General features: G+C 37.9%; 4 protein-coding genes, 1 long non-coding RNA gene and 2 pseudogenes across 12 annotated transcripts; 3 read left to right on the forward strand and 4 right to left on the reverse strand.

Moving 5' to 3' along the window:
• Positions 1-790: 790 nt before the first annotated feature.
• Positions 791-8,603, forward strand: LOC135361459 (uncharacterized). Its single transcript, XR_010405681.1, has 4 exons — positions 791-1,358; positions 2,813-2,911; positions 4,118-4,182; positions 6,976-8,603. It is a non-coding gene; the product is annotated as an uncharacterized LOC135361459 (long non-coding RNA).
• Positions 8,604-11,306: 2,703 nt separating this feature from the next.
• XPO1 (exportin 1) lies at positions 11,307-57,004 on the forward strand. Of its 2 annotated transcripts, none has more exons than XM_045884927.3 (25): positions 11,307-12,075; positions 15,351-15,482; positions 20,910-21,011; positions 24,445-24,517; positions 39,477-39,538; positions 39,724-39,768; positions 41,018-41,199; positions 42,464-42,512; positions 42,596-42,715; positions 43,831-43,959; positions 44,841-44,999; positions 46,170-46,367; positions 47,179-47,317; positions 47,512-47,693; positions 47,779-47,935; positions 48,037-48,200; positions 49,144-49,278; positions 49,565-49,748; positions 50,069-50,175; positions 51,855-52,049; positions 53,317-53,485; positions 54,137-54,271; positions 54,354-54,513; positions 54,593-54,689; positions 56,116-57,004. In XM_045884927.3, exons 2-25 carry the CDS (start codon positions 15,357-15,359, stop codon positions 56,260-56,262), a joined length of 3,216 nt encoding a protein of 1,071 aa, XP_045740883.1. In that variant the 5' UTR covers positions 11,307-12,075; positions 15,351-15,356; the 3' UTR covers positions 56,263-57,004. The 2 variants fall into 2 exon arrangements, with proteins under 2 accessions (XP_045740883.1, XP_045740881.1); XM_045884925.3 differs by lacking the exon at positions 11,307-12,075 and adding an exon at positions 12,474-12,903.
• Positions 57,005-81,804: 24,800 nt separating this feature from the next.
• On the forward strand, positions 81,805-345,220 carry USP34 (ubiquitin specific peptidase 34). Of its 7 annotated transcripts, XM_064572466.1 has the most exons (81): positions 81,805-82,146; positions 103,498-103,524; positions 137,165-137,252; positions 152,636-153,056; positions 158,240-158,290; positions 158,454-158,603; positions 173,797-173,864; positions 177,247-177,439; positions 178,434-178,495; positions 189,454-189,535; positions 189,621-189,713; positions 206,164-206,289; positions 206,464-206,593; positions 207,261-207,296; positions 207,627-207,757; positions 208,049-208,659; positions 211,741-211,955; positions 216,076-216,191; positions 216,284-216,411; positions 223,914-224,003; positions 226,212-226,307; positions 231,329-231,411; positions 233,901-234,055; positions 235,018-235,131; positions 237,564-237,663; positions 237,788-237,947; positions 240,612-240,738; positions 240,835-240,982; positions 247,670-247,770; positions 247,992-248,201; positions 252,286-252,411; positions 253,458-253,580; positions 253,722-253,805; positions 254,324-254,410; positions 261,178-261,378; positions 263,940-264,022; positions 268,135-268,175; positions 268,305-268,429; positions 269,589-269,741; positions 270,629-270,733; positions 272,166-272,221; positions 272,319-272,439; positions 281,035-281,218; positions 281,693-281,853; positions 285,375-285,440; positions 288,214-288,360; positions 288,444-288,500; positions 288,596-288,673; positions 289,072-289,166; positions 292,266-292,438; positions 295,614-295,767; positions 296,827-296,905; positions 299,002-299,055; positions 299,170-299,265; positions 302,877-302,941; positions 303,030-303,105; positions 303,190-303,237; positions 303,346-303,411; positions 305,745-305,825; positions 307,452-307,537; positions 308,102-308,270; positions 308,371-308,445; positions 309,603-309,754; positions 313,266-313,314; positions 313,395-313,499; positions 313,597-313,641; positions 314,372-314,476; positions 315,833-315,980; positions 320,711-321,345; positions 323,427-323,584; positions 325,079-325,157; positions 326,648-326,774; positions 327,420-327,527; positions 328,686-328,790; positions 328,907-329,031; positions 330,026-330,149; positions 338,214-338,293; positions 340,517-340,657; positions 340,766-340,909; positions 341,892-342,051; positions 342,244-345,220. In XM_064572466.1, the coding sequence occupies exons 1-81, from the start codon at positions 82,104-82,106 to the stop codon at positions 342,849-342,851; spliced, it is 10,668 nt and encodes a 3,555-aa protein (XP_064428536.1). In that variant the 5' UTR covers positions 81,805-82,103; the 3' UTR covers positions 342,852-345,220. The 7 variants fall into 7 exon arrangements, 6 of the variants coding, with proteins under 6 accessions (XP_064428536.1, XP_064428537.1, XP_045740884.1 ...); XR_010405682.1 differs by lacking the exon at positions 330,026-330,149; XM_064572467.1 differs by lacking the exon at positions 207,261-207,296.
• Positions 332,960-333,061, reverse strand: LOC123852257 (small nucleolar RNA U3; annotated as a pseudogene).
• Positions 342,912-361,092, reverse strand: LOC123851270 (activator of 90 kDa heat shock protein ATPase homolog 2-like). Its single transcript, XM_064572471.1, is given in 9 exon segments — positions 342,912-344,324; positions 345,231-345,332; positions 345,732-345,842; positions 346,537-346,625; positions 347,620-347,706; positions 347,709-347,727; positions 349,743-349,828; positions 359,472-359,587; positions 360,757-361,092. Coding segments are annotated over 9 exon segments (714 nt in total). The 5' UTR covers positions 360,837-361,092; the 3' UTR covers positions 342,912-344,300.
• A 15,478-nt stretch (positions 361,093-376,570) lies between these two features.
• Positions 376,571-382,883, reverse strand: CUNH2orf74 (chromosome unknown C2orf74 homolog). The gene is made up of 5 exons (XM_064573526.1): positions 382,784-382,883; positions 382,266-382,317; positions 377,991-378,104; positions 377,693-377,894; positions 376,571-376,952 (listed from the first exon to the last, which is right to left on the reverse strand). Exons 1-5 carry the CDS (start codon positions 382,881-382,883, stop codon positions 376,779-376,781), a joined length of 642 nt encoding a protein of 213 aa, XP_064429596.1. The 3' UTR covers positions 376,571-376,778.
• A 26,621-nt stretch (positions 382,884-409,504) lies between these two features.
• On the reverse strand, positions 409,505-409,605 carry LOC123852179 (U6 spliceosomal RNA; annotated as a pseudogene).
• Positions 409,606-426,503: the final 16,898 nt, after the last annotated feature.

Below are 426,503 nucleotides of genomic sequence, written 5' to 3' on the forward strand. Positions count from 1 at the left end.
CTTGCCCATTGCTCACCCTGTGCTCTCTCTCCTTCTCTTCCCAAATTCACAGCAAAACCCTTATTGGGGAATCTTGTTGTTACCCAATAAAGAGAGAAGTGCTACTTGTCATAGTGTAAACACAATCTCGAAAGAAAAGACTGTGTAGTACATTAGTGACTACATTATGTTCTGCAAAAAACATATAGTCGAATTATCAGGCAAAATACTTTCTTTTTTTAAAGATTTATTTATGGGGGTGCCTGGGTGGCTCAGTCATTAAGCTTCTGCCCTTGGCTCAGATCATGATCCCAGAGTCCTGGGATCGAGACCCGCATCGGGTCCCTGCTCGGCGGGAAGCTTGCTTCTCCCTCTCCCACTCCCCCTGCTTGTGTTCCCTCTCTCGCTGTGTCTCTCTCTGTCAAATAAATAAATAAAATCTTTAAAAAAAATTAAAGATTTATTTATGTATTTGAGAGAGAGAGAAATGAGTAGGGAAGGGGCAGAGGGAGAAGAAGAGTAGATCCTCAAGCAGACTCCCCACTGAGTGCAGAGCCCCAAGGACTATGAGGAAGGGCTCCAGCCCAGGACCCTGAGATCATGACCTTAGCCAAAATCGGTTGCTTAACTGACTGAGGCACCCAGGTGCCCCTAGGCAAACTATTTCAATGTGTCCTTTGGTATAATTTGACTTATATAGGAAAGACTTAAGAAATATTTTCAAATACTTCAGCTTTCATGGATCTCAGCATTGCTTAAACATTTTCAAACATGAAAACACATTAAAATTCTTTTTTACAAAATGTGTTCAATAGGCTGGACCTCTACAGGCAAAGAAAAGTGTCATGAAATAATTATCTGGGTAAATCAGGAAGAAATCATTTTAGTTTGAATTTATACTGTCATACATTTTCTGTGTTCATGGCATTATGGCACAGCCCAAATTTCCCTGTATATAAGGATTTTTTAATCTTTTTTTTTTAAGATTTCATTTATTTATTTGAGAGTGAGAAAGCACAAGCAGTGGGAGCTACAGAGGGAGAGGGAGAAGCAGGCTTCCCGCAAGCAGGGAGCCTGATGCAGGACTCCATCCCAGGATCCCAGGATCATGACCTGAGCTGAAGGCAGATGCTCAAACGACTGAGCCACCCAGGTGCCCCGGAATTTTTAATCTTGCTTTTTATTTTATCAAACATTCAAACATTTAGAAATTTGAATTACCTCTGGCCTTATTTCTGACTTATTTATGACTGTTTACATATATAAAGCATCTGGCAAATAGTAGATACTAATAAATGGTAAATTTACCAGGCAATTTTCTAATAAATAATTATTATTATTTGATTTCCAGCAGGCGACTTTATCCAACTAGAAAAACAGTAAGTGTCCAAGATTCAGAGCATTGTAAAGAAACCACTTTGCAAACTCCAAATGTATCATGGAGATTTTTTGTTGTTGGAAAATGTTGAGTGAGAAGAGAATTTTTCATCAGATTTCTTCAATTCCATGAACACCCCCCCACCTTTTTCTTTCCAGTTTTCTGAGAGTGTGAAGAAAGATGGAGAGGAAGAATGAATGTATGCATGTACACAGATTTTTTTAATACTTCTGTGCAATTGAACAACTGTGATAACAGAAATTTGTAGAGGAGGCTATTATGATCTTATGCTTACACGTATATATAGTTTTCTGCATTTCTTAGGTAAATGGCATCCAGTCTCATCTACAGAGGATTAGAATTACTGAAATTACAACTATAATAGCCCATAGAGTTATGTAACGTTTTTTTCACTTCTCTTTTCATGTGAAAAGTGGTTTAAATATTATTCATTTGAAAATCTTCATTACATTACAAATAAAGAGTTGTACAGGCAAGTCATGTCAGACCATTCCTTTCTTTTTATTTATTTATTTATTTATTTTTATTATTTTTTTTTTAAAGATTTTATTTATTTATTTGAGACAGAGAGAATGAGAGACAGAGAGGATGAGAGGGAGGAGGGTCAGAGGGAGAAGCAGACTCCCTGCCAAGCAGGGAGCCTGATGCGGGACTCGATCCCGGGACTCCAGGATCATGACCTGAGCCGAAGGCAGTCGCTTAACCAACTGAGCCACCCAGGAGCCCCCTTTCTTTTTTTTTTAAAGCTTATTTATTTCTCTTAGTAATCTCTACACGCAACGTGGGGCTCGAACTTCCAACCCTGAAATCAAGAGCCACACGTTCCTCTGACTGAGGCAGCCAGGCGACCCCCCTCTTTTTTTTTTTTTAAAGTTTACTTATTCATTTTAGTAACATGCCAGACCATTCTTAAGAAAATACTCCATTACTTGTGGCAATTTTCAAAATGCCTAAGAAAGGTACCTGTTATTGAAATAAATCTTTTGTTTTTATAACATTTCTTGGGGCGCCTGGGTGGCTTAGATGGTTGGCGTCTGCTTTCAGCTCAGGTCATGATCCCGGGGTCCTGGGATCAAGCCCCGCGTCGGGCTCCCTGCTCCATGGGGAGCCTACTTCTCTCTCTGCCTCTGCCTCTCTCTCTCTCTCCCTGTCTCTCATGAATAAATAAATAAAATCTTTAAAAAAAAACCCCAAACATTTCTTAAGGTAAGATAATTGAATGCTTAAATTAATATTAAACAGACAAACAACTTCTAGGGTTTATACTCTTTTTCTTCTGGATTTTAACCATAGTTCTGAAATACATTTTATGAAAATTCAAAAGTTTCTAATTTAGCTATTAGAATAAAGCTCTTTTTTAAAAAAAGACCCCATTACGCTCTATGTTCCAGTCCCTCCATATGATACACTTTTTCTTTCTTTTCTTTCTTTCAGTGTTTTGGAATTCACATTCAAATGGAGTAAGAATGGAAAGAGTTTATTCCTTCTAGCAAACTTCTTCATGCTTTATTCATTCATTTATCTTGTATCAAGGTATCCTGGCATACTTTTCACTTTATTTTCAAATGCCTTAACTTTCTGTGTTTATTTCCCCATCTTAAAATGGCAATAGTAATAGTTCCTACCTCATTGGGTTACCATGAAAATTAAGTGAATACATATGATAAAGTGCTTAGCAAAGTCCCTGGCACGTAATAAGTGCTCAGCAAATGTTAGCTGTTCCCATACTCGCTGTTTTTATACTACCTTCACCTTCTGATCTCTCTGGGCGTATGGTCTGGCTGCTGTTTGATTCTGACATTCTCAATGAGTACGTTGAAATCAGCTTGAAATTGTTCAAGCCTAGTACCCCCCGAAGACAGGGTGAGGTGCTGAGATTCTTCTACTAATGTATTTATGATGCTTATTTGATCTCTTAGAGAGGAATTCCTTCTCCTCTGGAAATATGTTTTAAAACTTCTCCCAAGAAGAAAGAATTGCACAATACAGAATACTCAAAAATAATGTATTTTTTTCAAAGATTTTATTTTTAAGTCATCTCTACACCCAACGTGGGCGTCAAGCTCTCAATCCCCAGATCAAGAGTTGCATGCTCCACCAACTGAGCTGGCCAGGTGCCCCCCAAATAATGTATTTTTAATGAGCCCACTACAAACTGCACATACCATGCTCCAAACATTATTTGGGGGGACCTTCTCAGGACAAATTCTTAAGGAATCCCTGTCCCCATCCCACCCCAACAGATACCACAATGGCATAATCTAGTCCCTTGTTACTCAAAGTGTGGTCCATGGACTATCAACATTAGCATTAGCATTTCCTGGGAGTTTGTTAGAAATGCAGAGTTTCAGGCCTTTCCCCAAACCCACTGAAACGTAATCTGCACTTCAATAGGCTCCCCAGGCAATTCATATATACAGTAAAGTTTGAGAAACACTGATCTTGTTGAGGTTCTGCTTTTTTTCTCCTCCAGCGAGCCAGGATAACATCATATATTTTATAAACAGATCAGGATTCCTCAACCTCTGCACCATTGATTTTTTTTTTTTTTTTGGAAGTATAGTTGACACACAATGTTACATTAGTTTCAGGTGTTTCACAACATAGTGATTCCACAAGTCTATACATTATGCTCTGCTCACCACAAGTGTAGCTACCATCTGTCCATATCACACTGCACTATTGATATTTTGGGCTGAATAATTCTTTGTTTTGGGGGGACCTGTTCTCTGCATACAGGATATTTAGCAGCATCCCTGGCAGCAACCCACTAGATGCCAGCAGCATCCAATCCCTGACCACTTGTAAGTACCAACAATGTCTTTGTATTAGTCATTATTATACTGGTGTTTATTGTTACCTTCACCCTCTGATCTATCTAGGCTTATAAGGTGCTGTGTTTGATTCTGACATTGGCTAACAATGTTGTTTTGTGAGGCAATGTGTGATTGCTAATTGTCTCCCTGGGAGCAAAATTGCCCCCTGTAGAGAATCACTGAAATAGATCCACTTATTTTGCTACGTTCTTCATTTCTTCTAAAGTCCGAGCAGATCATAGAACATTTTCTATCGTTGTTAGAACCTATTTTCAGTTTATTATATGAGAAGAAGGCTTTGAAACAATTTTGATAATACCTTATCAAAATTCCTTTATGTGTCCAAGTACACATGAGGTCTTACTATTCTTGTCTCCTTTTCAAGTTTTCTGCTAATGGCTATAGTATCTGAACTTCTTGTGATGAGACAAATGAGTCAGAATTAAAGGAAGTAAAATGGCCTTCCTTGGAGTGGCATCTAGCAGCTTCTCTCTTTTTGTTTAGAGTTACAGAGTTAGAGAATTTCACATCTGGTAACATCTTCTCATCAACATTAATTTCCAGGGCTTCATTTGATTACAAATGCCAAAAAAAGATTAATTTGTGAATTCAACAAATATTTATTAAGTACAACTAAGAAGTTGGCACAAAACCCCTGCCTTTAAGGAATTTATGGGCGATGGAAAATTGAGATCCTAATGCCGCCCCACTCCCCCCAAACTGTTCCTCCTGTAGCCAGTCTCAGAAAAACGGTACTCCATCCTTCCAGTCCCTCAGGCCAGAATCCATGGAGTCATCCCTGAATCCTCTCTTTCTCACACATCCCAAACCATTTCTATAGGAAGTCCTTTGACTCTACTTTCAAAATATACTTGGAATTGGAGTACTTCCATGAACACCATTCTGGTCCAAACCACAATCAACCTGTGGATGAATGCAGGGTCTCCTAAGTGGTCTCCCTAGTTCTACCCTTGCTCCCAGGCTATTCTCATCACAGCATATAGATTGATCCTGTTAAGATTTGAAGTCAGGTCAAGTCATCATGTCTCAGTTCAATCACTTGGGTGGTTCCCAGTCTCACTGAGAAAACAAGGCAAGGCATTTACAGTGGCCTACAGTAAGGCCCTACATCATCTGCCCCCTTTACCTGGCCCATTTATTGCTATGACTTCATCTCCCCTTACTCAGTCAGCTCTGATCACAACTCTGGCCTCCTTGATGGTAAAGATTTAACAACAAGCTCTGAGGAGAAAAAGTCCTGAATTTTAGCTGACTTCTATAGTACTCCTCCCATGACCAATGTCAGGCTACGAATATGATGTCACAAAAGGTGGAGAGGGGCACTGTAGCACATCGTTATGTAGTATTTCCATCATGCAAACACCATTGATGTAAGCAATCTCAAGAGCATAGAGAATAGTAAAGTGCAATAACATGGTTAGGAAGTGGTGACTTTTGAGTATTTATTACCTTGGTTTTTAATATAATTTATTTATTCAATAATAAATTTATATATAATTTAATTGTTTATAACGGCTATGTTTGACAACCAGCTTGCAAAATTCCTGAAAACTTAACAATTGGTTCCCAGGGCTGACTCTAGCTCACCACTATAAATAACACACCAAACATGCTGTTGCCTCAGGGCCTTTATTTCTCCATCTGCATGGAAAGCTCTTCTCCTAAATACTTGCAAGGCCTTCCTCTTTCATCTCCTTCATGTCTTTTTTTGAATGTTACCTTTTAGGTGACACCTTTCCCTAGCCACCCTGTCTAAAACTGCTCCACCCCCAACTTTTTATTTCGATACCTTGATTCATTTTTAACCTTAGCGCTTATCACCATACAACACACCATTTCTCTGACTTGTTATTTACTTCTAATGTCCTCCATTAGACTTAAAACTCAATGAATGCAGGGATTTTTGTAGGATTTGTTTCCTTCCAAATCTGCAGCATTTAGAACAGTGACGGGTAAATACTTAGTATTTGTTGAATGAATGGGTTAGTGTCACCTCTTCATTTCCTTTTTTTAACTTACTTTTCTGATTCTTGTTGCCTAATAGATAACAACACGTTTATGTGTGAAAGAAATAGCATATGTTTCTGTCTAGGCTACAGGGACTAATTCCACCTTCCCTAATGTTTTGTTTTACTTCTTACATATTTTTATTTTTGACTTAGAAATATAACTCTGTAGTTTCCCCTGTCCTGCTTGAGAATGATCCTAGTTAAATGATCTTTCATTTCTCATTTCTCCATGAGTAAGAGAGTCTGGGACCTACTGTTGAATGTCACCTCATAGAACTGTATAAACTTCTGACTGTCTAACTCTGAGACTTGGCAGCCTTGTCAGATGCTTTTTTTGCTATGTTCTCAAAAAGGCAGCAACTTACTTGCAGACAGTTGCTGATTCTGCTCCTGACTGATTTGAGGTTTCATAGACTGCATATAGATTATTTGCTGAGGTCTTAGACACATAAGGGAATTTAGCTCCCCAAACAGGATATTCATAATTTTCCATAACCATTTTTGACATTGTAAATTGAGGTTGATAGGAATAGGACTATGCCTTTCCAGGTTAATTTTTCTTGAAAAGGGTATCTCTTCTATCTCACCTCCATGTCTGAGCATCATACACAATTATATTGTTGTCCAAACTATATCGGTAATGTTTTTAATCTATGGTTGTGATGTGATGTATTGTTTTATGAAGTATTTTTAAGAGCAAATAGAAAAACATTTACCTTATAAGATACCCACAAAGAAATATTTCTCCCAGTGTTTCCTTTTAGGCCTTACAAAGTTACAATCATGCCGTAAGAGATTCATTGGAAGAAAAAGCCCATGGAATTGTGAATTTGTGCTCAATACATGAAAACTCCCAGTGAGTCACACTCATGTTCAGTCTAATGCCCATTTTTACAACTGGTAGGAAGAAGTACATGTTGGAAGGTCACTGCTGTATCTCTGAGTGCAAAGTGGTATTAAGTTTCTCAAAAAAAGTGAAATGACCAATTCCATTATTAATAGATTCACTGCATATGCTTACTTTAACTTTTTTTTTGCTATATTATATGGACATTTAATCTTATTATTTATGCATTCCTTGAAGAGCTCACAGAGGAGATTGTCTTCAGAGCCAAAAGATTAAATTAAAATGCGTATTTGACTCTGGTGTGATTGTAGTAGCAAATATTTATGGCTTTGATAGGGAATAAACAGGTAGTATTCACCTATTGTGATGGGTATGTAAACTGATACAACCTTTTTAGGGGTTACCTTGGTAGTACATATTATAATAACAAATATAATGTCTTTCACACCGTTGTTCCACTGTTAGGATGTTAACCTAGAGATAAATTCACATTTGTGCCCAAAGATTAATGTACAGGGATATTCACTGCAGCATTCTTTGTTTTTTTTTTTTAAAGATTTTATTTATTTATTTATTTGAGAGAGCGAGAATGAGAGAGAGAGAGAGTACATGAGAGGGGGAAGGGTCAGAGGGAGAAGCAGGGAGCCTGATGTGGTACTCGATCCCGGGACTCCAGGATCATTACCTGAGCTGAAGGCAGACACTTAACCGACTGAGCCTCCCAAGCGCCCCTCTTTTTTTTTTTTCTTTTAAGATTTTATTTATTTATTTATTTGACAGAGAGAGACACAGCGAGAGAGGGAACACAAGCAGGGGGAGTGGGAGAGGGAGAAGCAGGCTTCCCACCGAGCAGGGAGCCGATGTGGGGCTCGATCTCAGGACCCTGGAATCACGACCCGAGCCGAAGGCAGACGCCCAATGACTGAGCCACCCAGGGGCCCCAGTGCAGCATTATTTCTAAGAAGGAAAACCAGAAATAGCCTATTGTGGAAGAAGATGTGGAAGGCTATGGGACTGTTAACAAGGATGAGGTGGATTTATATATACTAATCTTTTAAGTAAAAAGCAAATCACTGAACAATATGTATGGTATGATGTCATATATATTGAATAAAAACAAAGCAAAAATATTTGTAAATGCATAGAAAATACCTCAAAGCATACATACCATACCCCTAATGATGTTTATTTCTGGGCAGGAAAAATAACGGGGGGATACACAGAGGGGAATTTTACTTTTTACTGTAGGTAATCTTTCTCTATTGTTTGAATTGTTAGCCATGATCATGTATTAATTTCTAAATTAAAAATAATTTTAAAAAATAGTGGTGCCTGGCTGACTCTTTCAGTGGAGCATGTGAGTCTTGATCTTGGGGTTGTGAGTTTGAGCCCCACGTTGGGTGTAGACATTACTTAAAAATAGAATCTTAAAAAAATATTTTTTTAAATAGAAATAAGTAGTAAGTGCTAAAAAGGAATTTGAGTTTGTTTCTCTTATTTCCGATGAATGTTATTGTTTTGTAAGACAATGTGAACTAGTAGAAAGAACACGTAAGTTCTAATGTTGACTCAACTACTGTGGTGTGTACCTATGTGTATATGTATGTGTGTTTGAAGAGGGGGAATCGAGAATGAGATTGCAAAATACTAACTATCTGACAGGGTTACTATGAGAGTCCAGTGAAATATTGTACAAAGAAGTCTCAGCCTGCTAGACAATTGGCAGGCACACAGTGCAGTGTACTTACATTTCTTTATCCATATCCCACTCCAAGGTTTGAAATCTGTTTGATTCCAGTAAATGAAGGTAATGAAAAAAAAATTAGATGCGTCAGACCTGTGTTCTGAATTTGATCTTGAAAATACAGTGATCAAACATCTGCTCCTATCACTTCTTTTTATACTTGTTAATAACAAGCTGATATTGAACACTCCATTTTGGCTAATTCTGGGCAAAAATGATGGGCTAAATATTTACATCTGATTCACGATAGTCAGACAGAGATGACTTCCTAGGGGGTTATGATTTAAAGATCAGATGAAAAGAGACAAAGGGACAGCAAACTGAGACTATTTGAACTTTACAGTCCACACAGTGCTTTATGGGTCACACTGCTCCTTCATAGCCATTTGATCCTTCATGGATGAGACAGGCATTAATGATGTCAGCCTCATTAAATGGGTGAGATGGGTGAGAAGGAAACTGAGGCCCAAAGAGGTGAAGTGACTTGCCCAAGGGCACACTCTGAACAAAGCCAGGTCTTACTCCCAGTTTTTACTCCTAGTATTCTGCCATTTAAAAAAAAAAAAAAAATCGGTGGCCTGGTCCAAGAGCTGAAAATGTGGAGGGAAAAGGTTTTTTTTTTTTTAAAGATTTTACTTATTTGACATTGAGAGAGACAGAGAGAGAGGGAACACAAGCAGAGGGAGTGGGGGAGGGAGAAGCAGACTCCTTGCAGAATCGCGGGCTGATCCCAGGACCCTGGGATCATGACCTGAGCCAAAGACAGACGCTTAACGACTGAGCCACCCAGGTGCCCCGGAAAAAGTTTTTTTAAAAACAAGAAATCTCCAGTTTTCCTGGTAATAGACTATAAGTATTCCAAATGACCAGTGTATACCAGGTATTTTATATATTATGGTTTGATATTATTCAGTTAGGCAATGAATAAAAATCTTAGGCCTGAAAGTCATCCAATAAATACTATTTTGGTAAATCCAAGAGTTGAGTTATAGAGTTTTTCTTTATTGGAGGGTGAGGGAGTTATTTTTTTTATCTTTTAGAGAGAGAAAGCGATAGAGAGAAAACAAGCAAGCAGCGGGAGGGGCTGCTGGGAGTCGGATCTCACAACTCTAATATCATGACCTGAGCCAAAAGCTTAACCAGCTGAGCCACCCAAGCGCTCTGTGAGGGAGTTACTCTTAAGTAGTTTTGGTGTTAGCCATTGTTCCTTCTGAGAAAAGATCTGCTGTTGAAATTGCAATTTAATAAATCATTGATTAACCTCTTGGTGGCACAACGGGCCTAGAAAATTTTGGTGGGCTACTTGCTGTTTAAGCAGAGAAAAATCAGTAAACCTGATTTGGAAGGCTCTTGGAGCAAAACAAGCGAGGCAACCACGTGGAAGTCCACGTGCATGTGACTTTCATAGAAAATGCTATTTGGGATGATGAAGAATGTGAAGGGCAGCTACGCTGAGAAGTCAAAGGTAGGGGCAGATCAAGGGCATCTGGTGGGAGGCTGTTGGCATGCACCCTAATCCAGCAAAAATACCCAAGATACACTAATTACAGGGATTATAGTGTCTTCGTTTCTAGGAAGGGTTGGTTGTTGGAGCAGCCAAATCCCAGCCCGGGGAGACACCGAGTTAAAATCTGAAGCAGCCTTTCTCAGGATCCAGTCAGGTACCTTTTCCACGACTCCGAGATCACAAGGCTCCAAGAGTGCATGCCCCCACACCTCACCCTACCCTCTTTCACCGTTATTCTCACCCTCAACTTCCAGTCCCCAAAGCCCGGCCTTTAAAATGGATGGTCCGAGGCCTACAACTGGCCTCCGGTGCGTTCTTTTCGCTCCTTTTTTCCACCCCTCCCGGATTAAAAAAAACAACTGGGTGTGCCCTCCCTCCTCAAAGCGGGGCTCCCTTCCGAGGGGGCGGGTCCTGATCACCGCGGGCTCAAACCCCGCAGGTTGGCGGGAGCAGGCGGGGGCGGGCCGGCGCGGATTCGGAAAGAACCCAGCGAACGCTGCCGCGCGCCGCGCTCAAACTCGCGCCGCCAGCAGCTCACGAGCTGCGCCCCACCCTCTCCGTCACCAAAGGCGCCCAGCCAATGAGCGGGCCGGAAAGGCCGGGCCTGCGGGCTAAGCATTGGGAGGGGGAGCAGCGGGAGGGGGACGGGAAGTCGAGGGCGGGCTGAACTTGATTGACAGGTCGCTCGCACCAATCCTCCGCGCGGCTTGTCTTCGCTCTCTTCTCAGCTGGGCTCAGCTCTTCGTCCCACCTCCTCCTCCTCCACCCCCCTCCTTGCTCCTTTTCGACCCGCCCCACTTCCCCTCCCCCACTCTGCAGGCAAATCGCTGCTGGAAAGAGGCGGGGGCCGAAGCGGCGGGCTCGTGTGGAGACTTGAGGTGGGATTGACGGGCGATCTGGCCAATAAGAGGTAGGCTGATGGCGCGGCTGTGGCTGGAACCGGCCAATGGGCAGGCGGGCTGGGGGCGGAGGCCCAGGTTCCAAACGCTCCGCGGCGCCATGGGCTGAAAACTCAACCGAGATGGAATCTCCCAGTCTGAACCGGTTTCAACCGGTTCCGAGTTTGAGGCACTAGGAGGAGGGGGAGAAGCGGCTGCAGCGGCCGCGGCAGGAGCAGCGGGAGCTACAGCATCAGCAAGAGCAACAGTAGCTACAGCCCCGGCGGCGGTGCCTGTTCCAGTCTTTGCTGCTGCAGTCCGTGCAACCACCCAGAGGGGGAGGGGGGAACCACCAGTCGCTGAGGAGCAGGAGAAGGGGGGAAAGTTTAGGCGAGCCTGGGTGGGGGGGCCCAGCGCCGGAGCCGCGTGAGAGAGGGAGCCGTATTTTGGTAGGGGGGAGTCGGACTGCAACTGGCAGCAGAGCGTCCCCCGACCTTGTGGACTCTATATCCCCTACTCCTGCCGCTTCTGCTGCCGCCTGTGGCTGAAGGGTCCCCCTGGGGCTGAATCTTTGGGACTTGACCCCTTTCCCCTCCCCCTTCCCTCACTCCCCAGCCAGGCGGGAGCATTTATTCCACGGATTAATTCCCCTTCCTTTTTTGGGGGGGGGCGGGTGGGTGTGTGTCGTGGGGGTGTCCCTGAAATAGTAAATATTGTTGAGCTTTTTTTGCCCTTATCTTCGTTTTTTTAATTTCCTTTTTTAAGGTGGGAAAACTGTGAAACCCACCTTGATTTCCTCCCCTCTCCCCCCTCCCCACCTTCCCTCGCCCTAATCCCCCGACAAGGAAAGAAGCAGCAGTTGGTTCAGTCTCTGGGTAAGTCGACTGTGTCTTCGGGGCCGAGGGTCGGGCGGCGGCCGGGCGGGAGGAGGCCGGCGTGGGGCGCGGCGGCGGCCGCGGGAGGCGAGCCCGGGAGGCGGCGGCGGCCCACAGCAGAGCCTGCGATTGAATGGAGCCGCTTCTGCCGCTGGGGGATGGAGGCGGGGAGGCGGCCGCGAGAGGGTAGCGCTTGCTGGGTTATTCGCGTGTGCGGGTGGCGGTGGAGGAAGGCGAGGAGCGTGATAGTGAAGCGAGGCCGGTGTGGGTGTGGAAGGGCTTCCCCAGCCCTCCGGGCTGGGGAGAAGTTGGGGTGATTTCAGGAACATCTCTGTAAATTATTAGGAGTGGAAGTTTCCAGAAATATTTAGTGCAGCAGCATTGAAACGTCCGCCTGCATCACGTGGCCCCTCGGTGGAGAGCTTGGGATCGGGGGAGGGAGGGGCTGCCGAGTCCCTCCTCCTCCTGCAAGGAAACTCGAAATCTTTCTGGTTTTTTGCAGAGTAGGATTAGAAGTAGGAAGGGTTAGTTGATTGTTCAGGGTTCTGTAAATGGGATTCCGTTCTGTAGTTTGTTGGGGGGGAAGGGGTTGAGTGTGTTAAGTGACCGAATCGTTTACTGCTGGCATTGTACAGTGGATGATGCCCTGATTCTCCTTCATTCCGATGTCTCCGAGTTTGGGATGGGTGGGAAGTGGTGTAGTAGAGGAAGCTTTAGAGATCTGCCCAGCCCGGACCTCCTCTGATCACGCAGAGGCCATGCTGCATTGAGAATGGGGCGGTGAACTTCAGGCGCCTGGTCTAAATGCCTCCTCCGAGTATGGGCGGGGTGAGTGCGTGCTCCGGTATGCTATAGTTAGAACTGCTGCGAATCGGTTCGGGTGGGAAGCGAGGGGAGGGCGGGCCTTAGTGAGGTGTGTTTCTACTGAATGAAGCAGGCAATTGCCCACACATCTAAGTAGAGTCTCTCCTTGTAGCGACTTGTTTTTTGACCTACTACTTAGTAATCATAAAGCAACGGTTATGGCTTGGATGGGAGTTGGCAGTGTGCAGCTGCCTGCTTATTCAGTTAGAAGTGGCAGTGAAGGTATTTTGGTAGTCACTTGTAGAGTCACATTGCTGGATAATCCCTTGTATATGCTATCCAGTGAGTGGATTTTAGGATTGAGTGTCCCAAGGAGAAAAGAAAGCGATTGTGGTTTCACGCTCTCCCGCGATGGCTGTTTGCTATCTGCCTGATTGTGTATCTTAAGCGTGTGGGACACTGCTGTTAGTGGAAAGAATGTTTTGGAAGCTGTTTGATTTGGGGGACTAAATGTGCTTGGCTTTGACCAGAAAGCCGCCATTTCTGTACAGTTCAAGAATAGGTAGGTCATTTCGAAGATAGCCGCTAGTTCTAAGGATGGCAAACTATTGTATTTAACACGAGCTTTTATTCTAAACCTGATTTTTTCACAAGAGTTTAGCTCGAAGAACTCTGTAAGGACAATGTACTTGAAAATGAAACTTTTTATAGTCAAATTGTTCTTTTTGTTTGGGTTATTAAATTATGATAGGACTACATAGGAGAAAAGTTCGTTCAATTTTTAACCAAAAATTGAAAACCTTTGATATGTATATCTTGGTGCTTTGTGGCATTGTTTTTCAATCTCAATTTTTAAGACTGTTCTGATCTTTAAAATTTTATGGTATTTGATGCGAGAAAATTTACACATTTGGTGGAATATATATATGTATTTCCATTTTTATATTCGTATGTAAATTAGATTTTTGTTAATGCATGTCAGATATTCTTTTGGTATTAAAAAACATTAATAACTGCTATGAATTTTTGAGATCTCATCAGTTTTTGCTGTCAGTAATGGGCTGAACGATTTCAGAGGAATAAAAATCCTTGAACTCTTAATTTCTCAATTTTTACATTATCTCTAACTTATTGACTCATCATTTACACTTAACATTTTTTGTAATTGGCATTATCATTAAATAAAGCATTTGTGTTAAAATTGAAATTGCTGCCATTGTTAACATTTTTAAACTGCTCCCAAGAATCCAAGAAACAGTCTTTTCCCTATCCTATCAAACATAATGTAATCAAATCCCACCCATTTCCTGATCCTGAAAGGTTTTTTAAGAGGGGGAGAAGTGGAGGTAACCAGCTGACTTTATTGGGTCTAACTACGGTCAACCAGGGGTTCTTAACCTGAGGTTTCATGCATGGCTTTCAAGGTGTCCTGGATTTTCTGTAATTGTGTACAAAATTGTGAGTTTTTAAAATTTGACGGGTGCTATCATGTTCTTCTGATTGTAAGGCATCTTGACCCAAAAAGGTTAAGAGTACTGACTTAGCCAGTCAGACTAGAGTGGCACTGGCTTTGAAGAAAAAGCAAAGATTTTTATAATGCTGTGCAACAAAAATGTGAATGTGTGCCAGCATCTTGGATTAGAATCCTCTTAAAAGGGTAACATTGCTTATAAACTGGTAGGTTTTAGCCAGTGCATTATGTGAGATGAAGAAGTTTGTTTTTCTGTTATTACAGAATTTGTTTTTATTTGGAAAATATTTGGAAAGCTTTTACAGTTTTTTACCTTGCCAATGAATACCTGGAAATTGTAAAAAAAAAGTTTGACATGCTGTCGTAAAGTGTTTTTCTAGACATATGTTCAAGGAATTTTAATCTCCAAATTTATTGAGGGTTGAAAGAAATAGATGGTTTGAATATAAAAATTTTAAGTTCTGCTAGTCATTGATATATACAATAAGAAAACTTGGATACCACATTTAACTTTCAGCATCTTCCTGTTTTTTTTTCAGCATATCTTAAAAATTAAGGTAACATACAGGGAAGGGAGCTTTTACTGAAACAGAAGGCCCTATTTAGGAAGGGGGGAAATCCACTTAAACTTTATCTGTACCTAAAAATTTGAGATTAAGACTGAACTGTATCAATTTTTAGAGCCATAAATTCCTAGTAAAGGTTTCATTAAAAGAGGTTAGGAGTAATTTTATTTAAATATTAGTAGAACAGTAAGATTTTTCTGGGAATTTAAAATAGACATTAGAAAAGTTGAATGGACCTTAACTAAAGCAGTTACGGAGTAGCTAAGTATCTTCAGCATTTAGTTGCTTTTACTGTTATTTATTTAGGTAGTCTCTAAAATACTCATTATAATATTTGTAAGAACATGGTTGAAGTAAAATAACTTGAGTAGAAAGTTTCTGACTGATAATACCAAAATTTCATAGGCACCTTAAATTTTTTTCTTTATTTACAGTAATCTATGCCAGCAATTATGACAATGTTAGCAGACCATGCAGCTCGTCAGCTGCTCGATTTCAGCCAAAAACTGGATATCAACCTTCTAGACAATGTGGTGAATTGCTTATACCATGGAGAAGGAGCCCAGGTAAAGAAGCTGAGCAAAACTTTATAACATTATTAGAGTGCAATGAAGTTACTTGGTTAGAACAAGATTTTAAATTACCACCTTTTTAAAAAGTGTTCCATAGTTTGTATTAAATTGGAATTATATATTAACCAGTGAGAAGCGGTCTGCAGAATTGCATTATGTGCATTATATTTTGACCTGGTTAGAATGAGATGTTTTGGAATATTCTTACTTGTTCTGTCTTTAAGAAACCTTTAGCCAATTTAATGAAAGATAGAGCCTAATGTATCAAATGTTTTACAGATACTAAAGGTTGTATATCTTTTATGTATGTAATATATTTGGAGTTAAAAGATTCTTGTATTTTTGAAATATTGGAATTACAGAAGTACTTCACTGATAAAACTTGCTTTAAAAGTCCAGCAATACCAAGCATCTTAAATTATTTGAATTTAAGACTTGTAAAAGTGGTCTATTAATGTAGGCAGTTATCTTACACACATAATCCATGTTTTGATGAGTTTAAAGTTTTTGGGTTTTTATTTTTTTAAAACACCCAATTGAATGATAGACAAGACAGGAATGTTCATAATTTTTTTAGGTTTTTCTTATAAACTGGGTAATCTTGAATCTTCACTCTGTGGAGTTAATCACATGAGGAGTTTTAAATTGTAAAAATTTTCTGTTGTTGGATTTAAAAGTCTTTTAAGATGATGTGACAAAAACCAGTAAAATTTTGTTGCCAAAATATTATATTCCTAGTAGATGATGTCTAGTTAGTACATGTCTTGAAGATACTAGTTTATATTTGCATAGTTTAACCCCGAGTGCTATCATACTTTTTAAAAACCTGAAAGGTAGAAATTGTATCTTTCTAGATGATCCAAAAAGCATAATGTATAAATACTAGCACGTGCATAAATATTCCATTCCCTCTGAAATACATTATTGATTTTAGTATATATATAACAAAGAGAAAACTTGAAAGGGGGCCATGAAAGTTGTATGAGTGGTAAAAATTACTCTGCAGATTTTGTAAGGTTGGTCCGGTTTTATAACTCCTAGGGGGCTTTTGGTCCACGTTCTTGTCTCCAGAAGCCTTCCTGAAAAGTTATTCCATCCATATGTGTTACACATACCATGTAGTTGTTTCTTTGTGCTATACGGTCAACATGGAGCTTTAAGCTTCATTTCATTCTAACATGCATGTATGGAAAGCAGCTACTTTAGGAAGAAAGTAGAGAAGTAAGGTTGGGCTCAACTTTGAATATATTAGAAGCACAAGTCTTGTAAGCCATTAGGAAAATGGCAATTTAATTTTGTCACCTCACTTAGCTGCTACTGCTATTTAAATCTTTGTTCTTTTCTAACATGGCTCACAACATCTAAAAGTATGATGGATAAACAAAGAGACCAATATTCTTCTAGGCTTATAACTAAGAAGTAATAGTAATTTTTATCATGAAGACTATATTGGTGGTGGGGTGCCTGGCTGGCTCAGTTGGAAGAGAATGTGACTCTTGATCTCACAGATGTGAGTTGAAGCCCCATGTTGGGTATAGAGATCACTAAAACAAAAAAAAAGACTTTAACTATATGTATGTTGGTGCTGCTGCTGTTTTTAGTAATGTTTCACATTAAGATTTAATGATTTGTTTTAAATTTGATTTTTTAATAAAATGTAGACTTAGGAAAGTGTTTTCTATTTATCAAGGTAAAATAAACTTTCCCAAAAGTAAGAACTTTATGTTTAGTTATATCATAAGACAAATCTGTTACATATAGTTGCAAACTGCTATTTGTCATTGTTATAGATAAGGAAATGGAGGCTTAGAGCTCTTAAAATCAGCTAAAAACCTTTTATCTCGAAGTGTATCTTTACACTTGTAGTTCAGTGGATTTTTCATATGCTGCCTCTTTGGGGGTCTTATTGTGAATAAAAAGAAGAAAGCTTTCTTGGAAAACATGTTTTTAGTGAGGGGTGTCTTGTTTTAGTCCAGTAAGTTTTCTAGTCATTGCTCTAGAGTTTCACCTACAAAGTTACCTACCTCACAGGAGACTGGAAGATAGTAGGGTTTGTAAAAGCACCTGTTATGGTGCCTCATACTTAGAAGGCATTCTGTTTAAAGGGTACTTTTGGAAGTATAAAGGTTTAGCATATTTACACAAACTCATTGTTTTAAAATATTGTATGGTTTCTTAATTTTTTTCCAGTCTCATATGTGCTAAAAATGGCAGCTATAAAAATTATGCTAATTAAACATTAAAACTCAGAGGAAGCTAATTTTTTTTTTAAGGATTACATAATTTTGGAGGTGAAGAAATTGTTAGAATGGTGCCTTTTAATCTATACCCAGAGCTTATGTCCAAATGGGCAATATAGAAGGGTGTTTAACACTGTAACATTAGGGCTATCTTCTAAGGATTTTTCTATTTTTAGCCAAGTTAGGCAGCCAGCGGGAAAAATACATGGAAGAGTTGGGTGTTTTCTCCAATACTGTGTTAAGTGACTTGAACTCTTAATCTATTGCTTAGCAACTAAAATACTTTCACCATTCAGTAAGTAACACAGGGAGATACCAAATTCTCTCCCTTAGTTTCCTTCCGTGTCTTTTTTAACCCCTTCTGGAGTTTTAGTTTATAAAAGAATATTATGTAAGGATAGTGGGGTTAGGACAAAGTAAAGACGCTAAGACACAAATACTAGAAGTGACTTTTATGGACGACTAAAAGGAAAGGACATGATTTATGCAGTGTTAATGATAATAGTGTGGTGAGTATTCACTTATGTGCACAATGGTCATCATTTCAAAAGTTCTGATAGAGTATCTTGACCAAATAACTTTTACTAGGCGTGGATCTTTGATATACCTCATGCTCTTGTTATTTGTTACTATTTTATGTGCAAGAATATAACTAGTGAGAAATGAATAGATCTAGTTAGATACTCTCTGGGAGACAGTCAAAACATTGCTAAAGTGTGCTTTGGCCCTAGATAACTCAGATCACTATTCTTTCTGCTTTTTGTCATTATATAGCATAATTAGAACTCCTTAAAACTATTAGTCCCTTAACGAAATCTAATCAAAATATGTATATTTTAAGAGCTTACATTCTAGCTTGAACCCTGTACTTGTAGGTTGGAACCCAGGCAACTGGTTTTTCTCCCAAGTTCCATGGTGGTTCTGGTGGTGTTGTCAAGGTACAAAACCACTACTTAGTGGGTGTATATTTTTAAAGTTTTCTTTTAAACAATAAGCAGTGTGTATTGCTAGTTGGTTGATGGGGGAAACCACTATATCTGCTACCTAAGGAAAATAATCTTAACATCAAAGCCAAAATAAGGAACATGATTTTTTTTTTTTTTGTAAGTTGGAATAAAACCTAAGTTGAAGATTTTGAGGTGTCTGTCAGAGATGGTTCAAATTGGAATGCTTCTTTCCCCCTCTTTGATGCTTGCTTTATAACCCATAAATTAAACCCTTGATCAAGTTGAATCAATCTAACAGAAAGATAATTGACAAACTTGAAAATTACCGAACTTCTTACGTACATGTGATAGAACTAAGTAAAAGGTAATTAGGGAAGATCCAGTTGAGCTACAAAACTGCCTTTAAAGGTGAAAAGATTAAGCTATTACTTCTTGAAAAAAAATCAATAGAATTAATAGCCTTGGGTAAAATGTGTTCGTATCATTAAGAAACTATAATGGTTGAAATGAAGAGACTAGATACATAGTGTCAGTATGGCTAGGTCTCTAAAACTCCATTGTCTGTTATACCTTATAATAAAGCTGAGGGAAAGTGTCAAATGAAAAGAGCAGATTGTAGTGTTTTTTATAGTATACTATTTATATAAAATTTAGTGACCACACAACTATATCACTCATGAAATTTATGCACATGCTGAGAAAATATGGACAGGAAAAGACACCAAATTCATGAAACTCATTATCTCTAAAGAAGGAACAAAAGGAAGGAAATGGCACTGGAGAAAAGGTATAAAGGTGATTTCCATAAGTTTTAGAACTTTTACGTTTATTTTTTTATTTTAAATTAAAAAAAATTTTTTTTTTAAGATTTATTTGACAGAGATACAGTGAGAGAGGGAACACAAGCAGGGGGTGTTGGGAGAGGGAGAAGCAGACTCCCTGCTGAGCAGGGAGCCCGATGCGATGCGGGGCTTGATCCCAGGATCCTGGAATCACGACCCAAGCTGAAGGCAGATGCTTAACGACTGAGCCACCCAGCCGCCCCAGAACTTTTATGTTTAAAAGAAAAACAAATACAAGTAAAACAGTGTTAACATTTGTTAATTGTGGATGATGGATATATAGGTTTTTCTTATTTCTGGGTTTGCATTTTAAAGATGAAAACGGGTGCCTGGGTGGCTCAGTAGGTTAAATGTCTGACTCCTGGTTTCAGCTCAGGTCATGATCTCAGGGTCCTGGGATTGAACTCACTCCCGTGCTCAGTGCAGAGTCTGCTTGAGATTCTCTCCCTCTGCTCATCTCCCCCTCACTCTCACTCTGTGCCCTCTATCAAATAAGATCTTAAAGATATGAAAACAGAGTTTTCAAAATAAGCTAGGATTTGATATGAAATTTAGAAGATTTTCAGAGAACAGAAAAAATGTGTATTTAAAATAAATTTAAGAGATTTTTTTAAAAAGGGATTCAGGGTCTTTGTGTTTTTTATGTATCTACAGGTATTTGAGGTTTGTAGCCTTACTTAGACCTAGTTTTTATCAGTTTTCCCAAGGAAAAAAACGTGTAATTTTTTTCCCCATGAAATACATTTTTATAGGTAAACTTTGTTGGAGATATCTTGGTAACTTGTAAGACAGGGAGTACCATTACGTAATTTAAGTATATGTGAATTTTTATATGTTGCTTTCAGTTAAGTGCTGAGAACTCCCTTTACGCTAGAGAAATCTTTATTAGCATTGGTTGAATTTAAGTTCCATTTTGAGAATACCAAATAAAGTAGTAGATTGCCAAAAAAAACTACTGTTTCAAAGGGATGTATATTCCCATTTTAAATTGAAGTTTAAGGGGCACCTGGGTGGCTCAGTCGTTGGGCGTCTGCCTTCAGCTCAGGTCATGGTCCCAGGGTCCTGGGATCGAGCCCCACACTGGGCTCCCTGCTCGGCAAGAAGCCTGCTTCTCCCTCTCCCACTCCCCCTGTTTGTGTTCCCTCTCTCGCTGTCTCTCTCTGTCACGTAAATAAATAAAATCTTATAAATAAATAAATAAATAAATTGAAGTTTAAGAGTGATAGAGGATACATTTTTATTTCTGTATGAACTAATTATTTCTTGAGTGTTTCAGGAAGTTAATAGAATAGAATCACTGTCCTATTAGGATTTGTGCTTTGCTCAATACCATTTTAATGAATGATTAAAAAGAACAAGTGAGCTTAAAATTATTTTCATGTAATATTTTAGCAAAGAATGGCTCAAGAAGTACTGACACATTTAAAGGAGCATCCTGATGCATGGACAAGAGTCGACACAATTTTGGAATTTTCACAGAATATGAACACGAAAGTAAGCAAGTGGTGGTTTTAAAATCCATTATTTCTTCTTTTCTTCCAGTCATAAACTTTGAGGAAGGTATCTCATTTTTAGTATTAGCATTTGTTATCTCAAATTATTTGATATTGTTAACTTCAAAATTGAGTCTTAAACATAGAATGAATTCTTGCAAATAGTCCTAAGAATTATGAATGAAGTTTTGTAATTAGGACTAGTATGCAAGGTGGCTTTTTTGGTTGCTTTTTTGTTTTTGTTTTTGTTTTTAGAATATGTATACAGATCTAAGTAGCATAAATTCTGAATGTTATTCAGAGATGAAACATCAGAGGAATTATTTTGGGCAAGTAATCAATATAATAATACAGGCTAGGCACCTCCAACACCAAGTTGTGTGGGCAGCATAAAACCCTGCTCCATGGTACCAATGCTTTAAATGGGACAGCACTCAGTTTTTATTTGCAATTGAAAAATGTTATAATTTGGGTCATTTTTTCCTAGTTTGAACAGAAGGGTTGATCAAAATGTGTTTTGACTGTTTTAGGCTTGATGATTCACACTTCTCTTTAAACTGCCTTAAAGTAATAAAATACCATGCATGGCATTCTGTTTAATACACACAAGATTTCCACTTGGTATACATTGTGTTAAAACAGAAAATAGCCATTTTCACATCTGTTTCTGAAATCAGACTGTATTAATTAACAGTTTTAAAATATTAATTAGTTTTGACATCTTGTAAATTTTAGGGCAAAAATACAGTCCAGAACTTCCTCAAAGTGCTAACCTTAAGTAACATAATAGTGTTTGCCTGTTTGCTTGCCTGGTAAATTTTGCTTTTTATACTGACAGACATTACTAATGTTTAAGTTGATTTATCAACAGTATTTTTAAAAACTCAAATTTGTCTTGTGAAAAATGAGATGATTAGAGGAACAGAAAGAAAGCAACAGGTAAAGAATTCTTCAATTTACATAAATTACAAATGATTTGGTGCTAAATTTATGCACTATGACATTTGGCTTTTATGCAATCATTTTTTTTTTCTTTAAAGATGTTAACACTACCTGATATTAATCATAATGTTCCATTATGTTGATTGCTTGTAATAGGAAGAAAAGGGGTGTCTTCCTGTGCAACTGACACAGCTAGGCTTTGACGGCAGGCCTCCACAAGGTCTACCCTTTTGATTCCCTTTAACTGAATTCTGTTCATCAATTGTTTTTGTTTCATGGGCGGTGGGAGGGGAAAGGGGAATTCAATGCATAAAATAAGTATTTCTAAGGGCTCAGTAGAAATTTCTACCATAGGGATCATTTCATGCATTTATTTTTTCATTTAGTCTTTGCTGTTATCTGTCCCTCATCTTCATAACTCAGCAGTGGATTTCTCAAGTCCTGAGATGTAAAGCAGAAATGTAATTAATTCTTTAGAGTGATATTTGGATTATTTATGGATATTTCCAAAGTAGTCATTTATGATTGGCCCTTAGATTTGGCTAGCAGTTAAGATTTTTTTAATCAAAATACTCTAATTCAAAAAATGTAAATTCTCTTCATATGTGGAGTCTTAATGTTTAGGTGAGATTGGGTTTTAGGATATTATGGCGGTGATCTCTGTATTCCTTTGACTTAACTTTTGAAAAGCTTTTATTGGGCTTACTGCCTCAGCAGGGTTGGCAGAGAGAAAAATATGAATTGTATCTTCAGCAAGCTAAGGCTATCATTTTACAGGTGGGGAAAGGAATAGAGGTTAGTAAATAGGTAATTTAAGTAACAAAGTATCAAAAAGGAAGCAGGGTAATAGCATAAGCTGAAAAACGCTGGCTAAATAGGGTGAAGTTATCATTGAGATTGTTGCTTCTTACTGGTATATGTATGGTGGATTTTTAGTTTTTTAAAGATCGTTTTAATTGGTTGAGAATTAGCAAGAGGATATATTCCAAGTAGTAAGAAGTGCATTGTTTTGACTTAGTAAAACTTAGATAGTGTCATGTCTATAAAATTCAAAGTTTTTAGGGTAGTATGTTCTCAAAAGTTAATTGAAAATTTCAGTCAATCAGAAACCTTTTTTGCCTATTTATATTTTTCTGAGACGTAGACCTATAAAGGGATTGTAAATGAACAGGTTAGAAAGTTTCAGTATTTACTGCTGGTTATGAAACCCTTTAATGGTGTCAAATTTGTAATTTCAGAATTTTGCTTTGGCCTTGTTTTTATTTTGGAAGTCTTTTTAAGGAATGTTCTGCAAATGTAGGATTTTAGTTGAAATGACAAAATTTTCTTAAAGTATGAAATGTTAAAATGGAAGAGAACAGCAAAAACATTTACTATTTGAGCACAATGTAGTTTGGGACAGTCTATATTGTGCTTTGGATAAAATGAGCATTCACATGATCCCTTTGGTTGAAATACTAATGCTCCTATTTTATTGTGTGATGACTAACCATTTTAAAGATGAACTCTTATTCTCAGCCAAAACTTGCAATCTGAAGTTCTATGTCTATATATGAATGAGTTTACCTTTCAGGTATTATAGCTCATTCTTCCCTACTTAAGACAATTGAAACATACCACAACAATTTTGTCCCTTTTCTTCCTCCTGTCTATCCACACTAATTGGTCATGGTAATAATTTTGGGTAGTAACTCCTATAGCATTATAAATTGTTGTGAATGTTGTTGACTATTTAGAGTGAGTAATCAGCAGGAGGGACAAAATGGCTTGAAAGTGGTATCTGTATTAACTTTCTTACATTTTTAGTTAAGACTTTTATATTTAGGAAGGAATACCTGAAAGGTAAAAACAGATTGCAACATGCGTTTGTGTATTATTTTTGACTGTGCACAAAAGTTTATCTTTAAATTAGTAGAAATAGCAAATGTAAGGGTGGGATTAAAATTTAAAATTAAACCCGTGGGCTGTCTTGCTGCTCCTTAAGTAACACACCAGAGATGTTTATAAACACTTTCTATAGAAAGTATCTGTGACAATACTTTAATACTTGGCCAAGAGCTTACAACTCCTAGAGGATGGTAGGAAGCTTGAGAGCATCCAAGCTGCTAAATTCTTAGGAGCCTGGTCGTGTTAAAGTACGTGAGCCGATGAGCAGTCATTTATGCTGTGAATTCATATCTGGCTGCTACTTTTCCTTCTACAGATAAGCCCATTTGGCTGCTAAAGGGCTTTTTATTTGGTTCTTCCTCCTGGTGTGAGCATGTATAAACAGCAGGACGTTAAATAGAGTAGTAAACAATAAAATGAGGAAAATGCATGAAAACTCAGTATATGGGTGAATAGATCCTTGTTTAATCTATGTAATTAAACTTGGTAGCATAATGTTTTTGAAACTTTAGATGTAAATGTGTGAATGTCTGTCCATTTGTGAATCCTGAAAGTTGCCAGTATTATAGCAATATATTCACATGTTTCTATTCTCCAATTTTCAGTATTATGGACTACAAATTTTGGAAAATGTGATAAAAACAAGGTGGAAGATTCTTCCAAGGAACCAGTGTGAAGGTAGGAAAATGTTTTAAAGAATTGTAAATTCAGAATTGTATTAGTTTTGGCATTTTTATTATAGTTGAATATTGGGCAGGGGGGCGGTGGTGTTAATCTTCAATAGTTTAATAGCTCTGATGGAGATTACTGCTTTCATCAAGTGGGAAGGCACGTTCTATTTATATTTGGGGGCAGGGGAGGGAAAAGGTCACTTTTTGGGGGAAAGAGGAGACCAAAGTGGTCAAACTCTTCACAGTAAATGCTGTGGTATAAAAATATGTATCAGCTTGTAGTTAATCAGGACCATGACTGAAGTGAATGAAATTTGAATATGTGTTCTTATACATGGTTATAAAAAGTTTGCCTAACGGTAACTCATGAGTAATAAGTATTGTAGCACATTAAATAGTACGTAAACTTAACAGAGCAAGGGAAAAATGAAGTTTTAAAAATCAAAGTTTGGGGTGCCTGGGTGGCTCAGTCAGTTAGGTGTCCAACTCTTAATCTCCGCTCAGGTCTTGATCTTCGGGTTGTGAGTTTGAGCTTCATGTTGGCGCAGGGCATGGAGCCTACTTAAAATTTAAAAAAAAATCACAGAGCTTTACCTTTGGAAATTCTGTGCCTGCTTTAGAAGAGATCAGCTTCTACAGTAGGGAAAGAAAAGAATGAAGATGTGATGATGCCTGCTATTGATACTTAGCTTTTGCTCTTCTACAATCTCAGTAAAGGTAGTCCTGCTTTAAGACACTTGGAGCAAGCTTAGTCTCTTGGAGTATATTGATCAAGTTACTTCCAGTTTTTGCATACTGCCTCTATCACCTACTCTGTATCACTTGTTTGTTTAATCTCTGAAAAATACATAAATATAAGCCTGGACTTTACAATGGGGAGTATGCTACTACTGGTGGCATTTTTTTTTTCCTATTAAAATCTATCTTCTTTCTTTGTTGATCTTTTTTTTTATTTTTATTTTTTTTATGTAGTGTTCCATGATTCATTGTGACTGTTGATCTTTAATATGTCTTATCACTTGCTTTCTCATGTCATCTTTGTGGTGGGAGAGTGACCTGGATTTACAGAGCTAGTCTTTCTCTAGAAAGCTGGTATCTTTTTAGCATGTTCAGAGGTGACTAAGCCAGTTTTTAATGGCAGTATCCTTACTGTACCATAAACCATAGGGTAAGAATGACTGTATAGGGGGAAATGGTGCCTCCAAAAAAGGTTCCTATTTAAATGTTTTATTTGGGGTTGAAACCATTTTAGATAATGTGTGACCTTGGAAGTTAATCAGTACAGTTTGGCTGTGTGGCCCAAATAGATCTCCATACTTGGTCACTGCTTTTTTAGGGATCTCAGATGCGCTTCTTGTTGCTTGGCTGCTATTGATTGGTTAAGCCCCTCTTCTGTTTCTAAATACCTAGACCTCTGCCTCTTACCACATAAGAATTGTGCTGGATGATCCTTCAACATTTTTTCCAGCTTTAAAATTAAACGATTTAAATGATCCTGGTTTATCAAAGTCATGGTTCTATTTGTTACTGAAAAAATTAGAATTAATTGTCTCCCTGAGGATTTGGCATTTTTAGCTTTCTACATGAATGGAAGTAGTATGTTTTGGTTTTTATCCTAAAGTCACAGTAGCCCTCATATTTATGTATAAATATCAAATGTACACATACTCCAGGGTGCATGAGACTGTTCACTTCTAAAAATCTATTATGTTTGAAAAAACTGGAGAGGTGACCGTTCCGCCTGACTTAAAAGAGAGTTCTGTTTTATGTATTCTATTCTGTGTTGGTGAGATACTTCTTTGTTTCTCTGCAAACAGTGCAGTTGGCCCCTGAACAGCATAGGGGTTAGGGGTAACACCACCACCACCACCCCCATGCAGTTGAAAATCCATGTATAAGTTTTGACTCCAAAACATAGCTAATAGCCTACTGTTGACTGGAAGCCTCACCAGTAACAAAGTTGATGAACACCTATTTTGTATATAATATTTATTACATGCTGTATTCTTATGTACTGTAACATTTCTAGGGAAAAGAATATTATTAAGAAAATGTAAGAGAATATACATTTACAGTACTGTACTGTATATATATTTTTAATGCACATATGAGTGGACCCGTCCAGTTCAAGCCCATGTTGTCAAGGATCAGTTGTTATTTATAAAAAAGATGTATCAGAATCACCTTTCTCTGGGTTTTTCTCAAGGCTAGTAATAAGATTAAGTACCTGAAGTTACTCTACTGCTCACATAATAGTTGCCATTTTTAGTGAGGTCATTATTTGTAGGAAAAAGTGTGATACAACTTCTAGAATCTTTCACACGCCTGATAGAAGAGCATGTAAGGGGCTCCTGGGTGGCTCAGTCGGTTAAGTGTCTGACTTGATTTTAGCTCAGGTCATGATGTTGGGGTCATGGGATAGAGCAGCATTGGGCTCCACACTGAGTGTGGAGTCTGCTTGTCCCTCTCCCTCTTCTCCCCACCAACTGCATGAATGCCTTGCTTTCCCCTTCTCTCTCAAATAAAATCTTTTTTAAAAAGAACATATAAAATATATCCCAGAGAATGTTTGTGAACTCTAGATTTAGATAGACAAGCTGCATTTAGTGATTTGTTTTTAAGGTAAAACATTAGAAAATAAATTCAGTACTATATTAATTTATAATTATTTTAAATGTTATCAGTCCTGAGAAGGCTTCTCCAATCTTAAGATTTTTGTATCTCACAAAAAACGCTAACATTTCTGAATGTTACTTTTCCTTCATCTTTAAGTAACTTTTTAAGTTTTTTTTTTTTTTTAAGATTTTATTTATTGAGAGAGAGAGAATGAGAGAGAGCACATGAGAGGGGTTAGGGTCAGAGGGAGAAGCAGACTCCCTGCCGAGCAGGGAGCCCGATGTGGGAGTCGATCCAGGGACTCCAGGACCATGACCTGAGCCGAAGGCAGTCGCTTAACCAACTGAGCCACCCAGGCTCCTCATCTTTAAGTAACTTAAGTATTGGGAATAAAGTTGTATAACCCACATAATAGTATATATTTTTGTCTATAACTCTTTTTCTTTTAAAACTGTCTCCACTTGTTGGGTATTTCTTGTCCAACTTAACATATATATTTATCTGGTACATATAATGTGTATCTACTTTGTACAAAGCAGTAGTAGGTATTAAGGCTATGCAAATATATTCCTATATCACAGTGTTACAGGTGGGAAGATACACATGGATGTAGAGAAAAAAATTAGGAAAATATGATGAGTGCTTCTCTTGCTAAAAGAGGGGAATGATGGTCAGGTTGGGCCCTTTAATTAAACAAGCTCCTTCACACAAATGGCAGTGCTGGGTGTATTTTAAATGAAGAATAGGTTTGACCACACAGACAGCAAGCCAAAATAAATTTTTTAATCTGCTTTCAGGTTTTTCTCCATAAGTATATGTTAATTTTCTTCCCTTTTTTAAGGGTAATAGGCATTTTCAGTTTAGCCCTTTTGTCTAAAGCACTTTGCCAGGAAAATTCCTGACAATACTAGACTTATGTTAGATGTCCCTTAGTGTATCTTGTTCCAGTGGCTCACAAATGAATAAAATTTCAAAAAGAAAATACACAACAGATAATAATTAGCCAAGTAAAAGTGTTTCAAAAACATTAAATTAGAAGATTTTAATTTTTAAAAAGGGAGGTATGGTTTCATAATAGAATATTTTAACAGATTTAGACAAGTAATACAAAATTTACTAAATTCCTCTGGTTTTTATCATTTTGCTTTAGTCCAGAAAAATATTTTCATTTGGTGTCTTTCTCCCCCCCCCCACCCCAATCCCCCAAATATAAGCTTAATGATGTTAGGATCCAAGAATGTTAATTGCATTCTTTTTTTTTTTTTTAAGATTTTATTCATTTCTTCGTTTATTTATTTGAGAAAGAGACCAAACATAAGTATGATGGGGGAAGGTGGGAAGGTGGGAAGGGCAGAGGGAAAGGGAGAAACAGGCTCCCGCTGAGCAGGGAGCCCAGTGCTGTGCTCAGTCCCAGGACCTGGGATCATGACCTGAACCAAAGGCAGACACACCCCTGTTGATTGCATTTTTTTTGATGATGGTGATGATGATGATGATGATATGTTAGCCACCATACAGTACATCATTAGTTTTTGATGCAGTGATCCACAATTCATTGTTTTGTTGATTGCTGCATTCTTATTCTTGGTATATAATTACTCAATTAGGGAATTACTGTTGTTAGTGTTTCCCAAGTTTACTTCATTCCTCTACTTTAAGGGCCTAATGAGTTCCCCAATATTTTTGCTTATACATAATATGTAAATTATTTACATATAATCTTTGAAGTTTGAAGTGAATATTTGCATGGTGAATTATTATAGGTCAGAGACTTAATTTTTCACTGAGGAAAAAATTTTTATTTTAACTAAAAAAAATTTTTTTTTTTTTTTTTTTTAAGTATAGTTGACACACAGTGTTTTATTAGTTTCAGATATACAACATAATGCTTGGTCACCACAAGTGTAGCTACCATTTGTCACCATACAATACTATTATAATATCATTAGCTGTACTTTCTGGGCTGTACCTTTTATCCCTGTGATTTATTCATTCTGTACTAGAAGCCTGTACATTTCAGTCCCCTTCACCCCTTTTGCCCATCCCCCTAAACATCTCCCCTTTAGTAACCACTAGTTTTCTCTGTATTTATGGGTCTGTTTCTGCTTTGTTTTGTTTTTGTTTCTTAGATTCCACATACAAGTAAAATGATATGGTAGTCTTTTTCTGTCTGACTTTATTCACTTAGCATTATACCTTCAACACCACTTTTCTTTTTTGTGGTTGGGTACTATTCGGTGTGTGTGTCCCACATCTTCTTTATCCATTCATCCATCGATGGACACTTAGGTTGCTTCCATATCTTGGCTATTGTAAGTAATGCTGCAATAAATGTATAGGGGTGCATATACCTTTGTGAATTCGTGTTTTCATTTTATTTGGATAAATACCCAGTGGTGAAATAACTGGATCATATCGTAGTTGTATTTGTAATTTTTTGAGGAACCTCCATACTGTTTTCCACAGTGGCTGCACCAGTTTGCATTCTCACCAGCAGTGCACTAGGGTTCCTTTTTCTCCATATCCTCACCAACACTCATTATTATTTCTTGTCTTTTTTATTCTAGCCATTCTGACAGATGTAAGATGATCTCTCATTGTGGTTTTGGTCTGCATTTCCCTGATGATTCATGATGTTGGGTATCTTTTCATGTGTCTCTGCCATCTGTATGTCTTCTTTAGAAAATGTCTATTCTAAAGTCCTGCCCATTTTTAACCAGATTTGGGAGGGGACTTGTTGAGTTGTATAAGTTTTTTGCACATTTTTTATATTAATCCCTTATTGGATATATCATTTGCAAATAATCTTTTCCCATTCAGTAGGTTGCCTTGTTTTGTTGATGTTTTCCTTTGCTATGCAAAAGCCTTTTGTTTTGGTGTAGTCCCAATAGTTTATTTTTGCTTTTGTTTCTTTTGCCTGAGGAGATATATCTGGAAAATATTGCTAATGCCAAGGTCTGAGTTTTCTTCTAGGAGTTTACAGATTCAAGTCTCATACTTAGGTTTTCAGTCTATTTTGAGCTTATTTTTGTGTGGTATAAGAAAGTGGTCCAACTTCATTCTTCTGCATGTAGCTGTCCAGTTTTCCCAGCACCATTTATTGAAGAGATTGTGTGTTTCCCCATTGTGTATTCTTGCCTTTCTTGTCATAGATAAATTGACCAAATACGCATGGGTTTATTTCCGGGCTCTCTGTTTTGTTCCATTTATCTGTGTAGAAGGGGAAATTTTAATACGTGGAATAGAATAATTTCCAAATAAGGACTGGTTGCTAGTTACTGAAGTGATTAAAGGTATACCAGGACTGTCAGTGATGTTGATTCTGTCTTGGCAGCACATCCGTCTTCATTATCCAGGTAATCCCCCTCCCTTTTTGAAAATTTCTGTATTTGGATTATGATAAAGAAGGGGGAAGCCCCCTTTGACCGTCCCTGGAAAAAAATTTATCTGTATGAAGGTAGCATTTTGTTTTGTTTTTTAAACCAGATGATTTAATGTGTTAAGGTATATGGCTTATAGGTCATTGCATTTCATGAGATAAATGAGAACTTGCTGATACTGAAAAGAAGAATGGTGAATTTATGATTAGTCCACAGTGATAAAGTCATAATTGGACATTTTGGAAGTTTGGTTGCTTAAAGGTACTTGGGCAGTTAAAGTTTGAGTTACGCATGTCTCTGTTTTAATTCAGAAAGTTGGTAAACCAATCAATTGCCCATAAGGTTTTACTCAGTGCATGGTTAGTATGATCTTGCATAAGATACTTTACCTCTCTGAATCTTGACTGCCTTCCAACCTTATTGGGATATGAAAGAGGTAATGTGTATAAAGCCTTGTGCACTACTAAGTGCTAAGTATGAATAAACCCAACATGCGTGTTGCCAGTCTTTTTCCACAAAAATACCTTCATTTCACCAAATAACCGTGTATTAGTCTCAGATCACCTTGAAATATCTGCAGTAGCTTCCTAACTGGGGTTCCTAATACCTACTTTTATGTGTCCCTTATATTTACCACAAACGATTTCGCATGGTATTTTTTCTTTTTTTCAGACAAGGTGATTTAATGCAAGGAAATTGACAGGTTTGGTAAGGCCAAGAGAGGGCCATTCAGGTTTAACCTAGATGTTAGTAAACACAGGAGGCAGCTACTAACTTTGGGGCTGGGGGAACAAAAGGAAAGAGATGGTTGCCAGAGCCTAGAAGCTGTTTAAGTGTACAATTTGATAAGTAAGCATATACCCATGAAACTATAATCGAGAACTTCACCTTTGTGATTGCCTTCTTTATTACCCTTCCTCCTCCCCAGTCTTGGCTGGATCATATGGTAGGCGTATGTTTAACTGCCAGACTACTTTGTAAAATGGTTGTGTCGTTTCACCTTCTCACTAGCAGTACAGTTGACCTGTGAAAAATGTGTGAGGGGTTGGGGAACTGACCCCCTGGCAATCACAAATCCATGTAAAACTTTCGCCTCCCCCTAAATTTAATCATTAATAGCCTACTGATGACTGGAAGCTTCGCCAATAATAGTCAATGAACATATATTTTTGTATGTTATATGTGTTTTATACTATATTCTTATTTTTACACTAAAGTAAGCTAGACAAGAGAAAATGTTCAGAAAATCATAAGGAAATAACATTTATAGTACTGTAGTACTATGTTTATAAAAAAAAAGACCAAAACCCACAAATAAGCGGACCTGTGTTGTTCAAGGATCAGCTGTAATTATTGAATCTTTAATAAAGTAAAGGTTGTTTTGTGATGAAATATACGTAATGATACTTACCATTTTAAGTATATGGTTGAGTGTCAAATAAGTCCATTCACAATATTGTACAACCATTATCACTATCTCCAAGATTTTTTCATCATCCCAAATTGAAATTGTACCTATTAAACATTAACTCTCCCATTATACTGAGTCCCCAGTCTCTGTTAACCACTGTTACACACTTTCTGTCTCTGTGAACTTGCCTATTCTAAGTAACTCATGTAGGTGCAATCTTTTTTTTTTTTAAGATTTTGTTTATTTGAGAGAGCATGAGTGGGGAGAAGCAGACTCCCACTGAGCCACCCAGGCACCCCATGCAGGTGCATTCTTAGCAGTATTTGTTTTTTGTCTGGTTAATAACACTTAGCTTATGTTTCCAAGGTTCATCCATATTGCATTCTTCAACAGTATCTGAATTTCGTTTTTGTAAATGGCTGGATATTCCATTGTATACCACATTTTGTTGACTGATTTATCTGTAGGTGGATAATGATGCTATAAACTTAATAATTCCTATGTATTTTTTATACTTTTATACCTTATGTGTATATTTTTTATACTTGTGTTGTATCTGAGGCCATAACCCTTTCAAGAGTAATCGATGGGGGCGACTGGGTGGCTCAGTCAGTTAAGCATCTGCCTTCTCAGGTCATGATCCCAGGGTCCTAGGATCAAGCTCTGTGTCAGGCTCCCTGCTCAGCGGGGAGTCTGCTTCTCCCTATGTCCCTCCTCCCTGCTTGTGCACGCGTGCTCTCTTTCTCTCTCTCTTAAATAAAATCTTTAAAAAATGAATGATCTTACAGCTCATTTCTCTTAAAATTACTAAACACGTAGATAATAAATTACAGTGCAGTTCTAGCTTATTTTGTTGTGAGCCCTAGGTTAAGAATTCGTGCTTTTGAATTAAATTAAGCTGTTTGTCTCTCATTTTGCTGTTCTCTCTCAAGTATTTCATTGAGTAAGTAGGAACCATACTCTAGAGTCATATGGACCAGAAGGTGTAAAGAGGATAGATAGGTATATTTTAGTGTCTGTCTTTCTGTTTGATCAGTGTTGTGTTGGTGGTTTAAATGGACGGATACTTGTAATAAACATTTGGCAGGGGAACAGAACCTTACTTAAAATGGCTTTGATGGAGGAATGTATCAGATTCGCATTATGAGATGTTAGAGAGTAAACAAGTATTTAAAGTTGAATTGGAGGGACCCCTGGATGGCTCAGTCAGTAGAGCATATGACACTTGATCTGAGGGTTGTGAGTTTGAGGCCCATGTTGTGGGTAGAGTTTACTATAAAAAAATAACAAATAGGGACACCTGGCTGGCTCAGTTGGAAGAGCAAGTGACTCTTGATCTCGGTTTGTGGGTTGGAGCCCCATATTGGGTGTAGAGATTACTAAAAAATAAATAAACTTTCAAAAAAAGTTGAATTGGATACTTGTAAGTATTGCACAATACTGGGAACTGGGGTGAACTTTGTAGTTTTACTTTCATAATAGTGTGTTAAGACTATTCATTTTCTCTAATACATGAAAATCAGCCACTGTGAAAGGAAATCAGGATGTGTAACTTTAATTCAACGTATTTTGTAATTTCTTTAGGAATGCAGTTATTTTTTAGTAGGTAGAATCACGTATTGAAGTTACTTCATGGCAATCTATCACGGACTATATAGGATGGTAAGGTACAACTTTATGATTTAAATTTTGAAAAGTAGGGCTTTTGGGGCACCTGGGTGACTCAGGTGGTTAAGTGTCCAACTCTTGATTTCAGCTCCAGTGATGATCTCAGGGTCATGGGATTGAGCCCCATGTGCGGTGTTGGGCTCCGTGCTCAGCATGGAGTCTGTTTGTCCCTGTCCCTCTGCTCTTCCTCCCGTTCTCTCTCTCAAATAAATTAATAAAATTTTATTTAATTCAGTCTTACTATTTAAAATTTTTTTGATTAATTTATTTTTTAAGATTTTATTTATTTGCCAGAGAAAGAGGGGGAGAGCACAAGCAGAGGGACCGGCAGGCAGAGAGTGAGTGAGAAGCAGGCTCCCCACGGAGCAGGGAGCCTGATGTGGGGCTCAATCCCAGGACCCTGGGATCATGACCTGAGCTGAAGGCAGACGCTTAACCGACTGAGCCATCCAGGTGCCCCTAATAAAATGTTTTTTAAAAAATGTAGGGCTTTTGCTTTCATGGGAATATGGCACCATCAGTAAGTTGTAGTCAGTATAAGTTGTCATATTTTAATGTGTTTTAGTGAGGGTTGCCTGGTGGCTCAGTCGGTTAAGAGTCTTGATCTCAGGGCGCCTGGGTGGCTCAGTTGGTTAAGCGACTGCCTTCGGCTCAGGTCATGATCCTGGAGTCCCTGGATCGAGTCCCGCATCGGGCTCCCTACTCGGCGAGGAGCCTGCTTCTCCCTCTAACCCTCCCCCCTCTCATGTACTCTCTCGCTCTCAAATAAATAAATAAATCTTAAAAAAAAAAAAAAAAAAAAAAGTCTTGATCTCAAAGTGGTGAGTTCAAGCCCCGCATTGGGTTCCATGCTCGGCATAGAGCCTACTTAAAAAGGGAGGGGGGAGTACCATTTGTAAAGGGTTTCAGTGAATCCTCTATGAAAATCAGGTTTGGTAATGCATTTCTTTTACCCTTGTCATTAAGAACCACCTTTTTTTTTAAAGATTTTATTTTATTTATTTGACAGAGAGAGAGATAGTGACAAAGGGAACACAAGCAGGGGGTAGTGAGAGAGGGAGAAGCAGGCTTCCCGCCGAGCAGGGAGCCCAGTGTGGGGCTTGATCCCAGGGCCCTGGGATCATGACCTGAGCCGAAAGCAGACGCTTAACGACTGAGCCACCCAGGTGCCCCAAGGACCACTTTTTAAAAAATGTTCCTAGGGGATAAGATTATTAATATTGCCATCTGTAACTTGCAAGATGATGTGTAACTTCCTTTTTTTTTTTTTTTAAGATTTTATTTATTTATTTGAGAGAAGAGAATGAGATAGAGCATGAGAGGGGGGAGGGTCAGAGGGAGAAGCAGACTCCCCGCTGAGCAGGGAGCCCGATGCGGGACTCGATCCCGGGACTCCAGGATCATGACCTGAGCCGAAGGCAGTCGCTTAACCAACTGAGCCACCCAGGCGCCCCGATGATGTGTAACTTCTAAGACAGGATAGGGTTTTATTTATTTATTTGGGGGCTTATTTTAAACTCACCTTTTCAGCTAGCTGTAGTTGATACTCTCCACTTCTTAAGTGTATGGTGGGACTATTTGACATTGTTCTTTTTAAGTGGGACTGTCAAAGGTCAAAGATACTTTTCTTGAGCTTGAGAAAATAGTTGGACTATAAAAGGTAAATGCATAAACTCTGTGATTTGGAAAATTTACGTGTCATAATCTGCCTTCCCCTGACTAGACTTTTTTTTTTTTTAATACTAGTATATCTTGTTTTAATGAAATTGTATGTGGCTGGGGGTTTTATTGGGATTTTTTTGTTTTTTGTTTTGTTATTTATTTATTTTATTTATTTATTTGAGAGTGTGCCCGGGCGCGTGCACACGAGCTGGGGCAGATGGAGAGGAGGGACAAGCCTACTCCCTGCTGAGCGGGGAGCCCTAGTCAGGGCTCCATCCCATGGCCTCATGACCTGAGCTGAAATCAAGAGACACTCAACCGACTGAGCCACCCATGTGCCCCATGCTGGTCTCTTTTTTAAATAGCACCTTTCAGTAATTTGAAGTTTAATTTAAACTTTTGCGATGAGTTTTTGTTCAAATTGAGAAGAATAGGATGAGGGGCTATAGATAAAAGATAATTGGGGTGCCTGAGTGGCTCACTTGGAATGGATTTGGGAAAGAAGTTAACAGTACTTAATGAAATAACCTTTGTACCTAGCAGTAGGAGATTCTAGACAGACACTTTTATGTGCAGCAGTACTTGATCAGAAAAGTGTTGTTCCTTGGGGTGCATGGGCAGCTCAGTTGGTTAGGCATCTGCCTTCAGCTCAGGTCATGATCCCAGAATCCTGGGATCAGCCCCGCATCAGACCTCCCTGCTGAGCAGGGAGCCTGCTTCTCCCTTTCCCTGCCACTCGCCCTGTTTGTACTTTCTGTCAAATAAAGAAAAGGTGTTGTTCCAGTGTTCTGAAGGGATTGAAGTATGATCATTGTAGAGTGACATTAAATTAAGATTGTATTGTCTGTGGAAAACTTCCTTTTTTTTTTAATTATTATTTCAGTTTTTTTCTTGTTTTCATCTTTTACCCTTTGCTCCATCTACAGGTGAACTTCAGAAGCCTCTGAAAAAGAGGGAGAAGATACTTAATTGATTTAATTGGTAACAGAAGAGTTGAAGGATCTGTTTGATCCTATTTTCCTATTCTCTGAGGCTGAAAAAAGCCTCCAGATATATATATTCCAACTAGAAGCAGCAATAGTAGTTTTAGACATTGTCCTCATTCCTTAATTACAAATTAAGAAGAAAACTATTAAATCTCTCATTGTATGGTATTGTCATTCATTTAATCTGAGAAGGCAGTATTTTTGTTTCTGTTTTTAGGCTCTGTGTTTCCTGTGTTAAGAGGTTTCAGAGGGATGCCTGTTACTCTTTGTATTTGTTTCTCGAACTGCTGTTTCCTCAGTTTTTTAAAGAGGCCTTAGTGATAGTAATTTATGTGTAAAGAATGGAAGGGCTAGCCATAGAATTATGTTTTGGTTAAATCTTCTGGATATTGAGGACATGTGGGATTATTTTGTGGGTTGCCCTAAATAATTGGTATAATTTAGCTTGTTTTTAAAAATTGATGCATAATTGTCATTAATTTTAGGTGTACAGAAGCACTCTTAAAAATAAATTTGATTCTCCTAATTGTTTCCCCTTTTTTACTGCCTTAAACTAGACCTGATTTTGTGTCCAGAGGCTCTTTTATTATTTTGAAATAATTTTATAGACTGTAAAAATGTTCCCTGAAAGATATAGAATGTACCTAACATCTTTTACCTTATTCTCTAATATTAACAACTTAAACAACCATAATAAAATTATCAAAACCATAAAATGAACATTGGTTAGTACTGTTAACTATGGGCATTATTAATTCAGATTTCAAAAGTTTTCTAATATCCTTTTCTGTTTTACAGTTTAGTTAGTTGTGTCTTTTTAGTCTCCTAATCTATGACAGTTCTTAATCCCTGCTTAATAGGTCTTTGATACTTTTGATGAGTTCTGGTCAGTTATTTTGTAGAGTGTATTTCAGTTTAGGTTTGTCTGCTTTCTCATGATAAGGTTGAGGTTCGATGGGTTTTGGCAAGATACCACAGTGATGTGGTGTCTTCAGTCCACCAAGACATAGGGCACATAATGTCAGTACATTTAAGTATTTTTTATTAACATAGATTTTTTTTCCCTCAGATGTCTTGGGAAGGTAATTTGAGACTACACTGGTGTCTAATTTCTTCTGAAAGTTTTCCCATTGTTTTTAGTGTTCATTGGTGGATCTTGTCTGCAATATTTAGTATTGTGGACTTTGCCTAGTAGAACTAACTTTTCAAAATGTAAATGACCTAGTTTACATTAGGTGGTATGTAACAAACAGTCAGTTAAATTTTTGGCACCTAGCAGTTTTTAGTGTCGCTTTAAGTGTGAATATTGTTACCACTTGACATTACATTTTCAGTTGAATAACCCTCATTATGTGACTTTATTGTGCTAATAAAGTTTTTCCACACTAAGGAAATAATTTTAATAATTAGTGTTTTTAAGTGTTTAGTTATTTGGAATATGAAAGGAAATGGGCATGCAAATGAATGGGAATAAATTTAATACTTCAGCTCATGAAGATTATTAAGGTAGTTTTACAGTCAAATCTGTATTTTATTGCCTTCATGTTGGCTATATTTTCTGCTTATTATTATGGGTAAATCCCTTCCCCATGAAAGCTTGAGTCCAGAGTTCCAGATTGGTTAGATAAGGCTTGGAGGACATAGTTCCAGGAAGTCTTAACTATATTTCCAGAGGTCTGAAAGAAGATCTTCGTAGATCATTTGGTAGCAAAGCTAAATTAAAGAAATATGAGAGTAGTCTTTATATAGAAGGGAATAATAATTTGTTTATTTAGGGATCCTACTTCTCAAACCCATTGGGTATGTTAATGTAGGTGTACCATATAACTTTAAAACTTAAGGGGACCAGGGTGCCTGGGTGGCTCTGTTGGTTAAGCATCCAGTTCTTACTGTAAAAGATTCACTCAGTTATGAGAGCGAGAAAGAGCACCCGTGCACTCACACATGAGTGGAGGGGGACAGGGAGAGGGATAGAGAATCTTAAGCAGACTTCTGCTCTGAGCCTGGAGCCTGACTCGGGGCATGGAGCTTGCTTAAGATTCTCTTTTCTTCAGGATGCCTGGGCAGATCAGTTGGTTAAGTGTCTGCCTTCGGCTCAGGTCATGATCCCAGGGTCTCCACATTGCTCCTTGCTCTGTGGGGAGCCTGCTTCTCCCTCTGCCTGCCACTCCCTCTGCTTGTGCTCAGTCTCCCTCTGACAAACAAATAAAATCTTTTTTTTTTAAGATTTTATTTATTTGACAGAGAGAGTACAAGCAGGGGGAGAGGCAGGACCCGGGATCATGGTCTGAGCCAAAGGCAGACGCTTAACCGACTGAGCCACCCAGGTGCCCCAAATAAAATCTTTAAAAAAAAAAAAAAAAAAAGATTGTCTCTTTTCCTCTCCTTATGGTGCGTGCCTGAGGCCCCCCAATCCCCACATTAAATAAGTTAAGAATAGGTTGTACTATTAAGATACCTTTAAGTAAATAACATTAGAAACCAAACTTTCGGGGTGCCTGGGTGGCTCAGTCGTTAAGCGTCTGCCTTCGGCTCAGGTCATGATCCCAGGGTCCTGGGATCGAGCCCCACATCGGGCTCCCTGCTCAGCGGGAAGCCTGCTTCTCCCTCTCCCACTCCCCCTGCTTGTGTTCCTTCTCTGGCTGTGTCTCTCTCTGTCAAATAAATAAATCTTAAAAAAAAAAAAAGAAAAGAAAAGAAACCAAACTTTCTCCTTAACTGTTATTCTATATTGTAGTGGGGGGCAAGTTAAAATCCTGTTTCCAGGATTAATTTAATGTTATAATTAAATTGGAAAAGGATAATATCTGATCTTGATTTAGAGATATTTTACATAAACTTCTTATTTATAATGCTTATTACAAAATTCCATCTTCAGGGGTTTTGTAGTTTTAACCCATAAAAATAAGTTTATATGTGTATTTAGTTAAATGAACAACATAGTCCCTTGTATTTTTTATTTAAAAAATTAGATGTTGGTGTACTTAATTAGTATAGCATTAGAAAATATCTTAGAAGATAATTTGTAATTGTTAAGTCTGTATTTTGTAAAGTTAACAAAAATTAAAGTTTAAAGGAGTAGTACACAAAAATGATTGGCATCATTCAAAAAATGCCAGTGTTGCCGCCGATGGGATTGGGGTTTATTACCAGACTTTACTTTCACCTTCACCTCCCCCGTTTTTTTTCTTACTGAAGATTTATTGGCATGCTCTGAAAGTGTTGAATAATTTTTTTTAATAGGAATTAAAAAATACGTTGTTGGCCTCATTATCAAGACGTCATCTGACCCAACTTGTGTTGAGGTAAGACCATTTAAAGTGTGAGAATATAAAATCATTTAAATACTGAATCTTCAACTTAAATCTACTTACATCACAGACATAATCATTTACAGTAGATCTGTAATAATTCTCAGATGGATTTCTTTGCTTATATTCTTATACCTGTTTTAGACTTTGTTTTAATCTAAACTTTTTTCTTTTCTTAGAAGGAAAAGGTGTATATTGGGAAATTAAATATGATTCTTGTTCAGGTAAGCTTTTACTTGATTAGTTCTTTTCCTTAAAAGAATCAAATGCTTCAATTAGGCTGATTACTAGAATAAAATATTCAGACCTACTTTATCAAATAACTAGACTAACATCTTACAGTAATAATTTTTACAATAACTATAATAGTTAAGCTACTATTTAACATTTGAAATTGTAAATTTTCTATGGCTCCAATATGGATCAGACATGTTACAATTTTCTCAGTTGCCTGTTGACTGCATATTTCCTTTCCGTGTCATCTACATTTTAATTCATAAATCATTCCTTTGAATTCAGCATTCCTTACATTTATCTCTATACTTAGTCTGTTTTTCAAACTTGCTAAATAATTTAGTCTCAGCTTCAAAATTTTTATATTTACATATTTTTAATGACAAAAATTGTCTTGGGAACATTAATTAGTATGTGAGAAAAAAGTAGATTTTTCTATTTAATAAGTTATGAGAACATTTGGGTTTTCACTAAGTTACACTGGCTTTTATACTGAAGACATTTGTTGTTAGCCTATCTTTGGGATGAGGGAGGAATACAAAGAAATTAGTTACCTCTTATTAACAGGTACAATTAGGGAATAATCTGATTAGGAAAACCTAGTATACAAAATATATATTACAAATATATAATACATATAAATGTATACAAATATTATAGTACAGACTTGAAAGATGATTCCATCCCCAACTGTAATGCTGTGTCTCTTCCAAATTTATATGAACAAATGCTACTATATTTCAGGGCTCAGATTCCACCCAAAGAAAATGCCTCTCCCTGCCTATCACCTTTTTATTGCTTAGAGTTTTATCTTTGAGTTTACTTAGGATAATTTAAACATCTGTATCTGGCTATTGTTGATACGCATGCACATTAGAACAGCCTAGACCAAGGCTCAGTTGGTGGATCATGCGACTCTTGATCTCCAGGGTGAGAGCTCAAGACCCACATTAGGTGTGGAGATTACTTAAAATCTCTAATAAAAAAACAGAAGAAAGAACCAGACTAGATCTATCAGCTGGGATAACTGAGAGGAGTCCTGGGCATTTGAGGCCAAATACTTCATCTGTGTTATACTTCGCCTAATTTATTCTATAGAGGATGGCACATTTACTCTCTTAATCAAGGGGGAGAAAATGAAAAGTGGGTATATTTGCTTCTGCTTTTAGTGTCACACAACTTCTTTGAAGTTTGTTTTGCCATTGAGAAGTGAAATTAACATTTCTTATCTTATTTTAGATACTAAAACAAGAATGGCCAAAACACTGGCCAACTTTTATCAGTGACATTGTTGGAGCAAGTAGGACCAGTGAAAGTCTCTGTCAGAATAATATGGTGATTCTTAAACTCTTGAGTGAAGAAGTATTTGATTTCTCTAGTGGACAGATAACTCAAGTGAAAGCTAAGCATTTAAAAGACAGGCAAGTAATTATATTTTGCTTTAGAATTTAAGTTATTTCTGAGAAGATTTAAAGAAATTTGGAGGTTGATTATAATTTATTGTGAAACTGTGATCACTAATATGTTAAATTACTTTTGTTTTTCAGTAGAAATTTAAATAGTCCTAGAGTGGACCTAATATTCTAAATCTGGAGGCTTGAAAAATATGTGTGGTGATAAAGATAGGATGTCATAATTCATTGTCACAGCAAAATAACTTTATACATCTCATGCAAAAGGAATATAGGTCAGGAGTTCCCAGAAACCTTTGGGATCTGTTTTTATTTATTTTTTTTTTTTTTAAAGATTTTATTTATTTATTTGAGACAGCGAGAATGAGAGAGAGAGAGCACATGAGAGGGGGGAGGGTCAGAGGGAGAAGCAGGCTCCCTGCCGAGCAGAGAGCCCGATGTGGGACTCGATCCCGGGACTCCAGGATCATGACCTGAGCCGAAGGCAGTCGCTTAACCAACTGAGCCACCCAGGTGCCCCTGGGATCTGTTTTTATATGGTGACTACTTAAATATAAGTGAAGGAAGTGACTTGGGTCCAAATGTCAACTGAATTGTTACCAGGCCTGTGTCTTGGGAACATACATACCACTTTATTTTCTTTCCCTTAGTAATAAAATTTGTTCTAATCATTGGGGCACAGCAGTATTTCACCTTTATATATTCAGACTAACTTCAGAATTTACAGTTTTGCCTCCGTTTCCGGGTATAAGCACATTGTAGGATTTGGGACATATATATAAAATGCTGCTTCTCTTACTCTCTTTAGTTTGAAGAGTTTTATTTCAACTATCTTTTATATCAAGATTGATGGAATTTGATTCCATCAAATTGATGGAAGCCACCTGGTTGGCTCAGTCGATAGAGCATGTGACTCTTAATCTTGGAGTCATGAGTTCAAGCCCCACTTTGTGGGTGGAGATTACTTAAAAAAAATAAAATCTTTTTTAAAAAGATGGATTAAATTATTTCAAATTAGTAAGGATGACAGAAACCTGAAAGTGAAATTATATGCTTTTTATAACATTTTTTATGGGTAAGCTTTCAAAGAGTGATATTACAGATAGCTTTAGCAACTTTGTAGCTTTTGATGAAGTTACGGATATTTGTGTTTGAATAGAAGTGACTCAAGTTTTTAATGACTAAAATTGGTGACATTTTTTGTAATTTTGTTAGTATGTAAATAATTACAGTATTTCTGTGTATGTTCTAAACTGATCACTTTTTTTTTTAGCATGTGCAATGAATTCTCCCAAATTTTTCAGCTGTGTCAGTTTGTGATGGTAAGTGCTTTTGATTTCATTTTTTTTTTTTTAAGTAACAATTATAGGAAGAGAATTATTTACAGATGTGTTTTTGTTAACAGGAAAATTCCCAAAATGCTCCACTTGTACATGCAACTTTGGAAACATTGCTCAGATTTCTTAATTGGATTCCACTGGGATATATTTTTGAGACCAAGTTAATCAGCACATTAATTTATAAGGTACAGTGAATACATCTCAGTTTTTATCACTGGATAGTTGCATATATTATTAATTTGTAATGCTCTTAGCTATAGAAAAAGCATTATGCATTTGTAGGTATGACCAGTGTTGTTTCTAAGACGATTAACTACTCAGAAGAACTTTCCTTTAGTTTCAGCTAATAATTCTTTGAAATGGTGTCAAAAATCTCAGGAATTCCATGTGAACAACTGTTAAGGGGTTTGATTTTAGGAATGTTTTGTAAAGTGGAAGATCTCAGTTCTTTTCCTGCCCCCCCCCCTTTTTTTTCCTAAAGCAGTAGCATAAAATACTTATATAAAGTCTTAATAATTGTTCATCCAGAGTTCACCAGTACCAATTAGTTGTATTATCTTTCCCGATGCTTTCTTGGTAAATGGAAGGAATAAATTTGTATGCTTAATTGAGACCTTATTATAACAACATTTGAGATTTTGTAATTCAGGGCTTGATGAGGTAATAAATACTCTATTCTAATATGTGAATTTACAATATTGGAGATACTTTATTGGTAGTTTATAAAACTGTTTGCTATTGTCAGTGGTACTGCAAAGGAAACATTATTAAATAATACAACTTTTATATACGTAGAATAAGTATCGGGCCAGTGGGCATAACCATTTTTTTAAGGTTTTTGATGCTTAACCAAATTGCCATCCACAAATGGTATGCCATTTTTATACCTTCTCAACAATAGAAAATTGAAAGAGCCAGTTTTACCATACATTTGTTAACGTATTGCCCACCTCCTAAAATCTTAAGCAGTTATAAATCTTGGGTCTTTATTAGACTACACATAAAACATGATGTTCTTAAAAGTCATATAATGGTTCCTGGGAAAGTTACCAAGCGACTTTGTTTAGATGTCTGAAGACACATCAGAAGAAGCACAGTTTGCTCCTAAAGCATTTACTGTCTATTGGGTGGAGGATGAAATTTCTTCAAAATCTATGTGCAGAACAAAATATCATCCATTTATCTGGTGTTTTCCCTCTTATGTTCCCTATTGTTAAAACCTTTATTTTTCTTAATTGTTAAGTAAAGTATTACATGCCATTTAATTTTATGCTTCCTTTTTTAAAAAATTTTGTAATAGTTCCTGAATGTTCCAATGTTTCGAAATGTCTCTCTGAAGTGCCTCACTGAGATTGCTGGTGTGAGTGTAAGCCAATATGAGGAACAATTTGTAACGCTATTTACACTGACAATGATGCAGCTAAAACAGGTAATACAGCACTCTTAACAACTGACTAAACAATTTTAGTGTCTTAGAAAAAAAAAGTTGGGTTAGAGTTGAACTGTTTTGTTACAACTAATTAGATCAGCTAAAATGTGATTGTATATTTATTACATAAAATCAGATCAGGTAGAAATTTTAGTGAACATTTTGAAAATTGTTTGAAATAAAGTTTCTGGGAACATCGTAGTAATTTATTTACATAGAATTTAGAAGCTTGGAAACCTGGGGTTTTGATACTAGCTCTGCTTCTGACTTTGCCTCTGAAATGTAGATTATCCATTTATAATCTTGATTTAGGTACATAGGAAATTATTGAGAATGTTAACCATAATACTGCATTACAGTATGTGTTTGTGTTCCAATGAATTACTTGAGTATTTTTGTTTTTAATAATACTAAGAAAGGAAAAGTCTGATACAGGGAAAAATTGAGAAAATTTGTAGAAATCTTATTATTTGTAACATTTTAAAAAATCAAAAGCTAGAATACAAAAATACTATACTATAATAGACGAAGGATTTCTAGTGAAGAATAATATATTTAAGTCTGTGGTTTATAATAATAGTAACAAAGTGATGAAATCTTAGTATTTAAAGGTAATACCTTGGGGCACCTGGGTGGCTCAATCGTCAAGCGTCTGCCTTCTGCTCGGGTCATGATCCTGGGGTCCTGGGATCGAGCCCTGCATCGGGCTCCCTGCTCAGCGGGAAGCATGCTTCTCCCTTTCCCACTCTCCCTGCTTGTGTTCCCTCTCTCGCTGTGTCTCTTCTCTGGCAAATAAATAAAATCTTTCTAAAAAATAAATAAAGGTAATACCTTTTGTTGGTTTTAGAATGCAGACTAATGGTCCATATTTAAATTTGTAGATGCTTCCTTTAAATACCAATATTCGACTTGCATACTCAAATGGAAAAGATGATGAACAGAACTTTATTCAAAACCTCAGTTTGTTTCTCTGCACCTTTCTAAAGGAACATGGTCAACTTATAGAGAAAAGGTTAAATCTCAGGGAAACACTTATGGAGGTAGGCTTTGTGGACCCTTTGGCTTCTGAAATTCTTTTATATAATGAAAGCTTTTTTAAAAAAATGCCTTTGTTCCAAAATGTCTTTTATTTAAATGTCTGTACCTGTGGGGCGCCTGGCTGGCTCAATCCGTTAAGCGTCTGCCTTTTTGGCAGGCTCATGTCATGATCTTAGTGTCCATCGGGTTCCCCACTCAGCGGGGAACCTGCTTCTCCCTCTGCTCCTCCCCTCCATTCATGCTTGTGCTCACGCACATGCGCACTCTGTCTCTGAGATAAATAAAATCTTTTTTTAAAAAATAAAATGTACCTTTGATGACATCTTACCTATTGTCAGTGCATAAAAATATGTTCATTCTGAATTATAAGCCGAATTTGATTGTGTTCTGCATAATGCCAGATCAATATTAATAATCAGAATTAAATTCAAGGGTATTCAGACATTTCTGAGATGAAAAATCTAAAGATGTTATTTTAAAACTAAGGTATAATGCATATAACATAAAACTATCTTTAAAGTGTACAATTTCAGTGACATGCACAGTATTGTCAACTGTCATCTATTCTAAAATATTTTTATTCACCTACAAAGAATAACGTACCCATTAAAATAGTCCCTCATTCTGCTCTCCCCCAGGCTCTAGCCAACCACTAATTTGCTCTCTGGATTTTATCTATTCTGAACCTTTCATATAAATGGACTCCTAGTATATGGTCTTTTGTAATTAGCATCTTTCACTTAGCATGTTTTCAAGGTTCTTTCATGTTGTAGCATGTACCATTATTTCATCTCTTCTTACAGCTAAATAATGGTCCATTGTATGGTTACATATTTTGTATGCCCAATCATGAGTTGATGGACATTTGGATTGTTCACACCTTTTGAGTATTGGTATGAAATGTCCTTTAATGTCCATTCCTTTTTAGGGAACTTAACTAACATACATCCTGGCCAACAACTACATAAAGTTTTTAAATGTTCTAGGAGATGTCTGAAGAAAGCACAATTTGCTCCTTGAGAATTTTTAGGCTATTAGATGAATAATCAAACCTCAGAGTTGTGTAAAATGAAATATGAATTTTTATGCTATTAACGTAACAAGTGGAAGGGAATTTGTGGTAGGGTGCTAATGTCTAAGGATTATTTTAATACTGTTCATCTTCTTTGTAGGCCCTTCATTATATGTTGTTGGTATCAGAAGTGGAGGAAACGGAAATCTTCAAGATTTGTCTTGAGTACTGGAATCATTTGGCAGCCGAACTCTATAGAGAGAGCCCATTCTCTACATCTGCTTCTCCATTGCTCTCTGGAAGTCAACATTTTGATGTTCCTCCCAGGAGACAGCTGTATTTGCCCGTGTTATCCAAGGTAATAATAAAGTGGGTGGTTGAGTGCTCTGTCTGTTCCTTGCTGTGATTTTGAAGACTAAATGCAAGTAGTTATATACACGACGTGTATATAAGAGAATAAACAGATGACTAGTTTAAAAAATCAATATATGGGCGCCTGGGTGGCTCAGTTGGTTAAGCGACTGCCTTCGGCTCAGGTCATGATCTCAGGGTCCTGGGATCAAGCCCTGCATCGGGCTCCCTGCTCGGCGGGGAGCCTGCTTCTCCCTCTCCCACTCGCCCTGCTTGTGTTCCCTCTCTCACTGCCTCTCTCTCTCTGTCAAATAAGTAAATTAAAAAAAAAAAAAAATCTTAAAAAAAAAGAAATGCAGATTAAGAGATCACCTACCAATCTACTGAATCAGTCTCTGCATGAGACGCAGAAAAGTTACATTTATTCATGATAAAGAACATTTGAAAACAATTGTTGTAGGATTACTTTTTTTTTTTAAGATCTTATTTATTTACTACAGAAAGTGAGCACAAGTGGTGGGGAGGGGCAGAGGAAGAGGGGGAGAGACTCCCTGCTGATCAGGGAGCCTGATGCAGGCACACTGATCCCTGGACCCTAGGATTAAGACCTGAGCTGAAGGCAGATGCTTAACAGACTGAGCCACCCAGGCACCCCTTGAATTACATTTTTAAAATGTTTATATTCTTTTATATTGTGGGAAGAATTATGGAGGTATGTTGGTCTTAAGTGTGAAGTGCTTGATCTTAATTTTTTTTCCTACATTTGATGTGGCTGATTTCAAAAATGTAATAGATTTTTCTTGTTTATTGTTGAGTAGGTCCGTTTATTGATGGTTAGTCGTATGGCTAAACCAGAAGAAGTATTGGTTGTAGAAAATGATCAGGGAGAAGTCGTAAGAGAATTCATGAAGGATACAGATTCCATTAATTTGTATAAGAATATGAGAGAAACATTAGGTGAGTCAATAAATACTGTCAATTTTATCTTTGTAATTCTCTTCTGGGATGGAAATACTTTTTAAAGAAATACATTATACTTTTCTGAATTTGTTAATAACCACCTTTATTAATGTGCTGTTACTTCTTACTAAAGATTTTTGATTGTAGAGTTTTGTATTTGAACTTTTGGAACCTTTTCCCTTCCTTTGTAGTTTATCTTACTCATCTGGATTATGTAGATACAGAAAGAATAATGACTGAGAAGCTTCACAATCAAGTGAATGGTACAGAGTGGTCATGGAAAAATTTGAATACATTGTGTTGGGCAATAGGCTCCATTAGTGGAGCAATGCATGAAGAGGATGAAAAACGCTTTCTTGTTACTGTTATAAAGGTATGCAAGTGATACATATGAACTGGAACTGTTAGGTAACTATATTGTATTGTTATAAATGACTGAAATTGCTCTCATTTTACAGGATCTATTAGGATTATGTGAACAGAAAAGAGGCAAAGATAATAAAGCTATTATTGCATCAAATATCATGTACATAGTAGGTCAATATCCAAGGTTTTTAAGAGCTCACTGGAAGTTTTTGAAGACTGTAGTTAACAAGTTGTTTGAATTCATGCATGGTAAATCCTCTTTAATATATATTATTTAGCTATTTATATTTATTGAACAAAAACCAAAATTTTTCTTAAAAATTTTTTGAAAATTCTTTTTGTTTTGTTAGAGACCCATGATGGAGTCCAAGACATGGCTTGTGATACTTTCATTAAAATAGCTCAGAAATGCCGCAGGCATTTTGTTCAGGTTCAGGTTGGAGAGGTAATGCCATTTATTGATGAAATTTTGAACAATATCAACACTATAATTTGTGATCTTCAGCCTCAACAGGTATGTAGAGCACCGAGCATATTTTTTTAAGAAAGTAAATAGTACTGGGGCTCCTGAGTGGCTCAGTCAGTTGAGTGTCCAACTCTTTGATTTTTTCCCAGGTCATGCTCTCTGGGTCATGAAATTGAGCTCTACACTGGGTGTGGAGCCTGCTTAAGATCCCCCCCGGGGCACCTGGGTGGCTCAGTCGTTAAGCGTCTGCCTTTGGCTCAGGTCATGATCCCAGGTGCTGGGATGAGTCCCGAATCAGGCTCCCTACTCCGCGGGAAGCCTGCTTCTCCTTCTCACACTCCCCCTGCTGTGTTCCCCCTCTCACTGTGTCTCTGTCAAATAAATAAATAAAATCTTTAAAAAAAAAAAAAAAAGATTTCCCCCCTGCCAAAAAAAAACGTGATTACTTTTTTTTTTAAGGTTTATTTATTTGAGAGAATGCACATGGGGCGTGGGAGGGCTCGATCTCAACACTGTGAGACCAGGACCCAAGCTGAAACCAAGAATCATATGCTTAACTGAGCCACCCAGGCGCCCCGTGACTACTATTTTACCCAGAATTCATGAATGGCAATAGAAAGAGTGCCACCATTGGACTCAGTACATGTGTCTCTGTGGCTAATTTTTTTTTTTTTTTAATTCCAGTATAGTTAACATACAGTGTTAAATTAGTTTTGGGTTTATAATACAGTGATTCAATAGTTCCATACATCACCCAGTGCACTTTTTAATCCCCATCACCTATTTTACCCCCCCCACCCACCCACCTCTGCTGGAGTGGTTGAATTCTCATAGTGGGGCAAAAATTTACGCAGAAGTTTGTCAGGCTATTTTCTTACCCAATGTAAGTTCCTCCTCAGACTCACAAAATAAGTTCTAATACATATGTGAATTGCTTATATGTAGTTTTCCTTATAATGCATAAAAGTAAAATGTCTGCCTTTTTACATAGGTACATACATTTTACGAAGCTGTGGGGTACATGATTGGTGCACAAACAGATCAAACAGTTCAAGAACATTTGATAGAAAAATATATGCTACTCCCTAATCAGGTTTGGGATAGCATAATCCAGCAGGCAACCAAAGTAAGTTTTACTACTTTTTCTCAAAGTTCTAATGGAATTCAAGACAACAATGTTGTTTACAAAAGTAGCAGAAATTATACTGTAATTTTATTCTGTTTTGCTGGTATATTGGGACTGTTACTCTACTCTTAGTTGTACCTGTAGGTAATAAAGATTTCTTTTTTTTCTATTTTGGATTATAAATGTGATGGTGGTTTGGAGTAAGGTGTGGGTAGTGTTTTTTGCTTTAGTAATTACAAAGGTAATTTTCATGTGATAAATGAAATTTGTTATTTGTCCTTCACAGAATGTGGATATACTTAAAGATCCTGAAACAGTTAAGCAGCTTGGTAGTATATTGAAAACAAATGTTAGAGCCTGCAAAGCTGTCGGACATCCCTTTGTAATTCAGCTTGGGAGAATTTATTTAGATATGCTTAATGTATACAAGTGCCTCAGTGAAAATATTTCAGCAGCTATCCAAGCTAATGGTAAGCGATTCTGAAGTTTTGTGGAATGATGAATAGCAAGTCAGTTCTGCATTCACAGTCTTAGTGTAAAGCATTCATTTCTCACAGATTTAAGTTAACCCTCCCTATGTGCCAAATGACCCTAGACAATTATTTTTAATGAGTTGCATACACTTTTCCCTTGTAAAATTAGTCTTAGTTTATTTTCCCAGTACATTCATCTGTGTGTCCTTGTCTTTGTTTTTGAGTGGTAAATGAGAACTGTTAGATCTGAAGTATATGTAACTACCAATGTAGAATTTTAGTTGTCAAGTTGGATTTCACTGGATTGTATTTTTTAGGTGAGATGGTTACAAAGCAACCATTGATTAGAAGTATGCGAACAGTAAAAAGGGAAACCTTAAAGTTAATATCTGGTTGGGTGAGCCGGTCCAATGATCCACAGATGGTATGTGAAATGTTACACTTTTTAAGTTGATGCTGTATTCTCTGATAATATATGCATATAGCTCATTTAAAGGTAATTTCAGTGGATGGATATGTTTGGCATTGTTTTGCAGTGTCCTTTTTTTAGAGTCCTTGAATACTTTAAAATATTATCATATACACCATCTTCCTTAGAAATTACTGTTAGTGGGGGACAGTAGTGATATGTAACAAGGCAGCTTGAGTCATTTTTTTCCCCCTATGGATAATAGATATATTCCAGTGAAATTTTTTGTGTTTCTTCATGAGTCTTCAGAGTAATTTACGAAGATGTCATTAGTTTGCCTCTGCAGTGAAGGTAAGGGCTTTCCCAGTGGAAGTTTTAAAAGTCTCTTTTACTCTTCTTTTAGTTTGAAATCATTTCCAGAAAGGAAAATGATTTTCAGAAACTAAACCAGGCTCCATATGTGCCTCAACTTGGGAAAATGTGTGTTAGTATTTTTTTAAAGTTTGTATTTTTAATTTATTCTACCATTTCATTCTCTTGATCCTTGGAATATTACAGAGAATCCTGTCATGTTAATCTTTGCTGTATGCAAATAGTGGTTGACACGTGTGCTGTTTGATAATTTTGAAATTTCAGTATTGTTCCTACAGATGAGATACTTTTCGGGGAAATTGTTCAGAAAACAATTGTGGGATTTTCAACATACCAAATATTGAAAGGTTTTGAACACATGTATTATGAGATCAGAACTATATTTAAAATTCAAAAGGAGAAGATAAGATGAATTAAAGGAATTGTGAAGTTCATAATTTACAAGAGCTTGGGCAAATTTTAGGAGTATCGGTGACAATAATAACAAGGAGAGGGTATCATTTTACAACCAAGATTTGTATGAAGGGTTGGGGCAGTGAATTAAAAAATACCTCAAAAATACACTTAGGATCCAGTTTGTGGGGAAACAATTACTGCACTGTTAAGAGTAAAATGGGAAACAGTTCTGGTCTAACAGAACAAGTGAGTTACCTGAAAAATAATGTTGTGCTTATCCTTAAAATTTTACTAGGCCTATTTTGTATAGTAGGACACTACTAACACTGTTAACTTCAGTTATAAGAAACATTATTTGTAATTATTGTCCATGTCTTAATAACGAACCTATTAAAAGCATGTAAGTTACACCTTAATATGACCCTGTTTATTGAGACTCATGGAAACTCAGTCTTTCTGGTACAATTCCAATTCCATTTTATTTTTGTTAAAAGTACTTACCAGGTAGCATTCACTGCATTTAAAAAAATAATAATTGAATGAGTGTCTACTTTGTATTAGATATGAGCTGCTTGGTTTTTATTATAGATACTATTCATTGACACAATTGATACAGTATTGGTTAGGACTTTTCATTCCTTTAGGTAAGTGATCCCACATACAGTAACCCTAGAATCCTGGTCCTACCGTAGTAACTTGGAGCTGGTCACTTGATTTTGGGCTTCAGTTACCTTAGTAATTACAGATTTGAATTCTGAATATCTCTGTGGCTCTTCCCAGCCTATTACGATTTCTTGGTTTCCGTTGGTAAAAAGTTTTAATAGATATGCAACCTAAATCTCAATACAACACTGATCTAGCTGTTGATAATGGTTAGCAAGTGTATAGAATAAAACTTAAAAGCGTTCTTTTTTTTTTTTAAATAGGTAGCTGAAAATTTTGTTCCTCCTCTATTGGATGCAGTTCTCATTGATTATCAGAGAAATGTCCCAGCTGCTAGAGAACCAGAAGTGCTTAGTACTATGGCTATTATTGTCAACAAGTTAGGAGGACATATAACAGCTGAAATACCTCAAATATTTGATGCTGTTTTTGAATGCACATTGAATATGATAAATAAGGTATGTGGTTTACATTTCAATTATGGAAAATTCTGCAGTATATATGCTTTAAGTAAAGCGTAAATATACCTATGAGATTAACAGAAGTTTTAAGCTCTGGAGTTTAAATATTTGAACTTCTAGATCAGAGAAATACTTACCTTTTTTTTAAGATTTTATTTTAGAGAGAGTGCACAAGCTCGAGGGGGGGGAGGAGCAGAGGGCGAGGGAGAAGCAGACTCCTGGCTGAGCAGAGAGCCCAACTTGGACTCGATCCCAGGAACCTAAACTGAGCCAGACACTAAACCTATTTTTTTTTAAATGTATAAAATCTTGGGGCACCTGGGTAGCTCAGTCAATTGAGCTTCTGACTCTTGGTAGTTTTGATCTCCAGGTTGTGAGATAAAGCCCCAAGTCCAGGCTTTGAGCTCAGTGGGGAGTCTGCTTAAAGATTCTCTCCTTCTGCCCCGCCCTCGCATGCACTGTCCCCTCCTCAAGCAAATAAATCTTTCAAAAAGATAAAAAGATCTCTACAACAAAACAGTAAATTTGATAGATTGTAACATTCAAATAGCAGCTAACATTTAGTGAAACGTTGCTGCATTTTAAACATTAAGAATTTAGTGATACTGGATTCCCTGGGTGGCCACTCCACTGCTTGTGCTCTCTCCCCCTACCAAATAGATAAACAAAATCTTAAAAAAAAAAAAAGAATTTTGTGATACTAATTTCTTTAAATGGTGCGTTTTAAGTTACAAAAGTATTATACGGGGCATCTGGCTGGCTCAGTGGAGCATGTGACTCTTGATCTCAGGGTTGTAAGCTTGAGCCCCACATAGGGTGTAGAAATAACTTAAAATCTTAAAAAGTATATATATACAATGTGCTTAAAAGAAATGGGAATGTAGATAAACATGTACAAGTTATTCAGTAGCTAAAAAATTTTCAGGTCTGTATTAATGATCTTGAAGTCACCGTCATAACATGGTAGTAATAGTCTGAGTAACTACAAAATGTGATGTTCTTTATGTGGGCTTTGATGAATTCTCTTTATAATGTGATCTTCTGTTCTTTCATTTTAGTAATTCATTTGTGTAATAAATGGTAATTTCATTTTCCATGGGAGGCAGATTATGTTGTCTTCAGGTTTCCAGTCATGAGGCCGTACACCTTATGGGGCCCACTAACAACTCCAAATCTTTATACTAAATTAGGGTTTACTTTTTCTCTCTTATTTAACATAATTAAGGTATTGAAATATTACTTTGTTCTCACCATTTGTTTTTAGGACTTTGAAGAATATCCTGAACACAGAACGAACTTTTTCTTACTACTTCAGGCTGTCAATTCTCATTGTTTCCCAGCATTCCTGGCTATACCACCTGCACAATTTAAACTTGTTTTGGATTCCATTATTTGGGCTTTCAAACATACTATGAGGAACGTTGCAGATACAGGTAAAATACACATGTCCTTTTATTCATTTGCCCTACCAGTCCACAGGCTCTTAGAGATAGATCTGTAGGTATAGTCAGGTAGATAACACTTGTTATCAGGGTTTTATTGGAGTACATCACTTGCATATGTAGGCCTAAGTAAATTCTAAAAGCAGTTGAGTCCTCTGTTCCATAGTTGAGTCCACGGGCAGGATTGAGTTGGAGATGGGCATAAAACATCACTTCTCCACATCCTCACCACTGTGTCCTTTTCCCCGTCTGCTTTTCCTCAGTGCCAATGAGGGTCAAAATAAGGATAAAACACAACATTTTTAGCAAGACAGATTTTTATTTAGTTTGTTTTTACATAGAATTCGGTTTGTGTAGCAGGTATGTACTTGTAATGCTGTTTTTAGAGTTGATTTGGAGAGAATCGACAGAACCTTCAGAAATAGTGGAAAGTTGGTAATAATTATTACTTGTAGTCTGTAACTAAGCAGGCATTGATGGTATTTGAACTCCCATTACTCAAGATAACTTAGTCAAATAATTGTTAGTCATTAGCGGAAAGGGGGGTAAGAATGGCCTTTGAATCAGAATAGTTGAATAGTGGAAATTCTATATGAATGTTACCAGTCTGTAATAACTTTGTTGGTGTTCTGTACATTTTAGGCTTACAGATACTTTTTACACTCTTACAAAATGTTGCACAAGAAGAAGCTGCAGCTCAGAGTTTCTATCAAACTTATTTTTGTGATATTCTTCAGCATATCTTTTCTGTTGTGACAGACACCTCACATACTGCTGGTAAGAACTTATAGCCATGAGAATGTTAAGTGTTCCAGTTGTTATTACCTGTTGGAGGTAATAATGTTCTTTTCATCAACAGGTTTGACAATGCATGCGTCAATACTTGCATATATGTTTAATTTGGTTGAAGAAGGAAAAATAAGTACACCGTTAAATCCTGGAAATCCAGTTAACAACCAGATGTTCATTCAGGAATATGTGGCAAATCTCCTTAAATCTGCATTCCCTCATCTTCAAGAGTAAATATGCTTTTTAATACGCATACATTTTTCAGTTAAAAAAATAGTGATTATTTAATTGTTGTGTTTTGATTTACAGTGCTCAAGTAAAGCTCTTTGTGACAGGGCTCTTCAGCTTAAATCAGGATATTCCTGCTTTCAAGGAGCATCTTAGGGATTTCCTAGTACAAATAAAGGTATGTGTTTTGTTTGTATTTGGAGAAATAGTAAAACTAGATATGATTTAGTTGTTGCATTGTAGAATTAACCACTTTTTTGGTAAAGCAAAATGAATGATATTCAGGCTTACTAGTCCTAGACTGATTCAGAGTGAAAAACTAAATTGTAGTTGAGAACAGGTTGGATTTGAAATGTTTTTGGAAACTTGTTATTAATACAATTCATTTTAGATGATATAAATGTCTTGGAATATTGTGATTACATCCTACAGCTGATTTTTTTAAAAATTGTGAAATATGGGGAAGGAAACACTGGTAGACCCTTTGGGGGTTTCATACCCATTTTGTTAGTAAGGAATCCATTTTAGGGAATTAAGACAAATTCACAGATAATCAACCCATTACTACTGTTACACAATGCTTCATTTAAATTTATGGGAAGAGGGATTCATCTTGTATTATTTTCTTTTAAAGAAATTTAAAAGTAGGGACGGCTGGGTGGCTCAGTTGGTTAAGCATCTGCCTTCCGCTTAGGTCATGATCCCAGAGTCCTGGGATCAAGTCCCGAATCTGGCTCCTTGCTCGGCAGGGAACCTGCTCCTCCCCCTGCTTGTGTTCGCTCGCTCTCTTTCTCTGACAAATAAAATGTTTTAAAAGAAAAGTAACATAACATCTATAAGTGGTTGATGGATTGTCTTAACCTGACTTAAATAAGAACTGGTCACATGCAATAATCAAATTTTTTCTCCAAGATAAAAATAAGGTTTTTTTCAATTGTAAATATATTAGCTAAGTTGTAAGGTGGAGAATGAAAATTACCTGAAACAGCTATAAAGTCAGTCACAATGTAGCTAAACTTTGTCATTAATCATAGGAGAAACAGCTTTTTAAATCTCCTGGCTTGTGAAGCGTATTAACATATATATATATGACATCAGACTGTGCCTCTTTTAATAACCTTTTTTATCCTCAACTAAGACCTTTGGTTTTAATTCAGCTATACAGAATTGTATTATACTATAAGTTAGGGATACCTGGGTGGCTCAGTCAGTTAAGTATCTGACCCCTTGATCAGGTCATGATCTCCAGGTCCTGGGATCAAGCCCCATGTGGTGTCAGGCTCTGCGCTCAGCACAGAGTCCGCTTGTTCCTCTCCCTCTGCTCCTCCCGTGTGCGTGCCAGCACGTACTTGCTCTCTCTAATACCTATAATCTTTAAATACATACACGCGCGTGTGCGTGCACACACACACAATATAATTTAAAACCAACCAATTGAAAGCTAGATTTTTATCGTGTAAACAAAACATGGAGGTGCTTGTCTATCCTTTTTTACATGGGGTTTTTTTGTTTGTTGTTTTTTGTTGTCTCCCCCCACCCCAAACAGGTCATTTTCCAAAATTGGAATTCATTATGTTAACACTTCAACCATCTTGTGTTGACAGGAGTTTGCAGGTGAAGATACATCTGATCTGTTTTTGGAAGAGAGAGAAACAGCCCTTCGACAGGCTCAGGAAGAGAAACATAAACTTCAAATGTCTGTCCCTGGCATCCTTAATCCACATGAAATTCCAGAAGAAATGTGTGATTAAAATCGGAAGTCATGCTGGGTTTTTTTGTTATTGTTGTTGGGTTCCCCCCCACCCCCCGCAACTCTTGTTAGCAGAAGAAAACAGCATCTGGATATTTGTCGACCAAAATGATGCCAATTTGTAAATTAAAATGTCACCTAGTGGCCCTTTTTCTTATGTGTTTTTTGTATAAGAAATTTTCTGTGAAATATCCTTCCATTGTTTAAGCTTTTGTTTTGGTCATCTTTATTTAGTTTGCATGAAGTTTAAAATTAAGGCATTTTTAAAAATTTTACTTCATGCCCATTTTGTGGCTGGGATGGGGGGAGGAGGCAAATTCAATTTGAACATATACTTGTAAATTCTAATGCAAAATTACACAATTTTCCTGTAAACAATACCAATTTTTAATTAGGGAGCATTTTCTTTCTAGCCTGTATTTCAGTCTAGAAGAAAAGGTAATGAGTAAAACAAATTGCGTTAAGAGGATTCTAGTGCTGCATTGTCTAAAGTTAGCACCTCTTGGACTGAATCGTTTGTCTAGACTACATGTATTACGAGTCTGTATGGCAAGTTTGCAGCAAGATCATGTGCATATCATCCCATTGTAAAGCGACTTCAAAAAATATGGGAACACAGTTAGTTATTTTTACACAGTTCTTTTTGTTTGTGTGTGTGTGCTGTCGCTTGTCGACAACAGCTTTTTGTTTTCCTCAATGAGGAGTGTTGCTCATTTGTGAGCCTTCATTAACTCGAAGTGAAATGGTTAAAAATATTTATCCTGTTAGAATAGGCTGCATCTTTTTAACAACTCATTAAAAAACAAACAAAACAAAACTCTGGCTTTTGAGATGACTTATACTAATTTACATTGTTTACCAAGCTGTAGTGCTTTAAGAACACTACTTAAAAAGCAAAATAAACTTGGTTTACATTTATTTTCCTTTATTGGCTCAAAATTATTCCTACATTAATGAAAGTGATTATATATGTCTTTTAAGTATTAGGTAACATTTTTTAAGTGAAGTTGGACACTGTTGATTTACAAATACAACCTCTGGGGTTATTGGGAGTAAAGGCACAGTTGGATTAATCGAACATGCTCCAGATGTTACCTTCTGTTCCCATGAAACAGATCCCTTTTGTGACAGCTTGATGTGCTTTTATCTTTATTTGCAATTAAAAAGCATCTTCTCTTGGTTCCTGGATAGGAGTTCGGTATAACAGATGAAAGAGAATGAGAACCCAGGTGTAAGAAGCTACTGCAGATATTCTTGATTAATTGTATTTTTGTCAAATATAACCCTTAGAAAGTTGCTTTATCCCTTTAGGAGAGGTAGGAGGAAGGGGGAAAATGTGTAGATGTCCTATAAAACATGAAAGGGGGTAGAAATAAGGGAATAGAAAAAGGAAACTAGCTTGGGTGAGCCTGTCTCTAGAGGATTGAGTCTAACCTATAAACCTAGACTAAAACCTAAGCATTTGAAGTGCCTCATGTTCGTGCAGTCAGCAGTTTTGTATAATTGCTGTACTCTTCTAACTTCGTAGGCTTTGACAAAACTATTATTTCAGTAGAATATAATCCTGTGTGAAACTTTTTTCTAGGACAGTAAATGGTAAGAGTTCAAATGTATTCAAAGAAGAACATTGGAAAACTCTGTTTCAAATTTTAGCTTTGTTAAAATCTTTGATTTGTTCTTATTAATTACTTGTTTTGGCCTAAAAAACCCTTTTAAGGTTTTCTTGGGTCAGCCAGCCAAAAGTTCAGGTTCAGATTGGTCTATTTTGAATTAGCTGCGAAATGCATATTGTTAGTTTTGAGTCGCTGTCACCATTTCTGTCAATGATCATACACAATTTTCTTACCTTCTAGCACATCCACTCTACTCCCTGCTTTCTTGGTATGTTCTAGATGTTGCAAGAAAACAAGTCTTGGCTTGGAAACCAGGATAGTCCACTTTGAATTTAGAAATGATTGGCAACTGGGATTCAGCCACTGCTGAGAGTAAATTTACCTTTTTTTTCCTTTTTACTTTGTGTACAGGCCTCAGGACAATGTCACAAAAACTGATAATTGTTCCTCAATATGTATCATTCATTTGTTTTAATAATTGAATCCCTATGTTTTAACTGGGTACTTAAGCCTCCTAGCTGACCTTTCCCAACCACCCTTGCAACCAGGTTGAAGTCTTGACTAGAATGAAAGCAGAAGTGATAATAAACTTCTGAAAAATACCTTTAAAGGAAGGGACATGGATGTGATGGTAAGAGCTCGAGATTTTAGATCGTGAAATGAAAGATAATGGATTAGAACACCTTTCCTCCCGTTTCCCCTGCTGACTTCTGTTACTGTCATGTACTTTAATTATACAATTTATTATTTTACAATATATACAATTTTATAAATTTTGAACTTCACAAGACATTAAATTATCTTGAATAAAATTATAGCTATAGCTTAAAAGAATCATTTCTTCAATGTTTACATAAGCTAAACACATTCAAGGAAAATACAGAAATTAATCGAATTGGAAACTTGGAATTCCGGTCTCTTTACACAAAGTTCTCATCAGAGGTATGTTCTATCCCATAGTTCAATCCCTTGTATGAAGCTTGTGGGACTCCAGCAAAGAGGAGATTTGACCAAAACCAAGAAAACAATAGTGATAGCAAATTAAATCTTCGGTGGGCATTTCTTGCTTGATTGTACATTGATCATATTTGGGTCACCCTCGAGGTATTTAACACAGTACGCTGGTAACTGGTCATTTCACGTGTTTAGCATAGTGCTTTTTAACTCTTGGGAACAAGTCAGTCTCTAAATTCTTACAAGTTGGGAGGAGAACTGGAATTACTTTGCATAGTTAAGTGGGTCTGAATCCTGGTCCAGGCACTCATTCAATGGGGAATCTTGGGTAAGGCATTTGAACTTGAAAAATGGGATCACAAAGCTAAGTCCCCTTGATGGTTGTGAGAATTTACATACAAACATGAGAATATGCCTGACACCATACCTAACTCCAGGGTGCATTTTTTTCTTCACATTTTAGCTTCTCTGAAATTGGAGTAGATCTGAACAATCCATGGCATCTTACACTTTCTGGTGGACCTGCAATGCCACTGACGTGTCTTTGCCTGTCCACATGTGAAACCTAATCATAGCTGCTGGTGTGCATTAGTTTAATTGCTTAGTGTCTTCAAAAGGATAGTTCAACATCAAAATGTTACTTCTATGTACAAAAAAGGGCACACAGAGGCAGCAGAACAAACTTCTAAGGAAATCTTAATTTTTAGAAGGATAACCACAATTCATATTTTCTCGCAAAGTGGCAACCAAGTTATGTCTTGGGACCTATGCAGGGGAGCTGCCCAGAAGCTGTAATCCAAGGAATTGTCTACCAAATGCAAGCAAAGCGATTTTATTCAAATGAGAAGTGTGAACAGATTGATGAAATTTCAAAAAGAGGCTGCTTTAACCAATTCATGCATTTTGCAGGATTGTCAAGTACATTGTCAGAGTTGGCAGTGTTTAGTTGTTCTTGGTACATCTTGGCAATTGATGTCCTCTTAGATTTGAAATAAAGCAGTAAGTAAGCCAAGTATGAGTTAAATCTTCACAGGCTTTTCCTTACCCCACTTGGAGTCTAGTTAATTTGTTAGGCTTACCTACACAATACAGACCTCTCATGTTTGACCCCAACAGACAGGCAAGGATGGAATTTGAGAGAAAAAAAAAAAAACACTAGAATACATATAGGAAATAATTGGTGTGATTTCATAGTGTATGTGTTGGGATTCCTGTGAAAAAGCAGCATAATTCATTCTGTACAATGTGAATGTAAGGCTTTATGGAAAAGAGGTTCATAAAACAGTCATGGTACTCTTGGTTGGCTCAGTTGGTAGAGCACACGACCCTTGATCTCAGGGTCCTGAGTTTAAGCCCCACATTTGGGCATAAGGCTGGCTTTAAAAAAAAAAAAAGGGGGGATGCCTGGGTGGCTCAATGGTTAAGCATTGTGACTCTTGCTTTTGGCTCAGGGTTATGAAATGGAACCCCAGTTGGGCTCCACTCTTGAGTGTGGAGTCTGCTTGAGATTCTTTCCCCTTCTCCCTACCCCTCTGCTCCTTTGCCCCCCTAACTTGTGATCTCTCTAAAATAAAATCTTTTTTTGAAAAGGTAAAAAATGAAGTGTATCTAATTACTAATAGATTACTAATTATAAATAACTAAGATTTTTTAAGTACTCTATATACCCAATATGGGGCTTGAACTTAAAACCCTGACATGAAGAGTCACATGCTCCACCAACTGAGTCAGCCGGGCGCCCCTATAAGTAGTACTTTTGATAAGTACTGTTGTAAAGTTTCCCTTACCATCTTTTGTGCTTTCCATCTCTGTGAGGCATTCTGAGTAAATTCAGAAAATTAATAGTAATTCCATAATACCTAGTCCATGTTCAGGCTTCCCCAACAGTTCCTGAAAATGTCTTTCATGGCTTGTGTTTTTCCAAATGGGAGTCCAATTTAGGTTTATGCTTTTTGAATTGTATAGTTACTGAGTTTTTAATTTCACTGGTAATTTCTTAAAATTTATATTTGGTTATTTCTTCAATCTGTTTTTTAAAATACTGTCTTCTCATTTTTCCCATGCATTACAGCATAGTTTGTATTTTGTAACATCCATTACTCAGAATGATGAAAGCTGCCCTACCTCCCCACTGATAACCTTTAAAACTTAATTCTGTTGGCCCTCGGGAAAAACACTAGCTTGCAAACTGGTTTTACGGTAGTCTTCCTTTCTCTGGGTTTCACTTTCTGTGGTTTCAGTTAACGGAGGTCAACTGCAGTCTGGAAGCAGGCGATCCTTCTGACCTGTCGTTAGACGGTCAGTAGCCTAGTGCTACGTCACAATGCCTGTGTCATTTACTTCTCTTCGTCTCATCACATAAGCATTTTGACATCACATTATCACAGGAAGGGTGAGTACAGTACAATAGAGACCACATTTATTTTATTATAGTCTAAGTTTATAATTGTCCTATTTTATTATTGTTAATCACTTACTGTGCCAGACTTAGAAATTGAACTCTATCATAGGTATGTAGGTATAGGAGAAAACTGTATTTAGATTCAGTACTGTCTGCGGTTTCAGGCATCCACTGCGGAGTCTTGGGACATATTCCCCCACAGATAAGATGGTACTAGTGTGTATTTACAAGAATATCTTCTTTTAAGATTTTATTTATTAGACCGCAAGAGTAGGGGGAAGAAGAGAGAGAGAAGCAGCCTCCCCCCTGATCAGGGCGCCATAACTCAGGCTCGATCCCGGGACCCTGAGATCAGGACCTGAGCCGAAGGCAGACGCTTAACTGACTGAGCCACCCAGGCGCCCCTGTTACAAATATTTTAATGTGTTTTTTGTTTTGCTCCATGTACCAGAAAAAGTAATAACAATGACAATGTTTATTTTGCCCGTGTGTCAGTGAAATCCAGAGTTAACCATAATGGAACTTGTGAAGTTCAGCTTTATATCACCAGGGTTCTGGCAATTTAGGAATTTTTTGTATCCCTTGCACCTGGATTAACCCCCACTTCAAATATAGGTGCAGGAATTTCAAGTACTATATCTGCATTCTAGACAACAGAGAGGAAGAAAGCTTCCCCTTATAAGACTTAAAGTCTCAGAAACTCATAGAACACTTTCAAGTACAGCTCCATACCCCACCCAACAAGAGAAGCTCAGAAATACAATCTTGAAGCTGGATGCATTGCTGTTGGGAATAAAATAGGCATTCTAGCTAAGGGGGAGAGTAAATTGAAACTAACAGCCTCTACAAGTTCAAAAAGTGTTAAGTGAAAATAAAGGACAAAAGGCAGTTGACTTAATGGGAAAAGCAAAATCTTCCCTAGCATTCAAGTACTAATAATGCCAATGAAATTGTTCCTGTGGCAGTGACAGCTGCCTTTGTCATTCGCGGACCACAATTTGAAAAAAATCCCATCTATATCCCATCAGTGGGAAACCTGCTTCTCCCTCTCCCACTCCCCCAGCTTGTGTTCCCTCTCTCGCTGTGTCTCTGTGTATCAAATAAATAAAAGATCTTAAAAAAAGAAAAAGTTGGATGTTCAACCAACTAGGCTACTCAAGTGTCCCCTGTTGTTTTTTTAAAAAAGACTCTCAGACTGGGCTCCTGGGTGGCTCAGTTGGTTAAGCATCTGCCTTCGGCTCAGGACAGTTGTGTACAATCAATTTTTCAAGATGAGTAAAAGAAGACTACTAAAACTAATATCCTGACTTTACAAATGAAAACTTTAAAGCGTCCTAAAAGAAAGGAAAAATGACAGAAGTTGAGGGGAAGGAGTCGTGTCTAAGAGTTGGAAAAGTTTAGATGGGAAATCTTTCATTTCCATTGCAAAAAAAAAAAAAGTCTTTTGGAAAAATGGATATCTAAAATTCCAAAGTGCTTTCCGTGATCTCCTGATTGACCTAATACCCAAACAGTACCACTGCTCTCACTTCTGTTAGGATACCTGAGAAAATTGTATCTTTTTCCCCAGAGTTTGCCAACTAACTAGGCCTTTCTTTTCTGACATGGAAGCATTTGCTCCACTTTCAGAAATCTTTCTTTAGGGCGCATGGCTGGCTTAGTTGGCAGAGCATGTGACTCTGGATCTCAGAGTTGTGAGTTTAAGCCCCACACTGGGTGTAGAGATTACTTTAAAAAAAATCTTCCTTTGTTCTCTCTAGGGGGATTTCTTTGGAGCCTACTGTGGGTCAACATGCACTTAATTTATTAAGTCTCTCTTCTTCTGTTAGCCTATTGAACAAGACCAGAGTTTTAATGCAAGCTGGGATATACTATACGTTGTATGCCAGGAGGAGTATGTAAGAGATCCAGCCTGAACATTAATTCTCTGTACTTGCTACCCTAACTGAAGGCTCTGACTCAGAATGTCCTTTCCCCTGGGTCTTGGGTCTCCTATACTAATGAGATCAGATATTCAAAATGAGGTCTGCCTTATTCATATGCCCCACCAGTTAAGAGCAAACTATTCTTAAATATGTTTCTCCTTTTTATGATTCATGCAGCTCTTAGACACAGAAATAAGTGCTATACTCCTCCCCTTGTTTTCCAGACTATTAGTGAGGGTCCACAAGAAATCCTTTTATCCCTGAGTCCATCCTAGAGTCACTCCCCAGACCCACCTGGGTCTTTGTCATCATCAAGGACACTTGAGAGGTGGAACCAACGTCCTGAGCTGTGAAGTTGGCCTGCCTGCCCTTTGGCATTACAGATAGTGTTTGTTTTTTATTTTTACTTTAAAAAAAATTATTTGAGAGGGCACCTGGGTGGCTCAGTTGTTAAGCGTCTGCCTTCGGCTCAGGTCATGATCCCAGGGTCCTGGGATGGAGCCCCACATCGGGCTCCCTGCTCAGTGGGAAACCTGCTTCTCCCTCTCCCACTCCCCCAGCTTGTGTTCCCTCTCTCGCTGTGTCTCTGTGTATCAAATAAAGATCTTAAAAAAAGAAAAAGTTGGATGTTCAACCAACTAGGCTACCCAAGTGTCCCCTGTTGTTTTTTTATTTTTATTTTTATTTTATTTTATTTTATTTTAAATTTTTATTTATTTGACAAAGAGAGAGACAGCGAGAGAGGGAACACAAGCAGGGGGAGAGGGAGTGGGAGAAACAGGCTTCCCGCAGAGCAGGGAACCCGATGCGGGGCTCGATCCCAGGACCCTGGGATCATGACCTGAGCCAAAGGCAGACGCTTAATGACTGAGCCACCCAGGCGCCCCCACTGTTGTTTTGTTTAAAAAGACTCTCAGACTGGGCTCCTGGGTGGCTCAGTTGGTTAAGCATCTGCCTTCGGCTCAGGACATGATCCCAGAGTCCTGGGATCAAGCCCTGAGTCAGGCTCCCTGCTCAGTGGGGAGCCTGCTTCTCCCTCTGCCTCTGCCCCTCCCCCCTGCATGTGCTTTCTCTCAAATAAATAAATGTTTAAAAAAAAAAACAAAACTCTCAGAGGTTCACCTGAGTGGCTCAGTCAGTTAAGCATCTGCTCTAGGTCATGATCCTGGAGTCCCGGGATCCAGTCCCTGCATCTGCTCTCTGCTCAACAGGCAGTCAGCTTCTCCCTCTCCCTCTGCCACCCACCCCCCTGCCCTTGTTATCTCTCTCTTGCTCGCTCACTCTCTCAAATAAATAAATATAGTCTTAAGAAACAAAAAAAGATCTCTGAGAAGAAATAATTAGCCAGTTATTAGCCTATAGGAAGAGAATTTTCTACTTCTGATGGTGTTTGCAACTAGTTCATGAGTGAGCTGTTAATTGGAAATAGAAAAATAGGCACTGCACAAGCAAGAAAAGTAAACAAAACTATTCCATTCAGAGTTCAGAGAAGTTATTGCAACCAACAAATAAGGAGAGAGTACTATATTAAAGGTAAATTTAGAGAACAAAAAAGGAACCTTTCCAAATTAAAGAATAAGAGGACCAGTTCAAAAGTTTTATGATTTCTAAATCACATGAACAGAGAAAATGGAGGGAAGGAAGAAAATCAAAGAAAGGATTCAAGAAAATTTCCCAGATTGGAAAGACATCAATTTGTGGATTGAAGGTACCCACCAAATATTTGTCCCATAAGATGAAAATGGACCCCAACATTGTATGTTGTTGTGAAATTTCAGAACGGTAGAACAAAGAAACAATAATATTTACATGTTTCCAGAGAGAAAAGCAAGTCACATGAAAGGATCCAAAATCAGAATGGACTTCTTGATAGTTAACACTGGAAAGTCTTCAAATTTTGGAAAGAAAATGATTCCCAACCTTAACTTCTTTACTCAGCAGATCAAGTATGAATCATAGATTATTGAATTGTTAGTCAAGATCTAAATAATTTTCCTCCCGCACAGTCTTTCTCAGAAACAATTGGGAGGATACACTCCACCAAAACAAGGAAATAAACAAGACATAAGATACAGAAAACAGGACATTGACATCAGAGAGTGGCAAAGCTGTCCCAGGATGATGGTGAAGAGAAATCCCCAAATAACCAGCCAAGCACCAAGGTATAGAGGGCAATCTGTCTAGATCTAGGAGGGACTTTCTTTAAGAAGATGAAAGTGACAGAATGCTTGATGCAGTAAGTCATATCATATTACAGTTATTGCTGATATTTTGAAATATGTTCCTCACTTTTTCAAAATTGCCATAGTTATTTTTTTTTAAGATTTTATTTATTTGACAGAGCGAGATAGTGAGAGAGGGAACACAAGCAGGGGGAGAGGGAGAAGCAGGCCTCCCGCTGAGCAGGGAGCCTGATGTGGGGCTCGATTCCAGGACCCTGGGATCATGACCTGAGCCAAAGGCAGATGCTTAACAACTGAGCCACCCAGGTGCCCATAGTTATTATTTTTTTTAGGATTTTATTTTTAAGTAATCTCTACAGCTAGCGTGGGGCTCAAACTTCACCACCCCAAGATCAAGAGTCACATGCTGTACTGACTGAGCTGGACGGGTGCCCCCAAATTTAACATAGTTATTGACTCCCCCAACTATAGCTTATTAATGCATTAATAAAAACATGTATTACTATATCACAAATAATGTCTTAAAAATCTTTTTATAGGAGTACCTGGGTGGCTTGGGGTGCCTGGGTGGCTCAGTTGGTTAAGCGACTGCCTTCGGCTCAGGTCGTGATCCCAGGGTCCTGGGATCGAGTCCCACATGGGGCTCCCGGCTCAGCAGGGAGCCTGCTTCTCCCTCTGACCCTCTCCTCTCTCATGCTGTTTCTCTCTCGCTCGCTCTCTAATAAATAAATAAATAAAATCTTTAAAAAAAAAAAAAGAAAGAAAGGAGTACCTGGGTGGCTCAACTGGTTTAGCGTCCGGCTCTTGATTTCGGCTCAGGTCATGATCTCAGGGTCTGTGGGATCAAGCCCTACTTTGGGCTCTGCAGTCAGGGGGTAGTTGGCTTAAAGATTCTTTGCCCCTCCCCCCTCTCGCTCTCTGTCTCAAATATTTAAAAAATAAACGATTTTATTTATTCATTAGAGAGAGCACAAGCAGGGGGAGGGGCAGAGGGAGAGGGAAAAGCAGACACCCCGCTGAACAGGGAGCCTGATGAGGGGCTTGATCCTAGGACCCTGAGATCATGATCTGAGCCTAAGGCAGACATTTATTTTTTTTAAAGATTTTATTATTTATTTATTCATGAGAGATAGAGAGAGAGAGGCAGAGGGAGAAGCAGGCTCCCCGCCAAGCGGGGAGCCTGATGCGGGACTCGATCCCAGGACCCCGGGATCATGACCTGAGCCGAAGGCAGATGCTTAACCGACTGAGCCACCCAGGTGTCCCGCCAAAGGCAGACATTTAACAGACTGAGCATTCAGGTGACCTTCAAATAAATAAATCTTTAAAAAAATCTTTTTATGGGGATGCCTGGGTGGCTCCCTCTGCCCTTTCCCTGCTCATGCTCTCTCCCTCTCTCTCTCTCAAATAAATAAAATCTTTTTAAAAAATAAATAAAAATTAAAAATCTTTTTATACCTTTGTTTCAATATGATTGATTTTCTTTATAATCTTATATATTTTATTTTCTCAGGAGTCTGAAGCCTTCACCAAATTGCCCAAGGAGTTAGTGGCATAGAAACAATTAAGAATCCCTGCACCAGGAGGACCTCAGGGGTCTCCAGTTAGTTTCTAGGCTACAATAAAGTGTATAAGTCGGATGTCCTGATGACTGGTAAAAACCCTCAATGACAGGCAGGAGAAACAAAACCAAAAATGAACTATTGGGACTTCATCAAGATAAAAAGCTTTTGCACAGCAAAGGAAACAGTCAACAAAACTAAAAGGCAACCTACAAAATGCAAGAAGATATTTGCAAATGTCTTATCAGATAAAGGGCTAGTATCCAAAATCTATAAAGAACTTATCAAACTCAACACCCAAAAAATAAAAAAAAAATCCAGTCAAGAAATGAGCAGAAGACATGAACATATATTTCTCCAAAGAAGACATATAAACAGCCAACAGACACATGAAAAAATGCTCAACATCACTTGTCATCAGGGAAATACAAATCAAAACCACAATGAGGTATCACCTCACACCAGCCAGAATGGCTAAAATTAACTCAGGAAACAATAAATGTTGGTGAGGATGTGGAAAAAGGAGAATCCTCTTACACTGTTGGTGGGGATGCAAGCTGGTGCAGCCACTCTGGAAAACAGTATGGAGGCTCTTCAAAAAGTTGAAAATAGAGCTACCCTATTACCCAGCAACTGAACTACTAGATATCTACCCCAAAGATACAAATGTAGTGATTCGAAGGGGAACCTGCATCCCAATGTTTATAGCAGCAATGTCCACAACAGCCAAAACATGGAAAGAGCCCAGATGTCCCTCTACAGATGAATGGATAAAGAAGATGTGGTATATATATGCAATGGAATAGTACTCAGCCATAAAAAAGAATGAAATCTTGCCATTTTCAAGGACATGGATGGAACTACAGGGTATTATGCTGAGCAAAATAAGTGAGTCAGAGAAAGACAAATACTATATGATTTCACTCATGTGGAATTTAAAAAGGAAAACAGATGAACATAAGGGAAGGGAAGGAAAAATTAAATAAGATGAAAATTGAGACGGAGGCAAACCATAAGGGACACTGAACTCAAGGAAACAAACAGGGTCGCTGGAGGGGAGGTGCATGGGGGATGGGATAATTGGGTGATGGGCATTAAGGAGGACACTCAATGTAATGAGCACTGGGTATTATATGCAACTGATGAATCACTAAATTCTCTCTAAAACTAATACAAAAACAAAAACACCTTCAATGACAATAAGTAAAGCCTAAAAGCCTAGAGTGGATTTATGGTGGGGAAAGGTAAGGAAGTGGGGTAGAAAACAGGAGATAAAGGAGATGCAGAGAATACTAGTTCATAGATTCCTGACACTTAAAAAAATTCAATGTATTATTCTCAATAGATAATACATTTGGGGCACCTGGGTGGCTCAGTGGGTTAAGTGTCAGACTCTTGATTTCAGCTCGGGTCATGATCTCAGGGTCTTAGATTGAGCCCCAGCTTGGGTTCCACGCTCAGCGGGAAGTGTGTGTGCTTGGGATTCTTTCCCTCCCCTCCCCCTGCTCCTGCATGTGTGAGCTCTCTCTCTCTGAAATAAATGAATAAATCTTAAAAAAAAAAAAAAGATAATACATTCATGATGGAAAATTCAGAAGGCACAAAGAATAAATAGTTCTACAGATACTCTGTGCACATATCAGGAAATATATACATATGTTCTCCTACCTTTTATTTGATAAAACAATAGTATATATTACATACTGTTTTGTAACTTGTTTTATTCACTGAACAATACATCTTGGAGTTGCTTTCATGTTAGTATATAACCATTTTTCTGTTTATTTGGGAGTATTAGCTGCAGAGTTTTCTGTTGTATAAATGTGTCATGATTTAGTTTCCTGTTTTTTTTTTAAAGATTTTATTTATTTATTCATAAGAGACAGAGAGAGAGAGGCCGAGGGAGAAGCAGGCTTCCTGCTGAGCAGGGAGCCCGATGCAGGACTTGATCCCAGGACCCTGGGATCATGACCTGAGCTGAAGGCAGATGCTTAACCATCTGAGCCACCCAGGCTCCCTAGTTTCCTATTTTTGAGCATGCAGGTTTTTTTTCTTTTATTATTATAAACTATGCCACAATGAATGTGTACATATCACTTCACACATGTTGGAGTAATTTTATTGGATAAATCCCTAAGAGTGGAATTGCTGAGTCAAAGAATATATATATTTGTGATATTATTGTTGATATATTGCTTTCCACAAATGTTGAGACAGTTTACACTTCTACCAGCAGTGTATGAGAGTACTTGTTTCCCCACACTCTGACAAGATGTCTTCTCAAACTTCTATAGTTTGGCCAATATGATAGGTGAAAAATGGTATCTTAGTGTGGTTTCTTAATATGGGTGAAACTGAGACTATTTTCATATATTTCAAAGCCATTTATGTTTACTTTTCTATAAAACATTTATATTCTTCACTTATTTTTTCTTACTGAGTTGTTGGTCTTTCTTACTGATTTGGAGGAGATCTTTACAAAAAATAGTCTTTCATCTGAGATCTAATTCACAAACATTTTCCCTTTCTCTTCTGACTTTACATACACTATTTTTTAAATTTTCAGCTGGTTGACTAGCTGGTTAGTTGGTTTTGCTTTAAAGAAATTTTTCCTTGGGGCACCTGGGTGGTTCAGTCGGTTAAGCATCCAATTCTTGATTTCGGCTCAGATCATGATCTCAGGGTTGTGAGATCAAGCCCCACATTGGGTTCAGCATTAGATGTGAAGCCTGTTTCAGAGTCTTTCTCTCTCCCTCTCCCTCTGCCCCTCCCGCCCAATTATTTTAAAAAAAAATTGTTTTTCCTTGTTTGTATGTAATTGAACTTACATATCTTTTATCTTATGGATCTGGGTTAGGACTTATACTTAATCAGTTATAAAAATATTTACCTATAGCTTCTTTTAGTAATTTCTTCTTTCCTTTGTAATCAGCTAAATCTTTGATCCATCTGGAATTTTGGTATAAGATGCTATTATTTTACTTTATTTATTTTATTCTTTTCCTGTTCGTTTTTTTTTTTCAAGATTTATTTATTTGAGAGAGAGAGAGAGTGAGCATGAGCAGGAGGGGCAGAGGGAGAGAAAATCTCAAGCAGACTCCCAGGCTGAGCAGGGAGCCTAGTGCAATCTGATCTCACAACCAGGAGATCTTGACCTGAGCCCAAACCAAGAGTTGTCAGTTAACTGATTGCACCACCCAGTGCCCCTCCTGTTCATATTTTTATACGTATATATAAATCACAGTGTATATACAATTTGTGTAAGACTAAGTGTTCGTTCATAACCAAGAGATAATTTTTTATGACTTTATTTTTTAAATTTTTTTTTAAGATTTTATTTTTAAGTAATGTCTTCAGTCAATGTGGCTCAAACTCACAACCCCAAGATCAAGAGTTGCATGCTGTACTGATTGAACCAGTCGGGCACCCCATACCCTAGAGATTCTTAGTCATTTTGGGGGGAAATGTAATAAAAGTTAACAAGCTTTGGGGGCACTTGGATGGCTCAGTTGGTTAAGTGTCTGCTTTTGGCTCAGGTCATGATCTTGGGGTCCTGGTATCAAGCCCCGCAAGGGGCTCCCTGCTTAGCAGGGATTCTGCTTCTGCCTCTGCCCCTCCCCCTGCTCTTGCTCTCTCTCTCTCTCTCTCTCAAATAAATAGTCTTTAAAAAAAAAAAAAGAAAAAGAAGTTGGCAAACTTCCCCTCAGGCAAATACACATATAGCCCAAATTTTGTATATAATCTCAGGTCTCCGTGTTCATGATATAGTTTCACACAAACAATAGCTTATTATACAATGGGCTTTTTCACTTAGTGATATAGCTTGTCTGGTGTCTTATATTCGTATATAAAAGCTTCCTCATATGATGCCTGGGTGGCTCAGTTGGTTAAGTGTCTGACTTTGGCTCAGATCATGGGGGAGGTCATGATCTCAGGGTCCTGGGATCCGGCTCTGCGCTCAGTGGAGAGTCTGCTTGTCCCTCTCCCTCGGCCCTTTCCTATGCTTCTGTGCAAGTGTGCGTGCTCTCTTTCTTTCTCAAATAAAATTGTAAAAAAGAATAAAAGCTTCCTAATTTTTTATGGCTGCATTATATTCCATCAGATGTATATACCATAATTAAATTAACCATATAATACTCTGATGAGCATATAGATAGTATCATGTCGTGATTAAAGGAGTCTAGAGCTGGGTTTGAACTCCAGCTGCAGCCCTTACTAGTTTTGTGACCTCAGGCAAGTCATTTACCTTCTTCAAACCTCATTTTCCTCCTTCAAACCTCATTTTCCTCATCCGTAAAATGGGAATAATACCTATGCATCAGGTTATTAATTTTTTTAAAGGTTTTATTTATTTACTTGACAGAGACACAGCGAGAGAGGGAACACAAGCAGGCAGAGGGAGAGGGAGAAGTAGACTCCCTGCCAAGCAGGGAGCCCAATGCGGGGCTCGATCCCAGGACCCTGGGATCATGACCTGAGCCGAAGGCAGATGCTTAACGACTGAGCCACCCAGGTGCCCCAGGTTATTAATTTTTACTTATGACTGAGCAATACTCTATAGACATGTTGTTAGTATTCTGAGCAGCATATTTAGTTCCATCTCACTAGTATGTTGTATAGTTGCTGACAGAACAGAAGCCTGCCAGATTGCAAGAATTCCCATTCACTTCATTTTATTGTGGTGATCTAAGAACTATAAGATCTCTAAAGAACTTACTTATTAAAAAAAAAAAAAGAACTTATTGTATGATCTTACACAGATCATTTAACTTCTCCAAACCTCTATGAAGGTTAACTTCTCCAAACATCTATAAAATGGGAATCATACCTACCCAAAACGTACCTACCCATAATACTTCCCCATAAGGTTACACCTACCCATCTGTAAAATGGGAATAATACCTACCTCCTAAGGTTATGAGGATCAAAAAAGTTAATATATGTAAAGCTTTTAGCATAGTATCTGGTCCAGAGGTGAATGCTAATTTCTTTTTGCCATTACTCTGAAGAAACTTCTACATGTGTGAGTATATACAAACAATAAATTTCTTTTTTTTTTTTTTTTAGATTTTATTTGTCAGAGAGAGAGCGAGCGAGCACAAGCAGGGGGAACGGCAGGCAGAGGGAGAAGCAGACTCCGCTGTTGAGCAGGGAGCCCGAAGCGAGACTTGATCCCAAGACCCTGGGATCATGTCCTGAGCCGAAGGCAGACACCCAACTGACTGAGCCACCAGGTGCTCTGCATTTGTCACTTTTAATGGATGTAGATATGGGTTGAAATATGGCCTTAGGGGCGCCTGGGTGGCTCAGATGGTTAAGCGTCTGCCTTCGGCTCAGGTCATGGTCCCGGGGTCCTGGGATCGAGTCCCGCATCAGGCTCCCTGCTCTGCGGGGAGCCTGCTTCTCCCTCTCCCACTCCCCCTGCTTGTGTTCCCTCTCTCGCTGTGTCTCTCTCTGTCAAAAAAAAAAAAAAAAAAAAGAAATATGGCCTTAGTTGCTGCAATGTGATAAAATTCAGGGTATAAATTCTACTATAAACTTGTTACTTCAAGCTAATTGTCCTAAAATATCATGATGATCATTGATAAATTGGTCTCCTGCCATAGTGACGTCTGAGAAACATTTGCGGCATTTCTGCCATTTCCATTCATATCACAATAGAAGACTGCCCTTTTGAAGGGCCCCTGTTCATCCTTACCCTTTAATTATGTAGTTGCTACTACTTACTACTAGTTAACTTTTTACTTTGGCTTTATCTTTATTGCTTTGATATTCTTGTATAGGTAATAAGTTTACAGTTTTTGATATTTATAAATTGGATAATTTATAACAATATAAAAAACAAACACCTAGGACAAAAAGATGGAAATGTTTCTTAACATTCCTTTAAAATATAAAGCTGAATCTGCTGAATCTACTGGAGAACAAAAGGGAAATAATACTAATGATAAACTATAGCCTGAACTTGGCATACTGTATAAAATAAGAATGTTCTAGAATGTCTTTGATTCTGTAGAACAATTGGTACAGTAATAAGCAATTAATTATATTTCTGGAGTGGAAAAACAGCTTTATTATTATTCCAACAATATATATGAGTGGCTTATTATTGCTTATTATTACATAAATGCAGATATAAATGATGGTTAAATGTATTATTAAAGACATTATTAAAAGTTGAAAGTGCTAGGGCGCTTGGGTGGCTCAGTTGGTTGAGCAACTGATTCTTGGTTTCTGCTCAGGTCATGATCTGGGGTCATGGGATCAAGCTCAGCACAGAGTCTGCTTGCCCATCTCCCTCAATGAACAAGAATGCCCATTTCACCATTGGTTCTAACAGCAAGAACTGAAAATAAACTAAATGTCCAACAAAGGAATGGACAAATTGTGATATATTCATATATGGGGACACCATACATGAGTTAAAATGAATGATCAGGGGCACCTGGCTGACTCAGTCCAGAGAGCATGTGGCTCTTGATCTTGGGGTCATGAGTTCTAGCTTCATGTTGGGGTTAGAGTTTACTCAAAAATTTTTTTCAAAAATATGTGTTAAGGGACACCTGAGTGGCTCAGTTGGTTAATTGTCTGCTTTTGGCTCAGGTCATGATCCCAGGGTGCTGGGATTGAGTTCCGTATCAGGCTCCCTGTTTCTTGGGGAGCCTGCTTCTCCTTCTGCCTGCCACTCCCCCTGCTTGTACGCTCACTCTCTGTCAAATAAATAAAATCTTTTTTTTTTTTTTTTTTAAGAGGGGACAGTTGAGGGAACTGGTTCTTTTGTTATTCATCATACCTGGAACTTTTCATGCTAAAGGTATAGCAGTTATCTTTCCCATTAAGTAAAGAGCTACCATACTAAGGATTGTTTTTGTATTTACGTTTGCAGTCCTGAACTTTATTTTGAGCTTTGGATTCAAACACCTGCCTGGTTGTTTGACAACTCCTTCTGGTTACCTCATAGGCACCTCAAACTGAGCATTTCCCAAATAGTACTTGTCATTATTAATCCCATCTCCCTCTGGTTCTCCTTTAAATGATCCCTAACTTGGTGAATGGCACCATCATTTACCCAGTTGGGCAAATCTCTTATCTGGAGACAGCCCTGATACTATTTTCCCCTCTCCCCATACCCATCAATCATGTCTTGTTCTTTTCACCCCCAAAATGTTTTTAGAAAGGACTTCCTTTCCTCCATTTCTTTCCTATTACCCTAGTCCAAGCTATCATCATCTTTCTAGATTAATATTAATAACCCCTAGTTGTTCCTATCTCTAATCTATTCTCTACATGTTAGCTGAATATATTTTTTAGTCTGAATATTTTAAAATAAAAACCTGATTGTGTTGCCTAGGTACTTAAAAGCTTTCTATCGCTTTTAGAATATAGGTGAAAATCTTAACAAAGTTTGCAGTGCTCTGCTAAGTCTGGCATGGGCCTTCTCTCCCAACTATGTTCTAGTCATACTGGCTTTATTCCTGTTCCTAGAAACAGGCAAGGGATTTTGTCTCAAGGGTTTTGCCTATGCTGTTCTCTTTATCTGCATGCCACTTCTATTAGTTTTCTATTGTTGCTGAAACCAATTACCACAAATTTAGTGGCTTAAAACTAAATTTGTTTTAACAAACATTTTACAGTTCTGTAAGTGAGTGGTCCAACATGGGTCTCATTGGACTAAATCAAGGTGTTGACAGGGCTGGCTGGGATTCTTTCTGGAGGCTGAAGGGGAGGATCTGTTTCTTTGTCTTTTCCAGCTTCTGGAGGCCACCCACATTTCTTAGCTCATGGCCCACTTCCTTCATCTTCAAAGCCAGGAATGTTGCTCTCTCCAAACATTCTTGCATAGTTACAGCTCCCTTTGCACAAAGCTGGGAATGGTTCTCTCATTTTAAAGCCCCATGTAATAAATTGAGCCCACACGAATAGAAAATAATCTCCCTGTCTCAAGGTCTTTATCTGGAAAGTCCCTTTTGCCATGTAAGGTACCATATTCACAAATTCTGGGGATTAGGATATAGGCATCTTTGAGGGTTAGGGGCATTATTCTAACTAACACACTATTTTTTATGACTGCATTGGGCTACAGATACTCTAATAGTGGCTTTAGAATTTTGTATTTGTTAGACAACCAAACATCTTATGTAGCAACAAGTAGGCAGTTGCTAGCACTGATTCAGCTGTTCAACAATGCCACCAGGGATTCAGGCCTTTTCTTTTTCCACTCTGCCATCTTCCATGCCTTGGCTTTTGCTTTTTTGCCTACAGGTTTATTGTTTCAGGATGGCTGCTGCTTTTTCAGATTATCATAATTATCTTCGAGGCAGACAGAAGAGGGAAAAGGGGTGTACCAGACGCTGTCACTGTGCTCTGCCCAAATCCCCTAGTTCTTATCACTTCAATGTACAGTGGCCAGACCTCCAACTGCGAGTACCTACATTTCTATGCCAAGGGTTTTCTTTAGCTGCCTGAGCAAGGAGAAGTCTACTTTGCTGCCCACAACCTCTCCTCTAGCAACAAACAATGATTAAGGAGAATAGATGTAAATATCCAAACTTCCTTGTCCCTTGGGTAGGATGAGTTTGTTTGTTTGCTTGGTTTTGGGTAGGATGATTTTCAGGCACATGTTTTCTATTGGTTTGTAGAATTTACCAGGGGGATTAGGCTCTAGCTCCTTAAGAGTAATTTAAGAGTTACTTAATCCTAAGGGATTAAAGGGCTTGATAATGGATCTTTTATTGGATACTTACTCTCCCATTTCCTATCTCACTTCTCCACTATCCTACCAATGTTTCTTGGGGTGACATCAAAATAAAACTATTTCCACTTGTGTCCTCATCTCAGGATCTGCTTTGTAGGGAATTGAAACCGGGACAGGACATCATCTCCTTTCCTCCTTCTGTCTTTAAAGCAGACAGTTGGTGCTATAATGGCTAGCTTACAACTAGGAGGTGACAAGCCAATATTTAGACAGTGAAATGGAAAGGAACAAAAGCTTGGGTCCAGGGGCGCCTGGGTGGCTCAGTCGTTAAGTGTCTGCCTTCAGCTCAGGTCATGGTCCCAGGGTCCTGGGATCGAGCCCCGCATCGGGCACCCTGCTCAGCGGGAAGCCTGCTTCTCCCTCTCCCACTCCCGCTGCTTGTGTTCCCTCTCTCGCTGTATCTCTCTGTCAAATAAATAAAATCTTAAAAAAAAAAAAAAAAAGCTTGGGTCTATATCCTTGAGCCACTGTACCAGCCCTGGATTGGACTGTCTACTGCCTGTTTGTTACAAGAGAAAAATAAGTCCTATTTGTTTAGGCCATTTTAAATTAAAAAATTGTTTACTTGCAGTCCAATGTGTCCCCAATACTAATAAACAGAAATAAAGTAATTACAGAGATTAGTAAGAGCTATGAAAGAAATGAATAGAGTACTATAACAGAATATTCTATTTTTTTTTTTTTTTTATTTGAGAGAGAGAGAATGAGAGACAGAGAGCACGAGAGGGAAGAGGGCAGAGGGAGAAGCAGACGCCCTGCTGAGCGGGAGCCCGATATGGGACCAGAATATTCTATTTTTTAAAAGATTTTATTTATTACATTGACAGAGAAAGAGAACACGTGAGCACACAAACAGGGGGATCAGCAGGCAGAGGGAGTGGGAGCAGACTCCCCGCTGAACAGGGAGCCCGATGTGGGGCTTGATCCCAGGACCCAGGATGATGACCTGAACTGAAGGCAGACGCTTAACCAACTGAGCCACCTGGGTGCCCCTATAATAGAATATTCTAGGGGAGGGGAGTTATTTTTTGAGATGATGTTTAAGTTGAAACTGTGAGGATAAGAGGTTAGCTATTTCAAAATTAAGACAGCATGTACTAGGAAGAAACAACATTCACCAAGACCCAGAGCAGGAAAAGATTTTATGTTTGAAAGCAGACCAGTGTGGCTGGAATGTAACAAGAGTGAGGTTAAAAACGAGAGAGGTTGGGCAAGGCCCAAGTAGAGTTTATTCTAAATACAACAGGAAGAGGGTGTCTGGCTGGCTCAGTTGTAAAAGCATGGGACTCTTGATCTCAGGGTCGTGAGTTTGAGCCCCACATCAGGTATACAGATTACTTAAACACATATGTAAATGCAATGGGAAATATTGAAGGGTTTTTGTCAGGGAAGTGATATAATCCAATTTATTTATAAAAATAATCACTCTAGCAAGTTAAGAACCAAACAGCAGTTTGCTGAGCTTATGCACAAAGAATCGGGCTGGGTGCTGTGGAAAAAATAAAATAGCATACTTGCCTTTTAATAATGGTCCTAAGTTCCACAAAACAGTGACAAGCATGGGTGTGAGGGATAAGAGTAAAATTCTGCAATAACTCTGGCCTCTTATAGTAACAAGCAGGCTTTAATTCCAAACTCGAGAAAAAACCCTATGTTCAATAATAACAACCAGAATGTTAAGAAGGGCAAATAATTTCACCGGCAATATTAGTTTTCCAAAGTTGTTTATGTGAGGCTGGTTTTCAGATAAGCAGCTAGGAATATACGACATATGTATTTACAAACTCAAGAATTAGAAATTTCATAGATTATATAATTTTACTCAAAGCATGATTCTACCACTAGATGGTGACATGTATACAAAATACTGAAAACAATCTTTTAGCTATTGAAGGTGTATAGTGATTGTTGATTACTGGTTGGAAAATTCAGTTTTATAAGAATCTAGGGATATTTTAATAGAAATTCTGCCTCATCACACTATTTATTAAAGAGAGGGAAAACATAAAAAAAAAGAGAGGGAGAGAGCACACATGCATGATGGGGAGGGGCAAAGAGAATCTCAAGTGGACTCCCTGCTGAACATGGAGCCTGACCTTGGGCTCTATCCCACAACCCTGAGACCATGATCTGATTGGAAATCAAGAGTCCACACTGAACTGACTGAGCCACCCAGGTGCTGCCCTCCCCAACTTTTTAAAAGATTTTATTTATTTATTTGGGGGGGGGAGGGCACAGAGGGAGAGTGAGTTAGAGAATCACACTCCCCACTGAGCAGAGAGCCCAAAGTGGGGCTCGATCCTAGAACCCTGAGATCATGACCTGAGCTGAAGGCAGATGCTTAACCGACTGAGCCACCCAGGAGCCTCTCCCCCCACCCTTTTTTTAAAAAGATTTTATTTGAGAGAGAGCATGAGAAGAGGAGCCAGAAGAGGGAGAAGGCTCCTTGCTTGAGCCTGATGTGGGGCTCAATCCCAGGACCCTGGAATCATGAGCTGGGCCGAAGGCAAAGCTTAACCTACTGAGCCATCAAGGTGTCCTGCTCCCCACCCCCCTTTTTAAAGTAGGCTTCACACATTGTGGAGCCCAGTGTGGGGCCTGAACTCACGACCAGGAGATCCAAGACCTGAGCTGAGATCAAGAGTTGGATACCCAACCGGCTGAGTCACCCAGGTGCCCCATCATCATACTTTTAGAATGTACATCTTTTAAATGTATGAAAAGGTCTTGTTGATACATATACTAAATCAGCACAGAAGAGTTAAGAGTCTAGTTAGGAGGCAGGTAGCCTTATTTTTCATTGTCTTCTATGTCTTTGTGTTAACAAGCAGTTGAAGTAGATAAAGGGTTGGTAAACTACATTGCACAGGCCATATCTGGCCAATTAAATGTTTTTGTATGGTTTGTGGGCTAAGAATGGTTTTATATATATACATAAATATGTATTTTTAAACTTTTTCTTTTTTTTTAAATTATTTATTTAGGAGGGAGAGAGAGAACAAGAACGGGTGTGTGTGTGTGTTTAAGGGGCAGAGGCAGAATCAGACTCCCCACTGAGCAGGGAGCCCATGTGGGGCTTGATACCAGGACCCCGAGATCATGACCTGAGCCGAAGGCAGATGCTTAATGACTGAGCCACCCAGGCGCCCCGGTTTTATATATATTTTTTGTTGTTGTTGAGGATTTTATTTATTTGACAGAGACACAGCCAGAGAAGGAACACAAGCAGGGGGAGTGGGAGAGGGAGAAGCAGGCTTCCCGCTGAGCAGGAAGCCCGATGTGGGGCTCGATCCCAGGACCCTGGGACCATGACCTGAGCTGAAGGCAGACACTTAACAACTAAGCCACCCAGGCGCCCCCCGGTTTTATATTTTTAAATAGTTGAAAATATCAAAAGAAAAATAGTATTTTGTGACATGTGAAAATATTAATTTCAAATTTCAGTGTCTACAAGTAAAGTTTTATCAAAACACAGCCACACTTATTCCATTATGTACTGTCTATAGTTGTTTTTGTTCTAACAGAGTTCAGTAGTTGTGATAAAGTTGGGGTGCCTAGAGAGCCTAAAACATTTACTTTCTGGCCCTCTACAGGAAGTTTGTTGAGTTCTGAAGTGCTGACTGAAGAGCAATGATCATTTATGACAATAATACTCTAGATCCTCAAAGCATTTTATTTTATTCTTTTAAAAGATTTGAGAGAGAGAGCACAAGTGGGAGAGGCAAAGAGAATCTCACAGATTCCACACTAAGCACAGAGCCTGATGTAGGGCTCCATCTCATGACCCTGAGATCATGAGCTGAGCTGAAACCAAGAGTCAGATGCCTAATGACTGTGCCACCCAGGTGCCCCTTAAAGACTTTTAAATCAAGTATCATTTCACATAACTTTGTAAAGGAAAAAAAAAACTAGGAAGCAATTATTAAAAAAATATTTCTTTAAATATCAGACTGTGTCAGGGCGCCCTTGGGTGGATCAGTTTGGTTAAGCATCTGCCTTCGGCTCAGGTTGTGATCCCAGGGTCCTGGGATCGAGCCCCGCATCCGGCTCCCTGCTCAGCGGGAAGCCTGTTTCTCCCTCCTACACTCCCCCTGCTTGTGTTCCTGCTCTTGCTCTCTGTCAAATAAATAAATAGAATCTTTAAAAAAAAAAAAAAAGATCAGACTGTGTCTTCAATATATCCTAGAAGTACTCCACATGTATGGTAATAGTTGTTGTCCTCACTTTCTGTATCAAGAATGTGTTTGGCCACAAGTAATGGAAACCTAACATGGCTTAAGAAAAATGTGACAGACTAGCAATCTGGGGGGTACTGCTGTTCTAGGAGGTATCAGAGACCCACCACACCTTATTTTTCTGCATTATCAACTTTAGTTAGCTTTTATCCTGTTTGTGGTTTCATTGTAAAAAAAACAAAAACAAAAGCTAGACAACAGATGCTGTATTACTTTGTAAATCAAAACCATGTTTCAGACAGAACGAAGGGTTAAGGGTAATGACTATTGAATTTGTCCCCTTTTTTTTTAGTAATGGGCAATTCTTTCCAAAAGATCCACTCTGCAGATTTCTGGTCACATTTCACTGGCAAGGACTCAAACACAGGTTCAGCCCCTACCATGACTGTTTTAAACCAGTAGCAAATATTCCTTAGGGCTTTTCTTCCGGAATTCAAAATTTCTAGCTGCCACCTGAAAAACAAAACAAAATTTGGATTTGGCAAGTTTCCCTGTTGGTAGGTAAGAGGGGTGGGTGGGAATGGATGCTGGATGGTCAAGGAGAAAAGTCAAGTCTGCAGAAACCCAAGTTTTATAGTAAAGATGGGAAAGGAAGATAATAGAATCTCTCTACAGCTCCGAAGGATCACCTGCTCATAGGGAGCACTGTAAAACAGGTGGGCAGAAACTATACCATCAAGTTCAAGCAGCAGAAAGGCAAACAATACCGGCAAGGTGGTCCTGGCATGGAAAGATGGTGGGACAGAATCTCCATAAAACATTTAAAAGAATTACTACAGGGTCAATAGCTGCTCCAGTTATAGTTCTAAGATTACGTACACTCCCTTTTGGACTGTTCAGTCACATCTTTATAAAAACATACTGGATATAGAAATCAGTGAGGGTAGGAGAAAAATTTTCCTAATGTTAACTAGTTGTTAACCAACTTGGGCTGAAGTGTCCCCTTTCCTTCACCTGTTCTTCATTTTGTCCCTATCTTAATACCCTGGCGATTTGCTCTTCGCTGAGAAGCATAATATGCTATTTCAGGTGAAGAGCTGAGGACAGGTAATTGGTGCAGGGCCCTCTCGCATAAAAGGGAGGAGATGCCATGTGAACGCTCTTCACTCCGCCATTTCTTGTCACATCAAGGTGTCTTACTGCTCGAGGACGGAGGAGCCTTACAGAATGGAGGGTGGCGATCAACACGGATGCAGGTTACACCGCCCCTGGGCTGTTCCATTCTCACAAAGGCCCGCGGGGAGAGGGCCGTGTGCCCCATTTTGGGCTGCAGAGTCGCTCCGGCCCGGCTCCCCTGTGAACTCCTGCCTCCCCCACCCCAAAAACCCGAAAGCCGGGAGGGAGAACTCGCCACCAATCCCTCTTCGTGGGCCCGGAGGAAAAATGGCGAAGCGCAAGGGCGGGGAACAGGGCGGCGCTCGCGACCCGGCGCTCGCTGAACTTCGCAGCCCGCGGAGTGGAACGCGGTGGGCGACGCCGCGCAACTGCGCGCCGCTCGCAGTCTCCGCCATCTTCTCCTACTCACCCGGACTCCCCCCGCGGCCGCGCTGGCTTCGTGTTTCCCTTCCGGCCGCTGACAGAGATCCGGGCTGGGAGGGGTGGGCGAGCGCGCCGAGGGGGTGGACCGAGGGCGGGGAGGCCGGACGGAAGAGGAAAGGGAGGGCGGCGAGCCGGCCGCGGCGGGGTGTGCAGCGTGCGGCGTGTGTGCGGAGGGAAAGGTGGGAGGGCGGGAGGCGAAGAGAGGGAGGGAGGCGGAGGAATGAGAGCGCGAGGCGTTTCTCGTCGGCTCCCTCGCTCGGGCGGAAAGAGCCGAGCGCAGCCCGAACGCTCTAGTAAAATGGCGGCGGCGTCAGCGGTGGCCGCGGCGTCTGGTCGGTGAAGTGACTCTGCTGCTTCTCTCCCCACCCGCCCCCTCCCTCCCTCCCTCTCCCCTCCCCCCGTCCTTCCCCCCCTTCCCCGCAGCCCGCGCCTCCGCGCCCCTCCGGCCTGCGCACCTCCCCTCGCCCCCCTCCTCTCCCCCGCCCGCTCCGGGGACCGCCGGCCCCCTCCCCCATACTCCTGCTCTCCGCCCCGTCCCCGCCGCCGCCCGCCCTCGTTGCCTCCCCGCCCCGCCGGCCGGCCGGCCCCCTCCTCCGCCTCTCTCCCCTCCCCCCCGCCGGTCGGGATCAGTCAGTGCGATCCGAAGCGGGGGAGGGGGGGGGCGGCGGCCGAACGATGTGCGAGAACTGCGCAGACCTGGTGGAGGTGTTAAATGAAAGTAAGTAGCCGCGGCGGCGGCCTGTGGGGGTGCACAGTTTGGGGGCCCCGCGCGGCTCCCCGGGCTGCCGCGGCCTGCGGGAGGCGACGGCCGAGCCGGGCGGCGTGCGGGCCTAGCGCCCCGGGAAGGTGCGCGGTGGCGCGGCCGCCGCGGCGCCTCGGGCCCAGCCCGGCCCGGTTACCTGGGCGCCCGAGAGGGGGCCGCTCCGGAGCTCCGGCCAGGCCGCGCCTGGGCGGTCTCACCTCTCGGAAAGTTTCCTCATTACAGGTGTCAATTAGCGAAGGCGCTAATGAGCCTTCGCCTCCTTCGTCCTGCCGGGAAGGTGAAGGGAGGTGGGGTCCGAGGACGAAGCTTTCCTCCGCAGTCCGAACCCTTCGGCCGCCCTCTTTGATTTTCATCGTGCCGCTGAGGAGGCCTCTTTTACCTGCTAATTTTCATTAAACTCCCTGGGAGGAGGTTGGTGGTTTTCCCCTCCCTTGGGGGTGTGTGGGTGTATTAGACCTTTCTGCCAGCCCTGAAATAGCTGAAAATGAACTGTGATAGTCATGATTGGAACCTTAATACCTATTTTTTTTTTTAATTGTGTTTCTTCTTAGTGTACCATTCGTCGTTGTAGCAGTAAATTTTATTAAGGAGAGCACTGTACTACAGATAATCATCCCGGGATAGTCATGGCCTGTCTCCTGGAATGAAAGGCCTTATTCCTATACTTTTATTAAAGAGCGTACACTGATTTTTTTTTTTTTTTGGGCCAGATTCTTTTATTTTATTTCCGACCCTTGTAAGATAGTATTTGAGCCTAAAGAAACAAGCTGTATTGCAAGTTCACTATTTCTGGGCCCAAAGGCCTAGTTGGTTGAGGTGCATTAGATCAAAGATTACAAAAACTTGATTGTTGAGAAAATGCTCATTTACGAACTGCTTATGTGGGTTTTGGATTTATGTTCTGATATTTCCCAAAACTTCCAGACTACCTCTTTTCTAATACGATTCTTTAAGACAGGGGGTTTATAAAATGTATCATCTTGTTTGTGTTTGAATTTTACTTGATTACGTGCTTGAATTTCACTTAAATAACCCAAGGCAATAATAAAAGTGGAATGGTTCTAGTTTACTTTGAACTGTGTGTTTACTTTCTGACAGGTGGAAGCAGGTTTTGCACTTATTCAAACTGGACTTTCCAATGTTTGTGTTATTCTAAATTTTCCTAGAATTTTAAGGTTATTTGTATTTATCTTGAGAAACTTTTGGTGCAGGTGTTTTATGATATGGTGATTATGTAGGTAAAGCCCTTGGTACTTACTTCAGTAAACTATTTTATATCAGATATAAGTTGTGTGATTATGGTTTTATTAAATTGGGAAAAGCCTATCTTTGCTCTCTAATAGAAGAACAAACTGCTTTTAATAACTTTTTGGCAATTTAAGTTATTTTAAACTCAACTAGAAGAACTACCTTTAAACAGAGTATCTAAAGAAACTAAAGTTTGTTAATCTCTAATCTTTTGAAAAGATGATGAAAGTTCTTATTGAAAATTCTTTGGGAAACCCCTAGAACTTTGTTTAGAAGCACTCAAAAATGCAGTGGATTTATGGAAACAAAAATGTAGAGAATCTTGAAGTAGAATTTAACTTTTATTACCTTTAATTATATACAGTTAGTGGAACCAGGTTCACAAAATTTGGCCATGCAGACCCTCTAAGAAACCTGTCTTAATGAACAAATAAGAAGGATTTTCTATTTGTATAAGCCGGTGGTCTCTCAAAATACTTAGGACAATTTCTTAATATTTCCTTTAAAGCTCAGTTTAAAAATTTGCCTCCTAAACATTAATCTCACAATGATGCATCCTTTTTTTTTTTTTAATTACTTAGCAATTTTATTGGTAGGTTATACCAAACTATTACAAGTTGATTTTTTTCCCCTGTAGACTGAAAATTGTTTTCATTTTTCTTTTCTGTAGTTCTTGTATTCTAAACATAAGAGGCTTAAGTTTCTTGAGAACAGAGGGTCTTACTTTATCTCATTATAGTAACATTTATCCACGACTGGGTAGAATCATGATGGTTGGAACTTGATAAAACCTGTTGAATTGAAGTAGGTTATATAGGTCTTTCTTGAAATCTTGCTCACAATAACTATTAAGTCTAAACTTTTATTCCCCCAGAGGTTGTGCGAAGATGAGCATCAGCTCATCCTTGATTAGAAATTCAGAGTTTAATGCGGGGTTCCATGTCGTAATGGTTAGCACTCTGGACTCTGAATCCAGAAATTCAGACTTTAAGTCCCCAAATAATGTGCTCAGAATTCATCTCTCAACATAGCTCCCATGAGAGTTTAACCAAGAGAAAAAAAAAATACCAAAAACCTATTTCTTGTCAAATTTACCAACAGTGATGAAACTTAAAAGAAGCCTGGCCTGGACACACCATTGTTATGTAAAAATTTTGTGCTTTCAGTGAAAGGGTAGACATAATGTGGATAGTACTACTTTTTTTTTTTTTAAAGATTTTTTTTTTTAAGATTTTATTTATTTATTTATTTGACAGAGAGAGATAGCGAGAGAGGGAACACAAGCAGGGGGAATGGGAGAGGGAGAAGCAGGCTTCTTGCCGAGCAGGGAGCCCAGTGTGGGGCTCGATCCCAGGATCCTGGGATCATCACCTGAGCCGTAGGCAGATGCTTAACGACTGAGCCACCCAGGTGCCCCGGATAGTACTTTCTATCTGATATGCAAAGAGGGTTTGGTAACGGTAGGGACTTCAAATATTTATTTAAAAATCTGGCAGACCGTAATTTCGTTAAAATAAAAGTTGGGGGCGCCTGGGTGGCTCAGTTGGTTAAGCGACTGCCTTCGGCTCAGGTCATGATCCTGGAGTCCCGGGATCGAGTCCCACATCAGGGTCCCTGCTCAGCGGGGGGTCTGCTTCTCCCTCTGACCCTCTTCCCTCTCGTGCTCTCTGTCTCTCATTCTCTCTCTCAAATAAATAAATAAAAATCTTTAAAATAAAAAATAAAAAAAATAATAAAATAAAAGTTGGTCACAAAAGATTGTAAATAGTCTGCTGTTGTCATCAGTTTTTGATGAGAGAATTAATATTACCATTTATACTTCTAGTCCTGCTGAGAATCTGAAGCTGTGAACTCTCACCATGGAAACATACAGGTATACAGGCACGGTTTTGCCTGCAGTTCTTTTTTTTTTAAAGATTTTATTTATTTATTTGAGACAGAGAGAATGAGAGACAGAGAGCATGAGAGGGAGGAGGGTCAGAGGGAGAAGCAGACTCCCTGCCGAGCAGGGAGCCCGATGCGGGACTCGATCCCGGGACTCCAGGATCATGACCTGAGCCGAAGGCAGTCGCTTAACCAACTGAGCCACCCAGGCGCCCTTGCCTGCAGTTCTAAGGACCTGTTGAAGCCTGTCCAAGGAACCAGGCTAAGAACCCCATAATAAGAACCCCCACATCCCCTTTTTAAATAGTCTTGACAGATAGCCAAAAACTTAAAATTACATTTCAAAATAATGTTTGGCTTTAGTGTTAGAATAACCAATCTCAACAATACTAACATTTAAGTTTCTCTTTTCCTTTCAGTGCTTTATTTTTAATAAGGACATTTTAAAGGCTTGGAATGTATTGAGTTGATTTGTTTACTATCAGTTTGTGGGTTTGCATTCAGTTGAGGAATGTATTGAGTTAATTTGGCTAGTATCAGTTTGTGGGTTTGCATTCAGTTTAGGAAATAATTTTAAGTGTATATTCCTTTGTTTATTCTGTTGAATTTGTATATTTGCAGCTTTTCTAGCTATTTTTGTAACCAGTTTACTAAGTCCAGAGCATTTCTGGGTGTTGAGAAGTTGGAGGCCTGAAGTTATGCTTTGGGCCATAACCATAGCTATCTCAGTAGTAAATTGAAGTCATTATTGGGGCACCTGGGTGGCTCAGATGGTTAAGTGTCTGCCTTCAGCTCAGGTCATGATCCCAGGGTTCTGGGATCGAGTCCCGCATCGGGCTCCTGGCTCAGTGGGGAGTCTGCTTCTCCCTCTCTCTCTGCCTCTCCCACTGCTCATGCTCTCTCTCTCTCTGTATCTCTGTGTCTCAAATGAATAAATAAAATCTTTAAAAAAAAAAAATTGAAGTCATATTTGCCTCAGTAAAGTAAATTTCTCTGAGAGAAGACTGAAATGGCTTTAAATGTAAATGTTATTCTATGGGTGTGTTTAGTGAATTACAGTTTACCAAATGTAGCATTTAAACAAAGTAGACTATTTATTTGTCCCTCCTCATTATCCTTGAAGATGGGCAGGAGCAAGTATTGGTATCTAAGTTTTAGAGGTAAAGAAATTGAATCTCAGAAAGGCTAAGTGGTTTGCCAGGTAAAGATCACCTGTCACTTGCTTAGTTAGTAGTCCTGTCTAAGCTTGAACTCAGGATACTGTGATAACAGTATTTGCAGAATAATTGTTTGCATTATTTTTAAAGCAGAATACTTTAATGAGCAGTTTGTGTTGAGTACTTTATCAACTCTTTGAGGTAGGTACTCTGTCACCCTTTTCAGATAAGAGAACCAAGATTTAGGGTTTATATAACTTGCTTAGAGTCACATGACTATATTTGGTGGAGCCAGGATTTAAACAGGACTTAATCTCAGGTCAGGCTAAAAAGGCCATGCTCTTACTAGTTACGCTATGCTGTGTAAACTTTATGATGATCTGTTTGAATGGAAGACATTATTGTGAGTATACTGTTTGACAGAATAAAAAATTAGTATATTTTTATGTATTTTCACAACTTCGGGCATAATGCCATTGTAATTGTAGTAGGAATTTAAGAGCGGTTGTCCTTAAGTAGCTGAATGGAATCTAAATATTGTTAGCAATGAGTCCTTTAATAAACCATGCATTTCTAGAGGGTTTTTTTGATATTACAAGTATATAGGCACTAATTAATTAATTCATTAGTAACAGTATTTTTTGGTTGACCTATAATTCTAAAATTCTAAGTGATTCCTAAAGTTGGAAATCTGATTTTACAATACAAAGTCCCAAATTATGAATTTTTACTTGGTGATCTAGTTAAGTATCACTTAAGCAATTAATATGTGAAGTAGTATTCATGATTACAGTTCGTATATTTTTATAGTATAACTTAGTAACCATAAAGCACTACCAACATGCAGTATATTATGTAAGTTATCTGCATTGTAGTGATAACTGTTAATGAGCTTTAGCACTGTATTCATGAAACATGTTAACATTCTTGTATGTTTAATGATAGTATTTATCTGATTTAAAAGTATTTCTAATGTGTAGATAGTGTGTATTAATAATAATTTTTACATTTTCAGAAAGAGAAAGAAACTTTCCAATAATGGCTTGACCAAGGTGTGACAGACCCTAGCTAAAGGGGTTGAGCCGCTTTTCTCTTTTTTACTTTAATTTTTTCTTAATTATAAAGGTTGTATATTCTCATTGTAGCGATACTGAAAACTGTAAATCTAATCATCCAGTGATGATTCCTGTTGATGCTTTGAAATATTTTTGGTACACATTTACATTTTTAAGAATGAGATATATGTAGTTTAATATCTAGCTTCACCTAATGTTTAATGTTTCTAGTTTCACCTAATGTTTTGTTTGCTCATGTTCCTTATTAACCTTTTTTGAAAACATAACTTTTTGTGTCTGTATAGTATTTCATTTTGTGCAGGATTTAATATTTTCCTATTGTATGTTTGTTTCCAGTTCTTATGTTATAAATAATGCTGCAAATGAGCATCCTGTATATAAATCTTTTAATTACATTACTGTTTTTTAGGTAGATTTCTAGAAGTTATCACTGTGTCAAAAATATAAACATACTTTTGTTTGTATTGTCTAACTGCTCTTCAGAAAGGATATATTGATTTCCATTCTTTATTGTCTGCACAATGTGGGCACTTGTACTGAATGTTATCCTTGACAAAGTGTTATTTTGGTGAAAATTGTAATAGCCAGTTACTAGTAAGTTTGAACACTCGTACTTTTATTGGCTGTTTGCATTTTTTAATACAGTGCCTGTGTTCTTTTTCTACTTTTCAAGTTTTAATGTTTTGTGTAATTACCTTACAAGAGTTGTTCACTTACTAACCCTTGGTCATATTCACCACATACATTTTTTTCCTGCCCTCCTCCCCCCCTTTTTTTTAATGTGGTCTCTATACCCAGTGTGGGGCTCAAATTCACGACCCTGAGATCGAGAGTTGGATGCTCTGCTGACTGAGCCAGCTAGGCGCCCCTTCCCTGTTTTTTTGTTTTCTTTTTCATTTGGGTATTTTTAATTATAGGTCTTGAACAAATGTTTTATATTGTGCAGCTTCTTCTGCAGAGTTGCCCGTCTAAAACACAGTATATGATTATCATATTATCTGCTTAAACTGTCATAGATCTTCATTGCTTGAAGAATAAAATACTAACTTCTTAGCCTGACATACATCATAGCACAGTTTGGCCCAAACTCCTCTTCCTAGTTTCAGATCTCACTTTTTTGGTGAGGCCTTCTTAAATTTTTCCCAGCCTCTCTTAAAATAACTAGTATCCTTTAGTTTAGAATATGTACTTACATTTTAGCCCTTCTTATTCTTTCTTTTTTTTAAATTTAACATCAGCCTTCCTTGCTGGATGATGAACTCCTTAGAGTCAGGGGCCATGTTTTCTTTTCCCAGTCCCTAATATAGTGCCTTACAGAGAACAGGTAAATATTTTGGGGGCACCTGGGTGGCTCAGTTGTTAAGTGTCTGCCTTCACCTCAGGTTGGGATCGAGGCCGCATCGGGCTCCTTGCTCACGGGAAGCCTGCTTCTCCTTCTCCCACTCCCTCTGATGGTGTTCCCTCTTCCGCTGTGTCTCTCTGTTAAATAATAAATAAAATCTAAAAAAAAAAAAGAATAGGTAAACATTTTAGTTAATGAAAGGTTTTTGTAGAGGAAGGATGTGATTGCCTAGTTAAATCAGTATTCTTGGGCCTATAGTCAGTAATGACCTATATTTTTTACTTTTTTTATTATTTTTTTAATAGATTTTATTTATTTATTTATTTGACAGAGAGAGAGAGAGATAGCGAGAGCAGGAACACAAGCAGGGGGAGTGGGAGAGGGAGAAGCAGGCTTCCTGCCGAGCAGGGAGCCCGATGTGGGACTCGATCCCAGGATCCTGGGATCATGACCTGAGCCGAAGGCAGACGCTTAACGACTAAGCCACCCAGGCGCCCTGTCCTATATTTTTTAAAGTAAGCTCAACACCCCATGTGGGGCTTGAACTCACAACCCCAAGATCAGGAGTCCATGCTCCACTGACTGAGCCAGTCAGGTGCCCCTAATGAGTAGTGTTGTAGATACGAGAGTTTCTGGCAGAAGTATGCTATAGGTATCATATATACTGCTTTTTATTACCTTATTCCTGAATTAATAGGCATATGCTTATAAAAAAATACCTGCCGTAAGCAAGTATTTTCTAAATTAATATGCATTGCAGAAAGGCAAAAATTAGTTGTTTCTACATAGGTGGTGAGCTTTGTGTCCATAACATGAACTTTGACTAAATTACTTTTATTTAGGACTTGGTATATACCAGGAAAGCAATTGGGCGTTTTGCCTTTTAATGTGATTAACACCTGTTAATGAGATTTTTTTTCCCTCAAATCCCATAGAAGTTAAAAACATTCTCCACGTGTGTGTGTTCATTGACAGTTGACGTGGTATAAACCTGGCCTCCTCTTGCACTTTCCTTACTGTGGTTGAAGATTGATTTCTCTTCCTGCCTTGGTCTTAACCTCTTGTAGAAAACTTAGGTTGCTTATATCCCTTGGAAGAACCTACTTCTCTAGCCATTGCTGATTGGATTCCAGATAGACTCCTGACCTGATGGATTGGTGGGGCTGCTGTTGGTCAATCAGATTTCTCCTGTCAGAATGTTTGAACCAAAGAGCCCGGTAGCTGTGAGCTGCTGAACTAGAGTGGGTGCTTTGGGAAGCTGATGGGAGGGAGCAAAAACATTGAGGAAGTGGAGGCGGCTGTTTGCAGAAGAGAATTGGGGCAAATTTGTGGAAACTTTTGACATGGAAGCTCCATAAACAGATAGAAGATAATACTGTGGTGGCTTTCCAGTACCGAAGCTAGAGCTCCTTTGGCACTGTCTCCCCTATACATACATTTGAATTAATGTTCAAGCAAAAGAGTTTTGTTTCAAGTAATGTGCCTTAATGAGCTTTCCTGTATTGGAGCATATTCCTTGTGATTCATGAATAAGGTAATAAAAAGCAATGTATATGGTACAGTCATCAGCTACAGCATACTTCAGCCAGAAACTGAGTGCTTCATTATAATCTGGCGTAAGTTCTTGGAACATGTTGGGCAAGTGTCATCTGTAGTGTTTGGTGGCAGGAGAAAACCTAACGCCTTTCATTAATTACTTCTCTACCAGGATGTTTAGTGTTTTTCAAAAGAATGCAAGTAGCTTTGTTGTTTCTGGAAAAGAAACCTGCCTCCCCCCCCCCCCCGAAAAAAATAGAATAGAAAATAATAAAGATAATTAGGAAAATCTGAAACTCTGCTTACCAAAGAAATTGTCCATGTTTTAATAAAGTAAGTCGTTCTTGCTTTCCTTATATATAACTTTCCTTATACACATTATTTTATGTAAAAAGCTAATTACATGTTTGTTTGTTTTTTAAGATTTTATTTTATTTTATTTTATTTTATTTTATTTTTTTTTTTAAGATTTTATTTATTTATTTGAGACAGAGAATGAGAGACAGACAGCATGAGGGGGAGGAGGGTCAGAGGGAGAAGCAGACTCCCCGCCGAGCAGGGAGCCTGATGCGGGACTCGATCCCAGGACTCCAGGATCATGACCTGAGCCGAAGGCAGTCGCTTAACCAACTGAGCCACCCAGGCGCCCCTAAGATTTTATTTTTTTGAGAGAGAGTGAGAGAGTGTGCATGCATGAACAGTGGGGGGAGGGGAGGCAGAGGGAGAAGGAGAAACAGACACTCCTGCTGAGCAGGGAGCCTGACATGGGGCTTGATCCTTGGGATCATGACCTGAGCTGAAGGCAGTCGCTTAACCGACTGAGCCACCCAGCCGCCCCAAAAGCTAATTACATGTTATTCTATATTTCTGTATCATTTTTATTAAGATGTAGGTATCTTTTTATGTTAATATGTGCTGACATTATAATTTTTAATGGCTTCAGTGTAGTATTCCATTGTTTGGTCCTACTGTAACTTAACCAGTCCTCTTTTGATGGGCATTTGGGTTTTTGTAAGTCTTTGTATTATTGTCTGAATATTACCTTGAATATGGTCTGTGAAGTCAGATTACTGAGTAGCTCATACAGCATGTCTGGAAGGGAATTTGACAGTTACGCTAAAACTTAACAATAGAGCATCAGTAAATAGGCTTTATAGTCTTAAAGTGTTTGACTCCTAGGTCTGTGGGGCTCTTCTAGCAATGTGCATTAGCAATTTAGCAATGTGCTCGTTCTAAACCACCATAAGACAAAATAGGAAAATAGGTAATATTTATTCTGGGGAATTTTGCTTCCAGACTAATGAACCATATTCTTCTGATTACTGAGAAAGCCTCAGTAACCAATGATGAATGTAGAAGTATAAGAATGCTGCTCAGAATAAATTTGGATTTAAGAAAACACTAAGACAAATAGGGATTTTGAAGTTGTGTTCAAAGAAAAGAGTATCATTAAGGGGATAGTGGGCACACTTTGGTAGAGTGGCATAATGGTGGTCAGCAGAAGGTTGTTTTATTCTAATGGTACCTTGTTTCTATTTTCCCTTCTAAGAGGAGTCTCCAAACCTGTAGGATAAATCATATATTAAGAGGGAATCTAGGGGCGCCTGGGTGGCTCAGTCGTTAAGCGTCTGCCTTCGGCTCAGGTCATGATCCCAGGGTCCTGGGATGGAGCCCCGCATCGGGCTCCCTGCTCTGCGGGAAGCCTGCTTCTCTCTCTCCCACTCCCCCTGCTTGTGTTCCCTCTCTCACTGTGTCTCTCTTTGTCAAATAAATAAATAAAAATCTTTAAAAAAAAAAAAAAAGGAAATCTAATCTCTAGATTGGTGAGGAATAATGAGAGTTTTGTTAGTGGTGTTAAGAGTTAAAATCTCGAGTCTGGGCAGATTGCATCCAGTGAAGGTGATAGAGCCATGGTGTGTGTGATTGTGAAGCTTTAGCTAAGTTTCCTGGAGAGCAGAAATTGGCAAGGTTTTTTAAACCCCTTATTTTGGGAAATACAAGAAAAACTTTCCACTACTGAATAATCACTTAGTATACCGAGAGTGAAATGATGATTAAAAAACTGGCATGGCACTAAGTAACTTAAACAAATGTCATTTTTTTTTTCTTTGCTTTAGAAACCAGTATGGTAAAACATGGAAATGCTACTATAGGTATGACCTTTTTTGATTACATCAATGTGATAGAATCTGATGCCATCCTGGCGGAAAAGAAGAAATGTATTTTGTTGTTGTTCTAGAGGGTTGACTCGTGGCAAGCCACAGGATCTTGTCCTTAATTCTTTCCTCTTCAGGATTTTCAGTAATGATCTCTGGTTTAAAAACTATTCCTTGGAATGGAATTGTCCCTATTTCAAGGGAGTGAAGGGGACTTCAGAACCTCTTCCCTTTTTTTAAAATGAAAAGCTCATTTTGATCTGTTTTATAGATTGGGGTTCTATGTAAGGTTTCTTTTGGGGAGAACAGGGTGTAGCTGTTTGCGCCTGGGTGGTTCACATGGTTCAGGTTCTGCCTTGGGCTCAGGTCATGATCTCCTGATCCTGGAATCAAGCCCTGTGTTGGGCTCCCTGCTCAGCGGGGAGTCTTATTCTCTCCCTCAGCCTCTCCGCCTCCTCGTTCTTTCTCAAGTGAATAAATAAAAAATCTTAAAAAAAAAAAAAAAAGGCTTGACAACCATTAACAATATTTAATGGGTGCTCCAAAAGCCAACACAACCTGAAACTCTTCAAGTATTACAAGTATACTGTGTGCAGATTACAGGAGGTGATATTGCAGTACTTGTGCAGTTAGAATACTGTGTTGAATTGTATACGACACACTGATGATAATATACTTCTGAAGCTATTGTGAACATTGTGTAATTTCACATACGTTCATTGAACCTCAGAAAACTCATGAGATGGAATGATTTGGCCAAGGCTACATAGTTATTAAGTAGCAAAGGTAGGATTAGAGTTTAGTTCCTTCTGCTCCTTATACTTTTCATCAATAAACTTGGTGTTGGTTTTTTTTTTTTTTTTTTTTTTTTTTTGAGAAGCTTGACTGTAGAAGTTGGAAAATTCATGAAAAACTGACAAAGGAACTATGGAGAGATTAATTCTGGTTTAAGTGGATTAGGCAAGGTTTCAAGGAAGGTGGAAGATTGAATTGGGCCTTTAACTGCTTGGAATAGTTGTTGGTAATGAGGGGAGTGAAATGGTTTACCACAATTTGTGATGTAGCCACTGCTAACCTCATCCCCTTGCTTTGCTTCTCTCGCAGATGTTATTTGCTGCCATGATGAGCCTTTATATATGCCTGGAATTCACCACCTTACTATGCCTTCAAGTCTCAACCTAAATGTTACTTTTTCACAGAGGCCTTTCTTGAACATCCAATCTAAAGTATTCTGGTTCTTTTTTTTTTTTTAATTTAAGTATCTGCACACCCAACGTGGGGCTCGAACTCATGACACCAAAATCAGGAGTCTCATGCTCCTCTGACTGAGCCAGCCACGTGCCCCTGAAATAGTTCTGATTCTTTACCTTCGTAGCACTTACCACAGTTTAGAGTTAGGTATTTACTTTTTGTTTACTTGTTTTATGTCTTTTCATTTTATAAGACTGTAAATTCTCTGGTTGCAACTATCTGTCATATTAACTAAGTTTCATAGTGCTTATACATACTAGGATCAGTACTTTTTTTTTTTTAAGATTTTGTTTATTCACCTGACAGAGACACAGCGAGAGAGGGAACACAAGCAGGGGGCGTGGGAGAGGGAGAAGCAGGCTTCCCGCGGAGCAGGGAGCCTGATGTGGAGCTCTATCCCAGGACCCTGGGATATGAGCTGAGCTGAAGGCAGACACTTAACAACTGAGCCGCCCAGGCGCCCCAATACTTATTTGTTAAAATGTGTGAAAAATCTTAAGATCACTGTAGTTGGGTAATGGAATGGAAGTCAAGGGTAGGCTGGATGTGGTGGTTTTCCCTGCTTTCCGAATCCACTTGGATATTTTATATACTGTCAATCCTAATCCTTTTGTGACATCCTTCTTACCACCTCCACTCATAAAAAGGTGCTCCACTGATAAAAAACGAAAAAAACCCTAATTTTGTCATGGTGTGTGTGTTTTTAATTTCTGAGTATCCCTTGATATTTACACCCATGGGTTAAAAATGGAAGATTGGGAATTACTTTTTGAACCAGGTAGGACTCTGTTGCAAGGACCAGAAAGAAAAGAACAGCTCCTTTGGTGGAAATAAGGAATTTTTTTCCCCCCCCTAAGTTGTAACTACACAGTTCAGGTGTGTGCTGTGTTTGGGTGTGGTCTACTCTTAATCTGTGGGTTCAGAATGTTATCAAGACTTCATTCCTTTTTGGCTTGCTTTCTCTGCTTCCTTGGTTCGACCTCAGTTTCGCCCTTCTCTTGTTAGTAGAAATAGCTCCTTAACCATCTTTATACCACACTGTTTGGAAATCATGTTTATATTACATAGAGGAAAAGAAAGAATCTTTTCTGAAACCTCGATGGCAAATGGCATTTCATGTATCATTGGCTTACATGTCATTGGACTTACTCCTGAAGTAGAGCTCAGAGTGGATGGACTTTGGTTGGCTTAAACTAATCCTAACCCATTCCCGAAGCTGATCCCACCCAAACCTCATAGCTAAAAAAAATATTTCCCAAAAGGAAATTTGGCATGTTGTGACCATGAAGAAGGTGAGATTGTTTCTGGGCAGCAAACACATGGATATCTAGTACATTATGCTATACTGAGAGCTTAATACATTTTTTTTGTGGTTTTGTAACTTGAAATCAAGGGTTAGGTCTCATCCACATTGACCTGTCTGTAGATTCCTGAAAGTGATGACTTGTACATAGGTAACCAGTGTATAGAGTTTGTTTGGTGAATTTTCATGTTTTCTGGACATCTGTACACGGATATGGTATGGGACGTTCCTTATTACTTTGGCCTCGAAAGCTTTGTTGATCCTAGTGTCTGTGCACATCTGGAGTTCTCATCTCCATTGCAAACTTCTGGATCTCTTTGAGTGCCCGGGAGTCACACTTGTTGAAGCCCACGCCGTGGATGCACTTATGAATGTTGATGGTGTGTTCTGTAGTCACTTTCTTGTTGATGGCAGAATGGCCCTCCTCTGTACCCTTCTTGTGGGAGCCTTTTTGCTGGGCCCAAATTGGCAAGTTGAAAACCATTTCTTTCTTTCTTTTTTATTTTTGAAAACGATTTCTTAATGTTCTATTTACTGAATACATTATTTTGTGTGTCTTACCTTCACTTTTTCTTTTTTTATTACCTTCACTCTCTGTTTACTCAATATATAAAAAAATACATTAACGTTTAACGTGTGTGAAGCATTGTGCTGGACGCTGTGGTAGATACAGAAATAAATTTAGAAGTATATTTCCTCTTAAGGAAGGTTGGAGTCCAATAAAGATGAGGCAGTAGGATGGTAGTTGAGAGATTGATGTCTGGAATCTGTTAGACCTGAGTTAAAATGCTATTCCTGTCATTTATTAGATCTCTGGCTTTGGTTAAGTTCCTTAACCTCTTAATGCCTTCAAATGAGGATGATACTTAATCCTCACAAAATCTCTATCAAGTGTAATTAAGGTAGTAAGATAATACATATAAACACTTAACAAAGTGCCAGTGTAAGAAAAACTGTTCGTATGTGAGAGAGAGAGAGAGAGAGAGAAGGAAAATGGTAAATTCCATAAGAACATAAAATCCTGAGGTGCAGTGGGAAGAGTTCAGGTTTTGGTAAGATTGGAGAAGGCTTCATAGGAATTTGATAGAATTTTAGTTGATCTTTGAGCAACTTTTTTCTAACTGATTAGACTTGGAGAAATGGTTATTTCAGTAAAGTTTTGTAGGAATAGTAAGCATAGTATGACTTTCTTGAAACTTCACAAAGAATTGTCTCTGGTTTACTTTCTTATATTCCTCAAGGACCTTACTCTTTTAAGCTGTCTCTTTTTTCCTCCAGTGTCTTAAGTTCTCCTGAAGCTTCTGAAATCTGGCTTCTGCTTTTGCCGAAAAACTATATTGTCACAGATCACCAGTGGCCTCCTGGTTTTCTCTAATTTCTTTCTTTTTTTTTTTTTTTCTATAATTTTCACAATGACCCGTGCTTTCCCTGTTTCACTTAATTGTTTGGTGCTTATGTTTGTGATATATGTGATCATCGTGGGAAGTTTAAAAAAAAAAATACTGACGTACATCAGTAAAACATTCATAAACACTTTGTTAAAATTTTAGTATATATTTTAGTATATAGTATCATTCCAGCTAATTTTCTATGAATATGTAAAAATGAGTTCATATGTACTGTTTGCTTTTTTATTTTTTTTTAATTTTTACTTATTTTTTTTTAAAAGATTTTATTTATTTATTTGAGAGAGAGAGAATGAAAGACAGAGAGCATGAGAGGGGGGAGGGTCAGAGGGAGAAGCAGACTCCCTGCTGAGCAGGGAGCCCGATGCGGGACTCGATCCCGGGACTCCAGGATCATGACCTGAGCCGAAGGCAGTCGCTTAACCAACTGAGCCACCCAGGCGCCCCCTGTTTGCTTTTTTTAAATGGGCATTTTCTCATATCCTTATGTCTAAGAATGAAATTTAATGGCAACCTACTTCTAGTCTTTGAATATAACACATATTTAACTAGTGTTTTCCAGTTAACCCCCTCCCCCCAAAACCAAAAAGCAGTGAAAATGTCCTTGAGTATAGAAATCTGGATCATGTTCTAGGTCTAAAGGAAAAACATTTTAAGGCTTCTGATGGCTAAAAACCTAGAAAGTTTATACTAATATATACCCCATCAGTGGTATTTGAGAGTGCTTGTTTATTTGCATTAGATGTTCTATTTAAAAAAAATCCAGGGGCACCTGGGTGGGTGGCTCAGTCGGTTAAGCGTCTGCCTTCAGCTCAGGTCATGATCCCAGGGTCTGGGAATCAAGTCCCACAATGGGCTCCCTGCTTGGTATTCTCCCTCTGCCTGCCACTCTGCCTACTTGTGCTCTCTATCTCTCTGTAAAATAAATAAAATCTTTAAAAAAATCCATATAATAGGGGAAAAAGGATATAGTTGCTATCTCAAACTCTTTGGTTTCTGCAAGAGTTTGGATATTGAGGATTATTGCATTATTTGTATGGACATATTTGTTTCCTGAGTTACAATATTGAGTGGTCTATTTAGAAAGGCTTTTCTCACTCTGAGATCAGATATTTGATTAATTTTTTTCTAGCTTTAATGGATTTATTAAATCTTGAATCTGTCTAGAATTTATTTTGGTCTAAGTTACAAAGTGGGATCTAACATTAGCTTTTCCAAACTGTTACTCAGTGGTCTTAGCATCTTTCTTTTTCCCAGTGATTTGAAATGGCACCTTTTATTTATTTTTAAAGGTTTATTTATTTTAGAGAGACAGCATGAGAGCAAGAGTGTGCGTGCGAGTGGGGTGGGGGGGTGGGGTAGAGGGGGCAGAGGGAGAGAGGGAGAATCTCTAGCAGACTCCCCCACTGAGCATGGAGCTTGATGTGGGGCTAGATCTCATGACCCTGAGATCATGACCCAAGCTGAAATCAAGAGTTGGACACTTAACTGACTGAGCCATCCAGGCATCCCAGCTGTACATCTTAATTCACTGTATTCACACAATTATGCAGCCATCATCACAGTCAATTTTAGAATACTTTCATCACCTCAAAAAGAATCTCCATACCCTTTAACTGTCACCCTGATTCCTCCATCCTCCCACCCTTAAGCAACAATCTATTTTCTCTATGTATTTGCCTATTTTGAACATTTCATATAAATAGAATTATAGTGTATTGTCTTTTGTGATTGACTTCTTTTACTTTGCACATTTTCAAGGTTCATCCATGCTGGATCATTCCTTTTTATGGCTGAATAGTATTCCATTGTATGGTTGTAACACATTTTGTTTATCCATTCATCAGTTGATAGATATTTGGGTTCTTTTTGATATTATGAGTAATACTTCTGTGAACCTTTGTGTAAAAAGTTTTTCTGTAGACTTAACGTTTTCATTTTTCTCAGGTCTGTATCGAGGAGTGGAATCATTAGGTCAGCTAATAACTGCATTTAACTTTTTCAAAAACTGCCAGATTGTTTTCCATAGTGCTGCACCATTTTTTATTCCCTTCAGCAGTGTATAAGGGCTCCAGTTTCTCCACATCCTCACCAGCACTGGTTTGTTTGACCAATATTTGTTCTTTTGGTGCGATTTTTTTTATGGATGGGAATACGGAGGCAAACACTTGGTATTTGACTATCCTAGCCATCCTAGTGGGTATAAAGTGGTATCTCATTGTAGTTTTGTTTATTTTTGGGGAAATAACCATTCAGATCCTTTGCTCACTTTTTAATTGTTACTTGTCTTTTTATTACTTATTTGTACGAGTTCTTTATATATCCTAGACATAAGTCCCTTATTAGATAGGATTTGCAAATATTTTCTCCCATATTGTGAATTATCTTTTCAGTTTCTCAGTAGTGTCTTTTGAAGCACAAATTTTTTTGTTAAGATTTATTTATTAGAGAGAGAGCGGGCAAGCAGGGGGTGGGGCAGAGGAAGAGGGAGAGAGAGAATCTTGAGCAGACTCCCCGCTAAGCGTGGAGCCTGATATTGGGCAACCCTGAGATCAGGACCTGAGCTGAAATCAAGAGTCAGTTGCTCAACCAACTGTGCCAGTCAGGCGCCCATGAAGCACAAACGGGTTTCCCCCCGCCATGGATTTTATTCATTTATTTGATAGAGAGAAGAGAGCACGAGAAGGGGGAGCGGGAGAGGGAGAAGCAGGCTCCCCGTTGAGCAGGGAGCCTGATGCCGGACTTGATCCCAGGACCCTGAGATCATGACCTGAGCCTAAGGCAGACATTTAACTGACTGAACCACTCAGATGTCCCTGCACAAAAATTTTTAATAATGATGTTCAGTTTATCTCTTTTGTTGCTTGTACTTCGGTGTCCTATTCATTGCCAGAATCCATTGTCAAATCCAAAGTCACAAAGACTTACCCTATTTTCTTCTAAGAATTTTATAGTTTTGGTTCTTATATTTAGTCCTTTGATCCATTTTGAGTCATATTTTTTGTACATAGTGTGAGATAAAGGTTCAGCCTCATTCTTTTGCATGAGGTTGTCCAGTTGTTGTAACCCGTTGTAGAAAAGACATTCTCTAGTGACTGGTCTTGGTACCTTTGTTGAAAATCAGTTAACTACAGATACATGGATTTATTTCTCCAAGTAATAAACTCTCAATTCTGTTTTACTTCCCTCTTTTCAATCAGGATGTCTTTTATTTTATATACCCCTTTATTAAATCTTTACCTTCATTTGGCTCCATCAGTGGTTCTGAGTATGATCTCTGGATCCTTGAGGGTCTCAAGGAGGCTTTAAAGGGGGTCTGAGAGGTAAGACATTATTTGCCTTTTGGTTGATATTTTTACTGATAGCTCAGAGGCAAGGTAGATAGAACTGCTGGCCACATTGCGGGAATTAAGGCTGTGGTGATGTAGAAAATGGTTGGCGTTCGGAGCTAAGGCCAAGAAAGAATTCTTGAGATGTCTTTGGTGCAAAAAGGTGGTTTTATTAAAGCATGAAGACAGGACCCATGGGCAGAAAGAGCTGTACTGGGGTCAGGAGGAGTGACTGATTATATGCTTTCAAGTTCGGATGGAGTTAGGGACAGCATTAAGTCTCTAAGGAATTTTGGAAGCAAGGTTTCCAGGACCTTGAGGGGGCTAGCTATTGTTAGGAAAAGGTCGTTTATTATTGTCTAATAAAATCTTAGTCATGAGACCCTTCAGATAGATATATATCGGTGGGTCATATGCTTGGGGGATGATTGTCAACATATATCTTGTGGGGGTAGAGAGAAAGGAAGTTTCCAAAGGAGTTTTTATATGTTAAAGAAGACTTACAGGATGGGGGGGGTGCGTAGAGGGGGGAGGTGTTGGGGTAATGTTAAGCTACGATTGCCTTTTGCCCCTAGCAAAGTGTCAACATGGAGGCAGCTGTGTTCCTAGAGGAAAGGAATGTCACTCTGCCTGTTTCAAGGACTTGTCAGTGGGTTGTAAGTAGTAAGGAAATTTAATTTTTCTTTTGCCTTTGCTTCCCACATTAGTGGGACTAAGTAGTTAGTTAATCTTCACTGCCAAGCACTTGCTGTTTGGCAAGTGATGTCCTTGATGAAGCAATAATAATTAATTTTATTAAATCCCAGTGCTTGTGTATGTTTCTTCCTATATGCTGTGATGAAATGAGAAGTACATGTAAAGCGTTTCTTCTACATACTGCAGTGTGAGATGGTTGTCTTAAGGAAGTGCAATCATATGATTGAGTTTTAAGCCGAACAAGCTGCTCTTTTCATGAAACAAAACGATTTTTATTTGAAAGAATGATTGACTCAAAGGTTATCTAGATTTGGGTATTTGGCAGACATTTTCTGGAATGAATGAAGCAAGCATGTCACTTCAAAAAAGACAGTGTTAGTTGCCAGAGATAAAATTGAGCTTTCAAGAAAAAATTAAAATTTTGGAAAAATTGTACCTGTCACTGTGAGTTTGACAGCTGCCCAATAGAGTTTTGATGAGATTGAGGGGAATATTAATGATGTAATTTTTTGATACTCTGTAATGAAATATGTCAACATTGGAAAGATCTCTATAATTTAGTGATCCAGTATTTTTGAAAACACCATTGCATGATGTTACAGAAACATTTATGGGCTAAAATTCTATTCAGGGAGCGAGATCAATCAATGGATTTTAATGTAACAAGAGTACTGATACGGTTTTAGATTTCATTTTGCAACTTAATCTTTAAGAAATTAACAGTCACTGAGTTTTGGTGTAACATCAAAGAAGAATATCAAAAATTATCTGATAAAGCTATTAAAATACTTCTATTTCCATATTCATATATTTTAAGGATGGACTTCATACACTTCACTAAAAACAATATATGGCAACAGAGAGAAGGCAGAAGCAGTTAATGAGAATCCAACTGTTTTTTTTTTTTTCTTTTTTAAAAGATTTTATTTATTTGGGATAGAGGGAGCGCAAGCCAGAGGACAGAGGGAGAGAGAGAGAGAAGCAGGCTCCCCACTGGGCAGGGAGCCCGACGTGGGGCTTGATCCCAGGACCCTGGGATCAGGACCTGAGCTGAAGGCAGACGCTTAACTGACTGAGCCACCCAGGCACCCCCCAACTGTTTTCTATTAAGCCAAACCCTAAAGAGATGTTTAAAAATTTAGAAACTGGGCGCCTGGGTGGCTCAGTTGGTTAAGCGACTGCCTTCGGCTCAGGTCATGATCCTGGGGTCCCGGGATCGAGTCCCGCATCGGGCTCCCTGCTCAGCAGGGAGTCTGCTTCTCCCTCTGACCCTCCCCCCTCTCGTGCTCTCTCTCCCATTCTCTCTCTCAAATGAATAAATAAAATCTTTAAAAAAAAAAAAACCGTTAAAAAAAAAATTTAGAAACTTGTCACTCATGCCACTGATTTTTGAATAACAGAAAACAGGCAATGAATTTATTGTTTATAAAATAACACAATAAATATTGAAAGAAAGAAACTGTGTAAACAAGCTCTTTGAAGTCTTCAGTTTCTGAACATGTAAAGGAATCCTAAAAACAAAAAGTTGGAGAACTGCTGGCCTGCATATTAAAATTTTCTTCTTTTTTTTTTTTTAAAGATTTTATTTATTTAACAGAGAGAGACACAGTGAGAGAGGGAACACAAGCAGGGGGAGTGGGAGAGGGAGAAGCAGGCTTCCTGCCAAGCAGGGAGCCCAGTGCGGGGCTCGATCCCAGGACCCTGGGATCATGACCTGAGCTGAAGGCAGGCGCTTAACGACTGAGCCACCCAGGTGCCCCTAAAATTTTCTTCTTCTTTACTCTGGCTTATATTATTCTAATTCTTTAAGTGTGATTACCCAAGGTTTAGTCTTTTGCTATGTATTTTATTAAGAAATTGAAGTAAGGATTCAATCTACTACCATGATTGTATCATCTTTTAGATAACTTTGAGTATATTTCTAACCTGACCAGTTTTTGAGGCATTATTCTAATATCCTTAATTTCGTGCTAGACATTTCTATTTAAGTATCTTCCTATCTGAAATTCCAACAAAAGTGAAACTGAATCCTTCATCTTGTTCTTATTTATCATGTTTGCCTCTTTATCAGAACCTTTCTTAATTATGTGAATTTCTCACACTGCAATCTGTGGTAGTACTTTTACTACTTTCCAGACTTTAGAATAGTGCCTCTGGAAATTTAATGTACATATGAGTCACCTGGAGATTTTCTTTAAAATGCAGATTCCAACTCTAGGGGTCTGGAATTTGCCTGAAATTCTTCATTCTAACAAACTTCCAGATGCTGCTGATGCTGTCGGTCCTTGGAACACACTTTGAGTAGCAGGCCATAGAATACTTTTAATTTCATTTATCCCACTCCTGTTTTTTATACTGCTGTTGTAGTGTGTTTTAATTACTTAGATTTTAAAAATTAAGACCTTATTAATTTATAAAGTTAATACTCAGATTTATCCTTTTTGTTGCTCTTCATTCTTTATGTCATCTTTGGGTTTTTATCTGGGATCATTTTTCTTTTTTTTTTTTTTTAAGATTTTATTTATTTATTTGACAGACACAGCAAGAGAGGGAACACAAGCAGGGTGAGTGGGAGAGGGAGAAGCAGGCCTCCCGCAGAGCAGGGAGCCCGATGTGGGGCTCGATCCCAGGACCCTGGGATCACGACCTGAGCCGAAGGCAGACGCTTAATGACTGAGCCACCCAGGCGCCCCTCTGGGATCATTTTTCTTTTAGCGTTTCTTTTGGTGTGGTTCTGCTGTTGATGATTTTTTGCCAGTATTTGCTTGTCTTCTAAAATGAAGAGAAATGCTTGCATTTTCATACAAGCACACCCTGAAATGGGGTACTGAATTACAGATTGGCAGTTACCATTGCTTCTTTCATTAAGTCATTCTTTTTTTTTTTTTTTTTTTCCTGGTTTAAATTGTTTCTTCTGTGAAGTCAGCCCTCAGTTTTGCTTCTTTGAAGGTAAGTTTTTTCTTCATTCGTCTGATCTTAAGGTTTTTCTTTTTGTCTTAGGTCTTAGGATTTCAGCAATTTTACTCTGATGTGTCTCTGTTTTTGTATTTGCTTGGGATTCATTATTCTGGTTAGAGTTTTTAAAAAATTAGTTTTGGAAGCCATTATCTCTTCAGATACAGCTCCTGCCTCATGCTTTCATTACCCTTTGGGATTCCATTTACATAAATGCTATGCTTTTTCATCTTCCTTGTTTCTCTTGATCTCTTCTGTGTTTTCCATCCTTTTGTCATTTGTGTTTCTGTATTAAGCTCTATTTTTGACCTAATCCTTTCCCTAATCCTTTTAAGAAAACTTTTATTTTTAATCTCACACTCTTTGTGGGGCTCGAACTCACAGCTCTGAGATCAAGAGTCATGTGCTCTACCGACTGAGCCAGCCAGGCACTCCCTCCCTAATCCTCTTTTAAACTACATACAATCTAATGTTAAAGCCACCTGTTAAGATCTTAATTCTAGTTACTGTATATTTTAGTTCTAAAGCTTTTGATTTCTTTTTTTTTTTTTTTAAGATTTTATTTATTTATTTGACAGAGAGAGACATAGAGAGGGAACACAAGCAGAGGGGTTGGGAGAGGGAGAAGCAGGCTCCTCGCCAAGCAGGGAGCCCAATGCAGGGCTCGATCCCAGGACCCTGGGATCATGACCTGAGCTGAAGGCAGATGCTTAATGACTGAGCCACCCAGATGCCCTTGGATTTCTTTTTTAATAGTTTTCAGAATTTGCTGAAATTCTTTATCTTATCACTTGATACCTTGAATTATTTCTGTTATAAAGTTCAGGTCTCATGACTCTAATATCTGATTTTCTAATTCTTTCCCTCTGTTTTTTTTTTAATTTAAAGGTTTTATTTATTTTAAAGATTTTATTTATTTGACAGAGAGAGACACAGTGAGAGAGGGAACACAAGCAGGGGGGAGTGGGAGAGAGAGAAGCAGGCTTCCCGCAGAGCAGGGAGCCCGATGTGGGGCTCGATCCCAGGACCCTGGGATCATGACCTGAGCTGAAGGCAGACGCTTAACGACTGAGCCACCCAGGCTCCCCAAGATTTTATTTAATTTTGAGAGAGAGAGACAGAGAGAGGGAGAGTAGGGGAGAGAGGAAGAGGAAGAAGCAGACTCCCTGCTGAGCAGGGAGCCCGATGTGGGATTTGATTCCAGGACCCTGGGATCGTGTCCTGAGCCAAAGGCAGATGCTTAACCAACTGAGCCACCTAGGCGCCCTCCCTCTGATTTTGATTATGTGGTTTTTGTTCTTGTTTTTTGGAATACTTGGCAATTTTTTTTTTTAACTTTATTATAGAAATTTAAACATAGGGGGTTCCTGGATGGCTTCTCTCCCTCTGCCCCTCCCACTGGTGCTCTCTCTCTAAAATAAATCTTTAAAACTATTAAAAATAAAATTTGAATTAGAATTCAGGTGAGGTCTTTTGTAGTTGATGTTTTTTAAAAAGAACTTTTGAATATACTTTATTGATGTATAATTTTCATAGAACAAACTATCAGTTTTAAATGTATGGTTTTATTCATTTTGATAAATGTAAGCATCACCACAACTGTATATTTCTACCAACCACAATCCTTCTAACTGCTGATGTGCTTTTCTCTCCCCAGCTTTATTGAGGTATAATTGACCTATGATATTGTGTAAGTTTAAAGTGTATGATGTGATGGTTTGATAATATGCATATATTGCAAAATGATTACCACAAGGTTAGTTAAAACATCCATCACCTCATGTAATTATCTTTTTTTTGCTCTAGTGGCGAGAACATTTGAGGTTTACTCTTAGTAACTTGCATATATATATATATATAAATAAATAAATATATAAAGTATGTAATACAGTATTGTTTATTTTTTTTAGTTACCTCTGCACCGAATGTGGGGCTCGAACTCATGATCCCGAGATCAAGAGTTGCATGCTCTTCTGAGCCAGCCAGGTGCCCCGTATAGTACAGTATTGTTGATCATGATCCTCATGCTGTACGGTAGATTGCAGCAACTTATTCATCTTATAATTAGGAGTTTGGACCCTTTGACCGACATCTTGCCATTTCTCCCACTCTCCAGCCCTTGGCAACCAGTCTGCTCTCTTTTTCTGAGTTCAGCTTGTTTACATTCCATATAGTAAGTGAGATCAGACCATATTTGTCTTTTTCTGTCTTACTTATTTCACTTAGCATAATGCCTTCAGGGTCCATCCTTGGTCTCCCAAGTGGCAGGATTTTCTTCTTTTGTATGACTGAATAATCCATTATATGTATACCACATCTTCCTTGTTCATTCATCAGTGGATGCTTAGGTTGCTTCCATTTCTTGGCTATTGTGAATAATGTTGCAGTGAACATAGGGGTGCAGATACCTCTTTGAGAAAATGATTAATTTTCCTTTGGGATTGCCAGATCATATATGGTAGTCCTGTTTTTGCTTTTTTTTTTTTTTTAAAGATTTTTTTATTTATTTGAGAGAGAGAGAGAGAGAGCACATGAGAGGGGGAGGGCCAGAGGGAGAAGCAGACTCCCTGCCGAGCAGGGAGCCCGATGCGGGACTGGATCCTGGGACTCCAGGATCATGACCTGAGCCGAAGGCAGTCGCTTAACCAACTGAGCCACCCAGGCGCCCCTGTTTTTGCATTTTTTAAGGATCTTCCTTACTGTTTTACCTCATGGCTGTACCAGTTTACATTTCCACCTGCAGAACAAGGATTCTCTTTTCTCCACATCGTCACCCCAACACTTGTTATTACTTGTTCTTTTGGTAATGACTGTTCTAACAAATATGAGGTGATAGCTTATTTTAGTTTTGATTTGCATTTCCCTGATTAGTGATGTTGAGCATCTTTCACTTACCTTGTTGGCAATATGAAGGTCTTTGTTTGTTTGGTTTTTTTTTAAGATTTTATTTATTTGACAGAGAGAGACACAGCCAGAGAGGGAACACAAGCAGGGGGAGAGGGAGAGGGAGAAGCAGACTTCCCGCGGAGCAGGGAGCCCGATGTGGAGCTTGATCCCAGGACCCTGGGATCATGACCTGAGCCTAAGGCAGACGCTTAACGACTGAGCCACCCAGGCGCCCCAATATGTAGGTCTTTGGAAGAATGTCTATTGAGATTCTTTACCCATTTTTTTTTTTTTAAAGATTTTATTTATTTGAGAGAGAGAGAGAGAGCATGAGAAGGGGGGAGGGTCAGAGGGAGAAGCAGACTCCCCGCTGAGGAGGGAGCCCGATGCGGGACTTGATCCTGGGACTCCAGGATCATGACCTGAGCCGAAGGCAGTCGCTTAACCAACTGAGCCACCCAGGTGCCCCCCTTTACCCATTTTTTAAAGTGGGTTATTTGATTATTTTGCTATTGAGTTGTATGAGTTCCTTATATATTTTGGATATTAATCCTTTATAAAGATAAATGATTTGCAAATATTTTCTCCCATTCCATAGGTTGTTATTTTTGCTGTGCATATGTGCTTAGTTTGATGTAGTCCTACATGTCAATTTTTACTTCCATTGCTTGTGCTTTTGGTGTCATATCCAAAAAAAATCATTGCCAAGACCAGTGTCAAGGAGACTTTTTCCTGTGTTCGTTTTAGATCTTACAGTCAAGTATTTAATCTATTTGGAGTTAATTTTTGTGTGTGTAAAATAAAGGTCCAGTTTTTTTCTTTTGCCTGTGGATATCTAGTTTTCCCAACATCATGTATGAGTATTCTTGGCTCTCTTGTCAAATATTAATTGACCATATATGCATGGGCTTGTTTCTGGCCTCTCCATTCTGTTCCTTTGGACTGTGTGTCTGTTTTTATGTCAGCACCATACTGTTTTGATTATTACAGCTTTGTAATATAGTTGGTTTTTTTTAAAAACTTATTTAATTTATTTTTTTAAAGATTTATTTGTCAGAGAGAGAGCGAGAGAGAGGGCACTAGCAGGGAAAGCAGCAGGCAGAGGGAGAGGGAGAGGCCCCCGCTGAGCAAGGAGCTGGATACAGGACTTGATTCTAGGACCCTGGGATTATGACCTGAGCTGAAGGCAGACGCTTAACTGACTCAGCCACCCAGGCGTTCCTGTAATATAGTTTGAAATCAGGATGCTTCCAGCTTTGTTCTGAGGATTGTGGTTTTATTTGAATTTAACAATTTTTTATTTCTGTAAAAAATTCCATTGGAATTTTGAGGGATTGCATTGAATCTACAGATGGCTTTGGATAGTATGGACATTTTAACAGTATTCTTCTGATTCATGAACAAAAGATATTTTTTCATTTATTTCTGTCTTCAGTTTTCTTTATCACTGTCTTACTGTTTTCAGTGTATAGATTTTTCACTTTGTTGAATTTATTCCTACTAATTTTATTATTTTAATGCTATATAAGTGGGATTGTTCTATTTCTTCATTTTTGTAAAAAAGATTTTATTTATTTGGGGGGGGCCCACAAGCAGGGGGAGTGGCAGGCAGAGGTAGATGGCTTGAGAAAAGCAGGCTTCCCGCTGAGCAGGGACTCCAATATGGGGCTCTGTCCCAGGACCCTGGGATCATGACCTGAACCAAAGGCAGCCGCTTAACTGCCTGAGCCACCCAGGTGCCCCTATCCATTTTTCTAGATTGTCCATTTTGTTGAGTTGTAATTGTTAATAGAAGTCTCTTACCCTTTGTGTTTGGTATGGATTAAAGTATCTTCATTGTTTCTTCCATTTTTGGCTTTGTTTATTTGATCTTTTTTTTTTTTCATAGCTAAAGATTGTTTATTTTTTAAATCTCAAAAACAGTTTTGTTTTTTTTTAAGATTTTATTTATTTATTTGACAGAGAGACAGCGAGAGAGGGAACACAAGCAGGGGGAGCAGGAGAGGGAGAAGCAGGCTTCCTGCGGAGCGGGGAGCCTGATGGTGGGGCTCAATCCCAGGACCCTGGGATCATGACCTGAGCTGAAGGCAGACGCTTAATGACTGAGCCACCCAGGCGCCCCACAAAAAACCAGTTCTTAGTGTCATTTATCTTTTCTGTTGTTTTTCTAGTCTTTATTTCCTTTATTTTTGCTCTGATCTTTGCTGTTTCCTTCCTTCTGCTAACTTTGGGCTTAGTTTGTTCTTTTTTTAATCTCCTTGGGTGTAAAGTTAGGTTTGAGATATTTTTCTTCTTATTTTTTAAGATTACTTATTTTGGAGAGAGAGAGAACATGTTCATGTGAGCAGAGGAAGGGGCAGAGGGAGAGGAAAGGAGAGAATCCCAAGCAGACTCCCTACCAAGCATGGAGCCCAACATGGCCGATGCCACCACCCAAGATCAGGACCTGAGTTGAAATCCAGAGTCAGACGCTAAACCAACTGAGCCACCCAGGAGTGCCCCTATTTTTTTTTTTTTTTTTTTTTAAGATTTGAGAGAGAGAGAGGGAGGGTAGCGGGGATAGAGGGAGAGAAACTTCAAATATTCACCCTGTGAAGTGGGGAGCCCTTCACGGAGCTCGATCTCCCGACCCTGAGATCAGGACCTGAGCTGAAACCAAGAGTCAGATGCTTAACCCACTGTACCTCCCAGGTGCCCCTTTTTTCCTTAATGTAGAATCTATCACTGTCGGTTTTCCTCTTAGGACTTCTTTTACTTCACTCCATCAGTTTTGGTGTGTTGTAGTTCCATTTTTGTCTCAAGATTTTTTTCCCTCTCTATTTTTTCCCTCTCTATTTGCATTTATTCTGGCAGAATTTACTCCCGGGCCATAAGTTTTTGTTTCTTCAGTTTCTTCTGGGATGCAACCTGCTCTTCTGGTTTAGGAATAATTTGATCTTTTTCAGTAAGGATCATCTCAATGTGGCAGGGAGAGCTGATGTGTGGGTTAATCCAACCATGAGCCCTGTAAGTTCTACGTTGTTTTGTTCACCTGGCTGTGCTCAATGACCAGAGAATTGATATCTAATTCCTTAAGTTCAGCATTACTCTCTGCATTTTTAAGTATGTGCAGTAAAAATTCAGCACTCTTTTTGGGCCACTGACCCTGTGTTCAGCCCCACTGTTTGGCCTGGGCACACCTACCAAATCCCATTGTAGCGATGGAATGGTACACATTGCTTTAGCAAAGTGATGTCTTTCAGATACTTGATGGCTTTTCAGATATGCATACCCTTGATGGCCTGGGCAGTTTCACATGTGTTCTTAAAGTGAACATGAAGATTTGAATCTCTTGATCTGCGTGATTTCATAGGGTTTTCTGGGTCAAGCGAATAGCAAACCATTTTCAGAGGTCACCTCACACCGCTTAGGGGAAGAGGAGCGTGTCTCAAGATTTTTTTTAAGTAGGCTCCATGCTTAGCATGGAGCCCAACACGAGCTTGAACTCCCAACCCCAGATCAAGAGTCGGATGCTTAACTGACTGAGCCACCACCAGGTGCTCCTGTCTCAAGATGCTTTTTGATTTCCCCTTTGATGACTCCTTTGACTCATTGGTTGTTCAGAAGTGTGTTGTCTTATATCTACGTGTTTGTGAATTTTCCAGCTTTCATCCTGTTACTGATTTCTATTTTACACTATTGTAGTGGGAAAAGATACTTAATATGATTTCAGTCTTCTTAAATTTGCTAAGACTTGTTTTGTGACCTAACGTGTGATTTATCCTGGAAAATGTTCTCTGTGCACTTGAAGAGAATGTCTGTTCTGCTGCTGTTAGATGGAATGTTCGGTGTATGGCTGGTCAGTCCATTTATTCTAAAGTGTAGTTCAAGTCCAGTGTTTCTTTATTGATTTTTCTGTTTGATCTATCCATTGCTGAAAATGGAATATACAAGTCCCCTATTCTTTTTTTTTTTTTTAAAGATTTTATTTATTTATTTGAGACAGAGAGAATGAGAGACAGAGAGCATGAGAGGGAGGAGGGTCAGAGGGAGAAGCAGACTCCCTGCCGAGCAGGGAGCCCGATGTGGGACTCGATCCTGGGACTCCAGGATCATGACCTGAGCCGAAGGCAGTCGCTTAACCAGCTGAGCCACCCAGGCGCCCCTACAAGTCCCCTATTCTTACTGTAATGTTTTTATTTCTTTCTTTAGATCTAGTATTTGCTTAATGTGTATTTAGGTACTTGAGGCTTACATAAAATATCTTACAAATAACAGTCCATGTTAAGCTGCTAACTTTTTTTTTTTAAAGATTTTATTTATTTATTTGACAGAGAGAGACACAGCGAGAGAGGGAACACAAGCAGGGGGAGTGGGAGAGGGAGAAGCAGGCTTCCCGCCGAGCAGGGAGCCCAATGTGGGGCTCGATCCCAGGACCCTGGGATCATGACCTGAGCCGAAGGCAGATGCCCAACGACTGAGCCACCCAGGCGCCCCAATAACTTTATTTCAATTGCATATAAAACCTCTGCCCTTTTACTGCCATCCCCCAGCTTTTTGATGCTACCATTTACTTTTTTTTTTTTTTTTAAAGATTTTATTAATGTGAGAGAGAGAGAGTATGAGCGGGGTGAGGGGCAGAGGGAAAGGGAGAAGCAGACTCCTGCTGAGCAGGGAACCTAGTGTGGGGCTTGATCCCTGGATCCTGAGATCATGAGCCAAAGGCAGATGCTTAACCGACTGAGCCACCCAGGCGTCCCCCATTTATATCTTTTTATATCCTGTATCCATTAACCAATTGTAGCTATTGTTATTTTTAATGGTTTTGCCCTTTAAGGCTTTTCTTAGTTATGTGATTGACATACCACCATATTATAGTAATAGATTATTTTGAATTTGACCATACATTTACTTTTACAAGTGTGTTTTATATATATATTTTAAAAGATTTTATTTATTTGTGAGAATGTGTGTGGGGGGCAGGGGCAGAGGGAGAGAGACAAGCAGACTCTGCACTAAGTGGGGTTTGATCCCATGACCCTGAGATCATGACCCTCGCCATAACTGCTTTGAATGACTGAGCCAGCCAGGTGCCCCAAGTGTGTTTTACATTTTCATGTACTAATTAGTTTCGTTTCATTTCATTTCAAAGAATTTCTTTTAGCTTTCTATTAAGGCAGGTATACTGGTGATGAACTATCTCAGGTTTTATTTTCCTGGGAAAGTCTTTATTTCTCTATTTCTGAGGAACATCTTTGCTGGGTAAAGTATTCTTGGTTGGCAGTTTGTTTGTTTCTCTCTCTCTCTCTTTCTCTGGCAGTTTTTTTCTTTCAGCACTTATTTAATGGATCATCCCATTCTCTCTGGGCTTATATGAGGAATTTTTTCTCTTTTTGTCTTTTTTTAAGATTGTATTTATTTATTAGAGAGCACAAGTAAGGGGAGTGGCAGGCAGAGGGAGAGGGAGAAGTAGGCTCCCCACTGAGCAGGGTCCCTGCTAGATGCAGGCTCGATCCTAGGACGCTGGAATCATGACCTGAGCCAAAGGCAAATGCTCAACCAACTGAGCCACCAGGCACTCCAGGTTTTTCTCTTTTAGAGAGAGTTTTATTATAATATGTATTGGAGATCTTTTTTAAATTTTATTTATTTGTCGAGGAGAGAGTGAGAGAAAGAGTGAGAGGCAGGCAGAGGGAGAAGCAGACTCCCCGCTGAGCAGGGAGCCCGAAGTGGGGCTTGATCCCAGGACCCTGGGATCATGACCTGAGCCGAAGGCAGCCGCCCAACCGACTGAGCCACCCAGGCGTCCCTGTATTGGACATCTTTTTTTGAGTTGAAATTTTTTGAAACTATGAACTTCATGAACTTGAATGTCCAAATCTCTAATCACATTTGGGAAGTTCTCTGCTGCTACTTCTTTTCTAAATAAAATGCTGCCCCCCTTTCCCTTTCTTCTGGGACTCCTCCAAAAATACATGGATTATTTCTCTTAATTGTATCCTATAGTTCCCATAGGCTTTCTTCAGTCTTTTTACTTTAGAATGTGTAATTTTAAAATTACTTGCTCTCTACAGATTGTTCCTTCTGCTTGATCATGACTGCTGTTGTTGCATTTTATTGCACTTTTATTTCATTCATTGTGTTCTTCAGCTCCACAACTTCTATTTGGTTCTTTTTTATAATTTCTTTCTCTTTTTTAAAACTTCTCACTTTTTGTCTGTGTATTGCTTTTCTGATTTGTTGAACTGTCTTTCTGTGTTTTCTTGTGGGTCACTGAGCTTCCTTAAAACAACTATTTTGAATTCTTTATCTGACATATTGCAGATCTCTAATTCTTTGGGGTTGGTTACTAGGAAATTACTGTTTATTTGGTGGTTTAATATTTCCTGGTTTCATGTTCCTTGAAGTTGTGAGTTGCTGTTTTGCATTTGATAAGACATCACCTCCAGTTTTTACTGACTAGCTTCAGGAGAGCCATACCTTCACTTAGCCTGTTAGGGATTCTGAAGTTTTTTCAGATCTTTGCTATGGTATGCCTGTTCCTCATTTCTTACTTTCTCTTGGAGGGTATTCTTTTTTTTTTTTTAATTAACATACAATATATTATTTGTTTCAGGGGTACAGGTCTGTGATTCATCAATCTTACACAGTTCACAGTGCTCACCATAGCACATACCATCCCCAATGTCCATCACCCAGCCACCCCATGCCTCCAACCTCCCTCCACTCCAGCAACCCTCAGTTTGTTTCCTGAGATTAAGAGTCTCTTACGGTTTGTCTCCCTGTGTGGTTTCGTCTTGTTTCATTTTCCCCTCCCTTCCCCTGTGATGCTCTGTCTTGTTTCTCAAATTCCTCATATCAGTGAGATCATATGATAATTGTCTTTCTCTGATTGACTTATTTCACTTAGCATAATACCCTCTAGTTCTGTCCACGTTGATGTAAATGGCAAAATTTCATTTTTTTTTTTTAGATTATTTATTTATTTATTTATTTGACAGAGAGAGCGAGAGAAGGAACACAAGCAGGGGGAGCAGAAGAGGGAGAAGCAGGCTTCCTGTGGAGCAGGGAGCCCGATGCGGGGCTTGATCCCAGGACCCTGGGATCATGACCCGAGCTAAAGGCAGACGCTTAACGACTGAGCCACCCAGGCGCCCCAAAATTTCATTTTTTTTTTTGATGGCTTTATAATATTCCATTGTATGTATACACCACATCTTTATCCGTTCATCTGTTGATGGACAGCTAGGCTCTTTCCATCATTTGGTTATAGTGGACATTGCTGCTATAAATATTGGGGTGCATGTGCCCCTTTGGATCACTACATTTGTATCTTTTGGGTAAATACCCAGTAGTGCAATTGCTGGGTCGTGGGGTAGCTCTATTTTCAACTTTTTTTTTTTTTTTAAAGGTTTTATTTATTTATTTGAGAGAGAATGAGAAGAGAGCACATGAGAAGGGGGGAGGGTCAGAGGGAGAAGCAGATTCCCCGCTGAGCAGGGAGCCTGATGTGGGACTCGATCCAGGGACTCCAGGATCATGACCTGAGCCGAAGGCAGTTGCTTAACCAACCGAGCCACCCAGGCGCCCCTATTTTCAGCTCTTTGAGGAACCTCCATACTGTTTTCCAGAGTGGCTGCACCAGCTTGCATTCCCACCAACAGTGTAGGAGGGTTCCCCTTTCTCTTGGAGGCTATTCTTAAATTTGTATGCCTTTTCTTGATCCTACAAAGCTAAGATGAGTGTGACAGTCTCTCTTGCTTTCTGTAGGGCAGTGCTGAATTGTCAAGTTTGTGTGCTTTCTCCTAGTTATGAAGAGTCAGGATAGCTTTTTGCGCTTGTTCACTAGCTATCTACAGATGTTTGGGGGTGAACACAGGCAGCTAGCCACAGAGTGAGAGCATGTGTGGGTTAGGTGTGTGGAGAGTTGGGGCTTACCGTTTACCAGTTGGCAGCATCCTCAGACAAGGCAGCTTGTGGGTGGGCTTCCCAGTGAAGTCCGCGTTGCAGTTAGTAGGTTCCATATCCCATTTTATATCTTCTGAGAGCTCTGCTGTTCTTCCAGCCATTCTCTCACAGTCATGTAGTACACCTCAGTATTCTGGGTGGTGTAAGAATGAAATGGGTCTCTTTGGCAGTGGTCCCGCACAACTGGGGAAGCTGGGTGCTCACTTATATGCTCTCACTTTCCCCCAAGGGAGAAATCACAGATTAAGATCTCTCCTGGTACTATGCTGTGGGGACTATGGGGAAGGGTGTGGCAGGTAAAGTGGAACTTTGTTTTACCCTTTCAATGTGTTCAATCTTGGATTTTTTTGTTTGGTTGGTTCTGTTCCATTGGTGTGTTGGAACTTCTCCACTGGACTCCCAGACTTCTGCAAAGGTGCTGTTGTCTACAGGTGATAGTCAAAATTAGTGTTCTTTGGGAGGAAGATGGTGGAAAATACCCATTTTGCTCTTTTGTTGACCTCACTCTTGGCTGACATGCTTTATGCCACCCAGACTTAGATTTGTCTTTTGTATGGTTATATCAAAATGGAAATAAACTTTATGTACTAATTGTATCTGGCATTTTTTTTCCACTTAGCATATGGTTATAAGCTATTGTTCTTTATTAATGTATCAGTAGTCTGTTGCTTTTTAATGCTGAATAGAATTCCTTGTGGAGATAGTGTGCAAGCACAATGCACTCACTCTCATGTGTGTATATATAAATTGATCTCTTTGGACACTTAGTTTTTTTCTAGTTTAAGGCTCTTTGAATAATTTGTTGTTTTGTTCATTGTATCTTTTGTGTTTGGTGACCTGCCTGTACTAATTCTATAGATTCTAGCTGCTCTGCAGTTTGTAGTTAATGATGTCTCTTTAATTTTTTTTTAGTATGTAATCCTTTTCTGTTTTTATTTTTAAGGATATATTTTTAGAAGTCATTCCTCAGTCAGGATATCTTAGTGGTCTTGCTGGTTTGTTTTTTTAGGACTGATCAATCTTTATTGATTCATCTTCCTTTTTTTCCCCTTGCTATTTGTTGAAGAAATTGCTGATTGCATGGATCATTCAGACATAGAGGTTTTTCACTCTGAATGTTGCTTATTGTATCCTTGTGTAATTATTTAATATGTTTTCTGTCTCTTTTATTTCTGTAATTTGATTATTAGATTTAGAGGCTTGATCAGATTCAGATTAGGTTTCTTGGCAAGACTGTTTAATAGGATGTGTTGTGTTATTCCATCAGAGAGCACGTAAGGTCAGGTTGTGTGTTTTCTAATGCCAGCAGCCATTGCTATTTGTGTAGCAATGAAATCTTTAAAATGTTAACATTTGATTTGTGATAAATTAGTCTTTTTTTTTAAGAATCATAAAATTATATAATTAAACATAATGTTTTTGTCTTTATTCACTTAACTTTTGGGAGATTATTTCATACCAGTTTATAAAGAGCATCCTTGAGGCACTTGGGTGGCTCAGTTGGTTAAGCATCTGCCTTTGGCTCAGGTCACGATCCCAGGGTCCTGGAATCGAGCCCCACGTCGGGCTCCCTGCTCAGCGGGGAGTCAGCTTCTCCCTCTGCCTGCTGCTGCCCCTGCTTGTGCTGTCTGTCTCTCTCTGCTCTCTCTCAAGTAAATAAAAATGTAAAAAAAAGATTGACTAATATACAGAGGTTCAGTGTTTTTTAAATTTTGATAAATATTTGCCAGATTTTTTTCACCAATGTATGAAAGTGCCCATTTTCTCCTGAGTTTCAACTCTAGGTATTACTTAAACTTTGCAAACCTTGTAAGAGAAAAATAGTATTTTAGTGATATGTCTGAACCATGTGTTTATTTATTTGACAGAGACACAGTGAGAGAGGGAACACAGGCAGGGAGAGTGGGAGAGGGAGAAGTAGGCCTCTCGGTGAGCAGGGAACCCGATGTGGGGCTTGATCCCAGGACCCCGGGATCATGACCTGAGCCGAAGGCAGGCGCTTTATGACTGAGCCACCCAGGCGCCCCTTTAATAGAATTTCTGACTGCATCTTGTTGCATTATTTAGTGAGTCAGGCCTTAAATTTATTAGCATCTTTTTTTTTTTTTTTTTTAAAGATTTTTATTTTATTTGACAGAGACATAGCGAGAGAGGGAACACAAACAGAGGGACTGGTAGAGGGAGAAGCAGGCCTCCCACAGAGCAGGGAGCCCGATGTGGGGCTTGATCCAAGGACCCTGGGATCATGACCTGAGCTGAAGGCAGACGCTTAACGACTGAGCCACCCAGGCGCCCTGCATCTTTTTTCTTTTAAATCATCTCTGTACCTGGGGCGCCTTCCTGCTCCATAGGAAGCCTGCTTCTCCCTCTCCCACTCCCCCTGCTTGTGTTCCCTTTCTCGCTGTGTCTCTGTCAAATAAATAAATAAAATCTTAAAAAAAAAAAAATCATCTCTGTACCCGATGTAGGACTCAGATTCATGACACTGAGATTGAGTTACATGTTCTGCTGAGCCAGCCAGGAGCCCCAATTTATTAGCATCTTTTTTTTTTTAAGTTTTATTTATTTATTCATTCATTTATTTTAGATCATGAGTGAGGGAAGGGACAAAGGGGAAGGGAGAGGGAGAGAATCCCAAAGAGACTCCATACTGAGTGTGGAACCCAAAGCAGGGCTTGATCTTACGACCCTGAGATCATGACCTGAGCAAAAACCAAGAGTTGGATGCTTAACTGACTGAGCCACGCAGGCACCCCTATTAGCATCTTTAACAGCTGTATCTTGCCTTCCCATTCCCTTATTTAGCAGTTATCAGGACATTGTTGTTCTCTCTTTCATCTCTCTGAAACTTTGTACATGATGATCCTTCTGACCAGGAGTCCATCCCCTACAGGCTTCTTCGTCATTATCCCTCCTTCCTACTATCCTTTTGTTTCACTTTTTTTCTATCTTCTGTCTTTCAGCTTAGTTGTACTTTTTAAAGGAAACTTTCCTTAACTCTTTGCAAGACTTTTTCATGTTCTCTTTTTTAGATTAAAAAGAAGTTGGAAAGAGTTGATGATTAGTTGTATAAAAGCAGATTTCTTTAGGTGTAATTAAGACAAAGAGTGGGAAATTCTATTTTATTTCATTTTATTTTGGGGGGAAGATTGGGAAATTAAAAAAAATCTAGACAGTGTTCTGTGTTTAGATTGCTCTGCAAATTAAGTAAGTGTTCAAACTACTGTAATAGAAATCTGGAACGGAAATGATAGGGCACTGCTTTTGTTTCTTTTTAAATGCAACATAAAATAGAGAACTCCATTCAGTGGACTGAAACTCTAAGAAAAAGGCCCTATATGAAAAGATTGCTGAATGTGCATTAATATGTTTTAAAATTAAGCATTAGTCGAATGATTTCTCTACACCCAAGGAACAACTTAGGTTTGGAGTGCTGGCTAGTACCAGTTCTCCTGTTGTTGTTGTACTTATTTTAGCCATTTCACCTACCTGGGTTGGCCTCAGTGGTTAACCTAGGTGCTGGCGAGGATTCTGGATAGGGCCCAGCTTCTTCTAGTCCTGTTCTTTTTACACCTTTCTTATGGGCTTCTAAGAGCCCGGGAACTAGAATTCTCTGGACCTGAGATACATGAGGTTTTGTTCAGCACCTTTGGCCTGGTCAGTGGTCATGAATTTTTTTCCTTAGGTGAGCTGTGAGATTGTATTTGAGAAGATCTGTTCCTTTTCCTGTGTAAGATCTTAGTCATAGCTACTAGTGGTTTCTCACTAGACTCCTCTATTATACCTCCTATCCTCCAATGCTTCCTCTTGGAATTGTGCTTGTCATACTATCCATTTCTTCTTTTTCTTCCTTCTTCCTCCTCCTGTTTTCTTTTCTTTTTTTTTAAGTAGGTTCCACACCCAGGGTAGAGCCCAATGTGGGGCTTGAACTCACCGCCCTGAGATCAGGACCTGAGCTGAGGGGCGCCTGGGTGGCTCAGTTGTTGAGTGTCTGCCTTCGGCTCAGATCATGATCCCAAGGTTCTGGGATCGAGCCCCACATCAGGCTCCCTGCTTGGCGGGAAGCCTGCTTCTCCCTCTCCCACTCCTCCCACTTGTGCTCCCTCTCTCGCTGTGTCTCTCTCTGTCAAATAAATAAATAAAATCTTTAGGGAAAAAAAAAAAAAGACCTGAGCTGAGATCAACAGGTGCTTAACCAACTGAGACACCCAGGTACCCCCATACTATCAATTTATGATCTTGAAGTTTTTATGAGCATTTCTTTTTTTTTTTTCTCTTTAAGATTTTATTTGTCAGAGAGAGAGTGCACAGGGGGAGCAGCAGGCAGAGGGAGAAGCAGGCTCCCACTGGGCAAGGAGCCAGATGCGGGACTCGATCCCAGGACCCTGGGATCATGACTTGGAGCCGAAGGCAGATGCTTAACCGACTGAGGCACCCAGGTGTCCCGAGCATTTCTTTTTTTAACCTAAGTGATGAGAACCATTTTTTTTTTTTTTTCATCCCTACCTAGTCCACTGCCCCTTACATTGTGTCAGGGGTACTTTCAGTTACTTTTTGGCACCCTTGGATATTGACCAGCGTTGATGTTTCCATTTCTACTTTGGTCTCTCCTATTGGGCTATATTTGGTGTTCTGTAGGTCTGTGTAGATAATTCCCCCACCTTGCTTGCCCTCTTTCCTGTCCCGGTGGTTGACCCTTTAGGGTTGGAATACAGTTCCTCTTCTTTAGGGAATGGTGGGAGGATTTCGGGATGATGTTGCCTGCCTTTCTGCTTTTATTGTACTGTGGACTTTAATGGATCTGATTATTTGTAAAGATTAGTGGCATTTATTTATTTATTTATTTATTTATTTATTTATTTATTTATTTATATTTTAAAAAAGATTTTATTTATTTATTTGAGAGAGAGAGAATGAGAGAGAACACATGAGAGGGGATAGGGTCAGAGGGCAAAGCAGACTCCCTCCCGAGCAGGGAGCCCGATGCGGGACTCGATCCAGGGACTCCAGGATCATGACCTGAGCCGAAGGCAGTCGCTTAACCACCTGAGCCACCCAGGCGCCCTAGTGGCTTCTTTTAAACTGCAGTCTGGGGGTGCCTGGGTGGCTCAGTCGATTAAGTGGCTGCCTTCAGCTCAGGTCATGATCCCTGGGTCCTGGGATTGAGCCCCGAGTTGGGCTCCCTGCTCAGCTGAGAGCCTGCTTCTCCCTCTCCCTTTGCCTGCTGCTCTGCCTACTTGTGCTCTCTATCTCTCTGTCAAATAAATAAATAATTAAAAAAAAAAAAACTGCAGTTTGAGTTTCCCTATTTTTTTGTTTAATAAAAATCTTTTTAGTTGTAAAAAACAAGTAAATAATTTACCATCCCAATCATATTTAAGTGTACAGTTCAGTAGTGTTAAGAATATTCTCATTTTTGTGCAACAGATCTCTAGAACTTTTTCATCTTGAAAACTGAAACTGTACCCATTAAACAACTCCTCATTTCCCTGATAGTCACCATTCTATTTTGTTTGACTTTGCCTACTCACGTTATCTCATTTAAGCAGAATCATACAGTATTTGTTTTCTCTTTTTAAAAATTTGTTTTATTAACATATAATGTATTATTTGTTTCAGGGGTACAGATCTGTGATTCATCAGTCTTACACAATTCACAGCCCTCACCATAGTACTTACCCTCCCCACTGTCCATTGCTCAACCTCCCCATTCCTCCCCCCCCCACCCCAGCAGCCCTTAGTTTCTTTCCTGAGATTAAGAGTCTCCTATGGTTTGTCTTCCTCTCCGGTTTTGTCTTATTTAATTTTTCCCTCTCTTCCCCTGTGATCCGCTGTCTTATTTCTCAGATTCCTCATATCAGTGAGATCATGTGATACTTGTCTTTCTCTGATTGACTTATTTCGCTTAGCATAATACTCTCTAGTTCTTTTCTTTTTTTTTAAGATTTTTAAAAATTTATTTATTTGGCAGAGCGCGAGAGTAGGAACACAAGTAGGGGGAGTGGGAGAGGGAGAAGTAGACTCCCGCTGAACAGGGATCCCAGTATGGGGCTCGATCCCAGGACCCTGGTATCATGACCTGAGCTGAAGGCAGATGCTTAACGACTGAGCCACCCAGGTGCCCCTACCCTCTAGTTCTATCCACGTCATTGCAAATGGCAAGATTTCTTTTTGTTGTTGTTGTTGGCTGCATAATATTCCATTGTATATATACACCATATCTTCTTTATCCATTCATCTGTTGATGGACATCTTGGCTCTTTCCATCATTTGGCTATTGTGGACATTGATGCTATAAACATTGGGGTGCATATACCCCTTTGGATCACTACGTTTGTATCTTTTGGGTAAATACCCAGTAGTGCAATTGTTGGATCGTGTGGTAGTTCTATTTTCAACTTTTTGAAGAACCTCCATACTGTTTTCCTGAGTGGCCGTACCAGCTTGCATTCCCAGTGTTTTGCAGTTTCAGTGTACACCAACAGTGTAGGCGGGTTCCCCTTTCTCCGCATCCTTGCTAACATTTGTCGTTTCCTGACTTGTTAATTTTTAGCCGTTCTGACTGGTGTGAGATGGTATCTCATTGAGATTTTTTTTTTTTTTTTAAGATTTTATTTATTTGACAGACCGCGAGAGAGGAAACACACAAGCAGGGAGAGTGGGAGAGGGAGAAGCAGGTCTCCCACCTAGTGGGGAGCCTGATGCCGGGCTTGATCCCAGGACCCTGGGATCATGACCTGAGCTGAAGGCAGACGCTCAACCACCAAGCCACCCAGGTGCCCCCTCACTGAGGTTTTGATTTGGATTTCCCTGATGCCGAGCGATGTTGAGCACTTTTTCATGTGTCTGTTGGCCATTTGGATGTCTTCTTTGGAAAAATGTCTGTTCATGTCTTCTGCCCATTTCTTGACTGGATCATTTGTTCTTTGGGTGTTGAGTTTGATAAGTTCTTTATAGATTTTGGATACTTGCCCTTTATCTGATATGTCATTTTGCAAGTATTTGTCTTCTTTTGACTGCCTCACTTAATATAATATCTTCAGAGCTCATCCATGGTGTAGTATGTGGTAGGATTCCTTCCTTCCTTCCTTCCTTCCTTCCTTCCTTCCTTCCTTCCTTCCTCCTTCCCTCCCTCCCTTCCCTCCCTCCCTTTGAGAGAGAGAGAGAGTACAAGCAGGGGAGTGGTAGAGGACAGGGAGAAGGAGATTCCCGCTGAGTAGGGAGCCTGATGTGGGGCTTCATTCCAGAACCCTGGGATCATGACCTAAGCTGAAGGCAGATAAGTTTAACACTGAGTCACCCAGGTGCCCCTTCCTTCCTTTTTAAGGTTGAATAATATTCTCGTGTGTGTGTGTGTGTGTGTGTGTGTATACATTACATTTTGCTTATTCATTTGTTGGACATTTGGGTTGCTTCTACCTTTTGCCTATTGTGAGTAATGCTGCTTTGAACATAGGTTTGCAAATATCTCTTTGAGATTGAGCTTTCAGTTCTTTTTTTTTTTAATGATTTTTAATAATTTATTCATTAGAGCAAGCGAGCGAGAGTATGGGCAGGGAGTAGGGTCAGAGGGAGAGGGAGAAGCAGACTCCCTGCTCTATAGGAAGCCCAAAATGGTGCTCAGTCCCAGGACCCTGGGATCATGACCTGAGTCAAAGGTAGATAAGCTTAACTGACTGAGCCATCCAAGTGTCCCATGCTCATCGGGGAGTCTGCTTGAAGATTCTCTCCCTCTGCCCCTCCCCCAACTTGGCCATGCATCCTCGCTCCCCCCTCTCTAAAATAAATAAATCTTAAGAAAAATATAGAAATGTATTTAAAAGTGGGATTGCTGGATCATATAGTAATTATATGTATATTTATTTAGTTTTAAGTAATCTCTATACCCAACATGGGGCTCAAACTCGACCCTGGAGTCAAGAGTCATGCTTCATTGACTGAGCCAGCCAGGTGCCCCCATGTTTAATTTTTTGAGTAACTGCTGTGCTGTTTTTCATAACAGTTGCACCATTTTACATTCCCAGCAACTGTGCACAAAGGTTCTGGTTTTTCTACATCTTTGCCAATGCTTGTTATTGAGGTTGTTTGTGTGTGTGTGTGTGTGTGTACTTTGTTTTGAAATCACAAAGTGATTTCAGCCTTCCAGTTTTGTTCTTTGTCAAGATTGTTTTGGTTATTTGGGGTCTCTTGAAATTTCATATGAATTTCAGGGTGGAATTTTTAATTTTTCTACCCCCCCCGCCCCCAATTTGGGACTTTGGTAGGAATTGTATTGACTCTGCAGATCACTTTGGGCAGTGTTGACACTTAACAATATTAAGTCTTGTGATCCATGAATATGAGATTTCTGTTTATTTGTGTCTAATTTCTTTCAGCAGTGTTTTGTAGTTTTCAGTGTACGTGTCTTTTACCTCCTTGGTTAAGTTTATTCTATTCCTAAGTCTTTTATTCTTTTTGGTACTGTGATAAATGCAGTTGTGTTCTTAATTTTCTCTACAGATTGTTCATTGTTGCTGTATAGCAATGTTAAGATTTTTGTGTGATTTTTGTGTCACGCTACTTTACTGAATTAATTCTAGCAGGTTTTTTTTGGTGGACTCTTTATAGAGTTTCCTACATGTAAGATTATGTAATCTGTGAACAGTGGTAATTTTACTTCTTCCTTTCCAATTCCTTTTTGCCTAATTGCTCTGGCTACAACTTCTAATACTGTAGTTGAACAGAAGTTGTAAAAGTTGGCTACTTTGTCTTGCTCCTCATTTTAGAGAAGATTGCAGTCTTTATCCATTGAGAATGATGTTAGCTCTCTGGAGAGCTCTAATTTGACTGTAATAAAATGTCCTTCCATTCCTTTACTGGTTATGAGGTAGATACAATGCAATAAATTGGAAAGCTTGTGTTGGTGAGCTGTTAGGCTGCTAGGTAGGCCTTAGGTGGGGATAGGTGTCTGACTACACATACACTTTTTCCAGAATGTGTTCCTTTTGTGTTTTTTGTTTGGGAAAGATAGGATTGTTGCAGCCACTCAGATCCCTGTGTTTTCAGGCTGGGGAAGGAAAACTGGCATTGTGTAGTATGGTTTCTTCTTCCCTATCCAGGTTGTTGTCCCTTTAGGGTTACAATATTGTTCCTTACAGGTTTCTTTCTTCTTTTTTAATGGCTGAGATGCATTTTCTTTGTTTTCTCTTAGAATCCTTTTACAAAAGAAGTTAAACAGCAGGTTACTAGCAGGAGGGTGAGAATCCCTTCTGAGAGCCCTCCACCCCTTCCCTTGTTTTCCAGCTGTATTATTGCTGCTGTTCATGGGGTTGGAGGGCTGCGGAAATCTACAAACCAAGAGTTGTTTTCTGTGGTTGCCTTATCTCTTCCCCCAGTATATATTAGCCCTGTCATGGATTTGTTGTCAGGATTTTCTACCTGATGGACAGTAGTGTGTTTGGCTTGCATGGTCTCAGGTGCTCTTACCTTGTTAACCTTTTGTTTGCCATGTACTTCTGCCTTTTATGCCTTTTCCTTCTCTTCCTGGTCAAGAGACTTGTTTTTACCCTTTTTGGTCTAGTCAGTATTACCAGGGAGAAGTAGTCCAACCTCCTGTTTGGACTACCAGCATTTGTGGAGCTGAGTGTGGAAGAGTGCCAGAAGGCTCAACATTGAGTATATAGTTTGATCTAGAACAAGGTATTCCTTTTTAGACAAAAATTAGGCCCATACACAATTGATAGAAGAATAATATTAATAAAATGTAAGACTTTTATTGGTTCTTAGGGATTTCCCCCCCATAATATTAATGTTTTACAGTGATCCATGCAAGCTTTTGTGTGATTAAAGAGATGACCCTGGTGGAGGTGGGGTGGGGATAAAAAAAAAAAAAAAAGACCCTACTACCAATATATGAAGAAACTGTAACAAAGCTGATAGTCTTTTTTTTTTTTTTTTCTTCCAAAGCTGACAGTCTTAAGAAATGACTTTTTATTGTGCATATAGTGATTGGTTTATTGCCTTTAAGGACCCCTTTGTTTTCTAGTTTATAAAGCTAGGTGTCGAGAAAGTGAAGTAGGTGTAAAGTCATTAAGATGATGGATTAATGCGAGTGGTTCTTTTGATCCTTAGTGTTTTGGGGAAATGATCTTTGTTAGAATTGAATGCCTTCATGTCTCCATATCAAAAGATGACACATGGACCTCATGGGTAAAGCTGCAGCGGGTTGATTGACACTTCAGTGAAATGCCATTGGAGACTTAACTGCTAGTGTTTTTTGTTTTAAGTCAGACTAGTTACGATTTTGTCAGTGCTCTGGTTATAAAGTTTCATAGGTTTTGAGTAGTTTTCTTCTAACCTTGTTTTACTGTGGTTAGCCGTATTATTCTTTAAGTTATTTTTTAAAAAGATTTTATTCCTTTGGAAGAGAGAAAGTGAGCATGCATGCACAGGCACGAGTGGGAGGAGGGGCAGAGGGACAAGCAGACTCCCCGCTGAGTGGGCAGCCCAACCCAGGGCTTGATCCCAGGACCCTGAGATCAGGACCTGAGCTGAAGTCAGATGTTTAACCGACTGAGCCACCCAGGTGCCCCTAAGATTTTGTTTTTAGGTGATCTCTACACCCAACATGGGGCTCAAGCTCATGACCCCAAGATCAAGGGTTGCATGTTCTACTAACTGAGCCAGCAAGGCGTCCCCACCTTATTCTTCAGTGCAAGATTTTGTGTCACATGAATCTTCTCAGGAATGCATGTGACATAGTAGGAAATATCTGTACAGAGACATATACATGTTTTCAGTATGAAACTCCTGGCTTTTAGCTGCATGGTTTTCTAAAAACCAGATTTTTATGGTTCAGCATCTCCGAGAGGAAACATCATCTTTTGTAGAGAGAGAGAGAATGTGAATGTGTGTGTGTGTGTGAGAAGGGGGAAAAAAGGGGGTGTCTACCAACTTCTTAATAAGACTTAATATTTTTTAGCCCTACCTGTATTCCTGCTTTCAGAAGTACTCAGTGTTTGTAGTTCCTGAGCCTTTCTGAGATTTCATGGGGAAAAATTAGCCTAGTTCTATTCCCCAGTATCAGGCTGTTTGTTTAGCTTATGTGGTTTTTCTTTTCCTTTTTTTTTTTTTTTTAAGATTTTAATTTTTTTTAATTTTATTCTTATGTTAATCCCCATACATTACATCATTAGTTTTAGATGAAGTGTTCCATGATTCATTGTTTGTGCACAACACCCAGTGCTCCATGCAAAATGTGCCCTCCTCAATATCCACCACCAGGCTAACCCATCCTCCCACCCCCCTCCCCTCTAGAACCCTCAGTTTGTTTTTCAGAGTCTATCGTCTCTCATGGTTCATCTACCCCTCCGATTTCCCCCGCTTATTTTATTTATTTATTTATTTATTTTTTTAAAGATTTTATGTTTTTATTTGACAGAGAGAGACACAGTGAGAGAGGGAACACAAGCAGGGGGAGTGGGAGAGGAGCAGGGAGCTCGATGTGGGCCTCGATCCCAGGACCCTGGGATCATGACCTGAGCTGAAGGCAGACGCTTAATGACTGAGCCACCCAGGAGCCCTACTGTGGTTTTTCTAAGTCTGGTGCCCTTTTCTTACACAATTTAGTTGTTTTTGCCCTTGTGTGTTACTTTTCTCTTGTTGTTTTAATGGAGTTTGGGGAGGAAGTGGAAAAAGGGTATCTTGAATCTGGCATATTTAACTAGAAAAAATTAATTATGAAACTAAGTTAGACCATTGAAAAGAACCCTAATAGATATACATGTACTTGCCAGATTTAATAGATGTTAATATTTTGTATTGGCTTTTAGTTGTATCACTTTTAGGCTTTTAGCTGTATCAGTTTTATTTCTTTTATAAAAGTACTTCCTCTTGCCTTTGTATCTTTTTCCCCCAGATGTAACCATTCTCTTGGTGAGGATGTGTATCATTACAGTATATGTATTTATACTATGTTGGTACATGAGACATAAGACATAAGACCGTTTTTTTTGTGTGTGTTAAAAGTTAACAAATGGTGGGACACCTGAGTTGCTCAGCGGCTGCCTTCGGCTCACGTCATGATCCCAGGGTCCTGGGATTGAGTCCCACATCGGGCTCCCTGCTCAGAGGGGATCCTGCTTCTCCCTCTCCCTCTGCCTGCCACTCCCCTGCTTGTGTTCTCTCTCTGACAAATAAATAAAATCTTAAAAAAAAAAGTTAACAAATGGTATCAAACTGCCTGTATCCTTTTGCAACTCTTTCACTGTTTATTTGGAATTTGAATATTAGAAATTTTGATACACAGATTCAGTATATTTTTATTTATTTTTTAAAGATTTGAGAGAGCATGAACAGGGGGAGGGGCAGAGGGAGAAAGAGAGAATCTTCAAGTAGACTCCCTACTGAGTTTATTTATTTTTGAAAAGATTTTATTTTTAAGTAACCTCTACACACAACATAGGGCTTGAACTCAAACCCCAACATCAAGAGTCATGAGCTCTCCCAACTGAGCCAGACACCCCGAGTTTCAGTTTATTAAACTAATTACCCCTTTAATTTTTTTTATTATGTTAATCACCATACATTACATCATTAGTTTTTGATGTAGTGTTCCATGATTCATTGTTGGCGTATAACACCCAGTTCTCCATGCAGAACGTGTCCTCTTTAATACCCATCACCAGGCTAACCCATTCCCCCACGCTCCTCCCCTCTAGAACCCTCAGTTTGTTTTTCAGAGTCCATAGTCCATAGTCTCTCATGGTTCGTCTCCCCCTCCGATTTCCCCCCCTTCATTCTTCCCCTCCTGCTATCTTCTTCTTCTTCTTTTTTTTTTTTTAACATATAATGTATTATTTGTTTCAGAGGTACAGGTCTGTGATTGAACATTCTTATACAATTCACAGCGCTCACCATAGCACATACCCTCCCCAGTGTCTATCACCCAGCCACCCCATCCCTCCCCCCCCCACTACTCCAGCAACCCTCAGTTTGTTTCCTGAGATTAAGAATTCCTCATATCAGTGAGATCATATGATAACATGTCTTTCTCTGATTGACTTATTTTGCTCAGCATAATACCCTCCAGTTCCATCCACGTCGTTGCAAATGGCAAGATTTCATTCATTTTGATGGCTGCATAATATTCCATTGTATATATATACAACATCTTTTTTATCCATTCATCTGTCGATGGACATCTTGGCTCTTTCACAGTGGCTATTGTGGACATTGCTGCTATAAACGTTGGGGTGCACGTACCCCTTCGATCCCTACATTTGAATCTTTGGGGTAAATACCCAGTAGTGCAATTGCTGGATTATACAGTAGCTCTATTTTCAACTTTTTGAGGAACCTCCATACTGTCTTCCAGAGTGGCTGCACCAGCTTGCATTCCCACCAGCAGTGTTGGAGGGTTCCCCTTTCTCCGCATCCCTGCCAGCATCTATCGTTTCCTTACTTGTTAATTTTAGCCATTCTGACTGGTGTGAGGTGATACTCATTGAAGTTTTGATTTGGATTTCCCTGATGCCGAGCGATGTTGAGCACTTTTTCATGTGTCTGTTGGCCATTTGGATGTCTTCTTTGGAAAAATGTCTGTTTATGTCGTCTGCCCATTTCTTGATTGGATCATTTGTTCTTTGGGTGTTGAGTCTGATAAGTTCTTTATAGATTTTGGATACTAGCCCTTTATCTGCTATGTCATTTGCAAATATCTTCTCCCATTCTGTCGGTTGTCTTTTGATTTTGTTGATTGTCTTTTGCTGGGCAAAAGCTTTTTATCTTGATGAAGTCCCAGTAGTTCGTTGTTGCCCTTGCTTCCTTTGCCTTTGGCGATGTTTCTAGGAAGAAGTTGCTGCGGCTGAGGTCGAAGAGGTTGCTGCCTGTGTTCTCCTTTAGGATTTTGATGGACTCCTGTCTCACATTGAGGTCTTTCAACCATTTGGAGTCTATTTTTGTGTGTGGTGTAAGGAAATGGTCCAGTTTCATTCTGCATGTGGCTGTCCAATTTTCCCAACACCATTTGTTGAAGAGACTGTCTTTTTTCCATTGGACATTCTTTCCTGCGTTGTCGAAGATGAGTTGACCATAGAGTTGAGAGTCCATTTCTGGGCTCTCTATTCTGTTCCATTGATCTATGTGTCTGTTTTTGTGCCAGTACCATGCTGTCTTGATAATGACAGCTTTGTAATAGAGCTTGAAGTCCGGAATTGTGATGCTGCCGGCTTTGCTTTTCTTTTTCAACATTCCTCTGGCTATTCGAGGTCTTTTCTGGCTCCATACAAATTTTAGGATTATTTGTTCCATATCTTTGAAAAAAGTGGATGGTATTTTGATAGGGATTGCATTGAATGTGTAGATTGCTCTAGGTAGCATTGACATCTTCACAGTATCTGTTCTTCCAATCCATGAGCATGGAACGTTTTTCCATTTCTTTGTGTCTTCCTCAGTTTCTTTCATGAGTATTTTATAGTTTTCTGAGTACAGATCCTTTGCCTCTTTGGTTAGATTTATTCCTAGGTATCTTATGGTTTTGGGTGCCATTGTAAATGGGATCGATTCCTTAATTTCTCTTTCTTCTGTCTTGTTGTTGGTGTATAGGAATGCCACTGATTTCTGTGCATTGATTTTATATCCTGCCACTTTACTGAATTCCTGTATGAGTTCTAGCAGTTTTGGGGTGGAGTCTTTTGGGTTTTCCACATAAAGTAGCATATCATCTGCAAAGAGTGAGAATTTGACTTCTTCTTTGCCGATTTGGATGCCTTTTATTTCTTTTTGTTGTCTGATTGCTGTGGCTAGGACTTCTAATACTATGTTGAATAGCAGTGGTGATAGTGGACATCCCTGCCGCATTCCTGACCTTAGGGGGAAAGCTCTCAGTTTCTCCCCATTGAGAATGATATTTGCTGTGGGTTTTTTATAGATGGCTTTTATGATATTGAGGTATGTACCCTCTATCCCTATACTCTGAAGAGTTTTGATCCAGAAAGGATGCTGTACTTTGTCATATGCTTTTTCTGCATCTATTGAGAGGATCATATGGTTCTTGTTCTTTCTTTTATTAATGTATTGTATCACATTGATTGATTTGCGGATGTTGAACCAACCTTGCAGCCCAGGGATAAATCCCACTTGGTCATGGTGAATAATCCTTTTAATGTACTGTTGGATCCTATTGGCTAGTATTTTGGTGAGAATTTTTGCATCTATATTCATCTAGGATATTGGTCTGTAATTCTCCTTTTTGATGGGGTCTTTGGTTTGGGGATGAAGGTAATGGTGGCCTCATAAAACGAGTTTGGAAGTTTTCCTTCCATTTCCATTTTTTGGAAGAGTTTCAGAAGAATAGGTATTAATTCTTCTTGAAATGTTTGGTAGAATTCCCCTGGGAAGCCATCTGGCCCTGGGCTTTTGTTGGGAGGTTTTTGATTACTGCTTCAGTTTCCTTCGTGGTTTATAGGTCTGTTCAGGTTTTCTATTTCTTCCTAGTTCAGTTTTGGGAGTTGATAGATCTCTAGGAATGCATCCATTCTTCCAGATTCCATTTCTTCCAGATTATCTGATTTGCTGGCATATAGTTGCTCATAATATGTTCTTATAATTGTCTGTATTTCTTTGGTGTTGGTTGTGATCTCTCCTCTTTCATTCATGATTTTATTTATTTCGGTCATTTCTCTTTTCTTTTTATTTATTTATTTTTACATTTTTTTAAGATTTTACTTATTTGCGAGAGAGACAATGAGAGACAGAGAGCATGAGAGGGAGGAGGGTAGAGGGAGAAGCAGACTCCCTGCTGAGCAGGGAGCCTGATGTGGGACTTGATCCTGGGACTCCAGGATCATAACCTGAGCCGAAGGCAGTCGCTTAACCAACTGAGCCACCCAGGCGCCCTCATTTCTCTTTTCTTTTTGATAAGTGTGGCCAGGGGTTTATCAGTCTTGTTAATTCTTTCGAAAAACCAGCTCCTAGTTTTGTTGATCTGTTCTACTGTTCTTTTTGTTTCTATTTCTGCTCTGATCTTTATTATTTCTCTTCTTGTGCTGGATTTAGGCTTTATTTGCTATTCTTTCTCCAGCTCCTTTAGGTGTTGGGTTAGATTGTGTATTTGAGACCTTTCTTGTTTCTTGAGAAATGCTTGTATTGCTATATACTTTCCTCTTAGGACTGTCTTTGCTGCATCCCAAAGATTCTGAACAGTTGTCTTTTCATTTTCATTTGTTTCCATGAATTTTTAAAATTCTTCTTTAATTTCCTGGTTGACCCATTCATTCTTTAGTAGGATGCTCTTTAGCCTCCATGTATTTGAGTTCTTTCTGACTTTCTTCTTGTGATGGAGTTCTAGTTTCAAAGCATTGTGGTCTGAAAATATGCAGGGAATGATCCCAGTCTTTTGGTACCGGTTGAGACCTGATTTGTGACCTAGGATGTGATCTATTCTGGAGAATGTTCCATGGGCACTAGAGAAGAATGTGTATTCTGTTGCTTTGAGATGGAATGTTCTGAATATGTCTGTGAAGTCCATTTGGTCCAGTGTGTCATTTAAAGTCTTTATTTCCTTGTTGATCTTTTGCTTAGACGATCTGTCCATTTCAGTGAGGGGCGTGTTAAAGTCCCCCACTATTATTGTATTGTTGTCAATGTGTTTCTTTGCTTTTGTTATTAATTGCCTTATATAATTGGCTGCTCCCATGTTAGGGGCATAGATATTTACAATTGTTAGAGCTTCTTGTTGGATAGACCCTTTAAGTAGGATATAGTGTCCTTCCTCATCTCTTATTACAGTCTTTGGTTTAAAATCTAATTTGTCTGATAAAAGGATTGCCACCCCAGCTTTCTTTTGGTGTCCATTAGCATGGTAAATGGTTTTCCACCCCCTCACTTTCAATCTGGGGGTGTCTTTGGGTCTAAAGTGAGTCTCTTGCAGACAGCATATCAATGGGTCTTGTTTTTTTTTATCCAGTCTGATAGCCTGTGTCTTTTGGTTGGGGCATTGAGCCCATTTACATTCAGAGTAACTATTGAAAAATATGAATTTAGTGCCATTGTATAATATAATAATATAAGGTGACTGTTACTGTATATTGTCTCTGTTCCTTTCTGGTCTGTGTTACTTTTAGGCTCTTTCTTTGCTTAGAGGACCCCTTTCAATATTTCTTGTAGGGCTGGTTTCGTGTTTGCAAATTCCTTTAGTTTTTGTTTGGATCCTGGAAGCTTTTTATCTCTCCTTCTATTTTCAATGACAGCCTAGCTGGATATAGTATTCTTGGCTGCATATTTTTCTCATTTAGTGCTCTGAATATATCATGCCAGTCCTTTCTGGCCTGCCAGGTCTCTTTGGATAGGTCTGTTGCCAATCTAATGTTTCTACCATTGTAGGTTACAGCTCTCTTCTCCCGAGCTGCTTTCAGGATTTTCTCTTTGTCTCTGAGACTCGTAAGTTTTACTATTAGACGTCGGGGTGTTGACCTATTTTTAATGGTTTTGAGAGGGGTTCTCTGTGCCTCCTGGATTTTGATGCCTGTTTCCTTCCCCAAATTAGGGAATTTCTCTGCTATAATTTGCTGCAGTATACCTTTTGCCCCTCTCTCTCTTTCTTCTTCTTCTGGGATCCCAATTATTCTAATGTTGTTTTGTCTTATGCTACCACTTATCTCTTGAATTCTCCCCTCATGATCCAGTAGTTGTTTATCTCTCTTTTTTCAGCTTCTTTATTTTCCATCATTTGGTCTTCTATATCACTGATTCTCTCTTCTGCCTCATTTAGCCTAGCAGTTAGAGCCTCCATTTTTTATTGCACCTCATTAATAGCCTTTTTTATTTCGACTTGGTTAGGTTTTAGTTCTTTTATTTCTCCAGAAAGGGTTCCTCTAATAACTTCCATGCTTTTTTCAAGCCCAGCTAGTATCTTTAAAATCATCATTCTGAACTCTAGTTCTGACATCTTACTAATGTCTGTATTGATTAGGTCCCTGGCAGTCGGTACTGCCTCTTGTTCTTTTTGTTGACTTTTTCTGTCTTGTCATTTTGTCCAGAGGAGAATAGATGTATGAGAGAACAAAATGCTAACAGGGTAACAACATCCCCAGAAAATATCCACTAAACAAATGAGAAAAGACCTGAAACCAGGGGAAAAGAAAGGGAAAGAAAGAAAAAAAAAGAAAAAGATAAAAACAAACAAAAACAAAACAAAACAAAGAAAACGAATGTGATCAAATATGATCAGGCTGGTGCATAGATCAGTGCCACACACTAGATTTTGGGTGTGTTTTGGTCTGTTAGAAGAAAGTGCCTCCCAAAATTTTAAAGAAAGAAACAGTTATATATGTTTAAAAATAAGGGTTAATACAATGAAGGGATGGAATATGAATGTAAAGATGAAAATTATAGAAGATTTTTATGAAAGGAATTGATAAGAAGTTGTTTGATAAAAGAAGAGGATTTAAAAAAAGGAGAGAATGTGATCAGGCAGGAGACTAGAACAAAGCCATACAGTAGAGATTTAGGGTATATTTTGATCTGTTAGAAGAAACTGTATCTCAAAATTCTAAAGAGTGAACAACTTATATATATATATATACCAAAAATAAGGGTAATTACTATGAAGGGATAGAATATGACACTAAAAATGAAAAATAAAAAATAGTTTTTAAAAAGGATTGATATTGGGGGCGCCTGGGTGGCTCGGTTGGTTGAGCGACTGCCTTCGGCTCAGGTCATGATCCTGGAGTCCCGGGATCGAGTCCCACATCGGGCTCCCTGCTTGGCGGGGGGGTCTGCTTCTCCTTCTGACCCTCTTCCCTCTCGTGCTCTCTGTCTCTCATTCTCTCTCTCTCAAAAAATAAATAAAATCTTAAAAAAAAAAAAAGATTGATATTGGTTGAAAAAGGGGAAAAGAAAGTTTCAAAAAAAAAAAGGCAGTTAAAAGAAAATTAACTTTGGAAGACTAAAGAATGATGGTAAAAGCCATGGATTCTATGTGCAGTAGTCCCCTAGCTCTGGAGTTCTGCTGTTTCCTTGATTGGTAAACTTGGTCTTGGTTGGCTGTTCTTGCTGATCTTCTGGGGGAGGGGCCTGTTGCTGTGGTTCCCAAATGTCTTTGCCTTAGATGGAATTGCCCCACCCTTGCCAGGTTTAGGCTACGTAATCTGCTTGGGTTTGCTCTCGGGAGCTTTTGTTCCCTGCAAGCTTTCTGTACAGCTTTGGAAGACGAGAGTGAAAATGGCGGCCTCCCAATCTCCACCCTGGAGGAGCCGAGAACTCGGGTCCCCACTCAGTGAGCCCCCAGAGAAAAGCAGTCAATCACTCCCGTCTCCCCCGTCTCCGGCCGCACTCCGTGCTCACCCGGCCTGTGACCGAGCATTTCTTTCTCTGGCACACGACTCCGTTTGGAGTCTCCAAACCCAGCTGATCCCTGTGAGGTGCGGGAGCTACTCCGGGGGAGGAAGGGGAGTCTCCCCGGATCTGCTGCTTGTTGGGTTCCTGCTGGAAGAGCAGTGGCCCGACTGTGCCGTGGATCACGGTTTATGGTAACCTGGAGCTGAGAGCCCATTCCTTGGCTCTGTCTCTGCAGGCGGCTTCCCTGCTCCGGTACCTGGGAGCTCTGCCGCACTCAGGTACCCCAGGTCTTCCTGTGACCCAGAGGATCCTGAGACCACACTTACTCAGCGAGGGCTCCCCCCCCCCCGCCGCTTAGCCACTGGAGCGACGTCCCTCAGCGGAGTAAACTTCTCAAAGTTCCGATTTTGTGCTCCACTGCTCTATCACTTGCCAGAAGCGGGCTATGGAGGCCCCCTCCCCCGCCATCTATCTTCCCAAATATTGCTTCGGATTCACTTCTCCGCACGTCCTACCTTCCAGAAAGTGGTTGATTTTCTTTTCAGAGTTGTTGCTATTCTTTTCTTTGATCGCCTGTTGAGTTCGTAGGTGTTCAGAATGGTTTGATCCCTATCCAGCTGAATTCCTGGGACCAGATGAAATCCAGGTCTCCTACTCCCCTGCCATCTTGCCTGTCTGCCCCTTTACTTTTTAATAGGCAGTACTTTTCATTCATTTCAGTTTGGGTTCTACTACTACTACTACTACAACACTAAAACTAGTCTTTTTAAAAAAAAAGTCCCCTTCTTCCAGTTAAAATTTTGACTTATATTTTTGCAAACTGACCGGGAATAAGGGATACATATGATTGATATTTAAACTTTAATTGCCAGTCCTGAAATAGGTATAGTATGAATGCTTATAAGAAATAAGTTCTGGAGGTGCCTGGCTGGCTCATTCAGTACAGTATGTGACCCTGGATCCCGAGGTTGTGAGTTTGAGCTCCACATTGAGTGTAGAGGTGACTTAAAACATCAAATAAAAATAAGAAAAAAAAAATTCTGGATAATGGACCTTATTTCTCTTTTTGTTGTAATTTTTTATTTTTTAAAATATTTTTTTATTTTTAGTTTTTTTAAAGATTTTATTTATTTATTTGAGAGAGAGAGAATGAGACAGAGAGCATGAGAGGGAGGAGGGTCAGAGGGAGAAGCAGACTTCCCACCGAGTGGGGAGCCTGATGTGGGACTCGATCCCAGGACTCCAGGATCATGACCTGAGCTGAAGGCAGTCGCTTAACCAACTGAGCCACCCAGGTGCCCCAAAATATTTTTTTATTTTTAAATTTTTATTTTAGGGAGAGATTGAGTGTGTGTGCCAGAGAGGGTGCTTGTGTGGAAGGAGGGGCAGAGGCAGAGGAAGAGAGAATCTCAAGCAGATTCCCTGCTGAGCGTGGAGCCTAACTTGGGCCTTGATCCATTGACCCTGATATCATGACCCGAGCAGAAATCAAGAGTCAGTTGCTTAACTGACTGAGCCATCCAGGCACCCCAAGATTTTTTATTTTATTTATTTATTATTTATTTTTATTTAAATTCAGTTAATTAACATACAGTGTATTGGTTTCAGAGGTAGACTTTAATGATTCATCAGTTGTATATAACACCCATTGCTCAGTACATCAAGTGCCCTCCTTAATGCCCATCACCCAGTTACCCCATATCCCCCTCTACCCTCCCCTCCAGCAGCCCTGCGTTTGTAGTTAAGAGTCTTTTAGGGTTTGTCCCCCTCTCTGGTTTTGTCTTATTTTATTTTTCCCTCCCTTCCCCTATGGTCCTTTTTTTTTTTCTTAAATTCCTCATCTAAGTGGAATCATATGATAATTGTCTTTCTCTGATTTATTTTGCTTAGCATAATACCCTCTAGTTCTTTCCATGTCATTGCAAATGGTAAGATTTCTTTTTTGATGGCTGAGGAATATTCCATTTTGTGTGTGTACACTGTATCTTCTTTACCCATTCATCTGTCAGTGGACAGCTGGGCTCTTTCCAGAGTTTGGCTTTTGTGGACATTGCTGCTATAAACATGGGGGTGCGGGTGCCCCTTTGGATCACTATGTTTGTACCTTTGGATAAATACTTAGTAGTGCAGTTGCTGGATCGTAGAGTAGCTCTATTTTTAAGTTTTTCAAGATTTTTATTTTTAATCTATACACCCGATGTAGGGCTCCAACTCACAACGCAAGATCAAGAGTCACATGCTCCACCTACTGAGCCGGTTGAGTGTTGGACTCTTGATTTAGGCTTGGGTCATGATCTCAGGGTGGTGAGATGGAGCCCTGCATCAGGCTCTGTGCTCGGTGTAGAGTCTGCTTGTCCGTCCCTCTTCCTCTGCTCCTCCCCCTGCTCACATGCATGTGTGCGTGTGCTCTCTAAACTAAATAAAATCTTTTTTAAAAAAGCCTTAAAAAAATAGAATGGGGTTGGCAAAGGGTGGCCCAGTGTACCAGATCTTTCAGCTGTTTGTTTTTAACATGGATGTGGTCGTTTGTTTACACATTGTGTGTGGCACAGCTGTCTAGGTGTGGAAAGAGACTCTTTGGCCTTCTAAGCCTAAAGTATTTACTTTCTGGCCCGTTAACGAAAAACTTGCTGACCAGATCTTATACAAAACATTTTACATAAAGACTTATTTGGACAACCTGTAGTTTCTGAAAACTTTTTTCCTTTCTGGATTTAACTTTAGATTCCTTTCCTAGTTGTACATACTGTATGTGAAATGCCAGTATGTCAGTCAAGCTCCAGTCAGGGAGTTGAAAGGGAATTTATTAAAGGGAAGTACTTACACAGATGTTGGAGGTAAAGAACAAATGGAACCTGGACGACACTGAGAGATGATGATGATGACATTTATAATAACTGAAGAAGCAGCCAATCTCCCTGAAGGCTGGGGAAACAAAGCAAAGAGGGTTGTCAGAATCTAAGAATCACTTAGAATCACTTGGAGGTGGGCCCTGTAAGGGAAGCTAGGACTTAATGGAAGGGATGCTGTCTGGCTACTGCTGGTAACTCCGAGAGGAGTACCATGAGATTGGTTTTTGGATGCTGCCACTTGGAATCTGGGCTGCTGCTGAGTGATGCTTTCATACACAGAAAGTGAACACTTCCTTGGTCTCTTCCTGCCTTCTAGTCCTTTAGTACCATGTAGGCAGTGGAGGAGGATCTTAACAGGAAGCCAGCTGGAAATGAAAAATGAAGTTCACAGAGTTCCAGTCCCAGCCTCACAAAGCATAGAACAGAAGGGGGGATTTGAAGTAGAGAGACAACACTAGAATAACTGGCAAAGTGTCTTATCTCTTGCTCCCCCAATACATCTGTTAAAAAAAAAATATCTGAAATACTTGCGTTTAGTCTTTACTTTTTTTTTAAAGTATTGGCTTTAATACTGGTTTAGCATTACTTATTCCTAATATTAAAAAGTGTTTGTTTCTACTTTATTTCAGTATCAGATATAGAAGGTGGTGATGGACTGCAGCTCAGAAAGGAACATACTCTCAAAATATTTGCTTATATCAATTCCTGGACACAGAGGTATGCATTTTTAAGTACTTTAAAGACTAACTTTGTGAGTTGTACTTTAAATTGGCATTGTTTGTCATGAAATTTCCCTTTTGGAGTGTTGGGTTGTATACCTATAGTCAATGAATGACAGTTTATCAATATTTATTAAATCTTCTTCCCTTAATCATGAGGCCACTCATGGTTTTGTTTTTTAAAACAGAATAAAAGTTTCTTTAACTCTTTCATTATTTAGGAAGAGAGTGAATGAAATTCTTTTTTTTTTTTTTTTTCTTTTTAAAGATTTATTTATTTGACAGACACAGAGAGGGAACACAAACAGGGGGAGTGGGAGAGGGAGAAGCAGGCTTCTTGTGGAGCAGGGAGCCCGACGCAGGGTTTGATCCCAGTGTACTGGGATCATGACCTGAACCGAAGGCACACTCTTAACCGACTGAGCCACCCAGGCGCCCCAAGTGAATGAAATTCTAAAAATAATTATTTTGAGAGATTAAAGAATTTTTAATGGCATAGCTAGAGACCTTTAACAAACTTAATCCATTAAAAAAATCAGTATTTTGGTAATGGACACTTTGACCCTTCTGGAAGCCACTTGTTACTACATTTGCATAATATATAGGTGTATTAGACCAATTTTTAAAAAATACATATATTGAGAATATAAAGAATACAACTTCAGGGAACACAATAATTAATATAATGAGAATTTGTAACAAGAATTTGCACGTTCCTGTTCCCTTAAAATGATTTTAGCTGGTCATAGCTAAAGATTCTTTTTTGCTTGTGTACCTATCTCGTTTACTAGTCTTCTAAAATTTTTGTGGGTGAAGAATGTTTGAAGCTTTGTGTGCAATGATTAGTGAACATGTTAAGTGCAGCTAACATAAATAAATGTCCTGAGGCCCACAGTCTAGCTGATCATAGAGTTTATCTTCAAATCTCATTTGTTCTACAGTAATATCCCTTTTTCCTATTTTTTTCCTTCTTTGTCAATAAAGTTGGTACACATATTTGTTCTACAAAAGATTGTAGATTTTTTTACATGCCATTATTATTGGCATCTCTTTTCTGAGTCTCAACCAGCTGAATTACTTTTAGCTAAGTTTAGGAACGGTTGCTGTTCCTCTGTTCTTTTCATTATGGGTAGAGTAGGTGATTGTATATTTCATAATACTATCGTTAATGATTTAAAATTAACATCAGTATCCAAAGGATTTGTTGAGAAATGTTGCATTTGAGTAATAATTTTGGATTTATTTATTGTAACTGCAGCTAGATAGCAACATGTTATGCCACTAAATAAAATGAAATCCAGAGAAATGATGCAATTTTTTTTAGCATTTCACCCCCTAGTTATTGGTGGTGCTGGGTGGGGGTTACATGTTCCCATTCCTAGTCCTCTTTTATCATTGATACATACTCTTAATCCTTGTATCAGGAATTTTTAACCTGGATGGGAATGAAATTACAAAGTAAATATTGATGTGTACAGTTTTAGGCATAATTTGTAGGTTTCATTAGAATGTCAGAATGTTTGCCCCCAAACTACAGAGATCCTCTTTTATCTACTGTTGCTGTAGAGTATAGTGGTTAAGAGTGTGGCTGTCGAGCCAGATTAATGTGGCTTTGAGTCCTGCTTCATTACCTGTTTATTAGATGATTAGGACAAACTAGTTAGCTTGTAAGTTCTTACTTCATTTGTGAAATGAGAATAATAATGTTACTACTATTTTAGGTTGTGAAGAGACCAAGTGCTTAGCACAGTACCTGACAGAAGATCTTAATATAACACCTGTTTTAATTAAAATTGTTAAAATTTATTTTAGAAAATGATATACATGTTAAAGGTTATGTAAACTAAAGTGTGAAAAACTGAACTAAAAATAAATAAATAAAAAACAATTTGTAACCTTTATCATTTTATTCACATGTCAGTAAGTATGAGCAGTTTTTAGCTGGTAGTAAAAAAGTGCCCAAAAGTAGAATGTTACACTCTTCATTGTTCATGCTGAAGACAAGACAAGTGACAATAAAATATCCAGGTGGATCAGTGTTTTGTGATAAAAAAATTTTTGTCTGTGGGTGCCTGGGTGGCTCAGTTGGTTAAGTGTCTGCCTTTGGCTCAGGTCGTAATCACAGGGTCCTGGGATCAAGTCCCGCATCAGGCTCCCTGCTCCTTGGGGAGTCTGCTTCTCCCTCTCCCTCTGCCTGTCTCTCTCCGATTGTGCTCTCCTTCTCTCTCTCTCTCTCTCTCTGTCAAATAAATAAACAAAAATCTTAAAAAAAAAAAAAATTTTTTTTTTTTTTTTGGTCTGTTCTCCCTTCCCCCTCATGTCTCTGACCTCCCCTGTTTCTTTCTTGGGCATCAGAAAATACTGCTGCCTAGATTAAGATGGTAGTTCTTGTAGGTGATAAATAGCAACTAATAAGGCATGGTTAATCTTTAAAAGGGATTGTTAACTTGGGGTCCCATGACCATGGAAGTCCATAAATGTATCTTAGCACACTGATGAACCCATGACATTTCATACAAAATGTTCTTAAAGGTTTTCTGGGAGAAAAGTGTTAATAATTTTCATTAGGTTATCAGTGGTCAAGAATCATTATTCTGCTATATTGACTAGAAGATAAGTAAAGGAGCATATTCACTAAAAAATAGTATATTGATAAGAATTTAATTTTTTAAGCATTACACTATATTAATATATTATTTGCTTCCTATTTAAGTATGCACTCATAAAAATCTTCAAGAAAATAAAGAGAATCAAAGTTTAAAAAAAAAAAAACAAAAAAAATGCTACCATCCAGAGTAACAACTGGTAATTTTTTTTGTATAGCCTTGGTATGAGCTTGTGAATCATACAGTTTAAAATTTTGGAAAAATGTGATCTTTCACTACATTTATATTTTATAATCTGATTTTTCATACACAGTCAAGTATAATCTCTTCATGTCATCAGATGTCATTTTTAATTGCTGTATAACAGTCATACAGCTTCCATTCCTTTTTCTGTAAGATCAGGAATGTTATATATGTTTGTTTAAAAGATTATCATTTATTTTATTAATATTGCAATTGGGACTGGAATGGGAGGAAAACTAATTCAAAGTGGAGAGAGAAGATTAAGAGAATAAATTGAAGAATGCAAGTTAATAAAAGAGCATATGAAGGTCTGAAAGTAACATGGATGATAAAAGCATTGAATAATGTTGCTTTTTTTTTGGACTCGTTAAAACTTATGACAAAACAGGCTTAAATTTCTGTGTTGTAAATTCTACCTTCCATACCAAGTATGAATAAAATTAAAATTTTATTCATACTTTTAAATTTTATTTCATGATTAGTCTTCTAAAAGAATTCTGGGTGACAGCAAGGGTGAGTTTCTGTCAGCTTTTTGTATTTTGAGGCTAAAAATTATATCTTTCATACCTGTCATTTCTGGTTGATAAATGTTCAAGGCTATTGCTTTTGTTTTTTCATTGTTTTGGGAAACATTTTTTTTTAAGTAAACTCTACATTCATACATTCAGTGTGGGACTTGAACTCATGATCCCAATATCAAAAGAATAACATACTTCATTGACTGAGACAGCCAGGTGCCTCAGTAAACTTTCTGACCAGTTTTAGTAGCTGTTGCTTTCAAATAGATTATGTTCTATACACTCTAAGGCTCTGCCTTTTATTTTGGCATTAAGAAATTTGGGGATGTCGGGGCGCCTGGGTGGCTCAGTTGGTTAAGCGACTGCCTTCGGCTCAGGTCATGATCCTGGAGTCCTGGGATCGAGTCCCACATCGGGCTCCCTGCTCAGCAGGGAGTCTGCTTCTCCCTCTGACCCTCCCCTGCTCATGCTCTCTCTATCTCAGTCTCTCTCTCAAATAAATAAATAAAATCTTTAAAAAAAAAAAAAAAGAAATTTGGGGCTGTTGATAAATTCAGTGGGGTATTGCTATTGACCACTCTTTAAAGTAGTGCTTTTCATGAATTAGTTCATAAATAAAAACTTTGCTAAGGTTAGATACTGTGGATTAACAGTTCTTTCAAGTGTTCCACAGTACCAGGCCAGGGAAAATGTTAGATCCATTGGAATATGTGTTGTTAGATGGAATCAACGTTAAAAAATAATTTAATTTTGGCATGTAGATTCCTCATGAATGTTGAGTTAAAATTCTTTTTTTATTAATTGAAGCTATATGTATTTTATGCTAGGCATTTAGAAATTTTATCATATGTTCTTTTTTTAAATTGTTTTCAATTTTTATTTAATTTCGGTATGGTTAATATACAGTATTAAATTAATTTCAGGTGTACAATATAGTAATTCAACATTTCTATATATTAGTGTTCATTAAGATGAGTACACTCTTAATCCCTTCACCTATTTCATCCATCCCTCCACCCACGTCCCCTATGATAACCATCAGTTCTTTATAGTTAAGAATCTGTTTTTTGGTTTTCTTTTTTTTTCCCTCCATTTTTGTTCCTTTTGCTTCTTAAATTCCACATATGAGTGAGATCATATGGTATTAGTCTTTCTCTTACTGACTTATTTCACTTAGCATTATACTCTCTGGATCCATCCATGTGCTTACAAATGGGAAGTTTCATTTTTTTTATTCTTTATTTAAATTCAATTTAATTAACACGTATTGCATTGTTAGTTACCAGGGTGGAATTTAGTGATTCATTGGTTGCATGTGACACCCAGTGGTCATTATATCCAGTGTCTTCCTTGATGCCCATCACCCAATTACCCCTTACCCTGATCTTCCTCCCCTCAGCAATCCTCACTGTGTTTCCTAGAGTTGAGCATCTCTTATGCCTCCCTCTCTACTTTCATCTTACTTTATTTTTCCTTCTCTTCCGCTATGTTCATCTGTTTCTTAAATTCTACATATGAGTGAAATCATACTGTACTTGTCTTTTTCTTTAAATTTTTTTTTTAAAGATTTTATTTATTTATTTGTCAGAGAGAGCACAAGCAGGGGGAGTGGTAGGCAGAGCAGGTAGAGGGAGAAGCAGGCTCCCCACCGAGCAAGGAGCCCGATGCGGGACTCGATCCCAGGACCCTGGGATCATGACCTGAGCCGAAAGCAGACACTTAACTGACTGAGCCACCCAGGCGTCCCATATTTGTCTTTTTCTGACTGACATATTTCCCTTAGCGTAGTACCCTCTAGCTCCATCTTGATCCTTTTTCTTATGGCTGAGTAATATCCTTTTGTGTCTGTATATATAAAAATATGGTACATCTTCTTTATCCATTCATGTATCAGTGTACACTTGGGCTGATTCCATAGCTTGGCTGTTGTAAATAATGCTTCAATAAACATAGGGGTGCGTATATCCTTTCGAATTCGTATTTTTGTATTCTTAGGATAAATACCCAGTAATGCGATTACTGTATCATAGGGTAGTTCTATTTTTAATTTGTTCAGGAACCTCCGTAATGGTTTTCCACAGTGGCTTCACCAATTTCTGTTCCCACCAACAGTGCAAGAGGGTTTCTTTTTTTTCCACATTCTCACCAACAATTGTTGTTTCTTGTGTTTTTGATTTTGGCCATTCTGATAGGTGTGAAGTGATAGCTCATTGTGGTTTTGATTTGCATTTCCTTGATGATGAGTGATGTTGAGCATCTTTTCATGTGTTGGGCATCTGTATGTCTTCTATGGAGAAACGTCTGTTCATATCTTCTAAACATTTTTAATTGGATTTTTTTTTAAAAGATTTTTTATGTATTCATTTGAGACACAGAGATAGAGAGAGAGAGAGAGGGCATGAGCCGGGGGAGAGGCAGAGGGAGAGGGAGAAGCAGATTCCCCGCCGAGCAGGGAGCCCGATGTGGGGCTTGATCCTGGGACACTGGGATCATGACCCTTAACCGACCGAGCCACCCAGGAGCCCCTAATTGAATTATTTTTTTGTGTATGTGTGTTGAATTGTATAAGTTCTTTATATATTTTGGATCCTAACCCTTTATTAGATATGTCATTTGCAAGCATCTTCTCCCATTCGGTAGGTTGCCTTTTTTAGTTTTGTTGGTGGTTTCCCTTGCTGTGCAGAGACTTTTTATTTTGATGTAGTCCCAATAGTTTATTTATGCTTTGGTTTCCTTTGCCTCAGAAGATACATCTAGAAAAATGTTGCTCTGGCTGATGTCAGAGAAATTACTGCCTGTGCTCTCTTCTAGGATTTTTATGGTTTCAGGTCTTATATTTAGGTCTTTAATCCACTTTGAGTTTATTTTTGTGTATGGTGTAGGAAAGTAGTCCAGTTTCATTGTTATGCATGCAGCTGTCCAGTTTTCAAGATTGCTTTGGCTATTTGAGGTCTTCTGTGGTTCCATACAAATTTTAGGATGGATTGTTTGTTCTAGTTCTGTGAAAAATGCTGTTGGTATTTGCATCGGGGCACCTGGGTGGCTCAGTTGGTTAAGCGACTGCCTTTGGCTCAGGTCATGATCCTGGAGTCCTGGGATCGAGTCCCACATCGTGCTCCTTGCTTGGCGGGGAGTCTGCTTCTCCCTCTGCCCTTCCCCCCTCTCATGCTCTCTCTCTCTCTCTCTCTCTAATAAATAAATAAATAAATCTTTAAAAACAAAAGTTGCATCGGGATTGCATTAAATCTGTAGATTGCTCTGGGTAGTATGGACATTTTAACAATATTTGTTCTTTAAACCCATGAGCGTGGAATGTCTTTTCTGTTTCTTTGCATTGTCTTGAATTTCTTTCATCAGCGTTTTGTAGTTTTCAGAGTATAGGTCTTTCATCTCCTTGGTTAATTGTATTCCTAGGATTTTTATAGTTTCAGGTCTCACATTTAGGTCTTTAATCTGTTTTGAGTTTATTTTGTGTATGGTGTAAGAAAGTGGTCCAGTATCATTCTTTTGCATGCTGCTTTCCAGTTTTCCAACACCATTTGTTGAAAAGGCTTTTTCCTTCTTCATTCCTTCTTTGTGGAAGATTAATTGGCCATGTAATCATGGGTTTATTTCTGGGCTTTCTGTTCTATTCCATTGACTTATGTGTTTGTTTTTGTGCTAGTACTTTACTGTTTTGATTACTACTGCTTTGTAAAACAACTTGAAGTCTAGAATTGTGATACCTCTAGATATGTTTTTCTTTTTCAAGATTGCTTTGTCTAGGGGCGCCTGGGTGGCTCAGTCGTTAAGCGTCTGCCTTCGGCTCAGGTCATGATCCCAGGGTCCTGGGATCGAGCCCGCATCAGGCTCCCTGCTCAGCCGGAGGCCTGCTTCTCCCTCTCCCACTCCCCCTGCTTGTGTTCCCTCTCTCGCTGTCTCTCTCTTTGTCAAATAAATAAATAAAAATCTTTAAATTAAAAAAAAAAAAAAGATTGCTTTGTCTAGTCAGGATCTTCTGGGGTTCCATACAAATTTTAGGATTGTTCTAGTTCTGTGAAAAATGGTGTTGGCATTTGGATAGGGATTGCATTAAATCTGTAGATTGCTTTGGGGGTAGTATGGACATTTTAACAACATTTGTTCTTTGAACCCATGAGCATGGAATGTCTTTACATTTCTTTGTGTTGTCTTGAATTTCTTTCATCAGTGTTTTATAGTTTTCAGACCATTAAGTCTTTCACTTTCTGGGTTAAGTGTATTCCTAGGTATTTTATTATTTTTTGGTGCAATTGTAAATGAGATTGTTCTTAATTTCTCTTTCTGCTACTTCATTATTGTAAAGAAATGCAGTGTATTTCTGTACATTGATTTTGTGTCTTATGATTTTACTGAATTCATTCTTCAGTTCTAGTGTTTTTCATGGAGTCTTTAGGGTACTGTATATATAGTATGTCATCTGCAAATAGTGAAAATTTTATTTCCTCCTTACCAATTTCAATACTCTCCCCCCCTCCCCTTTTCTTGTCTGTTGTGGCTAGGACTTCTACTGTGTTGAATGAAAGTGGTGAGAGTGGACGTCCTTATCTTGATCCTGACTTTAGGGGAAAAGTTCTCAGTTTTTCACCATTGAGTATGATGTTAGCTGTGGGTTTTCATATTAAGGCCTTTATTATGATGAGGTATGTTCTCTCTAAACCTACTAGCATATTCTTAAATGTAAGCATTCTCCACTCAAGCAGCATGTAACTCTACTTGGGTAAGAAAGTCTTATCAGGCTGGTAGTAATAGGGGTAGGACTAAGGAAAAAATAGGATAAGGGTATGTCTGAGATTAGTGTATAAATAGATATAATATGTACAGAGTTTAAAAAGTAAACAGAAAAAGGCCTGTAATAAAGTTCATTGTCCCCTATCTCAACTCCCTTTTTGCTTTCAACTCTTTCATATGTTGGCTTTGAGAGTAACCTCTGTATTCTGAAATAGTGTTATTATACTGCTGTTACTTCATGCATCAATTTTAAGTAAACTCTATGAACTTTCTTTTCTGATATATAAAGATTACATTTGTGAAACTTCCCTATTCTTTCAGGGTAATTCTAAAAATAACAATTCTGGTCAGCAGTGAGCCAGAAGAGTTTCTATGGCTCATTTTATATTTTACAAGAAATAAATTCTTGTTTATCTTTTGCTATCTTTTTGTTTCCTAGAGTTTACTGGCTTGTTATTAAATAATTTTCAGGTTGTGAATCACCAATTCTTTCCAAACTCTTCAACCCTTCTTAGTACTAGTTTTTACATTTTTATGCATCATTATGTGATCTGTTATTTTCTTCCCTTTCCCCTCTCCTGAATCTCCTTTGGCCTTTATCTTCCTATTCCACTTGTTGGTTTCTCATTAGGTTTACTAAATAGCTATCTTCTCTTCAGATCACCCTTGAAATTTCTTTTGCTTTTCTGTTGTTTTGGATCTCTAGGTTCCTGGATTCCGTGTTGACATCTTTATTTGTTTACTATTTTTGTTTTGTCAGAATGACATCTTAGAAAGGGTGCATGGGAGACAAATGTTTTTTTAAGACCTTTCAGGCCTAAAAGTTTCTATTCTACCCTTAATCTTATTGAACACTTTTGGATACAGAATTCTAGGTAGAGAATGATTTTCTTTCAGAAATTTAAAAAGTATTGCTCCATTGTGTTCTACTTTCCAGTATTGCTTTGAAATTTTTAAATATTTATCTATTTATTATTTTAAGATTTATTTATTTTATTTATTTTATTTTTTTAAAGATTTTATTTATTTATTCATGAGAGAGAGAGACAGAGGCAGAGGGAGAAGCAGGTTCCCCGTGGAGCAGGGAGCCCGATGCGGGACTCGATCCCAGGACCCTGGGATCACGACCTGAGCCGAAGGCAGACGCTTAACCGACTGAGCCACCCAGGCGTCCCTATTTTTTATTTTATTTTATTTATTTTTATTTTTTTTTTAAAGATTTTATTTATTCATTTGAGAGACAATGAGATAGAGAGACAGCATGAGAGAGGGGAGGGTCAGAGGGAGAAGCAAACTCCCCGCCGAGCGGGGAGCCCGACGTGGGACTCGATCCCGGGACTCCAGGATCATGACCTGAGCCGAAGGCAGTCGCCCAACCAACTGAGCCACCCAGGCGCCCCTTATTTTTTATTTTAGAGAGAGAGTGCATGAGCTCCCTCAGGGAGAGGGAGAGAGAATCTGAAGCAGACTCCCTGCTGAGCATAGGGCTGTTGTGGGGCTCGATCTTTCGACTCTGAGATCATGTCCTGAGGGCTTGATCTTTCAACTCTGAGATCATGTCCTGAGCTAAAATCAAGAGTTGGATGCTTAACCTGCTGTACCACCCAGGCGCCCCTTATTTTTATCATTATTATTATTTTTTAAGTAAGCTCTATGCCCACCGTGGGGCTTGAACTTATAACCCTGATATCAGGAGTTGCATGCTGTGCAGACTGAGTGAGCCAGCCAGCCGCTCCCCAATATTGCATTGGAGAAGTATTAACTATTTTTATTCCTGAGCTTTTCCTTGGCAGTCTTTGCACTCTCTGTGAAAGCTTTTAGAATGTTTATTCCATCCCCCAACTTCAGTAATTTCATGATAGATGTTTTGGTGGGCTTTTCAGTTCTGAAATTTTTTATTTCATCATTTCCTCACTTCGATATTTTCTGCTCTGTCTTCTTAGAAGTATTATTTGTCAAATACTATATCTCCTTGATTGATGGTATACTTTTCTTTTTCTCCCCATTGTCTTTTTTTATCTGTTCTACTTTCTAGGACATTTTTCACCTTTACCTTTGTAGATCTTCTGTTGAATTTTACAAATTGGTATACTTTTATTTTTTATTATTATTTATTTATTTATTTATTTTTATTTTATTTTATTTTTTAAAAGATTTTATTTATTTATTTGAGACAGAGAGAATGAGAGACAGAGAGCATGAGAGGGAGGAGGGTCAGAGGGAGAAGCAGACTCCCTGCCGAGCAGGGAGCCCGATGCGGGACTCGATCCCGGGACTCCAGGATCATGACCTGAGCCGAAGGCAGTCGCTTAACCAACTGAGCCACCCAGGCGCCCCTATTTATTTTTATTTATTCAAGTAATCTCTACACTCCATGTGGAGCTCGAACCTCCCCACTCTGAGATCAAGAGTTGTATGTTCTTCCGACTATCAAACTGCTATTAACTTGTGACTGATAATATATGCAAAAGCTATGTAATGTATATTTGTACACATTGAAGGGCTGTATTTTGTAGTTTGAATGCATTTTTTTAATGGTATTCTGTTCTTGTTTCAGTAGTCCAGTATCTTTTTTGTCTCTGAGAATATAAATTGATTAAAACCTTTTCTTCCTGCATTTTATCTATTTTCTCTGAATTTCTTTTTACCATTCATTTTGATCTGCCTTTGACGATGCAGCTTTTCTTTCAAGTCTTACTGGTTAAGGATTTTCATGGTTAAGAGATGGGCACTGGGGGAGCCTGGGTGGCTCAGTCGTTAAGCGTCTGCCTTCGGCTCAGGTCATGATCCCAGGATCCTGGGATCGAGCCCCGCATCGGGCTCCCTGCTCCGCGGGAGGCCTGCTTCTCCCTCTCCCACTCCCCCTGCTTGTGTTCCCTCTCTCGCTGTGTCTCTCTCTGTCAAATAAATAAAATCTTCAAAAAAAAAAAAAAAAGAGATGGGCACTGAAAGATGGATTGGAAGTTTTGTGTGGGTGGGGTATCTCAGATGTTGGTCTACACTGTAGGATGGTAAAGTGGTGAGCAAGCTTCATTACCAGGGGTAAATGGGCTTTTCTCTTAGGTATTAATATTCTCTAAGAGAAATATCTTGAAGTCATTGGCCTTGAGTTATCTTAGTCTGGTTGATGGGCAAGGAAGGTTAGTTGGGGAGGTTCATCATTCAGTCATTTCTTAATTTTCTTTTCTGTTTCTTGTATTATCCCTGACTTCTTTAGCATCTGGTGTTCCTGGGTTTATCTTGTTCATTTTATGTACAGAAAAACTTCTTGTTTCCCTGGGTCAAGTAGGAATAGTATCATGGCTGTCTGGGTTTGGAATCTGCAGGTTTTAACTGTACCTTTCATTTAGTCCTATTTTCTGCCTATGCTTCCTCTCTGCATTTAGATGTATCTGATGCTCTTTATTCCCGAGCCTTTTCAGTGTTCTGTAGGGTGGACAATTTTGTTGATAAATCCTTCCGTAGCCCCTTCCAAGTTTATTTCGTTTGCTCTGAGTCACTTATTATTCCTCCCTTTTCTTTCTTTCTTTCTTTTTTTTTTTTTTTTAAAGATATTATTTATTTATTTGACAGAGACACAGCGAGAGAGGGAACACAAGCAGGGGGAGTGGGAGAGGGAGAAGCAGGCTTCCTGCGGAGCAGGGAGCCCGATGTGGGGCTCGATCCCAGAACCCTGGGATCATGACCCGAGCCGAAGGCAGAAGCTCAACGACTGGGCCACCCAGGCTCCCCTCTTCCTCCCTTTTCTATCATCCAAAATTTGTTGCTGTTTGTTATCTGTTCTTCGATTTTCTCTTTCCTAATGGAGTTAAAGATCTTTTTTTCTTTTAGGGTATTTGTAGTGGGTTTTTAAATAGACCAGAAATAAACGTTAAGTGTAAAATCAAGCTGGACTTAACTGAAAGTGATGTTTATTTATTTAAAAACACTTTCTCCTCCTGCAGTATGGGTAGGGATATAGAGAGAAGTGCTGTATTGAGAATTCAAATACCTAAACTTTTCAGAATGGATTGTCATATAATAAAGTGTATAACTTACGTAAGTATTTAAAGATATGGGTATATGTGTATTTGTGTATCTTCACTTAGACTATCAGCTCTTCTTGAATTTGTATATTTGTAAGGACCTAGATTCAGTTCTGTGTTAATTTCTGAATGTATAACTTTTGTCTTTTTTTTTTTTAAGATTTTATTTACTTGACACAGAGAAAGCACAGGCACGGGGAGTGGCAGGCAGAGAGAGAGGGAGGGAGAAGCAGGCTCCCCACGGAGCAAGAAGCCCGATGCGGGGCTTGATCCCAGGACTCTGGGATCATGACCTGAGCAGAAGGCAGATGCTTTACTGACTGAGCCACCCCTATGATTTTTGTCTTTTTAAGATTAGTGTTTCCTAGTCCATTAAATGCCCCCAGTGCCTGCCAGTGAATTTTTTTTTTTTTCTGCCAGTGAATTTTTAAAGTAAATTTGGCTCTTTGACTTTCCTAATCCAAATCTGACTTCAAGGTATTTTTGGGAAGGAATTTAAGATTCCTTTTTCACTAAAGAAAGATATTCAAGGGGCTCCTGGGTGGTTCAGTCAGTTAAGTGGCTACCTTTGGCTCAGGTCATGATCCCAGCCACATTCCTGAGATCAAGCCCCGCATCAGGCTCCCTGCTCGATGGGCTTTTCCCTCTCCACCGCTTGTGCTGTCCCATACTCTCCTTTTCTCTTTCTCTCTCAAATAAATAAATAAAACCTTTAAAAAAAAAAGATATTCAAATGTATAGTCCTTCACTTTGAACTTGGATTTTCTTGAACCTTAAGAAAAACTGTTTGGGAGTGCCTGGGTGGCTCAGTCGTTAAGTGTCTGCCTTCGGCTCAGGTCATGATCCCAGGGTTCTGGGATTGAGCCCCGCATCAGGCTCTCTGCTCGGTTGGAAGCCTGCTTCTCCCTCTCCCACTCCCCCTGCTTGTGTTTCCTCTCTCGCTGTGCCTCTCTCTGTCAAATAAATAAATAAAATCTTTAAAAAAAAAAAAAAAAACTAAGAAAAATTTCAGGAGTAGTATGTTAATTTTTCTTCTTGTAGAAATTGTGGTAATACAGAATTTTAAAAGTGGAGATCTTAGAGGTAAAATCCCTTTCATTTTGCCACTGAGAAGATGGGCCTGATGTATTATTTATCTATTTCTGTATAACATATTAACTCAAAAAGTAGTATCTTAAAACAACAATGAACATTATCCTCAGAGTTTTTTAGGTATAGGAATTTGGGAGTGGTTTTTGCTGGTTGGTTCTGGCCTGGATTTTTCAGGAGGTTGCATTCAAGTTGTTAGCCAGGTTACAGTCATCCCAAGCCTTATGTGGGGCTTGGAGGGTCTACTTCCAAGTTGGTTCACTTAACTTGGCTGGCAGGTTGGTGCTTGTTGTTAGTGGGACCAGCACTCAGTTTTTTCTCCTGTGGACTACACAACATGAGCTCCTTGATTATTTTACAACATGATAACTGGCTTCCCTCAGAGCGAGTGATCCAGAAGAGAGCAAGGCTGAGTGGCAGTGTCTCTTATGACCTAGTTTCAGATGTCACACAGTCATTTCAGCCACATTCCATTCATTAGATGTTAGTCATTAAGTCTGTTCCACATTCAAGGGGAGGAAAATTGGGCTTCCCTTTCTAAAGGGAAGAATATTAAAGAATTTGTGGCTATACTTTAAATCTGCCACACTTGGAGAAATGAAATTACGTCTACATGGTCATTTAGGGAGTTGGTGCTCTACTGGATTACAATATAGATGATTTGATAATATAACTCAGTACAAATTGTAAGTAATAGTTTTACTCTCATCCATCATTGGCTACAGGTACTCCTTTTTTTTTTTTTTTAAGATTTTATTTATTTGAGAGAGTGAGCATGCGTGCAAGAGCACAAGTCGGGGAGAGGGGTGGAGGAGTAGATGGGGAGGGAGAACCAGGCTCCCCACTGAGCAGGGAGCCAACTGTGGGGCTTGATCCCAGGACCCCAAGATCATGACCTGAGCTGAAGGCAGACATTGAACCAACTGAGCCACGCAGGCACCCCTGTATGTAGTTATTCTTATAATCTGGGACTTGAGTATCATTTATTTGATTTACTGGACTCTTTAATTATTCACAGTATTGCCAGGCATTATGCTAACTGAACATGTCTTAGAGAACTAAATTTGTGTGTAATAATTACTGACTCTTACTGTATTTATTTATATATATATTTATATATATACACACATACACACATACACACGTATGCACACATTGAAGGGTATTGAGTGTATGTGTTATTCCTAAATGCTCTTGATCAGCCAAATAGTATAGGGATGTCCTTCCCAAGTTAGCCTTCAAGCAAATTATTACTATTTTTTTTAGGATTTATTTACTTTTTTTTTTTAGATTTATTTATTTATTTGACAGAGAGAGAGAGAGAGACAGTGAGAGAGGGAACACAAGCAGGGGGAGTGGGAGAGGGAGATGCAGGCTTCCCGCCGAGCAGGGAGCCTGATGCGGGGCTTGATCCCAGGACCCTGGGATCATGACCCGAACTGAAGGCAGACGCTTAATGACTGAGCCGCCCGGGTGCCCCAGATTTATTTACTTTAGAGAGAGAGTGCAAACAAGCAGGGAGGGGGCAGAAGGAGAGAGAGAATCCTGAAGTAGACTCCCTGCTGAGCATGGAGCCAGATGCAGGGCTTGATCCCAGGACCCTGAGACCATGACCTGAGCCGAAATCAAGAGCCAGCCGCCCAACCAGTGGAGCCACCCAGACGCCCTCCCTTCAAGCAAATTATTAATGTTAAAATACAGCTTTTTTATTAGTCAACTACAAATCCCTTTGTGTAAAATAAACAATTAGCTTTACTAATAAGGTTTTTATTTTAGCCAGTTTCCTGATGTTTGCTAAACATATATTTAGTACTCAGTACTTAGAGAAGCAAAGATATTTGCCACAATTCCTGTTTTTAAATAATTATTTGTGTAGAAGGGCAGATAAATACACACATAAAATTGAAGACTATAATTGTCAACCTAATATGGTGACTTTTTACTACCCAAAGTCCCAGTTTTTGGTGGGATGCCATCTTTATAAATTACTGTTGTGCTACCCTGTCAGGAAGGGAGGAGGTAAAAATTGGGTGGGGGTGGGGGGGAAGTACTTTGGTATTTGCTTATTTTTACTTTTTATATTACTTAAAATACATAATGGTTGTCTCTCTAGAAAGCATTAATTACTGAAAAATTTTCTTTCTCTTATAGGCAATGTCTATGTTGCTTCAAGGAATATAAGCATTTGGAGATTTTTAACCAAGTAGTGTGTGCACTTATTAACTTAGTGATTGCCCAAGTTCAAGTACTCCGGGACCAGCTTTGTAAACATTGTACTACTATTAACATAGATTCCACGTGGCAAGATGAGACTAATCAAGTGGAAGAACCACTGAGTATAGAAAGAGAGTGTAAAGAAGGAAGTACAGAAAGACAAAAATCAATAGAAAAAAAATCAAACCCTACAAGAATTTGTAATCTGACTGAAGAGGAATCTTCAAAGAGTTGTGATCCTTTTAGTTTATGGAGTACAGATGAGAAGGAAAAACTTTTACTGTGTGTGGCAAAAATTTTTCAAATTCAGTTTCCTTTATATACTGCTTACAAGCATAATACTCATCCTACTATAGAGGTATGTAAACATAATATTGTGAATGTTAAGTAACACCAAGTTATAGTTATGTTGACAGTTTCTCACTTAAGAATAAATATGAGTTATTGTTGATGGAAAATTTATAAAAATCACAATGGTTAGGAAAAGTATTCCAGTTTTCTCTAGACCATTTCTGCAGCAACTTGGGTTGAACACTTGCTTAACACAGTCCTATTAGGGAAAGATCTATACATTGAACTCGTAAAAATTAAACTGTCCGTGATCTGAACATTTTGCCGATATATACATCTATGCTCTACTTTGACACTTTCAAAGAGTAGTAATTGAGGAAAAAGAAGCATGTGGAATTTCGAATTTCATTCTCAGAAACACTGTAACAGAATTTGGAATTCCTTTCATTAAGAAAACAAATATTCCTTAATTAATAGTTTTAAATGATAGTACTGTCTTTTATAAATCAAGATGCTTGATTCATTCCATTAGTGATGATTTTACAACTTTTCCAAGAGTTTAGAAACCCACTTTAGGTTTATCTAGATAATGGCATTGCTTTGTACACATTGTGGCAGTTGAGACAGTTACAAGATAAGGTATTATATAAGTGGCCTATATATGAAATAACAGAGATTTATTATTTCTTATGATTCTCTGAGTTGTCCGGGCAATTCTTCTGTTGGTTTTATGGCAATTGTATTTACTTTGAAAGTTGGAAGACTTTGAAGGTCCAACATGGTGTCACATGTCTGACAGTTGGTGCTGGGTGTTGTCTAAGGCTTGGTTGGATTTTCTCCATATGGCCTCTTATTCTCCCTAGAGTTGATTGGCTTCTTTACGTGGTAGTCTTAGCATTGATCCAGGAAGATGAATGTGTAAGCTGTAAGACCTCTTAAGGTCCAGCCTCTGAAACGACACAGTATAAATCCTGCCACATTCTCTTGGTTGAAACCATTAACAAGGGCAGCCTAGATTCAAAGGGGTATGAAGTACAATCTCTGTATGGTAGGAGAGGTAACATTTCATTTCAAACTTTAACATATCTACCACATGCTTTTAAAAAAAGTCTGCCTGTTTTCTCTGGCTTATTTGTTCTATAACCTTCATACTGACTTCTTTCTTCATCTTGAAAAAAAAAGTCTTTTACTAAAATGCTTTCACATTGAATTGAGACCACTTAAAAACAGCCCAGGAGGTAGATATTTCCCCTATTGGAATTCTACATAAGAATATTTTAAATCAGATTGTGCTCTACCTTCTACAGTTCTTGGTCTATTATTTTTCCTTGGAGAATCTTTTAATGAATCTTACATGACATAAGCTATTTAGTAAACATCCTAAAAAAATATCAGCTCAGAATCCTTTTTCAACAAACAGGATCTGTTTGTACAAGCCAGCAAAATTTAATCTTAAGAACACCATGTGAATAGTGTTTTTAATGCCTTAAATTGATAATTGAAATATGCTGAAAATAGTTTGGTTAGGGATCCAGATACGTGAAATTCATCAAAGTTTTCTTTTCTTATGTTATGTTATAGTCATGCAAAGTTTCTTAATAAAATTAAATTTTTCCAGTTAAAAATCTCTTAACAATAGAACCATTGCAATACCAAATCTGTTTTCTTCCTAAAATCAATTTTTACCACTTTGGCATTTTTTTTAAATCATTAGAAAAAAATAATCTCCAAATGTAAGCATAGTCACACTGCCTTACTTTCTCTTTTGAAATAAAGTTCCTCATTTTTACTGTTCTTGAGGATCATTCCATTTGACTACTTGGTTGAAAGCAGTAGTTTCATGAGGTCTTTGAGGTAAAATTCTAATAAAAAACAACCTTAGATATAATGTAATATATTTGAGGTAAAATTCTAATAAAAAATAACCTTAGATATAATGTAATCTGGAGTTACACAGAATTCTCTCCTTATACAGAATTTGTGTTTCTGTAATACTCTGTTCATAATATAGCTGTTTCCCAGGTTTCTAATAAGTCAGGAATGATCTGTTACAAATACTTGAAAAATTTATAGTTTCTATCCTAGTGGCCATGTGGTTAAATGGTAACAGTCCTATTTAACTTTGATTTTAATTTGATTTTGACTCCTTCTAAAGGGGCACAGATTGGCTAAGACTATTTATTTATTTTTTAAAAAGATTTTTATTTGTCAGACAGCACAAGCAGGGGGGAGCGGCAGGCAGAGGGAGAAGCAGGCTCCCGTTAAGCAAGGAGCCCCATGTGGGACTTGATCCCAGGACTCTGGGATCATGACCCAAGCTGAAGGCAGACACTTAACTGACTGAGCCACCCAGGCGTCCCTAAGACTCTTTAAAAGATGATTCAGTACTCATGTGATAGTATGTAGATAGCTGTGACTTTAGAACCTAGTCAACCATCTTATTTTATATAAGAAGGGAACTGGCTTTTTTTTTTTCTTTTTTAAAGTTTATTTACTTATTTAAGTAATCTATACCCAATGTGGGGCTTGAACTAATGACCCCAAGATCAAGAGTCACGTGCTCCTCTGACTAAGCCAGCCAGGTGCCCCAAGAGGGAACTGGCTTACACAGGTTAGAAGTTCTGGTCAGGTTTGCACAGCATATTGCTGAGGGAGTTGTTTAGAATTCAGTTCATTCTGCTATACTGCTTCTCAGTCACTTCAAACTAATCTCTGTAGCTATTGTATCCATTGCCAGGAGTAAGATAGGAACTCAGAGCCTCTCCTTCTCCCCATCCCTTCCTGTCTGTATCCTTCTTTCTTTCTATCAAAATTGATAATATTTTAAAAGATATAATTAGAAATAAGTATTAATTCAGGTTAAACCTTACTTTGGGGGCAAGGAGCTGTTGCATTCTTTTCTTAATCTTGAATCATAATGTGTAATTCTATGATATATTGCCCTAGTATTTTAAGTTTTTATTCTAAGGGAAATGAGTATAATAATTATAGAAAGAAGAGAAACCATTGCGCTTGTTAAATGTGTGTGTAATATGATTAGGTAGACTAAATACATTATATTCCAAATTCTGCATCTAGTTTGGTTTTCTCTTGCCACTTTCCACTGTTTTTATTTACCGTTTATTAAATTAAAAAATATTTTAAATTCACCCTTTTAATGTATACAAATTTAGTAAGTTGTAGTATATTCCCACAGTTGTGCCACCATCACTACTGTCTAATTCCCGTACAGATGACTTCTTTTTAAGTAAAAATTGTATTCCTAATCCACTGCCTTTCAGTTTTTCATAGTTTGATCATGGAACAGCATTTGTTTAAATAGATGCAGAATTACTTTCTGGTTACTCATTTATTTATTTTCTCTTTTAAAGTAATAGGCAGATTTCTTTTTTACTTCTGGAAATAGAATGGCATTATCTTATTTAGTAAATAAGGTGAGGTTTTCTGAAAAGGTAAAAACTAAACATAGGTTTCTTAAGGCCTTTCTAGGGATCATTTAAAATTAGAACTTTTTGAAACAAAAATGATGCTGATTAAGATTTTAGGAAGGTTTCCTAGTGTTATTCCTACTGTTGTTACCTATAGATCTATGTTAACTCTTTATATACTACTTAAAATGAGATTTTAATGACACCTTAGGATAATGTCTTCCTTCATGTATCCAGAGTAGAAACAAGAAATTGTAAAACAGTTCTTCTCTGTAGTCAGAATAGATGTAACCAAGTCCATGAGCAACATTTTGCACATCAGAATAGAATTTTGTTAGGACATTTTCTAGCTGTGGGCACTAGAAATTTTGACTCCATTCTAATATAACAGCATGGTTCACCTGGCTCATGAATCTGTATTTAATACCACAGGTGTTCTTACATTCTGGACTTGTTGAAGTCAAAAGGTTTGGTGAGAATAATTTAAAGCTTTCACTGTGGTCCTGCTAGTAGAAACTCAGGAGTAGATTTAAGTTTAGTACATTTGATTTAACAAATGTTTTGACCTGTCTTAGGACAGTTTTTGATTATTTGGAAATGTGAGAGTTTTATGTGATGCTCTCCATCATTTGTTTTCAAACTTTATTTCAGCAATAGGACTTACATAAAGCATGTAACAGCAATGAATGACAGGTTTCTTTGGCAGTTAACATTTTTCAGGTGAAAGTATCCATCCAGCTTTCTGATTATAAAAGTAACATTTTCAATGTGACTAAAAATACAGAATATACAAATACAGACTTAAGCCTTGAACCTCTCTTCTTTCTCCATCTCAAAAAAACCATTGTTAGGAAATTAGTTCACATTATTTCTGGACATATAAAAAGTAATGAAAATCAGATCGTGTTCATAAATCCTGATTTTTAAAATGTAATATAAGATACTCTCTTTCTATGCCTGTACATATGGGATAACCATAAAAATCAATTGCTTAAAGTATAAATAAATAAGATAAATTTAATTATTTTTAGTGAATGTACAGAGTTATATAACCATTACCACATTCCATTTATAGAACTGTTCAGTCATCCCAAAAAGATCCCTCATGGCATTTCACCTTATTTTTGAAAGCTCCATAAGACACTGGATGGTTATGCTACAGTTTAATTAGCCATTCAATGGATGGGTATTTGTTTCTAACTTTGAGATATTATAAATAATTTCAGTGAGCATCATTAAACATTTTCCAGCATTACCTTTATTAGTTGTTGGGATAAATAACCAAAAGATGAATTGCTGGGTCAAAGGGAATGTGCATTTTAAATGTTGATAGATACTGCCAAATTGTCCTCCAACAAGGTCATACCAGTTTCTTTTCTCACTGGCAATGGATGAGTATGCTTTCAAGTAGTTTAAATCATATGTATACAAAGCACATTGTGGAACTTGTGAGTATACATCTGGGGAATTCCAGAGCACAGTTTTAAAACCACTTAACTAAGTTATAATCTATTTTTGTAACAATTATCCCAGTTCTTTATGGAAATACTATTGTTTAAAAAGGCAAAATAATATATAATACATAGAAAGATTTCTTTAGAGAGGGCTTAAAATACATTTTAGAACAGAACCATTACTAGCTTCAGTTAGTACTGTTATTCATGATGAGAAGCAGTTACAAAACTTATTTCAGGTTTTATAAACTCAGTCTTTAGAGGTATTGTATTTTCTTGAGTATAGTTGACACAGAAAATTGTATTTTTTTAGAGATTATTATTTCTTAGGGTAGCCTAATTGTTTCCTTTTTTTTTTTTTAAATCAGGATATCTCAACCCAAGAAAGCAACATATTAGGGGCATTCTGTGATATGAATGTAAGTATTTATGTTTTAGTTATTCTCAGGTTTATGGAAAATTTGGTCTTTTGTTCATATAGGTCTTTGAGTTTATTTTTATGTTTCATCAGTATCTTTTCCATATTGGTAATAAAATGAAAATTATTCCTGATGAGTTTTAAAATATTTTTTTTCCCCTCAGGATGTAGAAGTACCATTGCATTTGCTTCGTTATGTATGTTTGTTTTGTGGGAAAAATGGCCTTTCTCTCATGAAGGATTGCTTTGAATATGGAACTCCTGAAACATTGCCATTTCTTATAGCACATGCATTTATTACAGTTGTATCTAATGTAAGTATTGTTTGGAATTGGTTTTAATCTTGGGAATAACGTTTAAGATTTTAATAACATGAATTTTACGTCCAGAAAAGACAGGTTTTGAGTAATTTGGTGCATGTACAATAATTTTTTTCCTGGGTTATATTTTGAAAAAATTGAGTACAGAAGCCTTTTTAAAAAGGTCTTATAATAAAAACGGAATTTTATAATTTTTTTTTAATTTGTCTAATTTAATGAATTTAAGTTAAATAAGTAAATTTAGCCATTTACTATACTTCTCTTTAAAATATAAGATAGGTAGCTGTTTACAAAAGTCTTACCTTGATTTTAATTTTCCTTGCCTGAGATTTTGTACTGGGAAATTTTGGCTTTTTAGATTTTTAGTTACTTAAAAAGATGTTTAGCTTAGGGTACTTACTACAGTGTGCCTGACTTTTCTCTATATTACAAGACCTCATAACATATTTCTCCATTTGTAAAGAAGATAATGATTTTATATGTTGTGAAAGTCAGTTACTGTGAAGCACAGTAGATGTGGAAGCAGAGAGATACTTTGTTTTTTTGTGCTTCCCAGATACTGAGATTTTTACAAAATGATGGTTTGTGGCAACCTGTGTCGAGCATCAATTGATGCCATTTTTCCAACAGCATTTGCTCACTTTGATCTGTGTCATTTTGGTAACTCTTGGAACATTTCAAACTTTTTCATTATTCTTATATCTATTATGGTGATCAGTGATTACAACTCATTGAAAACTCATGTGATGGTTAGCATTAATAAAGAATTTTAATTCAGGTTTGTACATTATTTTTAGACATGCTGCTTCACACTTAATAGATTATAGTATAATATAAACACAACTTTTATGTGCATTGGGAAACCAAAAAATTAATTTGAGTGTAATGAAGTTGAGCACTGTTTCATAGGCATATTCACCATTTGGTTATTTTTATGAGAAGTACCTGTTCAAGTGTTTTACCTGTTACAAAAAATTGCATGGTCTGCTTTTTCCTTTCAGATGTGTACAGATTCCTTACATGTTTTATATGCAAATCTTTTGTCTGGCATACACATATTGCTAGTATCTTCTTCCACACTATGATTTGCTTTTCCTTCTCGTGTATCTGTTAAGAGATATTATTATTCTTTAATCTTAATGGTTTAATTTATCAAAGAAGTTTTTTGTTAGGGTTATGTTTTCATTTGTGGATGAAGAAGTCTTTCTTATCCTATGGTCATGAAGTTATTTACCTATATTCTGAAAGTTTTATTGTTTCATATTTTGATTACAGCTCAGTCGGAACAGATTTTTGTGTATGGTGTAAGTGATGAATCAAGATTAACCACCCCCCTTTTTTAAGATTTATTTATTTGTTTTAGAGAGAGCATGAGCACGGGGGCAGAGGGAGAGGGGCAGAGCATCTCAAGCATATTCTGTGCTGAACACGGAGCCTGACGTGGGGCTTGATCTCATGACCCTGAGATCACGACCTGAGTCAAAACCAAGAGTTGGACCCTTAACCAACTGTGCCACCTCGGAGCCCCTAATTTTCTTTTTCTTAAAGACAAGCATTGGTCCTAACACTTTAGCAAAGACAGTCCTTTCTTCATTTCCCAGTACCATTTTTGTTATAAATTAGATGTCTTCTTATATGCATGGGTCTGGGATCTCTAGCATATAACGTTGTCTCTTCACTTAATGATTAGCTATTTGCACACCATCTTAATCTCTGGAGCTTTATAGCAAGACTTGCTGTCTGGTAAAGCAAGTTCTACCTTCCTGTCATTCTTCTTCTTTTTTTTTTTTAAGGTATAATTGACATATAGTGTTATATTAGTTCGAGGTGTAGAATGTAACATCAGTATTAGTATATATTGCAAAATGTTTGTCACAGTGAGTCTCATTAACATCCATCACCATTGATAGTTAACAAAATTCTTTTTCTTGTCATGAGAACTTCTAAGGAGTATTCTTAGCAACTTTCAAATATGCAATACAGTATTGTTAATTATAGTCACGATGCTGTACATTACATCCCCATACCCTGTCATTTTTAAAGAGTGTTTTGTGTCCTCGTGGATCTTTCTATTTGGAATCAATGCCTAATTTGTACATACAAACATTTTGGGTTGCCATGAATCTATAGATCAATTTGGGGAGAATGGTCGTCTCTGCAGTATTGAGTCTCCATCTGTATGTATGGTAAATGTGTTTTTATTTACATGTTCTTAAATTTCTCTCATAATTTTCTGTGTTTCTGTATAGATGTATTATATGTCTTTTTTTCTTAACAATTTTTATTTTTATTTATTTTTTTCTGAAGTAGGCTCTATGCCCAGTGTGGGGCTCAGATTGATGACCCTGAGATCACGAGTCTCATGCTGTACAGACTGAGCCAGCCAGGCACCCCCAATAATAATTTTTTTATCATTTTATTTTATTTCATCATGATAAATGTACTTTTCAGTCCCCATCCTGTATAACCCTCATCCCTCCCATGCCCCTTCCTTCTGATAAACATCAGTTCTCTATAATTAAGAGTCTTTGGTTTTGTCTCTTTTTTCCTCCCTTTGCTCATCTGTTTCTTAAATTCCACATATGAGTGAGATTGTGTGGTATTTGTCTTCTCTGATTTATTTAGCTTAGCATTATACTCTCTAGCTCTATCCATGTCATTGAAATGGCAAACTTTCATTCTTTTTTATGGCTGAATAATATTCCATTCTACATCTTCTTTATCCATTCATTTGTCAGTGGGCACTTGGGATGCTTCCATAGTTTGACTATTGTAAATAATGCTGCAATAAACATAGGGGTGCATATATCCTTCTGAATTAGTGTTTTCATTTTTTGGGTAAATAGCCAGTAGTGTGATTACTGGATCCTAGGGTGGTTCTATTTTAAATTTGTTGAGGAACTTCCATATTGTCTTCCGTAGTAGCTGCACCAGTTTGCATTCCTACCAACAGTTGCATCCTTACCACCAGTTGTTGTTTCTTGTGTTTTTTATTTTAGCCATTTTGATAGGTGTGAGGTGATACCTCATTATAGTTTTGATTTGTTTTCCTGATGATGAGTGATGTTGAGCATCTTTTCATGTGTCTCTTCACCATCTGTATGTCTTCTTTGGAGAAACGTCTGTTCATACCTTCTTATTTTTAGTTGTATTATTTTTTGTGTGTATGTGTGTTGTATAAGTTCTTTATATATTTTGGATACTAACCCTTTATCAGATATGTCATTTGCAAGTATCTTCTCCCATTCAGTAGGTTGCCTTTTAGTTTTATTGATTGTTTCCTTTGCTGTGCAAACACTTTTTATTTTGATGTAGTCCCAATAGTTTATTTTTGCTTTGGTTTCCTTTGCCTCAGGAGATATATCTAGAAAAATGTTGCTCTGGCTGATGTCAGAGAAATTACTGCCTGTGCTCTCTTCTAGGATTTTTATTTATTTATTTATTTATATTTATTTATTTATTTTATTTATTTAATTTTTAAAGATTTTATTTATTTATTTGACAAAGAGAGCAAGAGAGTACAAGCAGGGGGAACAGTAGAGGGAGAGGGAGAAGCAGGCTCCCCACCAAGCAGGGAGCCTGATGCGGGGCTCGATCCTGGGACCCTGAGATCATGACCTGAGCTGAAGGCAGATGCTTAACCATCTGATCCACCCAGGTGCCCCGGATTTTTATGGTTTTAAACGGTCTTACATTTAGGTCTTTAATCCACTTTGAGTTTATTTTTTGTGTATGGTGTAAGAAAGTAGTCCAGCATGTAGCTGTCCAGTTTTCCCAACACCATTTGTTGAAGAGACTGTCTTTTTCCCCACTGTATCTTCATTCCTTCTTTGTGGAAGATTAATTGACAGTATAATTGTGGGTTTATTTCTGTTCTATTCCATTGATTTATGTGTCTGTTTCTGTGTCTGTACCATACTTTTTTTTTTTTTTTTTTAAGATTTTATTTATTTATTTTAGAGCACATGAGCGAGGGAGGAGGGGCAGAGGGAGAGGGAGATAGAGAATCCCAAGCAGGCTCTGTGCTGAGCGTGGAGCCTGACGTGGGCCCAGTCCCACGACCTCGAGATCATGACCTGAGTAGAAACCAAGCGAATGTTCAACCGACGGAGCCACCCAGGTGCCCCTAGTACCTTACTGTTTTGATTACTACTGGTTTGTAATATAACTTGAAGTTGTATTACCTGGAATTGTTTTACTTCCAGATTTGTTTTTCTTTTTCAATATTGCTTTGGCTATTCGAGGTCTTCTGTGGTTCCATACAAATTTTAGGATTGTTCTAGTTCTATGATGAATGCAGTTGGTATTTGCATCGGGATTGCATTAAATCTGTAGATTGCTTTGGGTAGTACGGACATTTTAACAATATTTGTTCTTCAAACCCATGAGTGTGTTTTCTGTTTCTTTGCATTGTCTTGAATTTCTTTCATTAGTGTTTTATAGTTTTCAGAGTATAGTAGGTCTTTCATCTCCTTGGTTAAGTGTATTCCTAGGTATTTTATTACTTTTGGTGCAGTTGTAAATGGGGTTGGTTTTCTTGATTTCTGTTTCTGCTGCTTCATTATTAGTGTTTAGAAATGCAGTGGATTTCTGTACATTGATTTTGTAATTTTTGATTTTACTGGATTCATTTATCATTTCTAGTCTTTTGGTGGAGTTTTTAGGGCACTGTATATATAGTATCATGTCATCTGCAAATAGTGAAAATTTTATTTCCTCCTTACCAATTTTTTTTAAAATTTATTTATTTGAGAGAGAGAATGAGATATAGAGAGAGAGCATGAGAGGGGGGAGGGTCAGAGGGAGAAGCAGACTCCCTGCTGAGCAGGGAGCCCGATGCGGGACTCGATCCCGGGACTCCAGGATCATGACCTGAGCTGAAGGCAGTCGCTTAACCAACTGAGCCACCCAGGCGCCCCTCCTCCTTACCAATTTCGATACCTTCTCTTCCTTTTTCTTGTCTGACTGCTGTGTCTAGGACTTCTACTACCATCTTGAACAAAAATGGTAAGAGTGAACTTCTTGTCTTGTTCTTGACGTTAGGGGAAAAGGTCTCAAGTTTTTAACCACTGAGTCTGATGTTGGCTGTGGGTTTTTCATATAAGGCCTTTATTAGGTCTTGTTCCATCTAGACCTTCTTTGTTGAGGATTTTTATCATGAATGGATGTTGTACTTTGTCACATGCTTTTTCTGCACTTATTGAAATGATCATATGGTTTTTATCCTTTCTCTTGTTGATGTGATGTGTCATGCTGATTGGCGAATATTGAGCCATCTTGCATCCTGGGAATAAATGCCACTTGATAGGTGGTGTATGGTTTTTTCTTTAATGTTTTGTTGGACTTGGTATGCTAATAATATTATTGGGGATTTTTGCATCCATATTTATAAGAGATACTGGATTCTAGTTCTCTTTTTTTTGTAGTGTCTTTTTCAGGTTTTTATATCAAGGTGATACTGTTCTGGAATAAATTTGGAAGTTTTCCTTCCTTTTCTGTTTTATGGAATAGTTTGAGAAGAATAGTTATTAATTCTTCTTTAAATGGTTGGTAGAAGTATCTGTGAAGCCATCTGGTCATGGACTTATGTTTTTTGGGAGTTTTTGATTATGGATTCAGCTTCATTGTTGGTAGTTGGTCTATTCAAATTTTCTACTTACTCCTGCTTTAGTTTTGGTAGGTTATATGTTTCTATTAATTTATCCATTTGTTCTAAGTTGTTCAATTTGTTGGCATACAGGTTTTCATAATATTCTGTTAAAATTGTTTGTATTTCTGTGGTGTTGGTTGTTATTTCTTCACTGTCATTAGTGATTTTGTTTCTTTAGGTCCTCTCTCTCTTTCTCTTTTTTTAGAAGTCATGCTAGAGGTTTATCACTTTCGTTCACCTTCTCAAAGAACCAGGTCCTGGTTTACTCTGTTCTCTTGTTTCTTTTTAGTTTGCATATCATCTGTTTCTGCTCTGATCTTTATAATTTCCTTTGTTTTCCTGGGTTTGGGTGTTATTTTCTTTTCCTAGCTCCTTTAAGTGTAAAGTTAGGTTGTTTATTTGAGATTGTTCATACTTCTTGAGGTAGGTCTATGTTGCTGTACACTTTCCTCTTTTTAAAGATTTTATTTATTTATTTGAGAGAGAGAATGAGAGAGAGCACATGAGAGGGGGGAGGGTCAGAGGGAGAAGCAGACTCCCCGCAGAGCAGGGAACCCGACGTGGGACTCGATCCCGGACTCCAGGATCATGACCTGAGCCGAAGGCAGTCGTTCAACCAACTGAGCCACCCAGGCGCCCTAGAAAATTTATTTTTAAAAAACTGCTTTTTTTAAAAGATTTTATTTATTTCAGAGAGAGAGAGCAAGACAGAGAGCGTGAGCTGGGGGAGGAGCAGAGGTAGAGAAAGAAGCAAACTCCCCGCTGAGCAGAGAGCCCAATGTGGGGCTTGATCCCGGGGCCCTGGGATCATACACTGAGCTGAAGGCGGACGCTTAACCGACTGAGCCATCCAGGCACCCCTAAGTTTTTTTGTTTTTTAAGATTTTATTTATTTGACAGGGAGAGAGAGAGAAAGAGCTTTTATTTTTAAGTAATCGCTACACTCAAAATCGGGTTTGAACCCACAACCCCAAAATTAACAGTTGCATGCTTCACAGACTGAGCCAGCTAGGTGCCCCTATACACTTCTGTCTTAGAACCACTTTTGCTGTATCCTAAAGATTTTGGACTGTTGTGTTTTCATTTTCATTTGTTTCTCTGTAATTTTTTATTTTTTCTGTGATTTTTTTTTCATTGATTCATTTATTTTAAAGATTTTATTTATTTATTGACAGAGAGAGCAAGCGAGCGTGCACAAGCAGGGGGAGCAGCAGTGGGAGAGGGAGAAGCAGGCTCTCAACTGAGCAGGGAGCTCAATGCGGGGCTTGATCCCAGGACTCTGGGATCATGACATGAGCGAAAGGCAAACGCTTAATCGACTGAGCCACCCAGGGACCGCCATTCATTATTTAGTAGCATGTTATTTAACCTCCATGTATTTGTGTGCTTTCCAGAGTTTTTCTTGTGGTTGATTTCTAGTTTCACAGCTTTGTGGTTAGAAAAGATGCATAGTATGACTTCGATTGTTTTGAACTTGTTGAGATTTGGTTTTTGGCTTAGTATGTATTTTGGAGAATGTTCCACGTTCACTTGAAAAAAATGTGCATTCTCTTTTAGGGTGGAATGTTTTGAATGTGTCTGTTAAATCTATGTCCAGTGTGTCATTCAAAGCCACTGTTCACTTGTTGATTTTCTGTTTGGATGATATGTCCATCGATGTAAGTGGAGTGTTAAAAGTCCCCTACTACTATTATATTACTATTGATTGTTTCCTTTTAGTTTATTATTAACTGTTTTATGTATTTGGGTGCTCTCATGTTGGGTGCATAAATATTTACAATTATTATATCTTCTTGTTGGATTGTCTCATTATTCTCTGGTGTCTTTGTCTCTTATTAGAATCTTTGTTTTAAAGTTTTAATTTTGTCTGATACAAATATTGCTACCTAGGCTTTCTTTGGATAACCATTTGTATTATAAATATTTCTCCATCCCCCTCACTTTTAAGATTTATTTGTTTTATTTAATTTTATTTAGTGCATGCCAGTGGGGGAGGAGCAGAGGGAGAGGGACAAGCAGACCCCATGCTTAGCTGGATCTGGGGCTCTATCCCATGACCTCGAGATTGTTATCTGAACCGAAATCAAGAGTCAGGTCCACAACCAGCTCAGCCACCCAGGCGCCCTTCCGTCCTCTCACTTTCAATCGGCTCCCTGCTCATGCTCTCTCTCACTATCTCTTTTGCTCTCTCTCAAATAAATAAATAAAATCTTAAAAAAAACAAAAACCACAAGTTAAAAAAAAAACAACCTGAGTTGAAACCAAGAGTTGGACATCCAACCGAGTGAGCCACCCAGGTGCCCTTTAAGTTTATTTTAATGGTTTTATTTTTTTAAATTTTAGATTCCATTATAGTTAACATATAATGTTATATTATTAGTTTCTGCTTAAGTTTAAATCCCTTCTTTACCTTTCTCAATGTTTTAGGTATATGGTGCCATATTTTACATCCTCTTTTTTTTTGGTAATGATTTTATTTGATAGAGAAAGCATGAGCGGGGGAAGGGGCAGAGTGAGAAGCAGACAGCCCACTGGGCAGGGAGTCCAATGTGGAGCTCAGTCCCAGGACCCCTGGATCATGACCTGAATCAAAGGCAGATACCCATCTGACTGAGTCACCTATGCTCCCCTGCTTTTACTTTTTTTTTTTTTTTAAAGGTTTTATTTATTTATTAGAGCACGAGAGTGGGAGAGGGAGAAGCAGGCTCCCTGAGCAGGGAGCCTGATGTGGAGCTCAATCCCAGGACCCTGGGATCATGACCTGAGCCGAAGGCAGACGCTTAACCGACTGAGCCACCCAGGCGCCCCTCCCCTGCTTTTACTTTTCATACTGTCACTTATGGTCTACTTTTTACTCCATGAGTCCCCTTTAATATTTCTTGTAGGTCTGGTTTAATGGTCATGAACTTCTTTAGTTTTTGAGAAACTCTTTATCTCTCGTATTCTGAATGATGGTCTTGCCTAGATAGAGTATTATTGGCTGCAGATTTTTCCCTTGAGCACTTTGAATATATCCTGACATGCCCTTCTGGTCTGCAGAGTTTCTAGTGAAAAATCTGCTCATAGCCTTATGGGGTTCCCTTGTCTGTAATGGTCTCCTCTTGCAGCTTTAAAATTTTTTTTCTTTATTGCTAGGTTTTTTTTTTTAATGTTATGTTAATCACCATACATTACATCATTAGTTTTTGATGTAGTGTTCTTTGATTCATTGTTCACGTATAACACCCAGTGCTCCATGCAATACGTGCCCTCTTTAATACCCGTCACCAGGCTAACCCATTCCCCCACCCCCTGTAGTTTTTTTTTTTTTTTTAGTTTTTTTAAAATTTTATTTATTTGAGAGAGAGAGCAAGAGCAAGGAGGAGAGGCAGAGGGAGAGGGAGAAGCAGACTCCTCACTGAGCAGGGAGCCCGACAAGGGGCTTGATCCCAAGAATCCAGGATCATGACCTGAGCTGAAGGCAGACACTCAACCGACTGAGTCACCCAGGCGTCCCTTTATTGCTTGTTTTCGGCATTTTAATTACTATGTGTCTTGGTGTAGAGCTCCTTGGATTGAATTTGGGGGGATCTCTGTGCCTCCTGGACCTGGATATCTGTTCCCTTTCCCAAATTAGGGAAATTTGCAGCTGTTATTTCTTCAAATAAATTTTCTGCCGCCATCTCTATTCTTCTGAGATCCATCTCTATAATTCAAATGTTATTATGCTTGATGGAGTCACTGAGTTCCCTACATCCATTCTCAGCTTGCACAGTTCTTTCTTCTGCTTTACTTAGCTGGGTTACTTTCCATTACTCTGTCTTCTGGGTCATTAATTCATTCCAGTGCTTCCGCTAGCCTGCTATTTTTTGCATCAAGTGTATTTGAAATTTTATTTATTGCGTTCTTGATCTCTGATTGGTTCTTTTTAATCTCTTTGTTAAGGGTTTCAGTGATGTCCTCCACTGTTATCTCAAGTCCAGTTGGTAGCTTTATGACAATTATTTTAAATTCTTTATCGGGCGTATTACTCATATCTGTTTCGCTTTGGTTTTTCTGTGGTTTGGTCCTATTCTTTCATTTGGGAGCTATTTCTCTTTCCCCTCATTTTTTCTGACCGTGTGTGTCTGTTTCTGTGTGTTTTCAAAGTCAGCTAATTATCTTGCTTTTATTGATAACAGCCTTATGAAGAAGAGGTCTTGTAGTGCCCAGCAGTGCTGTGTAGTCTGTTTCCCAGGGCCTGGCACTTCAGGAATTGTGTCCTATATGTGTTACATGTGCTTTGCTGTCGTGTCTTAGTCTCTTTTTCCTTCAGTACAGTTACCTGCAGAAATTCTCTTTGCCTGTTGTGGTGATATTTGGTCCTCATTGGGCTGGGCATGATTTAACAAGGTGTGGAATGTTTTGTTTGGGAAATGAGATTTGACCCCACAGCTACCATTGGAACTGAGGTCCTGCAGAAGGGGTTAGATCAGGAGATGTGGTGTTGGTAGGGTTTGCACTGGTATTTTGGGGTAGGGGCCCAAAGTGCTGGGACTAAGGGGAATGTGATGGAGAAGGGTAGGACCAACAAAGCAGGGGTGTGGGGTAGTGGGGGGAGCTTGGTGCAAGCAAGTTACGTAATGATTGTTGGCCCCATTGCAGGTTTCTGCAGGTGGCTGTTGTTTATGCTGGGAGCAGGGCGGGGGAGGGTGGGATAGAAATGGTGCTTGCCAGCTCCTTTGTTCCTGGAGGGGTCTCCCTGTAGTTCTTGTTTCTCTGGCTATCATCTGAGATGAAGAAATCACTCACTCCTGTCTGCTCTCAGTGTTTTTCAAACTAATAGTTCTGTGCTGTATCTGCAGGGTGGTTTTTTTATGCTGTCTCTTTAAGGGTGGGGACTCTGCTAACTGATGGCTCTTCCAGCTCTCCTTTAGCCTAGTCCACTGCCTGGATGGTCAGTAGTTTCTGTGTGTTTTCAAAGTGTTTACGACTTGATTTTGGCTCAGGTCATGATCTCAGGGTGTGAAATGGTGCTGGGCGTGGAGCCTGCTTAGGATTCTCTCTCTTCTTCTCCCTCTGCCCCTCCCCACTGCTCGCGCTCTAAAAAAAAATAAAATTCCAGGGCGCCTGGGTGGCTCAGTTGGTTGGGCGGCTGCCTTCAGCTCAGGTCATGATCCTGGAGTCCCTGGATCGAGTCCCGCATTGGGCTCCCTGCTTGGCGGGGAGTCTGCTTCTCCCTCTGACCCTCCCAACCCTCCCCCTTCTCATGTGCTCTCGCTCTCAGTCTCTCTCTCTCAAATAAATAAATAAAATCTTTAAAAAATAAAATTCCAGACTTTAAGTTCTCCTGGTTTTATGACCTCTCACTTTCAAAGGCAAATGTTGAAAGTTAGTTTTTTGCCTTTCTTTGTGCCACTCACTGGCTCCCTCCCCATTGCCATTGGCTCCCAGACCACATCTTTTTCCTTCCTACTTTTTTTTTTTTTAAGATTTTATTTATTTATTTGACAGAGAGAGACACAGCAAGAGAGGGAACACAAGCAGGGGGAGTGGGAGAGGGAGAAGCAGGCTTCCCGCAGAGCAGGGAGCCCGATGTGGGGCTCAATCCCAGGACCCTGGGATCATGACCTGAGCTGAAGGCAGACGCTTAATGACTGAGCCACCCAGGCGCCCCTTCCTTCCTACTTTGATGTGTATCTTTCCTACCTTTATTTGTGAGTTTGTTCTGGAAGTGTGTGGGTTGTTTTCTGGGTTATTTTCGCTGATGTGTTACCTAGTTGTGTCAGTGGGACTAGGTGAGTTTCTGTCTTCCCAGCCTCCTCCAAGGTGTTACATGTCTTTATTAGATTTCTCATAGACATATATTTTTTGGAACTGTGCTAAGGAGAACATTTTCTTTAAAGATTTTATTTATTTGAGAGAGGGCGAGAGGAGGGGAGAGGCAGAGGGAGAGGCATACTCCCTGCTGAGCCGGGAGCCTGACACGAAGCTCAATCCCAGAACTCTGGGATCATGACTTGAGCGAAAGGCAAACGCTTAACCGACTGAGCCACCCAGGCGCCCCGAGAACAGTTTTTTAAAAGATTTTATTCATTGGGGCGCCTGGGTGGCTCAGTCGTTAAGCGTTTGCCTTCAGCTCAGGTCATGATCTCAGGGTCCTGGGATCGAGCCCCGTGTCGGGCTCCCTGCTCGGCGGGAGGCCTGCTTCTCCCTCTCCCACTCCCACTCCCCCTGCTTGTAGTCCCTCTCTCGCTATGTCTCTCTCTGTCAAATAAATAAAATCTTAAAAAAAAAAAGGGATTTTATTCATTTATTTGTGACAGAGAGAAAGAGAGAATGAAAGAACGGGGAGGAGGTTCAGAGGGAGAGGGATAGGCAGCTCCGCCCCCTGCTCAGCAGGGAGCCTGATGTGGGGCTTGGATCCCAGGACTCCAGGATTAGGACCTGAGCTGAAGTCAGATGCTTAATCGACTGAACCACCCAGGCACTCCTTAAGGAGAGTATTTTTGAAAATTTATTATTTATTCCTAGTAATAAAATATGTACATATATAATATAGTTTGTGTATGTTTTTGCATATGTGTGTGTATTAATTATTCATATTAACTTTATAAGCACCAGTCTTGCCAAACCTGTTAATTCTCGAAACATTTATATGAAAGGTAGTATGGATTTTCTGTTCACATAATCACATTATCTCAGAGTAATAATATTTTTAATTGCAATATAATTGACATACAATGTTACATTAGTTTGAGGTGTATAATATAGTCCTTTGACAAGTCCATATGTTATGCTATTCCCACCACAAGTGTAGCTGCCATCTGTCATTGTGATACAACCCCGTTATAACATGATTGACGATATTCCCTATGCTGTACCTTTTATCCTTGTGACTTACTCATTCGATAAGTGAAAGCCTGTATTTCCTACTCCTCTTACCCCATTTTGTCCATCACCCCATTCCCCTCCCCTTTGGCAACCACCAGTTCTCTGTACTTATGGGTCTGTTTCTGTTTTTTGTTAGTTGGTTTGTTTTGATACTTAGATTCCAACGTGTTAGTGAAATCATGAGGTATTTTTCTTCTTCTGTCTTATGTCACTTAGCGTAATACTCTGTAGGTCCATTCATGTTGTTGCTTATGGGAAGATACCATTCTTCTTAATGGCTGAGTAATAGTTTACTGTGTATGCATGTATATGTATGTATAATTAATTTTTTGAGGAACCTCCATACTACTTTCCACAGTGGCTGCACCAGTTTACATTCCCACCATCATGCATGAGGTTTCATTTTTTTCCCCACCCTCACCAACACTTAATTGATCTTTTTGATTCTTGCCATTCTGACAAGTATAAGGTGATAACTCATTGTGGTTTTGATTTGCATTTCCCTGGGATTAGTGATGTTGAGCATCTTTTCATGTGTCTGTTGGCCATCTGTATGTCTTTGGAAAATGTCTATTCGGGCCCTCTGCCCATTTTTAATCAGATTATTTTTTGTGTTGTATAAATTCTTTATATATTTTGGATATTAACCCTTTGTCACGTGTGTCATTTGCAAATATCTTCTTCCATTCAGTAGGTTGCCTTTTAGTTTTGGTTTCCTTTGCTTTGCAAAAGCCTCTCAGATATTTTGGTGTAATCAGAATAGTTTTTTTTTGCTTTTTTTTTTTTTTTTTTGGTCTGAGGAAACATATCTAGAAAAATGTTGCTGAGGATGATGTTCAAAAGGTTATTGCCTATGTTTTTTTTTGAGGAGTTTTATGGTTTTAGATCTCACATTTAGATCTTTAATCCATTTTGAATTTATTTGTGTGTATGGTGTGAGAAAGTGGCCCAGTGTCATTCTTCTGCATGTGGCTGTCCAGTTGTCACAAAACCATCTATTGAAGAGACTTGTTTTTTCCTCACTGTATATTCTTCCTGCTTTTATTGTGGATTAATTGACCATATAGTCATGGGTTAAAAATTCTGGATTCTCTGTTCTCTTTCATTGATCTATGTGTCTGTTTTTGTGCCAGTACTATATTGTTTTGATTACTAGAGTTTTGTAATATAACTTGAAGTCTGGAATTGTGATGCCGCCAGCTTTCCTTTTCTTTTTAAAGATATTTATGGCTATTTGGGGTCTTTTGTGGCTCCATACAAATTTTAGAATTATTTGTTCTAGTTCTGTGAAAAATGCTGTTGTTATTTAGATAGGGATTGTATTGGATCTGTCAATTGCTTATGGCCATTTCTACGGTATTAATTCATTCTTCCAGTCCATGAACATGGAATCTTTTTTATTTGTGTCATCTTCAATTTCTTTCATCAGTGTTTCATAGTTTTCAGAGTACAGGTCTTTCACTTCCTTGGTTAAGTTTATTCCTAAGTATTTTTTATTTCTGGTGCAATTACAAATGGAATTTTTTAAAAAAATTTTTTTCTGCTACTTTGTTAAGTAATACTGGTTTTAATGCTTCATTTTTAGTGTTACGACTTTTATTTAGTTTCCTTTGTACTATCTAGGACCTTCTTAAATCAATTTGAATTAAAGGCGTTCTTGTTTTATTTCTAGTCTTAGAAGGAAAAGTTTTAACATTAAACCATTAGTATAGTGTTTGCTATAAAACTTACCATAGGTATTTTTGATTAGAGTGAAGCCATATATTCTTTATTTCCAAATTTGTTTTTGTGTCCCTTGCCTTTGGTAAGGCTTAGTATTACAGCTTGTTGTTTGATAATTTGTTTAGGATTTTTATTCTTATCTGATACACCATTATTTATGAGAAAACTATATAAAGTAAGCATATTTTGAAATGGGTTGGAATATCATGGAGAAAAAATTATATCTTCGATTGGGGTACTTTTACAGTAAGAATTTAATTCAGTAAATTATTGATACTGCAATCTAGAAAATATATTGCCTTTAGATGGATATTGAAATGACTAGAAATCACAGGTAATTTGGTATTTTTATTTATTTATTTATTTATTTATTTATTTATTTTTAAAGATTTTATTTATTTATTTGAGAGAGAGAGAGTGAGAGCACATGAAAGGGGGGAGGGTCAGAGGGAGAAGCAGACTCCCTGCCGAGCAGGGAGCCCGATGCCGGACTTGATCCCGGGACTCCAGGATCATGACCCGAGCTGAAGGCAGTCGCTTAACCAACTGAGCCACCCAGGTGCCCTAATTTGGTATTTTTTAGAAGCAAGGATGGGATTTTTTTATTAAAAACTAAGATGGCTTATTGAAAAGGTAATATAGTACTATGGTATTTGTGTTGCTATCATACAAAGAGGTATAGAGTATCATGCTGTAAGATGATATTACCTGGAGAGGTAGGTAGTACTCTCTTTTCAGCAAGAAGGTAACATTCTTTAGATTGATTTTATGTATGTTTCAAAAATATATATAGGTTACTTACCTGATATGTGTGTAATCCTTTTTTTAGTTTATCCTTTTTAAAATATGTAAAATATATGTAGTTTTAAAACCAACAAAATATTAAACGTTCTTGTTTGTAGTTATGGTGATGTGTATTTCACATAATCATTATACATTAATGTCATATTTGTTTCTTTATAGATTAGAATATGGCTACATATCCCTGCTGTCATGCAGCACATTATCCCTTTTAGGACCTATGTTATTAGGTAAGTTTATAAAATCTTTTCCTCTTGATTAACAATGTAATACATTTAAATAGTTTATAACATAGTGTAGAATTATGTTGTTTGAAAGTCCCTTGTACTCGTATCCTGTACAGAAAATTTTAATTGACAGTTTGGTGTATAATATTTTTTATGCTCATGTAGGCTCATATTTAATGTTTACTTTTAAGCAATTTATGTTGGGCTTTTTTTTTTTAATTAATTAATTTATTTGAGTGAGAGAGAATGAGAGATAGCACGAGAGGTAAGAGGGTCAGAGGGAGAAGCAGACTCCCTGCTGAGCAGGGAGCCCGATGTGGGACTCGATCCCAGGACTCCAGGATCATGACCTGAGCCGAAGGCAGTCGCTTAACCAACTGAGCCACCCAGGCACCCCATGTTGGGCCTTTTTTAAAAATATTTTTTTATTTTTAAGTAATACCTACACCCAGCATTGGGCTCAAACTCAAAACCACTACCTAGATCAAGAGTTGGGGGCACCTGGGTGGCTCAGTCGTTAAGCGTCTGCCTTCGGCTCAGGTCATGATCCCAGGGTCCTGGGATCGAGCCCCACATCAGGCTCCCTACTCTGCAGGAAGCCTACTTCTCACTCTCCCACTCCCCCTGCTTGTGTTCCCTCTCTCGCTGTCTCTCTCTCTGTCAAATAAAATCTTTAAAAAAAAAAAAGAGTTGTATGCTCCACCAACTAACTGAGCCAGCCAGATTCTCCTGGACCTTTTTTTTTTTTTTTTCTTTTACATGAATATATAGAGGTTAACAGTGGTTACATGGTATCCCACCATACACAGTCAACAAAGATATACAAAGATATTATGTTCTAGGCATTGGGGATATAGCAGAGAAGAAAAAATTCTCTTTTTGTGCAGTCTCTGTATCAAATAAGTAGATGATACAGTTCATCAGGAAGTCGTAAGTATTACAGAGAAAAGTTGCAGCAAAGGTGAATTGAGAGTTTTAGAGGATGGGTCACAATTTTAAATATGGGGTTATAGAAGGCCCAATTGAGGAGGAGGTGACATTTAAGTCTCAGTCTAAGAAGGAAACCTAAGAGTATGGAGAAAGAATTGTATTGATTAGAGTTGGAGTGTGAACTGTTGGGAGTTCTAAGATTGTACTTTTTGGCAATTTTTATGAGTTCTTTATACTTTTTCTCACTCATTTGCAAATATTTGAGTGCCTATTGTCCCATTATATTTGAGTTTTTGGAGAAGGTGTCACAAAAAGAAACAGAGTGATGAATCCTATGCAAGTAAGTAATGTGATAGAGGGGGAATATGAGGTCTTTCTGAAAGGTGGCATCTCAAGATCGTGAATCAGCTAATCAGATGATAATTGGAAGAACATATTCTAGGTAGAAGGAACATAGGATGTAAGCTTTGAAGTTGGAAAGAATATGACATTAAAGAAAGTAGAAGCAGACTGTTGTGGAATATAATGTGTAAGGGGAAATAATTATGATAATGAGGTTGGATAAGCAAGGGCAGGTTATTCAGGACCTTAAAACCATTATAAAGAGCTTGGATTTAATTTTACCAAAGGGAATCTATTGAATGATTTTCAGCAGGTGAGTCATGATGATTTTTAGAGGATCACTTTGGCTTTTAAGTGGATCATAAACTGTAGGATTGTTGGAGTAGAAGTTGGGAGACCCAACTGACAGGTTAGTGCAGTAGTTCTGGAAAGGAACGATGGTATGATGGTTACTGGTAAAAGGATTGTTGATGGTGATTTTGAAAATTGAATTGATGTAAATGAAAATAAAAGGGACAAGACTGGTGATTCGGGGATTTAAAGGGGTAAGCATCATCACTTAAGCTCCCCACCTCAGTTTCTCTTTTGTGCTGTATCGTTATCTGAGATGTGAAAGACTGGGAGAACTTCAAAACTTAATTTTGAGATGCCTGTGGGACATTTAAGTTGCACTGTTGAATTGGGAGTATAAGCATATAATTAAGAACAGTATCATTTTTTTTTCTTTTTTTTTTTTTTTAGATTTTATTTATTTATTGGTCAGAGAGAGAGAGCGAGAGAGAGAACACAAGCAGGGGGAGTGGAGAGGGAGAAGCAGCAGGCTTCCCGCAGAGCAGGGAGCCTGATGCGGGGCTCGATCCCAGGACCCTGGGATCATGACCTGAGCCGAAGGCAGATGCTTAACGACTGAGCCACCCAGGCGCCCCAAGAACAGTATCATTAATTGAGAAATAGATGATACCTCTTGATGGGAAGAGTGGCAAAGTTGTATTGCAAAGACCTCTGTGTAAAGTGATAGGAGTAGTTTGGAAAGGAATGATGGTATGATGGTTACTGGTAAAAGGATTGTTTATGATGATTTTGAAAATTGAATTGATAAGTGAAAATAAAAGGGACAAGACTGGTGATTCTGGGATTTAAACAGCCTGACCTGAGCTGAAGGCAACGCTTAACCGACTGAGCCACCCAGAAACCCTGCAAATAATTTTTTAAATAGAAATATGTATTACTGTCTTGGGAATGAGATGGGGAGGAAGACCTGGTATCCATGAGTCTGTATTCTTGCATAATAGTAATTTGCTAGAGCTAAGTAGTTAGCTGAATCCTTTAGAATGGATATGCTTTTTCTGGTTTACCAAGGTCTCCATGAACTTTTACATGAATCCTTTACAAACCTTGAGGTTTACTGATGTTGAAAGGTTGGATAAAGGAGGAGGAACTAATCAAATAGAATAGGCAGGACCTGGGCACCTGGGTGGCTCAGTCGGTTGAGCGACTGCCTTCGGCTCAGGTCATGATACCCGAGTCCTGGGATCGAGTCCCGCATCGGGCTCCTTGCTGGGCGGGGAGTCTGCTTCTCCCTCTGCCCCTCCCCCCTCTCATGTGCTCTCTCTCTCTCATTCTCTCTCTGTCAAATAATAAATAAAATCTTAAAAAAAAAAAAAAAAGAATAGGCAGGACCTGAGGAAAACCAGGGGTTTGTGATGTCTGGAAGCCAAATAAGAATAATTTTTAAGATGTACACATTTTAAAGAGTTTTGGCTGTGTGGGGAGTAGAATGTACTTTATATATGAAAGCAGCAGGAGCTGTGTACATGACAGGTAGGAGAATAAAAAACCTCACTGGAGGTGCAGAAATTCAATGTTAAATGACTTGGCTCTTGGCAGTTTCTGATTCAAGTTCGACTAAGCGAAGGACACAGTGCCTCAGGTCACAATCTTTGAAGCATCACTTAGAAATAATTTAAATTGGGAATGTTAATCCTAGGATGTCAGGTTCTACTTTACTAAACATTTTGGAGGTATGGAGCAAACGAGTATTATTGAATTATTGAAGGGTCTTTAGGAATATTTTGCAAGTTTTTATGTATGTTTTATTTCTGAATCATTTAAGGTATTTATGCAAGCTCTCTGATCAGGAGTTAAGACAGAGTGCAGCTCGAAACATGGCTGACTTAATGTGGAGCACAGTGAAAGAACCATTGGATACAACATTATGCTTTGATAAAGAAAGCCTAGATCTTGCATTTAAGTACTTCATGTCACCGACTTTGACTATGAGGTTGGCTGGACTAAGTCAGATAACGGTAAGCTATATTTATTTATTTTGAGTCATTTTTTATTTTCCTTCTACACTGTCATCATCATCATCATCATCATACCTGCTATTTATGGAGCACTTATGTGAGGCATTGTGCTAAGTGTTTTACATGTGTTACTTTGTATGGTCCTGATAAATAATTTCAGTATTTTCCTTATTTTTTTAAGATTTTTAAAAATTCATTTATTTTGAGAGAGAGAGAGAAGGAGCACAAGTCGAGGGGGCTGAGCAGAGGGAGAAGCAGGCTCCTCACTGAGCAGGGAGCCGATGGGGGCTTGATCCCAGGACGCTGGGATTATGAACTGAGCCAAAGGCAACGCTTAACCGACTGAGCCACCCAGAAACCCTGCAAATAATTTTTTAAATAGAAATATGTATTGCTGTCTTGGAATGAGATGGGGAGGAAGACCTGGTATCCATGAGTCTGTATTCTTGCATAATCGTAATTTGCTAGAGCTAAGTAGTTAGCTGAATCCTTTAGAATGGATATGCTTTTTCTGGTTTACCAAGGTCTCTATGAACTTTACTCCTTTGTAGTGTTATTCTTGGAGTAACTAGATTTTCCACAGGTATTGGACTTTGTAAATATAGAGAATACTTGTTGACATTTTTCTAAAGTAAATCTTAAATGAATTTATTGAAGAATCCTTTCCTTAAATTTTATGTCTGTGGTGACATACACTTGCTTGCATTAGATTTTTGTATTTTTCCCTTATTTAGCTTTGTTTTCTTGTTTTTTTCTCATGTATTTAGTGGAATAAAGCATGAGTATTACTGATAGTATGAAATTATTTATTTTAATATGGTGAAATAACCAGACTAATTGGTAAGTGTGTGTGAAATTCTTATTGTCTTATATTTTACAATTTTGATCTGCTTATTGATTTTATATATATCAAACCATGTTTCTTGACAGTTGGTAACATACCAGAAAAAATTTGTAAAAAAAAACCACTTTAATTTCTTTTCTCTAATTATAGAATCAACTTCACACCTTCAATGATGTATGCAATAATGAATCCTTGGTATCAGACACAGAAACGTAAGTAGGAACATTAATTTATACATAAGTGTACCATTTTATTGTGCAGCAGCTTATATGGTAGATAATAATTGTGACTATTAGGTTTGAAGTGTTTACTAGAAATTCTTTGCCTTGTGGCTTCATTTGTATAGTCTTGAATAAGCTTTCAGAACAGTATGTTGAAACATTTGTTTTTTAGAAGGTATACCAGCACATAGTATTAGTGTCACAACATGCAGAAGGGGGGTACTATTTATAAGGGAAAATTTAATAGTGAAGAGCATGGTATTGATCGTTTTCAGAAAGCACTCTTGATGCCGATAATGTGAAGACCTCATTTAACATATTTTATAGGGAAAAAACAAGTTAGTGATAGTCATGTTTAGAAAGAAGTAGTTGTTATAGCTTAGGGCTTTTCAGTATCTTAGAAATATTTATTTATTCCAGTATTCCATTTAGGTATTTGTCCATATAGAAATCCATTTTTAAATCTAATTTGGGTAGTAATATCTTCTGCTTGAACAGAGTTCTATAGTTTTAAGGTGTTAGAAAATTCATAATTATATGAATGAGTCATATTTTTTCTTTACTCTAACTTTTGTGCATTGATTTTAGTTCTGCCCTGTGGAGTTAATCTCAGTTGAACCCAACCCTTCATGAATTTGAAAGCCAAAGATGGTGTCTCTTTACTCTTTTTCGTCTCCAGGCTAATGACTTCTTATTCTTCCAATGTATGTTATGGTGTTTAGATTTATTACCAGACCATTCTTTCATCTCTGGCAACATTCTTTGTTCGTGATCCCCTTAAAATATGTTGCCTAGAATTGGTCATAGCTTTATAAATTCTGGGTCATACTAGGAGTGCTATTTCCCACTGTCGGGACATTACATAGACTATATCCAGTATGTAAAACTACATCTCTGGATTTTCCTTTTAATCCTTTTAGTGCTGCCTCCTCCATAAGACTGCCTAAGAGAATGTTAAATTTGCCAATGCAGTAATCTCCGCCCCTCCTCCCACTTCTGCGCATTCTCTCTCTCTCCTTCTCAAAAATAAATAAAATCTCTAAAAACAAAGTATAAGGAATATACATTCTAAAGACATAATAAAGAAAAGAGGGAGGAGAGTCAAAATTTTGAGGAATAGTCGGTAGAAGTAGTTCAAATTGGGAAAGAAGAGCGTTTTTACAATGTGAGAAACTTGGAGCAAACAAAAAATGTTGTAAGTATTGTTGCAACATACGAATTGTGTCTCTCCTTTTTAGCAGTTTTATTAAGGTATAGGTACTGTACCTATCATAAAATTCATCTGTTTTTATAGTGAGTTTTAGGAAATTGACAGGGTTATGCGAAAATCATCACAGTCCAGTTTTAGAACATTTCCATCACTTCAGAAAGATCCCCTTTACCAATTTGTAGTCAGTTCCTAGTGTTAGTCCCACTAATATACTTTCTCTCAATAGATTTACCCATTTTGGACATTTCATATGGATGGAATTATGATAGTCATCTTTTTCATTTAGTTTCTTCCAGTTATTTCACTATACTGTTTTTCTTTTTTAAAGATTTTATTTATTTATTTGACAGAGAGAGACACAGCGAGAGAGGGAACACAAGAGGGGGAGTGGGAGAGGGAGAAGCAGGCTTTCTGTGGAACAGGGAGCCCGATGCGGGGCTTGATCCCAGAACCCTGGGATCATGACCTGAGCCAAAGGCAGATGCTTAACAACCAAGCCACCCAGGTGCCCCACTATACTGTTTTTCTTGAGGCTCATTGTGGAGTGAATTAGTACTTCATTCCTTCTTATTGCAGAATTGTATTACATTATGTAGATACAACATTTTGTTTTTCCATTTACCAGTTGTTGGCTATTGTGATTATTTCCAGTCTTTGGTTAGTATGAATAATGCTCCTTTATTATTTTAGGGATTTATTTATTTTTAGAGAGCTCATGCTCCCATGTGACAGGGGAGGGGCAGAGGGAAAGAATCTCAGGCAGATGCCTCACGGAGGATAGAGCCTGAGGTGAGGCCTGATCTTTTGACCCTGAGATCATGACCTGAGCCTAAATCAAGAGTTGGACACTTAACTGACGAGCACCCAGGTGTCTGTCCACTGAATAATGGTCCTTTAAACATTTGTGTACCTTTTTATGGGAATATGTTTTCATTTCTCTTGGTAAATAGGAGTATGATGGCTGGTTTGTATACTCATTTTATGTCTCACTTTTTAAAAAATATCGTCAAAATGTTTTCCAGCATAGCTGCATCATTTTACATTCCTACTAGTAATATATGAGGGATCCAGTTTCTCCCCATTCTCAGCAGCACTTGTTATTATCTGTGTTTTTGATTATAGCTATGCTAGTGGGTATAAAGTAGTATTTCATTATGACTTTAATTTGCATTTCCCTAATTAATGATGTTGAACATCTTTTTATATGGTTATGTGCCGTTCTATTTTGTGGGTTTTTTTTTTTTTTTGGTGAATTGTTTATGCATTATTTTGCCCAGTGTTTTTTTTTTTTTTTTAAGATTTTATTTTTATTTATTTGAGACAGAGAGAATGAGAGACAGCATGAGAGGGAGGAGGGTCAGAGGGAGAAGCAGACTCCCCGCCGAGCAGGGAGCCCGATGCGGGACTCGATCCCGGGACTCCAGGATCATGATCTGAGCCGAAGGCAGTCGCTTAACCAAATGAGCCACCCAGGCGCCCGATTTTTTTGCCCAGTTTTTAATTGAATTGTCTTTTTTATGGACTAGCATAAGATCTCTACTACAGAATGTTCATGGATGCTTAAGAAGACTATTTTAGCTTTCCTCCCACCTTTCTGTGTTGCCATAATGATGCACATGAATGTTCTGGCAGTTGCTCTCAGGAATATTAACAATGCCGAAAAGAGAGGCAGATGCCAGGTTCTAATTAGGCCATGCTCCAAAGTCATCTTCTGGTTCTAACTGTGATGATGAAGCAGGTTTACATTGGTAAATTTTGAAATCATTGATAAGCACAGAGTTGGTAAAATTGTTTTGAACCTCACAGGCAGGTTAAACCAAGTGTGGAGTGATCAGCTCTAGATTTGATATACAAGTCAGAGATCTAGAAAAATAGCAGAATAATCTGTTCCTGTCCTGCCGGTTTGGTTTCATTGTGCTGACAACCTCAGCTGGCATCGTGGATCATGAAGAAGCAAAATGAAAACACTCAGGAGGGAAAACCCTGGGGTTCTTTTTCTAAGGATGTGTAATACGTATGTGCAAATAACATGCCTCAGTGGACTCTTGCACTTTTTTTTTTTTTTTTGCTGTTGTATGGAGTATTGTATATAGATGTCTATTAGGTCTAATGAGTTTGTAGGATTGTTTGCCTTCTGTATTCTTGTTGATTTTCTGCCTAGTTCTGTTATTAAGGGTAGGTTATTGAAGTCTCCAATTCCATTTAATCCTCCTCATTTTGTGTATTCCATATTTGTGAATTTGCCTGTTTGCTGCAGTTTATTTCTAACCCCCAAATTAATACTTAATGCTGTTTCATTGATCATTTGTGGACATGCACAGAGCAGTAAAAAATCTCTCAACATGCACATTCCCAATTAAAGTCAAACAAGGTGATGCTCTGCCTTCTTGTTTTAGTGCTGGTACAGAGGTGACCAGAGGTTGGAAATGGGAGCAGGCAGTGCATTGTAGTGCAAGAAGCTTCCGTTCTGAGGTCATTTGAGTAGAAAGTGAATCCCAACTCTAGGTTAGTGGGACAGCCTCAGCCACGTCACCTAAATACTTGTGAATCTCATTTTGTAAGACAGAGAAAAAGGAAGATAAAGTTGTTTTTTAGGACTTAAGAAGAAAGTGTTTAGTATTAGCTAATTTAGTGCAGCAACTTTATAGAACTGTCATGAGCAACAAAACTGACTGTATTGTCTTTATTTCCCTTCAATTGTGTGTATGTGTGTGTGTGTGTGTGTATAATGGAATACTATTCAAACATAAAAAAGAATGAAATCTTGCATTCATGACAACATGGATTGACTTTGAGGACATTACAGTAAGTGAGATAAGTCACCCAGAGAAAGACAAATATTGTAGGAACTCATAGGTGGGCTTGAAAAACAACAACAAATCCAAGCTTCTAGTGATTGTCAGAGGTGGGGGTGGGGAGTGAGTGAAATGGGTGAAAGGGCTCAAAAGGTGTAAACTTCTAGTTAAAAAATAAGTCGGGGTTGTAATGTATAGCATGTAAACTATAGTTAGTAATACTGTACTGCATATTTGGAAGTTTCTAAGAGATTAGATCTTAAAGGTTCTTATTATCACAAGGAAAAAAAATTTTTGTAACTGCACGGTAATGGATGTTAACTAGAGTTAGTGTGGTGATCATTTCATAATATATACAGATATCGATCATTGTTGTACACCTGAAGCTAATAAAATGTTATATGTCACGTCTCTGATGGCATTTTTATGTAAGGGGTAAAAACCTCCCTTTGCAACACCCTTACTGAAATGGGAGCTTCAAGATACATTTTAGTTCTGTGAAATATATGTCTTTAAATTAGTTTCGCATATGGGCTGTAGAACAAATCGTGTACCTAGATCATACAAGATTTGTGTTTAATCAAACCTGCAGTCTTCCAATCAAAGGCAAATGGCAAGTCACATTCTTGTACTGAGTCATGCTTCTAAAGAGAACCCACTTTAGGATGCAGTTGATGATAATGATACGTTCTTTTTACACATTAAAGCAGCAGGTGAGAATAATTTGAAAAAGGATTCAAGGGTTCAGTATTAGCTGATTTAGTGCAGTGGCTTTATATAGTATAACTGACAGGGAGAGTAGCAAGAATTGGCTGTATTGTTTGTCTTTTTCTCCCTTCAGGTTCTATTGCTTTTTGTTTCATGTATTTTGGGACTTTTTTTTTTTTTTTAGGTCCATATATATTTATAGTTGTTATGTTAATGATAATTTCATCTTTTTATCAGTATAAAATGTCCCATTTTGTCTCTTTGAAACATTTTTTGGCTTAAAGGTCATTTTTTCTGATGTTAGTATAGCCATTGCAACTTCATTGTTTTCATGGTATATCTTTTTCTATTCTTATTGTTTTTCCCATTCTCGTATTTTCAACCTGTTTGTGTTTTTAGATCTAAAGTCTTTCATTTATTTATTTATATTTTTTTAAGTCTTTTTTTTTTTTAAAGATTTTATTTATTTATTTGACAGAGACACAGCAAGAGAGGGAACACAAGCAGAGGGGGTGGGAGAGGGAGAAGCAGGCTTCCCGCTGAGCAGGGAGCCCGATGCAGGGCTCGATCCCAGGATCCTGGGATCATGACCTGAGCCGAAGGCGGTAGCTTAACCAACTGAGCCACCCAGGCGCTTCCATCTCTGTGTTTTGGAGTATTTAATCCATTTACTCTTAATGTCATTCTGTATTTGGATTTACGTCTTCCATTTTGCTTTTGGTTTTCTATATGCCACCTTTTTTGTTTTTCTGTTTCTCTACTGTTTTTATCCTAGTATACCATTTTAATCCCATTGATTTTTTTTTAATATCTGAAAAATTATTTTCTCAGTGACTACATTATAGGTTACAGAATGCATCTTAGTTGCTTAGTCTTTACTTCAGATTAATAATGGAATTTTAGTAAAATGTGGAAATATTGTTCCAGTATAGCTCTACTCCTTTGTTTCTGATAAGAAGCCAGCTATTAAACTTACTGTGGTTCCCTTGTATACACATTTCATTTTCTCTTTCTGATCTCAAGATTTTGCTCTTCATCTTTGGCTTTTAACAATTTAATGATGAGTCTAGCTGTGTATCTCCTTGTATATATATCTTAGTTGGAGTTTGTTGTGATTTTCGGATGTGTAGTTGAATTTTTTTTTTTTTTAATCAGAGTGGGACATTTTGGCCATAATTTCTGGGGGTGTTTTGTCTCTTTGTTTTTCTCTGCCCACTCCTTCTGGGAGTCCACTTATATGTATGTTTCCAGAGCCCTGAATAGTTGTGATTGATAAAGTTGTTCAGTTCTATCCTTGGCTAAGTTATAGTTACAACTCTGTATTATTAGAAGAGTCCGTGGGTTTCCTTATAATATCCTTGAAGGTACTGAAGGAATGAGGTTTATTTTTTATAATTAGTTGTTGAATTGTCTTTCTGTAAGTTACACAGGCCAGAGAATTATCTCATGGTTCATAGCTTTTGTAGGGCTATCCAGGAATAGGTAAAATATATCATTTGTAGTTTTATTTTATTTTTTGAAGATTTTATTTATTTTAGAGATAGAGTGAGCAAGTGAGGGGAGGAGTAAAGGGAGAGGGACAAGCAGACTCTGTGCTGGGCACAGAGCTTGACACAGGGCTTGATCCCATGACCCTGAGATCATGACCTGAGCCAAAATCAAGAGTCGGATGCTTACCTGTCTGAGCCACCTAGGTGCCCCATTTTTTTTTTTTATAGATTTTATTTTACTTATTTTTTTAAACAAATTTTTTTAAGGTTTTATTTATTCATCAGAGAGAGAGTGAGTGCGTGAGCACAAGCAAGGGGAGTGGCAGGCAGTGGGAGAAGCAGGCTCCCCACTGAGCAAGGAGCCCAATGCGGGACTTGATCCCAGGACCCTGGGATCATGACCTGAGTCAAAGGCAGATGCTTAACCAACTGAGCCACTCAGGCGTTCCTTTATTTATTTATTTTAGAGATAACGTGCATGTGGGGGGACAGCAGTTTTATTTTGATCTTTTACCTTTTGAGGACTATATATCTAATTCATAGCTTTTTATTCTCTTTAGACTTAAATGGCCTTTTTTTTAAAGATATTTATTTATTTATTTGTCGGGGGGAAGGAGGGGAGAGAGAGAGAGAGCGCCCAAGCAGGGGGAGCAGCAGGCAGAGGGAGAAACAAGCTTCCCGTTGGGCAAGGAGCCCGATGCAGGACTTGGTCCCAGGGAGCATGACCTGAGCTGAAGGCAGATGCTTAACTTAACTAAGCTACCCAGGCATCTCTTAAATGGCTTTTTAAATTCTTATATGTATAAACAAGATAAGTTATTTCATCTTTCCAGTTTTTCTATGTATAATTCATGTAGATGGGAAGATATGGGAGCTCTCATGTCAAGTCTTATTTTGAAGCCTATTTTCTTTCACTCAGAATATACTTATCACTACTTTTTTCATTAGCCACTTAAAAATGTTTTTAAAGAAATAGGCAATCTGAAGAAGCCTGTATCTATTAAAGAAATTGAATCAAGATATTGTCTTCACTGGGGTTCCTGGGTGGCTCAGTTGGCTAAGCGTCTGACTGTATTATTGGGCTCCGTGCCTGCTTAAGATCCTCTCTCTCCTGCCCACCCCCCCAAAAAGAATTACTGACTTTGCAAAACAAAAAGCATCAGGCCCATATGTGTTCACTGGTGAATTCTACCTAATATTTAAAGAAGGAATTTAAGGAAGAAGTTACCCTAATACCAAAACCAGACAAAGACATGTAAGAAAACTATAGACCAGTATGTCTCATGAACATAGATGCAAAAATCTTCATAAAATAGAAGCAAATCAAATCCAACAATGTATAAAAAGAACTATATGCCACACCAAGTGAGTTTTATTTCAGGTATACAAGTCTGGTTCAATTCATGTAATCCATCACATCAACAGGTTAAGGAAGAAAAATCACATAATCATATGAATAGATAAAGAAAAAGCATTTGGCAAACTCGAACACTTAAGATAAAAACTCTCAGTAATTAGGAATAGAGGGGAACTTCCTCAACTTGATAAAGAACCTACAGGTAACATCATATTAATAGAACCTCAGAGGTTTTCTGATCAGGAACAAGGAAAGTGTGTTCTCATCATGTCTTTTAACATTGTACTGGAATCCTACCTAACGCAGTAAGGCAAGGAAAGGAGATAAAAGTTACACCGATTGGGAAGGAAGAAATTGGTCTTTGATTGGAGATGACATGATCATCTATATAGAAAATCTGAAAGAATTGACAGACTCATTGAACCTAGCGAAGACAGCAAGGTTACAGGATACAATGTTAATGAAAACTCATTTTCTTTTCTATATATCAGTATTGAACACATGAAATTTGAAATTTATTATTTTTAAAAAATAATAGCACGAGCAGGGTGGGGCAGAAGGACAAGCAGACTCCCTGCTGAGTGGGGAGCCCAGTGCAGGGCTTGATCCCAGGACCCTGAGATCATGACGTGAACTGAAGTCAGATGCTTAACTGACTGAGCCACCCAGGCACCCCTGAAATTTGAAATTTAAAATACAATGCCATTTATGTCAGCAGTATAAAAGTGAAATACTTGGGTATAGGTCTTCATATTTTGTTAAATTTCTATGAGGAAAGTTGTAAAACTCTGATGAAAGATACCAAAAAACTAAATAAATGGAGAGAGATTCCATGTTTATGGACAGAACATGTGAAAATGTAAAGATAACAGTTCTTCCCAACTTCGATCTATAAATTCATTGAAATCTCAGTCAAAATCCTGGCAAGTTATTTTCTGGATATCAACAAAATAACTCTTAACGTTTATTTGGACAGACAGAAGACACATAATAGCCAAGACAATATTGAAAGGAAAAGAATAAAGTTGGAGGACTGATGCTGCCCATCTTCAAGATGTACTGTAACATTGCAGTAATCAAGACAATGTGGTATTGGTGACATAGATCAATGGAACAGAATAGAGAGCTCAGAAATAGACCATCTAAATATAGTTAGTTGACCCTTGTCAGAAAAGCAAAGGCAATACCATGAAGCAAAGATAGTCTTTTCAGCATTGAAGCAATTGGACAACCACATGCAAAAGAAAGAATCTAGACACAGACCTCATACACTTCATAAAAACTAATTCAAAATATACACACAAACATAAATGCAAAACTATATCACTCTTAGCAGATAGGAAAAAACCTAGATGACCTTGTGTATGGCACTGACCTTTGGGATGCAACACCATGATCCATGAAAGAAAGAATTGATAAGCTGGAGTTCATAAAAATTAAAAACTTGTGCTCTGTGAAAGATAATGTCAGGAGAATGAGAAGATAGCCATAGGCAGGGGGAAAAATATTTGCAAAAGATATGTCTAATGAAGGACTGTTAATCCAGAATTTACAGAGAATCATGAAATTTAACAGTAAGTACATGAACAATCTGATTAAAAAGTATGCCAAAGATTTTCTCAGCCGTCTTGCCAATAGAAGATACACAGATGACAAGTGCATGAAAAGATGTTCTAATATCCTCTTTAGTCAGGGAAATGCAAATTAAAACATCATTGAGATTCCACTGCATGTCTGTTAAACAGTCAACATTCAGAATACTGATAACACCAAATGCTGACAAGGATGTGGAGCAACAAGAACTCTCATCTGTTGCTGATGGGAGTGCATTCCACTTTGGAAGGCAGTTTGGCAGTTTCTTACAAAACTCAACATACTCTTACCATAGGCCTTGCAGTTGTGCTCCCAGATATTTACCCAGAGAAGTTGAAAACTTACATCTATACAAAAACCTGCACACAGATGTTTATAGCCGCTTTATTCATAATTGTCGGAACTTAAAACCAATGGGATATTTCTAAATGAAGCAAAATAGAGAAATTATGCTGAGTGAAAGAAGCCAGATTAAAAATTACGTAGTATATCTTTTTTTACACATGAAATTCTAGAGAATGAAACTGTAATAACAAAGCAGATCACTGAGGAGTGTGGTTGTGGGGACTGGAAAAGGGATGGATGACAGGCTTAAAGATACTTTTTGGGTTAATGTGTATGTTTGTTATCTTGATGGTAGTGATGAATTCATAGATGTATACTAAAGCTTAGATTCATCAAACTGTACTTTAAGTGTGTTCAGTATATTACATGTCATGTATATCTCAAAGGTGTAAATGACAACTGATAAACTCACACTTATTGGTAAAACTAATAAAATAGGTTAACTTCTATGCCAGTGAGTTACTAATTCTAAAAGAGAATTGGTAGCTCTTCTTAAAAAATGAAGGGTAATCTACAAGTGTTGTAAGATGTTTACTTTTTGAAATGGAGAATGAGATGTTGATAAATGTAACTAAGTTGTTCTGCACAATCAATTGATATATTTAGGGATAACTTAATTACCTTAATCACCTTATTAATATCAGGCAGGGGACTTTCAGTTTGGCTTTTAGAGAATTTTTTTTTTTTAACCCTTTTGGTAACCTATTTTTCTGATGTTATCTTATTGTAGAGGGCATATTGGGAAACCTTCCCTGAATGCTGAAATGTCTACTGTGGAAATTAAAAAGTGGGAAGGCAAAGTCTTAGAATGAGAAAATATGTTGCTTATTGTTACACTTGGTATTTTCACCCGTGTACTCCTTATCTTTCCATATTTGTCTTTGCTTTATAAATTCAGGCAATATTACCATTTCTTTTAGTTTTTTTTCTTAATTAATATTTATTTATTTTAGAGAGAGAGAGAGAGAGAGCACGAGCAGGAGGGGCAGAGGGAGAGGGAGACAGAATCTCAAGCAGACTCCATGTGGAGTGTGGAGCCCAACCCAGGGCTCAGTCCCATGACCCTGAGATCATGACCCCAGCCAAAGCCAAAAGTCAAGACACCCAACCCACTGCGTAGGCTACTCAGGCACCACTCTTTTAATTGTTCTTCGTGGTACTCTAACCAGTTAATTGTTTATAATCACTTCTTTATAATTTGTTTGTGGTCAAATTTAAGTTTTGTGGGGCACCTGGCTGGCTCAGATGGTGGAGCATGTAGCCTGTGACTCTTGATCTCAGGGTCATGAGTTCAAGCTCCACATTGGGCATGGAGCGTACTTAATAAATAAATAAACTCACCTTTAAAAAACATTTAGGTTTTCAACTGAATCTGCCTTTTTGGCTTGGGAAAAAATGATATTATTAATAATTTGTTTAACGTGTTAACTGTTTTTATTATTTGACTTTAGGTCCATTGCAAAAGAACTTGCAGACTGGCTTATAAGCAACAATGTGGTAGAGCATATATTTGGACCAAATTTACATATTGAGGTTTGTGGACAATTACATGACTTCTCTGCTCTATTAAGAGAACAGTACTTTAGAAAATTAGCTATAATAAGTTTTTCTTTTCCAGATTATCAAACAGTGCCAAGTGATTTTGAACTTCTTGGCAGCGGAAGGGAGACTGAGTACTCAGCATATTGATTGCATTTGGGCTGCAGCACAGGTAATATTAAAAGCACACATTTATTAAGTGCTTCCTTATTATTTGTTCTAAGTGTTTTATTCCCTTATGAGGTAAGTTCTCTTATCCTAAATTTATAGCTAAATAAACCGAGACAGAAAAAGTTGGGCATGGATCTGTGGAGTCTGGCTTGAGAGTCTATGTCTTACTATATTACGGGTAGAATTGAAGGAAATGAGAGTCAGTCAACTGGACATTCTACATGAAACCATCTTGGTTTATTAAGAGACATTTACCTATTATTTTTTTGTTGATATAGTAAACCTTTCTATCCTGAATGTTGTATTGGTATTTTTCTTTCCTCTTATACTGTTTTCTCTAGCTTTTTGAATAAGCATATATCTACATGGTTCAAAATCCAAAAAATAAATATAAAATATATGTTATGTATTCTCCCCCCTGGGTCCCTGTTTCCCAGGAATACCATTCTTCTAAGGTGCATCATAGATTTTCTACATAAATAGCTGACTTGAAAGCTTTTTTTCTTGTCTTCCCTTTTTTTTTTTCTTTTTTTCTTTTTTGGTCCTCTTTATTACAAATGTTGCATACTAAGTGGACTTGGCTTTTTTTCATTTATTCATCGTCAAGATTATTGCATATCAGTATATAAAACACCAATGTTTTAAAGCGGGCATAGTGTTTTAGTACATGCATGTATGGTAATTTATTTAACCAATTCCCATTCATGGGCATTATTTTTTTCCCAATCTTTTCTGTTATAAACAATGCTAAAATAAGTTTTAACATGTTCATTTCATCTGTGTGCAAACGATTTATCTTTTAAGGAGAATTGTTTGGTTAAAGCATCTGTTCGATTTACTTGTGGTACATAATGGTGTGATAATGCCTGTTTTCCCTCATCTTCCTCAGTATGTTGTGTCCTTAAACTTCTTGATATTTGCTAAACTGATGGGTGAAATGTGTATTTTAAATTTGCATTTTGTTTATGTGAATCAAATTGCAAATTTTGTGTTTAAGAGCCATTTTTTTTTCCTTTACTGGGAGTGTCTGTTGATATTCTTTGTCATTTATCAGTGATTTTACTTTACTTCTTTTTTGTAGGAGACCTTTATATATCCGTGAAATTGGACTTGTGTCTGTGTTGAGTTATTTTCTACTTTGATGTCTTTTGGTTAAGGTGGTTTTTGGTGTTCAGTTTCAAGTTTGTGGTTTCAAACTTGTGGTTGAATTTGTTTTATGTCCTGTGGATTTTTCTTATGGTGTGAAATGCCTTTTCCACTCTAAAGTTATAAGAAAGTTCTCCTTTAGTTCCTTCCTGTTTCAATTTTATATTTTAGTCTTTTTTTTTTTTTAAGATTTTTATTTGAGAGAGAACTAGAGAGAGCGAGAGCATGAGCACGGGTGGGGGTGGTGCAGAAGGGCAGAGGGTGAGGGAGAAGCAGCCTCCCCTCTGAGCAGAGAGCCCGACATGGGGTTTGATCCCAGGACTCTGGGATCATGCATAACCTGAGCCGAAATCAGACGTTTAACTCAGTGAGCCACCCAGGCGACCCTATATTTTAGTCTTTGATCCATTTGGAGTTTTTCTTGGTTCAAGATGTCATTTATCTAACTTTTTACCCGTTTTTTTTTGTTATGTAGTTGTCCCCATTCCACTTGTTCAGTAATTCTTCTTTTCCTTATTGAATTGAGATACCAGTTTCATTTTGACTAGGTCAGTTTCTGGAGTCTGTAGACTGACCTATCAGTATATCCAGTCATGATCTGTATACCAGGGATTGGTAAACTTTTGGCTTGGTAAACAAGGCTTTTGGGGCTGGCCACTTCATTTTGTAAATATTTTTTGCAACATGGCCTTGTACTTTCTTTGACATACTGCCTGTGGCTACCTCCATACTGCAGTGGCAGAGTATAGTACTTGTATATTTATATAGTATATGTAATACTTACCACTTTAAATCCTGAAACATTTACTGTCTGGCCCTTTAAGAAAACATTTGCTGATCATGGGTTTATACTAATGTCTTTACTTTTTTTTTTTTTTTTTTGAGTATTTGTTCATATCTGGCAGGGTGGTTCTTTTTTATATATTTTTAAAGAATTTTTCTGGGAATGCCTGAGTGGCTCAGTTGGTTAAGCATCTGCCTTCAGCTCAGGTCATGATCCCAGAGTCCTGGGATCGAGTTCTGTGTTGGGCTCCTTGCTCAGCGGGGAGCCTGCTTCTCCCTCTGCCTGCTCTGCCTGCAGTTCTGCTTGTGCTCTCTCTCTCTCTGACAAATAAATAAATTCTTAAAAAAATAAAGAATTTTTCTGTTTTTTCATGTAAATATTAGCATTGACTTATTCTTTAAAAATATTGTAATTTTAATTGTAATAGTGGTGAATTTGAAGAGAATCAAAGTTGTCTTCCTGTCCAGAGCTTAACACTGTTTATTTTCTTCTGTATCATTCAAAATTTTAAAGTTCCTTGTATATAAGTTTTATTTTATATTAAGCTTATTCTTAGGAATTTCAGTTATATTATTGCTATAATAATAGCCATTTTTCCCATTATACTTACTTTGTCCATTATATTTCTCTTTTTTCCATTATAGTCGATTACTTCATATATATATATATTTTAAGATTTTATTTATTTATTTGAGAGAGAAAATGAGATAGAGAGCATGAGAGGGGGCAGGGTCAGAGGGCGAAGCAGGCTCCCCACTGAGCAGGGAGCCTGATGCAGGACTTGATCCCAGGACTTCAGGATCATGACCTGAGCCGAAGGCAGTGGCTTAACCAACTGAGCCACCCAGGCACCCCCGATTACTTCATATATTCATACACTTTTTATATGAACAGTTTCAAATTTTTGATAATAATTATGCGCCTCGAGACCTTACATCTTAGATTGGTTGTGGTAATTTTTCAATACCTTTTCTTACTTCCCATATTTAATACTGTATATTTATACATTACTGTCATTTCAGTAAAGAAGCACTTTCAGAACAAAGGGAAATTTTCTGAAAATTTTATGCATTTTAGTAGATTTAAAATTTTTATTTTGTTCAGAGCAAGACTAGGAGAATAGAATAATGATAAGTGTATCATTACAGAATAAATAGCTAGGAATAGTGGAGCATTCTTTATTGAAACTGAAGTTCATCAAATTGATAACTGGTAGTATGGCCTGTTAAAGGTTTTAGCATTTTGCCCTAGCAAGAATTTGAAGTGACCTAGTAAGGGAATAATTAAAAATTGTGGCATAATCTATGATACAGTTTGCAAAAACTTAAAATATCTATAAAAGATTATATAAAATAAGTATATTTTCAGGTTTAATTTAATTGGGACTTTCTGCGGTTTGTTACTACTTTACTTCTGAAGCTACCACAAATTTAGAATTATCAGGAATTTTTACATTTTGAGTTTTTTAAGAATTTGAGCGCTAACTATAATTAATTTCAAAGTCTGGGGTTGGTTAGTTTCATACAGTTTTACCTTAGTCTTTTTTCCTCCCACGTGGAGTAAGTTTTTGAGGTCACTTTGCTCCCTGAGATACACACACACACTTCACTCATAATAATTGGATTGGCTGCTGCTTTTTTCATTGTTTGTATCGTAATTCTTATATTGGAATCCAAGGAGAAAATAGCAAAAGTGACAAATGGATTTGAAATTGATAGAAAAAGTATTTATAAATTTTTGAAAAATGCTTATCTTTGTGATTAAATGTAAGTTCAAATAATGTAATGGCATTTTCATTTATTGGGTAATTCCCATTATGTTTAGTAATGCATTATATTGACCACAGTGTGGTATAGCTTTTAGGAAGCAATATAGCCGTTCTATTTCTGTAATTCTGTATATACATGTACACGAGGATGTTCGCTACAGCATTGACCATATAGCAGAAAAGGAATGTCACTGTAGGACTATTTTAATAAGTTTTGGGAAATTCATATAATAGTATCCTTTGTAGTCATGAGAAGGACTGAAGGTGCTGTATTGTGTTCACGTGGAACAATATGTACAAAACAGTTTTACTAAACACTGCATAGGTAATCTTTTATTGAGAAAAAATCCCATATATACGGTGTATTCTCCCAATGTGTATTTAAACAGTTATAAAAAGAGGATGCATCTATATATATATATGTATATGTATTACATGTATATACATGCAGTGTGTGCTTATGAATGCCTGGAACTATTTGGAAAAATATAGAAGAAATTTTAATAGGTTTATTTGTGGGTAAGTGATCTGGGATAGATGGAAGACTTCCTTTTTATTGTCTATGCTTATGTAAACTTTGAAACTTTTACGTGTGTATATTAGTTTCTCAGTAAATACAGAGACTAGTATATAAAGTAAATATTTCGACATTTAAATGACTCTCTACCATTTAAAGTTACCTATTCTGGTTTGATTTGGTTACCTTTATATTTCCCTCTTACAGACCCTTTCACTGTAAAATGTTTTAGTCATAGGACATCAAAAAATACCTTCAGAATCCTTGCATTCTATTAGAATTTATTGTTAAATGCTTTCCAGATTTGAACGCTTGTATAAATGCATGTAAATTACTGAATAATAATTTTATCTTAACATAGAGCTAAGTTTTTGGGGAGAGATCTTTGTGTCAGTGACAAAAGTCAGATTCTCTAGGATTTAGTAGGACATAAATGTCATCTGATTCAGATGTGCTTTATGCACATAATTATCATTAGATTCTCAAAAGGATTAGTGATGACTAATTTTAGAAGCTTATTCCCATATGAGTGCTTATTAGCTTCAGCATGTGTACTTGTATACACATTTAGATTACTGCTTTATGAGACATGCTGCTAGCATGTGAAGTTATGACTCTACTTGAGTTAGAATCTGGGCATTGTAATATCCTTCTGTGTTACATCTTAGAGATTTGAATTCTTTCCTTCCTGCCTTTTTAGTTCTTAACATGAGATGTGTTCTTTTTTTATGTTGTTGGGTGTCTTCATGTATGCTTTTGTTACCCGTTCATATTTAGGAAAGATGACTAGGTAAGTGGTCTAGGTATTCTTGGCTGTTGTGAAATATTTTTTTATTAGAGCTTTCTCAAGTGGGACTCCTGTTTGGAAACATTTTCAGGCGTAGTAATGATAAAACAACTCATATTTTTCTCATTAGAGTCACTAGGCTTTCTGCCTGTGGAACTTCTAAAAGAGAGAGTGAAAAGGGATACCAGTATCTGTGCTTTTAAAAGCATGGTTTTATATAATTTTTTACCCAGGGGAGAGCCCTGGTAGATGGGTAGAATTAAATAAGTTGGCTGTTTGTATTTTTCTGACTCATGGCTAACAAATACAGTTATTAAGAGTATTCAGTGAAATCCTGTTTTTATTTCCATATCTCCTGCTGTCCATCAGATCTAGGTCTCTGAGTCCAGTAGCTTTCCCAGTTACAGTGGGAAGGTTAACTTACCTCCTCTGCTGCTCACTCACAAATTACTTTGAGCTATACCCTTCTCTACCTGTACGTTTTAAAATGCATTCCCTTCATTTTAGTCTTTCAGAAGTTTGTTGAAATCTAGTATCTATTATTAACTCTCATTTTCTTTGTGGGTTTGTTTCTTTTCATTCTAAATTACAGTGATTGATTCTCTTCTACAGAAGATGAGAGAATTCTCATTATTTATCTTTTCTCATTTTCTACTTCCCTGTTTTTACTGTATTGTACTTTATCAAATTATGTTTTAAATTCTACACTAGAACCATAATTTCTACAGTTGTTTAATGCTAATTTTGTATTTAAGTATATGACCCACCACCAATCCTTTTTCCTCATTTCTGTTTCTTTCATTCCAGAATTAATGAGTATTTATTCTTGTGGATTTCACTGAGTAGCCTTTGTTTTCCCTAAAGAGAAGTTTGTGGATGTTCTATTCTGGGTTACGACATACTTGAGATGTCTGTTTTCTTTGTACTTGAAGTGTTTGACTGGATGTAAGATACCAAAGCCACTCTTACTTCCCCTCAAAACTTTGTAGTAGACATGATTAGTAGTTTGAGTTTTGGGATGATGCCTTTTAACACATATATTTACTTTTTCTCTTATTTTCTTCATTAATTTTTTTTATTGTGATACAAATATATAAATATTAACATAAAATTTACCATTTTAACCAATAGTAACTGTACAGTTCAATGCCATAAATACATTTAGTGTAGTGTAACCATCACCACAGTCTGTATCCAAGACTTTGACACCATCTCCAACAAAAACTCTGTACCCATTAAACAATAATTGTCAATTTTTCCCTCCCCTAAGCTCTTGGTTTCCTATATTCTACATTCTGTCTATATGAATATGCCTATTTTAGGTACCTCATTTAAGTAGAATCATAAAATATTTGTCTGACTTCCTACACACAGTGTTTTTGAGGGTTATCCCTGTTATCACCTATATAAAAATTTTTTTTATGGCCAAATATTCCATGGTTTGTATATACCACATTTAATGTATTAATTTCTTTTTTTTTTTTTTAAGAGTATTTGAGAGAGAGAGAAAGAGAGAGTGTGTGGGGAGGGGCAGAGGGAGAGAATCTCGAAGCAGCTCTATCCTACAACCCATGCGATCATGACCAGAGCTGACACCAAGAGTCAGATGCTCAACTGACCAAGCCACCAGGCACCCCTAATGTTTTCATTTCTACATGCATGGACATCTGAGTTGCTTCTTTCTCTTGGCTATTTATTGTGAATAATGCTTCTATGAACGTGGCTGTACAGCCTATGTTTGAGTCCCTGCTTTCAGTTCTTCTGTATATATACTTGGGTTAGAACTCCTGGGTCATAAGGGTGCCTGGGTGGCTCAGTTGGTTCAGCGTCTGACTCTTGATTTTGGCTTGGGTCATGATCTCAGGACTGTGAAATTGAGTTCCGCATTGGGCTCTGCACTGGGCATGAATCCTGCTTGGGATCGCCCCCGCCCTGCTGCACATGCTCATGAGCGCTCTCTCTCTCTCTCTCTCTCTCTCTCTCTCTCTCTCTCAAAGAAAAGAAAAGAAAAAAAAAGAACTGTTGGTTCTTATGGTAATTGTCTCTTTAATCTTTTCACTTACTACCAAACTTTCAACAGTGACTGCAGTATTTTACCATCCTTGCCAACACTTGTTAGTTGCCTTTTAAAAAAAAATTTAGGTGCATGCTTCAGTAGCACATACACTAAAATGATTGGCATGGCCCTGTACAAGGATGACACTCACATTCATGAAATGGTCCATATTTTAAATAAATAAAAATGTAGTCATTCTAGTAGGAGTGTGGTGATACTTCTCTGTGGCTTAAATTTGCATTTATTTGCATTTCCTAATGACTAATGACTTGGGCACCCTTTCATGTGCTAACTGGCCATTTGTATATCTTTTTTTGAGAAATGTCTATTCAGGTCCTTTGCCCTTTTTTTGAATTGGGTTGTTTGGGAGTTTTTTGTTAAGTTTAATACTACTTTTTACCTTCTGGATGTTAATTCCCTACCAGATAAAATTTACATATATTTTCTCCAACTCCTGTGAGTTTTCTTTTTCTTTCTTTAAAGTATCCTTAGATTCTGAGGTACCTGGCTGGCTCAGTTGGTGTAGAGCATGGGACTCTTTATCTTGGGGGTGGTGAGATCAAGCCTCACCTTGGGTGTAGAGCTTACTTAAAATAATGATCAAGTATCCTTCGGTGCACAAAAAAGTCTTTTAATTTTGATGAATTTCAACTATCTGTTGTTTTTGTTGCCTGTGTTTTTGGTGTCCTAGTGATGAAACCATTGTCAAATCAAATGTGAAGATTCTCCCCAGTGTTTTCTTAGCAGAGTTTTATGTATTTATCTCATGAGTTTACGTCTCTTACCCATTTAGACTGGATTTTTGTATATGGTGTAAGGTAAATAATTTGTGAATATCCAGTTTTCTCAGCACCTTTTGTTCAAGAGACTGTCCTTTCTCCATCGAATGGTCTTGGCACTGTTGTTGAAAATCAGTTGACCATTTATGTGAAAGTTTATTTCTGGGTGTTCTACTCCATTGGTCTGTATATTTGTCCTTCTGCTAATACTATACTGTTCTAATTACTCTTGTTTTCTTGTAGGTTTCACAGGTTTTTTTTGTTTTGTTTTGTTTTTAAGATTGTTTTGGCTTTTAGAACTCCTTGCAATTTCCTATGAATTTGAGGATTGGCTTTTCCATTTCTGACCAAAAAGACGCTTAGAATTTTGAAGGGATTGTGCTGAATCTGTAGATCGCTTTGGGGTAGTATTAATATATTAACCATGTTAAGTCTTTCTATCTATGAACACGGGATGTTTTTCCATTTATTTAAACCTTAATTTCCTTGAGCAGTGTTTTGTAGTTTTCAGTATACAAGTATTTCACCTCTTCTTTTTTTTTTTTTTTTAAGATTTTATTTATTTATTTGGGAGAGAACGAACGGGGGTAGGGACAGAGGGAGAGGGAGAGAAGCAGACACCCTGCTGAGCATGGAGCCCCACATAGGGCTCGATCCCAGGGCCCTGAGATCCTGACCTGAGCTGTAGTCAGATGCTTAACCGACTGAGCCACTCAGGCATCCCTCACCTCTTTGGTTAGATTCATTTTTGAGTACACTTGATCCTTGAATAACACAGGTTTGAACTGTCTAGGTCCACAAACATGTAGGTTGTTTTTTTTTTTTAGGAAGTACAGTATAGTACTGTGAGTATATTTTCTCTTACAATTTTCTTAACATTTTCTTAACATTTTCTTTATTGTAAGAGTACAGTATATGTTATATATAACATAAAAAATATGTGTTAACTGTTTATGTTACTGGTATTCTGGTTTAGGTTTTTGGCTTATGTTCTCGGTTAGACTTATGGTCAGCAATAGGCTTTTGATAGTTATGTTTTTGGGAGTCAGGGTTATACCCAGCTTTTTGACCACACAAGGAATCAGTGCCCCGAACCTCTATGTTGTTCAAGGATGAGTTGTATTTTATTCTTTGTGTGCTATTGTAAATGGAATTGCTATCTTAAATTCCTTGTCAGATAAGTAATTGCTTACGTATGAAAACATAGCTGAATTTTGCTTGTTGATCTGTACTCTTACATTGTCTATTTGATTTTTAGTTCTAGCTTTTTACATATAGGTTTTTCTGTATATAAGATTGTGTCATTTTTGAACAGTTTTACATCTTTTCTAATTTGGATGCACTAAATTTTTTGTGGGGGGTGAAGTCCAATAACTCTGGCTAGGATTTCAGTATAATGTTGAATAGCAGTGATAAATGTGAGCATCCTTGTCTTGTTCCTGATCCTATGGGGAGAATCAGTCATTTATCATTGAGTATGCTGTTAACTGTGGGGTTTTCATAAATATCCTTTATCATGTTAAGGAGTTTACCCTCTATTCATAGTGTTCCAAGAATTTTTATTATGAAAGGGTGTTGGATTTTGTCAGATGGCTTTTCTGCGTCAATTAAGATGACCATGTGGCTTTTTTCCATTGATTAATAATGATGTGTTAGACTAATTCTCTTTTTGAACCACACTTGAATTCCTGGGATAAATCTTACTTGGTCATAGTGAATAATCCTTTCGGTATGGTCTTGGATTTGATTTGCTAATAGTTTCTGGAGGACTTTTTGTCATTTATGAAATACTGCTTAGTAATTTTCTATTCTTATGAAGACTTTGGCCTCATAGAATGAGTTAAGAAGTATTTCCTTCTGTTCAGTTTTTGGGGAGGATTTGAGAAGGATTTGTGTTAATTTTTTATTAAATGTTTGTTGGAATTCCCCAGTTAAGCCATGTATTTTAGTACTTTTTGAGAGGTTTTTGATTACCGATTCAATTTCTTATAGGTCTGTTGACCTTTTCTATTCCTTCTTTAGTCAGTGTAGGTAGTTTGCAAGGAATTCATCCCAGTCTTCTAGGTTATCTAATTTTTGGTGTACTGTTGTTCATCGCATTCTGTTAAATTTTTTTTAATTTGTAAGTTTGGTGGTAATGTTGCACTTGCATTTCTGATTTTTTAGCTATTTGTCTTCTTCCTCCTTTTTTTCAAGCTAGCTAAATGATAATCTTTTAGAAGAACCAACTATTGGTTTTCTTAATTTTCTGAATTGTTTTTCTAATCTGTATTTTGTGTCTGTGCTCTGATCTTTATTTCTGTTCTTTTAGCTTTGAGTTATAAAGTATGTTTATAATTGTTACATCTCCTTGTTGTATGGAACCTTTTATTAATAAATTATATCACTGTTTGTTAGTCTTTTTAAAAAAAGACATAACTGTAAAAGGAAACCATATAAGTTTTACTCTCTGAACCATTTTTAAGTTCTAATAGTGACTATCCATATTGTATAACAGATCTCTAAAACCTTTTAATCTTCCAAAACTGTACTCATTGAATAACAAAGGAACATCTGGCTGGCAAAACATGCAACTCTTGATCTTGGGGTTATGAGTTTGAGCCCCACTTTAGGCATAGAGTTTACTTAAAAATTAAACAAAAGAAAACAAAAAACCAGTAAGTCATTGAACAACAACAACAACTCCCCTATTCTTCTGACTCACAGCGGCTGCTTGCCACCATTCTATTGTTCGTATTGTTTTGACTACTCTATATATTTCACGTTAGTGGAATCCTATAGTATTTGTCCTACTGTGACTGGCTTATCTCATTCAGCATAATGTCCTCGTGGTTCACCCATATTGTAGCATGTGACAGGATTTCCATTCTTGTAAGGTTGAATTATATTCCATTATATGTATGTGCCACAGTCATTTGTCAGTGGACATTTACTTTGCTTTCATCTTTTGATGGTTGTGAATAATGGTCCAACGAATATAGGTGTGCAAGTATCTCTTTGAAATTCTTTTATTTACTTATTTATGTGTATATGTATGTATAGTCTCTACACCTCCTGTGGGGCTCGAACTCATGACCCCAAGATCGAGAGTTGCATCCTTTTCTGACTGAGCCAGCCAGGCACCCCTGAAATCCTGCTTTTAATTCTTTTGGTTATATACCAAGAAGTGGAATTGTTGGGTAATAGGGTAAGTCTCTTTTTTTCTAGTAACCTTTTAAAAATTTAAAGTCTGTTTTACTTGATTTTAGTATAGTCAGCCCAGCTCTCTCTTATTATTTGCACAGAATATCTTTCTAATCCTTTAACTTTTATCCTGTTTGTTGTGTCTTTGGATATATATTGTGTCTCTTGTAGACTACATACAGTTGTATCATGTTTTTAAAATCCTTTCTACCAATCTCTGTCTTCGATAGCAGAGTTTAAGCCATTTATATGTATATATATGTATGTGTATGTATATTTATATACATATTTTTTGTTTAGATTTTGTTTTCAGAGAGAGAGAGAGTGGGTGCATGAGTGGGGGGGGAGCAGAGGGAGAGGGACAAGGAGAATCTGTGCTAAATACATCACCGGACGTGAGGCTTGATCTCACAACCCTGGGATCATGACCTGAGCCGACATCGAGTTGGATGCCTAACCGACTGAGGGACCCAGGTACCCCTAAGCCATTCATATTTAAATTAATTCCTCAAAGAGTGATTTACTTCTGCCATTTTTCTGTTCCTTTCTATATGTCTTACGGTGTTTTTGCCTGTCATTTCTGTTATGGCCTTTTGTAGTTGTTTGTAGTTGATTTTTTGTAGTTTGGATTTCCTATCTTATTTCTTTTTTTGTATATTCTATAGATAATTTGTGTTTAACATGGAAATTACATTTAACATCTTGAGATTCTTATTGTCTAATTTGAATTTGTCAAATAGTACACAAAAATTATGCTCTTGTATAGCTCCTTCTCCCTCATTTTTGTTATTCATACAACAGATTTCAACTTAATACATTGTGTGCCCAGTTATGTAGATTAATAATAATTCTTTTTGCCTTTGTGACATATAGCAAAAGGTGGAGTTACAAATGAAAATAATAATATTAGCTTTTAGGGGCGCCTGGGTGGCTCAGTCGGCTAAGCGGCTGCCTTCGGCTCAGGTCATGATCCCAGGATCCTGGGATCGAGCCCCGCATCGGGCTCCCCGCTCAGCGGGAAGCCTGCTTCTCCCTCTCCCTCTGCCTGCCACTCTGCCTACTTGTGCTGTCTCTCTATCTCTCTGTCAAATAAATAAATAAAATCTTTTTAAAAAAATAATATTAGCTTTTAATTGCCTGTGTATTTATCACAGGTCTTTATTTAGTCACTTGCTTCTTCTCGTTTCATTCTGAAGGACTTCCTTTAGCATTTCTAGCAGGACAGGTCTAGTTGTAGTGAACTCCTTTAGCTTTTGTTTATCTGGGAATGTATTAATTCCATGAGTGTGTTGTTAGGTTTGATGGTTTCCACAAGTCCCTTAGAATCTGTTTACTTTTCTTTATTTCCTTCTTGTCCCTTAAACTCAATAATTTCAGTTTCCATAATTTCAAGTTTGCTGTTTTCTTCTGCTTACTCAGATGTGCTGCTGAACCTCATCTAGTGTATTTTCATTTCAGTTCTTTTATTTCTCAGCTTCTAATTTCTTATAGCTCCTTTTTAGAATTTGTTTCTTTAATGATATTCTCATTTTGGTTAGGCACTGTTTTCCTGTTTTTGTCCTTTTCTTCCTTTAGGTCTTAGAACATCTTTAAGGTAGCCATTTTAAGATCTTTGTTGAGAGAGCCTGACACATGCGCCTCCTTAGGTATATTTCCATTGATTTATTTTATTCATTTCAGTGGGCCACAGTTTCCTATTTCTTCTTACACCTTGTTTGTGTGTGTGTTTTAATTGAAAACCAGACATTGGAATTTTATAATGTGGTAACTCTGGAAATAAATGAAATTCTCTTTCTTCTTCAGAGTTTGTTTTTTCTGGGGGGGGGGCATATTTTTGTAGGGAGTTTCTGTGTATATGTAATTTCAATACCTGGCGCTCATCACAAGCACCCTCCTTAATCCCCATCACCTATTTAACCCATCCCCCCTACTGCCTCCCCTCTGATAACCATTATTTGTTCTCTATAGTTCTTGATTTGCTTCTCCCTCTCTTTTTTCCCCTTGTGTTTGTTTGTTCTTTTAAATGAGTGAAATCATATGGTATTTGTTTTTTTCTGACTGATTTTGCTTGGCATAATACACTCTAGCTCCATTCATGTTGTCACAAATGGCAAGATTTCATTTTTTTTTTTATGGCTGAGTAATATTCCCACTCTTTATTTATACCACATCTTCTTTATCCATTCATCAGTCATTGGACACTTGGACTGTTTCCATAATCTGGCTATTGCAGATAATGCTACTATAAACATAAGGGAGCATGTGTCCCTTCAAATTAGTATTTTTCTTAAAAGATTTTATTTATTTGAGAGAGTGAGTGAGCACAAGTAGGGGGAGAGGCAAAGGGAGAGGGTGAAGCAGACCCCCACTGAACGTGGAGCCCAACATGGGGCTTGGTCTCAGAACCCTGAGATCATGACCTGAACTAAAGTCAGATGCTTAACTGACTGAGCCACCCAGGTGCTCCTCAAATTAGTATTTTTATATTCTTTGGGTAAATACTTAGTAATGCAATTGCTGGATTATAGGGTAGTTCTATTTTCAGTATGGTTTCAGATTCTAAACCTCCATACTGTTTTCCAGAGTGGTGCACCAGTTTGCATTCCCACCAATAGTGCAGGAGGGTTTCCCTTTCCCTACATCCTAACAGCTGTTGTTTCTTGTGTTGATTTTAGCCATTCTGAAAGGGGTGAGGTGATGTCTCATTCTGGTTTTGATTTGCATTTCCCTGATGCTGAGTGACGTTGAGCATCTTTTCATGTGTCTTTTGGCCATTTGTGTGTCTTCTCTGGAAAAATACTCATTTTTTCTACCCATTTTTAATTGGATTATTTATTTTGGGGGGGTGTTTTTAAATAAATTCTTTATAGATTTTGGATACTAACCTTTTATTAGATAAGTCATTTGCAAATATCTTCTCCCATTCAGTAGGTTGTCTTTTAGTCTTGTTGATTGTTTCCTTTACTGTTCAGCAGCTTTTTATTTTGATGAAGTCCCGATGGTTTATTTTGCTTTTGTTTCCCTTGCCTCAGGAGACCTATCTAGAAAGAAGTTGCTATGGCCGATGTTAAAGATGTTACTGCTTGTGTTCTCCTCTAGGATTTAAATGGTTTCTTATCTCATATTTAGATCTTTCATCCATTTTGAATTTATTTTTGTCTGTGGTGTAAGAAAATTATGGACAAGATTTTTTTTGCCGACCCTGGCTCCAGCAAGCTGTAGCAGAATAACATACTATTGTCCCCACAGCTGCTTGCCATAGGGATGTGGGAGTGGGGAATGGGTAGCTACTGTCACACTGAAGGCTGAAATTGACCATTATTAACCACAATTTACTGGCTAGCCTTTTCCTTGGACATCTGTGAGTGTGAAAGTTCAAATTGACTCCAGAGTTTCAGAATAGTTGGATCAGTAGTTTCTATCAGTATGATTGCTGTTTAGGTGCAGAGAAGGATTCCTGGCACTTTCTGCTCTATCCTTTTCCCTCCCTGATACTCTTTTCCTCTTTTTTTCTTTGTGATAACTAAAGAGTGTGAACTGGCTTCACTCTGCCTTTATTTAAAGCATTGTAATTTTAATATTTTTTATCTTTATTTTCTGAATTTGCTTTCATGATGTACACCTCTAAAAGAGCTATATATATACATATATATATATAAATTAACATAATGTATTATTTATTTCAGGGGTACAGGTCTGTGATTCATCAGTCTTACACAATTCACAGCACTCACCATAGCACATACCTCCCCAGTGTCCATCACCCAGCCACCCCATCCCTCCCATCCCCCTTCACTCCAGCAACCCTCAGTTTGTTTCCTGAGATTGAGAGTCTCTTATGGTTTGTCTCCCTATGTGGCTTTGTCTTGTTTCATTTTTCCCTCCCTTCCCCTATGATCCTCTGTCTTGTTTCTCAAATTCCTCATATCAGTGGATCATACGATACTTGTCTTTCTCTGATTGACTCATTTTGCTTAGCATAATACCCTCTAGTTCCATCCACGTTGATGTAAGTGGCAAGATTTCATTTTTTTGATGGCTGCATAATATTCCATTGTATATATATACCACATCTTCTTTATCCATTTATCTGTTGGTGGACATCTAGAAAGAGCCTTACATTTTTATAGAATTACAGGATTATATAATTATCTCTCAACAGTTTTGTCACTTAAAAACAGTAAGGTATTTGATTATGAAAATGGAATATATTATGGAAATCCTTTCTATTAATGATCGAAGTGGTAGCAAGTCAGAAATTTATTCCATATTGTGTATTTGTTACATTGTAATTAGGAAAAGTTTACTTTAATAGTTACTTGCTTGCAAAAAACAACTATAAACTGTTAGTATAATCTGTGATGTTAATACTATATTAAAACTAACGTTCTTAGATAAGACCTATAAAATAATAAATTCGTAATTGATAATTTATTTATCCTTCATCTCAAATGATGTAAATAGTTTATAAAAAGTCACCCAACATGGAGGAATTCCTCCAAAGTTATTTTACTACTTTTATTTCATCTTCTGTTTCAAAATTAGGTTGTGCATATTTACCCTAGTAGGGGATATAGCAGAAGAGTGAGAGTTCATATGATTTATGCCTGAAAAATATAAAAGTCAGTGTTTTAGAATAGAAAAATGTACATTTTCTGATAAGAGTTTTCTATGTGTAGAAGATAAGTTGGATACCTCAGATTTTTACTTTTGGAATCCTCATTTTGGTAATTACTAACCTCTTCATTGTGTATCTTGATTTCGTGGTTTGTAGCTTCATGGCTACAAAAGACATTTACATCATGTTGTAATTAATATTTAGTAGTAACAGCTTTGTAAATGTTATACTTTCCCTCGTATTTATTATTCTCTTTAGTATGAGAAAGGAGACTATCTGTCTCTTGGTTTATTACCACGTAGACCTTTATTTTAAGGGAGTTTCTATTGTGTACCTTAGTGTAAAGTGAGCATGTTATATGAATACTTCATAACCATTTAGTATGAGAAATACAGTACACTTAAAATAATAGTTTGGTTTTCTCTTGTAATTGGAATTTATTATTTTATTTGTAACTGCTTATGTTTTAATACACTTTTTAACTTGTTTTTAATTTAATGATATGTATATAAATTTAATTGGAATCTTTATACTTGGATTCCAGAAACTGTTTTTATTGTGGGCTTCCCTCTTGTGGTTGGAAAATTAATCTGTGGTTGGTTTGAAAAAGATAAAGTTCTGCTTAAGTGGAATTTTACTCTCACATTTTATGTACTGCCATTTATGATACTTGGTAATTAGCATTTTCCCAACATATTAAAAAATATTACTGTTTCAGCTACTTTCTTTTAAAGTATAGAACTTTTTGGTATCAGGTTATTTATTTATGTAGTGTAATTATTTTTGATTGTCATCTCTACCTTTATTTTCTAGTTGAAACATTGTAGTCGGTATATACATGACTTATTTCCTTCACTCATCAAGAATTTGGATCCAGTACCACTTAGACATCTCCTTAATCTGGTCTCAGCTCTTGAGCCAAGTGTTCATACTGAGCAGGTAATATGTTTAAACCATAATGGCAGGGTTGTTGTGTTTTTTTGTTTTTTAAGTGAAAATTTATTTGTGATTCGGGTAACTTAATTTGTAGATTATTACTAGCATTTCATTTAGGCAGAAGGATATTAAATTTGTTATGAAACGCTAATTTCAACCTCTCTCTCTCTTTTAAAGACATTGTACTTGGCATCGATGTTAATTAAAGCATTATGGAATAATGCACTAGCAGCTAAGGCTCAGCTGTCTAAACAGAGTTCTTTTGCATCTTTATTAAATACTAATCTTCCCATTGGAAATAAGAAAGGTTAGTAAAGTGTAATGTATTTTTTAAAGTCAGTTTTTTAAAGTTTATCATTCAAATTCAAAATAGTTTCTTTTCAGTATTAACTTCAAAATAAGTTTTAGATGGGAGCTATAGTGTTTGTGAAGGGATTAATAAATTGGCATTAGCTAATGTTTTTGGTTTACCCTTCAAGTAAAGAACAGTAATCAAGTTGCAGTAGTTATTAAATTTTTCTCTCATTAGTGTTCTTCCCTTGGACTGGGGCGGGGCAACTATTTCATAACAACTTTGGAGCTTTTGGTTAGAAAACAAACAACATGCTTTGTTTTGAAATAATTTTGAGAGCAGAATATGATGGTATAATCTCTGTGTTTTCTCATTCAAAAGTTGTCTATCACTTTAGGTGTTTTATGTGTGCTTTTATATGTGTAACTTTACAGGGCTTTCTAAAACCTTACCAACTTTGCCCCATTTTTTTGTCTCCTGACATCATATAGTAGGCTTTTCTTAGAATTTTCTAGTCAGGCACCCACGACTATTACTGCACATGTTAGGGACTTAAATTATTTCAGGTTTCTCTGCCTGTATCTTGTTGATTATGTAATAATAATAAGAGCAATTGATAATCCGTTCCAAAGAAGCTCAGTCACTTAGAATATTTCCCTCCTGTTTTTTCATTTTCCTTCAGAGGAAGAAGAGCTCAGAAGAGCAGCTCCGTCACCTTGTAAGTTGAGCCTTAGAAATGCATGGCAAGATGATGTGTAGTTTAGATTTCATGATCATCTAGAGTTAATTTTTTTATATTTGTTTCAAAGCCATGAAGTTTTTCTTGAGCAGATATAAACCCTTACCTGGTTTTCCATCTTACTTTCAATTGAGGTCATGTATATCCTCTTTAGAAATAATTGGCAAATGTTAACTATTTCCAGTTTATATTTTTGGCTATTTAGAGTAAAGCTTTTGTAAATGAAGGCATCAGAGGATTATGTCATTCTGATAAATCCGTGTTAATACAAATTAGGAGTAAAAACAAAAAATCTGTTATTTAATATAGGGTCACCTGCTGCTAGTCCTCAAAGCAGTGATAACAGTGATACCCATCAGAGTGGAGGCAGTGACATTGAAATGGATGAGCAACTTATTAATAGAACGAAACATGTGCAACAACGACTTTCAGACACAGAGGTATGAAAACAGTTTTTCCCCCACTTTAACAAGACTTTTGGATTTTGGGGTTTCTGCCATGTATATCCTTTGAACTGGGAATATAAACATGATCCATGTTCAGGCCTTTCCTGTAAATAGTTATTATTGAGATTATTTAAATTTTTGTGTGTGTTTTTAATTCTTTTTGTATTGTTTAAAGGAATATGTCAAGATTGTGGCAGCCTTTTAAAAAGTACAATGTGTTAATGTCAGTTACTTTTTTCTTACTAGTTTAGATATTTATTTAAATCTGTTTTTTTCTGAATACAGGAATCTATGCAGGGAAGTTCTGATGAAACTGCCAACAGTGGTGAAGATGGAAGCAGTGGTCCTGGTAGCAGTAGTGGGCATAGTGATGGATCTAGCAATGAGGTGAATTCTAGCCATGCAAGCCAGTCAGCTGGGAGCCCTGGCAGTGAGGTACAGTCAGAAGACATTGCGGATATTGAAGCCCTTAAAGAAGAAGATGAAGATGATGATCATGGTCATAATCCTCCTAAAAACAGTTGTGGTACAGATCTTCGGAACAGAAAGTTAGAAGGTCAAGCAGGCATTTGCTTAGGGGATTCCCAAGGCCCATCAGAAAGAAGTGGGACAAGCAATGGAACAGGAAAGGACCTGGTTTTTAACACTGAATCAATGCCTTCAGTAGATAATCGTATACGAATGCTAGATGCCTGTTCACACTCTGAAGACCCAGAACATGATATGTCAGGGGAAATGAATGCTGCTCATATAGCACAAGCATCTCAGGAATCTTGTATTACACGCACTGGGGACTTTCTTGGGGAGACTATTGGGAATGAATTATTTAATTGTCGGCAGTTTATTGGTCCACAGCATCACCACCACCACCACCACCATCATCACCACCATGATGGGTAAGTTTCCTTAAAAATAGATTATATATTGGAGTGCCTGGCTGGCTCAGTTGGTGGAGCACATGACTCTTGATCTCAGGATTGTGAGTTCAAGCCCCATGTTGGATGTAGAGATTACCTAAAAAATAAAATCTTAAAAAAAAGCTTATATTTCCTTTAGGGAAGCAATTACAGCTTATATTCATTCGATTGCAATATATTCTAGATTAGTGCTAATAGGAGTACAATGTAAATTCAAATGCATGCTGCAAGTATGTAATTGTTAATTTGCATTTTTGCAATTTTGCAGTAATTGCAAAATTACTGCATTTTTGCAATAATTGCATTTGCAATTAACATTTTATTTTTTTTATTTTTTATTCTTATGTTAATCCCCATACATTACATCATTAGTTTTAGATGTAGTGTTCCCTGATTCATTGTTTGTGCATAACACCGAATGCTCCATGCAGAATGTGCCCTCCTCAATACCCACCACCAGGCTAACCCATCCTCCAACCCCCCTCCCCTCTAGAACCCTCAGTTTGTTTTTCAGAGTCCATCGTCTCTCATGGTTCGTCTACCCCTCCGATTTCGCAATTAACATTTTAAAAAGCAAAATGGAATAGGTGACACTAATTTTAATTATAAATTTTATTTAAAGCAGTAATTTCTAAAATATCTCCACATGTAATCAGTGTAAAAACAAAGGTATTTTTCTTTCTTTTGTAATAAGGCTTCAGTATTCTGTGTATGTTTACAGCACATCTCTGTTTAGACCACTTTTCAATATGTGCAATGACCATATATGGCTAATGGCTATCATATTGGACAACACAGATGTAGATCTTCAGCTACTTGTAAAATTCCTAAAAGCAGATACAAGATTGCTTGCAGAAACTTCCATTAAAGTGTGATTATGAAAACGGGAATTTTACACACATCTTAATTTTAGGGTATTAATAAGGACAAAGCCTTAGCATAAAGTTTTTTGATTATATGTGAAATATATTTGTGATAATTAAAAGTAAGTGTTGTCACTAGGTGTTACAGATATTGGGCAAAGTACTTAATTTTTCTGTCATTTTCTCATCTATAAAATAGGAACAATAGTACCTGCCTCTTGGGTTTCAGTGTGAACATTTTATGGGCTGATGTGATTGGCACATAACGAGAGCTCAATAAATATTAGCTACTATTTATTACTGTCATTATAAGTAGTAATATTTGAATTGATGGTGATAAAATATAAATATGTGGTTTATCAGGATGAGTTTTTTTTAGACCTGACAATTTGCCAGGCTTTTTAGAATTCAGTATGCTTGTTTGGAAGAACTACATGTCCATATATAGATAAACACACACACACACACACATATAAACTACTTTATTTCCTTTGCCATTATTTTTTATTGCTAACCCATATGAGTTTAAAGATGATGTCTCTCAGTCTTGGCAGTATTGACATTTTGGGTCAGATAATTCTGTGTTTTGAATTTACAGCAGTGTGAATGAATTGTAGCATGTTTAGCATCATCCCTAGTCTCTCTTTCTAGATGCCAGCAGCATCTCCCAAGTTATGATAACCAAAAATAACGCTAAACGTTGCCCAGTATCCCACCTGGGGACCACAGTCACCTGTGATTGAGAACATTGGTTTATAGTCTGGCATTATACATACACACATTCAAAGTTCGTCCCAGGACAACTCATAAGGAAGAAAAAGCAATTAGTTTGTAAAACTGAGGTGAAATGTACTCATTTTGGCACATTGTAGTTCTTTAAGTTTTCATACTCACAGCAGTTCCCTACTTCACAAGACCTAGAATGATTTAATTTTTTCATTTTAGGCCTATCCATATTCTCTGTTCAAGGTACCGCTTGTGAATCTCTAAATTAATCCCGACCTTTTCTCCTTCAATGTTATTTCATCTTTTTTGTTTGCCATCTTTAAAGTGCCCAGTATGGTATGTTTCAGAAGTGAGTGCTGGGGTACCTGGGTGGCTCAGTTAGTTGGGCATCCAACTCTTGATTTGAGGTTGAGTTACGATCACAGAGTCATGAGATTAAGCCCGGCATTGGGCTCTGGGCTCAGTGGGGAGTCTGCTGTAGATTCTCTTTTTCCCTCTGTCCCTCCCTCTGCTTGCGCACATGCATGCTCTCTCAAATAAAGAAATCTTAAAAAAAAAAAAAATGCTTAGTGCTTAATAGGTGCTTATTGTTTTTTGTTTTGTTTTGTTTTTTAAAGAATTTATTTATTTGACAGAGCGCACAAGCAGGGAGAGCAGTAGAGAGAGAGGGAGAAGCAGGCTCTCTGCTGAGCAGGGAGCCCAATGCGGGGCTTGATCCCAGGACCGTGGGATCATGTTCTGAGCCAAAGGCAGATGCTTAACCTCTGAGCCATTCGGGTGCCCCCAGTAGGTGCTTATTGTTTTTTGGTTTTTTTTTTTTTTAAGATTTTATTTATTTATTTGAGAGAGAGAATGAGAGAGAGCAAGCACATGAGAGGGGGGAGGGTCAGAGGGAGAAGCAGACTCCCTGCCGAGCAGGGAGCCCGATGCGGGACTCGATCCCGGGACTCCAGGATCATGACCTGAGCCGAAGGCAGTGGCTTAACCAACTGAGCCACCCAGGCGCCGGGTGCTTATTGTTTTAATAGGTGTTTGTATTGTATAAAATTCTCCTGGTTAATAACCACATCTAGGTTGTGGCCTTAAATTGTAGTATTTGCCTGTTAGTAATCTCATTCGATTCTACAGTTGTATGAATAAATTTAAATAAATTTTAAGATTTCACATTGTGATGTGAGTTGAAAAAATAATTATGTAATAGTGAGTTCACTGATCTTCTCTAAAATTACTCTTTGAGTTTGTTTTAGTGAAGTGTGTTGACGGGTTAGACAATATGTGGGTATATTGTAATTAATATATAGTTCTGACAGTGTGGGCTTTTAGTTTTTGTAAAGCTCACAATATTCCATGTTGTTACAAAACAAATGTAGATTTGTTCTTGACTGTGATATAACTTGTGCTGAATATTTTGAGAGTTAATTTTTGTGATTCACAAAGTATGTTTAACTTTGTGCTCTTCTCTGTGTTATAGGCACATGGTTGATGATATGCTAAGTGCAGATGATGTCAGTTGCAGTAGCTCCCAGGTCAGTGCAAAATCAGAAAAAAATATGGCTGATTTTGATGGTGAAGAATCTGGGTGTGAAGAGGAACTAGTTCAGATTAATTCACATGCAGAGCTAACATCTCATCTCCAACAACATCTTCCCAATTTAGCATCTATTTACCATGAACATCTTAGTCAAGGTAAGGTTCTGTAGTAAGTAAAATATATTACTTTCTTTAAAACAGAGGAACAATTTGTATTCTTAAAAGGATTCAACATTTAATGTTATGATACATAAATATTTTTGCCAAAGAGCTTTCACGTGGTTAGTTTTCATTCCTAGGGAATGAAATTATTATGAATACTTCATCGTGAATATAAAGGTTGCATTTCCATCTAGAGATATTTAGCTAGGAAAGGAAATACATAATATATATAAAATTACAACTTTGTGTTTTAGAAAATAAATGGCTGTATTAAATTGTATATTTAGAAATCTTAAGAGCTAAATTGAGATTACACAGGGTCATACATTGTATGAGTCCATTTATATAAAATGTCTAGCATAGTCAAGTTTGTAGAGAACAGAAAGTAGATTAGTGGTTGCCTGTGGCTAGGGAAGGTTGTGGGGGCGGATAAGAGGAGAGGTAACTGCTAAAGGGCAAGGTGTTCCATCTGGAGTGATGGAAATGTTCAGTGACCATACTTGGAAGACTGGAGATTAGAGGAGTTAAAGAGTAATAGAAGAAAAAGGAGGAAAGGGAGACAGATTAAGAGGGAAATACAGTTTTAGAATTAGCAATTTAAAGGTCCAACCTCCTGAAGCTAATGGAACATTGTATGTCAAGTATACTTAGGGAAAAAAAGTAGTATATACATTAAAATAATTAAAATAAAGGTCCAACTTCATGCTTTTTAAGGGTACTATCAGCACTTGCTAGCCTAGGAAATGGGTTTTGGGGTGCCAATACATTACAGACTAAGTAAACCTGATGAATTAGGTTTATGTTAAAAAGCCATGATCAGGGGTGCCTGGGTGGTTCAGTCATTAAGCGTCTGCCTTCGGCTCAGGTCATGATCCCAGGGTCCTGGGATTGAGTCCTTCATCGGGCTCCCTGCTTGGCGGGAAGCCTGCTTCTCCCTCTCCCACTCCCCCTGCTTGTGTTCCCTCTCTAGCTGTCTCTCTCTCTGTCAAATAAATAAATAAAATCTTTAAAAAAAAAAAAAAAGCCATGATCAAATTTGGAGATACAACTTGTGGACTTTGGCAACAACTTACTGATTTCAGATGTTACTTGTGCATAATATAGATAAGGATACCTTGACTTTTTAAATTGTTATTGTGGTTTTTTGAGAAATGAAAAGGTTAAGATTGAGGTCATTTGAATTTGATACCATATTTAGTAAATTTTCACCATTCTATTTTTATCCTATTTTCCTTTTATTTAGTATTACATCTATTTTTTAGTATCTGAAGTTAGAAATTGAGCAGAATTATTATGTATATTAATGCTCTCCAAGTCTACCTTGTATTGCCATGTATTTAATACTATAAAGAACTCTTTTAATAGAGTAAAATGATTCACTTCTAGAGTAAAACAATTCACTTTAAAAATGGGCAGGGACACCTGGGTGTCTGGTCAGTTGAGTGTCAGACTTGGTTTCACTCAGGTCATGATCTCAGGGTTGTGAGATCAAGCCCCATCAGAGCCCCAGGGCTCTGTGCGGAATCTGCTTTAAGATTCTTTCCTTATCTCTCCCCCTCTGTCCCTCCCCACACTCCTGCACATGCTCGCTGTCCCTCAAATAATTATTATTTATAATAATATAAACTATTATATATAACATAAATATTACATTTATATATAATAAATATATAATGAATATAATAAATATACATTATATATTATAAATATATATAAATAATATAAACTATATAAACTGTTATTCCCTCAAATAAATAAAATCTTTAAATAAAAATTGACAAGTAGTTAAAAGTTTGTATAGTTAAAAGAAGATACCAAAAAATGGTTGGTAAATACATAAAAATGATGCTCAATATCTTTAGTTACCTGGGAAATGCAAATTAATACCACAGTACAGTCCTAGTACACACCTACTGAAATGGGTAAAATTAAAAACTATAATCATATTAAATGATACTAAGGATGTAGAGCAACTAGAACTCTCCCTTGCTGTCCAGGAGTATGAAATAATAAGCCAGTTTGGAGAACTGTTCTGCCAGTTTCTTTCTTTTTTTTTTTTTTTAAAGATTTTATTTATTTATTTGAGACCGAGAGAATGAGAGAAAGAGAGCACATGAGAGGGGGGAGGGTCAGAGGGAGAAGCAGGCTCCCTGCTGAGCAGGGAGCCCGGTGCGGAACTCGATCCCGGGACTCCAGGATCATGACCTGAGCCGAAGGCAGTCGCTTAACCAACTGAGCCACCCAGGCGCCCCACCAGTTTCTTATAAGGTAGAACTTGTATCCCTCCGTATGACCCAGCAATTCCTATTCTAGGTATTTACCTGAGAAATGAAAACATAACAGCCACAAAAAGATTTGTACATTGAATGTTCATACCTGTTTCACTCATAAGAACCTCAACTGAAATTAACTGGTAGATTAACAAATTATAGTATACATAGTGTAATACTGCTCATCAATAAAAGGGAAAGAACTCATACATGCAACTCAGTGGGTGAATATCAAAAAACATCATTCTAAGCAAATGAAGTTAAAAGGAATAGTACATACTATATATCACTTATGTGGTTTTGGAATGTTCAGAAGTAATTTATAATGGTTGAAATCTACTTAATGATTACTGAAGATTTGGTGGTAGGGAATGATTGTAAAAGGTCACAAGGAACCTTTTTGGGGTGATAGAAATGTTCTGTATATTGCTTATGTGTTTATATTTTAATAAAATTAATTTAAAAATAAACACCAAAACAAAACCCCCAAAAGGCAAGCCAAAGTCTGGGAGAAATATTTACAAATCATACATCTAATAAAGGGCTTGAATTCAGAACATATAAGAACTTTTACAACTCAGTAGTAATTTAGCAAATAATGTACACAAATGACTGATAGCACCTGAAAAGATGCTTAGTCACTAGGGAATTGCAAATTTAAAAACCTTAATGAGATTCTACTGCACGCCTACTAGAATGGCTAAAACAAAGAAGTCGACCATGCCAATGTGATGTGGAGTTGTAGAGGAACAGTAACTGGTATGCTAATAGACTATTGGTGGGATGTAAAATGGCTAACCATTTTGGAAAACAGTTTGGCAGTTTCTTCAAATGTCAAACACACATTTACCTTGTGAATCACTAATTTCATTTTACCAAAGAGAAAGGAAAGCATGTGTCCATACAGAGACTTGTTATACAGACATTTATGGCAGCATTATTCATATAGCCCAAGACTGAAAACTCCCAAGTCTGTTAACTGTTCAATATAATCAAAATGAAATATTTCCACATAATAGAATATTATTTTATAATTAAAACACACTAGTGAAATGTGCTTTGACATGGACATACCTCAAAAATTTTGCTAAGTGAACAAGCTCAGACATAAGACTATACATATTGTATGATTCCATTTACATAAAATTTCTAGAAAATGCTAATTTATGGGGATGGAAAAATGGATTAGGGCTGGGGAGTGGGATAGGAATTAATTGTAATTAATTGTAATTAGGTACAAGGGAATGTTTTAAGGTGGTGAAAGTGTTTTAGACCTTATGGTGATGGTTGCACAATTCTTATTTTAATGTAATCAGTGTATACGTACCATTCAGTAGGGAAATTTCATGGTAAATCTGTTTAAAGAGACAAGCATTTTTGCTTAGGAGAGCTAGTGAGAATTTATTTAGCCTGGCGCTCAGAGTCTGAATTGTTAGAATCTTTGATTGTTACGGGTAAATCATCTCCAATAAATTTTTTTAATGTACGGATATAAAATACTTTAATAAAGAAGGTAATTTAGAAGAATGTTCCTTGGCTATACAATTATTTCAAGAAAATTATCTTTGTGCTTAATTTGTGTTTCAAGCATTTATATACTGTTCTCTTGACATGCAAAAAGCAATTAATACTTATTAGAAATAGCAAAGAGACCATGAGAGGTCTCTTTCCTTAACTTTAGTTTAATCAAACTCAAACAACTGTGCCATTCACAAAGCAACTGTTGTGTTAATCTTGTATTGTTTTTGTTTTTATACTTCTGATTTGTTGACATTATGAATGCTATAATTGACAATTTCTGCCTGTTGTATTCCTCTAGAATGTGTTATATTTTACCCTTTCAGGACCTGCAGTTCATAAACATCAGTTCAACAGTAATGCTGTGACAGACATTAATTTGGATAACGTTTGCAAGAAAGGAAACACCTTGTTATGGGATATAGTTCAAGATGATGATGCAGTAAGTTACCTAATAGAGCAAAAAGACGACAAAATTACAGCAAAATGCAATTAGGATAAAGAGTAACTTTATGTGTATACATTTTTTTGTAGGTTAATCTTTCTGAAGGATTAATAAATGAAGCAGAGAAACTTCTCTGTTCCTTAGTATGTTGGTTTACGGATAGACAGATTCGAATGAGATTCATTGAAGGTTGCCTTGAAAATTTAGGAAACAACAGGTAAACAGGAATTTAAAATTTTTTTTATGTAGTAGTCAAAGTTCATTTTGTATATTCTTTACTGACTAGGTGTAGTGGATTCATATCAATGTACCATTACCAGCCTTTTTTTTTTTTTAAAGTAAGTGTGGCTTTCATATTAGGTTTGAAGATTTTTACCTCACAGGGTTCTTTTTTTTTCTTCCTTCTTTTAAATCAGCCAGTCTTGCTTTTTCAGCACTTTTGACACTCTTGATTAGCTATCTAACAGAAAAAAAGTAATAATACTCTCTTTTTCTGGGAATATAGTGGTGACTGCTGTGTTTTCAAATTACAGTTAAATGTTCTTAAACTGTGTCATATATAAAAGAAACTAAATAAGATAAACGAAGTTAAACTTAAGCTGAAATATAAATATTTTGATAATGGCATTGTTCTTCCAAGTGGGTTGATCTTTTGTGTCTTGACTTCTGTAGTGCATAGAGAGTTAGGTTAGTGTTTTTTTCTAGTTTGAATTCCGCCATATATTTATATACTTTTTATTGTGTCTGAGATGATTACCACAAGTTTGTGGATTTTCAGGCCTTTTCCATTGGTATAATTTCAGATTTCCTTTGTCTTAACAACAGTCCTTTGGAAATGCCATTCTCTGATATAGTGAATTCAGTTACTAATTGAATATATTGTATTCTGTTGTATTCATATAATGTTTTCAGCCTACCTCTGCCTAAAACTGATATAAATGTTTAATTTTATTGAATATTTAAGTGCTTTAACCTATTTTTTACTCAGTTGAATTAGAAAAAATATGTGTGATATTTTCTACTTTTGGTTTTTTAAGGGCCATATAATTTGAACAATCACAATCGAAAAATTGCTTCTTCATGCAAGTATAAGAAACCACAAATAGATCTCTGTTAGTGGATCAGTTGCATCATTTGGCATATATGCTTTAAAAGGAATGCTTTAGTGTCTGGATGATATTTCATCATTTACATAGGTATTATAGCAGTTAACTTTAAAATGTTGTCTTTTGGAAGTCTTTGTGAAACCACTGAAGTTTTTTAAAGTGGTTGTATCAATTTATATTTCCCATATGTGCATCTGCATACCTATCCAGTAATTCCACTGCTAAGTATGTGCTTTACAGAAATACATCCAGATAATTGCCAAAAGGCACACTGAAGAATGTTCATAGCAGCACTATTCAAAATAACTAAAGAGTTCTTGTATAGCTATCCAAGTGCCAAAAACGAGTAGAAAGGAAAATTATGGGTTGTTTGTTGAATGAAGCCATAGCAGTAACATTGAATGAACTATGGAATAGTGTGGATGAATCTCACAAGCATAATGTTGAGTGAAAGAAGCCAGATAGAATATATCACTGTTATTCCACTTATGTGAAGTTTAAAAAGAGGAAAATAATTGTAGTTAGTAGTCAGGATAATGGTTACTGTTGGGTTATTAGTGACTCGAAAATGGGGCACAATGAAGGCCAGAAGTATGTTGGTAATGATTTATTTCTTCAGTGGGTGCTGGTTGTACAGTATGTTCACCTCCTAATATTTTCAATTGTTAGATTTATACATGTTTTTCTATGTATACTGCAGTGAAACTATGTGAAAGATAAAATATCATGCAGCCTTTAAAGAGCCCATTTTTAAAAAGATTATATAATGATATGGGCATATACTTGGCGGGTTTGTCTTTTAAAAAGATTGCATGCAATATATGAGACGGTAGTAAAATGGTTATTTCCGAAAGGATTGAATTTTTTTTTCTTCTTTATGCTTTTCTACTTTCTAGTTTTTCTATAATGAACATACCTTTCTCTTAAAAGTGGGGAAACTTAGAAGGGACAAAAGGAAAAGTCTTGTGTGTAAAATGGAAAATTGTCAATCTGGATTTTTTATTAAACTTTAATTTGTTCACTCCCAAATTATTTGAAGATGAAACATTTTCAGTCAATTCCTGTATCCTAATATAATGTTTTTTGGAGTATGTAGTAAACATTATTGTGTTGAACCTAATTTTGCCCTCACACTTGACTCTTCATATGGTTGCTATATCATGCTAGTTTTGTAGTGAATGATAGTCATATGTGATAATATGTAGAACACAGTGGCATTTTTCAGTATTGGAAATATGCAGCACATCTCGTGTATCCCAGCTGAACTTACCAAAGTTGTTATGCACGTTGAAAAAAAGTTTTGTTTTGTCTTTAAAGACTTTATTTATTTGATAGAGAGAGAGAGTGAGAGAGGGAACACAAGCAGGGGGAGTGGGAGAGGGAGAAGCAGGCTCCCTGGGGAGCCCAATGTGGGCTCGATCCCAGGACCCTAGGTCATGACCTGAGCCAAAGACAGACGCTTAACGACTGAGCCACCCCAAAAAAGTTTTGTACATCATTAGTCTGGGTTTCCTGATAGACCAGTGGTTTTTAATGGGAGTGATTTTTCCCCCCCCGTAGGCAATGTCAACCAACATATTTTTGGTTGTCACACATGAATGAGATTGGAGGTATGATTACAGGCCAGGAATGCTACTAAAGACCGACCCATCAATGCAGAGGATAGCCCCTCCACAATGGCCCAAATGTCTGTAGTGACCTCAGAGTTTTAGAAATCCCATTCAAAACACAAGAATCCTTTCTCAAACCTAGTCCCCCAAGTTTACCATCAGAAAGGAATGTTGCACAGAGGTGCTAATATTAATAGAAAAGCGCTTATGTTGAAATAAATGGGCCACTGCAACCTTAACTCATTTAGCATTTTCCTGACATTTGACAAAAGAACACAGAAGTCTACTTCCTGATGATGTCAGTTTTTTATGTACTTAGTAGGGAGGTTTTAGCTTTTTATTTTCTCTATGCTAATTTTTAAATTTTCTTTGCAGTACCTTTATTTGCCATGGTTTATAGATCTGTCAGCATTTTTTGTTTTTTCCTTTTCTATGGTCACATTCCAATTTATTTGATAAAATGAACTTAGCTTTTATGGAACAGTAATAGGGGCTTATTCTCAGGAAGCATGGAGATCAAGTCTTCTATAAATTGCCCATAATTGCATAATTCTCCCATTTATATGGAACCATTGTAAACACTTTTTAAAAAATGCCTTGTGTGCCTCTGTGATATGCAACTTGTGTTTTGTGTACATTTAGCCTCAGGCAGATTGTTTTATAAGGCACATAAGGACGTTTTGAGTGCAGGAAGTTAGAAGTTACAGAAATACCTAGTAGACTGGTTTGCAGAATATTTTCATAAAGAGAGCATGAGGCAGACAGTAGCTCCCACAATGAAGAGTCCACTACTTTTCAGCTTGATATTGGTCTCCAAGGATGTTTGAGGAAAGATTGCTGTCCATTGGGTAGGGTTGTAATCAGCCCCTTTGGTATTTTATGTTTACTAGAAGGCAGGTCCATATCCTGTGCCTTGGTACTGCCTGAAATTGTCCCCTTCCAAGAATTGAATTGAGACTGGAAATCTATCCTCTGTGCTATTTTTTTCCATTTTTGATCCTCTGTAGGTACTTTAACACATATGCTCAAAGTTTTTGCCTTTTTTTTTTTTAAAGATTTTATTTATTTGAGAGAGAAACAGCATGACAGTGGAGAGGGTCAGGGGAAGAAGCAGGCTCCCTGATGAGCAGGGAGCCCAATGTGGGACTTGATCCCAGGACTCTGGGATCATGACCTGAGCCGAAGGCAGTCGCCTAACCAACTGAGCCACCCAGGCGCCCCAAGTTTTTGCCTTTGTGTACAAAAGATTTGAGTAAAATGATCATGTGTCAAGGCCTGTTTATATAAGTAGAGGTTTAAATAATTAAGAAATGGATGGTACTATATGCTACTTTTTTTTTCCTCCTTAAGACTATGTTATGTATAACATTTCATGTCAACTTTCAGCATACTAAAATTTGTGATGACTGAGTAGCATTTTGTAGAACACATTAGTCTTCAGATATGTAGTCCAGGATTAGGAAAAAATCATTATGCTAAGGCAACATAACATTTCATTGGTAATACAGGAATACCACACTGTTGCCTAGATTGAAGCAAAGAGGGCAGTTTGGGGTAATAACACTTTTATTAAGTCTAAAGTTAGTATTTTGTTACTCTGGATCATTGAACCTTTTTATCCTAAACATATTGTTGCCTATGATTGCATTTTGGTATTTGAAATTTTCACCCTTAGAAGAAATTGTGAAATGTAGGTTTGAATATAATGACCCCTTTTTTTAAATACTGAGTTTTGTAAGCATATCAACAATCAAAACTATTTAGGCAAAAAAGTTGGTACGTTAGTGTAACATCTTGTAGTCGTTACAGGAGAAATTCTACAACATAATTTTAATAACAAGTTGGTAGATCTTGTGACTTTCCTTTAACATTGAAGTATAAATTATTATTATCACCAAATTATCTTCCCCATTTTGTACTAATTTTCAGTCTGTAATCTGTACTTTATATAATTTTTCCATCTAAATTTATCAGCTTAAGTAAAAAGTTTTAGTGTTTTGGGATCACTTTGTGGATTTGGTCATTTCTTATAAATTTTTTATATGTTTGAATTTTTTTTAAGGAGAAAAATGGAATTTTTCTTATAATCTGATAAACTTTTAAAGAAATGTTTTGGCTTTATAAAATGTAATCATTCCCTGATAACTCAGTGTTTATATTATAAATTGTGGCAAAAAGCATTCCTTTTACAATAGGAGTAGAGGGAAGATGAGTCTCATTTCTACATTTGTATTTTCGGTTATTCTATTACATGAACCACACCACTATCCACTCATTTCAACCAATATCCACTTAACACCTGGTTTCCTATTCTTTATTGTCAAGCAACATTACATTTTATAAAATGAAAACATGTTTATTGTGGCAAATTTGGAAAGTAAGTTTAAACAATCTAGACGTTCAACACCATTGACTGCAAGAGATAATTTAATAAGATTTTCAGAAAATAACTATTGCACACTATAACACTTGTCATAGTGTCTTAATGTAAGATATATCTCTTTCTAGCTCTTTGCTTCTTTGTATTTTATTTTTTTATTTTTTACTTTTTTACTATTTATTTGAGAGAGAGAGAGCACAAGGAGGGCAGGGGAAGGCAGAGGGAGAGGAATAAGCAGATTTCCTGCTGAGCAGGGAGGCAGACGCAGGCTCAATCCCAGGACATCAGGATCATGACCTGAGCTGAAGGCAGACACTTAACCTACCGAGCCACCAGGCGTACCTGTTTCTTTGTATTTTAAAACCACTGTTAAAATCACAATTTTGAAATTTGCCTTTGTGATTTTAGATGTAATTTTTCTATATTTTTTCCTTTGTGATATCCTGTATTGATTTTATGCTTGTAAAGCATTAGATCAAATTAATGTATATCTATACGTTCTATTTTTTTATGTCTTAATTCTTAGGAAAAACTCCCCTAATGTTTCTGGAAGTTTTTCAAGAGATTTGATTTTTTTATGAGGGGGTGCAGATGGAGAGGGTGAGAGGGAATCTTTTTTTTTTTTTTTTTTACTCTATTTATATTGTATATTTTTTTATTAACATATAATGTATTATTTGTTTCAGGGCTGTGATTCATCAGTCTTACACAGTTCACAGTGCTCACCATAGCACATACCTCCCTCCCCAATGTCCATCACCCAGCCACTCCATCCCTCCCACCCCCCCTCCACTCCAGCAACCCTCAGTTTGTTTCCTGAGATTAAGAGTCTCTTATGGTTTGTCTCCCTCTCTGGTTTCGTCTTGTTTCATTTCTCCCTCCCTTTCTCTATAATCCTGTCTTGTTGCTCAAATTCCATATATCAGTGAAATCATATGTCTTTGTCTGATTGACCTATTTTGCCTAGCATAATACCCCATTGGTTCCATCTACCTCATTGCAAATGTCAAGATTTCATCTTTTTGATGGTTACATAATATTCCATTGTGTATATATATCACATCTTCTTTATCCATTCACCTGTTGATGGACATCTAGGCTCTTTCCATTGTTTGGCTATTGTGGACATTGCTGCTATAAACATTGGGGGGCACATACCCCTTCAGATCACTACATTTGTATCTTTGGGGTAAATACCTGGTAGTGTAATTGCTGGGTCATAGGGTAGCTCTGTTTTCAACTTTTTGAGGAACCTCCATACTTTTTTCTAGATTGGCTGCAGCAGCTTGCATTCCCACCAACAGTGTAGGAGGGTTCCCCTTTCTCTGCATCCAGCGAGAGAGAATCTTAAGCAGGCTCCATGCCCAATGTGGAGCTATACACAGGGCTCAGTCTCACAACCCTGATATTAGCTGAAATCAAGAGTTGGTTGCTTAATCAACTGAGCCACCCAGGTGCCCCTTGACAAGAGTAAATTTTATTTTATTTTATTTTATTTTTTTGGTAAATTTTAGATAAAGAATCTACAGTTGCTTCCCCTTGATTCTCATGGTCCATTTTCCCAAGTTACAGCATTATACAACTTCGTGAAAAATACTAAAAATTTTAATATAAAAAATATACTTAAAAATTTAAATTTTTTAAAAGATTTATTTATTTTGGTGGGGGGAGAGGAGCAGAAGGAGAGAATCTCAAGCAGACTTCCTGTTGAGCGTGGAGCCCTACCTGGGGCTAGATCTCAGACCTTGAGATCATGACCTGAGCTGAAATCAAGAGTCAGACGCTTAACCGACTGAGCCACCCAAGCGCCTCCAAATTTAAATGTTTTTAAATATTTAAAGAATGGACAGAAGTATTCATGGACTGTTTCCATGACTTAACTGTTACTCCTTAATCTGTACCAGTGTGGTTTTGATCTTTTAGCATTCTACTAACATGCTGTTTCTTTTGTCATTTGGTGGTATTATTAACGTGGCTTATAATGAAGTGATTTTCAGCTCGGATCCAGCTCATATTAAGTGAGAATCAGGGAGAAAGGGATGATCTGTATAGTTTGAAAAGTGCTCTTTATATTATTGCTGCTCAGAATGTGACTCACAAACCAGCAGTTTGAGTATCATTTGTGAGATTGTTGGAAAAATTTCTTACCTCAGACATGGCGATCAGAATTTGCATTTCAACAAAATTTCCCCAAGTGAATAAAGTGAACATTAAACTTTGAGAAGTTCTATTCTAGATAACTTACTTAATAAGCTGCTTTTCCCAGTTTTCCTTGATTAAATCCTCAGAAGCATCCACAACTTAATTTTTTTTCCATGAAAGTTCTTTACCTTTAAATATTCTTCATTTGTTTTTATACTTAAGTATTTATAATGTATTTTACTTTAAAAATCTTGGATTGGGATTTTAATACTTGGGTTTCTTGACCCACTATATAAAATAAATTTAAACTTTACGGAAAATTTTTTCAGTGATTAGGTAAGAAATATATTTATAACGTAAAGTTCATTAAAATCCTTTTGCATTTAAGATTTTTAAATAGCTGAATTTCTGTAAAATGCTAGAATTAGTAATAGTAACTAAAATTATTTTATTCTATAAATATTTGTTTTTGCTCTTTCAGATCAGTAGTAATTTCACTTCGCCTTCTTCCAAAACTGTTTGGTACTTTTCAGCAGTTTGGGAGCAGTTATGATACACATTGGATTACAATGTAAGTAAATAAACAGAAGTATTCATTTTAAAGATTTTTCAATAATCATAGTTACCAAAGTTTTGAGTAACTATTAGCTTTTATTTTATATCAGGCATATTTGAGTTTTTTGTGGTTCAGATGTTTTCTTAGATTTTTCAGAGTGCTCTTTGCCATTTAGCCCATGGAGATTTTATCAGCATCAGTAGAAAAATCTGGCTTTTGTATTCTTTGTAGTTTAAGAAAAATACTGTAGCAAGTGATGCTCTAATTTTAGGGTGAAGATTCACCTTAAGATTCACCCTAGATTCACCATAGTAAAAGATTCCTGAAAAAGATACACACTATAATAAACAATGTAGGGTGTCTTTAATTTTTCCCATTACTAAAAATTGGTTGTAGACATTACATCATGTTAGGGATAATCTTGATACCACCCTATTACTACTTTACATTTATAGAGAATTTAAGATTAATCTATAAGAATGTGTTATTTGCTTTATTTTGGAGGGATTTCAGAGACATTTAGATTTTAGGAAAAATTAGACCTATTGAAGGATTCATTTTTGAGGTCAAATAAGATGGCTTTTTACCTAATTCCTTCTCACATCTAAGATTAGCTGTTAAGAGTACTTTGTTTACTTTCAAAGTGAGTATCATTTAGAAAAATTCTTAGAAGACTTCACAATAATTCTAAATAGGTAAAGTTAGTTGTCAGTTATAACCCTTGACTGCTCTGTTCCTTTAAATGGGACTTTTTTAACCTGAACCTCTATTTTTTTTTTTTTTTTTAAATCATCTTAGTCTCTTTTGTTATTATGAGTCTAGCGACAATTTTATTTGTAAGTATAGGGGAAAGTCGTTGAGATACTGAACAGAGGGATAGGGAAAAGTATTTAGCATCCTTTAAGTATAGGAAGATTGTGAGTCCAGTTTCGTTGACTTTTCAAATAGTTTTTAAATGGTTGAATGACAGAATTCTAAAGTATTAAAGGGATTTACTTGTAGCTAACTTGGGCAAGTTGGCGACATACTGTAGCCATTTGAGGAGGTTTATATTAAGGAATAACAAAGAGTAACATCTTATAGAAGTGGCCTACTATGTATGGTCAGTTACTTATCAAGTACCTGAACCTAAGTATATTGAGTTGAGACCCTTTTAGCTTGATCCTTAAAGTGAATAAGCTCAGTTAATGGCAATTCACAGTTTCCTACCTGAGACTGGTATCCAAAATCTCAAGTGGATCAATGAAAAGAACGCTGAGCTCCTGTGGTTAGTTGGCAGCAATAATGACAAAAAACTTTGTGAATCTATTATGTGCAGCAGCATTCAACATTTGGTACATATTATCTCTCAAATTCTTATGCCTCATATTTTAAAATTAGAAATTGTTATTCCTTATCTCTTAGTAAATCTTCAAGTAACCAGCAAACAGACTTTAAAAGGTCAGGTTACTTGCCCAAAGCCATGCTGCATGTATATTGGAACTGGTTTCAAACGTAAGTCTTACTGGATGTTTTCTGTGTTAATGGCATCTTCATTAAGGGATTGTCAAGGTGAGAATAACTTACTTTGAAAAGAGCGCTATAGCATGATGTAAATTAAATTACATCAGAAGTTTTAATACTTCTCTATATTTTAACAGATGTATTGGTAGTAAGTATTATGTGGAATAGATGTTAGTTATGGGTGTTATAATCCCTGAGATCTCTGATTGTATTTGTCACTTTTTTTATTCTAGTGTTTGTAGGTAATTTTGGAACTTGATACCTGATTTTTTTTTTTTTAACAAATATTCCACAATAAAAAAAAGAAAAAGTAATTGATTTAGTAAGTTTGTATTGTATGTGTATTATATGCCAGGCACTCTGCTAAATTTTACTAAATAATGACCAAGGCACACAATCCATCCTTATATGGCCTGTATCATACTATTTTTAATATTAATTCATGTTAGCCATTTATAATTAGCACTTGCCAGACATTTTATCCTCTTCACAGAGATTGTTTTGAGATTAAAAACAACAGTGATACTTTAAATTAAAAAAATTAAGACATATTGCTTTATATCTTTCACAATTCAAATAGAAATAGAAGTTGTAAATTTTTGGCAGTTAGAAGATTTTGCATTTGAAGAATTTTTAAATATACATTTTTTTCTTGTCCTAAAGCAGGTTTATTCTCTTACCCTATGCCTTTAAAAGTATTTTTTCTTTCATTTGGGCCAGGTGGGCAGAAAAAGAACTGAACATGATGAAACTTTTCTTTGATAATTTGGTATATTATATTCAAGCTGTAAGAGAAGGAAGACAGAAACATGCACTGTAAGTACCTTAACTATTAGGTTAGTTATATTTAAGTGTTGATTGTCTTTCCTCTGAAAGATAATGTCCCAGTATTTCTGCTTTTCTTTCATATAGTAAATAAATGCAATGAAAACTTTAGTTGTAAAAATTTTAAGAGAAAGAAATGTTCTTTTAAGTTGGAGAATTTTGTAAAGTTATTTTTATAATTTTTAACCTTAGGGAAATGTAGGTTATATAACTCTTGGGGGTTAACTTTCACTATTGAGTTCTGTTCAGAGTCACTGTTTTCAGGAATCAAAAGTTTTTTTCAAAAATCATCAATATCCTGTTTTACTCTTAAGGCATTGATCCTGAAATTTTGAAATATTTCATCATTTAGTGACTTTGGATAAGAATTGGTAGAAATGATCAGTGGTATAGCTGTGTTCAAAGCTTCTTATAGGGAAAATTGCTGTCTAGAAGAAAACATGTGAAATTCAGAAGGTTTCTGTTTATTAGTCAGCTGGTGAGACTGATGGCCAAGTCAAGAAAACCAGCTTACTGTGTATCAGCTAGCCTTAGTATTTATTGAGAAAATAATCCTATAGACAACTTCTATATAGATGAAAACTGAGCACGCTGTGCAAGTGTTCAGAAAAGTGATAGGCCTTTAATCCAAAAATGAATTATTTTTCTCCATAAATCAGTTCTGTCTCCAGATTTTACTAAGTCCTTCAGAATCCCATCATCCTCTCAGTCACCTAAAACTTGGAGACTTTGGGGCCTTTTTTTGGTTTGTCATTTCCAAACATGAAAATGATGATAAAAATACCAGTGTTTATTGATGCTTACTGTATGCCAGATACCATTTAACTTAAGTGTTAACTTGAAGATACACAGCAACTCATTTGAGTTAGGCAGTTTCATTTTAAAAATGAGAACGTTTAAACTATGAGACGATAAATAACTTGCCTAAGGTCACACATTTTATAAATAGTGTAACAGTCTGTTTTTTCTAATATTCTTGAGCTCTACATTATACTGTCATCAGTCTCTGGTTATCTTAATGCTAAAATATATCCTGTGTCTTTTCACAAGTTGACATTCCCACAGACACTGTTCCAGTCCTGTTACCCAACCTCTGGATCAGTCTTCTTGCCTCATTCTCCGCCATGCTCATTAATTTCTTATCCTTATTATATTAGGAGTTGTAATATAGTATTGGAGGAAGGCACCTGGGCTTGTGAATCATACAGGCCTGGGTTTAGATTATGAATGTATTGTTTTGACCTTATTTTGATTAGTTACCTCCCTAATAAACTCTAATTATTTACATCATGAGTTTTTGTAAGAATTAAATGAAATAATTTAGTAAGTAGCTCCTGGCACATAGATTATCTATAAACTATAGTTACCAGGCTAATAAACTATGGTACAAAACAGACAACAACATTGCCCTTTACCTCCATTTAGATTCTTCACTGTGTAAAAAGTAAATTCCAGTTTCCTCAGCCTAGTATTTTGGGCCCTCTAAAATCAAAACTCAAGCAGCCTTTCCTGTTTTATTACTCAATGATTTTTTTTTTTTTTAGGACCTTCTATCTTACAAGCCTATCAAATTATTTCTGAGTTATTTCCTTAAATTTATTCTGTAGCTTTGTTTGCATATAAGATGCATTTCTTTAAATGCTATTAAAATTCTAAGTGTTCTTCATAGTCTGTATCTTTCTTTTAATTATTCTTAAAGCAGAGGTTGAAGATAATCATGGTTTCCTGAATCTGAGCATCTCCATATATCTGTAAAAACCACAAGATTGACAAGAAGCAGAAATAAAACCACACGACCTACATCTTGAGCATTTTTTTTTTTTAAGATTTTTTATTTATTCATTTGAGACACAGAGATACAGAGAGAGAGAGCATGAGCAGGGAGAGAGGCAGAGGGAGAGGGAAAAGCAGACTCCCCGCTGAGCAGGGAGCCCGCTGAGCAGGGAGCCTGATGCAGGGCTCGATCCCAGGACGCTGGGATCATGACCTGAGCTGAAGGCAGATGCTTAACCATCTGAGCCACCCAGGCACCCCCATCTTGAGCATTTTTAGGAGATGGAATTCAAGTTACCTTTCAGTAGAGAAACACTAAGTTACAAAAAAGCTCTCACCACAGCTACAAGCCTGTGGGCTTGATGAGCGGGGGTGGGAGGCGTAAGAAAGGGGCATGGAAGACAAGACTTAGATGAATTATCCTCAAAAAAAAAAAAAAAAAAAGAATCATCCGAGAAAGTCCAACATTAAGTGCCAAAAAATAAACACAGGTCTGAGTCTTGATTGTTCACAGCATTGGCTATAGGGAATTTGCTGACATTGTTAGTGGAATTAGAGGTGGAGTCTCATACAATGGTTGTTTCTGTGGTGAAAAAGATAAATAGTGAAGTGGTGCTCTTTGGAAATGAGTTTTAAACTTTGTTAGGGTGCATAGTATCCTTTCAGTCCTCCAGTCTTGACTTGTTGCCTGGCATCTTAAAAAGAATAAAACCTTAGAGAGATGTCGTCTGGCCTCTTGATATAACTGCCTTGTTCCTTCAGGCTATAAAACATAGTTGTGCATTTGCTACCCTTTGTTAAAGCATGCTGACCTCTTGAGTTTGTGGCCCATTATTTTCCATTTGTTCTGTGGGGATTTTAGTAGACAAGTTCTCAGATTTTCACCTACAAAGATTCTTGTGGTATGAGAGAGAACACTTCATTTCCCAGATAGAAATGTTACATATTTCTTGAATCCAGTGGCCTCTAGAGAAAATCCTGCTGTGTCAACATAGAGGCTACAAACAGAATTAAAAAAAAAAAGATATTTGCCACTAAAATTTCATGCCTGTAGGGAGATTATTTTTGTCTTATATTTCCTGTAATGTTGGAAGCCATGGACAAGTCCATGAGAATTTGCCAGTATTGATGTTATCTTTGTTTTGCATCTCAAGAAATTTCCTGACTAGTGATTTCAGCAGCCAGTGAGACCCTGACAAGGAGTCCTTTGAAGTGTGGAGGCAGTGGCTCTACTATGGAAGCTGAAGAAGAGAGGACAAAGGGACTGGGCCCATGCCTTCTGGGGTTATGGGTCTGTTAGTCTGAGTTGCAAGTATGGGGGAAGGAAGTATGCAGGACATAAAAGCACTTTGTACAGGACAAAATTTCATTCTCCCTTTATGTCTGTGACCAAGTCCCCAAGGCTCAGAGTATAGTAACTTACTTAAAATCACAGAACTGATGGATGATAGAACTTGAATTTGAACCTGTACTCCAAGGCTTCTGCTACAGTATCTGTCCTTTTTAGTAAAAGGATGAGAAGCTGTTAAGAGCTGTTCTTGAACTTTATCTGGATGGCATTTTAGTCTGTGAGTTGCTTACTGTACTCCTTCCTCTGTGCCCCCAGCTGTCTTGCCACACGTACTTTGATCTTCACAAAGGGCACCGCAACAATAATGAAGTGAAAGTTCATCTTTTCTTTGCCAATATTTATATGAGACAGTAAGGAGCAGCAAAGGTATATCCAGCAAACTTAATCTTTAGAAAACCTTAACTTTAAACTTGAACAGTGAATCTGTTATAATTTTTGAAACCAGATCATTTTGGGAAGCTTTTAAAATTTTGAACTTAAAGATTATAGGAAATTGAATTGAGGCTCTTTGACTCTCTACAACCTGGGATACAGATCAGGGCTCAAGACTGGCTGCTGCCTTTTGTTGGCAACATAATTTGGGCAGTTCATCTACAACCAGCCTTTGATTTGTAACATAGAGCTAAGAACTCATGATTGATTTAGTTTCATTGATTGGGTGCTCAGGTGCTTGTGGAAATTAGAATGTTGTACTATCACAAACACAGTTCAATATGCAGTTCACAGGGTTGCTAAAGGAATCCTAAAATGCAAACTTGATCATGAGTCCCCTCTCCCCTCAACACCCTTTAATGATCTCCTTTTTCATCCAGAATAATGCCGGATTCTTCTTTTTGACATTTCAGGCTGGCCACAGTCTGGACCCTATATACCTCTTTCAGATGCATCTCCTACCCTTCCTCCCTGACAGACCCAATACTTGATTCTTAAAATGCTGCTCCTTTGCACATGCTTACAAATTGAATTCCCAGAGAACCTTGTGAAATCACCTACTTAACAAACCTCCAACTCTTACCATTGATTTTGTGCACATGAATTATAATTATTTAGATTTGAAGTAACATTCAAAAATGCCAATTTTGTATTAGCTGTATTTTTTATGAACTAGATTAATGGAAGTGATATTTCATTAGCATTTCTTGTGTAAGGAATATAATCACTGATGGGACAGTGATAATGAAATATGCTTTTTTTGGATAGAGATGCAGTTTATTTATTCTAACCTATGTGCGTATTGCATAAGTTCAAAATGACATATTTCTTTTGTTCCACTGTTAAGTTCTTATGTATTTTCTCATCTAATTTAAAAGTATGTTTTCTCATTGTTTGCAGATTTTTATAATATATTAAGTAACATAATCTCAAACATACCATTTGGCTTTATGACTTTTTTTTTGGTATAACTGAAGTTTACATATATACAGTTTACCCTTGAACAACATGGGTTTTAACTGCGTGGGTCCACTTACATGTAGATTTTTTTTTTTTTAATACAGTACAGTACTATAAGTGTATTTTCTCTTACAATTTTCATAGTAACATTTTTTTTCTAGCATACTTTAATTGGAAGACTATAGTCTATAATATGTACACAAAGTATATCTTGATCAACTGTGTATATTATCAGTAAGGCTTCTGGTCAACAGTAAGCTATTAGTACCTAAGTTTTTGGGGAGTCAAAAGTTCTGCACAGATTTTCACCCGCATGGGGTTTGGCATCCTAAATCCCGTGTTGTTCGAGGATCAATTGTAATTAAAATATTTAATAATTATGATACTAAAGTGGAATTTTACTTCTTTGGTATAATTTAACATAGGGCCATTAAATCTTTAAAAATAATTAAGTAGGATCTTTCAGTTAATTATTTTAATGACTTTTTAAATATAGGTACAGCCATAGTGCCGAAGTTCAAGTTCGACTTCAGTTCTTGACTTGTGTGTTTTCAACTCTGGGATCACCTGATCATTTCAGTAAGCTTTTTAATCAGTCTTTCAATCAGTATTTTAATCAGTTTTTAGGTCTGTATTGACTCTTGGAAGAGTCCAGTTAAATGTGCTCATGCCTTTAGATTTCTGTAGTGACTGATATTTAATTCATATTTTTAATACCAAATGTCCTCAGTATGTATGGCAGTATGAGCGTGACCCTGACACATTTCTGCTTCAGTCTCTGAAAATCCAGTTTCTCAGTGGATAACCCGCTCATTTCAAGAACAAGATATTTGGGGTAGAAGATACCATGTTTAAGGGTGACTGTATTTTTTATTTCTTTTAGTTATAGAATTCTCTTATAACTCCATTTGGAAACAGCCACTGTCTACATATTATTATCAGGGCTAGTCTTACCCCAAATTGCTTGGCTTCACAGGCGATAGAGACATTTAGAGACCCTGGTTTTATTTAGATTAATCTAAAACTCAATTTCATTAATAATTAACCCTAAAAAAATTGGTCTGATATATTCAGGGTGTGGACCATATCTAAATCCACATGCTAGGTGTTCTCACAAGAGAGGAGGAAGCTTGATTTCCTTTTGGCCAGAGCTCCTTTTCTCTTGCGGGACACAGTGTGTTATTTTTCACTCTCCACACTTTTTCTGTGTGTCCATGTCAACAAACTCTGTTTTAGGACATTCTCTTTCTTTAGCTATGGTTAATATAGTCAGACTGGTAAGTGTCTTGCTAGCCTGAGAGGTGTCATCACGGCTCTCTTAAGTCTATGTCTGTGCTTGAGATACACCATTTGTTCATTTTACTGTTTAACTCTGTAATTTCTTCAAGTTAAGCTCTTTGTAACAAATGCCACTAAAGTGATACCAGAAGACTTTAAAATGAGACACTGGTTTTTGAAAGGAAACTTCTGTTTCATGTTATTAGGTCTTTTATTGTACCCATTATGACTGATAATATATGAGAAATAAATAATATAAAATATATAAAATCAATCTTATACATGGAGAAGTCAACCCAAGACAGATATTGTCAGCATAAATAATTTCACACGACTATGAAGTTTCATGTTTGTTTAATTAAGATTCTCACTGGCAACTGTTAGCCACTCTTCCCAGTATTTGAATAATGAATTACTTATTTTGCTGTTCCCATTCCAGGGAGCACAGTATAGATTCTTAGTGTATAGGCTTTATGACCTTTTTTTTTGTTCTTTTCTTACTGGCACAATTCCTGTCAGGTATAATATCGTTACTCTCAGGTATAATATAGTTACTCTTAAATTATATTGAATGTGGATTGGTGACTCATTTATGAATACACTTAATTTTATCATATAGTTTACTATAATTAACCTGGATACTGTTTTTTTGTTGTTGTGTTTTGTTTTTTTCGGTTCTTTCTTCTCTCTTTTCTTAATTATTGAATGTGTTTAAATTAGAATATGCTGTAAAGATTGTTTATGGTTCCTTCACTCGTTCCTTTTTCTTTTTTTACATATTGGCCCCCAGGGGTATAAGTTCTTCAACTTGTATGGTTTTGTGAGAAACTGATAGGATACCTATTTTGTGATCAAATTCTGTAGACTGATACTGCTAGTAGGTAAATTTTTCTGAGGTATTTTTTTCTATTCTGGATCTCACCTATCTTTCCCAGGAAAGAGGTTTCTTATGATTGTATCATATTTTCCTATCCCTTCTGATTCTGGGGAACAACCTAGGCTTTGGAACCCTTTAATGATACACCTTAAAAATCCCTGTGATGCTTTTATTCTACCCTTTCGGATCTTCTCCTTTATCTCATTTATCCAAATCCATATTCAGATTTGTGATTGCCTGTATTGCCTTCCTTTTGGTTCTGAACAGCTCTTTTGCCTTCTTTCTGCCAGACTTTGGAATCATTTAATACTTGGGTCAAAGTACCATACAGATTTCATCTCATTTTATTGCTTTCCCAGCTAATTGAATATCCTGATGTTTTGATGTTTTCTCTTTTAGGCAGTCAGTTACCTTTCGCTTTATTCATCATACAGATCCTTTCTCCCCCCCCAACCCCCCGCATAGTTTTCCAAAAATAATGCTTTTTGGCATTTATTTTTTTTCTTCTATGTGCATAGAATGATCTTTGAACATGATACGCATGCATTCCGTTAACCCTTAATTAAACCTTAGAACTGACTCCTCAAGTTTTGGGATTACCTCACCTTATTAATCATGTTTATTGCAATCCAGTGTATGTCCTTATTTTAATGAGAGTGATTTTCCAGACCAAATGGCTCTTGAAAGATACTGTATAAGTTGTGTTTTTAGATGATTTATATATGGATTATATATAAGTACCTTTTACATTTTGAAAAAGCATAAATGATGTGAAATCTCTTATAACACAATTTTTATAAAATGCTATAAAATGTCTCCTCTATATTTCTGCATATATTGGTGCTTCTAGTACATTGAATTAGGACCAAAACATTGTATGTACCATGATTCAAAATCTGTAATTTTTATCTAGGGTTAAGTTTAGAGCAAGTCGACATTTTATGGCATTGTTTAGTAGAAGATGCTGAGTGTTATGATGATGCACTCCATTGGTTTTTAAATCAAGTTCGAAGTAAAGATCAGCATGCTATGGGAATGGAAACCTACAAACATCTTTTCCTGGAGAAGGTAATTTTATTTCTCGACAGTTTTACCATTCATGTTGTTTTTCCGTATTTCCTTTTTATCTCTTGAAATATAAACTCTGTAATGTTAGTTTTTTCCTCTTTTGGCATAGATTTTTAAAATAGACAAATGTACTATTTTTCAGCAGCCTTTATATAATTTTGTCATGTAGGTTTTACTTTAGTTTTATTCTCTATAGTGTTTATATTGATATTAATATGAGTAAGAGCTATATTCTGTGACTCTTAGTTAGATGGCTGTGGTTTTAGCCAGTCCTATAGCAGAAATAAACCAATCTCCAGATTTTCTGTGGATTCCAAAAAGTCCTTTTTAGGAAGCACTGTTATGTCTTGTTATTAAAGATATTTTTCTATTCAGTTTTTGTTCTTTATCAGATGCCACATTTGGTTCAGGTAATAATTTTCCATTTGAATTTTGAAACATTGATGATATTAAAGCAATAGACTTTATTTTATGCTTATTTTTGAGATTATATAGAGTCTCTGCAAACTAGTATCTCTGTGGTAGAATTGAATATATATTAATGAGTTTTGGTACATATAAACTAAATTGCTTAATAGATCTACAGAGCTATGGATAGACCCTCAAGGATCTTAATTTCAAGCCCTAACGTATATATAAACTGTACATATAGCTACACATCTTATAAGTGTGTATCGGTATACAATAAAGGATAAAACTTTTTATTCACATCCTCTTATTTGGATCTACGTACATATTGAAAATTGAAATAGGTATTAGGTTTCAGTTATGAACTGAATAAAATTTTCATTCAGTTATCTATTTTAATTTTTTAAATCATCACTAAAAATTTGAGCTGATAAATTTTCTTCTGCAGTGGTTTCAGTAAAATTAAGTTTGTTAAATTTGTTAATCTAAATTTGATAAAATAAATGTATTAATTATCATACTAAACTAATTAAAAAAAAATTTTTTTTTTTAAGATGCCCCAGCTAAAACCTGAAACGATTAGCATGACTGGCTTAAACCTGTTTCAGCATCTCTGTAACTTGGCTCGATTGGCGACCAGTGCTTATGATGGCGGTTCAAACTCTGAGGTACGGATTTAGACTTGGCATTTTATTAGGTCAGCTTATGGAATTTTTCTTTTATTCTTCAAATTAGATTACTGAATTATGTAGTCTACCAAGCACTGAATTTACTAACTATGAAGACTGTTATTCTTAGGTTTTAAAAAGCTTTATCTTGGGACGCCTGGGTAGCTCAGTCGGTTAAGCGTCTGCCTTTGGCTCAGGTCATGATCCCAGGGTCCTGGGATCAAGTCCTTCATCAGGCTCTTTACTCGGCGGGGAGCCTGCTTCTCCCTCTGCCTGCTACTTCCCCTGCTTGTGCTCTCTCTCTCTCTCTCACAAATAAATAGATAAAATCTTAAAAAAAAAAAAAAAACTTATTAAAAAAAAAAGCTTTTATCTTTTGGTTTTAAAAAGTTTTACAAAGCAGGGCGCCTGGGTGGCTCAGTTGGTTAAGTGACTGCCTTTGGCTCAGGTCATGATCCTGGAGTCCCGAGATCAAGTCCCCGCATCGGGCTCCCTGCTCAGCAGGGAGTCTGCTTCTCCCTCTGACCCTCCCCCCTCTCGTGTGCTCTCTCTCTCTCTCTCTCAAATAAATAAATAAAATCTTAAAAAAAAAAAAGTTTTACAAAGCAAATTTGGTGATTTTTGTTTGTTTGGTTTTTTGTTTGTTTCTTTTATTACCAAATGTAACCTTGGTTGTATGTAATGAAAACTTACTACACATTCCTTAATGCAGAAGAGGCCATCTGAATGTTCTTTTTAGTCCCTTAAAAGCTCCTAGCTAATATAATAAAGTAGTTTTGTCCACTAGGAGGTTGGTTTGTCTAAAATCTGATTATTATGCCATTTGTGTGACCAAGCTTTTACTTGCTCTTGGACAGCACCAGAGTTCCTAGAATAGAATCTACCTTAAATCATCTCTGACCTTGAGGTATCACTGACCTTTCATTAACTGAAGACTCACAAATTGCTAGTTTTATTTCTGGCTTGCTATTCCATTTGCCTCATTGGGTGGCTGCTGGGTTTTCTTGAAGGCATTATTTATTAGACTCACCCGACACAGACTGTTATTTGAAAGTCTTCCTCATTGGACGTTCCAGTTTATTAATACTAGCTTTGATTTAGGTAGTATCTACTCATGTTTTTCATTAGTTTTCTTTAGAAGTTGGAGTTGTGTTTATAAAGAGAAAGATAGGGAAAACTGATATTAACCTGTGTGGTAAAGAATAATTTTAATTGGATTTAGAATACTTTCATGGTATCTTCCTACCTTTTTTCCTTGTTTGAGTAGTGTTCTGCTTTTTTTAATATCTTGGTTTTTTTTTTTTTTTTAAGATTTTTTTTATTTATTTGAGAGAGAGAGTGAGAGAGAGAGAGAGCACAAGAGGGGGGAGCGGGAGAGGGAGAAGCAGACTCCCCGCCAAGCAGGGAGCCCGATGCGGGACTCGATCCAGGGACTCCAGGATCATGACCTGAGCCGAAGGCAGTCGCTTAACCAACTGAGCCACCCAGGCGCCCTAATATCTTGGTCTTAATTCTTTTTTTTTTATAAAGATTTTTATTTATTTGAGAGAGAGAATGAGATAGAGAGAGCATGAGATGGGGGAGGGGCAGAGGGAGAAGCAGACTCCCTGCTGAGCAGGGAGCCCAATGCGGGACTTGATCCCAGGACTCCGGGATCATGACCTGAGCCGAAGGCAGTCGCTTAACCAACTGAGCCACCCAGGCGCCCTCTTGGTCTTAATTCTTAACTTTGATAAATTTCAGCCTGGTAATTTCAGAGAACCAGTCAGATCTATTTTACCTAAGAAGTATTCCTACTCTAATTTTGAGGCAATACTGCTTTTTGAGTGGATGATACGAACTCAGAGGCTGTTCAGTTACCTATCAGGATACCTTGCTTCAGCCTGCCCAACTTTTGAGAACTTGCACTCCACTTTTTCTATAGTTTTCAGTGAACACATTCTCTTTGTCATAGCATAGTTAACATCATAAAGTAACAACTTGGGTTGGCATATTTTAAAATTTTTTTGTGAATATCTAAAAGCAGTGGCTTTATCAGAGTAAGTTGGATGAAAGCATTGAAGCTTTTTTCTGCTAATAACTATGTGTGTGTTGTTTTTATATACTTCTAGCATGTTTTGGGGATTTGAGTTTTTCGCACTATGTAGTTACAACTTTTGGTTAAACGTTAAACATTTGGTTAAACACACAGAGTTAGCTGCTTTATATATTTTTTTAGAGCCAGTACATGTGTATTTCAGTAGTTGAGGAAATTTTCAAGGCTTTTATCATTTAATTATTTAATTTTAAGAGAAATTGCCTTTTAAATACTTTATAGGATATCAAAAGTCTTTGAATATTGTATGACTTTGTAACTTGAAACCACTTCAGTCTTCTAATCGTTTATATTTTGACAATCAAATTTATAGATGTCATCATATTTTCTTTCTTAGCTTTGTGGTATGGACCAATTTTGGGGCATTGCTTTAAGAGCACAATCTGGTGATGTCAGTCGAGCAGCTATCCAGTATATTAACTCCTATTATATTAATGGTGAGTGATTTAGAATATTGTCTGATAATTTCTAATGTAAGGATTTTTGTTTAGCTACAATTCATTTTTTTTAACATAGCTAAACAATAAAGCTTGATATACTGTCTAAACATCTGATTTTCAGGTAAAACGGGTTTGGAGAAGGAGCAAGAATTTATTAGTAAGTGTATGGAGAGTCTCATGATAGCTTCTAGCAGTCTTGAACAGGAATCACACTCAAGTCTCACTGTAATAGAAAGAGGACTCCTTATGCTGAAGACGCATCTGGAAGCATTTAGGAGAAGGTAATTGTTTTATACCACATTATTACAGTGAATATCAGGCCTTTTTTTTTTTTTTTTATTGCTGACATGTACAAAAGTATTCTTAAAGTAAAGGTTTTGTTGGGGCAGGTAGAAAGCTTAACTTACCACAAGTGAAGGGTTAGTAATAGAAGTACTTTTATTCATAATATGTATCATTTTGCCGTGAAGGCAGCATAGGTTCCCAATAAATATTGTGGAACTTTAAAAATTCTTGAGCGCTGAGAAGATATGCATGAATAAGACTCTCTAGACAGAATTCCACCTCTAAGAAAGTATTACAGTGATTGAAAGGCAGAACACCACCACCAAAAAAAGTTTCTCTAAAACCCTCACCAAAAACATCAAATAATCTCTCATAGTTGAATCAATTTGAGTCATTTGTTTCATTTGCTGTTTTTTTTTCTTCCTGGACTAGGAGACAGTATTTTAATTTTGAATTTCCATTTACCATGGAAACATGATCAAAAAATTCTGTGTTAATGAATATCTGTATAATTAATTTAGACATACCCTGTGTAATACAGAAATAAAGCAAATTAACATTTATGAATATATCGACTGAAATGAAAGGTGAGTAGATAGTTTTAATTAAGAAATTCTGTTTGTTAAAAATCATGACTTAAATGTAAAAGTACAACGAACTGTGTTGGCAAAAATTGTTAAAATTTATCTTTCAACTTCAGAGCTTAGTTTGATAATGAGTGATACAGTTTATATTTTTTGAGATTTTATTTAAATTATCAGGAAATAATAAAAAGATATTCTACACATTCCTTATAAATAACATGGCTTCATGATTTAATATATTTGGGCATTGCAAATTCTTTATTTTGATTATGATTGCAATTTGTGAGAATTATACTTTAATAATTCCTTGTGTTTTTAAAGAATGTGTAAGGGAACTCTATAGAGTTTTTTTGGAACAGAAACATCACACTGCCTCATAACTTTTACCACTCTAAAAAATAAAAATAAGCAAATGTGATGTGTCTTATTCAAATTAATAAAAATAAATACTATTTATAAAATTAAGGGTAATACTGCAAAAAATGAAAGTCATCATAATCTATCTCTTCCTGTTAGAGATAGGTACTGTTAATGAGATGATATGTATTTTTCCAAAATTTTCTTTTTTGCTTCAGAGTCTACAAGCAACAAACCAAAAAGGGCCTATTGGTTTAAACCCTTAGTCCTCACACAGTGTTACTTGTGTTTTTAAAATAAGCATTTATTTTAAAAGTCTTTAAAAATAAATTAAGTTTCCTAGGATTCAATGCTCCTATTTATAAGTTGAATGAATTTCACTTCAAAAATCCCTTCTCAGATGTACAATTTTTTCCTAACTCATGGAAAATGATTGTAGTATTCTTTGCTAGAAATCTTTTATGTTTGATCATGTTTTGCTCTAAAAGTTAATGTTGGTGTTAAATAATGTATTTTTTGGGTGGCAGGTAGAGAAACTAGAAAACAGAATTGAATATTCAAAATACTAAGAGCTAGTTTAAAAATCTCAGGAATTTTCATGCACACCTTTGTGTAGTATCACTGTACAATTTCAAGTGCTTAATGTGCTTAATTCTAATTTAAAATTGCCTAACATTTATAGAATGAAAATATAAAGTAATTATTGTGTTTGTGTATTCCTTATATTAAGAGAGTAAAACTGTCTTTTAAAACTTTTTTTTTTTTTTTAAGAGGAAAGGTTATAATTTAAAGAGTGGTTCTCAACCAGAGTGATTTTGTTTGCCAGGGGGCATTAGGTAATTTGTAGAGACACTTTTGATTACCACAACTTAAGGGAGAAGGGGGTACTATTGGCATATAGTAGATAGTGATAGTGCTGCTAAACATCCTACTGTGCACAAAGACTGTTTCCCCTGCGTCCCCCCGCCCACGACTAAGAATTATCCGGCCTCAAAAGATTAAGATTACTCGTTTGCTCAGCCGTAAAAGCTGGACATTGAATCCCTTCTAGGAAATCAAGTCCATTTATTTCCTTACTTTTTGTCCTTCTATTCTAGAATTGCTGATTAGTTTTTGACATTGATAATTCTTTTCTTAACGAAATTCAGGTATCCTGGATCCTGTCTTCAAACAACTGAAAATCAGTTAGAAAACTGACAGTATTTAGTGAGTGACCTGCTAGATGCCTTTCTCCCTTAAGATTAGTCTTTGTGGTTTATTTTATAATTTCAGTCATGGAGTTAGCTCTCAAATTCTGTTAGGCATATATTTACTAGGATGCATTTCTGTTTCTGAAAAATGTTTCCCAATACCTTTTTTCCTCTTGTGATTGTAGGAATGAGAACTTAACATTTCCTGGATTAGTTTGTTTCTTTGAATTCCTCCCCTCTACTACCTCCCCCCCGCCCTTTAAAAAAAAAAAAAAAAAAAAGATGTTCTTAGTGGGAAATTTTTTCCTCAGTAATTTTTCTTGTAAACTATCTTTTAAGGAACTCGTAGCTGTATTTATACATTTAAGTTGATGCAATATGATGAATCTAAACTTAATGCTGTAGAGTAAGATGGAATGTGCTAGAACCTTTTGTGGGCTTTTTCATTTTGTAAAATATTAAAAACTTCCATAACATTAACATGGTTTAAAATGATATTCTTCCTATGTATGGTTTTTGTGTGTTTTAGGTTTGCGTACCATCTCAGACAGTGGCAAATTGAAGGCACTGGTATTAGTAGTCATTTGAAAGCACTGAGTGACAAACAGTCCCTGCCGCTAAGGGTTGTATGCCAACCAGCTGGACTTCCTGACAAGGTAGTTAAATAATTTTAGTTTCCAAATTGATAACATTTCCCAGTTCAAATATCTGTTCTTGTTGTATTTTTAAATTGGTTGCATCTCATATTTCAGATGACTATTGAAATGTATCCTAGTGACCAGGTAGCAGATCTTAGGGCTGAAGTAACTCATTGGTATGAAAATTTACAGAAAGAACAAATAAATCAACAAGCTCAGCTTCAGGAGTTTGGTCAAAGCAGTCGAAAGGGAGAGTTTCCTGGTAAGTCCAACAGTTTACATTTTCATATTTTTTAGGTTCTGTTATATATCAACTTAGAACCTTTGCTGCTTTTAAGAGTGCCAGGCATGTTCATGGCTCCCCTCCTTTTGGTAGGGTGCCATTGATTCACAGAGAGGAGTTAAGAGTTGCTACAAAAGTTATTTGCAAGTGTTTTTCCTCAAAAAAATTTTACTTCTGAGGTTATTTGATAAGCAGTGTGGGAATTACCAGTTCTACTTTCCATGCACTACTTAAGTACCTAATTTTACCCAATAAAATTTTTTGGTCATTTTGATATATTTCATTTCTTTTTTTTCCCAGAGCATATGAAAATAACACACCCTTAAATCCCACCTGTGTTTCTCCCCTTCCCTCCAAAAGAGTAGCCTATTAAGACATTTTTCATATAGCTCCAAAAAGCATACTTGATTCCACCTTTACTGTAACCACTAGAGCATTTTTAGTGTCTTTCCATAGTACATAAAATATGAGCTAATCAGAGGAACAACCATGAAAGGTGTTATAATTTTAGAGCTTTAAATTTTAAGTAAAATGTAACAGGCTATATGTATATTTAGAAAAAAAATCTTGAAGTTTGGAAGTTTTTAGGATTTTTAATTTGCCTATGTGCAATGGTAATTCTTTGGCATCTTTTAGATGATCATGCTTAAGATGAAACCATATGTATCTTCTAAAGTATCAGATCTTAAATTTTGTTCTTAAATAATTAATAAATATTCTTGGCACAACAGAATAGATGTTGAAAAGTCTCCCTCCTACCCCCATCTCTAAACCATCCATTTCCCTTCTCCTGAGGCACATGTTATTGTTGGCTTCTTATATATCCGTCAAGAGATACCAAGATGTAATGTAAGAATTATTCATATACGTAAAACATAAATGGTAGCATTCCATTTATAGTGCGTCTAGAAAGTTACTTCATTCTTTTTAAATATACATATTTTTTAATATGGTGGTGCCGTGATGTGTTTTACTTATCTTCTCTTAAGGGGCATTTAGGTTGTTTCCATTTGTTTGCTATTTACCAGCAATGCACAAAGAATATCCCTACACATATATCATTTAATGCATGTTGGCTAAATACCTAGTTATGGAATTTTCAAGTCAAAAGGTATCCTCTTTTGTTATGTTGAAATATATTGTACATAAATAAAATATGAAATGAGTAATAATAAAATGAAAACTGTCCATGTACATACCATCCAGATTAAGAACTGGAACATTATTAGAAGCTACTTGTGTATCCCTCTTTAATATCCTCTTTTCCACTTCCCTTTAACACTATCTTGATTTTATAGTTTATCATTTTTTTGTGTGTGTGTGTTCTTTATACCTTTACCTTGGGTATATATATTCCTAAAATACGTATTTATTTTTGTGAAACAGATAAGCATAAATTTGATAGATTAAGGAAAGCGGGAGTACAGTTGTTAATCAGGTTAAAGGATCAGAGAAGGAAACAAGCTAAAGACGGTGTATTTTGATCTTCTCTAAAGGTTTTTATAAAACCTCATCTGAAGGTATCAGTAGGAAAGTTCTCAGGTTTAAGTCTTGGCACAGTCAAAACATATCTCTCTGGGCTATAATTTTGGCAAGATGCTGGAATATCAAACAGAAATATAGTCCTAGAGTTTCTAATCTTTTCATGACGTACTTTAGCTCTCAGGGGTAGAATAAGGAAGAATTTCTTCTGTGAGATATGAATGTTTTCTCTTGATTCAGGTAGTAGGACATAGAGATGGGGGTAGAAACTTCACTAGTATATGGTGAAGGTAGTTGAGGTACAGCTGTGAATCCAGGTAAGGTCCACTTGCCATTCCTTCCTCAGAGAAGATACTATGAAGGTAGCAGGCATTTTGGTCATAGTGGCCCCTCAATTCATTGTTCTCCAAGTCTGGCACACAGCAGTAGGATATCCTTTACCATCCTCCTGGTAATTCTCTTTTTCTTTTTCCTGTGTTGGATATCCTGTTTCTGGTATCCCATGCCTTCTTGTTTCACTTTTTGTTGTTGTTTGCTGAAATATAGTGCATTTGTTCAGTAGCTTCTTGAGAGATTGATGGGGTAAAGTTTTGATTCTTTGAATAATCAAAAATTTGTTTCTCATGTTTCTGTACTTAAATGGTAATTTGGCAGGGTATAGAAGTCTAGGTTGGAAATAATTTTGTTTCAGAATTTTATTTTTTTTAAAAGATTTATTTATTTGAGGTGGGGAGGGGCAGAGGGAGAGAATCTTTCAAGCAGACTCCCTGCTGAGCGTGGAGCCCAGCACAGGGCTTGATCTCACAACCCATGAGACCCATGACCTGAGCCGAAACCAAGAGTTGGACGCTCATCTGACTGAGCCACCTAGGTGCCCCGTTTCAGAATTTTAGAGGTATTGCTGCACTGCATTTCTTGCTTCTGTTTTTGCTGTTCAGTATTCTGAAGCCATTTGCTTTCTGACATTTTTTACATATTCTGCTTTTTTCTTTTGTAGAACTTAATGGGTCTTCTTGTTCATAATATGCTGAAATTTTGTAATACCTGCTCTGAGTCTGTTTTCAACAATTGTGATGGGTAGTTTGCTATATAGGTTGGCAGCTCTTAGTTTGGCAACTTGTATCTTTATAAGTTTGAGGGCATTTTCTTGAATTAGTTTATTGATTTCCTGTCTGCTATTTAATAATTTCTGTCTAGAAATTCTTGATTATCTACATGTTTTATCTCTTGGACTATTCCAAATTTACTTATCTTTCTCATGTTTGATTTCTTTGGCTTTAAACTTCCCGAGAGATGTTTTCAACTTTATTTTGCATTCCTTCTTTTGAGTTTTTGCTGTCATGCTTTTAGTATCTAACATCTCTTTGTTACTCCCTGAGTACTCCTGTTTTCATAGTTGAAATATCTTTTTTTATTCTTTTTATTTTTTTAATTAACATATAATGTATTATTTGTTTCAGGGGTACAGGTCTGTGATTCATCAGTCTTACACAATTCACAGCGCTGATCATAGCACATAACTCCCTCCCCAATGTCCATCACCCAGCCACCCCATCCCTCCCACCCCCCTCCACTCCAGCAACCCTCAGTTTGTTTCCTGAGATTAAGAGTCTCTTATGGTTTATCTCCCCTTCTGGTTTCGTCTTGTTTAATTTTTCCCTCCCTTCCCCTATGATCCTCTGTCTTGTTTCTCAAATTCCTCATATCAGGGAGATCATAAGATCATTGTCTTTCTCTGATTGACTCATTTTGCTTAGCATAATACCCTCTAGTTCCATCCACGTCATTGCAAACAGCAAGATTTCATTTTTTGATGGCTGCATAATATTCCATTGTGGGGTGTGTGTGTGTGTGTGTGTGTGTGTGTGTGTGTGTGTGTACGTACGTACATCTTCTTTATCCATTCATCTGTTGGTGGACATCTAGGCTCTTTCCATCGTTTGGTTATTGTGGACATTGCTGCTATAAACATAGGGGTGCACGTGGCCCTTTGGATCACTGTATTTGTATCTTCGGGGTAAATACCCAGTAGTGCAATTGCTGGGTTGTAGGGTAGCTCTGTTTGGTTGAAATATCTTCTTGAGGCCATCAGTATTTTTTTAAATTGTTGAAGCTTTTAAAATTCAGACTCATGGTTCCTGCATTTTAAGTAGAAAGTTTAGCAAATTATCTGATTATTTTTTATTAGTTTAATCTCATCTTTTCTTTTACCATATATTTTCCATTTTGGCATTCTTCATTGCCATGTGTAGATCAAAATTTCCATTTGGTTTCTCTCTCTTTTTTTTTTCCTAATGAACTTCCTCTAAAAATGTTTGTACTTCACGTCTTTTGGTGATATATTTTCTCAAGCTTTTGTTTGAGAAAAAAGTTCATTTTACCTTCTATTTTGAAGAATATTTTCATGGGACATAGAATTGTATGTCAAGGATTGTTTTCTTTTCAGGACTTAGTAAATAGTTAAATCCCTTGTCATTTGGTTTGCAAAGTTTCTGATTGAAAGTGTGTTGTTTTTTTTTTCTCTCATCCTTTGTATATACAGTGTGTCTTTTTTTTTTTTAAGATTTTATTTATTTATTTTAGCAAGGGAGAGAGGGTGCACACGTGAGGGGAGGAGGGAGAAGGAGAGGGAAAGAATCCCAAGCAGACTCAGCGCCGAGCTTGGAGCCATATCAGGGCTTCGCCCCAGGACCCTGAGATCACAACCTGATCCAAAATCAAGAGCCTGACACTCAACCGATTGAGCCACCCAGGCGACCCCGCCCCCTTTTTTAGGTGGTTGTGGGGGAGAGATTCTTAAGTAGGCTCCATGCCCAACGTGGAGCCAGATGGCAGGCTCAGTCTCACAACACTGAGATAATGACTTGAGCTGAAATCAAGAGTTGGACACTTAACCGACTGAGCCACCCAGGCGTGCCCACAGTGTGTCTTTTTTTAAAGAAATTTTTTGTTGTTTTCGGTTTTAAATTTTTTTAAAGTAAGCTCTACCCCCAGTGTGGGGCTTGAACTCATGACTCTGAGATTAAGAGTTGCATGCTCTACCAACTGGACCAGCCAGGTGCCCCAAGATTTTTTTTTTTTTGACATTGGTTTTCAGCAGTTTGATTTTAATGTGCCTTGTTGGGTTTTTGTGTTTATGCACTTTGGGTAAGTTCAGCTTCTTGGGTCTTTGTGTTTATATTTATCGCATATGAAAAAGGTTTAGCAATTATATTTTTTTCAAATATTTTTTCTTTTTCCTTTCCCCTTGACCTAATTTCTAGGCCTCTTGATAAATGTATCCTACGCTCTTTTTTTAATCTCACAGCACTGAGCTGCTCTTATTTTCCTTTTCTCCTTTCTTCTCTTTTTCCCTTTGTCTCCCTCCTTCTCCCTCTCTCTTTCTCCCCTTCCACCTCTCCCCACTCTTTGTCAGGTGTTGATTTTCCTCCTGTGTTCAACCAGTATAAATATAGATTGTAAGCTGTCTCTGGGATTGAGATTTAGCTTTTTTGGGGTCTTGCTGGTTGCCACAAGTTCACTTGCTTTTCAGCTTGCATACTTGGTTGGTATTATCTCTGCTTTTTTCCCCTGTCCAAAATTAGTAAAATTTTGAAAATTTACTATTGGGAGTTTCAGAGGGTAAAAAATAGATGTGTTGTTTAATATACCATTGTAACCTTAAGAGTTTTTCCAGATTTCTTGTTACTTTTTCCTGTTTTGAAACATTTAGTACATTAAGATTTGAAATATTTAAAAAGAGTAACTCTTTCCAGAACTCTTAAGGAATAAGCAATTTGGTTTTGTTTTTTGTTTTTTCCTTTTGGTGAGCAAGAAAGCAAGGTTTATTGAGCGATAGCAAAGTGATAGTACAAATCTCCCAGAGGGGAGGGGACCCGAGAGGGTTGCCCAGAAAAAGCAATTTTTATGATAAAGAAGATGCTTTCAAAAGTGGTAAAAGATAGAAAGCTGTTCAGTTAATTGTGAAAGCCAACTCAACCATTATAATCAAAAGTTAATGTGTAATACAGCATATAGGCCTTTCTAACATTAAGTAGAATCCAAAAGCCTAAATAAAGTACTAGCCATCTTAGTTCTCTTTTGGAACAAAGTTATGCATGGTGAGAGTATCTGATGCACTTGGAACCAAGTCACCTGTAAATTATCTTAGCACTTCATCACAACTAAGGATGTTTTATCTTGATACTTTAAAAAAGATCAGCAGTCATAGATTGTCTCTGTACAAATATATATTCTTAATATATTCTACCTAAAATCTTAATGGAACTTTAATTTTAAATTTGATGAAATTACTCTGAATCATAAACTGTGTGATTAAACTAAGCAATATCAGAAGTGCTGAGAGCAAGCCGGCGTTGGTGGTATAGTGGTGAGCATAGCTGCCTTCCAGAAGTGCTGAGAGGAAAACCCAAAAGAGTAATAGACAAATGAATTTCAATACTAGCTTTAAAATATTTAAAAATTACAGGGCACCTGGGTGGCTCAGTGGGTTAAGCATCTGCCTTTATTTAGCTCAGGTCGTGATCCCAGGGTCCTGGGATGGAGCCCCACGTCAGGCTCCCAGCTCAGTGGGGGAGTTTGCTTCTTCCTCTCCCCCCTGCTTGTGCTCTCTCTCTCTCAAATAAATAAATAAAATATTTAAAAATTACAATAACATAGTTTTGATGAAGAATTGTATCATTATGGAAAAGCAGGAGTCCTGTATCACTCATTCCTAAGGAGCTATGTAGTGTCTGTCCAGTGGAATTTTTCTACATGAAGTTAATAAAATTTAACAATATTTAAGTTTAAATCATTCATTAGATATTTCATCACTTTGCTTAATTTCCTACTCTTACCAAGCATTTTCTTTTTTTAAAAATTCACGGATTAAAAAATAAATTTGAATGCCTGCTATGTTCTAGTGCTAGAACCACATCTCTGAATGTAGTAAAATATCTGCCTTTATGGAACTGGGTTTTTGTTTTGTTTTGTTTTGGTTTTTTTTGAGGCAAGACCAATAATATAATTTCAGATTGCTAGTAAGTGCTTTAAAAGAAAGATAAAGCAGAATAATTTAGTGAAATGAGGCTCTTTAGAGTGAGTGGTTAAGAGGAGGGCTCACATAATGTAACCATGTATTTGTGTCAGCACATAAGTTAGTTTTTATAAAAATGTTCACTTAACTTTTTTGCTGTTTTTAAGGAGGCCTTATGGGACCTGTCAGGATGATTTCATCTGGACATGAGTTAACAACAGATTATGATGAAAAAGCACTTCATGAGCTTGGTTTTAAGGATATGCAGGTACACACAAATGTGGTTTGAGTTTTAATGGTCTGTTGACTGTTAAAGAGTCAACAGTTGAATAGTTTAAGGTATCCTTCAAAAACAGTTGTTACTGCTTTTAAGTGTATGTGAATTTGTGTGTGTGTGAAGTTATTTTATACTTAAGAGATTTAGTAAACCAAAACTTGATATGTCTAATTATGTGTTGTTGTTTTCCCCTTTTGCTATTGTTTTTATAGATGGTATTTGTATCTTTGGGTGCACCAAGGAGAGAACGGAAAGGGGAAGGTGTTCAGCTGCCAGCATCTTGCCTACCACCTCCTCAGAAGGACAACATTCCGATGCTTTTGCTTTTACAAGAACCTCATTTAACTACTCTTTTTGATTTATTAGAGATGCTTGCGTCATTTAAACCACCCTCAGGAAAAGTGGCAGTGGAAGATAGTGAGGTGACTATATCATTTCATTTTTATAGTGTATTGTTTGTTTTTCTGTTGAGCAAAAAATAATTTTCTCAGTAATCTCTTTTTTAAGATTTTATTTGAGAGAGTGTGTGTGCATGAGCAGGGGGAGGGGCAGAGGGAGAGGGAGGGAATCTCAAGCAGACTCCACACTGAGCATGGAACCCATCACAGGGCTCAATCTCAATCTCACAACCCTGAGATCTTGACCCGAGCAGAATCAAGAGTTGGACGTTTGAGCCACCCAGGCTCCTCATTCTCAGTAATCTCTTAAGAACAGTAGAAAGCAGGAGCCCATTTAGTCATTCATTAGGTATTTAAGTGCCTAATATGATCTAGATACACTCTCCTAAGTATCGTTTTACAAAGATCAAAATAGGCACAGATTCCGCCTTCAGTCCAGTGGGGAAGTCAAATAATTGATATGATTTGCAGATAGCTGCAGGTAAACTTAACAGCTAAATTATAGAGAGTAGCTGCTAAGACTAACATTATTAGGGAATAGTGATAGAAACTCATTTATATGTATTACTTGGTCAGGGAAGTTTCTCTGAGGGAAACCATATGTAATCTGAGCTAGAAGGATGAAAAGGAGCCAACTAAATAAGGAGAATTGAGTGATCGTCTCCACACAGTATTCTAATTCCTGAAGCCCTTCATATAAGGAATCAGGCAGGTCTAGGAGTTGTTAGAGAGCTAATAATGAGTAGAATGTGGAGGGTAGTGGGAGAGGAATAAGATTGGAAAGGTGAGTAGAACCAGACTGGCCATAGCAATTTGTTTCCGTTTTACTCATAGTAAGGTGAACAGCAGTAAAGTGTTTTAAGCAGAGGAGGAGCATACATTCTGATTCTGGTTTTCAAGGTAATAGATTTGTTCGGCAAGAATAGAAAAAGCAGTGAGGAACCTAATGCACTAATCCAAGGAAGACTTGACGGTGCCCTGGAATAGAATGATGGGAGTGGACAAATTAAGTCTAAAACTTAATTGGTTTGGATTAAGAGTGGGGATAGACTAATGTTCAGGAACAAGGAAAACAGGAGATGGTGTCCAGGTTTCTGGCTTGAGCAACTGGGTAGATTCCATTTGAGATGAAGAAGGGATGCTCATGGGACATTAAGTGGAGATGTCAAGGAAGCAGTTGGATAAATGAGTTTTTGGAGCTCAGAGCAGGGACTTGGTCTGGAGAAATAAGATATGGGTAGTCACTATAAAGATAGTATTTAAACTGAAGGGAGTGTATGAGATCACCTAAAGGATTCAGTAGTAGTCTGCTGACTTTTTTTTTTAATGCCTTTAAATGGACTTATCCTAAGATGATGTTCATTGGTGTGTTTCATGCAGTGAATTATTTTGAGATTGAGTGGCAAACAAAATAGTGGGACTATTACTTTCTTTCCTAAGAATGTTAAATGACTTTTTTCCATATTTTCAAAATGCGTTTGGTCATGGATGCAGTAGTAGCTGCTGTTGAGTCCTCTGTTCCCCATAGCCTTTTCTCTTGTGGTGGCACATTTTTAAATTCTTTTTTTTTTTAAAGATTTTATTCATTTATTTGACAGAGACAAAGCGAGAGAAGGAACACAAGCAGGGGGAGTGGGAGAGGGGGAAGCAGGCTTCCCGCTGAGCAGGGAGCCCGATGCAGGGCTCAATCCCAGGACCCTGGGATCATGACCTGAGCCGAAGGCAGACGCTTAACGACTGAGCCACCCAGGTGCCCCCATTTTTAAATTCTTAAAAAATCCGGGGCACCTGGGTGGCTCAGTCAGTTAAGCGTCTGTCTTCGGCTCAGGTCATGATCCTGGAGTCCTGGGATCGAGCCCCACATTGGGGTCCCCACTCAGCAGAGCGTCTGCTTCTCCTTCTGCCACTCCCCCTGCTTGTGCTTTGCTCTGTCTCTTTCTCTCTCTCTCTCTGTCAGATAAATAAAACAAACAAAACTCTTAAAAAAGCCTTCTTTTGTTCAAGCAGAATAATCAGTAACAGATGCCCTTGAACCTGACTTTTTTTTACCTTTTGTATTTTATGACACAAATACTTAATGACCTTTTACTTCATGTCAGTACCGTATTGGCAGTTTAAAAGAGAGAAAGATAATTAGAAGAATTCTTCAGTTTTCTGGGAGGTGTCTGTGCAGTGTGTTATGGGAACATAGGGTGGGAACAAAAATTTGGGGAAGGTTTTGCAAAAGGGGAGTCTTTTAAATTGGGTCCAGCTGCTGAGGAGAGCAAAGAGAAGCATTACAGATTCACAGAAAAGTGAATGCATGTTTGAAAAACTGGGAGCGTGAGTATAGTGTAATTCAAAAAAAGATCAAGAAGGAGATTGGAACCTATACCACAAAGGGCCATATGAGATTTTTCGTCTTTGTAAAATGGATTGCCATCATCATGGAAGGTTTTAAAGGAACAAAAAGAAAGCTGTTATGGGCTATTAGAAACAAAGTTTAGGTGTTAATGTGGTGGATGTATTAGAGAAAGACTGGAGGTAGGAGGCCCAATTAATAGTCCATTGTAATAGTCCACCTGAGGCCTGAACTGGAGGGAAGAATTCATTTTTTAGTAGATACTTGACTGAACTTTGTGGCAAGTATGGCATTATCAATGTGGGGGGTCTCTTTGTTGTCCAAGACTGGTTTGGTCTTGCAGAAGGTTACAACAATAAAAATAAAGGGTAGGGTTTTTTTAATCCTAACATAGCACATAGTCATTTACACATGGGATTTTTTTTTTCCTTTATATTGTTTTTTTTGCACAGAATACATCCTTTTTTTTCTTTTTTTAACTTGGTGTTTACAAAGGAATGAATTCTATTTTACTGAACAACTTTCAGTGCCATTTCCCCAGCTAAACCGAAAATGTTACCTTGGGTTGCTTTTCTTCATCAGGTTTGAGAAAAGCAAAGGATACTTTGAAACTCTAAGATTTGCTTGCTTTCAATGTATACTAGCTTTATATCATTATACAAAAAAAACTAAACTTTTTATAGATACACAGAAGAATCTTTTGACATCCGGTGGACTGTATTATACTGGAAAAAAAAAAAATCACTGGCAGCAGCAGTAATAGAATTATACAAATTCATACTCTGGAAAATTCTAAAACTAAATTTTAGCTTTAGCTGTTTATTTACCTTTTGAGGTTATGCTTTAATTTTTTAAATAAAGGAAACTTGCCTACTTCTTATGTACTTTATGAAACATTCTTCAGGTTACTATTATCTCAGCATCTTACAGAATTCAAATTTAGGGGCACCTGGGTGGCTCAGTCATTAAGCATCTGTCTTCCTTCCGCTCAGGTCATGATTCCATAATCCTGGGATCAAGCTTCCATAATCCTGGGATCAAGCCCCGCATTGGGCTCCCTGCTTGGCGAGCCTGCTTCTCCCTCTCCCTCTGTCTGCTGCTCCCCCTGCTGTGCTCTCTCTCTCTGTCAAATAAATAAAATCTTTAAAAAAAAAAAATTCAAATTTAATAGATAATGGGAAAAAGTAGGTTCTTTAAAATTGTTTGCTTTGCTCTTAATCTGCTTATCTGAGACTGGAAAATAAGGTATGGATTAGCAATATAAAAAAGAAACAGCTCTACTCTTTTCCCAAATGTAAGATCAAGGACTTAATTCACCATCACCAGGACTTTGTCCTAGTTAGAATAGTGACCTGCAAAGAGGAAACAATTGGTAATGTTCTTGAAATTTACTTGAATGGCTTTGTAAAACAGATGTTTTCACTTCTATTTGAAAAGTTTCCCGAATAAAGTGCCAAGATTTACAGGTCACTCTTTTTCCAAAAAGCGTTCAGTAACAACAAGTTGAAAAACTACTACTTTGACATGATGATCAATTTATTGAATAGATGTATTTGTTTATAAATAATAATAAATAAAATAATAAAAGGACAAAGGTATAAATTATTTACCATGAGACAAATGGTTTATTTCTCACTTTTAATGTAAGACTGAAAAATATTAAATTTGATAATCAAGGGTTTTATGCAAAAAAGTTGAACTTGGGTTTAGTTTTTTTTTTTTTTTTTAGTGATCTGTCTTGATAAGCAGTTGTTCTTATTTGTGTAGAGTTTAAGATGTGAAGAACTTCATCTTCATGCAGAAAATCTCTCCAGGCGTGTATGGGAGCTACTGATGCTTCTTCCTACATGTCCTAACATGTTGATGGCATTCCAGAATATCTCAGATGAACAGGTAAACCCACAAAGTCTTTTTACTCTCCTAGAGGATGGCACTATTTTACATTCCTCCAGTATATGAGATTGCTTGTTGACCTATATCCTCAGTAAAATTTTGCCCATTTAATGGGTAAAAACCACCAGTTCATTTTAACATTCATTTATTTGTTAGTGAGGTTGAATAATATAGGCCTAATACAAGGCCAAGGTTGTTTTCTAAAATTATCTTTAGAAAACATAATTTGTCTTTATATTAGTATTTTTTCATATTAATATATGTTCTGAATGCATTCCTGTAGGACCATGACCTCAGGTGTGTTGGATGTCTTTGTAAAGATGTGTTAAAATTAGATTAATTTTTAAAAGGTATATAATAAAGGGTTACTTTGTGGAGATACCAATAGAACACTTATAGGATGAATGGAAAAACAGTGTCCTAATGTTGTGCACTAATGGTTTTTTATGATTTGGGTCTTGGCCGTATGATTTCAGAAAGTCCTGTATCTCAAATAATTTAGATGTGAGGAAGGTAGGCCTGGCAAATGGTGGTTGATGACTCAGAGTAGCTCTAATAATACTGTTGTCAAAAATGTACATTGTGTGAATATCATTTCATAAATTGAGATTAGATAAGAACAATATTTTATGATTTATGTATTTGTATATGACTTTTAAATGTGTAGGTGTGACTTTGTAAGTGTTAAATATAGACTTTACTACTTCTGTATCTTTAAAAGTTAATGCATTCAACTAGGCTACCCCAGTGTTTTTCATTGGGAAGATACTGAATTGCCTCATCTGTTGTGAGGGTTAATAAGATAGAATTTTTTTTCCTATGCTGCTGTTTGTATATGAATTTTAACAAAATTTAATGAATAACTGGTGTGTTAAGCATATCATGAGTACCAGTTACACAGTTGGTCTTCATATGTTTGAAACTATTTCAACGTATATGTTATATTTGAGTTCTTACATAGCGTCACTTTCTTTAAAGTTTATTTTGGGAGGGGTCACTTAGTAAGTTGGTTTGAGAAAACCTGTGTTTTTCTTTTTTAATTTAAGAGTAATGATGGACTTAATTGGAAAGAACTTCTCAAAATTAAAAGTGCTCACAAGCTATTATATGCCCTGGAAATTATTGAAGCACTAGGAAAACCTAACAGGAGGATAAGGAGAGAGTCAACGGTAATTGAATTTCCATTCTTACCATGAAATATTTGTATTTTGTCTGGAGCTGAATTCCAGAATGTGTTATTTTTCAATTCTAAAATAATTTTTTTCTCCTGCACCTTTTCTTTTTATTTTTTATTTTTGCCATTCCTACAGGGAAGTTACAGTGATCTTTATCCAGATTCAGATGATTCAAGTGAGGATCAAGTGGAAAATAGTAAAAATTCCTGGAGTTGCAAGGTTTGATCATACGTGTTATGCAGTGTATTGATAAAAATTATCTCTAATTTTCCAAAAGTAGGTATCATAATTATTAATTGGTTTTAAACTAATTTACTATTAAAATAAAGCATAGTTTAAAAATTATGTATTACTCCAAATCACAGTTGAAAGGTGAGATTATTTAATGCCTTGGTGCTCTTGTTTTTAGCACTTATTTTTTTTCTTTATTGGAATACTTTGTTAGGACATCCTAGTGTCTGCGATTAAATGGTCAATGGAATATAAAGATATCTTTATAGATACTTGCAAGAATCCTTTTTAAAAATTTCTTGAAAATAAGATGTATGTTATTACTTTGTATAGAAGTTATTTTGGTTATTTAAATCAGAGTAATTTCCTAGATTAAAGATACATAATATTTTACATACGCATATACATAAACACACACACATATCCAGTTACTGAATCAAAAAGCAGGTCTTGATGACATTTTGTAGCTGCATCTCTCTTACCAGTACTCTCACAATTGCTTACAGTTTGTTGCTGCTGGAGGGCTTCAACAGTTACTAGAAATTTTTAATTCTGGAATTCTGGAGCCTAAAGAGCAGGAATCCTGGACTGTGGTAAGTGAAAGTTCACTTTTGTAACCAGTTAATAGTTATTCTATTTTAAGCACTTCCGGTTTTCATTAGCAAGTGTAACTTTTGCTACATGCTACATTGTCATAAGGAAAATCATGGAGTGTAGCAAAATTAATGTTTAAAAAGTAGGGAGTCTGATAAACTAATTATTCATGAAGAGTTCTTCATGTCAATTCTGTTAAACTTTAAGTGGCAAAATTCGTGACTCTGAACTGTGGCTAATTCATAAACATTTTTCCTTTAGGTTTGATAAATTACATACGAATAAATAATTATACAACCTGGTTTATATGTGTTTAATTTTGAAAAAATCCTTTTTCATTGTTTCGTTTTGTTTTGGCTGTTTCTTCCTTTATAGTAGTGCTACTCAAATACGTGTTTCCAGAGCATTTGTGACTGGTCTGAAATGAAATAGGTGCAGAAATTGAAAGTAAGCCTTCAGAAATTTTTATAGCTATTGAACATTGCTGCAGAATTTTTACAGCATTTCACAAAATTATTGGTCCTCAACAAAATGGAACTTTTTTTCTTAAAAAGGCGCTTTTACTTTACCACTATTAACTTGAAGAAGCACTATTCTATAATATCAGGAAAATAAAATTGTAGAATACTAAAAAATTGATACTGCTATACCAAACTGCACAATCTGGTTTTGAGCTAAATGGAATGGATGCTCCATTTCGTGACCTCCAACAAAAAAGAATAGCATTATCAAACATTCAAATACTAATTTTTTTAGTACTTGTATTTTAGAATTATCTTGGAACATAGGAGTTGGGTATTCTTGATTTAATATCAAGTTAATAAAAGAAAATATATTTAGAAAACCTATTACTATGTACTAAGATGTTGTTATTCGTACCACTGGTTTTAATGCTTATTTTTCCATTTTTGTTTTACATATTTTATTATGATATTTTCCTTTTTAGACTAGATACCTCTATTCAATTACTAATTATTGTAGTTCTGTGACTTACAGTGTCTGTTTGTTGTGTTTTATTGTTAGTCATGTCTTTATTGTCCCATTAATCTCTTAGAATTCTAATGTGCCTTAGTTCTTTAGCAAAGTGGGAGAATTTAACTAAAATTTTTAATGAGTAGTTATGTGTCATGTATGGGAATTTTGTTTATAAACTGCTCTAAGCTTAGTTTTGAATAATGTTTACAGGGAATCGAGCATAAGCTAGAGACTTTTTCTCTTGTTTCCTTTGAAATTGTGGATACTTTATGGATTATTACCAATGAGAAAATTTTAACTACCATATATGACACATTGTAGCCTGGCAGTGCCTGAGATTGCTTTGAAGTCAACTGATATCCCCTATTTATAATGCATCTCCTAACATATTATAGAATACTTTCAAATTCAGAGTCATTCTTGTTAGACAATTTAATTTTTTTCTCTTTAAAATGAATTTAGTTGAGGTATACTTTCAAATTAAAATTTTTTGAGATAGAATTCATGTACAGTAAAATTCAACCTTTTAAAAAGCAGTGATTTTTAGTATATTTACGAGTTGTATAACTATTACCACTAATGCCAGAACAGTTTTATCCCCTCAAAAAAGAAACGCCACACTTATTCGCGGTCACTCCTCATTTTCCCTGAAACATTTCAGCCCTGGGCTGCCACTAATCTAATCTACTTTCTATCTCTATGGACTTGGCCTATTATGGACATTTCATATAAATGGAGCCATATAATATGTATATGGTCCTTTGTGACTGGCTTCTTTCACTTAGCGTAATGTTAAGGTTCATTCTTTTTTTTTTTAAAGATTTTATTTATTTATTTGAGACAGAGAGAATGAGAGAGAGAGAGCGCATGAGAGAGGGGGAGGGTCAGAGGGAGAAGCAGGCTCCCACCGAGCAGGGAGCCCTATGCGGGACTCGATCCAGGGACTCCAGGATCATGACCTGAGCCGAAGGCAGTCGCTTAACCAACTGAGCCACCCAGGCGCCCTTTTTTTTTTTTTTTTAAAGATTTTATTTATTTATTTGAGACAGAGAATGAGAGAGAGAGAGCGCATGAGAGAGGGGAGGGTCAGAGGGAGAAGCAGGCTCCCGCCGAGCAGGGAGCCCTATGCGGGGTTAAGGTTCATTCTTGAAAGTAGTGTGTCATCTAAGGTCACAAATATTAATGACTATGTTTTCTTTTAAGAATTTTACAATTTTCGTTCTTAAACACTTAGGTCTTTGATCCATTTAATTTTTTTTGTGTGATAGTGAATTGAGATATGCTTTCCATGCAGTAGATAATGAACTCATTTTAAAAAGTATAGTTTAAGTTTTGAAAAATGTGTATACTTGTGTAATCTGCCAACACAAACAAGATATAGAACATTTCTATTACCTCAGAAGTTCCACCCTGCTGCCTTTTTTTTTTTTTTTTTTTTTTTTTTTTAATAAAGAGAGGGAGAGAGAAGGGGAGGGGCAGAAGGAGGGAGGGAGAGAGAATCCTGAGCAGGGTGCCCAAGAATCCTGAGCACCAGACACGGGGCTTGATCTCACAACTCTGAAATCATGACTTGAGCGAAAATCAAGAGTCAGACGCTTAACCGACTGAGCCACCAAGGCGCCCCTCCACCCTGGGTTTTTTTGTTTGTTTGTTTTTTTAACTATCAATTTCCCCCATTCTCCCAAGCAACCAGCCCTAAGCAACCACTGATGTGCTTTTTGTTGTTATAGATTACATTTGCATTAATAAGATTCCATATAAATGGAATAAAACGGTATGTGTCCTTTGTGTCTGGTGTCTTTTACTCAACATGTATTTTGAGGCTAATAAATGCTGCATGTATTGGTTGGTTGGTAGTTTTTATTGCTGACTAGTATGTCCCTTTATAGGTATACTACTCCTTGCTTATCCATTCACTTATTGATGGACATTTGTGTTTCTGGTTTTGGGCTATTATGGATAAAGTTAACAAACATTCATATTCCAAATCTTTTTGTGTACATGTTTTTTTTCTCTTGGGTAAATACCAAGAAAAGAATTTGCTGAGTAATACGGTATATGTAAAATTGACTTTGTAAGAAACTGCTGAAGTGTTTTCCCAAGCAGCTGTACCATGCAACGCATGAGAGTTCCAATTGTTTCATATCCTCAGCAACAGTTGGTGTGGTCAGTCTTTTTGAGTCTTTCTACTGGGTATGTAGTATTATCTCATGGTGCTTTTGCTTTGCATAATCTCTGGTGACTAGTGAAGTTGAGTATCTTTACATCTGCTTTACATGACTATGCTGGTTTGTTGTTTTTTTTTTTACTCATGGTAAAATACACTTAACATTTACTATCTTAACCATTTTTAAGTGTGCACTTCACTGGTATTATATACCTTCCCGTTGTAGTGGAATTGTCACTACCATCCATCCCCATTACTATTTTCTTTTCTTTTCTTTTTTTTTTAAGATTTATTTATTTGAGAGAGAGCGCGCACAGAGGGAGCGTGAGAGGGAGAGGGAAAAGCAGACTCTTCTCTAAGCAGAGAGCCCAGTGCGTGGGGCTCAATCCCAGGACCCTGAGACCACGACCTGAGCCAAAGGCAGATGCTTAACAGACTGAGCCACCCAGGCGCCCCTATTTTCATCTTGTAAATTAAAACTATACCTATTAAACAGTGACTCCCCATTCTCCTCTCCCCCCAACCTGAGACAAACCACCATTATACTTTGTCTCCATGATTTTGACTACTCTGAGTACCTCCTCTAAGTGGAATCATAGGGTATTTGTCTTTCTGTGACCAGCTTATTTCACTAGCAGAATGTCCTCTAGCATCATCCTTATTGTAGCATTTGGAGAATTTCCTTCCTTTTTAAGGTTGAATAATACTGTATGCAGTGTATACCACATTTTGCTTATCTATGCATTCATCAGTGGACATGGGTTGCTTCCATAGTCTCTCTATTCTGAGTAATGCTGCTATGAATATAGATGTATAAATATCTTTGAAACCCTTCTTTCAGTTCTTTTGGGTATATACCCAGGAGTGGGATTGCTGGCTCATATGGTAGTTATGTTTTCAGTTTTTTGAGGAACCACATACAGTTTTCCATAGCAGCTATATCATCTTACATTCCTACCAGTAGTGCACAGGGGTTCCAATTTTCTATATATTTGCGAACACTTTTATTTTCTGTTTTTTTGGTATTAGCCATCCTAATGGGTGTGATGTGGTATCTCATTGTGGTTTTAATTTGCATTTTCTTAATATAACAGTGAAGTTGAGGACCTTTTCTTGTGCTCATTGGCCATTTATATATCATCTTTAGAGAAATGTCTTTTCAACTCCTTTGCTCATTTTTGAATCAGGTTGAGGGTTTTTTGAGTTTTAGAAGTACTCTATATATTGTGAATATTAATCCTTTCTCAGATATATAGTTTGCCAATATCTTCTCCCTTCTGTAGGTTGCCATTTTACTCTGTGGATAGTCTTATGCATGAAATTTTTTAATTTCCATGAAGTCTAATGTGTCTCTCTTTTATTACCTGTACCTTTGGTGTCCTATCTAAGAAATCATATGTCCAAATCCATTGTCATGAAGCTTCTATCCTGTTTTCTCCTAAGAATTTATTTTAGGTCTTATATTTAGGGCCTTGATTCATTTTGAGTTAATCCTTTTTATTTCTGTAGAATTGGGAGAAAAATTCCTACCTTTATTTCTGATTTTAGTAATTTCACTCTTCACTTTTTAGTTTTTTTAGCTAAAGCGTTGTCAGTTTTGTTCTTTTCAAAAAATAAACTTTGATTTACACTGATTTTCTTTCTTGTTTTTCTATTTTCTGTTTTCTTTAACTCTGTTCTTTACTATTTCCTTCTTTTAGCTAGCTTTGGGTTTAGTTTATTCTTTTTCTACTTCCTAAGTTGGAAAGTTAGATTGTTGATTTGAGATCTTTTTATTTTTAATGTGTTTATAGCTATGAATTTCCCCCGTTCTTCTTTTCACTGCATCTCATAAGTTTCACATTGATCACAGTTTTTTTTCTTTTCCTTTCATGAAATGTCTGTTCATATCTTGCCCCCCCCCCCATACCCCTTTCCTTTCCTTTCTGATCTTAGTAAAGAGGTCTTTTTTTTTTTTTTTCTTCGTTTGGACAAATTTTTCTGCTAGGTGTGTGTGGGAATATTTGCACTTAATCTGTGGCTGACTTTTTCATTATTTTGACAGTGTCTTTTAAGCAGAGAAGTTTTTAATTTTTATTTTTTAAGATTTTATTTATTTGACAGAACAGCAAGAGAGAGAATACAAGTAGGGGGAGTGGGAGAGGGCGAAGCAGTCTTCCGCGGAGCATGGAGCCCGATGTGGGGCTCGATCCCAGGACCCTGGGATCATGACCTGAGCCGAAGGTAGATGCTTAACGACTGAGCCACCCAGGCACCCCAGAAGTTTTTAATTTTAACAGAATTTGTATCCTAACTTTGTTTGAAGTCCACAAGGATTTTCTCCTGTTTTTTCTTCTATAAGTTTGATAGTTATAATTTACATTTAGTTCTGTGATGCATTTTGAGTTAATTTTTGTATATGTAGAGTGAGGTTGAGGGTTGTTTCATTTATTTTTTTAATATGGCTATTCACTTTTCTAACACCATTTGTTGAAAGGAATGTTCCTAGGATGTAGTATTGCTGAATTCCCTTCCCTGGCATATTGGTATAGCTATACAACTTGGCAGTGGGATTAGAAAGGTAGGAAAATAACTATTGAAGAGAATAGTATGAAATTCTTACCTTGCACATAAATGATATTAATTTACTTAAAGGAAGTGTTTTTATTTTTTATTTATTTATTTATTTTTAAATATTTTATTTATTTATTTGACAGAGAGAGACACAACGAGAGAGGGAACACAAGCAGGGGGGGTGGGAAAGGGAGAAGCAGGCTTCCTGCTGAGCAGGGAGCCTGATGTGGGGCTTGATCCCAGGACCCTGGGATCATGACCTGAGCCGAAAGCAGGCGCTTAACGACTGAGCCACCCAGGCGCCCCAAAGGAAGTGTTTTTAAAATTTTAAATAAAGTAGAGCTTTAAATCAGTTAGAAATGAAATTTTCATACTAAATAATATTTTACCAAATAAGTATTTCTTTTATTTTAAATGTACTTAGGTAAAATGCAAAATTTTCAGTTATTTTTTTAGAATTCTTTGGCTCCAAAATATTGGATTATATGCCACTTGTATTGAGAAACAACTTAAAATACTTTTTCTCTTAATTCATTTTGGGGGTAGGTAAATTATATCTTTGTTTACATTTTATTTATTAATTTATTTAAAAGATTTTATTTATTTATTTGACAGAGGGAGCGAGAGAGCACAAGCAGGAACAGTAGAGGGAGAGGGAGAAGCAGGCTCCCCGCCAAGCAGGGAGCCCGATGCGGGGCTTGATCCCAGGGCTCTGGGATCATGACCTGAGCTGAAGGCAGACGCTTAACCATCTGAGCTTCCCAGGCGCCCCACATTTTAGTAATTTTTTAAAAATATGGTACATTCTGAGCAGTATATTTTTTTAAAATCCTGTATCTGACATTTATATGATGTTATTTCTTTACCTCTTAGTACCTAGATTTTTTTTTTTGTCATTTTTACAAGAGTGGATTGTTACTCCACATAGTATATGAGTAGTAAAATTTCTTTAGCATGTGGATAAAGTACTAGCTATAATTATTTTTACTTTCTAGCTTTCGATTTCAAGTTGTATAGTGGCCATGTTAAATTAACCAAAATAGGGAAATGACGTTTTCTTCTTATCCACAGTGGCAGCTAGACTGTCTTGCTTGCTTGCTGAAGTTAATATGCCAGTTTGCAGTAGATCCATCCGATTTGGATTTAGCTTATCATGATGTCTTTGCCTGGTCTGGTATAGCAGAAAGCCATAGGAAAAGAACTTGGCCTGGTAAATCAAGAAAGGCTGCTGGTGATCATGCCAAGGGTCTTCATATACCAAGATTAACAGAGGTAAAGTACAGAAGTTACCATTAAATTATAGTAATGAATTCTGTTTGTGTTTTACAAAGTTAAAAATACATTAATGCATTAGAAATGCGATCCTAGATTACAGTATGACCTAACAACTGAAGTGATATCTTCATTTTTAATCCAGTAATAGTAATTATGAAATAGTAATATTTTTCAGTTCATTATCCAAATTGCAGGAGTGAATTGTATGCCATTCTAATGTTCTCCAGCTGTAGGATTTAGTTAATCATTTACACCCAGTAATTTATATACTAAATTTGTGAGGGTCCATTTAGGGAAGCAAACCACACCAGGTATTTCAACAAGGAGATTAAAATAAAGAATTGGTTTCACATGTCTGGATTGGGAGCTAAACATACAAAAAGAAAATGTTGAGGTAATCCAGACAGGTAACCATTCACCACCCCTAGTGTTTGTGGAACAAGTGGAAAAAGGTTGGGGATATCAGAAATGAGGTTATAAGGAAGGATCTTGTTAACCTGGGGTTTAGGCCTCTGAGGAAGGGGCTCTGCTACTATTTCTGAAATAATAATGCCTTCCCCTGGGTTAAATACTTAAAGTACAATGCTGAAAGAAAAAGCAAGGAAGTAATCTCTGTTCCATTTGACAGACCTCATAGGAAACCAGCTGGCAAGGGAGGAATTTAGTTTGTGATGTACCAGCCCTAGAATCACAAAGCAAATCTATAGAATGGTAGATTTAGAACTAAACAAAAATGGTACAATAACAAGCACATCTAGCAGTGTAATTAGAATTCTGTCAGTGGTTCATGTGATCAAATATTTGCCCTTCGAATGGCTCCATCACTGAACTGGGAAGTGGGGAGAGATAAAGACCAGTTTTTAGTGAGATCTCTTACTCATTTGTAACCTTTTGAGAATAGCACCTTACCTCATAGCTGCTCAAGAAACAACAGAGTAATGAGTTGTTTCTGATAGAGAAGTATTGTAGTGAAACATATGTTGGAAACTACTGGTGGAAATTGAAACCTGAAGGCTATTTCCCTTTCAGAATTTTGGGAGATTAAGTGGGACAAGTGACCTCTCCTAGGATTCTAAATCATTTATAGCTAATACAATTAAAATAGAACTGTGGGGACTACAGTGTAATCTACATGTGTTCTACAGTGTTGCATATTGTCAACTCCTTACTTTAACCTTGCATTGCTGTAATGTTTCTGTTATTTATTTTCCAGAATGGTCTTCCCAGATTATAATTTAAAAACTCAAATTGATTGTGTTCCTTTCTGTTAACTCATTAAATAACTTCAAAGATTTTGACCTTAGTTATTTCCTCTTGAGATTTTAATAATACAAATATAACACAGACATAAAATACATGCACACATAAGTTTTTAAAAATTTTTTTAAATGTATGCAAGTATATATTATTGACAATAATTCAGAATATACAGGTGAACCTTCCCTCCCAGTCATAGGTGATTACCATTGATAGTTTTGTGTATTATCGTATTAGATTTTTTTCATTGTATATGCTGGTGTTATGTTTTTATAGTTTAGAAAAGGTGTTTACTATATATATTTTCCCATTAGTTGATCATAATCAGAATTTAGTATGTTAAGCTTTCTGGGAACAAAAATTTTTGTTATATGAATTCTAGAGACACAGTTACCCGGTTTTGATATTCTGTAGATAGTGAGGAAGAACACTAATTTTTTTTTTTTTTCATAATTTACTGTCATGCATTATTTCATTTGTTCCCCTTAAAGCCCTTTTAAAAGGTTCAAATTCCAAATCAGACTTTAAAATTTCCATCCTAACAGCTTTCCTTGAAGCTGTCCTGATTTCACCAGGGATAGATAGTTGCTGCTCTCTTCTTCTGCTCATGTGGCACATTCTATTACTTGTGTTACAGTTCTTACTATGTTATCTGCTATACTGGACTCACATCTCCAGGATGGGAATAGTGCTTATAACACTTACAACAAAAGTGTTCCGATCTACAGAAGGGAGTCTCTAATTCTTTATTTATTTAAATTAGCAAATTATTTCTATTACATAGAACTATATAGAACATAAAGAACTTCCACTATATAGAAGAACTAGAACCTAAAAATTAAATACGTATTAGTATCATGCACCTTGAAATGTTGCAAACCTCAGGATTTTTAATCTAGAATCTGTGCCCTGTATTCATTTTTTTCTCTATTTCAGGATGGTTGAGATATCTGCCACTGGTTGGCTTTTTTCCCCTTATGTCAGAAGCAAAAAATGTTTAATTCTTGATCACCCCAGTGAACCATTTACATGTGTAATATATTTTTTCACCCATAAAGAATTTATGGATCAGATATGAAGAATAGTTTTGCTTCTATATTTGTAAATTTTCTTTTATTTTTTTAAGTTGCTATTCTTAAGTTTGGTTATAAAATTCTGGTTTTCTAATATTGATATTTTTACAGTATATGATATTCCTTATCTTGTTATAGATAAAAAAGTAATTTGGAATCTTGGGTTAAAAGTGCTTTTTTGTGTTTGAGTATATTTAAATATTTTTTTTTAATGTTTTTGTTTTAAAGGTATTTCTTGTTCTTGTCCAAGGAACCAGTTTGATTCAGCGACTTATGTCTGTTGCTTATACGTATGATAATCTGGCTCCTAGGTATGAAGTTTTTACGCAATTTTTGTATGTATTTGTACCAAGAATATAGTACTTGAAAACGTCATTTTGAAAAAATTTAAAGGTTAGGAGAAAAATTGTTAGGGTATCTTTAACTCTCATACTGTTCATCTTCATTTGTGTATAATAATCAACATTTTGCCAGTTTTACTGCATAATCATGAGTGCATTTTCTGTGTGTTTGTATGCACATACTTATTTACATCTTCCTGAATTTTGTGAGACTAAGTTTCAGATATCATGACCATTTACCAATAATACTTCGATACCAGGACATTTTCTTAATAATTTGAGTAAAATATAGAAAGTTTAACATCGCTCTGATAGTGTTATTTAATGTATAGTCCACACTCAAATTCTCCCATTAATATTCTTTATAATACTTTTTTTTCCTGATCCAGGATCATGTACTGCATGTAGTTGTTATTTCTTCCACTTCCTTTTATCAGGGATACTTCGTTAGCCTTTCGCTCATGATATTGACATTTCTGAGTACTTCAGGCCAGTTCTTCTATAAAGCATCTTTCAGTTTAGGTTTTCTGATTCTAGCAATTTTAATTGTTCTTCATGATTAAATACAGATGATGTATTTTTAGCACGAGTACTCCATGAGTAATGTGTCTTTCCCAGTACATCCTGCTGATGTCAATTGGTCCCATTATTAGTGATACTAATTTTTATTAGTTTATGGGGTTTCCTGCAGGTTTCTCTCCAATAATGTTGCTGATTTTTCCTAATTAAAAGTGACCCGTCGGAAGCTGCTCCTCATAAAACTTTCGTTCATTGATTTTTAGCATTCAGTGATGATTCTTGTCTGCATTAAACATTAGGTTGTATTTGTAAAGTAGTGATTTTCTGGCTCTTAACCATTCCTTTTATGTTTATTGGTTGACATTCTATTATGAGGAAGAGCTTTCTCTTCCTCCCTTTTAGTTAGTATCAGTTTGAATTCATGTGGATTTTTTTTTTCCCACTCAATTTGTTGTAGTTCATGACTATTAATTACTATTCACTTTACTCAAATTATACCTGAGTTGGCCTCCTCAAGCTTGTTCATGTGTCCTTTTGACAAATCCTTATTATTTGTGGTGGAAGGGAAGAGAGGAGTCCTTTTTTATTTTTCCTGTCACACTAAGATCTTCAAGGCATGTAGTTTCCCTGCCTTAGTCCTGGAATCAGCCATTTCTTTAAGAAGCCTTAGTTCATGTGGTGGGAAACTTCCAAAAATATGGGCTCTTGGTGGGCTCATTGCTACTGAGGTTTCCTTGCTTCTAGGCCCTTGGTGGACAGAGCTGGAAATACGTGTATGTGAATATAGTTTGAGCATGTAATAATCCCATTTATTTGGGCTACAGTAGAGATTAAAAAAATATTGTATGAAATTTTGATACTGAAATTCAAGTGTGATAATTGCTGACTGATACATAGGAACCTGATTGTATGCCTTAAATAATCACATAAGTTATGTTAAAGTGTGTAAAATTAATTGTGTGTGTGTAGGTGTTCTGTTGGGCTGAAATTTGCCATTATACTTAAGTGATTTATAAAGCTAGTGTAAACACGTTTGAAAGTGCTTGACCTTATTTGTGGCTAATAGCTAATAGCTGTTTTTAGATGCTTTTAAAAGTCACTTTCATAGGCGGTGGTTGCATATAAATAGCATGATTATTTTATTTTATTTTATTTTTAAGATTTTATTTATTTATTTGAGACAGAGAGAATGAGAGACAGAGAGCATGAGAGGGAGGAGGGTCAGAGGGAGAAGCAGACTCCCTCCCGAGCAGGGAGCCCGATGCGGGACTCGATCCCGGGACTCCAGGATCATGACCTGAGCCGAAGGCAGTCGCTTAACCAACTGAGCCACCCAGGCGCCCTAGCGTGATTATTTTAAGATTATTTTATAATTTACCTTTCTTTTGTCTCTGTCTCAGTTGAATTCACATTAATTATTTGATCAATGTCTGCTTTACCCCACTAGACTCTTAAGTTCTATATGAACAATATCTCATTTTTCTCACCATGGTATTTTTAGTGCCAGGCACCTTATCTCATTGTTTGTAAAACTTATGAATGGACAGTGTGTGGAAACGAAGAAAGTATTGTAAACATGCCTTTGATTTGTATGATAAAATACATTTTATACCCCAACCACCAATTAACTCTCCAGTTAAATAATTCTTAACTTTTCCTCTATGTCCTCACTAACCCACACTCTACTATCCCACATGCCATGATATATTTGAGTTAACAAGGCCATTCAGTAACTGTTTTAGTTTGCTTTTATTTCTTGTGAATCAAGATATGTTCACTTGACTGTGTTAACCTCACACAAGGAAAAAAAATGTGCAGGTTTGATACCAGCTACTGCTGTTCAAGTTGGTTCACTCTGTGGCAATTCTTGTTTTTCATTCTACCAGTTCCATTCTTCAAAAACTTTTTACCATCTTTGTAATGTGAGCCCCGTCCTCCTGCCCCCCATTCCTGTTTTTATGTCTGTGCCTGTTCATGCACCGTTATCTTTTCCTTAGGCCCCACCTTGATTCATATGGTGCCAGGTTTATATCAATTAAGGCAGCTAGAGCATACTTTTTGCCTGTGTTATCAAAAAATCTTTTTTTTTTTTTATAAAGATTATTTGAGAGAGCGTGTGTGCACGAGCAAGAGCTGAGGGGAGGGGCAGAGGGAGAAGCAGACTCCCAGCTGATCAGGGAGCCTGAGGCAGGGCTTGATCCTGGGACTCTAGGATCATGACCCGAGTCAAAGGCAGATGCTTAACCAACTGAGCCCCCAGGTGCCCCATCAAAAATCTTCTAATGCTACATATTTAAAAGGTAGATGGGTAGGTTGTTGGTAAAGTTGGTTATACCAATATGATAATAACTGAACATGAAATACGGACACGTATGTGATTTTACAAGTTTTAATTTCTTAGTACTAAATTTTTACTTTTATTTTTTTAAAGATTTATTAGAGAGAGAGAAAGCGCGCAAATGAGCGTAGGGAGTGGGGAATGAGAGGGAAAGAGAATCTTAAGCAGACTACGTGCTGAGGACAGAGCCCGGATGCAAGGCTCAATCTCACTACCCTGAGATCACGACCTGAGCTGAAACCAAGAGTGGGATGCTTAACTGATTGCACCACCCAGGTGCCCCAGTACTTTTTACTTTAAATCAATAATGTGGATGAATCTTGCTTTTTGAGATTTTGAAAGGTGTTTTGTTAATTGTAACAAAGTGAGGATGTTAGAGATCAGTGCTTTTCTTTTTTAAAACAATTTATTTGTAAGACAGATAATCCCCATTTATTGGTTTTGTTAAAATGAAAGTTTTTAATACTTTTCTTTAAATTGAAGTAATACATTTTCCACTGAAGTAACTAAATGTGTGGAGAAAAACGGATGTAAAATAATACAGAATTAAATTAGTTTTCTCTACTTTTTAGTAATTTGCTTTTAACCATTTCTGATAGAAATTGGCATTAACAGTACTAAAGGAAGGGCATTGTGTGTCAGTGTATGATTTTATTTTTAAAATTAGAAGTCTGAAGTTTAGAATCTAAACCATTACAACCTTTCTGTTTGTAATACACATCTCTAGTAATTAAATCTTTTTTTAATAAGATTTTATTTATTGATGTGAGAGAAAGTGGGAGAGAGAGAGTGTGAGCATGAGCAAACAGAGGGAGGAGAGGCAGAGGGACAAGCAGACTCCGCACTGAGCACAGAGCCCGATGTGGGGGGCTCAGTCACATGACCCTAAGATCAGGACCTGAGCTGAAACCAAGTCGGATGCTTAACTGACTGAGCCATCAGCTCATCCATCATGAGCACTTCTTGGTTCGCTTATTTCAATCAATACTGTATTCACTCAGATATTGTTAAATCTGAGCAGTCAAATGGATTGGTTTGTAATATTTTACCAGTGTTTCTTTAAAAGATAAAGACCATAGGAAACATATTTTTCTTAAAATTTATTCTCTGTTTGTGGAGGGTACATTGTGTAAACTTTAAAGGATAAGTGGTAATAAATTGAGTCATTAATATTTTATTGCTAAAATTAATTAGTGGCGGTGGATTTTTTTTTTTTACTTTACAGAGTTTTGAAAGCTCAGTCCGATCACAGGTCTAGGCATGAAGGTAAGTAAGGGTTCCACAAAGTTAATTTTTAATAGAGATTTGCATAATTAGATAGTATTTAATAATGAACATTGTGTTTTCTTTACAGCACAAGTCTTATAGTCATACTTTTTTCTAATTTCTCTTTAGTTTCACATTATTCAATGTGGCTCTTGGTGAGTTGGGCACATTGCTGTTCTTTAGTGAAATCTAGCCTTGCTGATAGTGACCATTTACAAGATTGGTTAAAGAAATTGACTCTCCTTATTCCTGAGGTAAGATAAAGATTGAAAATCAGTACTATTATTCTTCATATTTTTTTACATTATTTGCATTGATAATAAAAAAAGAGCTAATGGAAACAAATGGACATGATTCCATAAATATGTCCCATTATCTGGAATGTACTTATTAAACATTTTCAGATCTACAGTGTTTTGAACTTCGTACACTTAAATGTGAATGTTAAGAGGCTCTTAACCGTAGGAAACAAACTGAGGGTTGCTGGAGGGGAGGGGAGTGGAGGGATGGATAACTGAGTGATGGGCATTAAGGAGGGCATGTGATGTAATGAGCACTGGGTGTTACATGCAACTGATGAATTACTGAACTCTACCTCTGAAACTAATACTGTATGTTAATTGAATTTAAATAAAAATGCAAAAAATTGTGAATATTAAATAGTCTAGAGCATTCATATTTTTCTTTTTCTGAAATAAAACCATACTTATTTTGCTTTGGAGTTTTGAAAATTTTTTTCTGGGAAGGACTAGAGTGTTTATTTTGGTAATTTATATTTTAGAGGAAGCTTCTTTTCCTTTTTCTATTAGAGTGTATCCTTAGACACAAGAGATAAGTCAAATATATTTTTATTCCATTGTCAACACTAAAGTCAGTCATACTCTTGCTAAAACACTTAGCCACAATAGTTAAAATAGTTACATCTTTTTTAGGCAGCATTATCTTAGTACATTTAAGCTCTGAGTTGAATGCATATGTATTCTTGTTCTGGCTGTGTCACAGGTAATGATTGTGACATTTGGGCAAGTCCTGTAGAAACTAAAATGTTTTGGTGTAAGTACTTTCTAAATTGCTTCTTGTTCTGAAAATATTTTATCCTCTTATTTAGTTTTGTAAATAAATTATTATGAATATCCTCTCCTTTGTTCCTTTTGTATTTGTTGTTATTGTTATGTTTATCTGGTTTTCCTCATGTCCGTATTTGGGAATTTCTAACATGTTTCTACATAGTACTGTATACTTTGGAGGTACTTTATTTGATCAGATTTATGTGCATGGGTATATGATCAGAACATTGCATTTAAAAAAATATTACTAAAGAAACTGTGTAACATGTTATTTCTGCTGACATTGATTTTAAAGATTAACTTTTTAATACTTAACTCACACTATCTTTGGAACTTTTTCATTTAGACTGCGGTCCGTCATGAGTCTTGCAATGGTCTTTATAAGTTATCTCTGTCAGGGCTGGATGGAGGAGACTCAATCAATCGTTCTTTTCTGCTGTTGGCTGCTTCAACATTGTTGAAATTTCTTCCTGATGCTCAAGCACTCAAACCTGTCAGGGTAAGATTTTACTGTGTTTAGGAGTGGTTTCTATTTCTGCAATTTTCTCTGCCCCAAGTTTTTATCACTGTATTACATACTTGCAGTAATTTTGAGTACTTGTTTACTGTATGAAGTTTTTACCAAGAGAATAGTTAATACAGTTCGTAAAGTGACAGCATTGTGGACATATTGTGTCCATGTTACACCTAGGAATGGAGTTTTGGAAATAGCATTTGTTCTACTAAAATTGAATGATAAAACCATCATAAGTGTAGCTTTCTTCTCATTCAGTCACACAGATTTTTTTTTAATCTTTATGATACTCTGAATTTTGAATTTCCTTTCCTGCTCCAGTGTATATACTACCCTGTAAAAAAGCCTTCTACCACATAATAAATTCAGAGCTCATTAAGTAAATTCTACTAATCCCAGAAATATGATGCATTGTAGGATTTACTTTTTCCTCCTCTGTGTTTGTCATCAAGTATGTAAGATATGTAATGTGTTTTTTATGTTTTAGATTTCAAAACTATAATAGACCATTGCATTTGGGTAGATTTATATATACTTATGTTCTGTAGGTTTCTTTTGTTGACACACATTTTCATTGAATTCTTTGTTTCTGTCACGTTATTTAAAATTATATGTTACTCATGTAATGACTTTTCCGAGTAGGTTATAAGAAATTTGAGGGTAATACTTTATACTATTCACTTATGGGCCTAGTTATTCTAATTTTATAGAAGCTAGAAGTGTTCTTCCCATTTTTTGTTAAATTTTGAATACTGTTTGTATAGGGATTTAATTTTTTCATAAGGTCTGTAGTTTCTTAAATGTATTGTAATTTTAGGTTATTCCCTTTTTAAAATGTTTTCACAAAGTTAAAAAAATTTTTTTTTTAATAGATAGATGATTATGAAGAAGAACCAATGTTAAAACCTGGATGTAAAGAGTATTTTTGGTTGTTGTGCAAATTAGTGGACAACATACATATAAAGGATGCTAGTCAGGTATGTTCAGAAAATTATACATTAACTTGTATGATGTTGGATGGATCATGCTCATGTATGTTTATGACTTTATATAAGCCCTTATTTTTGAGGGCATTTTTTATCATTCTCTAAGGGTTGAAAATGCCATAATTATTTTACTGTAGTTGGACCTTTTTGTTTTGCTCTAAATTCCTTTCTTCTTTTTACTTTGACCTTTGTTGAAATGTCTTCATCTGGTACCTATAAGTAATTTCCTATTTCTTCTGAGTAAGATTTGTAGATCTAAAATGTTACTTGGAATGTGAAATTTAGACTTTAAATGTAAATACACAGTGTTTTGTAATAGCATATGGGTTTGGAGTTTTGGATATGTAAAATAAAATTGCAATTCAAATAGAATTTATTTTAAGGTTAAGAAACTATTAACTTACTGATCTACTAATTTTCTTAGACTAATTTTCTTTTTGAGAGCAAGAGCACATGGACCAGTGAGGTGGACGCAGGTGGGGAGAGGGGCAGAGGGAGAGGTAGAGAATCTTAAGCAGGCTTCATGTGCAGCACGGAGCAGATGCGGGGCTGAATCTCATAACTCTGAGATCATGACCTGAGCTGAAACCAAGGGTTGTACACTTAACCACTGAGCCACCAGACAGTCCCTCCCCCTTAAATTTATTTTTTAAAGCCTAGTTTAAAGGTGGTGTTAAAAACAAACCTTAGTGGGGCACCTGGGTGGCTCAGTCATTAAGCGTCTGCCTTCGGCTCAGGTCATGATCCCAGGGTCCTGGGATCGAGCCCCACATCGGGCTCCCTGCTCGGCCGGGAGCCTGCTTCTCCCTCTCCCACTCTCCCTGCTTGTGTTCCCTCTCTCGCTGTGTCTCTCTCTGTCAAAAAATAAATAAAAGCTTTAAAAAAAAAAAACCTTAGTGGGCAAATTGGTAATGCGAACTATATCTCAATAAAATTGTTAGAGAAAATAAAACAACAAACCTTTGTATCTCCTCCATACATTACTATGACTATCATAACTTATTACTGACATTCCATGGATTTTTTTTTTTTTTTTAAGATTTTCTTTACTTAATTTGAGAGAGAGCGAGAGAGGGAGTGCGCGCAAAGCCAGGGGGTGAGGCAGAGGGAGAGGCAGACTCCCCGCTGAGCAGGGAGCCCAATGCGGAGCTCAATCCCAGGACACCAGGATCATGACCTTAGCCAAAGGCAGATGCTTAACTGACTGAGCCACCCAGGCATACCCCATGGATTCTTTTTTAAAGGACTATCAATGATTGGTTTATAACTATCAAAGAGTAGCTGTATTATTTATAATTTAATTAGTATGTTAATGAATTTGGGAGAACCAAATTCTTATTACTTACAGGGGAAGGATATTTTTTGTTTTAGTAACCTCTGCCTACTAAACACTTTGAATTTTGTATTTTCTCTTTGTATTAAGACCACACTCCTTGACTTAGATGCTTTGGCACGACATTTGGCTGACTGTATTCGAAGGTAAAATTTGATGTGGAATTGACAATTTTATCGTTCAGGGAACATAAAGGACATAAGTATGTGAACTATCTTGTTTTGCTTGTGTTCTTTTTTGTAGCAGGGAAATCCTTGATCATCAAGATGGTAATATAGAAGATGATGGGCTTACAGGACTTCTAAGGCTTGCAACAAGTGTTATTAAACACAAACCACCCTTTAAATTTTCCAGAGAAGGACAGGTAGGTATTAAGACATCTAAATGTCTGTATGAAATATGATTGAAATTTTTTTTGTTGTTGCATTGTATGTGGGTACATTAAATTCTCTTAAACATGCAAACATAAAGCTTGCTAGAACTTTATTGTTGGTAGGAAAAGAGAACACTGAATAAAATGAACCCTGGAAATATTAATGCTAAGCTTATATGCAGAAAAAATTTTAATTCCTATGACTTGTACATAGAAAGGCAACCTCTACTACAATTTCTGTAGGGTTGACAATTTTGAATTAATAATTTACACAGAATTAATAAGTAGTCATAGAGTACCTGCCTGTTTTCATGTTTTAGAAGCCCATTTGACATGAAATCTGTGAATATTTGATAACACCTAAGCACTCTATACCCATAAATGCCTAATTACTCTTCAGATTAAGTTATTTACTCTGCCATTAGCACTTTTGTCATTGCCTGCATTGAGGGAGTTAGTTTTGGTTTGGAGGGTTGTTTTCTTGAGGTCACTAATTGTGGTAGGAAACACAGGAATAACCAGAAGGATGGAAGATAATCCTCAAGGGCATAGAGTTGGGGATTCTGGAGATAAACTTAAGGTGACAGTCTTAACTGTCTTAAATCTGTACTACTTCCCCTATTTGACAAAGCCCCTTTTTGTGCTATTTTTCTAGGTCCTTTTTAAATTTTTCCTATACTCACTGGGAATAATTTGATTTAGTTTTGCTGGTTGAAGTACTATGTTACATAAGCCAGTATGTAACTTTTATTCTAAAATATAATATATTGATTTCTTTGATAACATATTGTAATGTGAAAATCATTGTAAAAAAAGAAATTTTTAGATAGCGCAAAGAGAAGATCCCCATATAGTTTGATTTCCCATGATGCTTAGGTGATGGATGACCTTCCAGGAGTTTCCATAGAAACTCAAGTATACTCAAGTACGTCATTAAATACTCAAGTATATCATTTATATTACATAAATACCATTTTGTGATCTGCTTTTTTTATTTAAAAAAATGAATACACTAAAAATATATTTCAAAACATAAATACATAAGGAGGGAAACTATTTTTATTGACATTTATGTTGTTACTGGTTGTAAGAAAAAAAAAAGCAACTGCAGGGAACATCATCTTTGCACCCCTGTCCCATTATATACTCCTATTCTTAAAAGTAAATTTGATTGATTTTAATCATATTAGCTTACAAAGGCTCTGTCCTTTTATTCTCCCAGCTGCACTGTATTAGAATGTTTCTAATATTCAGTTTCTCAGATATCCCCACATGTGATAGGGATATCTGAGACATTCCATACATGTGAAGTCTTTGCCAGTCTCACTTTTGCTTTAGTTTTATGTCTTTGGTTTTTGTTGAAGATGAGTGTCTTTTTATGTACGTATTGTCTATTTGTGTTAACTTGTGAATTTTCTGTTTATAATCTGTGTATCTTTTGTCATTTTTCTTCTCGTTTGTAAAAGTCTGAATTTTGAAAATAATTAAAAAGAATTTAATATTCTTTTTCTGTCCTCTTTTCCAGAATTCTTTTTTTGCTTATCCATGTTTTTTATTTTTTATTTTTTTAAAGATTTTTTTATTTATTTGCAGGGAGAGCGAGAGAGGGAACCACAAGCAGGGGGAGTAGGAGAGGGAGAAGCAGGCTTCCCACTGAGCAGGAAGCCCAATGTGGGGCTGGATCCCAGGACCCTGGGGTCATGACCTGATGCAAGGGCAGAAGCTTAACGACTGAGCCACCCAGGCGCCCCTGCTTATCCTTGTTTCTTAAAGAGTACTTGTTTTTTTCTTCTGTGTTTTGTTTATTATACAAATAATAATCTTAGGCAAAGTTTTGAGCCCTTATAAAGGTAGATGTTATTATTAGACCCTGTTTTGACAAATGATGAAATTAAGCCATAGACAGGTTAAGCAACTTGCCTCACTGAGGTTACTCATACTCTTCACTTAGCTGACCTTCTAACCACTATGCAATACTGGCTACAGATGTTAAAATCCTAAACATATGGCTCTTTAGTTTCCTTTTTTCACCACCTTAGAGAGTCTCCATATCCGTATATGCTATATCAGGTTAATTCATTCTTTTTAACAACTGCATAGTAGTCTGTGTGTGTGTGTGTGTGTGTATTTTAATGTTTTATTTATTTTTTAAGAATTTATTCATTCATTTGATAGAGAGCATAAGCAGGGGGAGAGGCAGGCAGTGGGAGAAGAGAAGCAGGCTCCCCACTGAGCAAGGAGGCCGATGCAGGGCTTGATCCCAAGACCCTGGGATCGTGACCTGAGCTGAAGGCAGACACTTAACCAACTGAGCCACCCAGGCGCCCCCCCCTTTTTTAACAAGAGGAATATTTGGGGAACATGCTAGTTGTTTTGTTTCCTTTTTTTTTTTTTTAAAGATTTATTTATTTGAGAGAGTGAGCAAGCGAGAGAGCATGAGCAGGGGACGGAGCATAGGGTAAGGGAGAAGCAGCCTCCCCACTGAACAGGAAGCCTAACATGGGGCTCGATCCCAGGACCCTGGGATCATGACCTGAGCCAAAGGCAGACGTGTATATATCCAGCTCTTAATGATGAAAATTGTCTTATACTCTTACAGTGATATTGTAGTGAAGATGTTTATACATCTGTCACTTAGGAAATCTGTAGGAAAAAACTCTGGAAGTAAAATTGCTGGTTCACAGGGTTGTACCTTTTTGACTTTGGTCGTTATAACCATGTTGCTTTCTCTGGATGCTGAGCCAATTTATTGCTCCTACACTGTATGTCGATGAGTGCCATTTCGTCATATTCTCACCAACCCAGTATAATACCATATATTTCATTTCTGCCAGTCCAATAGTGAAAAACATTGTCCTAGTTTTATTTTACTTTTTGTAATTATGAGTAAGGTTGAGCTTCTTTGCATGTGTTGGAAAACCATTATTTTGTGTTATCTTTTCTCTGATCTAGACTCTAGGTAGAGAAGTGGGAGGGCGAATGTGTTGGGAATCTAGCCTAGGAATCAGTGGTTCTGGAGAGGGGTGATGGTGAAAAGTGTTTGGATTTGGGATATTTATTGAAGAAGGTAGAGCTCACAGACTTAAATTTGGATAGAATTGTGAGGTGGGAGAGAAAGACTCCTCAGTTTTGAGCCTGAGAAACTAAATGAATGATAATTCCATCTACTAAGAAGGGGAAATCTCGAGATAGATCATTTTTGGGGAGAAGTGAGGTTGTCAGAATCAAGCTTATTTTGGACATGTTAAATAGGAAATGTCAATTAGATATGCAAGTGGAGGTGTTTAAGGCAGTTGGTTTGGTGTAATACTAAGAAAAGTTTTATTTATATTTAAAATAACTTTTCTACTTTAATGACTTAACTTTATTATTTAAGAATTCTTAAAATTTCATTGAGAATTTAGTTCGGGCATCAGTTAACATTTTCTGTAAAGAGCCTTACAGTAAATATTTTAGGGTGTGCAGGCTAAATAAGGTCTCTTTCACCACCATCACCACTAGTACTACTGCTTTCCTTCCTCTTCATGCCCTCTTCCTCCATTTTTCTAATTCCCTTTTAAAAATATAAACCTCATTCTTATCTCTACTACGTTGCATGGTATCTAACAACAAATACATACTGAACAGACTGATGATTAAGACTCAATCCTGATTCTTAAGAAATGACTATGTATTTTTTAAGAACAATTTAATGGTTCATTTTTTTCGGCAGGTGATTATTGAGAAACCTGTCTTATTCAAAATTTGTATGTACCTTCACAAATAATGGCTGCTCAGGATATTTACCATTAGTGTTAAAAAAAAAAAAAAGACCATTAAAGGGATACCATCAGGGATGTGAGGATCACATAGCGCTGACATGATTAGGAAAGGCTTTGAAGAGGATACAGCTTTTATAATACAGGATAAAGGGGTTTTGGTTTTTCTTTTTTTCTTTTCTTTTTTTTTTTTTTTAAGATTTTACTTATTTGTCAGAGAGGGAGAAGCAGACTCCCTGCTGAGCAAGGAGCCTGATGCGGGACTTGATCCCAGGACCCTGGGATCATGACCTGAGCCTAAGGCAGATGCTTAACCGACTGAGCCACCCAGGCGTCCCCAGGATACATTTTTTTTTTTTTAAAGTAGAAAAGTAAAGGAAACCTTTAAGTCCTAGAAAAGAATATGAGTAAAAATAAAGTGATAGGAACCACTGGATATGTGTAGGAAGTTCAGGGATTAGTTCAGCTTGACTTGAGTTTGAAAAAGTATAGGAAGTAACTTTGGGAAGCTAGATATGGTCATCTCTTGAGTTCACAGGAAATTATTTTTATATGTACATGCAGTAAAACAAAAGCATTACTTTTGTAATTTAAAAAAGGGAGTCCTGGGCGCCTGGGTGGCTCAGTTGGTTAAGCGACTGCCTTTGGCTCAGGTCATGATCCTGGAGTCCCGGGATCGAGTCCCGCATCGGGCTCCCTGCTCAGCAGGGAGTCTGCTTCTCCCTCTCCCGCTCCTCCCTCTTGTGCTCTCTCTCTCTCTTACTCTCTCTCTCAAATAAATAAATAAAATCTTAAAAAAAAAAAAAAAGGGAGTCCTTAAAGTGTTTGATCCAGTCAAATAACATCAGGAATGTGCATTAGCAAAATACCTGGTGACAGATTAAGAGCCAGCAGAGTACAGTAGTCTTCAAACTTTTATTGCTCACATGGTCTTGTGCTTGCTTCGGCAGCACATATACTAAAATACTGCTCACATAGTCTTTAAAGAATTTTGGGAAACGTAGGTGTCCTCACACAGATTCTTAGACTTTAAAACATTTCTAGATTTTTCAACTCTATTTTTTAAATTTTGTTTTAAGTTTTTATTTTAGTTCTAGTTAATATACAGTGTTATATTACTTTCAAGTGTACAGTATAGTGATTCAGCAATTCCATGTTTCATTTATTGCTCATCACAAGTACACTCCTTAATCCCCATCAACTCTGTATTTTTAAAGAATATAATTTCCAGGAATTTGTTAAAACTGAAAAAAATATTTAAAAAACATAATTAATGTAAAAAATACTGTGACCTCACGGTGTTGTCCAAAATTTCTTCTGTATTTAATTATCATTACATTACATTTATTTGGATATGGGCAATCAAAGCAACATAAATATATTTTTTTTCATATACACAGCAAACTTTAAGTAAAAGCTCTTTTTAGTAACATTTTATAGAAGGAAATTTGTATCTTCATCAAATGTCAAAAGTCCATCTTCTAGCATTAAAAATAGTTGGCAGTCTATAGCAATAATTTTGTCAATCTTTCTGTTTACATTTTTTCAGTCTCAAAAATAGAAGGAACTATATTCTTGATATATTTTTATAGAGTCTGTTGTTTTGCAATTTGATTAGTAAGAACAGAATGGGTGTAGGATGTCTCATTTTTCTCTGAAACTTTTTCTTATAGTCATTTCTTTTATATCTGGGTCAAAGTTGTTTCAGCATGGTTGTCGCTTTACATGATTGTAGAGATTTCCTTCTCATGTGTGGGTGACAAGTAAGTCATGTAAGTCTCGTAAGTCATCCTCGCAGGAGGTGAAGAATTCCCAAAGGGGACTTTTTCTTAAAAGACTCGAAGGTCAGCGAGAAAGCAGTGAGCGCAGTTGACTCTGTGGATACTGGCATGTTTTGTTCACCAGCCTCAGAGTTGTTGAGGGTCTTCTTTGTATTCCCGTCTGATCACCAAGTAATGTTAACCTTAAAAAACAAAACTGCCAGTTATTTTACCAGCAAAAATGGGTTTATTTGTGAATAGCAGAGACTCGCAACCCAGGGCATGCACTCTTCTGCAGAACCATAGGCAAGTCCAAATATACCTTAGGTTTTGCCAGGGAAGTATGAAACATTAAAATGAAATTTAGTTGAAAATGAATGTATTAACAAGAAGGATGGGCCTTTTAAAATTAATTCATATAGTTACAGGTGGATATTACTTGTTAATGAGGTCAAATGTGTGTTCATTAATTCTCTTCCTACTTTATATTTTTATTTAATGTTTTTAAAAAAGATTTTATTTATTTGACAGAGACACAGCGAGAGAGGGAACACGAGCAGGGGGAGTGGGAGAGGGAGAAGCAGGCTTCCCGCTGAGCAGGGAGTCTGATGTGGGACTCAATCCCAGGACCCTGGGATCATGACCTGAGCCGAAGGCAGATACTTAACGACTGAGCCACCCAGGCGCCCTTTACTTTATATTTTTATAATGTAGATTCTGGGAAACCTTATTTACATAATGGAAATGTAAACTTTGTTCACATGTTTACAGTGGAAATGGAAGTTTTATTTTAACAGTGTTATTTAATCTTTGAATTTCTTCTGAATTATATGTTAAAAATCACACTGATCTATTATCAGAAACTATTTTTAGTATTCTCTCAGCAGTTTGAGGTTCTTTTTTCTGTGAAGTATACCAGAATGGATTTACCATTATTTATCAAATGGACATATTGTGGGGTACCTGGGTGGTTCAGTCGGTTGAGCGTCTGACTCTTGGTTTCGGCTCAGGTCATGATCTTAGAGTCATGGGATTGGGCCCTGTGTCAGACTCCATGCTCAGTGGGGAGTCTGCTTGAGATTCTTTCTCAAATCTTTTAAAAAGTGGACATATTAATATATAGATTATCCTTTTAATACCTGTTTTTCTGGTAAACTCAGTAAGGAAAATTAAATATTGTTCATTTCATTATGCTTTTACCAACCTGATATTTCTGATAAAGTGTTTTTATATTATCATAGGTTTTAAATATATTTTATCAAAGCTTTGGAGCTATGGAAACTTAGCTCATTCAATTTCTGGTTCTAAACTGATGGGCAAAAGATAGTTCATTTTATTTATTTTTTATTTTTCTAGAGTGGGGGAGGGGCAGAAGGAGAGGGAGAGAATCTTAAGCAGGCCCCAAGTTAACCAGGTACCCCCATGATATTTCATTTTAAACTAGTTATTAGCCGGTTCCATTTTTTTTTTTTTTTAGTTTGACTTTAATTTCTAGGTGAAGTAAATGTGTTATCTTGTATCTCCAAGACACATCATCTAATCTCTGAATTCTAAGATAGGCAAGACAGACTTATCAGTCTGTCAGCTATATGAAGTAGACCCTATTCACTTTCCATATTTCTTAGCCAAACTTACTTTTCATTGCAAAATCAGGACTTTGTACTTTGACAATAGTGAGATGTCATTAATGGGAAAATATTTCAAATTGTCCTTTATTTGGTACTTGTGTCATAGGTTCCAAAGACCATCCCCAGGTTCAGTGATTGACTGGAAGGGCTCAAAGGACTCAGCATGTAGTTGTACTAGTGGCTAAGATTTGTTACAGCAAAATAATACAAAATGAAGTCAGTGACAAAAAAGACAGCATCCAGCCAAATCTGGTGGAGACTAGGTTCATGCTTTTAAGAGTCCTCTCCTATTGGAATTGCACAGGATGTGCTTAATTTCCTCAGCGATGAGTGTGACAACATTTGTGAGGTGTCATCTATCGGGAGAACTCTCTTGAGCCTCACTCAGGTCAGGGTTTTAGGTTGGGTGAAATGGGGGTTGTCATTTATAGTACCTGTGTAACTGACCACAGTGTCTGAAATTCCAGACTCCCAGATGGAAAGCAGGTATTCAGCATAAACCAAATATAAAAGGCATAGTGAGCCACTTTTATCACTTAGGAAAAGTTTTATATCAGAGGAACGAACTCTTTACTGTTCCAATTTTCACATGACAGCCAGGGATCAACCTTACAATCCAGCCATTCTAAGTGTAAGAGAATGTTAGTCTTTAACTACATTACCTCTTTTCTGCACAATACACCAGAATTCTGGTTTTATACCCCAGAACAATGTATCATGGTAGTATTTGAGGTATGTGAGAAATAACTATCTTTGGTAAAGTAACAAAGGACCAATTAATAAGAAACAGGTAGGAAAGGTGACCCTTTCTCAGGCGGATCAAATTTAGAGGAAAAAATACATCTAGGATGGTAAAACTTCATACTTCAGTTTGAACTTCACTGGGATCGAGAGCTTGGTGTCTGAAATCCTGGCTCTGGCTTCTTCCAACTCTGTGACTCCAGGCAAGGTTCTTAGCCTTCTTTGTCTTTTGTATGGGGGCCTTTGAGTAGTATCACCATAACTGTTCATTTTGAGTAAGTTGGTGCTTTTGCTACTGCTGCTGTTAATGTTATGAGAGTGAAATAAGGAGAAACAGAGGTAAATGGCAAAGGCAATCAAGATAGGAGTCCTTAACAAAAACTTTTGGTCACTTAATGGAGTGGAAAATAATAGCATTATAGATGGGAATCTAAGAATGAGCCTGTTAGCTATCAAGAGGTAAGGAAGAGTAAAGTTGATCCCTACCCATTCTGTTTTTTTTTTTTTTTTAAGAGAAATGAACATTGGGAAGACTTTGAGATGATGGTATATGATGCTGCTCTAAGTTTTTAAATAGCCTTTTAGTAAATTGTAGATTGTCCTATAGTCTAGTTCACTCTATGTAAGGTATTCATTATATTTAGAATATAACTAACATGTAATTTTAGATAATATACTTGGCCTTTCTTTTTTTCCCAGGAATTTTTAAGAGATATCTTCAATCTCCTGTTTTTGTTGCCTAGTCTAAAAGACAGACAACAGCCAAAGTGCAAATCACATTCTTCAAGAGCTGCTGCGTATGATTTGTTAGTAGAGATGGTAAAGGGATCCGTTGAGAACTACAGGCTAATACACAACTGGGTTATGGCACAACACATGCAGTGTAAGCATTCTTTTCCTTTTAATCTTTCTAAATTTTACGAGCAGAAAAGAGATTTTGGAAGGCATGGCTATAGAAAGAGTTCACTATTCATACACTTTTAACATTATAAACTTTTGTTGCTAAGACGTTAAAAAAGTAAACATTGATTTGTTAAAAAAAAACGGGTGTAAAGGACTTTATAGGTATCTGAAATATTTTGGAATTTTTTGGTTAAATAATTTAGTGCCAAGTAAAATCAAATATTGGCAGTCTTTTGAATTTTTAGAGAATGAATTAGCTTTTCTGTGTGTTCTTACTAATTTTATTTCTTTTTTGAGTATTATTGACATGCAGTGTTACATTAGTATTATCATATATAATATTTTATGTATATTAACTAAAGTAATGGAGAGTAGTGGCTGTTAGTAAAAGCAAAATACATTATGTTTAATAGTTTGTTTGGGGGGCATCTTTTCCTCCCTCTTTTTTCAGCAGCCCATGCGCCTTATAAATGGGACTACTGGCCCCATGAGGATGTTCGTGCTGAGTGTAGATTTGTTGGCCTAACTAACCTTGGAGCTACTTGTTACTTGGCTTCTACTATTCAGCAACTTTATATGATACCTGAGGCAAGACAGGCTGTCTTCACTGCTAAGGTACAGTTTTCCTCACTTCAGTATTAAAACTGTAAAAGAAAATTTTAAAATTTTGTTAATCTTGATTATTTCAATTTAGTAAACATTGAGAAAGTAATTTATGAATTAAAAAATGACTGTATTTGATTACATAGCTCATGTAAACTTAAATATTTTACATTTCGTAGGTTACTCCTAACATACTAGTATAATTTCCTTATTTCTCAAAGGAAAACACAGTTGTGGAATATATACATTCAGTGTATACAATGAACATGGTATTTTCAGTAAAAATAAATACAAATTTTCTTTACATAAAAATAAGCAAAGCCTAAAACAAAGTAGAGGAATGTACCAGAATCACTTGTTTTAATTTTATCCCAAAGTAAATTTGACTGTGGGCCTAATTTATTTGGGTAAGGTCTGCTTTATGTTATTCTTGTTATTTCTAGTTTTCACTCTTTTTAACCATGGACTGTTGTTTAGTTTGCCTTTTGCACTGCTTTTATAATTTCTTGGCAAACTTACTTCATGCTTGTACTTGGGTTTCTGTTTTCCTCCATCATGTCATCTTGATGTCCTGACTTTACCCCCCTAAAAAAGTATTGCAATTCTTTATGTCCTTTCAGTGAATCCTTAAGATGTTTTTAGGCTTCAAAGTCTCCCGAGTTATAGTATAGTCAAGTGGGGTTTTTTTTTATTTTTTTTAAAGATTTTATTTATTTATTTGAGACAGAGAGAATGAGAAAGAGAGAGCGCATGAGAGGGGGGAGGGTCAGAGGCGGAAGCAGGCTCCCTGCCGAGCAGGGAGCCCGATGCGGGACTCATCCAGGGACTCCAGGATCATGACCTGAGCCGAAGGCAGTCGCTTAACCAACGGAGCCACCCAGGCGCCCAAGTGGGGTTTTTTTTTTAATGTTAGTTATATTAATGCTTTTAAGTTTATCTTCTGAGACTGATGATCCTTAGAAATAGTTGAATAACTGATTGATTTTGTGTACGGAAATTTTTGTGACTAAATTTGTGGCCCTATCTGCTTAGTAGGAACCAGTGATGAGCGAAGAGGCATAATTTCAGTGATTTTTTTTTTTTTTTTTTTTTTTTCCTGACTGTTAACATGGCCATACTTCGTGATTTCTCTTCTAAATATTAATGATCACTGTTTAGCCATTAGCACTTTCAGGAATTAAAATGTAGCACCAGAAAGAACAATCAGATGTGTTAATTGGGAGTAGGTCTCATAAATGGTGTTTCTGGTTAAAAACTAAATTTAGACATGTTTCTACATAAAAAATTCTTAAGAGAATTTGACATGACTTTGGAAAGTACTCTAGTCAAAAGTGCACTTGATTATTTACGTGAGTGCATTAGTTATTTTTATTTCCTTTTCTGATGTTCACAGTAAGAGTAAAGAAATCTACATGTATTTTAATTGTAGTAAAATATACCCAACTAAATACAAGTGTACAGTTCTGTGGTAGTTAGTATATTGATATCGCATTACCACCATCAATCTCAAAAATTTTTTCACTTCCCCCAACTAAAACTCTGTACCCATTAAATACTTCCCATTCTCCATTCCCCCAAACCTCATGCAGCTACTATTCTACTACTTATCTCTATGAATTTGACTGTTCTAGATACCTCACTTAAGTGGAATCCTACATTCTTAGCATAGTGTCTCCAAGGTTCATCCATGTTGTACATGTTGAGAGTTTCCTTCTTTTTTAAGGCTGAATAATAGTCCATTGTGTGTCTGTACCACATTTTGTTTATCCATTCATCTGTCATTGGACATTTCTGGGTTGCTTATATCTTTTGGCTATTATAAATAATGTTTCCATGAACATGAGTGTTCAAATATCCATTTGAATCCCTGTTTTCACTTCTTTTACGTATATACCCAGAAGCGGAATTGCTAGATCCTATGGGAATTCTGTGTTTAACTTTTTGAGGTATCACTGTGCAGGTGTTCTGTGGTGGCTGTGCCATTTTACCTTCCTGTCAGCAGTGCACAAACATGCCAATTTATTCACACCCCTGCTGGCCCTTGTTTTCTGTTTTTTGACAATAGCCATCCTAATGGGTGCAAATATGTATTTAAGTATTAAATACATATGTAAGGTTTATATTTAGAACTTCTACATTAAGTAAAACATTCTTGCTTTTTTCTTAATTTAGAAGACTCCAGTCACTTCCGTTCTTCAGCCAACTAATACTTAATTCTCCAGCAATGAAAATTTTAAATCCAAGTCTTTATTCCTGACCATTGTATTATATATAGTTTGCATGTATCATGTATCATCACCGTTCTGTTACATATGGGAAAGTGTTTTTTGTGACTTCTACTCTAATCTCATGGAGTATTATGCCTCCCATATGTCAGTTATATTACTGTAATTGTTTTGTCAATTTTGTTGATTCCTTTTATTCAGTTCCTATTGTACTTAATATTATACAATTTTGCAGTAACTATATGTTGAATAGATTCCTTTTCAGTGTCTTTATGTCCTCAGTTTGATTATAAGCTCCTAAATAGCAGAACCACATTACTGAACACTCCCCACAAAATTGACACAAATAACTAGTGTATACTTCTGGCATATAGAAGGCTTATTATTCCACAAGACTATCAGAGCTTCTTCAAGATTTTGACAAGTAGTTTGTAGTGAGGATAATATTTCATAGTTTTGTTTTGTTTTCTTAAATATTTGGATGAGCTAGAGTATATCTAATAAGTGTCTATAAGGCTGGTGTTCAGGACTAAGTCTCTAGTGAGTGAGTCTAGCCAGATACCTGAATTTCAGTTAATGATATTTGAATATATAGAATGCTTTCAAGCTTGTTGGCCAGTAATTTTTCTGCAATATTAAGGATATACTGTTCTAGAAAAAAAAAGATATGACTAGATGATGGAGAGATGTCATTTATTATTATAATACATTTTTTTATTTATTTTATTTTTTTAAAGATTTTATTTATTTATTTGAGAGAGAGAGAATGAGAGACAGAGAGCATGAGAGGGAGGAGGGTCAGAGGGAGAAGCAGATTCCCTGCCGAGCAGGGAGCCCGATGCGGGCGGGACTCGATCCCGGGACTCCAGGATCATGACCTGAGCCGAAGGCAGTCGCTTAACCAACTGAGCCACCCAGGCGCCCTATAATACATTTTTTAAAAATGTATGGATTTATTTGTAGAAAACAGCTTTGTTGCACACCTATGATGTTTTCTGTTCCTGCACAGTTACCAGCTTGTGAAAACAGCATTGTACCAAATGAGTGTTGATCTGGAAAGCAATTTTTTTTTTTTTAAAGATCTCTTTATTCCGTTTTCTTACATAATAGCGATGGCTACATTTATATAATGAATAAAATAATTTTTTAAATGTTAAATTGCTAAATAAAGAATAACCTTTTTCTTACATAGAGCTAAAAGAATGAAAACAGATACAGTAATAGCACATTGTAATACTTTCTTTGCTAGACTGTCTAATTTGCTACCATCAGTATGTTTTAATGGAACATTTTTCTCTTGATTTCCAGTATTCAGAAGATATGAAGCACAAGACCACGCTTTTGGAGCTTCAAAAAATGTTTACATACTTAATGGTATGTTTGAGAACCATATATGGAAAACTAGTTTAGATATAACCTATATAAGTTGAAAACATTAAATGAAGTTCATTTGTATTGGATTTGTCTTGACTATATACTCTTATTTTTCGAATTGAATTTGTCAGTTATTGGTGTTCTTTGTCAAAGTGACTTTTAAACAGTTGCATGTCACTCATCTGCAAGACGACTGTTAATTTGTCCTTTAATGAATCCTTTGGATCCATCTGGTCCTTTTCCCACCACAGGGTCACCCCACTCTCCCCCTCCCCCCCAGAATTTTTTGATTGATTTCTCTTTGTCCCTTTTAATGCCCCCCCCAGAACTATAAAAGTAATTAATCTTAAAAAATTAGCAAATCTTACAATATTATTCCTCTGCTTAAAACTCTTCAGTGGTTTTTTATTATGAACAGAATAGTATCCAGGTTCATCAGCACATGTCTTCTGATTTTGCCCCTTTCTTTTAACCTCCTTTCTCTCTCTCTCTTTTTTTTTTTAAGATTTTACCTTTTTTTTTTAAGTATTCCCAACACCTAATGTGGGGCTGGAACCCACAGCCCTGAGATCAAGAGTTATATGCTGTACTGACTGAGCCAGCCAGGCACCCCTTCAGCATCCTCTCCTACCCTTCCCTCTATGCAGCTGAATCCCGTAGCAAGTGTCCGCCCTTGGAAGCCCATCACCCTGTTGCTTCATCACTTGTGCAGCTGTTCATGCTGCTGCTTCTGCCTGTAACACTCTTTCTGTAGCACTTTTTTTTTCCCCTTTTCTTCTTATTGTCATCTTTCCTGAAGCAATTTATTTTCAACTCCTCTGAGAAAACCGTAGATTCCACAACTCTGTCTCATACCTACCACTTGTAGTGAAAGTTACTCATCTCACCTGTTAGAATCCTGAGGACAGAGATTATATCATGTTTATTCCTGTATTTTTCAGCTTCTGACAGTTAAGGAGTCAATAAATGAAATTTTTGGGCGCCTGGGTGGCTCAGTTGGTTAAGCGACTGCCTTCGGCTCAGGTCATGATCCTGGAGTCCTGGGATCGAGTCCCACATCGGGCTCCCTGCTCAGCAGGGGGTCTGCTTCTCCCTCTGCCCTCTTCCCTCTCGTGCTCTCTGTCTCTCATTCTCTCTCTCAAATAAATAAATAAAATCTTTAAAAAATAAAAAAAAATAAAAAAAATAAATGAAATTTTTAACAAAATTAAAAGATTTAGTAGTCATTCTTGGATTGCAAATTTTTTTTGGAGGGGGAGGGGGAAAGAAAGAATCTTAAGCAGGCTCTGTGGAGGCTGATCGGGGCTCGATCTCAAAACCCTGAGATCATGACCTGAACTGAAATCAAGAGTTGGATGCTCAACTGAATGAGCCACCCAGGCACCCTGATCCCACTTTTAATATACCTTTAACAGAGTTGGAGCATGCCATCTGAACTGACAAAACAGAAAAGTATTTTAAACTACTTTTTTTTTTCTTAAAGATTTTATTTATTTTTGAGAGAGAGAGAGTGCATGCGAGCACGAGTTGGGGGTGGGGAGGGAGGGGCAGAAGGAGAAGCAGACTCCTCACTGGGCAGGTAGCCTGATGCGGGATTCGGTCCCAGGACCCTGGGATCATGACCTGAGCCGAAGGCAGATGCTTAACTGACTGAGCCACCCAGGTGCCCTTAAACTACTCTTTTAAGAACTACTAAAGTTCTCAGGTGCCTGGGTCGCTCAGTTGGCTAAGCATCTACCTTCGGCTCAGGTCATGATCCTTGGGTCCTGGTATCAAATCCCATGTCAGGCACCCTGCTCAGTGGGGAGTCTGCTTCACCCTCTCCCTCTGATCCTCCCTGCCTGCTCGTGCTCTCTCACTTGTGCATTCTCTCAAATGAATAAATAAAAAATTTTAAAAACAAAAAACTCTTAAGTTCAGTCTGTAGGAAATCTTACTTAGCTTGCAAAATTTTTCTGTTTTCTGTTTCATAGTACACATCTGCATCCTTTGAGTCCCAAATTCCTTCCTAGAAATTATTAGACTTAAAAAAATACAAATTTCAGGGGCACCTGGGTGGCTCAGTCGTTAAGTGTCTGCCTTCGGCTCAGGTCATGATCCCAGGGTCCTGGGATGGAGCCCTGTGTCGAGCTCCCTGCTCCGTGGGAAGCCTGCTTCTCCCTCTCCCACTCCCCCTGCTTGTGTTCCTCTCTCATTGTCTCTCTCTCTGTCAAATAAATAAATCTTAAAAAAAAAAATACAAATTTCATAACAGTAATTTAAGCATCTTCAGGCACCAGGACTATTAAATTGAAAAGCGTGGTTGGAACTAGAGGGTATTTTGCTAAGCGAAATAAGTCAATCAGAGAAAGAGAATTACCATATGATCTCACTGATATGTGGAATTTAAGAAACAAGGCAGAGGATCATAGGGGAAGAGGAAAAAAAAGAAACAAGATGAAACCAGAGAGGGAGATAAATCGTAAGAGACTCTTAATCTCAGGAAACAAACTGAGGGTTGCTGGAGGTGGTGGAGGGGGGTAGGGTGTATGTTGTAATGAGCACTGAGTATTATGTAAGACTGATGAATCACAGACCTGTACCCCTGAAACAAATAATACCTTATATGTTAATTAATTGAATTTAATTGAATGAAACAAGAAAGCAGTTCTGTTGTAGATTTACTCTGTTTTGTTGTTTTGTTATTTATTCAAGAACCTTGTGATAATGTTCTTTTTTTGAAATGTAGGATTTGATTGTTTCATGATCCATCCTTCTCCCTTTTCCTTTGCAGGAGAGTGAATGCAAAGCATATAATCCTAGACCCTTTTGTAAAACATACACTATGGATAAGCAGCCTCTGAATACTGGGGAGCAGAAAGATATGACAGAATTTTTTACTGATCTCATTACTAAAATTGAAGAAATGTCTCCAGAACTGGTTAGTACCAGAATACTGCTGTTTCTTTGAAATCTGTACAGATTTGCCCAATTTTAATTACTCACTTTTGTTTGTTTTTAAAGAAAAATACCGTCAAAAGCTTGTTTGGAGGTGTAATTACAAACAATGTTGTGTCCTTGGTAAGTATTGCACCTGTTCTTTACTTTTTTGAAATCTTAATGTCTGTTTTAACTTATTAAAATAAATTACTAATATTTGACTGTTGATTTCCCAGGATTGTGAACATGTTAGTCAGACTGCTGAAGAGTTTTATACTGTGAGGTGCCAAGTGGCTGATATGAAGAACATTTATGTGAGTAAAATTTAATATATTGTTAGACCTTTTCTGCTTTTATTTTAATCAAACAAACTTGCATACAACAGGTTTGTGTTTGTCATCTTGGTGAAAAATTAACTTTCATGTTTTATTTATTTTCTTCTTGCTGTGCAGATCAAATAAGAATTAAAGGTAGACCACAAAGCTGATTTTTTTCCCCCAAAGTTGAAATACTTCTACTTTTGAAAAATTAATAAGATTCATGGAGCATCTTGTCAATTTGAGGGAAAAATTTTTTTTGCTAAAATTTAGAATTTTTTTAATAAAAAGTTTGTTTTCCTCTGTGCAGTCTGCCCAAATGATAAGTACTACGTTTTGAATTTTGCATACTGTAAATAATAATATGGGACTTTAAAATCTGATTTAATACGCAGGAATCTCTTGATGAAGTTACTATTAAAGACACTTTAGAAGGTGACAACATGTATACTTGTTCTCATTGCGGGAAGAAAGTACGAGCTGAAAAAAGGTATGCTTTCTGAAATGTAATGTTTATCATTTTGATACATCATCAAGTGGAAGTAAAACACAAATGGTAAATTCATGTTAAACTTTTATGAAAATTATGTGATTAAGGTTAAGGTAGGCTGCTTGGAGTGTATCTTTTTTTTTTTTTTTTTTTTTAAGATTTTAATTTTGAGAGAGAGAGAGTGCAAGCAGGGGGAGGGACAAAGGCAGAGGGAGAGAGAGAGAATCTCAAGCAGACTCCACACCGAGGGCAGAGCCTGATGTGGGGCTCCAGCCCACAGCCGTGAGATCGTGACCTGAGCCAAAATCAAGAGTCAGATGCTTTACTAACTGAACCACCCAGGTGCCCCTGAGCTTATTCTTATAAGCAACTTTTCATTCAGTTATTCAGTTGAATATTCAGTCATTCGATTATTATACTTTGAAGCACCCTTAAATTTTTCCAAATTTTTTGTGTCCTTTCAATTAAATATTTACCAAGGTCTGATTGCTTTAGCCCTTTGCTGTATATCAGTGAATCATGATGAAGAGTCTCCTCATGAACTGAAGAGATCCTCCTCTGATTCTCTGAAGTGAGAGATTTTTTTTTTTCTTAAGAGCCAACCATAGTTGGCCCATTTGGGACAGAGTAACTGGGTAAAGAGGTTTCAATTCTCCAAGTGAACATTGAATGACAAGTAGAAATTGGATTGAGACAGCATCATATGCTGTTAGTTATTTGGAACAAAGGCAGAGAAATAGAAATGACCTTGTATGTGCAAGAAGCCTGGGACTAGGCTAGTCTGCCTCAAGTAGAGGATTTGCATTGACCAGTAATAGAAAATATGATTGGTAGGTATACAGTGACATGAAATGATTAATACCTAGATTTTGGGATTATTTGCCATAATTGGTTGGCACCATTTGGACATCTGAGAAAGAACATAACTGTTGTAAAGGACTGACTAAGCCAACCTAAAAGTGCAGTGGAAAAAAGTCAGAATTGAAGCTAGGAAAGAAAGAAATTCATCATAGGATGGTAACCTAGAAACTGGGGAAGAGAATCTCCCAAAGAAGGTATTCAATTGACAGAGTCCACAGGAAAGGGGGGGAAATTACAGCTGAGTAAAAAGCATTGGGTCTTGTAGAAAGATAGTTTAGTGGTATGTTTTTTTGGGTTGTAGCGATAGAAGCAGGGCTGTCAGGGTACATGGCATCAAGTATAGATCATTAATTTTAAAAGTTTGGCAATAAAAAAACAACAAGGAAAATGGAATCTAGAAAGGGCTTGGGGATCAAACAGGACTTTTCTAGATAGATCTGACCATGTTGGAAGGCAGAGAATGAAAAGCCATCTCTTAAAATTGCTTAATAGAAGATTTTTCCAGGGAGATCTACACTGATAGGATTGGTACTCTTTTTCTCAGTCTCCAGATGTCAAGTTGGTTGCAAGAGAGAAAAGTAAGGTAGACATACTTAAATGAAATCATAGCTGTGCAGGCAGTTACAGGGAGAAGACAGGCCCATCTAATGAGAATTGGTTAGGGTATGAGTTAAGACTTACACAGAATGGAGTCAGTCAAAAGTTTGTTAATATGGAGGGGTATAATGAGGAATCAATAAAAGTTGATAGACTGAGACATTTTCTTTTGAGAATCTTTTTAGTTGGAATAAATAAGCTTACTGAAAATATCTGTCATTCTTGATAACTTCCTGCTTCTTGAAACATTCCCTTCTTTTGGCTAATACGATTCTGCTGTTTTTCTGAAATACTGTCTGCTCTTTTAGGCAGTGTCACTCAGTCCTTTTATACTCTTGCCATACTTTTGAATGTCTATGATAACATAGTAGTCAGCAGAAATGGGCTAAGGATCATCTTTTGCTCTATCTTCAAACCTCTGTTTTTCTCAGTTTATTCATTCTTTCCTGAATAATTTTGTCTACCACCATAATCTCAATCTCTGTTGACATGCTTATGATTCTTAATTCATCTTACCTAATTCAGAATGTTGTGCTGTGTTCTCCCAGCTGTGACTTGTGTGTCTCATAGATTCAGTAAGTCTATAACATAACTCTCATCTCTTTAGCTCCATTATGTCATTTATCCTCTGAATCTTGCATGGTTCCAAGGTCCACCACAGGTCCTTTAGTGACTCTTAGCTCCCAGGATGCAGTTCATACTGTGACATTGCACAGAAGCCCTTCATCATTTGACTCCTTTATATTTCCATAACCTCATCTTTTGCCAATCTCCCAAATAATCAGTAATGATGGATTTTTAGACTTATTTCCTGTTTATGAAATCTTTCCCCTACCTTCCTTGTCTCCTTAAATCCCTAATTTTTTCTTAAACTGAGCTCTTGATTTAAACAGAATCTCTTTAGAATCTTACGTTCAATGAAGAATTATTCCCCAAAACACTATTTTTCATGAATCCAAGCTTTTATATATTTTTTGTTTAAACTGAAATTTTGGTTTGTTTTAATTTGAACTAGCAATATTTGTTAAACCATAATACTTAGGTAATTTGCTGCAGCGGCTGCTATTGTAATACCAAGCAACATTTATTGAATGCTATTTGCCAGGCAGCATTCTAAAAGTAGGAGGGAGTAGGCACTTTAATCTCCATTTTAGAAATTTCCAAATTAGGAATTAAGCTCAGAGAGGTTACGTAACTTGTTGAGGGTCATACATCTAGTAAGTGATACAGCTAAACTTGGCAGTTCTAATTTATAAAAATAAATAGTTCAATTCCTGTTATTTAAAATGGAAAAGAAAATTCTGAACCGAAGACAACTCCTTTGAAGTTTGGTGCGACACCTTTTTATGCTTCCATAGCACTTTTGCATATCTTTTTCATGGAATTTACCACAGTGTGCTTAATTTTTTATTTTTCTTACTTAGGCACAGTAAAACCCTTTTAGAATGGAAAAAAGCATGTAAGAGGGGAATATAGGTATAGATATATTTAATAAGAGCATGATTTAAAATACTGTTTATTATTTATTGAGTTGAATACTGAAATACATACAGTGTAAATATGTTACCAGCTAAAGTACTTTTGGAAGAGATTTTTAAGTTTTCTTTTTCCTTTTTTTTTTTTTTCTTTTCTGTCTTTCAGGGCATGTTTTAAGAAATTGCCTCGCATTCTGAGTTTTAATACTATGAGGTATACATTTAATATGGTGACAATGATGAAAGAGAAAGTGAACACACACTTTTCCTTCCCATTACGCTTGGATATGACGCCCTATACAGAAGATTTTCTAATGGGAAAGAGTGATAGGAAAGAAGGTAATTTTTGATCTCTTTCTCTTGCCTATGTTTACTGTAAGTCTCCATAACAAGACAGCCATAACTATAAAGTTGTAACCAACTTCACATTTAATAAAATGAAATTGAATTTTGGAAAGGGGATTGTATTTAAATACAGTATGGTACGTTCAGTCAGTTCGTCAATAGATATTTGGCATTTATTAGAACTATGTTCTAGGCACTCTGCTAGGCATTAGTGACATGGCAGTGAACAAGATACACATGGTTCCTTATCTCATAGAACTTAAGTCTAGTAGGCAAATCTTATTGAGCAAGAAATTATAAACAGGATGTGTCATCAGATAGGATGGTGAGTGTATCTCAAATCTAGGGGTATCAGGGAGGGCTTTCATGAAGGTAACATTGAAGCAGAGTTTGAATAAGGAATAGATTGAGAGGAATGGCTAATGTCTTTAGGTGGGTAGGAGGTGGCGGTGGAGTTGATGAGATGAGCAAAAGGCAATGGCCACATCATTTTGTTTGTAAGCCATGTTAATAATTGTAATCTTTGTTTGATGTGAAACCTTTGGAAGATTTTAAGCAGGGAACTGAAATAACCAGGTGGGATCTGGGAAAGGTTATTCTGACTATAGCAATAGAAATGGATTAGAGGATGATGAAAGGGATGTGGGGGGGGGGGCATTCTGATAAACCACAGAGAAGATGGTAGTTTAATGAGCAAGCATACCAGTAGATTTGGAGAGAGGTGTGTGGAGGGTTAATAGGATTTGATGATTGTATGTATAAATGAATCCAATGAAGTTATTGAATGTCTATCTATAATTTGCTATTCTCATAGTAGTGGGGATAGAGTGGCAACAAAGAACAAGGTCTTTGTCCCTTTGAAGTTGACTTTTTAGTCTACTACTAGAGGGAGGAAGAAAAGTCAGGAATGACTCAGGTTTGTGGCTTGATCATAGCTGAATAGTGGGTCAGTATTTCAAGAAGATCTCAAAAAGGGAATTTGGTCAGAAGTATTGAATGCTAAAGAAAAGGAATTGTTTCAGAAATAACATGACTGAAAACAGCATGTAGAATGTCTTTGGTTATCTTTATCAGAGCAGTTTCATTTGGGTATTGCAGTAGAAAGGCAGATTGTAGTGATTTAAAGATGATACTTGGTTCATATCCAATTACCTCCAAATTCTTATTACTTCATAAGACCAGTGCTTTTCAAACTTATGTATATGTGCCTCAAAGACCACAGAGGTGAGGAATGGAAACAGGTGAGCAAAAAAAGCACAACAGGTCTAGCTCTTGCCTTTCTGTTCTTTAGTTAGAGAAGTTTGGTTCTGGCAATGTTTTCTTTATATAATAAGTTCTCATTAAAATTTTTTTTTTAAAGACTTTATTTATTTATTTGAGAGAGAGAGAATGAGAGAGAGCACATGAGAGAGGGGAGGGTCAGAGGGAGAAGCAGACTCCCTGCCAAGCAGGGAGCCCGATGCGGGACTCGATCCAGGGACTCCAGGATCATGACCTGAGCCGAAGGTAGTCGCTTAACCAACTGAGCCACCCAGGCGCCCCCTCATTAAAATCTTTAAGGTTTGAATAAGCCGCTGTATTTTAAGATTTGGGAAAGAGAACTGCATTTTAATCTTTACATTCCATTGCCTGGCACTTAATGAGCATCCAGTAAATGTTTCACTAAATGGGAGTTGAGAAGTGTAAACAGTGAGTGTGGGCTATTCTTTTAAGAGAAGAACGTACTCTTTCTTTGAAAAGAGGAGAGAAGATGGTGACTGTTCCTATAGAGGAATAGAGTTAAGGGGGGTATTTTTTACCCTCAGGATTTTTTTTTTTTTAAGATTTTATTTATTTATTTGACAGGGTGAGAGGACACAACCAGGGGGGAGCAGCAGAGGGAGAGGGAAAAGCAGACTCCCTGCTGAGCAGGGAGCCTGATGCGGGGCTCGATCCCAGGACCTGAGTCGAAGGCAGATGCTTAACCGACTGAGCCACCCAGGCGCCCCTACCCTTAGAATTTTTTTTTTTTTAAGATTTTATTTATTTATTTGTCAGCGCACGAGCAGGCAGAGCAGGCAGAGAGAGAAGCAGGCTGCTGATGCGGGACTCGATCCCAGGACCCTGGGATCTTGATGACTTGAACCGAAGGCACACGCTTACCCAACTGAGCCACCCAGGCATACCTACCCTTAGAATTTGAGTATGTTTAGAGGTTGCAGCAAATGAGCCAGTGGAAGATAACTTTGAAAATATAGGCAAAGTTAAGAAGTAGGCAGTGTATATATACACCTTTCTTTTTAGAACTCTTTACAAACCATTTATAAAATTATAGTAAGACTGCCCAGTTATTGTGCTTTCTGGTATTTTTCATGATGCTTCCTTGTGTAGAAGTAGCAGAAATTTGTGCCAAGATGAAAGATTTTTTTTAGGCCGTAACTGATGCATTCAGAGTCAGATCCTAGCACATCCAAACTTCTCAGTCACTATTAAGACACTGTTAGCCATTTCCTTCTCTCCTCAGTTGTCACTTTCCAGTTAAGACCATGCACTCAAGTTAACCTAATCTGTTTTCACTTGTTTCTGATTATACTTTTTCCTTTATATATGATGCTGGGTATACAGATCATAAGTCATAAATCTTCAAACTTACTAGATCATTCTGTAATTTTTCCTTAGTATCTTTTATGCCTTTCACATCTTTGGGGACAGGAAGGATGTCTGTTTATTTTGTTTCTGTCTCCTAATACAGAATGTTTTCTATTAACTAATAAACAATTGCCAGCATGCTACCACTACAGTGCTCCTTTTTCTTAACCTGAGATTAAAGGGCATGAGTATCTTAATGCCTTTCCATATCTTGGGTTTGCCTGCTCCTAGCTTGAATGAAAAATGCTGTACTATTTCAAAAGGAATAAGATTAAACAGAAAGAACATATTTTATATTTATATATTATATTGATGTTGTCCGTACTTACGGTTGTTTTTCCAAATGATTTATATAAATGTTCCTTAAAATGGTAGACTATGGATGGGGAATGACTAGCAAATGGAGTTGTTTTGTACCTATTATAATATATAATGTATCTGTGCCTATTTCTGTATATTAAATATATTATGTAAAGTGATTCAAAGATGTTAATGTGCAGTTTTCAACATTATTACCATTATTTTATGTAAATCATTTCAGGTTTTAAGGAAGTCAGTGATCATTCAAAAGACACAGAAAGCTATGAGTATGACTTAATAGGAGTGACTGTTCACACAGGAACAGCAGATGGTGGGCACTATTATAGCTTCATCAGAGATATAGTCAATCCACATGCTTATAAAAACAACAAATGGTGAGTTTTAAGTATTTCATTCTTGGGATTAAAAAAATTTTCTTTTTTTAAAGTATAAACATTGTTTTTGCTTCAGATATGTTTTCTGATTTTATTTTTTTTAAAAAACTATAAAATCAGGAAAAGGGGCAGTTTTTAAATGAAAGCAACTTTCATAAGACAGTAGGAATTGATTGTTCTTAACCTTCTTCTGAGAATTTGATGAATGTTCTCCTAAGAAAAAACACACAAGCTTTTGCACACAACTTTAGATTTATAGACAATATTGCACCTTCCAAATCTTTTCTATCTTTGTTTACTCATTCAAGAGCTGTTTACTGAGTGTCTCCTATAGGGTGGTTACGAAGTCCTTATATAAGGCAATTTGAAGTTACCTGCATGCTCCACTCTCTCCACCTTACTTTTCCAAACCTTCCAACCCGCGCATTCTTTTTATCATCTTTTATCAAGGTAATGGATAGAAGTCATTAAATCAATACTTAATAGCTCTTTTTTGGTCTTCAGATGTTGTTAGGTGGAGTCTCATGTATAGAGGCTATGTATCTATGGTAGGCATTGTTCTAAGTGTTAGGGATATTTCTTTGAACAAAATGTACATTGATCTGCAGTTAGCAGAATAGTTTTGTTGAACTCTTCAAGCCAACATGTCAGTGGTATCTTAACCTTATTTGTCCATTTGAAATTAATTCCATAAATATATTTTGAATCTTTTTTTATCATAAATTTTTTGAAATGACATCTTTATCTTTGGAAGTTCTCCCATCTCTTAATCTTTTCTGTCCAATAGCTGCACAAGTAATATTTATGCAAACTTTTTCTTTGTTTTTATGAATTCTTCTGTTACTCCTAGTTTATAAATGGATTTATCAGATTTTAGGGCAGTTACAATTTGTAAAATTATATTCCCAGTTTCTAGTAGGTTAGTGTTACCAAAATAAGAACTTAGAATTTATTTACCTCATATTAAAAATAGTTTAAGTTTTATAATTTTTTCAGTATGTATTTTTATAATAAGCGGAATACCCAGTATGTATATAAACACTATATGCTCTGTTTTAGGTATCTTTTTAATGATGCTGAGGTAAAACCTTTTGATTCTGCTCAATTGGCCTCTGAATGTTTTGGTGGAGAGATGACAGTAAGTTTTATTCAGAAGTTATAAATGGTCCATGACTTTCCAGGTGCTATGCAGTATCATAAAATCCAGTAGCAAAACCACTTAACTCCCTTTTAATTGCTATGATTAAATCTAAAATTTATTCCGTTGTTATTTATTAGAAGTCTAGTCTATTCAGCATGTATACCAGACTGGGAAATACTTTTTTTTAAGATTTTATTTATTTATTTGAGAGGGAAAGAGAGTGAGGGAGAGCATGAGAGCAGCAGAGGGAGAAGCAGACTCCCTGCCGAGCAGGGAGCCTGATGCCGGGCTCGATCCGGGGACCCTGGGATCATGACCTGAGCTGAAGGCAGACGCTTAACTGACTGAGCCACACAGGCGCCCCTGGGAAATACTTTTTAAATTACAATTTCTGCCTTCAACTGATAAAGAAGGTTAAGACTTAAAATTGAAAAATTAAATAGTAGTATAGGAATTGAATTGCATTGCCATGAAACATGATGGAAGAAGTTGTCCACTTGAATGCTTTGAGATTCGAGCAAAAAGAAATTACTCTTTATTGACTTCATACAAAAAATCTTTCTCAAGGAAATTAGCTTGAGCTAAACTTCAAAGAATTATTCTTTCGGTGCCTTTTTTATAACAACAGGAACAACCTGGTTATTACTATTGACAGGATACACAAAGAATATCTTAACCTGTTATGTAATTAGCCCTAAGACATGAAAAAAGACAATTAGGTTGGAGTAGTATTATTGTAATAACCTAATTTTTTTTTTTAAATTTTATTTATTTGACAGAGACACAGCAAGAGAGGGAACACAAGCAGGAGGAATGGGGGAGGGAGGAGCAGGCTTCCCGCTGAGCAGGGAGCCTGATGCGGGGCTCGATCCTAGGACCCCGGGACCATGACCTGAGCCAAAGGCAGACGTTTAATGACTGAGCCACCTAGGCACCCCTATAATAACATAATTATAATAATTGTATTTCATAGGCATTTTATCCAAGTACTGATGTTCTGAAAACAGTTTTAAAATACTGTTTTGATTCTCATAAGTAAAGCATTAGTCATTTCCATGTCACAGATAAGCCCAAATGAAGTTACTTTTCACTTTAATAGCCATGTCTATAGTGAAATCACTGTTCACATTGTGGATTTTAATGAAGGACTTCCTTATTGCTCTTTGGTGCTTTTATGTACCACTTTGAATAGAAAAGGACAAGTAGGCAAATTGCTAACACTTCAGAAATGGGTAGAAGAAGGAAGTAATAAGTTACTGATGCCATAATAAACCTACTACATCTCTAGATGTTATTCCTGGGATATTTCCTCAAACAAAAAGTAAAGTTTTCAAAGGTCTTCTCTTAAAAGGTAGCTCTTCAATTGCAAGTACGTTTTATTTTGCTTTATATATTTTATGGTAAAGTATCTTTAAAAATATTTTGAATCTTTGTTTTCAGTTACAGTTGACTCTTGAACAATGTGGGAGTTAAATATGCCAGGCCCCCACACAGTCAAAAATCCAAGTATGACTTTTGTCTCTTGATCAGAAGCCTGATAACATGAATACTCAATCAATACATATTTTGTATGTTACACTTCCTATATACTGTATTCTTACAAAAAAAGTAAACTAGAAAAAAGAAAATGTTACTGAGAAGATCATAGGAGAGGCGCCTGGGTGGCACAGTCGGTTGGGCATCTGACTCTTGATTTTGGCTCAGGTCGTGATCTCAGGGTTGTGAGATCAGGCCCCATGTCATTGGGCTCTGTGCTCGTAGGGGAGTGTGCTTGAGATTCTGTCCCTTTCCCTCTCCAACCCCACTCATGCTCTCTCTCTCTAAAATAAATAAATCTTTTAAAATCATAAGGAAAATACATTTACAGTATGCTGTTGTATTTATTGGGGAAAATAATCTGCCTTTAAGTGAATCTGTGTAGTTCAAACCTGTGTTATTCAAGGGTCAACTATACTCTTAGCCAAGAACTTCTGTCAATGATTTTTTTTATAAAGAATAAACTAGCTGTTTATGAAATATTTTATGTATAAATACAACTGAGATAAATATAAATATATTTTTTAAAGAAGGAAAACTTTTATTTTTTTAAACAGACCAAGACCTATGATTCTGTTACAGATAAATTTATGGATTTCTCCTTCGAAAAGGTAATCATTTTTTTCATATATAATTTACATTGTTTTCTTTCTTCCATGTTACCTAATTTTATAGTTATACTTTGTCAAAATGAAAATATACCTTTTTTTCTTTGCCTCTTAAAGACACACAGTGCATATATGCTGTTTTACAAACGCATGGAACCAGAGGAAGAAAATGGCAAAGAATTCAAATTTGATGTTTCGTCAGAGTTACTAGAGGTATAAGTTAATTTAACTTCAGCAATTTAAAAACATGTTAAGTATTAATGCAAGTAATAGGACTACTGGAGCAGGCTATAGCAACATTAGGATTTATAATCCCGGGTAGACCTTATACTTATAAATGGTCTTGGTAGTACTGACATAGGGCAGGTGCATGTAAAGTGAGAAAATAATTATTAGTAAGATTGAAGAAAAATAAGTAACATGGTTGATGGAATTGGAGCAAGCTCATTAAGTAACTTGTATATATGGTAATGTTCTTGGATTGGGTGATGGATGTTCCTTCTTTGCTTCATGTTACATAGAAATGTACCATGTATTTGAAATGCATTTAAAATATGTATTAAATATTTCAAAATGTGTCTTGTTTATAGTAATTAGGCTTTGTTTCATGATGTAGTAAGTGATAATGTTACTTTAATGTGTTAAGAACTATAAAATGTATTCACAACTCAGTGTGTGTTGTATCAGTGTTATAAACTGAGCCAAAATGTAAATCTTCAGAAAGGTATACCTGATAAAAATTTACTCTTTCATCTAGACAGTTCAGCTTTTACTATCTAATTGATATTTGCACTGTCGTCGTCGAGTCTTAAAACTGAGTGGATTTTGGTCCCCCCAAAAATACTCTTAACTGGTATCTTGACTCCCTAGACTGTTACTGATAAAATATAAAATTTTTAAAAATTTGTTTTAATTTATTTAAAAATAACAAAATTAAGCCCATGACATGCTAATATAATATTTTTTATATCATTTTATAAAAAAAATTTTCAGAACAAAACCACTCAGGAGAAAAGTGGCCGTTTTATATGCTTGCAAATCTTTTTAATATCTGATTTAATAGATGACAGCTGGAGTCTCATAATTTTTGCATTTGCTCTGTTGTGATTTCATTCATTATTTAGCCTCCATTGTTGCTCAGGAGAGATGAGAGTAAAAACAGGCAAATAGCCTCATCCTATTATTAAGGAAATGGTTTTGATAGTATATATACCCTAAAATGGTCATAGGTATCCCCCACAGGTCTCTGAACCATTCTTTCAGAACCACTGATTTATATGTGACAAAAGGGAATCCTGGATATTTGCTCTACTACAACAAGAAAAACACATTGTACTACATTAGAATATTCTTTTTTGTTTGTTTTAAAGAAGGTATTTATTTATTTGTCAGAGAGAGTGCAGAAGCAGGGGGAGCGGCAGGGAGAGGGAGAAGCAGGCTCCCTGCTGAGCAAGGAGCCTGATGTGGGGCTCGATCCCAGGACCCTGGGATCATGACCTGAGCTGAAGGCAGATGCTTAACCAACTGAGCCACCCAAGCGTCCCTAGAATATTCTTGATTGCAGACCTAAACCAACTATTTTTTTTCCTATCATTGTTTTAGCTTGTTAATTGAAAAATTAATTTGCATATACATTTTACTAAAAATACTAAAGTATGATAATACTGTTATTTAATATTAACATGGATTTTAGGTATAAACTGGAAATTGGTCCTTTAGATTTGTACAGTTAAAATATAGCTAGTAGCAGACTTTCCCAAAGAGTAAATAGGAAATTTAGAACCATAAAATTATTTTTAAAGATTTTGTTTATTGATTGATTTTAGAGAGGTGGGGGCAGATGGAGACGGAGAGAGAATCGCAAGTAGACTGCCCGCTGAGCATGCCCCACTCAGGGCTTGATCTCCCGACCACAAGATTATAACCCGAGCTGAAATCAAGAGTTGCATGCTTAACCCACTGAGCCACCCATGCATCCCAGAACCATAAAATTTATTAAGTAAACAAACATTATAAATTGTAATGACTGTTGTGGATAAAACAAAATGCTCAGAAAGGGTAGTTGATTGGAATTTCCGGGGAAAGTGATTAGGAAATACTTCAGATTAAGCTCAAACTAAAACATGAAAGTTAGTGAAGACTTAATCATGTGAAGAATACTCCAGGCAAAGAGAGTATTATGTACAACTTCCTTTAGTAAAGACATAGCGTATTGGCATGTTTTAGAAGCTGAAAGATGACCTCTGAGGCTGTGATTAGTAAGTGCAAAGATACGTAGCCCAAAATGAAGTTGAAGAGGTATATAGAGAATACCTGTAGTGCAGTAATTTCACACTTAGACACACCCACATGGCTCCACATATTTGTATTGATAAAATGTAAAAAGGATTGTCAAAAAACAAGATGAATATAAGAAATAAAAACAATGAGTCTGGTGGGAACCACAGGACTACCATACCAGGCTTTAGGCCCAAATCAGACAATTGTGGTGGAGAGTTCTTGAGAGGTAAAGGGGATAAAAATTATGACACACATCTGGAGCTGAGCTCATGGCTAGAAGTAAGAAGCTTGGAATGGAGCTTCATTGCTATGAAAAAGCTCTGATGGGTGAAGGCTCTCAAACCCTTCTTGAGGCTACAGCTTTGTAGAAGGCAGTGTGCATAGAAATGCTAGAGGACCAAGAACTCTGAAGCAGTCTGTTGAGTGACTAGGTCTGTACCAATGTGGAGCAGGAACCCTAAAACATGATTATAAGACCTGGTACTGGGCTGGAGTAGTGGGCTGGGAGGCAAGGAGAGTTAGTTGAAAATCTTTAGGAGGAATAAACACAGGCAGCAATATCAATAATCAACATAAATTCATTCCAGATAAAAATAATTTTATGGAATGAATACTAACTTAGAGCATGTTTAGGGTACAGAGAGCTAAAAGAACACAAAAACTAAAGTCAGCAGAGCAGTTATATAAGGCTCATGTTAGAAATAATCATTGTTGGGGTTCCTGGGTGGCTCAGTCATTAAGCGTCTGCCTTCGGCTCAGGTCATGATCCCAGGATTCTGGGATCGAGCCCTGCGTTGGGCTCCCTGCTCAGCGGGAAGCCTGCTTCTCCCTCTCCCACTCCCCCTGTTTATGTCCTTCTCTTGCTGTGTCTTGTCTCTGTCAAATAAATAAAATCTTAAAAAAAAAAAATAATGATTTTGTTCATAATTGTTACAGAATAAACAAGGAGGGGTGCCTCAGTCGGTTTAGCATCTGCCTTCGGCTCAGGTCATGATCCTGGAGTCCCAGGATCAAGCCCCACATCAGGCTCCCCACTCATCGGGGAGTCTGCTTCTTCCTCTGACCCTCCCTCCCTCATGCTCTCTCTCACCTTCTCTCAAATAAATAAAATCTTTAAAAAAATAAATAAGGAAATCACCTTAGGTCTGCCAATCTGAATTGTTTTTATTTTGCCAGTTTTTTAACATAAACCTTTCTCATAACCTGTTTTTATCAACATGGAACACAACATAATTTTATTCATTTATATATTTGCTCTTTAGACAGATGGGATTTCAGAGTTCTTTCAAAATCTTTATAATTGTATTTTTAAAGAACTGTGATTGTTTGAGGTAGCCAGATACAAAATGATAAATTGGAGCAGGCTTAGTAACTATTTTCATATTCCACATACCTGAAAAAAAATCAACATGAATTTTAAGTGCCTGTATTTTTTGTTTTTTTGTTTCTTTTAGAGATCTTTTTTTGTCTTAAAAAAAATACTGGTAAAATGTAATTAAGCAAATGCTTTTGATATCTCATGTTACCATTTTCTTTTTCTTCAGTGGATTTGGCATGATAACATGCAGTTTCTTCAAGACAAAAACATTTTTGAACATACATATTTTGGGTAAGTTTGGTAAACTTAGATTTTTTGTTACACATTTAAAACAAACCTTATTCTGTAAGAAATGTAACTTATTATTTTTAAATTCTAGGTTTATGTGGCAGTTATGTAGTTGTATTCCCAGTACATTACCAGATCCTAAAGCTGTGTCCCTAATGACAGCAAAGGTAATATATAAGCCTTAGATAGTTTTTTTCAAAATTGACTACTTTAAAATAATTAAAAATTTTTTGCTTAATGTTTTCTTACAGTTAAGCACCTCCTTTGTCCTAGAGACGTTTATACATTCAAAAGAAAAGGTATGTGTTTTGTAGATTTTTATGTCATTTATCAGATAGCTTTTGGTTTTCTTTATCTTTAGCTCAGAAGTCCATGCCTTAAATGACTTCTTTCTTTTTTTTTTTTAGCCCACAATGCTTCAGTGGATTGAACTGTTGACCAAACAATTTAATAATAGTCAAGCAGCTTGTGAGGTGAGGTGAAATAATTCAACAAATAATGCATAGCTTAAGATGCAGTTTTTTGTTTTATTTTCTTTTATTCTTAGATGTTACAGCAAAATTACTGTATTATAAATTATAGGGATCCCAGTGTAAATTGTTACCCAAAATACTTAACAGCCAAAAAGGTTATAATTTATGTCATATCCATTACACTGATGAAATAATTGATTTTTAAGTTACTTAAGTCCTTGGGTGCCTCCCCCCAATCTGTTAGAAGGAAAAATATAGAAAGTTCAAAAGACTGTATCAGATATTTCTTAACTAATTTTGAATGTTATCAGAAAATACTTGAAAATGGATATCTTCCTCCTCCAAGATAAAAATGCATATATCCCAGTATATCAGTTTATGTCCAGTTTTATCTTCTATATTATGTTCTAATACATCCCTATAATAATTTATCCCTAAGGATAATCTGCTCACAGGTAATGGTCACTTAACCCCTGTTGCCACCCTAACATCATTTTATCATTTCTTGATTAGCTTCCAAAGTGTGGTATAAGCCTTTCTAAAAATGCAAATCTTAAAAGTTTCCAGAGGTGGGAGATAACATAGTGTGCAGTAGATGAAGTTAGTTGAAGATTTTTTTTTCTTACACAGAATGTTATCTGATTATGCCTTGGAGCAATGGAATTAGAGAATCTGATTATTGTAGATTTCAAACACAAGGCTATAATTTTTTAAAACTTTGTAATGAACATTTCAAAACAAGCATTAAAGTAGGAAGATAAGGAACTCTCAGGTACCTATCACCCAATTTCAACAAACAGTAACATTGTTTTGTCTTAATCTGTTGCTGTCCCCCATGCCTGTTTTCAGCAAACCCAAATAGCATATCATACATCCATAAATACTGAATATGTCTCTAATAAATGAGAACTTTTAAAATATATATATATGAAACCATGATTTTAAAAGGTTATAATTTATGTCATTGTAAAATTAGAAGTGGTTCCTTAATGTCCACTACTCATTTTGTGTTCACTTTCCTCTAAGTGCCTAAAAAATATTTTTTTCAGTTGGCTTCTTTGAATTAGTATTCAAACAAGGACCACATTTTGCTTTTGTCTTGTAAATCAACTTTCATCTATAACAGTTACTTTTTTTCCTCTCTTTGCGACTTTGTCATTTGGTCTGCAGAATTCTCCACATGATTGCTTTGACTGATTATATCCTCCTGGTGTTAGTTAACAAGTTCCTCTATTCCCCTCCCCCTTTGTGATTTTTTTTTAAAGCTGTTTGATAGATCCAGAATATTGATTAGGTTAACATTTGTTTTTTGTTTGCTTTTGTTTATAAAGTTGCCACTTCAGTTTTTGTTTGTTTTTACTAAGGAATGGCCTCCAGAACTCTCTCAAGGAGTTAAAATTCTCTACAGTTGTCAATAATTATGTATATGCACATAGACAGTAAAATTCAATATAGGAGTTAAATATGTGATTAAGAGATATCTTGAAATCAATAGGAAATTGTTTTAGCATAAAGAAGGATATTTTGGGGGGCACCTAGGTGGCTTAGTGGGTTAAGCATCTGACTCTTGATTTCAGCTCAGGTCTTGATGTCATGGTTGTGAGATAGAGCCCTGGCATCAGGCTCTGCACTGGGTGTGGAGCCTGCTTAAGATTCTTGCTCTCCCTCCTGCCTCTCCCCCATTGTTCTCTCTCTCTAAAAAAAAAATGGGAGGTATGTTTTGTGTTACCAAGAGAGCATAATTTCTTTACAAACAGAAAATAAGTCATACTCAGATCATATATTAATAGAAACAAAAGGTTCTGCAGTGTAGTATCTATGAGGACTAAGAGGAAAATAGTATTCCATTTTATAATGTTAATGCAGTGCAGGTTGCCATCATGCAAGTTTACACTGTGATGTAAATGGCGTTCATGGAATTCTGTAATGAGATGACCCTGATTATGACTTCAGGCATTTTAGAGTTTCATACCTTTTTTTTTTTTTTTTTTTTTTTTTTAACTTTAGAGAGAGAGCATGTGCATGAGCAGGGGGAGGGACAGAGGGAAAGAGAGAATCTAAAGCAGACTCCCCACTGAGCGTGGAGCCCAACATGGGGCTCTATCCCATGACCCTGAGATCATGACCTGAGCCAAAAGCAAGAGTTGAATGCTTAACCAACTGAGCCACCCAGGCACCCCTAGAGTTTTAGACTTTCTAACAATGGAAGAATCTGTTTTGGTAAAAACTTAAAATAATTCAAACATAGACTAGAAGTAAAATCCTTGTGTGATTATTTTTTTTTAATCCAACAAGTATTGGTTGAAGGTTAATATCACACTATTTTTTTACAGTGGTTTTTGGACCGTATGGCTGATGATGACTGGTGGCCAATGCAGATACTAATTAAGTGCCCTAATCAGATTGTGAGACAGGTAAGAAAATACTTATTTGAAAAAGAAAGTGGCTTTCAAGTTAATAATTCTAAATTTGCCTGTGAATGTATTTTAACCCAGCATTGAAGGTAGTTTTGAAAAGATCGACCTGTTACCGTAAGAATCACTTTGCCATCATTTCATCAGCTTCTTCTAGCAAATCAACTATCTTTCCAAGCAAGTAATTAAAATTGTTAACATTTCCTGGTTATAGGAAGATAGCTACAAGTGCCTATTCTTTCAGATCCTATTATCTCTGCTTTATGAGTTGTACTGATTCTTTTTCAGAATCTTAGATATTCTAACCATGGTAGGGTACTCTGATGGCGTTGAAAGTTGAATGAACAGTATATAACATTTCTGTGAAAGATTCTGAATTGTCACATGAATCAATTTGTTTTCCTTAAATCACTAAAAAAATTAGACAAGAAAAATATGAATATTATTTTATATTCACTTAGGACACAGAACCAAAAATTTAATCTGAAAAGACCACTTTTCAGTTATTACTGAGATATAACCCATGCACCATAATAACTCATCAAAACCGTACAGAGTGTAAAATTTAGTGGTTTTTAGTATATCCCCAGACTAATTTTATAACACTGTTAAGAGAAATGCCATACCTATTAACAGTCACTCCCAATTTTATCCTGTCCCTTCTTTCCAGCCACTAATGGCAGCCACTAATCTACTCTTTGTCTCTATGGAAGGGCACCTAGATGACTCAGTTCGTTAAGCATCTGCCTTCGGCTCAGGTCATGATCCCAGGGTCCTGGAATCAAGTTCCCTGCTTAGCGGGGAGTCTGCTTGTCCTGAGAGCTTGGGCTCTCTCTCACTTGCTCTCTCTCAAAAAAATTAAAGCTTTTTGAAAAATGATAAATGGAGTCACACGGTGTGTGATCTTTTGTGATCGGCTTCTTTGAGCAGTATTTTCATGGTTTTCCATGTTGTAGTATGTATCTGTTCTTTCTTTTTATTGCTAAAATAAATTCCATTGAATGGATATAGCAAATGTTGTTTATCCATTAAGCAGTCGATAAACATTTGGGATGTTTTCACTTTTTGGCTATTTTGAATAATGCTGCTATGAACATTTGTGCACAAATACTTGTGTGGGCATATGTTTTCTGTTCTTTTTGTTATTTTACCTAGGAGTAGAAGTCCTGAGTCATATAGTCACTCCAGGTTTAACATTTTAGGAACACCAAACTTTTTCATGGCATCTCCACCAGTTTACATCCTCACCAGCAATCTATGAGGGTTCCTATTTTCACTACATCTTCGTTAGCATTTGTTACTGTGTTTTTGATTTTAGCTATGCTAATGAATGTGAAGTAGTATGTCATTGTGGTTTTGGTTTGCATTTCCCTAATAACTAATGATGGTGAACATCTTTCATTTGCTTACTGGCCATTTGTGTATCTTACTTAGAGAATCCCCAACCCTTTTTAATCCATGTTTCTTTCAGATAAACTTAAATCCTATTTCCTTCTCCAAGTCATTGATTTCTGGCAAAACATAATCTGTGAAATGGGTGGCAGAGAATTTTGAAATATGTTAATTTTTCAGTATCTTTGTTACCTTTGTTCAGGCTCTTAGGTTGTTATAACTTTTCATTTACAGATGTTTCAGCGTTTATGTATCCATGTGATTCAGAGACTCAGACCTGTGCATGCTCATCTTTATCTACAGCCAGGAATGGAAGATGGGTAAGAAATAACTTTTGAGCATTTTAAGCTTTTTAATGAGCTGCCTAGAGTATTTCAGATACCCACATTGAAATATTTAGGTTCAGGGCACCTGGGTGGCTTGGTTAAGCAGCTGCCTTCCACTCAGGTCATGATCCCAAGGTCCTGGGATCAAGCCCTGCGTCAGGCTCCTTGCTCAGCGGGGAGTCTGCTTCTCCCTCACCCTCTGCCCTCCTGCCCCGCTCGTGCTCGCTCTCAAATAAATAAACTTAAAAATATATATATATTTAGGTTCTTTTATTTAAAAATCTGTAATAATACAAGTCAAGAAGAGAAAATAGTATTGTTTTATTTTTAATTAAGTACATCTTCAAAATCCTCTACAAATAACTTCATGACTTAGTCTTTTTGTTTGGATTGATTTAGCCAGACACCATAATTGGAATCCACCTACTTATTGCAGTTGGTATTCACTATTACAAAGATGAAAGAGCTAAATTTGGGTTTTTAAAAATATTTCTCCTCCCAGAATATCTATCCCCAGACTTTATACTATCTCTAAGATACATTAAATTGTGTCTTCAGGTCGGATGATATGGATGCCTCAGTAGAAGATATTGGTGGTCGTTCATGTGTCACTCGATTTGTGAGAACTCTGTTATTAATTATGGAACATGGTGTAAAACCTCACAGTAAACATCTTACAGAGTATTTTGCCTTCCTTTATGAATTTGCCAAAATGGGTGAAGAAGAGGTAAGGCTGTATCTTGTTTATTTCTGGGATTATGTACCTATTTTCAGTATTTAAAACTTGTTTTTATTTTGTATTTTTAAATCAATGTTTTTATTTTTAGAGCCAGTTTTTGCTTTCATTGCAAGCCATATCTACAATGGTACATTTTTACATGGGAACCAAAGGGCCTGAAAATGTAAGTACAGTTCTTTCTCATATTGGGGATTTAGGGGGCCATGTTTTCAAGTTTGTATCATGGAAGGTCATTAGATATTAGAATGCTTTGAAGTCCCTTCTAGCCCTGAGATTGGATAATTTTAAGGGTCTGAGTTTGGTTGGTATTTTTAATGGGTATAGCAAGAGAAGAAATAATCAAATGATATAAATATCACTGGCAAGGCCCTGGAACAAAGCAAACGAATTTAGGCAAAATGGCCACCATCTACTTAGGGGTCATATCAGTAGCATGTTGTTTCAGTGAACATTTTTGTTGGCCATATTTTTAAACCCTTGCTTTTGAGTTTCTCAGAGTCTTCCAAAAATTTAAGTAGCTTGGTCTATTCATAATATTAAAGCATAACATGAACTTTGTGTTGTCTATAATGACCACATTGGCTTATGCTCCATTTATACTATCTTATTTAACCCTATTGCAACCTTAAGATGTAAGTACTATTGTTACCTCCATTTTACAGATCAGGAACTTGAGGCATAAAGAAGTTAACTTGTTTTAGATCACAGTGAGTTGGGTTTTGATCTTTGGTCAGATTCCTGAGCTAAGCTGTTAACCGTTACACTGTAATGCTTCTCCGAATATGCACTTTTAATGTCTCATTCCTGCCTATATGGCTACCTCTTTAGACTGCTTTTCTTTTGCTTTGTTACATCATAAAATCATTTCAGTCTCTTGAATTTCAAAGCAATGGAAGTCTTTGGAAGACTTGCTGTTTGGATTATCTGAACACTGGAAATTAAGGATTCTTTAATTTTTGTAACTGGCATTTTTATTAAATAGAAAATACTGTTTTATCATACTCAGATAAAATTTAATCCTGATTTATCTTCCAAAGGGCTTGCCTATAAGAAGAAAGAAATTATTAAAAGATTTATCCCTGTAAGTGAGGTGTAAATAGTTACAGCATTGAGACTCATTGTTCTTTACAGTTCTGCCTGCTATGTCTAAAATTACCCTGAATGTTGTTTAACTTTAAAAGTCAGGGTTAGGCCTTTGAGTGCTTCTTTATGATATATGCTCCTGCCACCATCTACCCTGGGTAGTTCTATAAAACAGTCAAGTTACTTTGTCTCAAGATAATTCAGTTTTACTGTATTAGTTTTAACATTTTGTTCTAGCCTCAAGTTGAAGTGTTGTCAGAGGAAGAGGGGGAAGAAGAGGAGGAGGAAGAAGATATTCTTTCTCTGGCAGAAGAAAAATACAGGCCGGCTGCCCTGGAAAAAATGATAGCTTTAGTTGCTCTGTTGGTTGAACAGTCTCGCTCAGAAAGGTGAAATGTTTCAACATTCAAAATGGTTAAAGCATGTTTGATTTTACTCCTTTTACCAAATTGTTTTACACTGACTTTTGTTACATATTCCTTTTAAATAATACCACTATTTACAACTCTTGTGGCATAAATACTTCAGTCCTTTGTATCAGATGACTTTGTACCTCTGAGTCATGTTAGAAATATACGTTGAAGAAATATACAGTAAAATATTTAGCAAAATTATATGTGCATTCATCCTTTAACCTGGCAACGCTATTTCTAGAAATCTGTTCCCCAAACACAGAAAGATGTATATGTAAGGATATTTATTGAAGCATTTAGTTTATAATAGTAAAAGACTGGAAATATTTAAAAAGAGGGGATTAATTGAAAAAAGCAGGCATCCACTCAATAGAATACTCTATTGCTCAAAAAAAGAAGTATGGAATGTATCTGTACTTCCATGGAGAGAGCTTTAGGATAAATATTACCAAGTAAAAAAAGCAGGTTGGATAAAAGTGTGTATAGTATGGTACCTTTTGAGGAAGGGGAGGTTAGGGCGGTGGGGGGGTGTAGAGATTGAGAGCATATATACTTAGTTTTCATTATTCCTCATTATGGATCTACTGTTTGCAAATTTGCTTACTTGCTGGGATTTATTGCAATCCCCAAATCAGTACTATGGCTCTTTTACCGTCATTTGTGGACTGCAGGTGTCCATATGCAGAGTGGCAAAAAATTTGAGTTACCTGACACATACCTTCCTTCCCAGCCAAGGTCAAACAGGGTGACTCTGACTTCTTGTTTCACTTCTCATATTGTAAACAAATGTCCTTTTCATCGTTTATGCCATGTTTTTCACGTTCGTGCTTTTTGTTGGTGACTTGGTGTTTAAAATTGCCCCCAAGTATAGTGCTGAGTGCTATCTATAGAGATCTGAGCTCAAGAAGGCCATAATGTGCCTTAACAAGAAAAAGCACATTAGATAAGCTTCATTCAGGTATGAGTTAATAGTATTTGCTGTGACTTCAGTGCTAATGAATGAACAATATATATTAAATAAGGTATCTTTAAACAGAAACACACACAAAACAAGGTAATCTATTGATTGGTTGAAGAGAATGTGACCAGAGGCTCACAAGAACCTAACGCTGTATTTCTCTTATGAGCAGTGATTCAGTAATCATTAATTCGGTGTTTACAGCATTTTATAGAACATAAGTACTACAAATAGCAAGAATTTACTGTATTTTTTTAAATTGAAGACTAAATCAAAAACTTAAAAAAAAAAGTTTTCTTGTGGTTGGGGGAGGGAAAAACAGACTGCTGGAAAGGAGAAGAATGAAAACTTGACTTTGAATATACATTGTTTTTGTTTTTTAGATTTAACTTGTAATCATGTATATGTTTTATATAATGATAAGTTAATAAAATGCAATCCCTAAAAATCAAAAGCAGACTGAAATAAATGAATTATATACTGACCTGGTGGCATAGCCTGGAAAGGAATTCACTAAAATGACTTTAGAACACATAATTTAACTATAAATTCCTAGTTGTACATGAAGGACAAAAAGAATTGTAAAATTATCCTAAACTGTTCTAAGTATATTGTTCATAGTGTAATTGTGATTAATATCCTGAAACTAGCATATATCATAGAATAAAGCAAATATTAGTTAACTGTTAATGTCATTAGAAACCAAGATTTTCAGAAAAAGATAGAAAAAAGTACAAATATAAAATTGTAGGTTTTTTATGTAAGTTCTTTAAAACTAAATTTGAATTTGGAAATAGCAGTAGAGTCTGTGGTGTATTTTGTCTTAAGCAAACAAAAAATGTTTTCTCTACTTCCATTTTCTGAAAAGGCTTAGAAATCCTGCCCAACTCAGAATGAGTGAATGCCACTGGCATCTAGATTGTAGTCCCTAGATATCATTTCTTATGGAAGAAAATGGGGGTTCCTTGAAAAAAATGGCCAATTCCAGGTCTTGGGCAAGAAATGAATGGGAAGCCTAGAGCACTTCATCATTTTGGAAAGCAGAGGCTATCAAAGACTACTGAGATTATGTTAAAAGGGCAAGAACCAATTTATGAATATTCCTACTGGTCATAGATTGGACAACCTGAGCATCAGTAATAGTAAGAGGACTAAAATACATCACAGATATTTAAATCCATGAGTTTGTAATGGTACCTAAAAACAAACAAACAAACTACTTACTGGTATCCTTTGGAGTATATTAGGAAACCAGATCATAATTCTGGAAACTTATTAATAAAGGAATGATAACAAGCATTCATCTTAACAGCAAGAATTATACCTCATGGCAACCAAATGGTACATGAGAGGAAGCTCTCCATCTTGGAGGTGTATGAGCTAATGAACAAGCAGTAATGCTGAAATTAGAGTATCTGTATTTTGTACCCCAAATGAAGTAATGGTTCTAGGAGATGATCATCATTGACTGGAAATATTACAAAAAGACAACCTTTCATTGTGTGCCTCCTGAAGAAAGTCAATACCACCACCAGTAAAGCATGCTTGATTAAGAAGATCAAACCTAGATATGATCAAGTCTCTAGATCTAAACTACCAGTTTATAGGAAATACAAGGACAAAGGAACAGGTTAAAGCAACACCACAAGGATACAATCAGCAAAACGGAAATGTGGGAAATGCTTCAGGATAAACCACCTACTTTCTTCAACTCATAAATTGCAAGATAAAAACAAAATTGGAGGGGAAACCAGTAGTCTGTAAGATATTTAAAAGACATTTCAACCACTTGCAACAGAGGACTTTATTTGGATCATGAGCCAACAAATTATTAAAAATTTTTTTAGACACTTGAGGTAATCATACACTGGATATTATTTGATAGTAAGGAGTTGTGGTTTTATTTGAAGTGTGAATAATGGTAGTGTGGTTATGTTTTTTTAATTTGTCTGTTAGAAATAAATACTGAGATTTTTGGATTAAATGATAAAATACCTGGAACTGCTTCAGAACTGTCCACATTGAGTGAGTGGGAAGTACGAATGAAACAAGACTGATCATGAATTAGTAATTTGAAGCTGAATAATGGGATACTTCCATTATCTTGTTATTTTTGTATGTATCTGAAATTTTCTATAGTAAAGAAATATGTAGAAATTGTAAACTGGTAACTGAAGCTCTTTAGTATTGGAAGTTCATTTTGTTTTGAAGGGTCTCATGTCACAAAAAAACAATAAAACTCAGACCCATCCTATTGTTTATAATACACAAAAATATTGAGTTAATTAAATGGGAACTAAAGCAGGTTTGGGCTTCCATATATCAATTCTGGAATCTTGAAAAATTGTCTAAAAGATACGTATCTAGCAAGTAAGGTTAGCCCGCAGAAAGTTCAAAAATCATTTTTCTGTGTTGGTGGCTTGGTACAGTTGTAATTGGATTGACAATTTTGATGCATGTCATGATGCAAATAGCTATAAAGTAGCACAGAGGGAAGAAAAACTTATTTCCACTGATGTTTCCTTTCAGGCATTTGACATTATCACAGACTGACATGGCAGCATTAACAGGAGGAAAGGTAATACTTTGTATATTAGAGGATTTGATCATCTCACAAATAATAATGGTTCTTAAATGAACAACTTTTACTTTTAACAGGGATTCCCCTTCTTATTTCAACATATTCGTGATGGCATCAATATAAGACAAACTTGTAATCTGATTTTCAGCCTCTGTCGATACAATAATCGACTAGCAGAACATGTAAGTGCTGAGAAACAGTCTTAAAGCTTTTTGGTAATTTTTAAAACAATGTCCTGAAATCCTCTTTTTTGTTTTGTTTTGTTTTGTTTTGTTTTAGATTGTGTCTATGCTTTTCACATCAATAGCAAAGTTGACTCCTGAGGTATGTACACATTAGTTAATTCATGTTTTTAAGACTACTAGCGCTTTCAAATAAACCTTTCTAATTGTTCTTGAAAAAAATATATCAAGGTTTCTCCCATGACACAGCTTAATTTTTAGTATGTAACTTAAATAAGCTGAATTACTCCTTTATATCTTACTATCATAAATGTAATTTTCCCAATTAAATACAAATTTACATATAAGTTCAACATATTGGAGTGCCACATAGATACTAAACTTTAAAGTTGTTTGATTTGAAGCATATATCATAATTGTGTTCAAGAAAAAAGTAGACTAACCAGATGAAAAAAATGTGGAAATATAATACAATATTATACAAATGTATTTTTGTAAAATGGTAATGTTATAGCTTAGCTACATGATACTTTGTCAAATATTAATGTAAACTACACCTTAGAGATCAAGGGATGCTCAAGAAACTTTTAACCTAAATTATTCTATGAATACGGTTGTCTCATTAATAAAAGTTTTGATTGGTTTTTTCAAACTGATACCCAGAAAAATACATGTTTTCTGTTACATGTGGTGCCTGTGCTATTGACTTTTTATCCCAAGTTATAGTTCAAGTTTATATGCAGGAGTCCTGAGATCTGCTAACCTAACACAGATTTAAATGTGATGTGTAGAAGAGTTTTACATGTTTCTTTTCTTCTAAAACAGGTGGGTTCAAGTACATTTAAATACGCAGTTATGTATGTGTCTTACAGGCAGCCAATCCTTTCTTTAAATTGTTGACTATGCTAATGGAGTTTGCTGGTGGACCTCCAGGAATGCCTCCCTTTGCATCTTACATTCTACAGAGGATATGGGAGGTAAGTCTTGCAGTAGGTGTTTCAGTATTTCTTCTTCTGAGAATTTTATTTTTCTAATAAAGTCATTACCAGTTTAAGTACCAGTTTCTTCTGACTTGGGTAATCCAAAATGAAAGTTTTAGTAGGACACAAGTCAGGGAAGAAGACTTGCTTTAGTTGGGAGGCTTGGGGAGGAGAAAGAATTCTTGTCTTTCAGGACAAGTTTAAACACTGTTGTAGAGTCATAAAAAAATCTTTGGCCAGTCGAGGGTTTTCATTCCCTTCCCCTCAGAAAAGAGTGATAGAATCTTAGAAATACAAGCTAAGTGTTTTCAGCAGTTGACAGAAATGGTACAGGAAGTACCAACCACGTCCTTTCCTTCAGAGTAACTGCTGGGGTCATAGAGTTTCTCTTTAGTGAGTGGTAGGAAAACCTGCTAGACCAGGGGTCAGCAAACTTTTTCTCCAGCTGGTCAGTTAGCAAACATTTTAGGTTTTGTGGGCCCTGTGATACCTTTGCAACCACTTAACTGCTGTTTTAGCCTAAAACCATCTAGACAATACATAAATGAGTGGGAATGGAACTGGCCTGAAAGCCAAATCTAGATTCCTAAGATTTCTTTATCCCATGAAAAAAATCTCCCCAGCGTGCAGTTAGTACATTTTATTCTTGTGCAATAATAGATTGCGCACACAGTAAGAAAAATAAAGATGAGAAACTTCAGAGAATTAGAAGCACTTTTTTTTTTTTTTTAAGATTTTATTTATTTATTTGACAGAGACAGCGAGAGAGGGAACACAAGCAGGGGGAGTGAGAGAGGGAGAAGAGTGGAGCAGGGAACCCGATGCGGGGCTCTATCCCAGGACTCTGGGATCATGACCTGAGCCGAAGGCAGATGCTTAACGACTGAGCCACCCAGGCGCCCCTAGAAGCACTATTGGTTCTATGTTAAAGTCCTTGGTTATTTTAATTTTATTTTGTTAACTAATGACAGATATTTCTGAATATATCCTGTTGATAAATGTAGTTTTAAAAATGGAGAGGAGCACCTGGGTGGCTCAGTTGGTTAAGCATCCAACTCTTGATTTCGGCTCAGGTCATGATCTCAGGGCTGTGGGATCGAGCCCCGCATCAGGCTCTGCACTCAGCGTGGAGTCTGCTTAAGATTCTCTCTCTCCCAGTCCTTTTGCCTTTCCCCACCTTAAAAAATTAATTATTTAAAAATAAAAATGTAGAAAAACATGGGCGAAACTTCTCTTAGGTTCTAGTTTTCAAAAAACTCTCTTGGCTAAGTGTTCAATGGCATTTACCAAAAGTAAGTAAAAAAGTAACTCCTCAATCGGTTTTATATTCTGTTCTTGTCATTTCATTTTTAGGTAATTGAATACAATCCTTCTCAGTGTTTGGATTGGTTGGCAGTACAGACACCCCGAAATAAACTGGCACACAGCTGGGTCCTACAGAACATGGAAAACTGGGTCGAGAGGTTTCTTTTGGCTCATAATTATCCTAGAGTCAGGACTTGTAAGTCAAATATTCAGAACTTAAACCATTTGTTGTTACAGGTTTCACTTTTTTGTTTTGTTTTTTAAGGCAATTACAATAATGCCCATTGTTGTACAGTGCAAAGGCTTTTGGAGATACTGTTCTTAAAAGCCGAAGTTACATTAGTATTTGGAAATGGCAGTGTTTTGCAAATATGTACCGTGGTTTGGGTGTTTTAAGGATAGGAAACTGTCCTGTCTTGGGTGACATCACCACCACCGCCGTTCTTGTTTCCTTGCTTGATAGATTACAAAGCATGATCAGCATTAAGTGAAGAGAGGAAAGGATCAGAAAATCCCATCTTAAAAGTAACTTTAAGGCTAAGAGGAAAGTAATAAAAAGGCATAGAACAAATTGAGAGAAAATATTCAATGAAATCATGGGAGTTAAAATGATAAACACCTTTACACAGGCTGGAAGGAAATAAAGATCTTGGAAGACAGATGGACAAATACGAAAAATAGGTATTTTACAGATTAGAAAATTGCTTGTAAATAAATAGAGTATGTTCTCCTTTGATTTCTTTTATTCAAAGAAACAAAAATCAAAGTTGTTATTTTTTTAAATTTCTTTCATCATTAAAATCATTTTTCCTAGCTGTCTGCTGAAAGGGCATAGAATCAGTGATACTACAGTAGCAACATGCACATCAAATACCCCCAGATCTATGTTTCTAAAGACCATTCTCCAATAAAACAAATAGTAGCTCTTTGAAGAAATGGCTGATTCTAGGTCTTGGGCAGGTAATAATACAAGATGAGCCTGGAGCATCTTGTAGGACCAGAAAGTAAAGAAGTACTCAAAAAACCAAAATGATGGGGCTGTGTCAAAGGGACACACAACCAACCTGAAGGAATTCCCAGTGGCTAACGCTGGAACAATAAGAGTAAAAAAATAAACAATATAGTGCTGGATTATACCCCGAAGTATAAAATAAATACCTATGAGTCCATACTGATAAATAAATGATTAAATAAATAAATGGAGAAGAGACAAATATCCTATACAGAAGAATTCTAAATAATTTATGTACATCCACTGTCCAAGGAGGTGGAACTGAACCTCCTTTCAGGGAGTAGGGAATGGGGAATGTAACTTTTTCTTTTCTTTTTTTCAAGTTTTTATTCAAATTCTAGTTAATATACAGTGCAGTGTTGGTTTCAGGAGGATTCAGTGATGCATCACGTAAAACACCCATTGCTCATCATATCAAGTGCCCTCCTTAATACCCGTCCCCCATAGCCAAGCCCCCCCCACACACCTCCCTCCAGCACCTCTCAAGTTTTTTCTCTGTGTTTTAAAAGTTTGTTACAGTTTGTGGGTAAAGTAATTTTAGGTGAAGCAGTTGACAAACATTAACTCAGCTAGGTGATTATGGTTAATATCATCACCGATGTGTGTTGATAGCATGTACCCTTGATACCCTGGATATAATATGATGTAAAGAGCACTTTACCTGTATGGTCTTCCTTACAAAACCCATCATTTGAGTCTAAAAGTGATAAACATCAGACAGACTCAATTTGAGGGACATTCTTCAAAAATACCTGACCCAAGTACTCCTTTATACTGTCAGGCTTTTCCAAACACAAGGAGAGTCTGAGAAACTGTCACAGCCAAGAGGAGCTTAAGGAGACATGATGATTAAATGTAATATATCCTAGATGGGATCCTAGAGCCAAAATAAAAGAACATTAATGGGGCGCCTGGGTGGCTCAGTCGGTTAAGCGTCTGCCTTCGGCTCGGGTCATGACCTCAGGGTCCTGGGATTGAGCCCCCGTGTCAGGCTCCCTGCTCAGTGGGGAGCCAGCTTCTCTCTCTCCCTCTGCCCCTCTCCCCACTCATGCTCTCTCTCTGTCTCTTTGTCTCTCAAATAAATAATATCTTTATAAAAAACAAACATTAAGGCAAAACTAATAAAATCAAAAGTATGGAGTTTAGTTAAAAGTATGTGTCTGTTGTTTCCTTAGTTAAAACAAATGTAGTAATAATAGTTGTTAATAATAGGAGAAAAGGGGAGAAGAGTGTATGGGAACTGTGTCTGTTCTGCCTGTTCTTATTTGGGAAAAACACCTTGTACTGATGGATTGGCATTGGTACTTATAGGCTTGTTTTTCCTGCCAGTTTATGTAACCCCATAATAATGGGTTATTTGTAAGTGCTGACACGTATGCTGATTGGCATTCATGTCCTGACTTCTGACCATAAAACAATAAAAAATCTATGCTGAGCCAAAAAAAAAAAAAAGTTTTTCAGCTGTTACATCTAATATTGATGACAGTATTGAGGATATGGCATTCTCATACATTGCAGTGAAGTTGTAAGTAAATATTACCCTATGAAAGGCAGTTTAGTAATATGTACTGAGATCCTTCAAAATACTTTGCCTTTTTTTAAATTCAGTAATATTATCTCAAGGAATCCAGTATAAGCAAGTCATCTAATATATGGATTCTTAAATAGCATTATTTATGATTATGAAAAATTAAAAACTGGATGTTCCATTGGGAAATAATTACAGTGAATCATTTAAAAATTAGACTCTAGTAATATGAAAATGTGCTTTTGACATAATGTAACTTGAAAAAACAACCCAAATATTTGAATAGAATCAATACAACAGTAAGAATTATAGTAACATCTATAGAAGAAGAACTACTGAGAAATACTATTAAATCCTACAAAATTTTAAGGAATGCCTTAGAATGTTTAGAGAAAAAAAGAAAAATAGAGACATAAGTGTCTTAAATAGTTGAACAGTTGCCATATAGAAATAGAGGTAGATTTGTTCTAAGTTCTCTATAGTATAGAACTAAATGAAAGGGATTCTTTAGTCAGCAAGGCAGTTTTTAGTGAGATGGTCTGTTCTTCCATATTGACCTTCCTAGAAGTTGTGTATTTCTCCCAAGCAGAACTTACTTTTTATTTAGAAGCAGATAGCTCTTAAATAAATAGAAGGTTTGGTGTACAATAAAGCAAAACTAAACGGTAATTGTAGAATTTAATTGGGTCTTTGGTAGAGCGTTTTAAACCTTTCATTGTGTTAGAAAATTTTTCCTAATAAAATACTGGGATAAAAGTATATAACTTGAATAAGTTTTTTCTAATCACATATTACTTTTCTTAATAGCAGCTTATACAAAGATTGGTCAGGATGACCCCTACATGCCAAGTTTTAGTATTGGAAACATATACTAAATTGAGCCTAACATACAGGTGAAAAAAATAATGTAGAAATGGAGTGCTGCATGAAGTTTAATTTGAAATCTGTAAACTAGGTTATAATTAATTTTAGAAACCCTAACTTTATTTGCTTTAACAGAACATTGGAAATTATCAAATTATAGGTAGCATAGTGGGAGACAGATTAGTAGGTGTATTGAAAAGAGTTAAACTAAGGCATTAGAGGCCTTGAGGAGGCTCTGTGGTGGTTGTTTTTAGGAGCATTAGCTCCTGAATCTATCTGGGTTTCGAGATGTGTAACACGGGTGTAGTCTTTCTGTTTTTGGTCCAAGTGAAAGTGGGGATAATAAAAGTAGAGCCTCCTAAACAAAGTTAGGGTGTTAAATAGTATAAACATTTGATAAATGTTAGCAATTCTTGTTGGATCATTATCATTATTGCCATTGTCGTCACCACCACCACCACCACCATCATCATCATCATTTCCCAGGGCTAAATCTGAGCTCCACCTCTTTATTTGTGTGACTTTGGTCTTTGCTTCTCCAAGATTCAGATTTTCCAATGTAACATCACCTATTTCCAGAATGATTTTGAGAATTAAATGAAATAATATTTTTGTATGCTTAATAACATTTTTCAGGTATGTTGAAGAAGGGATGCTTTATTTGTGTTCAGAGTCAACCTAGAAGCTTCCAGTTAAAGAATGAATAAATCATGGGGATAAAAGATACAGCATAGGGAATACAGGCAATGATACTGTAATAGTATTGTGTGGTGACAGATGGTAGCTACGCTGTGGTGAGCACAGCATAACCTGTAGAGAAGTTGAATCACTATGTTGTACACCTGAGACTAATATAACATTGTGTGTCAACTATACTCAAGTGAAAAAATTTTTTAAATGCAAATTTAGCCTAGAAGAGTTGTAAAGATTTTTCCACAGTTAATGTTCTGTAATTGGTGCATATATATATAAAATCTTATACATTACAATGAACTTTAAAATAGAAGATCTCATTCTGTCTTTATAACTTTATATTTTACTGTTAATCTCTAAATTATTACAAAATAACTTACCTTTATTTTGTAAAGAAGAAGAAAAGATTCTAACACATTGAATGATTAGATCACGTCAAACAGGCTTAGCTAGGTCTTCTGGCTCCAAATGCTGTGTTCTTCCTGTTAAACCATATTAATTCCGAAGGAGAAATGAAATGATCAAATAAATGGAAAATTCTACATCTGGGGAAAGCTAACAGAGAAGTTTAAAACTGTTTTTATTAATGCAATTATTGTTGCCACTTAAAAAATAACAATGATAGAATGGAAGGCTAATGTTTTCATTATTCCTTGAGATTTTTCTGTGGGGCCAGTGGTAGGGCAGAAAGATATTAAGAAATGTTCATGTCCCTTAATTTTTATTCATTTTAATTTTTAAAGAGAAGAGTGGCTTTGTGTTTAATGACTGCTCTTCAGTCTGTTTTATATCTTGTAAGGATCTGACAGTTTTGTTTTACATTTTATAGCTGCAGCTTATCTTCTGGTGTCCCTTATACCAAGCAATTCATTCCGCCAGATGTTCCGGTCAACAAGGTCTTTGCACATCCCAACCCGTGACCTTCCACTCAGTCCAGACACAACAGTAGTCCTACATCAGGTCTACAACGTGCTCCTTGGTTTGCTCTCAAGAGCCAAACTTTATGTTGATGCTGCTGTTCATGGCACTACAAAGCTAGTGCCCTATTTTAGCTTTATGACTTACTGTTTAATTTCTAAAACTGAGAAGCTGATGTTTTCCACATATTTCATGGATTTGTGGAACCTATTCCAGCCTAAACTTTCTGAGCCAGCAATAGCTACAAATCACAATAAACAGGCTTTGCTTTCATTTTGGTACAATGTGTGTGCTGACTGTCCAGAGAATATCCGCCTTATTGTTCAGAACCCAGTGGTAACCAAGAACATTGCCTTCAATTACATCCTTGCTGACCATGATGATCAGGATGTGGTGCTTTTTAACCGTGGGATGCTGCCAGCCTACTACGGCATTCTGAGGCTCTGCTGTGAACAGTCTCCTGCATTCACACGACAACTTGCTTCTCACCAGAACATCCAATGGGCCTTTAAGAATCTTACACCGCATGCCAGCCAATACCCTGGAGTGAGTAAAATTGATAATTCTATCTGTATCTTCAGATTGATTGGAAATAACATATTTTCCCCCCTTGTGGGAAGTGGTAACAAAATATGGAAGTATAGTCTAACTTGAACTGTTCTTTCTTAAGGACTTAATGTGTATTTGTTTTCTTGAATACATGTATAAAATGCTATATTACTATAAAATTGATAAGTAATATGGGTAATTTTTCTTAGGTTGATGTTGAAATTTTATCTCTAATTGAACTTAGCTATTTTCATTTGTGTTTTTGTAAATGTCTTTTATATGTAACTAATGAAAAAAGTCAGCTTTGTGGTACAGTTTTAGGGAAGTATTTACTCTTTAGATATTTATCGTTAAGATCTACATGCTGTTCTAAGCTGTGAGCTAGAAAATATTTTTATCTTAGCTATAGTATTCCCTAGTGTTTTTTTCCTCACACTACATTCAGGTGAATGAAATGGATAAGGGGTCTATCAGGATACAAATATATGCGGTCTAAATCTGATTCCTTTTTTTCTGCAGACTATTTGTAGGTTTCATATTAAAACTTTCTCCCTTCGTTTATGGCTGTCATTCCTGGATATTTCTTTTCACTGTTGCTTCTTAACTCTCTGTTGTAAACTGAAGATTACACCAAGAGAATATAAATCTAGGAAAGGGGTTGGGAAGAGAGTGCAGAACTATTTTAACCTAGAGGCTACAAACTGCTTGTGTGAGAAGTTTTTGGCTAAATGGGAGATGGTGGGAGTGGAGCTTTTTCAAGACATCCAACATTAAGAGTTAATCAGATGAACATGATGAAGAATATTTTAATTATTGGTATCCTTGAATTGTGTACAGTACTTTTTTCCTGTTGAAGAAAGGACCTTTCCAGGGCACCTGGGTAGCTCAGTCTCGGTTAAGCGTCTGCCTTCAGCTCAGGTCATGATCTCAGGGTCCTGGGCTCGAGTCCCGCATCGAGTCCCGCATCGAGCTCCCTGCTCAGCAGGGAGCCTGCTTCTCCTGCTCCCCCTGCCTGTGTGCTCTCTTTCTGTCAAATAAATAAATCTTAAGAAAAGAAAGGACCTTTCCTTCAGATACAATGTAGTAAATTGTTCTCTCCCAGAAAGAATAACCTAATTTCCAGCCAAGAAATTTAGAATGCCTAGAATAGAGGAAAGAAAATGAGTATATTAAGTACCAAAAGATGTTCAAAGCCAAGGCTATAAGACAGAAGGAAACAAATGTGAGAGTCTGCCTGACCTCGAAGGAGTCAGGATTTATCAAGATTTTTCAAGATTCAGTGGATTTTCTTTATCACATTCACATAAATAATATTTGACTTAGTTACTAAACATGATGTCCATGGTATACTTTTGGTGAATGTTGGGGGAGTTAGAATATTTATCTGATAATGTTTCCTGACATCAATAAAATATAACATCTTTTATTGTAGAGCTTAACTATTGGAGATTTTCATGAAAATGGTGCTTAAATCAATTTTTGCCATGAAAATCACAGAGTTGGGGGTTTTCAGTTCATTGATAAGTATGCCCACATGCCCATGCTAAATGAGTTTATAAACCCACAGTTAGCGATTTTACTTAAATATTAGTTCCCATGTTTCATCCATCAGATAACTTGAACTAACCATTCATCAGTCCAGAAAGAGCATTCCAAATGTTGGCACAAAGGGTTTTCTCAGAAACGGTATTAATTCAAATGTAAATGAGGGCTGTAAAATTTTGTGAGGAGGAAGTGATTTCTCATTAAACAGGGCAAAGGATTGGTGTAGCATATCTGGACACCCATTTGAAGTTACAAGGCTAGTGCTTTAATAAATAGTATTAAGACTAAAAATGAACCCTAAAAATGAGTCTTCCTGAAAATTTGATTATTTACTTTTAGTGAATAATATATTAAATTTTTAAAATAGAATCTATTGCTAATTTTGTAACTATTCTTGAATGGTAGTATAATCGAATATCATTTGTATAATTTTAAGAGCCGGCTAGTGGGCATAACATTCAAAAATGAGAAGCAAACATTCTAAAATGTTGGAGGGTTAAAAGATCACCATGATGCTTATTTGCCCTTTTTAGGCAGTAGAAGAACTATTTAACCTGATGCAGCTGTTTATAGCTCAAAGACCAGATATGAGAGAAGAAGAATTAGAAGATATTAAACAGTTTAAGAAAACAACCATAAGTTGTTACTTACGTTGCTTAGATGGCCGCTCCTGCTGGACTACTTTAATAAGGTAAAAAGATGTTTTCTGGTGTTTTTTTAATTTGTTTTGTTTTTCCAGGTGAGGGAATGGGGACCATCCTTTTGACACTTAAAAGAGTTATAGTTAAATTATTTATAACTGAAAGTTTACCAGTTCTTTAAGGTGATTAGGGAAGCATTTTTGCATTGAGTCACCTTGGAAGGATTTATCTTTTAAAAATTAACAAGCTACTTTTGAACAGCTTTTGTTTTCAGGGTTTGGTTTTGGATTGTTTATATGTGTTTTATCAGTATCATAGAATCAGGGTTGGAAGGAATCTTAATGTACAGTCTTACATCTAAGGCTTGAATCCTCCTCTCTCTCGTGATTCATCCTGTCTTACGCTTGGACAGTTCAGTTCTAGAGGCCTCCAGGAACAGCTTTCTCCATCTTTGGATGAGAGTTACTATTAATATGTTTTTCATTCTATTTAGCCCAGATTTACCTGTCTTTTTTAACTGTAGGAATTAGCCAGAATAACAAAACATCATCTTTATAATTGTTCAGAGCTACAGAAGTTATTGAATGGCTATAAAGGAACTCTACAACAAATCACACATAGTTCCCTTTAACTGTGGAAATAAAGGCCAGGTTAATTTCTTAAAGTGCTTCTATATATTACATCTAAGACTTGCAGGTAATGTCCTTTATTAGGCACACATTTTTTGGCAGTACTTCCTTGAAAATAATAGTATTTTATGCTTAACCCAAGATAAGATTATTTCAGGTTATCTTCTTCAGAAAACTTTCAAATTTGAATCTTTATTAGTACACAAAATGAATTAACTATGCTTTTGCCAGGACTCCAAAGGAATTCTTTTAAAATTTTGGCATTAATTTTGAATACATTGTTTCCAAGGTTTACTACTTAAAGCTTATTCTAAAAAAAAAAGACTTTGAGCTTTCTTAATTCTTTTTTAAAAAAAGGAAAGACAACGTCTAACTGAAGTAGAAAGATTCCAGTTGTACTAATATAGCAGTGGTTTCCAGTACCTAATAATGAAATTAAGTCTAATAACAAGAGCAATACAACTACTTTTGATAATTATCACATAAATTATTTTCAAGACCAAAATGTATTTAATGTGTTTCCCCTCGTGTTTCTCTTTCTTCCCAAGAACCAGCTGACAAGTGCTTGGATAGTATAAGTGTATTTTATTATGATCCAGAGCTTAACATAATCTAGAAGATAAACCCATTATGAAAATAAGCATTGTTTATACAGAAACTTTAAAAATATTCCTATGATACCTCTCTTCCACTATTGAATTGTTGACTAGATACTAGCAGACATAACTTTTCTCCATGTTACTTAGAGGATTTCTTAATACTAACTCCTTTTATTACATTACTAGGAAACAGATAATAGCAGTCCCTCTCCTATAGGTGGAAAAGAGCCTCAATTACAGTTTTCTTCTATTTTTTTCACCTAAGTTTTCCATTCTCATTCAGAGTTCTCAACCTGGATTTTTTGTATTCTTCTAGTGCCTTCAGAATACTGTTAGAATCTGATGAAGATAGACTTCTTGTTGTATTTAATCGAGGTTTGATCCTGATGACTGAGGTAAATATTTATTTCATTTTACTATAGATATAGCTCATATTAATGTTCTCACCAAGACTTTTTGTGTGTGTGTAGATATTTAGAGTTTATGCTATACTGTTTTACAGGTGTCTGGATTTTCATTATATAGATCAGTAAATGCTAATCTATATTCCAAGAATGATTAGGTCACAGTTTTTAGGTTGCTGTTTTCTTTGTCCATAGTAATTCCATACTTCTCTTCTTCTTTTGTATTTAGAACAACCACTGGAAATAGACTGGTTTTATTCATTCCATGTGTAAGGGTAGAAACAGATGAAATTCATATGATGTAATCACTGACACATAATTTCTCAAGAGTGGACTTATTTGATAGTTAAGAAAGTGAGATTAGCATCATGAGAGGAAGCCATTGAGTCTGTTACAGGTGAACATCCACAAACTGTGAGATGATTTTAAAGCCATAGAGGTGCATTTTACCTCTTAGTCTAATAAAGGAGAGAAGACAAAAGAGTATATGCCAAAAGAACCATCAGAAGAAGTAAGAGGTAGGATAGTTTTCTTCAGTTAATGATATTATAGTAGAGGAATACAACATGTTTGAAACCGTACTTTGAAGAATTTGAACTTGTAAAGATAAGCAAGAGAGCATTTAGATAAATGACTTGGTCAGCAGAGGCAAGAGAGTATTGTCGTATTTGAAAAATGCCAAGTATTTCTGTTTGGCTAGAACAAAAAGTATGTGAAAAGTAGTGAGAAATTCATTGTTTCGCTCAACAGATGTTTGAATGTCTACTAGCTAGCTAGCACTGGGGATACAGCAGTGAATAAGACAGACATGGTTCCTAGCCTCACAGCTTACAGGTTACAAGTACATTGTTCAGATTATGTACTGCCACCGATTCTAGACTGTGGATTTTGAACTTTGAATTACGGCTAGTATATAGATTTTAGGGAACTGATTCAAGAGGATTAGAAAAAAGCCTTTGTGTGGAATGAAGCAGGAAAAAAAACTAAGGATTTTGAATTAAAAGATTTTAACAAGCCAATATGATTAAAGGAATTCTTCCTTTTGGAGCTCTTTTTCCTCATTCAGACTTACTGTTGACAACCATTTCACCATTGTCTTCCTTCCCAAAGCCCTGGAAAGTTAGTTAAAGCAGTCACCTGTTCTACCAAATCTTCTTGTTGCCTGCTTCTTCGTAATTTCTAAGGTGTTTGTGGTCTTAGAGCAAACAGTAACCAAAAACAAACAAACTGATGAAACAAATTATTCCTTCAGACCAAAATGTATGCATAAAATATTAGCTCCGAAGGTGAGCACTGTTTTATATTTTAAAGAGCTGACTTGGGAGAATTTGACTTAGGTAGAAAGCAGATACATTTGATTTGTGCACATGTGCACACACATAGGGTCTGAAAACATCTATCATAAAGGATGAGTACTACCATTTTGTGGTCAGTAAAGTAAAAATGAAATGAAGTTCTCCATTTTTTAAAATCACTTGTAGTCTTTCAACACACTGCACATGATGTACCATGAAGCCACAGCTTGCCATGTGACTGGAGACTTAGTAGAACTTCTGTCAATATTCCTTTCGGTTTTGAAGTCTACACGCCCGTATCTTCAGAGAAAAGGTTTGATCATTCCTACTTCTTCTTTTTGTTACTTTCAACTATTAAAGAGTGAAATAAGGATGTCAAACCACATCCTTCAGAGAATTTGTCTTTATGTCTGGTTTATGTACTGAAGGTGGAGCTGATGCTGGCTAACCATCAGGAAATGTTCATCATGACCTGGTATAAGGCTGGAGTGCTCTTGTCTAATCTCTTATGCCTGCCTGAAAAATAGGCAAACATCCTATATAAGTGTTAAGATTTAAGAGATTGGAAAACACTTCTAAGCACAGTAACAAAATGGGTATTTTGTAAAGGTTCTCCAACTGGAAACCTCCATGGCTTAGGTTAGATCATTTTTAGTTTTAAGAGAAATAACTATATAAAACTTATCTCTTGTGTCCCTGTAAAATTGAACGTGAACTTTAAACTTCCTATAAATTTCTGGAAAATGGAAAGGTTCATCCCTAAAGTATGCACTTAAGAAATCTAGCAGGTTTCACAGTAGTAGCCATCTCATGAAAATGCTCACTTAGGTTTCACCAAAGATGTGTATGTCATTAATTTGATTTTCTTAGTGTTAGCATTCTGTAGATAAAAATAGAACATAATTGTGAGGAAGTTTGAACTCAAATGGCATATTTATGTATGCTTTTATATTTGCAGATGTGAAACAAGCATTAATTCAGTGGCAGGAGCGAATTGAATTTGCCCATAAACTGTTAACTCTTCTTAATTCCTATAGTCCTCCAGAACTTAGAAATGCCTGTATAGGTAAGTTACTTGGAAAATATGTATGTGTAAAAACCTAATGGATGAAGATTTTTTTGGAATATTCTTTGTAGGATGTGATATTAGTTCTACAGGGTTTGGAAGACATTTGTACTTTTTATTTGTAACTCACACTGGCCAGCAGGTTCTAGAAAATCTAGTTATATTTCTCAACATGCCAGTAATTACTTTATATGATTACAAGCAGGTCATGTAATATATCTGGGCTCTTTGACCTTAGGTTATCTCTAGATCTGGTCCACCTCTGAGATCTTCTGGTTCTATGTAAATAAGGTAGGATCATGCAAATGTTTTGCAAAGGAGAGCTGATGCTATAAAGGGCTGGGGAGATTATTTTTACTGCCTGTTCTTTTACCTAAAGATACTTGTAGTACTTATTCTTAGACTCCCAGGTATTTTACCTTTTTATTGATTATATATTTATAATGAAGTGATAATTTGTGCCTGTTAAAGGACCCCCCCATTTAAAATTTATAATGTATTTTTTACTAGTTTAGAAGCCATTTTTAAAAGTCCTCTTTAGAGACTGTAATTGTTAATTTCCAGTTTCTCAAAATGACATGAATAACTGGCTGCCACGTATAAGCAGTTTTGGCAAGCTTTGGCCTGATGCTCTGTGGAATTACTGGCCTGTACTTCAGTAACCTCTGATTCAGTAGCCTGTCATCACGAGCTTTACTTCTCTATGATTAGGGGATGAACATCAGTCAAGCTAGCATCATGAAACATTAAAAGTAGACTAAGGATTATGTCTTAGATCCAAAGAACTTTGAGCCTTAGATTTCTGTCTTAAGTTGCTTTGGTTGATTTTATGAAGACATGTCATCAGTGTGCATTAAATATTTTCCCTTAGTGTACTTCTCCATGATGCTTCTTCTCTTGGATAAATAAAATACAAATAAATAGTTTTAAACTTTGGTTTCTAAATGATGGCTGTACTTTGGTTAGTAACTGATCCAGATTTGATTGAGCATCAGACAGAATTTCTCCCAGTGTCAGCAGCTAAAACAGTTTTAGACTCTTTAAACCTTTCCACCCGCCATACTGCAACTAGTCACCCTAGCAGGATTTGTGAGTTCGAAAGAAGCAAGTTAGATATCCTCCAGCTTTTTAATATTCATATTGTGTTTTTATTTTCAGATGTCCTTAAGGAACTTGTGCTTTTGAGTCCCCATGACTTTCTTCATACTCTGGTTCCATTTCTACAACACAACCATTGTACTTATCATCACAGTAATATACCAAGTACGTATTCATCTAGCACAGTACTTGAATGTGGTTGGCATTTAATCTTTCTGCACACTGAAGCATGGAGATTTATTTTTTCCATTTATTCTTACTGTACACTTTTAATGTCTTAGTGTCTCTTGGACCTTATTTCCCTTGTCGAGAAAATATCAAGCTAATAGGAGGGAAAAGCAATATTCGGCCTCCGCGCCCTGAACTCAATATGTGCCTCTTGCCCACAATGGTGGAAACCAGTAAGGTATGTTGGGATGCCAGGAAAACCATGTTTCTGTAGTACACAGTAATTTGAAATTTTCCCTCTGGCAGTTATATTAGACTTAAATGACCATTTTGTGGATCCTAAGAAGATTAGACTCATTTGGACTTTTTCCTTTTAGTGCTCTGAAATGTTGGTTGAGTATTTGCAAAATCAACAATAAGCACAAGTAGTAAGTTTTTTCCTCCCTAAAAAAAAAAAATACCCTAACAGAAAGTCTTACTAGTTGTCACTAGGCTAAATTATAACTGGGTCATATATCTAAACCTGAAAAGTCAAGTTAGGTAGTTACTATTGTTTAAATTTGGCCATATAATCAATGACTTCTTTTACTTCCCTTTAATTATAATCCTTTGACCTAGGCTTAATATCACTGATTGATAGATCTATCATCATTTGTAGTCCGATTCTTCTCTTTTAATGCGTATCCTAAAATAATGCTAATTCTAAATTATAGAGAGAAGGTACATTGACACAGATAATTTATCTCAGTTTCAACATTTTTTTAAACAATTTTTCCCCCTTTTTCTTCACCCCGCTTCATTCACACTCCCTTGCCCACCATCTTTGGATCTTAAATATACTTCTTAGAAGATAAAATATTAAAAATAATTAACACTGTAGTAGCCATTACAGAAATCATTTGAAATCTCTTTCAAAAATCAAATTTAATTCAACTCTTGATGATGTCTGTAGAACTAAAGTGTCACATTTTAAAATCCTACAGTAATTTTACTTGATTAAAGTATATAGAAATAATGGGTAATTTTAATTGATAGCATTTGCACACTGAAAATAAACTTGTGACAATTAAGATCTCTTAACATTACTAGAAACTTGGAATTTAAAACTAGGTTCTTATAGAATTTAAATATTTAATCAGCTTTTTAGTTAAACTTATTACATTTGCACAAAATATGCTCTTTAATTTATTATACAATTTAAGTGCAACCATTTTATCATCTTTAACCTTCAGGGCAAAGATGACGTTTATGATCGTATGCTGCTAGACTACTTCTTTTCTTATCATCAATTCATCCATCTATTATGCCGAGTTGCAATCAACTGTGAAAAATTTACTGAAACATTAGTTAAGCTGAGTAAGTATAAAAGATGAGCAGTAAATTCCACTGAATTATTTTAAGCCCCTAGCCACTCAGGAAGGGGAGACAAAAAGAGACGATCCTTTTTTTCTTTTTTAAAGTGACTGTTTAAAAATATTAATTATTCTTGGGAACACTTTTATTTTTATTAAGAAAACACCAACTTACTGGTTTCCATTGAATAGTTCTGCCCAGAGTTTCAGCTGGCCTATAAAGGAGTGGAGTAGGGCTGATCACTTTTGTACATAGAAGCCCAAGTCCTCCTCCATCTGCCCAGCAGAATTTAAAAACAAAAACCAAAACCTACTCTGCTTAGGGAGGCAGGCTTAGAGAGGTGGACTTTCCCAGCCCTGGTCTTGAGGATAAAATGAGATCTGTAGTGCCAGCTGTGCTTTGGAGCTGGCAATGCCAAGAGCAAACTGAGTGGGCTTGCCAGGGTGAAGCAGAGGTGCATATATGAGTAAATTAGGAGGTAAGTCTCACGAAATAGAGAAGTGAATGAGAAGAAATTTGAAAAGGAAGATACGAGAAATAGAAAAAACCATCAGTGAATTTTAAAAGGAGAAAAAACTCAAATTACTCAAGGATGTGCTTGAGAGCTGTAAGAGAATTGCTCCCTTTGGGTGACTTTTTCTAGCTGATAAGTCTTTAGAAGACATATCCCTTGTCTCAGGACCTCCAGAGTGCCCGGGCTCTGTGTGTCCTGTGAGTCTCACTTCTTTAGGGATGGCCCAGGATTCTTTCCCAGTGTTCTGTAGTTTTATTTCAGAGCATAGGAAGTGAAGTGCTCGTGGAACCACCACCCAGGTCAAGAAATAGAATATTGCCATACTCTAGAACTCCCCTTTGTGCTCTTCCTCAATCACAACCCCTTCCTTCTATGGAAAAGGTTTTGATCCATTTTAAGTAGGGCAAAAGATGTGAACATACCTTAGGTTTCATTATCGGAGAAGAAGGAAGTGGTAACAGCTGTCAGGGATAATTCCTCTTCAGAAAAACCATCTTATTGGTAAGTGATTAGAGTGTCTTCACATTTGAAAGGTTGTTCCTTCCACCTGTTATCATTAGCTGGTTTTATACACATGCGGCTGAAATGGCAAGTGGGGGTGGTTGGGGAGGGAAGCACATATTCAGATGGGCCATTTCATGATTATACAGTTCAGTCATGGCACTTGGTAAAAAAATAAAACCTAGCAGTGGCAGTGATCAAATGTGAGAAAATGTCCAGGAATTCTAGTAACAGCCTTACTCCCAGATAAGGAGGAGGACTTACTAAATGTTGACCTTAAGAAAAGTTCTTGGTAATCGTGTTACGTGATTTATACCAGAAGTTATGTGAGGAGTTGTTTTAGCTGCTTGAACAGCTCTGATCAAATAGTGAATTTCTACCTTCTTTGGGGCTGTCTTCCTCATCAATACAAAAACAGTTTCAGGGAAATTAAATATGGAGGAGAGAAGAAGGGAGGGAGGGTAAGGACATACACTTAGTCTTCAACATTAGCTGAATCAACTTTTACAGTGTTTAATACATTCCTCTTGTAACCATGAAGCACTGTTGATGCTGCCTCCTAGTGTTTAGTTTTCTACATAAGCACTATTCTGTAGAACTTTTCTATGAGGATGGAAATATTCTCCAACTGCATCATCGTCCACAGTATGATAGCCAGAAGCCATATGTGAGTGTTGAGAACTTGAAATGTGATTTAAGGAGCTGAATTTTTGTTTAAGCCAGATGTGAGTGGTGGCTATATTGAATAGAAACCAAAGCCTTCACAAATTGAGCAGGAACAGAAAATTTTCTGGGCTGTATCTTTTTCTTTTAAATTCATTCATTCGTTTATGTGTTTTTACTAGATCCTCCTACTCTGCCAACTTCCCTGGAACTCATGGTTAATTGTCTTAATTAATGCAGAAAATTAATTAGACATTATTTTAACAAAGACCTAAAAGCAGTGCTTTCCTCATGCCTCATCTGAATGAAGAGAGTATTATGTTCCAGTGCTTAAAGTTAACTCCCACTTTCAGCTGAAATGATTATTTCCAGGGAGAGGCACCTAGGAAAGAGCTTAAAATAAAGCCCACATTAATGACTGTAATGAGGAGCAGAGAGTTGCTAAGGAGTTCTAATTTGTGTAATTTCTTCAGGAAATTAAATTTGGCAACAAGGAGAGGGAAAGGTAAATTTAAATTGGTTATGTCCTTAATCATTTAAGCCTTGAGGTTAGATGGTCCAAGGGCCAGAATGTTGTGACCATAGGTGGGATTGTCTCAAGACTTGGATTGCAAGTCACTTCGAATTTTCAGGAAAAGTCTTTGTGGTAATTGTTATATGGGTAACTGAGCAGATTTTAAGATTTGTTAGGAGATAAAAAGGAATTTTATTGCATATTAGAGTTGCAGGTACTAACTAGTAAAGTAAGGGCCTGGAGTGCTTTTGAAGTGAGGGTAGTCAGGCATGGGGTTAGGGAAGACAGACAAGTGGGGGAAGAATTTTGGGAGAGCGAATAAAGCTACTGACTGCCATTGAAATAACAGTGTGTTTGAAACTACAGTATTTTGATAATTTAAAAATAGCAGAGTTTAGCCCAGAAAATTCTTAAAAAGAATAATAAGAGGGTTTGGCACTATTAATTTCTAAACTACTTAATAAAGATCAGTAATTTTTAATTTCATTTTTTAGGATTTACTACATACACACAATTTATAATTCAAAATAGCAAAAGGTACACATGACCATATCACTCACAGGCCTGCCCCCCCACTTTCATTAATTTTTTAATCTTTTTTTTTTGCATGAGAACAACAAATACAGGTTTATTTTCTCTCCTGTCTTACATAAAAGTAAACTGTACTGTTTAAAACTAAGTAATGTAACGAACTATAGAAATGACCCCTGAAAGTATAGTCTTAAAACTATGTAATGAAAAAAAAAAAAAAAAAAAAAACTATGTAATGTAGATATGCAAATATATAGGCAGAAAAACATACATAGGCAAAAACAGCCCCCAGACAAACATAAGGATACGTGAGGATTTGGAAGACAATAGAGATGATCTATCAGACCTGTGGAGATTGTATGGTATTGAGAGAATCAACTATCTAAGGAGAGAAGGGGCAAACTTTAATATCTACTTCAGTACTTAGACTGCAATAGATTACAGGAGAATTAAATACTTAATTGTGAAAAATAAAATCATAACAATACTAAAAAATACAGAATCATATGGATAGCACCTTCCAATTTGAAAGCCCATGTTAAGCAGGACGTAAAACCCATAAAAGAAATTAAAATTTTGGGCAACATAAAAACTGAAAATACTACATGTTGAAAAATGCCATAGACTAAAGTACAGCTAATGGGGAAAATATTTGCATTCTTAACAGATAAATTGCTAGTATTGGCAATATACAAAGAGTTTTTAGGATTCAGTGAGATGGGAAAGAACATTAATAAGTAAAGGACATCAGCAAGCAACTCCTTTACACATACAGAACAAGTAAATGTTTGGTAACCATGAGGGGCTGCCCCACCTTACTAATGATTTCTCTTTTCTCTCTTTTTTCCAACTATGAGATGAAGTTTCGATGTCATACATACTTAAACGGTTTGAAAAAAAAAAAAAGATGTTATAATGGAGTCAGATCAGGGATGCGTACTAGCATTATCAATTTAGATTGTTCATAGCCCTTAATCCCGCAGTACCAGATCTAAGAATCTACCCTACTCTACTTACAAAAGTGTCCAAAAACATATATAGGACATTTATTTTCACTCAGTTTGTATTGGATAAAAACTGGAAACAACTCAAATGTCCATCAATAGGAGCTTAGTTAAGTAAACCTATAGTTTATTGTATAGTCTTTAAATAGTTTGTCTGTCTTATATATAGATCTTTAAAATAAAAAGATAGGAAATGACTTTGGATTACATGAGAAAAAGCAAATTGGAAAATAATGTGCAGAATGTGACCACAGTCTTCGAACAATAGGACAAATCACTTAGTACATGTAAAAAAAAAAAAACAAAACCCACACAAAACCTAGGGGATTATACTCTCAGCTGTGTATGGATAAACTTATGGGTTGCTTTCAAGGTCTAGGTTAAATGACTGTAAGTTTTAAATTATTTGCAATGGTCATTTGTATTGGGGAGGGGAAACAAAATTTTTAGAAAGTAGTCTAGGAAGCAGGTACTGCAAACTCTTGTATCATTTTTTAAGGTACCATACACACGTAAAATTAACACTAAGATGCCCAAGTAAAATTAAATGACAAATTTCTAGATTTCATCATTTAATTAATTTTCATTTTCAGAGATAAAACAAGAATCTATCACCTTTACTATTTAACATTGCTTTTGACAGTTTTCAGAATGCATTAGTAAATGAAAGTAAAAAATAGTAAAAGGAAATTTTTGCAAGCAACATGGTATACCTAAAAATCTGAAATCTTCAAAATCTCTAGAATTAAAAAAGTTAAGGTTGTTGGTAAAAGTAAACAAATTAGAAATTCAGATTATAAAAAAGCACAGCTCTGGTTCATCCTTTACCTTTTTTGATGTCAAGATGGTATTGATTGGAAAGACAACTGGTTAGCTGTTCTCCAAAAGACTTCTTAAGGTGAATGAAGATACCAGTCATACAGTGCGTATCAGAAGGCAGCTTCTACCCGTCTACCAAGGGCAAATCCATTTATCCTAGGCTAATACTTAGTAATTATACTTAACAGATATATTTATAATTTGATTACCAGTCTGTTATTTACAAAGGAATAACTGACACAAGGATCTGAATATTCCATGGTAGGGCCAGCAGATTTCTTTCCACTAACCTACATGGGAAGCCATATAAACAGCACTTGGTTGCTTAGTGGGTATAAGTGAGAACAAGGGGCATTAGAAGAATCAAATATGTGATATTCTTAGGCTAGAATGTCTTGATGATTCAGTCCCATAGTGGAGTATTAGTTGTGGGCTTGGCAAAAGCTACCACTTTCCACGGACAATGCTTGGATGGGTTAAACACTCCTATAGAAAACCAGACAATCCTGACGCAATTCAGATAGGAGACACCTTAAACTAGTAAATACACACATCCTCACAGCAATCATTTGAATTACCATTTTACCTACAAAAACAGTTTTTATAAGATTTTCAGTAACACATCTAGTAGCATCTACAGTATAAAGTATTACTAATGAGGAAAAGATATTTGGAATAGTTTTTGATTATTGTATATTAGTTTCTTTGTGGATGGGTTGGGGTAAGAACCCACTGAGGATGTCTGAAGTCACAGGATGAAGAAAGCTAAGTGGGCAGAAGCCAGTATGTCTTAGGCCTGCCTGTCCTGTTTATTGAGACAAGGCTTGGATGTGTGTCTTGATTGCATCTCTCTGTGCTTTGTACCCAGTATAGTAAGACATCCCAGAAGGTATTGGAAGAACGTGTGGAGTAGGATGGCACTGGCCTCTACCTTGAGTCATAGAGCCAAGATGCGCCTCATCCTCAGTGCTTTGTGAAAATGCTAGAAAGAAACTTAAACTGTGTTGTTCTGAAGGGATGGCCCTCCTTCCAAAGGAGGTGCAACTCAGAGAGGAAATAGGTAGGACTGTAAGAGAGGGATCTTTGACTCATCATGGGTGGCAGTGTTTTCCAGAGTGTAGTGTATAAGATGGTCCATGGAAAATAATTTTATATTCATAAATATGTATAGATGTTACTGTGTCACAGAAATATATAACTAGTATACCAAATTTGTGACTTCCTATATGTTATGCTGCCTAAGGCTAATGTAGGATTATCTTCCCTAAGTGAATCCAAAGAACAGTACTAAGTAAACAAACAGTACAGGTGATGGACAGATATGAAAACAATAATGAAAGTGGTATGAATGACTGAAGTTTGGGAAAACACTGATCATTGAAAAGATTATAGGCTTCAGAACCAGGTATACCTGGGATAGATGTTTTGCTCACTGGCTTTTGGGATGAACCTGAGCAGATTACATAATCTCTCCAAGCCTGATAGCTTCATTGAGAAAAGGGGAAATGAGAATAAAACAATACCTCCCAAAGTTGATGAGAAAATCAGATGTAATTATCTGACACACCTAGCACAATAGATGCCAGCATGTATTTATTTCTTTTCTTGTAAAATAAAGATATTAGTATCGGATTATTACTTGGAAGTGATCTTACAGAAATCCTCTGTGGGGTTTATTTGCTGTGGTAGTGCTGGCTTTTTGGTGGTTGTGGAAAATAGGAATAAAGATTATATTTTATACTTTGAGGAATAATTGAGGAAAAAGAGTAGAGACTAGAGAAACTTAGATTGTAATGTACAGTCTACTTCCACCTGAGAGGTCAGGGCAGCCTCTAGTTCAGCGGTTGGCAGACTCTTTCTGCAAAGGTGTATTTTGCTGGCCATATGTATGGTCTGTGTCACATATTCTTCGTTTCACTGTTCTTTTTACAATCCTTTAAAAATACAAAAGCCCTTCTTAGCTCACATGGCCATCCAGAGACAGGCTGTGGACCAGACTTGGCCTGCAAGCCAGAGTTTGCCAACTGTTGGTCTACTTTTATGGGTAATTACAAGGCAGGGACATGGGAGCATAGAAACTCTTTCCTGTACCCAACAATTTTGATGACATGCCTTCATTTGCATATGTGTGTTGTGCTCTTACAGTGGGTAAATGCCTCCATCCCCAGCCAGATTAGGTTACGATAAAGGAAAATGGTGAATAGTTTCCTTGGGGGGGGGGGGGTGTCTCTCTACAAAGGGATTAATCTTGACAGGAATATAATAAATAGACTTACCCACAAAAGGGAAACTTGGCATTCTTGGATGACTAAATTGGATGACTGATCTGACTTTCCTGTCTTAAGATTTTCTTGAATCCTTGGTCCAACTCAGAGGTTGGCAAACAATAATAGCCTGCATGCTGCCTGGTTTTGTATAACCAGTGAGCTTACCTGCACGCTAAGGAGGGTTTTTATATTTTTTAATGGTTTTTTTTTTAAAAAAATACTAGTTTATTCTAAATACTCTGTGACACATGAAAATTACATGTGATTCAAATTTCAGTATTCTTAAATTTTATTGAAAGATAGCCACACCCATTCATCTAGTGTTGTCTTTGGCTGCTTTCATACTACCTCTGCAGAGTGAGTAGTTGCAACAGAGATCATTTGGCTGCAAAGACTAAAATATTTACTGTTTGGCCCTTTATAGAAAAAGTTTGCTAACTTCATGTCTGACTCATAATTTTTTCTTACCTGGAGGAGAGTTATATTTCTCCTCCATCATCATACTTTTGCTGGAAGTGGGAGCATGGAGAATGGGAAATTTACTTACAGCTGTGGTATAGCAACTTATGTGCTTTGAGAGGTAGGAGGGCAGAGGGTAGAGGAATACATTTCTTAGAGATACACTTGACATTTGGAATAGGGAGGGGGGAAGGTTAAAACAGTAGAGGTTCCAAATAGGACCCTGACATACAGCTAAGTATGGTCTACCCAGAAGAGCTTGGAGACAAGGCTAGAAGCTGTTGGACTCAAGAGCAGTGTTTACATACATCCACCATAAAGATTATACTCCCTGTGTTTGGAGAAACAAGGTAAAAGAGGAAGAACAGTATGTTTTCTAATTCTCCGCAGCCTCTTTTTAACCTTGTCCCTCCTTCCCCTCCAAGCTTAGCTAGTCCATGAAAATTACCTAATATGCAGAGTGGTACCTTAATCCAAGAAAGCTTTGGGACCACTTGCAATAACCCTTCTTATATTGTCCCAGATAAAGTTCTAATACTTAAAAAGCAGAATTGGTTTAAGTTACCTCAGATCCTGCTGGGAATGAGGTGTGGAATCTGAATAAATTCAAAGTATACTGCACTCTAAATTATTTCACTGGTTAAAGCACTGGAATGAATTCTTCCCCTTTATATATTTCTAAAACATGTAGAAAAGATGCATAGTTATGACTAGAAATACCTAGAATTGTACCTGCAGAGTTGAATACCTCAGTAGTATAATTATAACCTATTCTGATTTCTTTTCAAATATTAGGTGTCCTAGTTGCCTATGAAGGTTTGCCACTTCATCTTGCACTGTTCCCCAAACTTTGGACTGAGCTATGCCAGACTCAGGTAAAGAAAATGAGTTTTAGATGATTTGGTCTTTCATCTCATCTGACCATTTGGTCAGTAATTTTAGGAACAATGGGTTGAACACAAGCTGGAAATTGGAGATGTTTTAGAATCTTGGTAGGTAAAAATATGCTTAATGGAAGTAATAGCTATTGAGTATTGGTCATCAAGTTGCCCTTTGAGGTTTTTAACTTCAGTAGATTTGTATCACAGAGGATGTTTCAAAGTAGCTATTGAATTTGTAATTTATAGATCAATATAAACAGTTATGCTAAAAGACCAAAACAGGGAGGTATTTAGGGGAAGAAGGCGTATGCCACTTCTTGCTCTCCCTCATCTGCCCCATCTGTCTTGCTCCCCTCCACCCTTCTCAGAGCTTTAGCAGAAACAGTTTCAGCAGTCTGTCCTTCACCTCTTCCCTGTTACTTTGAAGAGGTTTTCAAGAGTCCGATGCACTTGTTCTTACTAACAGTCTCATTGAGAACAAGAAACACCATATCCTACCTACCTTAAGTATCTAAGAGCCAATTCTTTAAAATAAAGTGGGCACCTCAATAATGCTTGTTTAATTTTTGGGGGGGGGAGGAGAACGGCACAGAGATAGGGGAGAAACTAGATTGGTCCAAAGATTTGGCTCATTCCTTGGATCAGGTCTAAAGGATCCCCACTTTCTTTAGACCCCCCAAAAAAACTATTGGTTTCCTCCTGGTTGCAGCTGCTCATCCCCAGAGATGTTTGTTAACTTTACTTTGGCTTTAACTTTACCCAAATTATATTATCTAAAACATTGAAACACTTCATGCCTCTGGTATAGCCTCCTGCCTGGGCTGTAATGCTCTTTCTTCTCTTCGGGGATGTGTGTCAAGTGGTGGTGCTAGGATAGTTGTTTCTCTGTCTCCTGGTCACAAACTGTGAGCTTCTCAAGTGTAGAAATGGAGTCCTCTCTGGCCCCTAAAGAAATGTCATTTTGTTTTCTATAGTAGGAATCTTTGAACTAGTTTATGTTAGTCACAGAGCTTTAGAACATTGTGGCTTTGAGAAAATGACTTGCTGATTGATTTTTCAGCTGAGTGGTCGATTCAGCAAATTGGAGCAGATCTCTGCTTTTTCCCTCTGCCGCTGCTACTCTTCCTTTCATTCTTGATTCGGGTAGTTGGGTTTTCTTGGTTTCTCTACTCTGCCACTGTCTATTGCTTCCCTATTGTTTTAGCTACTGCAGCATTTTACCACTCCCTTTATTGGCTTATTTTCCAAAGAATTCACCATCTCCAAAAACTTCCTTCAAGACAACGCAAAACTCTTGTAAGCCTTCTAAAGCCCTGCCAGCTCGGTAGAAGCAGCCATCAAGAAACCCAGGCAGCAGGCAGAGACTCAGCTGGTAGAATGACCCAGTTTTCCTGACAGCAAGTGTCTGAGGAGCTGGGCCCTGGTCCTGTTAGACTCCCTGATTTCTTGGGTGAACGTGAATGTACTTACCCTAATAAAATATTTAAGTATATAACCTGTATATATTATCTAAACTTTGTCCTATTTTTTTTAAATAGTCCATTTTGTCTTCCATATAAATGATCTATTATTAAAATACATATAATCTAGAGAGTATATTTACTTAAAGACATACTACTTGTGTTTAAGAGCCATGACCATTGAAAAACAGGAAAACCAAATTTTAGTGGAATTTCCATATATTGGGGACCCACTAATTATCTTTGTGAGATAATTAAATTTGCTGTTTATCTTTGCAATATTCATGGGGGGGGAGATACTTACCAAACAAATTACTATTGCTTAAGGTTTTAACTCCTTTTAGGGAATAAATTTCTTAAAATTTGTCTTTTTCTCCACATATAGTTGGGTTACTTATTATCCATCAATTTGGTCCCCTGAAAACATTCTTATCCTATTTGTTAGTCTTATTTGTCCAATCCTTGTTCTTTCTCTTTATGCTAGATAATAAAGTTGAATTTCTTTTGAAACCTATTTTTTTCATTTTGTCCTTCAGACTTGTTACAAGTCTCTTCCTCTTACACTCACCTGTAGAGTCTAAGTGCGGAAGATTTAGTTTGTTGGGAGGACAGTTACTTAACTGAAAGTTCAGTAGACAGAGTTAAAAGTGGCTCTCTAACAGGACTTAAAATGACTTTGGATGTTCATCATAAGCAGTGTGTAAGCCTTCAGTTATTTCTGTGCTCAACCATCAGTACTTCTTCTCCCCCACTGTAGTCTGCTATGTCAAAAAATTGCATCAAGCTTTTGTGTGAAGATCCCGTTTTTGCAGAATATATAAAATGTATCCTAATGGATGAAAGAACTTTTCTGAACAACAACATTGTGTACACATTCATGACACATTTTCTTCTAAAGGTATGTCCTACTTTGGAAACTCAATGTGTTACTTCCAATGTGTTAATGGTTGTGTTTTCATTATGTTGGTCTTTTGGAGATTTTTTTTAATCTTTTTTTTTTTTTCAGGTTCAAGGTCAAGTGTTTTCTGAAGCAAACTGTGCCAATTTGATCAGCACCCTAATTACAAACTTGATAAATCAGTATCAGAACCTGCAATCTGATTTCACCAACCGAGTTGAAATTTCCAAAGCAAGTGCTTCTTTAAATGGGGTAAGAATTGGGGTGGCTGGCTGGCTCAGTCGGAGGAGAGTGCGACTCTTGATCTTGGGGTTGTGAGTTTCAGCCCCATGTTGGGTGTAGAATTGTTTACAAACGAAATCTTTAAAAAATAAGCGGGATAAGAACTGTGGGAGAGAATAATCCTGTACACTTCAGTATTTTCCTTAAATCATCTCTAAATTTGGCTTTAGTATGATTTTTACTATCATAACTTTAACTTACTCAAACTCTGAAAATCACATATGATGAAAAACCAAATTCTTTAAAAATATGTGTTCTCTATGCCTTTGAAGTATGTAGTACACACTTTTGTATTACCTTGGAAGACATGAGCAAATGTCACTAAATGCTAAGGGCAGTAAGATCACCGAGAGGGAGACATTGCCTTTATCTCTACTTGTTTACATTTTTTGAAAACATGTGATGTTTCTATCACAGCTTATGGTTCATAAATAACTGAAACAATCAGATTAATGATCTACTGATTATAAAGCCAGTTAAAACAAGGGAATCCGTTGCCTTAAATAGATGTCCATGATGGCTGGGTCATACAATAATGGAATGCTAGCACCTGTCCAGCAGCATTTTACTGCTTCCCCAGTAACCACGTGTTGCTTAGATGCCAGAATAGATTACAGAGCTGAGCAAGAATGGCCTTACTATGAGACTTGCACCAGAAATCGGCATATTTGAGGAACTATGATATCTAGATTGAGGCCTTAATTTCTCATGGATAATTCAGGGCTTATTTTTTAAATCCCTTTTTTTGCCTCTTCCATTTTCAGAAAACTATGTGAGTCTTCAGTCTGACCTAATTAGTGGCATGATAATAGAGTAATATCCTAATCCTGGCTCTCTAGTTTTAGCATTCTCTAAAAATGCCAGAGAAACCAGAATGGATTCCTGGGAAAGTAAACAACTGTGTCAAAATGTTAGCTTTAGAATTGTAAATGTTCCTCTCTGGGTTTTACAGGATCTGCGGGCACTTGCTTTGCTCCTGTCAGTACACACTCCCAAACAATTAAACCCAGCTCTAATTCCAACTCTGCAAGAGCTTTTAAGCAAATGCAGGACTTGTCTGCAGCAGAGAAACTCACTCCAAGAGCAAGAAGCCAAAGAAAGAAAAACTAAAGGTTAGCTTTCTGGACTAATATTAATTACTTTTAGGGTGGGAGAGGGGAAGAATACACTCGGTATAACTGACTTTACAATAGCTGTCTGTTCAGTTGGGTCTCCTACATATAATGCTAAAAAGAAAATCTCCTGCAAACACCCCCAGTGTGATCTTAATGACTCCTTTCAGAGAATGATGTTCATTTTCACAGATGATGAAGGGGCAACTCCTGTTAAAAGAAGGCGTGTTAGCAGTGATGAGGAGCACACTGTAGACAGCTGTATCAGCGACTTGAAAACAGAAACCAGGGAGGTCCTAACCCCAACTAGCACTTCAGACAATGAGACAAGAGACTCCTCAATCATTGATCCAGGAACTGAACAAGATCTTCCTTCCCCTGAAAATAGTTCTGTTAAAGAATATCGAATGGAAGTTCCATCTTCGTTTTCAGAAGACATGTCAAATATCAGGTCACAGCATGCAGAAGAACAGGCCAGTGATGGTAGATTTGAAGACTGTAAAGAATTTAAGGACCTCCACTGTTCCAAGGATTCTAACCTAGCTGAGGAAGAATCCGAGTTCCCTTCTACTTCTATCTCTGCAGTTCTCTCTGACTTAGCTGACTTGAGAAGCTGTGATGGCCAAGCTTTGCCCTCCCAGGACCCTGAGGCTGCTTTATCACTCAGTTGTGGCCATTCCAGAGGACTCTTTAGTCACATGCAGCAACACGACATTTTAGATACTCTGTGTAGGACCATTGAATCTACGATCCATGTGGTCACAAGGATATCTGGCAAAGGAAACCAAGCTGCTTCTTGACATTAGATGTAGCATGTCTACTTTTAAGGTCCCCTCTCCCCCCAATGCTGTTTGTATAAGTTTTGCTTATTTCTGTTTTTGTGCTTCAGTTTTGTCCAGTGCTCTCTGCTTGAATGGCAAGATAGATTTATAGGCTTAATTCTTGGTCAGGCAGAACGCCAGATGAAAAAATTTGCATCTTCAGTATACTTTCTAAAGGGCAATCAGATAATGGATATGTTTTATGTAATTAATTAAGAGTTCACTGTAGTGGCTTTCATTTCATATGGCTGTCTGGGAGGAACAGGGTTCCCTGGCCCTGTACAATGTAATTTAAACTTACAGCATTTTTACTGTGTATAATATGGTGTCCTCTGTGCCAGTTTTGTACCTTATAATAGAGGCAGATCGCCTCCGATCGCTGTGGTTCTTATTATCAAAATTAAGTTTACTTGTATACGGAACAACCACAAGAAATTTGATTCTGTAAAGAATCCTCTTTAGCTGTGGCCTGGCAGTATATAAATGGTGCTTTATTTAACAGAATACCTGTGGAGGAAATAAAGCACACTTGATGTAAAAATAATTGTTTTATTTTTATTGACATGACTGACTGATTGATTGCTATTCTGTGCACTTAATTAAACGGATTGTGATGACTTTTCATTTGTTTACATTTAACATTGCTTTAGTCTTCTCAGATGAAAGTAATGAGAAAACTGTGAATGGGAGGGAAGCACCTCTCCATTATATTCTCTTCCATCATGGTAGTGGCGGCCCGAAAAGTCACTTACCCCAGAGCCTTTCAGGCCTCCGCCCGGAGAGCACATCTGCTGCGGGGAGCAGCCGCGTGACGTGGCCCAACGCACCTCACATCAACATGCTTCTGAACGCGACATGCTGCTGCTTTGCTACCTAAGAGCTACAGACCTTAGAAACCCTGAAGTAAGATAAAGGAATAGTATCAATGTGCCATTTATTTTTTTGTCTGCCTGAACTAAAAATACAGCTAAAGTAGCTTGCTAGGACAAGCGTTAGTGGGAAACAGCAACCATCTGTCCTCCGAGGCTCAGTCTCTTCCCAGAGGAGCAGCTATGGGAGGTAAGGTTAATACTGACTTTTCAGGTTGCTTGCTACTTTTAACCCAATGAGAGTCTAGTAGTAAAGATTCAAACAGTGCTCTGAATTCTGTATAAGCTCATGGATTTCACCCAGTATAAAGTAAGAGTGTTTTCTTTTTTAAAAGGAGTAATGGGGAAGAGGTAAACTTGACACTCTTCCTGCTTACAAAAAGTAATACCCCATAAAAATCTTCTAATTCAACCATTTAGGGTTGGGTCAGCTATAGTAAACCTTTTATTTCTTCAAAATGCTGCTTCTGCCAACAGAATTTCATGCTCTCTTCTTTACAGACAGGAACTCCTGTATAGTCTAACTGCAATTCAGTTTGCCCTGGAGTAGGCACAAAACTCAGTGCAACTGTCGCATAGTGTTCTGGAAAGAAAAGAAGAAGCTTATTACTGCATTACAAAAAGGAAAACTGTCCATACAGTACTACTTTTTTTTTTTTTTTTTACAGCGTGTCGGGGGCTGGAGCATGGGGGCAAGCCTGAGTGTTTCTAGACTCTTATAACAAAGAATACTAGTAACATACCTTCTGGCCAGTTCCTATATCTCCATTTCATGATCTCTTTGTCAACTAAAAACAAAGGGGAAATTCCCTTAAGACAGCTTTTACAACTTCCAGCAATACAGGAAATCCCTGAGCACTAAAAGTACTGAACAATGGTACAGTCCCATCTTCAAGGTCATACAGCAGCGCCACTGAAAATCCACTGTTCCTGCATGCCAAAACGTCCTTAACAGCACCAGCCTCGAGGACAGAAGTGCAGTGACATTGGTAACCCCTACAGAACTGATGTCGGGGCTGAGGCAATGATTTATGCTTTAGGTGGCCAAAATGTGAAACTTGTACAGCAGGAGTTAAGAATTCTACTTCCTTCTTCTAAAACCATAAGCATTAGCACAATTACTGTGCAAACTCAGTCTTCATCTTTATCATCTTTATCATCTTTATCATTACTTAGTATGTGTAACATTTATTTGTTCTACAACCAAGTATACTTAATAATGTTCTCAAAATCAACTTTATAATGTTCTCCAGTTTCTGTGAGCCCAGATAAAAAACCAAAGCAAATTTTTTTTAAAAAGCATGGATTTTAAAAAGCAATACTGGGGCGCCTGGCTGGCTCAGTGGGAAGAGCATGCGACTCCTGATCTTGAGGTCATGAGTTCAAGCCCTATGCTGGCTGTAGAAATTACTAAAATTAAAAAAAAAAAAAAGCAGTATTAACAGAAGAGTCAGTCCCAGCTTACTTTTTAACCCTAAAGATCACTTACCAATTCTGTATATTCACTGGTGATGTTCCCATCAAACATTAGGAATTTCCCTCCCTTTTCAGCTTCTAATACAGCAGGAGATTTAGAAAATTTTTGCACCAACTAACCAAGCAAAACACAGAGCAGACATGTTAGTCCAGTGTGCCCTATCACCTTTTTAACCTAAATGCAAAGTATTAACAATTAAGGTAGTTGGGTTTTTTTTTCCCCTTTCCTAATTCTGAATCTGTAGCTTTTACGTAGAGCTTTCTCTCCCTCTCCCTCAGAGGGAGAAAACTCAGTAATGTATCTCCTAAACGTGGATCTGTTTCCCCAAACTGCCCATCTTCTACCCCCTTGAATTTTTTAGAAGTTATCCTAAAGATTTCTATCACCACCATTCTAGATCGCTTCAGTTGTAAGAACATGGCCATATGGGAAATGAAAAACCAGCTTCCGTTCTTAGTGGCACATTGTCTCCCAGTGTCAGCACTGAAGATCCTAGCTTGGGAAGTTACTTACATCTTTCACAGTGAAGATGCTGTACAGTTGCTCTGTAGTGGCGTCGAAGAGTTCCGTCATGTGCAGTGCCATGGTGGGGATCCTTACCCACAACCCCATTGGAGATGCAGCCTGGATCTCAAGAAGAGAAGAGGTTCCAAAGGCTAACTAGCAAGCCAGGGATCAAGCTACTTAGATTTTAAAATTCAGTCTTCCCCTCTTAATAAAATACCAAAATGTCCCCAAATTTCACACTACCCTTTTCCAGACACATGGAAATAGCATGAAAAGCCTTTTATTTTAACACCACCAACCCTGGTTACTGTGAAACAGAGCTCATTGTTCCTATGAGCTCTTCGACTTTGTTCCACTCCCAGGTCATCGCTTAACGCCCCAAATCCTCCTTGGACGTGTACATAATGGCCCAGAGCGCATAAAGATGAAGGACAATAGCACTTAAGGCCAAAGGGTGTCAATTCCCCAACACCAGATGCCAAGGATGGGACCTAAAACCACCCAATCTGAAAGTCTGGAGAGGTTTTTCCATTGTTGTAGGTGAACCTCAAAGTTGCCTGGTTTTATAATCTGTTTCCTACCAAAGAACCCGCCTTTGGAACATGGTCTTGAACTAAATTCAATATTTATCCCACAAGAAGCCCTGTTTATATATTCCCTTCCATCAAGGATAGAAGTCTTATTTCATCATTTCCCCTCAAAATGGCAAGGGATGCAAAGATGGATGAACCGGCTGGCCTCACTAGGGCTTTGAAGCATCCTCATTAAGCACTTCCTTTTCCCTCCCTACATACTGGCCCCAGAGGACAACCTGCAAGGTGTTCTCACTCAGTTTCCTTTCAACTGTCGGTTCCTGGGTTGCCATGGCTTTTGTTGGTAAAATCATTCCCACTGTAAATTCTAAAAAGAAACATACAGGAAGTGATTTAAAAAAAAAAATTCTTTGAGCACCACCAGTAAGGCAGAAAATCCAAACAGCTTATAAGAAAATAAGAGAATGGATATTTATAAAGAATTCCTTTATCATTGAGAATTTCAAGGCCATAGCATGTTTTTACATACAAAATTAATTCATGAACATGAGTTCTATAGCAACAAATGCCTTTTCTTTTTTCAAATGCTTCACTTTTATTTAGTTCTTGATAAAAGAGTGGTATTTTCAAATTGTTTTCCAAAAAGCTCAATTTTATAAAACTACTAGCTTTATGACCTTCACCTGTCAAATCCAGACACTTAATTGCTTCACCACCACCTCACAAAGCTTGGCCTTCCAGTATTCAAGCCTGTAACACCTAGATACTCCAGTAACAGAGTCCAAGGATGAGGTGCAGACATTCAGGCCCCACTGGTCATTTTGCTTGGCAGGTGACTAATTTAGGGAAGAAGACAATAACCTCACTTCTACGCAGGGTAGATACGATCTAGGTAAATCTCAACTCTATCTGCAATATCTTTCATTCCTTCATTCATTCATTCAACAAAGATTTATTCATAAGCACCTACTATGTGCCAGGCATTGTGCCAGAAGCTGGAGCTACAGCAGTGAACAAGACACACACCTTCCATGCCCCCTTAGAGCTTACACCGAGGAGCGAAGATAAACCTTGAACAAGTAAATTACACAAACAACTGAATAAATTATCGTTCCAGAAAACTCTTAGTAATTCCATAGGCAAAATAGTTTGCGATGTGTACGATACCAATAGTCACTAATTGTGGTCTTACTCATGACTAGCTCTCAACCTTCAGATTACAATTTATCCTGCAGCATAAAAAGCTGTTTCTGAAGCCTTAACAGACATCACCCTAACCTGGGAATCCAGACCATAGTACAGAGCATAACTTGCGTAAATAGAAAAGGGACCCTCTGGTTCACAAGGGTTGCCTTCTTTACCCGTCTTAAGTGCCTTCAGGTAATCTCCAAGGGCCTCCCTGACCTTGGCAGTGCCTGCAGTTTTCGTAAGATCCTTCAGTATATCCACACCTTTTTACTCACATTCACCTACAAATCAGGAAAATACAAACCCTAAGAAAATCTGATTTGATGTACTCTCACAACATCAGAACAAATGGCTAGGAGAAGCGCTATGATGCTGGGGGAGGGGGAAGAAGTGGATATAAGAGAGATGCACCAGGTTTCTTCACAGACTTTGAGAAGCTGTAAGGGTTTTTTAATCAAAGGTCCATTGACTGGGTTGGTGGCCAAATCTGGAGTGGACTTCTTAGAAATGTGAACCCCTTAATTTGCCTATAAAATGTTATGTGTATATGTGTATGTATTATATTGATGATATAGTCACCCCATGGCTTTTATCAGGGTCTAGAAATGCGCTGTCCAGTACGGTAGCCACTAGCCACATTTGGCTACTGAGCACTTGAAATGTGGCTGGTCTGATCTGAGATGTGCTAGAAGTGTAAAATAATACACAACAGACTCTGAAGAATTAATACAAAAAGAGAATGTAAAATAATCTCTAATTTTGATACTAATTACATGTTAAAATGGTATTTTTATATATTTGGTTAAATAAAAGTATTAAAATTAATTTCACCTGTTTCTTTAACTTTTTTAATACGGCTACTAGAAAAATTTAAATTCCATATGTGGCTTGTATTGTATTTCTATTGAACAGCGCTGGTCTAGAACCCCAAAGCCAGTGTAATTAGGAAAATCAAGTTCCATAATAACGTGGCCTTGGGCTACACTTTGTTGATGCGGAGGAAAATTGGGAAAGGAAGAAAGAAAGAGGGAGGGGGGAAAGGGACAAGAAGAGAGTGGGGAGAAGGGGGCAGACAGGAAGAGGGAAGCATCCGAATGCCGCTCTGGCTCTTGAGAATGTGTCTGTGGTAGTCTCAGAATGAAAAGAGGTGTTGGTTTGAAATATTTAGTGTTCCTATGATTCACTTGAGCTGGGCCTGGTCCCAGGTCATGGGTCCCAGTATGTCCTGTAATGCCACCAAGGGTTGAATCTAAAAGGCCAGTTTAATATGCTGATGAAAAACTTTTCAGCTGGATCTGAATATAGTGAAGTGAAATCACAGCCCTTAAATAACGGCAACCACACGTCTAAAGATGGGTCTGACACAGCCCCACTTTTATGGCATTTGGTAACCTTTACTAAAGGCCAGTCATAGGCAAGTAGCTCAGTATGGTTTAGTTTTTCTCTCTTTGTTAAGAATTCACATTTAAGTAGGTTCACAAATCAAAAAGACCCTCTATCATACTATCTTAGTTTGGAAAATCGACAAATGGTACAAATGGCCCCCACCCCCACCCCCTACCCCCAACCAAGTTTTTCAGCTTCAAGAGGGCAATCCCTGAAAACAAAGTCTGGGAGCTCCACAAAGCTCCACCTCTCAGGAGAGCTAGGAGAGCCAGTCAAAAGCAAGGGGCAACTAACTAGTTTACCAAAAACCATGCAATATAACTGAAAGAGAGGACAGCTAAAAGCGGAGAATTTTCACCACTAAAGGGAAACAGCAAAGATGCAGCAACAGGACGCCTGGGTGGCTCAGTGGTTAAGTGTCTGCCTTCAGCTCAGGTCATGATCTCAGGGTCCTGCTCAGCGGGAAGCCTGCTTCTCCGTCTCCCACTCCCCCTGCTTGTGTTCCCTCTCTCACGGTCTCTGTCAAATAAATAAAATCTTTAAAAAAAAAAAAAAAGGCAGAAACAAAACCCCATTCACCCACCTGGGCATCTGCCTGAGCACGCTCCAGTCTGTACACGGTCACATCTACCTGCTACCAGCCCAGAGTCATAGATGAACCTGCGCAGGCGCCACACCTGGGATGAGGGGCAGTCTAGGGCTCCTGGGCCTTGCTCTTCTTCCTCCACCGCTCCGTTCCACACCCCACACTGCCTCCCACAGTACAGCACACCTTCTTGGCAAACAAACCCTACACAATTCACCAAAACCACCACAAAGGAATCATAGAGTCTATTAACGGTTTTTCAAATGCCCAATATTATACAGCATAAGCTTGGGAGGATACAAAAGAAACTAGCAGATACCTCACCTCAGTGTCATCTACTTCATTTTCTTCAGAAAGGTTGAGTATTTCAATCAATCCCTTGTGCTTTTCGCCAGATTCTTTAATTACAACTAAAATGAACAAAATACGTTCTTCAATCACAAAGTAACAACTGGTTTATGCAAAACTGCCCACCCCCCTCACAGGGTGCCACCACAGAGGATGACAAGGCAGGTTCAAGGCTTTGCCACCACACAGGTAGTTCTCCTAGCCCCCAACAGAGGTAAGCGAATAAAGGTGGAGGTAAAACCTGGCCAATGAGAGTGCACACAAAACTAGGGGCCGGGTGGAAGGATGAGGTCGGAGGAAGTGGGCCTTTAACCAATGCTTTTGTTTTCCTCCCCCAATATTCTTTACCAGGTCAAATCAGGATAAAGGGCCGTCTTGACGAGGAGTCACATAAAGGATGGAGGCCAGAAAGGGGCAGTGAGGTCTAATCAAGGAAAGCATGAGGGGAGACAGGTGATGGCTTGGGGAAGTTGTGCATGGACTCCACGTAGCTGGATTTCTTTCAATACCAAAGTGCTGATTTCAGGGACATCAAGATGGCAACATAGGTTATTCCTGACTTCAGGTTCCCTCACAAGACCAACTAGCAGGTATCCATAGAGGAGACACCACTGTGAAAATACCAGAGTGCACCCTTATGGACCAGAGACAAAGGGCCAAATGAGAAGCGTAGGAGAAGTGATAAAACTGACCAAATCACCCCTCCCTCTTGCCAGCACAGAGCTGTGGTTTCTTCAGGTGGAAAAACATCCAGGTCCCCTAGCATTGGGGGATGCTTCCTAGAAGGCCCATCTGGGTCTCAGCTCCCAGGAACCACTGGGAATCAGACAGAAGCAGGGCAGGACTTGAAATAACCAACACTCAAATCTTGTTGAAACGTGTTCCTACTACAGCAGAGCATGAGCAAAGATCCTGGCCAGTGACTCCGCCCTTCTGCAGAGCTGAGCTGGCAGCCCTATGTGGCTAGGGAGCTCAGCTGGTGATTATGCCTGATTAGGGTCCCTGGTCAATGGACTGAAACCAGCTGTGGAGCCCATTCTACCGCCCCCACCCAGGCAAGGAAGCAAATCTGCAGCCCCACTCAACTGCTGGTGGAGCCTCCCATCATCCGGACCATACAGGAAGCCTGACCAGAGAATCTGGGCAGCCACTGAGCCCATCCTCCAGCCCTACTTGGGCAGGAAGCCAAACAGCCCTGCCCAATTGTTGAGCACAGTCTCTGGTCCCACAGAACGAGGGAGCCCAAACAGTAACCCTAAGCAGCCTTGAAGCCCAGCCTACAGACCTGCCCAAATGCTAGACACAGCTTCTGGCTTTGTCCAGACAGTGACCCCACCCAAACACAGAGCGTAGTCCCTAGCCCCAACAAACTGTGGGATACAGCTGGAGGCCCATCCCACCAGAGAGCCTGGCCAGCAATGTTGCTCAACAGCAGAGCATAGCCAGTGGCTCCTTGATCTCGAAGTGAAGCCTGCAGACCTATCCAACTTCAAGGCACAGTCTGATCACAGAGCACAGCCTGAGGCCAGGTCCAATCATGAAGCCCTGCCTGTGGCCCCACCCGAACAGAGTCTGGCCAGCAGAACCATCTGGTCCGGGAGCACAGCCTGAGACCGCATCCAACCAGGAGCAATGGTGGAGACCCACCCATTGCCTTGCCCAATCATAGAGTCCAAACAGTAGCACTGCCCTTCCAGGGAACACATCCAGGGACCGCCCCCTGACCAGAGGTAACTGCAAGGCCCATATAGAGGACCCATGTGACCATGGAGCACAGCGAGCAGCTACACCCCATCAGGGAGTATGCCCAGCAACCCTGCTTGAACACAGAGCCCAAGGAGCAGACTCCGCTTGAACATAGGAGCCCAGCCAGGAGAGCCCCGACCTCCAACCCTGATCACAGTATGAGCAGTGGCCCCACTCAACTAGAGATCCCAACAGCATGCCCTGCCCACCACAAATGCTACTAGATGACCCACCAAGTGACCCAAATTAAGCTGAATGGTGAAGGTCTTTTCCTACTGAAGCAAACCTATAAATTCTGGAAAAGGAAATCACTTACATATGCAGATACCAAAACAAGGAATTAAGGCTCATGAAGAATCAGGTAAACATGACACCACCAAAGGAAACTAATAAAACTCCAATAACAGATCCTAAAGAAATAGAGATCCACGAACTATGTGACCAGTAATTAAGAATAAATCTCTTAAAGAAGTTTAGTGAATTATAAGAACACATAGACAAACAAAATTAGGAGAAACTGCACGAACAAAATGAGAAATTCAACAAAGAAACAGAAACCACAAAGAAACACAACAGAAAACCTGGAGCTGAATACAATGACTGAACTGAAGAATTACACAGAAAGCTTCAACAGCTAAACTGACCAAGCAGAAGAAAGAATTACTGAACTAGATGTTATTTGAAGTTAGCATCATAAAAATATATGAATGTGTAAAACCCACTGGTAATGGTAAATACACAAAGTCAGATCATCTAATATTGCAATGGTGTTGCATAATTCACTTACAACTCTATTTAAAAATTAAAACATACTAAAAATAACCATAAATACAATAATTTGTTACTAGATACACAATATGAAAATATGCAAATTGTAATATCAATAACCTAAAATCTGAGGAGGGAAGAAGTATAAATTTCTGTATGCTACCAAAGTTGTTAATAGTTTAAATAGCATGTTATAAATATATTCCATGTAAGTCTCAGGGTAACCACCTGAGGAAAACTGTAGTAGGTACGCAAAAGATTATGATAAAGGAGTCAAAGCATACCACCACGAAAAGGCATCAGACCATCAAGGAAGATAAGAGAGGAAGCAAGGAACGCAGGATCTACAAAACAGTGAGAAAACAATTAACAAAATGGCAAATGTAAGTTCTTACCCATCAATAATTACTTTAAACATAAATGGATTACATTCTCCAAAAGACACAGAATGGCTGAATGGATTAAAACAGGAAAAAAACAAAAAACAAGATCCAACAATATGCTGCCTATAATACAGAGACTCACTTTAGCTTTAAAGGATACACATAAACTGAGAGTGAAGGGATGAAAAAGATATTTCAAGCAAATGGTAACCAAAAAAAAAAAGCAGGAGTAGCTACACTTGTATTAGACAAAATACTAAGAAAAAATGGTCAAAAAAAAAAAAAAACTAAAGAAGGTTATTATGGGCGCCTGGGTGGCTCAGTTGGTTAAGCGACTGCCTTCGGCTCAGGTCATGATCCTGGAGTCCCGGGATCGAGTCCCGCATCGGGCTCCCTGCTCAGCAGGGAGTCTGCTTCTCCCTCTGACCCTCCCCCCTCTCATGCTCTATCTCATTCTCTCTCTCAAATAAATAAAATCTTTAAAAAAAAAAAAAAAAGGTTATTATATAATGCTGAAGGGACTGACTCATCAGGAAGATATAGCAATTGTAAATATTTATGTACCCAACATTGAAGCACCTAAATATGTAAAGGAAATACTAACAGAACAAAAAGGAGAAATAAGCAGCAATACAATAGTTGGGAACTCTAATACCCCCGATCAACAATGGATTATCCAGACAAAAAAATCAGTAAGGAAGAGCAGATTTAAACATTATAGAGCAAATGGACTTCACAGGCATATATAAAATAGTCCATTAAACAGCAACAGAATACACATTCTTCTCAAGGATCCATGGAATATCTTCTAAGATAAATCATGTTAGGACACAAAACATGTCTCAACAAATTCAAAAATACAGAAATTATAATATCTTTTCAAATCATAATGGTATGAAACTGGAAATCAGTAACAGGAGGAAAGCTGGAAAACTCACAAATACATGGAAATAAACAAATATTCCTGAACAACAAATAGCTCAGAGAAATCAAAAGGGGAATTTTAAAAATACCTTGAGACAAATGAAAATAGAAACACAATACACCAAAACCTACAGGATGCAGCAAAAGCAGTTCTAAGCAGGAAGTTTGTAGTAATGAGCACATACATCGAGGAAAAAAAAAAGGATTTCAAATAAAGAACCTAACTTTATGTCTCAAAGAGTTAGAAAAAAAAAAAACTAAGCCCAAAGTTAGCATCTATAGATTCAATACAGTCCTTCTCAAAATGCCAATAGAATTTTTCACAGAAACAGAACAATCTAAAATTTGCATGAAACCACAAAACACCCCCAACAGCCAAAGCAATCCCGAGAAAGAACAACAAAGCTGGAGGCATCACAATTCCTGATCTCAAACTTTACTACAAAGTTACAGTGATCAAAACAGTATGGTATGGACATAAAAACAGACACAGAGACCAATGGAATGGAATCAAGAGCCCAGAAATAAACCCACACATATATGATCAACTAATATTTGACAAGGGAGGCAAAAATACTCAGTGGGTAAAAGGTAGTCTCTTCATTAAATGGTACTGGGAAAACTTAATATTCACGTGCAAAACAATGAAACTGGACCCCTATCTTCTATCACTTATAAAAATTAACTTAATGTGGATTAAAGATCTGAAACCATAAAACTAGGAGGAGGAGAAAAGCTCCCTGACACTGGTCTTGGCAATAATTTTTGGATGGGACACCAAAAGCACAAGCAACAAGAGCAAAACATCAAACTAAAAAGCTCCTGCAGGCAAAACAATCACTCAACAAAAGGAAAGGGCGACCTACAGAATGGGAGAAAATATTTGCAAACCTTATCTGCTAAGAAGTTAATATCCAAAATATATAAGGAACTCATAAAACTTGACAGCAAAAAAACCCCAAATAATCCCATTAAAAATGGGCAAAGGACCTAAATAGACATTGATGCAAAGGAGATATTCAGATGGATGACAGGTACATGAAAAGATGCTCAACATCACTAAGTGTCAGGGAAATCAAAGTCACAGTGACGTATCACCCCACACCTGCTGGAATGGCTAGATCAAAAAGAGACAACAGGTGTTGGCGAGGATGTGGAGAACAGGGAACCCTCATGCACTGTTTGGCAGGAATGCGAACCGGTGCGGCCACTGTGGAAAACTTTGTGGAGTTCCTCAAAAATTAAAAGAAAAACTACCATATGATTCAGCAATCCCACTTCTGGGTATTTATCCAAAGTTAATAAAATCACCATCTCAAAGAGACATCTGCACCCTCATGTTCACTGCAGCATTGTTTACAGTTGTCAAGACATGGAAACAACCTACGTGTCCACTGACGGATAAACAATGTAGTAGATACACACACACACACACACACACACACAAGTATAGTATTCGGCCATACAAAAGAAGGAAATCCCACCATTTGGGACAAGATGGATGGACCTTGAGGGCATTATGCTAAGTGAAATAAGTCAGACAAAGCCAAAAATTATATGATCTCATTTGTATGTGGAATCTAGAAAAACCAAACTCCTAGAGACAGAGAGCAGATTGGTGGTTGCAGGGAGCCAGTGATGTGGAAGGTGGTCAGAGGACACAAAGGTACAAACTTCCAGTTACAAGAGTAAGTTCGGAGGATGTCATGTACGGCCTGATGACTACAGTTAACAACACTGTCCTGTATATTTGAAAGTTGCTAAGAAAGTAAATCTGAAAAGTTCTCCACATACACAGAAAACTGTACTATATGAAGTGAGGGATGTGTTAAATAACCTTACTGTGGTAATCATTTCCATTTTATATATATACATATATATATAAAATCATCCTTAACCTTATACAATGTTCTAAGTCAATTGTGTCTCAATAAAGGTGGGGGAAAATTAAAATAAAATTTAATTAAAAAAAGAAGGAAAAAAACAAAACCAGAATGTTGACTCTTCTCCAGAGGGCCCACTTGCCTCTTCTGGGACTCACTGCCAGAGGAGAAAGCCCAAGTGGTCAGGGCAGGCCCCATTCAGCCTGCCCTCTAGCTGCTGTCTTGGATAGCTCGGTCTTACCTTCCAAAGGAGGTTGCAGCTGCTTTGAGGTGAGGGAGACCATGAACTTCCCTGGGACCCTCAGAGCCCAGTCCTGGGGGTGGCGTGGGGTAGAAGGTTCCAGACCCTGCTATGATCCAGCCAGCTGCAGACAATGAGGGAGCAAATGAGAGCAAACCCCTAGCCAGAAGTTTCCAAGGCAGAAGTGGACTTTTTTGATGCTTCCTGAGCACCTCCCTGAGCCCAAGCCTGGCTCGAGCAAAGCGGCCAACAGGGTGGAGGCCCACAGCCAGCTTACTGTGGGACTCTCTGACCCAACTCTTAAGAAAGGAGTAGACTCCTGAGCAGAGGCCCAAACTTTAACTCAGTACAATCTTCTAGAATTAGCTCTCTCCCTCTCTCCTCTTCTTCCTTTTCACCTCTTCACATCCATGATTATTTCAACAAGTATTCACTGAGCACAGAATGTTGACCACCCGGTAACTAGGCATCACAGGAGAAACTTACTCTTTCAACAAGCACACAACATTCCAGACACTAATCTGGACCTGACCAAATGACCTACAGAATGAAAACAACACAAATGTCCATCAACTGATGAACAGATAAACAAAACGTGCTCTATCTGTACAACAGAATATCATTCAACCATAAAAGGATAGGAATATGCTACCACATGGATGAACCTTGAAAACATTACGCTAAGTGAGAGGAGCCAGTCCTCTAAATGTGCGACCTCAAACATAAAAATCCTAGAAAAGCATAGGCAGTAATTTCTGACATCAGCCACACATCGTAGTAACATTTTTCTAGATCTGTCTCTTGAGGCAAGGGAAATAAAAGCAAAAATAAACTATTAGAACTACATCAAAATAGGGGTAACTGGGTGGCTCAGTCAGTTAAGGGTCTGACTCTTGATTTCGGCTCAGGTCATGATCTCAGGTCACGGGATCCAGCCCGGCCTCGGGCTCTGCGCTGGGTGTGGAGCCCACTCAGGAATGTCTCTCTTGGATTCCTTCTGCCCCTCCCCAACTCCATGTGCTCAAAAAAAAAAAAGGACTACATCAAAATAAAAAGCCTCCAGGGCGCCTGGGTGGCTCAGTTGGTTAAGCGACTGCCTTCGGCTCAGGTCATGATCCCGGGGTCCTGGAATCAAGTCCACATCGGGCTCCTCCTGCTCTGTGGGAAGCCTGCTTCTCCCTCTGCCTGCCACTCCCCCTGCTTATGCTCTATCAAATAAATAAATAAAATCTTAAAAAAAAAAAAGCTTCTGCACAGAAAAGGAAATAATCAACAAAACTAAAAGGCAACCTACTAACTGGGAGAAGATATTTGCAAATGCCATCTCTGATAAAGGGTTAGTATACAAAATATATAAAGAGGGCGCCTGGGTGGCTCAGTTGGTTAAGCGACTGCCTTCGGCTCAGGTCATGATCCTGGAGTCCCGGGATCGAGTCCCGCATCGGGCTCCCTGCTCAGCAGGGAGTCTGCTTCTCCCTCTGACCCTCCTCCCTCTCATGCTCTCTGTCTCTCATTCTGTCTCAAATAAATAAATAAATAATAAAATCTTTAAAAAAAAAAAAAAGGGTAGAAGACAGGGGTGCCTGGGTGGCTCAATTGGTTAAGCATCTGACTTCAGCTCAGGTCCTGATCTCAGGGTCCTGGGATTGAACCCCATGTCGGGCTCTGCTCAGTGGGGAGTCTGCTTGTCCCTCTCCCTCGGCCCCTCCCCCTGCTTGTGCGTGCTCTCTAATAAATAAATAAAATCTTTTTAAAAATTTAATTATTTTAAAAAATGGGCAGAAGACATGGACAGACATTTCTCCAAAGACGACACAGAGATGGCCAACACAAATGAAAAGATGCTCAACATCACTTACCATCAGGGAAACAAATCAAAACTACAATGAGATATCACCTCACACCTATCAAAATGGCTAAAATAAAAAACACAAGAAACAACAGCTGTTGGTGAGGATGTGGAGAAATGGGAACCCTCTTGCACTGTTGGTGGGAATGCAAGCTGGTGCAGCTACTGTGGAAGACAGTACGGAGGTTCCTCAACAAATTAAAAATAGAACCACCTTAGGATCCAGTAATCACACTACTGGCTATTTACCCCCCCCAAAAAGAAAACGCTAACTCAGAAGGATATATGCACCCCTATGGTTATTGCAACATTATTTACAATAGCCAAACTACGGAAGCAGCCCAAGTGCCCACTGACAGATGAATGGATAAAAAAGATGTTGCACATATAGAATGGAGTATTACTCAGCCATAAAAAAAGAATGAAATTTTGCCATTTTCACTGACACGGACAAAGCTAGAGAATATAATGCTAAGCTAAATGAATCAGAGAAAGACAACTACCATATGATCTCACTTATATGTGGAATTTAAGAAACAAAACAAATGAACAAAGGGGAAAAAAGGAGACAAGCCAAAAAAAAAAAGGCGGCTCTTGGGGCACCTGGGTGGCTCAGTCGTTAAGCGTCTGCCTTCAGCTCAGGTCATGATCCCAGGGCCCTTCCTGCTCCGCGGGAAGCCTGCTTCTCCCTCTCCCACTCCCCCTGCTGTGTTCCCGCTCTCACTGTCTCTCACTGTCTCTCTCTCTCTGTAAAATACATAAATAAAATCTTAAAAAAAAAAAAAATTCTTTTAACTCCAGAGAACTAATGGTTACCATAAGGGAGGTGGGTGGGAGGGATGGATGAAACAGGTGAAGGGGATTAAAGAGTACTCTTATCATGATGAGCACCGGGTGACGTATGGAATTGTTGAATCACGGTATTGTACACCTGAAACTAATTTAACACTTACGTTAACTAGACTGGAATTAAAATTTTTAAAAAAGGAGCCAGTCACAAAAGACCACATACTCTATGATTCCATTTATATGAAACGCCCAGAATAGGCAAATCCATCTATAGAGATAGATGATAGGAAATAGGCAAATGCATCCACAGAAACAGAAAACAGATTAGTGGTTGCCAAAGACTGTGGAGTGACTGCTACTGGGGACAGGGTTTTGTGAGTGGTGAAAATGTTCTGAAATGGACTGTAGTGGGAGCTGCACAACTCTGTGAGCGCACTGAAAACCACTGACCTGTATACTTCAAACGGGTGAGCTGTATGGTATGTGAATTAGATCTCAATAAAGCTGATATTTAAAAAAAAAAAAAAATCATCCCTGCCCTGATTGGGAAGGGAACCAGAATAGTAATATATTTAAGTAACCATATAAAGATAACCAAATATCAGTGCTTTGGGGGAAAATAAAGCAGGAAGAGAGATTTCAAAGAAGGGACCTGCAATTTTTAGAGGATAGAGACGGGTGGCTTCACTCAGGACAAAGACCAAAAGGACCCAGAAGAGTCAGCAGGCAGCTGTCTAGGGAAAGAGTGCTCCGGCAGCTCCAGAAAACTCTAGGGCTCACAAGTGCCTGGCAGACACGAGTGCTGCTAAAATCGAAGGGCTCTAAGCAATGAGTGCTGGGAGAAAGGGAAGCCCCCCGGCTTGCTAGACAAGGCACTCTACATGACAGAAGGATGTCTGGAACTACACACACCAAATCCAGGGGCTAGTGAGTGCTAGGCCCCATCAGGAGCTCTAAAAATATCTACTGAAGGAATGAATACTACACCAGCTGACTCTGCCCCAAGGCTGCCTCCAGCTCCTAGCTGTGCCCTGAGCGCCCCGTTACCTTTCCAGCTCAGCCTGATGTTCCACTCATAGAAGAAAATCAGCTTTCCTTTGTGGCTGCTGCAAGAAGCCTCACCTTCCACCTGCTTCAGCTCACTGATCTCAACGCGGCCAGCCTCGTTCTCCACGACGATGCCCACCAGGAGGTCACGGAGCTTCCCCTTGGACCAGCGGGTGGCATCCCGCTCTGTCCTGCCAGGGACCAGAAGGGCAGAGCCGTGAGTGGAGGCCCCAGCTGGTAGCCGCATGCCAGTCTGGGGCGTGGGGGTAATGCCCGGACCAGCCCAGATCAGCCCACTGCCTCTCAGGCAGCCCTAAGAGCCCTGCCACCCTCAAAGTTCAACCAGATTTCTACCAGATATCTTTTAACATTCCTGCTCAGTTCCTTAAGATATTATTATCCACTATGTAGTGTTTTGTCTTAAAAACACTGGCTTATTCTGGGGGAAAGGGGGCCTAGCAATCCCACCCACTGGAAAATGGATGGGCAAAGCCTGGGCCGTACAAAAAGTTTTAATTTTAATCAAAACAAGACACATTATCAAGTGCATATATTATCTCATGCAATCTTCCCAAATAAATGTTCCCATTTTAGCGAGTGGAAATGAGGTGAGAGAAGCCCCTGATGTGTCCGCGGCGACAATGCCGGGGAAAGGAGAGGCCAGGGCTCCCTCAACAAGCCGCCCCCAGGCTGACGGCTTTACTCTGCCCCGGACCCGCCCCAACTTCGGCTTGACGGCCTTGAGGCACCACAGTGTACCCGCAGTGATGCTGCATCACTTCCTGAAACTGTGCGGGAGCGAGGGAGGCAGAAATCGCCCACGTTCCACATGCCATACAAAAACGATGTGCAACGGTTCAAACTCCTAGAAGGAAGGCAGGGCTCACCCGAGGCCCATCGTGTTGAGATCCAAATTCACTACATACAGACCGACACACACACACTACTAGCTCCTTTTAACTTCCAGAAACATCAAGGGGGGGAGGGGAGCTCTTAAGGTCACAGACTGTCGAAGTTGAAGAGGCCAGGCAGATACCATTCATGGCGCCCAGACCAACTTTCAATAGGAGGAAACTGAAGTCCCACAGCCAAAGCAGATAAGCCCCCCACCCCCACCCGCACCCCCACCCCGGTCTCCAGACTCCGCTGAGGCTAATCACAGCCGCTCTTTGAGCCGCTGGTGGAGGAGGGAATCCTCTGCACCTGTGCAGGCCCCGCCCCACAGAGGGAGCGCCGGAGAGGCCGGGCCACCGCACCCCGCAGCGCACGGGGAGCCGGCTGCTCGCAGAGGGGCCCCACCGTTCCGCCCAACGCTCGGGAGGGAGGGGGCCCGAAAGCCCCGGCCCCCGCCCGGCCGCACCCGTGCCAGTTGTTCACGTTGGTCCCGTCCTCCCGCTCTTCCACGATCCAGCGCGGGTCCCCCTGGCCCCACTTGGCCATGTCTGCGCTGGCGGCGCGGCCTCGGCTGACGGCAAGGAAGGGCCGCGACGCGGGCTGCCGTGCGGCTCCGTAGCGACGTTTCCGGCCTCCGAGCCTGGGATCGCAGGCGCCCAGAAAGTGCCAGAAAACCCCGCCCCCCGCGCCGCCCCGCCCCGCCCCGCTGCGGGGCGCGGAGGGAGCGGGAGCCGGGCCAGGGCTCCGAGAGGCAGGGGCGCGGGGGGAGGGGGCCGGAGAGGCCGGGAGGCCGCAAAGGTCGGCGCGGGGCTGCGGGATCCGGCAGGCGGGCCTGACGGGGGGAAAGGCGTCCGAGACGCGCGGCTGGGGAGGGGCGCAATCCGGGAGTCCGGGCCTGCGGCGGGACTCGCAACTGCAGGGGTCACGAAGGGGGAGCCTCGGCCGCCTGCGAAAGACGCGGATGCCGTTTAAGGATTCACTATTCTCACTGCAGTGGCCATTTTCAGTGCTGGCCAGCGGGACGGTGAATAAGCGACGCCTGAGGGCGGTATTGGGGATGCAGCTGGCGGGCTGTCGGCGGCCGCGCTAACTGTGCTCGGCGAACCTGGCGCTGGAGCATGCGCCGCAAGCACTGGGTCGCGCGGTTTGCTGTGCGCCCGGCTCCGGGTCCGAGCGTGCCCGTGGTGCGCTGCGGTCTGCGCTGTGCGCGCTCTCTTCACCCCGTACTCCTCTTCCGTTCCTGCAGAGCTGGTTCACGCCGGTTCTCACGCTTTTCCAGCACCTGTGCAAGTAGCACGAGCTACCAAGTTCTAAGTTACTTCAGGGAGGTTTACGTTTTGTTCACGTAATAATCCTTCATGGATGACCAAAGAATGTGATTGCAAGTGCATATTATTGCAGCTTAACGCAATTTTTCAGTCATTCACGAATTTTCACCGTCCTGCAAAAACTGCACCAACTATAGGGGAAATGATGGAGATGTCTATGAATATTTAGCAGGGAAAACGGATAATGACAATGAATTGTGGAAGTACCTGACTCTTCCCTTCCCCTGTGGTGGCCTGTCCTTTGCCTGTGGACTGTGCTCATCACATTCACTGGTGGGAAACATTTCCTCCATCTGCTTATTGGAGCTACTACATTCCAACATCATCTTCCAAAAAGCCGCTTTTATGTAGTATGTAGTGTTTGATCCCCAACAAAGTGTTCAGAGTGTTTTGATCCCCCCCCAAAAAAAATTTTTTTTGATTTCACCTTTCATAGCCTTACTTCACCAAAGGCATGGACACAAACACAAGGTATCAAATAGAAAAGAACAGCAATGGCAGTAGTAAATGGGCACCATTTTCTTGTGGATTCACTGTTCCATCTTTTATCCAATTCATAGAGGGGTGCCTGGCTGGCTCAGTCAGTAGAGCATGTCATTCTTGATCTCAGGGTCCTGTGCTTGAGCCCCACATTGGGGGTAGAGATTGCATACAGAGTATTACTAATAGAACATTACATGGTAAGATTTAGATATATATAAGTGTAACCTGGGGGAAAATAAGACATCAGAAAATATACAAAGGCAGAAGCTATAATCACTAAAATTTTATGTGAACAAAAATATTTTGTAATATTTACACAAAAATTTATCCTAATGGAAATAATCTTATTACAGTGCAAATGGAAAAGGCATTCTATGTAATTGATCAAGAATTAAATTGGCCTAAAAGAAATTGCTCCAAAAAGTAATTTCACAAAGAAAATCTTCAGAATTAATGTAATTATTATTAAAATATTTGAGCAGGGAGCCTGATGAGGGGCTCAATCCCAGAACCCAGGGTCATGACCTGAGCTGAGGGCAGACACTTAACAGACTGAGCCACTCAGGTGCCCATTAGAAAAGTCATTCTTAAGAAACTTTGAACAATTGACAGGCGTGGATAAAAACTGGGGGGAGGGAGATTTTTCAAGGTGGAAAGGAGGCCACAGATAGGTATTTGGAAGTGGAATCGTTAAGCAGGAGGGATATTGGAGTGTAGCAGGGGAAGTGTTTTTCAGTGGCTGGGACTTTCAGCTTGGTTAGTCAACATCACCCTGAAAAACTAGAATGAAAAGGGGCTAGGAGAGGGGTTTATGTTATGACTCCGGAGATCAGCATTCAAGGGACAGGCAGAAGGCATTTCATCATGGAAGCCAAGGCCCATAATAGAGACAGTGGCTGGCAGTGTTAGATATTGAAAAGTGCAGGTAGGGTAAGAAGTTGTTTTCTGGATTTGACAAGAGGGTCCATGGGCCCTTTGCAGAGAGCAGTTTCAGTGAATGATGGCGGCAGAAGCCAGGTCACTCTTGACAGAGGGGTGAATGGGGGGTGAGAAGACAGAGGGCGTGCTCTCAAAATGTCTGACAACGGTAAGTAAGAGAAATGGAGAGTAGTTAGATGGGGATGTGGGATGAAGGGAGGTTTTGCCTTTTCCCTTTAAATGTTTTCATATGCTGATGGGGACTAGCTGGTGAGAAAAAGGTCTCTGTCCAGGTCGTGGGGCAAAGCCCAGAAGCAAGGGGAAGAGAGGAGTCCAAAGGTAGGTGAGGTCAACCTGGGATTGGAAGACCCAGGAGAAAGGATTAGGATGAATGTTTCTATACCAAGCTTGGTTTTGATCGGTTTGATTTCCGGATGGGGAGAGAACAACTTTAGGTGGCATTTTGCCTGCAGCAAAGTGAGGGTGATAACCCTGACAGGCTTTGGGGGAAGAAATGAGAAATGTTCTAAGTATGTCTTTCTTGGGGCACCTGGGTGGCTCAGTCGTTAAGCGTCTGCCTTCGGCTCAGGTCGTGATCCCAGGGTTCTGGGATCGAGCCCCACATCGGGTACCCTGCTCGGCGGGAAGCCTGCTTCTCCCTCTCCCACTCCCCCTGCTTCTGTTCCCTCTCTCGCTGTATCTCTCTGTCAAATAAATAAATAAAATCTTAAAAAAAAAAAAAAAAAAGACTAAGTATGTCTTTCTTCCCATCAGCACTGGGGTAAGCCCAAATCATTGCCACCTTTTCTAAACACAATTAACTCCACCACACTTTCTTTGTGTCTAGAGAAAGGAGCTGAAAAGTACATATCCATGATTGACTCTTACTAGCAATGCTTTAGAGAGTCAGGACTTCGATTCAAGCTTCACATCACAGTAGATCTACAAGCTGCTAAGATCCTGCTGTTGAGAAAGTCATTGTTCTCATTTATTTTTATAATTCTAATGCCTATGCTGCAGTTTGATTTAATCCCATTAACATTTATGGAGCTACCAAAGTGCACATCTGCCCAGAGCACATGATAGCCCGTAGTGCACTGTGTACAGCCATTTGCTCTCAAGCTGTATTATTTTCACCGGCCTGCTCGCCTTGAAGAAGGAGCTCTTCCTTCTCTTGAGCCCAAGGCCAGAGCTGTGCCAGCACACAGTGCAAGGCCAGGAGTTGTACGGATGACTGAATGAAAAAAAGGAAAAAATGCTTCTCAAACCTAAATGTTCCAACCTATTAATAGGCTATAAAATCAATTCAGTAGGCATCTGCTGACTGAAATGAAATGAGTTTAAATTATCAGAGTGATTACATATGATAAAAGCAGATATTTCTTAAATCATTACGTGTGTGTGTCTGTGTGTGTGTGTTATGTGAGAGTTACACTAAGGGTTTTTTTTAGTTGGAAAGCCACAGCTGTAGCAAACCCAAAGACAAATGCAACAGCTTACAAACTACCTGTTGATCTGTTTTGCACATTGGAGAATCACCAGCGTCTAGCACATAACAGTTCTCAATAAATATTGGGTAAATGAATAAATACATAAAAGTAAAAGAAGACATTGGTTGAAGGGATATGAAAGGAGAGAACTGGGCCTTTGAAGGGTGGATGGAATTTTAACAGGTAAATATGGGAGACCTCGGTCCAAACCAAAGAAGAAAAGCACTAACAAAGATGTGAAAGTCAGGAAAGTCATTGGGGGAAGCAGAATGAATGGGCACCAACATGGTGGGCAATCAGAGTATCATGAGCTGCCGTCCTCTTTCCCTCCCAGCAGGTGGCGGCAGAGGCGGCTTGTGCAGCCCAGCCCAAGGTGAAGGCTGAGACCCTCACGACAAGGGGTTGCTGCTTAAACAGCTAGAAGACCTGAAGGGGGTGCTATCGGGCGGCGCGTCGGCTAAGTGACAGACAGGCAGCGCGGCTTCCAAGCTCTCCAAGATTCGAGAGCACATTCATCTCCGGTGTTCACACCGTCATTAACCAGATCAGAAAGACAAGCTCAGCAAATTCTACAAGGGTGAGAGGTAGGAGCCCCTGCACCTGCGGCCCAAGAAGACACGTGCCATGAGCCTCGCGAACAAGCGCCAAGAGGACTGGAAGGCCGAGCAGCAAGTGGCGGAAGGAGCTGCGGTACCCACCGCGGGTGTACGCGCGGTCAAGGCCTGAACATTGGTGTCAATGAAACACGATGGGGGAGGGGGGTGGGACTATATAAGGAGGACACTTTGAGGACAGTTTGAAAGCCAGTGTGAAGAAGGCTTTTGACACCCAAGAGTGAAGTAAATGTGTGCTGGGTTCTTCCCCTGCAGCCGTGTCAGACCATGCTGGCAGGCTCAGAAGCCCAAGGCTTGGATCCAGGTCTTGGATCTGCCACTTAAATTCCTAACCTCTTTGTACTTCACCATCTAAAATGGGGATAGTGTTAACAGCTACCCATACAATTAGATTCAACTGCTAGTAACAAAGTAGCAATAACAAAATAATACTAAAGAAGATAGCCTTTTATTTTCCTCTCGTGTAAAAACAGGTGGTCCATGGCAAGTATGGAAAATACGCAATCAGTGGAGCCCTGAGTTTACAGCAACAATACTCCACACACGGCTTCCACATCAGGGTTCAGGATGGCCACTCAATCTACATTCCAACTAGCAGGAAGAAGAAAGAACGGAAGTATATTCTCAACCTTTAAGACACACCCCAACACTTCTGCTCAGACACTATTGGTTAGAACATGTCACGTGGAAATTCCGAGTGGCAAGGAAACCTGGGAAGTATGGTCCTTATTCTAGTCAGCCACATGCCCAGCTCACATTTGGGAATTCTGTTCCCAACAAAGAAGGGGGGTCAACTAGCACTGTTCTGCCACCCAACCTCATAGGTAGTGTGAAGTTAAAGGAAAGCTATTAGAACAATTCTAGGCACATAGGAAGCACTTGATAAATGTTTTGGTTGTTTTCCTCACCCTCCCTGGCTGATCTTCTCTAGTCCAGGATATACACTAACTACCACCAAACTCCAAATACTCCTAAACTGACAGTTATAGCCTAGGTTTCCCAGCCAAGCTCAAGGCAACTCCTGTAGCCAATGATCTGCTTTGTCAAAGATGGCTTACAATCACTTCTGTATCCTTACTTGCAGGAATAAGGAAATAAAAGGAGGGTGTGCTTCTCTTCTTTTAAGAGCATGACTCAGAAGTTGCAGATATCATATCTATGCTCACCTCAATGACCAGAACTTACATGCTCCCAGATAAAATATGGGGGAGGGGGTGGTTATTATAAATAGAAGGGTAGAATGTATATTTGGAGAATAACCTACAAGGTCTGGCTCACTGCCACTTCCTTGAACCTGCTCCTCTTCCTGTTTCCCTCCTGGCTTCCCTCTCTAAGCCTGTGGGTATCACCATCTATAGTAGTTCAAGGGCTCATCTGTGACTCTGCCCCACCCTTGTCTCCAGAGCGTCACGCTGCACAGCTAGGCACTATCCATGTTCCAATCTGCACTTCACATTGAGCTGTGATATATTGAATGAATGAATGAATGAATGAATGAATACATAAATAAATAAGAGAGAAGGGAAAGCCTACTTTTTAGGAGAATGTGAACTAATATTATTAATAAGTGAAAACTACTTATTATTTTTACAGTGGAGAAATCCAACAGACACCATCTTAACTCATGATAAAAATTAAAATTACATCAGGGCATCTGGGTGGCTGTCAGTTAAGCATCTGCCTTCTGCTCAGGTCAGGATCCCAGGGTTCTGGGATGGAGTACCACACTGGGCTCCCTGCTCAGCAGGGAGTCTGCTTCTCCCTCTCCCTCTCCCCCTCCGTTTACCCCTCCCCACTGCTCGTGCTCTCTCTCTCTCTCAAATAAATAAAATATTTAAAAAATTTTTTAAATTATAAAAATAAATAAATAAATAAAAATTTTAAATTATATCAGTTTCTAGGGGACAAATTGAGAGTCCATGCCTCCTCTTTTTTTTTTTTTACAAAAGATTGATTGATTGGTTTTAGAGAGAGAGAGAGTGCAAATGGAGAGAGGAATAGAGGGAGAGAGAGAGAATCTCAAGCAGGCTTTCCACTGAGTGTGGAGCCCCAGACGGGGCTCCATCTCATGACCCTGAGATCATGAGCTGAGCTAAAACCAAGAGTTAGATGCTCAACTGACTGGCTCACCCAGGTGCCCCTAGAGAGCACATGTCTCTTGACATGATGTACTGAGATCACAGGATCACTTCTAGAATAGTTCTGCCAAAGATATATGACCTGAACCTAATCATAAAGAAATATCAGGCAAACCCAAACAGTGAGAGACATTCTACAAAGTAACTGACCTGTAATATTCAAAAGGGTCAAGGTCAGAAAAATCAAGTGAAGTCTGAGGAATTGGTCCAAATTGAAGGTGATCAAAGAGGTGTCACAACTAAATGAAAAGCATTATTCTGATTAGGATGCTGAACTTAGAAAAATATATTGGGACAATTGGCAAATCTCGAATGTGGATTAGATGATTGACACACAATAGTTTAACACTGTTAACTGATGGTTGATCTGTGGTTATGTGGAAGAATCCCAATATTTAGGAAATATGGGCTAAAGTACGAAGGGTAAGTGATATAGCATGTTTGTGTCTTATTCCCAAATGCTTATAAGATATGAATGATAAAACAAATATGTAAATTGTTAACCTAGGAATCTGAGTTAAGGCACATAGTTTTGTAGTCCTGTTGCAACTTTTCTGTAAATTTGAAATTATTTCATTATAAAATGTTTTTTCTAAAAATAGGCTTTCTGGAGCACCTATGTGACTCAGTTGGTTAAGCTTCCAACTCTTGGTTTCATCTCAGGTCATGATCTCAGGGTTGTGAGATTGAGCCCCATGTGGGACTCCGAGCTCAGAGTGGATTTTGCTTCTCTCTTTCTCCCTCTCCCTCTACTCCTCCTGCCCCAGCTCACACACTCTCTCTTAAATATATATTTAATAGGCCTTGCCAGTTTGTTGTTGGTGTTTTGACATTACTTTTTGCTGAACAGAAGTTTTTTGTTTTTGTTTTTGTTTTTAACAGTCCAATTTATCACACTTGTCCCTTTTGGCTTTTGGATGATGTGCCCTACTTGAGGTAGTCATTTGAAGAAAGTTTCTGGGTCAACAGCTAATTCAAGAGGAAAGGTGAAAAGTTTGATCTTACTTCTGCAAGAGAAGCACCAGTAGGCATTGAGAAAGAATTGCTCAACTTTTCACTGAATCCATAGCTTAGGAGATGGAAACAGACTCTGAAAGCTTTACTGATCACTGAGCATCTTCAGCTGAATTTCTGGCAAATACCTCAAATTCAACAGATCTAAAACCCAGCTAATCTCTTCTCTCAAATTAGTCCCTTCTCTGGACTCTCCTATTTCTGACAGTCCCTCAGGTTTCCAAACTCAGAAGTTATCCTGTGTCCTACTCTCTTTCCTCCCACATCTCACCGGAAACTGACATTCTTTTCTTTACTCTTTTCATAGTCTCCTTATGCGCTGCCGTTTCCCAGTTCCAGATCCTCATCCTTCAAATCCAGATTGTCACTACAGCCACCTCCATTTATCTTCTGGTTGCTACTCTTCAATAACCTAATTCTGGAAGAAACATCACATGCCTCCACCCCCCCGTTATAATGTAGAAACATAAAACTGGCTATCAACTTATATCCTTTGAGTTCTTATTCAACTGTAAAACCAAATTTACAAATCAAATACAAAAGCACAAAACCAATAAAATGCAAATTAACATGTAGTGCCAGATGCTGTTCTTTGACTGCTCTGCTGCTCACCCCATAGTTGTGGCACCAATGGCCTCCTGGAAGTTCCGTGTGCCTGCACTATCATGGGCACTAAGGTCCATTTTCCCGCCATTTTCTTCTATTGGGACATTTACAAAATCATGGTTAGTATAGTGAGTCACCAGGAAATTGGTCTTCACTTGACATAGATGCATCATTTACATATTAATTCCTCCTCTAATCTTTTCTCATCAGCTTGCAACAAAGTAATTTGGTTCCCTAAATACAAATGCAGATAGGGGACTATTCCCATGACACCACATGAGAATACATAACAATAAATCATTATCACATAAGTCTCAATTTTCTTAGATTAAAATTTTAAATATTCATACCTACTTTAATCACAAGAAGAAGCAACCCAAGTGTCCATCAATGGATGAATGGATAAATAAAATGTGGTATATACATACAAATGGAATATTATTCAGGCTTAAAAAATAAGGGAATTAGGGCGCCTGGGTGGCTCAGTTGGTTAAGCGACTGCCTTCGGCTCAGGTCATGATCCTGGAGTCCCGCGATCGAGTCCCGCATCAGGCTCCCTCCTTGGCAGGGAGTCTGCTTCTCCCTCTGACCTTCCTCCTTCTCATGCTCGCTGTCTCTCATTCTCTCTCTCTCAAATAAATAAATAAAATCTTTAAAAAAAAATAAGGGAATTCTTTATATAGTAGGGAAAAGACAGCCTCTTCAACAAATGGTGCTGGGAAAACCAGACAGTTACATGCAACAGAATGAAACTGGACCAGTCTTATACCACACACACACATATACACAAACTCAAAATGGATTAAAGACCTAAATGTGTGACTTGAAACCATAAAACCCACAGAAGAAAACGTAGGTAATAATTTCTTGGACATTTCTGTAGAAATATTTTTCTAAATATGTCTTCTTGGGCAAGGGAAGCAAAAGCAAAAATAAACTATTGGGACTACATCAAAATAAAAAGCTTTTGCACAGTGAATGAAACCATCAACAAAACAAAAAGGAAATCTACTGAATGAGAGAAGATATTTGCAAATGATATACCTGATAAGGAGTTAATACCTAAATATATAAAGAACTTATACAACTCAACACCAAAACAAACAAACAAACAAACAAAAAGCAAACAAGTAATCCTATTTAAAATGGGCAGAGGAAGGAGTTAAGGTGGTGGAAGAGTAGGGGAACCCCAAGTTTGTCTCATCCCTCAAATACAACCAGATAGTAATCAAATTATTCTGAACACTCGAGAGATCAATTGGAGGTCTGAGAAAACAAATGCTGCAAGTCTACAAGTAGAAAAGTGACCGTTTGGAAGGTAGGAGGTGTGGAGACTTGAATCTGGGGTGATATAGCTGAGGATAAGGCAGCAGGGAGAGAGCCTGCTTAAGGAGGCTACTACAAAGTATTATAAGCAGTGGAGTACAAAATCAGAATTTTTAGAAGTCTGCTACAGTGGGGGACATGCCTGGCTTAAAGGTGTTCAGGGGGTGAAGCAGGGCAGAAACCCAGGAGTGACAGTGTGGTCTGAGGATCCCCAGGGTCCCAAGAAGAATGGGTGGCACCTAAGTGTGGCATGGTTCCCAGGCATAGGAACGGGGAAGCCAGCTGAAAACAATGAGTCTAGGTGTTGGTTTCCTGCTCTGTATTGCCATAAACTGGGAACTGCTGCGCGGTCGTGTGACTGCTTTCCTGGGAGGGGGCCGGAAAAAGGCAGAAGTGTGGGGAGACCCTCCCAGGGAGGAACAGGGTGTGTCTGCACTGTGCGAGTCCCTAACATTTGGAGTTTTGAAACTCGGTCTTGTGCCTGAGATAAAAACGCTTGGACATGGGCAGGGTGAATAGTGTTCTAACGGAAAATGGGGAGACAAGAGTGATTGATTGCTCTTCTGTGAGGGCTCACTGAAGAGTGGGCTGTGCGAATTTTCAGCTCCTGCCTAGAAGCAGGGTGCCACCATATTCACCATGTGCATCAGTGCTAGAAGCCTTCAGGGAGCAAAACAGTGCCACCCCTGGTGGAGTCTGGAGCTGCTTACACAAAGCCCTGCCTCCTGTGCCCTGGAGGCGCATTTCCACTAGAGCAAATCCACCTGAGAATCAGCGCAGCAGACCCCTCCCCCAGAAGACCAGCACAAACAACTTGCTCTCACCAAATTTACTGATCCTAGAGGGCTGCAAAGCTTCAGCTCCGGGGGAAAATAGTATCTAGCCTCCTGTGTACTTTTATTCTTTAGTCTTTTTTTTTTTTTTTTAGTTATTTCTTTTTTTAATATTTTAACGTTTATTTTTATATATATTTTATATTTTTTTAATTTAAAATTTAAAAAATTGTTTCCTTGTATTGTATTTTTATACATATATATATTTTTTCTTTCTTTCTTATTTTGGGATCTAGTTTCTTTTAACAAGCAGACCAAAACACACCAAAGATGTAGTTTTGTTTTGTTTTGTTATTTTTTTTCTTTGTTTTTTCTTTTCTGAACAAAATGACAAGACAGAGAAATTCACCCCAAAAGGAAGAACAGGAGGTAGTACTCACAGCTAGGGATTTAATCAATATGGATATAAGTAAGATGTCTGAACTAGAATTTAAAATAACAATTATAAAGATACTAGCTGGGCTTGAAAAAAGCATAGAAGACACTAGAGAATCCCTTACTGTAGAGATAAAAGAACTAAAATCTAATCAGGTAAAATTAAAAATGCTATAACTGAGATGCAATCCCAAGTGGAGGCCATAAAAATGAGAATGAATGAAGCAGAAGAGTGAATCAGTTAGTGGTATAGAAAATAAAATTATGGAAAATAATGAAGCTTAAAAGAAGAGGGAAAGAAAAATATTAGATCACGAAGGTAGACTTGGGAACTCAGCGATTCCATAAAACAAAATAATATCCATATAATAGGAGTCCCAGAAGAAGAGCAGGAAAAAGGGGCAGGAGGTTTATTTGAACAAATTATAGCTGAGAACTTCTCTAATATGGGGAAGGAAACAGGCTTGCAAGGCCAAGAGGCACAGAGAACTCCCCTCAAAATCAACAAAAATACGTCACTGCCATGACATATTATAGTGAAACTTGCAAATTACAAAGAGAAAGAGAAAATCCTGAAAGCAACTTGGGACAAGATGTCCTTAACCTGTAAGGGTAGACACAAAAGGCTGGCAGCAGACCCGTCCACAGAGACCTGGCAGGCCAGAAAGGACTGGCAGGATATATTCAACATGCTAAATGGGAAAAATATGCAGCCAGGAATACTTTATCCAGCAAGGCCTTCATTCTGAATAGAAGAAGAGATTGTTTCCAAGACAAACAAAAACTAAAGGAACTCATGAATGCTAAACCAGCCCTGCAAGAAATATTAAAGAGGACCCTTTGAGCATAAAGACAGACCAAAAGTAACAAAAACCAGAAAGGCACAGAGACAATCTACAGGAACAGCAACTTTACAGGTAATACAATGGCACTAAATTCATATCTTTCAATAATTACTCTCAATGTTAATGGACTAAATGTTCCAATCAAAAGACATAGGGTATCAGAATGGATAAAAAAAAAAAAATAAGACCCATCGATATGTTGCTTACAAGAGACTCATTTTAGACCCAAATCCCCTCCAGATTGAAAATGAGGGGGTGGAAAACCATTTTTATTATGCTAATGGACAAAAGAAAGCTGGAATAGCCATCCTTATATCAAACAAACTAGGTTTTAAACCAAAGAACGTAACAAGAGATGAAGAAGGACAGTATATCACAATAATGGGGTCTATCCAACAAGAAGATCTAACAATTGTAAATATTTATGTCCCTAACTTGGGAGTAGCCAAATATATAAATCAATTAATAACAAACTTAACAAAACTCATTGATAATAATACAATAATAGTAGGGGACTTTAACACCCCACTCACAGTAATGAACAGATCATCTAAGCAGAAGATCAACAAGAAAACAAGGGCTTTGAATGACACACTGGACCAGATGGACTTAACAGATATATTCAGAGCATTTCATCCTTAGGCAAGAGAATACACATTCTTTTCAAGTGCACATAGAACATTCTCCAGAATAGATTACATACTGCATTACAAATCAGGACTCAAGTGGTACAAAAAGATTGTGATCATACCATGCATACTTTCAGACCACAATGCTATAAAACTTGAAGTCACCATAAGAAAAAATTTGGAAGGACCACAAATACATGGAGGTTAAAAAACATCCTACTAAAGAATAAATGGGTCAATCAGGAAATTAAAGAATTTTTAAAAACATGAAAGCAAATGAAAATGAAAACATGACAGTTCAAAATCTTTGGGATGCAGCAAAGGCAGTCCTAAGCAGGAAATAGAGAGTAATACAGGCCTTCCTCAAGAAGCAAGAAAAGTCTCAAATACACAACTTAATCCTACACCTAAAGGAGCTGGAAAAAGAACAGCAAATAAAGCCTACATATAGCAGGATAAGAGAAATAATAAAGATCAGAGCAGAGATCAATAATATAGATATTTTTTAAAAACCCCAGGGGAACAGATCAATAAAACTAGGAGCTGGTTCTTTGAAAGAATTAAGAAGATTGATTAACCCCTAGCCAGACTTATCAAAAAGAAAAAAAGACCCAAATTAATAAAATCATGAATGAAAGAGGAGAGACCACAATCAACATCAAAGAAATACAATTATAAGAGAATATTATGGGCAATTATATGCCAACAAATTAGGTAATCTGGAAGAAATGGATAAATTCCTAGAAACATATAAACTACCAAAACTGAAACAAGAAGAAATAGAAAATCTGAACATACCAATAACCAGCAAAGAAATTGAATCAGAATCAAAACCTCCCAACAAACAAGAGTCCAATGCCAGACGGCTTCCTAGGGGGATTCTACCAAACATCTAAAGGATAAATACCTATTCTGAAACTGTTCCAAAAATAAAAATGGAAGGAAAACTTCCAAACTCATTCTATGAAGCCAGCATTACCTTGATCCCAAAGACCCCACTAAAAAGGAGAATTACAGACCAATATCCCTGATGAACATGCATGCAAAAATTCTCAACAAGATACTAGCTGGTAGGATCCAACAGTACATTAAAAGGATTATTCACCACAACCAAGTGGGATTTATTCCTGGGCTGCAGGAGTGGTTCAACATCCACATATCAATCAACGTGACACACCACATTAATAAAAGAAAGGATAAGAACCATATGATCCTCTCAATAGATGCAGAAAAAGCATTTGACAAAACACAGCATCCTTTCTTGATTAAACCCTTCACAATGTAGGGATAGAGGGAACATATCTCAGTATCATAAAAGCCATATACAAAAAACCCACAGTGAATACCATTCTCAATGAGGAAAAACTGAGAGCTTTTCCCCTAAGTTCAGGAACACGACAGGGATGCCCACTTTCACCACTGTGGTTCAACATAGTAGTAGAAGTCCTAGCCTCAGCAATCAGACAACAACAAAAAAAATAAAAATCATCTGAATAGGCAAAGAAGAAGTCAAGCTCTCACTCTTCACAGATGACATGATACTGTGGAAAGCCCAAAAGACTCCACACCAAAAATGCTAGAACTCATACGGAAATCAGCAACATGGCAGGATATAAAATCAGTGCACAGAAATCAGTTGCATTTCTATATACTAACAATGAGACAGAAGAAAGAGAAATTAAGGAGTCGATCCCATTTTCAATTGCACCAAAACCGTAAGATACCGAGGAATAAATCTAACCAAAGAGGTAAAGGATCTATATCCTGAAAACTATAGAACACTCATGAAAGAAATTGAGGAAGACATAAAGAAATGGCAAAACATTCCATGCTCATGGATTGGAAGAACAAATATTGTTAAAATGTCTATACTGCCTAGAGCAATCTACACATTCAATGCAATCGCTATCAAAATACCATCAACTTTACTCACAGACTCGGAACAAATAATCCTAAAACTTGTATGGAACCAAAAAAGATCCCAAATAGCCAAAGGAATGTTGAAAAAGAAAGCCAAAGCTGGGGGCATCACAATTCCAGACTTTAAGTTATATTACAAAGCTGTAATCATCAAGACAGTATGGTACTGGCACAAAAACAGACACATAGATCAATGGAACAGAATAGAGAACCCAGAAATGGACCCTCAAACTCTGTGGTCAACTAATCTTTGACAAAGCAGGAAAGAATATCCAATGGAAAAAAGACAGTCTCTTCAACAAATGGTGTTGGGAAAATTGGACAGCCACATGCAGAAGAATGAAACTGGACTATTTCCTTACCCTATACACAAAAATAGACTCAAAATGGATGAAAGACTTAAATGTGAGACAGGAATCCATAAAAATCGTCGAGGAGAACGCAGGTAGTAACCTCTTTGACCTCAGCATAAGCAACTTCTGGCTAGACACATCTCCAAAGGCAAGGGAAGCAAGGACAAAAATGAACTTGTGGAAGTTCATCAAGATAAAAAGCTTTTGCACAGCAAAGGAAGCAGTCAACAAAACCAAAAGACAACCAACAGAATGGGAAAAGATATTTGCAAATGTCTTATCAGATAAAGGGCTAGTATCCAAACGTATAAAGAACTTATCAAACTCAACACCCAAAGAACAAATAATACAATCAAGAAATGGGCATAAAACATGAACAGACATTTCTCCAAAGAAGACATACAAATGGCTAACAGACATATGAAAAAAATGCTCAACATCACTCAGCATCAGGGAAATACAAATCAAAACTACAATGAGATACCATTTCACACCAGTCAGAATGGCTAAAATTTACCAGTCAGGAAATGACAGATGTTGGTGGGGATGCGGAGAAAGGGGAACCCTCCTACACTGTTGGTGGGAATGCAAGTGGTACAGCCACTCTGGGAAACAGTATGGAGGTTCCTCAAAAAGTTGAAAATAGAACTACCCTACCACCCAGCAATTGCACTACTGCGTATTTACCCAAAGATACAAATGTAGTGATCCAAAGGGGCACCTGCACCCCAATATTTATAGCAGCAATGTCCACAATAGCCAAACTATGGAAAGAGCCCAGATGTCCATCGACAGATGAATGGATAAAGAAGATGTGGTATATATACACAATGGAATATTATGTAACCATCAAAAAGAATGAAATCTTGCCATTTGCAACAACGTGGATGGAACTGGAGAGTATTATGCTAAGTGAAATAAGTCAATCAGAGAAAGACAATTATCATATGATCTCACTCATATGTGGAATTTAAGAAACAAAACAGAGGATTATAGGGGAAGAGAGGAAAAATAAAACAAGACAAAATCAGAGAGGGAGAAAAACCATAAGAAACCCTTTTTCATAGGAAACAAACTGAGAGTTGCTGGAGGGGAGGGTGGGTGGGAGGATGGGGTAACTAGGTGATGGACAGTAAGGAGGGCACATGATGTAATGAACACTGGGTATTACATAATACTGATGAATCACCTCTACCTCTGAAACTAATAATATATGTTAATTAATTGAATTTAAATTAAAAAAACATGAATGAAAAGAAACATTTGCTATCTCTAAAGTTCCCCTTAAATATGATTTACCTAACAGACATCTGCACAAACACAAATAATTTTATTCACATGTTAGAACAGTGTTTGAGTAGACAAGTGTTTTAAGGACACTTAATACAATCAATTTCTTGAACTCAGATTTGAATTTTAAAAAAAACTATATTCAAGCTCTGGGTATTTTACTTACAGAATTTTGCATGTAGCTCACTTCTTTCTGCACAAAGGTAAAATACTATTTGTATTTGCTTAATTCCCCATATTTTGCTGTTTCAACATGATCTTGTACCCCCAGTCATTTCATTGTTAGTCTAAGTTTACATTTCTTTCACTCTCAGCCTTTTCTGAGCTCATTTTCTCTCTTTATGTTCTCGAGTATAGCTTCGAGGTATCGGGTATTCCTTCCCAAGGTCCACAACAATTACCTCCCTAGAAAATGTCACTCCTTTTAAAGGTCTTTTGTGGTTTTCAACACCTGAAGGAGTTCTAGTGAGAGGTGTAGGTGGTTTTTGCAAATCTTCATCCTGTAAGAGAATGGAACAAACAGTATAAAAGATCAATTTATGAAGGCAACAAGTCCTGCTTTAAAAAAATGTTATATTTTTAATTTAGTTTATATTTTAAATTCAATATAGAAACACTGTTAGTAAGAAACAGAAGAAGTGTTTCTAAATGATACAGGAAAGCAGTGATAATCCATCATGATCTCATTTTCATATCTCTATGGGTAGAAAGGGGCCCCGAACCATCGTTCTGCCTCTGGGCATGGGCCTTGTGTTGAGGGAAGATGTGAACTGTTCCTATCAGAGAGTCCTGACAGGGAGCTCAAGAAGGCCCGGGCAATGTTTGTATGCTGTTGTACAGCCTGGAACCAGAACAGGGACATGGGCTCTGGTCCTGAGCTTGGCCGCAGTGGAGGAATGACCTTGAACAATTCATCTCATTTTATCATTTGTAACATGAGAGGGCTGGATCCCTAGATGATCTCCAAGGACTCCACCAGCTCTAAGATCCTAGGATTCTGAGAAAAGCAAAATGAAGGGGGATTATTAAGAACAATACAAATGTAAGAGTGAAGAATGAGCAAGTGTCTAGATTTGGCATACATGACTGGTTTAATAACATGAACTGATGAACTAAGAAGAATGGTTTAGAAGACTGCAGACTTTGTGCTCCTTCCAGGTAAAAACTTAAGTTTCAGGCAAGACCATCTCATTGTACCTAGCCAAAAAATTTACCACTTTTCAATCAAACACATTCTGACCTGGTCCTTGGGAGGAGATAAGGCGATCTCCTCTTCACCATTTCCTCCAGCATTCTTAGGCTCTTGCTTCTCTTTTGTTTTGTCCTCCTTCTCTTCTATGTTCTCTTTGTTTTCTAAGGGTGTGTCTTCTTTACTCCGTCTCTGGACAAGAATGCCAGGCCTCATGGGTGCGTTTAAGTCCGTGATTGGTGTTAGGATAGTCCTAGGTAATCAGCAGAATTTTTAAAATTCATGCATGTTAGCCACCATTATCATACCCCAGAATGGCTTTCTATCACATTCTACAATACAGACTTACTTTTGTTGGTCTCCTGAATTGTTTGTCTCCGCATTAGCAGCTAAACAATCTTCACCTCCATTAGCATCTGTACAAGGACTTTTTTCTGTCTCTTCATCTTTCTTGCTTTGGAAACTGAAAATGAATAAGCAAAAAATTCAGAAAAAAAAAGAATGGTCTTGATTTACTTGGCATGGAACTTCACTTTTAAATAGGAAATTAGAATTTCTAAAATTCTGAAATGGAAAAAATAAATAGCTATAGCATTATTTGCTCTATTTTAAATTGATTTATATTATTTCTAGATACATTTGCTAGTGTGACTTGAAATCTGATCCCAATTTATCAGCGTGGATTTATACCATTTATATAAAAAAACCACCAATAAAAGGAGGATGCAAATGAAGCAAATTAGAAGGAGGATGAAGAAAGTGATTGCTGTGGTTTCAAAGCTCATAGGGTTAGCTAGAAGAATCGTCCACTCTCACAATCACAGATTGTACAAATATTCTTTTCCAGCTTAGTTTGAATGTAGTTCTCTTGTTCTTTAAGTTTTCTAGAAACAGAAGAATAAAAAGCTATTTTCACTGTTGTTCTTTTGATCAGCTTCATAAAAGATGCTGTGCTTGTTTCGATGAAGTTGACTCACACTGGCTAATTTCTCCCCATAAATGTGGTGGGGGCTGAGGTGGTTAGAGGGGAGACTGAGCTGGGACACGTGTGATCACACAGCTCACCTCCCCTCACCCCAAAAACTATCAGAATCCAGAGGATAGGAATTGGAGCAGCTGGAGCCAAGCCCAGCTCCCCATTCTTCTCTCTTCAGTGACGTCATAGAATCATGGAACGGTTCAGTTAGAAGGACCAGAGTGCCAGCCCAACCCTGCCCATCACCTGGAGTTAGGAACACTAAGAAGCTCTTCTCTGGGCTGCCGTTTCACTGTCCTCTCCTCTCAGAGGGCTGGGGTGGAGGCCATGGGGCACCATCCTGGCACTCTTTGGACAAGGATTTTCTTCCTGCTCTCCAAACACCAGCTTTCCTTTCTCAACCTGAGCCTATTTCTTTACTGCTTCTTTCACAGACAATGAACAATCAGTCCCACTTCCTTCTTATAAAATCCCTCCCTGTAGTAATCAGCTTACCCCCAAATCGATGCTCTCCAAGCTAAATAGCCCATCCTTCTAATACCACATCACTGGACCCATTTCCTGGACAAATAAGCAAACTAGCAGCTCTAGAAGCCGTGGCTGAGGAAGCAGGAGCAGAGCAAGATGACCCCACCCCCAACCTAATTTCAGGTGAGTGAGTGATGCCCATTACAAGAAGGGGGAGGGAAGAGTTAGGGTCTTCTGAGAAGCAGAGAAAGGTACAGGAATATGGCAGCTGCTGCCAACCACATCTAAAAAATTGGAAAACGAGTTCTAGGAGTCTCTGGGCTGTAGCAGCACTGGATCTCCTTCAGAAGGGCAAGGACTGTGGCTTTTTCATCTCTGGATACTCCACCAACTCAGGACCTTCAAATCGCATAAATGTTGAATGGATGGGGGTGTGTAGCAGGTGTGGTGTGTGTGTGTGTGTGTGTGTGTGTATGTGGTAGCCCAAATGGAGCTTGTTGGAGGGCTCAGGCCATGCCTAATTTTTTAGAACATGTGAACATCTGAGCCACTCCGAGCAGAGTGAGCAGAATTCATGGATGCTTCCTCCAGCAAGGCTCCCAGATGAAGACTCAGAGCCCATCTCACTCTCCTTACGCTACACTGCTGCCAGACTGAGACTTTAAAAGCCCAAATCTTCCCATGTCTCACGTACACATAAAGGATTTTTCTGGGAGATGGGAATATTTTAGATCTACTGTTGGTTACACAGGTCTAGACATATGTAAAAACCCATCAAACTAGATCCTTAAGATTAGTGTGCCTTGTGTCATCTACTGTGTGGATATTATACTGAATAGAAAGGGAAAAGGGGCCCCATCCCCACCCTGAATTTAAGTATTTGCCGTGAGTCATGCTGGACTGGAGTGCACTGCTGCTATTTGGTCCTGTCTCCAAGACTGCTCAACAGATGTAGTCTGAGACCAGAGACCTTTAGCAATAAGTAAGGGCTGACAAGACTATTGCAAGGGCTTTCCTTCACTGAATGTGACTTAGGAATCAATATCATATATTTAACATAATTCTGAAAAGTGAAAGGTTCTCCAACTTTGGTGGTCCCTAAATCACATTTTAGGTGCACTGGACTGTAAGTCGTGATGCCACGATAGTCAAAGATGGGTTCCAGAACCTAACAAAATATACTTTGTATGCAGGCATGTGCTCAAAAATTATACATGGTGGGAAATTACAACCAATTCTACAGAAATTAAAAATATCCTAAGAGAGTACTATGAACAATTGTATGCTGACAAATTGAATAACCCAGATGAAATGGAAAAATTTCTAGAAACACAAAACCTATCAAGACAGAATCATGAAGATCTAGGAAATCTGACTAGAACTATGAGAAGGAGACTGAATCAATAGTCAAAATCTCCAAACAAAAAAAAAGACCTGGACCAGATGGTTTCACTGAGGAATTCTATTGAACATTTAAAAAAGAACTAGCCGATCTTTTTCAAACTCTTCCAAACAATTGAAGAAAAGGGAACATTTCATAACTCATTGTATGAGGCCAGCATTACCCTGAAGACACTACAAAAAAAGAAATCTAAAAGACTGATATCCCTTATAAGTACTGAGGCAAAAATCCTCAACAGAATACTAGCAAACTGAATTTAGCAGCATATTAAAAGGATTATATACCATGACAAAGTGGAATTTATTCCACGAATGCAAGGATGATTCAACATACAAAAATCAATGTAATCTGCCACATTAACAGAATGAAGAGGAGAAAAATACATGATCATCTCAATTAATTCAGGAAAGGTATTTGACATAATTTAGTATCCTTTTCATGATGAAAAACACCAAATAAACTAGAAATAGAAGGAAACTATCCCACAATAATAAGGTTATATATAGAAAACCCACAGCTAACATCACACTCAGTGGTGAGAAAGTATTTGCAAATGACATATCTGATAATGGATTAATATCCAGAATAAATAAAAAACTCCTATAATTCAACAACAAAAAAAAACCCAATTCAAAAATGGACAATGCATAGACATTTTTCCAAAGAAGATATGCAAATGGACAATAAGTACATGAAAAGATGCTCAGCATCACTAATCATTAAGGAGCAAATCAAAACTACAATGGGATAACCACTTCATACCCATGAATACAGCCATTATTTAAAAGAAAAGAAAAGAAAAGAAAACAACAAGTGTTAGAATGTGGAGAAATTGGAACCCTTGTGTATTGTTGGTGAGAATGTAAAATGGTGTGGCCACTCTGGAAAACAATATGGAGGTTCCTCAAAAAGTTGAAAATAGAGCTACCCTATGACCCAGCAATTGCACTACTGGGTATTTACCCCAAAGATACAAATGTAGTGATCTGAAGGGGCACGTGCACCCCAACGTTTATAGCAGCAATGTCCACAATAGCCAAATGATGGAAAGAGCCCAGATGCCCATTGACAGGTGAATAAAGAAGATGTGTTAGATATATTATATATATATATAATGGTATATTATGCAGCCAACAAAAAGATGAAATCTTGCCATTTGCAAGGACATGGATGGAACTAGAGGGTGTTATGCTAAGCGAAATAAGTCAATCAGAGAAAGACAATTATCGTATGATTTCACTGATATGTGGAATTTAAGAAACAAGACAGAGGATCATAGGGGAAGAGAGGAAAAAATGAAACAAGATGAAACCAGAGAGGGAGACAAACCATAAGAGACTCTTAATCTTAGGAAACAAACTGAGGATTGCTGGAGAGGGGTTGGGGGATGAGGTAACTAGGTGACGGACACTGGGGAGGCTGTGTGTTGTGATGAGCACTGGGTATTATATAAGACTGATCAATCACAGACCTGTACTCCTGAAACAAATATTATATGTCCATTAATTGAATTTAAATTTAAAAATATTTTTAAAAATTAAATATAGAGTTCCATATGATCCAGCAATCTCAGTTCTGGGTATACACACAAGAGAAGTGAAGCAGGGACTGGAACAGATATTTGTACACCCATGTTCACAGTAGCACTATTCAAAATAGCCAAAAGGTAGAAACAACCCAAGTTGGGATATATTATTCAGCTTTAAAAGGGAATGAAATTCTGATACAGGTTACACAGAGATGAACCTGGAAGGCATGATGCTAAGTGAAGCAAATACCTGCAATAGTCGAATTCAGAGACACAGGAAGTAGAATCATGATTACCAGGTGCTAGGGTGAGGGGGGAAATGGTGAGCTATTGTTTAATGGATACAGTTTCAGTTTGGGAAGATGGAGAAGTTCTGAAGATGGATGCTGGTGATGGTTGCATAACAACGTAAATGTACTTAAGCCACTGAACTGCACACTTAAAAATGGTGAAAATGGTAAATTTTGTATTTGTATCATAATTTAAGACAATTACTTGTGGAACAGAGGAAAGGAAACCCATCTGTAGTGGCCTGGTATGTGGCAGGCACTGGAAGAAAAAAACCACCAGCACACAGAAATCTTGTTTCTATCTCCATCCTCTTGCTCAGTTTGTCTCCCCACTGTGAACGCCCCAGCCCTGCCTCAGCCCTTTACCTCCCCACTCCTGCACTGCCTTCACATGAGGCCATCACCATCCACTAGGCTTCCTTCCTTCTTGCTTTCTCTAAGCTGTCATTTCAGCTCAGTGACACACCATGTCACCTACCTGCATCCCAAACCCGTGCCCTGTCCAGCTCCAGCCGCACGCCAGCGGGCGAGTGGCAGGGGCTTTCACATTCTTTGTCATTTCCCACCTCCCACCCCATTTATTCCTTGACCTCAGGCTCCCAGAATCCTAAACATTATCCCTCCTGTTATCAAAACCTGCTTTCTAATCCTTCAAACCAAGAATGTCCGATAGAAACTTAAAGTTATTCCACTCTCAAGGATATTTGTATCTTAAACAAGAGCTAAAAGCAAAAGCAAGACAGGGTAGAATTTCAGGCATCAGCCAGCAGACGGGGAGTTCCCTTTGGGGCAAGGAAGACTTTTCTAGTGCTCCTCACATCTGCCACACTGGGGTCAGATATCAACTCCTCCTAGGGCGAGCAGTTCTGCCCTGTCCCCCACTCCTGCCTTCAGGCTCCTTCGGGGTAGTAGCCAAAGGGTGGGCAGTCCCGGTAGCAGGGTCTGTGGCAGGCTGTGCTCCAGATGGGCACAGGGTGCATGTGAATCCCCAACCACCTCCCTAAGGCCTTGATCCATGCAATTTGGTGATGTCCTCTAACAAAAGCATGATCCCTGAATTACAGGATCAAGACAAGGACATTGAGAGGCCTTACACGTCACAGCTGCCTGAATGTGAAAACCAGGGGAGCACACAGGACCCAGGTCTGGCCAGTCAGAACAGTCCACAGTTCAGGAGTCAGTATGGGATCCAATCAGCTCAGTCAGTCTCAATGTCAGGATACTTGCAGAAACTACCGGCAAAGAGGAGAACAGCGCTGACAGAGAGAGAGAGAGAGAGAGAGACAAATTACAAATGACTCTGCTTGATCTAACCATGCTTGAAATCTTGGGTTTTTTCGCTGTGGACTGGAAGCTGTAAGTTGTGTGACCTGACGCCTTTCCTTTCTGGCTTAAGTTGGTCCGAGTGGGGTTTGTGTCTCCTGCAATCCAAGACTGCTGACCAACTCGCTCTGTAACCAGAATCATACCGCCTCCCTTTCTGAGTCCTTGATTTCTAACACAAGAATCCTCACTTCTTCACATAAGAGCCATTGCACCTGTCCACCAAGTCCTGAGCTTGTAGGGCATTAAATAGGTCCACTCTAGCCTCCAATGACAAGTGCAATGAAATGAATGCCTTTTTTTCTTTCTTCAAATGAGTGTAGCTGTTTCCCCTACTATAGCTGGTGGAGCAGCGTGGAGGTCTTATTTTAGATTTTAGAAGGCCACGTGGAAAATACTGGCACTTACAAATGTGAAGCTGTGGTATTGCACAGAGCTCCTGGACTGAAACAGTTTCTCTTCTATAACAATGGCTAAAATCTGTCAATTTTTACTAGAGGAAGGAAGGAAAAAAATGATATTAAACACTAAGATAAATAGCTAATATTTTAGTACATATAATCTCCACATAAGTGAAGGCTGTTCTGCTGAAAAGCCTTCATTTTTTATGATCCACAGTTAACCTTTTCATGCAGAAGCCATTTAAAACCTCACAAAGTTAGGGCACCTGGGTGGCTCAGTCGGTTAGGTTTCCAACTCCTGGTTTTGGCTCAGGTCATGATCTCAAGGTTGTGAGATCGAGCCCCATGTCGGGCTTTGCACTCACCAGAGAGTCTACTTGGGACTCTCTCTCCCTCTCCCTCAGCCCCTCCCTCTGTTCTGTCTCTCAAATAAATAAATCTTTTTTAAAAAAATAAAACCTCACAAAGTCAGTACAGCTTGATAAGGCTTTTGGGCTATCCATTCATCACCCAATTGTTTCTCATGTAACAAGTAACACTGAGCTACACAACAGGAAACGCGGCCCTTGGCAGGGGTGATGGTACCAGGAGAGCACTTCTCTCACTAAGGAAATGGGCACCAATCCCCAAACACCACAGTTCAGCAGAGGAATCTCAAATTCACTACAAAAGATTTAGCAAAACATTATAGCTAATATTTATTCACCTAGAATTGAAACATCTTTTTTTTTTTAAAGATTTTATTTATTTATTTGAGACAGAGAGAATGAGAGCGACAGAGAGCACATGAGAGGGGGGAGGGTCAGAGGGAGAAGCAGACTCCCTGCCAAGCAGGGAGCCCAATGCGGGACTCGATCCCGGGACTCCAGGATCATGACCTGAGCCGAAGGCAGTCGCTTAACCAACTGAGCCACCCAGGCGCCCTAGAATTGAAACATCTTTGAGAAAGTGTCTGAAGCATTGTACTATTAATATAACATTACAACCACCTCAAATCAGGTAAATACGTTCCTGGCTTCAACTACCAGAGCTGTAACACCCGTGTGCACACCCAGCCCAGGGACATTTTAAAGTCCCTCTGTCTTGCAGTCTGCTACTGGCTTCATGAGGCTGAGAGACTCCAAGTTGAGGAGTCAACCACCCCTGAGTCATCATTCCAGTGGTCCCATTCAATCTTCTGGTTTGTGAAGGGCATACCTGGGCTGCAGGCAGAGAACGTTCTGGCCATGTATTTGAGCATCTTCTGCCTTATCCCATGCTATGTGGTTAGTAGGCTCAAATTCCAAGGACTATGGGGGCACCTGGGTGGCTCATTCAGTTGAGTGTCTGGGATGGAGCCCCATGTCGGGCTCTCTGCTCAGAGGGGAGCCTGCTTCTCCCTCTCCCTCTGCCTGTCGCTCCCCCTGCTTGTGCTCGCTCTCTCTGTGTCAAATAAATAAAGCCTTAAACAAAAATCCAAGGACTATGAAAAGCAGATTAGTCTCTGATTCCACACCTGTCTGAGATGTCCAGGAAATGTGTTAAAGCTGACCTGATCTATCTATTCCTGGGACACTTTTGACCTTGTGATTCCAGCCCAGGGAAGACGTGAGACGACATTCCAGCCTACCTCAGGGGAGCAAGTAGGATTTGTATAGACCAAGCCTTTTGCACATTACAAGCTTTATGTCCTTTATTTATACCTATTCACAGATCACACTTGGATTAACATTGATTGAACAACTCTATTTGTTTTATTTCATTTTTTTAAAGATTTTATTTATTTATTTGACAGAGAGAGACACAGCAGAGAGGGAACACAAGCAGGAAGAGTGGGAGAGGGAGAGGCAGGCTTCCTGCCGAGCAGGGAGCCTGATGCAGGGCTTGATCCCAGGACCCTGCACAATGTCAAGGTTCATCCATGTTGTAGCAGGTTTCAGTATTTCATTCATGTGAGGAAACATGTATATATTTTTATAAATTTAGAATAAAATTAGAATCATGGGGAGACTGAGTGGCTCAGTCAGGGGTGGGGGGGCTCCATGCTCAGCGGGGAGTCTGCTTGAGATTCTCTCCCTCCTTCTTCCATTGCCCATCCCCCCCCTCAAAATAAATAAATCTTTTTAAAAAAAGAAAAAAATTAGAATTTCTATATATATACTTTGTTAAACTTACCATTTTTATTATAAATATTTCCCCAATGTCTTTCAATAATCTTCAAACAGATGATTTTTTTTAAACACTAGATGTGGTGGATTTTTTTTTCTAAGATTTTATTCATTTATTTGAGAGAGACAGTGAGTGAGAGAGTGAGAGAGCACAAGTGGGGGGAGGGGCAGAGGGAGAAGCAGGCTCCCCGCTGAGCAGGAAGCCTGCTGCGGGACTTGATCCCAGGACGCTGGGACCATGACCCGAGCCCTGGGATCATGACCTGAGCTGAAGGCAGACGCTTAACCAACTGGGCCACCGAGGCGCCCCAGAAAGATGATTTTTTTTAAATACCTACACATTTTTCCAGTTTATAGAAGCATTACAATTGTTTTCTTATTGTTGGACAACTTACTGTTTTTATAAATAGCATTGATGGTCGTATTTATAAATAAATATATGAATTAAACTCTAATATTAAAATATTAATCTTCACTTTTATTTTCAAAAGTTTATTGGCTTCTGGCTCTATCTTTTATTTTAAATCTCATCCACTTTGTTTCACTGTTTTTGGGCTCCAAATATCTTACATTTTGATTTATTACTTTTAACTTCTATTTATTCCCTTTTTTTATATCTTATTTCTAATTTCTTAGGTTCAGTCTTCTATTAGCCTTAGTTAAGGCAAAAGCAATGTTCTGCTTTAGGCTTAGAAAACTGTTAAAAACACTTTGATTTTTTAATAATTTGTATTATTAACTTGTAAAAGGGGAATCCTAATCATCTGTAGATCCCAATAGTTTTGTTTGTTTGCTCCCTTGCTTTTGGGAAGGGAAAAAAAATTGGAAAAAAACATGCATTGGTGATGTGACTTAAATTTTAAGAAACATGTTTTATAAACAAGCACAATTTCTCATAAAAGCAATTTTTTCTGATTCTAAGCAATTTTCTTAAGCTTAGAAGTTAAAGTTTCTCTTGTAGATGTCAAGTCTTTCTTGATCACAAGAGTCTTCACATAATACTCTATTTGAATTAAAAGAAACCCCAGAATCACAACTCTGCCATTTGAGCAATTTAATTTTATTAGGAACTCACTTAAACTTGATAAATCACTTTTAATTTTTCTGTTACCTTTTTAAGCTTAAAGTAAAAATGTTCACAGCACATCACTGATAAGCTAATGCTCAGATGTTTTCATCTCTGTATAAGATTTTAGTCAGTATTGGGCAAAAACACATACTGGTTTTATTAGATTTTCTGATAACATTTTTAGATTTACAGAAAAATTGAGAAGATAGTACAGAGAGTTCTCATATACCTCATACCCCCAGTTTATTATTAACATGTTACATGAGTATGGTACATTTCTTTCTATTAATGAACCAATATTGATGCATTATTATGAACTAAAGTGCATAGTTTACTCAGATTTCCTTAGCTTTTATCTATCTTAGTTTTTCCTAGTTTTTATCTCATGTCTTTTTCTAGTCCAGGATTCCATCCAGAATACTACATTACAATTAGTTGTCGTGTTTCCTTAGACTCCTCGTGGCTGTGACGGTTTCTCAGACTCTTGTTGTTTTTGATCACCTTAACAGTTTTTGGGAGCACTGATCAGGTACATTGTAGGTTGACCCACTACTGGAATTTGAGCAGACACATTTTTTATTTTGGAATTTTCTTTAAAGTAAAGGCACATACATATTTTTAATTCCACATCTTCTACCTTTCCTTTGTTGATTTACTCAAACATTTTAAATCGCCTTCCTCCTCTTTGTCCTCATTTATATTTTTCCTTTATGTACAGTGATGTTTGGTAATGTTTGATAAACAGCATAGCCAGTCTATAGGGGTAGCTCTAAGGAGAAAGCCCACTCTACGAACGAGGGGTTGATAGCACCTTCGTCCTACATGTCCCAGCCCATCTCGATACCCTTTTGTTGTATCCCTAGGCTTTAAAGCACAGCTTTCTGAAACCTTACCCTGGGGGACTTGAGAGCCTCTACTTTGTGCAGACCCCAAACCAGATTCACCTCGATTCACCCCCAAATCCTAGATCTCTAATCCACAAATGGAAGAAGTTCATGGTTTAAAATTCATGGTCTTCGAAAGACCAATCATTGGATCTGGGGCAAACTAGGACAGTATGGCCCTTATTAAAATGCCCTTGGGCTGATTTTGTGGAGATCAAGTTGGTGTTGGACATTGTGATGTTTTTACTTCTTTGATACTCCTTCCTTCTCTCTGAGTGTGGACGCAGCTTAGTAAATCATTCTGGCAAATAAAATGCAGCAGAAGTGAGGACCTGTGAGTTCTGAAAATAGGTGGTAAAATGCATTATGACTTCCTCTTTGCCTTTTCTCTTGGCTCACCTGCTTTGGGGGAAGCCTGCTGCCATGTGGTGAGGATACTGAAGCAGCCTATGGATGGGGGCATGTGATAAGGAACTGAATCTTCCTTACGATCATTAGCAAGGAAATAAAGCTTCTTGCCAGATAATCCTGTGAGTAGGCTTAGAAACTGATCTTCCTCCAATTGAGTCTTCAGATTATTGTAGACCAACATTTTGACTGCAACCTCAAAAGAGACCCTGACCCAGAATCACCAAGCTAAACCATTCCTGAAATCCTGACTCACAGAAACTACGAGATAATGCTTACATTAAGCGGCTAAATTTGGGATCATTTGTTATGTAGCCATAGGCTGTGTTGTTTACATTTTTGATTTTCTGTATACTATAATGTTTTGATATCTTAAAAACCTTTCTGGCTGGGGAGACTACCCATCCTGGGGCTAGCCAATTCTTAGAGATAGCATGCTCAGCCAGGAACATGACTTTGATTTGCAGACTAACCAATCCAGAGCCATACCTCCTCTATTTGGCCTGTGCACCCCAAAAGGCAATATTCCTCTGCCTTAATCATCCCAGGGCCAGGCACTAGGCAATGATAGACTACCCCTATAGCTTAGAGCCCATAGAAATTATTCAAATTAGCCAATCCTAAACTGTTTACTCTGCCCTGCCTTGTTTTTCTTGCAGAAACTTCAATAAAGGCTGTGGTCCCAGCTCTCTCCTCACTCTTGCCCCCTTTTCCTCTTGCCCCACCCTGGTGCTCTCCCATGTGGCCCTCTGCATGCTGTGCTCTGCCTCCTGAGTCTCTAGGACTTGTGAGTATAATAAACTTTGTTTTCCCGAGCCTCTCTGTGTTTCCCTCTGTGGCCACACCTGACTGACTTCACATAATAGAACCCAGAACACAGCTTGGGTGAGGGAATGTGTAGAGGGAGGACCAACAAAACTCTATAGCAAGTCTCAACCTGTCTCAAAGTGGTTCTGTCTGGGTGGGTCCATTTTCCCTGTCAACATCACAAGGTGATCCTTTCAGTATGTGACTCACCATGGCTCTCATTTATTGTAAAAGTCAATAAGGTGCCTTCAAGAACTAGGGTTCTTTTTTTTTTTTTTTAAGAACTAGGGTTCTTATGAATGGAGTTTATGGATTAAAGTCAGTTATGCTCTTCTTGGAGGTGCTCTTAATATGTTCGGATAACCAATGGAGCTAGAGGGGATTATGCTAAGTGAAATAAGTCAGTCAGAGAAAGACAAATACCGTATGATTTCATTCATTTGTGGAATTTAAGACACAAAACAGATGAACATAGGGGAAGGGAAGGAAAAATAAGATGAAAGCAGAGAGGGAGGCAAACCGTAAGAGACGCTTAACTATAGAGAACAAATGGAGGGTTGCTGGAGGGGTGGTGGGCAGAAGGATGGGGTAACTGGGTGATGGGCATTAAGGAAGCCACGTGATAATGAGCACTGAGTGTTATATGTAAGTGATGAATCACTGAATTCTACCTCTGAAACTAATAATACAGTATATGTTAATTAAATTGAATTTAAATAAAAAGTTTTAAAAATATGTTAGGATAACCAAGACCTCTCTAGAGTCTAAAAGAAAAAAAGGAGCTGGATGCACCTCCACCCCAAGAGTCCTGGGTCTCCTGGGGCCCAAAACTTAGGTCAAAGGAATATGGCTAAGTTTTAGTTTTTTCCCTCTTGGCAGAATTAAGAGCTATCCCCAAACGCAACTTAATCAACCCTTAACACCTGCCCCTAAGGAGAATGTCCATGACTTGCTATAGCATTCTTCCTGGGATCCCTGATAGGACCCAGTATTGTGCAACCTGACCGTTATCTCCTACCTAGTGTTAGGAAAGCACATCACCTCCAAATCTGGCCCAAGAGGGCCTAGGCTCTAAGCCACCTCATCCAGTACTTAAAACCTGCCTTCATGAAAATTACTCTTGAGACCCTTCCTTTAGGCTGCCCCATTGGAAAGCCCAACCACTTGGCCCATCAAGTCCACGGGTCCTTATTTCCAGGAATCAGTTGCACATGCTCTACTTTGGACCAGGGGAGCCTCACAGGTGCTAAGATAGATGGGACTAAAGGTTTGTTTCATTTTCCTTTCTTTTTTCTTTTTTTGAATTCTCAAGGAACCTTTCACAGATACTTTCATAGACACCCCAGGCAGTGGAACTGGGCTCTGTCACATGCAGTGGGCTGTGGGAAGCACTGTTAATAGCACTTAGGACTGTGGAATCCACGACATGATGCACTTCCGGCCCTGAGACATCCACCCTCCTACGTATTGGTTAAATTACTTCCTATCTCAGAGAAAACCATACTCACTCCCCCTGAAGAAACTTGTCCTTGATTAACACATTCCAGGTGCCATATTTAAAGTTGGAGGAGAGACATTTTTGTTCTACACAAGGGGTGTCCAATAAAACTGAGTGTCGTGGCTAGACTTTGTATCTAAAGCGATGTTTTCAAGTGATACCTTGTTCCTGAAGCCCATCTACGCTCATGTTAGCCCCAGGAGGTTAGGGGGCTGAAAAGAGCAAGAAAGACTATGGGGGGGCTTCTAAAAAAATTACTGAGGAAATACGTATCAATCACAAAAAAATACATATTTTAAAAAGGTAAAAAATTTGCCTTTTATTCTAGCACCCAGAAATAACCACTGTTAACAAAATTACCCTTCCTAACTTTTTACAGACACCCAACTAGAAGAAAACAGTCCTTACATGTCCAGGGGCTGACCCTTACCAGAAGAATGAGTTTGTCAACTGCTGGCTTCCTTACAGAGAAGGTGGTAGGAGAGGAAGCTGTACAAAAGAGAGGCTGCACTGTTCAGGTTCAGGAGTGTGAGCTCTGGGAATTATCGGGATGTGAATCCCTGCTTTTCTACAGGGAAAAGGTCACACAGTACCTTTTGTGTGTGTGGTACTGTGTGACCTTGGGTAAGTTACTTAACCTCTCTGTGCTTCACTGCCCTCACATTAAGGCTGGGAAGAATAACTGTTCCCATAGAACTATTGTGAGATTTAAATGCACTAATATTTATATGCTTGGAGTGGCGTCTGACACATGGCAAGTGCTCAATAATTTTGTTATTGCTATTGTTATTAAGAATTTAATCTGGGTGTCTGGGTGGCTCAGTCGTTAAGCGTCTGCCTTCGGCTCAGGTCATGATCCCAGGGTCCTGGGATCCAGCCCCGCATCGGGCTTCCTGCTTGGCAGGAAGCCTGCTTCTCCCTCTCCCCCTGCTTGTGTTCCCTCTCTCACTGTCTCACTCTGTCAAATAAATAAATAAAATCTTAAAAAAAAAATTTAATCTGGGGGCACCTGGCTGGCTCAGTCAGTGGAGCATGTGACTCTTGATCTCCGGGTTGTGAGTTTGAGCCCCATGTTGGGTGTAGAGATTACTTAAAAATTTTTAAAAATCTTAAAAAAAAAAAGAATTGAATCTCGTTTAATTGGGTAAAAGAAGATGGTAATTTCACAACACCTGCCGGTTCTCTGAGTAGCTTGAGAGCAGCAAGCTCAATGTCTCTGAAGCCTCCATTTCTTACCCACATGGAGGCATCTGGGTGTGTGTGAAGATGCGCACTGGGGAGGATTAAAGGAGTGTTTTCTTGGAGAGGAGGGAGTAAAAGGTGGATTTCAAGACAAGAAAGACTAGGACCCCTGTAGAAGGGTTGTTTCTTTTTCTTTTCCTTGGGCTTTGGGAACCGTCATAGTTAGTATCCAGTTCGAGGGTCCCCCACCATAGTGTCATTCTCTCTAGTTACCTCCAAGCCTTCAGTGATCCCTTTACACAGAGCTGTTCAAGGACTTGGTCTGGACAGGAAAGGGTATGCTTGAAGCTTCTTGGACTCCTAGCCTCCCGCCATTCCCTGTTGCTTCCGCCAGTGCTGGAGGGTGAGGCAGGGGAGCCAACACAGCAAGGACAACATTGGCCAGAGTTTGAATTCCATTCCCTTAGTAAGTACTCAGATGAGGAACACTGTCCCTTCTCTGTGTTTCAAGAGACATGCACGGCGAAACCCTTCTTTCAGAAACAGTATCCCTCCCTCTCTTTTCTCTCATCCACCTTAAGGTGGCCGGTCACCAATTTCTTTCCTCTCAAGTATAAAATTCCTCAAAAAATGATTTCTGATCTCTTTACCCTTATTGTTCCCAAGGTTAGTTGTTTCTTTCTTTCTTTTTTTTTTTTTTTAAGATTTTATTTATTTGAGAGAGAGAGTGAGAGAGAGAAAGAGCACAAGAGGGGGAGCGGGAGAGGGAGAAGCAGACTCCCTGCCGAGCTGGGAGCCCGATGCGGGACTCGATCCCGGGACTCCAGGATCATGACCTGAGCCGAAGGCAGTCGCTTAACCAACTGAGCCACCCAGGCGCCCCCAAGGTTAGTTGTTTCTTAAGTGGCATTTTGTTCATCTTATAAAGCAAATAACCTCAGCTAAATTTTGAAAGCAAATATTTGCCTCCCCCACTTTTCTTACTGTGGTAGATTGTGTACATGCGTGCCGCTCCTGCCCTGGAACCGGAGCTGGCTCATGACTTACTCAGACCAATAGGATGTAAGAGAAGAAATGCTGTACCACTTGTGGCCTCGCCCTTTAGAGGCCTACTGGCCTCTGCATTTCCGCTCTCGAGCCCTGCGGCACCAGGGAAGAAGCCTTACCTTGTAGCTAGAGAGGTCCAGCTCCCATGAGGCACTAAACATATGAATAAAATTCCAGCCCAAATGAGTGATCCCAGCTGTCTTCATCTGTTTGGGAGGCTTTACCAGAAATATCATAGCTTATAAACAACAGACACTTACTTCTCATAGTTCTGGAAGTCCAAGATCATGGCACCTGCAGAATGAATGTCTGGTGAGGGCCCTCGTCCTGGTTCGTAGACAGTTATCTTTTTGCTATGTCCTCACATGACAGAAGGAGGGAGAGAGAGCCTCTCGGGCTTCTTTTATAAGGGCAGCCCTATTCATGAAAGCTCTGACTGCCTCACCTAATCACCCACAGGCCCCACCTCCTAGTAGCAGACTCCAGGGGTTAGGACTTTAACACATGAATTTTGGAGGGACACAAACATTCAGACTACAGTGCCGGCTCTGCCAAGTGGAACAGAACCACCACTTAGCTGATTTAACACAACTCATAGAATCATAAAAGGTAATAACTACCAAACCCCACTTCTTAACATATCAGAATTACAGACTTTCTTCTACATCTGAATATATGCAAAATCCCCTTTAAGATCTGCCTTGGGAGCAAGGGTGGAGGGAGTCTCTTGGCACTCAGAGAGGGAATATAACATATCCTGATGCTTAGCAGGGGTGGGGAAGGTGGACCTTATTAAAAGTAAGCAAGATTTATAGAAAGCTACTTGAAAAGAGGATTCTGATGAAATATATTTGAAAGGCGGTCAAATATATATTTGAAAAGAAGGGAACTCATGGTATTTATCCAGATAAACAAAAGGAAGTATGACACTGAAGATTTGTACATGGATCACGTTTGTTCAAGGGAGTAATACACTAAGAACACTTTTTAAATTTTTAACTAAATATGTAACAAGAGTTTCTTTGTTTTTTGGTGGGACTTTTTTTTTGCTTATGGATGGACTGATTTCCTTATCTTTATAATTTATTACATTCACAGTGGCTGTTTCTAGTGGGTGGATCAACTGTGAAATTATGCTGTATTTTTTCTTCTCACTCTGATTCCTTCCTCAGTATCCCTTTTGCTATGGACCCCTTCAAGTTCATTGGATCATTTCAGTAAAGGGAGAGGACTGTTGAGAAGATTGACACCTGGGACACCTGGGTGGCTCAGTCAGTTAAGCGTCTGCCTTTGGCTCAGGTCATGTTCCCAAGATCCTGGGATCAAGCCCCACATTGGGCTCCTTGCTCAGTGGGGAGCCTGCTCCTCCCTCTACCCCTCCCCGCTGCTTGTGCTCTCTCTCTCTTTGACAAATAAATAAATAAAAATCTTTTTTAAAAAATAGAAGATTGACACTTACTTGCTTTCTTACAGAGAATAAAAAGATTTTGTAAGTAACATTGCTCAATTCCAGTTGGTTCTATTTATCAAGAACAAAGGGGGTGGGGCACCTGGGGGGCTCAGTCAGTTAAGCAACTAACTCTTGATCTCAGCTCAGGTCTTGATATCAGGGTCATGAGTTCAAGTCTCATGCTGGGCTCCACGTTGTCTTAAAAAAATAAAATACTAATTTTCACCTTTATTTTCAAAAGATGAAGAAAGGGGCACCTAGGTGGCTTAGTCAGTTGAGCATCTGATTCTTGATTTAGGCTTGGGTCGTGATCTCAGGGTCATGGGATCAAGTCCCATGTCAGGCTCCAGGCTTGGTGCTGGGTCTGCTAGGAATTCTCTCTCTCCTGTCCCTCTGCCTCTGTCCCCACTTGCACTCTCTCTCAAATAAATAAATAAATAAATAAATAAATAAATAAACAAACAAACAAACAAACAAAATCTTTTAAAAAAAAGGAATAGATGAAGAAAGGGAATGGAAAAACCACATTGGAGGTAGCAACAAAGAAGGACTAAGGGCACTGCCATGCCTTGATTTGTAGAAACTGTGCAGATGTTTCACTAGAGGATTAAAATACTACATAACAATTTGCCTAAAAGGAGGTGGGTGCAATGGTGAGAAATGAAGGAAAAGGACAGTAAATGCTAAAATGGGGGCACCTGGGTGGCTCAGATGGTTAAGCATCTGCCTTTGGCTCAGGTCATGATCCCAGGGTCCTGGGATCAAGCCCCGAATCGGGCTCCCTGCTCAGAAGGGAGTCTGCTTCTCCCTCTCCCTCTGACCCTTCCTCCTGCTCATGCTCTTTCTCTCTCAAATGAATAAAAAATCTTTTTAAAAATGCTAAAATGTTCCCAACTAGTCCACAACTGAACTCTGTCTTATCTAATAAGCATGTCTTGCCCCTGAGCTCAGAGCTTCATTATCCACTCAGTCCTCAGTCCCCTGAGCCAGAAATCTGAAAGTCAGCACAGACTCCTTACTCTCTCCCCATCTAATCAATGACCAAATCCAGCTAACTGACATCCTAATCTTTCTCCAACCATTCCTCCTTTCTATCTCTACCACTCAGGTCTACCAGGATATCATTAACCCTGCCTAGACTATCACAGGAGCTGCCTGACTGGTCTTGCTTCTGAATTTGTTTCTCTTCAACTCACCATTTACCAACCATCAAAGTTACTTTGGTCAAATACAATTCTGGTAATGCCAGTCTTGGTCTAAACCCTTCAGTGACTCCCCATCACCTACTAAATAAGCCTCTTACTAAAGAAGTTCTAATCTCCGCCTTGAGTCTCCTTTCCCTAGCTTTGTTTCCCATTGCGCTGCTTGGCATTCTCTACACTGCTGCACTGCCCTCTCGCTGCACACATTTCTGTACTCTCATCGCTCCAGCCTGAACTCCCAATCCTATCTCATCACTCATCTCATACTCTCCAAGTAGCCTTCCCTGATACCCACCCACTTCTCATGGCTCAGTCAGGTGGCTCAGTTGGTTGAGTGTCTGGTTCTTGGTTTCGGCTCAGAGCATGATCTCAGGGCTGTGAGATCAAGCCCTGCAGTTGGCCTCTGTGCTCAGCGCAAAGTCTGCTTGAGGTTCTCTCCCTTTCCCTCTGCCCCTCCCCCTCCCTGTGCTATTTCTCTCTAAAATAAAAATCTTTAAAAAAATAAAGACGTCTCCTTCAAAGAGGGGTTAGCACCTCCCTCCCCCACCACAAGAGAGGCACAAATGCAGAACATACTGATAACTGTCTCCTGGGAAGTCCTCCCTCCAGAATCCCCATTCCAAACTCTTGTAGGTTACAGGTGGGCGACTGCTGATGCAGCAAGAGCCAGCTTCTCCATCCCTTGTTTGTGTGGGGGGTCCTAGGAGTACTTGTTACCTCCTACATCATGCTTCAACTTTGGAGTCTCTGCTGAAATTCCAAGTCAGAACCCCTTCTAACATCCTATAACCAATAAACATGAATTTCAGATCTTGGGTAATACTATAAAGAAAATAAAAGGATAGAGATTAAGAATGGAGCCTACTTTTCCTTCCAGAATCTGAATGGGGAGGATCCACTACTAGAAGATATGGGAGCAGAGAAAAGAGCAAGTGCACAGCCCCCGAGGAGAATCTGAGGTGGGCACATTCCAGGGCCCCAGAGAAGGCCTGTACACCTGGCGTGTAATAATCAAGGGGATGAACAGTCTGAGCTGGAGTACAAGTAGAAGCTAGATCATATAGACTTTGTAAGTCCTATAGCAACTTATTTTATTCTAAACAGTGGGAAGTCCTGGGGCAGTTTTATGGGGATGTGATGTGTTCAGATGTTTAGGTTTTGTAAAGGATTATTCTGATCGCTATGGGAAAGTAGACCATAATCAAGAAAAAGAGGAGGCTGGAAGCTGTTGAGAGATGAAGGCCTGGATTAGGGTGGCAGCCCCTGTGGCGATCACGCAGGTCAGTAATTAAACACTCCTCCAGCTGGGCCTTGCTGTTCATAGTTGATGGCATAGTTGATGGCGTGACGCCTTCAGACATCACAGACCTTAGGCTGACACCTTGACTGAGGCCTTGTGAGACACTATGAAAAAAAGGACCCAGTTAAGCCGTGCCTAGAATCCTGCCCCTCAGAAACAGTGACATCATACCATGCATGCCATTTTAAGCTGCGAAATAGTGGGATAATTCATTACATAACAATACGGAATGAATACCGCTCCCAGATGACACCAACGCTCTGTGGTCTGAGGACCGCACTCTGAGTGGCAAGGAGGTTAGGGAGAGGAGTGAGATCATTTGCAGAAGGGCTGAAATAGTTCAAAAAAAAAAAAAAAAAAGCACTGAGTCTGTGGTTTGAGAGCATCTCGGCCTCCTGCACATGCTGCTGCCTTTCCGCCTGGCATAAACACAACAAATGTTTGTGTGCACACGTCTCTTTGCCCGTTCCAGAAGTTGCTCATGGCTTGTAAGCACCCTGAATAAAGAAAATCGTTGGAATAGGGAGCCAATAAAATTGGGCAAACAAGTTCTCTTGAAAATTTGCTTAGGGTTGGAAAATTTATTACTGATGATTTCAGTTATCTCCACAAATTTGTACTCCTTCTTTTAGTTATTAGTTTTTAAAAACTATTACTGGATTGAAGAACTTGGAGGAAAACAGAGTCAAAGTCACTGTTTCTCTCCTTAGAATGCAATATTATATAAGCCATCCGGTCAAATCTTCTAAGCACGTGGCAGGATAAAGAGAAATAAGTACATTATATACACAAAAAAATGTACAAAATTGTTCATAGCATTGCAACTCTATCCATGATAATAAAAAACTGGGGGGTATATCTAACAACTGGAAAATAAACTGAAATATTCACACAGTAGAATACTATGCTGCAATAGAAAAGGAGGATTACTGGGGCACCTGGGTGGCTCAGTTGGTTAAGTATCCAACTCGATCTCACTTCAGATCTTGATCTCAGGGTCGTGAGTTGGGGCCCTGTGTTGGGCTCCACGCTGGACGTGGAGACCACTTTAAAAAAAGGGGGCGATGTATTACTGATATACAGAGCAACACAAATTTTCAAAAATTTTGTTGAAAGGAGCCAGAGAAAAAGATATACTGTATGATTCTACTCATGGGAAGTTCAAGAACAGGTAAAATAGCAGTGAGAACAGTAAAGAACTCTAAGAGGGGTAAGAATGGAAAGGCTACATGGAACTTTCTAGGGTGATAGAAGTGCCTTATACCTAGATCTTTGGGGTGGGTGTATACAAATGTAAAATTCATTGAGTTGTATGCTTAAGATTTGTACCCTACTGTATGTAAAGTTTACCTAAATTTTTAAATTAAAAGAAAAAAGGAGATAATGAGACAGATGAGTCTGGCTCTCTGGGAAGAGTTCTCACCTGGAGATATAAATTTGAGATTTTTCTGCACAGAAAATATTTTGACGCCATGGGTCTGCATGAGATCAATTGGGAAAATAATCTAGATAGAGGAGAGACCCTAGGATTAAGCTCTAGGGAAGCAGAGGTTGGGAAAAGGGAAATTGGTCAGCAGAATAGACTGAGGTCAAGAATGGGAGAGGAGGAGGAGCAGGAGAATAAGGTCTCAGAGAAAATGTTTTAAGAATGGAACAGTCAGGGGGGCGCCTGGGTGGCTCAGTTGGTTAAGCGACTGCCTTCGGCTCAGGTCATGATCCTGGAGTCCCTGGATCGGGTCCCGCATCGGGCTCCCTGCTCGGCAGGGAGTCTGCTTCTCCCTCTGACCCTCCCCCCTCTCATGTGCTCTCTCTCATTCTCAAATAAATAAATAAAATCTTTAAATAAATAAAAAAAAAAGAATGGAACAGTCAGGGGCGCCTGGGTGGCTCAGTCGTTAAGCGTCTGCCTTCAGCTCAGGTCATGATCCCAGGGTCCTGGGATCGAGTCCCGCATCAGGCTCCCTGCTCAGTGGGAAGCCTGCTTCCCCCCCTCCCACTCCCTCTGCTTGTGTTCCCTCTCTTGCTGTCTCTCTCTGTCAAATAAATAAATAAAATTTATTAAAAAAAAAAAAAGAATGGAACAGTCAACTGCACGAAAGGCTACTGAGAGCTAGAGATGAAGGCAGAGAAATGTCCGTGGGGAAAAGACATTCTGCTGCCAAAACAGGCTCTGATTTTCAACCTGACATAGTCTAATTCCCTACCACTTCCAGCCCTAATTCCAACACTCCTGACCTCAACACAACCCATAAAACCTAAAAGCTTCTCATTTAAAGAACAATAAAAAAGTCTGCCTGAAAATCAGCTGTAAAATATTTTAAATTATTTTGAAACTCACCATATTGATACAGCTCCAAGACATAGTATTCCTTTCAAAACACAAACAAAAAGAAACATAAAACTAAAGGCCTTTTTTCTTTAAAGAAGTCTCAAAACATTCTTTGTTGTTTTTTTTTTTTTAAGTTCTAAAAGAAGTTCTGCAGAATAGTCAATTTGGACCAATTTTTCTACAGCACAACTAGAAAAGCTAAAATATTTTAAAGTATCTGTTTTAAAGCATAGGAGAAAAAATAAGGCCATGAAGAATTATTGTGCCCAGATCCAGGAGAAAACAGAAGGTGGGAATACAGGTTGCTGAGACCACTATTTGGGGCTCTGCCAATCTTCTAATTTCAGAAGATAAAGCAGAGTAGATGAACAGAGCTTTGTTGTTTTTTTTTTTAAAGATTTTATTTATTTGACAGAGAGAGTGAGAGAGCACAAGCAGGGGAAGCAGTAGGAGAGGGAGAAGCAGGCTTCCCACAGAGCAGTGAGCCCGATGCGGGGCTCAATCCCAGGACCCTGGGATCATGACCTGAGCCGAAGGCAGACGCTTAACCGACTGAGCCACCCAGGCGCCCTGAGAGCTTTGAACAGACTCATGAAGCTAAGGAACCATGAATTCAGGGCCAATCCTCAGGCTTTGCCTTGGGATCTGAAAGGTCATACTCTAGGAATAGGGTTAAATTGACAGGCACTAAAGCCCAATTCTGAATTATCTCAATTTCTGAATGGATTAGATTGCTCTGAGATTGATAGTGGTGCTAGCCATCTGTCAGAAGCAAATACGCATTCTCTCTGGAGCAAAAGAACATTATTTTAGGATTCAATTATCTCTATAATTTTTCACAATGACCACATTAAAAAAACAAAAATAAACAGGCATACAGGGAAACAAGCTGATGTATTCAAAAGTAGAGAAGAAAAACAGCCGACTCAAAAAGGAACCAGCTAACAGAATTATCAGATATAGATTTTAAAATAACCATTCTTAATATGTTTAAGAAAAAAAAACAAGATAACTTTGGCAGAGTACTGGAAATTATAATAAAGAAATAAATGGAAATTCTGGAACTGAAAAATACAGTAAGAGAAATTAAGACCTCAATAAATAGGATTAACAGCAGATTGTTTGAACATGATCAGAGAAAAATCACCATCCATTAAAAAAATTGATAATTGAACCACATTAAAATTAAGACTTTATGTTCTTCAAAACACATCATTAAAGTGAAAAGGCAAGCCAAAGAGTGTTCATATACAAAGGACATACATTCAAAATTTATAAAGAACTCCTGTAAATCAGTAAGAAGAAAACCCAACATAAAGAGGCAAAAGACCTGAATGGACACTTCACACAAGACGGTATCCAAATGCACATAGTGAATAAATTTAAAAATATAATTATAGCAGACTAAGAGCTTTTGGTTTAAAAAAAAAAGCTTTCCTCCATATTTTGAAGCATGTGAATAACATAAATAAAAATTAAATTTTAAAAGCAAGTAAGATGCTGAAAGAACATACATGTGATAACAGTAGTTCACCTTTAGGAGGTGAAATTATGGGTGATTTTTCATTTTTTTATATTGCATATTTCTGAAATTAAAAAAAATTATTGTGGCTTTATTTTATTTTTTTTTTTTTACTTTTTTATTGTTATGTTAATCCCCATACATTACATCATTAGTTTTAGATGTAGTGTTCCATGATTCATTGTTTGTGCATAACACCCAGTGCTCCATGCAGAATGTGCCCTCCTCAATACCCATCACCAGGCTAACCCATCCTCCCACCCCCCTCCCCTCTAGAACCCTCAGTTTGTTTTTCAGAGTCCATCGTTATTTTTGTTTTTAATGGATAACATTCACATGGTTTTAAAAGCAATACGTTATAATGCATACATTGAGAAGTCTCTCACCCTATCCCTGTCCTTCCCTCCAACTTACAGGACACCATGATTATGAGTTTCTTTTGTATCTTTACAGAATTTATGGGAAACAAGACAAGATCATTCAGTCTTATTCCCCTTTCCTCCACAGAAGGCACACCTTATACCTGGGCTGCTTTCACTTAGCAAGAGATCTTGGAGAGCTTTCCATTGCACTACACAGGGAACCCTCATTCTTTTTCACTGCTGCATAATGCTCCATTGTGCACATGTACTGTGAAAGGAGATTTCAAAAAGGAGCAAGCAAGCCTAAGAGAGTCTCTTTCAAAAAACAGTCGGGGGGACATAAAGGAGGAGGAATTTATGCACTCATTGAAGGAAACTATGAACTTTTTGAACTTTTCAAGTCCTCAGCTGTGGCCTTCAGCCTGGACCACGGCAACTCAGTTTTCCAAATTCTTCACTTAGAAAGGAGACAGTCCAGTTTAATAAGTTTCAATCTCTTATTTTCAACTCAACCAATCCCAGTTAACCTAGTTTCAATCCCTGTTTTGCAGAGAGGACCTAAATGAGAACTGCACTCATGACCTTTCACCTTGTAACTCTGTCCCCTCTTTGTCTTTCTCAGAATACTATTCAGGCTTCCACCTGAACCTGTGTTTCCTGAATTGCAATTCTAATCGCCAAAATAAAAGTGTTTGCTTTAATTTTCAGTGAATTCTTCCTTGGTTGACAGTATCATTATTATTTTTTTTATATCAGTCCTCTGATGGACACTTGGGTAGTTTCCATTTTTTTTTGCTATTACAATCAACAACATACATCATTTCATATGTAACCAAGTGTATCTATAGGAAAAATTCTCCAGAGTGGGATTGTTGGATCAAAGTGTAAAATGTGGTGGTGGTTTTGATCACACAGGAGGGTTGTGACATTCTGCTCTCCCATCAGCACTATAAAACCCATTTCCCCACATCTTCTGATACAGAGCATACTGCCAAATGTTTCATTGCTTGCCAATCTGATGAGTAAAAAATATCTCAGTGTAGTTCCAATTTACTTTCTCTCATTACAACTGACCCTGGACATCTTTTTGTATGTTTAAGGTCTATTTTTCTATGGACTCTGTTTCCCAGTTCTTTGCCTTGTGAAAGGTGAAATAAAACAGAGTCACTTATGTCAAGGGGTTTATAAATGGGGTCTGGAGGCCATTGAGGAATGGACTGTATGCACATCCTGAGGGGGTGGAACATGCATTTTTTAAACTGGGCCAAATCGCAAGTACTTCAAGTACAACACCTGCAACTTGCTGCAGTGATAGACTTTTGCTTAGTGATAGCCTTAAGTTTAGCCAAGATTAGTTTTCTGCCGCCAACGCCAATCAAAATTCTTTGTAAACAACCTATACAAGCATTCCCTTTTTGTCTTTAAAAACCCCTGACTTTTGGTGACAGATGGTAGCTCTACTTGTGGTGAGCATAGCATAAGGTATAGACTTGTCAGATCACTACGCTGTATACCTGAAAACTAATATAACATTGTGTATCAACTATACATCAATAAAAAATAATTAAAAAATAAAAACCCTGGGCGCCTGGGTGGCTCAGTCGGTTAAGTGGCTGCCTTCGCTCAGGTCATGATCCCAGGGCCCTGGGATTGAGCCCCGCGTAGGGCTCCCTGCTCTGAGGGGAGCCTGCTTCTCCCTCTCCCCCATGCCTGCAGCTCTGCTTACCTGTGCTCTCTCTTTCTCTCTCTCTGTTAAATAAATAAATAAATAAAAATCTTTTAAAAAATAAGTAAATAAAAACCCATTTATTTTGCTCCCTAGTAGGACAATATTTTGGTCGCTGCCGAAATCTGTGTACCCCGAATTTGCAATTCTTTGATCTCAAATAAACACTTTTGCCTAATTATTGCCTCCTGATAATTTTAGGTTGCGAGCTTATTTTTCTGTTGGGTTGCAATTTGTGAGATATTTTACGATGAATATTTAATATGTTTACATCCGAAAAAATGATTCAAGAAAAAAAAAAAGATGTTAAAATTCCGGTCATAAGAACGAATACACCAACCTCTCATCCACGAATTTGGAATCCGGCCGGAGGGACCCACAAACATTCTGCGACCACTTCAGCAGGACCCGGGACCCCACAGCGCGTATTGCCAAGAGTCTCACCTGAATCCAAACACCTGTGCGCTCAAGTGCGCTTGATTGCTAACGGAAGATTTGTGTGCGCATGCTCCAAACAGCCCGTGCCGCACCTGCTTCCTAACTGGAAATCGGTTGTGCGTGCGCCTAAACCTGCGCTCCCGGAGACTTTCCACCACCACCTGAAGGCGTTCGCTGCTAATGGCCTTTGTAAAAGTATTTTCACTGGAGCTGCAGAGACAGAGGTGCAATTAGGGTGGATTTTATGAGTGAATAAGAATCAGAGAGTAAAAGAAGCAGGTATATCCCAGTGGCCTTCAAACTAGGGTAAAAGACTTCCCTAAAAATGCTCTTCCTGAGCGCATGCTGTATTGTGGGCACAGCTTCTCCTTTCCCACCTCAGCTTTCACATCACTTTTCTCCCTCTTTACAAAAGAAAGACAAAATTTAGATTTATTGGATACATTTTAAAGATTGATGTGACTGCTAAAATACAAAAATTTACAATATTCTGGAAATTACAGCTTTTGCAACTATTTAAACAACATAAAAATTTTAAATGTTAGCTTAAAAATGTGCCAAGAAAGTACAGAACTTTACAAAATTCTTCTAGAGTATAGTAAGCAAAAGACTTTGAGGACCACTGCTAAGGAACTATCTATTCTTTCAAGCTGTGCTGTGAGGGAGGATACAGAAATAGGATAGTAGCTGACGGGTAAATGTAGGGTCAAGAGAGGGATGTTTTAAAGTATGAGATTATGCATGTTTATATGCTGATGTGAGTGTGAGGGAGGAAAAATTCTCCTCTACCCTTTTAGCGTCTCCAGCTGGGTGTAAGAATTAAACTGACATAAAACAGATTAGCAAGAGAAAGGCATACAAGTTTTATTTTTACATGATCATGAGGGCCTTCCCAAGGGAATGAAGACTGGAAGAAGTGACCAGACCAGTATACGTTTTAGACAAAGAATACATTTGTGAAGAAATGACAAGACAAAAGAGTTTGGGCTAGGGGCAGTAAATTGTAGGAAAGTGACTAAGAGATATATGGGGCGAGGGGCAGCAAAACTAGTGGAAGCAGAGTTACTTTAGTAAGTTGGCACAGATGCGTGTCAACATCGATTCCCAATCTCTGGTGTTAAGGCTGTTTTCTTCCCTGTTACAGGGAGGGCATCTTTCTCATGGAAATTTTATGTCCTGTTTTTAAGTAGATAAAGGTAGGTCTCCTGTATCTGCCTTTCTCAAGTGCCTTCAGTTCACAGTAATATGCCAAGGTGGCAAATTTTGGGGTGGCATGTTCTGAACTCCCTCAGGAGTGATCTGGTAAGTAGAGCTGATGCAGGAGAAGGGAGTGAAGTTCTTAGGAAGGTGAGAGACAGAGACATCCGGGGCAGAAGGGAGTGACTAGTCAACTTTGGTACAAGAGAAAAGAAGGTGGCTGCAGGTGTAGGTAAATCATAGACATGGTGGAAGGAGATGAAATAGTCTACTTTTTTCAGTAGAAAATGGAATGAGGTGGGGCATCAGCTGAGAGGGGTGTGGGTTGTGAGAACTAAGTGTTTAGAAAATGTTAAGAAGCAGAAGACAAACGTATGCAAGCATGAACTTATCTGAAATCTACATTTATAAACTAGATAGACCACCAAATGGCCTGTGGAAAAATATGTATGTTTTTGCTTTACAGAAGGGAACATTGGTGATTCAAGGTGTTCTTACCTAGAGAGAAAACATTAAAATGAATTTTTTTCCTATTATCCAACCCTGTATAAATATTATCACATTCTTCATTTGTCTTCAACATTTTGAAATATCCTCACGAATCTCAAAAAGTCATTAATGATTGATATATGTATTGTCACCTCAGACTCTGAAAGACTATCCTGGAATACTAGAGAATCATCACTGCCATTTTGGGGCTATTTTCACATATTTTATACCAATTTGAGAAAAAGTATGGCAGTCATATATGTCAAGAATGATAAAAACCTTATTATACCAGAAGTAAATATGGATGAAAAATTTATTTAAAAGTTCTCCTAAAAGTACTTTGCTCCTAAAACCAAATTTTCTTTGCTTTCTTCACTGAAATCTTAGAGTAGTTTTGAGTATTTTAAAAATCGTATTTGTTTTTCAGAGTCCATCGTCTCTCATGGTTCGTCTACCCCTTCGATTTCCCCCGCTTCATTCTTCCCCTCCCGCTACCTTCTTCTTCTTCTTCTTTTTTTTCTTAACATATATTGCATTATTTGTTTCAGAGGTACAGATCTGAGATTCAACAGTCTTGCACAATTCACAGCGCTTACCAGAGCACATACCCTCCCCAGTGTCTATCACCCAGTCCCCCCATCCCTCCCACCCCACCCCCCACTCCAACAACACTCAGTTTGTTTCCTGCGATTAAGAATTCCTCATATCAGTGAGATCATATGATACATGTCTTTCTCTGTTTGACTTATTTCACTCAACATAATACCCTCCAGTTCCATCCACGTCGTTGCAAATGGCAAGATCTCATTCCTTTTGATGGCTGCATAATATTCCATTGTATATATATACCACATCTTCTTTATCCATTCATCTGTCGATGGACATCTTGGCTCTTTCCACAGTTTGGCTATTGTGGACATTGCTGCTATAAACGTCGGGGTGCACGTACCCCTTCGGATCCCTACTTTTGTATCTTTGGGGTAAATACCCAGTAGTGCAATTGCTGGATCATATGGTAGCTCTATTTTCAACTTTTTGAGGAACCTCCATACAGTTTTCCAGAGTGGCTGCACCAGTTTTCATTCCCACCAACAGTGTAGGAGGGTTCCCCTTTCTCCGCATCCCCGCCAACATCTGTCGTTTCCTGACTTGTTAATTTTAGCCATTCTGACTGGGGTGAGGTGGTATCTCATTGAGGTTTTGATTTGGATTTCCCTGATGCCGAGCGATATTGAGCACTTTTTCATGTGTCTGTTGGCCATTTGGATGTCTTCTTTGGAAAAATGTCTGTTCATGTCTTCTGCCCATTTCTTGATTGGATTCTTTGTTCTTTGGGTGTTGAGTTTGATGAGTTCTTTATAGATTTTGGATACTAGCCCTTTATCTGATATGTCATTTGCAAATATCTTCTCCCATTCTGTCGGTTGTCTTTTGGTTTTGTTAACTGTTTCCTTTGCTTTGCAAAAGCTTTTTATCTTGATGAAGTCCCAATAGTTCATTTTTGCCCTTGCTTCCCTTGCCTTTGGCGATGTTTCTAGGAAGAAGTTGCTTCGGCTGAGATCAAAGAGGTTATTGCCTGTGTTCTCCTTTAGGATTTTGATGGACTCCTGTCTCACATTGAGGTCTTTCAACCATTTGGAGTCTATTTTTGTGTGTGGTGTAAGGAAGTGGTCCAGTTTCATTCTTCTGCATGTGTCTATCCAATTTTCCCAACACCATTTGTTGAAGAGACTGTCTTTGTTCCATTGGACATTCTTTCCTGCTTTGTCGAAGATTAGTTGACCATAGAGTTGAGGGTCCATTTCTGGGCTCTCTATTCTGTTCCATTGATCTATGTGTCTGTTTTTGTGCCAGTACCATGCTGTCTTGATGATGACAGCTTTGTAAAAACAATAGATTTTTGTCAGACTGGTCACTTGATAGCAATTATATTTCCTTAGTTATTAACACATCTACAATGTAAAAAAATAGAGCTACTTATATTTAAAACTTTAATTTGTCATAGGAATACATTTAAGACCTTATATCTCAGGAGCTCTCCCCTAAATACTAACTGATTGAAATATAAACTTCATATCTCATGATGTAGAAATTCTTTTTTTTTTTTGAAATTCTTTTTATCTAAAATATTAAACCTATGGCAAGGAACAGCATAAAATAAAAGCGTTTCTTTAAAAACAAAAACGAAAAACACCACTACAAATACTCCTACTACCTGAATCCTGAGTTTCAGATCCTGGACTTAGGTAGGAAAACCCCCCAGAAAAGCTTGTTATCTAAATCTATTTGTTCTTAAGTTTCAACTATCCAATAGCAGGAATTTGATAGCAAAGAAATGATTTGAAAATTTACTTGAGTTTCTGGTTTCTGAGTTTGGATACCAAGAGATGCCTTGAATACTTCTCCACATGTATACATAGTGATGTTATAATCACTCATATCTATCAGAAACAATATGCATCATGCTCTACTTTTCTCTCTCCTCCCTCATCCCCTAAATCCAGTCAATCAAGTCCTGCAAGTTTGTATCTCCTAACTCAAATCTATTTCTCCATCATTCTCACTTATTCCAACGGTGTCCTAATGGTCTCCCTGCAAATCATGTCACTCTTCAGTCCATTCTTTACACTGTAACCAGAGAAAATATTCTAGAAATTTTCATCATGGCTCTGCCCATTTAACATCCTTCAGTAGCTCATTATTGCCCTTAGGATCAAGACCTAGGTCTCCAGAGCCTCAACCCACATCTTTTCCTGCTACTCCCACTCTATTCCAAGCACATTAAACTTGCACTTGTCTTTTCCAGAAAGAGCTGCATCCTCTTATCTCCAGTGCTTTGGTTATGTTGTCGCTCCTTCCTGGAACATTGTCATCCCAGCTGTGTGAAGAGCTCCTAGTTCAGCTTTCAGCCTAAAATGTTATTTTCTTGGGAGAGTCTTCTCCTGACCTCTCTTTCTGCTACCCAAAGTGTAGATTAGGGGTTTCTTCTCTGAATTTCTATTGGGCCCCATGCTCCCCCTAGCATAGCAGCTTATTCTGTGACGCATCTTATCTATACCCCCCTAAACTCAGTAGGAGCATAGTTACTATCATCAGCTCTTAGTGCAGTATCTAAGGGCACATAGTATACGCTTAATAAATACTGATGAATAAATTAACATTTTCAATAAAATTAGCATCACCTACTCCACAAACTCAAATACAAATATATTCACAATACTCAAATACAAATATATTCATAATACTTTTATTTTTCTAAACAATTGCTTAATTACTCATAGCCCTTTTAGCAGAAGCCCATTATTTAGCAGAAAGCCCATTATTTCCCACTGTAGAAAACTCCCCCATACATTGCCCATTAACACCAAGAAATAACTTATTCAGTCTATAAAGTGTTCTGTTCTCTTCTGAATTGGAGCGTCATCATTGGCTAATGCCATAGTTTCTCATTACCTCACATCGTCCATTTCCGAGACTGGTCCCACTCAATCCAAAAGACAACGCTTGTCCACTGCTTATGGATGATGCCTTTGATTGCCTATATCCCTGCTGGGAAGAAAAGCCCTTTGAGGGATGACAAGCTAAGCTTGCCAAAGATGTTCCACAATTGGCCTTGTAGCCCAGGACTCAGCCACAGCCAATCACACACAGCCCTGGGGGGCTGGGTCAGGATACTAATGGTATATTCCAGAACCCCATTTCTTCATTTTTCTCCAATGAGGACCAATTCCCAAAAAATGAGGCAGTTTTTGTTCTATTTTGTTTATATCAAGACAGAAAAAGTCTTTCTTTGAGTATAAGCAGAATCCATGTCCTTCTAAAAAAGGCTTCCTGAGGGTTTTAGAGGGGAGGGGGGTGGTGTGGGTGAGCTGGGTGATGGGTATTAAGGAGTGCACGTACTCATGGAGCATGGGGTGCTATACACAAACAGTGAATCATGGAGCACTACCTCACAAACTGATGAGGTACTGTATGGTGACTAACATAACATAATAAATAAAATTTAAAAATAAATAAATAAATAAATAAATAAATAAATAAATAAGGCTTTCCTCTGTCAATCTCTATCCTAGCCTGTGCCGTGAAAGAAAGGAAAAATACAAATTTGATCTTTAACAGAGTACTTTTCTGGTGGGGCACCCTGGTTTGTCAAGAAAGAAGAAACTGGCTTTTACTATTTTAAAAAATTGTTAAATAGGGCTGCCTGGGTGGCTCAGTCAGTTAAGCATCTGCCTTCAGCTCAGGTCATGATCTCGGGATCATGGCATCGAGTCCCACCTCGGGCTCCTTGCTCAGTGGGGAACCTGCTTCTCCCTCTCCCTCTACCCGCACCCACCCCCTTCATGCTCTCTCTCTCAAATAAATAAAATCTTGTAAAAAAATAAGTAAAATAAAATTGTGGCAAAAAGTACATAACAAAAAATATGGACTGCATCATAAATGATGTCATTCTCACACAGGGGTCATACTAATCTTCTCTATACAGCTCCAATTTTAACACAGGCATGCCAAAGTGAGCACCATATGTAAAGACCTCTTGTGTATCTGGTGTTTTTTTTGTTTTTGCCTGGCATAATGTTTTTGTTATTCACTCCTATTATTGCATGAGCGCCTGGGTGGCTCAGTCAGTTAAGTGTCCAACTCTTGATTTTGGTTCAGATCATGATCTCAGGGTTGTGAGATTGAGCCCTGTGTCAGGCTTCCTGCTGAGCGTGGAACCTCTTTAAAAGATTCTCCTTCCCTCTCCCTCTGCCCCTTCCCTCCCACTCCCGCTCACACTCTGTCTCTCTAAAAAACAAACAACAAACAAAAAGTTAAATAAATGAGTAATTTCTTGATTTTATATGGTGTCTGTTTATTGGCCAAAAAAAAAGTGTCCCTTATTATTATTTTCAGAATCAATTGATTTCATAAGGAGGAATGTAATGGTGACCCATATAAAGATGATATCAGAATAGGGTGGCAGGTAATGGCAACCCAGGACAACATTGGTGAGGGTGGCAGAGGCAAGCTGGTGGGGTCAGGGGATTGGCTCATACAGGGAATTCAGAAATAAGTAAATATATTTCAGAGAATGGTAGCCAGATTTTTCACTGACTGGGAAAGAAGATATAAAAACAAAAAGGGAGAAAGTTAGAATGAATCCTGCAGTATTGAACTTCATTTGGATACCAATATGAATTAATAGTTTACAATATAGGTGGATAGTGATACAGATAATTATAGAAGTAAAGGTATATACTTATACTTCCTAGCTCTGTCCACAGAGTGAGCCTGGATGCAGAAACATCAAGGTACAAATGAGCACATCTAGACTATGATATTGGTTTCTAAATACCACTCTCCATTAAAAGGAACCAATGTTCCTTGAATAAATAGCTGATTCCAGAAGGGGATGGGGAAAATACAAGTTGAGCTTAGAACATCTTGTTCAGGAAATATGGAAGTCTTCAAAACAAAACAAAAACAAAAAACAATGAGGCCATATCAAGAAGACATAGCATCTGGCTTGAAGGGGTTCCCACTGGCCAAATCTAAGATAATTATAATATTACAATAATATTTACACATTATTACTCATTGAATTAAATAGAATTTGTGATATAAACAAATGAATAAAATATGGGGAGAAGAGACAGCTTTTTCTTACAGCAGAACAGCATTAGAAAAAAAACCCATTTGGCAACTATCATGGTAATAATTCAAGAAAGAATCATCAATGGATTCCAATACCAGTAGATAAAATTCAGATGAGGAACTAGATATTTGTACAGTTTCTAAGTATCTCCACATAAAATACTTACTAATTACAAAGATGAAAAGTAACTTCACAATAGAGAAAATTAGAAGACATCATTTTAATCAAGTGATCACCACCAACAATGTACAAGTTGACACTGTGTGCCACTCAATAGGATATGAAGATTTCTTGAATGAATCCAAATATGAAGGGCATTCTACCAAATGACTGTCTTATAATCTTCAAAAGTGTCAAAGTGATTCCTTCTCTGAGGAGAACAGACACTCTGCAGGAAGTTGAGGAGGAGTGGCAGGGTTTGGTTCAGTGACAGCTTCATGTAGGGACATGGGGGGCCTGGAGTGTGGGGCTCTGGCTGCCCACCGAGAATCTCACCCATCTTTCACGAAAAAAAAAAAGTCAAGATCATGAAACTCAAAGACTCAGAAACCATCCCAGATTGAAACAAACTGGAGAGACATGACAACTAGGTGCAAGGCATGATCCTCGATTAGATCCTTTACAGGTAATATAAAAGACATAATTGGGACAATTCACAAAACTTGAATGGGGGTCTCTGGGTATATAGGCAATTCTCCATACTATGCTTGCAACTTTTCTGTAAATTGGGAATTGTTTCAAAATCAAGTTTGTTTTTTAAAAAGATAAAATCAATAGGTTTCAGAAATTAGTTTTTATAAAAATGTATTTACTAGCTTGTCCAGAATTCATTAGAACTCTTGGATATGTTAAGATGTATTTTCTTGCGACTAATAGAAAATCAACTCAGCTGTCTGAAACAATAACAAAAATGCATTTTCTCACAAATGTTCTGATAGTTTAGCCAAAGGGTTAATTCACCAGCCCAAGACTTTTTTTTTTTTTTTTAAGATTTTATTTATTTATTTGAAAGAGAGCAACTGAGAGAGAGCGCACGTGAGCACAAGCCGGGGTCAGGGGTGGTGGCAGAAGGAGAGGGATAAGCAGACTCCCTGCTGAGCAGGGGGCTCCATGCGGGGCTCCATGTGGGCTTGATCCCAGGATGCCAGGATCATGACCTGAGCTGAAGGCAGATGCTTAATCAACTGAGCCACCCAGACGCCCCTTCAGCCCAAGACTTTCATTAGGTTGTTCCCCTCTTTCATTTCTCAGTTGTAGCAGCTTTGTCCTCCTCTCTTGGTTCTCCTCACAATTGCAGTACGGTTTCAGCAGCTCCAAGCATAATGTTCTGACATTAAAATATCCAACAGCTTCAAGGGACAGAAGAGTACATCTCTTACTCATGCCTGTTTTTATTTTATTTGTTTGTTTGTTTAAGTAAGCTGTTTGTGGGGCTTGAACTCATAACCCTGAGATCAAGAGTCGCATGCTCTACTAACTGAGCCAGCCAGGCAGCTTTCCTTAAAAATATTTGACTACTTAATACCTGAACGAAGTTAGCAAAGAAGTTAGGGAATGGCTGCTGAGTAAGCAACCAAAATTATCTGCCATAATGCTTCTTAATTTAATTGAATAACCTTTAAAGAGTTCTTTAAATATCTCAATTTTCAAGTATACAGAGAAGTTAAAAGAATATACATTATATATAATGGTTTTATGAATTTACTTCACAGCATTCAGGTATTTGATTTTTCTAGACCCAATTACAACAAGTTCAAACCTCCACTTAGTCCACTCACCCCTTGATTCACATAAATCCCATTGTTGGCTTCCCTGACACATAATTCATTTGTCTGGTCATTGGCTGTCTTCCCAACCTCAGCATTCACTGAGATATATGCACACCTCCATCTGATCACCAACTGTGTGGGCCAGTAGAGACTAAGGTGTAGTTTGAAGGGAACAGCAAAGAAAAGTGACAAGATGAACAAAGGGATTATAGGGACAACCCCTGCCCCTTCCCACATACATTGACTCTAAACATTGAAAACCAATAATGTTTACATTATTATGATTATATAAATATTATTCACTGAAGAGCCAAATACTTTTCTGTGATTGTACTTTCTTATCTGGTTCCAGTGCATAATTAAAAGAAGATCCCCTTCATGTCTCTCCTCTGTTGAGTCTCTTGTGTTTTGGGTAACCACACCTTCCTTTTCCTTTATGAATCTATTGCATCCACAACTTCTTGAGAAAGTATGTATGGGAGGTAAACTGCCTGAGTCACGGACTGACTCAGTCTCCACTCTGCTGTCGCACTTGAAGTTTAACTAGTTACAGAATGCCAGGTTCAAAGCATTTTCTATTGTCTTCTTCACATTGTTCCATTGTCCACAACCTTCTACTGTTGCTCTTGAGAATACAATGTCATTTCAATTCCCTATACTTTGAATATAACCTGATTTTTTTCTTTTGTGGAAGTTTTTAGAATCTTCTCTTTATACCAGGCAATGTGAATTTCACAATGATATATTTTGTTTTTATTTCTTTGGTATCCATTTTCTTTTTTATTATAAAAAACACGAGCTTTTTTTTTTTTTTTTGAGAGAGAGAGAAAGTGGGGGGAGGGAAGAGGGAGAAGGAGAGAGAGAATCTTAAGCAGGAGCCACGCTCAGTGCAGAGAATGATGTGGGGCTGGATCTCATGACCCTGAGATCATGACCTGAGCTGAAATCAAGAGTTGGATGCTTAACCGACTGAGCCACCCAGGCGCCACAAAATGAAATGATTAATATAAGACAAATCAGAACCATGGTGAGGTATTAAATTCCTTTTCTTTATACATATGCTAAAATTCCAAAAACAGAATATCATTAAATGTGAAACACATGATAGGACTGTCGATATATACACAGTACATGAAGAGATCTGCCTGCAGTCACTGCTAAATCTGTAAATTCATGTCATTGATACAAAAAACCCTGCAATTAAACTTCTATTCTCCAGTTGTCCTTTTCCTGATATATAAATATTTTTAAGAAATATTAAAGATACGAACAAAATGCATGAAAGAGAGTTTCTGCTAAGGGCTCTCTGTGCTTTACTCAGAACAATTGTGCACTATGCCTTGAAAAAAAAGTGTCGCTCATTTCTAGCTAAGATAGTGGAAGACTCTTCTAGTTCTTTTTTAGTAAATTTATTTTTTCAATCATTTGAGAGAAAAACACAAACATAGCTCAGGAATCAAATCACATTTTTATATTGTCAAGTTCATTATAAAATGCTGCTCAATTTTAGAACATCACTAAAAGGACACTTTTCTGCAGAAAAAACAAAACAAAACAAAAAATGGCTAAGTTCAAGTTTTTGTTGTTTGACCAAGACACAATAATACAATTTGAATGTCATGATCATTACAGCCTGAAGTGAAAGATAAGCAGTTTAGGGAAAAACAACTATGCAATTCCTTGTTTCACCATCTCTTTCCCAAACAATGAAGAGATCTCTTGCCATTTTATCTATGCCTTTCTTTTTTAAGCCTTATGTTGTACTCTGAAAGTTTACTAATCTATTTGTATTCAAAATCTGTAAAGGCACGTTTCTAGACACAGTGACACATCAGTGACTTAGCTGAGTTCTTCTGCACAATGAATTGACTTCCAGGTAGTTGACAACTGCAGATAAAACACTATTATTAGAGGTCTCTTTCCTCCAGGCTTCTGGTATCTTGGATGCTTCTTTTGGATTGCTGGGACTCGAGTCACAGAGAATACGTGGCTGCTAACTGTGTACCCCATGGTATATCTTCATCCAGAGTGTGCAGTGTAAACACACCCATAATTGAAATGACAATTTTTACAGCAGATGGAAACGCTTCCTTTAAATCCAGTTGGCCTAAAAGACGAATGAACTTCAGTGTTGAGTCTATAATACTATCAGGAGTATATGCAATGTTCACATGTCCTTTTCTGAATGTTTTCCATTTTTCCATTATAAGCCACAGCTCCTTGCTTAGGATGTTATCATGTGTCCAAATCCAATTCTGATGGCAGCAGAGCAGGTTGATGGCAAATATGTGCTCCCAAGTGTTTTCACGTAGGTCTTCACCAAATTTTTTACTAGCCTGGAATTCTTTGGGTTGTGAGGGTGGGAGGGAATCAATTATAATTTTTAATCTCTTCATCAATGAGTTTTTTTTAAAGCTGGTTTTTTGAAAAACCTAATAAAACATATTAACCTCTGACAAGATTGATTAAGAAAGAGAGAAGGCAATAGGGAATATGAATTAGAAATGAAAAGGCTCCATAAGTGGGGGAATAGGTATGGTCATGAGATTGAGGTCAAAGCAATTCAATGTGGGCGAAAGTCATGTGCACTACTACCAGGCCTGTCCCCTACGAATATCTCGAATGTAAACCTCTGCTTTTCCCCTCTCTGGACTTGAGATAGGTAGGCATGGCTACATGGAAGAGGGTGGAAACAGATGATAAGAACCTGGGTCCTCAAATTACCACATAAGGAAGATACCTACCAACAAGAAACACCTATTTGGATTTTATTCAAATGAAAGGTAAACTTCTGTGTTTGAACAATTTTTGGGTTTGCAGTTAGCATTATCTTAAACCAGAAATTAGAATATAATAAATACAGCATCTCAAATTAGAGAGGAAAGAATTCTATTCAATACATGTGCTTATTTTTTTAAGTAGGCTCCACGCCCCACATGGAGCCCAATGTGGGACTTGAACTCATGACCCTGAGATCAGGACCTGAGCTGAGATCAAGAGTCAGAAGCTTAACTGACTGAGCCACCTAGGCACCCCTCAATACCTGCACTTATTGATACCATGGATAACTGAGTATTCATATGAAAAGAAAAATGAAGTTGAATCCATACTTCACACATTATACTATGAAAACTTTTATTTTTTTTAAGATTTTATTTACTTATTTGTCAGAGAGAGAGGCACAAGCAGGGAAGCAGGAGGAGTGGGAGAGGGAGAAGCAGGCTTTCCGCTGAGCAGGGAGCCCGATGCAGGACTTGATCTCAGGACCCTGGGCTCATGACCTGAGCTGAAGGCAGACACTTAACCAACTGAGCCACCCAGGTGTCTCAAAACTTTTAAATTAATTCAATACTTAGATGGGAAAAATAAAATCATGCAAGTTCTAGAAGAAAATACAAGAGAATTTTTTATAGCCTTTAAATGTAAAAGATCTTTCTAAATATGACTCAAAATACAAAACCATGAAAGATTAGATTGGTAAATTTGAATGGCTAAACATAAAAACTCTCTGAATGGCCAAAGACACCATATACCATGTGAAAATACAAATGATAAATAGGTAAATTATTTGCAATTCATATCAGGCAAAAAACTGGTATCCTTACTATATAAAGAGCTCTGAAATTGATAAGACATTAGCAATTCAATAAAAAATAGGCAAAAAATGTGGGCAGTCACTGCAAAATAAATAACTCCTATGAAAGATGTTCAACTCATCTAAAAGAAAAGAAATGCAAACTAATATTATACAGTGATACCATTTTTCACCTATCAGATTGTCAAAAATTCAAAAGTTTGACAGTACTCTGTGAGGCTAATAGAAAACAGGTGCTTTAACACATTACTGATGAAACTGTTAGACATACATTTGAAGGATAATTTGACACTATCAAAATAATAAACCTTTGGCCCAGGGACTCTACTTTGAGAAATTTATCCTGCAGCTGTACTTGCATGTGAGCAAAGTGATGCGTGCATTTTAGTAATTCACTGCATATTATTTGTAACACAAGGTTGGAAACTACCCAAATGTGTATCAACGGGGGGCTGGTTAAATAAATTGTGGTACATCTACTCAATGAGATGTTATACAATTGTTAAAAAGATCTCTATGAGCTATGGAATGCTTTCTAAGATGCAATATACTAAAACACAACAGTGTTTAGGTGTAAAACAGCATATATAGTATGCTTACTTTTGTGCTAAAAAGTGAAAAAAATCTATGTTTTCATTTGATTGTATATGCATAAAGAAATGTCAGACAGGTATCTGAGAAAATAACAGTGGGGTGGGGTGGGGCGGGGACTGGGAACAGAGCAGATGGGAAATAAAGATGAAAAGGAGACTTTTTACTCTGTCCTTGCCAGTTATGAAGCAATTGCTTCTCAGCTCCTATTCATCCTCCTGTATTCTGCTTTGTGATGCTGGGGCTGGGACACTACATTTCTCCTTTGCCAGTTAGCGCCCTGGGGGAGGTGTAAGTAGGAGACCAGAAGGTAGCAGGAAAGAAGAAGGGACATGCCTCTGTTTGCTCCCAATTTCTGTCAATGTCACCCCAGCAATGGATCTCCATTCTGGCAGCAGAAGTCTGTGGTCTCTAGCTTTTCTCAGCATTCCCATTCAGCAAGCATGGCCTTGCCGCACTTCCTCAGAGCGGCCGGCATCAGCTCGGTAGAGCCCCTTTCTGAGAGGTCTGGGTCCTGGCTCCACAGGTTTTTTCCTCTAAGCTCCAGAGGCAGTGATACCCAACCTGGCAGTGCCCTTGCTCACCAATGTGGGTTCCACTCTGCAAGGCCCCTCCTCCAACTTCTTCACTTTGTTCCTTCAGCCCTAAGGGTGATGGCTACTACCTGCAATAACTGTATTACCTCGGGCTTCTGGGTGGCTCAGTTGTTTAAACATCTGCCTTCAGCTCAGGTCATGATCTCAGGGTTCTGGGATCGAGCCCCACATTGGGCTCTCCACTCAGCAGTGAGTCTGCTTCTCTTTCTACCTCTGTGATCTCTCTCGCTTTCGCTCTCTCTCAAATAAATAAATAAAATCTTAAAAAAAAAAAAGACAACTGTATTACCTCAATGTCCCCTTTTTTACTTTTTAAATTCTCCAATGCCTGTTTAATTCATTCTTCATATTAGTGCCCCTCTATTGAAATATCTAGTATGGTTTCTATTTCCCTGACATACAATCTTTTTATAGTCCTTAATTTTTAAAACATGTGTTTAAAAAACATATGAAAAAATTAGAGCAAAGTGGTTGGACTTAGCCAAGCAGATGTAAAGGTCTTTATAAAGCATAGGAATTAAGACAGTGTAGTTCTAGCACAGGACTAGACAAAGACCAATGGTAAAAAATAAGGATCCCAGAAGAGCTTACATATACATAGAAACATGATATATGACAGGTAGCATTACCATTCAGTGGAGAAAGGATAAATGGGGGGGGGGGGCTGGAATTATTTTATATTTAAATAGAAAAAAATTAGAATCAGATCCCCACTTCATCCCATCAACAAAGTCAATCATAGGTTAATTAAATGTGGAAAACCGGGATGCCTGGGTGGCTCAGTCATTAAACGTCTGCCTTCGGCTCAGGTCATGATCCCAGGTGCTGGGATCAAGCCCCACATCGGGCTCCCTGCTCCGCGGAAAGTCTGCTTCTCCTTCTCCCACTCCCCCTGCTTGTGTTCCCTCTCTCGCTGTGTCTCTCTCTGTCAAATAAATAAGTAAAATCTTTAAAAAAAATAAAAATAAAAAAAATAAATGTGGAAAACCAAACCTTAAAAGTTCTGAAAGCAAATATCGGTGTAAATATCAGGATATGAAAGGATTTCTTAAATAAGTCACAGAGACTACCAACCATAAAGGAAAAAATTGGTAAATATGACTACATCAACATTAACTTCCATGAACAAAGGCACCTTGAACAAAGTAGAAAGAAATGCCACAGTCTGGAAAAAGATACTTATAATGCATATAAGCATAAAGGATTTTATCCTTCAGAATACAAAGAAATCTTGGGGACACCTGGGTGGCTCAGTTGGTTAAGCATCTGCCTTCAGCTCAGGTCATGATCTCAGGTCCTGGAATCGAGTCCTGCATCGGGCTCCTTGCTCAGTGGGGAGCCTGCTTCTCCCTCTGCCTGCAGCTCCCCCTGCTTGTGCTCGCTCGCACTCTCTCTCTCCTTTTGACAAATAAATAAAATCTTTAAAAAAAAAAAAAAGAAATCCTACAAAAATCAATCTTTAAAAACTCAATAGAAAAATGGGCAAAGGATGGAACGCCTGGGTGGCTCAGTAGGTTAAGCATTGGGCTCTTGATTTCAGCTCAGGTCATAATCTCAGGGTCATAAGATCAAGCCCCATGTCAGACTCTGTGCTGAGGGTGGAGCCTGCTTAAGATTCTCTCTCTCGGGGCGCCTGGGTGGCTCAGTTGGTTAAGCGACTGCCTTCCGCTCAGGTCATGATCCTGGAGTCCCAGGATCGAGTCCCGCATCGGGCTCCCTGCTCGGCGGGGAGTCTGCTTCTCCCTCTCCCGCTCCCCCCTCTCGTGCTCTCTCTCTCATTCTCTCTCTCTCAAATAAATAAATAAAATCTTTAAAAAAAAAAAAGATTCTCTCTCTCTCCCTCTGCCCCCACTCCCACATTTGCATTTTCTCTCTTTCTGTAAAAAGAAAAGAAAAAAAAAGAAAAATGGGTGACGTATATAAACAGGCAATTTTCAAAAGAGGAAACACAAATGGCCAATAAAAATGTCAATATATGCTCAACCTCAGTAATAATCAGAGGCATATAAATAAAAATAACAGAACATTTCCTATTTTCACTGGGCTAGTAAAAACTAGTCTATCAGTACTGTGACAACTATTCACAAACATTCAGACCCTACAGTAGAAATGGGAGCTCTTTGAAGTTAGAGGTGGTCACATGGCTTGTTTGGGCCAATCAACTATGAGCATAAGTGATGTGTGTCACTTTAACACCAGAGTGCAAGCCCTTTAGTTTTCCCCTGCCTCATGGAAGCTTGTGTCATGTTGGAGCCTCTGTCACCCAGATCCCTGAGTGATTCTGATGAACATAGCTTCACTGCTGACGCACACTGTACTTGTAGCATGAACAAGAAATAAGACTTCGAATTAAGCCACTGAGATTTTGTGGTTGTTGGTTATTGTGGCATGATTTAGTCATCCCGACTGATATAATCTTAATTCTTGGTGAGGAAACTGAAAGGACTCTCACCTACTACTGGTAGCAGTCTAAGCTGGTACAACAACTGTGGGGAAGAGTTTAGAAATGTTTGGTCAAGTTGATGATGTGCATACCCTTCAACTCATGTGTGCACAAGGATGATGATCAAAAGTTTTAACTTCAGGGATGCTTGGCTGGCTCAGTCGGTTAAGCATCTGCCTTCAGCTCAGATCATGATCCCAGGGTCCTGGGATGGAGCCCTGCATCCGGCTCCTTGCTCAGTGGGGAGCCTGCTTCTCCCTCTGCTTGCCACTCCCCCTGCTTGTGCTCGCTCGTGCTCTCTTCTCTAATAAATAAAAAAAATCTTAAAAAAAGTTTTAACTGCAAAAAAAAGTTTTAATTGCAGCATTATTTTAAGAGAAAAACTGAAAATAACCTCCATGTCCATTGACAGGAAATGGATAAGGACATTTTGGTAGATTCATAGAATAGATTACTGTAGAATAGCTAAAATAAATAAACGTATTCATCTCAAAATGTGTAAGTCTCAAAAACATAATTTAGATTCTAAAAAATCATAAAAGGAGATGTAAGGTAGGATTTCATCATGTATAAAGTTTATGTAGTATATTGTGCTGTGGATACATGATATATGTAGTTAAGGTATAACAACATGTATGGGCATAATAAACACCAAATTCAGGCAAGTGTTTACTTCCAGGAAAGTAAAAGTTAGAAGAAGGATTATCTGTAAAAGGGTGAAGGTATTTGGAATGTTTCATTTCTTATAAAAATATATATATCATGTTATTATTTCAAAATACTGAGTGGAGGGTACCTAAATGTTTGTTGTATTACCCTCTGGACTTTCTCTGTCTACTTGAAATATCTAATGATAAGTAAAAAGAGAATACAGGCAGGCAAAAATGATAAGAAAGAGCATCCATAATTCTACCTCCTCTGCTGTATCCCTGACATAACCTCCATTAACATATTGGTGTAAATCTGTCAGCTGTTTTTCTATAATCTGTCTGGTGTCTCTGCCCTGCTGGAGAGGAGCAAGAGGGCGGCAGGTTTCTGGACAACTGCAGTGAGGACAGTGACCAGAGTTTGGTTGGCTAGGTAATCTGGACCTTAACTTACTCATTTAAAGGATGTTGTCTGGTAAGTAAAATATTTACTAAAAGAAGAAACATTTCATTATTATGTACTTAAGTTGTACTAACTCACTTTCTATTGCTTATTTTGGCTTGTTCAGATTATTTAAATGTTCCCCCCCCTCCATTTTTCAGAACCATTGGAGGCTTTTGAATGCTTATAGAATCTGTAGAATAACTATGCAAGAGCATGGCTGTGAGAATAGGCAGTTCTGGCACTGAAGAAGGGCACCAACTTTAAACTTTATCTGAAAAGGAATAGTCCTTGTTCTTTTTTCTGTTTTTCTTCCTTTTTCTCACTTGCCTCCTAGGATTCCTTATGTATTTTGACTACAATTGCCCTTATTAGTTATTTTTCCAATATTCTGTTTCCTTCTACAAGCTATATACCCAGGTACACTTGGTAAGGAGGCTCAGTGTAAAGCGTATCGTGTGATTTCATTTAAGTTATGGTTTCCTGGTACTTTTAGTGCCTGCCACCTTATGGCAGTGCTCTGGTGTCAGAATCGATACTTTCCTGATTTTTTTTTTTAAAGCTCCTGAACATATTTCTGGCTGAGGTTTACAGCCAGAAAGAAAGAGAGAGAGAGAGAAAGAAAAGATAGATAGATATTGTAGCACATAGCAGTGTGGTTTTCAACCCATCTTCATAAAAGAGTCACCTGGTGACTCTAAGCCCACTCCAGAACTACCGTCAGAAAGTCCTTAACACTGATTAATCAGACAAAGCTAGATGTCATTTAACAAATATTCAGTTCCACTACTTACTACTTACTGGGAAAAAAGTCCCCTTTCTTCCCTGAGTAGATGACTACTTATGGTTAGAAGAATGAATACACTTTAGAATATATAAATAAATGAATACACTTTAGAGATCCCCTCATGTATTTGTTCCTGATGTAAAATAATTTTGACAGTTGCCTATATTTCTTGTTCAAGCTTTCTCTTAATTTTTATTTATTTTATTTATTTATTTTTAAAAGGTTTACTTATTTATTTGAGAGAGAGAGTGAGAGCACACAAGTGGGAGGGGCAGAGGGAGAGGGAGAGAGAATCTCAAGCAGACTCCATGCTGAGCAAGGAGCCTGATGCAGGGCTCAATCTCACGATCCTGAGACCAGGACCTGAGCCATGCTGAAACGAAGAGTGGATATCCAACTGTGCCACCCAGGTGTCCCTCATTTAATTTTGAAATTCTCATAATTTTAATGATCAATACCTTCTGGTTGGCTTATTTTTTTTTTAATTTGGAAAATATATTAACAACAGACAAGCATAGAATCTAAAACAACCAACAGCTGTATCCACCATTCAAAATTAACAAATGTGGAGAGGTATGTTTGGGAAGATGGCAGAGTAGGAGGACCCTAATCAATGGATACAATTGGATAATACTCAATGGAGTATTCAATGGACACAACCGGATAATACTCATTCATCAATGGATACAACTGGATAATACATCAATGTAAATAACCCAGAAAGCAACCCAAAGACTGGCAGAAAAAACTGTATAACTAAAGGTAGAGAAGAGGCCACATCAAGAGGGTAGGAAGGGTGCAGATGTGGTGAGGACCTAAATGAACCACAAGAGGAAGGGAGGGAGCCATGGGCATGAAGAAGGGAGAGAAACAGACCCTCACATGAGGAAGACAAATCCCCACAACATTTGACTTTGAAAGCTAGAGGGGCCGAATTTCTTGAGTTCTTACAATCAGCAGGACTTAAACCTGGAATTTAAAAAATCAATGGGCTCAGCTCTGACAGAGCCCAGAGGAAGCCGAGTCCCCACCCTCAAAGAGACAGCACAACAAAGAGCCCGTAGAGATATAGCATAGAAGCAGCAGTTTGAAAAATGCCTGGTGCATGTGTGGGAGGAGAGCTATTTACTAATCTGAGTGTGTCCCGGAGGGATAGGGTTCACTGAGGGACTTCTCCAGGAACAAAGGAGCTGACAGGTGCCATTTCCTTCCCCCACCCCCCAGCATAAACACAGCCACCTGCAGGAACCAGCACACACTGACATTCACTATCTAACTTGCTTTCACCAAGCCCCTGCCCCCTCACTCTTAAGTCCAGTGAGTATCTTAACGATCATTATCTATTTATTTTTACTTCTATAAGTAATCTCTACACCCAATGTGAGGCTCGAACTCAAGACTCGGAGACCAAGATTCACATGCTCTTCTGACTGAGCCAGCCAGGTGCCGCCTACAATCATTACTTTAACATCTCTATCAGGCATATTACTTATATTCCTTTTACTTAGGTCTCTTACAAACTGCTGGGCGCCTCCCCACCCTGCCCAGCTTTGGCAGATCTGCCCTTTCCAGTCACCGCTCAGTCCCTATGCTGTGGGTCCCCTCCCCCAGAAGACTGGTGCAAACCTTGCCAAAACTGTGTCTCCTGACCTGAGCACTTTGCGTTTTATGGGCCCTGCAAAAGTCCTACATGCACCTTGTTAAAATTGTGTACCATGGGGCGCCTGGGTGGCTCAGTCGTTAAGCGCCTGCCTTCGGCTCAGGTCATGATTCCAGGGTCCTGGGATCGAGCCCCGCATCGGACTCCTTGCTCGGCGGGAAGCCTGCTTCTCCCTCTCCCACTCCCCCTGCTTGTGTTCCCTCTCTAGCTGTCTCTGTCTTTGTCAAATAAATAAATAAAATCTTTAAAAAAAAAAAAAATTGTGTACCATGTCCATGCATGCTTTGCAGATCCATCCAGGCTGGCCCTGGTCCTTGCAAGGTGGTAGGTCTCATTTCACAAGTGGATCAGTGCATACCTTGTTAAAACTGTGTCCCCCACCCCAGCTGGCCCAGTTCCAGTGGCAGCAGCAAGTCCCCTCCAATATGCTCTTTGCCAAAGCCCATTCAAACCAGGGCCACAAGCCTGGCAGTGAGCAAGCAGCCCTGACAGGAGCCAGCACTACTCCAAAGTTACTCCTGCCCTGCGGTGAGGGGAAGATAACCACATACACCAATTAGACAGTGGCCCCCAACAGTGGGCTAGGGGCAGACAGTCTGTCCCATTGCAGGCTCCACTCACAAACAAAAACTTCTCGGGAGACAACACAGGGAAAGCACCCAGCAGTTTGGTGCTACTGCATCTCTGGCAAATGCCTGGTCTGACTAAACTCAAGCCCAAGGTGACCCTAGACTGCATTGCACTATAGGACCTCCTCCTCATAACGCCGTTACTCTCAAGAGCAAAAGATGTAGCTGACTTTCCTAACAGAGAAACAGACACAGAGAGTTAGACAAAACGAGGAGACAGAGGAATATGTCCTAAATGAAATAACAGGACAAAACCACAGCAAGAGACTTAAGGGAAACGGATATAAGTAATAAGCCTGATAGAGAATTTAAAGTTATGATCGTAAAGATACTCACTGGACTTGAGAAAACAGTGGAGGGCATCAGTGAGACCCTTAACACAGAGATAAAAAAGAATCAATCAGAGATGAAGAACACAATAAATGAAATAAAAAGTACACTGTATGGAATAAATAGGCTAGAGGAAGCAGAAGAAAAATTAAGTGACCTGGAGGACAGAATAATGGAAAGTAATCAAGCTGAACAGGTGAGGGGAAAAAAAATTATGCAAAATGAGAACAGACTTAAGGAACTTAGTGACTCCATCAAGTGTAATAACATTCACATTATAAGGATCCCAGAAGAAGAAGAGAGAGAAAAGGGGGCACAAAATTTTTTTGAAGAAATAATAGCTGAAAACTTTGCTAATCTGGGGAAGAAAACAGATATCCAGATCCAGGAAGCACAGAGATCCCTCAACAAAATCAACCCAAGGAGGTCCACACCAAGCCACATAGTTATTAAAATGGCAAAAGTAGTGATAAAGAGAGAATTTTCAAAGCAGCAAAGAAAATAAGACAGTTCCATATATGGGAAACCCATAAGGCTATCAGTGCATTTTTTAACAGAAACTTTGCAGGCCACAAGGAAGTGCCATGATATATTCAAAGTGCTGAAAGGAAAGAAAAAAAAAAATCTGCAGTCAGGAATACTCTATCCAGCAAGGCTATCATTCAGAATAGAAGGAGAGATAGAGTTTCCCAGGCAAACAAAAGCTAAAGGAGTTCATGACCACAAAACCAGCCTCGCAAGAAGTATTAAAGGGGACTCTTGGAGTGGAAAGGAAAGACCATAAGTAAGAGTAAGAGAAGTAGGAAGCACAGAAGCAGTAAAAGTAAGTATATCTGTAAAAATCAGTCAAGGAACTCACAAAATAAAAGGATATAAAGTATGACACCATGTACCTAAAATGTGGGGTGGAGAGGAGTAAAGAATGGGTTCAAGCTTAAGTGACCATCAACTTAACATAGACTGCTATATGCAGAAGATGTTAAAGATGTTATAAACAAACCTAATGGTAGCCACACATCAAAATCCAGTCATAGATATACAAAAAATAAAGAAAAGAATCCAAGTGTATCACTAAAGAGTCAGTGAACTGTGAGAGAAGAGAGCAAGAGAAGAAAGGATCAGAGAACAGCTACAAAAACAACCATAGAACAAGTAACAAAATGGAAATACATACCTGTTAATAAATACTTTGAATGTAAATGGACTAAATGCTCCAATCAAAAGACACAAGGGGACAGAATGGATAAAAAAACAAGACCCATCTATATGCTGCCTACAAGACTTATTTCAGACCTAAATACACATGCAGATTGAAAGTGAGGGGATGGGGGCGCCTGGGTGGCTCAGTCAGTTAAGTGTCTGCCTTTAGCTCAGGTCGTGATCCCAGGGTCCTGGGATTAAGTCCCATATCTGGCTCCTTGCTCAGCGGGGAGGCTGCTTCTCCCCTGCCTGCTGCTCCCCCTGCTTGTGCTTGCTCTCTCCCTCTCTCTCTTAATCTGTGTCAAATAAATAAAAAAGAAAAGAAAAGAAAAGATACATCTTGGAAGGAGGGCTGCTCTAAGACTAGTGCAGCTCTCACTCTCTCTCCTTCAGTAAACCTCTGGAAACAGTATAGGTCACCACCAATATCAGGAAATAGTTTTCCTACCTAGCTCCTCCCCAAATGCTGTTAACTTTGTCTAAATAATGCCAAGACCTTTAATATATTTAAGTAACACATGATGCCATAACAACCACCAAAGTATTAGGTGCCTCTTTTCTTTCTTGCCTTAAATACACATCCACACCCACCATTCTTAGCAATTCAAATTATGGAAAGAGGGATATAAAACTCTCATCTTAAAGAATTTAAGGCTACTTTCCAAATACTAAAATAACAATGCAACAATAATAGTTTAACATTGATAGAGGGCCAGAAAGTACTGTCCTAATTATTTTAGATCTATTAAGTCATTTAATCCTCCAACAATCCAGTAAGGGTGGGGAATAGTATGACCACCACATCATCTTTCCCAATAGATCAGCTTTATTTTTATTTTTTTAAGATTTTATTTATTTATCTGACAGAGACACAGCGAGAGAGGGAACACAAGCAGGGGGAGTGGGAGAGGGAGAAGCAGGCTCCCTGAGGAGCAGGGAGCCCGATGCAGGGCTTGATCCCAGGACCCTGGGATCATGACCTGAGCCGAAGGCAGACGCTTAACGACTGAGCCACCCAGGCGCCCCTAGATCAGCTTTAAATGGGCGTGGGAGAGCTAGCCTATTTGAATTGAACTGGCTAGGTATCTCA

This window comes from Mirounga angustirostris, unplaced genomic scaffold (assembly GCF_029215605.1).
Source record: "Mirounga angustirostris isolate CCGP_5_RB_7025 unplaced genomic scaffold, mMirAng1.0.hap1 SCAF_10, whole genome shotgun sequence".
NCBI lineage: Eukaryota > Metazoa > Chordata > Mammalia > Carnivora > Phocidae > Mirounga > Mirounga angustirostris.

Excerpts from the sequence above, each read along its gene's own strand:
- CUNH2orf74 (XM_064573526.1), bottom strand. The coding sequence starts at position 382,883 with ATGGGGTGGGAGGTGGGAAATGACAAAGAATGTGAAAGCCCCTGCCAC. Across the intron at positions 382,318-382,783 it reads GGCACGGGTTTGGGATGCAG|CACCTGGTAATCATGATTCT; the intron begins GTAGGTGACATG and ends CCCTCACCCTAG. Across the intron at positions 378,105-382,265 it reads TCTGAATTCGACTATTGCAG|TTTCCAAAGCAAGAAAGATG; the intron begins GTATTTGCTTCA and ends ATTCATTTTCAG.
- USP34 (XM_064572466.1), top strand. The coding sequence starts at position 82,104 with ATGTGCGAGAACTGCGCAGACCTGGTGGAGGTGTTAAATGAAA. Across the intron at positions 321,346-323,426 it reads ATGCCAGCCAATACCCTGGA|GCAGTAGAAGAACTATTTAA; the intron begins GTGAGTAAAATT and ends TGCCCTTTTTAG. Across the intron at positions 326,775-327,419 it reads CCCGTATCTTCAGAGAAAAG|ATGTGAAACAAGCATTAATT; the intron begins GTTTGATCATTC and ends TTATATTTGCAG.
- XPO1 (XM_045884927.3), top strand. The coding sequence starts at position 15,357 with ATGCCAGCAATTATGACAATGTTAGCAGACCATGCAGCTCGTCAGCTG. Across the intron at positions 47,936-48,036 it reads GTTGTTTGAATTCATGCATG|AGACCCATGATGGAGTCCAA; the intron begins GTAAATCCTCTT and ends TTGTTTTGTTAG. Across the intron at positions 48,201-49,143 it reads GTGATCTTCAGCCTCAACAG|GTACATACATTTTACGAAGC; the intron begins GTATGTAGAGCA and ends CTTTTTACATAG.